The sequence below is a fragment of the Carcharodon carcharias genome, chromosome 10 (assembly GCF_017639515.1).
Source record: "Carcharodon carcharias isolate sCarCar2 chromosome 10, sCarCar2.pri, whole genome shotgun sequence".
NCBI classification, from domain to species: Eukaryota; Metazoa; Chordata; class Chondrichthyes; order Lamniformes; family Lamnidae; genus Carcharodon; species Carcharodon carcharias.
Genome location: NC_054476.1, coordinates 65547865 through 66000677, shown reverse-complemented (window position 1 = coordinate 66000677; position 452813 = coordinate 65547865). Strand labels below are relative to the sequence as shown.

General features: G+C 42.6%; 3 protein-coding genes, 1 long non-coding RNA gene and 2 other non-coding genes across 16 annotated transcripts; 5 read left to right on the top strand and 1 right to left on the bottom strand.

The window, feature by feature from the left end:
- Positions 1–89685: 89685 nt before the first annotated feature.
- Positions 89686–237829, top strand: osbpl5 (oxysterol binding protein-like 5). 4 transcript variants are annotated; one of them, XM_041198180.1, is made up of 22 exons: positions 89686–90165; positions 173733–173880; positions 177215–177288; positions 179809–179889; positions 187144–187245; positions 188270–188473; positions 190065–190149; positions 201169–201331; positions 206500–206671; positions 209253–209437; positions 215740–215821; positions 217706–217804; positions 219783–219879; positions 220731–220829; positions 222423–222520; positions 223240–223329; positions 224151–224287; positions 225452–225637; positions 228150–228285; positions 230662–230782; positions 233734–233830; positions 236935–237829. In XM_041198180.1, the coding sequence occupies exons 1-22, from the start codon at positions 90145–90147 to the stop codon at positions 237068–237070; spliced, it is 2613 nt and encodes an 870-aa protein (XP_041054114.1). In that variant the 5' UTR covers positions 89686–90144; the 3' UTR covers positions 237071–237829. The 4 variants fall into 4 exon arrangements, with proteins under 4 accessions (XP_041054114.1, XP_041054113.1, XP_041054115.1 ...); XM_041198179.1 differs by having other exon boundaries at positions 206443–206671; XM_041198181.1 differs by lacking the exon at positions 179809–179889 and having other exon boundaries at positions 206443–206671.
- On the bottom strand, positions 233617–241155 carry LOC121283513. Its single transcript, XR_005944278.1, has 3 exons — positions 241009–241155; positions 238004–238141; positions 233617–233745 (listed from the first exon to the last, which is right to left on the bottom strand). It is a non-coding gene; the product is annotated as an uncharacterized LOC121283513 (long non-coding RNA).
- A 284-nt stretch (positions 241156–241439) lies between these two features.
- cars1 (cysteinyl-tRNA synthetase 1) lies at positions 241440–330569 on the top strand. 3 transcript variants are annotated; one of them, XM_041197821.1, is made up of 23 exons: positions 241443–241505; positions 245268–245510; positions 248654–248745; positions 256223–256311; positions 257213–257309; positions 263939–264037; positions 264613–264762; positions 270604–270744; positions 271707–271795; positions 274302–274423; positions 275725–275837; positions 277611–277739; positions 278710–278839; positions 286521–286624; positions 292693–292790; positions 299847–300036; positions 301091–301159; positions 301952–302033; positions 304075–304155; positions 316456–316523; positions 320295–320354; positions 322457–322540; positions 330252–330569. In XM_041197821.1, exons 1-23 carry the CDS (start codon positions 241490–241492, stop codon positions 330384–330386), a joined length of 2481 nt encoding a protein of 826 aa, XP_041053755.1. In that variant the 5' UTR covers positions 241443–241489; the 3' UTR covers positions 330387–330569. The 3 variants fall into 3 exon arrangements, with proteins under 3 accessions (XP_041053757.1, XP_041053755.1, XP_041053756.1); XM_041197822.1 differs by having other exon boundaries at positions 241453–241505; positions 245268–245495; XM_041197823.1 differs by lacking the exon at positions 245268–245510 and having other exon boundaries at positions 241440–241505.
- A 25655-nt stretch (positions 330570–356224) lies between these two features.
- Positions 356225–451993, top strand: LOC121283226 (nucleosome assembly protein 1-like 4). Of its 6 annotated transcripts, XM_041197539.1 has the most exons (16): positions 356233–356321; positions 381298–381331; positions 383773–383840; positions 387770–387869; positions 400131–400272; positions 402768–402848; positions 403518–403649; positions 406328–406399; positions 413613–413752; positions 415434–415579; positions 423913–423938; positions 425147–425266; positions 434786–434821; positions 442225–442284; positions 445595–445633; positions 451004–451993. In XM_041197539.1, exons 2-15 carry the CDS (start codon positions 381315–381317, stop codon positions 445598–445600), a joined length of 1146 nt encoding a protein of 381 aa, XP_041053473.1. In that variant the 5' UTR covers positions 356233–356321; positions 381298–381314; the 3' UTR covers positions 445601–445633; positions 451004–451993. The 6 variants fall into 6 exon arrangements, with proteins under 6 accessions (XP_041053472.1, XP_041053473.1, XP_041053469.1 ...); XM_041197538.1 differs by lacking the exon at positions 445595–445633 and having other exon boundaries at positions 356225–356321; XM_041197535.1 differs by lacking the exon at positions 445595–445633 and having other exon boundaries at positions 356233–356327.
- On the top strand, positions 414223–414352 carry LOC121283702. The gene has a single exon (XR_005944348.1). It is a non-coding gene; the product is annotated as a small nucleolar RNA SNORA54 (small nucleolar RNA).
- LOC121283703 lies at positions 427031–427161 on the top strand. The gene has a single exon (XR_005944349.1). It is a non-coding gene; the product is annotated as a small nucleolar RNA SNORA54 (small nucleolar RNA).
- Positions 451994–452813: the final 820 nt, after the last annotated feature.

Below are 452813 nucleotides of genomic sequence, written 5' to 3'. Positions count from 1 at the left end.
CTCCATGTACAAATCTAATCCAAATCCAACTGAAAGGGGCTGAAATGAAGTAATTGCAAGCAATTTTTAAACTGCAATTGCCCAGATATAACATGATACTATACTAACACCCTCTCCTGTAGAATACCTTGACACTGAGTAATGTAGCTACTTGATTTTTTTTCATATACTACGCACTTTAGCTGGTGTGTGTGTCTGTATTTGTGTGTGTGCGTCCTACTGATTCCAGTCAGCCCCATCTTGATAATTTACAGGGCAAGTATTCATGAGTTTGTTTACGAAGCAGATTTGTATCTAAATTTGGTGATGCACCTCTGTATCATCCATGCGTGTGTGTTTTCTCCATCACACTATCCCCTCACCACCACCCACCCCCCAACACCACCTCAGCCTATTGAACATTTTGGAGTGCAAAACCAAATGCAAAAGGGATAAATCTTTATTCACTGCATACCTTCTGAATCGATAAATGGAAATTGTATTTTTTTATAATTTATTTTTCGGTGTATAACTGTTGCATTGGGTCCTGATGTCAGCTTGCAGCATGTGTCACTGCAGTGCGGTTTTAGCAATATTAGTACTGTACCGTGCACAGTGTCCGAACTGGAAGTTAGAATATTGACCAGAGGGTCACAATGAAGAACTATTGATGAATGTCCTACACTGTAGCCACTTGTTTTCTCTCAGGTTTATCCCCTGAAGGTTCTAACTCTAGCAGATCTACAAGCATAAGCAGCACTTGGGTGCCTCATCTAAATAACCATTCTTCCTGTGTGAGTCTAGACCAAGTGTGTCAGCAAGATATTCACCTCTGGAGGGCTTGACAGTCAAGCCAGATTCTACTCTCATCTCATGCGAAGGTACACACTATCCAGAAGGAGTCACTGGATCAGGAAACCTGGGATTTATCTCGGTCCTGCCACCATAACACCAAACACCCCTCCCCGCTCTGTAGCCTAGCTGTAACGAGGCCTTAACTGCTTTCAGACTGAGATAAGGTCAATCATTGCAGACTGGGCCCTTCCAATTCCAAATGGCAGTGTGCTGCACTGATTGATGCACAGGTTCTTTCAATATTTTTCACATAGCATTACAACTCTGGAGCCTGGAGGCTCCAGCAAGGATTCATTACATCCACCCTGTCAACAATGTGAATCCTACCCTCAGTTGTCATTAATCTGCAATGTCCTCCTCTGAATCATTGGAGGGTAGGCTTGAAAGTCGCAGATTTCACGTTAAGGATGAAGGACAGAGGTACCTGTTCACTGCAATGAAGTAGATCACCTCATAGTTGATAGAAGCAGCATTGGGATGAGGCTGAAATTGAGATGATGCAGGCTAGAAGTTTCTGTTAGACAATGAAAAGCAAGGAAAAATGTTTGAGTTCTTTAATAATGTTCCTATTTGCACCACATACCAGCAAAGCACCAGCCCAAATCAGACTTTGTTTTTCTGAGTTAAGTGTAGAAAAATCGGTCCACTGTTAGTTGGTGTTTAATTAATTGCATTCCAGATGAAGAGGGTAGAAGTGAAAGGGGCTGTAGATATAGAGTACAATGTCAGAGATTCATAAGCAGCAGCACTGTGGAGACATGGTGGAAGTGAAAGACATGGTGAGGGAAGAAGAAGCCATATGCAACAGCACTTTCTATCATTGTACGAGATAGTTTAACTTTAAACTAGAAACTAGATGTATATATATATATATATAGGATAATAAGTAGCAAATGCACTGGATACATCTTCAGGAGAATCCATTTATCCCATTTGTTCACTTCTATTCATAGAAAGAGGCTGGTAATTTTGTGAAATATAGAATTATATTTTTCTGTGGTTTTTTATGATTCTTTACACTGTCAGTAATGGTAAGGAGCTATGCATTAATGTGATTATCTGATACTCCTAAACCATCCATCAGTGATGCTCCATTTTGAGCTTTGTATTACAATTTAATGATGTGAAAATCATATTTTCTAATGTACAAAGATAAAAATTGCAATTAAAATTATCTTTTTACTCTTCTGCCTCATCTTTGGAAATAAGAGCAGGGATTGAATTACCAGCAGGAAGTAGCAGAATGATTGAAAAGTTCTGGCCTGGAAATGTCAGAATCATGTACACACTTGGATTTGGGGCAACCTAAAGGGAACTTTACCCTGAATCTAACTCATGTTGAACCTGGCTTGAGAGTGATGGGACTGTATAGAGAGAACTTTATTCTCATCTAACCCAGGGATGTTTGATGAAACACTTATTTTGATGTTAAAAAGTGAATAAGTCTTGGTTGCTTTAGATTTACTGAATTACCCAAATATCATCATCCTTTGACACATTTCTCTCTATTCTCAATGATCTCATTGACTTGGTGTTGAATTCTGTGACCTCCTAAGACAGAATTTTAATTTGTTGGACAGCAGTGTAAAGCCAGTCCTGATCCTGTCTTCCTCTGATATCTACAGTAATGCACATTGCAGTCAGGGTCACTTGCTCAATTTTCCATTCCCTAGCCAAGGGATGCTGAGGTCAGATGTAAGCCCTTTAGTGCCATTCCAGCTAGGACCAGCTGCAGACATGCAGCTAACAATAGGGGGACCAATCGGTGGCATCTGACAAAATTCAGTGTAGATTGGGCCTTCCACTCCTTCTACACTGCTCTCTCCTTCAACGCCCACAGTCCTCAAGATGTAAATGCTGAGAATTGGGTCCCCCTCTCAGAACTGCTCCCAGTGCTATTAGCAGAGGGCTTTTACACATGATGGTCAGGATCTCTTCAACAGGAGAAGTACTGAAAGAAGGAGCAACCCCATTCAGTGCATTAGCATCCAGAACTGGGTTCGAATGCAACCAATTGGACAAGAAAATTGATAGCAACGAAGGCAAAAAAGCTGTGAGTAGTATTTTGAAGTGGGGAAAGCAGAATATAGTAATAATGGAGAAATGTGGGTAGAGAGTTCCAGGAGGAAGAGTAGTGGTTAACTGTGCAAAATAGAACATGAATATCACTTTAACAAAGTCAAAGGAGAGGGAGCTACAGGGTTAACTTGAGAGGGGAAAGGTAAAAGAGATTGCCAGTTAGAGCTGGGAGTGTTGGAGCAGTAGGAGGCATCTCTGACAGAATAGGATATTTGATGGGGTTCCAGTATCATTTATGATAGAGCTCAGAGAAGTTAGAATACCTTTTATGAACTGGAACAGTGGAGGTTGAAGTTACTTTGAGAAAGTGGTGTTCTAGTTGGTCTGCTGAAAAATTGAAATGTCATTGATTTCATTTTTTTACATGATAAATGTTTCAATTGTGAAGCGTAAGTTGCTCATCAGGAGAAGACAGGGTAGGGTCAGGAGCATGAAGGAGTGAAGTGGGAAGGGCCTGGCATCCTAGGTGTGGGAGTACTGGTCGTGAAAAAAGTCAGTCAAGGTAAGAAAATGAGGGACCTAAAGGGCTGTGGTTAGTACTGTCCAAATGCATGTCCAGGGTGTTGGCTAACAGCTCTTACAGGGCTTTGAGTCCACACAGCATTTCAATTATCCCCACTAGAGGGGTTACTTTTTAATTTAGAAATTCAAAGGTTTTCAGGGAGAATGTCTCAGATATCTCCCCTACCCATCAAAAAAATTATACCAGCAATTTTGTGTCTTCTATATTGGAATTTTAGGAACATAGGAACAGGAGGAGGCTGTTTAGTCTCTTAAGCCTGTTCTGCCATTCAATGAGATCATATCTGATCTGTGACCTAACTCCATAAACCTTTGACTCATCCTGCCCTACCTTTGGCTAACAAAAATCTGTCAACATCAGATTTAATATTAACAATTGACCTAGCATCAATTGCCATTTGCAGAAAAGAGTTCCCATCTTCTACTACCCTTTGTGTGTTGAAGTGTTTCCTTGGGGGGGGTTTTATGGAGGTCATAAAAGCAGTAAACTGGGTGTGCGGGGCGACTTAATTAGGCAGGATTTCCTTGTTAGTGGGGACGGGCAATAAAGGTAAGAAAATGAGGGACCTAAAGGATGGTGTCAGTACTGTCCAAATGTGCATCTGTCTCAGGGTATTGGGTAGCAGAGCCCATACAGGGCTTTCAGTTCACCCACAACCTTTCAATTATGCCCGCTGAGAGTGATCTCAGAAAATATCCTTTACAATGCATAGAAGGGAGGGCCAGGTGAGCCTGCAAGTTCAGCTATGTCCCACAGAGTGGTGAGTACAACATTGGACACTAACAATGAATACAACATTTTTTCTTCCACAATAAAGGAAATGTCCCTAACTCCCTTGTAACCATCAGTGCATGCCAAACATGAGGTGTGCCAGTACATTTAACTCCCTAACTAAGCTAATCTCAATAAATAATGATGAAGCACACATAAATAAAGTGAAACAATTGTAAAGTGAAATAGTTACAAGTGAAATTTGATCCTGAAAAACAACCATGCCACCTTTGTACTCTCAAGTCTTATGGTAATATAGTTGGAAATTAAGCTATGGCCATGATGCAGAGCCTCCCTGTTTGATCAGGAGGCTATTTTGTAACCCACCTGTACTTGCTGCATTGTCAGTTGATGGCAGGTTTCACCAATGAAAATCTGCCCCTGGTGCTGAGTCGCACGTGCTTTCGATTCAAGCCCCTGGCACTTGGAATTTAAATTACAATCGTGTGGGAAATGGGTAAAGCAGAGAGAATGTAAGTGGCACACAATTCCAGTTATGACATCAGGAATGGCATGCTTTGACAAAATAGTGGCCCTAATTTCACTACTGAAAAGTCTGGATCTAATTTTAAGTATTTGCCTAGTCCTCAAATCTCAAACCAGCGGAAATACTTTCTCTCTGCCCATTTTTTCCCTTAATATCTTGAAAGCTTTAATCATATCACCCCTTAACTTTCTAAATTCCAGGGAATGCAATCCCAGTTTGTGTAATCCCTGTAATTCAACTCAGAGTCCAGGTACCTTTCTGTAATTTTCAATGTACTCTCTCCAAGGCCAATATATCCTCATTAAGATGTGGTACCCAGAACTGATCTCTATACTCGAGGTGTTGTCTAACCAGAGTTTTGTGGAAGCTTGACTTCTACCCTGTTGCATTGTAGTCCTCACAGTGTAAAGGTCAGCATTCCATTAGCCTTTTTGATTAGTTTCTGTATTCATGACATTTCATGATATATGTACCTGGATCCTACAGTTTCTTGGGAACAACACTGTTTCATGTTTATCAGCATTTAGAAAGTGCTCTGTTTTATCTTTTTTGATTCAAAGTGGATGACTTCATATTTTATTACATTGAAATCCATTAGCTACAATTTTGTCCATTTACTTTCTCGATATTTCTTAGTAATTTTATAAGTTCATCTATATTGTTTACAATGCTGCCAATTTTTGTGTCATTAGCAGATTTGGATATGTGACTTTCTATTCCATCATCTAAGTCCTTAATAAATTTAATGAATATTTGAGGCCCCAACACTCATCCTTGTGGGTCACTGCTCATCACATCCTGCAAATTGGAGTACCTGCCCATTATCCAAACTCTGTCTTCTACCATTAAGCCAATTTGCTAACTAGGTCATTAATTGTCCTCAATTCCTTGAACTTTAACTTTATGTAGCAGTCTCTTCTAAAAGATTTTTATCAAATGTTTTCTGAAAGTCTGTATCAATAACATCCATAGACATTACCCTTACTTTAGTCACCTCTTCAAAAAAAATTCAGTCAGCTTCATCAGGCATGACCTGTCCTTTACAAATCCATGCTGGCTCTCGCTGATCAATTGAAAATTTTTGATGTGTTCAGTCACCTTATCCTTATGTTCAAAGGTGGCTGAGTTGTGCTTTTAGTGATAGAGTTGACCTGCAGACACTTCTTGGGTAGAAACATTTGGCAGAATCTTTGGGTCAGTGAGCAGGGGTGGGCCCCACTCACTGACACGTAAAATGACGCGGAGTGATGTCGGGCATGTTTCCCGATGTCACCGCGCATCATTCAGGTATTCAGTTCAGTGGGTGCGCACCAGAGTCAGCTGCGTGCCCGCCAAACTGTCAAAGGCCTATAAGGCCATATAAATTCCAATTGAAATAATTAACTGAGCTGCCCTGTCCAACCTTAAAGTTGGCAGGCAGGTGAAGAGCCTAGGCAGCCCTCGCATTTATCATGAAACCTCATCCACTGACGGAATGAGATTTCATGAAGGTCTTAAAACATTAATAAAAGTTTTTAATACAATTCCTAGACATGTCCCAGCTCATGTGACACTGTCACATGAGGGGACATGCCTTTAAATTTTTTTTTCCTTTTTAAAAATTTTTATAAACCAAAGTAATCTCCCTGAGGCAGCTCTGTGCCTCAGGGAGAAAGGGCTGCCTCAGGGAGATTTCTGCGCTCTTTCGCGTGCACACTGAGCGAGCCTTAATTGGCCTGCCCACGTAAAATGGTGACGCACAGCCGATCACAGGCAGCAATCGGGTGTGCACGCGCCCGCTCCCAACCAAACGCCCTACGGGGAAAAAATTCTCCCCATTAAGTTTATTTACAATATACTCAGCAGCAACTACATGTATGCTTTCAACTCCAACTCTATCTCTACACTGACTGCTGAAGTAGCCCACAATACTCTCCTATTGGTTACTACAGATCATGTGATCTTCCTTAACAAGTATTATTCTTAAAGGGACGTTAGACATGATATAAGACCATAATTACTACACCTTAATTGTAGATCCTGGTAATTTTCCAACAATGAATGTTAGACTAACTGGACTACAATTCCTGTGTCTTCCTCTGAAGAAAGGTGACAGTAGTGGAGTGACATGCACAGTTTTCCAATCTAAAATCCAATCAGTTCCAGAATTGAGAGGACATTGGAAGATTATAATTAGGATATCTGCAATGTTCTCATCTACTACCTTTAAGGTCTGGTCTTAAGGATTTGTTGCGCAATATTGTCATTACTTGCCTTGTTATTGGTACTTTGATTATGTTAATTTTGGTGAGTCCCTGTCCCTGCTTCATTTTGTTTTCTTGGAATGTCTGGCCAGCTGACCTCGTCCTCTACTGTTAATACTGATGCAAAGTAATCATTTTGCAGTTCCACCGTTTCTTTATTTTCACTGACAGCATCATCGTTATCAGTTTTCAAGGGGCCCACATTGCTCCTGACCACCCTACTTTTCCTAAAATATATATTTTTTAAATTCCTTAAAGATTTCCCCCGACCATGGTTGACAGGGCCCTTGACCATGTCCATTGTATTTCAGGCACATCTGCTATCGCCCCTTCCCAACCTTCTCAGAATCATAATAGTGCTTCTGATAAACCTTCTTTCTCCTCAACCAAGGATTTCCCTCCCCCACACCCATCACACCCCTGAACCCCACACAGTGATTGATTGACAGGGCTCACAACCATGTCTGTCCCATTTTCTGCACTTCTGCTTTCACCCATTCCTCTCCCTCACAGAACTATGATAGGGTTTCCTTGTCCTCACCTTCTATCTCACCAGCTTCCATATTCAACAAATCATCCTTCACCATATCTGCCACTTGCAGAGAGATGCCATCACCAAATACATCTTCCTCTCCCCGCCTAGCAGCGTTCCTAAGGAACCATTCCCTCCCACTCTAGTCCATTTCTCAGTCTCCCCCAACACCCCCTTCCTTTTCTACAACACCTTTCCATGCAAGTACAGGAGATGCAACACCTGCCCTTTCCTCCGTCCTCACCATCCAAGGCCCGAGACACTCTTTTCAAGTGAAACAACATTTTACTTGTTGTTCTTTCAATTTAATGTACTACCTTAATTGCTAACAATATGGTCTCTTCTACACTCGAGAGAGCAAATACAGACTGGATGGCCACTTTGCAGAACAGCTCCATTCAGTTAATAAAGCGTGACACAGACCTTTCTGTTATTTGCCATTTTAATTTTTCACTTTGCTCCCATTCTGACCATTTTGTCCTTGTAAGTTCCAGGAATGCCTTGTCTTTCAACTGAAAATTTCACAGCCTTTTGGATTTGTAGTAATTATGGCTTTATTTAGTCAGTAATGAATCTTTAAGAATAATACTTGTTAGGAAGATCACATGATCTGTAGTAACCAATAGCAGAGTAGCATGGGCTACCTCAGCAGTCAGTGTAAAGGTAGAGGTGGAGTTGAAAGCAAACATGTAGTTGCTGCTGAGTATATTGTAAATAAACTTAATGTTTCCACCCAAGATGTGTCTGCAGGTCAATTCTATCATTAACAGTACAACACGGCCACCCTACAACACGAGTCAACATTGAGTTTGACAATTTTAGGTCATAACTTATGCCCCCATTTTGTTTTGTGTTTTTACTGATTTGTTTTATTACTCTTGTTTCTCTCATCTCCTTTACTTTGCATTCAGAAAGCTGTTAGCCTGCCATTCCTCCGCTGGACACATCTTTTTGTTTCTTTACTTGTTCCATTACAGCCCCCTTTGTCCTTGCACCATAAAATCTTTTGCTATTTAATTTTCCTTCCCTAGACCCTAACACAGATCTTCCCTTTTTTTCTTCTTCCCACTCTCCCTTTTTCCCTCAATCAAAACCCACTATATTTCCAAATTTTCACAGTTCCGCTGAAAGGTCACAGACCTGAAATGTTAACTCTGTTTCTCTTTCCACAGACACTGCTAGATGTGCCAAGTAATTCCACCCAATGAAAAAACAGTAAAAACTGGGAAATAAGAGTACTGGTCCAAACTGTTTTTCCTGCATTTTCTGTTTATAAGTCATTTCTTTTTTCAAACCAAACTATGTCAATGGGACAAAGGGACACAGGTTTAAACTGTGACCATTTAAGAACATAAGAAATGGCAACAAGATTAGGTTATTCAACCCTTTGACTCTGCTCCACCATTCAATAAGATCATGGCTGTTCTGCTTGTGGCCTTAACTCCATTTTCTTCGTCTGAACCCTCATATTCTTTGACTCTCTTGTAGATCAAAAATCTGTCTAATTCAGCCTTGAATACATCCAATGGCCCAGCCTCCATTCCTCTCTGGGGTAGAGAATTCCAAAGATTAATAGCCTCTGAGAGAAGGAATACCTTCTCATTTCCAACATAAATGGGAGACACCTTATTCTGAAACTGTGCTCCCTAGCTTCATATTCCCCCATGAGGGGAAACATCCTCTCAGCATCTACTCTTCCAAGGCCACTCAGAGTCTTATTTGTTTCAATAAAATCACCTTCCATTATTCTATAAAACCAATGACTACAGGCCCATTCTGCTCAACCTTTCTTTGTAAGGCAACCCTTTCATCTTAGGAATCAAGCGAATGAATCTTCTCTGAACTGCCTCCAATGCCAGCATATCTCTCCTTAAATATGGAGACCAAAACCATGCACAGTTGGTATGGTCACACCAAAGCCCTGTGTCGTTGTAGCAAGACTTCCCTGCCTTTATATTCCATCCTCCTTGCAATAAAGTCCAACATTCCATTTGTGTTCCTAATTATTGCTGTGCCTGCATGTTAACTTGTTCTGATTCATGTTTGAGGATACTCGGACCCTTTCTGTGCTGCAGCTTTCTGCATTCTCTCTCCATTAAAATAACATTCTGCTTTTCCAATCTTCCCACCAAAGTGAAGAACCTCACATTTTCCCACATTAGTCCATCTGCCAATTTTGTACCCACTCACTTAACCTATCTATATCCCTTTGCAGTCTCTTAGTGCCCTCTTCACAACTTGCTTTCCTATCTATCTTTGTATTGTAGCCAAATGTGTTGATAATACAGAGTGTTCCTTCATCCAAGTCATTAATATAGGCTGTAAATAGTTGAGGCCTCAGAACTGATCCCTGTGGCACTTACAGGTTGCAAACCTAAAATGACCAATTTACTCCAACTTTCAACTAGTTAGTCATGGATGATGCTTCCTTCTCATCAAGCCTTTCTTTCTCAATGGAATATACCTTTGTTGAGAGCTATGAAATGTCTCCTTAAATTTCTGCAGCTGCTTATCTGCTGTCTTACCTTCTAACTTATTTCCCAGTCCACTGTAGCCAACTCCATTTGGGTCAACTAATGGAGGTGAAAACCCAAGACTTAATTAAGAAACAACTGTATTCTTTGAATGGTCTTAGTGCATAAGCTAAGATGGAGTGCACCATCCTTATTTGCATTTATCCTGAGATGTAGAATAACCAAAGGCACAACAATTGGAGGTAAGTATGATCTGGGCCTATAAATGACATGAAGAAATCTATCTTTGAAAAATTGAAAGAGACAGGATTTTTAATTTGAAAGACTTTTAGTAAAATGTTTAATCATCTCTTGACCAATTCTTTCAGTGACGGATGTAATGTTTGAATAACTGGAACTTGCATTACCCACATTCCTTGTTAGCAACTGTATTCAGTGGGAGGGGTTCATGTGACCACTAAGAATTGCCAGTGTTCTAAAGGCCACTTAGCAAGACATAATTTCTCTCCTTGTAAACGAGTCTCCGTAGTCTCTGAAGTCCATAACATTTCTTTTTAAAATATTTTTACGACACAGTGTTCAATACAATGAGTAACTGCTACACCTAAGCTGATGATTAGTTCACTGAGTCATTGAAACATAGATGTACCTCTAACTTAATTAATTTCACTTATCAAGATTCTCTCATGTCAGTGACCCCCAAAATACACCAAAATTCATCTGCAGTCACAATTATTAGTTTTGCATTATGAGGTATTAATCTTGCATCAGTTTAAGTCTTCCATACAAAAGCTGAGAATTTTTTTTTGGCCAGGAATTTCTTCAAGCTGTCTGTCCACCGCTTGAACACAGCTGAATATCTGGGGTGGATTCCCCACATCTCTCATTCCTGGAATCTTATAAAAGAAACAGAAAATGCTGGACACACTGCTATTATGGGAGGAGGTGAATAATTATCTTGAACTGTAGTCCTTTAAACCTCACTAAATTAATCACTCAGGTTTATACAGCATCTTAAATACAGTAAAACATCCCAAGACACTTCACAGGAGTGTTATCAAATAAAATCTGACGCCTAGCCATGTAAGAAATTATGAGGGAAAATGACAAAAGCTTGGTGAAAGAGGTAGATTTTAAGTGTCTTAAAGGAGGGGAGAGAGAGGTTTAAGGAGAGAATTCCAGAGCTTCAGGCCTTGACAGATATGGCCATGGCTGCCATTGGTGGAGCGATTAAAATCAAGGATGTTCAAGAGGCTAGAATTGGAGGAGCACAGCAAACTTAGAGAGTTAATTGTAAGGCTGGGGGATGATAAAAGATAGAGAAGGGCAAGTCTATCCAGGTATTTCAAAACAAGGATGAGAATTTTTTAAAAGAGATATTGCCACATCGGCAGCTAATGTCACTCAGCAAGCATAAGGTTAATAGGTGAACAGGACATGGTGTGAGTAAAGATATGAGCAGCAGATTTTTGGATGAGTTGAAATTTCCAGATAGTGCAGGGTGAGAGACCAGTCAGCAGAGAATTAGAATAGTTAAGTCTAAAGATAACGAAGACATGGATGAGGGTGTCAGCAGCAAATAAGCTGAGTAAGGAGCAGAGAGAGGCGATGTTACAGAAGTGGAAGTAGGCAGTCTTGGATGATGGCTAAGAGCTGGGATCGGAATCTCAGTGTCAATTCAGCCATCAAGGTTGCCAATGGTGTGCCTTAGCCTCAGCCAAGGAGACTGAATTGGTGGCAAGGGAACAGAGTTTGTGGCAAGGACCAAAGATGATGGTTTCAATCTTCCTGATAATTAATTGGAGGAAATTTCTGCTCATCCATACTGGATATTGGACAAGCAGCCTGACAGTTTAGAGATAGTGGAGGGGTCAAGCGAGGTCAAGGTTAGGTAATGCTGGATGTCATCAGGTATATGAGTGGCCACTTGATAAGGTCAGCAATGGGGTTAGCAATGAGGCAATCTGTTGACATCTGCAGTTTAAGCTCACACATGAATATTCTCCTGAGTGACACACCAAGGGCTGAGACCACTTTTGGAGTCAAATCTCTGAAAGTGTTTTCTCTGTGGGGTGTTGGCAGAACTGCATTATGGGGCAAAGCCACTTTTCTGTCTTCATCCTATCCCCAGAATAAGTGTTTCCCAACTGGTTGCACACACCACTGACATCTGACTTGAAAACAGGAGACAGTAAGAAAAGGTTATGGATAAGAATAAACAATACAGGGAGGATAGGAGAGTGTAATCCAATTTGCTGCATCACACACAACCCAGCCAAATGCAGTAAAAGCCAGCTGCAATGATTTAACTGAAGTTTGGGATGCTTGGAGCTGAATCGACAGTTTGAACTAACTGGCAGCTCTGCACAAGAGACTTGCCAAATAGAAGTTGCTGTTAACGGTAGTCTTCCTACACTTCTGCTGGCTGAAGCTGTAATATTACATGTAGTGAGAACTGGGATCACAGGGCTGCTCCGGTCTGGGAGACAAGAATGTGACAGAACAACACAGAACTCCAAACACTACCTATATGCCCTGCTGCACCGTAAGTACACAGGAAAGAAGAGCTGGGTAAATGTTGGCAACTCAATTAATGATATTTCCACTGAGTGTTAAAGTTGGAAGTTGTGCAATAAGGAGGAGAAGTGATCGAAAGCCAAGGTAAAATGTGGTCCAAGAACCTGCTTCCAGGTTTTAACTTATTCTGCTGTTTTCCAAACACAGTGCTCAATTGCTTCTAAATGTTGAATATAGAAAACAATGTAAAATTAGAAGGAAATAGTACATACCTGTTTGTTAATGATATGTCACAGTTAAGTAGTGGGTTTATCTGCTTGGTGAAATATAATGACTAGTAGGTAATATCTCGGGTGTTTAATACTCGTACATGTGAACAATACAATAACTGTGAGCATGTAATATTGATACAGGGCTACAGTTTGATGTGTTGGGAGTTATGTGTGCATGATGTGATTCATTGATGCATATAACACTAATACCAGTGCTTTATGTGTGGGCATGAATGATACCAATGATGTGTGTGTGTGTTTAACTGATACCAGTACATTACATGGTGTGTTAGGTCAATAAAGAATTGAATACATGTGGGGACACAGATCATGTTCAGGGAACATGCTGTTGTGTAAACCAGTAGGTGATTGTATAGGACACCTCTGCATTGTGGCCCTTTGTGGCAGTAGAAAAAGTCATGTTGAGCATTGTTTAATGAGTATGGTTACTGTGTTAATTAAATGGTTCTGCATGCAATGTGCTGTGTTACTACTGTTATATGCCAGATAGTGCTATATTGAGATGTACATTGTAAACGTTTTGCTCTATTAATATCCAATGTGTGTTGTACCATTCTATGGTTTATGAGAGGGTCGTAAGCATGTCAAGCTCTACTCAAAAGACTGCATCTTACAAACACACTGTTACAGACAAGGTGAGAGAGAACTACTGAAACCCTTAACAAAAACAGAATTACCTGGAAAAACTCAGCAGGTCCAGCAGCATCGGTGGAGAAGAAAAGAGTTGACGTTTCGAGTCCTCATGACCCTTCGACAGAACTTGAGTTCGAGTGTGACTCGAACTCAAGTTCTGTCGAAGGGTCATGAAGATTCGAAACATCAACTCTTTTCTTCTCCACCGATGCTGCCGGACCTGCTGAGTTTTTCCAGGTAATTCTGTTTTTGTTTTGGATTTCCAGCATCCGCAGTTTTTTTGTTTTTACTACTGAAACCCTTGTTCCCTTTCCAACTGCCCATAATCAGTAAGCTTTTGATAGGAAAATGTATGTTTGCTTTTTAACCACTGAGTGTGAGGACAATTTGAATAACCAGCAACAAACTTTTCAAGGGTTTAATTAAAGATGATTGTTTATTTAAACGCTCACCCTGAAATCTAATGCCTTACTGGCCCTGTCGCCCCCTGTGGAATTTTTGGAACTTCCTCAGTCTTCTGCAACTGTGCAGAAGTTTACTTCTTCCTCTCAGTTTCTCCATCTCTGTGGACTGCTCTGGTCCTTCTGGAAAAAAATACTGTGCTTCCTGCCAAGTCATTGCCCAGCAATAGGTTGAACACCTGCATGGGTAAATTCAGAATGACCCTGACTGTCACTACACCAGTGACCAACTTACTCTGTGATAAATTTTTACTACGGGAACCCTCAAGCATTTGCCAGCCTGCAGATTTTACCAGTACCGGTATATCTGTTCTGCTTTCAGGTGGCATCTCTGCAATCTTTACTAAAAGTAATGTTTGAAGACAACTGTTATCCCCGAAGATGATTATCTCTTTTCCTGGTGCCTAGGATACTTTTTGCAATAAGCTATTGTAGATGACTTGGTCCTCCCCTGTTATATTTGAACACAGGGCTTACCGCTTTCCTGGCTAAAGACACTGTTCTGACTGCAGCGCCCCTGTTGGTTTTTTGGAATGCCAACAATCTGGTCTTAAATCTGGTCTTTCCATACTGGAAACACACTGGACATGCCCCTGCTGGTTTATTACCTTGGTTCTTGCTTTTAAAAGTTGGAGACTGATCTATGTTTCCTTCCCTATTCTCGGTTTCTCTTGAGCCCGTTCTTGCTTTATCTACGTCCATCCTATCTCTCCCTTTCTGATAAGAATTATTAGACCCAAGTTTATTTTGAGTTAGAGGTCTGTGCATTAATTCATAGTCATCTGCTAAGATGGCTGCTTTCCTGGCTTTTGAAACTCTTTGTTCCTCTACATGGGTTTTTATGGACAGGGGTGTGAATTTTTGAATTCCTCAAGATGAATGGCACTTTTGAGATTTGCGCCTGTGGGATCTATCTTGAACATCCGTCTCCATTAGTTGAAAGCAAGTTGTTTAACCCTTTCAAATTCGACGAACATTTGCTCAGGTTGAGAATTTTAGAATTTTTGGCAGTATGCCTTTTGTAGTAGCTTGTACATGCTAAGGGTGGGAGTTTTGGTCATTTGGGTAATCTGAAGAAATTTACTTAGACAATAGAGAATAAACTTTTTGGGCTTTTCCCATTAATCGGCTTTGCAGTAGAATGTGCTAAGCCTTTGCTGGCCACTTCAACCTCATTGCAAGGTTTTCAAATGAGATTTTTTTTTAAAGTTTCAACATCCTCCTCATTAAACCTTGGTACCAATTGTGAATACATTCTGACACAATTGCTTTCTTACTGCCTGTAATCAGTATGTTTTGTATGAAAGAGGTCTGACTTTTCTTACCCTTGTAGTATGTATTCCAATTAAATAATGCAGCAGCAAGCTTTTGTGAGTTTAAAATAAAGAGGATTATTTACTTTCATAATCATATCCCAATTTAATACAACGTCAAACACTCGGCCTCACGTATGCGCACACAAAGATTGAATACAGATTAAGATAGTGCATAGTGCACTTAAACAGATTACAATTGATTCAGACTCTGATGTACAATTTCCAGTCTCCCAGGTGGCAGGCCTGTGGTTTCTTGATGCAATTTGATGATTTAAACTTGAAGAGAGGATCTTGTAAAGTGATGGATTCGGAGCAGGTTGCACGGTTTCTTGTAGTCGAATATCTAGGAGGATGGTTCTCAGCTGAACATTGAACCTGCTTAAGTACCTGATCTGCTTGATGACTTGCAGCTAGTTTCAGAGTCTGGTTCTCAGGCTAGCTGACGGCTGATGGTTCTGATGGATCTGCTGGGTCCTGCGGTTATAGAGGTGCAGTCCCTGAAAATAGTTTCAATCACATGACTGCTGCATTAACATTTCTGTGGCTCACACAGTCTAGTTTGGATTGGAGGTTGGGGGGCATCATGATAAAATGGGAAGTTGATAGAGGCCATTGAGTTTCGATCTTGCTTTTGTCCAGGCAGCCTGGAAACTCCACAGTCTTTAGGTTTTGGACCATCCTTAAACAATGAGATTTGTGAACTCCACAAATGCAGAAAAAATTCATGAAAATGGTTCCAGGGATGGGGACCTTCAGTTTTGAAGATAGATTGGAAAAATTAGGACTGTTTTCCTTGGAGAAAAGAAGGCTGAGAGGAGATTTGATAGAAGTATTCAAAGACATGAGGGGTTTGCACGAGCAGAAAGGGAGGAACTGTTCCTACTCATGAACAGATCAAGAACAAGAGAGCATAGATTTAAAGCAATTGTTAAAAGAAGCAAAAGCAACATGAGGAAAAACTTTTTTACGCAACAAGTGGTTAAGGTCTGGAATGCACGGCCTGAGAGTGTGGTGGAGACAGATTCAAGTGAAACATTCAAAAGGGAATTAGACTTATTTGAAAAGGAAGAATGTGTAAGGTTTTGGTGAGATAGAAGGAGAATGCTGAATTTGGAGAGCTGGTACAGACATGATGGGCTGAATGGCCTCCTTCTGCACTTCTGTAACAATTCTGTGATTCTGTTAAATAACTGTGAGGTACCCTCACCTATGTTCAAATTTAATTAGGTATTCACCAGAGCTTTGATACTGTTTGTAATCTGAATGCCCAAAAGTCACATGATTTGCAGCAGCCATCTTAACAGCTTGTTTGTGTCCAATTTTTAAAAGTATTGACTGAAACTTCATAATATGGCAAGCCTTTATTGGGCGAAGGCATTTAAGAGCTCAAAGCTCTGTCCTGAGAGTGGGTCATTTGCCTCACTGGTGGCACCTCCAAAGGGTACAACCTTTCTCTATTCAATTCAAGAACAAAAACAAAAATACCTGGAAAAACTCAGCAGGTCTGACAGCATCTGCAGAGAGGGATACAGTTGACATTTTGAGTCCATATGACCCTTCATCAGAACTAAGACATTTGGAATGAGATGAACTATAAGCTGGTTGAGGGGGGTGGGACAGGTAGAGCTCGATAGGGGACCAGTGATAGGTGGAGACCAAGAAGAGACTGCAAAAGATGTCATAGACAAAATACGGTGGTGATATTATCTAAAGGATGTGCTAATGGGGACATTAAGGGAAGCATGCTAGTAGCAGATGGCCTTAGTGCGGGTGGGGGGAAGGGATCAAAATGGGCTAAAAGGTGAAGATGAAACAATAGATCAAAATAAACTTAAAAATAGGAGGGACAAGAAAAAAATATAGTGTAAAAAAATGATAAATTATTGGAAAAAGGGGGATCGGAAAAGAGGTGCGGATGGAAGAGAGAGTTCATGATCTGAAACTGTTGAACTAAATATGAAGTCTGGAAGGCTGTAAAGTGCCTAGTCGGAAGATGAGGTGCTGTTCCTCCAGTTTGCGTTGAGCTTCACTGGAACATTGCAGCAGGCCAAGGACGGACATGTGGGCATGAGAGCAGGGTGGTGTGTTGAGATGGCAAGCGACAGGGAGGTCTGGGTCATGCTTGCGGACAGACCGAAGGTGTTCCGCAAAGCAATCACCCAGTCTGCGTTTGGTCCCTCCAATGTAGAGGAATCCGCACTGGGAGCAGTGAATGCAGTAGACTAAATTGAGGGAAGTGCAAATGAAATGCTGCTTCACTTGAAAGGAATGTTTGGGCCCTTGGACGGTGAGCAGAGGGGAAGTAAAGGGGCAGGTGTTGCACCTTCTGCGGTTGCATGGGAAGGTGCCATGGGAGGAGGTGAGGTATGGGGTGATGGAGGAGTGGACCAGGGTGTCCCAGAGGGAACGATCACTGCATTCAAAAACACCTATTCAATTCAGAAATGTCTCCTAATGGGTCAGATATGTCTAATTCACACCATTTCGTCTGGGATGTACCCTTTTGTCTCTTAGACAGTGAGTCAGTTTTTTTTGTTGTTTGAAAAATATATTTTATTCATAAAATATCTGGAAGAACATTCCAAAACATTTCAAAATCACCATCACAAAAGTACAATCAGATTCAGCTTTTACACATGGATCACAAGGTGCACCAATACAATCAATGACTATTACAATCATTTCGATATAGTCAATGCAGACTATCAGACAATGGTATTGGAGTTATCAATATACATCATGCTGCACTCTGAGGTGCTTCAATACAAGTATAATACAATTAGTATTCACTGCATACATTCATTTTGAACTGTACAGCCTGAGGGCCTCTCAACAGTTCCCAGTCCCTCGGTGCACTATGGCAGAAAGGTCTTAGACAGCAACCTTTCCCCATTGCGCCTTTGCGGCAGCTGCCCCAAGCTTTAGTGCGTCCCTCAGCATGTAGTCCTGGACCTTGGAATGTGCCAGTCTGCAATACTCAGTCGGGGACAACTCTTTGCGCCAGAAGACCAACAAGTTTCGGGCAGACCAAAGAGCGTCTTTCACCAAGTTGATGATCCTCCAGCTGCAGTTGATGTTTGTTTCGGTGTGTGTCCCTGGGAACAGCCCGTACAGCACAGAGTCCCATGTCACAGAACTGCTCGGGATGAACCTCGACAGAAACCACTGCATCTTTCTCCAGACCTTCCTTGCAAAGGCACAATCCACAAGGAGGTGAACAATGGTCTTGGCCCCACCACAGCCATCTCAAGGGCAACGTGCAGAGAGGGTGAGACTCCTGGTGTGTTGGAAGGATCTGGCAGGGAGGGCTTTTCTCACCACCAGCCATGCTACATCTTGGTGCTTGTTGGAAAGTTCTGGCGATGAGGCATTCTGCCAAATGACTTTATAAGTCTGCTCGGGGAACCATCCCACAGGATCCACCCTCTCCTTTTCCCACAGGACCTTTAGGACATTACATGCCGACCACTGCCTGATGGATTGTGGTCAAAGGTGTTTCTCTGCATAAATTTTTCCACGAGGGACAGGTGGTACGGCACGGTCCAAATATATGGAGCGTTCTGCGGCAGCATGGCCAGACCCATCCTTCGAAACACCGGGGACAGGTAGAACCTCAGCACGTAGTGACAGTTGGTGTTTGCATACCGAGGGTCTACGCACAGCTTGATGCAGCCGCACACAAAGGTGGTCATCAGTATGAGGGCGATGTTGGGCAAATTTTTTCCCCCTTATCTTGAGGCTTGTACATCACGTCCCTGCAGACACGATCCATTTTCGACCTCCAGATAAAGTGAAAGATGGCTCGGGTGATCGCCATCGCGCAGGAGTCTGGAATGGACCAGTACAGCAACAGCAAGAGTACCTCACACCTGATGACCAGGTTCTTACCCACAATGGAGAGGGAGCATCGCTCCCACATGCCCAGCTTTCTTTGCACCTAGACACTCACTCCTTCCAGTTTCTAACGCATGCCCCTGTCCCTCCGAACCATATCCCCAGCACCTTCAGGCCATCAGCCCTGACGGTGAAGGGGACAAAGGATCGGTCAGCCCAGTTCCCAAAGAACGTGGCCTCGCTCTGCCCACAATTTACCTTGGCTCCCAAGGCCAGTTCGATCTGGTCGCAGATGTGGATCAGTCTGCGCACCGACAGCGGATCCGAGCAGAAGATGGCGACATCGTCCATGTACAGGGAGGCTTTGATCTGAGTGACTCCACTGCCTGGGATCATCACTCCTCTTATGCCCGGATCCTTCCTGATGGACTCAGCAAAGGTTCTATGCAACACACAAACAGGACAGGGGAGAGAGGGCAGCCCTGCCTGACTCCAGATTTAATAGGAAAGCTATCTGATTCCCACCCATTGATTGAGACTGCGCTACTGATATTAGTGTAGAGCAGTTGGATCCAATTGCGAATTCCCTCCCCAAACCCCATTTTGGAGAGCACATCCACTATGTAGGTGTGCGATATTCTGTCAAAGGCCTTCTCCTGATCCAGGGTGATGAGGCAGGTGTCCACACCCCTGTCCTGTACATAGGCAATCATATCCCTGAGCAGCGCGAGGCTGTCAGAGATCTTCCTGCCTGGCACAGTGCAGGTCTGGTCAGGGTGGATCACCAATTCCAGAGTGGACTTGACCCGATTGGCGATGGTGTTGTACAGAATCTTATAGTCCACATTCAAAAGTGAAATGGGTCACCAATTTCTAATTTCCTCCCTTTCCCCTTGTGCTTGTAGATGAGGGTGATGATGCCTTTCCTCATGGATTCTGACATGCTGCCGGCCAGAAGCATACTCTCATACACTTCTAGCTGGTCTGGGCCCATCCAGTCCCACAGAGCCGAATACAACTCCGCCGGCAAGCCGTCACTTCTGGGAGTTTTACTCTTCTCGATGGACTCAAGGGCCTTAGTCAGTTCGTCAGAAGTTAGCGGTTTGTCCAGGCTCTCCCATGTACTGTCGTTTAAGACCTCCGTGATAGAGGACAAGATGGACTGGGAGGCCGTGCTGACTGTGGGCTTCACGTCATACAATCCGGCATAAAAGGATTTGCTGATCCTCAAAATGTCAGACTTCGATGAGTTTACTGAGCCGTCTTCTTCCTTCAGGCTGCTGATCACAGAGCTCTCTCTGTGTACCTTTTGGAAGAAGAAACGTGAGCATGTCTCATCCTGCTCCACGGAGCGGACTCTGGAACGGAAGATCATCTTGGAGGCCTCCAAGGCAAAGAGCAAGGCTTGCTGGCTCTTCACCTCTTGGAGTTCCTCCTTGACATCGGCCCCCATCGACTGCAGCTGGAGCAGATTCTGCATGTTTTTCTGGAGTCGGGACATTTCCCTCTGTTCCTTTCTAGCTTTCTGGGCGCCTTTGAGGATGAAAAACCTCTTGCTGTTTCTCTTCATCACTTCCCACCAGTGTGTCAGGGACTCAAAGAGGGGTTTCACGGTTCTCCAACCTTTGTAATCCCTCTTGAGCTCCTCAATGTTCTCTGGGGTCAGCAGTTGCACATTTAGCTTCCATGCCCCACTGCCCACCCTCTGGTCTTCCTTGAAGTGACAGTCAGCCAGTAGGAGGCAGTGGTCAGAGAAGAACACCGGCTTGACATCAGCAGATCAGACTACGAACGCACGGGACACAAACAGGAAGTCTATCCTGGAACGGACGGACCCGTCTGGCCGCGACCAGGTGTATCTACGCTGCGCTCCATCTGCAGGGTTGCTGAAGACGTCATGCAGCTTGGCATCCTTTACTGTTTCCATCAGGGATCTGGACATAGCGTCCAATCTGCTGTCGGCCCTGCCGGATCGTCCAGTCACATCAATGATGCAGTTGAAGTCACCGCCCAGAATGACTGGCCTGGAGGTCGCTAGCAGCCGTGGGAGCTGCTGAAAAACCTCCAGCCGCTCAGCCCCTTGTGACGGGGTGTACAAGTTAATTAACTGGAGTGGAGCATTCTTGTACATTACGTCTGCTATGAGGAGGCGCCCGCCCACCACCTCCTTAACCTGGGAAACGGTGAAGTTGCCTCCCCGCAGCAGAATACCCAGGCCAGAAGAACAAGAATCGTTTCCTCCCAACCAGATCAATGGCCTGTGGGACCACTATCGTGAGCATCGCCTGTAGGAGCTGAGGTGCGGTATCGCACACTCCTGCAGAAACAACAGGTCAGCTTTGACCTTGGCAAGGTAGTCCAAGGTCGCAACACATCGCGTAGTGGATTTAATGCTACGCACATTTATGGATACAATCTTTACACCCATTTTAAAGCTTTTAGTCTCTTACCAAACCTGTTGTCTCTGAGAGTTCCAGAACTTTGGTCTGCTCCTTCATACCCAGAGTGTTCACAAATTGCCTCACTTTGGATGGGCTGTGGAAACTGGCCTGAACCTCCCCATTGGCAATATTCTGCTCAGGTGGTATCTGGGGGTTCATGCAGAGAACAGGATTTGAAATGTCCTCTGCTGGAGAAGTCTCTCCGATGCTATCCCCCTCTGGGACGTTGCTGCTCCCGGCTTCCTGGAGCTGGGGTGCGCTGAGCACTATACTGCTCCCAGATTCCTGGGGCTGGGGAGCGCTGGCCTCTTTGAGTTGTGGGCAAAGTTGGGGTGTGCTGGTCTCCTCATTGTCTCCAATGTTCTGGAGCTCGGGTGTCTCATCCTCCAACTCCCTAGAGCTTTGCAGCTTCTTCTGTAGATGCTGCCCTTTCCCTTCTTCATCCGAAGAGCAGCTGCCCTTGTCATCCGTGTTGGATGGGAGATGCCTCTTGCCACTTGTCCGGGAAGTGGCTTGGTCCCTTCTTCCTTTTGGCTCTCTTCACCAGCTGCCACTCCCCCTGCTGCTTTTCCACTGCTGCCTCCTCCTCCTCCATTGATTCGCTCTCCTGAGGAGTGGGAGGTTCAGGGAGCAGTGCTGTTGATTGGCTGTCTGCTGCCTCAATCTTTTCCTCCACCTTGTCTCTCTCTGTGTCCTCCTTTGTCCCGTTGTTCTCACTGGGGGCCTTAGTGGTTGGAGTGTTGCAAGTGTCCTTGGTAGTAGTGACACGAAGCATTTCCTCTGCTTCCCCCTTTTTGGCCTTGGCTGCCTGTGCATAAGTGAGACAGCATTTGGGGCAGTTCCTGTAGAAGTGGCCTGCCTCACCACACAGGTTGCAGCACTTAGTCTGTTTGCAGTCCTTTGTCTGGCGCCCTTCCTGTTTGCAGTTCTTGCAGAGGGCGGTGCTGCAGTTGGCCGCCACATGACCAGACTTGCTGCATGAGCGACAAAGTTTGGGCTGCCCAGCGTAGACAAGGTAGCCATGGCTTCCCCCAATGCGAAGCTGGAAGGAGGGTGGAAGATGGCTCCCTTACCATCGGTCTTGAGCATGACCTTAACCTGGTGTTTGCATGTCTAAATCCTGAAGTCGTCTCTAACCTCGGTGCAGCTCCCAACCTTGTCGACGTACCTGGCGAAGAAGGTGAATACGTCGGTGACAGGGACGTAGGGGTTGTAGAGATGCACAGTCACCACACTATCCCGTTGCAATGGCAGAGCAAAGAGCGGCTCTACCATCAAGATCTTCATCTCCGGCTGGTCTCTCTTCTCCTCGAACACCTTCAGGAACTTGACGCAAGCTGCCACACGATTGAGAGTCACGTCAAAACATCCAGCGCTGGGAAAGTCTTGCAGGGAGTAGATCTCCTCCACTTCAAATCCACATGCTTTTAACAGGATCCGCTTGATGAAGAAGGCCCAATCCATGGGTGCCCCTCCTCCGCTGTCCTTCACCATCACCCAAACGGTGTTACGTACTCCATGGTGTGGGGCTCAACTGGTTATAGCCATCGCTTCACGACTACGCTTGATCTTAACCAAAAGGTTGAGAAGCAGTCAGTTTTTGAATACACAAGCCAGGTCAGCTGACCTTCAGCAACCATCTTTGCAGCAGCATATTGTTAGTTTTACAAAAAGTTCACTTCAGAGTCCACGTTGAATAAAATTCACATCTTAAAAGTTAGGAATATGATATGTCTTTGCGAGGCAAAAAAACACATTTCACTCTCAAGCGGATCTTCGTTTACCACATATGACAGTATTAATTTGTGCAATAGAGGAGCCCTGATTTGAATATTGACCTATTCTGAATTAGCAGATCTCAGCTGGAGTAGTATTTGGATCATTACAATTGGCCACAGTGCTATCCAGAGGAGGGATAATCAGCCAAGATTCCCATTATCCAAATATACAACTGAAAATGTAAATTAAGTGAACATTAAGTGACAAGGACAGGTTTGGGCTCAGTTTTGATGCCCCATTCCAATTCAGGTTTTTCCAACACTTTTACTTTTGCAACAAAATCATCAGTTTCCGGAAGTAAACACAGTCTCTTGGACGTGCTTCCAGTACATGTGCTGTGTGTGGTTTAAATATCCAGGTTTAACAATTCACTTCATTTCATGTCAATCACTGGAGAATATGTGGACTGTCACCAATCTCTCCTCCCCTCCCTAATTAAGGGAAAGCACCATGTCGACAAGCCAATGCAAACAGTTTAAAACTACAGGGTCGGATTTGTTTTTAGATTAAGTGTTATTGGTGTCATCTGCAGCTTAGTTGGTAGCACCATCATCTCTGAGTCAGAAGCGAGTGGGCCGAAGTCCCACTCCAAGGGTGGAATTTTCTGTCGCCACTGGAGTCAGGTGTGTTCGGCAGCGTGAGCAGACGATATAATGAGAAGGCCAAAACTCGTCTTCAGGACATAATGAAAGCAGTTTGCAATCATCTGCTCTGCCCATCAATGGTGGGCCTCATTTCCTGCCTCATATCAGGAACCTCATTGTATTGCATCTGCATATCATTATAGGCCCATGATAGATCATCCTCCCATGTCGGCAGGAAAGCACGCCGGTGCAGAACACATCTTGACAAGTGTGACATGCAGAATTTGGGACTTACCATCAGGGTCTTGCTCACATCACGGGCATCCAAGGAGCAGAAAATGCTGGAACCCGACAGCAACAGGACCCTGGAGGAACATGCATGGCAGACTGGGCGGATGCTCATGGACATCGCTCCATCATGAAGCAGCTCATGGAAGTTGGAAAGTCACCATTGAGGGTCTGCTCACAACAGATGATGGTCAAGCGGGTGGAGAGGAAGGTCCAGTTGTGTTTGAGAGAGGAAGAGGTACTGGGGGGTGGAAGAGAAAGGTCTGGGATAAACTGGTAGGGGAAGGTGTGGTCAGGGAGGGACGAAGGTGTCGGGGGGCTGAGGTTGGGAGAGGGAAGGAGTATGGGGGGAGGAGGGGATATTGGGAGAGAAGACGGCAACTGGGGAGTTAGGTGCAAGGAGGAGGAAGGCATAAGGGAATGAGTTCGGAGGGGGGAAGGAGAATAGAGAGGGGAAGGAGTCCAGGGGGAGAATGGAATCTGGAGAGGGAAAGGAGTCCTGGGGGAGGAAGGAGTTTGGAGAGGGGAAGGAGTAAGAGTGGAGGAAGCAGTAAGGTTGGAGGAAGGAGTTGGCAAGGGGGAAGGGGTAAGGCTGGAGGAAGAGATAAGGGCCTCAGGAAGGGGGAAAGAGTAAGGCTGGAGAAAGGAGTTTGGAGACGGGAAGGAGTAAAAGTGGAGGAAGGAGTCAGGAAGGGGGAAGGACTAAGCAGTGGCGTATAAAGTCCAGGGTGGGGAAGGGACTCCAAGAGGTGAAGGAGTCCGGAGTGGGGGAGGCCAGGTGAACGTGCCGGGGAGGGCTCTTTTGAGTATATGACTGTCTCCTGCAGAGCGAACTGAGGGTGTGCGTGGTAAAAGGGAATGGTGAGAATGACTGAGGGCAGAGTGAGGCATGGAGTGGCAGGGTTAGGGTGCAATGGTATCAATAGAAGGGACAGAAAGGCGGTTGTTGGGGACTCAGAGGCAGACATGGACCCTGGGGGTGGGAAGGGGAGGTTAATGTCGATGGGGGTAGGATTTTTGAAATGAAAAGGAATGTACATGTTCACCTGGACATCCCCGAAAGAAAAGGGTTGTGGCAGGTAGGTCACAGTGGGGAGGTGGACAGTGATCCCGGGGGGTTCAATAATGATGGGGGAAAGGAAATGTGTGAAGGGGGGAGGGGAAATATTACGGAGTGCAAGAAAAACTGAGGTACTACCATGCTTGCTAAATCGAAAGTGAAAGGAGAGTCCTGGTGGGCAAGATCAGGTGCTGCATGGGAGTGTGATCAGTGGGTGGGCAGAGATGCAGGTCAGCTCAGATGGACAAATGAAAAAAAACCCCAGCAGACAGCACTGAAAATACTCAGGACATTGAGATGAGTGTGATACAGGAAGGATCCGCCTGTGTGGGAGAGTGCTTACACGAGGCTCCGAAAGACCCTGCCACACATACACTTCTCCCTCCAGAATCACTCATGGTCCAGCTGCATGCAGCTGAACTGCTATTGGGGCCGGGGGCTGGTGGGAAATGCAGAGGCAGGACTCGTGAAGCCTATTGATGAATTTGAGAGACATCATTGCACATTATTTAGTGAAAGTCAATATATTTTCATGATTGTAAATTGACAAAATGTGTTCACCCGTGCAACCAACTGTGATCAGAATTTCTTCAATTTTGAATGCCTTAGGCTTCTAGTTGCTGCCCTGACATCCGCAGCAGGAATGGAGACAGCCTGTTGCCTCTGATGACTTCGGCATGGGTCCTCTGGGGAGCTGAGGCCTTGCTCCAGCTTGCTTTGGCTTTCCTCCTGCAGGCCAGCTGCTCCCTCTGCAGTGACAGAGAATGAGGTTGAGGGGGTTACAGGCAAAGGGGACTTGTAGGGAGCGGACAGCCTATGAGATTCCTGAGTGGATGACCCAGGAGTGTCCAGCTGCCGCTCCTCCTCCCTTCGGATGCCTGAGGGCCTCGGCCTGACTCCTTGAGGGGAAGGAGCACCTGCGAGGACATTGAAGTGCCCTCTAATATTGCCACTGCAGGAACTCACCCGTGGCTACCTCAATTGAGTGCAGGTCTGCACACATTTTCACATTCTGGTGGACCAGGGTCTCCATGGTGCCCTCCATCCTCTCCATGGAGGCCTCCACATGCGCACATGTGGGCAACACTTCAACAGAGAGCAGGCGGACACAGCCCTCTGACTCACATGTCACTCAGTTGAGGGCTTCCAACAGCTCTGCGTGATGTTCCCCCATCTTCAGGATGAGTTGGAAGGCCAAATCCAGAGGCTTATCATCTGACTCAGACATCACAGATGCCTCTTCCCCAGCAGTCCTCTGAGTGCCAGGGAGCTCGGCTGAACCTGCCTCCTCCTGCTGCAGACACGTGTCCGTGCGGTGACCACTAAATTCTGAACACCAGCCGGCTCTAGATCTAGGTCCCACCGAGGTGTGTGTCTTTGCGCTGGTGGAGAGTGTGGTTAAGCGCTGTGAAGAGTCTTCCAAGCTGTTTATTTCCAGCTCTTCAATGGAGGAGGTGTCCTCTTGGCTGGAGGTGAGGATGTGGATGAGCTGAGGGACTGGCTGGCTGAGGGTGTCGGTTACTTAGCAGAGTTCCCTGTGAACCAAAGTAGAGATAAGTAGTGCATGGCAGCAAAGTCAAAAAGCAGGAGAGAGCACTCACAGTTATGTTGAGAGAGGGATGATGTGGTGCAGGATCCTCATGTGGGTGTTCACCGCTGATGTCACCGTCACCGCAGGCACGGTCCACATCCTCACCAGTCAGTGCGATGGCATGCTCCTCAAAGTGAGTGAGGGGTCTAATGTGGGCCACTCCACTCCCGGTCTGGGACGTCTCCCTACTGTTGTGAGCCAGCTTCTCCTGCATGAAAACAGATGGAGAGTGAACAGGACGCATGGCACTACATGGAGTGTTTGTGTGGTGAGTGGAGCCACGGATGAGATGAGGACGTGAGCTTGAGAGGACATGAGCCTGAGGAAGATGTGAGGGTGTGTGTGAGAGTTAGTAGTCTTGTCCCTTGAGGTGTGAGATCCCTGTGGATGTGTGATGGGTTTGTGAGTCTGTGAGTTGAGAGTGACAAGAAGAGGGACTTACCTTGGCGGAACAGATGAGACCATTCATCCTGTTGTGGCACTGGGTGTCTGTTCCCTTTTGCAGGGCATTGGCGGTGATCACTGCTGCCACTGCCTCCCATGCTAGAATGCTGACCACGCTTGCTGATCTTCGCCCAGAATGGGGGTAGAGGACATCATGACGGGCCTCCATTGGTGTCCAAAAGGTGCTTGAGGGACACATCATTAAACAGGGGGGCTGCAGTCTTCTTGCCTTTCAGGGCCATGTCTTCTTTGCAGCAGTCACGGGCTGGAAGTACTGTGAGGTGTGCGCATGGCTGCACTTTAAATATGACGCCCTGGGTGATGAAGCAGTGATGTGATGGCGTGGCAGGTGAATGAGAGCCCGCCCATCATCAAAATGGCATATTTTACAGGAATGCCTAATTAATGATGAGGGATTGGGACGATATGGTGTGAAAATCTGCCATTGCAGCCAGCAGGTAAAACATCCTTTCCCTCACCCACTACCGCACTTAATGCAAATCTAGGACAATTCCATCCTAAGCCTTGTCATAAAAATGTAGTCTGATGCTCCAGTGCAGCACTGAGGGAATGCTACACTGTCAGCAGTCCCACCTTTCAGATAAGACATTAAATCAAGGCTCTGACTGCCCTCTCTGGTATATGGCAAGGACACTGTGGCAGTATTTCAAGGAAGAGCAAGGGAGTTATCACTGGTGTCCTGGCCAATAGTGCAGAGACTTAGCACCTGATCACGGCCAGCAATGGGTTTTAAGTTGTTTAAGTATTTCCTCCGCTTTTAGAATAATTGTAAAAGCTTAAAATTTGTGCAGCCCTGTCCCAGCCATAGTCAGTAATGTTATTTTTTCCCGGTGGACAGTGGGAATCAGGTGGGGTGTGGACAGCAATAGGGAGCTGGGAATTGTCATGTGTATCTGAATGCATGTTCAACCATGAGCGGCTAAGACACAGCATTAACAGGACCAAAATGGCAGGTTGGGTGCCACATCAGCGTTAGACAGTGAGTAATGTCAAGATCTATCTGTTCTGCCTGCTTCCCATGCATGATTGGCACACCATGCTAACACTCTTCCAAGAATGGTGCAGGCCATGCAGAAGTGGACCAGCCCCCTCCAGGCTCCAATATCACTGACACCAGCAGCACCGCAGAGCCCAATTTTGCAGACAGAGTATATAATGATTTATTTTCCAAAAGCTAATTTGACAGTTGTAAACAAACACCGCACCTCTCCAGATCTTGAAAGACGATGTACGTTGGCACTCTACCTCTGTTACTTTGTTACTTATATTAAGTCAGTGAGATGTGATTTTCTGAGTACATTGACCTGATGACATTGAAGCGTCAATAAATCATCTGCTTTATGCGTTACTATACAACCACTCCTGCAGACAGCAGAAACAGAACCTGAATTGTGCCCAAACACTGAATCCACAGCTGCAGACAATATTGAACCTTCCACCCACTCACCTAGAAAGTGAATCAGTTTAAGTTGGAGTTGTTTAATTATGTATCACACATTTGGTTAATCCATAATTATTCTGTTCTGGACATTAACAGACAGTTTGAAGAAGAAAGGGAAGAAGCAAGCCTGTTGACAAATGACCAATTGTAATCTGTTACTGGAACTCAGTCAGTAAGTGATTGCCTTCACCATAACAGAAGTGTTTAGTGTAATGCTACTTTCTGGATTCGCAAGTCTGCGTTCCAGTTCAGTGCTCTTGTTACTACAGCAACTCTAACTGGAAATGTCACTGTGGTCTCCAGGCCAAATACAGCCAAATAATCATTTCTTCCTCCAGTGACTCTCATTTTTCTATTTGAAGTACAATTAAAATTTTTACATAATCATCCCAGAGCTGGTCAGGGGGAGTCACTTTCTTCATATCCTCACCCACACAATGTCCCATTCACCCATCAGCCCTGTGCCCCCTCAGCTAGATTGGCTCCCACTACAGAAACACCACAATTTTAAAATTCTCATCCTGGTATTCAATTCACTCCATAGCCTCACTCACTCCTTCCCATCTCTGTAATGTCCTCCAGTCTAACAAACCCCTGACATCTCTGCGCTCCTGCAATTCTGGCCTGGTACAATCCCAATTTCCTTATCCTCAGTGTTGTCAGCAGTGTTGCCCTAAATTCTGGAATCCCTTCACAAGCTGTTCCATCTGCCTATCTCTCTCCTTTTGGACATTCCTTAAAAGCTACCTCTTTGTCCAAGTTTTTGATAATCTATCCTAATATTTGATTTGGTATCAAATGTCTAATAACACTCCTGTGAAGCACCTTGGAATGTTTTGCTAACTTAACGGTACTATATAGATGCAAGATGTTGATGTTAATTTGCATTTTGGACTAAGGACATCAGGCAGGGCATGATTAGAAGTTTATTTTAGTCAATTTTCAGTGCACTGCGAGAGCTTACCAGAGAACCATAGAAAAGTTATAGTGCAGAAAGAGGCCGTTCAGCCCATTGTGTCTGCGTTGGCCAAAAAGAGAAAAAAGAAACTAGCCACTCATTTTAATCCCACTTTCCAGCACTTGGTTAATAGCCTTGCCGGTTACAGCACTTCAGATGCAGATCCAAGTACCTTTTAAATGAGTTGAGTGTTCAGCCTCAAACACCAACTTTGGTAGTGAATTCCAGGCACCCACCACCCTCTGGCTGAAAAGGTTTACCCTCATGTCCCCTTTAATCCTTCTTTCAATCATCTTAAATCTATGCTCCCTAGTAATTGACCCCTCAGCTAGGGGAAATAAGTTTTTTCTGTCTACGTATCTAGGCCTCTCATAATTTTGGACACGTCAATTAGGTCACTCCTTAGCGTCCTCTGTTCTAAGGAAAACAACCCTAGCCTATCCAATCTCTCCTCATATCTGCAATTTTCAAGCCCTGACAGTATTCTTGTAAATCTCCTCTGTACTCTCTCCAGAGCAATTATGTCCTTCCTGTAATGCGGTGACCAGAACTGTACACAAAATTCCAGCTGTGGCCTATCCAGTGTTTTATACAGCTCCATCATTACATCCCTGCTTTTGTATTTAATACCTTGCCCAATAAAGGAAAGCATTCTATATGCTTTCTTGACTGCCTTGTCCCCCTGTCCTGCCACCTTCAAGGACCTGTGGACATGCACTCTGAGGTCTCTAACTTCCTCAACCCCTCTCAATAACTTCCCATTTATTGAGTATTCCCTTGCTTAGTTTGCTCTCCCCAAAATTACCTCACACATTCCCAGATTGGATTCCATTTGCCAATTCTCTGCCCACTCAATCAAACCATTGATATAATCCTGGAGTCAACAGCTATCCTCTTCACTATCAACTACATAGCCAATGTTTGTGTCATCTGCAAATTTCCCAATCATACTTCCCACATTTAAGTCTAAATCAGTAATATATACAACAAACAGCAAGGGTCCCAACACTGGGCCCTGTGGAACACCACTGGAAACTGTTTACCATCCGTAATTGACCATTACCCTTTGTTTCCTGTCATTGACCCAGTTTTGGATCTAACATGCCACCTTTCCATGTATCCAACGAGATCTCACCTTCCTAACCAGTCTGCCTTGGGGGCCCTTGTCAAATGCCTTGCTGAGTCCCATGTAGACAACACCTACTGCACTATCCTCATCAATCTTCCTTGTACTCCCTCAAAAAATTCTATTAAGTTAGTAGGACATGCTCTTCCCCGAACAAAACCAGGCTGACTATTGCTGATCAATCTGTGCCTTTCTAAATTATAGTTCATCCTATCAGAATTGTTTCCAATAATTTTCCCATCATGAAGGTCAGACTGACCAGCCTATAATTTTCTGGCCTATCCCTTGCACCCTTTTTAAACAATGGTGCAACATTCGCAGACCTCCAATCCTCCTGGACCGCACCTGTATCTAGTGAAGATTGGAAAATGATCCACAGAGCATCCACTATTTCCTCACTGGCTTTCTTCTACAGCCTGGGATACAAACCATTGGGCTCTGGTGATTTATCCACCTTCAAGGATGCCAGTCCCTCCAGTAATTCCTCTGCCACTATGTTTATTGTATCCAATATTTCAGACTCCTCCTCTTTAACTAGAATGTCTGCATCATCCCTCTCCTTTATTGAAGACAGAGACAAAGTACCTTGCCCACATCTTCTGCATCACCCCAAAAGTTACCATATATATCTCTGATAGGCCCTACCTTTTCCTTAGTTAATTTTTAAAATATTCATTCACAGGATGTGGGCGTCGCTGGCTGGGCCAGCATTTATTGCCCATCCCTAGTTGCCCTTGAGAAGGTGGTGGTGAGCTGCGTTCTTGAACCACTGCAGTCCATGTAGTGTAGATACATCCACAGTGCTGTTAGGAAGGGAGTTCCAGGATTTTGACCTAGTGACAGTGAAGGAACAGCAGTATAATGTCTAAGTTATGACAGTGAGTGACTTGGAGGGAGCTTCCAGGTGTTGGTGTTCCCATCTATCTGCTGCCCTTGTCCCTTTAGCTGGTAGTGGTTGTGGGTTTGGAAGGTGCTGTCGAAGGACCCTTGGTGAATTCCTGCAATGCATCTTGTAGATGGTGCACACTGCTGTTAGTGTACATCAGTGGTGGAGGGAGTGAATGTTTGTGGAAGGGGTGCCAATCAAGCGTGCTGTTTTGTCCTGGATGGTGTCAAGCTTCTTGAGTGTTGTGGGAGCTGAACTCATCCAGGCAAATAAGGAGTATTCAATCACACTCATGACCTGTGCCTTGTAGATGGTGGACAGGCTTTGGGGAGCCAGGAGATGAGTAACTTGTCGTACTTGGCTTGCTCTTATTTTATTTGGGTTTTCTTTTATTTTACCTGCTAATATTTTTTCGTATCCTCTTTTTGCATTCCTAATTTCCATTTTTACTTCACCCCTGTACTTTCTATACACCTCTAGGCTTTCTATAGCATTATAATTTTCATAAGCTTCCTTCTTCTGCTTTATCTTGGCTGTGTATGCTTCTGGATAACCAGGGGGCTCTAGATTTGGCAGTACCACCCTTTTTCTTTGTGGGTACATGTCTATTCTGTGCCTGTAGAATCTTGCTTTTGAATGCCTCCCATTGATTTTGACACAGTTTTTCCTTCTAATATCTATATCCAGTCCACTCTCACCAGCTCAACTCTCAGCTTTGTAAAATTTGTCTTCCCCCAATTTAGAACTTATACTCCTGTTCTATCATTATCCTTTTCCATAATGATGCTAAAAATAACTATTTTATGGTCCCCACTGCTACTTCATCCACTGCTACTTCATTTCCTTATTCTAGAATTGCACTCCCTCTCATTGGGCTTGTTACGTGCTGGCTAAAAAAGCTCTCTTGAATGCAGTTCAAGAATTTTGTGCCCTCCATGCCCTTCACACTGTTCACATCCCAATTGATAATAAGGTAGCCTCCCATGATTACTGCCCTGTTGTTTTTGCACTCAGGAATATGTCTACATATTTGATCTTCTAGCTCCCTTCCACCATTAGGGGGTCTATAATATATTCCTAGCAGTGTGGCTGCCCCTTTTTTATTTCTGAGCTCAACCCATATGCCCTCATTTGTTGCTTCATTTAATATATCATCCCTCCTTACAGCTGTAATTGATTCTTTAACCAATAATGCTTCACCCACACCTTTTTTATCCCCTTCCCTATCCTGCCAGAAAACTCTATATCCAGGGATGCTGAGTTGCCATTTTTGTCCCTCCTTAAGCCAAGTTCCTGTTATAGCGACAATATCATGCTGCCATGTGTCTATCTGTGTTCTCAACTCACTGGCTTTATTTACTATGCTCCTTGCACTTACATATACACCTTTTAACACTGCCAAATTCCTGTGCTGTACACATTTTAACCTATGATCCTGTCTTTCAGAGTCACTCACTAATTCTCCATCTCCTGTTTCCTGCTGTGAATTTTCCCTCAGGTTCCCAACCCCCTGCCAATGTAGTTTACACACCCGCGCCCCCCCTACCACACACACACACACACACACACACACACACACACACCCCCAACCCCCCTCCACCAACCGCACTGGAAAATCTCCCTTAGATGATACTTGTCCCAGTCTTGTTCAGGTGTAGACTGTCCAGATTGTACAGGTCCCACCTTCCCCAGAACTGGTCCCAATGCCTCAGAAATCTGATGCCCTCCCTCCTACACCAGCATTCCAGACATGTGTTTAATCATTCAATTCTCCTTTTTCTTTACTCGCTTGCACATGGGACTGTAAGTAATCCTGAGATTACTGCTTTAGAAGTCCTGCTTTTCAATTTCCTTCCTAGCTCCCTAAAGTCTGCTTTCAGGACCTTATCCCCTTTACTCCTTACACCATTGGTATCAACATAGACCACGACCTCTGGCTGTTCACCTTCCCCTGTCTGTCCTGCAGCCATTCTATGACATACTTGACCCTGGCACCAGGGAGGTAGCATGCCAACCTGGAGTCACATCTACGGCCACAGAAACACCTGCCTGTCTCTTAACTAATGAATCCCCTATTACTACTGCTCTTCCCCTCTTCTTTCTCCCCTACTGTACAGCAGAGTTGCCTGTGGTGCCACAAACTTGGCTTTGACTGCACTGCTCCAACCAACTTCCTCACCAGAATCCAAAACTGAAAACCAGTTGGTGAGCTTGACCCCAGGGGGCTCCTGCACTACCTGCCTAATTTTCTTGTACTTGCCTGGCAGTCACCCATTCCTATTCTGCCTCCAGGCTCCTAAGCTACAGTGTGACCACCTCTCTGAATGTGCTATCCACGTAGGTCTCAGCCTCATGGATTCGTCACAGTGACTCTAGCTGCCACTCAAGCTCTGAAACCAGGAGCTCAAGGTTCTGCAGTTGGGTGACACTTCCTGCACATGCGGTCATCTAGGACACTGGTAGCGTCCACAACTTCCCACATGTTACAAGACATGCATTCCACATGACCAAGCTGTCCTGCCATGGCTTCAATTTACTTCACTTGCGTTAACTTTATTTTACTTCGGTTTAGTTATGCAACTTTATTTTACCCAGCCTCGACTTAACTTTAGTTCCCTTTTGCTTGTCTTTCTTACTTAAATATAAGTAGCCCTTTCTTTTAAAAAGAATGTGCTTTTCTAATTCTCAGCTACTTGATGACACTTCCTAACAGCAGTTTCTCACCAACCAATGAACTTAGGTTTCTCTTGTGATGTTAGGTGCCAGGTGCTGCTGACTGCCTGGCTCTGGGTCTTCCTCCTCGCACTCTCTACTAGGTGCTGCTGACTGCCTCTCCAAGGATCCTCCTCTCGCACTTTCCTCACTTACCAAAAGCCAGTGGCTTGAGATGCAACCAAAATCAGACTTCAAACCTCACCAGCATATTTTCAGGTGAGCTCAGGATACCAATTGAGCACCTAGAGGCAGTTCACTGGTTTGAAAGGAGCAATTTAGCAGGTTACCTCACCAGCAGAGGGCCTCAGGTAAGCTGTAGAATAGGGAGGCTTCAGAAGAATGAGAAGGGGATGATCAGTAACCTGTGATAATGGTGTAGAGCCTAGAAAAGCGCCCCCACTCACTTGCTGCACATGAAGGAAGGTTAAAAGAAATTACTTTGCTTTTTGGTGGCAGCCTCCAACGCAAATTCCTTGCAATCCTAATGAACTTCTAAGAAAGTATCTGAAGTAGGTGTTCAGCCCCACATAAACATATACCACATTTTAGGTGTCTACCAGGGATGCTGGCGTATTTTCAGTGTCATTGGAGTGCCAGAGATAACACAGGAAAGTTGGTGCTCTTTTTCCCCCATTCTGTGTCTGAGAAATAGGGTTGAATTATCCCTCTCAGAATTTACATTGTCTGAACCCAAATCCAACGTCTCAATTGTAAGGTTGCAGTGCAGTCATACATACATGGGGAAAGAGGAGCTCTAGCAGTGCGCTTCATGCCTTGCATTGTGTTACTGTATTTGAAAACTGCATCATGGTATCATTCAAGTGCCCAGACAAGATTGTTTGGATGTCTGTCACTTACTCTTGGAATCCATCAGCATCACATGTAAAACATAGTTGCTATTCTTTCTTTGCTTTTCTCTCTGTCTGTCATGCATCAACACCCAATCAATGATTGTAACTGCTAGAATTCTACAAATGTCAGGGATCAAATAGATTTCTCCACTCAGTGCCCACGCATGCTGGTGTTAAACAAAAAGACGTTTCTTTCCAAATAGTTGCTGTAAGCTGACTGCACTGTGCTCACTCAGTTAAGAACAAATTATTCAGCAGGATCCAAAACATCAGAGTCCCCTCCCAACAACAAAAACTTGCGCATATATAACAACTTTAACATAGTAAAATATCTCAAAGTGGCTTCACAGGAGCGTTATCAGCCAAAATTTGATATTGAGTCAGACAGGGAGATATTAGGACAAAAAGCTGGTCAAAGATAGTCTTGTTGGAGGTTAGAGGTGGAGAAAAACGGGGAGGGAATTCCAGAGCTTAAGGCCTCAGCAGCTAAAGGCATGGCCACCAATGATGAAGTGATTAAAATTGGGGTTGGGCAAGTGGCCAGAATTGGAAGAGCGCCAACATCTCAGATAGTTGAAGTAGATTACAGAGATAGTGAGGGACAAGTTCATGGAAGGATTTAAAAACAAGGATGAGAATTGTAAAATTGAGGCTTTATCAGGCGAGATCAGACAGCACAGGAGTGATGTTGAATGAGACTTGAACAAGTTAGTTTTGGATAAGTTTACAAAGGCTGCAAGGTGGGAAAACCAGTCAGAAAAGGCACCAATCAAACCCAAATGACTGTTTTTTTAGGAACAATGAGGGTTGCATTCATTGTCACCCAAAACCTGGAGCAATTTCAGCAGTGCACAATGATCCCCAGAATGTCAGGCATAGCGCCCACTCTAGGAGTCTTGAGGATACTAGATGTATGATTCCCCTCCTAAGGTCCCTAAAATGGCAGGTATAGTACCGTCATTCAAACACTCAAGGATCCTTTTAGTAATAGCTATAGAACTGATTTGCTGCTGGTTGAGTAGCTGCAGGACATATTTTTTTGCAGTGTTTTCTGGTGTCAGATTTCAAAATTCAGCACCCTGCTCTCGTGGGTAGTCCTGAAATAATGGGAGGATCTTTAAATTTGAATTTTGAACCTGATTTCTTTGAATGACACTAACCTTTTTTAATTAGTGACTATTTCTCTTATATCCATTCATGGGATGTGGGCATCACCAGAAAGGCAAGCATTTATTGCCCATCCCTAATTGCCCTTGGGAAGTCCACATGTTATACATTAATTACAGTGCAGTTGGAGAAGGAGTTCCAGAGTTTTGATGCAGCAGCAATGATGCAACCATGATATATTTCCAAGTCAGGATGGTTTACAGCTTGGAGGGAGGCTTGGAGGTGGTGGTCTTTCCCATGCGCCAGCTGTTCTCGTCCTTCTCAGTAGTGGAGATTATGAATTGAAGAAACCTTGGCAGGTTGCTGCAGTGCACCTTGCAGATGGCACACTGCAGTAGAGGGAGTGAATGTTTAAGTTGGTTGATGAGAACAAATCCAAGTGGAGAGCTCTACTTTTAAATTTAAAAAAACAATTTGACAGATAATGAGCGAGTGAGTGAATGTGGGAAGGGGTAATGTGAGGGAGAGGGTTTGGCATCAGTAATCACCACGCATTTCCACTGGAACCACCATTTGAACATAGGAAATTGACAGGTTGGAAAAGACCAGCTGGTCCACCAAATCTGCTGCCAAGCATTACAACTGCAAGTCACTGACAAGAACCCAGATAAACTAAAAGAATGGGTTAAAGAACTATAGGTGGCTTTTAATAAGGGTAAATAATATCCTAATGGACACTGAAACAGAAAATATCAAATGGATGCCCTTGACATTTCGCAGCCTTGGCTGAGTCACAGAAATAAATAGCGAAGCATCTACTAGCACTGGTGCAGTAGGAAAGAAATTGTTGGATCATAGGTATTATAATTTGTGCTTCTTTTCCACTCCAATCCAAAAGGCCAGTTTCCATAGACAAACCCACAATCCTTGCGAATGTGGGCTGAATTTAATGGTGGTGGTGGCGACCCTGATGGTAGGCCAGAAAGCTGGGATATTTCCGGAGCTCCTGAAGAAATTCTATTCAGTTAACAGCCTGACATCGGGCCTTCCATTATTTTAAAGGATGAAGATCCCGCCTCAAAGAGCTGCCAGCCATTCGAAGGGCCAGTGGCTCATCAGTCCCAGCACTGCTAGCGGAAGTGGTGGCGACTATTAGGACTGCACCCTGTCCAAACCACCAATGATGAAGGAGGCCCCAGAATCCAAGTAAATGGGTCACATTCGCTGGCGCTAGCCAGGAAAATCCCAGTGGACGGGGGGAATTTGGAGTCATAGCTGTGGGCGGGAGGGGAGTATTTTTTAGACAGGCCTTGCCATCAGGGGGACCATCTGTGGGCCACAGGGTGCTCAATCAGGAGATCCTCCCTCCTTCCACCCCAAGTATGCAAGGAGGCTGCCAGATTTCACCTGGTGGCCACTCCCTATGGCAGAGGCCCTAGTCCACACATTGCTGATAGAAATCCAATGGTAGCGGGGATGACGCCCTTAATTAGGCTTCAATTGGCATCTGGGTGGAAAGGCTGCCTTCAACCTTGCTCAGCCCCGATTGAATGGCAGGGAGGCAGGGAGATGACGAGTCTGCTTTCCCTCCTGATTTTACTACCCCACTGCCTCCCAGCCCACTCCCAGCAGTCAGATTAAATGTCACCCCTGGTGCGCAATGTAATCTGGCTCTTTCAAGACAGACAAAACTAACTTCCAAAATTGGCTGCTATTCCTTAGTTCTGTGCATGGGTATCTGTGTATAAATTAATTTGGTAGTTCAACCTGTCACATAATGCAATGAGTTTATGGGAGGATTAAGGAGGCAAAGCAGCCCATTGCATTCCTTTGAATAGCTTTATTTACACATCTTTCAAGCAATAAATACAGGAGTATTTCTTAAAGATGAAGTAAGTATCTAATCACTCACAGTTACAGGCTCTCAGAATTATCTATTTTATCTGAGAACAATGTTTTGCCTCTGCATCTGTTGTTGCTCGGTAAAAGCCTTCATAGCTAGTGCATCAAAAATTGCAATTCTTATACCCAATGACCCTTTTAAATTCAGGAACCCAGCTGAAAGATATACATGCACCATTTGAACAATAAGTAGTAAAATTTCACAACACATACACAAAGGTTTGATGATGGTTCCCTGGAGTGTCTGATAATCATCTATTTCACTGCAATCGTAATCAGATGGTGTTGTGGATTTTTTCGAGCACTTGGGTGATTGTCATCCAGAACCATGCATCTGTTGGTAATCAAAAGTATTGACGTGAATCATTCTGACCAAAGAATAAAAGCCAGTTTCCATTGTGCAGTTAGGGCAACAGAGGATGCTATTTTTTCTCAAAATAACTTGTTTTTAAGCTAAGAAGTGTGGTACAGGGAGAGGGTCCAGAAACCTTGAACAAAAATATCTAATTTGGGTCACAATTTGGGTATTGTATCCCATTCTGGTTACCAAGATACATGCATGGGAGACATACAGGCCATGGAGCAGCAGAACCACAAGGCTGAGCTCTACAACCAAAGGATTGAATTATGAGGAAAAATGAAAAAAGTAGGTTCTTAGAATAAGACTATAAGACCATAAGACATAGGAGCAGAAATTAGGCCATTCGGCCCATCGAGTCTGCTCTGCCATTCAATCATGGCTGATAAGTTTCTCAACCCCATTCTCCCGCCTTCTCCCCGTAACCTTTGATCCCCTTACCAATTAAGAACCTATCTATCTCGGTCTTAAATACACTCAATGACCTGGCCTCCACAGCCTTCTGTGGCAATGAATTCCATAGATTCACCACTCTCTGGCTAAAGAAGTTTCTCCTCATCTCTGTTCCAAAAGGTCTTCCCTTTACTCTGAGGCTGTGCCCTCAGGTCCTAGTCTCTCCTACTAATGGAAACATCTTCCCCATATCCACACTATCCAGGCCTTTCAGTATTCTGTAAGTTTCAATCAGATTCCCCCTCATCCTTCAAAACTCCATCGAGTATAGATCCAGAGTCCTCAAGCGTTCCTCATATGTTAAGCCTTTCATTCCTGGAATCATTCTCGTGAACTTCGTCTGGTCCCTCTCTGGGGCCAGAACATCCTTCCTGAGATACGGGGCCCAAAATTGCTCACAATATTCTAAATGTGGTCTGACCAGAGCCTTATAAGGCCTCAGCAGCACATCCCTGCTTTTAAATTCTAGTCCTCTCGAAATAAATGCCAACACTGCATTTGCTTTCCTAACTACTGACTCAACCTGCAAGTTAACATTAAGAGAATCCTGGACAAGGACTCCCAAGTCCCTTTGCACTCCAGATTTCTGAATTCTCTCCCCATTTAGAAAATAGTATATATCTCTATTCTTTCTACCAAAATGCATGACCTCACACTTCCCCACGTTGTATTCCATCTGCCACTTCTTTGCCCATTCTCCTAACCTGTCCAAATCCTTCTGCAGCCTCCCTGCCTCCTCAATACTACCTGTCCCTCCACCTATCTTTGTACCATCTGCAAACTTAGCCAGGATGCCCTCAGTTCCTTCATCTAGATCATTAATGTATAAAGTGAAAAGTTGTGGTCCCAACACTGACCCCTGCAGAACTCCACTAGTCACCGGCAGCCATCCTGATCCCCACTCTCTGCCTCCTGCCAGACAGCCAATCTTCTATCCATGTTAGTACCTTGCCTCTAACACCATGGGCTCTTATCTTACTGAGCAGCCTCCTGTGCGGCACCTTGTCAAAGGCCTTCTGGAAGTCCAAGTAGATAACATTCATTGGATCTCCTTTGTCTAACCTACTCGTTACCTCCTCAAAGAATTCTAACAGATTTGTCAGGCATGACCTCCCCTTGATGAAACCACGCTGATTTTGCCCGATTTTACCATGCACTTCCAAGTATTCTGAAATCTCATCCTTAATAATGGACTCTAAAATCTTACCAACAACCGTGGTCAGGCTAAACGGCCTGTAACTTCCTGTCTTTTGCCTCACTCCCTTCTTAAACAGGGGGGTTACATTAGCGATTTTCCAGTCATCTGGGACCCTCCCTGAGTCCAGTGATTCCTGAAAGATTACCACTAACGTCTCCACTATCTCTTCAGTTATCTCCTTCAGAATTCTGGGGTGTAATCCATCTGATCCAAGTGATTGATCCACCTTCAGACCTTTCAGTTTTCCTAGCACCTTCTCCTTGGTAATGGCCACCATACTCACCTCTGCCCCCCGACTCACTTGAACTTTGGGGATGTTACTCGTGTCTTCCACCATGAAGACTGACGCAAAGTACCTATTCAGTTCTTCCGCCATTTCTTTGTTCCCCATTACTACTTCTCCAGCGTCATTTTCCAGCGGCCCAATGTCCACTTTTGCCTCTCTCTTACCCTTTATATATCTAAAAAAAACTCTTGCAATCTTCTTTTATATTACTGGCTAGTTCACCCTCATTTTTAATTTTCTTCCCCCTTCTTTCCTTTTTAGTTGTCCTCTGTTGGTCTTTGTAGCCTTCCCAATCCCCTGGTTTCCCACTGCTCTTCGCCGCATTGTATGCTTTCTCTTTAGCTTTTATGCTGTCCCTGACTTGTCAGCCATGGTTGCCTCATCCTCCTTTTAGTATGCTTCTTTTCCTAGGGATGAATTTTTGCTGTGTCTCCCAAATTACTCCCAGAAACTCGTGCCATAACTGTTCCACTGCCTTTCCTGCTAGACTCATCTCCCAGTCCATTCTGGCCAGCTCCTGCCTCATGCCTCTGTAGTTGCCTTTATTCAACTGTAATACCATTACATCTGATTCCAGCTTTTTCCTTTCAAATTGCAGGGTAAATTCTATCATATTACGGTCATTTCCTCCTAAGGGTTCCTTCACCTTAAGCTCCCTTATTAAATCTGCCTCATTACACATCACTAAATCTAGAATTGCCTGTTCCCTAGTGGGCTCCACCACAAGCTGCTCCAAAAAGCCATCTCGTAGACATTCCACAAATCCCTTTTCTTAGGATCCACTACCAACCTGATTTTCCCAGTCTACCGGCATATTGAAATCTCCCATGATCACTGTAAACTTGCCTTTCTTACAAGCCTTTTCTATCTCCTGGAGTGTCTTGTGCCCCATATCCTGACTACTGTTCGGAGGCCTGTACATAACTCCCATTATGGTTTTTTTACCTTTGCAGTTCCTCAACTCTACCCACACAGATTCTATATCATCTGACCCTACATTGTTCTTGCTATCGATTGACTTTCATTTCTTACTCACAAAGCAACCCCACCCCTTCTGCCAACCTGTCTATCTTTTTGATAGGATGTATATCCTTGGATATTTAGCTCCCAGTCCTGATCCCCTTGCAGCCATGTCTCCGTGATGCCCACCTGCCAATTTCAATCTGCGCCACAAGCTCATTTACCTTATTTCGTATACTGCGTGCATTCAGATATAACACCTTCAGTCCTGTATTTCCCGTCCCCTTTCTCATTGTCGTCCCCTTATCTGATGTGCTTGAAGTTATAATTCTTGCCCTTTCCAAACACTCTGTCTTATTTTGTGTTCTGGAGACGTTAATAGCCTCTTCTGGGCTCTCTTTTCTTTTCAGTTTTTTCATAATTTTCCATGAAGTTGAATCCCCACCCCCACACGATAACCTGCTGCTTTGTTTCCCATTTGTCATACTTCTTGGAGTTTTACCCTTCCCTTCCCCCCCACTTTCTAGTTTAAAGTCCTGTTGACCAGCCTATTTACCCTTTTCACTAGAACATTGGTCCCAGATCGGTTCAGGTGGAAACCGTCCCAACGGTACAGATCCCTCCTGTTCCAATACTGATGCCAGTGCCCCATGAAATGGAACCCCTCTTTCCCGCATCACTCCATTAGCCACATGTTTACTTCCCTTATTCTCGCGTCCCTATGCCAATTTGCACGTGGCTCGGGTAGTAATCCGGAGATTATAACCCTTGAGGACCTGTTCTTTAATTTAGTTCCTAGTTCCTGATAATCCCCAAACAGGTCCTCTTTCCTAGTCTTACCTATGTTATTTGTCCCGATGTGGACCACAACAACTGGATCAATAGTTACAGTACGGAGGGCGGCTATTTGGCCCATCATATGTGGGCTGGATCTCTGAAGGAACAATTCACCTATAGCCACTCCCCTGCCTTCTGCCCATAGTCTAACACAGTCTTCCTTTTCAGATAATAATCAATTCCCTTTTGAATGAGAATTGAACCTGCCCCCACCCCATTCTCAGGTAGTGCATTCCAGATACTAACCACTTCTGTGAAAAAGTTTTTCCTCATGTCACCATTTCTTCTTTTGCCAATTACCTTAAATGAGTGCCTTCTGGTTCTGAATCATTTTACCAATGGGAACAGTTTCTCCCTACCTCCTTTGTCCAGACCCTCATGATTTTGATTACCTCTATCATATCTCCTCTTAACCTTCTCTCCTCCAAGGAAACCAGTCCCAACTTCTCCAATCTACTTACATAACTGAAATTCCTCATCCCTGGAACCATTCTTGTGAGTCTTTTCTGCACCTTCTCTCTCTACTGCCTTCACATTTTTCCTGAACGTTGGGGCCTAGAACTGGACACAATACTGCAGCTGAGGCTGAACCAGTGTTTTATACAAGTTTAACATAACTTCCTTGTTCTTGTACTCTATGTCCCTGTTGATAAATTCTAGGATGCAGTAAGCTTTATTAACTGCTCTCTCAACCCGTCATGCCACCTTCAATGATTTATGCACATACACACCCTGTTTACATTTGCATTCTTTCTACCAAAATGAATCACTTCATACTTCTCTGCATTAAATTTCATGCACCACTTATTTGCCCATTCCACCAGCCTGTCTATGTTCTTGTAAAATTCTGCACTATCCTCCTCATTTTGCACAATACTTCCAAGTTTGGCATCATCCACAAATTTTGAAATTGTGCCCTGTACACCAAGGCCTAGGGAATTTATATATATCAGGAAGAGGAAAAGAATGGGGAACTCCATTATAAACCTTCCTACCATCCGAAAGACATCCTTTTACCACTACTCTCTGTTTCTTGTCATTCAAGCAATTTACTATCCATGCTGCTAATGTCCCTTTTATTCAATGAGCTCAAACTTTGCTCAGAAGTCCGTTGTGCAGCACTTTATCACATGCCTTTTGGAAGTCCATGTACACCACAAAAACACCACTACCCTCATCAACCCTCTCTGTTACCTCATCAAAAAGCTCAAGCAAACACAATTTGTCCTTAATTTATTCTTAATTTTTTAATTAACCCGCATTTGCCCAGTGACTATTAATTTTGTCCCGAATTATTTTTTCTAGAAATTTCCCCACCACCAAAGTTAAATTGACTGGCCTCTAGTTGCTGGTCTTATCTTTATACCTTATTTTCAATAAGGTGTAATTCTCTAGTGCCCTGACACCTCCCTGAGCCTAAGGAAAATTGGAAAAATATGGCCTGTGCCTCTGTAGTTTTCAGTTTCACTTCTCTCAGTATCCTTGAATGCATCACATCTGGTCCTGGAGCCTTATCAACTTTAAGTACAGACAGCCTTTCCAATGCCTCTTCATCAATTTTTTTAACCCTGCAAGCATTTGAATTACCTCCCCTTCCACCAAAGTATTAATTTAGTACCTCAGCCATGCCTCTGCCTCCATGCATAAAAATCCTGTTTGGCCTCCTTTTACCTCCCCCACGACCACCTCCCACCCCCATCCCACCTTATTATTTATATGCCAAAGAAGACTTTTGGATTTTTCTTTATGTTAGCTGCCAATCTCTTCTCATATTCTCTCTCTCTTTGCATCTCATATTTGCTTTTCAATTCTCACTCTGAACCACCTATATTTAGACTGGTTCTAGGTATTATTCTAGCATTATTTAGCCTGGAGAGGAGGCAATTGGAAAAGGTTTTTCTATAGGTATATAATTTATTAAATGTTAATGATAAATCCAGAATAACACTTAAATAAGCCCAGGATAAAGAGGCACAAGCTACAAGCAGTGGAAAACAGTTCAGGTCTGTCGTCAATAATAATCTCCTCACACAAAGAATGGTCTTTGGGTGGGATAGCACTGTAAGATATTAGAATCAATCCAGTTAAATGATATGGTGGGAAGCTGCAATTTTTTCGCATGTTGACCTGCCTCGCCTATGTTTGTCCTATGTTCTGGATATGATTATTGACAAGTCACTAAGAGTATGCCATCAATGTGCAGCTGTTCCCAACAATCTATTTCAATTATGTATACTGAGGGTTTTTGATTATAAAGTGGAACAGGTTATTTATGGTACAGAAGTCTAACTTCAGTCAAGTCAAATATACAAACAATTTTCCTAAAGGTCCCACTCCCCAGTAATTAGTTACCAATCTTCAACTCTTGTTGATTAATGCAGCCCTATGGTAACTTCCTCTTCTCTCCATCTTAATTCTGTGTCCATTAATTAGTGAATGGATTAGTGAATGGATTGTCCCAGCTTTAAAGAGCTTTGGGATAAAGGATTTATATTTACACAATACAATTGTGAGAGTGAGTGATGGGCAGTGTGCCAACAGTACCATACAAGTTGGCATGTTGTCAGATAGGATTGTGACACAGAAACAAGACCTTTCTGTTTTTGTGTTCACAGATGTAAATAACACATCAGACTAGCTAATTTCAGACAGGACAAGAATGTGCTGGTCCACCTTGTTCCAAATGAACTTTGTGTCTTTTGCTGTGGCTTCACAGTCAGAACTAACTAACATAAAACAATTTTACCATTTCCAACCCTCCCCCTCACTACAGATTGTAGGTGTACGATTTTCTTACTTACCATGTTGTAATGCAACTTAGTTATATCTAAAATTGAGCCATCAGTAAAGTCACCACTTAGTGTGGTGCAGAATCACACAGCCAGGAGAGTCCCTGGTTCATCCTTCATCTATGCAGAGCTATGGCCAATCTCAGGTAACTGTAGCTACAATCGACCTCAGCACCCGGCATATGAACCAGAAACTTCAGAAAGGGTTCTGTTTCTCGATCACGATTCACTAATTCTTACATGTTTATCCAGTGGCTCCTGTTGGAAAGTATATATATGTGTATAAAGCAGCTGAGGACAGACCTGGGCTTTACTCTGATGCCCTCACACTTGTCCAGGCTGTAGAATGAAAAATGGTCATCTTGAATGACTACCATAAAGCCAAACATTTAACACAGCCTAAGTTACTGCTTCTCCCTCCTTCTCTGCCAAAGGCGATAACTTGACATTGAATATATGTGTGTGCATTGGATAGTACCAATATGCAGGGACTGTTCACGGGTGATATACTGTTCTGTAATGTTTACTGGTTTGGAATGAAGACCAGAGAAGGTTATGTTAATTTGTTTTGATTGTCAAAATGAGATCAATTTTGTTTTTGTCATAATGGCCTGAGTATGCTTCACCTTTTTTATTTAATGGTGCAGCGTACACCAGTATGTAATGCTGGATGTGAGTGGCTCTAAACTTTATTGCATAGGCACTGAGTGGACTTTGGTTCAAATGAAAGGGTCATTTCAGACATCCAGGTTGGAGGTGGCAGCCCTGGCATGAGTTCGAAGCAGATCTTTGGCAGCCTAGCTGAAGGAGCGTTAGATCAAGGCATCCCTGATGTCTCTGCCTCCCTGAAGGATCCAGAGGTCTGCCTCCACACCTTCAGCATTCTCCTCACCATGGTCTTCTGACTCACTACTGGATTCATCCTCTGGCCTGTGGAGCTGCGTCAAGATCCTCTTCCTCCAGTGGGTCCCCCCTTGTGGAGAGCGCAGCATGCAACCACTATCAGTGACACTCACTCAGCGGGGTATTGTAGTGCTCCCCCTGAACGGTCCAAACATCGGAAGTGCATCTTCAGAAGACTTATGGTCTTCTCTATCACCGCCCTTGTGGAGGCATGACTCCTATTGTAACGCTGCTCTGCCTCTGTTCTTGGGTAGCGGAGAGGTGTCATGAGCCACCTTTTCAACAGGTAGCCCTTGTCACCTAGCAGTCATCCATCCAGTTGGACTGGAGCATTGAATAGCCTCAGCACGTGGGTGAGTCTGAGGATATAAGTGTCCTGGGAGCTGCCAGGGTACCATACACAGACTTGCAGAATCTGTGTCCTGAGGTCACACACTATCTTGACTTTCATAGAATCCCTTCCTGTTGATACAGGCACCCGCCTCACCCACTGGCGCTTTAATGGCCTCATGAGTGCAGTGATGCAGAGGAACCCAGCAATCACTGCAAAACCTCTGGCTCGCTCTGCTTGGCTGGCTTCATCCATATGGAAATGAATAAATGTCATTACCTACCCGAACAGAGCTTCTGTCACCAGCTTGACGCAACTGTGGACAGCTGATTGGGACACTCCACACTGACCCCTGGAAAAAGCCAGCGGCATAGAAGTTGAGGGCTACTGTGACCTTCAGAGTCACTGGCATGGGTTTTTACCCACACAGTTGGAGGTGATCTCCGGTCCAATCATCTGACAAATGGAGGTCATGGTCTCTCTGGAGAGGTGAATCCTCCTTCAGTATTGCACCTGGGAAATATTGAGGTAGCTGCATCGCAGCCTGTAAACCCTGGCAGCAGGATAGTGTCGTCTTCTGCAGCCTCTTCTGCCTTGGACTTCCTGCTGGCTCTGAGCCCCTTGTGCCTGCGCCTCTCCTCCCACAGGTCCCTCCACTGGAAGCTGCATTGAGACACTTGGCCTCCTCTTCCTTCTGCCCCTCTCTTCCTCCTCAGAGGAGGTGCAATCAGCGGAGACCACAATCCCCATTACCATGGTAACAGAAGGCTGTCTGATACCCGGAAGGGTCCACATTGTCAAAATCCTCTGCGGGCCATGGAGACACAAATGCGTCCTGGAATGAAGCCTAGAAATGCTAAGAATGAAGCTTAGAACAGAGATGAAGTTAAAATAAGCAACCAGCAGCAAACTATCTCCTCACTACTCATAATGGTAATGCTGCTGACCCTTTCTATCCCGCCCTTGGATGAGGTTTTGCAAAATGTGGGCTGCCCGCCTGTTATGCCCGTGCGATGAGTGTGAAATTGCATGGGCAACGTAAAATCTAGATCAATTAGGTTTTTAATGACCTTAAATGCCCTCTTAATTGATGGCAGGCGTGGTTCCGACACCCACGCCGCCCACCGACCTGAAGATTGTGCGCATGTGGGATGATGGCAGGACGTTCGCCTGACATCTTCTCATGCTATTTTATGCCCGATTGGGTCGGGCGCACGCCCGCCCACAAGGCATAAAATTCTGCCCGCTCAGTGTAATAATGAAATCTAAACTAACTGTCCACCTACCCATCTATGCTGCCTAGTTACAAAGTTTGCGGTTATCTTAAACATTTATTGTTCATTTATTTACAGCCTTTGGAATATTAAAAGCTTAGCTTAGGTGGCCCCACAGCTGCAGTTTCTGCAGTGTAAATGTCCGCAGCTACCTTAGTCTGTCCACAGGCTCCAGTGACTTAATTACTGGCATCAGTTTGATTAAACTCCTGTGTGGAGAGTCAGGATGCCCATACTGTGGTACGACAACTGGAAATTCTCACAGAACTTCATGTGGATGTTACGATACCCACAAGGACTGGTAACTTTTCAAGAGAAATTCTAATTTCCAGTTGACAGCTGAAAGATTGATACATCAAGATTTCACTCTTTAAAAATTTACTGGAATAAATGACTGAAAAAACACTATTGGCTAAACATTATTCCCTTTTTTGTAACAATTTATACTTTAAGCTACAGAGATTCCCTATTTAAGTTTTAGCATGATCAAAATCTTCCACTACAGTTATGTGTTACTGTCATGCCCACCTGTGAGTTTATGAAAAAGATGGACACTTCACTTTTAAAAAGCAGAATGGAAAATGGGCAATTTACCTTAATGCAAGATAGAGTCTATGGGGTTCAGGTGACCTCCCCAGACAGTCTGCAAATAAATATGAGACTGTCCAAGGCTGGAAGTAGCCTGCTTGTATGGTCGGTTCATTAAAATGTAAACAACCTTTTGGAGGCTCCTTTGTGAAGATATTATAACTGCAACAGCTGTCTCCTGTGGACTTAACAATTATTATTGTCTAAGTGCCCACCAAATCTGTACAATGGCCGTACAGATTTGGTGGCTGCAGACATAAATTCTACAAAATGGGTGTGAGTAAAACCACTCTGTCACAAGAAGGTACAACTGGCCGAGATTCAAACTCCCATTGTGTGCTAATGCTGATACCACTTGCAATACTATGGTCACATGACAGAAACTAGCCTAGATGATCTGTATTTGAAGGCAACGTTGCATCAGTGCCGCAGATGCAACACAGGATCTGGACCCAGAAAGATCCTAACCATGGACTGAAAATAAAGCCCTACAGCCAGGACAGATAGGACTGAAAATTCGTGCCCAAAGTCAATGGATGCTTGGCTGCGGATCCAAATTTTCCATCCTGCATGCAACGGGTCCTGCCATAGGCAGAACTGGAAACTCCCGGCCAATGACACTAAGTGGAACTGGAAAGTATTAGACTGACCAACCCTAAACTGAATAACCAGGAAGGAACAGTAGATCCATGACCAAATATCAAAATGGAATCACTGATAAGTTAGGTGATAAATTCTGGCATTTATAAAGCACTGCTCCATGCCATCAAAATCTTCTTTGAATCAAATCTTAGGATATTTAAAACTGCTTGAACTGACAGGTTGGATATCATTTCAATGCATCAGCAAAGACACAGGACCTCCAACAATGCAGTATTTCTTCAGTACTGTACTTGGATCATCAGCTCAAACTCCTGGTATGATGCTTAAATCCACAACTAGCTAAACCAGAAATAAAAATGCCAACAACCCAAACCAAAATCACCCTCCAAGGAAGCTGAGTAACTAAAAGAGACCGAGTATTATGTATCCCACATTGGCCTGTTCCAAGGTTTCTGGATTTTGATACAAAAGCTGAGCTGTGGGGGCAGGCACTGTCCTCAGCTGCCCATCTTTGAGTCAGGTCAATTTGCCATCAACTGGCCACTCAGCAAAACACTGCAGGATTGCAGTCTGAGTTCACTTGGCCCTCTATCTATTGGTATTTTGTTATTTGGCATTAAGGTTTATGTTACCCTTGGGCATCCAACATTATGAAAATACATGGTTTCTTTTGCCAGTTCCTGTTTCTTGTTGGAGCAATGCCAGCTAGACCAAGTTGCCTGGAGCTCAGCATTAACAGATGTACATATTTAAAGTTAGTGGTTGCAGATACCAGAACTAGAATTTTTTTCCTAATTACTTAAACTGGCGCAATGAACTTGTCTAGTGGCTCACTCAATAAATTCACTCATAATGTCACAGCACAATACACATGGCAGGGAACTATTCAGAACAAAAACAAAAACAAAAATACCTGGAAAAACTCAGCAGATCTGGCAGCATCGGTGGAGAGGAGCATAGTTGATGTTTCGAGTCCGCATGACTCTTCAACAGAACTAATTAAAAATAGAGAAGAGCAAAACTTCTTCAAGGTTTGATATCCACTCCATGCTACATTAGCTAGTCTCAATCAGTGCTTCTGAGCCCCTGGGCTAGGAAGAAGAAAAAGCAAGATTCCTTCAGCTGCTTATCTTCCAGTGAAATACATGCATACAAAGTTGGAATTTTTGTGGTGCAATCCACAGATGAATAGCCCACTTCTGACTCACTGTCTAAGGCCATACATAGATGTCCAACATCTGTGAAACCGCGGTTGAGCAAGAGCCAGAACCTTCAAGAGAGCAACACAGTGTGTACGTGTGTACCTGTGTGTGTGGGTGTTTTTGGGGCCAGAGAGGATAAAGAGAAATTTGGGCTTTTTAAATTGAGGTTTAATTACATAGGCCGGGATTTTCCAGCCCTGACACCAACAGGCATTGTCGCAGGTGGGACAGGAAAATTTGGTGAGCCGATGGCTGGGATTTTCCGTGCCACTGGCGTCAAGCATGTTTAGTGGCATGAGCAGACAATATGGCAAGAAGGCCAAAAATCGGTTTCACAATGTCATGAAACCAGTTTGCGATCGTCCACTCAACCCATCGATGGCAGGCCACATTTCCCGCCATCGGACTTCGGAACCTCATTGTAATACATCAGCATATCGTTATAAGGCCAGCCCACCTGACTCATCGCCATCGCCACTGGGTTGTCCTCTCACATCAGCAGGAAAACACACCAATGTGTTTCACAACAGCATATATAAGGCGTGCACTTGGCGGGCTGCACTTTGCTCAGGACTTCAATGTTTGTTTGCCTACTTTGCTTCAGGCAGCACTCACATCAGCACCAGGCTTCACAGACAACACCACATCACTTTTAGGGGGCCTCACCGGTAGGTCTCTACCTGCCAGATCAGCCATGTATGGGTGGCTTTTCTATGGCTGCAGGGCAAGGTCTTGCTTAGGGAAGGGGGAGAGGTGGCCGCAGGCAAGGGAAGAGACTGCAGGACGAGAGCTGTACGGGGGAAGGACGGTATCCCAGGGTGTTTGGGGGGGCACAAGTAGGTCTGTGCAAATGGCCTTAAGGTGGTGAGGGCTGAGGATGCAGGCTCCAGGGGAGATGAGGCCAGATGTACAAGTAAGGGTGTGTGTGTGAGAAGGGGTAGTGATGCCCCTTGAGCCGGCAGTGAGTGAGATGCCAGTGAATGTGTGATGGACTTGAGTGTGTGAGTTCAGAGCGATGAGATGGTTGCCATACCCTGGCTGCACGAATGAGATCATTCATCCTCTATCTGCATTGGATGGCCAACCTCTTCTATGTAACATTGGCTCTGATCACCACTGCCATCGCCTACCAAGCCATAGTGATAATGTAGCTGTCACTCATGTGGCCAAAGCGGGTGTAAAGAGCATCACAGTGGGCCTCCACAGCATCCAAAACACGCTTGAGAGCTGCCGTCTTCTTGCCTTTTGGGCCCATGTCTTCTTTGCTGCAGTCCTGGGCTGGAAGCACTGAGCGTGGCTGTAATTTAAATGTGGTCCTTTCAAGTGAAGCAATGCTGCTCCCAATGCGCCCTCCTTTACATTGGAGAGACCAAACACAGGCTGAGAGACCACTTTGTGGAACACCTTCGGTCTGTCCACATGCGCGATTCGGTCCTTCCTGTCACTTGCCATTTCAACACACCACCCTGCTCTCATGCCCATATGTCCGTCCTTGGCCTGCTGCAATGTCCCAGTGAATCTCAACGCAAACTGGAGGAACAGTACCTCATCTTCCGATTAGGCATTTTACAGCCTTCCGTCCTTAACATAGAGTTCAACAACTTCAGATCATGAACTCTGTTCTCCATCCTCACCCCTTTTTGATCCCCCATTTTTTCAATATTTATTTTTTAATTTTTATATATATTTTTTCCCCACCTATTTCTATTATTATTTTTAAAATTTATTTCCATTCATTGTTTTATCCTCACCTTTTAGCCCATTTCAATTTATTTTCCCTACACCGTCCCCTCCCCCCACCCCACCCCCACTAGGGCCATCTGTCACTTGCTCATCCTGCTTTCTACTCTTAATGTCATTATTAGCACCTCCTTTAGCCAGTATCACCACCATCAACACCCCTTCAGCCTTTTGTTTATGACATCTTTTGCAGTCTCTCCTTTGCCTCCACCTATCACTGGCCTTCTATCCAACTTCACCTGTCCCAAACCCCTTAAACAGTATATATTTCACCACATTTTTACTTCTCTTTAGTTCTGAAGAAAAGTCAAACGGACTCGAAACATTAACTCTGTCTTTCTCTCCACAGATGCTGTTAGACCTGCTGAGTTTTTCCAGCAATTTTTATTTTTGTTTCAGATTTCCAGCATCCACAGTATTTTGCTTTTATCTTTAAATGTGGTGCCAGGCATGATGAAGCAGGGAGGTGACAGCGTGGCAGGCAAAACGGAGCCCGCCCACCATCGAGACAGCGTGTCTACTAAAAATGCATAATTAATACAGCGGGTTTGGGACAATACGGTATGAAAAGCTGCCATTACGGCCGGCAGGAAAAATGTCATATTTCCTACCCATACCACACTGAGTGCAAATCTGGGATGATTCTGCCCCATGACTTTTAACGGCTCTCCAAATTTTCTCGTCGCACCCACAGCGATGCCCGTCAGTTTTGAAGCCGGAAAATCCCACTCATTGTGTGTAAAAAAATGCCATTAATTCATTCCTGTTAAATAATTACCAGATGAGGGCTTAATGTTTGTCCCAACAATTTTGTTTTCTGCTTGTTTTATATTTCTAAGCCTCCTGTGGTCTAAACCTGCACCAATACACATGACGTGTGAAATACCTTAATTGTTATACTAAACCTTTATAAAACAATGGTTAACCCTCAGCTGGAGTTATTGAGTATTGTGTTTAATTCTGGATACCACAATTTAGGAAGGATGTCAAGGACTTGGAGAGGGCGCAGAGAAGTTTTACTACAATAGTATCAGGAACAGGGGACTTCAGGAATATGGAGAGACTGGAGAAGCTGGGATTGTTCTCCTTCAAACAGAAATGGTTAAGAGATTTTGCAGAGGCATTTTAAATTATAAATGGTGTTGTTAGAGTAAATAAAGAAGAACTATTTGCAGTGGCAGAAACATCATTAACCAAAGGAGACAGATTTAAAGTAATTGGCGAAAGAACCAGAAGCAACATAAAGCCACTTCTATCATTTGATTTGGATTGCTTTAACTGGGGGGTGGTAGAAGTTGATTTAATTGTATTATTCAAAAGAAAATTGGATAAAAACTTGGTTAAAAAAATATACAGGGCAATGGGGAAAAAGAACAGGAATGGGATTAATTGTATAACTCAAACTAAGAGGCACAAAATCAGTAACAAATTGGATTTATATAGCATCTTTAACTTAGTGAAATATCCCAAGTTGATTCACAGGGGCATTATTAAACAAAATTTGACACCAAGCTACATAAGGAGCTATTGGATGACTAAAAGCTTGGTCAAAGAGGTAGGTTTTATGGAGCCTCTCAAAGGATGAAAGAGAGATGGAGAGGTTTAGGAAATCCAGAACTAAACCCTGGGAAACAACATAGTATGTGTAAAAACAAAAAAACTGCGGATGCTGGAAATCCAAAACAAAAACAGAATTACCTGGAAAAACTCAGCAGGTCTGGCAGCATCAGCAGAGAAGAAAAGAGTTGACGTTTCGAGTCCTCATGACCCTTCGACAGAACTTGAGTTCGAGTCCAAGAAAGAGTTGAAATATAAGCTGGTTTAAGGTGTGTGGGGGAGGCGGAGAGAGAGAGAGAAGTGAGGGGGGGGGCGGTGGTGTGGTTGTAGGGACAAACAAGCAGTGATAGAAGCAGATCATCAAAAGATGTCAACAACAATAGAACAAAAGAACACATAGGTGTTAAAGTTGGTGATATTATCTAAATGAATGTGCTAATTAAGAATGGATGGTAGGGCACTCAAGGTATAGCTCTAGAGGGGGTGGGGAGAGCATAAAAGATTTTAAAATATTAAAAAATAATGGAAAAGAAAAATCTATACAATTTATTGGAAAAAAAAGAAGTGGGAAACAGAAAGGGGGTGGGGATTGGTCTCCTCTACATTGGAGAGACCAAACGTAAACTGGGCGACCACTTTGCAGAACACCTGCGGTCTGTCCGCAAGAATGACCCAAACCTCCCTGTCGCTTGCCATTTTAACACTCCTCCCTGCTCTCTTGCCCACATGTCTGTCCTTGGCTTGCTGTATTGTTCCAGTGAAGCCCAACGCAATCTGGAGGAACAACACCTCATCTTCCGACTAGGCACTTTACAGCCTTCCGGACTGAATATTGAATTCAACAAATTTAGGTCTTGAGCTCCCTCCCCCATCCCCAACCCCTTTCTGTTACCCGCTTCTTTTTTTTCCAATAAATTATATAGATTTTTCTTTTCCATTATTTTTAAATATTTTAAAATCTTTTATGCTCTCCCCACCCCCTCTAGAGCTATACCTTGAGTGCCCTACCATCCATTCTTAATTAGCACATTCGTTTAGATAATATCACCAATTTTAACACCTATGTGTTCTTTTGTTCTATTGTTGTTGACATCTTTTGATGATCTGCTTCTATCACTGCTTGTTTGTTCCTACAACCACACCACCCCCCCCACTTCTCTCTCTCTCTCCGCGCGCCCACCCCCCCCCCACTCACCTTAAACCAGCTTATATTTCAACTCTTTCTTGGACTCGAACTCAAGTTCTGTCGAAGGGTCATGAGGACTCGAAACGTCAACTCTTTTCTTCTCCGCCGATGCTGCCAGACCTGCTGAGTTTTTCCAGGTAATTCTGTTTTTGTATAGTATGTTTAATGTCGCTACATGAATTAATTTCTCCTCCAGAATTTTTCAATGAGATAACCTTTCATTCTTCTAAACTCCAGGGAATATAGGCAGAGCCTACGCAATCTCTCCTCATAAGACAATCCCTTCAATGCAGGAATCAGTCCAGTGAACCTTCATCGTATGCCCTCTAAGGCAAGTATATCCTTCCCTTGTTAAGGAGACCAAAACTTACACAGGTGTGGTCTACCTTTATACACTGGGCCATTAGAGGAGCTCTTATGTTACAAGTGCAAGGGTTTATAAGATGGTTATGTTTAAACTGTCTCCTTTAGTTCAAGGTAAAAGAGAGTAGTGGAGAGGGGCATGTGACCTCCTATTAGTTCTGCCTGTCGACAAGTTAATAAGGAATACCTTTTCCATAGGTCTTTATTTCTGAAGAAGAGTTGTACGGAATCAAAACGTTAATTCTGTTTCTCTCTCCACAGATGCAGCCAGACCTGCTGAGTTTTTCCAGCATTTTCTGTTTTTATTTATTATACCTTTTCTGTAGTTTAGTGCATTAGTTGCCTACTAAGTAATGTAAGTCAATATTAATTTTAGTTTGTTTGTTGCTGAAAAAAGAGACATGCTGCCGAAACATTTCATCTTGTACTCGTCAGGCTAGATACAAGAATGGCAAATTTCAAAAAGAGCAGAAATTTATACTGCATGAGAAAAGAATGCTGATTGGTTGACAAGTCGACTCTGGTTGTGGTGTTGCCATGGAGAATGTGCCAGGAAACTACTGTCCCCCATGCTCTTATTTAATTCAAAAAAGATGCAATGCCTAGATGTGTTCCTCTTGCCTGCAGAGGATAGGTCCCTGTGTATGAATATATGTGCCTTCTAGCAAGAATAAGTGAGCCATATTGCCGACCTGGTTGATAATCATACCATATAAATGAGTAATGTGGTATATGAATTTCAATGCTGGTACAATGCCAAGTACGTAGTCCATACATCCAAATAACTGGCAAATTGTATCAAACATTTGTTATGACCACAGCCAGTGTTAATTGCTGCGCAAACCAACTCCCAGAGGGAAACATGGCTTACAGGCCTTAGCCTTTTGTTTTGTATTCTGAAAACGAGAAGAAGACATACCGATCTCAGCAATAAGAGGTCCAGTAACACTTGTGGGATTTTTAAAAATTATAAGTAAAAGTTTTGTTAACAAAATAAAAGAAAATTTAAGCACAGACGATTACAGTTACACAATTAAGACTAGTCTTACAAAACATTCCTCAAAAACTCTCTACTTGGACACACACCTTCCAAGCAACACTGCCTTATAGGTGTCTAACTATGAAATCCGGAAATATTACACATGGCAAACTGCCGTAGCTTCAGTAAAGGTGTACCACATGACCTTTAGCCTCTTCCACTCTGTGTTGGGATCCACTTCAGAATAAAATTGCTTGCTGCAGCCCAAGAAGTTTCTGGCTTGACTGGATGGATGATTCAAACCATATCCTCTCTCAGCATTCTGACACTCCTGTATCCATAGGAATTTTTTGTTCTTTTTAATAACCCAGTCACCAAGCAACTACACTGCTAAAGTTTGGCACGAATTTCCGATAAAATCCACTAAGGCATAGAAATCTCAAAACTTCCCGTTTTGCTGTCGGCATTGGAAATTCCATGATAGCTCTACTTTTGTATCTTGTGGGGCCACTTGATCATGTCCAACAATGTGGCCTAAATATGTAACTTGCACTTTCACAAATTCACATTTTTCCAAGTTCACAACCAATTTGGCTTCCTGCAGTCAATCAAGTTGTTCCTTTAAGTGTTTTAAATGTTTGTCCCACATTTGACTGAATACTCTTAAGGCAGCACACTGATCACTCCCTTGGTCACTTTGTTTGTTAATCTCTGAAACGTTGCTGGTACATTTTCATACCAAAAGACATTACTTTGCATTGATATAAATCACTCAGTGTCACAAAAGCTGATATCTCTTTTGCCCTTTCCGGTAAGGGTACTTGCCAATATCCTCGCAGTAAGTCAATCGTTGTGATAAATGTTGACTGTCTCACTTTCTTGATACAATCCTCCAATCATGGAAAAGGATATGAATCAGCTTTTGTTACTGCATTCACTTTTCGGTAACCAATACATGTTCTTTGTGACCCATCCAGTTTTGGCACCAGTACAACTGGTGAACTTCAATTACTGTGACTTGGCTCTATGATGTCATTTTGAAGCATAAATTCAATTTCTTTCCACACTCGAGCTAATTTTACTGGATTTAATCTACATGGGTATTGTCTTATTGACTTTGAATTCCCCACATCAACACCATGTACAGCTAAATCTGTTTCCCCCAGTTTATTTCCAGAAATTGCTTTGTGTGACTGCAGTATCTCTTTTAAATCACTCCAACACTTTTCTGGAAGGTAACCCAATATTACTTCTGATTCTTAAATACTTCTTCATTGTCCAATTTAATCAGAGGAAGATCAATTTCAGAATCCTTAATTTCTACCCCCATTTCCTTACTTACAACAACAGTACCACCTCCAGTTTATTCTCTTTGTCAAAGTATTTTTTGAGCATATTTACATGGCACTGTCACTGACTCTCCCTTCTATCTTGGGTACTTACTATGAAACTTACCTTACTCAGTCTCTTTTCTATCTGGTATGGTCCACTAAACCTTGCCTTCAACAGTTTGTCTGACAATGGCAACAATACTTACACTTTTTCACAAAACTACAAGCCTTTGCCCTTGCACCTGCCTTTGCCATTATCACTTATTGAGATACCTTTAAATGTTTTCTAGTTAGTTCACACGCCTTACTTAATCTCGCTCTGAATTTCATCACATAATCCAGGAGAGTTGTTTCAGAACTTTGACTCACTAATTTCTCCTGAATCACTTTGAGTAGACCCTTCACATCCCAGAAGCAGCTATAAATCAGGAAATGGAAGGTGAGGTGGAACCCAGGAAAATTACAATCACTAGAGAAATGGTACTGAGTAAATTGTTGGAGCTATGGGCTGTCAAGTGCCCGGCTCCCGATGGACTTCAACCTAGGATCTTAAAAGAAGTGGCCAGTAAGAAAGTTGATGCACTGATTTTAGTCTTCCAAAACTCCCCAGATGTGAGGAAGGTCCCATTAGATTGGAAGATAGCAAACGTAACTCCATTATTCAAAAAGGGAGGGAGACAGAAAGCAGGAAACTACAGGCCAGTTAGCTTAACATCTGTTATAGGGAAAATGTTAGAAGCTATTATTAAAGAAGCTATAGCAGGGCACTTGAATAAGTTCAAGGTAATCAGGCAGAGTCAACATGGTTTTGTGAAAGGGAAATCATATTTAACCAACTTATTGGAGTTCTTTGAGGAAGTAACATGTGCTGTGCATAAAGGGGAACCGGTGGGTGTACTGTAGTTAGATTTCCAAAAGGCATTTGATAAAGTGCCACTCAAAAGTTATTGCGGAAAATTAAAGCTCAAGGTATAGGGGGTAACATATTGGCATGGATAGAAGATTGGCTGGCTAACAGGAAGCAGAGAGTAGGCATAAATGGGTCTTTTTCAGGTTGGCAAGATGTAATGAGTGGCGTACCACAGTGCTGGGACCTCAACTGTTTACAATTTATATAAATAACTTGGATGAAGGGATGGATGGGATGGTTGCCAAATTTGCAGATGACACAAAAATAGGTAGAAAAGTAAGTTTGAAGACGACATAAGGGGGTTACAAACAAATATAGATAAGTTAAATGAGTGGGCAAAGATCTGGCAAATGGAGTATAATTTGGGAAAATGTGAAATTGTCCATTTTGGCAGGAAGAATAAAAGAGAAGCACATTATCTAAATGTTGAGAGATTGCAGAGCTCTGAGATGTAGAGAAATTTGGGTGTCCTAGTGCATGAATCACAAAAGGCTAGTATGCAGATACAGCAAGTAATAAGGAAAGCTAATACAATGCTATCATTTATTGCAAGGGGAATTGAATACAAAGTAGGAAGATTATGCTTCAGTGTTACAGGGCACTAGTGAGATCACATCTGTATAACTGTGTAGAGTACTGGTCACCTTATTTAAGGAAGGATGTAGATGCATTTGAAGCAATTCAGAGAAGCTATACCAGACTAATACCTGGAATGGGCAGGTTGTCTTATGAGGAAAGCTTGGACATGCTAGGCTTATATTCTCTGGAGTTTAGAAGAATAAGAGGCAATTTGATTGAAACATATAAGATCCTGAGGGGTCTTGACAAAGTGGACATGGAGAGAATGTTTCCTCCCGTGGTAGAATCTAGAACTAGGGGTGACTGTTTATAAATTACAGGTTGCCCATTTAAAACAGAGATGAGGCAAAAAAAAATTCTCTCAGAGGGTCTCTGTTCCTGAAAAGGCGGTGGAAGCAGAGCCTTTAAATATTTTTAAGGCAGAGGTGGATAGACGGGGTGGTAAATTATCAGGGGGTAGACAGAATGCAGATTTGAGGTTACTATCAGATCAGCCATGATCTTATTGAATGGCAGAGCAGGTTCAAGGAGCCGAATGGCCTACTCCTGCTCAATCCAGTCATTTGCCTATATGGTTAAACAGGTCTCGTTTTTCTATTTAACTTAACATAACAAAAATGGTCCACACATGCATTATACATATGCGTAAAGTTGTTTAACTTCTGTATATATTTGCAAATAAGAATAAGCAACCTGCTAACCTAGGTATGAGCTGAGAAATAATACTGGCAGTACTGATCATTGCATGATTTATGAAGGAGCTTTTATGAAAAAAACATTTACCAAACTGCTGTACTCAAATGGCAACAGTTGCTCCAGAACAGAGAAAGAAACACTATAGCATTTTTTTTTTACATTGATACCAAGAGAACGAAAGTTTTCTTAATTTAGGATAAACTGTTTTTCTCTACCTTGGCCTGTTTTGTGCGTGAACCCAGTTGCTTGGGAACATAATTATTAAACAACATTTTAACCTCAGTAACACTGAGTGATCTATTAAATTATTCAGTAAAGATTGTGTTTTCAAAGGATGTTGTATCTATTTATATCCGGTAGCAAACACTCACATTCCGCTGCTTAATTGTTATCTGAAACAGGTCTTGTGTTATTCACGTGCATATTAATAACGATACGTTTGTTTTCATGAATACACCTACTGATTTTTGGATGTTTACGGGGATTATCACTAAAAATCAATTATGTTTTAAAGCTTTATATGATAGGTTAAATAAATTAAAAACTCTACTTTGAGCCGATGATCATTATATATGCATATATTTTAATTGTACAATTGTACAACAGCTTACTGAAATAGACATTGTCCTAACTCGTATCACAGGTTGCCATTTCTGTTCTGATTAAGCCGCTGAACAACATTATGGCAGTGCAGACTTATCAGTTTATTTTGTTTTGTGTTGTCACAACCAGTGAGACTCTGTTTTCGTTAGACACAGTCATGGGTTAGCTCAGATAAGCATGAAAAGATAATTATATACAGTACTTCAAATTTGATTGCAATACGACTGCACCTGTAAGAAATTTGAGTTACTTTCACCCCGGTTAAGAATTACACTAGCAACCAATTTAAGATTATCAGGTGGGCTCACAATGTGCCTCAGTGAAGTATAACGTGTAAATGTGGCGTGTGGTTTTTGGTTGTGTTAAGAAGTTGGAGGGGGGATACATTTTCTGCAGTTTAGTTTATTAGTTGCCTACTAAGTAATGTTTAGTTGAAGTTGATTTTAGTTAATTTATTCCATTAAAAGCCTTAAAACATGAAATCTTGTCATGCGAATCTTTACGTGGGTCATTGGAACTTCATATCAATTTTTGAAAGTCATCAGTCTCTTTGGGGATCATAATACTTGTACCAAACTGACTCTCATCTAATTGCACACACTTAATAGCAAACTTCCAGGCCCAATGAACTTGCCACTGATCTCAATTATTACCAAGAAGGGCATGGATCCTAGAATGTGATTCACCCATTAACTTAGCTATTAAACCTTGATTGTATTATGATGGTGAAGATCCAGCTTTTAGATTATGAAAATTTGGGACTATCAAAATTAATGTGTATTAGATTTAATACAATCCAATTTTTCCAGGTGTTGAGAACCAAGTCTTTCACTTAAACCTGAAAGGTGAACAAAATGTTGTTTCTTTTGGCTAGGTCTGGTGGATGAGTGAGTAAGTAAAAAATTTTTATGTATGCATGTTTACTTTCTTTTTCTTTGTTCGTGCTATTTAAAAACAGGAGTTCTCATTTTCCCAGTTTCTACCGAGAGGAATGGGGAGGAGGTGAGGCTGATCCCACAATGCCCAAATCAGGTTACTTACGGGACCTCCCTGTCTATCTAAGCCGACACATAAAATGATGCGGGGTGACATAGGGCGTACATCCCGACATCACCCTGCATCATTTCGATTGTCAGTTTGGCGGGTGCGCATCCAAGTTGGATGTGCATCCGCCGACCTGTCAACGACCTATTGAGGCCATTAAAAAACCAATTGAACTCATTAATGGACTTGCCCGTCCAACCTTAAGGTTGGTGGGCAGGCCGGGAGCCCAGGCAGGCTTGTGAAAAAACATGAAACCTCATCCACGGGCAGGATGAGGTTTCATGAGTGATTTAAAAAATGCAGAATATTTTATAATAAAAGTTATGGACATGTCCCAACTCATGTGACAGTATCTGACTGACTGTTAGGGTTTGTTCAAACAGGAGGTAATGGAGAAGGAACCTAGCCTGGAAAGATCAATAATGTAACCTGGGGCAGCATTTTCCCCCTGTTGGGGGGGGCGAGAGTGTGGGAGCAGGCTCGAGTGGCGGACAGTGTCACATGAGGGGCCATGGCAGGGAAATTGTTTTCTAACCTTTATTCGAAGCTTTAAATCAGAGCCGATCTCCCTGAAGCAGCACTTTACCTCAGGGAGATCTGTGCGCTCTTTTGTGCGTATGTGCGAAAGAGCGCATTCCCAGCTAATGGAATCCCCTGCCCCACTGCCTGCACAGAAAAAAAAAGGTAATGGCCCATTAGCCATGTTCCTCTGGGATTCGGTTTGTGCAGCAATTAACACCAGCTGTGGTCAAAACAAATTTGGGGGCTCTTTGCAAGACTATTAAAATTCCTTAATTGGGTTGGAGTTTGTGAATCCAAGGGATACAAGAATATGAGAAGAACACCTATAAGGTCTTATCTGACCCACCCATGTAAAATGGCGGCGCACCCATCAGAAGCCCGCCCGCTCGTGCCCACTCCTGCATTTCCCCCCCCCACGGGTGGGGCAAATGTTGCCCTAGGTTATATTATTGATCTTTCCAGGCTAGATTCCTTCTACATTACCTCCAGTTTGAACAAACCTTAATAGTCAGACCCCTTTCTACATTTTACATGTACTCTAAATGTTGCTCCCATATTATTGTCTACTCACAAAGCTTTCAACATGATGTAAAAAGAATATCCCTGATATGTCTCAGTTTGATATAACACTGTAGACTTGAGGGAAACTTGCATGTTTATAGGTTTGAAAGTCAATGTTTCTAAACCTTTCAGTTCTGATGTAAAGTCATCCACCTAAAACATTGGGTGGGAGTGAGGGGGTAGGATTGGGAGCTCAGTAGGTGGGGTGGTGGTGTTAAGAAGGCCAAAACTCCAAGTGCGTCAGGAATCTGACTCCTAACTCATTGACTTCCGTGTTTTACTGAGACAGGACAAAGGGCGGGAGAGTAACACATTTACAAGAGGTGGGTTAGCATTCTAAATATGTTAACTGTAGTCACCTGGGTGTTCCAGGACTCAGGAAACCCAACAACAGCAGCGAGGCAAGAACAGCTTCAGGGAGAATGTAACTGCTTTCACAGCACTTCTTGTAGGCCATGAGGAGCAAGAGTAATTCTTTCCAAACCCCACAGGCAGCCCCACAATCAGACCCCCCACCACCCAAGAGAAGTACCACCACCCCAATCAGACTCTCCGGGATTGGGTTCCAACACCACAGCCAGGGTCGTGGTTGGGGAATTGGATTTCACCTACTCGCCCTTTGGGATATGTGGATCGTTCTCCCACCCTAGAGTGGCCCCTTTCATGATGGACATCTCCCCCCACCACTGCTCCCCACCCACACCTCCATTCAAGGTCTGGATACACTGTTGAACTTCCCAAAATTGGAGCTCCTCACATCTACTGGTTAGCGATTGTACACACCTGGGCCTGCAGCCTCTTCTGAGAGCTTCCCACCTGGCTTGATCAAGCTGATCTCTGAGTGGGAAACTTATCAATGGCAGGGGATTTGGAGTTAAAACTCCACATCGATGTGGATACCTGGAATTCTGGATTTTTCACATGCCACTGGATACACTCCACCCCTACTCCCAACATGTTAGACATTGAAAGACCCCCTATTAAGTCTGTTTTGATCTCTATATGTGCTGCCTGACCTTCTGAGTGTCGCTCCTGGTAATATTTTACACAGAGGCAATTTAGAATTTCTGACTCCCACCAAAGTCATTTCCGTTCCCTGCAAAGCGATATTTAAGGTTTGCAATTTACATAATAAGTAGTGGAACTAGTTTATAGTAAAAGCTTCATACCTGATCCTGGTTATTCATATGCCTAAATCTTTTGCCCGAGTGTTGACTAAATGGATCTCTGAGTTCAGCAAATTTGGATTACATATAGCAGTGTGATTTTGTGTAATTAAGCATGTGTTGTTGAGAAATTGAGCAGTTGGGCTCACTATTGTGACTCTGTCATGACTCTATATCTGCTGCATTGTACATTAGTCAAAAAGTGTGATAACAGTGGCAAAATTGCATCAAAAATCATCCCATAACTTGCATGTGATGTCAAAGCAACAAGTAACAATACACAGCTGTTGTGTTCTTCCTTCTTCGTCAGTCATAAAAATCCCTCTTTGAACTGGATCTGACTTTGAAGTTATCCCAAACATTTCCTCATGACAATATTTGGATTTGAAATGCAATCAGTTCTACATGTCCTATCTGGTTTGCCATAATCAGGTAACTATGCCATGATGCAGTCTCTCTGGAGGTTGCCATCTGGAGAACAGTTCAATAAAGACCTATCAAAGAGAAGATACTGAGAAGCACTGCAGTCTTTAAACTCTAAACATGGTGTCAGAAAGTGGAGCTAAAATAGAGATTTAAAATCCTACAAATGCTGCAGAGAAGACGCTGAGAACCCAAGTACAATCAACTGTTCAAAACTGTTAAAACCTGCTGAAAACGGACAAGCAAGAGCAAACAAACCAAAGACTGCAAGTAAAATACTGAGTGAGTAACATGGCTGCCGTAAATTTCCCCCTCCTAGCTCCTGTTGAATTGAAAGGCAATATTTGGAGGAACTGGCAAATTTTCCACTTGCAATGGCAAAACTACGAGCTTTCAACAGAGTTAACTAATAAACCAGAACCAATAAGAGTAGCCACACTTCTAACACTACTGGGGAGGGACTGCTAAAAAGTGGTTACCACACCCAATCTAACCGATGAGCAAGGAAAACAGACAGCAGAGATTTTGAAAGCCTTGAACCCTGAGTGAATGTTACTTACGAATGCTGTGTATTCAACACTACAGCTCAATGTGAAACAGAACTCATAGATCAGTATGTGACTACAGTAACACTGCTTGCAGGATCCTGTGAATCCAGGTAGCTAAAAGATGATGTGATTAAAGACAGATTAGTCTTGGGCATACGATACCCCTCGGTGAGAGAAAGTCTCCTGAAAGCTGAGAAACTGATGCTCAAGAAAGCAATGGACATGTGTAGAAATGCGGAAGTTGTAAAACATCAGTTCAAGCACATGTATGGCAGAGCAGGCCAGGAGATACATTATGCTGAGAGACATTCTAGGTCAAAAGAACAGAGCAATCGTGGACAAAGTGCAGGATGTAAATACTGTGGTTAACATCATACAAAGTAAGGAAGGATTGCCCAGCATGGGGAAAGCAGTGTTTTAACTGCAAGAAGCAAAGTCATTTTGCATACAAGTGTTTGGTTAGAAAGAAGCAAAACAAACCTATACAGATGGCCACTGGAGAGATATCAGCAAAAGAGTCTGATCAAGAACTATACATGATACAACAGGTTGGTTCCATCAAGTCTATTGGTGATAAATGGTATGTGACTGTTACTCTCCTTCTGCGGTCATTATTATGTCAAGCAAACAAGAAGTGTCAGATAGACACTGGCGCTTCATGCAACATGATGACCTTCACAGATCTGTGCGAAGTAGCTCAACATGGCAATCCAAAAATGAAGCCCTTGTAAGTGAGGTTAGGCTATATGTTGGCACGATACTCATACTGAGAGAACAAATTAGTTTGAGAGCCCGATGCAATGGCAAGAAGGAAGATCTAGAGTTCCAGAAAAAAATGGGATGCAACAACCACTCATCTAAGCAGAAGCAAGTTTAAAACTTGTACTGGTAACCCTGAATATGTCAACAGAGAAAGGGCAACAAAAGACCCCTGAAAGAGGGCGATGGAAAACCCCAGAAAGAGGGAAACAGAAGACCCAGAGAGAGGGAGATAATACTCAAGTGAACTGCAGGATGGTTGCCAACCATGCCAGTGCACTGAAATGCATGAGCCAAAGATAAATCAAATAATTGTACAGGAAAATGTTCACATCAGAGCTGAACTGGAAGATTTGAAATGCATGATTGAAGCTGAGTATAAACCATTGAAGATGCCCAATAAACTGAAGTCTTCAATGAACCAAGCTGAGTGAGATCTGAACCAACAAATTTCAGAGATGACAGAAAGGTACCTGGAGGAAATAACGATCCTCAATTCTACAGCTGGCAAAACAAAGCGGGAGTTGAAAAAACTCAACCAGATGTACAGCCAGGCAAAACAGCAGGCAGAAAAGGCACACAAAGAAGTTGCTACCCTGAAAGACTCCTTAAAGAATCAATATGTAGCCTTGAAATAACATGAGGAGCTACCAAAATGATCTGGATGCCACGAACCTAGCAGAGGCGGACTAGTAGAAAAAACAATTCTTAATGCAGGAGAATAGTGGAATATATAGTGGGTAACTTGGGTAACTCACAGTTACATATGATTGTGCATGCAGATTTGTCTTTTATTCACTAGGAGCAGAATTTTGACCTCATCATGTGGGCTTGGTGGGGTAAGCAGGAGCTGGTGGGAAGCTGCCCGCTGCCCACAATCGGACCGCATCCACTATTTCATACTGGTGGGCCAATTAAGGCCCACCCAGCACGAAACATGTGCTGCAGCGCTCAACATTATCTGTGTGTGGTAGGGGGGGGGGGGGGGAGTGGTGGTTGGAGGTGGGCGAGCACATAAGTTTGCGTATGCGCGTGGGCGCGTGCAGGAAAAGCTCCCTGAGTCACAGATCACATGAGTGCACGATGACGTCCAGATGCTCGCCCGACATCATCGTGCGTCATTTTACGCTTGTTCAGGTCAGGCACGTACCTGCCCAGCAAGCGGAAAATTCTGCCCTAGGAAAAGAGGAATCTTTGTATCTTTATTCTGTATGAAAAGGGGAACGTTTGGGTTCGAAATGCAATGAATTCTACATGTCCTACTTGGCTTGCTGTAATCATGTGGCTGTGCCATGAGGCAGTCTCTCCGGAGGCTGCCATCTTGAACAGTTCAATAAAGACTTATAATGAGAAAGCACTGAGGGAGTACTGCTGTCTTTAAACATGTAGCAGATCATTTCATTTTTGGACTGAATTATTTTTAGCTGCCTGTTGTTGACTCAGACATTGGATAGAAAATGTTGTTGATATGCTGTCTCACCCTTCGTGGTGAATGTGTAGCTGCCATGTTCAGTAATTCTGCTTATGGGAACACAATGTCGGTTTTGTTCTATTTTTAGCATTATGTGATTTATGAAGTGGCTCTCCCAGTGAGTAAAGAAAGTGGGGTAACCAACCCCATACAGATCAGAAGGTGCCAAGTTTCATTGCTGAACTTGTGAAATACAGGGCTCTGGTCAGGTTGCTACAATTGATCTTGGCATTTCCAGATTAAGGGTAGGAAGGTCAGTTAGAATTTCCACTCCTGGTGGCTTCCCAGTGTCTCCTGCTGGAAAATGCAGACAGACAGAATTAAGTCATGTGGTGAAAAGATAGGTAATTGGGACTGAAGTCAATTAAAAACATGATATTTACAAAAGATGTTTATAAGTACATTGTATAGACTAGAGAATTTCATTTTCCAGCTAACCTGAGATCACCTTCTTTACGATTTAGGCAAGCTGGGGTATGAGTACACTGAGCACAACTTACTGTGTGATGAAGGGTTTGGGTACTCACTCACTGGTGTTCTCCATCATAGGAAAATGTCAAGAAGAGTCCAGCATGTTACACATTGGGAGAGGACCAAATTAAAGTGTTTAATCAAATAAGCAGAAAATTAAAGACCCCTGATGAGACCTCCTATTGATTGATGCCTAATTATTCTTTTATCTGGGGGTTCTACGTGGCATAGGGAGAGAAATAGGGCAGACAATATTTCTCTAAGCATAAAGGAGTGCTCCCTCAATAAAAGAAAGAAATTCGGCAAGCTGTATAATCAAGAACTTATAATGCATTGATCCAGAAATGACCAGGGCCAGAATTTTACGCTGTCTCCCCTACGGGTTCTGAGGCGGGGGCGGAGGAGTGTGAAATTGCATGGATGGGATTCCCTCCAGGTTCCTGGCCGCCCTGACCTTGGAGCTATCTGACACAGGGGCGGCCTCAGACGGGAAGCCCACCCTTGCTCCAATTAAGACCCTTAATTGGCAACTTAAGGGCCATTTCCTGCCCAGCCTCAATTTTTAGGCTGGCAGGCAGATGACAACGCTGGGGGCGGTGGGGATCGGGGGGTTGGGGGGGGGTGGTAATGGCCAGGAATTAAAATTGTTGGATCTCGGGCAGGAAGGCAGGTGCAGGACACCTTCATCAGAAGCCCCCTTCTGACTGGGGATGCCCTCCCCTTGAGCCCCGGTGACCTCCAGACTAAGTACAGTAGTGGATGGGTAAAACATCGTTTTACCCACCAGCTGCAATGGCGGCTTTGCATGCCATATTGTCCCAAATCCGCAGGATTAATTATGCATTCCTGGGAAACACACTTTCATTCGCCCGCTACACCATAGTCTCGCCACTTCATCACGCCGAGTGCCACATTTAAAGTGCAGTCGCACACACAGCTCTCAGTGCTTCCAGCTCAGGAATGCCACACGGAAGACAGGATGGCCCCGAAAGGCAAGAAGACTGCAGCCCCCCACTTCAGTGAGGTGTCCCTCAAGTATCTTTTGAATGCAGTGGAGGTCCACTGTGCTGTCCTCTACCCTTGCTCTGGCCACAGGATGGGCAGCAACATCGCTAACCTGACTTGGGAGGCAGTGACAGCAGTGGTCAGTGCCAAGCCCTCCAAAAGGGAACAGCCACACGGTGCCATTACAGGATAAATGGTCTTATCCGTTCCGCTAAGGTAATTCATTCTTCTCATCACTCAATTCACACACTCACAAACCCACCACACATCCATCGGGTTCATACCCTCTCGAGCTCGCACTCTCATCCTGTCCATGGCTGCGTTCACCACACAAACATTCTGTGCAGTGCCATATATCCAGCTACCACTTTCCATCTGTTTTCGTGCTGGAGAAGCCTGCTCACATCAACAGGAAGAGGTGCCAGACCAGGGGTGGAGTGGCCCAAATTAGGCCCCTCACTCACTTTGAGGAGTGTGCTATCACACTAACTGGTGAGGACATGGAACATGCCTGTGATGACGGTGAGGTCAGCGGCGAACACCCACGTGAGAATCCTACCCCACATCATCCTTCTCTCAACGCAAATATGAGTGCTCTCTCTCCTGCTTTTGACTTTGCTGCCATGCACTGCTTATTTCCACTTTGGTTCACAGGGAGCTCTGCTAAGTGACTGATACACTCAGCCAGCCAATCGCTCAGCTCCATCCAGTCCTCACCTCCAGCCAAGAGAACTCCTCCTCCACCAAAGAGCTGGAAATAAGCAGCCTGGAAGACCCATCACAGTGCTTACCCACACCCTCCACCAGCACAGAGACACACACCTTGGTGGGACCTAGACCTACAGCAGGCTCAGTTTCGCAATCTGGTGGTCATCACACAGACCCGTATCCACAGCAGGAAGAGGCATGTTCATGCGAGCCCCCCGGCACTCTAAGGGCTGCTGGGGAAAAGGCATCTGTGAGGTCTGAATCAGTTGATAAGTCTCTGGATTTGGCCTTCCAACTCATCCTGGAAAGTTAGCAGAAGGAGGGGGAGCATCACACAGACCTGTTGGAAGCCCTCAACAGAGTGGCACGCAAGTCAGAGGAGTGCATCCATCTCCTCTCTGATGAAGTGGTGCCCACATGTGCGCTTATGGATGTTTCAATGGAGAGGGTGGGGGACACCATGGAGACCCTGGTCCAGCAGAACACAGAGGTGTGTGCAGACCTGCACTCCATCGCGGGACCCATGGGTGAGTTCCTTCAGTGATAACACGAGAGAGAAACGGGGCACCTCGACATCCCTCCAGGTGCTCAAGGAGTCAGGCCAGGGCCCTCGGGCGCCTGAAGGGAGGAGGAGCAACAGCTGGACACCTCTGGGTCATCCACTCAGGAATCACAAAAACTGCCCTCTCCCTCCAAGTTCCTTTTGCCTGTGAGCCCCTCAACCTCGTCCTCTGTCACTGTAGGGGGAGAAGCTGACCAACGTGTGATTCTGGAGGGAGAAGTTTATTTGTGGCAGGGCCTTTCAGAGCCTCGTGCAAGCACTGTCCCACACTCACAGATCCTTCACATATCATGCTACCTCAATGTCCTGAGCATTTTGAATGCTGCCTGCTGGGGTTTGCTTTCAGTTGTCCATCTGAGTTGACCTGCATCACTGACCATCCAATGATCACACTTCCATGCAGCACCGGATCTCGCCCATCATGACCTTCATTTCACTTTCGATTTAGACAGCATAGTCTGGATTCGGTTTTTTGTGCGCATCTCCATCCTTTCCTCTCCCCCAGTCACCTATTTCCAATCCTCCATCACAGTTGACCAACCCCCGGCAGCACCTTCCACCTCCCCCCACCCATTACCTGCCAGCCATAACCCTCTGCCTTTGGGGTTGTCCAGGTGAACGTGTATGTTCCCTTCATTCCTGAAAATCCCACCCCCATCCACATTCACCTCTCCGACCTCCTCCTTCCTACCCCAAAGTCTGTGTCTGCCTCTGAGTCCCCACCAACCAACCTCGCTGTCGCTTCTACCGCTACCACTGAACCCTTACCCTTCCACCCTACTGCCTCACTCTGCCCTCGGTCATTATCACCATTCCCTCATTCCACACCTATGCTCAGTTTGCTTCCCAAGGAGGCAGTCATGGACTCATCAGAGCCCTCCCTTGCATGTTCACTTGGATATCCTGCCCCTCCGGATCCCTACCACCTTGGAACCCCTCCCCCGCACCACCACCACCACCCCCCACCCCCCCAGACTCCTCCCTCCCCTTGGTCCATCCCCATCCTGGATTCCACCTCTGCTTAGCCCTGCCCCATCCTGACTCCTTCAGACACCCTTACTTCTTCCTCCAGCCTTATTCCCTCCCCTCTCCGCACTCCTTCCTCCCCCTGGACTCCTTCCCTTGCATCTTCCACTCCCCTTACACCTACCTCCCCAGTTGCCGTCTTCTCTCCTGTTATCCCTTCCTCCCCCACTGTACTCCCTCCCCGCTCCAAGCTCCCCCTGATACCTTAATTCGCCCCTCCCAATGACACCTGACCCTGACACCTTCATTCAGCCCCCCCCCAACCTCTCCCCATCCTGACACCTTTTCCTCTCCCAGTTGATTTTAGACCTTCCTCTCCCAACCCCCCCACCCCAGTACATCTTCCTCTTCCCAAACATAGCTGGACCTTCCTCTCCACCCCCTGGGCCATCATCGTTGAGAACAGACCCTCAACGGTGACTTTCCAACTTCTGTGGGCTGCTTTGGAGCACAGCCATGTTCATGCGAATCCACCCAGCATGCCATGGACATATTTCCAGTGTGCCACTGGTGTCAGGCTCCAGTATCTTCTGCTCTTCGGATATCTGTGATGTGAGCAAGGCCTTGGCAGTAAGTCCCAACTTCCGCACTTCACATTTGTCAAGACGTGTTCTGCACCGGTGTACAGTCACGCCAACGTGGACGGGTGATCCAATGAAGGCCAGTGGCGGGAGGGGGTGGGGGGGTGGGGTTGCAGTGGTGGGCTGCCCTTATAATGATATGCAGATGTATTACAATGAGGTTCCCAACATCCAATGGCGGGGAGTACGGCCTGCCATCGATAGGCTGAGCGGACGACCACAAACTGGTTTTACAACATCGTGAAACCGTTTTTTGGCCTTCTCGCCATATTGTCCACTCACGCCATCGAGCACACCCAACGCCAGTGGGCAAGGACAATTCCACCCCGTGCCTCCTAGTTCCAGTCTCCTGCTGCACAGGAGAAAATATCTTTCTGGTATTAATCCTATCAAGCCCCCTCAGGATCTTATATGTTTCAATAAGATCACCGCTCATTCTTCTAAACTCCAACGGGTAAAGGCTCATAAGATAAGCCCTTCTTTCCAGGGATTACACTATTGAGCCTTCTGTGAACTACTTCTAATGCAATTATATCCTTTTTCAAATAAGACCAAAACTGTACACGGTAGTCCAGATGTGGTCTCACCAAGGTCCTGTACGGCTGCAGTAAAGCTTCCCTACTTTAATAGTCCATTCTTCTTGCAATAAAAGCCAAAATTCCGCTTATCTTTCTAATCACTTACTGCACCTGCATATTAACATTTTGTGATTTATGTACCAGGGCACCCAGATCTCTCTGTGCCAAGAAACATGGACTGCAGCAGTTCAAGAAGGCAGCTCACCACCACCTTCTCAAGGGCAATTAGGGATTGGCAATAAATGCTGGCCTAGCCAATGACACCCACATCCCATGAAAGAATAAAAAAAACTTCTGCAATCTTTCTCCATTTAAGCAGTATGCTGCTTTTCTATTTCAGTTGCTAACAATCTGAGACATTATTAAATCCTTTATTATTTCCAATAAATTTGCTCACCTCACAATATCATGATTACTTTATTTGCAGCTCATAAGAACAAAGTTGACACAACCAAATACCCTGGATTGCAAACTGCACCTTTGGAGAGCAAGGAGCAACGTTATAGGCCCTTCCTTCAGGAGACAAATGAATTTGATAGAATTCATGGGAAGGCATATAATGAAAAGGATGTGCTTTGAATCTGGATTTAAATTTCTAAATACGTTTCAGTCTGGACTAAAATACAAATACTCCAATGTTGCGGTGCATCTTAAAGTCCCTATAATACTATTCAACAAAGAGTAGGATGTCCTAGTCTCAGTACTGTTCATACTGAGAGATGGAGTTCAGCTCTACTCATATTGGCAGATGAAGTTTCAATACTAGCCACAGTTGGAGATTGTGTACTGGATTTTTGCAGAGTCAAGAGATTCCACAGACCCTTAGAAATGGCAGCTGGGACTAAATTCCGGGATTCCCCACCCCATTACCAATGTTTCCAATTTTCACCAGAACATTCTGAGGGTGTAGACTGGTTTGGTTCACGAGCCTGGACCCAGTCTTCACTTCCAACCTGGCTGGCTCCATTGCAGGAGGTATGTCCTAGTCCTCCACAATTTTCATGGAGTTTGGCCAGCTTTTCAGGGAGTCATGGTTCAAGGCATCTCAGAGGTCATGAAACAAAGCCTGCATGAGGGAACTCCATGCCAAGTTTTGCGCCCCCCCCCCCCCCACCCACCTACCAAGGTGCCACATGCCCCCATACCAAGGTATAACCCCATCCATTATGGGTCCTCATGCCCCATGTCAAGGGACTCCCCCCACCCAGCCTTCATGCTGCTTCAGAGGAGTCATGACCATTGTCTGGATTCAGGAACTTTGAATGCCCCCCACCCAACTTCATTCCCTTTCATGTCCCTACCCACTCCGTGACTGCTTGTGCCCCCCACCCACCCCCAATAGCCCCTCATACCATCCATGATAACTCATACCTCACCTCACCCCATGGTCCCTCATACCCTCCATGTCAACTCATGACACTTCCATGCACATTCACCCAGTATACACTCTGTCTAGAACCAAAGAATCCTATAGTAACAATGGAATGTGTGGAGCTGCTTAAAAAACACCCATTCTTAAGTTTTTTTTAAACAAAACTGCTTTTGCTACAATCTTATAAAAATGTAAATTAACCAGACCTTAAAAATATCAATAACAGAAACTATAAGCACTTGACACCTCTTCATCTTGTGCAAATAAACATTGAGCCATTGACATAATATATCACGGAAAACTAGCTTATTATAACATCATAAAACTGTAAATCAAGCAAAGTTTTTAATTCTATGCACCTGTGTCAATAAAGTTAACTCTCTTATGGGAGTCCAGGCTCTCAACCAAGCATCATTATGCATGCTTAACTGAAAGCCCAGATTCCATAAAAGGATGATGTGAGTGAGTTTGATTGCACAAATGCAGAGAAATGTTGACTTTATTTGATTGACACCTCTATGGGGTTAATAAATTATTTTTCTGTTTTTTTTTTCAAAAAATCATGGATGATTAATTTTTAAACGTTTGTTACCATAAGGCTCATTGATTTGATCCATGGGGCGGGATTTTACAGCCTCCCGGTGACGGGTTTCCCCCGGGGGATGCAGAAAGCCATTCATACAACCATTGACTTCAGTGGGACCAGAAGATCCCACTGGTGGGAGGGGCTGGAAAATTTCAGCCATAGTGTACACTGGAAGGACTGTGGCACACCTTGGTTTGGTCCCAGGAGAAGTGAAGGAACCTTTAAGTTCCCTTAAAGTATAAGTGGTCTCTCGGGTGGAAATAAAAGTAGAATGCGGAGTGCCCTGTTGAGATTTTCAGGCTTTAAGAATAAAGTGTTTCTGAAATATATAACTTTGTTAGTAGTACTTTATTTAACTCTTATACAATAAAAGTTTTTATTTAGAATGTGGATACTTGGGGCATAATTCTTTTGGTTAATAACCAGAAGTTTGAATTTATTTTCAAAAATTACTGGTCTCCCTTGAGATCATAACAATCCCTCCCTCTTCCCTGGCCATTGTTTCTGGCTAAAACAAGATTGTATGCAACTTCAGCATCCTGTTCCACCTCAGACTTAATTTCTAACCTATTTATCACAAAGGCTGCTTATTACCACCTCTGAAACACCGCTGCCAACAACACCAAAGCTCTTGTTCACACTTTACTCAATTCTCTCCTGGCTGACCTCACACCACCCACCCTCCATAATCTTCAGCTTATCCAAATTGCTGCAGTTTCTACCAGACCCACCTTCAGCCCATATGCCTATCAGCCCAGTCCCCACTAACCTTCATTGGCTCCTGGGACTCCAGTGTCTGAAATTTAAAATGCTTACACCTATCTTTGAATCCTCTCAAGGCCTTGGCATTTCTCCATTGCTTTAATGTCCTCCATCTCTGCAAACTCTCTATTCCAACGGCCTCTTGTGCAATCCACCTCCCTTGGCTCCACCATTGACAACTGTCATATCAGCTGCCAATGACCCACCCACTGGAATTTCTTCCTTAAACCCATCCACCGATCCATCTCCAACTCTTCCTTCAAGACCCTCCTGACAAAGTATCTAATCGTGCCTTCTTTGACAGCATCTTTTTTTTAATTGCTATTCTATGAAGTGCTTTAGGATGTTTTCTAAATTAATAGTGCTCTATGAACAGATGTTTTTATTTAGAAAGCAACAGAGGAATGAAACTACAGCAAGTCATATACAGAAAATGCCGTAGTATTTCAATGCATTTTCTAACGTTTGAATAATTGAATTGACTTGTAAATTGTGAAAATTCTGAAGAGTGCAAAACAAGAAAACATCAGTTTATTTTAACATTTTGACAAAAAAAATTGAAAGTGCATTCATTGGATCTGAGTTTTAATTTTGTTTGCAGAGTGACACCTCTTAAATCCATAAAATAACCGATTTGACAAGAAAAAGAGAAAAAGGGAAAACTAGAAAGAAAAATCCGGAGGTACAGGGGAAACAAGACAGAGCTGACACTACCGTTCAATGTCATGCAGCTTTTGAGGCATAAGAACATGAGAACATAGAAAACAGGAGCAGGAATAGCTTCTTGCCTCTTTGAGCCTACTCCATCATTAAATAAGATCAATGCTGATCTACTTCAACCTTTCCACACTGTTCCCCACATTCCTTGATTCCTTTACTATCCAAAAATTTTTCAGCCTCTGTCTTGAATACATGGATTAATTGAGTGCAGAATTCCAAAGATTCACAATCTTTTGAGTGAAGCAATTTCTCTTTATTTCAGTCCAAAATGGCCAACCCCTTATACTGAGAATGTGACCCCATGTTCCAGACTCCCTAGCCAGGGGAAACAGCCATCAGTATCTATGCTGTCAAGCCCTGTGCAGCTCCAGGATTTGTCCTCTCCAAGATGCCCGAAGCTGACACCAGTCAAAAAACACAGGACAGAATTTCATGGGTCCTGCAAGAGCAGGAAATGTGATGAGCAGGGTGACTTAATTAGGTGGAAGCCGAAATTTCACTTTCCCGATGGCGGATTCAAATTTAGAGATTAACTCAGCAGCGTGTTTGTGGCAGGTCAGGCCTCATACCGTCCTATGGCAGGTTCCTACTTGACATACATTTACCTGCCCTGAATGCTTATTATATTAAAACATTTTGTAATTATGTCCTACTTTTAAGATAAAGTCAGCAGCACATGAGAATCTCGTGGCATCCAGTTCATTTAAAGTTGGCATGCAACAGTTGGCTTTGTGTAGTCTTGTCTGGAGTTTGTGGTTTTCCTTGTGAGGGGACCAGGAGAATGGCAGCTTGCATGGAGATTTGGGCCCGGCAAAGGTGAGTCAGGGCTGAGAGCCAGGGCTGGGGGGTGAGGTTAGTGTAATGGGGTCTTAGGCATTGAAGAGTGGAAGAGGGATCCAAGGGAGGACAGAAGGTGTGATCGGACATCAAGAAGTGAAGTGGGAAGGGCCAGGACAGATGTGGTAGGGCAGTTGCCAGAGTCAGTCAGTCAAGGCAAGAAAATGAGGGGCCTAAATGGTGGGATCTGTACTGTCCACATGTGGGTCCATCTCTGGGTGTTGGCTACCAGAGAGAACGTTCACAGTCATGGGGGGGGGGGGGGGGGGGGGGGGGGGCGGGTGGGGGGTGGGGTAGGTCAATTCAGGAGGAGCGAAGGTCCAGTAAAAGGTTGGGATAGTTAAAGTTTTTGTAGGCTGTGTCAGGGGATCTAATAAAAACTCGAAGGATGATTTGAAGAGTGTTTAGGATCAGGGGGAGAAATGGACATATGTGCACCTTGGATGAGAACAGGAGTGGGCTCAGCTGTGATGGCTTCAGGATAGAATAAGCAAAGAACATCCACTGTCCGGTCTCAGACAGAAGAATAACCATTTAGGTGAGATGGCAAAGGGTTAGCCAAAAAAACAAAGTTTGTTTATACATTAGGCACTCAGCTAAATCTGGCCTTACCATTGAAATGGAATGGATGATCCCATCCTTGTGCTAAATGTCTTCTCAGGTAAACTGGGATCAATTCTCACAGGATGTCCATGTAATAGTACTGCAGCATGTATCCTACATGTCATGAAAGCCCAGTGCTGAGTGTGACCAGAGTTCACAGATACACTAACAGCAGGGAAGCCCGGTGGCATAGGGAAACTGGAAGCTTCAGCACCTTCCTTCACAGATACATGGTATTAGCTGGTGCTATGGTTTGTCCACAGGGAGATTCTTTCTCTTGCTGATGGGAGGAAGAAGCCTGCCTCAGAGAACAAGAAGGTGTGTCTGGAGATTGCAGAAGAGGTGTGCAGCAGGAGTGTGGTGCCACATTGCTGGATACAGTGTCAGAAAAGGTTTAATGGCTAATCAAATCAGTAAGAGTGAGTGTAATGGCACATTCAAGTACATTCTGATGGTGTATCATCACAACATTCCTCACTCTGCCTTTTCAAGCCTCCTCTAGCACATCACACCTCAAACCAACTTACCATGCAAGTGCATACATCCTTCTCTATCTAGGCACCCCATTACATCCCCATCTGACCATTCACCACTGATACCCTCACCTTAATGCTATGTCATGCCTACCTCTCATAGTGACCTTCAACAAATGTTCCCCATCCACCCACCCAACACATTCTATTACCCTCACTCATAGATCACTTCTTTCCTTCTTTACGGGAGAAGAGAGAACAGAACACCAGGGAGAGACAAGGAATTGGTGCTGACCATGTAGCCATCTCCATATTGACAGCTGCAGAAGAGAAGATGCTGGAGATGAGCTGAATCTTTGGATGCTTGGCCATCAGAGGCAGAGGTGAGGGCCTCCCAGCTACCTGGTGACTGAATTAAATGTTGCACAGCCACGTGTTCATTTGATGTCAGCAGCCAGTGAAACATGATGATGTGTTTAATGGTGACTTAATACCTTCTTACCTGGGCCATTCTAATTGAAGTTTGTCATCTCCCATATGCCCATGAAGCATCCAACTAGAGGTGGTGCAGGCGGAAGATGTAAACTTCTTTAGAGCAGGTTACTCACTTTGAAGATGCACCTTCACAGGATTCATGCAGGCAGTGCGATAACTCAGATACACATACCTCAGTGGGACTTCCAAGATAGACAGTTGGGTTTTTACATGCTGTCTCACACAAGTGAGCAAGAGCAGGTAGTGGAGTCAGGAACAGCACAGGAGAGTTCCTGTCACAGGGCACAGGATTTTCAAGCTGGATACAGATGCTGAACGACAGGAGTCATCAATGAAGAGGATAATTCTGGAGCACAAACAAAAAAAAAGAGCTGCTGGCAGGATTTCTAGCTGCATTGTGCACACTTGGAAATAATTTAAAGGAGTCTCTGAACCATGAGCATCATAATGTTGCAAACCTTTACAATGATGTCTATGTCCATGGAATAAGTGCCAACCTGCATGGAGGATCAGATACAGCCCTCACCAATAGGATTCCCACTCTGAATGCCACCTTAAATAGGATTGAGGAAAACCTAATCTTGGTCCATCAGGACCCTAATGAAGTGCAGTTCTTTCTAGCTCAATTCTGGTAGATAAGCGCATGCCAGCCATGAGGGGGAAGATGAGGAGACATGGAGATGGGACTCGACTCAAAGTGCTTCCACATCTCACCTGTTGCCTGCTGGTGGCTCAATAAGAACAAGAGAGAATTTCAAAGTGGAGGAGTTTCTGGAGGTTGTGAGGCTACGTGAGCAGACGGTCGGTGGCCTTGAGCAGAATTTAATGCCCTCCCCCGTGATGAGTTTGATGCCAAGAGGCAGGTGGCGACCAGTGTTCAAAATACGCAGGGGTGGCAGACAAATTTGCCCTCAAAAACCCCTGGAAAACTCAATCACGGGGACAACCAGTGAGAGAGAAGAAGTTACCCAGACAGAATCTGTGAGGAGCTGATCCTCCAATCACAGGCTGTTTCTCTCCCCTGCTTGCTGCTCATAGGCTCAACTGCATCTCACTAGTGAACCTATCAGCAGCAAGCATGGGAGAGAACCAGCCTGTGATTGGAGGAACAATAGGAAGGTAAAGAGCAGTGCATAATACAGACAAGCACAAAAGACAGCAGCTCAGACCCTGACAACAGGGAACCGAGCCAGGGAGATAGTAACTGGAAACTCAGCGACCCTAACCCTGTGGCACCCACACTGAACCCAGAGCTGCTGCTCCTCGACAGACTGAAGGGAATGGCAGCCAGATCTCCTCACACAAGCCATTGATTCCTGACCTCCCAGTACCTGTATCGAGTTGGCCGGCTACAGAGCCAGCTACAACTTCCCAGTCCCAGAACCCAAGCACCAGCATTGAGTGACCCTCATCAATGGCGCATACCGGCCATTTGGTGGTAGCGAACAAGCCCCAGTGCGTGAGCAGAAGTGAGGCAGTAAGATACTCCGAGCAGTTGAGAGAGAGAGAAAGACACACACACATTCTGAAAAGGTGAGAGAGAGGTTCCAAGGCGGTGTGAGAGACGGGCAGACAGACTCCAAAGAGGGTGAGTAAGAGAGAGAGAAAAAGACATGCAGGTGAGAGAGTGAGTGATAGAGAGAGACAGACTCACTCCAAGGGGGTGAATGAGAGAAAAGAAGAGACAGACTCCAAGGAAATATGACCGAGGGACACCCACACACACAGACTCAAAGAGGCTCCAAGGGGATGAGACAGAGAGAGAGATACATATAGTGTGGTATCGTCCCAGATTTGCACCAAGTGTGGTAGTGGGCATGAGAAAAGACGTTTTAGCAGCCAGCCACAATGGCGGGCTTTCGGGCCATTTCGTCCCCATTCACACATCATAAATTATGCAATCATGGGGAATACGCCAGATCACTGGTGGCAGGCTGCAATTGGCCCACCATGCCATTACCTTGCCGTTTCCTCATGCCAGGCGCCATATTTGAAATGCAGCCGTTCACACTCTTCTCAATGCTTGCAGCCCAGGACTGCTCCACTGAAGACATGGCCCCAAAAGCCAAGAATATTGCAGCCCCCTGATTCAGTGACATATCCCTTCTGGGTGCTATGGAGGCCTGTCTGAAGTCTGCTACCTCAGCTCTGGCTGCAGGAGGCCCATCAGTCTCATCACTCTGGCTTGGGAAGTGGTGGCAGAGGTGGTCAGTGCCAACGCTGCACACAAGAGGTCGGCCATCCAGTGCGGAAAACGAATGAATAATCTCATCTGTGCCGCCAGTGTAAGTCAACCATCTCATCAATCTCAACTCTCCCACTCATAAGACCATCACATAATCACTGGCTTCTCATTCACTGCCAGCCCAAGGCACATCACCGCTCATTCTCTCACACACACCTTCACATCTCCATCTGGCCTCACCTCCTCTGGAGACCCACCTCCTTATTCCAACCATGGTTTCAGTCAGCACGCACGCACGCCTGGCATCCTTCTCATTTGGCCTGGCATGCACCTTGCTCAAACTCTCTCCATCTGTCTTTATACAGGACAAGACCACCAGGAAAGGTCCCAGACCGGAGGTGGAGTGCCGGACATCAACGTCCTCAATCCATCAAGAGTCGTGCATTGGAGCTGGCAAGAGACGACATCGACTGTTCTTCTGGCGATGGTGAGGTCGGTGGCAAATACCCATATGAGGATCCTGCACCACACCATCCCTCTCTCACTGCTACTCTGAGACCATTGTTCTGTGGCTGCCAAGCACTAATAATCTGCACTTTCCTGAGCACATCTAATATGTTGCTCTCAGGCCTCCATGACCCCGACCCCACCACTGAGAGCACTTCGGATGAGGACCCTGAGGGCAGCACCTTTGAAGACCCGTCACGACGCTCACCCATACCCTCCAGGCGCCTCAGTGGGACCTAGATGTAAAGTACACCACACATCTGTTCCACAGCAAGCGGAGGCAGGGACATCCTTCATCACCAGCACTCGGAGTCTGAGTCAGATGATGAGCCTCTGGACTCAATCCACAATTAGTTGATGGAGCTGTAAAGGCAATCACAAGGACGTCAGGAAGGGATGTCTGGCGTGCTCCTCAAATTGCAAGGAACGATGGAGGAGTCTGCCCGCCTTCAGTCCGAGGTGAGAGCGCTGGCATGCTGACATAATGAGGTCAACACTGGCAGGATGACGGCTGCCATGGAGAACCTGGATCCAGGACATCGATCCTGCACTGCTGCATGGGCTGAACTCCATCGCTGATGCCCTGCTTGGGTTGCGGGGCTGCACCTGTCCTCAAAGAGTCAGCCAGGAGCTCCCCCATAGGGAGGAGGACCAGCAGCCATCCTCCCAGGTGACTCTGGGAATGTCCAGCCGATCAAAACCCCTTCATCTTGTCTTGTGACCCCAGCAGCTCCAGCTCCACAGGCCGAGGAGGTTGCAGCTGGCCCACAGCAGAACATCCAAAGCAGGCCAGGTGCCTCCAAAGAATACCCGCCAGGGCATAGCAGTCAGCAGGCAACCTCCACCTTTACTGTGGATATTGGGGGAGCACCAAGACGTAGCAGTAGGGTTAGGAAGATTAAAAAGACGTGGTTGCACTGCCTGGGCATGGGCGTTAATCATTGGTACATAATGTTCACTACTGTAAATAAACTCCCAAGAGTGTCTCCTTGCCTATGGCTCCTTGTTCTGATGAGCAGTGTTCATGTCACTCAGATGTAAAACCTTAGTTCCTGCACAAGATAAAGACAGGTGTCTCAGTCTAGGGCCTCTTCCCTGAGCAGTGTGTAACCTTCAGACCGAAGTGATGGTCCAGCTTCACACTCCCTGGACACATGACACATCACCGGTGCTTGTCATTGCTGCCAGAATGTCATGGGCAGGTATCGCAGAGATCCATCACTCTCTCTCTATGCTCTCAGCACCTTTGAGGTGGGGCTGTTCCCCATCTCTTCAATATCTGTGACCAGTGACAGTGCACTCCTGAAGGGGACAGTTGCTGAAGGCTGACAAAGGATCAGGTGCATTTAAAGTTTCATGGCTGTGTTTCCATGGTATGACCCTGATCACAGCGCACAAGTGAGCTGCCCTCAGCCAGACAGGAGTCAGACATTCACAGAGTCTGTGTGAAGATGAATGGAGTGCCCTCACTGCATGTCGTCATCATCATCCTGGTATCTAGCAACTATTAGGGCCTCCGCTGTGTCTCCATGAAATGAGCCTGAACACTGCTGCCATCAGCCACACAGGAGTCAAATGTTCACAAATGCAAGGTGTGGATGTCAAGACTGTGCTCACTGCATCTCATCATCATCTTCCATGGGGGCTTTCTGAGCACGCCTGCCTTGTCTGGCTAGTGCAATGGCCTCATCACTGGCATCCTCACCTTTGAGGACCGCATCACCATCATCCCCTTCAATATCTTTCTCATTGGTGGAGGGGTGCAGCTCTTCCATCTCACAGAATCACAAAGTGCTGAAGAGGCCCTTCGGCCCATCGAGTCTGCACCGACACATGAGAAACACCTGACCTACCGACCTAATCCCATTTACCAGCACTTGGCCCATAGCCTTGAATGTTATGACGTGCCAAGTGCTCATCCAGGTACTTTTTAAAGGATGTGAGACAACCCACCTCCACCACCCTCCCAGGCAGTGCATTCCAGACCATCACCACCCTCTGAGTAAATAAAGTTTTTCCTCACATCCTCCTAAACCTCCTGCCCCTCACCTTGAACTTAAGTCCCCTCATGACTGACCCTTCAACTAAGGGGATCAGCTGCTCCCTATTCACCCTGTCCATGCCCCTCATAATCTTGTACACCCCGATCAGGTCACCCCTCAGTCTTCTCTGCTCCAACAAAAACAACCCAAGTGTATCCAACCTCTCTTCATAATTTAAATGTTTCATCCCAGGCAACATCCTGGTGAATCTCCTCTGCACCCCCTCCAGTGCAATCACATCCTTCCTATAATGTGGTGACCAGAACTGCACACTGTACTCCAGCTGTGGCCTCACCAAGGTTCTATACAACTCCAACATGACCTCCCTTCTTTTGTAATCCATGCCTCGACTGATAAAGGCAAGTGTCCCATATGCCTTTTTCACCACCCTTCTAACGTGCCTCTCTGCCTTCAGAGATCTATGGACACACACGCCAAGGTCCCTTTGTTCCTCAGAAACTTCCTAGTGTCATGCCGTTCATTGAATACTTGTCAAATTACTCCTTCCAAAGTGTATCACCTCACACTTTTCAGGGTTAAATTCCATCTGACACTTATCTGCCCATTTGACCATCTTGTCTATATCTTCCTGAATCTCACTATTAACCAGCCGGCCAATCTTTGTGTCATCAATCTTTGTCTCCTCCTCAGCCAGGCCCTCCCCCTGTTGCAGCACCAGGTTGTGTAGCACACTGCAAGCTACAATGATGCACGACACCCTCTGGGCATTGTATTGCAGTGCTCTACTGGACCTGTCGAGGCACCAGAACCTCATTTTCAAAATGCCTATTGTTTGCTCCACCAAAGTCCGTGTCACAGCATGAGCCTTTGCTGCAGTCTGAGGCTGCCACTCGGGCATCATCAGCCACATCCTCTGCGGGTAGCCCCTGTCCCCAAGGAGCCAATTCTACAGCTTTTGTGGATCCCAGAAATGTCAGGGGTCTGAGACCTACTAAGGACCTAGGAGTCATGGATGCACATTTATTCGCAGTCTGTGTCCAAGGGGTGAAAAGTTCTGGAGCATTTGGTGGCACTTTATGCTTTTGAGTTGCTTGAGTGGACAAGAAAGCTTCAGAGGCCAGATTCCAAGCGCCTCTTCTTTGATGTCCTACAGGCAATGCTCATGAGCGCAAGGCAAGGTTGTGTGTGCTCACCTCTGAGTTCCCCTCAAAGTTCAGGTTTCCAGCTTCACGCCTTTTACAGGCAGCTGTGAAGCACGCCATTCTGAAGTCACTCTGACGTGGGCAGCAAATTTGACGCATGGAGATGATTCCAGCAGGGCAGGGCTTATAATGAGATGCTAAAATATTGAAAATAGGTTCCTGACGCGGGGTGGCGGGAAACGCGGCCCGCCATTGATGGGTGGAACAGGTAATCACAAACTGGTTTCACAATGTCATGAAATCGATTTCTGCCCCTTACGCTGAATTGAACCCCCACCACCCCCCATGATGCCTGATACCAAGGGGACTGGACGATTCTGCCCATAGACTCCAAGGGGAGGAGAGAAAGAGAGAGGGAGGGAGGCACACAGACTCCAAGTGGGTGTGAGAGAGAGAGACTCCATGAGGTGAGAGAGAGAAAGACAGAGAGAGAGACATCGACTCAGAGGGAGTGAGAGAGACTCTGAGAGGGTAACAGAGACTGAGAGGGTCAGAAAGTGGGGTTACTGAGTGAGTGGGAGGGGGAGGCCAGTTTAACAGTGGGTTTAGCTTGTGTCCTCACTCTGCTCCTGACAAATAAATCTTTTATGTTTTTGCCTCTTTTAAAAGCTGATGTTATGTTATATTGGCTCAGTGAATTGACATCCACTTTTACTCTTTTCAAATGATTATCGACTACTATACTTATTTGTTGGTTTTTTGTGCAGTGTGTTGTAATTAATGGTGGAACGATGGTCTTCGTGTTAACCTATTTTGCAATAGTGAGATGACTAGCTCTCTCAAAAAATTTAACCTAGTATGTCTGAGGAATCTTTTTTGTCTATCCTATCTGTCTTAATGCAATAAAAAAGATAGTAACTATCTGGTTGAAATCTTCTAGCTTTGTACATAAGCAATGAGAATGCATTAGCTGTGACCTCACCAATCCGTGGAAGAAATAAAAAAGGAGCCTCTGAACATCAAAAAGAAGTCCCTGAAATTTAAAAAGTAGCCCTCGAGAAAATCTCAAGAAGTGCTCTGGAAGAAAAGTTATTTTGATCCCTGGCGAGCATCCCACTGCTTTCCAGCCCGTGGATGGCTTCCCGGCCCCATTGCTAATTGAGCTCCTTAAGTGGACAATTAATGCCAATTAAGGGTTTCATTCCACTGCCGCTGGTATTAGCCCAGTGTGGACAGGGAGAAGGGGGCTCGTCATGCAGGGTGCACAAGAAACAAATCTTTCTGACATTGTGGGTTCATGGGTCGGGAAGTGGGGAGGCCACTGAAAATCATCCTCCACCCTTTCTGCCAAACCCCCCACACCACCCTGCAACCCCACTGCCCACCTGCCCCATGCATTGCCATTCAATAGAGCTGCCGGACTCTTGATTGGCCAGCAGCTCTCAGCTGGAGAGTCAGTGCATTGCCTGACTTGAGTCTCCAGGATACTTGATCCAGAGGAAGGCTTGCCGTTGTCCAGTTAAATGGCACATAATGTGATGGGCCTTCCCTAAAAGAGGCAAAGCATTGATTCTCCAGCTGGCAGGTGAGACCCCAGTTGCCTCTATTAAATATCACCCCCTTTACCTGATAAAACAAGTAACAACCTATTCTTCATTGAAGTCAGAGACAAAAACAAGTCTGCTCTATAATAAATGAAAATTGAGTCCACTGCAAAATGATTAAGGAACAGTTCTGTCTGAAAGCAAAGACATGAGAAACCAGATGATGACAGGCACATGACAAAAAAAATCAAAATGGAGGACAGAGTTCATGGTCTGAAATTGTTAAGCTCAATGTTGAGTCCAGAAGGCTGTAAAGTCCATCATCTGAAGATAAGGTGCTGTTCCTTGAGCTTGCATTGGGCTTTATTGGAACACTGCAGCAAGCCGAGGACAGAGATGTGAGTGTGAGTGTGAGAGCAAGGTGGTGAATTAAAATGGCAAGCAACTGGAAGCTCGGGTTCATGCTCGTGGACTGAGCAGTGGTATTCTGCAAAGTGGTCACTCAAACTTCATTTGGCCTCCCCAAAGGGGAAGAGTGTCCTGCAGTCAGCATCATGGTGAAGCAGTCTGGGAAGAGTGTTCTGCAGTCGCATCGCTGTGAAGCAGTCTGGGAAGAGCGTCCTGCAGTCCGTTCTTGCTGAAAATAACAAGAGTGACATCACAAGACAGCGCGAGAGAGCGGTGGAGAGATCAGAACCAGCACGAGTGTGGGGAATCTTCAAAAAGTGACGTCAGCACAAAGCTAAGAGCTGATTGGTGAGTAGTGGGTAAGTGTTTTTCCCCAGTTTTTTTCTCCAGTTTTAAATAGATTAAGCTAAGGAAAGGTAAGAGTTCTAGGTTTTATTTAAAGTACATAAATCATTTAACTTTTTTTACTGTATTCAACTTAAAGTAAGGGTTTTTTTTCAACGAGAGGCGTGGCATGGCAGGGCAGCTCAGTCCCATGTTATGTTCCACCTGCAACATGTGGGAAGTCCTAGATGCTCCTTGCGCTCTGACCAACCACGTGTGCAGGAAGTACCACCAGCTGCAGCTGCTTGAGCTCCGTGTTTCAGAGCTTGAGCGGCAGCTGGAGGTACTGAGGTGCATCCACAAGGCTGAGAGTTTCGTGGAAAGCACATTTTTAGACATGGTCACCCCACAGCTTACAAAAGTGCAGGCAGAGAGGGAATGGGTGACCATCAGTCAGAAGAAAGGCGTCAGGAAGGTAGTCAGGAAGTCCCCAGGGTGTATCTCGCTCGAGAACCTTTTCTCTGTGTTGGAAAACGGAGAGAATGACGGTTCCTCTGGGGAGTGCAGCCACGCTCATGGCACTGTGAGTGGCTCAGTTGCACAGTGTAGGGGAGGAAAAAGAGCAATAGCAGTAGGAAACTCGATAGTAAGGGGAACAGTCAGGTGTTTCTGCAGCTGTAGACATGACACCAGGATGGTATGTTGCCTCCCTGGTGCCAGGGTCAAGGATGTCACTGAATGGCTGCAGGGCATTCTAAAGGGGGAGGGCAAACAGACAGAGATCGTGATACATACTGGTACCAATGACATAAGTAGAAAGAGGGATGTGGTCCTGCAAGCAGAATTTAGGGAGCTGGAAACAGATTAAAAAACAGGACCTCAAAGGTAGTAATCTCTGGATTACTTCTGGTGCCATTCACTAGTGAGTAAAGAAATAGCAGGATAGTCCAGATATATGCATGGCTGGAGAGATGGTGCAGGAGGGAGCGCTTTAGATTTCTGGGAAATAGGGACTGTTTCTGGGGGTGGTGGGACCTGTACAAGGAGGACAGGTTGCACCTGAACTGGAATGGGACCAACATCCTTGCGGGGAGGTTTGCTAGTGCTGTTGGGGAGGGTTTAAACTAACTTGGCAAGGAGATGGGATCCTGAGAGGAGGTTCAGCATGGGGAGATGCAGAGCCAAAATTAGGAGAGCAAGTGAGCCTGGAAGGCATAGAAATTATAGGCCAGTTAAGACACAAGGGAGTTTGGCAAGGTTGGATGGTATTTATTTTAATGCAATGAGTCTGACAAATAAGGCAGATGAGTTGAGGACACAAATTAACACATGGAAGTATGATGTCATTGCTGTCACAGAGACAAGGTTGAGAGAGGGGCAGGATTGGCAGCTCAATACTTGAGGATATAGGATCTTCAGGCAAGACAGGGAAGGAGGTAAAAGAGGAGGGGGTATTGCAATATTGATCAAGGAATCAATTACAGCAGTAAGGAGGGATGACATCTTAGAAAGCTCCTCAAATGAAGCCATATGGGTAGAACTTAAAAACAAAAAAGGAGCAATCACATTGCTGGGAGTGTACCATGGGCCCCCAAACAGTCAGAGAGAAATAGAAGAGCAGATATCTAGGCAAATTTCAGAGAAGTGTAAAAATAATAGGGTAGTAATAGTAATAATAGTAATGGTAACAATAATTTCAACTTCCCCAACATTAACTAGGTTAGTCATAGTGTGACTGATTTAGAGGGAGCGGAATTCTAAAAATGCATCCAGAAGAGCTTTTTAAGCCAGTACGTAGAAGGTCCTACAAGAGATGGGGGGGCGGTCCTGGACTTAATTTTAGGGAATGAAGCCGGGCAAGTGGGGGAGCATTTTGCAGATAATGATCGTAACTCCATTAGATTCAAGTTTGTTATGGAGAAGGTCAAGGATGGGCCTGAAATCAGAGTTCTAAATTGGAGGAAGGCCGATTTTTATAAGATCAGATATGATTTAGCTAGAGTGGACTGGGAGTAGCTACTTTTAGGTAAATCTGCGTCAGAGCAGTGGGACTCATTCAAGAAGGTAATAGGGAGAGTACAGGGCCAACATATTCCAATAAAGATAAAGGGTGGGACCAACGAATCTAGGGAACCCTGGATGTCGAGGGATATACAGGATTGGATAAAAAGAAAAAGGGAGGCTTATGGCAGATACTGAGGGCTCAAAACAGCGGAAGCCCTAGAGGAGTATAGAATGTGTAGGGGGGGAACTTAAAAAGGAAATTAGGAGAGCAAAAAGGGGGCATGAAAAAACATTGGCAGGTAAAATAAAGGAAAATCCAAAGTTATTTTACAAGTATATTAAGAGTAAGAGGATAACTAGGGAAAGAGTAGGGCCCATTAAGGACCATAGTGGTAATTTGTGTGTGGAGCCAGAAGATGTAGGTATGGTTCTAAATAAATACTTTGTGTCGGTGTTCACAAGTGAGAGGGATGACGTGGGTATGGAAATCAGGCAGAAGGACCATGATATAATTAAAGAAATTAGCATAGAAAGGGAGGAGGTTCTAAGTGGTCTGGCAGGCTTAAAAGTAGATAAATTTCCAGGCCCGGATGAAATGTATCCCAGGCTGTTGAGTGAGGCAAGGGAGGAGATAGTAGGGGTGCTGGCAATAATTTTCAATACCTCTCTGGCCACAGGAGAGGTGCCAGAGGACTGGAGGACAGTCAATGTGGTATCGTTTTTTCAAGAAGGGAGGAAGGGATAAACCAGGAAACTACAGGCCAGACAGTCTAATCTCAGTGGTGGGAAAACTATTGGAAGCAATTCTGAGGGACAGAATAAATCTACACTTGGAGAGGCAGGGGTTAATCAAGGACAGTCAGCATGGTTTTGTTAAGGGGAGGTCATGTCTGACCAATTTGATTGAATTTTTCAAAGAGGTGACCAGGTGTGTAGATGAGGGTAATGCATTTGATGTAGTCTACTTGGACTTCAGCAAGGCTTTTGATAAGGTTCTGCATGGGAGACTGATAATGAAGGTAAGAGCCCATGGGATCCAAGGCAATTTGGATCCAGAATTTGCTGAGTGGCAGAAAACAGAGGTTGATGGTCGAGCGGTGTTTTTGTGATTAGATGCCCGTGTCCATGGAGGTTCCACAGGGTTCGGTGTTGGGCCCCTTGCTGTTTGTGGTATATATAAACGACTTAGACTTGAATGTAGGAAGGTTTATCAGTAAGTTCGTGGATGACATGAAAATTGGTGGATTGGTAAATAGTGAGGAGGATAGTCTTAGATTACAAGGAGATATAGATGGGCTGGTCAGGTGGGCTGATCAGTGGCAAATGGAATTTAATCCAGATAAGTGTGATGTGATGCACTTGGGCAGGACAAACAAGGCATGGGAATACACAATGACTGGTTCGACACTGGGAAGTACCGAGGATCGGACGGACCTTGGTGTGCATGTCCACCGGTCCCTTAAGGTAGCGGGACAGGTAGTTAAGATGGTTAAGAAGGCATATGGGACACTTGCTTTTATTAGCTGAAGCATAGAATATAAGAGCAGGGAGGTTATGCTGGAACTGTATAAAACGCTGGTTAGGCCACAGCTAGAGTATTGCATGCAGTTCTGAAATCCGCATTATAGGAAGGATGTGATTGCACTACAGAGAGCCTGGGCTGGAGAGTTTTAGTTATGAGGAGAGATTGGGTAGACTGGGGTTATTTTCCCTGGAGCAGAGGAGATTGTGGGGAGACATGATTGAGGTGTGTAAATTATTAGGTGCATAGATAGGGTAGACAGGAAGGAATTTTTCCCCTTGGTGGAGAGGTCAATAACCAGGGGGCATAGGATTAAGGTAAGGGGCAGGAAGTTTAGAGGGGATATGAGGAAGAATTTTTTCACCCAGACGGTGGTGGGAAACTGGAACTCACTGCTTGAAAGGGTGGTATTGGCAGAAACCCTCATAACATTGAAGAAGTATTTGGATATGCACTTGCAATGCCATGGCATACAAGGATATGGGCCTAGTGCTGGAAAATGGGATTAGAATAGTTAGATACTTGTTTGACCGGCACAGAATCAATGGCCTTGTGTGCTGTAGACCTCTATGACTATGATTCCAAGTAGAGGAAACCCAGCTCCTGGATGAGATATGGTACATCTACTGGTATTGTGTGTAGCAATTTACGTATGTACTTATTTATACAGCACAAACAGATACATATTTTGTGAGTTATAATATACTTATATAAATATAGGTGAAGATGTATGCCTTTAAATATTAACATAAGTAGACACGGATTCTTCATTCCTAATCCCTGAATCTAAAATCCTGGCCAGATTTTGCCATGTACCTTGATTCCTCCCAGTTTTGGCCGTCCGGTGGTATTTCCTGCCACAGGCTTCCAGACAGCTGTACAGCTTTGAGATGCTAATGTTTGTAGCCAGCTTGTGTTCTGACTCCCTTCCAATGAAGCTGTCTTCGTAGTCTGTCTTTCAGTTGTTTTTATCGCCTTTTAATCGTGCCCGAGAGAGAGAGAGAGAGAAAAGGAGGTGACATTGCTGTGCCAGCAACAGAAATTGAAGCCAGAGGAAAGGTGGCTTTCCCCCTTCCAGCCTCCTGTCTCTCTGGAAGCGGAGAGGAGAGACATTCTCCCAGTGAACGTCCCCAGCAGCAGCTAAAACGAGGTTCCGTCCATCAACTGTCCTTTGAACCGACAACATGGTTTTAGATCCGTGCATGAAATGTGTCTTTAGGAACTTTTCAGTGTCGGAGAGTCAGTTTAAGAGAACTGGGATTTAAATCGGAGCTGTGCGACTAGCCGGGGCTTCTCTTACGCATTGATCTGTGAGATGCCATCCATGTTGCAAGAGGTAAGCTCTATCTGGTCACCTAGTAAAATTAAAAAAAGCCTACATCGTTCTAGAAAGACTGATCTATGAATCGGCGGGCGTTGATTAATAGCTCTCAGCATCTTTCACAAAAGTTTTTTTTGCCTGAGCGATCCATGGTGACATTCTTTGCCCGGGTTTAATTAAATGTTCTGGAAGCTGATGTTAGGGTCAGAGCAGTAAGATTTTTTTTTTTGATGACCTACCCTCATACACATGCTGCTCATTTAGGTGTAGTCCGTGCAGTGAAGGTGAGCTGAAGAAATGATTAGAACAATGCGTTCTAATGCGTGAACGAACACCATACTGCTCCAGAATAAACGGAGGGATTCTACAGATCGCGTTACAGACAGAGAGAGCAATCACAAACACAGTGATTCGTTCACAACCAGCCTGTTTGTAGCCCTCCATTTATCTTGTGCCGAGCCAGTGTCTATGCCCACTTACTGTAAGCCTCCTAATACTCATGAGCAGTCACGGAGGGTATATCCTCTCTGTCACAATCCCATTCGCACGCCAGGAGTAATGTTTTGGCAGGAATTGACTTTTGCGGAGTGGATCTAGTTTTTGCAAAGAAGCAGCATTGTTGGCATTTGTCCATCACATCATGGCTTCAGAGCAGATCTCTTCAGTTTCCTGTGTGGGCTGCTTCAGTTCAGGATGTTGATGCAGTGTCAGGTATGGCATGGCTTGGCATCCCATGATTGCCCCATGGAGTTCACAATCTCAAACTGGAGATCAGGGGCATCAAAAGTTCCTTCATTGAGAATGGGTGATGCTATTGCATAAATCAAGTTGGACTGTTCTTTTGCAACTATATTAACAAGTCATGGATGGCATTGCAAAACAACCACAATCACAAGCCAACAGATTTGTAATGAGGGTATTTGGGTTTTGTTCTAATTATTGCTTCTCTTAAAGATACGGATGAAATACACTTTGATCGGAAGTGCATAATTGGCAATAGTGAATAGGTAGTGCAAAATGGCCAGTAGTGCAAAATTGGGAAAAGTGTTTCATTAATGCTAAATGGGCAGTAGTGAATCAGCAGTGCAGTTTACATTCAGACAGATATTCATATATTAGGTAACAAAATGCTAAGTTGTTTTGGCCCATTGTGCCTGGCTCCCCAAGATGAATTTCACTCTCACTGAGGCACAATAAAATGCAAGTCATAGAAATGGTAGAAAATTTACAGCACAGAAAGAGGCCATTCAGGCCATTGTGTCCATGCTGGTCATTGAGGAGCTATCCAGTTTAATCCTGCCGTTCTGCATGATGACTACCACAGAAGTGCTCTCCCACTGATACTCCTTCCACCTGCCCAGCCTCATTCCCGAAAGTTAAATCTAGATTTCGCCCAAACTCTGGGTTTGCCACTGGCTAAAAAGTTCTCCTGAATGCATTTTAGGAATTCTGTGCCCTCTGTTCCTTTAACACTGACTGTATCCCAGTTAATGTTGGGGTAATTGAAATTCCCCAGTCTTACTACCTTATTGTTTTTGCATTTGTCACAAATCTGTCTACAAATTTGCTGTTCTATCTGCCTCGGACTGTTTGGGGGTCTTGAGTCAACTCCCAGCAGTATAATTGCCCCTTCTATGTCCCTTAGTTCAATCCGCATAGCCTCACTTGATGATCCCTTTTATGTATCATCCCTCTACACAGCTATAATTGTTTATTTGATCAATATTGCCACCTATCTTGTTTATGCCCTCTCTATCTTGCCAGAAAACCTTGTAAGCAGGAACATTAAGCTGTGCATGAGTACCAGCAGCCACCGAGTACTAAAATGATATGTTTCATACACACGTCCAGACTAGCTTGTTGCTTGACTGCAGGGATCAAAAATCACAACTGTCCTCTTGCAACACCCGTACTTCTCCTCATCATGTACTTCCCAACACAAATTAAGGTACTTAAGCCAATGCTATGTCTAAAATCCGCCCAGGTTTTGGGGCTGGCATTGTTCTTGTGTTATGGTTCAGTTCCCCACTGGCAGGTTATTTGCCTGCTGAGCTATTGTGGGTGCAGAAATATTCAGTTAAAGAGTGAATGGATTAGAAAACAACAGAATTTGATTTATTTCAAAACGTAACCATTGGAGTTGGTGGCTACAACACAATAAGCAGTATGGGGTAGTGTACTTTTTTTAACTGGACTACTAAGCCAAAGAAAAAAACACTCAAGTTCTGTCGAAGGGTCATGAGGACTCGAAACGTCAACTCTTTTCTTCTCCGCCGATGCTGCCAGACCTGCTGAGTTTTTCCAGATAATTCTGTTTTTGTTTTGTTACTAATCCAAAGGCCTGGACAAATAACTTAGGAAATGGGCATTCTGATCCCACCACTGTGAATTTGAATTTGGTTAAATATCGGAAGAAAAGCCATGATCAGGTTGTTCATTAATGTCCTTGTGAGGGAGGAAACCTACCATTCTTTGCCCAGTCTAGCCTGAATGAGACTTCAGTGGCATACCAACATGATTGAGTCTTCATTAATTCTGAAGTAGCCTAGCAAGATATTGAATTGTATCAAAACCACTACCTGGTGTTCAGGAACAAGACCTACCACCACTTCACTGGTAACTAGAGATAAGCAATAAATACCAGACTTTTCACCGATGCCCACATTCCAAGAATAATTTTTAAAGAACAGCAAACAAGATGGCAGTTCTTTTACTTCCTCACTAAAGGCAACAATGGACTCCATTAACAAGCATTGTGGAAACTCCTCAATCAAGTGAAGAAAGACTAAGTTTGACATCCCCACCCCCATCCCACAGAGCTATATTTCTAATTTAACCCATTACTACATCTGCTTCCCCAACTCGTCCCCATCCGCACACCAAATATAAAGTAACTGTATTTACGCACATACCTGAATGTAAAGTTCTATGATTACTGTCCCTACCCCCTCCCCCCTCTCAAATGTATGCTTACATGTAGAAACATCAGCGTTGATTTTGATTTTAACTGTGAGCATGTCAGTGTGGGTTGTAGGATGAGGGGAACCTCCACAAACTCGGTTTTAACACCAGAGTTCCATTTGGCTAGTTTGTTCTCTCTCCCTCCTGAAACTGATAGGAGCAATGTTCTAATGGGAGTGGGAACTGGGGCAGTGGTTGCTCAGGACCATGACCAGATAAGTTAAGCAGTGGCTGGGGGCTACAGGCTGATCCCAACCAGAAGAGGTTGAGGAGAAAACCCAGGGTAGAGGAGGCAAGTTTGACAAGATGGAACACTCAAGGATCCTTTCAAAGCTGTAAACAACAGCTACTTAGTTGGGCTTCTCATGACCCAGTGCCGCTTTAGGCAGTTACTGGACTGTACACTGTTCACGATTTTCCATGTCAAACTTGGAGCTCTGAATTATATCCTGAGACCCCTACATTTCAATATGTGTTAAAGCTTCCACCGTCCATGTTCCTCAAAACATGGGAGTTAACATTAACATGATGCAAATCTGCCCCTACTGCCAATTTAACATCCTGCTCATTCTGGATGTGCAAGGATACAACAGTGACTACATTGGCTATCCTCTCACCAATGTAATAGTCATTCAAACCACCTTTCCTCTCATATTGGAAGGGTAATCCCTGCTCCAATAAGTGTTCCCTAGAGGTTGCTGTTTATTATCCCAATGTCTTCAATCACACAGGAAGACACAACTTTACTAGATTAAAGTCATACTCCTGACAAGATTGCATGTTTAGATTGTGACCTGAGGGAAATCTGATTTCAGTTTAGCCTCTTATTTACAGGGCTGGGAGGGACTTCCCATTACTGTTTATCTCCATTGGACTGTTAGGGAACACACCCTGCAATATGGTTACAACGTCATACCTGGATCACTCAGCAATCAGAAACAGATTGCCTGAGGCCATTTCTCACACCAGCCGCCCATCATTTTGTCCTCCTTTCTTGAAGATACAAAGTCTTTATGGAGTCCCGTTGCATGGTTGTTGATAGTCCTCAAATAATTTTCCAAATAGTCATACTTTGTGTATGAGCCCAGGTGGTACAAAAATGCCAATTTAGAAAACAAGCTACATACGACTGACCAATGTTTCAGAAAGTTCGAGATAATTTTTTAAAAATTGGCAACTCAAGTACAGGCTCGATTATGAGCCTATGACTTGTGAAAACAAGTGGTTACCGGGAATTTATAATTTAAGTTTTAAGTTTATCCAATATTCCCTTTTTAATTTAGGAGTTAAAGGAACATAAAGTGAACAAAAGCCTAAGGAGAAATACAAATGTCGAAAGCACAAAATTTAGTCAGTCTCTCCAATCCTGCCTCTCAACCAGCCCTTAAAATGTTCAGATTTTCACTCTATTTACTGCAGTTCCAGCTCTTGGAATCTGTAGTGAGCATTGCCATTGCTTTTGTTTTTAGAAAAAGAATAATTCTGGATTTCCTGTGGCAGTGTAATTGACAGTCATTGTTATATCCATTTGTGAAAGGGAATTTATGCCAGAATTTCCTGTGAATTTTACTGGAATATGCCGGGGCATAAACAATCAGGGCCTGAGGAAAGCGCAGAACACGGACCATATATTCCTTCTTTATTTGAAAATTAACAGGAAATTCCAGACTGATTTTTGGAACTGAAAAAATAATTAATTTCCAAATGATTAACCTCTACTTGCCATTTAGGATTGGATTATTTTCATTTATATTTTAAAACTTATTCCTAGCGGTGACCTTGAATAATCAATCAGTGAGTAATAGTTTAAGTTTTTTTTTAAATGACTAATAGAAAATAAGGGATTTGAACCATACCTGAATGGTCATGGCTCACTACAGTAAGGATTGTTAGTATTGTACGCATTCCTTTCAAATGTGCCCCACCCCACAAGCATATCTGCCAATTTGTACATTTTGAGGGGATTATAACTCAGCTAAAGCTGGCAAGCTCTCTTCCTCTCCCTTGGTTAAAGCTGGCAAACTATCTCCCTCCTCCTTTGGTTAAAGCTGGCTCTCCTTTCTTGCTTTTCCTCAAAGCTTCACTCCTGTCTTTCCCCCCTCTTCCCCATCTCCTCAAAATCACTACTGGCTTCTTCATTCTCCCTCCCCAAAGCACTGATCCCAGCATCTCCTTTTGCTCCCCTTCCACACCATCAATCTGGGTTTTTTTCCCTTTCCTTCTGCCTTTGCTTCAGATCCCACTCTTACTTTCCTTCCTAGCTTCTTCTCTGTACCTCATGGACAATTGTAGTTAACACAATATTTGGCAGGAACTAAAACTGGGATTGTCTTTAGCTGTATGGCTCAGTTCTAACTCAAGTGCTACTTTTTGCACAGGAAGGAGCATTCATCTTTTTAATAGAGTTGCTTTGCTTGAAAGAGCAGCTGTTTGCTCCCCATCCATGACAGATTGAGTACAATGATGGTGTGCATAGTTCCAGTGACAGTATTCCTTAGTATAAATGCAGCACCTTTAAAATTATATTTGACAAGCCAACCCAGATTGTCTGAAATTGGTCATCAAATTGCTTCAACTGTCTAAGCCCATTTTGGGTACAAGATTGCGTCACTGCCCCTGTAGTAATTTCCCAGGTAACCCTGTAAAATGTGCTGACCAGTAAACATATTATGTATTTCTGCATCAATACATGAGGTTGGAGTGGCTATCTGTCAATGATGGTGAGAGGCTGGAGTGTCTGTCAATGACTGTGAGAGGCTGGAGTGTCTGTCAATGACAGTGCCCAAATCACCACCACCTTCTTAAGGGCAGTTGGGAATGGGCAAAAAAAGCTGGCTTAGTCAGTGACAGCCACGTCCCATGAAGGAATTTAAAAAAACAGAGAGAGGCTGAATAATTTGTGTGTCAATGACAGTGAGAGGTTGGAGTGTCTGTGTGTCAATGACAGTGAGAGGTCGGACTGTCTGTGTGTTACTGACAGTGAGAGGTTGGACTGTCTGTGTGTCACTGACAGTGAGAGGTTGGAGTGTCTGTGTGTCAATGACAGTGAGAGTTTGGAGTGTCTGTGTGTCAATGACAGTGAGAGTTTGGAGTGTCTGTGTGTCAATGACAGTGAGAGGTTGGAGTGTCTATGTGTCAATGACAGTGAGATGTTGGAGTGTCTGTGTGTCAATGACAGTGAGAGGTTGGACTGTCTGTGTGTCAATGACAGTGAGAGGTTGGACTGTCTGTGTGTCAATGACAGTGAGAGGTTGGAGTGTCTATGTGTCAATGACAGTGAGAGGTTGGAGTGTCTGTATTTCAATGATGGTGAGAGGCTGGAGTGTCTTGTCAATGACAGTGAGAGGTTGGAGTGTGTGTGTGTCAATGACAGTGAGAGGTTGGAGTGTCTATGTGTCAATGACAGTGAGAGGTTGGAGTGTCTATGTGTCAATGACAGTGAGAGGTTGGAGTGTCTGTATTTCAATGATGGTGAGAGGCTGGAGTGTCTGTCAATGACAGTGCCAAAATCATCACCATCTTCTTAAGGACAATTGGGGATGGGCAAAAAAAGCTGGCTTAGCCAGTGACACCCACATCCCGTAAAGGAATTTAAAAAATAACAGTGAGAGGCTGGAGTGTTTGTGTAGCAATGATAGTGGGAGGTTGGAGTGTCTGTGTGTCAATGATAGGGAGAGGTCGGAGTGTTTGTGTGTTGTAAATTTAAGACACTGTACATGCTGTTGGTGTTACTCTTACTAACCTTTGTGTCTCATCAAGAAATTGTTCTGAGAATATCCTGTGCAAGGCTCAGTTCCAGAGAAGAAACACTGAAAATCTGTGGGTTGGTCCTGCATAGAGACCCATCGGTTTTCACTTCAGTTAAAAGTGACATCCAGTTTGTGACCTTTCCACTGTTACCCATCACCTGGAATCTTCTAGCTTTTTTGTCCTGTAGATGAAAAGAGTATAAGGTAGTTAAACCAGGAATGATCCTGTTTGATCAGAAATATTCTTGAATCATGTTACAACAATCCCCCTTGCTGCCTTCAGTGAGCCATTGGTTGGGTTTGCCCTTGCATCTTTTTCATGATTTGCGTTCATTACAAGTGTCCCAGGCCCTTGTTATTAGAATCAAATGTACCCCAAAATAAATCAATCACATCGTTCAGTTTGTCACTCCAGTGCTTGTTTAAAATTCATTCATGGGATGTGGGCTTCGCTGGCTGGGCCAGCATTTATTGCCCATCCCTAACTGCTTTTGAGAAGGTGTTGGTGAGCTGCCTTCTTGAACCGCTGCTGTCCATGTGGTGTAGATATACCCACAGTGCTGTTGGGAAGGGAGTTCCAGGATTTTGACCCAGTGACAGTGAAGAAATGGTGATATATTTCCTAGTCAGGATGGTGAGTGTTTTGGAGGGAAACTTGCAGGTGGTGGTGTTCCCATCTATCTGCTGCCCTTGTCCTTCTAGATGATAGTGGTCATGGATTTGGAAGGTGTTGTCAATGGAGATGAATTCCTTCAGTGCATCTTGTGGATGGTACACACTGCTGCTACTGTGCTGGGGCAGTGCTCTATCATCGGAGATGCTGGCTTGTGGTTCAGGTGGATGCTAAAGATCTCTTGGCACTATTCAAAGGCGAGCAGGAAGTTTTCCTGGCCACTTTCCTCTCCCAAATATTACCACCAAACACAAAATAATTGCTCATTTCACAGAATCAGTTTATAGAACATAAAAGACAATTAGGCCCATCAGGTTGGTCCTTGTTCTTTGGTTGAGCAATCTAAAAATGCTCCTACTGTCCCCATAGCTTTTACTTCTCCTCGCGCTTAATTTTGATCATGCTTCGGCCTGGTTTAGAACAGGGAAACTTTCCACGTGTGAGGTGACCATGATCCCCACTGCACTATGGTTTTGTAGAAAAAGAATGGGGGTCCTGCTTATGGGGTATTTTCTCTTGCTTAACATCTATCCGATTTTACTTTACTAGAAGCAATGGTTTCTGTTTTAATCACTCCATGCTCCAACAGCCCTTTGTGAAAAGATCTCATCCAAACTCTCTACTTTATCTTGCTGATAATTTTAGTTGATGGACCCAACTCCCGAACCAGTGGAAATGGTCTTTGCCTATTAAATCTGTGAAAACCCTTCATAATTTTTTTAAGAAGCTCTATTAAAGCTCCTCTTGATCTTCTCTATACTTCATACCAATTAATTAAATATGAAGTGATGGAAGTTGTTTCAAAGAAACTTAATGAAGTACTTTGCTTGTCTCGCTCTCATACCATTGAGCTGCGTCCACACTTTTTAACACATTGGCTTATCTCATTACTAGTTTTCTTATACATTTTCTTGTATATTTTATACCAAATAGAATAACCAAAGGGTTTGTGATGACCCTCTTGGTCCCTTTAGTGCCAGTACAGCTAAGGATATGAATTGCTAGCTGCTCAAGAACAATCACAACTTGTTCCCCTCCCATTACCTTGTCACCACTAACCAATCAAACAGAGAATTCCACAAGGAATCACACAAACACATGCGTCAAAGCTCACCAATCAAAATAGTGGGAAAGTAGGCCACAGGAGCCCTGAAATTTCTCAGAGACTTTTCCTTATAACTTGCGGCACCCCCAATGAAAGCAGCAAACGCGCCATTTACATAATTTTCCTGGGGGTTCTCCTGATCCCGAGACAAGGTCACAGGAGAATCACATGGAATTATTTCAGGCTTGGGACTCGATAAACCAGCCAACACATGAGGCAGGCTGTGGAGAATTGAATCAGTTTAAATGTCAAGGACAGGCCTCTCATGTAGAGGCTTCTACACAAGGTTTCAATCCATTGTTTATTTTATTTGTGGTATTTTGGAGTTTTTGCCCTCAGAAACATTTTCTCAGGTTGAAATAATGGGTGAGAGCAGCACAATATAATCGTGCATTTCTTGATGTCATCATGGCAAGCAGCAGAAAATGAATCCCACATGGTAGAGTGGGTAAAGTCATGCTTAGTGCAGCACTAAGGCCATTCAGACAACAAAATCCCAGGTTCAGTTCTCAGTTTGTGCTAAATTAGCTGAGCTAGATGTTGGGTAAGGAATATTGGCTTCAGACAAAACCAATACATATTCACCAATTGATACACCAAAAAAGCAACAGACATAGACCCTCTTTCCCTGACCACCCAACTAATACACCAACAAAGACCAGACGCAGAGATCCCCATCCCTCCCAAGCTAATTCACTAACAACAAACAAACACAGAGCACTTGCCTCCCACCATACCGCCCCCTTCTCCCCACCACAACCTCCAGCTACAGAATAGTAAAGCAAGGGACAGATGGACTCCCTCCAAAGTTCTGGTTAGGCCATAACTAAATGTATTGCACTCAGTCCTGTTGACCACACTTTAGAAAGGATGTGAGGAACCTCAACAGGGCATAGAGGAGATTTACCAGAATGGTTCCAGGGATGAGAGATTTTAGCTACATGGTTAGGTTGGAGATGCTGGGGTTTTTCTTCTTGGAACAAACGAGATGAAAAGAGATTTAATAGAGGTGTACAAAATTGTGACAGATTTAGATAAGGTAGACAAAGGATATCTGAAACCATCAACTTATAGTACAAAGGCTAGGAGAAGCAGATTTAAGGTTTTGGATAAGAGATACAGGGGGATATACAGAAGAACTTTATAACACAGTGAGTGGTAATCACATGGAATTTGCTGCCTATGAGGGTGATGACAGTGGAGACAATTAATTATTTCAAAAGGAAATGGGATAGGCACTTTAGGGAAATAAATTTGCAGGGCCACAGAGATAAAGTGGGAAATGAGACTAACTAGATTGCCCTACAGAGAGCCAATGTGGACTCAATGGGCTGATGGCTTTCTTCTGTGCCAGAATGATTTTTTAACATCGTAACAACAAGCGCAATCTTCCTTTCACTCGCCACCTACATTTATCCTACACGCAACCTCTGAAAAGCATAAAACACAGTATCACCAAGTTTTAAAGTGGGTATCTTGTCACTTCCATATAGAACTGTGAAGCAGTATATAAAATTACAAGGAAGCCCTATTACAACGTAGCCAGGGAAAGGGTTGTAACCCTTTAGAATTCATCATTTTTCACAAATCATACCAGTGAGTGTCTCCTCAGTTAGACCCTCTTGCAAACAGTGTGTCCATGTTGGCTTCTAGAAAGGAGAAGTTTCTGCCTATCCGTAACAGTTTAAAAGTGGCTACGTATAAACACATTATGTGTACATATGTGATACTTTGCCTCTAGAAATCTGTCTTGGTTCATAGATTTCTAGTTGTAAGTTTGAACATGCCAATATTCTAGGTGAATTCATATAATTGTTACAATCAAATTTTAAGACCAAGCACCCAGTAACTATAAAGCACCCCCTATATTATTAGGGGTTGGGAGTAGAAGTATATAGTCCTTGTTTCTGACTTCTCCCACAGTTTTACTATATGTATCTGCAAAGGATTACACAGCAGATTGTGACGCTGTATACTTACAAGCAGTTGCCTTCTCTGGGTTTAAATCTGTCATACACACCATCACAGGCAGTTTCACCACAAAAAGTTGCAGCTCTGGAATGACATTTAAAAATCTGTATCATGAGATCTCTACAGACAAGTGGTACATTCAGAAACCAGGAGTGGGCCAAGATCGCAGATGCCTGGCAATGCAAGGTTAGCATCTGTCATTCTCTCCAGCTGTCTCTCAGCATATCTGTCCATTTTTTTATTTGTCATGCCTCTGTCTTAATTATGCCCCCATATGCCACTTTCTACCTGTTTCTGTATGTCTTTTTGTTCTTCCACGTGTTTCTCTCTGGCTCTACACGTGTGCCTGTACTTTGACATATTTCCGAGTGCCTTTTTCTGTGTATGTTTCTTTCTATATGAGTATCTCTCCTCTTGCCATCCCCATACCTACCTACTGCACATTCTCTTTGCTGCTGGTGAGGGAGTCTTGATTGCCTGTGCTGATAGGAGTACCAGTTTGTCAGAATGGTGAAGCTTGTTACCTGTCTGTGCTGCTGTCTGAGAAATAGTATGTAGTGCAGAACACAGGGAGATCTAAATTGGGAATAAAGTAATAGAAAGAAAACTATGAATAAAGAAATGAATCAAAGAGAAAACTCATTCGTGAATTCAACAAAGGGTGACACTGGTGTCCTCAGTAATAATTCTTCGAACCAAACCAGAGAAAAATATTGGCTCTGTCATGAGCAGGAAATGCAATTGGCCCTTCAAGCCTGCTCCACCATTCAACAAGATTATGGCTGATCAGCCCCAACTCTATCTTCTTGCACTATCCCCATATCCCTTAAAACGCAAAAATCTATCAACCTCTGTCATGAATATACTCAATAATTAAGCATTCATGCTATCTGGGGTAGAAAATTACAAACATTCACAACCCTAAGAATGAAGAAATTTCTCACCTCAGTCCAAAATGGCTGACCCCTTATTCTAAGACTGAACTTGTGCTCTAGTTTCCCCAGCCAGGGGAAACATTTTCTCAGCATCTACCCTGCCAAGCCCCTACAGAATTTTATATGTTTCATTTAGATCATCTCTCATTCTTCTAAACTCAAGGGAATATAGGCCTAGCCTAGTCAAACTTTCTTGGTAGGACAATCCCCTCATCCCAGGAATGAATCTAGTGAACTTTCACTGCACTCCTTCTGGTGCAAGAATTTATTTCCTTGGGTAAGGAGAGTAAAAGTGCAGATAGTACTCCAGGTGTGCCTCACCCTCACCTATAATCTGTAAAAGTGCACTGAGACTTCTTTAACTTTATACACTAAACCCTTTGTAACAAAAGCTAACATTAATTTTTCTTCCTGATTGCTGTACCTGCCTGTTAACATTCTGTGATTCATGTACCATGACACCTAAGTCCTTTTAAATGCAAACATATCCCAGTCTTGCACCACTCAAAAAATATTCAATTTTTTTTATTCTTCCTACCAAAGTGAATAACTTCACATTTTGCCACATTGTATTCCATCTACCATGTTCTTGCCCACTCAGCTACCTGTCCTTCCCTTTGCAGCCTCTATGCTTCCTCCTCACCACTTACTTTCCCACCTAACTTTGTATTGTCAGCAAACTTGTATACAATAAATTCAGTCCTCTCCTTTAAGTCATTAATATAGATTGTAAACAGCTGAGGCCCAAGTACAGATCATTGCAGTACCCCATACTTAGTCTGCTAATCTGAAAATATTCTGTTTATTCTACTCTCTGTTATCTATCCATTAACCAATCCTCACTCCATGCTGATATATTACCCCCAATCCCACAACTCCTAATTTTGTGCAATAACCTTTTATGCAGCACCTTATGAAATGCTTTTTGAAAATCCGAATACACGATATTCACTGGCTCGCCCTTATCCATCCTACTTAGTTACATCCTCAAAAAACTCTAACAAATTTGCCAAACACTATTTCTCTTTCATTAACTTGTTGGCTTTGCTTAATCATATTATGATTTCCTAAGTGCCCTGTTAGCATGCCCCTAATAATAGATTCCAGTATTTTGCCCGTTACTGATGTTTGGCATATTTACCTTCAGGTTCCATATTTTCTCTCCTTTTTTAAATAGCAGGATTGTCTTTGCTACTTTCAATGCTCACTGAAGATCCAAGACAAAGGTACACCAAGTCCTCATCACGTAGTTGCTCGAGGTTGATGATGTCACACTAGTTCCATACTGAGGAACACCTGCAGCAGCAAATGGGCAGACTCTTTCATGCCTGTAAAGAGTTTGGTTTGACCATGAACATCAGGAAGACAAATATCATGATCCAGGATGTTGCCATACTGCCATCTATCAGCATTGACAATGTGACACTGGGGGTTGTTGATAGCTTCACATATCTAGATTCCACAATCACCAACAATCTGTCACTTGATGCTGTCATCAACACATGCATTGTAAAAGTTTTAGCTGTTATATCCAAGCTAAGTAAGGGAGTGTAGAACAACAGCAACCTGACTGAGAACACTGAACTGCAAGTCTACCAAGCCTGTGTCCTCAGCACCCTCCTCTACAGTGGTGAGACCAGGACAATGTTTACTAGGCAGGAGAAAAGGCAGAACAGTTTCCACCTTTGCTGTCTCAGACATATCCTCGGCATCTCTTGGCAGGACAAGGTCACCAACTCAGAGGCCTCGGAGTTTGCTGATTCCATCAGCATACACTCATTATTAGAGACATCTGTGTTGGCTCAGCCACATTCATCGGATTGGATGGCAGCCGTATACCCACTGGGTCACAACCTCCTGGCTGTCCACTGGATGTCCATACCTCTGTGACAAGGACATCTGCAATTGAGATATGCAGGTGACGGATGTTGACACTGACAACTGGGAGACAGTCACTGATGGCAGTGACCTCTGCAGGCTGACTGTTTGGATGGACATTGGAAGAGGCGAGCAGAAACTAAAAGCCCAGCTGGCTGAGAAGAGGTCCCAGAAAAATCAGAGGCCAGGGAATCGTGCACCTTCTCAGCCCTCTGTCTTCCTCTGCAGCAAATGTGGCAGAGACTGCCATGCCAGAGTGGGGCTCCCGAGCCTCACTAGGTGATGCTCAACATGGAGTTGGCCATCATGGTACAAACCATTGTCTTACGAGACAGACAGCTGCCTATGAACTAAGTTCAGCACCTCGTGCCTTCCAGGAGATTGTTTTTTCAGTCTTGTCAGACATTGAGGGGATGCTCAACCTACTTGATGATGTTGACACTGACAACTGGGAGACAGTCGCTGATGGCAGTGACCTCTGCAGGCTGACTGTTTGGATGGACATTGGAAGAGGCGAGCAGAAACTAAAAGCTCAGCTGGCTGAGAAGAGGTCCCAGAAAAATCAGAGGCCAGGGAATCGTGCACCAGGGAACCCCCCCACCCCACCCCCCCCAACGCCCCCCACCCCACCCCCCCCCCCCCCCCCCACCTCCACCTCTCTGTCTCTCTATCTCTCCGCCCCCCACACACACACCTTAAACCAGCTTATATTTCAACTCTTTCTTGGACTTGAACTCAAGTTCTGTCGAAGGGTCATGAGGACTCGAAACGTCAACTCTTTTCTTCTCCGCCGATGCTGCCAGACCTGCTGAGTTTTTCCAGGTAATTCTGTTTTTGTACTTGATGATGTTGTTGTCCATGGAGTGGACAAAGAAGGACACAGTAAGCAATTGTCAGAGCCATTCAGTTAACATGTACGACACAATTTGACATTCAATAAGGACAAATGCATGTTCGCGGCATTTATGATTGGCTTTCTTGGGTACAGAGTGACAGCAGCTGGAGTAAAGCCTAGACATGACGTCAATGCTACTTATATGCTTCTTGCCCTGTCTAACATGAAGAGTTGGTATCATTTCTCTCTACTGTCAACTTTTATCACAAATTCCTTCCTAAGTATGCAGAGATCGTGAAGCCTCTTTGAAAGCGCAAAGATGCACAATGGGAATGGAGAGTTGCACAGCAAACATTGTTTGACACATTACAGATGAAGATAACGCATCTGCCAGTCCTCGCGCAATTCAACCCACGTAAAGAAACATATGTCACAACGGATGTATCAAAAAACGTAATTGAAGCTGTACTCTCACAGTATATAGAAGGAAGTTAATGACCCATCATTTGTGTCATGCCCATTGTCGGAAACAATGCAAATACACAACTGGAGCATGGGAAGCACCAGCCCTCATCTACGCTTGTGAACATTGGCACATGCATCTCCATGGTAGAAAGTTCACTGTCTGCACCAATCACCAAGCCCCGGCTACATTGTTAGCCATGTTAGGATCTGGTTATTGATCACTATGCATCTCTAGATGCCTGATCGTCTTCATGAGGCTGAGTATCTTGCGGTTTAACACAAATGAGTAGCTGTCATGCTTAGCCATGCTACTGTTGCAGACAGTGTTAACAATAGCAGAGTGACTTGTGACATTGAAGACTATGTGATTGCAGTGATTTCACATGCCACCGCAAATCTTGTTACACAAGAGGAGTTGAAGACAGAAAGTAAGCCAGTAACTAAAAACTGAGTGGCCTCATGAGATAGAGGAAGAACTGTTCTCATACCACAAAGTGCACATTGAGCTCGCATTGTTTGATAACTGTATCGCACACGGAACTTGAGCGGTTATCCCAAAAGCGCTACAGCAACATGTATTGCATCCTGCCAATGAGGAACATCTGGGCATCATTGAGATGAAACAGTGATCCTGTGAAGCAGTCTGGTGGCCAGCAATAGATCGTCATTTTGTAGAGTACATTGGATACAGTTCAGCTTGTACACTCAGTGAAAAATAGTTAAACCATGTTTGACACCTCTACAACCGATTCCATTGCCAACAAAACATGCCAGCAACTCTAAGTAGATATTTTTGAAGAAGTGTAAGCAACCCAAAGCAATCAGCATTTTTTGCTTGTTGTTCATAATCTAGAAAGCAGAAAGTTGGAAATCACTACAACAAATTCCATAACTATCACTTTGGTCATTGACATTCTAGACAAGTTGTTTACAAAATGGGGTTTGCCAGGGACTATCACTATGGACGATGGACTGCAGTTTGTTTCCAGTTAGTTCACTGAATTCTGAGCAAGCTATGGAATTCGCCATTCCATCAGAAATCACAATACAACCCATAATGAAATGGTTATAAAACAATTCAACAGGGTGATCAACTGAGAGCTAGTATGTCAGAGTGGAAAACATTGGAACAATCCATTCATATTCTTCTTCACATAATCGATCCACCCCACATTCTCTGACCAGAAAGACACCAGCCGAACTTATGACTGGTCATAACTTTTGCACTCTGCTGACCATTCTTAAGCCTTCATTGCCATCAAATGAGAATGTCAGAGGAAAAGTAGAAGAAACCACAAAGCAACAAGGTGAAGCAAAGTGTACTTCAACAAGCAAACGTGCAAGGAAATCACAATTTGAAGTTGGAGATTGGGTTTGCATCAAACAGCCAAATTGCAACAACAAGCTCACTTTATTTCTTTCAGGACCAAACCAGATCCAGCAGTTGGTCAATACTAGTGCTTATCTGTTGAGTGACAGCGCAAAGTGGAGTGTTTGATAGCAAGCAGACCAGGATATTTCAAGGATAGTGATTATGAAGATACATTTCCTTTTCCAATGAATGACTCTGATGTTGATCATTCACCTTATTGAGGTGATCACACAGAACCACAACCTCAAATTCATAGATCTCAGCGCTGTCATCAACAACCTTCATATCTCGAAGACTGTTTCTGTACTTGGAAAATGTACATGCTGAATTCTCAGAAAATACTCGCCATGCATATGTTTGTTGTTTGGGATGGTTTAATTTAAAATAAGTTCCTTTAGACACGTTTGTTGTTCTCTTCCATGTTTTGCTGGCATAGATTGTGGTTGGTACTAATATGGACACGTAGAGTCGCAACTTCATGGCCATGTTGATAATATTGAATGCCCACATAGTGTGGAGCCTCTGTAAGACCAACTACTTTGCTGATTCTTGTGTGGATGTCAATTTCTACATCATCCTCCCTGGAGATGTTGCTTCCTAAGTAGTGGAATGGTCAATGTTCTTGTTGTTCTGATGCTGATGCGAGATCCCATCGTACGTGCTCCAAGACATGAACACTGGCCTTGAGAGCAGTAGCACCAAGGTTGGTTTATGTATCATTTGTGAGAAGACCAAGGCAATGATGACTGGATGGCAATAATGGTCCCCCATCATCATCAGATGAAGAGATGAAGAATCAAGAGCTGTGGTGATGCACACAATTTTGAGGTTATGTGAAAAAATGAATTACATCAGTGAGTCTTGAGATCAACACAGTGAGAACAAAAGGAAGGGGAAGAGTTTATTTGGAATTTTGGTGAAGGAGATGAAGGTTCTGTGGAGCAATGATCATAGTAGTACTAATAAAGTGATGAGAAAGGCTGTGATGGGGATGAGAAGAATTGGAGGCCAGAGGATAGAGAGAGAGTGCCTACCACCTGATCAAATTTCCTTTCCTTTCCCAAGTAAAGACCTTGATGTTTATTATAAACACCAGACCAGCTGAGCTTTGCAGTATACTTTTGCACCCCTACCCCTGGTTAAAAGTGCCCAAGCAGCATTGTCTGCTCTCTCAGAGCAGCCAATATGCAACTGCTGCAGCCCACACTCTCTTTGTGATGCATAACATGGCTGCAATGCGGAGTTGCTCAATGAAGCCTGTTCTAAGAATTGTGCAAATCTGTTGATATGATATCAGTGCTTCAAGAGATGTGTGGAGGATTGAGCTGTTCAGAAAGGACATTGAGTTAATACTTTCACAGCAAGCTGTTTCAGTCAACATTGCAGGTTGATGTAAATCTGATGTGGGAGATAAATACCAACAGAGACTGCTTGGGTTGAACAACCAGTTTCTGCATTGTCATTTCTGAGTACATCCATGTTAAAAAAGACCTCGCTGCAGCCAAATTTGTTCTCAATGGGAAAGCAGTGACTGAGGAGCTGGTGTTTTAATCTGTCTCATATGATATATCTCAGCATGCTGCATTGACATAAGGTGTGGTGAGTGTTTTGCTGGTGTGACTTCTGTCCACAAGTGAATGGTGCAGTATTCTCATTGCGAATAATGGAATGCCAGAATCAAAGGCCAGAGACTCCAAGCTCCATCGATTTGATGCTCAGGCTGTACAAGGTCTAAGAAGCTACTGTAGATGTTAGTGTCCATGTACTACGGGAATACCAACAAAGCTCTTGTTCCTGAGTACTATCTGTGAGCCTTTCTTCAAAGTGGGTGTGAACTTTGCAAGGGCAGAGACTAATTTAGTTGTGCGTCCTCACAGCTGACTGCTGAAATTTTACCTGAGCCCTTTTTATAGGCAGCTGAAGTGCCTACCTTACTCGGGCAGCAGGCTCATTAATAGATGTAAATCCAGATCCTCTCGTGTCCTGACGGCATTTTGAATGCTGATTGAGTTGGGCAGCTGCCCTGCTCAGTGAAACTTGCTGGGGAAGAAGAGCAAGCCCTGGAAGAACAGAATTGCTCCTCCAGACTCCACAAGGAAAGTCTGGGTTTCTGCTCCAGCTCCCCACCCATAAAATTCTGTCAAAACATTCTCCCCAGCCCCTTGACCCACCTGGCAGCAGACAGCTTTCGAGCCACCTAATCTTCCACTACAGGCAGCCGGTCAGCCATCCATCTTCTGAGACAATGGTTTGCACCTTATGGCCAGCTCTGTGTTAAACATTGTAACTGATGTCTCCTGTGTTGTGTTAATACTCTACAATGAAACCTGAGTGTCCTCCAGGGCACGAGTCTGGGCAAAGTATATGCAGACCCTCAGCTGCCCAAACATCAGGATCCCCCTCCTGACCTCCCTGGTTGGGTCTAGAGGAATGCAAAGCACTAGGTGTGACACTAGCTTAGTTGCAGGAGTTGCTGGAAAGATTTAACCATCAGTTCACCTTTGGGCTCCACTCCAGATTTTTTGTCAGGATTTAGTCGCTTAGTCTTTAAGCTCCTCCAGAGGTAATCACAAGAGAGTGAAGCTACTTGATATTATAAAATGGAAGCTCACGCACTGCATTTGGCACTGTGTATCCTGCTTATACATGTTTTAGGCAGGCATCTAGCCTGCAGGATGTAAATGAAGCCCAAACTTTAAAATAGTCCAGGAAGTCAAACTGATGATGTTGGGGTTGTGGGAGAAGGAAGGGGGTGCTGTCCGGGGGCTTTGATGGATTCCTCCTGTGTCCTGACTAGTCAAAGCCCAGCCCAAGTTAAAATCCTCCCCCATGCCCTATACTCTGTCTCAGTTTACAGGTGAAGAACTTTCATTTGGTGAGGGAGCAGAAGGCTAATGTTGCCCATAGAGCCATACTACAGTAAATGACAGTGCCTTCAGGACAGGAGAAAACTGGTTTAAAAAATATTAATTGTTAAAGAAGTGATTTGCACCAGTACACTTTAACAAGGTCTGTTTGGTTGAAGACATTTTAAATTGGATTTGGTTTAAATGGGTCTGAAGTCCCCAGTATAAACATAAGAAAGCTAATTCCTTCAGGAAAACAGTTCATTTCAAAAGTGCCAAAAGACATCCCAACAATTTAATCCATTAATGACCATTTGGAATATTATTATTTTTTATTCTTTCACGGGATGTGAGCGTCACTGGCTGGACCAGTATTTATTGCCCATCCCTAATTGCCCTTGAGAAGGTGGTGGTGAGTTTCATTTTTGAAACACTGCATGCCAATGGTCACAGGAAGCTCTTCAAGGACATTATGAAGGCTTCACTTCGAAGTTTTGATATTGACTTCACATCCTGGGAGAAGCTTGCCCAGAATCGCTGCACCTGACGCAACCAATTTAAAAATGGTGCCGCCTCCTTCGAAAGCAAGCTCATATTACAGAGCACAAGAGAAAAAGCAAACATTGAGCTCATCCAACCCACAATCATCTGCAGTATCTTGTCCCACTAGCAGCAGAACCTTCCAGTGCAGATCAGCCTCAGCGGTTACCTATGTACGCACTAGAACCCTACCAAACACCTCAGTTGCTGAATAAGGACATCTTCACTTCAAAGGACAAACAAGAGAGGAAGAGGCTGGTGTGGAACATAAACACGACCACAGAGCAGTTTCTGTAATTCTGTTCAAATACTGTATAATATGATGCTGTGTGTCTTATCAAACATGTTTAAAATTTGAGAAGGTGGTGGTGAGTTTCCTTTTTGAAACACTGCATGCCAAGTGCGATAGGTACAATTAGGAAGGGAGTTCCAGGATGTTGACCCAGCGACAGTGAAGGAATGACAATATAGTTCCAAGTCAGGATGGTGAGTGGCTTGGAGGGGAACTCATAGGTGGTGGTGTTCCCATGCATCTGCTGCCCTTCTCCTTCTGGGTGGTAGGGGTCATGGGTTTGGAAGGTGCTGTCGAAGGAGCCTTGGTGAGTTGCTGCAGTGCGACTTGTAGCTAGCACACACGAATGTTTAAAGTGGTGGATGGGGTGCCAATCAAGCAGGCAGCTTTGTCCTGGATGGTGTCAAGCTTCTTGAGTGTCGTCGGAGCTGGACTCATCCAGGCAAGTGAAAAGTATTCCATCACACTCCTGACTTGACTTGAGCGTTGTAGATGGTGGATAGGCTCTGAGGACTCAGGAGGTGAATTACTTACCACAGGATCCTAGCCTCTGACCTGCTCTTGTAGCCACATGCCTAGTCCAGTTCAGTTTCTGGTCAGTGGGTAACCCCCAAGATTTTGATAGTGGGGGATTCAGTGATGGTAAGATCTTTGAATGTCAAGGTGGTACGATTGGACTCCCTTTTGTTGGTCATAGTAATTGCCTGGCACTTGTGTGGTGTGACTATTACCACTTTTCACTCCAGGCCTGAATGTTGTCCAGGTCTTGCTGCACATAGACTGCTTCAGTATTGAGGAGTCACAAATGGTGATGAACTTTGTGCAATCATCAGTGAACTTTCCTACTTTTGACCTCATGTTGGAGGGAAGGTCATTGATGAAGCAGCTGAAGATGTCTGAGCCTAGGACACTAGGAACACCTACAATGATATCCTGTGAGTGAGATGATTAACCTCCAACAACCACAACCGTTTTCCTTTGTGCTAGGTATGAATGCAACCAGCAAAGAGTTTTCCCCTAATTCCCATTGACTCCAGTTTTACTAGGGCTCCTTGATACCACACAGTCAAATGCTGCCTTGATGTCAAGGGTAGTCACTCTTACCTCACCTCTGGAGTTCAGCTGTTTTGTCAATGTTAAGATCAAGGTTGTAATGAGGTCATGAACTGAGTGGCCCTGGCAGAACCCAAACAGAGCATCAGTGAGAAGGTTATTGCTCAGTAAGTGCCACTTGATATCACTGTCAATGATACCTTCCATCGTTTTGCTGATGATTGTGAGCAGACTGATGGGGAAGTAATTGGCCGGGTTGGATTTGTCCTGCTTTTTGTGAACAGGACATACATGGGCAATTTTCCACGATACCAGTCTTGTAGCTGTAGAACAGTTTGTCTAGGGGGCGCAGCTAGTGCTGGAGCACAAGTCTTCTGTACAATTGCCGGAATGTTGTCAGGAACATTTTGGCATGCTAATTATCCAGCAGGGTAAAGACCACTCACTCTGTAACTGTGTGGCATTCCTGTTTATTCAGAAGGGTAAGGATTACTCACCTTGTAACTCTGTGGAGATCCAGTTTATTCAGCAGAGTAAGGATTATTTACTGTGTAACTCTGGAATTCCTGTTTATTCAGCTGGGTAAGATTCAGTGGTTTTAATGAGAATCCTGCCAGGTTGTAGGGATGTCGCTACAACCACACCAACCCCCTCCACTTCTCTCCCCCCACCCAAACACCCCCCCCCCACACACACACCTTAAACCAGCTTATATTTCACCCCTTTCTTAGATTCACTCAAGTTCTGTCGAAGGGTCATGAGGACTCGAAACATCAACTCTTTTCTTCTCCGCCGATGCTGCCAGACCTGCTGAGTTTTTCCAGGTAATCCCATTTTATTTTAAATGGAAATATTTTGCCTGGTAAGTTAAATACCTGCAGGGAACAGAGATAGTTCTTTTGACAGCTGAGCTCACTGCAGGAGGAGAGCCTTCCCCACTGGGATATCATTACTGGCAGCTCTAGCCCAAGTTGCTAAAGCAGAAATACAGCAACACATCTGAGCGAGATTTAATTGGAGACAGGGGAGATGTGGAGGTTCAGAAACAGGAAGCTCTTTGAGTGCGCTGCTGCAGAGCTGCTGGTCAACATCACAACAGAATCCCGAGGAACCGCTTGTAATTGTGTAAGATGCTTCAGTAACAAAGGGCTTTTGCTCAGCAATTCTTGCTGCTCTTCACATCGTACTACCAGGCTATTTGACCATGGAGAGATTCACAACTCGGTCAAATCCTGCTGGTGATGCATGGGGAGCAGGGAAAGAGAAAAAAATTCTCCTCTATCCTTCTATCCATCTGGAATTTGTAAATTAAAACAGTATTGAAAAATCATTAGATTGTTGGTGAGATCCCAAGTATTTGCAAAGCTGCAATGCAAAGGGAGGTAGCTGGTATAGTTCAAGTTCTTCCCAACACTTGCTCTCTTGTTCTTAACTAGACATTAGCTTTCATAAGCAAATTAAGGTTCTTTATCCACAAAAAGTGCCACATCCTAGTTCACACTGTGTATGGGACAGTTACTGTACATCACACATGGGGCATACATTGCAGTTTCTCAACTGTGAGAACATCTCTCTAGACCAGAATATAACTATTAAAGCTACCCAGTCAAACTTTTTTTCAGTTTAAATAAAACAAAAACCAAGAGGCATAGAAAATGCTGAAATAAAACAATAAAATTAGAATTCATTAACCAGGGGTTAACACACCGTCTTGCTATGATGATACAACTGAGTCTGACAAGCAACAAGACATTTGTGTGAAATGGTCAGAATGACTTTGCTATACACTCAAGATGAGATGATGCCCATGTATGGAACAAGATCCAATTTACCCACTGTGTTCAGATGCTTCGAACACTAACAGTCAGAGCTGAGGGATTTGGTTGAAGCAATTTCTTTTCAAGTAAATATATAATTGCCATGCAATTCCTATACTTCCTTTAAATGTGGTCCCAAGAGAAAATAGAACAATCCACATGACTGTCTCCAGTCCACACATATCAACACTTCAAGGAAGCTATTTTAGTTGTCAAGGCAATTATTAACTAATGGTTTCTAAGCACACCTTTTATCACTTGATGAGAGAGGATAGCTTCTACCTTAACCTGTTTTTTAAAAAAATCTGTTACATTAAACTCAATATTTGGGGCACGTTTCCATTAAAAACTCATAATTACCTGTTATTCCTGTAGGTGGTTGGGTGATGGGTCTATTTGATGCATTGACACACAACAGCTGCTGTTTTATAGTTAAGAGTGTATTAGCTCAAAATTGCTTAATCTAGTCACAGGCTTCCCAAAAATTGTGCGAAGTGTTTTCTGAAAATTTTCAGCTAACATCTTCTTCACAGCAGCTGTAATTTCTAATGTCCAGAGTAAGGGTTTAGACCTTTTACTGTAATTAATTATCAGAAAAGCACAATTAAATTCACTCATTGAATTACCATTATAACTTTTAGTACATTCATCAAAGTTTTTTACTTGGCCTCTCCCCAAAAATCTAGGGCACGATTTTACAACCTGCGGGCGCATGCCCAACTCGATCAGTTGTAAAATCACACGTGATGACGTTGGGTGACGTCATCACGCACTCTCGCAATCTTTCAGTCGGCGGACACGCATAAGAGGCAGCAACACACCCGCCAACAATTAAGAGAGCTATTAAGCCCATTAAAGTTTCAATTAACTGCCATTTTTCACTGTCCACTCAGCCATTCGGTTGGCGGGCAGGCGAATAGGCCAGACGGCCTCTGCATTTTTTACGAAACCTCATCCATGGGTGGAATGAGGTTTCCAATGGCAAATAAAAAAGTGGAAAAAAATTTTAACTTCATTTCAAATATGTCCCTCTTCATGTGAATGAGTCACATGTGGGGACATGTTTATGTCAAATTTTAAATCTTTATTTTTGTTTCTCCAATTCTTCAGCTCCCTGAGGCAACTCTGTGCTCACACGTGCATGTACAGACTTCCGCGCTCGCCCTCCTCCCACCCCCACTCTAGCAGCGCGCGTTTCATGCTGGGTGGGCCTTAATTGGTCTGCCAGCATGAAATGGCAGTTGGGGCCCAATCGTGGGCAGCGGTCCATTTCATGACGTCTCTTGAGCCTGCCTACTGCATCCACTTGACAACGGGAAAATCCTGCCCCTAGGCTTAGTCTTGATAGTTTTGCCCCAAGCAATGATTCTGAGTTTCATGTGCACTGGGAAGTCTGTCTAATTTCCTCGGGTTCATCATTGCGAATCAGTCAGCTGTACTGAGGGGATATTTTTCTTTACCACCTCATATTTTCTGCTTGGTAGCTGTTCAAGTAATTTTGAAAAGCAAGAGGCCGAGTTTCAAAAGCTTTACTAAGGTAAAATATATGTTGAGTGTTTTCAAAAACAGGGAGGCTAGTGTATGTTCAAAGCAATTGTTCTAATTATGCAGCTATTGTAGCTTTTGTCATTTAAATTTACAGTTTTTAGAAATATATTAAAGTGGAAAATAGACAAATTGGTGGGAAAGAGCAACTGTGATTAGAGGGAAAAAAATAGCTAGCACTTCATTTCTGCAAGCTACTTCAATTTAAAAAATCAGCAATTGAATTTTGAAACTTACTCATTTCTCCACCTCTGTGTTGTTAGCAGGAAAATGTCCCTTACACCTGTGAAACAGGGAGGAAAAAGCACAAATGGACAGAAAGCCAAAGTGTTTTACTTTCCGTTCCTAATTGGACTCATTTTTTAAAAAGGATATTGAAATTTGAAAGTGAAAAGAAGCCTATTTGAGGGAAACAGATAGGAAGAGGAGAGAGAAAGGAAAGTGGCTGAAGCTGAGAGCTGCCTGGTGTCTCAGCACCCATGTTTGTTGGAGCAAGAAGGAATGGGGGCAAATGGATGGAGGGCTAAGGGTGAGGGTGCGTGGGAGTGAAACATAATGAGGATCCAACAGTTGAATGAGTCATCCAAAGAGGTAGGGATAGTGGTGAGCGAATAGGTATGATAAGGGTGTTCAGCACTGGGCAAGTGAAAAATAGGGTCATCTATAGAAGTGAGAAGTGGGGGAAATGAGAGTGCTTAAGAAAGGAGATTGGAAGGGAGTCTCTGAGAGTCATACTTCACCCACAATCCCCACTGCCAGCTTGGAGCTACTAGAGGTTTTAGCATGCTAAATGACCCAAAAAGAGAAAAAGGGAGAAACACAACAAGATGACTTATGGGGAGAGAAACCAAAGAGATGAAAGATAAAAAGAGGAGAGACAGAGAGAATCAGCAACACAAAGACATCAGAGATGGATGAAAATGAGAGACCGTATTCTTCAACTTAGTGTGCAATGTCACAGAAGATCATCTAGCACAAAATAGAGACAGTAAATTTTCTCTGTTGCTACAGGAGCTCTATCTGATTTGTGGCCTGCCTAACTTGGGAGCGCTTAGTACAGTGCAGCATGAGCTTTACTCTGTATGCAACTACAATTCAACTTTGACCCTCTTGAATGAATAGAGTAAGAGATATTTAATCCTACATCTAATCTGTATTCTACCTGACTTGAGAGTAATGGTAGAACATAAGGACATTACTTTATATCTTGAGCCGGATTTTCTTGGGGGAGGTGGGAAGGTTGAATTGGGAAACTTCCCAACCCCGTCGACCCATATCCCTTACAAAGGACCCCACCATATTTTGAGTCAGTGAGGCAGGGGTGGGATGGAGTCAAGCCCACCACTTGCAAAGGCAGGTTCAAAGCAATGGAAAGGAGTAGATGGCCCTCAAGTGGTCAATCTGTTGTAAATGCAAACACTAACCACATCAAAGACAGAGATAACACTTAATAATCTGTTAAAACTGTCAATCAAAATGTGAAAACAGCCCTCTGCTGAGATAAGTAGTTCTGGATCTTGTGAAACTCAGCTAAGCATTCATCATGGTCTCAGCTATAATAACAAACTATGGGATATGTAAACAATGGAGTCTTTTGAAACTGAAAAAAACAGATGGCTTTTTTTTTCCAAAAGCTATACCAGATGTCCTGTCTGTCACAGCAGTCCAGGAGCAGGTGTGAGCAGCTTTTTCTCAGTGAAAGCTACTAAAGGTGTTTCTTTCATCTTAAAAAGGAATCTGGGCATTTAAATCACTTCAGATTATTACGCCAGAGACCCCAAGCTGTGTTTTTATCGGTTTTTAATTCCTAAGAGCACTTTTCCCATTGGGAAAAGTACTCTACTGCATCTAAATACCTACGAAATGCTGGTGAATATAATGGTCAACCTAACTATGCAGGACAGAGTCCTATAATCAAGCACTGCAGTCAAACACATCTAACTTACAATATGGTATCTAACGATTGAATCTGATGGAAGATTTTTTTTGTATTCAAAGCCTGTCAGTGAAAGAATTCCAGGAGCAGGTGACAGTTTTTTTGGTTCCCCAATGGTTTATGCCTCCTCTGGGAGTGTGTGTGTCCTGGTGAGTGCGTGTGCATGTATGTGTCCTGGTGAGTGCATGTGTGTGTCCGTGTCCCCGTGTGTGTGTATGTATGTCCCAGTGAGTGCGTATGTGCCTGTGTGTGTGTCCTGGTGAGTGCGTGCGTGCCTATGTGTGTGTGTGTGTCCTGATGAGTATGTACGCATGCGTCCTGGTGAGTGCGTGAGCATATGTGCGTCCCAGTGAGTGCGTGCATGCGTGTGTGTGTGGGTGTGTGTGTGTGTGTGTGTGTGTGTGTGTGTGCGTCCCGGTGAGTTGTGTGTGTGCGCATGTGTGTCCCGGTGAGTGTGTCTGTGTGTCCCTGTGTCCCAACACCATTAAAATTAGGGGGGAGGGCGGTGGGGTTAAACACCTACTATGCAGCCAGCAAGGGCAGAAGTGTTCCATGCATACGAGCTACCCACATCCTTATGCAGTGCAGGCAAAAATTGCCAGAAACCGGAATGGGGCAGGAATCCCGAATCAGGTCCCGCTTGCCATTTTTAAAGGACTCCCTCGTTGTCCCCAGTTGACAAAAATCTAGGCCCGAGTCTCTGCTTTTTCTGTCCTAAGATTGTTTCATACAGCATTATCATTATGAGCTTTCATATACATAGTATCTTTACCATGTTGAGCTTCACAAGAGTGTATAAAAAAAAATTAACACTGGGCCACGTAAAGATACACTAGGCCAGTCGCCAAAAGCTTAGACAAAGAGATTGGTTTTAAGGAGCAACATGGAGAGGGAGACAGAGAGATTTATGGAGGGAATTCCAGAGTTTAGAGCCTATGCATCTGAAGATACGGCCGCCAATGGTAGGCTGAAAATTGGGATGAATCCAGCGGCAATTTGAAAGTTATTATACCTCTAACTGTTTACTATCTTGAATGAAAATTATTTGATGATTCATGTCAAATCCTGCGTCTAACCCAGACTAACTGACAAACTGTGTGACTGGGCAGTGTAAAGGGAGGTTACTTTTTCATCTGATCAGTACTGCCCTGGGAGGGCTTGATGATATGGAGGGGACTTCCTCGTGGACCTGCTCCATCCTCTGCTTGACTTGAGAGTGCTTGATGATATAAGGCACTCTGCATGGAGTGAACATCAAGGGCTTGATGCTGATACTTGGTGCCTGCATTAAGAACCCTGACTTTGGTGAGCACAATCAATTTACAAGATAAAGTTTCTTCTGCTTATGTGATTGTCAAAACACCAACACAGGAGAATATTGATGAATTTGTCCTGCCATTCCCTGGCTCATTAGTTTGATTCCAATGTAAATTTCTCAGGACCAGTTTTGAATTGCAAATGTAACTCAACAGCAGTTCTTGAAAGTTTACTGTAACCTGACTGGGCAATATTTAACAATTAAAGAGTGTGAGCACAAGCTGCATCACAGCTCTTGGATCAATCAGAAGTAGAGCACTCTTTATTCTGGGTAGGGTTCCCAGCTCAGCTCAGCTCAACTCAATTCAGTTTAGCTTGCAGCCTGCTTGGTTCAAATCCACCATAAAGAGTCCACGCTGGATTTTGTATTATTTACTTGTGCACCAAGTTTATTCTGAATGTGGAAAAAAAATGGAAGCTGGGATGATGAGGGCAGGCATGTAGGGGCAACATTTGGAAATGTGAAGGTCCGGGGGTCAAATGATAAGTCATGAACCAATTACATCCAATATGTGGGAATAATAGAAAAAAACTGTCAAGACTTTAGTATTTAGGGCTGGATAATATTCCTGGAAAAAGGTGTTCAGGAAACATAGGGAAGGAAGCAAGGAGGAGGGTGGCAGTATTGATTAAGGATAATATTGTAATACTTGGAGTGAGGATGTCCTAGAGGGGTCTAGGAGAATTGATTTGATTAAAGCTAAGAAACAGTAAAGATACCATTACACTACTGGGTGTATTCCCCAGACCACTGCCTTGTGGAAAAAATATTAGGGACCAAATTTGCAGAGAAGAGCAAAAAACTATAGAGTAGTAATATTGGCAGACTTCAATGATTCAAATATAAACAGGGAGAGCAATAATGGAAGGGGCAGGGAGAGAAGAGTTTTTGAAGTAAATTAATGATCATTTTCTTGATCAGTATGTTTCTGGCCCAATGAGAAAGGAGGAATTGTGGATCTGATTCTGGAGAATGAGATGGGTCAAATGTCAGTGGGGGAACACTTAGGGAACAGTGGTTGAGATATCATAACATTTAGGCTAGCTATGGAAAAAGTGAAATCTAGAGTGAAAATACTTAATTAGTGCAGGCCAATTTCAGAAGGATGAGAATAGATCTGATCTAGATAAATTGGAATCAAACATTGGCAGACAAGACTATAACGGAACAATGGGCTGCCTTTAAAGAGGAGATGGTTCAAGTACAATCATGTTACGTTCCCATGAGGGGAAAAGTTGGGACAAATCAAAATGCCAAAGATCCCTGGATGCAGGAGTTGGCGAGTAAGATCTGCAAGATAGCAAGCCTGCATATGTCAGATGTCAGGTTGATAATACAAGTCAGAAATCAGGCTGAATGTAGAAAATTCAGAAGGGAAGTAAAAAAAGACATATGAGAGGTAAAGAGAGACATGAGAAGAGACTGACAGCTAGAATAAAAGGGAATCCAAAATTCTTCTGTAGGCATATAAATAGTAAAAGAGTATCAGGAAGGGAGATTGGCTTGAATGGAGACCAAAAAGGGTTTCTGCGCATGGAGAGAGAGGGCGTGGCTGAACTATTAAATGTATTGCATTTGTCCTGGGGGTATATGTGCACAAATCATTGAAGGTGGCAGGACTAGTTGAGAAAGGAGTTAATAAGGCATTTGGGATCCTGGGTGTTATAAATAGAGGCATAGAGTACAAAAATAAGGAAGTTATGATGAACCTTTATATAACATAGGTTAGCCCTCAACTAGAATATTCAGTATAATTCTGAGCACCACACTTTAAGAAGGATGTGAAGGCATTAGAGAGGGTGCAGTAAATATTCACAACAATGGTTCCAAGAATGACGGATTTCAGTTATGTAGATAGATTGGAGAAGTTGAGTCTGTCATTCATGGAGAAGAGAAGATTAAGAGGAGATTTGATAGAGGTGTTCAAAATCATGAGGGTTTTGGACAGAGTAGATAGGAGAAACTGTTCCTCTTGGTGGAAGGACCAAGAACCAAGGACACCAATTTAAAGTGAATGGCAGAGAACCCACAGTAACATGGGGAAAAGCATTTTTGCACAGTGAGCCATTGGGATCTGGAATGCACTGCCGACAGTGTGGTGGAGCCAGATTCAATCTTGGCTTTCAAAAGGGAATTGGATAAGCATCTAATCAGAAAAACATTGCAGGGCTAAGGGGAAAGTGTAAGAGAGTGGGACTAGCTGAATTGCTCTTGCAGATGGTCAGCATGGACATGATGGGCCAAATGGCCTGCTTCTGTGCTACAACTATTCTGTGCTTCAATTAGTGGAAATCTGAAATAAAAGCAGAAAATGCTAGAAGTGCACAGCAACGTTTGACATAGAAAAGACAGGCTGATGTTTCCTGTGAGATCCTTCCTCAGATGCCATGCACTTGACACGTTAACCTATCTTTTCTGAGTGGACCAGATGTCATGCAGGCACCATACTATGTAATAAATGACTGAAATAATTGGAGATATAAGATTTTTGACTCCAGTAGTCTCTCAGGACAGGAATTAGTTGTTTAATTAAGGGGATTTAATTGATTTAATATTTGACTAACAGTGAGGGAGGCAGATGTGATGAACATTGAGAAGAAATCATTGTATCATGCTGCTGCATCACTACATCCTGTGCTGAGTTCAATGGCTTTGATGGTGGCAGCAACTGGGTACAGCAAATGGCCGCCAAGTTTCATTGCTAGGGAAGAATATCAGCCAGACTTTCTGCTTCTGATGATCCTGTTGTCAAATAGCACTTGTCAAGACTCATGTATAATGGATGGCCACTTTGCTGATATTCTCTGAGGTGACTGGCATTGTAGAACTGTTTCCCAGGATAAGTCAGCACCTTCAAGAGCCAAACATCAACTTGTATTCATACAGTGTCTTTAATGTAATAAAAAGTCTCAATGCACTTCACAGGAGTGTTATAAAGCAAAATTTGACACCAAGCCACCTACGGTGATATCAGGACAGATGACCAAATGCTTGGTCAGGAACATCTTAAAGGAGGACAAGAGAGGTAGACAGGTGCAGAGGTTTAGGGTGACAGTTTATTGCCTAGGCAGCTGAAGGCATGGCCTCCAATGGTGTGCCAATTAAAATCAGTGATACTCAGGATGGTAGAATTAGATGGGTACAGAGATCTCGAAGGGTTATGGGCTGGAGGAGATTAAAGATAGGGAGGGCTGACACCTTGGAGGGATTTGACAACCAGGATGAGAATTTTAAAGTTGAAGTGTTGCTCAACTGGGAACCAGTGTAGGTCAGCGAGCACAGGCGTGATGGGTGATCAGGACCTAGTGCGAGTAAGGACTTGGGCAGCAGAGTTTTGGATGACCTCAAGTTTTCGGAGGGTAGAATGTGGGAGGCTGACTAGGAGTATGTTTTAATAGTCAAATCTAGAGGTAACAAAGGGATGTTTGAGGATTTCAGCAGCATATGAGCTGAGGATTCTGGTGATGTTATGGAGGTAGAAAGAGATAGTGATCAATTAGTGAAGGCATGGATGTGTGGTCAGAAGCTCATCTCAGGGTCAAATGTGACCCCAAGTTACAAATAGTCTGGTGTTGACAGTTGCCAGGAGAGGGGAATAAAGTCAGTAGCTAGAGAACACAGTTTGGAGCAGCAACCAAAGTCAGTAGCTTCAGGTTTCCCGCATTTAAGTAGAGGAAATTTATGCTCATCTAATACTTGATATTGGGCAGGTAGTTTGACAATTTAACAACAGTGGAGGAGTTGAGAGAGGTGGTGAGATGGGGCTGGATGTTGTCAGCGTATATGAGGAAACTAATACTGTGTTTTAGGATGATGTTGCCGAGCAGCAGCATGTAGATGATAAATAGGAGGGGGCTAAAGATAGATCCTTGGAGGACACTAGAGGTCACTGAATGGGAGTGGGCAGAGAAGCCATTGCAAGTGATTCTCTGGTTATGATTAGATAGATAAAAATGGAACCAGGTAAGTGCATTCCCACCTAGCTGGATGACTGGAAAAGCATTGGAGGAAGATGGTGTGGTCAATAGTGTTGAGCACTTCACGCGGGTCAAGAAAGACAAGGAGGGACAGTTTATATTTGTCACAATCACATAGGATGTTACTTGTGAATTTGATAAGAACTGTTAAGAACGGTGTCAGGTGCAGAAACCTGTTTAAGGAACTCAGACATGGAGTTCAGGAAAAGATGGGCACAGATTTGGGAGGCAACAACACCTTGAAGAGCTTTGGAGATGAAAGAGATATTGGAGATGGAGTAGTAGTTTTCAAGGATGTTGAGGTCAGGGGTTGGCTTACTGAGGTGATTGCTGGAACAGCAGTTTTGACGGAGTGAGGGACAGCACCTGAAAGAGAACCATTAATAAGATCAGCTAACAAAGCAGCTTAGTGGAAATAGAGTCAATGGAGCAGGATGTGGGTCTTGAACAAGATGAGCTCAGCATGAGGGGAGATGGAAGAGAAACTAGAGAAAGATCTGATTCAAAGCTAGGAGAGGAGGAGCTCTGAAGGAAGTTTGGCCTGGTGGACTCGGAAGATGCAGAGGCAGCTGACCAGATCGTCTCAATCCTGGTTTCAAAGAAGTCCATGAATATTAGGTTAAATGTTGAAATCATAGAGGGGGGTCATTGGTGGAGTTTAATAAAAGGAGAAGTACAAGTGTAGTATAGGGAGAGAATAGCCTGGTTGACAACCTAAAAGGAGGAACTTGGTTACTAGGCAGAGAAGCAGTGACTGAATTAGGGCTTGCAGGGTTCAAGAGGGGATGAGCTGGTTTAGGAATCATTGGAAGGAAGCTCAATTCAAAAGCAGGGGGAGAAGGAGTGACTGGCTTGGGATTATTGTGGGGGGAGGGGGAGTTACTGGTTTGGAGTCTAGAGAGGGAATGGCTGCATCTGAGTTTTTGGAAGGGAGGAACAGTAGGGTTACAGATGATATAGAGGGAAAAAGGGAGGGAGAAATTAGTCTCAGGTAGTGACCCACAACAGGTAGTATCAAATCGGCTGCCTGTTATACACTATGGCTAATGGTCAGTTCCGTTGCAGTCCATGTGGATATTGCCCATTATGATCCAGAGTCTGAGATGAATTTCTGCCCCCTGGATTTGGGACTATTGGGAGAGTGAACAGCTGGGTTTCATTTGTCTGGGAGAGAGATGGGGGAGTGCAATTGGTCCATTTGTTTAATATTGCATGATTAGACTATTTTGTAGAGGAGTAAGGGTACATCTGGCTTTTATTTCAACAGATAAATAAATGGCCAGACCTTCAGAGCCATCATGCTTAAAATGTTTGTTCTGCTCCATTCGAACCTAAAACACACCATGTCCTCAAATATTTCTTCAATATATGTCAGTGCATGGCTGTTGCCCCATTATCATCCTGCAGCTCCCCACGAGCCTATTGTCATCTTTGGATGACTATAATGTTGCAGAGGTGTGTGTATGTTTGTCTTCACTGCAATTTGTCAGTTTGTCCCGAATAAGCCTGTACTTCTCAACCACTCTCTTGCATGGTGATGCAGCTTCGATAAGAGAAAAAACATTTGCCCTGGTGACAGTTATTTTTCTCTGAAAGTAAGCTTTGTGCTTCTCTTATGCTGTTCACGTTTAATCATGCACAGCACTAACGTGGGCACAAAGGCTTAGGTCTTGGAGGTGGAAAGTGGTTGTAACAGCAGCACACCAGCTCCACAGTTATCTTTTGAGTCCTTTGCCTAGTCTGACATCATGTGGACCTGGGAAAGCCACACATTCAAATAAGCTTCTGGATGTTTGAAATGATGTGAATGAAGGCTTATGGTCTGACATACAGCACTTGGAGGAGTTGTGAGGGGGTAAGTTCTCCAGTCTGTCAGGTCATTGAGTGAGAATTTGGACCTATTCTGCTGGTTTAAAATCCTTTTGATTGGTGGACAGCTCAAGTTAACACTGAAAAGGAGCCTTAGTAATCTGACAGGCATGGCTGCCTCAAGACCCCATTTCACAGCAAATGTTACTTGGAAGAAAATTTATTGATAACTCCATGAGATACAGTTCACTCAGCCAAACCAAAGGAAACTTGTTGATTCTGTTCACAAATCTCAGAAAAATATTTGACTGTCACTTGTTTGCTGGTCAGATTCTGTTTGTGGCAGATGCTCGTTTCCTGGTGTGAGACACAATGTTGAGTCCCATCGGTCCTCTGCTCCCAAATGGACTTTTCTTGTGTGTGAGTGTTGACAGTCTATTCCACCAAGTGGCATCACATCGGAGCCCCCAATTCTTTCTTTACCTGATGCTCATAAGCACGCATTTTCCATCAGGGATCTGAAGCCAGTTGTAATTTCCCAACTCCTGAATTGGCTAAAGGCCAGGCAGAGATTAAACTTAGGACTGTCTGGTCTGTATGACTCGGGATGCTTGGCGTGGGGAGTGAGTCATCAGAGAACCAAACAGGACACAGGCTATTGCTGGCAGTAAATTCAGGCACTCTCTCTCTTGACATCAGTAAATCAATTAGATATGCAGTTAACAAAGTGGATTATTTTCATCAGATTCTGGCACTATCTCAAAGTTCACCTATTCCCAGCTCAATAACATCACCTGTCTCAGTCTATATGCTTCTGAAACCCTTACCCATGTTTCTGTCACCTCTAGACTCAACTATTCCTATGCTCACCCAGCCAGCCTCTCATCTTTTACACCCTGTAACTTCACTTAATCCAAAATTGTGCTATCCCATCCAATGCCACACCAAATCTTGCTTACCCATCACCCCTGACCTTGCTGGGTTGTGATCCTGGCCCTTCAACATCTCCAATTGTAAAATTCTCAGCATTTTGCTTGGATCTCTTCATGGCCACAGCTCTCTGCTTCTATATAACCTCTTCCAGTCCTATAACTGCCCTCTTATCTCCCATCCCCCGAATTCCCTACTGAACTATCCATTTCTTATGATTCAAGCCCCAGGTGCACCCCAACATTAAGCCATAAATTCATTCCTCTAGATCCCAAACTCTGGAATTCACTGCCTAAACCATCCAGCTTCCTCCCCTCCTTTAAGATCCCACTTAAAACCCACCACTTTGATTAAGCATTTGTTCACCATTCCTAATATCCTATTCTTTGGCTTTGTCTTTTAATATTTTTGTCCATTATAACTTCGTAAAGTCTCCTTTTTTATTCATTCAAGGGATGTGGGCTTCACTGGCTAGGCCAGCATTTATCACCCATCCCTAATTGCCCTTGAGAAGGTGGTGGTGAGGTGCCCTCTTGAGTCGCTGCAATCTATGTGGTGTAGGTATACCCACAGTGCTGTTAGAGAGGAAGTTCCAGGATTTTGACCCAGCGACAATGAAGGAACGGTGATATATTTCCAAGTCAGGATGGTGAGTGGCTTGGAGGGGAACTTCTAGGTGGTGGTGTTCCCATGTATCTATTGCCCTTGTCCTTCTAGATTGTAGTGGTCTTGAGTTTGGAAGGTGCTGCCTAAGGAGCCTTGGTGAGTTTCTGCAGTGCATCTTGTAGACAGTACATACTGCTGCTACTGTGCATTGATGGTGGAAGGAGTGAATGTTTGTGGATGTGGTGCAAATCTTGTGGACTGCTTTGTCTTGATGGTGTCAAGCTTCTTGAGTGTTGTTGGAGCTGCACTCATTCAGACAAGTGGAGAGTATTCCATCACACCTCTGACTTGTGCCTTGTAGATGGTGGACAGGCAATGGGAAGTCAGGGGGTGAGTTACTCATTGCAGGATTCCTAGCCTCTGACCTGCTCTTGTAGCCACAATATTTACATGGCTAGTCCAATTCAACTTCTGGACAATGGTAACCCCCAGGATGTTGATTCAGCGACGGCAATGCCATTGAATGTTAACAAGCAATAGTTAGATTCTCTCTTGTTGGAAATGGTCATTGTCTGACACTTGTGTGGCGCGAATGTTACTTGCCACTTGTCAGCCCAAACCTGGATGTTGTTCAGGTCTTGCTGCATTTGGATATGGACTGCTTCAGTACCTAAGGAGCCACAAATGGTGCCGAACATCAGGGACATCTCCACTTCTGACCTAAATTAAATGTCACTATGGTTGGATCAGCCTGTGTCCAGTAGGAACAATTTGTTAGCATCCATTGCATTTATTTGACCTGTTAGCAACACACAGTAACTCATTTGTTAAAACCTCTAAGCCTTCTGCTTCTGAGAGACTGGGCCTCTTTCTGAACATCCACACAGAGCTGGGCTGCAGTCTGATTGGTTACAGTCATCCTTTTAAGGTTTTTATTATTTGTCTTGAAACAGCCACACCCAATGCACTGATTCAGAGCATAGGCTTTGTCGTGACACACCTCACCTGCAAAATTCTGATCTTGTTAGTCTCAGTGTAATTTCAAACTTTAGGTCGGGTTTATTTATCCAGTCAGTTACATTGGTTTATATCTTTGCTATGTCACTATCCTGCATTTATGCTGTGCTGTACCTGTGTTCTCAGGCTGCAGGCCAGTTGAGAAAACAGAAGCCCATTCTGCTGGCATACAAAGTAGGCTTTTAGGAAAGCAGAAGCAAGTGGCAGTGTAACTATAAAGAAGACTGTCTTTGTTCTTTCAATTATTCCAGTGAACCACCTTAAAACCTGGATTTTGCAGGCCAGTTGACAGCAGGGTTTGAGGCAAAGTTGGCTTCATGTATCAATGTCACAAAGCCCTGATTGTATTTTGTGAAAAGAAAGAACTTGCATTCATATAGCACCTTTCACAACCTGAGGACATCCCTAAGTACTTTACAACCAATGAAGTGTAGTCATTGTTCTATAGGGCAACCAATTTGCACGCAGCAAGGCCCAGAAAAACCAATGTGATAACGAACCAGATAATCTGTTTTAGGTGTTGATTGAGGGATAAATATTGGCCAGAACACAAGGAAAACTCTCCACGGGATCTTTTGCATCTACCTGAGAGGGCAGTTGGAACCATGTTTCATCAGAGAAATGATACCCCCAAAGCTGCAGTCCTCCCTTAGACTTGCAGTGGAGTGTAAGCCTAGGTTTTGTGCTCAGCTCTCTGGAATGGAACTTGAATCTACAACCTTCTGACTCACAAGCGAAAGTTACCACCGAACTGTGGCTGACATTGTAATAATGCAAGTGCTTGCCATGTTAAGCCAATTCAGGGTGTTTTACAGACAATCTGTGGGGGATAGTTGCTGAGGCAGCAAATGCAACAACAATGAAAATCATTGGTCTAGGCAGTTTACAGGGGTCAGATCATTTATCTTTGAGACAATTTTTGATGGCAGGACTAACAAACATTGGCATCAGCACCACTTCCATAGGGTTAAATGACAGTTTTAAGATAGATCATACACTGTCCTCTCATCCATATTGGGGCCCCACAACCCATGTAATTACACAGGGTCCCAAGCTAATTAGGGCCCCAAGCTAATGCAGGCCACATAGCTGTCAGCATTGATTATTTCAGGCTAGCTGAGCTGTTGGCATAATGTACTTCATTTCTGTAAAGGTCATTGCCAGAAACACTAACTCTGATTCTTTCTCCACAGATGCTGCTCGACTTACTGAGTATATCCAGCCAGTTCTGTTTTTATTTTGGGTTTCCAGCACCTGCAGTATTTTAGATGTCAGAGGCTGACTTAAGGTCCCATAAACTGGGAAATTGCATGGCCTGGGGCCCCAGTTGAATTCAATTCCCAAACTGCGCCTTCACACAGGGCCCCCACAAAGCAAACATTGCCCCTGTGTTCATCGTTGGATTTCTAGATTTAAGTTCAGCCCAAACCAATGGAATGAGTATCTTCTGTCTACTGAGTGTAACTGTGGTAGTTTATGGAGGCCTTGCCTTGCCCCCCGCTTGTGGAGTGGTGCCGCTCAAGCTATACATAACCAATTGTGTCTCTTTCTGTTGGAGACAGATGCTATGGTCTTTTGGGGTCTACAGCTACTGACTGTAAAGGTCCAACTTGAAATGCAATTTGACCATCTCAGTCAAGTTCCTGGAAGGCATTGTCCACAGCACAAGCTAAGCAATCACTTGACACTGAATTTGTATTGCATAGATAATCTTAAACAGATATCTTATAGAGATAAGCCATAAGATATGTTGCTGTGTGAGATATGAATAATTACACTCCAATCATGAATCAGTGTGTGCTGTGCCATGTATGAACATGTTCTGTGGTGCTGATCCCTGTATTGAATAGTAGGTTTTGGTTTTGATGATTTGAGCTGGGATGGTAGTCAGTGCAATATAGTTGGCTTGCAACAGGAAAATCATCCATACATGCTGAAAGGGAACATGTGGATGTTAGACTGGCTTGGACTTTGTTGTGATTCATACACAGTCGAATATCCTGCTAATGATGACTTGAGTAAAGTACCTAAAGGCTGTTAGTGGCTGTAGAACTGAAACACAACAGGAGTCAGGAGTTCCGGGAAAACTAGATCAAAAAATAACAATCCCAAGTTTTTTCATCTCTTTCCTTCGTGAAACTGAAACAGATATGCAGCACATTTTTCATAAAGCTGAAATTTCTTTAAAAAGCACGAAGGGCTCTACACTTAAAAGGGTTAATTAAGGGTTTGACCATTAGCAGTTCATTAACATCTACCACCAAGGTATTAAAGATGCAAATAAATTTCCCTGAGGAGCTGTGTCCAGGCATGAAATTACCCAGAGAGACCAGCTGAAAGCTGACTGTGTGGCCTTTATTAAATTATTTTTAGCTGCTTCTCATCATGTAAAATAAAGTTCACTTCAAGATTTGCTCTTTAAATTACTGAAAGAAGGAAATGATAACTACAGTGGAAGGAGTTTCTGGAGGGATGTTTCTGATTGGACAAGGCTGATGTGTGTTCGGGTTAGACGAGGCTGGTGTGTGTTCAGGCCAGACAGGGCTGGTGTTGTGCGTTCGGGTCAGAAGAGGTTTGTGTTATGCATTTGGGTCAGATGAGGCTGGTGTTGTCAGTTCGGGTCAGACAAGGTTTGTGTAATGTGTTCAGGTCAGACAAGGCTGGTGTATATTCAGCTCAGACGAGGCTGTTGTGTGTTCGAGTCAAACAAGGTTTGTGTTGTTTGTTCAGGTCAGACGAGGCTCTTGTGCATTTAGGTCAGGCGAGGATGTTGTACATTCAGATCAGACGGGGCTGTTGTGCGTTCTGGTCAGACAAGGCTGGTGTTGTGCATTTGGGTCAGGTGAGGCTGTTGTGCATTCGGATCAGACGGGGCTATTGTGCGTTCTGGTCAGGCGAGACTGGTGTTGTACATTCGTGTCAGGCGAGGCTGGTGTTGCGCATTCGGGTCAGGCGAGGCTGGTGTTGCGCGTTCGGGTCAGGCGAGGCTGGTGTTGCGCGTTCGGGTCAGGCGAGGCTGGTATTGCGCGTTCCGGTCAGGCGAGGCTGGTGTTGCGCATTTGGGTCAGGCGAGGCTGGTGTTGCGCATTCGGGTCAGGCGAGCTGGTGTTACGCGTTCAGTTCAGGCGAGTCTGGTGCTGCGTGTTCGGGTCAGATGAGGCTGGCGTGTGTTGGATTCAGATGAGGCTGGTGTTGTGTGTTTAGGGCTGGGAGTAATTTGTGATTTTCAGTAGCAGCTGAAAGGGCAGGGAACATAATGCATAGTGACACAATCAGGTTGGCTGCCGAATAAACAGGCAGTCAAATCATTATTGCAGGACTGAGAGCTGCTGTGCACCTGATGAAAGTCCATTAGAAAACACAGTATAATCTGGAAAACTAGCCATGAATTATGAGAAAATAAGAAATTGGGGCAGGAGAAGGTCATATGACCCTTTGAGTCTGCTCTACCATTCAGTAAGATCCCGGCTGATCTGACTGTGGCCTTAACTCCAGTTTATTCTCTGACACCCCCCACTGTCGTCCCCCCCACCCCTCCTCATAGCTCTGGATTCCTTCATAGATCAAAAATCTGTCTAACTCAGCCTTCAATATATTGAATGACCCAGCTTTCACTGCTCTCTGGGAAAGAAGAATTCCAAAGATTAAAAACCCTCTGAGAGAAGAAATTTGACCTGCTCTGGATCTTAAATGGGATGCCCCTCATTATTAAACTGTATCCCCTAGTTTTATATTCCCCCAGGAAGGGAAACATCCTCTCAGCATTTATCCTGTAGAGCCCCCTCAGAATCATATATGTTTCAATAAGATCACAGAATGGTTACAGCACAGAAGGAGGCCATTCGACCCGTCATGTCTGCACAAGCTCTTGGAAGGCCGTCCCCGGCCTTCTCCCTGTAGCTCTGCACATTCTTCCTTTTCAGATACTAATTAAATTTCCTCTTGAATGCCACGATTGAACTTACCTCCACCACACTCTCAGGCAGTGCATTCCAGATCTTAACTACTCACTGCATGAAAAGATTTTCCTCATGTTGCCATTGCTTTTTTTTTAGCCAATTATCTTAAATCTGTGCCTTCTTGTTCTAGATCCTTCCTACTTTCCCTTTCTCATGTGTCCGGACCCCTCGTGATTTTGAATACTTCCAGCAAATCTCTTCTCAACCTTCCCTTCTCCAAGGAAAACAGTTCCAACCTCTCCAATCCATCTACATAGTTGAAGTTCCTCATCCCTGGAAACACTTTTGTGAATCTTTTTTGCACCTTCTCCCTAAAGTCTTCACATCTTTCCTTAAGTGTGGCACCCAGAAATGGATACAATACTCCACTTGAGGCCGAACCAGTGTTCTGTACAAGTTTAATGTACCTTCCTTGCTTTTGTACTCTATGCCCTATTAATAAAGCCTCAGATGTTGTTTGCTTTATTAACCACGCTCTCAACCTGTCCTTCCATTTTCAATGACATATGCACATGTACACCCAGGTCTCTCTGCTCCTACATCCCTTTTAGAGTTGTATCCCTTATTTTATATTGTCTCTCCACATTCTTCTTCCAAAATGAATCACTTCACATTTTTCTGCATTCAATTTCATCTGCCACTCGTCTGCTCATTCCACAAATCTGTCTGTCTTTTTGAAGTTCTACAGTATCATCCTCACAGTTCACAATGTTTCCAAGTTTTATATCATCTGCAAATTTTGAAATTGTGTCCTGAACACCAAGACCTAGGCCATTAATGTACGCCAGGAAGAGCAAAGATCCGAACACTGACCGCTGGGGAATTCCACTATAAACATCCATTAACCACTACTCTCTGTTTCCTGTCACTCAGCCAATTCCATATCCATGTTGCTATTCCCTTTTATTCCATGAGCATAACTTGTCCCCGTGTCTATTGTGTGGCACTTTATCAAGTGCCTTTTGTTATTCCATGTATACCACATCAACTTCATTGCCCTCATCAATCCTCTCTGTTACCTCTTCAAAAAAACTCAAGCAAGTTAAAGAAATATGATTAGCCCTCAACAAGTCCGTGCTGGGTTTCCTTAGTTAACCCACATTCACCCAAGTGACTCAATTTTAATCCAGAATTATCGTTTCTGGAAGCTTGCCCACCACTGAGATTAAACTGACTGACCTTTTATTCGATGGGCTTATCTTTACACCTTTTTCTAAACAAGGGTGCAACATTTACAATTCTCTGGCACCACCCCTAAGCCTAAGGACCACTGGAAAATTATGGTCAGCACTTCCAATCTCATTTCCCATAGTATCCTTGAATGCATCTCATCCAGTCTTGGTGCCTTATCAACTTTAAATACAGACAGCCTATCCAATTCTTCCTCCTCATCAATTTTAAGTGTCTGAGTTACCTCCCCTTTCACCGTGACCTGCACAACATCCTTGGAAACTATTCATTTAATACCTCAGCTATGCTGCCTGCCTTCATGCGTAAATCTACTTTTTGTTCCCTAATTACCTCCAATCACCCTTTTACTACTCTTTTACTATTTATATGCCTATAGAAGACTTTTGGATTCCCTTTTATGTCACCTGTCACTCTAATTCTTCAAAACTCCCAATCTGCTCAACTTTTCCTCATAAAGCAACCCTTCATCACATTAATCCACCTCTTGAGCCTTCTCTGAACTGCCTCCAATGCAAATATATCCCTCCTTAAGTAAGGAGATTAAAACTGTACACAGCACTCTAGATGCAGTCTCACCATGCCCCGTAGGAAGTATTCCCTACCTTTTATACTCCATAAAAGCTGATCTTCAGTATCAACTGCACCTTCATGCTCAATCTCCATATCTCTTGGTTCCCTTAGTGCCCAAAAGTCTACCAATCTCAGTCTTGAATATACTCAATGGCTGAGTCTCTGGGGTAGAGAACTCCAAAGAATCACAATCTTCTGAGTGCAGAAATTTTTCCTCATTTCTGTCCTAAATGTAACTGACCCTACCTCCTGAACCTATGACCTCTAGTTCCGAACTCCCCAACTAGGGGAAATGGCTACTTGATACTTATCCAGTCAAGCCCTCTAAGAATTTTATACGTTTCAATAAAATTACCTCTTCTTTTTCTAAACTTCAGACATTATAGGCCCATTCTACTCACTCTCTCCTCATAGGGCAGCCCATTTATCCCAGGAATCAACCTAGTGAACTCCACTGTATCCCCTCTTAAGGCAGACCCGACCAAGTCACTCACCTTCCTGACTTGGAACTATAATGCAGTTCCTTCACGGTCAAAATCCTGGAACTCCCTTCCTAACATTGCTGTGAGTGTACCTACACCACATGGACTGCAGCGGTCTAAGAAGGTGGCTCACCACCCCCTTCTCAAGGGCAACTAGGGATGGGCAATAAATGCTGGCACAGCCAGCAAAGCCAGCTGGTGTCAGTCGTGTTCAGTGGCGTGAGCGAACAATATGGTGAGAAGGCCAAAAATCGGTTTTACAACATCAATAAGCCAGTTTGTGATCAGCCGCTCAGCCGGTGGGTAGTGTTCCCTGCCATCGGACGTCGGGAACCTCATTGTAATACATCAGCGTATCATTGTAAAGCCAGCTCACCGGATTCATTCTGCGCCCCCTTGCTGGATCTTCCACCCACGATGGCTGGAAAACACACCGGTGCAGAACACACCTTGACAACTGAGATGTGCAGAAGTCGGGACTTACCGCCAGGGCCTTGCTCACATTGCAGACATCCAAGGAGCAGAAGATGCTGAAGCCCAACAGCAATGGGATCCTGAAGGAATGTCCATGGCATGCTGGGTGGATCCTCATGGAAGTGGCTCTGCTGCAAAGCAGCTCAGGGAAGTTGGAAAGTCACCGTTGATACTCACAATGGATGATGCTTGAGGGGGTGGGAGAGGAAGGTCTTGGATCGACTGGGCGAGGAAGAGGCATTGGAGGAATGAGGTTGGGAGGGGAGAATAAAGGTGTTGGGGGTTAGAGATTGGGAGGAGGGTAGGTATTATGAGAGGAGGAGGGGATAATGGGAGAAGATGGCAAATTGGGAGGTAGGTTTAAGGGGGCTGGAAGGTGTAAGGGATGGAGTTCGGAGGAGGAAAAGAATGTGGAGGGGAGAGAGAGTCTGGGGGGATGGAATTCTGGGGGGAGGGGGAGGAGGAGGGAGTCGGGGGATGGAGTGAGTGCAGAGAAGGGAGGGAGTCTTGGGGAGGGAGGAGAGCGGAGGGGGAGGGAGGAGAGGGGAAGGAGTAGGGATGGAAGAAGGAGTTGGGAAGGGGAAAGGAGGAAAGCTGGAAGAAGAAGTGAGGATGGAGGAAGAGGTAAGGCTGGAGGAAGGAGTTGGGGGGGGAAGGACTTAGGGTGGCAGAAGGGAGTCAGGAAGGAGGAGGGAGTAAGCCAGCCTGGTGGTGAGTCTGGAGGGGGTGGGAGGACTCTCACAGAGGAGAGGGGAAGGGGAGGGGAAAGGGGGTCTCCAGAATGATATCAATGGTTTGGTGGAGTGGGCAGAAAACTGGCAAATGGAATTCAATCCGTATAAGTGTGAGGTAATGCATTTAGGGAGGGAAACAAAGCAAGGGAATACTCAATAAATGGGAGGATATTGAGAGGGGCTGAGGAAGTGAGAGACCTTGTAGTGCATGTCCACAGGTCCCTGAAGGTGGCAGGACAGGCGGATAAGAGGTAAAGAAAACATATGGAATACTTTCCTTTATTGGATGAGGTATTGCATACTGAAACAGGGATGTATTGTTGGAACTGTATAAAACCCTGGTTAGGCCACAGCTGAAACTTTGTGTACAGCTCTGGTCGCCATGTTCCAGGAAGGACATAATTGCTCTGGATAGAGTACAGAGAAGAGTTGCAAGAATGTTGCCAGGGCTTGAAAATTGCAGCTATGAGGAAAAATTGGATAGGCTAGGGTTGTTTTCCTTAGAACAGAGGAGGCTGAGGGGTGATCTAATTGAGGTGTACAGAATGATGAGGGGCCTAGATAGGGTAGACAGTAAAGATTTGTTTCCCTTAGCTGAGGAGTCATTTACCAGGGAGCAGAGATTTAAGGTGATTGGCAGAAGGATTAGAGGGGACATGACGAAAAAGCTTTTCACACAGAGGGTGGTGGCATCTGGAATTTGCTGCTGAAATTGGTGGCTGAGGTTGAAGCACTCAACTCATTTAAAAGGTACTTAGATCTGCATCCGAAGTGCTGTAACCAGCAAGGCTACAGACCAGGTGCTGGAAAGTGGGATTAAAATGAGCGGCTAGTTTCTTTTTCATCTTTTTCTGGCTGGCATAGACATGATGGGCTGAATGGCCTCTTTCTGCACTGTAACTTTTCTATGGTTCTGTGGGTTCCAGGGGGAAGGGATTCCAAGGGGAGAAAGATTCTGGAGGAGGGGATGTCCAGGACTTGCAAGGGAGGGCTCTGCTGGATCTATGCTGGATGTCCAGGACGTGCAATGGAGGGGTCTGCTGGATCCATGACTGCCTCCTCGGGAGGGGGAAAAGCAGGGGAACTGGGAAAATGCGAATCCAGACCATGCTGTCCATGTTGAACCTGTAACAACAGTCGTGGTGAGTGAGATTAGATGCTGCATGGGAGTGTGATCATTGGGTGACCTTAGATGCAGGTCAGCTCAGATGGACAACTGAAAGTGAACCCCAACAGGCAGCATTCAAAATGCTAAGGACATTGAGGTGATCATGATACATGAAGGATCCGTATGCATGAGTGAGTGCTTGCATAAGGCTCCGAAAGGCCCTGCCACACACACACACACACACACTTCTCCCTCCAGAATCACTCATTGGCGAGCTGCTCCCTCTGCGGTGATGGAGGGAAAAGTTAGGGAGTTCACAGGCAAAGGGGACTTGGAGAGAGAGGACAGCCTCCGAGACTCCTGAGTGGGTGACCCAGGGCTGCCCATCCTCCTCCCTTCAGGTACTCGGGGGCTCCAGCCTGACTCCTTGAGGGGAAGGAACACCGGGACGGATGTTGAGATGCCCCATTTCCCTCTCGCGTTGCCAATGCAGGAACCCATGGCTCCCACAATGGAGTGCAGGTCTGCACACATCTTCTCCTCCTGCTGGACCAGGGTCTCCATGATGTTCACCATCCTTCCCATGGAGACCTTCATACACACACATGTGGGCACCACTTCATCAGAGAGCAGGTGAATGCATTCTTCTGACTTGAGTGCCACTCTGTTGAGGGCTTCCAACAGATCTGCATGATGTTCCCATGCCTTCTGCTGACTCTCCAGGATGTGTTGGAAGGCCAAATCTAGAGGCTCATCAACTGACTCAGACCTCACAGATGCCTGATTCCCAGCAGTCTTCCGAGTGCCGGGGAGCTTGCATGAACCTGCCTCCTAATGCTGCAGACACGTGTCCGTGTGGTGACCACCAGATTGTGAAGCCCAGCCTGCTCTAGATGTAGGATCCACTGAGGTGTGTGTCTCTGCGCTGGTGGAGGGTGTGGGTAAGCGCTGTGATGGGTCTTCCAGGCTGCTTATTTCCAGCTCTTCAGTGGAGGAGGTGTTCTCTTGGCTGAGGTGAGGACGTGGATGGAGCTGAGGGACTGGCTGGCTGAGGGTGTTGGTCGCTTGGCAGAGCTCCCTGAGAACCAAAGTAGAGATAATTAGTGCATGTCAGCAGAGTCAAAAGCAGGAGAGAGAGCACTCAGATTTCCATTGAGAGAGGGGTGATGTGGTGCCAGATCCTTATGAGGATGTTTGCCATCGACCACTTTGTCACCAAGGCATGGTCCATGCCCTCACCAGTCAGTGCGATGACACGGTCCTCAAAGTGAGTGAGGGGCCGTTCCCCCCCAGTCTGGGACATCATCCAGCTGATGTGAGCAGGCTTCTCCTGCATGTTAACAGATGTAGAGAGTGTGAGCAGGGCAAATGCATGGAATGTTTGTGTGGTGAGCAGAGCCATGGACAGGATGAGGACGCAAGCTCCAGAGGATATGAGCCTGATGGAGATGTGAGGATGTGTGTGAGAGTTAGTGGTGTTATCCATTGAGGTGTGAGATCCTTCTGGATGTGTGATAGATTTGTGAGTTTGTGAGTTGAGAGTGATGAGAAGAGTGAATTACCTTGGTGGAATGGATGAGACCATTCATCCTGTAGTGGCACAGGGTGGCTGTCCTCTTTTGCAGGGCATTGGCGCTGACCACCACAGCCACCATCTCCCAAGTCTGATTAGTGATGTTGCTGCCCATCCTGCAGCCAGAGCGGGGGTAGAGGACATCACGCCGAGCCTCCACTGTGTCCAAAAGACACTCGAGGGACGCATCATTGAACCTGGGGGCTGCAGTCTTTTTGCCTTTCAGGGCCATGTCATCTTTGCAGCAGTCGTGGGCTGGAAGCACTGAGAGGTGTGTGCATGGCTGGACTTTAAATATGGCACTTGGTGCGATGAAGCGGTGAGGTGATGATGTGGCGGGCAAATGAGAGCCCACCTGCATTGGAAACGGCGTGTTCCCGGGAATACATAATTAATGCGGTGGATTTGGGATGATACGGCATGAAAAGCTGCCATTGTGGGCAACGGGTAAAACGTTTTACCCACCCACTACCACACTTAGTGCAAATCTGGGATGATTCCACCCCAGAACCGTACACAGTATTCCAGGTGTAGTCTCACCAAAGCGCTTTATCATTGTAACAATTACAGAAGTGGAAGAAACGAATGTTTGCTTTTATAAAAATAGATTTTCGTATATTAAATCAAAAATAGTCTTTCCAGATTGCATAAAAAGATGGACTAGTCCGAAACACAACAAACTGTAGCTGAAGATGAACCGCCAATGATTCAGCTGGAGTTGTTAGCTGGTCTCCTGGCACTGAGGTATTGGCTGATATCCCTACATGCAGAAAATTCCTCCAGAACAACTCAGAGAGAATGACCCATACTATGGTGGTTTGTTGTATGCTGCATAACCTTGCTCTACAGCAGAACATGAAACTACCATTAGACGATAACCTTCAACCAGATGACACAGATGACTTCATGAATGGTGAAGAAGTGGGAAGGTATAACACCAGTCAGCAGCTTGAGCTCTTTGTCAGCAGCTCATTGAACAATGCAGTAGCTGAACAACGCAGTGACTGAAAAATCCTTTCCCATCACCTGAACCCCTTCCAACGCAACAGCTGCCCCAGGTATTCCAAGCTTGATAAACCAAGTCTGCCTCAAGACCTTTGGGATTCATGCCACCTAACAATGCAGTCACTAGGTATGACAGGAACACTTTGGTCACATGGATTTCAAAATTGTTTTGAATTTTAGTGACTTAGACAAATGTGCATATGCTGGAGAGTTGGAAGGGAAAATAGGCCTTGGTATGGCTTTAAGCCTTGTCATCTTCAAGGCTGTGTTCAATTCCTCTATCTTTGATGCCAATCATGGCATCCTACATTCGACTGGAAGCTTGCCATATTGTCTGCTCTTCAAATCTCTTTTCTGTTTTGTACAAGCTAATTCTGCAAGTTGACTGGGAGTGGGTTAGTGTGTGGCCCATGAAAGGACTGTGAAGGTGTGCAGGGCAGCTGAAAGGGAGAAGCACTAAGTGTGGGCAAGAACTGGGTCATTCAATCAAAGAAAGTACATTTAATGTGTTGTATCCTGGAGCTTGACAGAAATGTGAGAATTAATCCAAGTCTAATTTACAAACAATATCTGTTCCAGTTTTAAAGGCATTGGCAGGTATTGAGTGTGTGCAGACAGAGGTGTAATGACATGCCCCTTTATGATTAGAGGAGATGCTTAGCAGGCTGGGAGAAAGGGATTGGTAATGCTGACAGATAATTGTGGGGGTGCAGGGCTGTTTCAGAGTAAGAGTTGTGAAGAGGGAGTAGGTTTTGAACCTGCTGCCTAGAGATAAATTGATGTTTCTAATCTGCCAGCAGTTATAGAAGCAGCCCAATTTTAATTTATATTTAAATAGTAACTATAATGGGTGAGTAATCTGCTCCACTCATTTACTGATGAGCAGTGAAGCTGAAAATTTTCCTTAGCAGCTCTGATAAGGTCATTTTTTTTTTGTCATTGCAGCCAGGATCTGGGAATGGTGGTATTGGTCCTGACCTGTTCACCCATTTCTTTCCATGTCTACTGCATAAGAAAAGAATGAGAATGCAAGAAAAAAATGAGACAGAAGCTTCTCTGATGACTGTGCATTAGGTTCTCTCTCTAATGTTCCTGGTCACCGCTTACTCTTACAATCCACAATTTGCACATTGAGTTAACTGATCACTGGGTGGCAGGTAAGGGTGCTGCTGCACTTGGTTTCACTGCTCCTGGACAAATGATATGATCAATCAATCAGGCCTTCCATCCTGATCGCTATCTATAACTGCATATGATTGGAAGATTGGGCTTAGCTGCTATGTTCCAAGCAGTAGGAATAGCCTGTCAGCATTCACTGTCTGGATTCACATATGAAAACTGCCCACTTGGCAGAGGCCCTTCATCTGAACCCAACACTACTCCAGGTCCAGGATTTAGTTTTACGTGATACTGACCAATGTCTTATACTGACCCTTGCCTTATACAGCCCATGCTAATGGTGGGAAACAGTCTATACCAGATAATTTTCCATCACCATAGAAATCAATTTTAAAGCTACTACTTACAATGTAATAATTGCAGTTCAGGAAACCTTTTACACCTTGTTGTTGCACCATCACTGTAATTAATTAATCCTTTATGTTTAATGTTTTAAAAGCTTTGCTGGTTTCAGGCAAATTGAAGCGTTTCTTAAATGTCTTTTGGCTTATGCTGCAAGCTATTCACATGGTATGCAGGAGCTGTGTGCCTCAATACTGCAGTGTAGTCAGACTACCACCACAGTAGATCCTTGCTTAACATTGTAGTTGCTTTCCTGAAAAGTGCAACTTTAAATGAAACAATGTTAAGCGAATCGGATTTTCTCATTACAACCAATGTAAAAGCTGTAGTTAGGTTCTGTAGGACCTTCCTTGTCAGGAAAGAACATTAAACATTATACTCTGTAAGCTGAAATACTTTATGCAGGGTATTGCTAAATTTGTAAATGAAATAACTTTTAAAAACATTTAAGATGTTAAATACATATGCTAACTCTTTCTACTTGTCTCTGGCTCGCTGCTTCTGCCACTTGCTGCCTCTCCAGCTTCCTGATTCCTTGGCTCGTTGCCTCTCCTGCTCCCTGACCCTCTGACTTGCTACCTTTCCTAGTCCCGACACTTCCGGTTTCCACCATTTGTGCTCACCAAACCTCCTGCTTGCCACACAATCCTGTTCCCTGACCCTCCCCAACAACAATCCACCCGCACACCACCTCCCTCTCCCAAGCCCTCGCCGTGAATAAGGGCTCAAGAGATGGATGGCAAGAAGTAGGAAGAGCAGCTTCGAGTTGTAGGGTTGCAGAGGTAAGCGTAAGCTGGAGAGGTGGTGAGAGGGAGAGCCACAAGAGGGAAGATTGGCAACAACTGGGAGGGTTGGCAAAAGGGAAAATCAGCAACAACTGGAAAGATCAGGGAGTTGGAGTGGCTACTCCAAAATGCACCAATCGGGTCACGCAACCCTACATCAGACCCAGCATGAAACAATGCTAAAACAGAAGTGCTGATGCTAAGCATGAATACTGGTCTTATTAACTGACTGACATTAAAGCGGAGCTACTTAAAATGGGGATGTACATATCGTATTTGTATTGGAAGCATATGAAATAGTGACTGAGCAATGGATATTACATGCATTTACTCATTGTAGGGCTCGCATTTTATTGCCCTGACACTCAACAACAGCCAAGAAGTTACATTGATATAGTACCTTTAGCATAGTAAAATGTCCTAGGCCACTTCACAGGAATGTAATCAAGTCAAATTTGACACCAAGCCACTTAAGGGGATATGAGGACAGGTCAAAGAGGTTAGTTGTGAGGAGCATCCTACTGGAGGAGTGAGAGGTAGAGATGCAGAGATGTATACGGAGGGAATTCCAGAGTTTATTTCTTAGACATAGGAAGGCCAGGCTGCCATTGGTGAAGTGAGGAAAATCAAGGATGTGAAAGAGGCCATAATTGGAAGTATGCAGCGGTCTTATTGGTTTGAAGGGCTGGAGGAGGTTACGGAGATGAGCATGTTCATGACACCTACATGGATACGGTAAGGCTAGAAAATGCTGTCACTTTGCAGTTTTGGGCTGGGAAGTAGTGCTCAACTGATATTGGATTACACAAGGAAGTGAAAAATTTAATATAATGTAGGAAAGTATGAAATTATTCACTTTGGTGGGAAGAAATGAAAAGCAGAATAATTTTTAAAAGGTGAGATTACTAAATGCTAGTATTCAGAGAATTTGGGTATCCTTTAACATGAATCACAGAAAGCTAACATGCAAATACAACAAGCAATTAGAAGGCCAATGTATGTTAGCCTTTATTGCTAAGGGCTTGGAGTATAAGGCTAAGGAAGTTGTGCTGCAATTGTATAATGCTTTCCTGAGACCACACCTGCATGTATATATTACTGATCTTCTTATTAAGGAATGTTGCCTAGTTGGTTGGGCTGCCCAATCTAGTTCCATTCTTATCTATCTAAATGTAAGCCAGAGGATCTTGTGCCTGTCCACCATGTACAAGGCACAAGTTAGGAGTGTGATGAAATACTCTCCACCTGCCTAAATGAGTGCAGCTCCAACAACACTCAAGAAGCTTAACACCACCCAGGACAAAGCAGCCCGCTTGATTGGCACCCCATCCACAAACATTCACTCCCTCCACCACTGACGAACAATGGCAGCAATGTGTACCATCTACAAGATGCACTGCAGAATCTCACCATGGCTCCTTAGACAGCACCTTCCAAACCCATGACCACTACCATCTAGAAGGACAAGGGCAACAGATACATGGGAGTACCACCACCTGGAAGTTCCCGTCCAACCACTCACCATACTGACTTGGAAATATATTGCTGTTCCTTCACTGTCTCTGGGTCAAAATCCTGGAGCTCCCTCCCCAACAGCACTGTGGGTGTACCTACACAGGGACTGCAGCGGTTCAAGAAGGCAGCTCACCACCCCTTTTTAAGGGCAATTAGGGATGGGTAATAAATGCTGGCCTAGCCAGCAACACCCACATCCTGTAAATGAATAAAAAAGACTTGCAATGGCTTCTCCTCTTGCTCCCATACCATTACCTCTGGTGTCCCCCAAGAATCTATCCTTGGCCCTCTCCTATTTCTCATCTACATGCTGCCCCTCCATGATATCATCCAAAAGCACAGCATTAATTTTCACATGTATGCTGACAACATCCAGCTCTACCTCATCATCACCTCTCTTCATTCCTCCACTCATGCTAAGTTATCAGACTGCTTATCTGACATCCAGTAGTGGATGAGCAGAAACATCCTCCAATTAAATCTTGAGAAGACCTTTGTTTTTCATTCTTGCCCCGAACTCCGTTCCCTACCTACCAACTCCATCCTTTTCCCTGGCAACAGTCTGAGTTTAAGCCAATCTGTTTGCAACCTTGATGTCACATTTGATGCGGAGATGAGCTTCTGACCTCATATTCATATTATCATTAAGACTGTCTATTTCCAGCTCCACAACATCGTCTAACTTTGCCCCAGTCTCAGCTCTTTCCTGCTGAAACCCTCATTCATGGCTTTGTTACCTCTAGACTTGACTATTCCAATGCACTCCTGGCTGTTCTCCCACAATCTATCTTCCTTAAACTTAAAGTAAACCAAAACTCTGCTACCCTTGTCTTAATTCACAGGAAAAGTCCCCTTCCCCTATCACCACTGTGCTTACTGAATTACATTGGCTCCGGGTGAAGCAAATCAATCATCTCGATTTTAAAATTCTCATCCTTGTTTTTGAATCCCTCCATGGCTTTGCTCCTCCCTATCTCTGTAACCTCCTCCCAGCCCCACAACCCTTCAAGAAATCTGCACTCCTCTAATTTTGGCCTCTTGCACTTCCTCAATTTTAATCACATTGGTGGCCCTGCTTTCAGTTATCTAGACCATAAGCTCTAGAATTCTCTCCTTACACTTCTCTGCCTCTATCTCACTTTCCTCCTTTAATACGCTTCTTAAAATCTACCTCTTTGACCAAGCTTTTGGTTACCTGATCTAATACCTCCTTTTGTGACTTGGTGTCATACATACTTTTGTAATGCTCTGTTGAAGGCCCTTGAGATATTTCATTATGTTAAAAGTGCTTTATGAATACAAGTTGCTGGTTATATTGATGGAAGGATATACGTTTGTTGGAGGGAGTGCAACAAAGGTTCACTGGATTGATTCCTGGGATGAGATACTATCCTGAGGGAGAGATTGAATGGAAACATCCTTTAATTTTTTGAGTTTAGACAGATGAGAGGTGATCTCATTGAAACGTATAAAATTCTTAGAGGACTTGACAAGGTAATGCTGAGAGACCTTTCCTCCCTGGCTGGAGAATCTAAAACTAGAGGTCATAGTCCCAAGATAAAGACTGAGCCTTTTAGGACTGAGATAAGGAAAGATTTCTTCACGTAGAGAGTTGTGAATTGTTGGAATTCTGTACACCAGAGAGCAGTGGAAGCTCAGTCAATGATTATATTCGGAGCTGAGGTGATTTATTAGGCACTAAGGAAATCTATGGCGGTAAGAATAGTATAAAACAGTAAAGTTGATGTAAAGTTCAGCCATAATCTTATTGAATGGCCGAGCAGGGTCAACATGTCATATGCTTACGTATTTAGTCTGCATTTCTCGGTTTTACTGTTCACCACTTATAGCAGTGCATCTCATTAACATAAATGTATCTGCCATGAACAATTGAGACTGTAGTTAGATTTTCTGAAGAATTAAAAAAATTATTTAGCATTGCGCCACTTAATCCCCTGCTGTATTAAAAGGGAATTAACTACGGCTTCAGAGAGTCAACCACAGGATAATAACAACAGCTTAACCTGCTTTGATTGTAGAAAAGCTCACAATAAAGCACCACATATCTCTCTGGCTGGTCTGTTACTTTTACTCAAGATTATTCAGATAATTCCCAAATCCCAGTTGATAGAATCAGTTTGGTGCAACCCATACAGATGTAGAATTGCTCTCCCTTTTCATTTATTAATACAGTAAGCCTCTGACAATTTCACAGTAGAGGGGAAGTCTTACTGCTAATGTTGGGAGGTTTCTGAGCACTTATTCAGACAGTGCCAACATTCATATCATGTCTGCTTTATAGGGCAATTCATTTAACCTGTTTTTGCCTACACAATCCTGCAGCATTTCTTTCCATGGCAACTTTTCTTGCCTCTCTACCATTACCACTGGGACCATAGCTCCCTTTCATGTTCTTCTTTGACTACAAACACACTACAAACACACAGTCCTGCATATTTTTCCTTCCTCCTAATCTTCTTACTGTATTGACATTAAGAAACATCAATGTTTTCCATCTATAATTCTTTTCAAGAACATCAAAACTGTGGAGTTCCTTATGCCTTTGGAGTTCCTTTTTCTGCATATTCTGCACACTTTGAAAACACAAGCTTGGCATCATCTGATTACAATTTACTTCTTTGATGTCTGCTTCTCTCCTGCCATTGTCAACTCTGAATGATGTCCTGCACTGTGTGATCCTTAGGCCCTCATTTAAGTTTCTCAATAATAATTTTAAGAACCTTGTTGGTACCTCCTCCTATATGATATTTGGCTGTCTCAGCTTCTGCTGATTATTATTGTGTTGAATTTTGTTCCCAATCGGATACATACATACGGTATCGCCAATAACTCTTATTTCTACCAATCCCTTAAGCACTTTGAGACATTGAATGTCAAATTAGTCTTCAGCGGTAATGCAAAATGAGTAATATCAAAACCCTAACCCATTTTACATCCTGTCCAATTTTATTTCCCATTAACTTATTGAGCAAATTGCTATTGATGGCAGGATGGTAGGAGCCAGGGGCTAGCAGTAATCCAATGACAGAATAACAAAGAGTGCCTGTGGGTATGTAAATTGAGAAGATCAACTCAAGTCAGGTTGGGTAAGCTGATGGAGGCATTTGAATGTGAGGACAATGAAATCAATTTGCACATGAAACCAATGTTGCTTGGCAAGGCTAGGATAGGAACGTAGAAACTGGAGAAAGCCATTTAGCCCCTCAACTCTGTTCCACCATTTCATGAGATTTTATTTATTCATTCACAGGATGTGAATATCGCTGGCAAGGCCAGCATTTATTGCCTCTTTCCTAATTGATGTCGAGAGATGGTAGTAGTGAGAAGCCTTTACATTGTAATGTGTGTGAGTTTAATGAGTGTGGTAAGCAAAAGCAGGTACAACTAAAAGATGCTCCTATACCACCTAAGTGTAAGAGCGTAAGCATTAAGTGTCATGTGCATTTGTTGTAACACATGAGAAGGCATCCATATTTTGCATTTCTCTCTCGGCCCAAGATTGGCCACAACTCTGTTTCTACGGTAATTCCTTTTAGTATGTAAAAATTACTTTTGCACCAAGTATGTGATTTAGCACATGGATGTCAGGGTTAAAAAGTGATACTAAATGTATTGCTGCTAGTAGTTCCAGCTGCTGTGACTACACCCAAGCACTATCCTTGCATCATGATCTGAAATGTAATCGCATTTGGCTGTGGCATGTCCTAAAATGCTGATCTCCCAGTCTTAGCTTATTCCTGAGGGATGGCCAAGGGTGATTGCAAGGGATAAGCATCACCTATCTGCATTTGCCCAGCTTTAGGAGCAGTCCAGAGTGCTATAAATCAGGGCTTAACTATAGAAAGAATATGGCTCAGGCATGCAAAGAAATCAAAAGGGCAGTGGGGTAACAAAGCCAGAGATTTCCTTTCATTATTTCTTTAATTTTTGAATTTGCATTGCATTGCGGTCCCCACCCTCCCCAACATTCTGCAGATTGTGTGGCCACTTCATGCAGTACTGAGCTATGCAAGCCTGGAGGTGCTCTGTCTGGTGCAGTCCCTGATCTGTGGTGAATGTTAACTCATCTCAGTCTGGGAGGGAAAAATTGCTCTCAGCTCCTGTAACTGAAGGAAGCCAAAAATTCAGATTCAGAGTATTATTCTGGTGATTCCTGCTAGAAAGACCATGTGTATGTATGTGGGATGAGGACAGGATCTTCATGGCATCTGCAGTTTAGTAGCTCCCTGACATTCACTATCTCAGTGCACTCATGAAGCATAGCAAGCTTGGTAAGGAGGTCCTTATGGGGTTTCAGTTGTTATGATTTGAATCTGTTACCTATACTAATGTGAAAAAATAAACCCAGTCCTATAACTTACTCTTATTAAGATTTACAAGAATGTTGCCAGGGCTTGAAAATTGCAGCAATGAGGAGAGATTGGATAGGCTAGGGTTGTTTTCCTTAGCCCAGAGGAGGCTAAGGAGTGACCTAATTGAGGTGTACAAAATTATGTGGGGCCTAGATAGGGTAGACAGGAAAGACTTATTTCCCCTAGTTGAGGGGTCAATTACCAGGCGCAGAGATTTAAGGTGATTGATAGAAAGACTAGAGGGAACATGAGGGAAAACTTTTTCACCCAGAGGGTGGTGGTGTCTGGAATTCACTGCCAAAGTTGGTGGTTGAGGTTGAAACACTCAACTCATTTAACAGGTGCCTGGATCTGCATCTGAAGTGTTGTAATGTGCAAGGCTAGGAACCAGGTGCTGGAAAGTGGGATTAAAATGAGCAGCTAGTTTCTTTTTTCTCTTTTTGGCTGGCGCTGACATGATGGGCTGAATGATCTCTTTCTGATTCATAACTTTCCTATGGTTCTATGGTTTATTAGTCATAAATGTCCTCACGTTTCTCTAGTGCTATTTTCCTAACCGCAAGTACTAACCAGCAGTCAGCACCTTCAAGAAAGAAGGGAGTAATTTTGTTCCAAGAATACAATTTGCGAAGGAATATTAGGTGGAATCTTATCGCCTTCATTTTTAAACATGAACTGGGGCCATATCTGGGTTCCAACCCCAATGGTTTCTAAGGTCCACCCTTCATGATCTTCCTGGAGTTGGCCAATTAACAGACTGCCTTCGTATTCAACATCCAATTAAGGATGACCTGCGGGCTGTGCATGCTGGAGGGCTAATGGGAGCACCTGAGGCTCTTGGCCGTCTGGCAAACCCACTGGGAGAGGTGGGTACTCTTGCTTTACGTGAGGGCGCAAGATAGGGGCTCCCTCTGAGGTCTTTTAAATGTTTAAAAATAAACTGCCGCATCATTATTGTGGCAAGGCAACCCCTTCCACCATCTTGCCTCTGGGCCTCAGGCACCATGGCTTCTGGAGGATGAGGGACTAAAAGAGGCCTTGCTGGCCCCCAGAATCCCACTGGGAGCCTGCCTACTAGGCTTCAGCCTCAGCAAGGGGCCTTTCTGTCATCAGTAAGATCCCAGCAGCTTAATTGCAGATAGTTAGCTACCTGCCACAGGCATGTAGGTGATGCTAGTCTCAAGCCCCCTCTGGCAAGATCACTTGGAGGGAAGACGTGTGTTGGGCAGATGACCCAACATGCACAATTTAAAATTTTCCCACTCTCTGAAATCACCTTCACGTTGCTAAGATTCCTTCCATTGTGTATTCTTATATATTCATCAAATTCTACACAGAATCTTCACAAGTTTTGTGAGTGTTCAAAATTCTAATATGACTTTGTATTTGGCATTTCTGAAGTTCAGATTGTGAGAGTGCCACATCAGTTTGCCAACATCTGCATTTATATTGCTAAAATTACCCAACGGCAGAATCCCATAAAGCTGAATGTGAAAGTGCCTAATGAGGACAGAATAGCTTTAATTTTTCATTGAACGAAACATGATAGAAGGAGGACATGATTCAAGTCATAGCATTGGAGAAGCCCCAAGGAAATTCACCGCAGGTGATTATTTAACTTCCCACTTGAAGATGTTATTTCTAGTTCCTTCGTTCTCGCAATGGCATCAGACTTGTGATGGAATTCGAAATAAAATGGAAGCGGTCATTAACCATAAGCCAAGAAGGCTGTGAAGCATTGCTGCATTTGAGTATCAAGGGGAGAAATTCTTTACCTATTTTGAATATGTTTGTCATAGACTGGAGAATAGACACCTGCTGGGTAGATAAAAACACATTTAATGTGTAAATGTCATAGGAGAAAAATCACAACAAAGGTCTCTTGGAGCTATGCCTTTCAGAATTGACATGTAGTTGTTAAGCCCCTGTAGAGCCAGGTTTAACTGTTATCTCTCCAACGTAAATATCGTCCCTGTCAGAGAGGTTATCGAACAATTCTGTCTTGCAGATGTGCAAAGTCCCATCATAGACAACTCTGCATATGACCCAGCACCAATGCTGGCAGAGACACCAAAGCCCACGGTGGAAAGGGAGTCCCAGTGATGAGCAGCTGTCTCAGGCTGTATTTAATTTGGGTTAGGTTTTTTTTCGGTTTCTGCTCTGATTCAGGCTCACCTCTTGCCTTGCCCAGGCGGCCTATCTATAGCTTCCTGGGATATATTTGTTTGTGTCTTCAGAGTAACTGCATGTGTTACTCTCTTCTTACTGGACCTGCCCCATAGTATAAATAGGACAGATTCAACAGTGAGGGAAATGATTATATAATAGATCCAATTCCATAATCAGCTTCCTGATTAAGGTTGCCAACCCTCCCAGAATGCCCAGGAGACTATCAGATTCACCTTCAATTTCCCAGTGGCTTTTAAAGGAGTCCAAGAGATTTTAAACCAATAGGATTCCATTAATTGACTCCTGGTGACCATAGAATCCATTTAACAGTGGTGATGGATGATTGTGTTTGCAGGCACAGCATGATGACGTAGGACGTTTATGTCGCAGCTGGGCACATGAACGTTGCTGCTTGCTATCCTGCCTATTTTTTTTCCTGCTGGTGGCCAGCGCTGAACCTGAGAGCGAGCGATCCTCGAGTTGACCCGACCTTGAGTTGGTGCTGAAAGAGAGTAGTTAGAGAATGAAGAAGACAGCTCAGCCAGGAGGTTAATGAATAAGCAGTTAAGAGCAACTGTCGAAACTTCCAACTGCCCCTGCCTGCCTGGAAAATTCATACCTACCAGTCTAGTCCAACTTGGAAAGCATTAATGGCTTCCCATATCCCAGCTAAAAAGAAAGTCCCAAGAGGCCGAGAATTGAGGTAAGAGCTTCCGGCTTTCTGCTTTGCTGCTGGGATAGAAAAATTGCATTGATTAAAAGGTCTAAAAGCTCAGCTTAGAAAGCTTTCCACCAAGAGACTTGACTCAGAGTCTCAGAGACACTCAAGCCGAGTAATTTGGTAAAAGGAGCAGTGCTGCTTAGATTATAGCTAGAAGAAAACTATCTAATAGGTTTAATAGCTAATAACACAGCTGTAAAAAAAAAACCCTAAAATGATGAATGATCCTGGTGAGGGGCATTCTGGCACAGCTGGCACCAGTGGTGGTGGGATGTGCATGGATTTAGAAATGACAGGTCAAAGTCAATCAATGATGTCGTCATGTTCGGAGGAAAAAAATCTCCCGGAATAGCTTCACTCTGAGCTAGCAAGACTATGCAGTTTCAACATGGGTGTAGAACTATCTCAAAACCTCTCAGAGGAAGAACAACAGCATCTCATGTAATGAGGCTGGAATGTGGCTATCTCTCAGTGCACACATATCAAGGGTTTACCACTAATGATTGACAGAATGCTTGAAAAATAAATAAAGCAGATTTCCAAAACTAGGAGCAGAATTTTGCCCTCGTCGGGCGGGCGTACCCAGGAATGGTCGCGAAGCTGCCCACTATCAGGCCCCAGTGTGGATTACACCCTGGCTGGCCAATTAATGGCCAGCCAGCATGAAATGCATGCTGTGGCACTCAGTGCTGCTGGGATCGGGGCAGGAGAAGCGCGAGCACGGAAGTGTGTGCATGTGCAGGGGTGCGCTCAGTGAGAGCTCCCTGAGGCGCAAAGCTGCCTTAGGTATCTGAAGATTTTTAACAGTAAAAACAAAAATATTAAAAATAATGAAAACATGTCCCCTCATGTGACTCTGTCACATGAGCAGCTAAATATGAGTTAAATATGAGTGTTAAAAGTTTTTAAAAATGTTTAAATCACTGGTCGAAACCTTATCCTGCCTGTGGATGAGGCTTCGCCAAAAACGCAAAGGCCGCTTGGCCTTTTCGCCCACCCTCCAACTGAATGATTGGACAGGCAGGGAAAAATTCGAGTCATTTGGGTTCTTAAGGGCCTTAATAGGCCGCTTAATTAATGGCGGACACGGTTCCAACTCCCATGTGTGCCCATTAACTGAAATAGTGTGTGATGACTTTGGGACGCTTGCCCAACATCATCGTGCATCATTTTATGCTAGTTCGGGTTGGGCAAGCACCAGCCCAATGAGAGTAAAATTCTGCCCAAGTTGTAGCACCACCAAAATTGGTAGTTTTCATCCATGAAACTAATGGCAGCGCTGCTTCAATTAAATATGTAAATATTGTCTCTAGAGACAAAGGTGTCCATAGAATGTGGTTACCAGCTTTTGAACGACTATTTTAGATTTATGGGGTGCAGTAACATACTGGTTATGTTGCTGGACTCATAAACCAGAGGCCTGGACTAATGATCTGGAGGTAAGAGTTCAAATCCCACCATGGCAGCTGGAAACTTTAAGTTCAGTTAATTAAATAAATCTGCATTGAAAAAGCTACTATCAGTAATGGTGACCATGTAACTACCAAATTGTCATACAAACCTATCTAGTTCACTAACTGGGGAAGGAAACTTGCCATTCTTACTTTGTCTGGCCTATATATTATTCTAGATCCACAGCCATGTAGTTGAGTCCCAACTGCTCTCTGAAATGGCCTAGCAAGCTACTCAATTGCATTTTAAAGGCAATTAGGAATGGGCAATAATGCTGACCTTGTCAACGATACCCACATCTTGTGAATGAATAAAAAAATCTTCTCCCTCCATCTCCATGGACAGGCATTTGCTGTTACTTGCACAGACATTCCTCAGTCATCAGGTGAGATACAAGTTCTTGAAAATAATCACTGTGAGCCCTCTGCAATGCTCAACGGCTTAGTGCTCTACATGGTTTGGTAATGATGTTTAGGCCACTACTTCATTGAAACACATAAAGGCATATTCACTGTCCATGTGGAACTTGATTGGTTCTCCCCATCCCCAAACAGATATTGGGGATTTTGCAATGCCTGTTACTATTAGCCCACTTAGACCAGTAACTCAACACCGATGGGATTGGACCTGGGATCTTCTGGTCACTGTGTGGGGCAGTGCCATACCCTCTGAGCCATGGAGTTGCTGGAAATGGTAAGAATGTTTATTATTTGGAAGGGAAGTATTGCACACAAGTTCACAATGTACACTGTGAAGAATGGAAACAGGATAAGGATAAAGAAAAACAATATAAAAACAAAAAAATGCGGATGCTGGAAATCCAAAACAAAAACAGAAATACCTGGAAAAACTCAGCAGGTCTGGCAGCATTGGCGGAGAAGAGCAAAGTTGACAAAGGTGGTGCTGTTGTTGTCTGGCGCACTGACCTCTACCTCACTGAAGCTGAGCGTCAACTCACAGACACTTCCTCCTACCTCTCCCTGGACCATGACCCCACCACTGAACATCAAGCCATTGTTTCCAGGACTGTCACTGACCTCATCTCCTCTGGAAATCTTCCTTCCACAGCTTCCAACCTCATAGTCTCCCAACCTCGGACTGCCCGCTTCTATCTCCTACCCAAAATCCACAAACAGGACTGTCCTGGCAGACCGATTGTGTCAGCCTGCTCCTTTCCCACGGAACTCATTTCTCGCTATCTTGACTCCCTTCTCTCTCCCCTTGTCCAGTCCCTTCCCACCTACATCCGTGATTCCTCTGACACCTTACCTCACATCAACAACTTCCAGTTCCCTGGCCCCAACCACCTCCTCTTCACCATGGACTTCTAATCCCTCTACACCTCCATCCCCCACCGGGATGGTCTGAGGGCTCTCAGCTTCTTCCTCGGACAGAAGCCCGAACAATCCCCATTCACCACTACTCTCCTCCGTCTGGCTAAACTTGTTCTCACACTGAACAATTTCTCCTTTAACTCCTCTCACTTCCTCCAAATAAAAGATGTGGCTATGGGTACCCGCATGGGCCCCAGCTATGCCTGTCTCTTTATGGGGTATGTGGAACATTCCTTGTTCCAGCCCTACTCCGGCCCCCTCCCACAACTCTTTCTCTGGTACATCGATGATTACTTCGGTGCTGCTTCATGCTCTCGTCGGGACTTGGAAAAATTTATTAATTTTGCTTCCAATCTCCACCCCTCCATCATTTTCACGTGGTCCATCTCTGACACTTCCCTTCCCTTTCTTGACCTCTCTGTCTCAATTTCTGGTGATAGACTGTCCACCAATATCCATTACAAGCCTACCGACTCCCACAGCTACCTCGACTACAGCTCCTGTAAGGACTCCATCCCATTCTCTCAGTTCCTTTGCCTCTGTCGCATCTGTTCTGATGATGCTAACTTCAAAAAAGGTTCCTCTGACACGTCCTCCTCCTTCCTTAACCGAGGTTTTCCACCCACGGTAGTTGACAGGGCCCTCAACCGTATCCAGCCCATCTCCCACGCATCCGCCCTCACGCCTTCTCCTCCCTCCCATGATAGGGTCCCCCTTGTCCTCACTTATCACCCCATCAGCCTCCGCATTCAAAGGATCATCCTCCGCTATTTCTGCCAACTCCAGCATGATGCTGCCAACTCCAGCATGATGCCACCTCCAAACACACCTTCCCTTCACCCCCCTGGTGGCATTCCGTAGGGATCATTCCCTCCGGGACACCCTAGTCCACTCCTCCATCACCCCCTCCTACGACACCTCCCCAAGCAAACGCAGAATATGCAACACCGCCCCTTCACTTCCTCTGTCCTCACCGTCCAAGGGCCCAAACACTCCTTTCAAGTGAAGCAGCATTTCACTTGCATTTCCCCCAACTTAGTCTGCTGCATTCATTGCTCCCAATGCGGTTTCCTCTACATGGGAGAGACAAATGCAGACTGGGTGACCGCTTTGCAGAACACCTTCGATCTGTCCGCAAGCATTACCCAGACCTCTCTGTCACTTGCCATTTTAACACTCCACCCTGCTGTCTTGCCTACATGTCTGTCCTTGGCTTGCAGCATTGTTCCAGTGAAGCTCAATGCAAACTGGAGGAACTGCGCCTCATCTTCCGACTAAGCACTTTACAGCCTTCCAGACTGAATATTGAGTTCAACAATTTTAGATCTTGAACTCCCTCCTCCATCCCCACCCCCTTTCCGTTTCTTCTCCCTCCTTTTTGTTTTTTCCTATAATTTATATAGATTTTTCTTTTCCCACCTATTTCCATTATTTTTAAATGTATTCCACCCATCATTTATTTCACCCCACCCCCATAAGAGCTACCTTGCTTGTCCTGCTCTCCGCTCTTAATTAGCATATTCTTTTTAGATAATATCACCACCTTCAACACCTCTTTGTTCTTTTTTCTGTGACATCTTTTGGTTATCTCCTCCTATCACTACTTGCTTGTCCCAACCCCCCCAAACCAGCTTACATTTCACCCCTTTCCTATTTTTACGTAGTTCTGTTGAAGGGTCATGAGGACTCGAAACATCAACTTTACTCTTCTCCGCCGATGCTGCCAGACCTGTTGAGTTTTTCCAGGTATTTCTGTCTTTGATAAGGATAAAGAAGTTTATTCACTGGCTGCAAACTGTCTTGACCAATCCAATCCAAACATTCTGCCAATCGCCCAATGTGTTGCCACATGGGCAACAGTAACATTCTATAGGAATTTTTTCTTCTCTTCACTCAACGCAGCTCCCTTTTCCTTGTCTTGGTTTATTTCAAATCATTTTTTTCTTTAATCTTTATTCCTTGTTGCCTTGGCAGTGCGTCCCTATCTCTGTGTTTACATCTATCTCACCCCTCTATCTGTGACTCTATCATTGTGACTGTTTCTGTATCCCCCTTTATTTTTGTGTCCCTATCTCTGTTTCCCCTTCTGTTTCTGAGTCTCCCTTTGTCTTCGTCTCCCTCTATTTTGTATCTTTCCCTTTGTCTCTTTCTGCTGTTGCTTTCTGCATCTGTCGATTTGCCCCATCATCAGCCTTAATTAAATCTAGCAAGTTATATAGGCAGTGTGAGATCCAAATGTTGAGAGTTGAAAGTCCTGAAATCTCACAGAAGATAAATGAATGTAGGCCATGTATCTCTGTTCGACTCTGTCTCCCTCCCTCTGCATATGCCTGTCTGTCCTCTCCTATTGTTTGTAAGTCTTTCTCTCTCCACGCCATCTGCCTCTGTACTTCTCTCTGTAATGTCTCATTATAATTCCTCAGGATGTCCCAGGTGCTTCATAGCAAAAGTAGTTGCTGCTGTAATGTAAGGAGACACAGCAGCCAATTTGCACAGATCAACGTCCCCCAAACAGCAGTGAGATAACTGACCAGATAACCTTTTTTGTGGCATTCTTTGAAGGATACATCAGAGAGAACTCTCCTCTTTGAATAGCACCATAGGATATTTTACATTTGCTCACAGGCAGATGGGGCTACGATTTAGCACCTTACCCAAAAGATGGCACATTTGACAATGACAGTGACAGTAACATAATAAACCATCCCAAGGTGCTTCACCGAAGCATAATGAAGCAAAGTTAAACACTGAGCCACGTAAGGTGATTTTCGGACAGATGGCCAAAAGCTTGGTCACAGAGGCCGATTTTAAGGAGTGGCTTTAGGTAAGGAGGAGAGGTTTAGGTAGGAAATTTCAGAACTTGGGGCCAAGGCAGCTGAAGGCCCGGCCATCAATGGTGGAGTGATTAAAATTGGGGATGCTGAAGAGGCCAGAATTTGATGAACACTGATACCTCAAAGAGTTGTTGGAGCTGGAGGAGATTACAGAGATAGGGAGGGGGCGAGGCCTTGGACGAATTTGATAACAAGGATGAGAATTTTAAAATCAAGGAGTTGCTTGACTGGAACCAATGTAGGTCAATGAGTACAGGGTGATGGGTGAATAGGGCTTGGTGCGAGTAAGGACACAGGCAGCAGAGTTTTCAATTACCTTAAGTTTATGGAGGGTAGCATGTAGGTGGTCACCCAGGAGTGCATTGGAATGGTCAAGTTTAGAGATAACAAGGGCATAAATTGAATTCAAAGTATGGCAATACTGATAATGTAATATTTAATATACTATATATTATATATATATATATATATATATATATATATATATAAAATAATTCAGGAATCCTAATGCTATTGTAAGGCCTAATGGGACCTACACTTCCAGAGGGCAAGCATGTTATTCTGGCCCAAATGTGAGCTCACAGTGACTATTTTAAGCAGCTGTTGCCTTTTAATTTGGAGAGCAATTTTCCACAAACAACAAAATAGATGACTGGGTAATCTGATTTTCCAGTCATTTATCATTTTATCAAATAGATTTTCGTGCTATTGGTTGAGAGAAGTTGCCCGTGTTCCCTCAATTAGTGCCAAAGGAACTTTTGCATCCACCTGAACAAAGTGATGGAGCTGACCAATGCTTTATTTTAACTTTCAAAGAAAAGATTTTACCTCCCGAATTCCCATTCCAGGCATGTTCTGATTTAATTATTCTGGTTGCCATTAGCTCACAGGAGATATGAGTCAGATGAGCTATATTTCAACATTACCCTCTCAGCTTACATTAAATGTCTGCCTTTCCATGCATTGTTCATTTCAAGCCAACTGTTTGAATAGTGACATTATTCCACAAAGAATGTTAGTGGAGCATTTCACTGTACAAGGTGCCCCTGGGGCTTGTTTTGTAATATAAACAACACAGTGAACATGCCTGCAGCAGCAGGGAGCACCTTGTGTAAAATGGTTTATATTTGTGCCTCAGGTGCCAAAGCAGGACCAGCGCCCATTAACTCTCGCTTTCTGTTTTGGCAATAGGTGACCTAGTTCTTATCTTGCTAGCTGAGGTCAGCCAAGCAATTTTCACTTTGCTGGGTTTGATCACCCTTTACCTGGTACTGGATGAGGTCCATGCGGACAGCAGAAAGCTGTTAATGTACCATTTTTGGGCATGCAAGAGCTTTCCTATGATTACGACTAGTCTCTCAATCTTGCAGCAATGAATTCAAAATTCAGCAGGTGAATTCAAAATATGCCAAACCAGGCTGTAACTACTTGCATTAGAAGCATTTTGAATGTTTAATGCTAACATTAAGCTGCAGCAAATCAGTCAGCCATCCAAGAAGCATATAAAGAACCAAAAGGTGCAATCTCTTCTTGATCCTCCAAAGAGGAATATTTCCTACCCCACCACTGGCAGATAGAGGCCTCTGTAGTTTACCGAATAGGTTGGTTGTATCACACTCAACATGACAGGTTGGTGAGAGGCATCCAGTATTCTCAGGAACGGAGGTTCGGTATTTGTTTAACTGCAGTGTGCTAATTCATACTGAATCCTACCAGAGCTCCAGCAGGCTTTGGATATGATACCAAAGGATTGTTAATGAATAGATTAGCCAATCTCCACCAAACCCTGCACTTGCAAGTAGCTAGGTGAAGTGCTGGGGCTGGGTTGGGCTGGGCTAATCTGATAGAGTTATTGTATTAATACTGTGGTTCACTGGAAAAGCTGCAATGGAGTGTTTCCAGGCTTGGAGGCAAAACATGGTTTGAGCTGAGCAAAACCATAAAGCCTACCTATTTGTACCCTTGTACATTACCCAACCCTATTCTGGATGAGTGGTATATTTGTGCATTCAATCATATGCAGCTTGGAGGTCTTCATGCCAGAATCTCCCTAACTGGTTCTCATTTGTAAGCAGTATTGGGATTTTAACCCTTAAATGTCATCTGTAGGCACCACCATTGGCCTAGAAAAAAAGCTGCCTTTGCAGTAATTTACAATTCACCTTGTTAATGAAATGAGATTGGAAAAGCAGTTGTGTGAAGATTTGATTCTCCTCTAACTTGTGAGGGAGGCCGACCCAACTTTATGGAACCAATGGGACAATGAAAGATTTGATATACTCTCTGTGAACAAGTTCAGTACTGCTTTCAGAACTGCTCCAGTAATCATGATCCAAATAATTTTATTTGAATTCATTTGGCATTTTTCATAATTTCTTGAATTCCCTCTTTTATTTTTCCCCACAGCATCCCAGCCAAGAAAGTAGAAACAGGATGTACACCTTGTTGTGCTCTGTCAGTGATACTCCACAACCACAAGCTGGAACCTGCATTAGAGCAGCTTGAAATAGGTACATCCAGCTATTTCTGCTGCTTTCAGCTACCATGTTGACACATTCTAGAATTCTCTTCCTAAAACCACCTCCTTGTACCTTTCTACCATCTTCAAAAGCCTCAAAATCCTACTTCTTTGATTCCACTTTTGATTAGCTCCCCTAATTATTTTTGCAATTCCTGCTCATCCCAAATTTCTTTCCCTCCCCTATCTTGTGAAGGATCTGAGGGCATTTCCCCATGTTTGAGGCCTACCTGAGTGCGAATTGCTGTTGCTATTGTCTATTCACAGGAGATTGATGCCTGGACTCTATTTGGCATCCCCTTCCTTGACTATGCAGATGTGATCAGTAACTTGTTGAATGAGTCTTGGGTTTTAATACACACATCCAACTGCTTTATGGTGCAATGCTGACTACCATTTTTCACTTTTTCTTTATTTTAAAGCACTAGCATGCTAGCTTTTTGAACACTGACTGATACCTTTGGCCGGATTTTATAGGGCGTCTCCGTCGCCACGCTTGCAGCTAAAATGTCAGTTGGGGGGGGGTGCCTGCACACAGCTGCCCCGCAGCAACTTGATGCTGTGGGCAGCGTTAATTGCTTTACATCGAGAATTCCGCCCCTATCTTGAGTGGAAGTCCCACCGTAGAGAGCTGCTGGCCAGCGGTTCTATAATCCCACCAGTGCCAGTGGGAGCACTGGCAACTGCTGGGGCTAAAGACAATCCCACCATACCAAGGAGCCCTGGTAAGTCAGGGGTCTCTGGGAGGGGAAGGGAGAGTGGAGAAGTCAAGGCAGAAGGCTAAAGGAAGGGGAATATCTTCAGGGGAAGGTGCCTCTGATGGACCCAAAAGAAGGTCCGGCCTCCCCTTGCCTGACACCAGTCCGTGCAGTTGAAGCTGCCGGACTTCCTGCATGGCCCCCCCACTCCCCAAGCACCCTGACAAAATTTCATACAGGTCAGGGGCAGCGAGGCCAACCACTAGATTTCTGTTGCCCCCTGCAATTAAATCTACTGGCAATGGAGCATAAAATCCAGCCCCTTGTGTGACTAAGTCTGTGTTGTCCAATAGAACATATTGATTATCACAAGTGTGGCTATGGGATTTTATTAGAAAATGGCTCCTATACATTTATACAATACAAGAAAATGAACTTCATGTGTATATTAACTCAACAAAGATCTACTACCATTCAGTAACCTAGGAAGTAAAACACTCACAAGGACCACAAACAAAAAGATAAAAGCAAAATACTGCAGATGCTGGAAATCTGAAACAAAAGCAAAAATAGCTGGAAAAACTCAGCAGGTTTAACAGCATCTGCGGAGAGGAACACAATTAACATTTCGAGTTCTGATGAAGAGTCATTCGGACTCGAAACATTAACTGTGTTCCTCTCCGCAGATGCTGTCAGACCTGATGAGTTTTCCAGCTATTTTTGTTTTTGTTACCACAAACAAAACACTTGTGTACAATATTTTTGTCTTCCCATTTTAGAACGAACATACAAAAAGGTTAAAGTATGCATGCATATGTCATGCAAATGTGAACATTGGTATCACATGCCCAACAATGGTATCTATTACTCATTTTTAATTTACTAATTAGGAATGCAATTAATCAGATCAGAATTCTCAATTAACCACATATTGTACAGACTTTTCCCACTATTATACAGCTGCTTCTATTGGCCTCTGTATTTATTCTACAACTTGTAAGGTCTTTGTACCTATCACTTGCAAACACTTAATGAAAGAAACTGCAAGGATGGGAAATTCAAACTGCAGCTTCTCATGCTGGTTCAGTTCCATAGATCAATCACTGTTCTTTTGACTTTTTTTGCATAACATTTTTGTGGTATACTTTGTTAAAGAAAAATTAACAGTGAGCAGTCAAATCATTAAATTGGCAAGTGTAGGACTATACGAATAGGAAGCATAGAAATCAGAATAGACTATTCAACCCCTCCAGCCTGTTTGGCCAATCACTTGGATCATAGCTGACCTGCATCTTAACTCCATCTATCCCACCATGGTTCTGTAACCTTTAGTAGCCTTGCCTAACAAAAATACGTTAATCGTAGTTTTGTAATATTCATTTGACTTAGCTTCAACAACTTTAGTGAGGAACAAGGTTCAGATTTCCACTATCCTTTGTGCGAAGTAATGTGTCAGATCTTGGTGTTTGCAAGACTGTACCCAACTGAGAAATTCAGTAACACTCATGTACAAAACATTTCAAAGATTACTCTCCATGAGTCAATCTGCCATTCCAAAGTCTCCTATATTACCACAAAATTTCCATCATTAGATAAATCCCAGATGGCCTCGATAGATAAGCCATGACCAAGGCTCAGAAGTGGTCAAGGTATTAAGGATTAAATCATAAAAACAAAAAAACTGCGGATGCTGGAAATCCAAAACAAAAACAGAATTACCTGGAAAAACTCAGCAGGTCTGGCAGCATCGGCGGAGAAGAAAAGAGTTGACGTTTCGAGTCCTCATGACCCTTCGACAGAACTAGATTAAATCATGTTTGGTGTGCAGACACACTACCACTAATGGATGTTGGCAGTAGAGAGACTCACTGACATTTATCCAGGCTGCTGTTATGCACTGAATAGCGGCCAATTCTATAGAGTACCTTTGACAGAGGCCCTCAAGCTCTCATTTGGAGAGATGTATATTAGTTGTGGAGGTAAAGGCTTTCAAATAATAATAGAGATAATCCTTCAGTTATTATTTCTGGTGAGGTTGAATATTGCAGAGGATCCCTGGACACTTCTGTGTTCCTGCACTCACATTATTCAGTGAAATTTCATTCCCATTCACTTTGGCATTATGTGCTGACCCAAAATATTGTGCTTAAGCAAAATTACTATTTATCAGGCCTTCAAATACTCATATTAACTATGTACTTTTATTTGGCAAGCATCCTATCTGGGAGATTCTTCTCTCACACCCCTAAACCAGATGTATAAAAAAGCTTGTGATTGACAGGTGATGTTTCTCACCTCAGGGGAGTCATTTTGCAAATTTCAGATATTTCAAGGTTCAGGTTGAACCTTGTCCAATGCAAGTGCAGATCAGATCACCAGCAGATTTCCAGCAAGTGCTGGTGGCAGGCAATGTTTTTAGCTGACAGCATACATTCTGAAATTGAATTTCGAGGGCCAGATTTTCATTCTCAAGACAGGCAGCTCGTGTCAAGAAATTTCCTGACTTGGCACACCCGCCTCGGGGAAATGTACCCCAAATGGCACGATTTTCACACAGGGAAGGTGGTGAGGGGTGGATGTAGGATGGAGTTGGCTTCACCACTCTCGGACGCAGATCAGAGTTGCCAAAGGGGCTGCCAGGTGCCGAGGCAGGCTGTTTAAAAGGCCCACCTCAGTTCTCTGGTATTTTGTCCTAATTGTTTTGTTAAATATTAGGCTGTCTATCCCTCATCCCTCACACCCCCTCACTCTCCCACCCACTCTCCATGCCCCATCCACCCCCGGCCCCTCATACCCTCCATGCCAACAATGCCTACCCATATCTTCCTACCCACCATCCTTTGCTCTTACACTCTCCATGCCAACTCCCTCAGTATTCACCATGATCAGCCATCAGGAGCCATGTTGAAATGAAATAAAGTTCTATATATTTATTGCAGCTTTCACTGTGTAAAAAAAAACCTCCCATTCATGAATGCTTATTTAAAACTTTAAAAGCCCCTCAAGTACTTAATCAAAACAAACAACTTATATTCATAACCTCACTTTAAAAAAGCTAATCCTTTAAGAACCTCTTTGAGCTATCAATCAAACGGTGAGCTCACACCTCCACCCCCCCCCCCCCCCCCCCCCCCCCCCCCCCGCCCCCCAAAACCCTGGGTTGGGATAGTTGTTATGGAAAGCAGCCAACCATTAATAATGATAACATTTGGGGTGATGTCAACAAACAGCTATTGTAATTAATGGAACAGATTTTTTTCAACTCTCACTAACATAGGCAGGCTGTTTTTTTAATTTTTAAAGGGCTGGGGATATTAAAAAAATCTTGACAGCTTGACAATTCTACATACTTTAACTACCCTTCGCAAGAATTTACAACTCCTCCATAAATTTGAAACACCCACATTGTAGGTTAAGGCCCTTGTGACAGTGAAAGTGGGGTCTGTTTGAACTTAGCATTGGGCAGGATTTTACTGTCGGCGAGCAGGGGCAGGGCCTGCTCACCGACGCATAAAATGACGCAAGATGATCTCAGGCAGAATTCCCGGCCTCACCCCGCTCAATTTAAATTTTCAGGAAGGAAGGGGCGCAGCAAAATCAGCTGTGTGCCCGCCGACCTGTCAATGGCCAATTGAGGCCATTGACAGGATCAATTAAGCAATTAATTTGTGTGCCAAGCCCTGATCCCTTTCCCCGGAAAAAATGGGATCTGTCGGAAATGGGGGCAGGACTTCCAGATCTGGGTCCCATCCTTCGTTTTTAAAGGTTCACAGAGTCTCCATTACTCTGCAAAAATCTGGCCCCTAGTTTCCAATCTGCCTCCCTCCATCACAACCATTATTTGTAACCATATCAGTACTATTTTGTATTGGCTACATTGAAATCTCCTTCCTTTGCCCTTATCAACTCAAAATACATCATCTTACTCACTTTTTTTTCCTCCTGTATTTTCATCATGGTGAGATCAAGCACGACACACTATATTTAACTAATTCTTTCTCACGATCTCAGAACCAAGTAATTCCTTATCTCCCTCAGTCTTTTCTCTATAATTCTACAGGCTTTTAATGTCCAAGCTTGGCTGCATTTGCTTATGATCCCTTGTTTTATTCCAACTTATTCTCTGCTCTCCCTGCAGCCTGGGTGGCATTCTGCAAAATGGGCCTTGGCCCTTCCCTGTGATTTTCAAAAGAAAATGTAGCAGCAGAATACCTCATGTTGACCTTGTGTTTGCTTGGTGGGTAGCGCACATTACCATTTAACTATTTGCTTTTATAAAGTAACCCATGCAATACAAAGGTCAGCACAATAATTTATTAAGTAAAGAACAGCTTTGTTATTCTCCTGTACTACCCACAGCAGAAGCTTTATTTGTTTTATTTTAACTTGAATAGTTCCTAGCCCAAGATTCCCTGGTGCCTGCGAATAACCTTGTCATTGCCTTGCCCTTGCTCTGTCAGGTAAGGTGGTATTGGTGCATTCCTGCTATTTCAAATGGGTGCTTCCTACTGTTGAGCTTATGTTACAGAATTGGCAGAGTGAAACTGCATTGCAACGTTGTTGTAGAAATGTTTCACATACTTGTGCGCAATCCATTTGTTGCAATTTTAACATTAAATTCTTTATTTCCACTTTCTATTTCCAGACACAATGGTCCTTCTGGTCTGCCTGATAGCTTAGTGCCAATTGGTGTCATATTATCAGCTGTTTTGTATTATGGGCTTACAGCTACTTTTACATTAAGCTTCATGTGGTGCATGAGTAGTCTTCCAACAGGACACTCTCTTTTGTAACCATGGAAACTCCAAAGTAAACTTGCCAAATTTGCTCCAGTCAGTTATGGGAAAACCGAAGCCAATTTAGCACCCCGCCAGCTGGACTAAGCAATTCAATGTTGGCTATAAGACTGAATCTGGGACCTCACCACTCAGTAAGTTTCAGTACCAGGCAGTGCAATTACCCACTCAACTTCAGACAAGATTACAGAAGGGTTGCAACAGGGTTCCCAGTGACAGGGATTGGCTGCCAACAAATGTCTGATAATTCATACTGATAATTCTCGTGTAATTGGGGACTGTCCACAGCGTGCCTTTGCATGGCCAAGAATCTAGACGGGTAGTTGGAGTATAGATATACAACAGCCGTGATCTAATTGAATCATGAACAAGCTCAGGGAAGGCTACTTTTCCTATGTTCCAGGATAAAAGCCTTACTTTCTGCTGGAGAGATGAACATTGAAAATAATCATACCTGTCCCCAATTGCCAGCACCAATTTATTACCAAGCAAATTATCAACTGTCCTCCATTAATGTCTCCTTCCTATCATTATTTGTTTATTAAGTTGCATTGTATGGCTGCTTGATGGGATGAACAGTGTTCCACTGGCACCACCCAGTAATCACTGTTGAGGGAGTGATTGTGGTTATTGTGTTTAGTGCAGATGTTAACAGCACGGGTTCCATCTGTGTTTGTGGGGTAGTGGAGATTGTCAAACTGGGGATTTAGGCAGAAAAGCCACAGGCCAATACCAGGATAAAAATCATAAGCAAGAAGGCATGGTAAATCAGAAAATAGTGGTTAGAAAACACCAAGTCTGCATTCTAAAAGCATATTCATTGTATCAATGTGTAAGTAAGGGAAAGAAGGCGTCCCACAGTCCTGAGGTTAAAATTAATTAGGCAAAGTGGTGATGAATCAAAATGTTAGCGGGGGAGGAAAGGAAAATTTCCAAGGGCAAATATAAGAATGAGACTAGGCAGAGAGAATGAAAAAACACAGAATTTCTCAGCCAGTTAAGGCCTAGAGAATCTTCTTGTGATGGCAACTGTGGCTAAAGGATGTAGGGTATAGCATTGAGAGGTGTGGATTATAATAACCAACTTTTATTGTGTGGGATGTGAGATATATCAGAGCGAGTGTTAAAACCAGAAGACAGTGTGATGAAATGTTTTTATTGTCACACAGCCTCATTCCTTGTTCCTTCTCACACATATTCTCTCATTGATTAGGCTTGGACAGGGAGTGTTGTGCACTGATTAGGAAGGTGGTCTCAGGATAATAGGCTTCTGTAAGTGAGTAGCCTGTCACTGAGACTGGTGGGTTCATTCAGTTAAGTCCATTGCTGTGATGTGTGAGGCTTGCCATACTGATGATGCTCAGTGTGAGCCTGGCTTGCAGCCTGTCAGAGCCAGCAGTGAACAAAATTACTGAATGGAGCTGGATTCCCACTGCAGATGCAGCATGTCTGAAGGGCTTTGAATCTTCAACTGCAGACATGTACTGAAAGAGGGATACTGTAGCCCTCCTGCATCACCCAATCAGGATGATAGGATGTAATCAAGTTGCCATGTGACCCATTTGGTACAATGACAAAAACAGTGGGTGAGGTGAAGAACCAGCACTTGCCCAATGCCTTGATTGTATTCCTGCCTCTGGAAAAAAGACTGGAGGAGACAGTATACATATCATTGGAGATCTAGAGTAACAGTTCATGGTCGCATGGTCATTGTCTCATTTTGCTCTCTTGCACAAAAAGCAAAAAAGTCACAATTAAAGATCTTTTCGATATCATAGGTGCACATTGAACAACATATGTAAACCAGAGTCGATACCTCCCATTGCTTTAAAATCATGTTTGTTTCTTTTGATTGTGTGCAGCTGTTGAGATGCTGCCTGTCCCAGAGTCCAACCTGTCATGCACCCAAGGTAAAACGATCAGGCCAGTCACATTGTGATAAAAACAAAAAAACTGCGGATGCTGGAAATCCAAAACAAAAACAGAATTACCTGGAAAAACTCAGCAGGTCTGGCAGCATCGACGGAGAAGAAAAGAGTTGACGTTTCGAGTCCTCATGACCCTTCGACAGAACTTGAGGGTCATGAGGACTCGAAACGTCAACTCTTTTCTTCTCCGCCGATGCTGCTAGACGTGCTGAGTTTTTCCAGGTAATTCTGTTTTTGTTTCAGTCACATTGTGAGCTTGCTTCTTTGGAAACAGGTGAACAAAATAAATTAGACCGACCTCTGAGTGCATGCCTGGTGCTATTGCTGTCATACTGCATGGCTACAAACATGTAAGGTTACTTTAAAAAAATAAGTAATTAAAAAAAAATTTTACTAACATTCATCTCGAGGGAGTCAAGACAAGAGTTTTTTCATGCCCTAAGTAAAGCAAAATACTGCGGGTGCTGGAAATCTGAAACAAAACCAAAGTGCTAGGCAAACTCAGCAGACCTGGCTGCATCAGTGGAGAAAGAAACAGATTTAACCTATAGAGTCCAATATGACTGTTCTTCGGAATTGAAGAGAGGTAACAATGTGATGGGTTTTATGTTGTTAAAAAGGGGGGAGACTCAGGTAGAGCAAAAGGGAAGGTCAGGATAAGTTAGAGGGCAAAAGAGATTAAAAGACAAAGATGTCATGGAACAAAAGGCAAAAGGAGAGGTAATGGTTGTAGTAAAGAAACAAAGCATTGGTCCAGAGTAAGTATTAATAACAGAGTAATTGTCAGTTATATGTGAAAGCAAAACATGAAAACAAGATGCAGACTGGCACTTGGCAAAAAAATATAAAATAGATCAGAATGGAGGACTGATTTCATGGTCTGAAGTTTGTTAAACTCAGTGTTGAGTCCAGAAGGCTGTAAAGTGTCTAATTGGAAGATGAGGTGCGTTCCTCATGCTTGCATTGGGCTTCACTGGAGCATCGCAACAAGCCGAATGCAGAAATGTGAGCAAGGTGATGCGTGAGGCTTGCCTCCTTTGTTCAAAAGGGAAGGAGACAGAAAGCAGTAAACTACAGGTTAGTTCGTTTAACATCTGTCATAGAGAAAATGTTACAAGCTATTGTTAAAGATGTTATAGCAAGGCACTTAGAAAAATTCAAAGTAATCCAGCAGAGTCAACATGGTTTTGTGAGGGGGATATCATGTTTAACCAACTTACTAGAGTTTTTTTGAAGAAGTAACATGTAATGTGGATAAAGGGGAACTGGTGGATGTACTGCACTTAGATTTCCAGAATGCATTTCATAAGGTGCCATATCAAAGGTTATTGTGGAAATTAAAAGCTCACCACCACCTTCTCAAGGACAACTAGGGATGGGCAATGAATGCTGACCCAGCCAGCGAAGCCCACATCCTGTGAATGAATTTTTAAAAATCATGGTGTAGGGGGTAACATATTAGCATGGATAGAAGATTGGTTAGCTAACAGGAAACAGAGTAGGCATAAATGGGTCATTTTCTGGTTGGCAAGATGTAACAAATGGTGTGCCACAGGGATCAGCACTGGGGCCTCAACTTTTTACAATTTATATAAATGACTTGGATGAAGGGAGCAAAGGTATGGTTGCTAAGTTTGCAGATGACACAAAGATAGGTAGGAAAGTAAGTTCTGAAGAGGGCATAAGGCTACAAAGGGTTATAAATAGGTTAAGTGAGTGGGAAAAGATCTGGCAAATGGAGTTTAATGTGTTAAAATGTGAAAGTGTCCATTTTGGCAGGAAGAATAAAAAAGCATATTATCTAAATGGTGAGAGATTGCAGAGCTCTGAGATGTAGAGGGATCTGGGTGTCCTCGTGCATAAATCACAAAAGGTTAGTGTGCAGGTACAGCAACCATTTGGAAAGCTAATAGAATGTTACTTTTTATCGTGGGGGAATTGAGTATAAAAGTAGAGAGGTTATGCTTCAGTTTTACAGGGCATTGGTGAGACCACATCTGGAGTATTGTGTACAGTATTGATCTTATTTAAGGAAGGATGTAAACGCATTGGAAGCACTTCAAAGAAGGTTTACTGGACTAATATATGGAATGGGATGGTTGTCTTAAGAGGAAAGGTTGGAGAAGCTAGGCTTGTTTCCACAGGAGTTTAGAAGAGTAACAGACGACTTGATTGAAACAAGACCTGAAAGGTCTTGACAGGGTGGATATGGAAAGGACTTTTCTTCTTCTGGGAGAATCTAGAACTATGGGTTCACTGTGTGAAAATAAGGGGTCACCCGTTTAGGACAGAGATGAGGAGAATTTTTTTCTCTGGGGGTTGTGAGTCTTTGGAATTCTGTTCCTCAAAAGGCAGTGGAAGCAGAGTCTTTGAATATTTTTAAGGCAGAGATGGATAGATTTCTGATAAACAAGGGGTTTACGGAGGATAGGCGGGAATGTGGAATTGACATTAAAATTAGATCAGCCATGATCTTATTGAATGGTGGAGCAGGCTCCGGGGGCCGAGTGGCCTACTCCTGCTCCTTGTTTGTGTATTCGTAAGCGACCAGAAGTTCAGGTCATGCTTGCAGACTGAGTGGAGGCGTTCCACAAAGTGGTCACCAAGTCTCCATTTGGTTTCCCCAATGTAGAGGAGACTGCATTGTGAGCAACAAATACAGTATACTAAGTTGAAACTACTATTCCACTCAGTTTAGGCACATGTTGGGGTCTCCAATATCAACATATGGGACAAAATGTAGATTATCATCAGTTGAAAATATGTTAGGGCAGAGTCTTCTGTTCAGAGTGCAGCACACATTGGGCCCCGCACACAGATGCGTAAAATTATGCGGGCAGGCGTTCCGACATCACTGCGCTTCATTCGGATCTTCCATTCAGCGGGCACACACCAGAGTCGGCTGAAGTTCGGCCCAGTGTATTTGTGGCTATTTGGATGAGGTAGAGGGGGACAGTTATACCTGTGGAAATGTACTCAGCAGGAATCCATATTCTCAGGGCTGGGTTGCTGGGGGAACTATTGTTTTAAACAGTATGTAGCAACATATTGGTCACAAATGTATTGTCCTGTTTCTTGCAGATTTAGATTAAAAAAAAATCTGACCATTTAAAAGACTAATTTCCATTTCCAGTCTGCATTGTTTTCATGTATAATTGGTTTCCTATTCAAATTAGTGCTAAAATTTGCAAGAGTTGCTGTCTGTGAAGTAAATTGTTTTTGAGCCGGAGTAAGATTATTTTATTTGTTGGCAGTCTGACCAGCCTATTTTTCAGCTGTGGCTTAGTTAGTAGCAGTCTTACCTCTGAGTCACACGGTTGTGACTTAAAGTTCCACTAAGGGCTTGGGCACAAAAATCAACATGGACAGTCCAGTGCAGTGTTGAAGGAGTGCTGCACTGATGGGGATGAGATGTTAAACCAAGACCCTGTCTGTTCTCAGGTGGACATAAAAGATCCCGTGCCACTATTTCAAAGGAGAACAAAGTCATTATCACCAGTGTCCTGGCCAAATATTTATCCCTCAATCAATATCACAGACACAGATTATCTTATTATCACATTGCTGTTTGTCAGATTTGCTGTGTGCAAACTGGCTGCTGTGTTTCCTAATTATAACAATACTTCATTGCCTGTAAGGACATCTTTGGGACATCCTGTGGTCATGAAAGGCACTGAATAAATGCAAGTCTTTTCTATTTTTCTTGAGATTAAACTACTGATAGTAAAATACACCCCCTCTAGTGACAGAAAATGGTATTTCAATTTACTCCACAAATCTTTATTCAAACTGTCATTTCCAAAAAATACTGATATTTAGTATAACTCGATCTCTGTGAATTGATTTATCTCCCCTTTTCCTATTTGCTGTCAGTCACTGCCAGTACAGTAAGCTCAAGTTTAATGCTCTGGTGGAACTTTCTCTGGACACTCCCCCATGCCTCTCTCACCAGCTCAAGGCCTTCTCCCCACATAGAATGACTCACAATCCTGGATCCACCACACAGCAAAAGTCACCAACTCATTGCAGTTTTGGTTAGCTGTTGGAAAATGTCTAAATTTAAACCAGGCACCAAAAGTCTGTTTCTTAAAAAAAATACAGACCCTCTCAGTTTCACTTGCTCTTGCATCTCATGATGTGGAAGCATTGAACAGTTATTAAGGTTCTCAATGATGTTTTAGCATCAGTAAAGCAAACATTAGAACTCAACTCATAATGCCACCCCTGTCCTTGCTTGGTGAAACCTGGCAGCTCTGACTTACAGCTATGGTCAAAGATATGATTGTTGTTCCTGTCAGTGTAAATGGGTTTAAGGGTTCTATCCACAGGCTGGAGCTTATTTGAAAAGTAGAGGCTGTAACTGGGTTAAGCTAAGCAGCAGCTGGCTGTGACTTTCCACATATCACTGCAATTTAATAGGTATTCATCCCAGGCTGGTAAAGTAGGAAAAGCTGAATAATAACCTCACAAAATTTGACACAACCTTGGAAAAGCCTATGTCTCAAAGAGGTCCTTGAATTTGTTACTTACTGACTCACAAGGTAGTCTTGGATAGAAATTGCTGAGGATCTCCTGATCTCCTGCTGTAACCTCAAAGAATCTTGCAACCCAAAGAAGATCATTCAGCCCATCATGGCTATGCTGTCTCTGAAGGAGCTGCCCATTCCCCTGCTCTTTTCCTATAGCCCTACGTATTTTTTTCCTTTTAACAATTACCCTTTGAAAGTTACCATTGAATCTGCTTCCACCACCATCCCAGATCATAAAATCCCACTGCATAAAAAATGCTCTGCATCCTCCCTCTGGTTCTTTTGCCCATTTCTTAAATCTGTGCCCTCTGATTATCAACCCTCCTGTCACTAGAAACAGTTTTCTCTTATCTGCTCGATCAAAATATTTCAGAACTTTGAAAATGTATATCAAATTTCTCCTTAACCTCCTTTGCTCTAGTCTTTCCATACCTCGATGGAAGCTTTGGAGAAATTGTGGTTTTCTGGGTTTTCCCCTCAAGTTATGGCAGAAAATTGGGAGACTGCACCAATGCTCACCCCCCACCCTGGAATTTCTATCACACAGTCTCCATGTGACCAGAGAAATCCAAGACTTAAAGTTCTCTTGTATCTTGATGACTAAAATCAATCACAGCATTCAAAATGTTATTCAACCAGGGAACTGTACAGCGTCAGCTTGACTTCTTCAGCACCATTTGACTATATAGTTCTGTCTTGTTCATTTGCTATTCTCCCCTGGGGAAAGCCTGCAATTTAATCTTCCCCTACGCCCTTCTTACTCTTTATACACAAGGACGTCCAGGTAGCCTTCTCCAAGGGCTCAGTTCTGGACTGTAGCTTTAAATTCTGTGATCTTGTCATGCAAGCATAGAAGTAGTCTTCAGATTTCAATTCACGGAGCACGTGCATAGTAAGAGAACTGCATCATGCAGATAGTGAGGTTACAATGATTTTCTCTGAAGCCTTTTAACAATGTCAATGTGGCAAGGCTTTCATTTGTAAATTACAGCTTAAATTTGTGCCACACAGGGGTATAATTATGCAAGGTCAACAATGAATGAGTTGTTAGTTTATGTAAAGACTTGGCACGGGCTAGAAACAAATGGCCAACATGTTGACTGCCAGGGCTTTGTGGAATGTATATTTGGGTCCATAAGACCATAAGACATAGGAGCAGAAATTAGGCCATTCGGCCCATTGAGTCTGCTCTGCTATTCAATCATGGCTGATAAGTTTCTCAACCCCATTCTCCCGCCTTCTCCCTGTAACCTTTGATCCCCTTACCAATCAAGAACCTATCTATTTTGGTCTTAAATACACTCAATGACCTGGCCTCCACAGCCTTCTGTGGCAATGAATTCCATAGATTTACCACTCTCTGGCTAAAGAAGTTTCTCCTCATCTCTGTTCTAAAAGGTCTTTCCTTTACTCTGAGGCTGTGCCCTCAGGTCCTAGTCTCTCCTACTAATGGAAACATCTTCCCCACGTCCACACTATCCAGGCCTTTCAGAATTCTGTAAGTTTCAATCAGATCCCCCCTCATCCTTCTAAACTCCATCGAGTATAGACCCAGAGTCCTCAAACGTTCCTCATATGTTAAGCCTTTCATTCCTGGGATCATTCTCGTGAACCTCCTCTGGACCCTCTCCAGGGTCAGCACATCCTTCCTCAGATACGGGGCCCAAAATTGCTCACAATATTCTAAGTGTGGTCTGACCAGAGCCTTATAAAGCCTCAGCAGCACATCCTGCTTTTATATTCTAGTCCTCTCAAAATAAATGCCAACATTGCATTTGCCTTCCTAACTACCGCATCAACCTGCAAGTTAACCTTAAGAGAATCCTGGACTAGGACTCCCAAGTCCCTTTGCACTCCAGATTTCTGAATTCTCTCCCCATTTAGAAAATAGTCTATATCTCTATTCTTCCCACCAAAGTGCATGACCTCACACTTCCCCACGTTGTATTTCATCTGCCACTTCTTTGCCCATTCTCCTAACCTGTCCAAGTCCTTCTGCAGCCTCCCCGCCTCCTCAATACTACCCTGTCCCTCCACCTATCTTTGTACCATCTGCAAATTTAGCCAGGATGCCCTCAGTTCCTTCATCTAGATCATTAATGTATAAAGTGAAAAGTTGTGGTCCCAACACTGACCCCTGCGGAACTCCACTAGTCACCGGCCACCATCCTGAGAAGGACCCCCTTATCCCCACTCTCTGCCTCCTGCCAGACAGCCAATCTTCTATCCATGCTAGTACCTTGCCTCTAACACATGGGCTCTTATCTTACTGAGCAGCCTCCTGTGCGGCACCTTGTCAAAGGCCTTCTGGAAGTCCAAGTAGATAACATCCATTGGCTCTCCTTTGTCTAACCTACTCATTACCTCCTCAAAGAATTCTAACAGATTTGTCAGGCATGACCTCCCCTTGATGAAACTTTGCTGACTTTGCCCGATTTTACCATGCACTTCCAAGTATTCTGAAATCTCAACCTTAATAATGGATTCTAAAATCTTACCAACGACCGAGGTCAGGCTAATCGGCCTGTAATTTCCCGTCTTTTGCCTCACTCCCTTCTTAAACAGGGACCCTCCCTGACTCGAGTGATTCCTGAAAGTTCATCACTAACGCCTCCACTATCTCTTCAGCTATTTCCTTCAGAACTCTGGGGTGTAATCCATCTGATCCAGGTGATTTATCCACCTTCAGACCTTTTAGTTTTCCTAGCACCTTCTCATTGGTAATGGCCACCATACTCACCTCTGCTCCCTGACTCTCTTGAACTTTGGGGATGTCACTCGTGTTTTCCACTGTGAAGACTGACGCAAAATACCTATTCAGTTCCTCCGCCATTTCTTTGTTCCCCACTACTACTTCTCCAGTGTCATTTTCCAGTGGCCCAATGTCCACTTTTGCCTCTCTCTTATCCTTTATATATCTAAAAAAAACTCTTGCAATCTTTTATATTACTGACTAGTTTACCCTCATATTTAATCTTCTCCCTCCTTATTTCTTTTTTAGTTGTCCTCTGTTGGTCTTTGTAGGCTTCCCAATCCCCTGGTTTCCCACTGCTCTTCGCTGCATCGTATGCTTTCTCTTTAGCTTTTATGCTGTCCCTGACTTCCCTTGTCAGCCATGGTTGCCTCGTCCTCCCTTTAGTATGCTTCTTCTTCCTAGGGATGAATTTTTGCTGTGTCTCCCAAATTACTCCCAGAAACTCCTGCCATTGCTGTTCCACTGTCTTTCCTGCTAGGCTCATCTCCCAGTCAATTCTGGCCAGCTCCTCCCTCATGCCTCTGTAGTTGCCTTTATTCAACTGTAATACCGTTACATCTGATTCCAGCTTTTTCCTCTCAAATTGCAAGGTAAATTCTATCATATTACGGTCACTTCCTCCTAAGGGTTCCTTCACCTTAAGCTCCCTTATTAAATCTGCCTCATTACACATCACTAAAACTAGAATTGCCTGTTCCCTAGTGGGCTCCACCACAAGCTGCTCCAAAAAGCCATCTCATAGACATTCCACAAATTCCTTTCCTTGGGATCCACTACCAACCTGATTTTCCCAGTCTACCTGCATATTGAAATCCCCCATGATCACTGTAACCTTGCCTTTCTTACACGCCTTTTCTACCTCCTGGTGTATCTTGTGCCCCTCATCCTGACTACTGATTGGAGGCCTGTACATAACTCCCATTATAGTTTTTTTACCTTTGCGTAATCTATTATTGTACAACAGTTGCCTTAAGAATGTGACATCACCTTCATAATTATTTTCCTGCTCATGCAGACAGTGTACAGAGCCAGGATTCTAGCAGCCATGTTTACCAAGGAGCAGATAATTGGTGAGGTATCACTTCATGGCTCTATTGATGACTTTTCCATCACTTTACTGATGAATGGTGAGGAAGTTGATGGGTGGTGATTGGTTGGAATTGATTTATTCTATTTTTCATGGGTAGGTCATACCTGAGAAACCTACCACATTTTTAGATAAATGCCAATGTCATGGGTGTGCAGGACCAGCTTGGGAGGGAAGTAGTTAGCTTTGAAGCATAGTTCTTTTAGCACCACATCCGGATGTTATGAGGACCCAATGCCTTTACTATGCCAGCATACTTGATGCTTCTTAATGTCACCTGGGATCAAGGGAATTGGTTGCACACTGATATCTGATGCTGTAGATATCAGGAGAAGAAAAAGCAGGGTCATCCATTTGGCACTTCTGGTTGAAGACATTTGCAAATATTTCATATTGATTCTTGCAATCATGTGCTGGGCTCTACAGTATTTGAGGTGGGGATTTACACGGCGCACCCTTCTGATAGTTATCATCATTCTGCAGTGGATATGAATAGGTCAGAGAGCTTTGATATGATTTGTTTGTTGCGGGACCACTTAGCTATGTCTGTAACCTGCTGCCTTTAGCTTAGCATGCAGATAATCTGAATGAATATTTACCCACAACACAAAACAAGTTACATCCTGTAGATGAACCTCTTAAAGTGAATTTTAGAAGCAGGAGTGGTAGACACCAGCAAAAAGTGACAACATTTAGGGGCATTGTGTCTCTACTGAGAACTAAATTTACAATTGCTCTCAGGTTGCAAACAAAACACTGACGCTTTAGGGCTAAATTTGGGCTAAAGTACATTGTTGAGGGAGAGAGAGATGCAGACTTCATTGAACCATGTTATCAATGAAATGGGAGTGCTTAATGGGGTAGTATAGAAAGGGCTTTCTAACCAACATTGTAGCTGACCTGAGAATGCTTGGTGCTGACACTGGACACTGAAATAATTCATAGTTCCTTAGCATTTGCATCTGGAACAGGTTGAAAGTGAATCATTTTATACATTTTAAGAGAATAAATTTCACTCATGTGAATCTTTAGAAGGTTAATAGAGGTGGGTTAAGATGTCTGTGACCTTTGAGAACATTTTTGATCCTTTAAGTGTCCCAAAAGGATTGGCACATTATTGGGGCAGGTTTAAGAGTATCTAATGGAGGGACAGACCATGGTCGTCTGGGATATGCCTGCCTTAGGGAGTTGACCTGGAAAGAGTTTTTCCTGAAATTGGGCAGTTTTCTTTAGCCTCCTCTGGAATTTATTATTTCTATTGATGATGGAAGGTGGATCTACTGTCCAGTTGATAAGATGGGCATGTACAGGCTGGATGGACTTTTCTCACCATCCTCTTTGTATGACATTTTCACATGTATCCAACCATGGTACACTGTGGTCTTCTTTTCTCAGCACAAGATGTGAAGTTATCTGCTAATATTCTCACACTTTGCTCAGTTAATTTTTAGCCATCTTTTGTATGGGCTATAGAGAATGTATGAGAGTCTAGCAATTCTGCAGCTAATAATGGAGCAGGACTATGCTAACGAAGATAAACTGAGATGGATATCCTGCTTCTGATCACTCATCACCAGGAACCCCTACTGGAAAATCTGGCAAGAGCGTTGGTTTTTGGAACGGCATTGTCCAAGCTCACATGGAGAATAGGCACATCGGTAGGAATGCAGCTTTCAGCTGTGAAATTGTGCCTTAACAAAAATTAGCTCATTCAGGAAGGAGAGAAGTTTATTTGGGGGAGAATTCTTGGAATTAATTTGGAATGTTCTAGAAAGACTGTTTTAGTTCCTTGTAAATCTCTCTCCAGTTGAGACTCACCAGTGCTTTGCTGTATTCTACAGAAAACTCATGCCACGAAAGAGGATCATGTCTTGCGGCGCAGATTTTCACTCTGTACTGGATTGGCAACGCCGCAGAAAATTGATCCTCGCAAGTTAATCCGAAACTCTTCTTTTGGAGGATACAATGAGATATGCCCTTTGACCCCAGGTTTGTTAAATTTGGTTCACTTTTGGTTCATCTTTGATACACAACCCTGATATTGTGCCAAGAAAACAGTATAAAAAACTAATTGTGTAAATGCAAATACGTAATGAGCTCCGGTATAAGATACAAATAACAAATTCTGTCCCACCAATGATGTAACTTCTATTCTTGCATTAAGATGGTACCATCAAAATATCTTAATGGCTCGGTTGGTGTTCAACCATATGTAGCATCACAGCTGAACTCGATCCTGTATTCACCAGGTGTGCACACATGCACTGTCCAATAGGAGTTGCTGGATCATGACCAGCATTGAAATTCCCGAGTAAATTCCCCACCCGTCTGATCAAGGCAATGTGGTACGGAGCAATGCAGACCATGTTCTCTGGTTTGATTCCCATGCAGTACTGAGTTAGCAGATCTGGAGTAGCAGTGGGGCCACTGCAATTAATCTCAGTGTCGCGAGGCTAGGGAAGGGGAAGTTCAGCCAAGGTTCTCATTCCTGATCACCATTTAGAAAGTGAGAGTGTGCCCAGCTGGTGAGTATAGAATTGCATTTATACAATGTCCCAGTAGTCATGGTCTAAGCTTACTTCTTAGAGTACCATAGGACTGCTACCATTTGGAGGATTGTAAACCAGAAATTTGGTGCATTTAGAGGATCGTGGATGTAGGACAAAAGCTAGTATATTTGTGGTCAGGGTGATGTTAAAGCCATGCATACCATTAAGTGATGTTATCAGGGTTGATTTGTTTCCAGACATCATTTGACATGCATTTCATATGGGCCCTGGAAGCAATGAATTATGCACACAGCAGCACATTCCCTGTTTATCCTACTCAGCTACTTTGGTTCTATTTATCGAAATGCCACTCACAAGTCAACCTACTGTGAACCACTTCACTGCAGGAAAGGAAACTGGAGTAACATTTGTTACTTTGAAACAGCCCCAGTACAGATTCCCAAAAAATGCTGTTGATACTGAAATAAACTCCCTGAAAATAGGCTGGATAAATATCTAGTTAGGTATAGGATTGGAGATATCAAGGTAATCAAATTAACTTCAGGTGCAACATTTCCTCTGTGCATACTATAGTGCAGTAGTTATTTAACTGAACTAGTATACCAGATCCTGGACTAATAATCCAGAGGTTGTGGGCTGAATTTTGCCACTAGCCTGCAAGCCTGTTGTCAGGATGAATTCCTGGTCAAGAACCCAGAAGAGCGAGTGGTGGATCAGGGAGGCAGCCAATTAAGAAATTTCCTCTGAGAACACTGCCCAATTAGGGATGGTGGGCGGGCACCAAACATAGGAGGGCCAATTAGAGCGACAGAAGGAAAGGGCAGCTGGCAGCCCACAAAGAATGGTGTATGCTGCATGGGTGAATGGAGAGGGAAAGGGTGAAACGAGGTGAAGACGCTACTAGTGCTGGAACCGGCAGACAAATCCTAAATGCACGGGGCTATCAGTGGATCCATCTGCAGGGAAAACACTTCCGCCTGAAAACATTTGCCTGGGAATGTGTTGAATGAACTCCATATGCTCACATTCATTTCATGGCGCTCCGACCTCCCACTGTGCTCTCACCTCCTCTGAGGAGATGTCGTGGGAGCCCTGTGTGCCTCCAGCACACAGCTATTGCTCTAGGAAGATGCCAGTTAATTGGTACTACAATGGTCTTAATTGGCTTTACACTGCTGTTGATTGGGTGGCTGGCTGGCTGGGCACACAGTCTGTCACTGACAAAACTTGAAGGAGATGGCCCAATGTAATTTTTAAAAATTTACTTCCCCTCTACACTCCCACTGCTCCTATCCCCGCAACCTCCAAGGGCCTGTGAAAATTTCTCAATGTAAATTCAAATCCCACCTTGGCAGTTTAAGAATTCTGTTAAATAAAACATTTGCAGCATCAAATTGTCGCATAGCCCATGCGGTTCATTAGGAAAGAAAGCCTGACATTTTTACCCGGTTTAGCCTAAACGTGACTCTAGTCTCACATGCAGACTGTTGTATCAATCTACTTGCAGCGGTTCAAGAAGAAAACCTGCTGTCATTAAGCAATTAGGGATGAGTAATAAATACTGGACCTCCTCATCTCAAGAATTATTTTTTAATAAGGGCATGGACGCTGGATTTGAATAATACAGATGTGAAGGCAATGACTGTTCTGGAATTTGCCTGATTACCTCTGGAGTTGAAGAGCATTTATGCAGGACATTCCCTTAGGACATTAAGGAGGTTGTCTGTAAAAAGGAAAAAAGACTAATAATGTGCATGTAGTTTTCTTATTCCGTGCTTTCTTATGTGTCTGTAATGCATATACACCACTAAATGTCTCACCTACCACAGACATTTTGGTCTCCATAGTAACTCCTGATCCATATGCCATGTTTTGTAAGTCCAGGGTCTGACTAGCCACAGGGTACTGGGACACCATCACTCATGTTATGTAACCAGTTGTGTTCTTCATCATACATTTGTGTCACTCTGCAGGGTGCTTTTAGTTGCATGGATCTTAGATTTCATTGCTGATTTAATATCTCACCTTATAAAATCAGCATGGGATGTTCACAGGCTCAGTGTCCTGGCTGTATACTTCTCTTATGGCAGGACAGAACATCTATGCATTGTCAGGTTTGAAATAAAGATCTGGCTGTGGCTGAGTAAGGACAAAGCTGTTTAGTTAACTAGGTGATGTTGTTTCAAAGGTGACTGGGTGCATGGAAGTTAAGGGAGCTAATCATCAACTAATTGCAAGTTCCCTTTGAATATTTCTCAACCGATTTGAAAATCTTTAAGGATGAAATTCATCTAATGAAAAATAAGTCCATTTTATTAAATGAATGACACATTAACAAAATCATTCTCAGAGAAATCACTCATTACACTGTTTTGGCTGGTCAATAATCATGGAGAGAAGCAAGCAATCATTCTTTTAATTTTTGATTAAACAGGTATTTAATGCTGTGTATTTGTTTGTTACGAACTAAGTGTTTACTTCACACAGCACAGTACATTCTTGTATAGTCTTAATTTCTCTAAGTAATCTGTCTTGTGCGTTGTTTTTGAATCCTGCATCCAAGCAACATTTGGTAAGGCATTTATAAGACCCCCTGCACCCCCTCAGTTTGGAATAGGCTGCTAAGGACTCTCATAACAAATTTGTGTAGGACAGTGCCCTACTGATCCTCTCGGATTCAGTCTACTTTCACCATGACTTTACTAAACCTGTTGCATCCAGTCATTCTAGGCAGGGCTTTATTGGGCATTGTGTTACCGGTTAGGCAGTTCCACTATCACGGCTCCTTGTCTCTCTTTTCTCATTTGCTACAGGCACTGAAATGGAAAAGAATGGATTTTCAGCTCTCACTGATGAAGTCACTTCGACACCCATCAGCAGCAGTAAGGTAGGGATCTGCCATTTCTGGCTACGCCTACACCTGGAGTGGGAACAACCCACAGCACCCAACAAGCATTGAGAGCATAAAATAATAATTTCTGGATTGGGTCCAAACTAATTTCACAAACACTTCTTATTTGAGCAACCACCACCCCACCCACCCCCACCAAACCCCCAGATATTGACCAGATCAGTTGTGCAAAAAAAATTCATAGACTTGAAATTTCTGTGTCAGACTCTGTTCATTTCCATGTTTTGGAAGGTCCCTTGTGGCATCCTACAGATTCAGTGTAGCCACTGCCAGCCAGCTCCACAGTGTAAAGATTAAACCATTTCCCTCCCTACAGCCCACTTCAGCCGTCCTCCCTGCCATGCTTTCTTCCTTTCTGGCATGGAGGAAGCAATGGTAACAATAAGTGAGACCTGGAGGCCAGGAATATCACAGGAGACTGCTCTGAGGAGTAACAACCCTGACTAGAGGACAGTAAAGATAATGCTGAGAGCCTGAATTTCTATTTTATAGACTACTGCTAGGATGTTATCAGAAACAGATCCAGTCATTCTCATGAAGAAAATCCATCACTATTTCACTTCCATAATTAATCTTTGTTTTTGATCTTATTTGTTTTAAACCCATCACAGACACAGCATGGAGCTGATGATCAGAACTTCATTAAAGCCTAGAATAAACCATTTGTGCTGTTTCAGTGAAGATAAAAATAAGTAAAATTGTGAAAAGTAATAAATGCTGCAGTGAATAGTGGCACTTTTTGGTTACAGTGTACAGAGCACATAAGTCCCAGGCTTGATCCCTGGTTCATGATGCCTGTTTAATCTCAGGTTGTGTGGCTTATTTCCTTTGGTTGCCACCATCACAAGAGCCAGGCTGTAGCTAAATCAATTCACTCTGCATGACATCAAAATATGGTTGAGTACACTGGATACAGCAAAGATTACTGGCCTGACAATATACTCGCTATATTGCTGAAAATTTGTGCTGCAGAACTAGCCATGTCTCTAGCCAATTTGTACCTCTCCAGTTACAACACTGTGACCCAGACAACCAAGTGCAAAAAAATGCCTAACTATGCCCAGTCCGCAAAAAGCAGGACAAATCTTATCATACAGTTAGTTCCTCATCAACCTATTCTCAATCATCAGCAAGTGATAGAAGGGCTCATTGACAGTGCTATTAAGCGCCATTTAGTTTGTTCAGTTTGAGTTCCGCCAAGACATCACAGCTCCAGAGCTCATTGCAGCCTTGGCTCAACCATGGGCAAAGAGCTGATAGCCATAGGTGAGATGAGAGTGCCTCTGACATCAAGACAGCATTTGACCGATTGTGGCATCAAGGAGCTCTAGTAAAATTGAAGTCAATGACAATCAGTGGGAAAGCTCCCTACTAGCCGAAGTCATACCAGCACAAAGGAAGTTGTGATTGTTGGAGGCCAATCATCTCAGCCCAGGACATCATTGCAGCAGTTCATCAGGCCTAGACCCAACCATCTTCAGCTACTCCGTCCATGGCCATCATCCATTGTAAGGTCAGAAGTGGGGTTGTTCACTATGATTACACAATGTTCAGTTCCATTCACAACTCCTCAAATAATGAAGCATGGGCAAAATTCAGCTTGGGCTTAGATGTAGCAACTAACATTCACACCACACAAATACCAGGCAAGGTCCAACTCAACAATGGATGGTCTAGCCACCTTCGTTTGACATTCAATGGCATTGCTAATATTGAATACCTCATTGTCATTGATCAGAAACTTAACTGGACCAGCCACAATAGTTACGTGACTGCAAGAGCAGATCAGTGGCTGGGAATTCTGCAGCTTGTAACTCATCTCCTGAATCCCCAAATTTTGTCCACCATCTACAGAGCACAAGTCAGGAGTGTGAAGGAATACTTTCCACTTGCCTGGATGAGTGCAGCTCAAATAACATTCCAGAAGATCGACACCATCCAGGACAAAGAAACCCACTTGATCAGCACCTCATACACCTCCTCAGATATTGACTCCCTCCAACACCAGCACACTATAGCAACAGTGTGTACCATCTATAAGATGAACTGCAGCAACTCACCATGGTATTTTTAGTGGCACCTTCCAATGTCACTGCTATCCAGAAGGACAAGGGCAGAAGGCGTATGGGAACACTGCCACCTGCAAGCTCCCCTCCAAGCCACATGCCATCCTGACTTGGAAATATATTCCCATTTCTTCATTGTCACTGGGTCAATATCCTGGAACACTCTCTCTAACAGCACTAAGCAAGCATATGCTCCACATGACTGCAGCAGTTTATGAAGATGGCTCACCACCACCCTCTTGAGGGTAGTTAGGAATAGGCAATAAATTCTGACCTTGCCAGTAATGGCCATGTGTCATGAATGAATAAGAAAAAGGGTTGTCATATCCACCAGCTAGAGCAAAAAACTGGCCTTATTGAGCTTAGCTGTAATGTCCAGTTTCCCAGTGTGGTGAAGCAGTGTTAACCTAGTCTCCCACATTTCTTTCAGTCTGATTCCAAGCTATACAACGGCTACAACAAAGATTGTGTATCCCACATCTCTAAACTCACCAAGAAAGAAACCTTGAAGGTACGTGTCTCCAGATGACAATGCGGCAACAGAAGGCGGCCCTGTGTAACTTCCTTCACTGTTTCCTAACTTTTGAGATGGAATCATTGATTTCTTGTTTGTATCAAAATATTCAGTTGATCTGACATCAGCTCCACAAAGAAGTTATGTATTAGGTTCAGCAGCAGATTAGTCTCTCAAAGTTGTGATGGGTTTCAGATCACCATGCCCTTTACTGAAACATGTAATGAAATCTGCACATTCCTTACTTTACCATTCTCTGATAGTACAAAGAGAAGGGCAGAGGAGAAAGGCCCTTCAGCCCATTCAGCTCTCCTTTCCTTCCATTAAAACCTACAAACCCCTTCACAACGTCTTCTGATTCACCCTGAAAGTGGTGATTTAAGCAGCAACCTTGTCAACTTTTAAGAGGAAGCTAAATAGGTGTTTAAAAGGAAAAAGGAATATGAAAATAGGATAGACACATGGTATTAGGACTACCGTTCATGTAATGGCATGTTTCTGGGTTGTAATTGCTATGTTATCTGTGTAACTCTGATACTTCCCACATTCTGCAACAAAATGCACTCCAAAATTTATTACACCTCTGTTGTAACTATTTCTCATGTGTCCTCTTAATTTGTACATTCTAATATGCCCTACAGTGTACTACCCTGATATCTCAAACCTCTCACTGTAATATTGTTTGCGATATCTTGTGCTTCTCACCCAGGATCATACCATTTTCCTTCAAAACCTCTCCACTGTCATCCAGTTACACTCAGCTGGTTCCATTCCTGTCTATTGTAGCCAGAAAATAATCTGCAATGCTTTCCCTTCCCACTCCTACATAGTCACCTCTGACATCCTCCCAGGAATCTATCTTTGGCCCCCTTTTTTTTCTCATCTATATGCTTCCCCTCAGCAAATCATCAGAGAAAACAATGTCAGTTTCCACATGTATGCTGACAACATCTGGCTCAACCTCACCATCATCTCTTTTGACCCTTCTGCCCTCTAAATTGTCAGACTGCTTATCCGACATCTTGTGCTGGGTAGGTCGAAATTTCCTCTGATTAAATATTGGGAAAATCAAAGCCATTGTCTTTAGTCCTCACCACAAACTCCACTTCCTAGTCATCAACCCCATCTCTTCATCTGGCAATTGTCTGAGTTGAACCAGCTGTTCGTCACCTTGGTGTCATATTTGATCTTGAGCTGAGCTTCCAACCTCCTATCGGTGTCAACACTAAAACTGCTGACATTCATCTCTGTGACATTGCCCAACTTCATCCCAAACTCAGCTTAGTTGCTGCTAAAACCCTCATCTGTGCTTTTGTTACTTCTACACTTGACTATTCTACACACATCTGGCTGGTCTCCTATGTTCAGCCCACTATAAACTTGAGGCCATCCAAAATCTGCTGCCTTTGTTCCAACTCGCATCAAATACCATTCCCATTCATGCGTCACATGCATTTGCGGACCTATGCTGGCTCCCAGTTATGCAACACCTCACTTCTAAAATTCTCATCCTTGTTTTCAAATCTCTCTTTGGCCTCTCCCCTCCCTATCACTGTAATCTTCTCCTGCCCTACAGTCCTCTGAGATATCTGCGCTCATCTAATTCTGGCCTCTTGAATGCCCCGATTTTAATTGTTCCACCATTGGTGGCCCTATCTTCAGTTACCTGGACTCTAAGCCCTAGAATAACCTCCCTAAAATTTTCCTCCTCTCTACTTCACTTTCCTCTGCTACGGAGAGCAGGGGGTGGGGTTAAGCTAAACAGCCCTGATTTCTCCTGTCACCACCCGTCCGTAAACAGAAAGGTGTTTTTGATTTTTGATTTCCCTTTTTATAAGTGGTGGCGTATTTTCCCCAGCCTCTCGGTTTTGGAGTGATCCAATCCTCTATTAATAACTCCACAGCAAAGTCGAGATAGAATAAATCAGAGGGTTAGTTTATTTTACACACACTCAAAATGCAGGGAGGGGGTGTCGCCATGTAACGCTACGTACATTCAAATAATAAAAGAGGGATAAGGGAAAGAAAGAGGCACAGGGCAAATGACTACAGACAAAATAAGAATTATTGTTTCACATGAGTCTAGAATCCAGAATCAAAAGCCGAGTGATGTATTTCTTCAGAGAGGTTTAGCAGGTTGAAGCTGAAGTGGGGTAATCCACTCTTCTAGTAGCACTGAAAATTCCACAATGGGAGAGACACGTGGAGATGAATTAGTCTTGTAGTAGGCTCTGATACAGAAGTTCAGATGTTCCAGTAGAAACAGTGTTGATGACGGCCAGGCAATTTAAACCTGGACAGAGCTCTGGTTCTGCTGCTGTTCTGTTGATGGAAGATGACAACTACATTTGTTCAGTTCCACAGGGCAATATTATAGGTTCTAGCAGCTTGGGGAGTTGGAGATGGGGGAGGGGGGGGGATATCATGTGACATAACTCCCACTTCTTCCCTTTGGCTTGGACAAAGGATGTATATTCCTGGCATGCATTTTTGAGATGGTTAATGTTTCATCTATTAATAAATTTAACTGGTTTCAAGCTTTGTCCTCGCAAAAGTATCGTCTACGTTGGCCAGAGCTCTGCCTTAGAAATGTAAAGCAGCTTTGTGCATTTCCTTGGAATTTGATTCCTGCAGTCACGGGGGGCATTAACACATCTTTAGAGAGAACAAGGTCCCTGCTGCTTTCTCAAGACTAGAAATTCCTTTTGTGTGAGTCATAGCTAGTCAGACACCAGTCGGTGTAAAACCTTTATCCATTTAAAAAATAATAATAATCTTATAAAGTAGCCAAGACGATATATATTTCCCTAATGTCGTCTCTGCATGACATGCCTCCGCTGTTGGAGAAGAAAAATGAATTCTATTTCATTTTTTTCTTTTGTTTTATGTGGTCTTATGGAAGCAAGAATAGGAAGTGCAGAAATGTACAAGCATTCTCTCATTTGGCACATCAGACACACAGCTAGCAGGGGCAATGGGAGATCCCTGCTGCATTTTCGATTTGTGGCTTAAACCCAGGACAAGGTGTCCACATGGACATTGTCCAGTCCTGGGATTCAGGCTGGTTTAGGTGGCTTGGGAGGATTCAAAATTCATCAGCATGGATAACTTTATTCAGGGCTAGAGTTCTGATTTCCCCATGTCGGGCTTCAGGCATCCCAACCTTCTGATTAATTATCCTTACAAGGCCTTGGAGAATTTTCTTCAGGGTTGTTAGCACTCAGGGGGTGAGTAATGGTCAAGCTGCAGGGGAGTGCTGGACATCTCACTCTGTAGGTGCCAGGCACTGGGATCACAGGGCTGAGCTGCTCTTGTCCAGCTTAGCGCCTGCCTGTCTACTTTGGTAACCTGTTGGCTCAGCTGTTTGGACCCAGGGACTGGCATTAGGCTGAGGATCAAAAGAGTAGGGTGTTTTAAAGGGACTTTGGCCTCTGTAGGGGATTCTGGTTCAGGGTCCAGCTCAGGAGAGTTCCTGCTTCTGGTGCTCAGTGCTTTGGGTTAGCAAGCAACATGGTGGCAGTTGGCCCCTGGACTTGGGCCAGCTTTTCTGGGCCTGGCTAACATGAAGGTGGCATTCTGCCAGGGGCCTCCCCCGCATCCATTCTGGATATGGCAACAGTGCTGTAGCCTGGTGGGCGTTTATGGACCTTTCGGGTAGTTAACTCTGTCTGGTCAATTCTGCATTATGGTGGGTGAGCATGGGGTCCAATCTGGTCGGGGTCCCTCTGCTGTTCAGTTGCATGATAGGTTCAGTGTATTTTGGGACACTACTGCCCTCTGGGGAATGATCAGCTCTTGCTGTACCTCCTGGTAGCTTTTCAACCATGTGAGGCATTAACTTCTGGGCAAATCTGGGAACTTCTCTGCTCCATATTTAAATTTGCCATAAAGCCACCGGGGTGGGGGGTGGGGGGGGGGGGGGTTGGTGGTGGTGGTGGTGGTGGTGGTGGTGGTGGTGGGAGGGGGGGGCCTTGACGGCGGGGTAGGTTTAGGTTTCCCTCTTACATTAAGGATTGAGTGGCCCCTGTGTCCCAGAGCAGTACCACAGACTTGCTCACATTTTGGGACAGGTAGGGGGACACCGTTCCTGAAAGGACAAAACTCTGGAAGTTTGTCCAGCTCAGACGCGCATAGTGCCAGGCCTTCTGATGCGTACATTTCTGTAGTGAGAAGCTCTGCATGCTCTGCTGCACTACCCTTTGGGGCGTCCTTCAGGGGACTGCTCATGTGAAGCCCTACTAGGCCAACTGGCTTGCCTCACAATCTCCAGCATTCGGGTCTGGAATGGCCTATTTTGTTGCAATGAATTCTCCGGGAATTCTCCTCTCAGGCTGCAGGGGGACTTCTCGCATCCTCTTTTTTATTTTCTTTTGTGAGTGAGGGGCTTTTCCTATCTAGAGACACTTCAGGAGGCAGCAGGAGTAGACCTCTTGAGCTCTTCTGATAGCTGCCCTTGAATTTAAAATATCCAGATATCTGGATGCCAAGGCCATTTTAGCTCTCCTGCTATTTTCTCAAAGGTGGTAAAATAAATGGCTCCATATCACTCTCTTCAAATTTGGAAGGAATATTAGGTACTTGAGGGCCTTAGGGAGTGGTTCCGGGTTAGGGAGATAAGGGTGCTACTGGGTAGAGAGAGATTTTCCCTTGCTGCTTCTAATTGTCTGGCCTCCCTCTCCCTTTGAGCTGCTAGCTCCGTTTCCAATTTTCGGAGCTGGAATTCTCTTTTCCTTTCCTGTTCTTTTGCTCTCTCTCTCTCTCTCTCTCTGTTGAGCTGCCCTTTCACTCTCTTTTTCCCTCTCCTGAAATTTTAGCTGCAATTTAAGCTTTTCCAGCTCATAATTGGCTATGAGAGGGGAGTCAGAGTCATTATTGAGCTCTATGTCTAACTGCTCTACGGGTAACATGAGATCCAAACAACTGGATCAGTTCTCTTCTTTTGATTTTACTGGTCAATTTTAATTGTACCTTCTTAGCTACAGCTTTCAATTGTTCTATGCTAAGGACTGCCAAAATTTCACTGTTTAAATTTCCTTGCTGAACAAACATTTGGGCATCAAACGTTGCCATTTTCTGAGTGTTAGGGAAAAGGAATTTGCTGTGGTAAGTTAAAGTCGCCCGGTTTTCCTCTTTCAGCTTCGAATTGACTCTTTTATAACTGATTTGGCTCAAGTCTTAACTTGGACTCTGGTCAAATTCAAATTGGGTTATCTCATATTTGAGCTCCCAATTTCTATCACGGACAGGTTTGGGGGGGCGGGGGTGGTTAAGTTAAATAGCCCTGATTTCTACTGTCACCACCTGTCCATAAGCAGAAAGGTGTTTTTGATTTTTGATTTCCCTCATAAATGGTGGCGTATTTTCCCCAACCCCTCTGTTTTGGAGCGATCCAATCCTCTATTAATATCTGCACAGCAAACTCGAGATAAGTAGAATCAGAGGGTTAGTTTATTTTACACACTCAAAATACCAAAAGTGGGTGATGCTATGTAACCCCAGTACATTCACACAATAAAAGAGGGATAAGGCAAAGAAAGAGGTACAGGGCAAAGACTACAGACAGTATAAAAATTATTGTTTCACCAGAGTCCAGAATCAAAAGTCCAATGGTGTATTCCTTCAGAGAGAGGTAATCCACTTTTTCAGAAGCACTGACTTCCACAATGGGAGAAACACGTAGAGATGAATTAGTCTTGTAGTAGGAACTGGTACAGAAGTTCAGACATTCCAGTAAAAACAGTGTTGATAAGGGGCCAGGCAGTTTAAACCTGGACAGAACTCTGGTTCCGCAGCTGTTCTGGAAGATGGCAGGCTATATTTGTTCAGCACCACAAGGCAATGTTACAGGTTCTAGCAGCTTGGGTGGTGGGCAGGGGGGTGCCAAGTGACATAACCCCCACTTCTTCCCTTTGGTTTGGACAAAGCATATATATTCCTGTTTTGGATTCTTGAAATGGTTAATGCTTCATCTGTTAAGATGTTCAACAGGTTTCAGGGTCACTTTCTCCTCACAGACGTATCATCTCCGTTGGCTAGAGCTCTGCCCTAGAAATGTAACGGGTCTTTGTGCATTTCCTTGGAATTTAATTTCTGCAGTCACAGGAAATTAACACCTCTATAGAAATAACAATGTCCTTGCTGTTTTCTGAAGGGTAGAAATTTATTTTGTGTGAGTCATAGCTAGTTAGGCTTAAAGCTGTCTATTTTTAATAATAAATAATTTAAAATAAAGTCTTTTTTTTTAAATAATAATTTTATAAAGTAGCCAGGATTATATATATATATATATATATACATATTTTCCTTCATGTCTTCTGGGTTTGACACCTCCTTTAAGAAACTCCTTAAAACCTACTTTCTTGACCAAGTACTTAAGATTTCCTGATGTTCCCCTAATATCTCCTTATGTGACTCAGTGTCATATTTTGTTTTATTAATGCCCTATGAAGTACCTTTGGATGTTTGATTACATTAAGGACATACAAGTTGTTGTTGTTATTTGTAACTTTTTCTAATATTCTCCACATCTTTATCCCAGGGGCTCAACCAGAAATTCACATAAGGAGACTTGGTGAGGGTGGGTTTCCATGGTTGTACTAATTGTAAAGTTTCATTCATGAAAAAAGGACTCACTCCTGGTTCTTTTCTTTTCCACTCAGCTCTCATTGCTGATTGAGCCCAAGTAACCATTTAACCAGTGCAAATACCAACTTGACTCACTTGGCAGCCCGTCACCTCTGAGTCAGAAAGATATAGGTTCAAGCACAAATTGACCAATAATCTAGGCTTACAATTCAGTACAATATTGAAATAATGCTTTATTTTTAGATGTGTTATTTTTCAAATGAGATGTTAAACCAATGTCTGCACTATTCAAAGATCAGAGTGCTGCCAACAATTTTCTCTTAGCCAAATGTATTTTAATCAGTCATGCATGTCACTTGTTGATTGTGGAACCTTGCTGTGTACAAATTGTCTGCTGTATCTGCAGATGTTAGATGTGAAGTGGCTTGGAATGTCCTGAGGATGTTAAACGTGCTATGTAAATGCACGGCCTTTCTTTAAAAATGAGGTTGTCTTTTCACTAATAGAAGATTCTAAATGAATGACTTAATATGTTTCTTCAGTCTCCTTTAAAATATTCATTAGTGGAATGTTCTCCAGTGACTCTCACTGTTGAGCGTATTCCAAAATGTTCTTTGAGATTAACAGTTGAATCCACCCAGTTGGTGAATTATATATTTTAAATAGGTTCAAAAGAAAAATTACAGACAAGAGAAGAAGAGGGCCAGCAAGGAGATGCTTAGTGCTTTGAAGGATCCTACCGTGGTTGCAATGGAGGATTGGCTGAAGGTAGGTTGGTATTCAAATCCATCACAAAAATTTCAACTGACAGCCAACCCAATTCAGCTAGTTAAATCCTTAGTCACCCAAGCCATTAATATTTAAACCTAGCTTAACAGTTAACTCAGTCACTCAGTCCCCTCCCAAAAGGCAGTCACGACTTAATTCTAGGTGCTGAGATCACTTCAGCCAACTTAACTAACATTCATCAATGTCATTGGGGTTCAAACCCAACACAACTTCAACTGATAGTAGTTGTTGTGATTTACCTCACTCAACAGCCCACTCTTACCAACTAAGTGTCTTCTTCCTTCTTCTTGTCGTGTCACTACATCTTCCCTCGCCGCTATTCCATGCAGGTTTGGAAATGTGGGTGGGAGGAAGTTCGGTGTAGCACTGAAGAAGGATTCACAGGCTACACAAATCCTGCCAGGGGTCATGACATGAATGCTTCTTCTGTGGCCACCTCTCTTCTGCCACCTTCATGCCTATGCCCATTGCGGTAGTACATGTGCAGTAAGGTTTTATTACAATTTTGGTTTGAATTTTCATTGCAATTCATCTTGCTGATATCCCTGGAGGGCCTGAAGCAAGTAAAGATAAAGTTGGTGCATAGTATAGCAACTCAATTCATTTATGAAGGGGTGATGTAAAGAAGGAACCAATGGTCATTGTTCCTGCCTGATGGTCAGTGAAGGACCCTGGTATAAATTGGCCACAGGTATAAGCCCAAAAAAAGGATTCACTGTGATTAAATCTATTCACTTCCATAATATTTCAGGGCCTGAAAGAGGAAAATTGGCTTTCATTTTACCTAAGCCAAGTGCCAGGTGAAGACACAGTCAAATTTGTTTTTACTGTACTTACTCATACATCAGTGCCCCTTTGTCTTGCACACAACGACTAATCACTCCACTTCTTCAGTTAGGTCCAATAAGTTGTTTTGTTCAATGAATGTTGCTCAAAATGTTATATTCTGAGTTTCTTTGTACTGCACTGATTGAAGAGCAATTACCCACAATCTCGATTGCAGATCCGAGGTACCCTGAAAAGCTGGACCAAATTCTGGTGTGTGCTCAAACCTGGCGTTTTGCTAATTTACAAAACACCCAACAATGGCCAGTGGGTGGGGACCATCCTTCTCAACACCTGTGAGCTCATCGAAAGACCCTCCAAAAAGGATGGCTTCTGTTTCAAATTATTCCATCCTCTGGATCAATCCATCTGGGCAGTGAAGGTAATGTGTGTCCAGTGTATTGCAGGTTCAAGGTCTCTCCGGAAATAGAAGGAACAGAGGAGTGGACATCCTCGTGCCAAAGAATTAGTTAAAACCCTACTATTCCTATAGAGGGGTTCCACCATACATTTAGAAAGCTGGCTCCAATGCTTTCTCTAACTGTTCTAAGAGAGAATAAAACAAATATTAGCATAATTCATGCAAACATTCACTTTGGAAATATTGCAATCCTAAAAAAAGAAATGTGGGTAATGACATTCATGAGTCCTATCAGTGAATTGTGAAAGGGTCAAGTCGTCACATCACCAATCTTTATAAGTAGTAGGTTATAAAGGGAAAATTGACTGCCATTAGGTGGCCAAATGGAATAAATAATGGAGTGAATGGTGGAGATAGAGGAAAATACAGAAATATTTGAAAAGGAAAATTTTAAATGGTATGGGGAAAGAATAAGAAAATAGGATTAAATAAATACTTCTTTCTGAGAGAGTATGGACTAGTGGGGTGAATAGCCAACTTCTGATCTGTAAATTTCTTACAATTTTAGTTACCTTCAGTTTTATGCTGTTGAAAAGCCTCTGAAGTTAAAGCATGGCTAAATTACGTGATCTATACTGTATGTGAACTGAAACTCTATAAATATTCTAACCTGAAGCTCAGCTCTCACAACCTGGACATGGGTAGCATCCTGCTTTTTGATACACTGCAATATAAGTGGCATGACGCATCCATTTTTACTGTTCATTTGAGGATTAGTTTCATGCCATGGACACAATAATGTTATCTTGCTAGTGTTGCAACAGTTTTGCAATAATCTTCTCTATGAGTGCTGTGGAATCCATGTTTACATTGTGAAGCAGATTTAACCTCACCAGTGCCAACAGCAGAATAACTATGTGATAGTTTTCTGAAAGATCATAACTTGAGGCTTCTAGCATCAGATTTTCCCTGTGCCCTGGGGAAGATCTGCACATGCCAGATTGAAGAAACTGCATCAATGACCTGGAAGTTTAGGCTTGATACCCATGGTTGAGAAAAAAAATGGTGGTAGTTGTTTACATTGTTGTCCAGCCCTTCTGCCTCCTCAGATTGCTGTGGCAAAAACAATGCAATAGCTGGGACTTGGGTCCACCTGAAACAGTACTGCCAATTCCTTCACTGTACTGTTACCAAAGCCAAGGCTTTGACAGTGCTCTAAAATAAGCCCACAATGAAAGGTTTTAGATTCGTGTGCCAGAATGGAAGTACAACTAATCTCTGTAATATGAACGTCATCCCATTTTGGCCCTCAAAGAGAACTGTCCAGAAGTCAAACTAACATCTTTCCCAGTTTGAGTGCCAATTGAGTGCTTGTTTTTTTTTGTAATAAGCACCGACGATTCAACAGACAAATTAGATCTCTAGAGAAAACATGTTCTTAGCACTATATAGATTGTCAGAGGAGACTTTGGTCCATACCTACTTGTCCCAAAGGAAAGTTCATTACCAATTAAACCAGTTGATATTTGTGGCCAATTTACTACACTATGTCAACCAAATTTTCTCCAAAGCCACTCATCTTTATATTAACTTTAGGCCTTGTATTTTTCAGGGTCCAAAAGGTGAGAACGTGGGATCAATAACACAGCCTCTGCCCAGTAGTTACCTGATCTTCCGAGCTGCTTCTGAGTCGGATGGTGAGCTTATGTCTCGCATGTTTCTGCCTGTGAGATGGTGAGAATGAACTTAGAAGGTACCCAGTAGAGTAGGGTGGAAATGAGAATTAGAGTTTGTATCTGGAGGAAGGCGAGTTTCATACCCAGAAACTCTAGCATCACAGTAACCCTCCTCTAAGGGTTACTCCACAGTTATGCATTCGAACTCTGAGAAAACTGGGATGCATTAAGTGAGAGGTATATTCTTAACTACAAGGTGTCATGATGTTAATCATTTGTGGAAAGGAAGGTATTTCTAGAGAAATCTTTACAAAGTGAGATTTACTCTCCTCCATAACACTAAGCCATGAATGGGTAGGGGGAAGAACTGCACTGGTCATTTTGTTTTATTCCTTCATGGGATGTGGATGTCACTGGCAAAGGCCAGCATTTATTGCCCATCCCTAATTTCTCTTTAACTTCCACAGTCCATATGGTGAAGGTGTTCCCACAGCGCTGTTAGAAAGTGAGATCTAGAATTTTGATCTTGCAAAAATGAAGGAACAGTGATATTTTTCCAATTCAGAATGGTGTGTTATTTAGAGAGGAACTTGCAGATGGTGGTATTCCAATATGCCTGCTATCTTTGTCATCCTAGGTAGCAGAAGTTGCAGGTTTGGGAGGTATTGTCAAAGAAGCCTCGGCAAGTTACTGCAGCACCTCTTGTAGATGGTATACACTGCAAACACGGTGTGCCAGTGGTGGAGGGAGTGAATATTTAAGGTGGTGGATGGGGTGTTAATCAAATGGGAAGCTTTGTTTTGTACTCACTATAGTGACACTATAAGTACAGTCAAAAAAAGTTATGCTTAATTATAGTGGAAAATAGTGACCAGAGAAATTTTGTCTTTTTCACGCCTCCCCCTCCTCCCTCTCTCAGCAATGTTCCAGTTTCATGTAACAATGCACAAACTCCATTTTAAATATAATTCATTTCCCTGATAACCTAATAGGGAAATGCAACAACCCATGTTGAACTGAGTCGTAAGGTACAAATTACTGTGACTAATATTTCTATTCATACACAACAGAGTAGTTAACCTTCTTTTACTTAAATTGGTGATGTTTCTGTTAATTAAGTGGAGAGACAAATTTGATACACATGTGAACGTGTGCTTTAAGCACCATATGATGAATGCAGGTCCCCTGAGCTTTGTAGGGCAATTCAGTCAACTTCTCATTCCCGATTGCTATCTAGATACCAGAGCTAAAAGCTGCACGCTTGTAGATGTTTAGTGAGAACAGGATTGGTCTCTGCTATGATATGGTCAAATAGCTGCCAAAATGCACTATCCAGCTCACACTAGTGAGTATCAGAGGATTGCCAGTGCCTGTGAAACTATGAGGCAGAATCAGCAAGGGAGAAGGGGAAGAAAAGGAAACAAAAAAAATCAGGAAAATACAAAATGTTGTTGTGTTTGATAAGACATTGGCAAAAGTGGCAATATAAGGGGTGAGAGATAACATAAAAGTTAAGGTATATGAGTTGAATGCTAGGGGAACCACCTCAAATTCGTGCTAACCGGAGCACCGTGATAGCCAAGGAGGCCTCGTTTCCCATATGGATGCATATCTATGTGACCCAAAAGGCCTACAAATGCAATCTGTCAAAAACAACAGATTCAAATGCCAAATGAAAACACAGTAAAATACTAAATGTGTGAAAAAGTCTTTATTCAATTTGTTCACACCTTACAAGGACCAGACCTTGCAAAAGGCTGGGGTTTTGCATTGAAAAAGGCAAGGAATTAGCTCTGGAAAATCTCCACAATCTTTTTCTGCTTAGTGTGCTGTTTTCGGACATGCACGACACAGTCCGCCATGTCGACACTGAAGTCAAACGTGTTTTCAATGTTTTCAGGCTGCAGTGTGAAATCCCGGAACACCTCTACAGCCTTCACGGCATCAGTCCGGGTGACCCCCCCCCACTTTCCTGCAGGATTGGAACAGAAGTGGAAACATTTTCTGCTTGAGCTGCCTTGAAGCACATTAGCAGAATCTCTCTAGTGTCAGCCTATATGCAGCCATTCATATCCTCTTCCTTGCTGGAGAAAATGCCTATTTATTGAACTGTTCCAAAAGGTTTGCCTTGTGTTTCATAATGGTGGACAAACTTGATGGCAGAATCCCCCAATTCTTTGCGATGTTCACTTTCCAAGTCACACGAACAATTTTTCACTTGCTGTGCTAACTTCACCTTCTTTCCAATCAACAATACTTTTAACTTTCTCGCAGGTTTAGCCATACAGGTTTTGCACCTCCTTTCACAGAGAGATCTCAATGTCAAATGATGGTTTGCCCAGCGCTCCATGATTTTGCACTTTTAACTCCACTCTGGTCGACATTGTCATATGACAAGTTTAGACAAGTTCGGCTAATCCAGAGTGACCCCCAGTGCCGAATTTTGGCTTATCACAGACATTGTTCTATAGGGTTTGCTATCCTGCCGGCGGGAATGGTTGACAATCTTGGCATAATTAGAAGTTTGTATCATCTGAGTTTAACTCATCGCAGTTTTGTTGTAAAAATGCAAAGAATAGAATGGGGACTGGGAGAGCTATAAAGAACAGCAAAGAAAGACAAAAAGATAATAAGCTACAAAAAAGTAATCTGAGAAGAAACTTGAGTGATATCAAAATTAACAAAGATTTTACAATTATGTTGATAGGAATGGGCCCTTTTAAAATCAGATGTGGGTAATATTGCAATTGAAAAAAATGAAAAAACTTATTGAATAATTACTTTGTATCAATCTTTACAGTAGAGGAAGGGGATAACATACCTAAAATTCCAGACAAAATAATAATTGGCTGTAAATTCTGAGCTCCCCAGTGTTAGATTGGAGGGTACCCAAAGATGCACTGGGGAATTCCTTCGGAAGCTTACAGGTAAGGTTTGCATGGCAATTGCCCAGAAATGCAAACATCCCCGAGGCAATTACCCTGCACTGGGAACCATCCAAAAATGCAATTTAAATTGCAAACTTTGGATGGTTCTGACTGGGTTATATTAATATTACCCAGAAAAAGTTAGAAGAATGAAAGCCTCTTCTCACTTCTGGGTAGCTATTGTACAAAACCACGGGACCCACACCCCTGACCACTCCCGGCCACTTGGCCCCTCAAGCATGCTCCACATTCAATAAGGTCATGACTGATCTGAATGTAACCTCAACTCCACATTCCTGCCTATGCCCGATAACGTTTCACCCCCTTTTTAATCAAGAATCGATCTAGCTCTGCCTTAAAAATATTCAAAGATGCTGCTTCCACTGCCTTTTTGAAGAAGAGGGTTCCACAGATTCTCAACCCTCAGAAGAAAATTCTCCTCATCTCTGTCTTAAATGAGTGAACCCCTTATTTTTAAACAGTGACCCCTTGTCCTAGATTCTCCAACAAGAGGAAACATCTTCTCCACATCTACCCTGTCAAGACCCCTCAGGGCCTGCAAGGTTTCAATTAAGTCATCTTTTACTCTTCTAAATTCCAGTAGATATAAGCCTAACCTGTCCAGCCTTTCATCACAAAACAACCCACCCATTCCTGGTATTAGTCTAGTAAACCTTCTCGGAACTGCTTCTAACACATTTACATCTTTCTTTAAATAAGGAGACCAGTAATGTACACAATACTCCAGATGTGCTCTCACCAATGCCCTGTACAACTGAAGCATGACCTCTCTACTTTTGTAATCAATTCCCCTCAATAAATTATAACATTCTGTTAGCTTTCCTAATTACGTACTGTACCTGCATATCAACCTTTTGTGATTCATGCACTAGGACACCCAGATAACTCTGAATTTCTGCAATCTCTTACCACTTAGATAATAAGCTTCTTTTTTATTCTTCCTGCCAAAATGAACGATTCCACATTTGCCCACATTATACTCCATTTGCCAGATCTTTGCCCACTCCCTTAACCTATGTCACTTTGTAGCCTCCTTACGTCCTCGTCACAATTAACTTTCCTACCTATCTTTGTGTTGTCATAAAATTTAGCCATCATTCCTTCAGTCCTTTCATCCAAGTCACTTACATAAGTTGTAAAAAGTTGAGGCCCCAGCACTGATCCCTGTGGCACACCACTAATCATATCCTACCAATCAGAAAAAGACCCATTTATGCCAACTCTCTGCTTCCTGTTAGCTAGCCAATCTTCTATCCATGTCAATCTATTACCCTCTACAATATGAGCTTTTATTTTCTGCAATAACCTTTGATGTGGCAATTTATCAAATGGCTTCTGGAAATACAGTACATCCACTGGTTCCCCTTTATCCACAGCACATGTGACTCCTTCAAAGAGCTCCAATAAATTGGTTAAACATGATTTCCCTTTTACGAAAAGGTTGACTCTGCCTGATTGCCATGAGTTTTTCTAAGTAGCCTGCTATAACATATTTAATAACACCCCCCGATTCCTGACACCCCTGGTGTCTGACCCACCCTCCATCGAGGACTGACCCCCTCCACCACCCCCTTGAGGTCTAAATCCTGACTCCACCCACCTCCCTCAAGGTCGAAGGCCCAACCCCCCCCTCCACCCCCCGAAGCCGCCCCTGACCTCCCCCCAAACCCCGACCTCTTCCCAACCCCCCGACCTCCCCCCCAACCCCGACCTTCCTCCCCACCCCTCCCGACCTTCCTCCACCCCCTGACCTCTCCAATCCTCCCTTACTTTCCTACTGGCCTGTCAAGGACCTTTAAACTTCAATGGACCTTTAACTTACCCGGTTTATGGCAGCTGGTACCATAAAAAAGGAGGCATGGCCTCCTTCCCTTCGCCTGAGCTGCCCTTTGACACTAGGCCCCGGGGAGGCGCTGCACTACTCTGATCTTAGCCGGCCTGAGTTTTGACGGTTGGGCGAGACAGGGTGAGAAAAATTTAAGGTAAAAAATTAAGGTAAAAAACTAGGAGCGGAGTAGCAATCCAATGCTGATTGCCAGTCCAAGGAAGTTTAGGTCCATTGAATCAAGGACTCAAACTCATTGGTGTTAAAGTAAGCAAGAAAAAAATGTCAGAAAAAATGGCATGAAAGACTGATAAATCCTCAGGGTCTAATGGCTTTGACCCCAAGGTTTTAAACAAAGTAAGTGAGAAAATTCTAAATGCTTTAGCGATAATCTTCCAAAGCTTTCTTTTTCAGGAATTGTTCCTCTTAGATTAAAAAGTTGCATTGTTAAAGAAAGACGAGAGAGGGGGAAATAATTACTATTGTCTCACATCTGTTCTGGGGAAGTTATTAAAATCTATAGTTAAGGACAGCGTGACTGAGCCCTAAGAGAAATTTGAGCTGAGTGGACAGAACCAGGATGGATTTGTAGAGCTAGCTTAATGAACCAAATTGAATTTTTTGAAGAAGTAATTAAAGTAGTGGACAAGGAAACCAGAAGCAAGAGCTGATCAAGATCAGCAAGAATAAATATGCAGCAGCGGAAAAGGAAGCTCGAGACCAGGAGCAAGAGTTGATTGAGACCAGTGGGGATAGATACAGTGCAGCAGAAAAGGAGACTCGAGACCAGGAGTGAGAGTTGATTGAGACCAGTGGGGATAGATAGAGCAGAAGTGGAAAGGAGGCTTGAGACCAGCAATGAGAGCTGAGCAAGGCCGGCTGGAATAAATAGGGGTTGAGCTGGGACACTGGACTGGATTTGAAGGAAAAAAAATCAAAGTGTGATGTCACTGGGAAGTGGGTAAGTGATTGGTTGGAGAGTATTTCTTTTTATTCTCTCTCTCTCTCTCTCTCTCTCTGTCTAAACTAGGGCATGGGTTTAAAGTGGGAGCCGAGAAATTTTAAAAGTTTAATGGGGAAGTGAATTAATAATATATAATTATTAGTACAGAACAGGTCTAGGGGCATTAATTAATGATGTACCAATCTTTAGTGCCATTTTCTTGCTTACTTTAACATTAATGAGTTTAAGCCCTTGATTCATTATTATTTTGCCTGGAATGTCAGGTATATTACCCCCTTCCTCTACCATAAAGACCAATATAAAGTAAATATTCAACAAGTTTGTCATTTCCTTTTTTAAACACAACACTAACTAGATTCTAAAAGAGGAAATAGAGCCTTTTTTGGATGGGCAGTTGAGACTTGTTGCTTGCAATTCCTGCACCATGTGGGGACTTCAGGATATTTCATGTGTCTTGGCACATGCATAGGAAGTGTCTCAAGCTGCATGAACTCAGGATCTCTGAGCTTGAGGGGCAGCTGGAGTCACCGTGGAGCATCATAGAGGCTGCGATTTTCCTGGATCGTATATTCCAGGACGTAGCCACCCAACAGGCAGAGGGAGTTCAAGATAGTAAATTGGTGGCCACCCGGAAAAGTAGGAAGAGGCAGAAAGTGCAGGAATATTTTTGTATGTGCCGTTTTCAAGCTAGTACTCAGCACTGATAGGAGTGACAACACCTTGAAGGTGAACAATTCAGACCATAGAACCAATGGGCAAGGGACTGCATAAAGGGAACAGCAGAATAGAAACTTGTGGTCTATACAGGAGATTCCATAGTTTGCTGAAAGACAGGCATATCTGTAACTATCACTAAGTCCCCCATGGTGTGTTGCTTCCCTGATGCCAGGGTAAAGGACATCATGGTGAGGGTGCAAAATATTCTGCAGGGGAAAGGGAGTGAGCGAGAAGATGTGCTACAATTACATAGATACCAATTACATAGATAGGGCAGTTTTTGAGCTCCTATAGTGGGACTTTCAGGAGCTAGAGAGTAGGTTAAAAAGTAGGATCTCGAAGGCAGTAATCTCTGGATTACTCCCAGTGTCATGCGTAAGTGAAAGTAGAACTCGAAGGATAAGGAGGACCAATGTGTGGCTTGAGGCATGGTGCAGGAGGGAGCTCTTCAGATTCTTAGAGTATTGGGTTCAGTTATGGGGCAGGAGACATCTATTCAAAGGGACAGGTTGCACTTCAACAGGACTGGGACCAATGTCCTCACAGGAAGGTTCACTAATGTGGCTGGGGAGGGTTTAAATTGGCAGGGGGGTGGGCAGCAACCTAAAGAAATGGAAAAGAGGAATAAGATGCATAACAGCGATAGGATAGTAATTAGATAAGTGGAGACTAAGAAGGACTATGAGGAATACAAAGACAGATTTGGAATGCATGTATGCAAATGCACAAAGTGTGGTGAATAATGTTCGTGAGCTTCAAGCACACATAATCATGTGAGAGTATGATTTGGGAGCAATAATGGAAGCATGGCTTAAAATGATGAGGACTGGATGCTTAATATAGAAGGATACAAAGTATTCAGAAAAGACAGGGAAGCCAAAAAGGGATATAGGGTTGCAATGCTGATCAGGGAAGACACCAGTGTGTTGGAAAGAGAGGATGTGCTTGAGAAGACAAGGACGGAATCCATGTGGTTAGAGAAACAAAAAAGGTATGTTCATGCTACTGGAGGTATTTCATAGGCCTTCAAATAGTGAGAGAGATGGAGGAGCAAATTGCAGGGAAATCACAAAGATGTGCAAGAACAATAGAGTGTGATCCCGGGGACTTTAATTACCCAAATATCGATTAGGATAATGTTCAAATAAAGGGCAAGGAAGGGCAGGAATTTCTGAAACATATTCAGGAGAACTTCATTGACAGTATGTTCTTCATCCAACCAGGAAAACAGACATTGTTATATCTGATGCTGGGGATTGAGGTTTTTGTGGACCAAATGTCTGCAGTGGTACATTTGGGTGGGAGTGATTATCATTTTATAAGATTTAGATTAGCAATGGAGAAAAGCAAGGAGTAATGCAAAGTTGAGCTTCTAAATTGGAAGAGAGCTAACTTCATTGGAATGAGAGTGGATCTCTCAGGGTATAATGGAACCAAAGATTGACATGAAAAACAGTAATGAAACAATGGGCGGCCTTTAAGAAGGAGATGCTTCATGTACAGGCAGGGTACATTCCAACTAGCAGGAGGTAGGGAATTGATGAAATGAAAAAGATGTATGATGCATGCCAGGTGAGTTCTTCAAGCAAGAACAAGACCAAATACAATAAGTCGATAGGGGAAGTGAAGAGGAAAATAAGACTGGCAAAGAGAATTGAGAATAGGATGGCAGTTAACATAAAAGGGAGCCCAAAAATATTCTACTGTGTGTAAATGGTAAGTGGATAGGAAGAGGCAGAATGGGGCCTAATAGGGGCAAAGAGGGTAGCAGGACAAGGCTAGAATACTTGAAGTACTTTATATCAGTATTTACTAAGTAAGAGAATGCTGATAAAATACTGATAAAAGTGGAAATGGTAGAAGTAATGGATGGGGTAAAAATTGGATTTCTTTTTTAAAATTTATTCATTCATGGGATGTGGGCGTCACTGGCCAGGCCAGTAAAGGCTAGCTATGCTTGGAGCGAATAAGAATGGTTTGCATCCCAGGTTGCTAAGGGAGGTGGGGTTGGAGATAGTGGAAGTGTTCCATAATCTTCCAAGCTTCGTTATGTATGGGGAAGGTGCCAGAGGATTGAAAAGTAGCAAATGTGACGCTGCTGCTCCAGAAAGGATGTAAGGACATTCCTAGTAACTACAGATCAGGATGTAAGGACATTCCTAGTAACTACAGATCAATCAGTTTAACTTCAGTGCTGGGTAAGGTTTTTGAAACAATAATCAGGAAAAAAATTAACAGGCACCTGGGGAGTATTACTGTGGTCCATTCTCCATGGCACTTCCTCTACCAATCAGAGTCCACTCGCCAACCAATCAACATTCTTTTCTCATACAGTATAAAGTTGTTGCTTCTCCTGACATTGGTATTCTTAAGATTGTCCTGATCAGTACAAGACAAAAAGCTTTGACAAAATGTCTTTTTTTCAGCAATACTCAAGTTCTGTACTATGAAAAGACATCTGGAAAGGGTTGAGTTATTAAGGAGCACCAGCACAGATTTGTAAAAGGCAGAACATGTTTGACAAATTTAATTGAATTTTTTGATGAAGTGAGAGTTATTAAGGAGAATAGGGTGGAAGTTGTCTATATGGATTTTAAGATGCACCACATAAAAGGCTGCTTAACAAAATGGAGGCTCACAGAATAGGACGGTCAGTGTCAGCATGGATAAAATATTGGCTTAAGGATAGAAAACAGCAAGTCCAGGTGAATGGTTGTTTTCTGACTGGAGGATGTTAGACATTGATGTTCCCAAGTGTCAGTGCTAGGATCACTGCTTTGTTTAAATATATTTTGATATTAGAATGCAGGCAAAAATTTCAAAATTTGCCAATGATACCAAACTTGGAGGAATGGCAGCTATCTAAGACTAAACCAATTTGTTCGCAAACTCGGTGTTATATTTGACCCCAAGATGAGCTTCTGATCACATACTCGCACCGTCACTACACCTTTTTCCACCTCTGTAACATTGGCTGACTTTCAATAGCACCTGCTGCTGAAAACCTCATTCATGCCTTTTTTTACCTCTATCCTGCAGTCCTGGCTGGTCGCCCACATTCTATCCTCCATAAATTTGAGGTCATCCAAATGTCTGAGGCCCATGTTCTAACTCAGACCAAGTCCTGTTTACCTATCCACTCCGTTACCTGACCTACATTGGCTCATGATCAAGCGACATCTTGATTTTGAAATTCTCGTTTTCAAATCCCTCCATAATCTTGCTCACCCGAGCTCTGTAACCTCCTCCGGCCCCACAAACCTCAACTAATTCTGGCTTCTTGCACATCTCCAGTTTTTATCACTCCACCATTGGTGGCTGTGCCTTCAAATGCCTTGGCCTTAAGCTCCAGAATTCCCTCCCTGCACCTCTCTGCCTCACTTTCCTCCTTTATGACACTCCTTAAAACTTACATCTTTGACCAAGCTTTCGGTCATCTAACCAACACCTGCTTATGTGGCTCAGTGTCAGACTTTGTTTTATGACAGTCCTGTGAAAAGCTTTGAGACATTTCTGTGTATATATTGTGTAAAAATCAATCTAATGTAAAAGTTGGCCCCATGATTTTTGGTCTAAAAAAACAAATTTTTCATGTAACCTGTGTAAAAGTCAACCCTAGATTTTGAGGGATCCAATCATGTTGGAATTATTAATTCCCTACAGATAATTACTATGGTTCACTAATTGAAAGGCACGTGTAGGAATCTTTAGCTTTTCCCTCCGATCTCCCAGTCAATCAACAACATTAATGTTCACTAAATGATCTATCATGATGCCTTCGAGAAGAATAATAACAAATATGTAGTTCAATTTAAACTGGAGAAAAATGTAAAATGGGTTAACAAGCATCGGCAAAATGGTTATTTTATCACCTGTGGAGTCATCTGTCTTTATGCTCTTGGAGAAGTAAAGAAGCGTGGTATTCCAGAATTCTAGGTCAGTGCAGGGTGAGGCACAAGATTCAGGAAAAAGCACAATTTAGTACTCGATCAGTAAATGAAAATTTCACAACGTCTGCCACCTGAACTTGACGATAAACACAAATTCCACTGATTTGTCATCTGTCAAGAGAAGAATGCTTATCGATTGGCCTGCAGTGGAAATATGGATGAAACACTGATGAACTTCAGCTTGCCAGCAAACAAGACTGTTACCAAGATTGGTGAAAAAACCTTCCTTGTAAAGACAACTGGCCACAAGAAGACACGGTTCACAGTGGTTCCTTCTTGTCTGGCAGATGGCGCAAAATTAAAGCTGATGTTGATAGTCAAGCAATGTCGACCCCTCAAAAATATTACCCATGTAAAAGTCAACCCATGACTTATGGCCTGAAAAAATTGGTCTCAAAAATTTGACTTTTACACAAGTGTATACAATAAAATTTTGTTGTTGATCACCGCAGGGGTGCTTACACACTTTCCTGGTTGTATTCTTGATGTGCACTTCCAGTTTTATGTCACATCTATTTCCCTCAGTGTCGCTCTGATAGTCAAAAATGCCTGGTTAATTTCCAGATTCATAACCTTGCATGTATATGATGCATATTTCTTGGTTTATTCCTGACTTTTTCTTTTGTCTCTCCTTAGGTCGATGTTGGATGGATGCTCTGGAATTAGCTCTGCGGTGTTCAAGTCTTCTCAAACGCAGCACAGTTAAGGATGGTGATCTGAACTGCTCGATGGATGCGACTCACCCAGGAATGTGCAGTCTGCAACGAGGCTTCAGTCCCACTCACCAGGAGATTTTCCAGTAGGTCCCCAGTCACAGACTCATTTATTGACTTATTTCAGTGGGCCCTAGAGTGTGAATGTTTTACATGTATATGTAGGCAGCGGGCTTGTACTGACCTTAAAATTCATTCATTGGTCACAGTCTGCGATATGGCAAGACCTATACAGGTTATCTTTAAGAATGGATAATGGAAAAATTACCATAGCAATTGGTTGGGTATTAGAAGGTACAGGTGATGTGCAGCATGTGTGTTTTGCACTGGACATTGCAGCATAACTGGTGGGTACTGTAGACCATGGGATAGAATTGGTGGCAAGGTCTCATGCATGAGATAAAAACAAAAAACTGCGGATGCTGGAAATCCAAAACAAAAACAGAATTACCTAGAAAAACTCAGCACGTCTGGCAGCATCGGCGCTGCCAGACCTGCTGAGTTTTTCCAGGTAATTCTGTTTTTGTTTTTTATTACCATGCATGACCCAGTTCCCTCACATAAATGAATACCTGCTACAGGAGGTGGGAGCTGTGTGTAAATAGGCAAATACAGAAGTAGAATGTGACAGTTGCTGAATGGATCTGTGAATGGAAGAAATTGGTGGGAGTATGGGAGGGGCAGATGGAGGTTGGGAGGGGCATAGAGGTGCTGGTAAAATATCAAGTTGCTAATGTCACTGTTCACATTAGAGGGCTGCAGCATGTCCAGGAAGAAAATGAACACTCTCGCTACTAATTCCAGGAGAATAGGACTCATGGGCTTCATTATTTCCAAGACCGAGACCATTCTCAATAGCTACAATTTACCCCACCTCTACTGCCACGCCCCTGATTACCTCATCCCTTTACCTCATTCACTCAAGCCCTGATCCTGAGTCATTCTGCAATTTTCCTCCCTTCTGGGATTTTCCATGATACACGCCTACCAAATTTCTGACTACCTAACTATCTTTCCTGGGCCCTGTTTCTGCTAAATTCATAACAAGCTTCTTCTGCATTTTAAAACTATCATCATTGCACTCCCCGGAAAATCCACCTTTGATCCATCTTGTCCTCCACCACTACTGCGCTACCTCCAATCTCCTTATATGTTTTGCTTCCCATCTCCTTTCCACCTTTCCACTCCATGTTCGGATCCCTTCAGTCTGGTTTCTGCCCTCCTCCCAGGAATGAGAGAGCCCCAGTGAAATTCACAAACAATATCCTGTGTGACTATAATTATGGAATCCCCTCTTTGACCTTTCTGTGGTGTTTAGCATGGTCAAGGACATCTTCCTGTTGTACTACTTCTCCAGCTACATAGGATTGCCCTTGCAAGGCTCTATTCCTACCTCTCCTGCACAGCCAATGTATCTCCAGATGTCTGCTTCTCCTTCTGTCCCCACATCTCTAAAGTTTCCCAAGGTTCAATCCTTGGTCCTGTCTTCTTTCTCATTTACATGCTATCCCTAGTGACATCAACCACAATCATAAAGTCAGCTTCTATATGTATGCTAACAACATAAATTCTACAACTGAGGAGCATGTCAGTGCAATTAGTTTCAGATTAATTTAACAAATGTTAAATACAGACATGATGTGATAAATTTATGTGGTTCTATAATTGGACTGTCCTTGACTCCCCAGCTATCACTGCACTGGCAAACTTGTTGTCTGACATTAAGTTAGAACTTTTGCAGTTGAACACTAGGAAGACAAGAAATCATTGCTTTAGTCCTCCACCAACACACTTTTGCTTTTCCTGGTCACTAACAGGCTGAACCAGGCTGTGTGCAATGTCAACGCCTTATCAATACAGAGCTGAGTTTCAAATCCCATGTCTATCCACAAGCACATATAACATCACCAAACTCTGCACCCCATCATTAGCACTATATTTTATCATCATTTTTGTCATCTCTAGACTATCTGTAATCTTCCTGCCAGCCTTTCATCTTTCACCCTCCAAGATTCACATTCTTCTCTCATCTAAAACAGTGCCAGCTACATCATGTTGCCTACACAAAGTCATGCTCACCCATCAACTTGTCCTCACCAATCAACTCTAGCTCCCAATTCTCAATGGATCAAATTTATATTCTTTGCCTTCATCTACAAGGTACTCCAAGGCCTTGTTCTACCCTGCCTCTGCAACCTACTTGAGTTTTAAGTTCTTTGCCCCATCCCTTCCCCTACCAAACAGTTGTTGGCTGTTATGTATTTCACTACCTCCATTCTACCTTTGGTGGCAGATCCTTACAAACATACAAATTAGGAGCAGAAGTAGGCCATTTGGCCCCTCTAGCCTGATCTGCCATTGATAAGATCATGGCTGATTCCATTGTGACTTCAACTCCTCTTTCCTGTCTACCTCCTTGCACCCTTGGATTCCCTTGTCAATCAAGAATCTGTCTAACTCAGTTTTAAAAATATTCAGTGACCCTATCTCCGCTGCTCTCTGGGGAAGAGAATTCAACAGATCGACGACCCTCGGAAAAAAATTCTCTTCATCTTCGCCTTAAATGGGAGACACTTTATTTTTAAACTGTGTCACCTAGTTCTGGTCTCCCCCACAAGGAGAAACATCCTCTCAGCATCCACCCTGTCAATTCCCTTCATGCTCTTATATGTTTCAATAAGATCACCTTTCATTCTTCTATGGATCCAAGGGATACAGGCCCAGCCTGTCCAACCTTTCCTCATAAGATAACCCCTTCATCCCAGGAATCAGTCAAGTGAACCTTCTCGGAACCTTCTAATGTTATCATACGAGACCAAGGGCAGAATTTTACACTGATCGGCAGGCACACACCCAACCTGATCCGGTGTGAAATCATGTGAGATGACATCGGGCGAGTGTCCCAACATCATCATGCACTCGCGTAATATTTCAGTTAGCACGCATGTGCAAAAGTCAGAAGCTCGCCCACCGACAATTAAGAGGCCAATTAAGGTCATTAACGGCACAATAGTTTTTAATTTTACATTGCCCGTCCAACCTTATGGTTGGCGGATGGGCAAATTGGCAGGTCGCCTTTACATTTTTCTTGAAACCTCATCCAAGGGCAGATGAGGTTTCCGTGATAAAATAAAAATAAAAATCGGTAGACAGCATTTTCATCATGTATATTTTCAGGTGCCTGATTGGGATGCTTGGGCATTTTTTTTTTTTGCTTTTCAAAACTTTATTTTAGCTTTTTCAGGTCTTCAGCTCCCTGAGGCAGCTCTCTGCCTTCAGGGAGCTTTCAGTCAGCACTGGCCCGTGCCCACATTGACATCAGTGCCTGCCCTCCTCCCGCCCCCACCCAAACAGCGCTGAGCTTCTCAACACGCACTTCATGCTGGCTGGTCATTAATTGGCCAGTCGGGGGCCAGTCGCAGTTGGTGGTCCATTTCCTGGCTGATCCTGGGCCCATCAATCGCACCCACCTAAAAATTCTGCCCCAAAATTGTACACAGTACTCCAGGTGTGGTCTCACCTACGCCTATACAACTGTCACAAAACTTTCCTACTTTTATGTGCCATTCCCTTGCAATAATTGACAACATTTCATTTGCCTTCTTAATCACTTGCTCTACTTCATTCTAACTTCTTGTGATTCATGTACCGGAACACCCAGATCTCTCTGCTCCACAGAGTTTTGCAATCTTTCTTAATTTAAATCATATTTAATATATAATAATAATAATATACTGCCTTTCTGTTCTTTCTGCCAAAGTGGACGAGTTCTCATTTTCCCAAACTATACTCTACCTGCCAATTTTTTTGCCAATTAACCTAACCCATCTAAATCCCTTTATACTCTTTGGACTGCATTTTATGTGTCACTGGAGGGCGTATTTTTGGAGAGGGAGCACGAAAAATAGGATAGCTGGCCCACCTCCTTCCCACCTGCCCCCAAGTTCACCCCCGAAATTGGCACCCCGCCCACCATAATCATGGGTCAATTAGGCTTGCTACCAAGCCAGTTGACCCTGATGAACACTGCCCTCACCAATGAACATTTGGCATGGGCAGCTGATTTTTTAAAATAAATTCTTTAAAGGGTGGGAAGGAAGTGGGGGTTTCTATCTTTGGGGCTGCTCTTTGTGGACTTGAGATGACCCTCCATAAGATAGAACCTCCATTTCTTCCTACCTGCCAGCAGCCTTAAACCGAGCCCCCACCCCCCCCAGGATTTCCCTTTCACAAAACCATGTTGACTCTGCCTAGTTGCCTTAAAATTTTCTAAATGTCCTACTATAGCCTCCTTAATAATAGATTACAATGTTTTCCCTATGGTAGGTGTTAGGCTAACTGGCCTGTAATTTCCTGCATTCTGTCTCCCTCCTTTCTTGGATAGAGGAGTCACATTCCCTATTTTCCAATCTGACGGGACCTTTCAAGAATCAAGGGAATTTTGGAAAAATATAACCAATATATCTACCATCTCTGCGACCACCTTTTAGGACCCTAGGATGAAATCCATCAAGTCCTGGTGACTTTTCAACCTGTGGTTCTAACAGCTATCACCCTTTCCCTAGTGAATGTAATTTGTTTTACATTCCTTGGTCCCTTTACTTCTTGATTTACAAGTATTTCTGGGTTGTTATTTGTGTTTTCTATAATGAAGACAGACACAAAATATCTGTTCAACACTTCCGCCATTTCCTTATATCCCAATATGAATTCCCAAGCTCTAAAGGACCCACTCTCACTTTAGTTACTCTTACCGTATTAAATACTTGTAGAAACTCTATCTGTTTTTATAGTTCTACCAACCTTTATCTTATACTCTAATTTCTCCCTCCTTATTACTTTTTTTTTGACATTTTTTGCTCCTTTTTACATCCCGTCCAATCTTCTAACCTACCCTAATCTTTGCAAAATTGTAAACTTTTCCAATCATTTTAATTCTTTAACTTCCTTAGTTAGCCATGGATGGTACATCCTTCTGCTAGAGTCTTTCTTTCTCACTGAAATGTATATTTGCTGACAATTATGAAATATCAACTGCCTTTGCTGCAGCCTCTAAAACTTCCATTCTGAACCCTTCATTTTCTACTTCTCTCTTTGTGTTAAAATGCTTTCTTAAAACTCACTTGTGTAACTTAACAATTCTTTTGGTTCTGGTTGTTATCCTTGGACTTCTCTCTTATTTTCTCTTCTCTTTAAGTGATGCTGAGTTTGCAAACCACGTTCAGTACAAAGACGCTGATATGTACTCCGACAGATCAGACCGAGAGAATGATCCTCACCACGAGGAGCTGGAAAATGACACGAATGAAAAGAGCAGCAGGAGTGAGGAAAGTGACACAGACCTATCCGAAATCCATGGGGAGATGTGCAGAAAGGACTTGTCAGAGGCGACTTACGTGGCAGAAAATTCAGAGGAGTTTGGAGAAGTAAGAGCTGTAGAGCAGAGGCTCTGCATCTTTTGGTAATGGGATTATTTTCCTAGTGGCTGTGTCTCCTTGAGCAAATTTCTGAGCGTGCGATTCCCATAGTGGCAATCATTGAAGATCAGACTCACATTTGGGTGAGTTTACACTGCAAGACACTGCATCAAAGAGGATGGAGGCAAGTTTAGGAAATGTGTGAACTGAAAGGTGCATTGCATTAGGAAAGCTGCTTGAAAATTGAGTGTAGATGTACTCTTTGAAGTTAAATGTAACCATTTTGCTTAACTGATTTTTAAAAATCCCCTCCTGTCTAGAAGCTAATTCTTACAGAGTAGAGCCTTATGGATGCTGAGTGCCCTCTGCTACCTTGCCCAAGCTGCTATCCTTCATTTTGAATCTAGATATTTATTGTCAGCAGGTTAGCTACCCACAAGGGCTGAGCTTGATCCTGTGCTCATGTACATGTTCTTGCAGGAGTCCATAGAACCATAGATAAGTTACGGCATAGAAGAGGCTATTTAGCTCATCGTGTCTGCGCCGGCCATAAAAAGAGAAAAAAGAAGCTTGCCACTTATTTTCAATTCCACTTGCCAGCACCTGGTCCATAGTCTTACAGGTTACAGCATTTCAGGTGCATATCCAAGTACCTTTTAAATGAGTTGAGCGTTTCGGCCTCAAACACCAGTTAAGGCAGTGAATCTCAGACGCCAACCACCCTCTGGGCAAAAAGTTTTTCCTCATGTTCCGGCTAATCCTTCTACCAATCACCTTAAATCTGTGCCCCGTGGTAATTGACCTCTCAGCTAGGGGATACAGGTCTTTCCTGTCTATGCTATCTAGGTCCCTCAATTTTGTACACTTGAATTAGGTCACTCCTCAGTCCCCACTGTTCTAAGGAAAACAACCCTAGCCTATCCAATCTTTCTTCATAGCTGCAATTTTCAAGCCCTGGCAACATTCTTGTAAATCTTCTCTGTACTCTCTCCAGAGCAATTATGTCCTTCCTGTAATATGGTGACCGGAACTGTACACAAAATTCCAGCTGTGGCCTAACTAGACTTTTATATGGTTCCAACATTACATCCCTGCATTTGTATTCAATACCTTGTCCAATAAAGGAAAGCATTCCATATGCTTTTTTACCACCTGTCCAGCCACCTTCAGGGACCTGTGCACATACACTCTAAGGTCTCTCACTTCCTCAAACCCTCTCAATATCCTCCCATTTATTGAGTATTCCCTTGCTTTGTTTGTCCTCCCCAAATGCATTCCCTCACACTTCTCTGGATTGAATTCCATTTGCCACTTGGCTGCCGATTCAACCAAGCTATTGATATCATTCAGGAGACAATAGCTATCCTCTATCAACCATACGGCCAATTTTTGTGTCATCTGCAAATCTCCCATTATGCCAACCACACTTAAGTCCAGATCATTAATATATAAGACAAACAGTAAAGGCCCCAATGCTGACCCCTGTGGAACACCACTAGAAACCACTTTCCACTCGCAAAAAATATCCTTCGACCAGTACCCTTTGTTTCTTGTCACTGAGCCAATTTTGAATCCAACTCACCACCTTTCCCTATATCCCATGGGATCTCACTTTTCTGACCTTGTCAAATGCCTCACTGAAATCCATGTAGACAACATCCAATGCACTACCCTCATCAATCCTCCTTGTTATTTCCTCAAAAAATTCTGTTAAGTTAGTAAGACACAATCTTGCCCTAACAAAACCATGCTGACTATCCCTGATCAATCCATGCCTTTCTAAGTGGCAGTTTATCCTGTCGCTCAGAATTGATTCCAGTTGCCCACCACCAACGTCAGACTGACCGTCATTAGATGATGGTTAGATGTAAGAATTATGACTCATATTTCCTGTTCCACATAAACCCGGGAGAATTAAATCCATGTGCAATGGTCTTTCTGAATCTAAGACAATGGGGAAGTTTCTCTCACATAAACAGAAAATGCTGGAAAAACTCAGCAGATCTGATAGCATCTGTGGAGAGAGAAACAGAATTGATGTTTCGAGTCCGTACCATCCTTTATCCTGGAGCCTCGCTCATTTCTGGACAAGTTGTCTGACTACTACTACCATTCTGAACTACTGTCTCAGTAAGTGACCTTCTGCACAGCAGAAGCTCTCTCCAACCTTTACCAGAACCAACATTCCCAGGCGTGGTGGATTATCAGGTTTTTCAGGAGATGTTGCAGTAAGCGTTCATTTGCAGTCTATGGATGTGAGCAGCCTCACATATGACAAAGTGGAATCATACTACCATGGTTTAAGAAATTCTTGAAAAAATGCATCCAAGCACCAGATTTGAACCATGTAATACATAGCATTTAACAAAGCATAGGGGACCCTGCTATTTGTAAATAGATTACAAAAGCAAGGAAATTGTATTAAACTTATCGGTATTCTTAAAACACAGTGTGGCCCCAGCTGGAGTATTGTGTCCAATATTCGACCAGTGAATACTGCTTTAATATTAGGGAAGTTTCTCTCGTTGTTTCTGAAGGAAGACCCATATGTTACTGACAGTAACATGATCTCTTTCTTTTTGGTCTATAGATTGGTGAAACCACTCAGACTGAAACAGTGTCTGAAGAAAACAAGAGTCTGATGTGGACTGTGCTGAAGCAGCTCCGACCTGGAATGGACCTATCACGAGTTGTATTACCAACCTTTATCCTGGAGCCTCGCTCGTTTCTGGACAAACTGTCGGACTACTACTATCACTCTGACCTACTGTCTCAGTAAGTCACCTTTTTCTGCACTGCAGAAGCTCTCTCGAACCCTTTACCAGAACCAACATTCCCAGATGTGGTGAATTACCAGGCCTTTCAGGAAATGTTGCAATTAGCATTTATTTGTAATCTATGGATGTGAGCAGCCTCACATATGGCAAAGTGGAATCATACTATCGTGGCTTAAGAAATCATTGAAAGAACGTGTCCAAGCACCAGATTTTGAACCATGTAATACATAGTATTTACTAAAACATAGGGGAGCCTAGTATTTGTAAATAGATTACAAAAGCCAGGAAATTGTACTAAACTTATCGGTATTCTTAAAATACAGTGCAGCCCCAGCTGGAGTATTGTGCCCAATATTGGACCAGTGAATATTGCTTAAAGAAAGTTTCAAATTATTCCACCATTGTAAATACTTGGGCTGAATTTTCTGTTTGGCAGGGGGTGCAGAGTGGGAGCGGGTGTGGGCGGCCATCATTTTAAATCGGCCTGCCCAGCGTAATGCCTGACTCCCGAGGATAGCGGGAGTGGGCAGGCGGCAGCAGGAGTGCATTGTCCGCCGGGTCCAATGGCAACCCAGCGGCCTGTTTATCAGAAGTGCTGGCAGCCTTTGCAGGGCTGCTCACAATGTCAAGTGGAAGGGCTCACCAGAGGGCTTCTGGTGAGCAGGCCAGTCCAGAGGGTAGGCAAGCAGAGCAGGTGAGGCCGGAGGGTAGGGCAGGGGGCCATTGTGCCCCTTGTTTCTCGGATGACTGCCTTGCTGCCCTCCTCAAGGATGTGGCAGCATGGCGGGAGGCGCTGGTTCCCCAGGATGGGAGGAGGAGGCCTTCCCCATATGGCGAAATGTGCCTGGGAGGAGGTGGTGAGCTCCCGCGATGTGGTGCGGTGCACCTGGATCCAGTGTCACAAGCACTTGTTGTACTCTGGCAGGGTGAGTATCACGTCGGTATTGGTCATGTAACCCAGCAGGTCGGCTTACCCCCCTGCTGCCCGCAAGCCTGAGTGTAATGACTGTATTGAATCATTGATGGCATTTATCCTTTGCTGGATGGGCAAGCAGATACTGCCCATGCTGAGGTCAACCTGAGAGGGTGATGAAGAGATGTGTATTGCCCCCGCAGCACGTGTTACACTGAGTCCCACTTAACTGGTTTGGGGGCAACCTGGAGGAGCTGCACCTAGAAGCTGTGTTTGCACTCCAGGACATGTCCAAGTCAGGGTGCTAACATGCTGGGAGGGGAGCTTCAAGGTGGCGTGGCAACGAATCATCTGCTGCCCTCTGCGCTCCACATGCTTGCGCCTCCTTGCTATGGAAGGATATACCGGGTGGTGGGAGGTTGTGGAGCAGGCCTAGCATCTTTGTGTGAGTGTTCGGCAGCAGTGAGGTGAGGAGGCTCTGGAGCCCTGATATGTCCCACTTTGGTTGGGGTGGGTTGTGCACGAAGAGAGTCCATGTGCAATTTTCATTAATCAATGCTCATCCCACATTTTCAGGAGACGAATGCTCATAACGCGGCAGAGCGTGCGAGGACTGGCAGCAGCCAGGTGCAGGTCGCCATTCTTAGCCACTTCGAGCAGGAGGCCTTTGATCTTGAGAGGCGCCATGTGCCAAGGTCCACTGGTGTCAGTGAGGCTGGGATGCCACGGCCAGGTATTTATGCCCAACAGTGAGGCCAGCATTGTTCTCCCAACAACCATAGCAGTGCTGAATGTTAATTGATTTAATTTTGCAACATGGCTTGACCATGGGTTATGGAAGGATGAGCGCATAATGATCTGAGGGACAGGGATACACTTTGACATTGTCTCCATGTTAACTGGTCCACTGTCCTTGTTCTTCCTTTCAGCATTAGCGGAGCAGGGCCGGGAGGAGGAGCAGCAGAGGTCCCCACTCTCACCTGAGGGACCTGAAGTCTCACCAGCGTCACACCATCTCTGCGAGGCAGGCATCAGCGCAGATACAAGCACCTCGGAGGGAATTCAAACATCAGCTAGTGTCCCAGGGCACAGTGGTGAGGGCACTTCACAGTTACTGGAGGAGCTGGCAGAGACAGAGAGTGCCCATGGTGCCAGCAGTCAGAGGACTGCGGGGGACCAGGCACATGCTCAATCGGTGCCTGATGATGTGCCTCTAGAATCGTCCGCGACACAGCAGGTGCAGGAAATGCAGCCGGGTGTGCGGGAGCATCTGGGGGAGATACATGAGGCTGTGCTAGGCTTGGTCTCCGTGGTGGAGGAGTCTACGCGGACAATCACTGAAGCAATGAGCCACCTGTCCGAGCACCATGCGTCCTCCATGGAGAGAGTTGCGACTCTCGTGGTGAGCCTCCTCTAGGAGACCCATCAGGACTTCCTGGGGATGCGCTCTGACCAGCAAGCACTCACATCGGCATTGACCTCAGCTGGTCAGTGCCAGTGTGGGAGATGGTTTGGGCATCAACTTTCCCAGCTCGGTGCCCATCCATCCACAATGAGCAGGGAGGTCCGAAGTGACCTCATGTCAGCACAGCAGCTGCCTGGCATTTCTGCGGGCACCTCTCAGGGCGATCCAGATGAGGGTGGCAGCTCCTCCGCCCCTCTCCCAGTGACCATAGCATCTTGTGAGGCTGTGATAACTAGGGAGATGCCAACTGTGGAGCTGGCAGCTCCCTCCTAGGCGGGGCCAGCACTGGTGTCATGGGCCAGAAGACGACTGCCAAGGTCATCGAGGCCAACAGGACAGCAGAGTGAGCAGGCTGTCTCAGATGCCACTCCGAGCGATGGGGCAGCACCAAGACGTAGCACCCGGAAACGTAAACATAAGATACCTTAGGCACATCACGGGTTTATCACTGGTGTTTTTGTGTTGGCCCGAGACGAGGTCCTTATGATTTGTTTTCCTTGGTAACGCTATTGTCTGTTTTTTTGAAATAATTTGGTTTGCTTGACAGAATAAATTCAGATATGTCACCATGGCTGAGGGTGCCTCTTTTCTTCAACATATGTATGGTTTCCAAAACTGTAATGAGTGCTTGGTTGGACATTCAGCTTTATTAACAAGGCTCTTAGTGACTGTTCCTAACCTGGCAGATTTTGCACTTAGTTGTCAAGTATCGAGCCAACAGCCCAGGCTTGTCCTGGTGATCCATCTGTGGTGTGCTACCTGAAGGTTCGTTGGATTAAAGCCTTCCAGGTGTCCCTGCCTCCCTGCAGTATGTCCTGGTCAGCTTCTACCCCCTCAGCATTTCCCTGTGCATGCCCATCCTCGGATTCTCTGCTGGACTCATCATGTACAGCCGCAGCCACTGCGTCGACATCTTCATCACCCACTGCGTCTCCCCTATCCAATGTAAGATTGTGGAGAGTGCAGCATGCAACCACTATCACCGAGGCACAATCTGGGGGGTACTGGAGTGCGCCCCTTGAGCAGTCCAGGCATCGGAGGCACATCTTAAGATGGTTCTCTCCACCACAGCCCTTGTGGAGGTGTGGCTCCTATTATACCACTGCTCAGCTTCTGTTCTTGAATGACGGAGATGTGTCATTAGCCACCTTCTGAGGGGATAGCCCTTGTCACCCAACAGCCATCCATCAAGCCAGGTTGGAGCACTGAAGAGCCCCGGCACCTGGGAGTGTCTGAGGATGTAGGTGTCTTGGGAGCTGCCTGGGTACCTTGTACAGGCTTGTGAAATCAGCATCCTGTGATCACACACTATCTGCACTTTCATGGAGTGGAAGCCCTTCCTGTTGACAAAGACACCGGGCTCACCTGCTAGTGCCTTGATGGCTACATGTGTGCAGTCTATTGCACCCTGGATGCGAGGGAAGCTAGCAATCGCCACAAAGCCTCTGGCTCACTGTGTCTGACTTGCCTGGTCCCAACAGTAGTGGATGAAGGTCAATGCATGCCTGAACAGAGCATCTGTAACCTGCTCGACACAAGTGTGCATAGCTGATTGGGAGACACCACAAAGATCACCCACCGACCCCCTGGAAGGAGCCAGAGGTATAGAAATTGAGGGCAGCTGTGATCTGCAGAGCCACTGGCATGGGGTATCAACCCACACAGTTAGCAGAGGTCTCAGGCCCTTTCATCTGACAGATATAGTTGACTATCTCCTTTGAGAGACAGTTCCTCTTTCGGCACTGCACCTCAGACATATTGAGGTAGCTGCTTTGCTGCCTGTATACCCTGGCAGCAGGATAATGGCGTCTTCTGGGGCCTCTTCTGCCTTGGACTACCTCTTGGCCCTTCGCCCCTTGTGCCTGCGCCCGTCCTCCCAAAGGTGGCTCCCCTGGAGGCTGTATGTACACTCCTGGCCTCCTCTCTCTGCTAGCCCTCCCTTCCTCCTCAGGTGGAGAATTCAGTTCCCATTCCCAGGCTAAGGGAAGGCTTCCTGAAACCTGCAGGCCCAGAAAAGATTACTCACTGCATAGTGCTGACCTGAACGTTAAGAGTCCAGGAAAAGCAGCTGGTATGCGTTTTGAAGAACTGCAGGTCATACAAGCAAGTTTCAAAAACTTTCAGAAATAAATGCTTGACCGTGCACACTTGCGACCCCAGTGAGCCCTCTTATCCCACCCATAGATGAGGTTAATACAAATGTGTCCTACCCGCCTGCCCATTGCGCCCATGCGCAAAGCTGAAGGTCGCACGGGTGCTGAAAAATCAGTGTCGATTGGCACCTCAAGGGCCTTAACTGGCCCGTTAATTAATGGCGGGCGTGTGTCGGACATATCACGCGCCCGCCCAGTGAAATATCGCGATGGTGTGGATGTTCACCCAATGTCACTGCGCATCTTTTTACGTATGGACGTGTGGAGCCTGCCCCCACACGCCAAAGGGAAAATTCAGCCCCTAAGATCCTTAAGGAATTGGTGTGTAGGTTGTTAGACTTGGGTTGCAATTCAGCCCATGGGTGGATTGAGAGTTGCTTGTTTGTGTGCTATTCGGGATATAAAATGTTATTGGAGCTAAATTGATAGTCTCACTGAAAGGAACCAAAACAATAAAGAAAAGAAAAAATGTCTTTCTGGTACAGTAGAAAATGCTTCATTAAGACTATGCAGAGGGAACTTTGCACAATATTTAAATGTGCCATATGTGGCTTGGGAGTATTTGATGTATAGTGTGGAGGAAGCACCTAATCCATCCTTGCCACTTGACCTATGGGTGTTTGATGTGGCAGAGCTTAACTGCATAGAATTTACAACATATAGTAACAACAAAAATATGAAAAAGGATAGAAAGCTTACAAATCAGTCATGTGATCATTTCAGCTGGGGCTGGATGGTTTGTTTTATATGTAGGCTTAGTACAACACCCTGGCTTTTGTACTCTGTCTCTATTCACAAGTACCAGGTTCCCATATGCTTTAACTGCTATGTATGCTACTGCTGTGACAGCCTGCAATCATTCCACAACCACATTATGAAAATCTGATTTTTATTAATTGAACTTATAATGTGTCACTGAGAAATTACAAGCCTTGTGCAGTAGCATAAGGGAATGCTTGTCTCATGCAGTATGATGCAAGCAAATGGAAGATAGTGAAGTAATTGTAAGAGTTCTGTCCTTTTTTATTTTTCAGGGAAAAGTCAACCATTCACTATCTTTACCAGCTCCATTTGGAGTTTATCTCCCACTAATTTTTCAACATTACCCTTTCAACCTGAACATTTGCCTCGTTTTCCAAACAGAGTATCCCAACGAGTTGTGGGTTATTGCCAGAATTAACTGCTGTTTCATCTGTTATAGTCCAGTGTATACTTCTACAAATCAGGCTTTCCCCAGCATCCACAAGCAACTGAAAAAAAACTTGTAAAACTAAACAATCTGTAATTTGAGTAGAAGCATCAGCCCTCATCCTATGGTAAAGATGAAATTCCTCGTAATGCTAATGCTAACCTTGAAACAGAATTAAAATGCCATGAAACCTGCACTAACTATGCTATACGTAACCTGGAAAAGTTTAATACTGACACTGGTTATTAAAAATGGAAACTTTCCTTCTCCTGTACTGGCATTCCTTTTGATATTCACCAAAAGTTCGTCTAGCAACAAATTCCTTGGACACCCTAACTTCAGTGTGCCAGATATTGAGAAAATATAGGTTGAAGTGCAGCCAACCTTAACGTGGCCACAGCCTTTGAAAACCCTGGTTGTCCAAGGTTCGCAGTGGATGGCTTAAAATGCTGAAGTTTATTTGAATGTTTCAGCTTACAGAAGGTGCTTGAGTTTTATAAACCATGAATGAATGTATAGTCCCCTCTCTGCAATTACCTGCAGTTAAAACTTCTGAGGTCTGATCTCTATATTTCCCCAGAGCTGCCCTTGAAGAGAATGCATATGGTCGTATGAAACAGGTTCTGCGATGGTACCTGTCTGGGTTTTACAAGAAACCAAAGGTAAGGCAGTATCAAGACCAGTAGGGCAGTTATCAGGAGAAAGAAGCTAAGGGGAAATGTGATGGGTTCCTGTGGGTAGGAGATTGGAGTGACGGCACTCTACTCAGAGATACTTGCCCCTGGAAATATGTTTTGCAGCCTCCCATTATGACAACTGATTGGGACTTCTGTCAGTCTTCTAGAATTTGCTCAGTTTATGTAATTCTGGATTAACTTTGCAAAACCTGAAGATGCGAGTGACAGGCAAGCAGGGCTGAGCAAATGACAAGACATGGGTGGCTGAGTTTTTGGCATTGGAGTTGTGGAAGATGGGAAGGGAGGACATTGGGGAAATTGAAGCTGGTGGCGATAAGAGCATGGTGGGGCTGAGGTGGAAGGCTACCAATGTTTTAGAAGTAGAAGCAAATTATCTGGTTGACGGATAGGATGAAAGATTTGAAACCCAGCCAGGTTTTCCATGGTCTAGTTGAACCTGAGTAAATGGTTGGGGAGTAGAGTCAGTGCCAAGGGTCCAGATTTTTTGGAAGGGGCTGAACATGATGGCTTTGATCTTCTTGATGTTCAGTTGGAGGATATTTTAACTCATGCATAACTTGGTGCATACAGGCAATCTGACAATATAGATGTAGTTGCAAGGTATAGTGGTGGAGTGGTAGAGTTGGGTGTCATCATAATACATTTTAGAAGATGATCCTATGCATGCGGGTGATGTCACTGAAGGCAACAGGTATATAAGGAGGAGGATGGGGGACAAGAATAGATTTTTTGTATTTCTGGAGGTGACATTGTGGAGTGAAGGCAGTCTAAAGGTAATAGAGATAAAACAATGAAGCATTGATATGGTCAACCAAATTAAATACGGTGAAGAGACAGGACGGAATAATGCATTCTGATTACAGTCACAAACAACGTAATTTGACATTGCCAGGGTAGTATTGGTTCTATGAGCAAGAGGAAACTGGATTGGAGAGTCAGAGCAAAATGTGGGTAAAGAAGAGCATTGAGCTGTATAATGAAGAGATGTTTGTGAGCTCAGAGAGGAAAGGGAGTTGCAGTATTTGGAGAGGACAGATGGATCAAGTCTAGACTTTTGGAGGAAGGAGTAATGATGGCGATTTCAAAAGGGGATGGTGTCTGAGTTTACAGAACCATTTATGATTTTGACATGCTTAGGATGAGGAGGGTCTGTTGAGTGGTCAGATGTTCAATGGGGATGGAGGGGATTAAAGGAGCAAGAAGTGTTCATGTTCGAAGATATAAGCTTGGAGAAGACACAAGTAGAGAGGGAGGAGAAACTACAGGTGGCAGATTTAAAATGCAAGGCTGATTCCCAAGGTCAAGAACAGCGGGTGAGAGGAAGGAGACATAATTACAGGAATGCTCAACATGATTGAGGCAGTTCAAGCAATGAATGTCAAAGTCAGTTATGTACCAGATATGCTCAAGATTGTTACATTACACCCTGCACCCTGTTACTGCACACAGGCATACTATTCATTGCTGCAGTGCTAGTCAGTTGAATATATTGAACATTTTAACCAATCTTCCATTGAGAAAGGCTATTTGCATTATAACTGTATACAGATCATATCTTAAAAGGAAACAAATTTAGGAAATTAGGATCGGTAGCTGGTAGCTATTTTACTCAGTTTCCAGTGCCTTTCGGCCATGCTCCTGGCCATGAACGGGAACTAGTTATGTTCTGGTTTCCATACCATGGCCTTCAGATTCAAATTCTGGGGCCAAAATTCCACCCTCCAAAGCTGAGCCTGAATTTGAAATTAACTGAAGCCAGATTGACAGCCATTTTGAGGATGTCTCACACAGGCAGGGATGATGGATGGTCTCATTTTCCTTTTTTGTCAAGTCCTTTGTTTCCTGCAGGGTCTGAAAAAACCATATAATCCTATTCTGGGAGAAACTTTTCGCTGCTACTGGTACCATCCTAAAACTGACAGCCGCACCTTCTATATTGCAGAGCAGGTAACCCTCTCTTTAAATTGATGTATGCTATAACACTCTACATGGAAGGCCGTGTAATGTAAAATATCAATGGTGTCTGTCCAGACTGGTTTTGGGTCCTACATATATATTCTGACTTACATCACGCAAATAATAATCAACTTTGGAAGAGAAATGGTTGACTGTTTTGAATTATTATAATTCCTTCTTTGGGTGAGATATCATACAAGTGTTAGAGTGGAAACAAAAGGTCACTGATTTGAATCGCCTGACCTGCCAGTATTTCCAAATTTTTTGATTTTTATTTTAGATTTCCTGTAAAAGTTGGGTGGGTCTGTCTGAAAGGGATGCCAGACATGTGTTAGGAGCTGATCTGTTTCAATGGGGATGTTGGATAGGTATTGGATATAAAGAAATGTAGATTCCAGGGAGTAAAAATGTAAAAATAGTGTTAGATGAGCAATTGTGGTGGTGAGGAGAAGAGGTTGGAGGAAGATAGGGATATCAAAGGGATGTTTAGTGGGAAACAGAACTGCCTTTATCAGTGTTAGGAACTAGAGATAGTAAGTCATATGTGTATTTGTGTGCATTAGGAGTATGCTGCAGCTTTAAGTTGAATTTATGTTTTTTTTATTTGTGGCTTAAAAGGGTGAAACCTGAGTCTGTTTCATTTAAAGTTATCTCCGTGAGGTGGGGTCAGCAGATCTGGAGCTGTTTGTGTACCTGCATTTAATGAGGTTTTACCAACCTTGAAGTGGTTTAGGGAAGCTAAAACAAAGTAGGAAAAACTGCGCTGTTGCCTAGCAACAGAGGGCCCACAGAGACAGAAAAGCAGTTTGATTTCAGTTGGTAGAGGAATTCTACAGAAACTGCCAGAACAGGCAGGAAGGTAGCTGCAGGAAGCAGGTTCCGAAGAAAAGAAGAAAGTCCCAAAAACCAGGGAACTGGGCAGAAGATAGTTCCAGATAGGCAGTGAAGTCAAGGGAAAAGAACAGTAATCTGAACTGGTCCTGTTCAGTGTAATTGAGAGTAAGCAGAGGAAAAGGCTCCAAATTAGAGAGAGAAAGCTGCGGGGAGCAGAATCAAGGCAAGTCGGCTTGTGAGAAGCCAGAAGATTCGAGGAGACAGTCAAAGGTTGGTGACTCCTTACTACAGGCCTGTGAAGCAGTGGTGTGCTGTTGGCATGGCTGAGTATCTGAGAGAGTGCGTGGAAGGTGAAGCCTGAATGCATATAGAGATCCAGGGAAGGAGAACATCGGAAGGAGAGTTCAAACCCTTAGAGGTGGATCCATGTAAAAGACGTCCAAGTGAAAGCGTAGCTTCGGAGAAAATTCCAAGGTGAGTTCCTTGAGAGTGGAAATTGGAAATCCTCATGTGAAAGACGAAGCTCAGTGGGAAAGGTTGACTCGCAGTGTAACAAGCACCTTGGGGGGAGTAAATGAGAGATCCATAGAAGTTGCTTTGTGGCATCTGCCACCTGGTTTCAGAGTGTGATGTGTACAACCACAGGTCACCTATTGGTTTACATGGACTGCATGCTTATTGTGAACATTAGAGTATAAGGTAGGTTTTGTAATTTAAGTTATCTTTACAAATCTGTATATATCTATAAAGGTATAGTTGTGGGTGAAGGAGCAGAGAAATATAGTGCATCTTTTCTTGTTTAATAAATGTTTATTCTTTTTATTAAAAGTTCATCAACAGGCTCTGTGACTTTGTTCAGTAGCCACTCTCCACCTCTCTAAACAAAAAAAATTAAAGTTATGATCTATCAAGCCAGGTTCCGTCCTGGGATTTGACTTGTCAAGTAGTAACATCAGCTGGGATCATAGCAATCAATATCAGAGAAAGATGTGAGATCAGGATGTTTTACAAATTTCCTTTTAGGGGAAAGGGGTGTTGGGTCACAGGCATCCATATAGGACTCCCTTCCGTTAAGGAATATTTTCCAAATGGTCATTAAGTTCCCAAACTGACTGCCCTTTCTGCTCCATCACAGGTATCCCATCATCCTCCAGTGTCTGCCTTTTATGTCAGTAACAGGAAGGACAATTTCTGTATCAGCGGCTCTATCCTGGCCCGCTCCAAGTTCTATGGTAAGGTATTTCACAGCAATCGGGATCTTCTAATAAGTATCTTGTGGGGGCGGTGGAGTCAGGGAAGAAGTTGTGTGATAATCGTAGTAATGGGGAGGCTTTCCCTGCAGTGGAAATGGTTGATAGTATCAAATGGGCATCTTGAATGTGAATAACAAGATAGTCCCAATTACTGTTTATTTTACTAGAACTTTACAAACACTGATCTTTCACCCATGTTTGTATCCAAGCTATGTGCAAAGGGAGTGCAGATCAGAGATAGGAACACTATTACTGTAACTCCAATCCTCCAGCATATAGTTCCAATGAGAATGGTTCCCAATTGCTAGCATAGGATTATGGAACTACTCATTATGTGAAATGTGTTTGAGCAGTCCCAAACAAGTATGGACCATGAGCATTAATTTGCCCTATTTGAGTATCAATTAGCATTCTTGCAGCAACAGGAATAAACAGTTACAGAGATGCCCTTGTGATCTTGGAGCTGAAATGCATTGAGTCACTTGGTTATACTTCAGCAACTGTAAAGCACATTGGGATGTCCTGAGGTCATGAAAGGCTGTATGAATGCAAGTTTTTATTTCAGTGTAAAGGAAGCTTTAATCTGCCTCCAACCTGAAATGGATGGTGTTCCATTCCCCACTACTAAATACCCATTCTGATTAGCACAAAAATGTTTTTAAAATAATTCTCGAAGCTCAGACAAATAATGGCAAAGAGGATCCCAGATTTTGTGAACTTAATGATTGACATACTGGTGTCACACGTCCTGCTAGAATGCTCACTCTCTTTAGACCATAGAGGTTTAAGCTGGTCCATTCTCCAAAGACCTTTTTCTTTCTCTCCTGTAGGAAATTCAATGTCTGCCATATTGGATGGGAAAGCACGACTATGGTTCCTGAACAGACAGGAGGATTACATTATCACCATGCCATATGCACATTGTAAAGGTAGAGCTCCATCTGCTGTGGGCATGGTGCCTCTATGATTCATGGCTGCACACCACAGTACAGAATGGAATATAACTCTTAAAATAGGATCAGGGAGGCCTTTCAGCTCAGTTGAGCTCATCATTTCGGAATACCAACCGTACCATCTTCCCATTACAGCCTCTAGTGTTCCTAGAATGTTCTGGGCAGTAGTCTGGGTTCAATTAATCTTGCTGGCAATTTCTTGCAGCTGACAATCACCTGTGTAAAGAAATACCTCCTGATGCCATAGCTATTGGACTCTTTTCAAACGCCTATCCAACATGAAGAGACGGATACGCCACAACTTTCTTTAGCCTCATTTGTTTCCCCCACACTCCACTCCACCATTAGTGAATACTCATTTGGCCACCTTGCCCCACCTTATGGAGCTGCTTTCCTTAGTTTCGCTACCTCCATCCTTGTGTTCAAATACCTCCACAAGACCTTTGTCTTGAACTGTGCATTTATGGCCCCTGACACTTCAATTTATTTTGCTGAATAAAGAGATGTCAAAGCTTTTCATTAGGACACTTCACAAGAATACCAATATGAACAATAATTTATTCTGTTTGAGAAAGAGAGTACTGATTGGTTGGCAGGTGGTCTCTGATTGGTAGAGGTGTTGCCATGAAGAATGCACCAATGATTGTGACTGACAGTTAACTGCCAAGCATCATTTGAAAGTTAAACCAGGCAACTTGATCCTGATTGGTCAAGGCATTGCCCTGAGGAATGAGTCAGCGAATGGCCGTCACTTATTTTGGTTAGCTGAAACAGGAGCAATGTGTGTAGCAACATGTTCTTTCTGCCTGCAAAGAACAGAGCCCTGTGTATTAATATATGTAACTTCATACACACAAATGCGCCACACTGCGAGCCCAACTGACAATCTTAAGTTGGTCATCAGCGTAATTCTTAGCACACTGAGGATTATTTATCAAATGTTGTCCAATCATGGAATCACATCTAATGTTGGACACTGCATTTGAAGTTTTGCATGCACGGGCTGGTTGGGTATGGTCTATGCCTTGCCCTTGCAAACAGCAGCTGGGATATGCTGTTTGATACGATCCACCAGTCTTTGGGACATGCTGTAAGAAAAGAGCACTGTAGAAATGTAAATTGTTGTTGATGTCCAACTTGATTTTTTTTTCACAATCCTGATGCTGTGCCCCTTGTTTTGCTCTCATTGTGCCGTTCATTCATTAAACCATGCCCATCATTCCTTCCCCAGCCCCAAACAGCCTTTGTAAAGGCTAAATATTATCTGACTACATTTGAGTTTGGAACAAGGCCCCAACATTTTTATGCACTTGTATGCAGATTGTGGCATAATTCTTTATTTTTAGTATTGGCCCTTAATGTACCACATGATCTGAAGCCCTCTTTACTGCACTCCCTGTGCAAAGTTCAGACTGATCAGGGACTATATAGTGAGGTAAGCTTTTCTTTCCACTAAAATCAATCCACGTAGTTAAATATTCTTCCAACATTCACCATCAGGAAAAAAAGAAGTTACAATTGTATTGCCACCACCCGAGTATCAATATTTATTCACCGTTTATGTCCCAGGGCTTTTGTATGGAACACTGACCCTGGAGATGGGAGGGAAGATAACTATTGAGTGTGAGAAAACCCATTACAAGGCAGAGCTCGAGTTCAAGCTAAAGGTAAGAGGGAGACCTGGTGGCTGCTTTATCACATTAATATATCATGTACAATTGCACTAAAGGACACTTAAAAACTGAAATGTTTCAAGATTTAAAATGTCTTTTATCTTGTAGATTGTCTTTTTTTTAATTCATTCATGGGATGTGGGCATCGCTGGCTAGCCAGCACTTATTGCCCATTCCTAATTGCCCTCATTTAGAGGGTATTTTTAAGAGTCAACCACATTGCTGTGGGTCTGTGAGACCAGGTAAGGACTGTAGATTTCCTTCCCTAAAGGGCATTAGTGAACCAGATGGGTTTTTACAACAATTGGAACAATAAAAATCCAGATTTTTATTAAATTCTAATTTCACCATCTGCCATGGTGGGATTTGAACCCAGGTCCCAGAGCATTACCCTGGGTCTCTGGAATACTAGTCCAGTGTCAATACCACTATGCCACTCCCCTTATTCCCTCTGCTTGTTGTAGAGCCCATTGATCCATTGGAATGAGCATACAACTGGCAATCTGCTCCATCAAATTAATGCCCAGGTGAGGTTCACACAAATCTATCCTTTATGTCCAAGGGCACTTGTAAACAGACTTTGACAGTTGCCCAAATACTTAGCAAACATTTCTTGTAACTGCAGTAAATCACACCTGCCGCACCAAGAGTCTCCAGTTTATTCTGATTTACTAATGCAGTTCCAATTATAATTACATCCTGTTTACTGTCAGCCTTTTCTGGGAGGCAGCGATACTGTGAACCAGATCACAGGAAAGATAATGCTGGGAGAAGAGGTACAGGCCACACTCGAGGGACACTGGGTAAGTGCTTGCAGCCATTTTGGGCTTTTCTGTTTTCGCAATTTCTCTCCATATGTCCAGTGAATCTTTCAAAACACATTCATATATTAATCCCACCCCTTTGATTAATAACTGGAAATTAAATTCAATTTTATTTTTACACATATCATCAAAGACAAATTAATACAGGATATGACCTGAACCAGGCCCCAAACCCATGCTTTACCAGCACCCACAAAGGCAAGTGGGTGACTCTGTTTTTACTGCTGGTTATTTCTTACTCACTGCACCTTACCAAATGAATTGAGGAGATCCTAATCTTGTTGGTGCTGCTGATGATAATCTCAATGTTGTCCAAGTTGGCCTAGTCCCAATGTATCTGTTAGCTGAAGGTTATTGATCAGGAGGGCAGTGGATTGAAAGGATGGATGAAACAAAAGAGTTTCTGTTGGTTATTTTTTGGTGGACTCTGAAACTACCCACTGATGCCTACGGGACCACGGACCTCGGTTGAGAACCCTTGCCGTACCAGACCTGGGTATCTCCGATGAGATAGTACAGATAGAGAGACCATTACTCTGCATATAATTATTGCTACACTTGATCTGGGAGCAGTGTTGAGTGAGTTTTATTCTGTGTCGAAATCATTTTGCACATGAATAAATAATGCTTGTGTGGTCATTAATTTCATTTATATGAGTAGCATAAAATTCACAAAAACTGTTCTTTAACTAACAGTTAAAACATCAGAAAGTAGAATGAACAGATGGTGGCACCAGAAAATCTTTGGCGAATAGAAGCATTTCCCTGTCATTTTGCCTTTTTTACCCTTTGTGCAACAGGACCGGGATGTGTGTATCCATGAGAAAAAAACTGGGTTCTCTGTTATGTTTTGGAGTGTCACCAATGAGATTCGGAAACAACGTTTAATACGTCATGTTGTATGGTTGGAGGAGCAGGACAACTTTGAGTCTGAAAGGTATGTCAGACAGGAGACAATAATATCACAGCTTTAGATACAGGAAAGGAAATGGCTGTTTTGAGGTGAAAATATCATGCAAATTATTACAAGAGAGTCATAAATTGGCTAGAGGAACTCCCTCATTCCTTTCCCTTTGCAAAGCAGGCTCAGGTAGCAAGTCTAAAGCTACAATCTCAACCCAATTTAACTGATGCTTCAATCAGTTTTGCTCAGTCTCACCTTTGAGTCAGAACATTGTGAGTTTAAGATCTATTCAGGATTTGAGCACATGCTCTACACTAGTGCTTCAGTGCCCTCTCTAAAGGTGACATGTTAAATTGTGAACACCCTTCTACCTGTTGGGATGGACAGTTCTAGTCTTCCAAGCAACATTTCTCCCTCAACTAACACAACTAAAAATAAATTAATTGGTCGATCATCTCATTACTATATGTGCTGTGTCTGGTCCATTGCCATATTTTACTATATAGTCATTGCACTTCAAATTAATTATATGTATGTGAAATATTTTGAGATGATTCTGAGAAATATGATAAGGAGCATCTCTTTATTTGACTCAAACAATTGTATTTAGAGTTAACTAGGCTGAGCAGGCATCCAGTAGGATGTTCAGTACCTTGTGACCTGACCTGCATGTCTCGGAACTCAGTCAGATCTCCATTAAAAAAAGACTGAAAATTATTAATCTGTAAATGAACAACATGAAATGATTCATTCAGGATTACAAAATACAACAGGCTGTGTTGAGAAATGGGTTGTAATCTATATCATCAATATTGTAAATATGTAGTCGTTATAGCAGCTGAGCCCTGGCTGTTTTATTCTACCCAACAGCTGGGACCCAGCAGCCTCCTATGGCAATATATTAAATACATCAGGCAGGACTTGGTATGATTCATTACTTCTAGGCTCTACGCAGCTCCCACAATTCAGGACCCAGTGTTTTGCTGTTTTAATAGCTTCTGTGTAGCTGTCAGGTCTTTACATATCCTTGTGTTAATGGATGCTATACAATGACAGGATGTGATGTTACCCTGCACTCGTGGGTTTTTAACAGCACCCCCTTATATATGGGAACTAGCATGCCTCTTTTTTCTAGTGAGTTCTATACAGCAGTGGTATTACAGGGGGAGTTTGTAATCCTTTCCATTATTCTTCTAGGCTGTGGCAGCAAGTGACCAGAGCAATAAAGAACCGTGATCAGGAACAGGCGACACTGGAGAAATTTATTCTGGAGGAAGCACAGCGCAAGGCTGCCAAAGAACGTAATGAGAAACATGAGGACTGGGTGGCAAGACTATTCCAGCAGGATGTGGTGACAAAGAATTGGCAGTACAAATTCGCAGAGTACGTGATCCTCATCACACATATTTGTACACTGCAAAGGAAGATAAAATTAATAACTCTCCTCCCCACATGCCCTGCCAGACTGATAAAACTACCATCCAATGAATAAGGCGTCCTACATGCAAAAAAATTACGCAGGTTCAATCTCCTGAGCTCGCCGCACTCAGGGCTGCTGTACAGCCATTCCATTGGCACTTGGGGTGGGAGTAAAAATTAAGCTGGTAACTCCAGTGATCCTTGCTGCAAAGTGGCTGTAGATAGGTGTCAGGAGAGAGCAGGACTAAGCTCAACTCTGATGCCCCCCCCCAACCCCACCACCCCACTGCTAAATAGCCTGCTGACGCTGGTTGGGTATTTTCTCTTCTGTGCTAACCAGCCTGCGATTTTCCTATTCTCTTTAATGCAGCATGCCAGCCTCATATTCTTGCATCACAAATGAAGAAAAGCCATTTGGATGAGATACTACTTGGTCTTTTGGCATCTGTGGATGATCCTACCCCAGCAAAAATCACCACTTTCAGATGAGCAAAAAATAAATAAATTGGTACAAGAATAAATCTGAGTAATAAATGTCCTGGGTAGTTTTCAAACTGACAGCATGTTGTGTTCAGGGTTCCAGTTTGTTACTAGCCCAAAACAGATGGCATTGTTTATGCGCTTGGATTTCTTTGTACTTTTATATTTTCTTACATTTCAAGGAACTGTCCCAGCTCAAGTGTGTTTCTACAAATCCATCTTCAGCTCAGAATGTGACATGAAAGATCACAGAGTGGCCCACATAGTCTGTATGAAAAATTTACTGAAAGATAAATTGAGCATTTTTTCCTTTTTTCCAAAATTTTCTAGGGAGCACAGACTATCATAAATGTGACTAGTGGTTTATCTAAAGCTCCTCCCAGGGAGTAGATAAATCTTAGTGACAAGGTTTCCCATAGGCTGATGTGGAACTGGGAAAGTCTTGGTGTTGGTGAACCTGAGTTCACAACCATTTTGAGCAAAGATCTCATCAGTCTAATTGTGTTCAGACTCTTTGGTGAATAGAATTTGCATAGCAAGCTATTACAGTTAAAATCCTTGAGTCATATTTGTTACGACCCAGCTGATGGTAAAGCTGAGTTATTTAAAAATTCCAGAGGGAAACTTTAAACAACTGTCATAACCTCTATTTTAAGCGGTATGTTTGAGATGCAACTCTAAATTCAAGAATCAGACCACCTATTTAAGAGGTTTTATATTAAACTAAATGAAACAGTTTATTAAGTTACAACACATTCAACACATACACATGGCTACAAATTACTCCTATCATAACTTTTATCAAATTCCTAAACTAATGTCCAATAAGGCAACAGCAACCCATAGACTTAACCAAAAACCAGGCAAAGCATTTTCACCGATGAATTCAAAATGAGGTCCCTTTCACTTTGGTTCCTGTGGAGACAGTTGGAGGCTTACAGCTGCTTTGATCTTACATTACCTCTCCACTGCACACACAAAACTGCCATTGGTTATATCCAGCACATCTCATTGAATGTAAATTCTCATTGTATCACTAGCCTCTTTGAGTGCCACATCTTTTAACAATAAAACCCCTTTCATAGTACCAATTTTATTAGTAATATAAATATATTGCTTGGTTTCACCCCACTCCTTGAATGCTCTATTCAAAAAATGCAAATGCACTCTACCTCTCTTACATCTCAAAACTAGTACACATCAAAGCACCCAGACTGGCTGGCTTCAATCCAACTAAGTCACACCCCCACAGACTAAACCTCTACTTAAAAAAAAATATTTTCCTATAAAATTATATACATTAATAGTTTTATAACAATGTTGTAGACTGTATCGGACTTCAGCCTTAAGTTTTGGTCTATCTCGATATTTGTTCTGTATTTAGTGTTCACCAATGGCACTCTACAAACCATACTTGTTGGAAATGTCAACTTTTACTTCAAGTAAGCAGAGGGCCTTTGGCTTAGTTGTAACATTCCTGCCTCGAACTAGAAGGAGCAGGATTTGAACCCACCCCAGAGAGTCCCAGCAAGCGGATTCTGGGTTGACATCCAGAAGGATACTGCATCTAATGCTTGTGGGTGGCCCTCCCTCACAAATGGATTGTGAGAGGATGTAAAATCCTCCCACCTTATAGCTTTATTGGCTGGTATAAAGATGATTGTGGTCATGGCAACAGCGTTTATGCCGTGGCCTGTCAGACTGTTCACCCTGTGAATTCTTCCAGTACTTCATTTTCCTTCCTTGGAGAATAGTGTGAAGTTATGAAAATCAAATACTATTCCAATTAATTTTCCCTGATTTTTATCTTGACTGAGGGAGTCAATATCTGATATTAGATCTTGGCCGTCACATTTCATAAGTGCTAATCTCCATTTCAGCCCAATATAGGTCCTTCCCTGTGGATGTACATTATTCCTTATGGAAATCTTTCGCAAAACCCCTGAGACATTTATGCCCAATATATGATGCTTCTCTGCCTTTTTTCTCCTTCTAGTACCAGTCCCTGGGATTCAACAAATGACATCATCCAATTTGAGAAGGACGGAATCATTCAGACAAATGTCCAACACAAGTTTCCAACAACAAAGCCAATGGATATCGTCAGCAACAGCAATCAAATAAGACAGCAGGTCATGATCAAATTCAATTACTGAATATAGAATTGTACAACACAGGAAGGAAGCCATTCATCCCATGCGGGGAGATGGTGGCAGAGTGGTATTGTCACTGGACTAGTATTCCAGAAACCCAGGGTAATGCTCTGGGGACCTGGGTTCTAATCCCACCACAACAGATGGTGAAATTTGAATTCAATAAAAATCTGAAATTAAAAGTCTGATGATGACCATGAAACCATTATCAATTGTTGTAAAAATCCATCGCTAATGTCCTTTAGGGAATTAAATCTGCTATCCTTACCTGGCCTACATGTATCTTCACAGCAATGTGGTTGAGTCTTAAAATGCCTCTGAACAAGGGCAATAAATGCTGTTCTAGAATGAATAAAATAAAAATCTGAAAAAACTATCCAGTTAATATCATTTCCCTTTTCAACATTGCTATATTCTGCTTCCATCACTGTTTCTGTCTTAGTAATGTCTTAACAAATCACTGTGAAAAGACAAGCCTACATTTCCCTTTATTCTTTTGGTAATTATCTTAAATTTATACTCTCTGGTTACCCACTCCTTGACCAGTTGAAATAGCTTTACCTGATTTCCCACACAATTTTGAACACTTCTCTTAGATCTTCTCTAGTGAATTTTTAAAAAAAAATTTTACTATTCATTCACGGGATGTGGGCTTTGCTAATTGGGCCAGCATTTATTTCCCATCCCTAGTTGCCCTTGAGAAGGTGGTGGTGAGTTGCTTTCTTGAACCACTGCAGTCCCACAGTGCTATTAGGAAGGGAGTTCCAGGATTCTGACCCAGCGACAGCGAAGGAACCGGTATGTTTCCAACATGGTGAGTGACTTGGAGGGGAACTTCCAGGTTGTAATGTTCCCATCTATCTGCTGCCCTTATCCTTCTAGATGGTAGTGATAGTGGGTTTGGAAGGTGCTATCTAATAGCTCCAGTTTCTCTAGCCTTTCCTAAATGAAAGGTTCTCATCCTTGTTTTCATTTTAGTACATCACTTCTACAGCCTTTCCATGGTTTTGATATCCTTCCAAAACAGGACAGAACGTTGTGCCTGCTGTGTAACCTATGATTTGTACACACATTACCATTTGCATTGCCATTTTGCTTTTGTTTTATTCATGAAACTTTTACAACTTTAACAACTTGTCCTTTCATTTGTGTACCTGAACTCCTAAGTATCTCTGCTCTTCCACTTTTGTTAGTTTTAATAATCCTTGGGCTAAGAGCGGACGAGTACTGATTTTTTAGGAACAGGGAAGGTCATTGGGCCCACAAGAGCTGAACAAATGAATGTAAAAATCAACCTCACTTTCTCATATCCCCTCTTAAGTGTTTTGTTTCTGGGCCTGTTGGGTGTAGGCTAGTACTCAATATCTGTGTCCAAACTAATGCCCTGGGCTGAGTATAGACCCCATAGCTAGCACTTCAAATTCACATTACCTCTTCAGTACATTCAGTCGCCATTTTCCCTTGGTGCTCCTACAACATAATTTCCCTCCTGTGCACCTACTCCCAGCACTTTCATGCCCAGAAATCCCATTTAGACAATTTATAGTGTCCCCAATAGCCTCGTTCATTACTCAGAGATCCCACAATGCTACAGTTCTCCTAGTCTCTGCTTGATTACTCCAACCTCCCCAGTACTCCTTGAGAAAGAATGGAACACCAAGATTAGAGAGTGACACAAAAATAATTACTGCATGTTAGACTAATATTACATGAATAATTGTAGTTGAAATCCTGAGAAATTATATTACTGAAACAAATTAATGTAGTACTTGGCAAAGTAAACTAAAAAAAACTTTCCTTGTGCTGTTTGTTGTCTGTTTTTTGTAATTCAATCTTCCTTCATATTGCTGTCTTTTAACTTCTGCATTATTTTTCCTTATCTGAGAGTTTGTATTTAAACCAGAATTTTTATCTATGTTTTAAATCTTAGTCTTTCTCCTGTACCTTCACTTCCCTCTACTCAGTTGGAAAACACATCTTTGGATTTTAGTTCCTGGTCAGCTGAAAAATCAGTTCTCAGTGGCCGTCTTTCAGCCAATCAGAAAACTGAATCTTAAAGTTGATTTGGTCCCATCAAAACACAATATTTGACTTACTTTTGCTGACTTGATTACCTGTTATCCTGTGGAACATATCATACAATGTGTACACTGTGTTTATCTTTAAATTATTTCAATGTCTCATCTTGCTAATAATTTGACATTTTATTCTTAATGCTTGCACTATCTATGGATGCAATTACAACACTTATATTTAGAGTATTGTATTGGAGTAGCTATGAGTTAGGACACCCTTTCTTTCCTGCACATTGAATTGTAGTTATTTGCATTGCTGACAAGTGCTTTCTGTTATTAGGTCTCAGTTCAGGGATGTATTGGATGCAAAACCAGTGATCACCCGGCACCAAATAGATCACAGAACACAGAGAGCAGTTGTTCGACACCAGAACCAGTGCAAGACGACTCATCCGATGAGGGTAGGTGCTCGGTTTCCCCAAAAACTCAAAATGAGCTCTTCATATCGTAGCATTGTCTTCTAATAGCACAGGACCTGTATAACGTAATTAGCCTGGAATTTCCACTAACTGAGCCAAGTACAGATCATTTACACCAGGTTTAGGCCCTCTTGGTGGTGAGCACTTGTCATCATCCCAAGTCTATGATGATCTACCTGCAAGAGAAACCTTCCCAAAACATTTAAGGAAATATATAAAAATAGACTGAGGGTGTCAGTGGGTAAACATATCATCCATTGTGCAACTGAGCCATGCATACCAGAAAAATCCCAGATTTATTCTGTGATAAGTTAGTTGACGTCAGCATGGCAGGAATTGAGAAGATACAGTTGAGCTTCATTTAGGGAAAGGAAATGTCAGCCAGGATTCCTAGTCCTGATCGCTACCCAGTGAAACCACACCCAACCTTCCTCCCAACCCATGGAAAACGCATATCTGCACTCTGGGTGAGGGCAAGATCAGGCTGAGTTGTGATGGCCCCCATTACTAAACAGCCTGTTTTCACTAGATTAAAATTTCCTCAGGGGTTCTCCACATCTCCCATCATAGTTTCAGCAGGAAGATCAGTGGAAATCCTGGACAAATGGTCTAAATGACTCTTTACACCGTTTCTCTAGGGTTTCTGTCAATCGGCTGTCATTGCTAAAGTGGGAGATCAGGTGCACTGCTGTAGAAATTCTATCTCAATTTGGCTAGGCTCGCATACAAAGACTGGGCGGTCAGGTAAGGTCTTTGGGACTCCCAATGTCCACCAAAACTTACGCAGAAAGGGCCAGCACCTTCAGATAAAGCTGGGGAGGAGGTTGGGGGGGAGAGAAATTTTAAAATGAAACAAGTTTGATATCCATGCAGTTGTAATTTTAGATTATCACAATTACTTCTAGCCTTCAGCTTGATCTCTAGGAGACAAATAGCAATGAATTTGGCAAAAAAAAATACTGTATGGCCTGATCCCTGGCCTAATTCCTAATACATTTTGGCTGTGATCAGCCTGTGTCAACCCATGACCTTTTTCCCTCCTTTTTCAGTTGGGTAGGGAATAGTATCAGATTCGGTTTCTCAACCCTGAATGCATTTCCCAGTGTCAGGATATTCATTCACAGTGTTACAGTGAATTTCTTAATCACTCTGCTACCAGACAGTTGAATACATCAGTGCAGTATGGAAGACTCATTTGGGTTGGAGCCATAGCGCAAGTGGCATCCTTTCCAAAAAAACAAAACTAGACGGAGTTGATACAAGTTGCATAACCTGGCAGTGGTCCTGAATTATGCATTATATTTATACAGTTAAAAAGATCTGGTCTAGACTTGTTACATATCAAAATTAGAAAATTCATGGCAGACTCCTGTTAGTGCCAATCCCAATCTCATAACAGCATTAGTTATAGTTGGAGCTGGCCCTTGTTGCATTTTAGCAAAATCTAATGGCTCCTCACTGAAGAAGAAATATTTTAATACAGGTTTCCACATACCTGCTTGTGTGAGACACGAATTAGCTCTACACGGGCGAGTCTTTGTACAAGACCCACCCCGACTCCCATCATATCAATACAAGTGGAGACTAGAATTAAACATCTGGCATTCAGCCAAGAACAAATCCCTCCCTATCCTTTAATAAAATAAACAAATTATGAGATGTTTCCATGTAATATAGAGGGGAACTGTTAGAGGTTCACCCTCCTGCTAGTTAATTCACACCGCTAAAAAAGAACCAATTGTTATCTGGTTCAGCATGGAATTGATGGTCGATAGATAGATACTTAAGGAGAAGCTATATTGACAGTGTAAGGCTGCCAGCAGCACCATATTTAGTAGCAAAACTGAAATGTTTGTCCCTCTAGCATTATCACTAGATGCATGACGATGATTGTGGTAGATAACATAAGATGCTGCCACCAACCAATTGTCGGACGCTCAGTCCAATTGTACCAGCTGAACACTCAACCTATTCTCCTGTACCTCAGGTAAAAGCATTGACCAGTGTTACAATGGTATAAAGTCCATGGACAGAAACTTACCTGTGTTGGGCAGGCCGGGCCGGAGCAGGTGGGCGCGGAGCTGATCGCCACTCGCAATCGGCTGTGCACCACCATTTCATGTGGGTGGGCCAATTAAGGCCGTGCCTCAGGGAGATTAATTTGGTAATGGAAATCTTCAATAAAGGATCTGAAAAATTATTCGAACATGTCCCCTCATGTGACAGTGTCATGAGCTGGGACATATTTGTACAGTTAGCAAAATGTATTTAATTATTTTATTAAACCTCCAGGAAACCTCATCCCGCCTGTGGATGAGGTTTCCTGAAAAACGCAAAGGCCACTTGGGTTCTTCACCTGCCCGCCAACTTTAAGGTTGGACGGGCAGCATTGGTAACAACTTTAATTGGCTTTTCAATGGCCTTAATAGGCACGATAATTTTGGGATGCAAGCCCAACGTCATCGCATGTCATTTTGCACATCAGCGTGTCGGGCCTGCCCCCACACACCAACCGCAATATTCAGGCCCATAGGTCCCTGGTTGAGTTCCCATTCTGTGCTGGATTTTCAGAGTTCACAATCCTGACTGCAATTCTGTGACTCCTGCTAGAGATTGTGTATATGGGAACACCAGGTGTAGATAGTATCAAGCATGGTTGTGATTCCCTCTGCAGTTCAACAGACCACTGACTTTTATTGTCTATGCTGAGGCATGAAGAATGGGCAGTTGGGCATTAAACTGGAGGGCTGCTGGCATCTGTGAAACTGTAACCCAGTAAGAAAGTGCCTTAAGGAGAGCAGAAGAGAAAATTGGAGAAAGGGAGGAACCAGTGATTTAATGAGCTTTGAATGGGTGGTAAAATAAAACAATGAGGCTTAACATCAACCAAGTGTTTTATCGATGGCTTGGAGCTGATGTGTCATTTCTTTCAGGGTTGCTGTGTCCTAGGTGCAAAAAGGGAACAAATGAGCTAACAGATATTCACACGGCCATCCAATCCATACAGAGGACGCAGCAGGAAATTCACAGGTAAAAATGCAGGCAGTTAGTGGCATCCTTTAACACTGTATTCTTATACAATGAATAAAAAGGAACATCTTACCCCTGTCTGGTACTGTATGGCTCAGTATTAGCTGAAAGTTTGATTACAGTTTCCAAATGTTATTGTACTGAGAAACCTTTCTGTCAACTGCCTACACCACATGGACTGCAGCAGTTCAAGAAGGCAGCTCACCAGCACCTATTCAAGGGCAATAAATGCTCGCCTAGCCAATGACACTCACATCCCATGAACTGAACAGGTGTGAGCAGCTCTATTTGGCAATGTTTCTACTCCATAGATCTGAGAATGTAGTCGTGGTTCACAAATCTTTCAGAACACTTGCAGACTAATGTAAATGGAATGCACAGGCAGCTTCAGCCTGTCCCTCTGACACAGCCTTAGCTTGAGCTGTGGAGGAATAAAAATCTCAAAGCAATGAAGTGAGAAGTCCCATCCTTTAAACATGGACACTTTCACCAAAATCCTTCAGCAAATACTGAGTCAGCAAATTATATTACAACCCCATATATGTCTATACCATTCTTTAAACAATCCTGAAATATAATAATAAACTAAACCTCAAGATCTAGTTCCTCAAAGATCTGACGTCTCAGTACTCAGATATACAATAAAGCCTTTAGGTACCAGCAGATATTTGAGAACCTGTTCATTTCTAAGTGAAAATCCACTTTTCACAGGAAAGGGTAAAAGATGACACTCAAAATATAAACTTGTTGTAATTGTCAAGCCGTTGTAACAAAAGTCTAATCGGGTAAGTTTTGAAAACCTTTTCAACTAGTTGCCAGACAACAAGAAAATAATAAGGTAGAAGACATTCAAAGCATCACTGCAGTTTCCTACTTCATTTCTCCTGGATTGCTATCAGCAGTATCTTCCATGTACGAGTACAGCAAAATATTCTGCTTTTCTATTCTTACAAACAAAGTAAATAACCCCACACTTCCCACATTATATTCCATTTGCCATCTTGTTGCCCCCTCACTTAACTTGTATCTCTTTGCAGCCTCATTGTGCCCTCTGCACTGCTAATATTCCCATCCAACTTCATATCGTTACCAAACTTGGATACATTACTCTGTCTCTTCATCTAAATCATTAATATAGATTGTAAATAGCTAAGGTCCTGGTACTGCTTCCTTGAATGCTTACTTGAAAATGCCCCTATTATCCTTCCTCTTTGCTTTCTGTCCATTAACCAATCCTGTATCCATGCCCAATATATTACTCCCAACTCCATGAGCCAATTCACCTTTCATCTGGCACCTTATGGCATGCCTTTTGGAAATCCAAGTGTACTATATTTACTGGTTCCCTTTTATCTACTATAGTCGTTACATCATCAAAAAATTCTTAATGGGCTGTATTTTACTGTTGGCGAGCAGGGGCGGGACTCCCGATGTCACCGCACCCCATTTAAATTTTCAGGAAGGCGGGGGCGCAGCAAAATTAGCTATGCACCCGCTGACCTGTCAATGGCCAATTGAGGCCATTGACAGAACAATCAAAGTAATTAGTGGACCTGCCCATCCAACCTTAAGGTTGGTGGGCATGCCAGCAGCCCCGGCGGGAAGTAGAAAAAGCATGAAACCTCATCTACGGACAGGATGAGGTTTCATGTAGGGTTTTAAAAATTTTAATAAAGTTTTTTTGGAAATTATGAACATGTCCCAACTCATGTGACATTGTCACATGATGGGACATGTAAGGGAAATTTTTTTTTTCTATTTTTAATATTTTTGAAAGTAGTGGCGATCTCCCTGAGACAGTACTTAGCCTCAAGGAAACGAGTGCACTCTTTCATGGCCTGTCCACATAAAATGGCGCCGCGCCACCAATCGGGGGCACGGATCAGAAGCGCGTCCGCCCATCAACTTCAGGGGGGAAATTCAGCCTAATAAATTTGTCAAACACTATCTCCCTTTTGTAAAACCATGTTGACCCTGTCTGATCATGCTATGATTTTCTAAGTATATTGTTAAAGCTCCCTTAATAAAAGAGATTCCAGCATTTTCCTGATGACTGATGTCAGGTTTCTCTGTTTTCCCTCTCCCTCCTTCCTTGAATAGCAATATTACATTTGTTAATTATTCACTGGGATTGTTCCAGAATCGAGGGAATTTTAAAAAGTCATATCCAGCACATCCATCATCTCTGCAGATACCTCTTTTAGAATCCTAGAAGTCCTAGAGATTTGTAAGAATTTAGTCCCTTAAGTTTCTCTAATACTATTTCTCTGCTGATATTAATTGCCTTAAGTTCCTCACTGGTGTTAGCCCCTGGTTTACCCTCTATTTCTGGTATGTAATTTGTATTTTCTCCTGTGAAGACAGACACAAAATATTTGTTGAATGTCTCTGCGATTTCCTCATTAACCCTGATGATTTATCCTGTCTGTGCCTCTTAAGGGATCAACATTTATTTTAGCTACGCTCCTTTTTACGTACTTGTAAAAGTTCTTACAATATGTTCTTGTATTCATGGCTAGTTTACTCTCATTCCATTTTTTCAAATTTTTTGGTGGCTCTTTGCTGAAATCTAAAGCACCCCCAATCTTCAGGTTTACTATTAATCTTTGCACCATTATAAGCTTCTTCTTTTAAATTTAATACTGTCTTGAACTTCCTCAGTAAGGCACAGGTCGATCTTTTTTGCTGTATTTTTGTTTATTCATGGAATTTATTTTTGTTAGAAATTGTGTCTTTAAATATTTCTCCATTGTTTATTTATAGCCATATCTTTGAATTCATTTACCCAGTCAACCTTAGTCAACTCTTCCCTCATACCTAAATAATTGACTTTGTTTAAGTTTATGAATTTTGTTTGGGACTGGAGTATGTTGCTTTCATGGAATTCAATTGTATTATGGTCACTTCTTTGCCGTAGATCTTTTGTAATGAGACAATTAATTAACCCTGCCTCAGTAAAACCAGTTCTGGTGACAGCTGGAAATTCAGGCCAGGTCTGAACCTACTTGTAATTCTAATTGAACAGTTGGGCTACCAAACAATCAACTTGTTTGATCTAAATAAACGGACTTTGTAATAAAAACTTGAATTATGCTTATTTTCAGGAACCTCGCTGTGCTGAAGCAGCAAGCCTGTCACAAACAGCACATATCACGGACCAGGCTCCTGAACCCCCACTACTGGCTGGTCATCTGTGTACTCCTATTATTCCAACTAATTATCAATTATTTTTATGACTGAGCAGATGGCTCCCTCAGCAACCACTTTGAAAAGTGTTGAAGACTGTTAACAGGATCCTACTGGGAATGACTACAGAATTTCCTGGCATAAAATGAGTTACCAAGTCAACCATTCAACAAACATCTGGGGAGAGAGATCCTTGGGGAAAAATTGTGAACATTGTAACTTTTTGTTCTATTTTCTTCTGGGTGTGAGCATACCTGTGGTCATTATTCCTACACACCCCGCCTCCAAGGAAAACCCATCCTAACCTAGGCCTTAATGCTGAAGCCAAATATGACTTTTCAAATGTGCAATTTTTTTCTTCCTCCTTTCTTCTGGTCTTTCTAATCCAACAGCAGTTTAGGAACCTTCCTTCCAACAGTATTTAAAAACTGACTAGATGGTAATATTTGTGGTGTTCAATTTGTATACTGTTCTGAATATGAATTTAGACACCCGTCCGTGAAAGTGACAGACTTCCTTAATCTGCTGTACCCCTATAGCATATACACAAAACAGCAATGTAGAAGATCTTTTGCACACGCTTGTGAATCGTGCTCTAACCTAGCACTAAGTAAGAAGTTCTCAAGCAGAAAGGCTGCAGAGGATTATTAAAATTTCAAAAGGAAATGCCTCTAGGATGGCAAGAACCTATAGGCACTAGCTGCTACTTTCCTCCTTGCAGGCTCAATAAAATTTCACATCTGTGTAACATTCTATGAATGAAATGCACATTACTGTAAACAAGTGCAGATGAATAAAAAAACATTTTTTAAACCATGAATGCACGTGTTTAAACATTCCAACAACACGATGGGTCATTTTCAGATCAGCAGTGTTTCCATTTCACTAATTGCACCAATTCAAGGGATATAATGGCATGAATAAAGGTCATTTCTCCAACCCTATATACATGATGCATATATTTGGTGAACTGGGGCAGGCACATACCTGGATCAGATGGAAGCTTTGCATCTAGCTTTGTTCAAATTGATTTTTTTTTGGCACTCATCATTATTTGCACCAATATGTTTCTTGTCTCTTATATTTGAAGAAGAGGACCAACAGAATCAGACCAGGTAAGTTGTCCTGCACAGGGAATACATTATACCACTTATTGGTACCAACATCTGCAGACAATGACATGAACTTATATTTATATAGCACCTTGAACACAGTTAAACATCTCACAATTAGGGTGACCAGATGCCCCTGTTTTGCAAAGACAGTCCCAGAGTTTCATTAAATGTCCTGGTGTCTCGACAATTTCCTCAAAATTGTTCAAATGTCCCAGTTTTCAGCTTTACGATTTATTTTGCAGGAGCAGAACAAATTTGATTGAATTTGGATTCGTGCATGTGTCCTAGATCTGCAGTTGGCACAGTTTGTGTGCCACTTTGCCCTGAAGTCGGCACAGCTTGTGTACCACTTTGCCCCGAAGTCAGCACAGCTAGTGTGCCACTTTGTCCCACAGTTGGCACAGCTTGTGTGCCGCTTTGCCCTGCAGTGTGACATTGCATTTCCAGATAATGTATGGAAAGCACTTTCAGGTAAAGACAGGAAGGTGGGAGGTGCTTGTCCAAATTGTTCATCTGCAAAGTGTGGGTTCCTCAAGATTTGGCGGGAATCAACTTTGATAAAAATAAAAGGTATTGATTTATGGCCACTTCACATTTCCAGTGGTATAGTGATTAAAAAATTGGGAAGGTGCTGCACCTGAGGAGCTGAAAAGGGAAATCTGCGTTGTGAGAGAACCAGGAAATCCCAGTTTTTACTTTTGGAAATCTGGTCACCCTACCCATGATGCTTCACTGGAGTGTTATTAAACAAAAGTTGACACTGAGCTGCATAACAAGATATTAGAAGAGGTGACCAAATGATCAAAGAGAGGATTTAATAAGCATGTTAAATGAGCAGAGAAGTTTAGAGAATTCCAGAGCTTGGGCTTGCAGTGATTAATGAAAAATTGGGAATGTGCTAAAAGTCAGAATAGAATGATCACAGAGATCTCAGAAGGTTGTCAGGCTGGAGCTTACAGAATAAGAAGGGATGAATTCAGTATTTGAAAATGAGGATGAGAAATTTGAAATTAAGGCATTGCTGAACCTGGAGCCGATATAAAGTAGCACAAGGGTGATAGATGAATAGCAATTGGTGCAAGTTAGGATGCAAGCAGCAGAGTTTTGGATGAACTCAAATTTAGAGTGAATGAAAGGTGGGAGGCTGGCCAAGGGAAAACTGGTATAGTTGAGTCTGGAGGTAACAAAGGCATGAGTGTGAATTTCAGCATACAGATTGTTCAGCCTTGGCAATGAGGGAGAGGGACACAGTTAGAGGCTAGGGAATGGATTTTGAAAGGGGGCTGAGAACAATGGCTTCAGTTTTCCCAATATTGAACACATAAGATTTCTGCTCTTTCAGTACTGGATACCAAAAAACATGCCTAATCAGAGGCAGGGGAGGGGTCGAGAGGTAGAACTGACATGTAGAGCCTAAAGCCCTGTAATTTTTTTTCCCTTCAAGTATTTTTCCAAATCCTTTTTAAATGTTAATGAATCTGCTTCTGCCACCTTTTCAGGCAGTGCATTCCAGATCACAACAACTCAATGTGCAAAAAATGTCTTCTTATGTTACCTCTTGTTCTTTTGCCAATCTTAAGTCTGTCTCCACTGGTTACTGATCTTTCTGCCACTGGAAAGTTTTCCCTTATTAATCAAAATCATGCATGATTTTGAACACCTCTATTAAATCCCTGTTACAAGGAGAACAACCCCAATTTAGACAGTCTCTCCATATATAAGAAACCCCATAACTCTTATACCATTCCAGTAAATCTCTTCTGCACTCTCCCCAAAGTCTTGATATCCTTCCTAAAGTGTGGGGCCCAGAACTGATCACAATACTCCAGTTGACACCTGACTGGTGTTTTATAATGAGTTAGCATAACTTCTTTGTTTTTGCACTCTATTCCTTTATTACTGAAGACAAGGATCCCACACTTTTTTTTAAACAGTCTTCAAGTTGTCCTGCCACCTTCAAAGATTTGTGCATGTGCACCCCCGGATGGAAATCTTAGATAGTTTAATACCTGATCTAACTCGGTGGTTAGCCAGAATAACTCGACTGAGCACCGCAACTGACTACCCCAATCACCTCCCTAACCACTCGGCTACCCCCAGACCGCCCAAATGGCCCCCGATCTGACAAGATTACCCCAACCAGAACTGACAACCCCCTACTATCCCCCCGATCCGACCACCGCACCAACTAAACCCCACTAACCACCCGACTACTACTCCATTACCAGACCCACCAAACCACTGCCCCAAACTACCCAACTACCCACCAAGCACCTCACCCACCTACCCATTTACTCACTCATCCATTCACTTACCCTCATTCACTAACTCAGTCATTAAAAGACCCCAGACTTTCAAAAATGTATTTGAATACAACAACTACTGTTCTAAAAAAGGAGTGTGTCCTCTCCTTCCTCGGACTCTCCTGCTGGATTTACCCTGAAGTGCCTGCGCTGCCCTTTTCTGCTTCAGCTGGGATTGGAAGAAACGGCAAAAATGGGTAGTATCATTGGGTCAGAGAAAACTTTGCGGGGCTGACCTGAAGATTAGGCTTTTGTCTCATATTGTTCATATTTTTCCAACCAAAATGTATTACTTCACATTTTCCTACACTAAACTTAATCTGCCTTGTATCTTCCTATTTCGCCAGTCCCCCTCTGTCCTGAAGTCTTAGTGTCTTCCTCATTGTTACTACATTTCCGAGTTTGCTTTGAAACTGCCTTGTATACCCAACTCCAGGGTAAATAACATATCTATCTCATATATAAAATTTTCCACAGTTTGATGAGAAATTACTTCCTGAGGTTAGCTGGCGTCTATGAGCCGTCACCAGTCACTCGCTTACCTGCTGACAAGACAACCGAGCTTCGCACTCACCTGTCTCCATAGTTACCCACCTAGGACCCGCAACTCTTTAGATAAAAACAAAAAAACTGCGGATGCTGGAAATCCAAAACAAAAGCAGTAGTACCTGGAAAAACTCAGCAGGTCTGGCAACATCGGCGGAGAGGAAAAGAGTTGACATTTCGAATCCTCATGACCCTTCAACAGTTGAAACGTCAACTCTTTTCTTCTCCGCCGATGCTGCCAGACCTGCTGAGTTTTTCCAGGTAATTCTGTTTTTGTTTTGGATTTCCAGCATCCGCAGTTTTTTTGTTTTTATCTCTTAGGAGCCGCAACTCTTTGTTGGGTGCCGCTGACGTAATCCCTGCGGCGGCCAATGGGCGAATGCTTCCGCTGTTTGTTGAGTTTCCATGGCTACGCCAGGCTCAATGGTGGGGGGGCGGGAGTGGATGCAGCATCATTTCCGGCCGTGTTCTGCCTCTTGCATCAGCATCGTCGGCACCAGGAGCGCAGAATGGAGGCAGGCGAGGGTGAGTGAGTGGCTCTTAGCGATATCATGTCGTTGGCGTACAGCAGTGACCTCTGTAGTTATTTACATCTTATGCATAGCCTGTGAGCCGAACTGTTACCTGGCTCACCAGGATTGCTGCCCTAGGCTAGCACCGTACACTTTCACATCTTGCAGCCTCAAACTCTCCACAGTGAAAGAGAAACTGGGCTGGTAATGCACCAAATATTGTTCAGACACTTGTGAAAAGTTCTGACTCCATTGACTGGTTCAAATTGATTCCACAATTTCAGATACAGGCACATAGAGATAAAATCAATAAACTGCTGATGCTGGTAATTTGAAATAAAACAGAAAATGCTGGGAATCTCAGCAGGCCTGACAGCATCTGTGGAGAGAGAAACAGTTAACGTTTCGAGTCTGCATGACCCTTTTTCGGAGCTCTGAAAAAGTTTCTCACTCCACAGATGCTGTCAGACCTGTTGAATTTTTTCAGCATTTTCTGTTTTTGTTACAGAAGCATAGAGGTTATCCCAGATTTTATGATGAGTGGTATCTTGCAAATCCTGACCATAAAATGCCCATTTGTGTATAAGCTTTTTATTTAACTTAACACTGCCTCCTCCCATATTTGTTGACCAAGGTTGCTTGTTGAATCGTTGGAGTTTTTACCTTTTTATGGTGAGTACTGGTTTTGTATGGTGCACTAACCTGTTAATAACTTTTACTGTTTATGTCGTTTACCCATTAACAGATCAACCCAGTTTATTTCTCATCCCTTCTGGGTTTGTGTAACTTGAATTTTGGGTTTTGAGACTTTTGTTTTTCCATCTCGAAATTCATGACAAAACTATCATTATGGTAATAATTTGCAACATATTTCCATAGTTATTTCCTTGTTAACTAATTCCGGTTCACTATTCATCATAAAATCTAGGATAACCACTCTGCTGCTACATCTGAAACTGTATTTGGTATGAGTGACATTTAATTGAGGGGCTGGGATTAAATCCATAGACTTGAACCAGTCAATGGAGCTAGAACTTTTAACAAGAGTCACAAGTATATTTTATATATCACCAGCCCAGTTTCTCTTTAACAGTAAAGAGCCTGAGGCTGCAAGATGTAAAGGTGCACAGTGCTGGCCATTAGACTAAATAATGACCAGCTCCTGACACCAATCCTGACGAGTCAGGCAAATTGTGGCAAAGTGTGAAGTTGTCTACTTTGATTGGCAAAATTTTAAATAATCGAAATATTTTATCAATGGCGAGAGACTTAGAAATGCATTCAGAGGGACCTGTTCAAGAATCACAGAAAGTTCACAAGGACAGCAAGAAACTAGGAAGGCAAATAGTATGTTAACTTCTGTCAGAGTAAAGAAGTCTTTATGCTCTTGTATAGGGCACTGGTGACCACAGGCAGTGTATTGTGTGAAGTTTAGGTCTCCTTCTTAAGAGGTGCAGCACAATGGAAGTTCACTAGACTTTTTCCAGGGAAAAAAGGGGGTTGTCCTATGAGGATAGATGGAGCAGACTATGCCTAAGTTCCTGGCATTTTAGAAAAATAAGAGGTGATCTAATTGAGACATAAAATTCTTAGATGGCTTGACAGGATAGATACTGAGGAAACTTTTCCTCTGGCTGGGGACTCCAGAACACAGAGTCACATTTGCAGTACAAGTTTAGTGTCAGTTCCTGTTTGAAATAAAAACCAAAAATGGTGAAAATACTTAGCAGGTCAGGCAGTATCTATGGAAAGAGAAAGAGAGATAACAGGTCATTTACCTTTCCTTTAATTTCTGTTTCACACCGTCACTCAACACTTGGTTGGTGAATTTGTGTCGGTGTTCTACTGCAATGTCAGAATAAGGAGTCAGCCATTTAGGGCTGAGATTTTTCGACTGAAATATTTGTGGACCTTTGGAATTCTCCATCCTATACAGCTGTGGACGCTCAATCATTGAATGTATTTAGGCCAATTGATATTTATGTATGAAGGAATATCGGGATAGCATGAGAAGGTCGAGTTGAGGTAGAAAATCAGCCATGAGCTTATTGAATAATAAGCCATGTTCAAAGGGTCAGATGGCCTACTCTAGCTCCTAGTCTTATGTTCTTCTATTAGTTGGAATAAGGTTAAAGATTGAGAGCTTCAGAATCCTGTCACGTCACCTGGAGTGTTTACATGTCCCTTTCCCAGTGTTGTAACACTGCAGCCAACCATATGGGAGATTAATCTAGAATGCCAAAAAGATAGATTTAAGTACTACTCACTGAGCCTTCTACAGTTGACCATTTTGTTGTGAAGTTTTAGTGTAATGTGAATCATTCCTGACTTTTAAGCACATTTCCTTCTGAAATCACTGGCTGAAAATTGTTTGTCACATTCCAATAAAAATAAAAATCGTTCCATTGCTGCTAGATCTTGCTAAAAACATCCATTTTATGAAAGATGTGAGGCAAACCAGAGCAATCTGTGAGAACAGTGACATTCTGCTATGTTTATGCATGCCTGCTATAGGTGGAGAAACTAATATACGTTGATGTGATGTGCTGATGTGGTTAGGGCAGGACTATTGTTAGTTCAGGGCCTCTAGGATCCTGCAACCCCTCAAAGCCAATTCCTGGGGCATGCAAATGTAGGTAGTTCCATTCAGGGTTCCAGGGCTTCTCTGCCTCTATAGTATTTAATATAATAAATGTTTTTAAAATACTGACTTAAGCTGGTGTTTTTTGTTTGAAAGATTTGAATGTCTTGAACTGTTTAAAAGCAACTGACTCACACCAACAGTATGCAGCATAAATCTAGAGGCAGAGCTTGGCACCAGTTTGCTCTAGAATCAAGCTACACTTCAACCTCAGATTTACAGTACATAGGGGTGAACTTTGCAGGGATTCTTGGCTTCGCCTGCTGTTGCTTTGGTGGTAGAGCCATGGAAGCACTCGAAAAACATTTTTATTTTGTTTTTCTAAGGTAAATTAATTAATGAGCTGTGGCTCATTACACAAATATCCTGATGGACAAGCAGGAGAACACCTACACAAATTCACCAACCAAATGTTGAATGATGGTGTGAAACAGACACTAAAACAAAGGTCAATGACTTGTTTTCTCTCTTTCTCTTTCCATAGGTACTGCTTGACTTGTTTATATTTCAAAACAGGAACTGATATGAAACTTATACTGTGAATGTACCTAAAGGATCCAAAATTTTGGGGGGTAGATAATCTGTGTGAGGATTAACAAGCTATTTAGATGGGGCATTTACAATTGGTGTATCTGACACTATTCATATTAAGAACACCAGGAATTGTTTCCAATATAGGTGCCATGAGGAAAACTGGGGAGGGAAAGCAACAGTAGGAAAACGGAGAAACATAAACAAGACAAAATTGAAATCGTGGTTCACAAAGAGCCCTGTATATATTACAAGTTTGTTAGTGCGAGCCAAGTTTGTTGTATATTACAAACCTGCTGAAGCCATTTTCTTTTATACTGGAACACCTGAAAAATAGCCATTTTTTTCTCTCAAAAATAACAGTGACATCTCTTTGTGAACCTGAAACTAATGCAACCGCAACCTTTGTTTCTAATTGCTGGGTGCTCCTGATGTGATGTCAGGTTAGATATACGGCCAACAAAGCTCTGATCTGTTAGAGCAATTTGGTGCTGACCCAGGGACAGAGGTTGATAACTGGAGGACTGGATATATATATATTTTTTTAAACAGACAGAACCTTTGGTTCTGAAGTTACGTGCGTCCCCACATTGTGTTTTGCAGCTTACCACAGTGAGCTCCTCGGTATATCCACTGATGAGAGTGGAATGAAGGCTCTGAACGATCATCTCGCTGCACGAAGTTACATCGCTGGCTTCACATTTTCACAAGCTGATGTGGAAATATTCCGGTCACTTCCAAAACCGCCTCTTGATCAGTACTTCCACGTGATGCGGTGGTACAGGCACATTGCAGCAATTTGGGATTGCACTCAAGATGATGCCAAGACATGTAAGCTCCACACATGTGAGTAGTGAGCATCTGGGAGACTGTTCACATGGAGCATCTGTGCAACCACAGATAGTATGTGCATGCTGAATTGTTGCCATTTTTTAAGCATTGCAGTTTAACATGTTATTTAATCATTCTCTGGATATCGGCACTGCTGGCAAGGTCAGTGTTTATTGCCCTTCCCTAATTGCCCGTGATAAAGTGGCATTGTGCTGCTTTCTTGAAACGTGCAGTCTTTGTTGTGAGAGTACTCCTATATTTTTGTTGGGGAGAGAGTGCCAGGATTTTCAACCCAGCAATGAAGAAACAGCTGTGATCTGTGTCAAAGTCAGAATGGTATGTGACTTGGAGGGGAGCTTGGAGGTGGTGATGTGCCTGCTACACTTATCCTTGATGGTAGCAGGTCTGGGAGGTACTGTCAAAGAAACATTTGTGAGCTGCTGCAGTATATCTTGTAGATGGTATATACTATAGTCAGGGTGCACTAGTAGCAGAGGAATGAATGTTTCAAGCAGTGAATGGGGCACCGATCAAGCAGACTGCTTTGCCCTGAATGGTGTTAAACTTGAGCATTAGAACTGCACCAGTGTAAGGAAATGGGCATTTCTTGTGGAAATTGGGAGGTGAGTCACTCACGACAGAATATCCAGCTATCCAGCCTCTGACCTGCTCTCCCAGCTACGGTATTTATGTGGCTGGTCCATTTAAATTTCTGGTTGATGATGACTCCCTTCCAGGATGTTGATGTTAGTCAATTTGATGATGGTGGTGCTATTGAATGTTAAGGGAAGGTTCGATTGTCTTGTTGGGGATGGTCATTGCTTGGCACTTGCGTACTGCATATGCTACTTGCCACTTATCAGCCCAAGCTTGGATTTTGTCCAATTTGCTGCATTCAGCACAAACTGCTTCATTATTTGAGGAATTGCAACTGGAACTCGATCATCAACAAACACCCCCATTTATAATTTAAGATGGAGGGAAAGCCTTTGATGAAGCAACTGAGGATGGTTAGGCCTAAGACACTGCTCTGAGGAACTGCAGTGATATCCTGTTGTTGACATGACAGACCTCTAACAACCACTACTATCTTCATTTGCATTGATATGACTTCGGCCTTTGAAGAATTTTCCTCCTCCTCTCCATTGACATCACTTTTACTCGAGCTTCTTGATGCTACGCTTGGTAAATCCTACCTTGGTGTCAAGACTAGTCAATCTCAACTCACCCCTGAAATTCAGCTGTCTAATCCAATCTTTTGCTAAAGATGTAATGAGGTCCTGAACCTAAAGTGAACATCAGTGGGCAGACTGTTGCTTAGTAAGTGATGCTTGTGTAACACTGTCAATGGCACCTTCCATCACTTTGCTAAGAGTAAGCTGATGGGCAGTAATTGGCTGCTTTGAATTTCTCCTGTTTTTATGGACAGGGTAAATCTGGGAGATTTTTACATTTGTTGGCTTGATGCCAGTGTTGTAGCTGTACTGGAACAACTTTGTTTGAAGCATTGCTAGTTCAGGAACACAAGTCTTCAGTGCTACAACTGAGCCAGTAGGCTTTGCTTTTTCCAGCACACTCAGCCATTTCTTGATGTCACATAGATTGAATCGAATTGGCAAAACACTGGCATCTTAGGGACCTCAGGAGGGGGCCAAAACAGATCATCCACTTGGCACTTCTGGCTGATGATGATTGCAAATGCTTTCGCCTTTCATTTTGCAATGCATACTGGGCTCCATCTTTGAGAATGTTTGTGAAGCCACCTCCTCCTCCTGTTAAATGTTTAATTGGCCAAAACCAATCATGGCTGGTTGTGGCAGGACTGCAGAGAGTTGATCTCATCTGTTGTGGGATTGCTGAACGTTAGTTTCGCTGTTTAGTATGCATGTAGTCCCGTGTTGTAGCTTCATGCTGACTGAAAGCTTCTATAAGCATGTAAAAAGAAAAAGATTATTGAAGACAAATGTAGGTCCCTTACAGTCTGAAACTGGAGAATTTATAATACAAGGAAATGGCAGTGCAATTAAAGAACTACTTTAGTCTGTCTTCACAGAGGAAGACACAAATAACTTCAACTTCCCAAAAATACAAGGGTTTAGTGAGGAGCAGGAATTGAAGGAAATTACTATTAGTAAAACAATAGTGCTGGAGAAATTAATGGGACTGAAAGCCAATAAATCCCCAGGGCCCGATAATCTACATTTCAGGGTAGTAAAGGAAGTGGGCATGGAAATATTGGATGCGTTGACTGTCATCTTCCAAAGTTCTATTGATTCTGGCAAAGTCCCGGCAGATTGGAGGGTGGTAAATATAACCCCACTATTTAAAAAAGGAGCGAGGGAGAAAACAGCAAATTAAAGACTGGTTAGCCTAACATTAATAGTAGGGAAAACGCTAGAGTATTATAAAGGATGTGATAACAGGACACTTAGAAAATATCAACAGGATTAGACAAAGTCAATATGAAAGGGAAATCATGTTTGACAAACCTGCTGGAGTTTTTTAAGGATGTAAATAGCAGAATAGATAAGGGAGAACCAATGGATGTGTATTTGGATTTTCAGAAAGTTTTGATGAAGTCCTACATAAGAGTTTAGTGTGCTGAATTAAAGCACCTGGGATTGGGGGTAATATATTGGCATGGATTAAGAATTGGTTAGTAGACAGAAAACAGAGAGAAGGAATAAAAGGATCGTTTTCCGAGTGGTGGGCAGGGACTAGTAGGGTGACAGGGATCAGTGCTTGGGCCCCAGCTATTCACAATATATATCAATGATTTGGATGAAGAAGCTAAATGTAATATTTCCAAGTTTGTTGATGACACAAAACTTGGTGGGAATATATCTGACAACTAAACAACTTCTGTTGATCACCATACCTTGGTTCACATGGAAATGTTGATGGGGATGATTCAGGACTACTTTTCTACCATATAAATTCTTTGAGAAGAGCAGCTTATTAGTATCTGTGTGAGTGTTCTATTGCTGCAGGTTTCTGTTCTTCTCAATGAGCATCTTTGTGGTGCACTGTCAGACGAGTCTCTGGCAAACAATTATTTGAAAATTAGACTCTGATCCATTGCAATGCAGCTAATAAAAATAATTGGAAAACAAATCCTTATATAGCAAATATGATTATTACTGTTCCTTTTTTTTCAGCTAAAGTGAAGAGAACCCAACCATCATGGTCCCCACCATCAGAAATGAAACAACCTGAGCTACGGCTGTACAACAGTTTGACTCGTAGTAAGGTCAGTATTCATAATGGTAGGGCTGTATTACATTCTTGAGACAGAAGAAAATTGCTCCTGATGATCGAGAAGTGCTGTATGGTAAAGTCTTGCCATTTGCAGGAGTTATATTCCCACAAAATCTCGCAAAGGATGAAATTGCAAATGACAGACGTACTTCATAATGGGAGTCAAGTAGATAGGTTCCAGCCATCTTGAGATTTGATATGTATAAAGCATCAAAGGCAATAAAAACTATGTGTTTATTAAATTTAAAGAGAAAATTAGTGGATAAATTGTTCTTGTTCATTGCTTTGTTGAACAATGTAAAATTTGTCACACTTACTGTACTTGAGAGTAGAGGTGGAGGGAGTGGGTGAAGTGGCTGATGTCAGTGTTGATGTGGATAAAAAATGTTATTCTTGACTGTTTCGCCTTTTGCCTTTCAATTTTGTAAAGTTCTCAGTAAGGGACAATGGCAGGGTCAATCACTGCAAAAGACAATGCTTCTTTCCATGTGTGTATCATCATCTGTCGCCTGTTTTTTTTTAAATCTTCAGCTGATCTTATGAGGTGTGCCATCATTTTGGGTGTAAAATGAGCCTTCTTAGGCTCTTGTTCCTGCTCCTGTTTAAATTCAGCTGATTTCATCAGTTCCACCAACTCTTCTGCAGAGAGTTCCTCTTGATGAGACAGAAGCAACTCCTCTACTTCATCTGTGGCCAGGTTTTCAAAACCCTCTCCACTACAAACACAGAATTACCTGGAAAATCTCAGCAGGTCTGGCAGCATCGGCGGAGAAGAAAAGAGTTGACACTTCAAGTCATCATGACTTCAACAGAACTGAGTAATATTAGGAGAGGGATGAAATATAAGCTGGTTTAAGGTTTGGGGGTGGTGGGGGGGTGGTGTGGTTGTAGGGACAAGCAAGCAGTGATAGGAGCAGATAATCAAAAGATGTCACAGACAAAAGAACAAAGAGGTGTTGAAGGTGGTGATATTATCTATACGAATATGCTAATTAAAAATGGATGGCAGGACACACAAGGTACAGCTCTAGTGGGGGAACGGTGGAAAGACTAACAGGGCATAAAAGGTATAGACTTTAAAATAATGGAAATAGGTGGGAAAAGAAAAATCTATATAAATTATTGGAAAAAACAAAAGGAAGGGGGAAGAAATTGAAAGGGGGTGGGGATGGAGGAGGGAGTTCAAGATCTAAAGTTGTTGAATTCAATATTCAGTCCGGAAGGCTGTAAAGTGCCAGTCGGACGATGAGGTGCTGTTCCTCCAGTTTGCGTTGGGCTTCACTGGAACAATGCAGCAAGCCAAGGACAGACATGTGGGCAAGAGAGCAGGGTGAAGTGTTAAAATGGCAAGCGACAGGGAGGTTTGGGTCATTCTTGCGGACAGACCGCAGGTGTTCTGCAAAGCGGTCACCCAGTTTACATTTGGTCTCTCCAATGTAGAGGAGACCGCATTGGGAGTGACAAATGCAGCAGACTAAGTTGGGGGAAATGCAAGTGAAATGCTGCTTCACTTGAAAGGAGTGTTTGGGCCCTTGGACGGTGAGGAGAGAGGAAGTGAAGGGGCAGGTGTTGCACCTTTTGCGTGGGCATGGGGAGGTGCCATAGGTGGGGGTTGAGGAGTTGGGGGTGATGGAGGAGTGGACCAGGGTGTCCCGGAGGGAACGATCCCTATGGAATGCCGCCAGCGGAGTGAAGGGAAGATGTGTTTGGTGGTGGCATCATGCTGGAGTTGGCAGAAATGGCGGAGGATGATCCTTTGAATGCGGAGGCTGATAAGTGAGGACAAGGGGGACCCTACCATGTTTCTGGGAGGGAGGAGAAGGCGTGAGGGCGGATGCGCGGGAGATGGGCCGGACACGGTTGAGGGCCCTGTCAACGACCATGGGTGGAAAACCTCAGTTAAGGAAGAAGGAGGACATGTCAGAGGAACTGTTTTTGAAGGTAGTTTCATCAGAACAGATGCGACGGAGACGAAAGAACTGAGAAAATGGGGTAGAGTCCTTTCAGGAAGCGGGGTGTGAGGAGCTGTAGTCGAGGTAGCTGTGGGAGTCGGTGGGTTTGTAATGGATATTGGTGGACAGTCTATTTCCAGAAATTGAGACAGAGAGGTCAAGGAAGGGAAGGGAAGTGTCAGAGATGGACCGCGTGAAAATGATGGAAGAGTGGAGATTGGAAGCAAAATTAATAAATTTTTCCAAGTCCCGACGAGAGCATGAAGCAGCACCGAAGTAATCATCGATGTGCCAGAGAAAGAGTTGTGGGAGGGGGCCAGAGTAGTACTGGAACAAGGTATGTTCCACATACCCCATGAAGAGACAGGCATAACTGGGGCCCATGTGGGTATGCATAGCCACACCTTTTTTTGGGGGAAGTGAGAGGAGTTAGAGGAGAAATTGTTCAGTGTGAGAACACGTTCAGCCAGACGGAGGAGAGTAGTGGTGGACGGGGATTGTTCGGGCCTCTGTTCGAGGAAGAAGCTAAGGGCCCTTAGAACATCCTGGTGGGGGTTGGAGGTGTAGAGTGATTGGACGTCCATGGTGAAGAGGAAGCGGTTGGGGCCAGGGAACTGGAAATTGTTGATGTGAAGTAAGGTGTCAGAGGAATCATGGATGTAGGTGGGAAAGCACTGGACAAGGGGACAGAGAAGGGAGTCAAGATAACGAGAAATGAGTTCCGTGGGGCAGGGACAGGCTGACACGATCGGTCTGCCAGGGCGGTTCTGTTTGTGGATTTTGGGTAAGAGGTAGAAGCGGGCTGTCCGTGGGTGGGCGACTATCAGGTTGGAAGCTGTGGGAGGAAGATCCCCAGAGGAGATGAGGTCAGTGACAGTCCTGGAAACAATGGCTTGATGTTCAGTGGTAGGGTCATGGTCCAGGAAGAGGTAGGAGGAAGTGTCTGCGAGTTGGCACTCAGCCTCCGCGAGGTAGAGGTCAGTGCCCCGCTTCCTGTAAGACTCCATCCCATTCTCTCAGTTCCTTCGCCTCCGTTGCATCTGTTCTGATGATGCTACCTTCAAAAACAGTTCCTCTGACATGTCCTCCTTCTTCCTTAACCGAGGCTTTCCACCCACGGTCGTTGACAGGGTCCTCAACCGTGTCCAGCCCATCTCCCGCGCATCCGCCCTCACGCCTTCTCCTCCCTCCCAGAAACATGATAGGGTCCCCCTTGTCCTCACTTATCACCCCACCAGCCTCCGCGTTCTAAGGATCATCCTCCACCATTTCCGCCAACTCCAGCATGATGCCACCACGAAGCACATCTTCTCTTCACCCCCCCTGGCGGCATTCCATAGGGATCATACCATCCGGGACACCCTGGTCCACTCCTCCATCACCCCCTATTCCTCAACACCACCTATGGTACCTCCCCATGCCCACGCAAAAGATGCAACACCTGCCCCTTCCCTTCCTCTCTCCTCACCGTCCAAGGGCCCAAACACTCCTTTCAAGCGAAGCAGCATTTCACTTGTATTTCCCCTAACTTAGTCTACTGCATTCGTTGCTCCCAATGCGGTCTCCTCTACATTGGAGAGACCAAACGTAAACTGGGCAAACGCTTTCCAGAACACCTGCTGTCTGTCCGCAAGAAAGACCCAAACCTCCCTGTCGCTTGCCATTTTAAACACTCCACCCTGCCCTCTTGCCCACATGTCTGTCCTTGGCTTGCTGCATTGTTCCAGTGAAGCCCAATGCAAACTGGAGGAACAGCACCTCATATTCCAACTAGGCACTTTACAGCCTTCCGGACTGAATATTGAATTCAACAACTTTAGATCTTGAACTCCCTCCTCCACCCCCACCCGCTTTCTGTTTCTTCCCCCTTCCTTTTGTTTTTTCCAATAATTTATATAGGTTTTTCTTTTCCCATCTATTTCCATTATTTTTAAATCTATACCTTTTATGCCCTGTTAGTCTTTCTACCCCACCCCCACTAGAGCTGTACCTTGTGTGTCCTGCCATCCATTCTTAATTAGCACAGTCACTTAGATAATATCACCACCTTCAACACCTCTTTGTTCTTTTGTTTGTGACATCTTTTGATTATCTGCTCCTATCACTGCTTGCTTGTCCCTACAACCACACCCCCCCACCCCCACCTTAAACCAGCTTATATTTCACCCTTCTCTTAATATTACTCAGTTCTGTTGAAGGGTAATGAGGACTCGAAACGTCAACTCTTCTCCGCTGATGCTGCCAGACCTGCTGAGTTTTTCCAGGTAATTCTGTTTTTGTTTTGGATTTCCAGCATCCACCGTTTTTTGTTTTTATTTTTTTATTTTTTTCCCTCTCCACTAACTTGTTTTGCCAACTCAACAATCTTGATCACTTGGGAACCCTGTGAAATCATTCACAGCCTCAGGCCAAACTTTTTTCTGGCAGGCATTTGTGTTTGATTCTCTAACCTTGTTCCATGAATCCTTAATTATCCCTAATGCTGTGATGATGTTGAATTCCTTTCAGCAATCACAGACTGTGGTCGAAGGGTTTTCTTCCATAAGGTTGCGAAAGTGGCTGGAGCTTCTGCGGGTGGAGTAAGCCTTGAAGGATCCAATCACCCCCTGGTCCATTGGCTGGATAAGTGAGATTATATTTGGGGGTAAAACAAAATGTCAGCATCTGGATTGCTCCCCGCAAGAGTGTGTGAATGTCTTGGTGCATTATTGGGGATAAGTAGGACTTTGAAAGACAAGTTCTTTTCCCTCAAATAAGTCCTGACCTCGAGCTGAAAGCAATTCTCAAACCAGTCTTCAAATACTACTGCTGTAGCCCAGGCAATGCTGTTAGCCTTCCAAAAGACTGATAGATGTAATTTGTTTTTCCCTTTTAAGGGCTCAAGGGTTTTCTGACCCATAAACCAGCATTGGTTTACATTTAAAACCAGCCACATTGGCACATGGTAAGAGTGTTCACCTGCCCTTTACAGCTTTAAAACCAGGAGCTATCCTTTCTACTTTAGATATATAAGTCCTATTAGACATTTTCTTGCAGATAAGTCCAGTTTCATCTGCATTAAAGACCTGCCCCGCCTGGTAGCCTCTCTTCTCAATACATTCCTGCAGTGCCTTGGGAAACTCTCCTGCAGCTGCATGGTCAGCTGATGCAGCCTCTCCTACCAACTTCAAATTATGCAGACCAAAACTCTTCAAAGATCAAACCATCCTGGATGAATATCCTCTGGAAGGCAAAGCAGAGGCCCCATCTGCGACAGCTCCAGTAGCATCAGCACTACCTTCTTTACTACTTTTTATGTGCTGGTACAATTAAATTGCCTTATTTCTAATGATTGAACCATTAACTGGGGTCCTCCTTTGTTGCTGGTATTCAATGCAGACATTTAGTAACTTCTCCATTTCTTCCAAGTGTGGATCTCTCCTGGTTAACCTGCCAATGACTACCAGAAACATTAACACTGGCTTTATTTTATCTTCAGATTATTAGCACTATTCCGTGGCCAGCATGATAGCACTTGCTCTGTTTTTCAGTCTAATATTGTCTGGGCACGTGTCGCCACTTTTCTAGGACGTTTACTGCTTGGCTCTGACTCACTCATTTTTAAATACTGTACTGTAGACGCTTAAAGGTACAGGCTTAAAGATTGCCCACATGCTGCACTGTGCTCAGGAATTAAAACACAGCAACAAGGAACATCCACATGCAAGCAGTGACAGATGACACATGCTCAGTGCACATGTTCTGCTGCAGGAAATGCACCACGGACACCTTCCTTTATTTTCATTTAGGCCGTTTTTCCTTTTTTGGTACAATATTTTCTGAAATTGGCTTCTACAGCACTTTTTATGTTTAAAACTGTGGATAAGGGAACATTTGGGTCTGCAATGGATGATCTGGTGTACAAAGACTTTTGTGCGGGTAAATGAATTCGCAGACAAGGAAGTCACAAATGGCGGGACTTTGCTATATAACAGCCTGACATAAAAAAGAACCATAAAATAGTTACAAAACAAAATGGCCTTCTGCTGGCTGTCTGCAAAAGCAGCTCAACTAGTCCCACTTTTCTGCACTTTCTCCATAGACCTGCAAATTATCCCCCCTTATAATTATCCACTTCCCTTTTGAAAGTCAATCTGCCTCCATCTCACACTCAATGCATTCCTGATCTTAAACACTCGCTGCATAAAGAAGTTTTTCTTCATGTCGTCATTGGTTCTTTTGCCAGTCACTTTAAATCAGTGTCCTCTGGTTCTCGACCTTCTGCCAATGGGACCAATTTCTCCCTTTCTAGTCTTTTAAAAACTCCTCGTGATTTTGAACGCCCATATCCTGGTGAGACTGAGTTCCATTCCCCCCAAACCCAGTCCAAGTTTCCTATTTAACATCTACTGAATTAATACAATCAACTCAAACTTGGGGTCCCTGGTCCATAAGGCTCAGAACTATGTAGTACATTTATTACATGAGCTTTGGGGGAGCCAGTATAAAGATTTTTTTTTAGAATTATTATTCTGATCTATTGATGGGAGCTGCCAAATTTCTAAATCCTTTAATGCACTTGCATTGGTGTAAGAAGTTCTATTTAGCGCATGGACTTAATTTTAAATGGATAAGCTTAGAAGAAATTCTTTTCTTGTAGCTTTTGTAAAGATTATGAAATACATTTTTAATATTTTTATTTGTCTTGAGATGTGGATGGTATTTACAGGGCATTTATTTAATGCCCACCCTAGATGCCCTGTCGGTACCAAGCCAAGTAAATAGGTTAGACCAGGTATGGATGGGACTTTCCCTTCACTGAAACAAATTATTGGAGTCGGATTTTTATATTAATACTACAAAATAAACAATCAGTTTTTATTGCAATTTCCTAATACTACTCTACAAATTACCAGATTTATTTACTTTCACTATTCACTTTAGTGGGCAACTCACGATCTCTGGTTTGTTAGTACCTATCATTTATCACCAGGCTACTGTGGCCACCTTCTAAAGCATAAAATAAATGCAAGATGATTGTAACTCTTTGTGTATCGTATCAGTGGTTTTAAAACAGCCCATAGAAATTGGTAATTTAGGCAGTTTTGGAGTAGCTGGCAGACTGATGCTAACTGTAACACACCAGCCTCTAGAAACTGTGTAGTCACAACCGTGGTGGTAAGAGCTCACTTTGAGGAGTGCACTTGGCTAAACCCACTTTTGCCTATAAAGCATTTTAAAAGGAAGCTCCCTTCTACTTGGTTCTTGTTCCTTTCTCCCAAACATATGTTTGTTTCTATTCAGTTCTTGGCCCCTCTCTCTGTCCGGTGAGACATTTTTCGCATTGTTCGTGTGTTTCATTTCAAGTATTCTGGTTGGATAATAGGAAAGTTTGTCATCTACATGAATCACCTTATACCCAAATCTATATGGAAATGTGATTTTATTCTGTGTATAATGTACTACTTCAAAGAGACCAGCTAGGGTTAGTAAAAGCTCTTATGTTTCTAAACCTCCTTATATATTTGTCTCTGTCAGGAGATCTTTCGCCCTCAGAATGGGAAGCGTGTGTTGTGGTACTGCTGTGGGCCCACTGTTTATGATGCTTCACACATGGGACATGCCAGGTAATCTGCCATATGACTCATTATTTTACTGCTTCCTCCACTAATTCTTCAGTGTAGCTATTTTTTTTTTAAATTCTTCCATAAACTCTTCTGTTACTGTAGTATGAGTTGAAGTAATAGATGACAGGATTCCTGTTCCTGATTACTCTCCCATGACTTTTCCTGGAAAGTGATTAATGTGGACAGTTATGAGTACAGCATCAAGCTTGGTTGTGATGCCTGCTGTGGACAAGAAACCTTTTTTTAAAAAATCTTCCTTCTCCATAAGTGCAGACCTGAACAGTGCACATTTTGAACAGTTAGTAGTCGTAAATAGGAAAATGAACAGAGAGACACTGATGTTGTCTCGTAACTCATAAGCCCTCAATGTGTTGTTTCCTCTTGTGATTTTTGGCATCACCACCATTGCTATCCTGGCAGTATCCAGGACAACATTAACCAACTTGACGACCTAAGAGGGCATACTTTCCAGATAGTATTAACAGCCTGGTATGACCCACCACAGTAATCTGTCAGTGCCATTCATCTTAAGGTTTCTTTGGTAAATGCATGGCTTATTGGGCATTGAATCATAAGGAATAATGAAGCCCCAAGTTCAGTCACTGCACAATTGCTGAATTAGCTGGCCTGAGATTATGACGGAGGTATTTTACAAGTGGTTTTCATCAGGCAAGAGGGTTGGAGGAATCAGCCAGGGTTCCTGATCACTTTCCAACAGGAACCATCGGAGAGCTATGTATGTGGATATTTGCTTAAGGACAGGATCAATTTTGGTTGTGATGCCTTCAATGTCACCAGGCAATTGTTACAACCTCGCAGGCCATGCTATGTCTGACACTAGCACCAGTAATTTGTAGTCTCAGATCTAAAAATTTAAGCTATTGCCTGTTTTCTTTTACAGGTCCTACATCTCCTTTGACATCCTGCGACGGATTCTAATGAACTACTTCAAATATGATGTATTCTATTGTATGAACATCACAGATGTGGATGACAAGGTAAGGATTAGTTGTCACCTCTGGTAATATCTGCTGTTTAACAATAACTTAGCTCCTTATTGGATTTCACCATAGAAGTTTAAAAATTATGAAACACATTTTTAATATTTTTAAAAATTTTATTTAACATTTTTCATAATTTTTTCATCAATAAAGTGGCTTCTATCATTGGGTTCCGATTCAGTTTGCCAAACCCAGCTTCTCTCTCCACAACGATGCTACGATACAGGATTGCCTCAGTACTGTCATAGTTTTGCTATAGCTCAGGACTAGTGTCTAGTGTGGCTCACTCAGTCCACTATACTAAATGACAGATACTTGCCTTCAACTAGTACTTATACTACCTTGCTGTGTATTCTCAGCTTTAAATAGTGATACATGGTAAGAATAAAGTGAATAAATAAAAGGATATATGAAATCAAGTTCATTGTTTTCACAAAATAAGATACAGATACATGGGATTTGATCCCGAAAGCACCTAGAAATATCACTCAATACATTTTAATTAAAATAAGATATATTTGCTCACTACAAATCAGTGGCTCTGATGTAAGCACCTAAATGGCATAATTGTCCCCACCATTATTATGAAATAGTATTTCCTCCAACTATTTGTGAACAACACCACGGGATCCATTGTTACATTTGCTTTGTGTGTATGCAATTTCAGATTGCTTAATTCAAATTAGCATTGCAACAAAATCGTACTTCAAGCTATTTGATTGAAATGACAAATAAGTATTCTTTCAAACTTAACTCTGGTGGCTGGGATGGGAGGACAGAAGATTTTAATAATAATTCTGAGGATTTATTAGGTCTGTTAGTGGGGAATAAACCAGGACATGGTATGGGAAGTAAATGTAGTGGAGCACCTAGGAAATAGTGACCATAATATGAAATGCTTTAAGATGATGGTAGAGAAAGACATATGCATTACGAAAACCAGCTCAATAGATTGGAGAAAAGTTGATTTTGTGAGGCTGAGATACGAATTTGGAAAAGTAAAATGATCAACAATATTGGCAAACAACAATTAGAACAGTGCTTCCCAAACTTTTTCCCACTGTGACCCCATTTTGAGGTTTGAAAATTGCTGTGACCCCAGAGTGTTAGCCAGGCGGGGGGATAGAGCTGTGACAGTGAGGGAGGGAGACCTTGACAGTGGCAGGGTGCTGTTTGAACTTTATCACTGGCTTTTTGGAACAGGTATCAGGCCTCAAAGATCAGTCAGTTAGGCCACGCCCACCATTAAAAGAAATGCAAGGATTTAAAGGGCCCTCGTAGCTCTGTCGGAGCTCCATGGCAGCCATTGGTGCCTTGGACCTCGAGATCCCGCTGAGGGTCACAACCGTAGTTTGGGAAACCTTGATGTAGAACAATAATGGAAAACATTTAAAACAGTGTACAACAGAGTGCAGGAAAATATATTTTGCTAAAAGGAAAGAACAAAACTAAACGCTATTGAGACTCTATGGATGAATAAAGATAAAATGGAACAATTGAGGTTTAGAAAAGAGGCATACATTATGTTCATAGACAGCAGAGGAGTGCATGATATGAAAATGCAAATAGATTAGGAGGAGAAGTTAAAAAGCACCTAGGAAGGCTAGGAGGAACTATAAAACTAAATTATCAGGGAACATAGAACAAAATAGTAAAATATTATACAGGCTCATCCAATTTAAAAAAAGGGGGAGGCTTTGATGGGAACAGGACCATTAAGGGATAGACAAGAAAATACCACAATTAACAATAGAAAGGTGGCAGAAATATTAAATAATTATTTTGCCAGGGTATTTATCAGGAAGATGAGACAAGTAAAAATGAATGATGAGATAAGTGCATTTAAAATTTAAAAAAGACTATGTATTGAATAAATTACAACTCAAAGATGATAAAGCCCCCTGGCCCAGTGGGAAAAGCTGTAGTACCAGAGGACTGGCAGGTAGCTAATGTAATTCCTGTATTAAAGAAGGGAGACAGAACATGTCCAGCAAAATATAGACCCGTTAGCTTAACATCAAATGTACAAAAAAAATGGAATCCCTAGTAAATGAGAGAATAGGAGAACATCTAGAAACAAAAATATAATAATGAATGGTTGGCATGAATTTCAAAAGGGAAAACCTTGCATGACTAACTGTTACGACCCCAGCTGATGTTAATACTGGACAACTCAGACCCAGAGTGAAACCTGGCTTGATAGGTCTTAACTTCTTTTTAGAAGCTGTGGAGAAAAGCTACTGAACAAATTCACAGGAGTCTGCAGATGAACTTTTAACACAAAGAATAAAATATTTATTAAACAAGAAATATGAACTCTATTACACCAGACAAAAAGATCTCAATACAAACACAAGAAAATGATTCAATTTCCCAATATTCCTTTGCCCAGCAAAATCCTACAGACACACAAACCAGTGAAGAGTCACTACTATAATAAAAACAAAAAAACTGCGGATGCTGGAAATCCAAAACAAAAACAGAATTACCTGGAAAAACTCAGCAGGTCTGGCAGCATCGGCGGAGAAGAAAAGAGTTGACATTTCGAGTCCTCATGACCCTTCGACAGAACTTGAGTTCGAGTCCAAGAAAGAGTTGAAATATAAGCTGGTTTAAGGTGTGTGGGGGGGGCGGAGAGAGAGAGAGAGAAGTGGAGGGGGGTGTGGTTGTAGGGACAAACAAGCAGTGATAGAAGCAGATCATCAAAAGATGTCAACAACAATAGAACAAAAGAACACATAGGTGTTAAAGTTGGTGATGTTATCTAAACGAATGTGCTAATTAAGAATGGATGGTAGGGCACTCAAGGTATAGCTCTAGTGGGGGTGGAGGGAGCATAAAAGATTTTAAAATATTTAAAAATAATGGAAATAGATGGGAAAAGAAAAATCTATATAATTTATTGAAAGAAAAAGGAAGGGGGAAGCAGAAAGGGGGTGGGAATGGAGAGCTTGACACAAAGGTTCCTTGCACAGGTGCAAACGGTTTTCTTCCGTTCTCGCACAACTTGTATCTTTCCCCAAGGCACCTAAAAATAACTGCACTTTAAATTCACTGTTTCAGTAGCAACTGCTAAACTGATCATGTTACTGAGTCCTATAACTGTTATTCAGTTAACTACTGTCCCACTAGCCTTGTACTTTCTCTTCTCAGAGAGCTGAAAAGTCCCTGTCTTCATTGTCTGACTGACACACACTGAACGCTCCCTTGTCTTTCTCTATGTCACTTGACCACTGTCGCTAGGCAACAACAGTTTTTTTCTACTTTATGCTTTTTTCCCCAAAGTCATTAAACTCCTAACCCCTGTTTAACACATCTCTAATGTCAGGGGTTGTAAAACCTTATTAAGAATGTGTGTTATATAAATAAACCCAAACGATTGACCTTTCAGCTACAGGTCCATCCAGACTTCTAGGCACCAAGGTCCAAAAAAAACCTAAATGAAACTGGAGCCATCTTGCCTTTCTTGACATAAAAATACATATATATTAACATTCAACTTAAAAATTATACATTGTTCACCACACTAATCTTATTGAATTTTTTTAGGAGATAACAGAGAGAGTAGATAATGGTAATGCAGTAGATATAATTTATCTGGATTTTCAAAAGGTCTTTGACAAGGTACCCATAATAGACTAATAGGCCAGAGAATGTGGAGTCAGGGGACAAATGACAGAATGGATTGCTAGGGGAGCTTCAATACAGAAAGCAGACAGTGGGAATAAAGGCTAGATAATCAGAGTGGCAGAAGGTGGGAAGTGGTGTTCCACAAGGATCAGTGGTGAGACTACTGTTGTTCACAATTTACATTAATGATTTGGACTTTGAAATTAAAAACACAATTTCTGAATTTGCAGATGACACCAAATTGGTGGGGATAATCAAACCTGAGGAAGACTGCAACAAATCATCGAAGGATATTAATAACCTTGCATAATAGACAAATAAATGGCGAATAAAGATCAACACAGATAAATTGCAGGCACTGCATTTTGATGGGAAGAAATAGGGAGGTCACGTTATTTGGAAGGTTGTAGAAATAAAGGGAATGCAGATGTACAAATGCATTATTCACTGAAAGTTGCACCACTGGTTAACAAGGCCATAAAGAAAGCAAACCAAGCACTAGGCTTTATTTCTAGAGGGGTAGAACTGAAAAGTAAAGAAGTTATGCAGAACCTGTATCCAACCTTGGTTAGATCGTTGTTAAGTACTACATGCATTTCTGGTCACCATTCAATTTTTTTTTTAAAAAGAGGTACTGGAGAGGATGCAAAGAAGGTTTACAAAGATGATACCAGAAATGCATGAGTATACATATTAGGAAGGTATTGACAGGCTGGATCTTTGTCCCTTTGAAAAAGAAGGCTAGGGGTGGCCTAATAGAGGTCTTTAAAATTATGAAATGTTTTGATAGAGTGGATACAGAGAGAATGGTTCCCCTTGTGAGGAAGAGCATAACTTTGGGCCATCAATATGAAATAGAAAGAAATCCAATCATGAATTCAGAAGAAACGTCTTTACCCAAAGATTGGTGAGATTGTGGAACTCTCTACCAGAGGGAGCAGTTGAAGCGATTAGTACAAATGTATTTAAGGGAAAACTAGACAAACATTCAAGGGAGAAGGAAATAGAGGGTGACGATGATAGACTTAGACAATGAAAGGGGGAGGAGACTCAAGTGATGCATAACCACCAGCATGGATTGGTTTGGCCGAATGGCATGTTTCTGTGCCTTAATATCCTATCAACCAATGGGCGTGATCCAATAGCTCTGGATCAACTACAGTGGTTGACTCTATTTAAGCTACGGGCAATGTTCAAAGCATATCACTACTTGGGGCAGGAGTGAAATTTTATAAAACTTCATCAATGCTACCTGGAGGAGGGTTCTGTAGGTAGGAGAAAGATTGTGTGAAACTTTGCTTTGGGATTCTGTGCAGAATTTACAGGTTGTTGCAAGGGCCTGCAGCAGCTCTTGTTTTCCTACTGTAAACATGAAGATCGAGGGGTGGATTTTACACTACCCTCCTAGCGGGTTTGAAGGCAGAGGAGGCATGAATAGAGCGGGAGATCTGCCCGTTGCCTACCTGCCTGTCCCTGTTCCCCACCACAGCAGGTAGTGTCAGGTGGCCTGCCCATAATTGGAAAGAGTGAGGTCCTTTAGTGAGCAATTAATGCTCACTTAAGGGCCTCAACTCACCACCAGTGGATTTAACCTGCGGCATGAGAGACCCATGCCAAGTCCCAACCTAGCAGGTTTTCCTGCATTAGCTGGTGACTAGCAGGATTCTCTCAAACCCTGGTCCCCATACCTCTCTCTGATCCTCGTCAATCCCCAAACACCTACGATGTTCTGATCCATTGCAGCTCGCCTCATTGTCTGGGTGCAGTACCAGCAATGCCACCTCTCTCCCAGTGGGGCTACCAGTAAATCAAGAGCTGCTGGCCTCTGATTGGCCAGCATCTTTCTGTGGTGGGACTCCCTGTCCCAAGGGTGGAACTCTTGCCTCCAGCCTATCAATGGCCAATTTTCTGTTAGATGACTGCGGGGCAGTCCTCCCCCTGGAAAGGCTGCCCATTAACTTTTTAACTTGCGGGGTAGGTGCCGGGGGAAGTGGGTGGCGGTGGGGAGTTGGATAACACAGCGCCCTGTAAAATCCAGCCCCTCGAGTATGCATAGCTATTGTTGTGCTATTTCAGCTGTAAACCCATGGGTAGCCTTCAGCCCTCTACAGTTACTTTGGAGACCTACTCCTGCAAGTCCCCCTCCAAGCCATTCACCATTCTGACTTGGAACTGTATTGCCATTCTTTCACAGTCACTTGGTCAAAAGCCTTGAACCCCCTTCCTAAGGATTCTGTGGGTGTACCTACACCACGTGAACTGCAATAGTTCAAGAAAGCATCTCACCACCACCTTCTGAGGGGCAATCAGGGATGGGCAAAAAATGATAGTCTTGCCAGAGACGCTCATATTCATGAACGAATAAGAAGCTGCCTGACTTCTCAAGATATGCACCTTTCTGTCTTCTGATTTGAATCCCTGATACCCGTCTTTGCATCTGAGAACATTTCTGTCACTGCGAGGACTCAATACCTCTAGTCTGTGGTTATTTCCTTTGTTAATATCAATGTCTTTCATCGGTCTACAGATTGCTTTCCTACATAGCATGCATTGATATGTAGGACATTTTACAATCATAGTTACATATTCATTCATGGGCTTTAGTACATATTTTTCTATCCCCTCCTCTCAAGTATGTATGCAGAAGTTGGTTATAGTTAATCTCCCCTCACCTTCCTTGCTGCGTGTCTCTCCACGTGCATGTCAATGTACAAGAATTTTCTGATTTCTTTCTGTAAATTACCTCAGAGATTGATGTTGCTCAAGAATAACAGAGTTGCAACTATGCTGTGAGTGTGGTCCCAGAATACACACTTGTTAGTTGCTTACTGCTATAGTAAATGTGAGTCTATGTTATACAAGATCTGTGTCTGACTCTCCTGTCAATGGTGTGATGATACATTCACTTTTGCACTCTCATGCTGGGCTCTCCGCTTTGTGTTCAGTTTCCCTCCATTATTGCTTCTTCTAACATAGTTGCTGTTATTTTTGCACAGATTATCAAGCGAGCCCGACAGAATCACCTGTTTGAGCAGTACAAAGAGAAAAATCTGGACCCTATGGAACTTCTACAGGACATCAAGACAGCTCTGAAGGTAAAGAGGTGTGATATTGAAGTTGCCTCCCATCACACAAACTCTCTGTACTGAAAAATGACTCTGCAGTTTTACTGGGTACTTCACAGTGTAACTTTAAAATATTTACAATACTCAAAAGCAATTTTGTAGCCCAGATTCTTTCCTTGAAGCTATTTACTTGTCAATTCCTCTCTTGGAGTCCCAGAGGGAGCGCACTGCTTCCAAACCAAAAGAATATTAAGCAACCCAGTATTAACCCTCTACCCTCTCTCTCTGGTGTAGGCTACTAGGAAAGACAAGACAGTATGAAGAGATTCTTTGTCCAATTTCTGTCTGTCCCTCACTTGGGGATCCTTGCGCTCTCTTTATCGCCTTGTGCCAACCTGTTGAGATTGTAAACTTCACAGTATTGTTGATTCAGTAATATTCTGTGCCACTGGATTGGGGGGGCGGGGGTGGGGTGGATTAGTGACGGAATCCAAAAATCTGACTTTTACTGATGGCTGTACTCTCTCTAATGTTGATGACGGTTCATTGAACTCATACTCTGCTCTCAATTGTTTCTTATCCTTGCTTTGTTTCCCTTATTCCAGTCTTTCTCTGTGAAACTTGCTGAAACGACTGACCCAGACAAGAAGCAGATGCTGCTGAGGATTAATCGAACAGTTGAGTTATCCCTCGAATCCTTAGAGGAGGCAATGCAACAGGCACTTTCTAGTGAAGAAATTACCAAACGAGCTGAGGTATGGATCAACTAAGGAGGCAGTTGTTTCACATTGTCTTCACCTCAGAGACACACATTGGTTAGAATTGTGAATTGTTATAGTTAAACCAGTAGACTGTTTTAAAGAATTTTGAGCTTCAACCCCGCTTAAGGCTTTGTGTTATTTATAAACTTGATTCAGATATGTTTTATATTTAGACACCTCTGTTAAGCTCAAGGTCCATAATGTACTAATATTTTGAAAAGAATAGGAGGGGAGAGAGAGAGAGATCAAAAATAGCTGCTAGGTACTTCCAAACTTGGATTTTAAAAGGTATTGATAGAACAAAGGAAAGATAGAGGAAGGCACAAAATTTCCGAATTTTGAGGTGGGGGAAAGAATAAGCTTGTACAATGATTCTTGATGACAATGTAATGGGGGTGTAAAGAAGAGAAGGGTGGTGTATTTGAATAGGCTTACAGGCACCAAGGGTTAAATTATAAGGAGAGATTACACAAACTAGCGTGTTAACTTCTGAAATTTGATTAAATTATCTCTTAATACTCTAAAGTATTCAAGATATTAAGAGAAACATGGTTGATTGGGAGAAACTATTTCACTAGTTGTGTAGTCTCGGTCTAGGGGCATAGTCAAAAAATTAGAGCCAGATCTTCCAGGAGTGCAATTAGGAAACGCTTCTTCACATAAAGGGTGCAATGACAATTAATGTTAGATCAGTTGTTAATTTTAAAACTCAGATTGAGAGATTTTTGATAATCAAGGATTGATTTTGGGGGAAAGGCAAGGGTACTATATATGAAGTTAGGTCACAGATCAGCCTTGATTTCATAGAATGGTAAAACAGGCTCAAGAGACCAAATGATGATCTATTCCTATGTTCCTGTACAAGGGCAGGGCATTACTGGATCTAATTATGAGTAATGAAACTGGTAGATGAGTTAAATGTGAACGAGCATCTTATAAATAGTGATTACAGTACAATAGGGTTATAAAGTCTAACTGGAAAGGGAAAAAATATAAAAACAAGAAAACCATTTTGGTTTATTACATATTTTACGGATGCATGCATAAGCCAGGTGACTTTGAAAGAGAAATTGGCAAACTGGACTATAGAGCAACAGCTGACCCCTTTTTAGTAAAAGAGATTGCAAAATATAGATTAAGTATATTCTATAAAAGATAAGAGAGCTACAGTAGTGATAGTTTCAGGCTAAATAAAGAAGTGAGAAACCAATTAAAATTAACAATAGGGTCTGTAAAGACTCTAAGAATAATAATAGGGACAGTAAACTAAAGGGAAATAAGAGATAACGAGGTTAGATAGCATGTGTATAAGTATCAAAAGGAATTATACAAAAAAAGCATCATACAAACCAATCAGTAAAAAGACCATTGTTAAAGTTGCTACTCTGGTTAAATGTCCCGTCATAAAAACAGCATCTCTGACAGTGCAGCAGCCCCTCAGTGCTGCACAGAAATGTTAGCCTCTGGGCTTGTGCCTATGTCCTTCTGACTCCAAAACAGAAGTCCTACCACTGAGCCAAGACTGACATCTTGGCTAGAACTGAGAAAATCAAAATTAAGGGGAAGGATCTCTGAGTGATTGGAAGTGGGCAGTGGTACTCCACAGGTTTCAATTCTGGAACCATTTCTGTTTGCTGTGTGTATCCCTCATTTGGATAGGGAGAGCAATTTCACATGATACCAAAATAGCAGATGCAGTTAATTGTTTAGAAGACCAAAGGAAACTAAAACGGGATATTATCGGGATAGCAGCAGGCACTAAAACTATGAACCATTTCAACTCCTTTAACTGGACTGGCAGCCACAGAGCAAGGTGAGGATGGAGCCAAGAGGATCACCGTGGCCCTCAATTTCTATGTCTCAGGATCCTTCCAGGCTGGAGCTAACGACATTGCTAACATCTTGCAGTACGTCACCGCTTCAGGAAGATAACAGAGGTCCTGAAGAGAAGAAGAATGGACTTCAAAACCTTTTCCCTAACCAAAGAAAGCCAAAGGAGCAGGCACGTGGCTTTAACAGGGGAATGGGATTCTCAATGGTACAGGGAGCTGTGGATTCCCTGCGTATGGCTCTGCAGGCACTGCATATTAGCAGGGAGATGTGCTAAAATAGCAATGTATATCAGTCCCTTAATATGCAATTGGCTTGCAGCCCTCTGCAGAGCATCATATCACTGAATGCCCACTATCCTGATAACAGCAAAGATGTTTTTATCCAGCACCAGTCAACCATTCACGCCACATTTAAGCCATCATAATGAACTAGAGGCTGCTTACTGATAAATGATATCCTCTATACCTATGCCTCATGCCACCCCTCGGCCTCCCAAATGCACACGGTTCAACAGTCTGAATTGTTTGGGGTTGGGAGTGCCTATGATACTCATGGCAGCATGTCTCCAAATTCATGCTGGTTTACTGTATGCTACACAACTTTGCTCTTATGAGGACACAGCTCTTGTCACCAGGCCTTCAGCAAGCCCCTCGGAGGAGAAGGGGAAAGAGGGAGGAGGCATCTGGGACAGCATCACTCTGTACAAGCTGTCCATGAATAGCGCAGCAAACACTAGTTCCCTAAAACCATCCCACATCAGTGCTGCTGCAAAGTTCCCCATCTTTCCACCCCTTCACTACAGCATTGTGTTTGTGAAGTTACATCATTGTAAAGTATGTGACAGTGAGTTAGGGCATCCAAATGTTGGTCATGAATCCTGATTGCTAAAGATTGCTGATGAATGAGTTAAGGACTCTCGTGAATGAACAGGTTGCTGATGTGGGTAGGACATGACATTTGAAGATGCGTTCACTGACCTTGATCACTTGTGAAGCCATTGAATGTTTTCCATCACATTCTTGGGGCTAGACTCCTTGAACTGACCTCTGGGGTTAACTGCTGCCATTCCATTTGCATCATGCGCCTTGAGGGCCCCCTGGTCCCCTGCAGAAATATAGAAATATAATCACTCTTCCTTCTGCTTCTTCGACTGAGGCCTCCAGCATAGCATCAGAGGACCTGCACATCTTCTCTCTAGCCTATGTCTGCATTAGAACTCTTATTCTTTCTCTCAAACACTTAGTTCAAATAGTTCCTCCAGCTGCTGCAGCCAGACTGCACCTCTCCTTTTAAGAGGTGCAGGCTAGCTTTAATTACTGAAACTTGTGCTGGCTGCGGACATGCTAACTACCATCTCCTCCCCGCCAATACCCCAATGTCTGAACACTAGCATTATCGAATTTTTAAACCCAATAAGTCAGCATGGAGCACTGAGATATTAATAAGACTCCATCAGTAATCAGTTCAGTCCCAGTAACCCTCCATCTATGACAGATGATGGACATGCAACAAACAAATCCATTTTGGGGTACCTTCATATGGCACATCTTTGCTGATGGGTGAAGAGGCCAACCCTTGAGAGGCAGGTTCTGCAACAAGTGCCGCACACAAAGCTACCAAGTGTCATTGTGGGTTGTTGCTTTTGCCATTAGTGTCTGTTGCCAAGCTGTTATAGCCACTAATTATCATGGTGATGCACGTCAGTCCACAGGCGGTGTCGTCAATTTCCTTTGTCTTCACCTTTGACTCAGGAGTGTTAATCGATGCCTAGGGCCTTCATGTCACACTTGCAAGCATTCTGGAAGCCAAGCTCCAGCTACCTTGCCATAAAGAAAGTCCTTGGATAGTAAGCTCCACATAATAGGAAGAGGATGGATATTGAAGCTTTAAGGAGAGTGCAGCACAAATTCACTATGATGCAGTCTGGGATGAGGAAATGAAAATTTGGAGCTGTATTTTTGAAAGCATCTCCAGATTTGCAGGTCTGATGGACGTGTTTACAGGTGAAAAAGGATGATAGGTTAAAGCAGAATTTTTCTGGTAGCGTGGATCAAGGGACCTTTAGAGGTTTACAACAGATCAAATAGATTTCTTTACATAGAGTTGTGAAGCTGTGCAGTTCACTTCAGGGGTAGTGACACAGGAAGTAACAGTGTCAGCGTTCTAAATTAGATTGGATAGGTCAATGATGGGTATAAAGAGAACTACGCAAATTAATGTGATTATGACTATTGACTTGCATGGAAGGTGAACACTGACACTGGTTAGGCCAGTAATCTGTTTCAGTATGGTAACTTTGTATCTATCTGCATTGAGAGATTAGGGATGGGAAGTTCATGTAAGAAGACAATACATAAGGAGATGATAAAATGTTGCCAGCTGGAAAGGAGGCATCATGAGCCTATGCTGGTATATGTAAGCAGTACATTTTAAAAGGATAAATGACTGGAAAGGAATTTAAAGGGCAGGTATATTGATCTGAATCATTGTGCAGTAGTACAATTATAATGGATTACTGCAAGTGTCTCAGAAAATTAAAGTGAAAAGTCAGCCAGGGTTCTCATTGCTGATCATTATGAATGACAGTTTCTGCACTTGTGTGGATGTTGAGTGGGAAAGAGATTGGCTTTGACTGGATGTGTTCTGCAGCAGAATATAGTCCCGCAACTCATAGCTGAGACTCATTATGAAGGTTTGCTGGTGTCTCTAGAACTATAACCTAGCACATTGTTGCCTTCAGAAAAGGCTAGGAGAAGCCTGTAGTTTAGATGACATCTGGGAGCAGACATTTTGTGTGGACTTCTTTCCTGTGATGTATAGCTCTGTAAGTAGCATGAATGAGGATGTTATGACCATGGACAGCACTTCACATTCTGGTGTCACACCAGAGGATCAACTGCATAGTGTTTGCCTTTGGGGTGTCCCTGATTAATAACATTAAGTGGAAAAAGATTAATAAGATATAACTGGGTCTGTTGGTGCAGTTATCTCCCTCTGTAACACTTACCACCATGGGGTAAATTGGTAGTACATGCTTTTCTTCTCAGTATTTGACATTTGGTTATTACACTAATAACTTTATTCAACTTCTATCATTGAATAGAACAGGAACCTTAAAATAGTAAAAGATCATTTAGCCTCACAAAGCTTTTTGATAAATCAACTTTCATTGTATTCCTCAAACCCTTCTCTCTCCAGAATTCATTGTGTTGCCTCTTGACTTCAATTATACCTTCAGCTTCAGTGATTTTCCTTGGTAACTTATTTCACACTCTGTCCCCCTCCCGAAAGCTTCCACCTGATGTTTCTTACTCTTTCAATTTTAATTTGTGTCCCCAGATATTTGACCTTTCTCTGCCATGAACCATTTCCCCAAATCAGTGTTATAAATTCCTCTCATAAACTTAAAAGTTTCAATTAAGTGTTCTTAAAAGTTTCTTTTCTTTTAAAAAAAAACAAACTTAATTTTATTAATTTTTCTGCATTACTTAAATTGCTGATACTTGATATCTTCTTTGTTACCTGTATCAGTAATGGTGTGTTACAGTTAACTCAGGGAGTCCGTGTGGCTGTAGCAACATACACTTTTTCATGTACATTGTAGTCTGGAGCTGTGGATTGTGATGGTTAGAGGCTCCAACTTTCTTTCCATCACATGACTGACCAGGAATCTCTCCCACTCTTACTGCCTGCCATTGGCATGTGTTGGAAGAATTTGCGGGACGATACTCAACCTGTTTGGCCGAGCTATGAATGCACCTTCCATGGCCATCAATTTCTATGGTTGGACTCGAACCCGGAGCTTCTGGCTCAGAGCCAGGAGCGCCACCCACTTTGCTACAAGACTGCCTGTTTGTATCTGTACCCTCCACATAATTAGATGACCAGAATTAAACACAGTATTCATAACATGAATCTGACTGTTTGTCTCATACCGTAACAATGCAACATCTATTGATTTGTACACTATGTCTCTATTAATGCAAAAATATTCTTTTGCAGGTGCTGCTGGATGAAGCAAAGGATATGTTGTCTGATTGGCTGGATGTTCAATTTGGCAGTCAGGTGACTGACAATTCCATCTTTTCTACCCTTCCCAAGTACTGGGAGGGGGAATATCACAAAGACATGGATGCACTCAATGTAAGTCATTATAGTTGTAGTAGTAACGGTTGATTGCTAAAGTTTATTTAAGACATCGGATAATTTTGTTTTCAATCAAAAGGAGGTCTAAAATCATTCAATACTGTATTGCAAAGGGCAGGTGTGATACAACTCAGTGCCATGATGTAACAGCCAGATGTCAAGCCACTAGAGTCATAAAAGAAATCTAAAATACAATCTGTTAGTTTTTTCATTTTTTGCACTAAAAAAATTGAATTGAGCACTGTAAAAACAGCAAAATGTGAAATTAAATTCTGATAATTTGAATTAAGCAGCATGGAATTAAGGGTAGGTTATATTTTGGAAAAGAAATGTTAAAATGATTTGTTTTCATTTTAACTGCTGTAAATTCACTGATTTTAATATACCATGGAACAGATAAACTTGATATTAGGACATCAATGCTCCATATAAGTTTTCCTCCTTTAATCCTGGTCTCTTGTGCACCCCAAGTTTTAGTTACTCCACCATTGGTGGCTGTGCCTTCAGTTGTCTAGGCCCCAGGCTCTGGAATACCTTCCCTGTACCTCTTCCCCCTCTCTACCTCACTTTCCTCCTTTAAGACATTACTTAAAACCTCCCTCTTTGACCAAGCTTTTGATCATCTGACCTAATATCATCTTACATAGCTCAGTCTCATACTTTGTTTTATAATGAACTGCCTTGGAACATTTCATTAGGTTAAAGGTGCTCTGTAAATTCAAGTTGTTATTGATGTGGAAAGACTCTGTCAGGTAGCTTTTTATCATGCTATTCCTGTCGGGGCCACCTATGCCCCACTCTTCAAGTGTAGGAGCTGTACAGTGTCTGTTCAGTACACTCTGCTCCTCATGTCCAAGGTGAGATATTCTTTCCTTTTCCCTCTATTCTGCAGCTCATGTTATGGATGCCCATTCTTCATGCACTGTGCAGTATTTTCTAAATCTCTTGTTTCTCTGTAGGTTTTGCCTGCAGATGTTTTAACTCGAGTGAGTGAATATGTTCCTGAGATTGTGCAGTTTGTTAAGCAGGTGGTTGATAACGGTTATGGGTAAGTGCTTGCCACTGACAGTTTGTCCGATACAGTGCTTTCTATAAATTTAATATATAAAATATGGTAATTACAGTGAGTGAAGGTATAATCTGGGGACAGCTTTTACTCAGGCCACAGTTGCATCTTTCTGTAAAACACAATGAATTAAATTTGAACCATTACTTGGACAAACTAAATTAATTATGAAGGCATATTGGGTATATAGTGAACAAATATAATATAAAGTGGTTGAAATTAAGCTTAAAATGTATTTATGATTATATAGTGTCTTTACTGTAGCAAACATCCCAAGGTGCTTCCCAACTTGGGGTCAGGTCCAGGTTGTGGAAAAGGAATGAGGTTGGGGAAATTTTTATACATATTAATGGCCGAGACTAAAGTGTACTGAGGATAATTTCAAAGTATGCTGATGATACAAAACTTGGAAATGTGATAAACAATGAGGAGGATAGTAACAGACATCAAGAAGACATAAGTGAAATACGTGGACTCATGGCAGATTAAATTTAACGCAGAAAGGGGTAAACTGATGCATTGTGGTAGGAAGAATGAGAAGAGGCAAGATAAACTAAATTCTAAAGGAAGTGCAAGAACAGAGATGTATGGGTATGTATGTACACAGATCTTTGAAGGTGGCAGGTTTAGAAGGCTTCTTGGATCCTTGGCATTATTGATAAAGGAATAGAGTACAAAGGAAAAGAGAAGTTATGCTAACCCTTTTAAACAAAAAATTGGCTATGCCTCAGTGAGAGTATTATATCTAATCCTGGGCACCGCATTTTAGGAAGGATGTCAAAGCTATGGAGAGGGTTCAGCAAAGATTCACCAGAATTTACTACCGAGGGTGAGGGATTTCAGTTCAATGGAGAGTGGACAATTTGGGAGTTCTTCTTAGAAGGTTATGAGAAGGTTTTGATAGAGTAATTAAGGCGAAACTGTTTCTAGTGGCAGAAGGGTCAAAAGCCAGAGGACACAGATTTAATGTAATTGACAAAAGAACCAGGGGAAACATGAGGAAATCTCTTTTTTAACATGAGTTATTCTGATCTGGAATACATTGCCTGAAAGGATGTTGAGTGCAAATTCAGTAGTAACATCTGAAGTGAATTGTATAAATACTTAAAGGAAGAACATAACATAAGAAATAGGAGCAGGAAACAACCAAATGGCCCATTGAGCCTGCTCCATCATATGAATGTGACTGACCTTGAGTTTCAAATCCACTTTCCCCCCTTGATTCTCTGAGACACCAAAAATCTCAGCTTCAAATATATTCAGTGATAGCACGGATCCACAGCCCTTTGGGGTCGAGAATTCCAAAGAATAACAACCTTTCGACTGAAGAAGTTTCTCCTCATCTCAGTCCTAAATGCTCAGCCCTTTATCCTGAAACTTTGTCCCCTTGTTGTAGATTCTCCAGTCAGGGAAAACAACATCTCCAGTAACTACTCTGTCAAGTCCTTTCACAAACTTGAATGTTTCGACAAGGTCACACCTCATTCTTCTAAACTCCAGAAAATATAGGCACAGTTTATTCAGCCTCTCATCCCAGGGACCAATCTAGAGAACCTCCAGTGTACTTTTTCCATTGCAAGTATATCGTTCTTTAAATATGGAGACTCAAGAGACTGGAAGTGGGTTCATAGAGCATGAACTTGCTGTCTTTCCTTAAAATGACAGAATTCATCAAGTTTAGGAGCAGCTGCATGGAGGCGCACCTCCGATCGGCACCCCCGATTGGGGGTGTGTCACCATTTTACGTGGGTAGGCCAATTACGGCCCGCCCAGCGTGACATCCTCCAGGAAGCACTATGCACTCCCTGTGCAAGCAGGGGGGAATTCCCTGAGTTGAGAGGGCGCTCTTTCACGCATGCGCACAAAAGAGTGCACTCATCTCCCTGAGGCTAAATGCTGCCTCGGAGACCGGCTCTACAATAAAAAATCTTAAAAAAGGAAGAAAAACATTTTCCTGACATGTCCCCTCATGTGACACTGTCACATGAGTTGAGACATATCCATCACTTTCAAATGCATTTCTATTGCATTTTTTAAAATCTACATGAAACCTCATCCTGCTTGTGGATGAGGTTTCATGCTTTTTCTAATGCCTGCCCAGGCTCCCGACCTGCCCGCCAACCTTAAGATTGGACGGGCAGGTCCACTAATTACTTTAATGACTTTGTCAATGGCCTCAATTGGCCCTTGGCAGGTCGGCGGGCGCACAGCTGATTCTGCTGAGCCTCTGCCTACCTGAAAATTTAAATGGGGTGGGGTGACGTCAGGAGTTCCGCCCGACTTCATCCAACATAATTTTACGTGCCGGCAAGCCGGCCCTGCCCCCCTGCTCACCGGCCAGGAAATCCTGGCCCTGGTGATGAGAAACATGCTTTGAGAACTACACTGAGGAAATATTATTTAAATAGTCATAGGACATCAACACCCAGGTACTATGTAACATAGCCTTGTTCATGTTTAATAATGTGCATTGTTTGTGTTCCTCCAGGTACGTCTCCAATGGTTCTGTATACTTTGACACGGTGAAGTTTGACAGCAGTGAAAAGCATTCATATGCCAAACTGGTGCCTGAGGCTGTCGGAGACCAGAAAGCACTGCATGAAGGAGAAGGTGAGAATTCTAGCAACAGATACATGTGTGAAGGTCAATTCATGCATGCATGTACACACACGCTTCCTTTTTTGAAGAAAAAATTGATAGTGTGCAAAGTTTAAACTCTTGGGCTTACATGATATATTCCAGGTATTTGAACATACCTACGTTGAGGGTTTCATATAACTTTTATAGCCAGAACAGCAGAGTGCAAGTCTTCTGAGGTTATGTTAAAACTGCAGAAAGAAAGAACTTTGTTATCTCTGAACTGCTTTATGTCCTCAACATTCCCAAGTATTTTATAGCCATTAAATTATTTTTTGAGGTGAGGTCACTGTTCAACTAGCACTGTTCAGCCAGCACTGTTCAATTCATTAGCACTTTTAGTTTTGCTAATAATCTCATGTGCATTTTTGAGTCTATCAAATGGAGTTTTGGAGGGAGGTGTTCTGTAGCAGCCAGGTCTGGGACAGTGTCAGGAGGGAACAAGTGTGAAGAAACGGATTTGGATTGGAGAGGAGGAATAAGCATAAGTTTCCTGAAATAGCTGGCCAGTTGTGGTTACAGGAAAGCTGATTGCAATTTTTTAAGGTCATTTAGTATTTGGGGATAGTGTTGTTCTAATCAGTAGAAGAAGACAATCAGGCAGTTGTTGCTGGACTTTGATGTTTCCAAGGAGGTAATAGTAGGAGAATAGACATTACTGTAACTAGGTCTTGTTTGACAAAAAATTTTGGAAGTTCTAACAAGTTCCGAAGGTTTGGAAAAGCTGAATTTATTGAGGTGGGAGTAAAGTGATTTGAGGATTCTGTATGTTTTCTTGGATCCTCCTTCTGCTTTCGAACCTTGACCTAGAGAGGCAGCATCTTGGTTATTCAGTGATTCTTTGAGTAAATGTTGAATTTATTGTGCCACTGATTCTTTCAGGCCCATCAAGCATTAGTGTGGACTGAGTTAACTGATCTCAGCTGGGGTGTCTGATGCAGTATCTGTGTTTATGGACTAAGAAGGAGAAAGATCTACCAGAACTCCTGTTCTAGGTTATCATCTCGTGACTTCTTCAAGAAAATTGTTTATGTGCAATGTTGGAAGAGAGGAGTTGCCTGTGATGTCTCACAGTTGAATAGAGGCACACTCGTTATATTGGTTCACATACAAATTAATTCAGCAAGGGGTAAAAGGCCAACCAGCACTCTTGGAACTACATTCCACAAAAGTCTCCAACTTGCAGTGAGTGGGAGCCTATAACTTGGAAGAAATCAAACCATTTCAACTCACTTTCTGATGGATTTAACAGGAAAATGTTCTTGACTTCTTAGGTGATCTTAGTATTTCAGCAGATCGACTAAGTGAGAAGCACTCTCCCAATGACTTTGCACTGTGGAAAGCCTCCAAGCCTGGAGAACCATCTTGGGATTCACCCTGGGGAAAGGTGAGGAGAAAGTATCGGTCCTGCATACTTCACAGCTCAATTGCAAGGTGGAGATGGAGATCGAGATGTCGAATCCAACTACACTTTTCAATGAAGTTCAGTTAACAAAGGAATTAGGGCTCTAAGGATCATTTAAAATAATCAACCCTGCAACAAACCAGTCCACCAGCTGCAGGCCCAGAGAGACAACTGAGACCTGTAATATACCACCATAACATTGCAGCACCTTCCATTCCACATCTCACCATCAGTTGTTCCAATGCAATTATCCAGTATAACACACAGAATTATAGAATAATACAGCATGGAAAGAGGTCATATGGCACATGCACCTGCTATCCAAAGAACTATCCAGTTAGCCCCACTACCCTGCTCTTTCCCCATAGCCCTGTAATTTTTTCCTTTAAAATATTTACCCATTTTCCTTCCACAAATTGCTGTTGAATTTACTTACCACTCTTTCAAGATTCCATTCCAGATCACTATAATTTGCTGTATTTTTTTTTTTTAAATCCTTATGTCAACAGTTCTTTTGCCTATCACCTTAACTTTGTGCCCTCTGGTTACCAACCCTTGTGTCACCGGAAACAGTTTCTCCTTATTTACTCTATCAAACCTGTTCATGGTTTTGAACATTTGCATTGAATCTACTTTTAAATTTCCCTGCTCAAAGGAAAAAAACTTCAGCTTCTTCAATCTCTCCACATAATTGAAGTTCCTAATCCATGGTAGTAAATTCTAGTAAATCTCTTCTACATTATCTCCAAAGCTTTGACATCCTTCGTAAAATGTGATGTCCTGAAATGAATGCAATACTTCAGCTGACCAGTGTTTCATAGGTTTAGCATAACATCCTTGCTTCTGTTGTTCTTTCTCTATTAATAAAGCCATTGATCCCATATGGTTTTTCTTTAGCCTTCTCAACTTGACCTGTCACCTTTAAAAGTTTGTTTATGTACAGCCCCAGGTTCTCTGTTCCTGCACCCCCTTTTAAAGTTGTATCATTTAATTTATATAACATCTTAATCTTCCTAATAAATTGTATCAGTTTACATTCTCTGCATTAAATTTCATTTGCCATATGTCTTACCTGTTTTACCAGCTATGTTCATTTGGAAGTCTGTTACTATCCTTCTCACTGTTTACTACATTTCTGAATCTTTTATCATCTGCAAACTTTGAAATTATGCCCAAGTTCAGATCATTAAAAATGTCAGAAAGAGCAGTGGTCCAATAGCCACCCCAAGGGAAACACCACTGTATACTTCCCTCCTGTGTTGAAACAACCATTCACCGTCATACTCTGCTTTCTGTCACATATGCAATCTTGTATCAACACTTCCACTGTCCTTTAATCCCACGGACTTTTAACTTTGCTTACAAGTTTATTATGTGATGCCTGTCAATCTCCTATTGAAAGTCCATAAGCGCAACATTAACCCCCTATCCTCATCAACCCTTTTCCATTACATTATTGAAGAACTGAATCACATTAGTTAAATATGATTTGCCTTTCACATCTGTGCTGACTTTTATTTATTAACCCATAATCCAAGTGCCGGTTAATTTTGACACGAATTATTGTCTCTAAAAGTTTTCCCTTCACTGACATTTGTTGTCTAGCTTGCAATTTATCTGTCTTCCTTCGGTAATATTTCTCTCAGTCAGCATCTTTTCATGTGCTTGATAAGTTGTGATTGCTAATAACAGTTTGTAATGGTTCGAGTTGAGTCTTGTCCAATCTCATTCTACTGTTTTTGTTTATCCTGGCAGGGTCGTCCTGGTTGGCACATTGAATGCTCGGCAATGGCTGCTAGCATTCTAGGAGAATCCATGGACATCCATGGCGGAGGATTTGACCTGCGGTTCCCTCATCATGACAATGAATTGGCACAGTCTGAGGTACAATCACAAGTTTTGTTCCATTGTTGCCTTCCTTTTTTTTTAAAATAGTTCATGAATATTCCCTATGGAATCAAGCGAGCCTCTGTGTGGAGCCATAGTTTCAGCCATAATTTTATAGTACTGTGATTAGATAGAACTTTATTGAGACTGAGCCATAGCAGCATCAAATAATGTAAAGTACGCTGGTATTTGGATCCTTTCTTATTTCAGCTTTGCAAGTGAATTTACAGCTTATGAATAACCTAAGCTTTATGGGGCTTTTTTTTTTTTGCATCTGTAAATGATTTTTTCCTTCAATCAATACAGCTGGTAGCTGGTTGGACCAAGGTAACCTATAGCATGGTGTTTTCAGCTTATCACTGAAGTCTGTATTGTGCGGTGGGGAATCCAGGTGATTTTTCGGTATAAAAAGCTCTCCTATCTTTTAATGCCCCACTTAAAATTAATTTGGAGTAGTTTCAAAACATTTCCAAAGCCATGAACCCACAGAACTGCCCTTAATTTGCTACTAAACTCACAATTCAGAGAAAGCTGCAGGATGGTTTGTGTAGAAAAGTTGTGCAATTCAAGGTTCATCCTTGAGCTTGGGGTTAAGGTATTGTGGCAAAATAGAAGATGGACATGGCTTCAACTGAGAATGCTTGATACATCTGTATAGAAGGAGCTTTGTTCTGAATCTAATCCTCCGCTTTACCTGAAAGCTTGATGCTGATTCTTGATGCCCAATAAGGAAAGTGTTCCATTATCTGGCACTGATAACCTTGATGAACATAAATTTCACATTTTGAAAATAAAGTGCAAGAGGGAAAAGACACTAGTTTTCAATGCAGCCCCTTCCTCTGATGATACAACTTGAATTGAGTGTCACAGCTGTGCATGATGGTTGTGGATGAGATCACAGTACTTGGTTGTAATTGTTATGTTACAAGTCTTTTATATTAGAAACTCCATCTCCATCTCCCCACAGGCTTATTTTGAAAATGATCACTGGGTTCGATACTTCCTCCACACAGGGCACCTGACCATAGCAGGCTGCAAGATGTCAAAATCTTTAAAAAATTTTATAACTATCAAGGATGCACTGAGCGCAAATACCGGTAAGTACGTCCATTGGCGCAGTCATTATAACTAGCTTGATGTCTCCAGTAACAAATAGAATTGCCCAACTTTCTCATAAGTACAGTTCCCCTAGCTGCTGTCAGGCAGCTGTTTAGGACTATGTGCAATTGAGAATATTATATGGTGCTTTGGTGCAAAATATGCTGCTAAATATTCCATGCAGCACAATCAAGCACCTGAAAGCATACCTCAAAGAAAACCAGCCCCCAGATATCTCTCTTTATTTTATTTCCCCACCTAGATTTCATCCCATTGATAAAAACAAAAAAACTGCGGATGCTGGAAATCCAAAGAAAAACAAAAACAGAATTACCTGGAAAAACTCAGCAGGTCTGGCAGCATCGGCGGAGAAGAAAAGAGTTGACGTTTCGAGTCCTCATGACCCTTCGACAGAACTTGAGTTCGAGTCCAAGAAAGAGTTGAAATATAAGCTGGTTTAAGGTGTGTGTGTGGGGGGCGGAGAGAGAGAGAGAGAGAAGTGGAGGGGGGTGTGGTTGTAGGGACAGACAAGCAGTGATAGAAGCAGATCATCAAAAGATGTCAACAACAATAGAACAAAAGAACACATAGGTGTTAAAGTTAAAGTTGGTGATATTATCTAAACGAATGTGCTAATTAAGAATGGATGGTAGGGCACTCAAGGTATAGCTCTAGTGGGGGTGGGGAGAGCATAAAAGATTTAAGAAAATTTTTAAAATTAATGGAAATAGGTGGGAAAAGGAAAATCTATATAATTTATTGCAAAAAAAAAAGGAAAGGGGAAACAGAAAGGGGGTGGGGATGGGGGAGGGAGCTCACGACCTAAAGTTGTTGAATTCATTATTCAGTCCGGAAGGCTGTAAAGTGCCTAGTCGGAAGATGAGGTGTTGTTCCTCCAGTTTGCGTTGGGCTTCACTGGAACAATGCAGCAAGCCAAGGACAGACATGTGGGCAAGAGAGCAGGGTGGAGTGTTAAAATGGCAAGCGACAGGGAGGTTTGGGTCATTCTTGCGGACAGACCGCAGGTGTTCTGCAAAGCGGTCGCCCAGTTTACGTTTGGTCTCTCCAATGTAGAGGAGACCACATTGGGAGCAACGAATGCAGTAGACTAAGTTGGGGGAAATGCAAGTAAAATGCTGCTTCACTTGAAAGGAGTGTTTGGGTCCTTGGACGGTGAGGAGAGAGGAAGTGAAGGGGCAGGTGTTGCATCTTTTGCGTGGGGCCATAGGAGGGGGTTGAGGAGTGTGCCCACGCAAAAGATGCAACACCTGCCCCTTCACTTCCTCTCTCCTCACTGTCCAAGGACCCAAACACTCCTTTCAAGTGAAGCAGCATTTCACTTGCATTTCCCCCAACTTAGTCTACTGCATTCGTTGCTCCCAATGTGGTCTCCTCTACATTGGAGAGACCAAATGTAAACTGGGCGACCGCTTTGCAGAACACCTGCGGTCTGTCCGCAAGAATGACCCAAACCTCCCTGTCGCTTGCCATTTTAACACTCCACCCTGCTCTCTTGCCCACATGTCTGTCCTTGGCTTGCTGCATTGTTCCAGTGAAGCCCAACGCAAGCTGGAGGAACAACACCTCATCTTCCGACTAGGCACTTTACAGCCTTCCGGACTGAATATTGAATTCAACAACTTTAGGTCATGAGCTCCCTCCCCCATCCCCACCCCCTTTCTGTTTCCCCTTTCCTTTTTTTTGCAATAAATTATATAGATTTTCCTTTTCCCACCTATTTCCATTATTTTTAAAAATTTTCTTAAATCTTTTATGCTCTCCCCACCCCCACTAGAGCTATACCTTGAGTGCCCTACCATCCATTCTTAATTAGCACATTCGTTTAGATAATATCACCAACTTTAACTTTAACACCTATGTGTTCTTTTGTTCTATTGTTGTTGACATCTTTTGATGATCTGCTTCTATCACTGCGTGTTTGTCCCTACAACCACACCCCCACTCCACTTCTCTCTCTCTCTCTCTCTCCACCCCCCACACACACACCTTAAACCAGCTTATATTTCAACTCTTTCTTGGACTCGAACTCAAGTTCTGTCGAAGGGTCATGAGGACTCGAAACGTCAACTCTTTTCTTCTCCGCCGATGCTGCCAGACCTGCTGAGTTTTTCCAGGTAATTCTGTTTTTGTTTTTGTTTTAGATTTCATCCCACCCTGGATTGCGGTTTGAGCAAAAATATGAATGCTGCCTGAGAGAATGACCCATCCGCCAGTTGTAAATGTGGATGGGCCGTGTAAAATCGCTATTAATTGCATAGTTAATGGGCTTAATTGTCTGCTTAATTGTCAGCAGGCGCGCTTCCAACTGCCATGTGCGCCCACTGAGTGAAATATTGCATGACTGTACAATGACACCGGGACATCACCTGACATCATCTTGCACTATTTCACATCTGTTCAGGTCAGGCGCGCCCTCCAGCGGGACGTAAAATTCTGGCCTATAAGTCAGGAATGTGATAGAATACTGCTCACTTGCCTGGATGAGTGCAGCTCCACAAACATTCAAGAAGCTCAATACCATTCAGGACAAAGCAACCTACTTGATCAGCACCCCAGCCACCATTTAAATATTCTCCTCCTCCACCACCAATGCACCATGGCAGCAGTATGTACCATCTACATGATGCATGGCAGCAACTCACCAAGGCTTCTTCAACAGCACCTTCCAAACCCGCAATCTCAACTGCTTGCAGGTGTATCGGAACACCACTACATGCAAGTTCCCCTGCAAATCAAACAATACCCTGACTTGGAATTATATCGCCATTCCTTCACTGTTACTGAGTAAAATCCTGGAGCTCCCTTCCTAATGGCACTGCAGTGGTTCTAGAAGGCAGCTCACCACCACCTCAAGGTCAATTGTTCCCATTGCCAGCGACACTCATATCCCATGAACAAATAAAAAATAAATGTTGTTACCTTCTTCCCAATGCCATCAAATTGCAGATGGACATTTGATGTCAAAACTCAAATTTATAATGGCTGCATGAGCTAAGTACTAGAGGGTGGCAAAGATCATGAAGCTATACCTAATAAAAGTCACCATCTTTGATAGAGTCGAATATTGCTGACAAAACAAAAGCATTATGCAAATGGAAACAAAAACAGAATTACCTGGAAAAACTCAGCAGGTCTGGCAGCATCGGCGGAGAAGAAAAGAGTTGACGTTTCGAGTCCTCATGACTCTTCGACAGAACTTGAGTTCGAGTCCAAGAAAGAGTTGAAATATAAGCTGGTTTAAGGTGTGTGTGTGGGGGGCGGAGAGATAGAGAGACAGAGAGGTGGAGGGGGGGGTTGTGGTTGTAGGGACAAACAAGCAGTGATAGAAGCAGATCATCAAAAGATGTCAACGACAATAGTACAGTAGAACACATAGGTGTTAAAGTTAAAGTTGGTGATATTATCTAAACGAATGTGCTAATTAAGAATGGACGGTAGGGCACTCAAGGTATAGCTCTAGTGGGGTTTTTTTTTATTATATAATGGAAATAGGTGGGAAAAGGAAAGTCTTTATAATTTATTGGAAAAACAAAAGGGAAGGGGGAAACAGAAAGGGGGTGGGGATGGGGGAGGGAGCTCACGACCTAAAGTTGTTGAATTCAATATTCAGTCCGGAAGGCTGTAAAGTCCCTAGTCGGAAGATGAGGTGTTGTTCCTCCAATTTGCGTTGGGCTTCACTGGAACAATGCAGCAAGCCAAGGACAGACATGTGGGCAAGAGAGCAGGGTGGAGTGTTAAAATGGCAAGCGACAGGGAGGTTTGGGTCATTCTTGCGGACAGACCGCAGGTGTTCTGCAAAGCGGTCGCCCAGTTTACGTTTGGTCTCTCCAATGTAGAGGAGACCACATTGGGAGCAACGAATGCAGTAGACTAAGTTGGGGGAAATGCAAGTGAAATGCTGCTTCACTTGAAAGGAGTGTTTGGGTCCTTGGACGGTGAGGAGAGAGGAAGTGAAGGGGCAGGTGTTGCATCTTTTGCGTGGGCATGGGGTGGTGCCATTGGAGGGGGTTGAGGAGTAGGGGGTGATGGAGGAGTGGACCAGGGTGTCCCGGAGGGAGCGATCCCTACGGAATGCCGATAAGGGGGGTGAGGGGAAGATGTGTTTGGTGGTGGCATCATGCTGGAGTGGCGGATATGGCAGAGGATGATCCTTTGAATGCGGAGGCTGGTGGGGTGATAAGTGAGGACAAGGGGGACCCTATCATGTTTCTGGGAGGGAGGAGAAGGCGTGAGGGCGGATGCGCGGGAGATGGGCCGGACACGGTTGAGGGCCCTGTCAACGACCATGGGTGGAAAACCTCGGTTAAGGAAGAAGGAGGTCATGTCAGAGGAACTGTTTTTGAATGTAGCATCATCGGAACAGATGCGACGGAGGCGAAGGAACTGAGAGAATGGGATGGAGTCCTTACAGGAAGCGGGGTGTGAGGAGCTGTAGTCGAGGTAGCTGTGGGAGTCGGTGGGTTTGTAATGGATATTGGTGGACAGTCTATCACCAGAGATTGAGACAGAGAGGTCAAGGAAGGGAAGGGAAGTGTCAGAGATGGACCACGTGAAAATGATGGAGGGGTGGAGATTGGAAGCAAAATTAATAAATTTTTCCAAGTCCCGACGAGAGCATGAAGTGGCACCAACGTAATCATCGATGTACCGGAGAAAGAGTTGTGGAAGGGGGCCGGAGTAGGACTGGAACAAGGAATGTTCCGCATACCCCATAAAGAGACAGGCATAGCTGGGGCCCATGCGGGTACCCATAGCCACACCTTTTATTTGGAGGAAGTGAGAGGAGTTAAAGGAGAAATTGTTAAGCGTGAGAACAAGTTCAGCCAGACGGAGGAGAGTAGTGGTGGATGGGGATTGTTCGGGCCTCTGTTCGAGGAAGAAGCTAAGGGCCCTCAGACCATCCTGGTGGGGGATGGAGATGTAGAGGGATTGGACGTCCATGGTGAAGAGGAAGCGGTTGGGGCCAGGGAACTGGAAATTGTTGATGTGACGTAAGGTGTCAGAGGAATCACGGATGTAGGTGGGAAGGGACTGGACAAGGGGAGAGAGAAGGAAGTCAAGATAACTAGAAATGAGTTCTGTGGGGCAGGAGCAAGCTGAGACGATCGGTCTACCGGGGCAGTTCTGTTTGTGGATTTTGGGTAGGAAATAGAAGCGGGCCGTCCGAGGTTGGGCGACTATCAGGTTGGAAGCTGTGGGAGGGAGATCCCCAGAGGAGATGAGGTCAGTGACAGTCCTGGAAACAATGGCTTGATGTTCAGTGGTGGAGTCATGGTCCAGGGAGAGGTAGGAGGAAGTGTCTGCGAGTTGATGCTCAGCCTCCGCGAGGTAGAGGTCAGTGCGCCAGACAACAACAGCACCACCCTTGTCAGCGGGTTTGATGACAATGTCAGGGTTGGACCTGAGAGAATGGAGTGCAGTAAGTTCAGAGAGAGACAGGTTAGAATGGGTGAGAGGAGCAGAGAAATTGAGACGACTGATGACGCGGCGACAGTTCTCAATGAAAAGATCGAGAGAAGGTAAGAATCCAGAGGGAGGGTTCCAGGTGGAGGGAGAATATTGGAGATGGGTAAAAGGATCCGTTGAACTGGGAGAGGACTCCTGCCCAAAGAAGTGAGCCTGGAGACGAAGACGGCGGAAGAAGAGTTCAGTATCATGCCGAGCCCGAAATTCATTGAGGTGAGGGCGTAAGGGTATGAAACTAAGTCTTTTGCTGAGCACTGAACGTTCAGCATCGGAGAGGGGAAGGTCAGGAGGTATAGTGAATACACGGCTGGGGTTGGGATTGGAAGAAAGGGTGGGGACGGAGGGACAGGCAGGGGTGGAGGGTCCTAGATGGATGTTGGTGTCGATGAGTTGTTGGAGCTTGTGTTCCTTAGCACTTGAGAGAAAGAGAAAAAGTTTCTTGTTGAGGCGTCGGATGAGCCGAAGGATAAAATGAAACTGGGGGCACGCGCAGCTTTGAAAAAGGGTACGGCGGTGCTGCTGGAGGGAGAGGTCGAGTGTGTTCATATGGCGGCGCATGGCACTGAGTGTGGATTTCAGAATGTGACGGGAACAGCAGTCCGAGAAACGTTTTATGTCCCGGAGATACCTGTAATCCTGGGTGGGTTCGAAACATGAGGGGTGGAATTTCAGTTGAAATCCACGTGGGGTAAGTCGGAGACGGAGATAGTCACTGAGAAAGGAGATATGGCTGTGAAAGCGGGTTTTAGTAAACACCCTGTCAAACACTAGGAGGGAAATGGAAAGCAAGGAAGGTGAGCAAGACAACAGAGAGATACGGAAATCTTGTCGCAGAGAGGAACAGAACTTCAAGGAGGTAGGCATTTCTTGAAGAGCAGTGGCAGTCAATTAAACACAGAGATAAAAACAAAAAAACTGCGGATGCTGGAAATCCAAAACAAAAACAGAATTACCTGGAAAAACTCAGCAGGTCTGGCAGCATCGGCGGAGAAGAAAAGAGTTGACGTTTCGAGTCCTCATGACCCTTCGACAGAACTTGAGTTCGAGTCCAAGATAGAGTTGAAATATAAGCTGGTTTAAGGTGTGTGTGTGGGGGGGCGGAGAGATAGAGAGACAGAGAGGTGGAGGGGGGGGGGGTGTGGTTGTAGGGACAAACAAGCAGTGATAGAAGCAGATCATCAAAAAATGTCAACGACAATAGAACACATAGGTGTTAAAGTTAAAGTTGGTGATATTATCTAAACGAATGTGCTAATTAAGAATGGACGGTAGGGCACTCAAGGTATAGCTCTAGTGGGGTTTTTTTTTATTATATAATGGAAATAGGTGGGAAAAGGAAAATCTTTATAATTTATTGGAAAAAAAAAGGGAAGGGGGAAACAGAAAGGGGGTGGGGATGGGGGAGGGAGCTCACGACCTAAAGTTGTTGAATTCATTATTCAGTCCGGAAGGCTGTAAAGTGCCTAGTCGGAAGATGAGGTGTTGTTCCTCCAATTTGCGTTGGGCTTCACTGGAACAATGCAGCAAGCCAAGGACAGACATGTGGGCAAGAGAGCAGGGTGGAGTGTTAAAATGGCAAGCGACAGGGAGGTTTGGGTCATTCTTGCGGACAGACCGCAGGTGTTCTGCAAAGCGGTCGCCCAGTTTACGTTTGGTCTCTCCAATGTAGAGGAGACCACATTGGGAGCAACGAATGCAGTAGACTAAGTTGGGGGAAATACAAGTGAAATGCTGCTTCACTTGAAAGGAGTGTTTGGGTCCTTGGACGGTGAGGAGAGAGGAAGTGAAGGGGCAGGTGTTGCATCTTTTGCGTGGGCATGGGGTGGTGCCATAGGAGGGGTTTGAGGAGTAGGGGGTGATGGAGGAGTGGACCAGGGTGTCCCGGAGGAAGCGATCCCTACGGAATACCGATAAGGGGGGTGAAGGGAAGATGTGTTTGGTGGAATGCAAATGGAATATGGTTATAGCAGGTTTTTTCAAATGCAGTGTTACCAACACTTAATTTATTAGTGGGTCGTGTGTCACGTGAAAAAGTTAATTATGTAGTGGGATGCCATTGAGTTCCCCACAAAAAAACATTTAAAAGAAACTCTTGATTAAATTATAAGTATTTTTTCTGCCACGTTGATGGTTTACAATTCTCAATTTTCTGTTCTCTGCCGTCACAGTGTAACTGGTGTCATGTGATTTCAGGTCGGCAGCTGCGTCTGGCGTTTCTCATGCACTCCTGGAAGGATACACTGGATTATTCGAGCAATACCATGGAATCGGCCGTTCAATATGAGAAATTCTTGAATGTAAGCTGGTCTCGTGATCCCTCACCTCTTGGTAAAATATTTACATGTTTGTTAGTTCTCATCTGATGGCTATCAGTGTTGGGGAATTGCATGCTTTCCCATATAAAGTGTTAAGGAAAAGCGCCAAATGCTCCTAGATCAGGTGTGACACAGGCTGGGTGTAAAGCCCCTGTTTCTATTGATCTTTCTCTCCAGTCAAATACAAAGTGTTTTGGAGCTGGAGTGCACCCAAAATTCATTAAAGGAGGATAAATAAGTTCAACGTGACTAAGATAAAGATATGTGGAGGTAAATAATATGCAACACCTGGGAGGGTTAGGGTGAAGTATGGTTTGTGCGAGGCATAAGGCAAAACATAAATTGACCAGCAAGCTATGGAGGTTCCCACTCGCCGTCTATCGCTTCTTCCATGAACATGCTGACCAATTTGTGCATCAATAACATGCACTCAGCATTATTTTTCCAGCAAGTTTCAGTCTGCTGCGCTCATAGGATGAATGTAACCTAGGTTTGGATATTCTGGTCTTACCTTTCCAGTATTCGGTCATTAAAATGTTGAAGAGTTTAGAACAATGTAATTTCCATGAGCGCTTGCAGGAAACCATCATTTTTATATTTAATAATAACCAAGGTAAAAGAAGTAGAGAATCTGAATTCTTGCACTTATGGCTGTTATGTTATGGCTGCAGTACTGATGAGTTCCTGCAGATGGCACTGCTGACATCAATGATATTTAATAGTTCCTGCCGGACCTCATAAAATCCATTTTCTTCGAGGCCTGTGTCTGTTTAGTTGTTTGTCTATTAATCTATTTTGCTAGATTGGGAAAGATTTTTCTGGCAGTCTGTCACTACTGCATGACCTGATGTGTCTGGTGGATGAAGCCAGCACTGTAGGATAAGCATTACTAAGGTGCAATGGTAAAAATTTGCTTTTATAATGACTGAATGAAAACCTGAAATCCACTGTATATTTTGGCATTTCCTGCCATCTAATGGTGAAATCTGAATGCTGTTCATATTATATTAAGTTATAGTAGGGACACTCACTAATTGGAAGTGGCTGTGTTTCTTTTGGTTTCGTGTTAAATGTCTAATTTATACTTTTTTTACTTTAGTTGCCTGTATTCTTTTTAGTTCTCTAATTATTTTCTTGCTTCTTTCTGGGTTGACTTCAAAATAAAATTTTGCGGATACTTTTCTAGGTGGAACCTACTTTTAGGTTGGCAAATAGCTTTGCATTTTCCTCCTTGATGACCTTAGGCACATTCTGTAATTGATTCTGACTTTATAACCAATGTTAGTATTGCAAACAGGAGAGAGGGTCCATTCAAACAGAACTAATTTTTCCTCTCACTACCCACCCGTAAACAGAAAGGTGTTCTGATTTTGTTTCCGTTTTTTAAGCAATGAGGTGTTTCCCTCAGTTTTGTTTGATCCAATTCCTACTAATAACCCCATAAAAAACTCGAGGAAGGATGAACTCAAAAGGTTAGTTTATTGCGCACATTCGAAAACCGTGAAAAGGAAGGTCCGCTGCGTCCCTCTCTGCACACATACCATAAAGAGAGGGATAGAGAAAAGGAGGTTTTACAGTACAGAGACCGCAAAGAAAATAAATATTGGCTCATATGAGGTCCAGAGTCAAAGTCCCATGAGGAATTCCTTCACGGAGGTCGGCAAAGCCAGTGGTGTAAGATTCACTTTTCCAGTGGTGCGGTCTTCACAAGATGGAATAAGCACACAGAGATGAATCAGTTTGTAAGTGATGGTACTGAACTTTCAGCAGAGGCAGGATAGATGGAGCCAGTTGTCCAGCCTGGCCAGACTCCCTTCTGCCTGACCTGCTAGTCAGATGTTAAAGCAGCAGACTGGGCTTTCAGCCCAGGAAGGCAATATTAACCTGTTCAACATGCTAGAGTCTTAAGTCATGTGACCTTATGCCGCTACAATTTTCAACAAAGGATGTTTATCCTGTGTCTGGAAATTGCCTTTGTGTTTCAGGCTGATAACGTCTCGGTCATTATGAGTCAGAAGACATGCTATTTGGTGAGGGTCTGATGTTTGGGAAATCATTGTCTCCATAGACACTCTGACTCTGCTGGCAGGCCTGGTTTATCAAATAAAAATGGCCTTTGTGTAGCTCCCTTTGAAGTTGGGCTGTGCAGTCCCCAGGTGGTCTCTAAGGAGCTCCTCAGAAATAACCATGTATGACATTTCCAAAACTACAAAGTGGCTCCTTTGGTTCTGGTGACCCACAGACAATAATTCAGAGGTTCAGCCATCTTAATGGTCTTTGTTCAGCCAAAAGTTCCAGTTTCAAATTAAGAAGTAGCAATGAGGATATATTTTTATACGGTGTTAGGTTCTGTTTCAAATTAAAACAAAGCTTCAAATGCTTTAAATATCATGGCTACCTTAAACCTGCCTAATATTTCCTTCCATGGTTGGGCATAGGACTTTGGCTGATAACTTCCTTGTGAAGTTGCATTAGATACTTTACTACATTAAAGGCACATGCAAGTTTTCATTGAGATAAAAACAAAAAACTGCGGATGCTGAAAATCCAAAACAAAAACAGAATTACCTGGAAAAACTCAGCAAGTCTGGCAGCATCGGCGGAGAAGAAAAGAGTTGACGTTTTGAGTCCTCATGACCCTTCAACAGAACTGAGTAATATTAGGAGAGGGGTGAAATATAAGCTGGTTTAAGGTGGGGGGGGAGGCAGGGGGAGGGAGAGAAGTGGGGGGGTTGGTGGTTGCAGGGACAAGCAAGCAGTGATAGGAGCAGATAATCAAAAGATGTCACAGACAAAAGAACAAAGAGGTGTTGAAGGTGGTGATATTATCTAAACGAATGTGCTAATTAAGAATGGATGGCAGGACACACAAGGTACAACTCTAGTGGGGGTGGGGTGGAAAGACTAACAGGGCATAAAAGGTATAGATTTAAAAATAATGGAAATAGGTGGGGAAAAAAATCTATATAAATTATTGGAAAAAACAAAAGGAAGGGGGAAGAAACGGAAAGGGGGTGGGGATGGAGGAGGGAGTTCAAGATCTAAAGTGCTGTTCCTCCAGCTTGCGGTAAGCTTCACTGGTGAGTGAAGCCCAACGCAAACTGGAGGAACAGCACCTCATCTTCCGACTAGGCACTTTATAACCTTCCGGACTGAATATTGAATTCAACAACTTTAGATCTTTAGCACATTCGTTTAGATAATATCACCACCGTCAACACCTCTTTGTTCTTTTGTCTGTGACATCTTTAGATTATCTGCTCTTATCACTGCTTGCTTGTCCCTATAACCACACGCCCCCCACTTCTCTCCCCCCATCCCACCACCACCACCACCACCACACCCCCCCCCCCCCCCCCCCCCCCCCCCCCCCCCCCCACCACCACCTTAAACCAGCTTATATTTCACCCCTCTCCTAATATTACTCAGTTCCGTTGAGGCGTCATGAGGACTCAAAACGTCAACTCTTTTCTTCTCCGCCGATGCTGCCAGACCTGCTGAGTTTTTCCAGGTAATTCTGTTTTTGTTTTGCAAGTTTTCATTGCTATGTTCCAAAAATGCCCCTTCCCCCCTCACCTCTTTCCCCGTTGGTATCTCTGCTATGCTTTTATTGCAGCAGCTTTCTACATCACATAGCCTTAGCAATTCTCCTCTCCCTGATCCAGTCCCTTTCACTGACAGGCATATCCATCCCCTCTGACTTTCTTGCTGCTGTCTGCTGATCATCTGAGTGCCCAGATTCAAAAATCTGAAAAAATAGTACCCTTTTTTTATTTGAATTCCGTAACATCGATAAATACAAAATAATGAGAGCTGTGAAGTGAAATAAACTTTGTGAAAAGAAACTAAATTTGCCTAGGTTACAGGACAGCATAGGAGTTTTTAAATTCTGAAGGATTCTGATGGACCAAATATTTACTCAGGTTGGGTAATCAATGACGAGAAATGATCAATTTAATATCTTATAGTGAGGAAAGATTTATTTACATAAGATGGCTGGAGCATTGTTTTGCCACAGTGGGTGTTTGAGGCAGTGACCATTACATCTTGTCAAATATTTATTCAATTTTTGTCCGTAGAGGAAGATGCAAGTCTCTAGGGAGAGAGGCAGAAATAAAAACATATTGCTGGAAAAATTCAGGCTTGGCACTATCTGTGGAGAGAGAAATAGAGTTAATTTTTCAGGTCCATACAACCCTTCTTCAGAGCTAAAGAAAAGTAGAAATGTGATGGCTTTTATACTGTTTAAGAGGGGGTGAAGCAAGATAAAAGGTCAGGCAGGGATAGATGGGAACTAATGGGAGGTTGGCAAAGATGTCATGGGCACAAGACAAAGGGAGTGTTGAAGGTAGTGCTTTCGTCAGGGAGAGAGGCAGGTTAGTTTTGAATTGCTCTAACACAGAGCTAGCACAATCATGATGCATTGAATTGCCTCCTGTAGTGCTATAAACATTTGTAAGAGAGGGTAACAAATTAGTTATATAAAATGCCCAGGGACACAGATATTGTAGAAAATAATGAGAAAATTAGATAGATATTTGAGGGAGTAACTAATAAACCAGCCAAATGGACAGCAAAGTCTTTTTTCCTCCTGTACTTTCCAGTGTTCTTTTATGCCATTCTTAGCATATTGTTCAGAGACATCTCAAAAGTGCTTCACATGCCATGAATTGCTTTGAAGTAGAGTGATTGTTGTAAATTAAACAAACATTAGAGGGATTTATGTGAAAAGAACAATTGAGCACTTTGAAGGATGCAGACTGTTCCTGTTCCAGTAGCAATGAGTGCAGTAATAGTGCAGTAAGTGCTTAGGATCATGGAATGTTACCGCACTAAAACAGGCCATTTGAGACATCAACTCAGTGCTGGTGTTTTTTTTCCCCTGAGCAACCTAAATTAATTTCATTCTTCTGCTCAATCCCTGTACCCTGTGATATTCTTTTACAAGCGATCGTCTAATTCCCTTTTAAAATAATTTGTTGACTCTGCTTAAAGAATTACTTCAACTCGTGGTTGATTCTTTTTATAAATATCTTAAATTAGTGCCCTGTTAGCATCTCAATGATCAGTGAAAACAATGTATCACTAATTACATCAACATAAACCTTTATCGTGAAGGCCTTTCTGATCATCTCTTAATCTTCTCAGTGAAAAAATCCTGAATCTATCCATTCTCAGCATGGGAGACATCTTTTACCCTGGTTCTTTGCTTTCTGCCTTTTAACTTACCTTCGTGATGACATCTTATGTAATTTCATGTGCTATTGCATTTGTGTTAAGTCTCTTAGGTGGTTCCTTATCGAATGTTTTTCATAACCCCTTTTCAACTGCATCGACTTTGTTATTTCTTCAAAGAATTCTGTCAAATTGGCTAACTGCAACCTATTGTTTAGAAATCTATGCAGGTTGACCATGAATAACTCACGTTTTTACATGTGTTTAGTAATGGCACTCCGTGTTATGAACTTTAGTACTTTACCAGCAACTAAAATAAGGCTAACTGGATATATCCATAATTTCTGGATATCCTCCTCTCCTTTTTTGGAGCATTGTCTCATGTTTGCCACTCTCGTGCCCTTTCCAGAAAAAATGATCAGGATCTTTGCAGTCCCAGTGATGTGTTTACTTCTTTAAAAGAAGTACCATCACACTTTGATTAATATCCTCCATTAATTTGTTCTATATCAGCTCTGGTGGTTCCACGATCCTAATTTCCATCTCTGCATGAAAACTGAGGCAACGTACTTGTTTTGTATCCCTTCCATTCTGTCCACTAGAAACTTAACCCCTTCATCTATAGTCTCCTGAGCCCAACAGTGACTTTCTCTCTCTACCAATATATCTATAGAAAGTCATTTTTGTTTGTTTTCATTTACACTTCTTCACAGTCTTTTTATTCCTTTTTGTATCATGCTTTTCCTTGTTCCTTGTGCTTCTCCTGGTTTTCATTTTGACTCTCTGTTGGTAAGCACTGGTGAAAATACTGCAATATGGTCGGTTGAAATCCAATGCACACAGCCTTTCTGAGAGTAGCAGTGTTTGTTTTCCAGGAATTCTTCCTGAACGTGAAGGATATTTTGCGGACCCCAACAGATATCACAGGACAGTTTGAGAGGTGGCAGGAGCAGGAGATGACACTTAATAACCGGTCAGTATCAACTCATACATTGGGGATACGCATGGATTTGGACAGTGAAACAGTTCACAGAAGGGCTTTTTTGTAATCATACATTGCTGGGAGGGTAAATATAACTAAACAGCTACAACTCTATTGATTGCTAAATCAATAAAGCACTGCATGCTGTGCATTAAATTGTATAACCAGGTTTGATTCCATTTAGTACTGTTGGCTGTTCTCAGCCAGGGTGGTAATAATTGGACTCAGTGACCCTGCGCTAAATGCATAATTAAGTATTAAGTAAGTATTCTCCACGTCAATTGACCAAACCTTTTGTTTTGCCTTCACTTTAAAGGTCAAATCTATCAATGGCACATCTGTTAGTTGGTGGAGGGCATGCAATAATAGCCAGCAAAACCAAGCAATACCCAAACCTATTTTTTGTTTATCAGTCCCATCATATGGTGGCATGCATGTTTGGTCAATTTGTTTCCTGACAGCAGTGACCCAGGTACCATACCGACCCATGCTAGAGTCTCACATTTTGGCCTTGGAAGTAATACTTCCATTCGTTGAACTGTGTTAATACATTGATGATATGAGTGAGGTGCTCATCCCCCTAACTAAGATTGATGATATTGTTTATAAATGCCAGGGGAAAATCTTCAGATACGTCAAGGCAGGATCCACCATCTATTGGAATAGGTTGGATGCGTTTTTCAATTTGACAGGCGTGACCATAAACTTGAACAACCTGATTGAGTGGTAAATTTAGTACACAACTGGACTCTGGCATTTAGCCATATCTACCAACAACCTTCTAGCAGATCGAGTTTTCAGATCCTGAAAGCCCCCTAGCTTCTCAAGGACATGCTCCATTCAAGGTTTAGGATTCGTATTTGTTCTGTAAGCTAATTTTGTTTCTGATAGGCCACAATTAGCTGGAAGACCTTGTCTTTCTGGAGGACCAGTACTGTCAGTGGTCACCACAGGCTCCAGGACATCAAATATTATTATCAAATCTAACTCTTACATTTCCTTGCTTATGGACTCCCTTAAAGTGTGTGCCACAGATTTGATTTGTTGGTACCGTGGAGTTGAAGTGTCTGTGTTGGATGCATAACCCTGTGGTTTGCTTGGAAACAATGACTTAAAACATAGTATTACCCACTGCTCTCAGGCACCCCTCCCCCCACACACCTCCACCCTCCAATCTGATATTGTAAGGGATAACTGAGCTGCTAGAGCCCACCAAATAGCTCTGAATTCTGTCAGTAAGCCAAGAAGTCTTTAATGTTTCCATCCTCCAGGTAGATATAATGCATAGATGGCATTTTCTGTAGTGAGAAATGGTTTTAGGCATAAAAGCAAAAAAACTGCGGGTGCTGGAAATCGAAAACAAAAACAGAAACAGAAATACCTGGAAAAACTCAGCAGGTCTGGTAGCATCGGCGGAGGAGAGCACAGTTGATGTTTCGAGTCCTCATGACCCTTCAACAGAACTAAGTAAAAATAGGAAAGGGGTGATATATAAGCTGGTTTAAGTTGGGGGGGGGATTGTTTGGACAAGCAGCCAGTAATAAGTGGAGATAACCAAAAGAAGTCACAGACAAAAGGACAAAGAGGTGTTGAAGGTGGTGATATTATCTAAAGGAATGTGCTAATTAATAGTGGAAAGCAGGACAGATAAGGTACAGATGGCTCTAGTGGGGGTGGGGGAATACTAAAAATGCTAAAAGGTAGAGATAAACAATGGGTGGAAATACATTTAAAAATAATGGAAATAGGTGGGAAAAGAAAAATCTATATAAATTATTGGAAAAAACAAAAAGGAGGAGGAAGAAACGGAAAGGGGGTGGAGATGGAGGAGAGAGTTCAAGATCTAAAGTTGTTAAACTCAATATTCATTTCTGACTAGGCATTTTACAGCCTTCTGGACTGAATATTGAGTTCAACAATTTTAGATCTTGAACTCTCTCCTCCATCCCCACCCCCTTTCCGTTTCTTCCCCCTCCTTTTTGTTTTTTCCAATAATTTATGTAGATTTTTCTTTTCCCACCTATTTCCATTATTTTTAAATGTATTTCCACCCATTGTTTATCTCTACCTTTTAGCACTTTTAGTATTCCCCCACCCCCACTAGAGCCATCTGTACCTTATCTGTCCTGCTTTCCACTATTAATTAGCACATTCCTTTAGATAATATCACCACCTTCAACACCTCTTTGTCCTTTTGTCTGTGACTTCTTTTGGTTATCTCCACTTATTACTGGCTGCTTGTCCAAACAATCCCCCCCCCAACTTAAACCAGCTTATATATCACCCCTTTCCTATTTTTACTTAGTTCTGTTGAAGGGTCATGAGGACTCGAAACGTCAACTGTGCTCTCCTCCGCCGATGCTGCCAGACCTGCTGAGTTTTTCCAGGTATTTCTGTTTCTGTTTTTGTTATGGTTTTAGGCATATTCATGTGGTAAGCAGTTCAAGAAATGTCTGAACTTGTGTTTCGTTTATCAGTCCCATTATACAATGCCATGCATGTTGATCTGGTCAGTTCGTTTTCTCAGTTCATAGGAAAAAACAGCCAAATGCGATCCGTGGAAAACTTCTTTGTAGAATCTGGAATCAAAAAAATCCTTTACAAAAATGCTTGTGTGGTCCCATAGTTAACTGACAGAATATAGTCTCTTCTGAATTTGTGTAGCCTATGTCTTTGGAGTTATGTTCCACTTCAATCCTCCTAGTCAGACAAAACTGAACCAAGTAATGTTTGGCAATTCCCTGGCAGTTGTAATAACATCAACAACTTGACTTTCTATCTTGCCTTTAATGCAGAAAAGCATTTTAAGAATCTTGATAACTGTAATTGGAAATAAATAGATGCCAAGCTAAAGACATTAGGCCTAAATATTTTTTTAAATTCCTTTACGGGATGTGGGCGTCATTGGCTTGGCCAGCATTTCTTGTCCGTCCCTAATTGCCCTTGAGAAGGTGGTGGTGAGCTGCCTTCTTGAACCACTGCAGTCTATGTGGTGTAGGTACACCCGCAGTGTTGTTAGGGAGGGAGTTCCAGGATTTTGACCCAGCGACAGTGAAGGAACGGCAATATATTTCCAAGTCAGGATGGTGAGTGGCTTGGAGGGGAACTTCGAGGTGGTGGTGTTCCCATGTATCTGCTGCCCTAGTCCTCCTAGATGGTAGTGGTCTTGGGTTTGGAAGGTGCTGCCTAAGGAGCCTTGCTGAATTTCTGTAATGCATCTTGTAAATGGTGCACACTGCTGCCACTCTTCATCGGAAGTGGAGGGAGTGAATGTTTGTGCCAATCAAGCAGGCTGCTTTGTCCTGGATGGTGTCAAGCTTCTTGAGTGTTGTTGGAGTTACACTCATCCAGGCAAGTGAGGAGTATTCCATCATACGCCTGACTTGAGCCTGGTTGATAGAGGACAGGCTTAGAGGAGTCAGGAGGTGAGTTAGTCGCTGCAGGATTCCTAGCCTCTGACCTGCTCTTGTAGCCACAGTATTTATATGGCTAGTCCAGTTCAGTTTCTAGTTGATGGTAACCCCCCAGGATGTTGATAGTGGGGGACTCAGTGATAATAATGCCATTGAACATCAAGGGGCGATGGTTAGATTCTCTCATTGGAGATGGTCATTGCCTGGCACTTGTGTGGCACAAATGTTACTTGCCACTTGTCAGCCCAGGCCTAGATATTGTCCAGGCCTTGCTGCATTTGGACAAGGACTGACTCAGTATCTGAGGAGTCACGAATGGTGCTGAATATTGTGCAGTCATCAGCGAACATCCCCACTTCTGACCTTATGATGGAAGGAAGATCATTGATGAAGCAGCTGAAGATGCTTGGGCCGAGGACACTACCCTGAGGAACTCCTACGGTGATGTCTTGGTCAAATGGTTTGGTTTTAGGGAGGGTCTTAAAGGAGGAGAGGGAGATTTACAAAACAAAAACAAAAATACCTGGAAAAACTCAGCAGGTCTGACAGCATCTGCAGAGAGGAACACAGTTAACATTTCGAGTCCATATGACTCTTCAACAGAACTAAGGAAAAATAGAAAAGAGGTGAAATATAAGCTGGTTTGAGGTGGGGGTGGGACAGGTAGAACTGGATAGAGAGCCAGTGATAGGTGGGGCTAACCAAAAGATGTCACAGACTAAAGGACAAAGAGGTGTTGAAGGTGGTGATATTTTCTAAGGAATGTGATAATAGGTGACATTAAGGGTAGAAAGCAGGACGAGCAAGGTACAGATAGCCCTAGTGGGGGTCGGGTGGGGAGGGAAGGGATCGAAATAGGCTAAAAGGTAGAGATAAAACAATGGATGGAAATACATTTAAAAATAATGGAAATAAGTGGGAAAAGAAAAATCTATATAAATTATTGGAAAAAAGGGGGTGGGGATGGAGGAGAGAGTTCATGATCTAAAATTGTTGAACTCAATATTCAGTCCAAAAGGCTGTAAAGTGCCTAGTCAGAAGATGAGGTGCTGCTCCTCCAGTTTGCATTGAGCTTCACTGGAACAAGCAGCAGGCCTAGGACGGACATGTGGGCATGAGAACAGGGTGGAGTGTTGAAATAGCAAGCGACAGGGAGGACTGGGTCATGCTTGCAGACAGACCAAAGGTGTTCTGCAAAGTGGTCACCCAGTCTGCGTTTGGTCTCTCCAATATAGAGGAAACCGCATTGGGAGCAGCAAATGCAATAGACTAAATTGAGGGAAGTGCAAGTGAAATGCTGCCTCACTTGAAAGGAGTGTTTGGGCCCTTGGACAGTGAGGAGAGGGGAAGTAAAGGGGCAGGTGTTGCACCTTCTGTGGTTGCATGGGAAGGTGCCGTGGGAGGGGGTAGAGGTGTAGGGGATGATGGAGGAGTGAACCAGGGTGTCCCAGAGGGTACAGTCCCTGCGTAATGCCGCCGGGGGGGATGAAGAGAAGATGTGTTTGGTGGTGGCATCATGCTGGAGTTGGCGGAAATAGCGGAGGATGATCCTTTGAATGTGGAGACTGGTGGAGTGATAAGTGAGTACAAGGGGGACCCTATCATGGTTCTGGGATGGAGAGGAAGGTGTGAGGGCGGATGCGCGGGAGATGGGCGGAAGGGGATTTGGCAGGAAATTCCAATATAAAGGTGCAACTGTCAATGATGGATCCTGGAACCAATGTAAATAAGGAAGATCGGGCGACAGGTGAGCAAGACATGATTTATGATAACATTTGAGCAACAGAGTTTGAAATGAACTGAAGTTCATAGAGGGTGGAGAATTGGAAGCTGTCTTGGAGAGCACTGGAATAGTCTCGTCTGAAGGTGATATAGGCATGGTTGAGGGCTTCAGCAGCAGATGCGCTAAGGCAAGGGTAATGGTGGGTGATATGGAGGTGGATGGAGCTGTTCTTTGATGAAAAAGGTATGAGTCGGAAACACAGCACTGATAGGATGCTGAGGCTGCAAACACTCTGGTTCAGCCTGAGACAATGGCCAGGATGGTGGGGTAGGGAAGAGGTGGGAATATAGTTTCTGGCTTTGGCTGAAGACACCAGCTTTGGTCTTCCCAATAATAAGCTAGAGGAAATTGCAGCTCAACCAAAACTAGATGTTATAACCAGGCTGACTTTCGAGAGGAGGGGGCTGAGAGAAGTGGTATGATGGCCACAGTTTCCCTAATAGCAAAAACAAAAACAGAATTACCTGGAAAAACTCAACAGGTCTGGCAGCATCGGCGGAGAAGAAAAGAGTTGACGTTTCGAGTCCTCATGACCCTTCGACAGAACTTGAGTTCGAGTCCAGGAAAGAGCTGAAATATAAGCTGGTTTAAGGTGTGTGTGTGGGGGGCGGAGAGATAGAGAGACAGAGAGGTGGAGGGGGGGGTGTGGTTGTAGGGACAAACAAGCAGTGATAGAAGCAGATCATCAAAAGATGTCAACGACAATAGTACAATAGAACACATAGGTGTTAAAGTTAAAGTTGGTGATATTATCTAAACGAATGTGCTAATTAAGAATGGATGACTGTATTGAATTCAACAACTTTAGGTCATGAGCTCCCTCCCCCATCCCCACCCCCTTTCTGTTTCCCCCTTCCTTTTTTTTTCCAATAAATTATAAAGATTTTCCTTTTCCCACCTATTTCCATTATATAAAAAAAACCCCACTAGAGCTATACCTTGAGTGCCCTACCATCCATTCTTAATTAGCACATTCGTTTAGATAATATCACCAACTTTAACTTTAACACCTATGTGTTCTATTGTACTATTGTCGTTGACATCTTTTGATGATCTGCTTCTATCACTGCTTGTTTGTCCCTACAACCACAGCACCCCCCCCTCCACCTCTCTGTCTCTCTATCTCTCCTCCCCCCACACACACACCTTAAACCAGCTTATATTTCAGCTCTTTCCTGGACTCGAACTCAAGTTCTGTCGAAGGGTCATGAGGACTCGAAACGTCAACTCTTTTCTTCTCCGCCGATGCTGCCAGACCTGCTGAGTTTTTCCAGGTAATTCTGTTTTTGTTTTCCCTAATAGCAGTCCATCCTGATCAGATTCTTAAGTAAATTACACAACCATGAGTTAACAATTTGTAAGTGATGAAAATCATTTGAATAGTAATCAACGAGTTTTCTAATGCTACAACAGCTTTGTAATTAAAATATTACTATATTATGCAAGCTTTGTGTATTACTCTGGACCCTTGTCTTTCTAGTCAGTATGTTAGCTTGTAAATGAATATGTAACCCTAGAGTGTGGCATATTTTGAATATATTATTTGAACCAAACAAATGAGAGGAAAAGTCCATCACCATTGCCTCCCAGTTTTAGTTAGGTTAACTAATTGTCCCATTGTTTTATTCACCAGTACACATCTGAACTGAATTTCCACTATGCAGTATTCTTGGATGCCTGAATTATGTCTCTCACCAATAGACTCTATTTCCTAAGCCTTTTTCTCATGATTTGAATTCTTGGTCACTTCAGTCATACTTGAAAAAATCTGCTTTTTAAAATTATTTCAAATGGAAAGTGCAAACTTGGTGTCACTGTTGTTTTACAAAAATATTTTACTTTTAATTATAGCTTTTATGAGAAGAAGACAGCAGTGCACAGGGCATTGTGTGATAACATCGATACCCGAACAGTAATGGAGGAGCTGCGGTCCCTTGTGAGTCAGTGTAACACATACATTGCAGCAAAGAAAAGCAACAAGCAGTTACCAAATCGCATGCTGTTGAAGACCATTGCAGTGTACCTCACTGAGATGCTGAAGGTGAGATGGGAGGCACACTGGTCACACCCACAATTATCTGATCCTCAAGTAAAGTACGGTGAATTATGTAAATCTGAATTAAAAACAGAATATGCTGGAAATATTCAGCAGGCCTGACACAATCTGTGGAAAGAGAAACAGATAACATTTCGCATCTGGCAACTGAAATGTCAGTTATTTTTCTTTCTACAGATGCTCCCGGATCTGAATATTTCCAGCATTTTCTGTTCTTTATCATCTGATCCTTCCTTTCTATTACTTTGGTAGTCATGACTAAGGCTTTTTTATTTTCAATTCCTGGTGAATCTTATCAATAAATTACCAAAATGTTTGATCTTTAATTTTTTTTAACTTACCTTCATCTGAAAATAGACAGACTGCACCATTAGACTTCTTGAACTCATACCAACCATAATAGTCTCATAATTATAGTCTCAAAGGTTTATTTCTATCTGTTGTGCATGTCCATTTTCTTCTGTTTTTCCAATTCTTCCCTTCTGCTGCCAAAGGCACTCAAGTGCTCCTAAATTATGTGACCACAGGGGCTGGTTATGACCTTTGTTCATGTGTGTGCCTAGACAGGATTAGACATAGTTATAATTCTCTCTCCTAGGAGAGTGGACCATGGGTGATATCACAGTCAAATACGACCCTAACATCCACATATGTGTACTTTCCAAAAGAGACTGTGGATAGATCAGGAGTTGGAACCCTGGCAGCATTTTCCCCATTCTAGCCCAAGGGCACTGATGCCAATTTGAACAGCCTAACAGCTGACCCTGCTAAATATCACCAGTTCGGAACATTTGTCCTTGTGGGCCAGTATGACATGGGGCATTGTATGTACTACATACGTTACATTGTATGTAAGACCCACCTATGGATCTTCCTTGGAATGAAGTGCCTAAATTGATTTAGACCTGTTGGAAGAATTGCACTTTTAATGTATGATTGGTAAATGCTATCAATTATCAGGCTTGGTTGATAGACCTGGGAGTGGGAAGGAAAGCCTGACGCTTGATTGCCTCATTGTTCCCTTCTATCTATCAATCAGATTTTTGGAGCAATAGAGGGTGAAGAACCAATTGGATTCCCTGTGGGAGGAGGCAGCCATAATTTAAATGTAAGTATTTGGTCAATCTCCTTTATAACAGGATCCAAATAAAGTCTTGGTTACCATCTCCTTTCAACACTAAAGAATACTATGTAAGGCAAGAAAAATGACACAATTGGAGGCCGCTTACATTTTGATACAAAATAAAAAGGAAGAAAGAATAATCTTGCATTTATATGGAGCACCTTTCATGACCTCGGAAACACCAAAGCACTTTGCAGCCAGTTAAATTCTTTCAAAGTGTAGTCGCTGTCAGGGAATGTAGCAGGAAATTTGTGCACAATAAGATCCCATGAACAGAATGAGATAAATGTCTAGGCATTCTATTTTTGATAGTGTCGATAAACATTGTCCAGGAGAATTCTCCTGTTCTTCTTCAAATAGTGTCATGTATTGTTTTAAGTCCATCTAAGAAGGAAGGTATTTGATGCCTCATTCAAAAGACAGCACCTGCCAACATGCAGCAACATCAGTCTTGATTTATGTGCTTAAATCCTGGAAGAGGCTTGAATCCTTAACCTTCTGACTCAGACGCTGCCACCCAGCTAAGTCTGAAACCTCAAGTATTGCTCTACAACCAATCACTGTGTAATGGTGTGAAGAGCTGTCACTGTGTCGCAGACCCTGAAATAGCTGTCTGCTTGATGGGATGTAACTATAACAGATCCAAAAAGTGCTTTAATTGTTTAACAGGGCGAGGGGGTAGATTGTTATTGTGTAATGAAGCCAGGAGGGAGTTGTCACTGACAGACTCGCTGGTCGGATTCTGTACCTCAAACTCTTTTTGTCTTCTACATGCAGGTGGAAGCCACTGTGATGCCATACCTGAAGGTGCTGTCAGATTTCCGTGAGAATGTGCGACAAATTGCCCGTGAGAAGAAAGGTACAGAATAGTGAATTAGCATGTTTTATTAACATATGTACTTGGCTTATGGGTGTTCTCCCAATGCCTCATGTGTCTGAATCACTCAAAGCTTTGGGTAGTTGGATATTGCAGTGTTTCAGCAAGGTGCGGTGTGACCAGAGCACTGCAGTCTTAATATAACTTCTTTGACTTGTGCTTTTACTTGTTTTGGCCAAGTGAATTGGCACTTATTTTGTTTTGTTGATATAGTGCTCTGCAGAGTTGAGTGGAAAGTCTACTAAGGTATTATTTGATCCCTGAGGCATCACACACAACACTTTCTCCTACCCAACATGGTTAACTCCTCTAACTAGTGGTGTCTGTTGGTTTCCACCTTTATCCAAACTCAGGTTTACCCTGAATCTCCATCACTTTAAGCTTAAATAGCCTTTTGCATATAACTTTGTCAAATACTTCTAGGAAGTCAAGGTAGATGGTCAAGCAGTTAGTGTACTTCCCACACAACGGGTATCCTGTTATCAAAAACAAGCTCCAGGTTACACCTGATGCCCAATATTATTGAAGCTGCTGTCAAGTGTCGTACATGATACAGTAGCAGGCGAGCATTAATGAGCTAGCTGTTTAAAAGCAAACTAAAATGTTATAGGTCATAGTGACAAGTGATATGGAGACTGCCTATAGCTCTAAACATGCTAAGGTACTGACTTCCTCTAGGCTATTTGGAAGAAGCCCTTGCAAAATAATCCTGTAGGAAAGAGAAACTGCAAATTCAAGAAGGAACAAGACCTGTAATTTGGAAATCAGCTTCTCCTACTGGCAGTGGCATGTATCTCCTGTAGGAGGAACTGTAAAAACAGTTCAATGGTGGTAACAAAGGAAAGGAGTGACAGAACCAGTAAAACCCTCCCTGAGCAACTTCTTCACCATCTCTCACTTTGTCTCTTTTTTTCCCCTTTATAGATGCTGACCAGCTGTATTTGGAACATTTTGTGTTTTAATATTGGATGGTTGTGTGCATGGGTCAGGAGTGGGTCATTAGGAATTTGAGGTAGCTAAGTTGTAGTCAAGTCTTGTACCACTTGTTTACACTCTGTTCAGTATTAAACAGGATTAAACAAGTAGTCGGGCAAGTGTTTCACTGGTTTTGCAATAGAAGTGCTCTCCTTTCCCCCTCAAAATTACAAGATTTAAAAAGAATTATAAAAACAAATCTGCTGCAGGGAAATGAATGAGAGGGTGGAGGGGAAACGTGACTGAACAAAATACTTCAAAAGCAATTTATTTTCATGCTAAAGAAAGTCTTAGTGACTTAGGAGTGCAGTTCAACGGTGGAATCAGAGGTTGAATAACAGCCCTTATTGAATAATGTGAATCACCAATCCACATCCAAACAAGATTATGATGTCATTGAGTTCTGTTTCTGTGTGGTGTAACTTTGAAAAACTGGCACAAAGCATGTTCATGACGTAGACGGAGAAACTTGAGACCTCGAAAGGAAATGATTGTAAAGAAGATTTCACATTCATTTACTGTCCTTTGATACCTGTGACCTGGGTATTGAATCCGAACCAATTTGACTAGATGAGAATTTTGTCTCATGCTGTTTAGTCCTATGTTAGTGGAGTTTCAGCCCTAGTCCAGTTGGGTACAAATTCATCATGCAGGATTTAGCACTGCCATGATCATGGGCCAGCAGAGGTCGCTACTAGATATTGATCTGTCATACTGATGCAGCAGGGGACACTCTTCTGAGACTAAGTTTTAAGACATCTTGTTGGAGCAGTGTAAGGAGAGCTTCTCTCCTCATTCAACCCATACTATACCTTGTCTGCAAGTGTTTCATGGTATAGCATGGAGGAAGCTTTATTCTGCTTATTACTAATACAAGGATAAAAAAAAAATCCCAACACTACCTCTCAGCTTGATAAACATGCAGCAAGGAGAAGGAAGTGGTTTGGAGTGTGTCATGTTCTGTTTTGTGGATTAGGATCAAAAGTACTGTATGGTTCTGACATGGTCTGAAATGGTTGTGCATTGACTAACTCCTTCTGTGTTACAGTGAGTGAGGTTCTACAGCTGTGTGATGGCCTTCGAGACAACATCCTTCCAGAACTTGGAGTCCGCTTTGAGGACCATGAAGGTACTGAGCCTAGTCAACCTGCAAGTTATCATCCATAGATTTTGCCAACTTCTACTTCACCGAATGTGTTGTGAGATTTTCATACACAAACAAAATAATTGTGTCCTATTACATTGAACTCAATAATCATCAGACCATTTTTCCCACTATTCTTCCACAATACTGTTGCTGTGGTCCATGTGGTTTTAATGATATAGATGGGACTAGGGAGAGGGGTCTGTTTACGGATTATGAACAGCTAGGCGCTAAATTAGAAAACAGAACTTCAAAGATAATAATCACTGGATTGTCACTTGGACCATGAGCAAATTGGTGTAGGGTAAATAAGATCAGAGAGTTGAATGAATGGCTTAAAGACTGGTGTTAGAGAAATTGGATTTGATTCACTGGGCACTGGCAGCAGTACTGGGGAAAACAAGAGCTGTACTGTTGGGACAGTCTTCACCTGGGACCAGTGCATTGGCGAGTTTTATAACCAGGGCAGTAGAGAGGGCTTTAAACTAGATAGCGGGGGGGTGGCCTCATATGAGGAGCGATGTGGTAAATTAAAGAGAAACAATAAGGTAATACAGCAGAGTAGCGATTAATAATAACCAGAATGTGGTAGGAAAGGACAGAGCATACAGATGTAAGAGTGCACCAGCAGATAAGGCCAGAGATTGCGAAAATGGCAAAAGCACAGAGTTAAAGACACTGTATCTGAACGTGCAGAGCATTCGTAACAAAATGGATGAATTATTGGCACAGACAGAAATAAACATCTATGACTTGATAGTCATGACAGAGACATGGTTGCAAGGTGACCAAGGCTGGGACCTGAATATTGAAGGGTATTTGGCATTTCAAAAAGACAGCAAACTCAGAAAAGGTGGTGGGGTAGCTTGTTAATTAAGGAAGCTATTAGTACAGTACTGAGAGATGACCTTAGCTCGAAATAGTAAGATGTAGAATCAGTTTGAGTAAAAATAAGAAATAGGAAAGGTAAGAGGTCACTTGTGGGAGTAGTTTATAAGCTGCTAGTAGTGGTTATACTGTAGGACAGAATATACAGAAAGAAGTAAATGGGGCCTGTAAGAAAGGTGCCACAACAATTATGTGATACTTATAGTCTGCATGTAGATTGGGTGAATCAGATTGCTAAAGGTAGCCTGGAAAATGAGTTCACAGAGTGTATTCAGGACAATTTCTTAGAGCTGTATGTTCTAGCACCAACCAGGGAGCAGGCTATTCTAGATCTGGGAATATGCAATGAGATAGGATTAATCAATAATCTCATTGTAAAGGAGCCTCTAGGCAACAGTGATCATAACGTAATAGAATTTCACGTTCACTTTGAAGGTGAGAATTGTGGGTCAAAGACTAGTGTTTTAAACCTAAATATGGGTAATTATAAGGGTATGGAGGGAGAGTTGGCTCAAGTGAACTGGGAAACTAGTTAAAGGTAGGATAATCGAGATGTAGTGACAGACTTTTAATGAGATGCTTAACTCTTGGCAAAGATTTAAACCAGTGAGAAAAAAAGACTCTTTGAAAAGGATGCGTCATTTGTGATTAAGTCAGGAAGTTAAGGATAGTGTCAATTTGCATAAAACACTGTACAAATCTGTTAAGATTAATGATAGGTCAGAAGATTGAAAGATTTTAAGAACCAGCAAAGAATGACTAAAAAATAATAATGAGGGAGAAGTTAGAGTATGAGAGAAAGCTAGCTAGAAATGTAAAAAAAAATAATAAGAGTTTCTACCGTATTCAAATAAGAAAAGAGTAACTAAATCAAGCGTTGGTCCTCTAGAGAGAGAGCTTAGGGAATTAATAATAGAAGGCAAGGAAATGGCAGAAACATTGAACAGGTATAATGTGTTTGTCTTCACTGTAGAAGTCTTGGAAAACTTCCCAAAGATAATTCAAAGTCAAAAGGTGTTAAAATAATCACCATCAATAGGGAAAAGGTACTGGGACAACTATTAGACCTAAAGGCTGACAAATTCCGAGGACCAGATGGCCTGCACTCTAAGGCCTGAAAAGAAATGGCTGCAGACATAGTGGAAGCATTGGTTATAATCTTCTAAAATGCCTTAGATTCTGGAATGGTCCCAGTGGAATGGAAAATAGCAAAAGTAACACCTTTATTCAAGAAAGCAGGGAGGCAGAAAGCAGAAAACTACTGATCAGTTAGCCTAACAGCTGTCATAGAGAAATTGCTAGAATCCATTATTAAGGAGGTTATAGCAGGAAACTTAGAAAATCATAATGGGATCAGGCAGAGTCAACATGGTTTTCTGAAAAGGAAGTCATATTTAACTAATTTATTACAGTCCTTTGAGCAAGCAAAGTGGCTGAAGGGGAAGATGTAAATTTCCAAAAACCTTTGATAAGGTGCTACACCAAAGATTGCTTCACAAAATAAGAACTCGTGGTTTAGCGGGGTAACTTAGCATGGATAAAGGATTGGTTTGCTAACAGGAAGCAGAGAGATAAATGGGTCTTTTTCAGTTTGGCAAGCTGTAACTAGTGAAGTGCCACAGAGATCTGTGCAGTGGTCTCAACTATTTTACAATCTATATCAAATGACTAGGATGAAGGGACCAAATAAATGGTGGCTGAATTTGCTGATGACACCAAGATAGGTAGGAAAGTAAGTTGTCAAGAGGAGGTGTCCAGAGATATAGGCCAGGATATTGAGGTCGGCGGGGGCGTGGGTGGGTGGGGGGGGGGGGGGGGGGGGGGGGGGGGGGTTGGGGGGGGGGGGGGGGGGGGGGGTGGGGGGGGGGGCGCTTGCCGATGCGCAAACTGACATGGGATGATGTCAGGTGGAACTCCTGACGTCACCCCGCGTCATTTCAATTTTCAGGTCAGCAGGGGCACAGCTGAATCAGCTGTGTGCCTGCCAACCTGTCAATGGCCAATTGAGGCCATTTAAAAAGTAATCGAGCTAATTAATGGACCTGCCCTTCCAACCTTAAGGTTGGCGGGCAGCCAGGAACCCTGGTGGGCTTCAACAATAGCATGAAACCTCATCCACGGGCGGGATGAGGTTTCGTGTAGGTTTTTAAAAATTTAATAAAAGTTTGAATGAAAGTGATGGACATGTCCCAACTCATGTGACAGTGTCAAATGAGGGGACATGTCAGGGAAATTTTAATTTTGTGCATTGACAATTTTTGAATTTGGCACCAATCTCCCTGAGGCAGCACTTAGCCTCAGGGAAATGAGTGCTCTCTTTCGTGCGCATGCACAAAAGAGCGCACTCCCAGTTGAGGGGAACCCCCCCCCCCCCCCCCCCCCCCCCCGGCCACACAGGGAGCGCACAGCGTTTCCTGGCGGACGTGCGATGAGCGGGCCTTAATTGGCCTACCCACGTAAAATGGCGGCGTGCCCCCAATTGGGGGTGCCGATCGAAGGGGCGCCTGCATGCACCTGCTCCTGCACTCTCTCCCCCCCTCCCCACCCCCCGACGGGGGAAAATTCTTCCCATAGATAGGTTAAGTGAGTGGGCAAAAAATTTGGCAGGTAGAGTATGATGTGAGAAAATGTGAACTTGTCCACTTCAGTGGGAAGAATAAAAAATCAGCATAGTATTTAAATGGAGAGAGATTGCAGAACTTGGTGTTACAGAAGAATTTGGGTGTCCTGGTACTTGAACCACAAAAAGTTAGTTTGCAGGTACAGCAGATGATTAGGAAGGCAAATGGAATGTTGGCATTTATTTCAAGGGGAATAGAATAGAAAAATAGGGAAGTTTTACTGTAGCAATACAAGGCCTTGGTGAGACCACTTCTGGAAAATTGAGTATAGTTTTGGTCTCATTTGAAAAGAATATAATTGCCTTAGAAGCAGTTCAGAGAAGGTTCACTCGACTCACTCCTGGGATGAAGGGCTTATCCTATGAAGAAAAATTGAACAGGTTGGGCCTATACCCATTGGCGTTTAGAAGAATGAGAGGTGATCTTATTGAAACACAAAAGATCCTGAGGGGACTTGATGGGGTGGATACTGGGAGGATGTTTCCTTGTGTGGGAGAGATAAGAGCTAGGGGACACAGTTTAAAAAGAAGAGGTCTGCCCTTTCAGACTGAGATGAAGAGAGATATTTTCTCTGAGGGTCATTAGTCTGTGGAATTCTCTTCTCCAGAAAGGAGGGGAGGCTGATTTATTGAATTTATTGAGTTAGACAGATTTTTGATAGACAAGGGAGTCAAGGGTTATGGAGGGAAGACTGGAAAATGGAGTTGAGACCACAACCAGATCAGCCATTAACTTATCGAATGATGGAGCAGGCTCGAAAGGCCAAATGGCCTACTCCTGCTCCTTTGTCCCATGTTTCTGTGAAACTGAGAAAATCCTTCCCTCTTTGTCTTGCATTCCTTTGATGTCCTACAAGTTTTTGAAATATAACTTGGCATCACGTGCTCATGAGGTGTTGTCTTTTATCATCCTCTTTTCAACCTTCAGCCAGGTTGCTGAAACACAGGGCAAAATTTAAAGGGGCCTTGAAAAGCAGGAAATGAGGTGGGTTGGAGGACATAATTAAGCAGGAGTTGAAATTTTTGTTTCCTGACATCAGGTTGAGTTCTTGAAATAAAGTCAGTGGTGTGTCAGCAGGTATCATGCCACCTGGTCGTAGGACCCTATTTACCATGCATTTGCGTAACGTAAGTACTCATTGAATGGGAACTTTACCAAATTAAGTCCTACTTTAAAGATTAAGTCAACAGCGCACGGGAAATTTGTGTTTTCTTTTTCCCAACGGCTTAAAGGTGTTGTGCATCAGGTGAGGTTGTTCAATCTTTGGATCTGTCTAACTGAGCTCCTCCTCCTAAGATCCCCACCATCACAGGTGCCAGTCTTCAGTAAATTTGATTCACTTGAAGTGATATCAACAGATGGCTGAAAGCACTGGATAGTGCAGAGGCTATAGGCCCTGACAACATTCTGGCATTGGTACTGAAGACTTGTGCTCCAGAACTAGCCATGCTCCAACCAAGCTACTTCAGTACAGCTAAAACACTGGCATCTACCCAGCAATGTGGAAAACCACCTAAACATGTCCTGTCCACAAAAAGCAGTACAAATCCATCCCAGCCAATTATCGCCTTATCAGACAACACTCCATCATCAGCAAAGTGATAGAAGGGATTGTCGACAGCACTATCAAGTAGTACTTACTCAGCAATAAATTCACTGATGCTCAGTTTGGGTTTCGCCAGGGCTTCTCAACTCCTGGCCTCATTACAACCTTCGTCCAAACACAGATGAAAGAGCTGAACTCCAGAGGTAAGGTGAGAGTGACTGCAGCTGACATCAAGATTGTGTGTGACATCAAGGAGCCCTAGCAATACTGGAGTCAATGGGAATCGGAGGGAAAACTCTCCACTGGTTGGAGTCATACCTAGCATAAAAGATGGTTGTGCTTGTTGGAGGTTAATTATCTCAGTCCCAGGACATCACTGCATGAGTTCCTCCGGGTAGTGTCCTAGGCTTTGAAGAAAAACCAACCGGAGAACAGAGCGAGAGTTCCAGGAAAAATAGGGGCTTTGAAAAGAAAACCAGCATGAGGACAGAGCGGGCGTTCCAGGGAGAGTCAGGGATTTTTAAAAATCAGAGGCATGAGGACAAAGCAAGAGTCTCCAGAGAGAATCGGGACTTTGATAAAAACAACCAGACTCAAGGACGGAACAAGAGTTAATTAACATTTTATTGTGCTTGCTTTAATTCCAATTTCGGTGCAGTAAATAAAAATTCGAGGCATGGAAGTGCTCCTCATACCAGTCGAGTGCACATCCTATACCATGTGGGGACTCCAAGACACTACCCATGTCCTGGACAACTACATATGTAGACAGTGTCACCAAATGGAAAAACCCAAGCACTGTATCTTGGAACTCAAGGAGCAGCTGGTGTCATTGAAGTGCATTCGCAAGAATGAAAGCTACATAGAAAGTATGTTTCAAAAGGTGGTCACCCTGCAGCTTAAGAAAGAGCAGGCAGATAGGGACTGAGTGGCCATAAGACAGACAGGCAAGGCAGGTAGTGCAGCAGACCCCTGTGGACATCTCATTTTCTAACAGGTACTGAGTTCTGAGTACCAGTGAGGGAGAGAACAGTGAGAGTCATGTCCAGAGCACCTTGGGTGGCTCAGTTGTGCAGGGAGGAAGTAGAACAGAAAGGAGAACAATAGTCGTAGGGCTTTCTGTTGTTAGGCGAACAGACAGCCGCTTCTGTGGTCACAGACATGATTCCAAGATGGTATGTTGATTTCCTGGTGCAAGAGTCATGGATATTGCTGAGTGGCTTCAGAGCATTCTGGAGGGTGAGGGTGCACAGCCAGAGATTGTGGTTCACATTGGTACCAACGATATAGGTAGGGAAAGAGATGAGATCCTGCAGGATGAGTTCAGGGAGTTAGGAAAGAGATTAGCAAACAGAGCCTCAAACGTAGTAATCTCCGGATTACTTCCAAGGCCACGTGCTAGTGGGTATGGAAATAGGAGAATACACAAGATGAATGTGTGACTGGAGAAATGGTGCAGGGGGGAGGGCTTCAGATTTCTGGGGCATTGGGACTGCTTCTGGGGAAGCTAGGATCTGTACAAGCCAGAATAGGACCAGGAGATCTGCCAGTGTTGTTGGGGAGGGTTTAAACTAGATTGGCAGGGGGGGTGGGAAGCTGAGGGCAGATTCAAACAGGACAAATTCAGAGCAGGGAACAGGAGACAGAAAGTTAGCGAGTTACACTGAAAGACAGAAGAAGCAAAGGTTAAAAGGTTTACAGCACAGGAATTTGACAATGTTAAAAGGTATTTATTTAAATGCAAGGAATATAGCAAATAAAACTGATGAGCTAAGGGCACAGATAGACACATGGCAGCATGATATTAATGCTTTAATGGATCTTGGCTTAAAGAGGGGCAAAAATGGCAGCTCAACATGCCTGGATATAGGATTTTCAGACAGGATAGAGGGGGCTAAAAAACCTAGGGTGTAGCATTATTGGTTAAAGAATCAATTACAGCTGTGAGGAGGGATGATATACTAAATGAATCATCAAATGAGGCTATATGGATTGAGTTATAAATAAAAAGGGGGCAGCCACGCCACTAGGAGTGTACTATAGACCCCTAAATTGTGAGAGGGAGATAAAAGAGCAAATATGTAGGCAAATTTCTGAGTGCAAAAACAATAGGGCAATAATATTTGGGGACTTCAACTTCCCTAATATCAACTGGGATACAAACAGCGTAATAGGCACAAAAAAACACAAAATTCTTGAACTGCATTCAAGAGAACTTTTTTAGCCAGCATGTAACAAGCCCAGTGAGAGGAAGTGCAATTCTACATTTAGTCTTAAGAAATGAAGCTGGGCAAGTGGATGAAGTAGCCGTGGGGACCCATTTTGGAGAAAGTGACCATAATACAGTTAGATTTAGCATAATTATGGAAAAGGATAACAGGAGTAAAAGTTCTAAATTGGGGAAAGACACATTTTACAAAGCTGAGAGGCAATCTCGTGAAAGTGGACTGGTTACAGCTACTTGAAAGGAAATCATGACAGACCAGTGGAAGACATTCAAAAGCAAGATTCTGCAGGCGCAGTGTATGCATGTCCCCACGAAGAAAAAGGGTGGTACTGCCAAATCTAGAGCCCCTTAGTTATCTAGAAGCATATAGGTGAGATATAGTAGAAAAAGAAAGCTTATGATAGTCACAAAAAATTTAATACTGTAGAAAGCTTAGAGGTGCATAGAAAGTGCAGGGGTGAAGTAAAAAATGTAATTAGGAAAGCAAGGAGAGGATATGAAAAAAATCAAAAGTAAAATCAAAGAAAACCCAAAGATGTTTTACGAGTACATTAAGAGCAACAGAATAAGGAAAGGGTAGGGCCTATCAGAGATGTACATGGTAACTTGTGCACTGATGCTGAAGATGTGGGCAGGGTTCTCAATGAGCACTTCGTCTTCACTAAGGCGAGGAATGATATTCTAGTTAAAGAGAAATATTAGATACAATAAGCATAGTGAGAGAGGATGTACTGGATGGACTGACATCCTTGAAGGTCAATAAATAACCAGAGCTAGATGGATTGTATCCCAGGTTGTTAAAGGAAACCAGGGAAGAAATAGCGGCTCTGAGGATCATTTTCCAATCCTCACTAAATACAGGCGAGGTCCCAGAAGATTGGAGGTCTGCGTACATTGTGCCATTATTTAAAAAGGGTGTGAGGGATCGGTCAAATAATTATAGGCTGGTCAGTCTGACATCAGTGGTGGGCAAATTATTAGAATCAAGCCTGAGGGACAGGATTAACTGTCACTTAGAAAGGAATGGGTTAATCAGGGATAGTCAGCATGGTTTTGTTAGGAAAAGATCGTGTCTCACTCACTAACTAACTCACTGACTAAGGAAGTAACAAGGACAATTGATGAGGGTAGTGCGGTGGATGTTGTCTACGTGGATTTTAGTAAGACATTTGACAAAGTCCCTCAAGTCAGACTGGTCAGAAAAGTAAAGACCCATGGGGTACAAAATTCCCCCCTCCATGGAGGAAGTCATGAACTCACATGCCAGAGCCGTGACTGAACTTATGACTTGGATAGACTCCTCCACCATTCGCGCAATGTTCTGCATAGCCTCTAACACCTTTGCCAGATTATTCCCTGCCTGTCTGCATCTCCAGCAGGCTTATTGTGTCCACGACCAGAGGCCCATCATCAGCCTGGGGTTTAGCATGGGCCTGATCCCCAACAGTCCGCCCACTGTCAGGGAGCTTGTCTGACATTGCTTCCCTCAGGTGCTGGTACTTGTCCATGAAGTACTGATCAGAATTTTCCCCAAATTCTATATGTGATTCCTCCACTACCTTGTGACTATAACCGAGCTGGTGGAGGATGATGGTGCATCCTCTGGGTTGTAGGTCTTCATCCTCAGAGGTGGAGTCGTCACTTTCTTCCTTGGGATTGGGCCTTCACACACTTTGGTGATGACCTGCAGTGGAGAACAAAAAGAAAGACTGAACTTCCCCTTATAGCCTATCAGGAAATCACAGTTTCACCCTTGTCTCTAGTGTGCCTATGTCTCAATACCAGGTTAGAGGAAGTCTCACTTTGCTGGCTAGCTAATCCAGCCTCACCATCTACAATGGAATGGCCTCCCTGTTCCCCCACAATCTCCATGGCTTCCTTCTCACATGGCTTTAGAAACTTGTCAGGAACACCTCCTTCTATCTTGGCCCTCTCCTTGGCGTTGAAGGTCTTCTTATCCTGCATGATGAAGTGGAGACCTGGTGGTATGTCAAGAGACACCTTACTCTCTTATCCCCATGCCACATACTGGCCCCATATTCTTGTTATGATCCCAGGTGATGTTACTACTGGACAAGTCGGATCCCAGAGTGGAACCCGGGTTGACAGACCCTAATTTTTAATTTTTTTAAAAACATGGTGGGCAGCTACTGAACAGTGTCACAGGAGTCTGCTGATGAACTTTTAACAAAAGAATAAAACATTTATTAAACAAGAAAAGATGAACTATATACACCACTTCTTCACTCCAACTATGCCTTTACAGATATATATGCAAATTTATAAAGACAACACAAGTTACAAAATCTATCTTATACTCTAATGTTCGCAGTAAGTATCCGGTCTATGTAAACTAATAGGCCAACTGCAGTCAGACACGACATTTCAGAACCAAGTTTATACCGATTTCTCAGGCGCTTATCACACTGTGAGCCAAGCATCTCACTAAAGCTGTCTTTCTCACAAGGTCTTCCAACCTCCACTCTCAAAAGAAACCCCAAGATTGCAAAAAGAACAATCTGCGCATGTGCAGCCTTTTCAGGGCTGTCGCATGCGCAGAGACTGCTAGGCCCCAGTGGGAATTGTAGTTCTCAGCCCCTGAGGCCCAAATCTCCATTTTTAAAAGATAAGTTCTTTTTCCTTTTCCTTATGGTTCGTCACATTCTAGTGCAGTAAATGCCTTATCATGCACAATCGTCACATACTGTTACCTCTATTGCCATGCGGTAATGACGATGGCCACACATTTTCCAGCCTGGCCTCTCTCCCCATTTTTAAATTTCATTACTTAATACCCTCATGAGAGATTCTTTAATGCAATGTCACATTGTCACTTAGCCTGGCAGATCGCAGGTGGTCTTTGACCCTTTTCCCAGACTGGCCCCATGTTTAGGGCTGGACCCCACAGCTGCTCACCACCTCTGCGATCTCCGTCCATTCCAGCTTGGTTAAATGGGAGGGTCCTCTTTTGCCAGACCACCTTCCGCTGTTGCCGGATGGCCTGGAGAAGAACGTACAGGGAGGCATCGCAGAACTGTGGAGCCGCTGCTCATCTGTATCCGGACATGTTGCTAATGGGAGTCCAAGAAGATGCTTGCTGTAGAGGAGTGGGGGGGGGGGGGGTGGAGTGAGGGGGATCAAGGAAGATGCTTGCTGTAGAGGAGTTGGGGAAATGAAGAGAGGAGAAGGCGGAGTGAGAGGTGTTAATTCACAAAAGCTACCAAGGGGAATGGAGGTTGTGGTTCAGAAAAAAATTGTCCATTTGGTCCTGCAGGTGGAAGATCTTGCTGCCACCTTCCTACCAGTTCTCCCTGCTTGCAGAGACTGGACTTTTATATCCCATTGTAAAATTTAATTGAGTAAGGTGATGGCGGGGATGGACGTTTCCTGCTTGCCGCCACTGCGTGATTGTATATGGCTCACGTGCCTGTTGCACGCGCTTGAGATTTACGTCATAATGTGTTTCGGCTCCTGACGTGTGAGCAGAAGTGGAACCAACTCCGTTCCTGCTGTCAAGAGTCACACTCGTCTGATTAAAATCTGCCCATTGTCAGCACCCTTTCTGCTCCTTTTTGGAAAGGGCCCCCTGGCTTTCTTACCTGCTCCATTGCATTTTCTTGATTTTGCTTTTGCCTCAATTCCAGCCTTCAGAAGAACACTTCCTGCTGCACTAAACTGGACAATATTCCTGAGGACTTTTGTTTTAAAATGTTTCCCCACCACCCAACCCAACCTCCCCCCCACCCGCCTTCCTCTTCCAGGGGCACTGAGGCTCATTGTAATGCTCATAACCACTATCCTAGCTGAAATCAGTTAATTAATCATTAACAGGGATTGAACCTGGACCCCCTCATTTTTGTTACTGTGTAATTACACACTGAGTTATTGAAGTAACTCCATAATGTCTTTTAAGAATTGTTTCTATAGTTTAACCAAGGTAATGCAGTGAATAGCTGATTGACATAGACAAAATGTTTAATCCCTGTGTGCTGCATTGGAGCTCTGAAGTTGGCTGCAGGGCTTTTGGTTAGAAAGAGAAAAAAGATCTATTCAAAAGCTTTATCTGCTTTATTAACCAGTGATCTGTGATAGAAAAGTTGAAAAGTAAAGGCATGGTGAAGACAATTGATAAGCTATGACCTGATTCATGTGGAAAATTCTTTTGATAATTTTATCCCTGTTGATGTGCTGTCCTATGGAAGAGCTAATGTTTAATATTTGACTATCTGCCACAGCACTGAACCACATTGAGTAACAGATTCCAGGATAGCAGTTAGAGTGTTCTAATTTGCTTTAGTGAAAAACAAAGATTTACATTTATACAGTTCTTTTCATGACCTTGGGTTGCCTCAAAGCCCTTTACAACCAGTGAAGCTCTTTTGAACTGTAGTCACTGATGCACTATAGGAAACATGGCAGCCAATTTGCACAAAGCCAGCTCTCCCCCATACCAATGTAATAATGACCAGATAATCTAATTTTAGTGATGTTGATTGAGGGATAAATATTGACCACAACACCATGGATAACTCCCCAGCTCCGCCTCTTAAATTGTGCCATGTGATCTTTTACGCCCACCTGAAAGAGCAAACAGGTCTTGGTTTAATAAATCATCTGAAAGACAGCACTTCCAACAGCACAAAACTCAGTCAGTACTGCCCTGGAGTGTCAGACTAGATTATTTTTGTGCTCAAGTCTCTGGAGTGGGACTTGAATCACAAACTTCTGGATGAGTGAAAAAAATAGCATAAGTTTATGCTTCTGATTCTGACCCCTACAAAAACTATTATTGCTGTTTATCGAGGACAGGATCAAGATCATCTGTATAGGATGCCAACACTCTTGTGCTCAGTCATGAAGAATAGCCACTTAAGTATTGGAAACCTGCCTATCTCATGGTACTCCAACCAGTTAGCACCTTCAGAAAAGTAGGAAGGAGTAGTCTACTTATGTGACTGAATGGTTCGACTGAGATTTACTGATGGTTTGGTATGCTTTTGCAGGGCTACCTACTGTGGTGAAGCTTGTGGACAGAGAGACATTGTTAAGGGAACGAGAAGAGAAGAAAAAGGTAAAATGCTGATTTTCACCATGTTGGCAAGGTAAAAGTATCCAATGGAACACAAAGCAATGAACAAATTTCCTGACTAACAGCACTGTTTGACGCTCTTAGCAAACCGTTCCACATAAAGTTTCTATCACCTTACAGAGAAATGCATGTAACAACAGAAGGATTAATCCTCAACAGGACCATATCCCAGTCCCCTTTTCAATATTATAAAAGCAAAATAATGTGTTACTGGAAATCTGAAATGAAACAAAAAATGTTAAAATTACTCAGCAGGTCCAGAAGCAACTTAATGTTTCAGGTAAATGACCTTTCATCAGAACTCCTTTCAACATTATGCTGGATAGGACAAGCAAACTCTGGATGCTTGTTAATTGCTTGGAGCACCTGATTTTCTTGGAAACTGGCTAAAACTGCCTCTTTTGTAGCACAGAACAGTCAGTGCACTATAAAAAGCATTAGACATAGGCCTGGATCTTCCAAAGGGCAGCAATCATTGTCGGATTGCCGCTCTGTTTAAATGATCCCCCGTCTCAATGCTGTTCCGCATTTCTGACCAGGTTTCCCAAGCCCAGCTTTCCCAGAAATGCAGACTGCAACATCTCTCTAAGAGTTCCATCGCAGCGTTGTAGAGCTGAGGGAAGGACAGGTCACACACCCTGTCTACGGCACTAGTTGCAGGGGGTTGGGAACCTGAGCATGGAGACACGAGAGGGAAACAAAGTTAGGACTGAAAAACAGAAAAGTAGAAAGCAGAAGTGGAAGGCAAAGAAAACAAGGGCTAGCAGCAAATAGGCCCATATTACCAACTAAAATGTGTAAAAATGTCAAAAAGACAAGTCTAAAGGCACTGTATCTAAATGCATGGAGCATTCGCAACAAGGTAGATGAATTAACAGCACAAATAGATGTAAATGGGTACAATATGATTGCGATTACAGAGACATGGCTGCAGGGTGACCAGGGCTGGGAACTGAATATCCAGGAGCACTCGATAATTCAGAAAGGCAGGCAGAAGGGAAAAGGAGGTGGGGTGGCATTGTTAGTTAAGGATGAAATCAGTGTACTAGTGAGAGAGGACATTGGCTTAGAAAATATGGATGTAGAATCAGTCTGTGTGGAGCTAAGCAGCAACGAGGGATAGAAAACGTTAGTGGGAGTTGTCTATAGGCATCCAAACAATAGTGGTAAGGTGGGGGACGGCATTAAACAGGAAATTAAAGATGCATGCAACAAGGGTGCTACAGTAATCATGAGTGACGTTAATCTACATATAGACTGGGCAAACCAAATTAACCAAAATACTGTAGTGGATGAATTCCTGGAGTGTGTACGAGGAACCAACTAGGGAACAGGCTATCCTAGAGTTGGTAGTGTGCAATTAGAAAGACTTAGTTAATAATCTTGTTCCTTTAGGGAACAGTAACCATAACATGATAAAATTATTCATTAGAATGGAAAGTGAAGTCGTCCGATCCAAAACTACAGTCCTAAATTATAAGCAAGGAAACTACAGAGATATAAGGGATGAGTTGGTTAAGATAGATTGGGGAGCCTCTTTAAATTGGATAGGCGATGGCTAATATTTAAGAAACAAATGCATGCATTGCAACAGTTATACATTCCTTTCTGGTGTAAAAACACAACAGGAAAAGCAGCCCAACCATGGCTAACAAAAGAAATTAAGGATAGTATTAGATCCAAAGTGGAGTCATAGAAAGTTGCTAGAAAAAGTAGCAAGCCCTCAGAGAACAATTGGGAACAGTTTAGAATTCAGCAAAGGAGGACCAAGAGATTGATTAACAAGGGCAAAATAGTGTGAATAAAATTGCAAAAAACGTAAAAGCAAACTGTAAAAGCTTCTATAAGTATGTAAAAAGGAAAAGATTAGTGAAGACAAATGTCAGTCCCTTACAGGCTGAAACAGGAGAATTTATAATAGAGAACAAGGAAATGGCAAAGCCGTTAAACAACTACTTTAGTTCTCTCTTTACAGAGGAAGACACAAATACCTTCCCAGAAATGCTAGGAAACCAAAGTATATACTTACCATAGAGGGGGTGCAGAGGTTCACCAGACTGCTTCCTGGCATGGCGGGATTGTTGTATGAGGGGTGATTGGATTGACTAGGTCTGTATTCACTGGAGTTCAGAAGAATGAGAGGATCTCATTCAAATGTATAAAATTCTAAAAGGGCAGGCTAGACTGGATACCGGGGTGATGTTTCCTCTGGCTGCGGCAGGGGGATCTAGAACAAGAGGTCACAGTCTCAGGATACGGGGTAGGACATTTAGGATGAGGAAAAACCTATTCACTCAGAGGTGGTGAACCTGTGGAATTCTCTACCACAGAGGGCCATGGAGGCCAAGTCATTGAATATCTTTAAGAAGGAAATATATTTCTAAGCTCTAAGGGCATCAAGGGGTATGGGGAGAGAATGGGAGTATGGCATGGAGATAGAGGATCAGCCATGATCATATTGAATGGCGGAGCAGGCTCGAAGGGCCAAATAATCTATTCCTCTTATTTTCTATGTTTCTGTCTTTCATTGTTACCGTATGATGTTTAAAGGTCCAGTGTGAATGTTAGTGAATGGATGAATGAATAACCGGGTAGGCTAGCAGACTGGGTAGGTTGGGTGAGGTAAGTGAATAGAGTGGGTGGGGTGGCAAGTGAGTTGGGGACTAGTCAGGTCAGGGGAGTAGTCGGGGGGTCGCATGGTCAGGAAGGATAGTCAAGGGGGTAATGGGGATAGCCAGGAGTTAGGGATAAAGGGGGTGGTCATGGGGTGAGTGAGGGGGTCAGTGTGAGTTATTGGGTGGTCAGTTCTGTAGTTACCCAGGAGTTAGACCAGGTCTCTTCTGTCTAACGTTTCCTGGGTAACCATCCAGGTAAGTAATCGGAACTGTCAAAGTCTCCGACTGTAACTTGGGGTTATAGTTACGAACAATCCCAGGGAATTTCCCATTGGTAGCTAAAACTTCCCAGGCAGTTCCAGTAGGTCAGCATGTCAGGACTTCCTCAGGGTCCCGACGCATATCTTGGGTCATATGTCCTATATTCACAATCTGGAGACCAGAAAGTTTGGGCCATAGTGGCAGATCAGAATGGTGGGTATTGACGCTCACAAGCTGATAGGTTGTCTTATTTTTAAGTTTCATAAAAGCTGAGAACTTCCCAGGCCCCACCAATATAACTGGTGAATAAAGTTTTCCACATTGGTATATTCAGTGACCATAGAGGGAGAGGGCTTCAGGTTTTCTGGGTCTGCAAGTGTCTAGATATTTTGTTGTTTTGTTTCTGATAAATGGAAATCATCTGTAGTGAATAGCTAAGTGCAGCCAAGGTTATATAATTTACCTCAGCATCTTAAATTAAGGAGAGGTTAATACAGCCAGGATTCTTGCTCCTTAGCACTTTTTAATCAACTCCGCCTACCCCCACCTTCAGCACTGCCCAATGTAAAATCTATATCTGCGAGGAGCAGACTCTCAGTAATGTTTTGCTTAGTGTAACACAGTGCATAAACTCACATATGGAGAGTGGCCATTAGGACAGGGTACCAGAAGACTTTGACATCTGTAGAACTGTACCCAGTGAGATCCAATGTCTTCTGAGGAGAAAATCAGATGGAAAATATGTCATAAAGTACTGGTATAACATGGAGACAATTTGCAATCTGAGAAACATTGGTATTATTATTACCTGCTTGTTAAATAGAAAACATTACAGTAAAAAACTTCAATCATGATAAATGCACTGTTTGTTCTACAGATTGAAGAAGAGAAAAAGAGGAAGAAGGAAGAAGCAGCCCAGAGAAAACGAGAACAGGAGGTGGGAACTTGACACATGCTGTCACAGCTGCTGTACCAGCCTATGCACTTGGTTTTACACAACTTGTCTGGTCTGTTGCATCTGTCCTAGTGGGCATCAGTTAAATTAAAAGGAAGAGAGAAGTAAGAGCAAGAATTTGGTTGATCATTTACATAGCTCAATGCAGATACGTTCACTTTAGTCTTGCAATGAAGAGTCAGCCACCTGAGACACTTACATTAAAATAGCACTGGAATGCCAGTGAGCAGCTGACCATAAATGTACCAGGTTTGATTTCCATTTTGTACTGAGTTAACCAATCTCAACTGGGTGGGCGTTAGAACAATACAACTGGCACTTCTAAAATAAGACAGGGAAAATCAACCAGAAAGACCTCATTTCAATTCAAAGATCCTTCCTAAGAAAAATGTGTGTAGGTGCATGTTGGGTGGCAACCAGATTGTGGGAGGTTGGGATTATTACACACTTGTGCTTACCAAAATATTGTAATACCAAAATATTCAACTGAAACTCCTGCTAAAGGTTAATAGCACGTTTACCATTCTGACTGCATTTACACTGATCACTGACCTCCTCCCCTCCCCTCAGGTACCTGATGCTTGCAGTAATTGATTTTTTGTGTAAACTTCAACCTTTTTAGAAGGTTACAGAATCGTGGGAAAAGCTTATCTGGGATTTAGCAATACCTGCCCATAGAAGACCTCTTGCTTGAATGGTTTAAGTTGTTGTCGTGAATCATTTAGCTTTCTATTCCATAGAATATCACAGGATGTAACATGTGCTCCCCTGACAATCCTTTGACCTTTATATAAAAGTCACTCTGAATACAAATCAATAAACAGGCAAGCTATTTGATTGAAAATAAGGTGGCTGGCAGCTCCCCTATCCCTTTTCCTGTCAAACTATTGTAGCTGGTAGCTTGGAGTTGAACAAATAATGTTGTGTTCACTTTAGTCCAGATGCCAGTTTATCACTGTAACATTTGCAGATCATGGGTAATTTTGAAAGTCACTTATGCACTTTTGTTTTGTCCTCCTGTTTTGAGCAGATGTCATATCTATAATATATTTAAAAGTTTGTTTGTATGTACTTTCCTGTCCACAACGCCTCATTACTTGTTGCGCTGTTTTTTGTCACATTTTCATGTCGACATTTCCATTATGGATTCCTTTGTCCATTTATAATGGAAACTCCCTGTGATGAAAATTGCCATGTTGTAATTACACCGTCCTCTCAATAGCACCTCTGTTTCATGTCTTCCCAACTCTTCAGCCTTTATCACAGAAAAAACTTTAATGCTCCAACCAATTCTACTTCTCTATCCTGAGTTTCCTTAAGTTTTCAAATGTGATTGGTAGGGCTCTAGACTTTTTCTTGATAGATGAGCTTAGACAAGTCTTTTTTTATGTTCTTGTATTTTATTGATTGCAGAAGGTGCCCTTAACTGCAACTGTATGTGTTTTAGTACAAAATAAACTCTTTAGGTGAAGGAAAATCTGACCATTAGTTACAGCTGATTTTTCTTAAGTGGTCAAGTATTAGTGTCTAAAAGACTGGGGTCAGAGACAAGGCAAAGCCTAGCCAGACAACAGAAAACTTATGCAAATTGAGGTGGATATGGAGTATCATGAGACTTCAACAATTTAGGGCCTCTGCAAGATTGTCACTTGACTTCACCTGTGCAACATGCAGTATGTGGGGAAGGACAGGCTAGTTGGCAGTCCTGGAAGCAAGAGGAGGCATATTCAGGTACGGGGCAGTATGGCTTCCCTGCCTCCTTTTCTGCCATTATCCCACCTCCCAAGACAGAAGATCCAGGAATACCTGGGAGGAGACTGGCAGATGTGCAAAGAGAATCACTCAGGTGCGGAGATCACACAGGATGATTTTGTGGGGTGGGGGGTATGAATGATGAATGTATGTGTGGTGGAGCAGTGCAGTTGTATAGAAGGACAACAGGACCTGGAATCCTGAATCATGATTCTGCCAGAGCAAACAATTATATCTCCATTTGCTTCTGCCATTGGGGATTATATTACATAAATGCAGGAGGAGTTAAAGGAAGGCTGACTGACTAATTCACACTATTTGTCTACCTGCAGGCAGCAAAACTGGCCAAGATGAAAATCCCTCCCAGCGAGCTGTTCAGGTTAGAGAAGGACAAGTATTCCAAGTTTGATGAGAATGTAAGTATTGAAAGATGTGGAGCTGAGTATACCTTCTGCCTTGGTTGGGCAGTGAATAAAAGAGTTATATCAACCAGAAAGACCTATGTTCGATCTCTGCATTGAGTTAGTTGATCTCAATCAGAAGAGTTGTTAGGGTACCTAAAGTTAGTTTCAGCATCCCTGAGCAAGAACATGAATATCAGCTAAGGATGCTGCTCCTCATCATTTTATAGTGACTTCTGCTATTAAGTGTATATGTGGGGGTACAATTGAAAACATGATCAAGCTTAACTATGAGACCAGTCATAAATAAATATCCTTAACATCAAGGCTCATAGATAAATGTCACTGAATTTATCCACTGGTGCAAAAACCCAGCTGAACCTGACCCATTCTCAGTTGATGCTCAGACAGGTGTTCTCTCAGCATGAATCCTTGGATAGCATGTGAGAGGAGAAACTCTGTCTGGATTTAGTTTTCTGTATAAGCTAATCCAGTGGAACTAATTTACTGGTCTGTAGGGGCCACTTTCTTAAGTAACTGAACTATTGAGGGAGCATTCATTTTCTTGGGCCACTTTCACCTTCTCATGCTTCAGATCCAAGTCCAAGCACCAGAGCTGAAAAACTTTAATCAACAATTCTTGCATTTAGAGATGATCTATTCCATAAATCAAATCTAATGTCCTTGAATATGCTATGAAAACTTGAGTCAAAACTATCATAACATACTATCCTTCAGACACAGTGGGTGGAATTTTCCCAGACAAAGGGAGGTGGGTTTAGGTGCGTGTAGGAAATCAAATCCCTAAAAATTGATGTTGGATTGGGTTCCACCCTCTTCTAAGTTTCTGATTCTCAAGAAACCAATTAAGATATTGAGGAAGCCAATTAAATACAATTATAACCCTTAATTCTGGATTTCACAGCCAGGTCACTTATTCCCATGCTGTCAGCAACTTGCCAGGGTCACCAAGGCAAGTGCACAACGGGAAGAGCTTCTTCAGTGAAACTTATAAAAAATTTTTCATGGATGTGGGCATCACTGGCAAGGCCAACATTTGTTGACCACTCCTAATTGCCCTTGAACTGAATGGCTTGCTTGTCCATTTTAAAGGACAGTTACGAATCAATCACATTGCTGTGGGTCTGGAGTCACGTATAGGCAGACCAGGTAAAAAAACAGCAGATATCCTCCCCTAAAGAACATTAGTGAACCAGATAGGTTTTTATAATAATCGATGATTATTTAGGCTAGATTTATTAATTGAATTTAAATTCCACCAGCTGCCATGTTGGGATTTGAACCCATGTTCCCTGAGTATTAGCCTGGGCCTCTGGATTACTAGTCCAGTGACATTACTACTACACCACCATCTTTTGCAAACTGACAAGCCGGAAAGCATTTAATCAGTGAAACTGAAGAGCTCCAGCCATTGCCAGGTGAGAAGTTGAGAGGTGCTTGCCAACTTTTTGGAAGGCAGTTCACCTGTCTATCACTTCCCTGCTACCAGGCTTAACCAAGGCATGAAAGAATTTATCCAGCTCCGCCTTGCATCTTCAATGTGGGACAAGAGAAGCATTAGCATCAACAGCTGCCTTCTCCTCCGATGGGCAGAAGGAATGGATGCCAAGATCCAGCTGAAAGGAGGCAAGGCCCTCAGAACAGGGTCTACACTACAGGCAGAGGATCAGCTCTCTCGATATGCCTGTGCACCACGCCTTAGGAGGATCAAGTTCTCATGACAGGTCACTGCTGACATCAGCAGCCTCCTGGACAAGACCAAAAATGAGACTGAAAAAGGAGGCTTCTGGTTATTGTAAGCTTCGTAATACAGTAGAGAACTAAGTTGTATATAGAAAGTACAGAGGACATCTAAAAAAAGGAATCAGAGGGTCAGAGAGAGAGAGAGAGAGACATGATTAGCAGGTAACAAAAGGCAACCCAGAAGTCTTTTATAAACACACAAAAGAATTGTCAAAAGGAGGATGGGGTGATTAAGGACCGTAAAGAAGATAATCTTGTGGAGACCGAGGACATGGCTGAGATATTAAATGAGTACTTTGGCAGCATCCTTTTCCTGGTAAAGACAGATGCAATGTAGCAGTAAAGGAGGAGGCAGTAGTGATATTGGATATGATAAAAATAGATAAACAGATGGTACTTAAAAGGCTGGCAGTCCTTAAAGTAGAAAAGTCATCCAGTCTGGTTGAGATGGATCCGAGGTTACTGAGAGAAGTAAAGGTAAAAATCGTGGAGACTCTGGCCATAATTTTCTGATCCTCCTGGGTTATGGGAGTGGTGTCAGAGGACTGGAGAATTGCAAATATATTATGCCTATTTAATGAAAGAAGTGATGGATAAACCCAGAAATCATAGGCTAGTCAGCCTAATCTCAGTGATGAGGAAATTTTAGGGTATAATAATTCAGGACAAAACTAATTGACATTGGAAATGTGTGGACTTATAAATTAAAATAATCACAGGTTTGTTAAAGATAAATAGATGGAGTTCCAGAAAGTGTTGATGAGGATAGTGCGGTTGATGCGTATATGAACTTTCAAAACAAATTTAAAAAGCGCCACATATTAGACTTGAGCAAGATTGAAGCTATGGAATTAAAGGGTAACATGGATACAAAATTGGCCAAGGGACAGAAAACAGGGTACTTGTTCACAGTTGCTCTTCGGACTGGAGGGAGGTGTGCAGTGGTGTTCCCCTGGGAACAGTGTTAAGATCTAGACTTTGGTATAAAGACATAATTTCAAAACTCAAATGTAATAAACATAAACAGGAGGATAGTAACTGACTTCATGAGGACGTAAATTGGGTAGATAAATGGCAGATAAAATTTAACTCCAAGAAGTGTAATGTAATACAATTTGGTAGAATGAGGAGAGGCAATATGAACTAAATAATATTATGTTAAAGGGGCAGCAGGAACAAGACACCTAGGATTGCAACTACAGAAATCTTTGAAGGTCATAGCGGTCTACAGCACAGAAAAAGGCCCTTTAGCCCATCAAGTCTGCACTGGTCAAACAAGTACCTAACTATTCTAATCCCATTTTCTAGCACTCGGCCCATAGCCTTGTATGCCATAGCATCAGAAGTGCACGTTCAAATACTTCTTAAACATTATGAGGGTTTATGCCTTTACCACCCTTTCAGGCAGTGAGTTCCAGATTCCCACCACCCTTTAGGTGAAAAATTTCTTCCTCACATCCCATCTAAACCTCCTGCCCCTTACCTTAAATCTATGCCCCCTGGTTATTGATCCCTCCACCAAGGGGAAAAATTCCTTCCTGTCTACTCTACCTATGCCCTTCATAATTTTATACACCTCAATCATTTCCCCTCTCAATCTCCTCTGCTCCAAGGAAAATAACCCCAATCTATCTAATCTCTCCTCACAACTAAAACTCTCCAGCCCAGGTAACATCCGGGTAAATCTCCTCTGCACTTTCTCTAGTGCAATCACGTCCTTTCTATAATGCGGATTTCAGAACTGCACACAATACTCTAGCTGTGGCCTAACCAGCATTTTATACAGTTCCAGCATAACCTCCCTGCTTTTATATTCTATGCATCGGCTAATATAGGCAAGTATCCCATATGCCTTCTTAACCACCTTATCTACCTTTCCTGCTATCTTAAGGGACCAATGGAAATGCACACCAAGGTCCCTCTGATCCTTGGTACTTCCCAGGGTCTTATCATTCATCGTGTATTCCCATGCCTTGTTTGTCCTGTTGAAGTGCATCACCCCACACTTATCCGGATTAAATTCCATTTGCCACTGATCAGTCCATCTGACCAGTTTGTTTATATCCTCCTGTAATCTAAGGCTATCCTCCTCACTATTTACCACCCCACCAATTTTTGTGTCATCCACAAACTTATTGATCAACCCTCCTACATTCAAGTCTAAATCGTTTATATATACCACAAACAGCAAGGGACCAAACACCGATCCCTGTGGAACCCCTCTAGACACAGGCATCCAGTCACAAAAACACCACTCAACCATCAACCTCTGCTTTCTGCCACTCAGCCAATTCTGGATCCAATTTGCCAAATTGCCTTGGATGCCATGGGCTCTTACCTTCATTATCAGTCTCCCATGGGGGACCTTATCAAAAGCCTTGCTGAAGTCCAACTAGATTACGTCAAATGCACTGCCCTCATTCCTACACCTGGTCACCTCTTTGAAAAATTCAATCAAATTGGTCAGACATGACCTCCCTTAACAAAACCATGCTGACTGTCCTTGATTAATCCCTGCCTCTCCAAGTGTAGATATATTCTGTCCCTCAGAATTGCTTCCAATAGTTTACCCACCACTGAGGTTAGACTGACTGGCCTGTTGTTTCCTGGTTTATCCCTTCCTCCCTTCTTGAATAACGGTACCACTTTGGCTGTCCTCAAGTCCTCTGGCACTTCTTTTGTGCCCAGAGAGGTATTGAAAATTATTGCCAGTGCCCCTGCTATCTCTACCCATGCCTCACTCAACAGCCTGGGTTACATTTCATCCGGACCTGGAGATTTATCTACTTTTAGACCTGCCAGACCATTTAGAACCTCCACCCTTTCTATGCTAATTTCTTTAATTATATCACAGTCCTTCAGCCTGATTTCCATACCCACTTCGTCCCTCTCATTTGTGAATACCGACACAAAGTATACATTTAGTCCTCTACCTACGTCTTTCAGCTCTACACACAAATTACCACTATGGTCCTCAATGCCCTGATTCTTTCCCTAGTTATCCTCTTACTCTTAATGTACTCATAAAATAAATTTGGATTTTCCTTTATTTTACATGCCAATGTTTTTTCACGCCCCCTTTTTTCTCTCCTAATTTCCTTTATAAGTTTCCCCTTTATACATTCTATACTCCTCTAGGGCTTCCGCTGCTTTGAGCCCTCGGTACCTGCCATAAGCCTCCCTTTTTCTCTTTATCCAATCCTATATATCTCTCATGTGGACTAACCGCCTATTTCTATACTCACTAGCACATGGCAAGGAAGTAATCCAGAGATTACTACCTTTGAGGTCCGGTTTTTTAATCTGCTCCCTAGCTCCCTAAATTCTGCTTGCAGGACCTCATCCCTCTTTCTACCTATGTCATTGGCACCAATATGTACCATGATCTCTGTCTGTTTGCCCTCCCCCTTTAGAATGCCCTGCAGCCATTCAATGACAGCCTTGACTCTGGCACCAGGGAGGCAACATACAATCCTGGAGTCATGTGTATGGCCGCAGAAACGCCTGTCTGTACCACTTACTATCGAGTCTCCTACCACTACTGCTCTTCTTCTATTTTTCCTTCCCCGCCCCGTGCAGCTGAACCACTCACAGTGCCGTGAGCGTGGTTGCACTCCCCAGAGGAACCGTCACTCTCACCGTTTTCCAACACAGAAAAACGGTTCTCAAGCGAGATGCACCCTGGGGATTTCCTGACTACCTGCTTGACACCTTTCTTCTGACTGATGGTCACCCATTCCCTCTCTGTCTGCACTTCCGTAAGCTGTGGGATGACCACATCTAAAAACGTGCTTTCCACTAAACTCAGCCTCGCGAATGTGCCTCAGTGCCTCCAGCTGCCACTCAAGCTCCGAAACTCCGGAGCTCAAGTAGCTGCAGCCGGTGGCACCCCCTGCACATGTGGTCGGTCATAGCGCAAAAAGCGTCTAGGACTTCCCACATGTTGCAGGCACATAACATGGGACTGAGCTGCCCTGCTATGCCTCTAGTTGGAAAAAAAACACTTTAAGTTAAATACAGTGGAAAAATAAAGTTAAATTATTTATGTACTTTAAATAAAAGCTAGAACTCTCACCTCTCCTTAGCTTAATCTATTTTAAACCGGAGAAGAACACTTACGTACTACTCACCAATCAGCTGCCACCTTTGTGCTGACATCACTTTTTGAAGCTTCCCCGCACTTGCGATGCTTCTGATCTCTCCGCCGCTCTCTCTCGCACTGTCTTGTGATGTCACTCTTGTTATTTTTAACAAGAACTTGACTGCAGGACACTCTTTCCAGACTGCTTCACTATGATGCTAACTGCAGGACATTCTTCCCAGACTGCTTCACCACGATGCTGACTGCAGGACACTCTTCCCAGACTGCTTCACCTCAATGCTGACTGCAGGACACTCTTCCCAGACTGCTTCACCGTGATGCTGACTGCAGGACATTCTTCCCAGACTGCTTCACCGCGATGCTGACTGCAGGACACTCTTCCCAGACTACTTCATCACGATGCTGACTGCAGGACACTCTTCCCAGACTGCTTCACTGCGATGCTGACTGCAGGACACTTCCCAGACTGCTTCACCGCAATGCTGACTGCAGGACACTCCTCCCAGACTGCTTCATCACGATGCTGACTGCAGGACACTCTTCCCAGACTGCTTCACCGCGATGCTGACTGCAGGACACTCTTCCCAGACTGCTTCACCGCAATGCTGACTGCAGGACACTCCTCCCAGACTGCTTCACCACAATGCTGACTGCAGGACACTCTTCCTAGACTGCTTCACCGCAATGCTGACTGCAGGACACTCCTCCCAGACTGCTTCACCACAATGCTGACTGCAGGACACTCTTCCTAGACTGCTTCACAGTGACGCTGACTGCAGGACACTCTTCCCAGACTGGAACTGGTGACAGGACAAGTTGAAGGTTTTTTTATTAAAGCCAATAATCCTTTTTTTAACAGAGGAGTAAAATATAAATGCAAGGAATTTACACTAAACCTTCATAAATTACTGGTTAGGCCTCAAACAGAGCATTATATTCATCCTGGGCTTCACACTTTAAGAAGGTTGCCATGGTATGGAGACGGTGAAAAGGAGATTTACTACAGTAGTACCAGGGATGAAAGATTTCAGTTTTATGGAGAAATTGGAGAAGCAGGGGTTGTTCTCCTTGGAACAGAGAAAGTTAAGAGGAGATTTGATAGAGGTGCTCTAAATCATGAATTCTTTTAAAGAGTAAATAAAGAGAAATTGCTTTCAGCGCCAGTAGCATCATTAACCTTTATCTAAGGTAATTGGCAAAAGAGCCAGAGATGACACAAGTAAACGCTTACATTTACACAGTGAGTTGTGTTTTGGCATGCACTGATTTAAAGGGCGGTGGAAGCAGATTTACTTAACAAAAATTGGGTAAATACTTGAAAGAAAGAAAAAATTACAGGCCTTTGCGGAAAATGCTGGATAGTGCTACCAAAAGGTCTTCTGTGTTGTATCATACTGTGATTCTATCATACCAGTCACCCTCCAGTACTTTGCACAGGTCATTATTCATGTGTGAGCCTTGGCTGGATAATATCAGTACGATATTCATCCGTAGACAGCATCACAGCAGAGCTCAATCCTGACTTAACTGTATCTTCTTTAATTAAGGGGCCCTGAGGCTAATTATAGTTCGACTGAGATCAGATGATGCAGACAAGGGAATGGACCTGGGACCTACATGGTCTATTTGACTCAACTAATTACCAAATGCACCAGATAGTTGCTGTGGTGTTAGGAAGAAACATCACAGAACCTTTCAGAGGTTAAATGGGCTGCTTAGATTCAGTAACCAGTAATTTGTTTTCTGTGGATAGAACAAGCTTGATGGACAAAATGGACCTTTTTCATTGTGTTTTTTCCTTATGCTGTTAATCAGAGTGAATCCTGAATCCTAAAGTTAATGTTGTTTATTTTCTTCAAGGGGTTTCCAACTCATGATACCGAGGGCAAGGAACTTAGCAAGGGACAGACCAAGAAACTTAGAAAACTTTATGAAATGCAGGAGGAGCGGTATAATGAGTATGTGCGGACGCTACAGAATAGCAGCACCAACTAAATGCATTACACTGACTTCCAGTGTATCTAACAACGGAAAGCAGCAACACAAGAAATGACAGGGATCGAACAAAGACAATGAAATGTCTGTTTAGATTCTGTGAACGAATAAAGAGAGACTTTTTTTTTACTTTTGACCATGAGAAATCAACTAATGGAAGCAAATAAAGTTGAAGAGTCCAAACAGCTGACTTTGCTCTTGCTCAATGAAGAATTTAAATTGCTGTTATAAGAGAGTCGTGATGACATAGCATGTTAGGCACTTGCCTTTCATGTTTGGGACCTACGTGCAAATATGTGTTAGATTGAAGGTATGGAAATCAATTCTGTCCAGTCATGATGAATTTTAAGCAATCTAAGTTCAGTTCAATTAGTCCCTAGCAACAGGTCCCTTTTGACAGCAGTTGCCAATATCACATACGCCACATGATGGTTTCTGTGGAGAAGTGGTGAACTGTCAACCTGGTGGTCTTAAAGATTGGGACTGAATAAGGGAGATAGGAGTGACTAATTTGTACAACGTGACTGAAATGCAAAGCATTTAGTTCTGTGCACTAATATCCTTCAATGAGCGCAAAATGCAAAAAACACAATTTTTGGCTTCTTGGTTTTTTGCCAGTTCCGAGCCATGATATTTGAGTGGAGCACTTGGAGGGGGAATATGCAAATGGATTGATATTTTCCATCTTCCCTTTTAATATGCATAATGATAAATCAATTTCTGTCCAACAATTATGTATTTTGCTATCATTTTAGCGAATGCTCCTTTGATTAATAAATTAAACTTTGGGAGTTTATGAGTTCTTTGCATGAAAATGTGCTACAGTTGAATATCCTTTATCTGTACATCCGAAAACCAAACATTTTTTTGAACGGATCCTAGCGTGAGCCAACACTAACCTCACCAACCTTTAGCATTGGGAGTCTGTGACCCGAGCCAACAGGAACCTCGCCAACCGGACCCAACCCTTAGCGCAGGAAGTCTAGTTGTTTGCACCATTTACTCATACACTCTCGCCTTACTTGGTGATTTTTGTGGTTATTTAGTGCTTTGATTTCATCATGAACATTTCAAAAAGACCATCAGATACCCTTATGAGTAACAGTGAGAAAAGGAAACATAATTCATTATCAATTACTTGGTTTTGGTGGCATGCCGATCAGTCCCACCAAGAAATGTTTGTTTAAATCAGCTTCTGCGAATGGCACATGGGGTGAAGTTCCTCGGAATGAATTTGCAGTTTGTATGTTAATTAAGCAATATAATATATTACAGGTGTAATATGTGTTAACTGGCAAGATGTAGGATGTATGAGAGTTGGAAAATGGAGAAATAACCTATTAAGTTAACCAAGGCTTAGCCCATTGTAATGTTAGTGGGCCAACGCCTACCGTGTATACGGTAGCTATATCACATCCAAAAACCGAGAGTATTTGCATACTGAAATGCAGTCAGCCCCAAAGGTTTCGGATAAAGGATACTCAACCTCTGTTTGCATCACTTTGAAATAAGTGTTTTACTTGTCCATAGAGTAATTGAATGGTTACAGCAAGAAGCACGCAATTCAACCTGCTAAGGCTGTGCAGGCTCTCCGTAAGAGCAATTTAGCTATACACTCCCATCCTTTCCCCATAGCCCTTCAGCTGCTTATCCAACTCCCTTTGGAAAGCCACAATTTGAATCTACCCCTGCCACCCCCTTCAAGCTGTGTATTACAGATTTTGACCAATCGTAACAAAAAGTTTTTCCCCATCTTGCCTTTAATTCTTTAGTCAATCACTTTAAATCTGATTCTTCTGGTTCTCAATCCTTCCACCAATGCGAAAAGTTTCTCCCTATCCATTCTGTCCAGGTCCTCATGATTTTGAACAATTCTATCAAATCTCCCCTCAACCTTTCCATTCAGAAGAGCAACCCATTCTCATAAATATTTTCTGAATCCTTCCTAAAGCCTTGACCTTGTTCCTAAAATTCGGCACCCAGAATTGGACACAATTCTCAAATGAGGCCGAACCAGTATTTTTTAAATTGTTATTAATTTATGGATGTGGGCATCGTTAGCTGGGCCAGCATTTATTGTCCATCCCTAGTTGTCCTTGAGAAGGTGGTGGTGAGCTGCCTTCTTGCACCGCTGCAGTCCATATGGTGTAGGTACACCCACAATGCTGTTGGTAAGGGAGTTCCAGGATTTTAACCCAGCGACAGTGAAGGAACGGCAATATATTTCCAAGTCAGGATGGTGAGTGACTTGGAGGGGAACTTCCAGGTGGTGGTGTTTCCATCTATCTTCCATCCTTCTAGATGGTAATGGTCGTTGGTTTGGAAGATGCTGTCGAAGGATCCTTGGTGAATTCCTGCAGTGCATCTTGTAGATGGTACACACTGTTGCTACTGTGCGATGTTAGTGGAGGGAATGAATGTTTGCGGATGTGGTGCGTCAAGCAAGATGCTTTGTCCTGGACAGTGTCAAGCTTCTTGAGTGTTGTGAGTGCTGCACTCATCCAGGCAAGTGGGGAGTATTCCATCACACGCCTGATTTGTGCCTTGTAGATGGTGGACAGGCTTTGGTGAGTTACTCGTTACAGGATTCCTAGCCTCTGACCTGCTCTTGCACCCACAGTATTTATATGGCTAGTCCAGTTCAGTTTCTAGTCAATGGTAACCCCCAGGGTTCATTGATGGTTATGCCATTGAACATCAAGGGGCAATGATTGGATTCACTCTTGTTGGAGATGGTCATTGCCTGACACTTGTGTTTTGTGAATGTTACTTGCCATTTGTCAGCCAAAGCCTGGATATTGTCTAGGTCTTGCTGCATTTGGACATGGACAGCTTCAGTATCTGAGCAGTCGCAAATGGCACTGCACATTATGCAATCATCAGCGAACATCCCCATTTCTGACCTTATGATGGAAGGAAGGTCTTTGATGAAGTAGGTGAAGGTGGTTGGGACTAGGACACTACCCTGAGGAATTCCTGCAGTGATGTCCTGGAGCTGAGATGACTGACCTCCCTGATTCCCATTGACTTCAGTTTTGGTAGGGCTCCTTGATGCCACACTCGGTCAAATACTGCCTTGATGTCAAGAACAGTCACTCTTACCTCACCTCGGGACTTCAGCTTTTTTGTCCATGTTTGAACCAAGGCGGTTCTGAGGTCAGGAGCTGAATGATCCTGGCGGAACCCAAACTGGGCGTCAGTAAACAAGTTATTGCTAAGCAACTGCTGCTTAATAGCACTGTTGATGACCCCTTCCATCACTTTACTGATGATGGAGAGTGGACTGATGGGTCGGTAATTGGCCAGGTTGGATTTGTCCTGCTTTTTTTGTTCAGGACATACCTGGGCAATTTTCCACATAGCTGGGTTGGTGCCAGTGTTGTAGCTGTACTGGAACAGCTTGGCTAGAGGCGTGGCAAGTTCTGGAGCACAAGTCTTCAGTACTTTTGCCGGAATATTGCCAGGGCCCATAGCCTTTGCAGTATCCAGTGCTTTCAGCCGTTTCTTGATATCACGTGGAATCGAATTGGCTGAAGACTGGTATCTGTGATGCTGGGGACCTCCGGAAGAGGCTGAGATGAATCATCCACTCGGCACTTCTGGCTGAAGATTGCAGCAAATGCTCCAGCCTTTTCTTTTGCACTGATGTGCTGGCTTCGTCCATCATTAAGGATGGGGATAATTGTGAAGTGGCCTCATCCAGTGAGTTGTTTAATTGTCCACCACCATTCACGACTGGATGTGGCAGGACTGCAGAGCTTAGATCTGATCCATTGGTTGTGGGATTGCTTAGCCCTGTCTATCATTTTCTGCTTATTCTGTTTGGCACATAAGTAGTCCTGTGTTATAACTTCACCAGGTTGACACTCATTTTTAGGTATGCCTGGTGCTGCTCCTTGCATGCCCTCCTGCACTCTTCATTGAACCAAGGTTGATCCCCTGGCTTGATGGTAATAGTAGAATGGGGGATATGCAGGGCCACAACATTACATATTGTGTTCAAATACAATTATGCTGCTGCTGATGGCCCAAAGCACCTCATGGATACCCAGTCTTGATCTAGCTAGATCTGTTTAAAATCTATCACATTTAGCATGGTGGTAGTGCTACACAACACGATGGAGGGTATACTCAATCTCCACAACTACTGTGTGGTGGTCACTCCTACCAATACTGTCATGGACAGATGCTTCTGTGGCAGGCAGGTTGGTGAAGATGAGGTCATGTTTTTCCCTCTTGTTGGTTCCCTCACCACCTGCCGCAGAACCAGTGTGGCAGCTATGTCATTTAGGATGTGGACAGCTCGGTCAGTAGTGGTGCTACAGAGCCACTCTTGGTAATGGACATTGAAGTCCCCTACCCAGAGTACATTCTGCACCCTTCCCAAGTGGTGTTCAACATAGAGGAGCACTAATTCATCAGATGAGAGAGGGCAGTACATGGTAATCAGCAGGAGGTTTCCTTGCCCATATTTGACCTGATGCCATGAGACTTTGTGGGGTCTGGAATCAATGTTGAGGACTCACAGGGTAACTCCCTCCCGACTGTATACCACTATGCTGCCAGCTCTGCTGGGCCTATCCTGCCGGCGGGGCATGATATAACCAGGGATGGTGATGGTGGTGTCTAGGACGTTATCTGTAAGATATGATTCCGTGAGGATGACTGTGTTAGGCTGTTGCTTGACTAGTCTCTGAGAAAGCTCTCCCAATTTTAGCACTAGCTGTTTGGCACCCAGATGTTAGGAGGACTTTGCAGGGTCAACAGGGCTGTTTGCTGTTGTTGTTTCCGGTGCCTAGGTTGATGCTGATGGTCTGTTGGGTTTCATTCCTTTTCTGTGACTTTGTAGCGGTTTGTTACAACTGAGTGCCTTGTTAGGCCATTTCAGAGGGCATGTAAGAGTCAACCACATTGCTGAGAGTATGTAGGTCATATGTAGGCCAGACAGTTAAGGACGATGGATTTCCTTCCCTGAAGGGCAATAGTGAACCAGATGGATTTTTACAACAATCGACAATGGCGTCGTGGTCATCATTAGACTTTAATTTCAGATTTTTATTGAATTCAAATCCTACCATCTGCCAAGGTAGGATTCAAACCCAGGTCCCCAGAGCATTACCCTGGGTCTCCAGAATACTAGGCCAGTGAAATACCACTACGCCATCATAATTTCCTTGCTTTTGTACTCTATGCCTCAATATGAAGACCAGGATCCTGGATGCACAGGATTTAGGAGCAGGACTAGGCCATTTGGCCTTTCAAGCCTGCTCTTCCATTCAATAAGCACATGGCTGATTTGGTTATGTCTCAACTCAACTTCCCTGTGTGCTCCCTACTACCCTTGAGTCCCTTGACTGTCGAAAATCTTTCTAACTCTGCCTTGAATAAATTCAATAACCCAGCCTCCACTGCTTTCTGGGGAAGAGAATTCCATGAACTAGCGACCTTCTGAGAGAAAAAAATTCTTTTCAGTTCTGGCTTAAAAAGGAGACTCTTATTCTAAAATTGTGTCCTTTAGTTCTAGTCTCTCCTGCAAGAGGAAACAACCTTCTGGTTTATCTATCCTTTAAAGACCCCTCAGAATCTTTTATGTTTCAATAAGATCACACCTCATTCTTCTAGACTCCAATTTCCTTTTTTCATAAAATAAACCGTTATCCCCGGAATGATTCGAGTGAACCTTCTCTGAACTGCTTCTAACTCAGTTATATCCTTTTTCAAATAAGGAGAACAAAATTGTACACAGTACTCCAGATGTGGTCTCGCATACACTGTGTATAGCTGCAGTAAAACTTCCCTACTTTTCTATTGGACCATAAGACGTAGGAGCAGTAGTAGTCCATTCGGACCATTGAGTCTGCACCACCATTCAATGAGATCATGGTTGATCTGATAATACTCAACTCAACTTTCCTGTCTTTTCCCCATAACACTTGATTCCCTTACTGATTAAAAATCTGTCTACCTCAGACTTGAATATACTTAACGACCCAGCCTCTACAGCCCTCTGCGGTAAAGAATTCCACAGATTAACAACCCTCTCAGAGAAGAAATTTTTCCTCATCTCTACCTTAAACAGGTGACCCCTCACTCTGAGATTATGCCCTCTGGTCTGAGACTCACTCGAAAGGGGAAACAACCTCTCAGCATCTACCCTGTCAAGCCTCCTAAGAATCTTATATGTTTTACTAAGGTCACCTCTCATTCTTCTAAACTCCAATGAGTACAGGCCCAACCTACTCAACCTCTCCTCATAAGAAAATCCCTCCATACTTGGGATCAACCTAATGAACCTCCTATGGACTGCCTCCAATGCCAGTATATCTTTCCTTAGATAAGGGGACCAAAACTGTTCACAGTATTCTAGGTGTGGTCTAACTAGTGCCTTGTATAGCTTTAGCAAGACTTACCTATTTTTATACTCCATTCGCTTTGAAATAAAGGCCAACATTCCATTTGCCTTACCTATTACCTGCTGAACTTGTATGCTAGTTTTTTGGGATTCACGCACGATGACCCCCAAATCCCTCTGTGCTGCAGCTTCCTTCAGTCCTCCATTTAAGTAATATTCATCTCCTTTATTCTTTCTGCCAAATTGCATAACCTCACATTTTCCCACATTATATTCTACCTGCCATGTTTTTGCCTACTCACTTAACCTGTCTATATCCCTCTAGACTCTTTGTGTTATCCTCACTACTGCCTGTTTTTGTGACATCTGCAAACTTGGCGATGGTACATTCATTTCCCTCATCCAAGTCATTAATATATATTGTAAATAATTGTGGCCCCAGCACTGATCCCTGTTACTAGTTACAGATTGCCATCCTGAAAATGCACCATCCCTTCATATTCCAACTCCCTGTCTTCTGTTAGTAAACCATTCCTCTATCCATGCTAATATACTATCCCCAACACCATCAGCTCTTATTAAGTAGCCTTATATGTGGTACCTCATCGAACGCATTTTGGAAAGCCAAATGTATTACATCTACTGGTTCCCCTTTATCTATCCAGCTTGTTACCTCCTCAAAGAATTCTACTAAATTTGTCAAGTATGATTTCCCCTTCTTGAAGCCTTCCCTTCCCCTTACAATTAACACCAACATTCCATTTGTTTTCCCAATCATTTTATGTACCTGCATACTAACTTTTTGTGGTTCACATATTAGGTCACCCAGATCCCTCTGTACCACCAAGTTCTGCAATCTCTCTCCATTTATATAGTATACTGCTTTTCTATTCCTCCTGCCAAAGTGAACAAGTTCACATTTTGTCACATTATACTCCATTTGTCAAATTTTTGCCCACTCACTTAACCTGTCTCTCTCCCTTTGCAGACCTTTTATCTCCTCTTGGCAACTTACTTTCCTACTTATCTTGGTATCATTGGCAAATTTAGCTACCATACATTAATTTCCTTCATACAAGTCATTGATTCAGATTGTAAATAGTTGAGGTCCCAGCACTGATTCCTCTAGATGGTTTTTTGACCACTTTCTCAACTTGTCACTTCAATGATTTGTGTACATATACTGCAGGCCCCTCTGTTCCTGCACACCCTTTAGAATTGTACCCTTTAATTTATATTGCCTCTCCTCATTCTTCCTACTAAAATGTATCAGCTTGTAGTTCTTTATATTGAACTTCAGCTGCCACTTTTCTGTTGGATCCACGAACCTGTCCATGTCCTCTTGAAGTCTATCACTTTCCTCACAGTTCACAATCTATCTGAGTTATGTGACATCTGAAAATTTTGAAATTGCACATATAAAGTCAGTAATATATGTCAAGAGAAGCAGTGGCCCTAGTACCTATTTCTGGAAAACAACTGTATACCTTTCTCCAGTCCGACAAGCAACTGTTCACTATTTTGTCTTTTGTCACTCAGTCAACTTCATATTCATGCTTCCACTGTTTTATTCCAAGGGCTTCAACTTTGCTGGCAAATCTGTTATGTTGCACTTTACCAAATGCATTTTAGAAGTCCATCTACACCGCATCAACTGCATTACCCTCAACAGCCTTCTCTGTTGCCTTATCAACAAACTCAAACTAGTTAATCACAGTTTGCCTTCATCAAATCTTCCTTAATACACACTTATCCGGGTGACTTAATATTGTCTCAAATTATCATTTGTAAAAGCTTTTCCACCACCAAGGTTAAACTGACTGGCCTGTAGTTGCTTGGTTTATCCTATTACCCTTTTATGAATAAGGTTATAATATTTGCAATTCTCCAGTCCTCTGGCACCACCCCTATACCTAAGGAGGATTGGACAATTACGGCCAGTACCGCCACAATTTCCACCCATAAATTGCCTTTGGCTTCTTCAGATGCATCCGATCTGGTTGTGATAAATTAATTTTTAGTAGAGCCAGCTTTTCTAATTCCTCTTCTTTATCAATTTTTAGCTAATCTAGTATCTCAACTGCGTCTTCAATATGACTTTGTCAGCATCTTCTTCTTGGTAAAGACATGAAGCTCATTTCGTACTTCATCCATACCCCCTGCCTCCAAACATAGATCTCATTTTTGGTCCCTAATCAGCTCCACCATTCCTCTTACTACCTGTTTACTATTTGTGTGCCTTCAAACTCTTGGTTAATAGCTAGTTGTTTCTCATATTCTCTCTTGGACTTCTTATTTCCTTTTTCACTTACTCCCTGAATTTCCTATATTCGGCCAGGTTCTCTCCTGTATTATCAGCTAGGCATCGATCATGCGCACCCTTTTTCTGCTCCATCTTACTGTCTATTTCTGGTTTTGGTTGCTCTAACTTCTCCCACTCATGGAAATGTACCTCAACTGTACCTGAACCATCTCTTCTTTAAAGGCAGCCCATTGTTCCATCAAAGTTTTGCCTACCAATTTTTGAAATTTATCTGGGACAGATACATTCTCAACTCACAGAAATTGGTGGTCCTCTAAGTATTTTTACATTACATTGCTCCTTGTCCTTTTCCATAGTTAATCTAAACCTTATGATACTATGATTACTTTTCATAAAGCAGAGAGCAGGCTAGTAGAGGACCTTTGTCTTCTGGATGTTTAGCCTAAGGCCCATTCTTTCATATGCCTCCATGAATGCATCGACAATAGTTTGGAATTCAGCCTCTGAGTGTGTGCATACACAAGCGTCATCAGCGTACTGCAGCTCAATGACAGATTGAGGTGATCTTGGTTGTGGAATGGAGGCGTTGTAGGTTGAGTAGTTTCCCACTCATCCTGTAGCGTTGCTCCACTCCAGCGGGGAGCTTCATGGAGATGGGGTGGAGTGTTACGGCAAGGGAAACGGAAAAGAGTATTGTTGCGATGACACAGCCTTGCTTGACCCCAGTTTGCACACATATTGGGTCTGTGGCAGATCCATTGGTAAGGATCATGGCTTGCATGTCATCGTGCAGCAGACAGAGGATGGTGACAAATTTCTGTGGGCAGTCAAATTTGAGGAGGATGCTCCATAGGCCCCCCTGGTTGATAGAGTTGAAGGCCTTTGTGAGGTCAAAGAAGGCCATGAATAGAAGTTGCTGCTGCTCTCTGCTTTTTTCTTGGACTTGTCTAGCTGTGGAGATCATGTCCACTGTGCCTCTTGATGAATGGAACCTGCATTCTGACACCCCTTAGGAGTTCTTCAGCCACTGGGAGAAGGCGATTGAGAAGGACTCTTGCAATGACCTTCCCTGTAGACAGCAGAGATACCCCTCAATAGTTACCACAGTTGGTCTTGCCTTCTTTTTTGAAGATAGTAACAATTCTGGCATCTTGGAGATCTCCTGGTATGTCCTCTTCCTTCCAGATAACGAAGATGAGGTCATGCATTCATGTCAAGAGTATTTTTCCACCTTTTTTTAGTATTTTGATAGGAATTTCATCTGTCTCGGCAGCCTTGTTGGTTCTTAGCTGTTGAATGGCCTTTTCAACCTCATACTGATTATGCTGAGGCGATGGCGGGTGGCATGCTGTGGAGTGTGGTTGGGGACTGAGTCTCAGTTGATGAGATCCTCGAAGTGTTCCTTCCAATGAGCGCTGAATGCCTCTCTGTCCTTGATGAGTGCCACTTCGTTCCTAGATCTCAGTGGGGTAGGTCCTTGGGTGCTTGGGCCATAAATGATTTTGAATGCACTGAAGAATCCACACATGGCTTGGCTGTTGGCAAGCTGCTGTATTTCCTGCAGTCTTTCCACCCACCACCTGTTCTTTAGGTCACCGGTGTTTTGTTGGACCTTGGCCTTCATTTGTCTATAGGCCTGCTTGGTGGTGCTTCCAGTTCAGGGATACCTTGCACTTGCGATTTAGTAGTTCCAGGATCTTCTGGCCATTCTCCTAAAACCAGTTTTCATTTCCTGGTGGAGAAATCAACAGTGTCTTTGCAGGTGTTGATTATCATAGATTTAAGGGCAAACCAGGCACTGTGGACATTCTGTAATTTCTGTTTATTGAATGTCACCAGGTTGCTTGTGAGAGACACTGTCTGAGTAGATCTTTCATCGCAGAGTCCATGAGTCCATTGACATTGATTTTCCTGCCATTTTTGGGCCAGGTTAATGATAGTAGCCCAGATTAGGCATTGGTCAGATCAGCAGACGTTAGCTCCTGTCATGGCACGAGTGGTACAAGCATCCTTGCAGTCCCTCACTCAGCCAATGACGTAGTCAAGCAGATGCCAATGTTTGGAGCAATGGTATTGGCATGAGGTCTTGTATTTGTCTCTCTGACCAAAAAGGGTGTTCATTATGATCAGCCCATGTTCTAGGCATTTCATCAGAAGAACTCCATTGGTGTTAGCTTTCCCTATGCCTTTCTTGCCAATCATGCCTTTCTACAGGCTATTTTTTATTCATTCACGGGATGTGGGTTTTGCTGGCTGGGCCAGCATTTATTGCTCATCCCTAGTTGCCCTTGAGAGGGTGGTGGTGAGCTGCCTTCTTGAACTGCTGCAGTCCATGTGGTGTAGGTACATCCACAGTGCTGTTAGGAAGGGAGTTCCAGGATTTTGACCCAACAACATTGAAGGAACGGCAATATATTTCCAAGTCACAATGGTGAGTGACTTGGAGGGGAAATTCCAGGTGGTGGTGTTCCCATTTATCTGCTACCCTTGTCCTTCTAGGTGGTAGTGGTCGTTGGTTTGGAAGGTGCTGTTGAAGGAGCCTTGATGAATTCCTGCAGTGCATCTTGTAGATGGTACACACTGCTGCTACTGTACTTCGGTGGTGGAGGGAGTGAATGTTTGTGGATGTGGTGCCAGTTAAGCGGGCTGCTTTGTCCTGGACGGTGTCCAGCTTCTTCATTGTTGTAGGAGCGGTACTCACCCAGGCAAGTGAGGAGTATTCCATCACATTCCTGACTTGTGCCTTGCAGATGGAGGGCAGGTTTTGAGGAGTCAGGAGGTGAGTTACTCTTTGCACAATTCCTAGTCTCTGACCTGCTCTTGTAGCCACAGTATTTATATGGCTAGTCCAGTTCAGTTTCTAGTCAATGGTAACCCCCAGGGTGTTGATAGTGGGGGATTCAGTGATGGTAATCCCATTGAACAACAGGTGACGATGGTTGGATTCTCTCTTCTTGGAGATGTTCATTGCCTGACACTTGTGTGGCACGAATGTTACTTGCCACTTGTCAGCCCAAGCCTGGATATCGTCCAGGTCTTGCTGCATTTGGACATAAACTGCTTCAGTATCTGATGAGTCACAAATGGTGCTGAACATTGTGCAATCATCAGCGAACATCCCCACTTCTGACCTTATGATTGAAGGAAGGTCATTGATGAAGCAGTTGAAGATGCTTGGGCCCAGGGCACTACCCTGAGGAACTCTTGCAGTGATGTCCCGGAGCTGAGATGACTGACCTCCACCAACTACAACCATCTTTCTTTGTGCCAGGTATGACTCCAACCCCCCAGATCCCCGTTGACCCAAGTTTTGCTTGGGCTCCTTGATGCCACAATCGGTCAAATGCTGCCTTGATGTCAAGGACAGTCACTCTCACTGTGCGAGAATAAAATACATCTACAGGATAACAAAGGGTTAAGTGATTAAACCATAGTGGAATGCTACAATGAAGTGTCCTTGCACCAGTAGTAGACAAACCTGCGCTGTCAGCTATTGTGGAGGAATGAAAACAAGCACATGAGACAGGGCCTAGTCATGCTATCTGATGTCTGTCCAGATGACTAATCGCCAGATGGGCTACTCAAGGTTTTTGCGTAAACACTCAAGGTTCTGTGTAATTATAAGCTAAGATAGAACAATTGTATGCATGACAAAGATAAAATTTCAATGTTATTAATAACTTAAGGTCAAGCAACTTTGTAATTTGCATGACTTCTGTTATGCATGCTTTTGCTATAACTATGTGTGTACTCTGATGCTTCCTCAGAGTGCCGGCTAGCTCTGTTGTATGCTGCTGGGCTCTCCGTGATATCATGATTCAATAAAGGCTTCCGAGACAAACCTCCTGGGGCTGAATGTTCACTCCGTTTTCCGCGACACACATCACTTCAGGAGTTCAGCTCTTTTATCCATGTTTGAATCAAGGCTATAATGAGGTCAGGAGCTGAATGGCCCTGGCAGAACCCAAACTGGGCGTCAGTGAGCAGGTTATTGCTAAGCAAGTGCCGCTTGATAGCACTGTTTATGACCCCTTCCAATACTTTACTGATGATTGAGAGTAGACTGATGGGGTAGTAATTGGCCGGGTTAGATTTGTCCTTTTTGTTCAGGACATACCTGGGCAATTTTCCATATAGCTGGGTAGATGTCAGTGTTGTAGCTGTACTGGAACAGCTTGGCTAGGGGCGCGGCAAGCTCTGGAGCAAAAGTCTTCAGTACTATTGCCAGAATCTTGTCAGGGCCCATAACCTTTGCAGTATTCAGTGCCTTCAGCCGTTTTTTGATATCATGTGGAGTGAATCAAATTGGCTGAAGAATGGCATCTGTGATGTTGGGGACCGCCAGAGGAGGCTGAAATGGATCATCCACTCGGCACTTCTGGCTGAAGATCGTTGCGAATGCTTCAGTCTTATCTTTTGCACTGATGTGCTGGTCTCCTCCATCATTGAGGATGGAGATATTTGTGGAGCCTCCTCCTCCAGTGAGTTTTTAATTGTCCACCACCATTCACGACTGGATGTGGCAGGATTGCAGGGTTTAGATCTGATCCATTGGTTGTGGAATCACTTAGCCCTGTCTTGCTGCTTATGCTGTTTGGCACGCAAGTAGTCCTGCGTTGTAGCTTCACCAGGTTGACACCTCATTTTTAGGTATGCCTGGTGCTGCTCCTTGCATGCCCTCCTGCAATCTTTTTCAGAGTCAGCTGTGCACCCACTGATAATTGAAAGGCCCACTAAGGCCATTAACAAAGTAATTAATTTCAAGTTTACGCTGCCCATCCAACGTTATGGTTGGCGGGCAGGTGAAAAGACCAAGCGGCCTTTACATTTTTTTCATCCACAAATGGGATGAGGTTTCCTAATGTTTCAACATTAGCAGCTCCGCACCTCAGGGAGATTGAAGCGCTCTTTCACGCGCATGCGCGAAAGAACGCTGGACCCGACTCTCCCTCCTCCCCTCGCCCACACAGGTATTACGCTGGGCAGGCCTTAATTGGCCCACCCGTGGTGGTGCGGAGCCGATTGTGGGTGGCGGTTGGCTCTGCGACCACCCGATCCAATCAAGCCCGCCCAACATGGGTAAAATTCGGGCTAGTAGCAAGTCTGAGGGTTAGGAATGTTTTAGAAACCAACAAAGGGCCACCAAAAGGTTGATAAATCAGAGAATTTAGAATATGAGAGTAAACTGGCCATATATATAAAAACAGATTGTAAGAGCTTTTATAAGTATATAAAAAGTAAGAGGGAGGCTAAAAGAAACATTGGTCCCTTAGAAGCAGAGACAGGAGAAGTTATCATTGCTTCTGCCATTTCCTCATTCCCACTGAACAAATATTTTGTGTCCGTCTTCACAGTAGAAGACACAAGTATCATGCCAGAAATAGACAGTAACCTAGGACCTAAAAAGAGTGAGGAAGTTAATATTGGCAGAGATTAAGTATTGGAGAAACTTGAGGGACTAAAATTTGACAAATCCCTAGGACCTGAAGACCTTACATCCTAGAGTTCTAAAAGAGAGCTGCAGAGAAAATGGATGCGCTAGCTGTGATTTTCCAAAATTCCTTGGATTGATTAGATTGGAAGTTGGCAACTGTAACACTGCTTTTCAAGAAAGGAGGAAGAGAGAAAACAGTGATCTACAGGCAAGTTAGCCTAACATTAGTTGCTGGGAAAATGCTGGAATCAATTATTAAGGAAGTCTTAACAATGCACTTAGAAATTCTAATATGGAGGCTGGTGGGGTGATAAGTGAGGACAAGGGGGACCCTATCATAGTTCTGGGAGAAAGAGGAAGGCATGAGGGCAAATGCCAGCCTCAAGGATCATCCTCCGCCATTTCCGCCAACTCCAGCATGATGCCACCACCAAACACATCTTCCCTTCACACCCCCTGGCGGCATTCCGCAGGGATCATTCCATCTGGGACACCCTGGTCCACTCCTCCATCACCCCCTACTCCTCAACCCCTACCTATGGCACCTCCCCGTGCCCATACAAAAGATGCAACACCTGCCCCTTCACTTCCTTTCTCCTTACCGTCCAAGGGCCCAAACACTCCTTTCAGGTGAAGCAGCATTTCACTTGCACTTCTCTCAATTTAGTCTATTGCATTCGCTGCTCCCAATGCAGTTTCCTCTGCATTGGAGAGACCAAATGCAGACTGAGTGACCGCTTTGCGGAACACCTTCGGACTGTCCGCAAGCGTGACCCAGACCTCCCTGTCGCTTGCCATTTCAACACTCCATCCTGCTCTCATGCCCACATGTCCGTCCTTGGCCTGCTGCATTGTTCCAGTGAAGCTCAATGCAAACTGGAGGAACAGCACCTCATCTTCCAACTAGGCACTTTACAGCCTTCCGAACTGAATATTGAGTTCAACAATTTTAGATCATGAACTCTCTCCTCCATCCCCACTCCCTTTCCAATCCCCCTTTTTTCCAATAATTTATATAGATTTTTCTTTTCCCACCTATTTCCATTATATTTAAATGTATTTCCATCCATTGTTTTATCTCTGCTTTCTAGCCTATTTCGATCCCTTCCCCCCACCCCACCCCCACAAGGGCTATCTGTACCTTTATTATCGCATTCCTTAGATAATATCACCAGCTTCAACACCTCTTTGTCCTTTTGTCTATGACATCTTTTGGTTAACTCCACCTATCACTGGCCCTCTATCCAGCTCGACCTGTCCCACCACCCCCCCCCCCCCCCTTAAACCAGCTTATATTTCACCTCTTTTCAATTTTTCCTTAGTTCTGTTGAAGAGTCATACGGGCTCAAAACGTTAACTGTGTTCCTCTCCGCAGATGCTGTCAGATCTGCTGAGTTTTTCCAGGTATTTTTGTTTTTGTTTTGGATTTCCAGCATCCGCAGTTTTTTGCTTTTATCTTACTGCCACAAACCAGTTTGGTAACTCAGTATATTTATTTACTGATAGTTACCTACAAAAGCAGTCAGCATCAAGAAGTTGTTGAAGTTAATCCAAATAACAGCAGTTTTGACCAGGTCAACAATAAATCCATCAGCTATGTCCCTTTGATTGTTTATCCTTTGTTTTTAGAAAGTTCCTGAAATAAAGCCAAATACTTATCAAAATATGTATAGCTACCTGTTCCCTACAGGTTATAGTCTTTCTCAGAATTATGGAGGCATTCTATCTACACTGTTTTAACTTGACTCAACAGCTGGGGCAAAACAGCTAACTGATTCGACAAAAGGGTTTCATTCTTAACTCTGTAGGCCTTTTTGAAACACTAAATTAGCCTGCAAAGACACAGACACTTTAACGAAACAATGAACAGCAAACTATAAGACTAAAGCTTATTGATGGCAACCTCTGATATTTGACAACTATTGCCAAGGATGGGGCTATCCTGATCAGGTTGATTAACAGATAGTTTATGTCAAACTGTTCATACTAACAGGGGGCAGAAAGTTTTCTCATTTCCTGAAGAAGACGGCGGGGGGGTGGGGGGGGGGGGGGGGGGGGATGGGTGATGGTGGGAGCGGGGTGGAGCGGTAAAGGGAAAGTATTGCCATTTCAGTTTTCCTGCTGTAATTACTCATATTTCCTCAAATGTAATTCAAAAAATAAGTGAAAAGGAGTTAAAAGTAACTCCATTGTGCATTCTCGTGCCATGAACCATCGAAGTCCTGGTTTGCATTTTCTACCTTGGCAGGCTGAGTTAAATTTTAGCAGTTACAAATCTTTCCAGCTATAACTTAGCAGAAAGAAATATTGGAATATTTTTACAATAATTTGAAACATGATCTCTCTTGACCTCCAAGTTGACTCAACCTTCTCTTTGTCATTTTCTAATTTATTTTTAATCTTCCACCCCTTGGGTTGCCAGTTGTTGTTGGGGTGTGGGCCTACAAGGGCCAGATATTTTCCACTACCTCATCCAATTGGCAACTCTTTGTGTGTAAACGAGATGTTGTGCGCAGAGGTGGAGGAGAAATGGGATGAATCTATCTAATTCTATCCGAACCCAATATCCACATACATTTACCTTTCAGATCAATGGGGAAAGATCGCTGTCTAAGACCTTTCTGCCATAGTGCACTGAGGGGTTGAATAATTCCAATACCATTGTCTGTAATGACCATATTGAAATGATTGTAATATTCATTGATTGTATTGATGTACCTCGTGATCCATGTGTAAAAGTTAAATCTGATTGTACTTTTTGTGATGGCGATTTTGAAATGTTTTGTAATTTTCTCGCAGATATTTTATGAATAAAGTATATTTTTCTAAAAAAGAAAAATGAAACGAGTCAATGGTAAACAAGTTCCCTGCTAGTGGCAGATGCACAGTTAATTTGTTTGCCGATTATCACTGGTTACCTGACTTAGGTTGCTTAATATAAATACAGGAAGCTTTTGCTAAGGCATGAAGTAAATAGCATGAAGAGCAGTTCTACTGAGAACAGAGTACTTAACTTGGGGAACATGGTACATGTGGGAATTTGGTACAGTGATACTGTTGTAATATTTTACAAAACAAGCAGTCTGAGAGAAGGAGTGGGAGACATTGAAATCTGAAGGCTAAAGGCATTAATCAGTTGAGCAGGTGGTTGGTGATTTTTAAGATTTGTTCCTCTAAACTAGGGCAGTGCTTTGAGCTAGGATCTGGAAAACATAAGTACTGTATTAAATTCATAGTTTAACTACTTAAAAATTTTTATTCAACAATTATTTGCAGTTGTAGTAACAAGTTAAATTAATAAAATAAGGCCAGTCTAATATATGGGAGAGTAGGTTGTATGGATTGCACAATGTGGGAGTTAATGGACTGGCCTGAGAAAACCTCTCAAATCTCACTAGTTCAGAGTCATTGAGCTGGTTAGGAACTGGAGAGATTCCAACACATAAGGGAGGGGGAGGAATTTCTGAATGGTTTTATCCAGAGTATCACCACACCTAAGAGGAAATCACAGGTTTGTGAAAGGGAGGTTGTGACAGTTAAGGAGTTGTGTGGTGGGGATTTAGGAGAGGTTGAGGAGTATGCTGGTCTTGTTATCAGGTACACTGTAATCATTTTCTGTGAGGACAAGAAAAACTGCAGTGAGGGAAGCTCCAATGCAGACCTAAGGCATTGTCTCAGAAGGGCTGTCCAAGGGGGGGAAGAGCAAAATAGAAATGATTACTGCACAAGATAAGAGCTGATGGTGTTAGGGATGATGCATTAGCACGGTTAGAAGATTGGTTAACAGGAAACTGAGTCAGGATAAATGGGTTATTTTCAGGTAGGCAAGCTGTAATTAATAGGATGCCACAGGGATCAGTACTGGGGCCTCAACTATTTTCAATCCATCTGAATGACTTGGTGAAAGAACCAACCATATTGTAGTCAAATTTTGCTGATTAGCAAGTTGTGAGGAGGATACAAAGAGACTGCAAAGGAATATAGATTGAATGAAAGGACAAAAAATTGGCAGATGGAGTATACCATGGGAAAATGAGGTTGTCCATTTTGGCAGGAAAAATTGAAAACCTGAACATTATTTAAATTGAGAGAGATTGCAGAATGCAGTAACAGAGGCATTTGGGTGTCCTTATACATGAATCTCAAAAAATGAGCATGCAGTTACAAGTAAGTAGAAAGGCAAATTTAATGCTAGCCTTTATTGCAAGGGGGATGGAGTATAAAAGTAGGAAATTCTTGCTATAACTGTACAGGCCATTGGTGAGGCTACACCTGGAGTAACGTGAACTGTTCTGGTCTTCTTCCTTAAGGACAGAAGCAGTTCAGGGGAGGTTCACCAGGCTGATTCCTGAAATGAAGGGGTTGTCTAATAAGGAAATGTTGGGCCTATGCTCATTAGAGTTTAGGAGAATCAGAGGTGATCTTATTGAAACACAGAAGATTCTGAGGGGGCTTGATAGGGTAGATGCTGAGAGGATGTTTCCTCTTGTGGAGGAATCTAGAACTAGGGGGCAGAGTTTCAAAATAAAGGGCCTTCTATTTAAGACCGAACTGAGGAAGAATTTATTTTCTCAGAGGTTGTTAGTCTTTGGAATTATCTTCCACAGAAAGCAGTGGAGGCTGGATCATTGAATATATTTAAGGCTGAGTTAAACAGATTTTTGGTTGAATGGGAATTGAAGGTTATGAGTGAAAGTGGATTCACCTTTAACTCTTGATCTGACAGGGCTAATACCAATAAGGCAACAGGATACTTGGATAGCAATTCCATAAAGTTTATTAGAAAGTAAAATTATACTCAAACTTCAGCATAGTGGCTTTATAGCTCTTTCAGTTGCACTTTCCAATTGAAGTTTGATTGCACTTGACATAACAGTCTCGTCTCTCTTGACTTTCACGCCACATGAAGAAGCTTTTGGCTCCTTGACACGTGGTTTCACCTCTGGGTCTTGTATTCTTTCTGCACAAAGAGGCTTTAAAGAACTCTGTTTTGAACTCCTTTCTGACCATCACAACGCCCAATGGTCAGAGCCAAACTGGCCTGGTAATTGGCTCTGACTCTTACTCACCTAATTTGATTGGTTTTTAAATTACAATTTTGAACTGATAAGATACCTGTATAGGCAGTGAACTGAGTCCTATTCATGCTGTACAAGAAACTATTCACATCCACTGATACAGTGTTCATCTCATACAAGACTCTATTAATTTCTACTGATACAACCTGATTAGGTTAGCTGTATTGAGGTCTTTCATTCTCAGTTTTGCTAGGGCTACTGGAGTTCATAATGCCTTCTGTTTAACACAGTCAGCCATGTGTTTTCATTATGGTACATTACAACTATTGTTCGAACTTCTACATAAAATTAATTAATACTGTAACTTAATCAATACATGTGTAACTCAATCAACAAACATAACTCAATCAAAGTTTCAGGATTGATTGTGACTGATTTCTCATAATACAGTGGTAAAAAATAAACTGGCTGTTTGGTCAATGTGTTAAGTGTCAGATAATGAAACTAAATCTAAACACCCAAATCTACCTACATGGGGGCAGGCAGGAAAATGGAGCTAAGGCCGCAATCAGATCAGCTAGTTCTCATTGAGTGGTGGAGCAGACTTTAGGGGCCAAATGGCCTACACCTGCTCCTATTTCTTATGATCTTATGGTAGTATTAGAGGACTTTATAATTAAGTGGATAGACAGCATCCTCTGCAGCCAAAAACAAGAATCCTGAAAAGTGTGTGCCTACCAAGTTCCAGGGTAATGGATAGCTCATAGCAGCTGGAAAAGAAATTGGAAAGGGAGAGGGTAAATCCAGTTGTCATGGTCTGTGTTCGGACGAATGACTGTGATCTGAAAGAGTATCAAAAGTTGGGTTCTAAATTAAAAAGCAGGTCCTTGAATGGAATAGTCTCCGGATAATTGCCTGAGCCATACACAAATTGGCGTAGGAGCAGACATTAGGAGAAATAACACATGGCAAAGGGATGGAGTGGGAAAGAGGGGTTCATTTCCTTGGATCACTGGCATCAGTTCTGGGATAGGAAGGAGCTGTACCAATAGGATGGGCTCCATCTGAACAAGGATGGAACTTGTGTCCAAGCAGAAATGTGAAATAGGGAGGTGGCATAGGTTTTAAGCTAGAAGAATATGGGGAGGGATCCATAAGGACAGATGGTGGCATAGTTGTAATGTCACTGGGCTAGTAATCCAGATACCCAGGCAATTCTCTGGGGTCATGGGTTCCAATCTCACCATGGCACCTGGTGGAATTTAAATTCAATTAATAAAATCTGGAATTGAAAGCTGGTCTCAGTAATGGTGACCATGAAACTATCGTCATTTGTTGTAAAAACCCATCTCGTTCACAAATAACCTTTAGGGAAGGAAATGTGCTGTCCTTACCTGATCTGGCCTACATTTGACTCCAGATCCACAGCAATGTGATTGATTCTTAACTTCACTCTTAAATGGCCTAGCAAGCCACTCAGTTAAAAGGCAATTAGGAATGGCCAACAGATTCCGGACTTGGCAGTGATGCCCACATCCCATCAAAGAATAAAAAAAAATAAACCTAAGCAGCCTAAATGTAAACAAAACTGGGAAGGACAGCAAAGGAAAGAAATAAGTAAGGGAGGATATTGGTGACAAGGGGATAAAATAGTTATAGAACAGCATTCTTTGTGGTCAAACATAAAGTGAGAGGAAATCCTATTAAAAATTGATTAAAATGTCTGTACAGCCTGGACAGTGTAATGAAACAGGAGAGCTGGAGGCAATCTTGCATTAGGAGGAACCATACATAGTAGGGAATGCTGAGACATGGCTCCAGAAAAAAAAACAAGACTAGGAATTAAACTTTGCAGGATATAACTTATTTAGAAAAGATAGAGAAGGAAAAGGAGATGGAGTAACTGTACTTACTATGGATTGCATAATGGCTGTAGAGAAAAAAGGGACACAGTTATCAACAGAACATTTGGATAAAGATAAAAGATAATATAGGATCAAACACACTAATTGGTGTTGTCTACACCAGTGAAAGAGAAATGGAGAAAGAAGTATGCAGATAAATTAGGGAATTGAGCAAAATATTTAGAATAATAATAATGTGGGATTTAAAACACCCCAATATTAATTGGATAGTAAAGATAGGTAAAGGAGATAACGCAATAGAGTTTCTACAATTATATATGGCTTTAAATAAATATGTAAAAAGTCCCACAGTTACTGGATCTAGAAATCGGGAATGAACCACAGCAGATAAGTGAAGTAAAAAATATACAGGAACACCTAGCCAATAGTGACCATAATATAATATGTTTAAGATAATAAAGGGATATAAGTATGACAAAAACCTGGTTGATAGATTGAAGAAAAGCTGATTGTGAAAGGCTGAGAATGGAACTTGGGGAAAATAAAATGGGCAACAAAATTGGCAAACAACAATGGTAAACACTTAAAGGTGTTCAACGGGAAAAATATATTCCACTCACAAGAAATAACAAACTAAACACTAGTGAGAATCTATGGATGAATAAAAACATATGGGAACAATTGAAGGTTAGAAAAGAGAAATACATTAAGTACATAGATAGCAGAGGAGTGAATGACAAAGGTTCAACAGACTTGTTCCTGGGATGGCAGACTGTCCTGTGAAGAGAGATTGAAGAAACTGGGCCTGACTGTATTCTCTAGAGTTTCAAAAATAAGAGGTGACTCATTGAAACCTACAAAATGCTTAAAGGATAGATGCAGGTAAGTTTTTTCCCCTGGTTGGAGAGTCCGGAACCAGGGGACACAATTTCAAAATAAGGGGGAAGCCACTTAGGACTAAGAGGAGAAATGTTTTTACTCAGAAAGTTGTGAATCTTTGGAATTCTCTACCCCAGAGAGCTGTGGAAGTTCAGTTATTGAGCATGTTTAAAGTAGAGATTGACAGATTTCTAAATACCAATGAAGTAAACGGATATGGGATAGTGTGAGGAAAAAGGCATTGACTTGGATGATCAGCCATGATCATACTGAATGGCAGAGCAAGCTCGATGGGCTGAAAAGCCTACTCCTGCTCCTATGTTTCTAGAATACAAAGAGATTAGAAAATAATTTTTTTAAAAGTTAGGAAGGCATAGAGGAACTATGAAACTAAATTATCAAGGAACATAAAACAAAATAGTAAAATATTTTACAGGTAAATCAGATAAAAAAAGAGGTTAGCAAGAGAATAAGACCATTAAGGCATAGACAGGATAATACCACAAATAATGAATGGAAAAATGGTCGAAACATCAAATAATTATTTTCACTTTGGTGTTTACCAGGGAGATAGATCAAGTAGACATGACATTAATTAATGAGATGAGGAATGATATAAGTGCATTTAAATTTTTAAAAAGAAATGCATTGAATAAACAAATCAAACTCAAAGAGGATAAAAACTCCGGTCTGCGCAGATTGCATTCACACATATTGAAAGAAGCTAGGGAAGAGATAGCAGAGTCATTACTACACATAATTAGTAATTTGTTAGAAAAAGGTGTAGAGCCAGAGGACTGGAAGATAGATAACATAATTCCTATATTTAAGAAAGGAGACAGAACATGCCCAGGGATTTACAGAGCAGTTAGTTTGACATCGGTGGTAAGAAAAATAATTGAATCCGTACTAAAGGAGAGAATAAAAGAACATCTAGAAAAGAAAAATATAATAATGAATAGTCATTATTCATTTCAAAAGGGAAAATCTTGCTTGACCAACTTTATTGCTTTTTTTGAGGAGGTAACAGAGGGAGTAGTAAGTGGTAATGCAGGAGATGTAACTTATAATACAACGGGTGTAATTGGATTCTATTTTATTGGTAATCTCACAGGTAGAAAGATCAAATTACTCCTGAGCAAAGTGGAATGATTGAACAACATAGGTCTTCACTGCCAGTGACAAGTGTTGGAGCTCTCAGCTGTCTCTGTGTGACACAACTTTTCAGAGGCCAGAGGACAAAGACTGAATGGTTCACGATTGCATCTGTGTTTTCTTGATCAGCAAGTCTGAAGAATGAGCTGCTTCTCAATACAATATATTTTCAATATGTACTATGCAACACAAATTTTTTCATGATATTTCGATACCTCAAAAATTCATAAAAATCACCAAGATAGAGTGGCATAATAGGTAAGTAGACAGAAGGACAAAATTGGAGTCAATGGAAAAAAACTCTTGAGACATGTGCAGTGTAGGTTACTGATTCACTATGAGCCATTACACATTCTGTCCTGGCAATCTCACCCAACAAATCCCATTCACAGTAAACCTTTACTAGCAACAAAATAAAGAAAACTCTAGCCAAGATTCCACCCTCTATTCTCAAAATAATGACGGATGACAAAGGCCATCTAGCCCAGTTCATCTCATCCATCCAGAATGATATACAAACATATGTATTATGAGCAGTAGGCCATTTGACCCCTTGAAAGGGGAATATTTCTACATCCATCGGCGGCACTTCCATCAAGGTCAACCCCCCCCCCCGCCCTTTACCTCACCTCCTTCACCATCCCATCGCCTTTTACCCCACACCACATCGCCCTTACTCCAATACCCCTCTTACCCCACCCCCATTACTTCACCCCCCCCCATGCAGCACCCCCAAATTCCATCCTCCTTTACCCACCCTACCCCTCTTTACCCCACCACACCCATACACCACCCCAACCCCCCCTTACCCTACCCCACAACCCCACCTTACCCCAGCCCCCATACACCACCCTCAAACCTCCTTTAGCAAACACCCCCTCACCCCACCCCTCTTATCCCACCCCCACACCCCAACCCCTTTCCCTATCCAACCCTCTACCCCCGCTTTAAGCCACTCCACTCCCCTTACCCCAACCACCCCCCTCTTACCCAAACCCCTTACCCCAACCACCCCCACTTACACCACCCAACCCCTCACCCCTTATCCCGCCCCATTCATCTTACCCCACCCGCACCCCCTTACCACAACCCACACCCCTTAGCCCACCCACTCCCCTCCTTACCCCACACCCTCCACCCCTCCTTACCCCCACTCCTCCTTATCCACCAACCCCCACCTCTCCTTAACCCACACTCCCACTCTGCTTACTCCACCCTCATAAACCATCCTGCCCCACCCCATAAACCATCCCCCTTGCCCCTCCCCACACTCCCCCTACCCCAACCCCCTTACCCTAGGTCTGCCACCTCCCTTAGCCCACCCAACCATCCACCCCTCCTTACCCCACCCCTTACCTCACCTCACCCCTAACCCCCTTACCCCACCCCATCCCCCTTACATCACCCCCTGTCCCCCTTACCCCACCCCCTTACCTTACTCCACCCCATCTTACCCCACCCCATTACCTCACCAGCCCCCTTACCTCACCCCCACAACCCTCTTACTCCCACCACCCCTTAACCCCACCATACCCTCAATAACCCTCCTGCCCCCTCACCCCCCTCCTGCCCCCACCTCCCCTTATGCCAACCACCCTCCTGCCCCACCACCCCCACTTACCCCAACCACCCTCCTGCCCCACCACCCCCACTTACCCCAACCACCCTCCTGCCCCACCACCCCCACTTACCCCAACCACCCTCCTGCCCCCCACCACCTTTGCCCCAACCACCCTCCTGCCCCCCCACCTCCCCTTACCCCAACCACCCTCCTGCCCCCACCCCCACTTACCCCAACCATCCTCCTGCTCCCCACCCCCACTTACCCCAACCATCCTCCTTCTCCCCCCCACTTCCCCTTACTCCAGCCACCCTCCTGCTCTCCTGCCCCACCACCCCCTTACCCTAACCACCCTCCTGCCCTGCACCCCCCATCCCCACTTACCCTTCCACCCACCCTTACCCCAACCAACCCCTGCCCCCACACCCTTACCCTAACCACCCTCCTGCACCCCCACACCGCCTTTGCCCCAACCCCCTCCTGCCTCCCAACCCCTTACCCAACCACCCCCATTGACTCCCCTCCCCAGTCCGGCTCCAGACCCCCTCCTCGAGACTCCCTGGGCCTCCTCCCGAGACCACAACGTTGGACTTAATTGGGCTCCTCAGTGTGGTGGGACTACCTGTAGTCCCAGCAGTGGCCGCTGTCCCTAACTGGCGCTGCGGAGACTACCGGTTATCCGATTGATCAACAACTCTCAAAGGCAGGACTTCATCCGAGAGAGGGGCGGAAGTCTAGCTTTAAAGCGATTAACGTCGCTTCCAGTGATAAATTTGCTGCGGGGCAGCCGTCGGGATTCCCACTGCCTTTTTTAGAGGGAGGTAACACCGCGGCCCACCTCCTTAAAAATCCAGTCCTATCACTCAGGGTTAGCGACTCCACTGTATTCTTCGAGGTTTCTTCACACGGTCTCCTAACCTCAACTAGTCAAATGGCAGCTTTTTAACTCTCAAATATTTTTGTAACTGGTAAAAAAAATAACTATAATGCCCAATGAATGATGGGAATTGCGCCCAAGAGATAAATAATCAATTCCTGGAGAGTCCAGGACAAAGCTGCACATTAATAAAACTAAGGAAGAGAATAACATGCATTTATATAGAATGGGACGTTTCACACCTTCGAGCCAAACCACTGACTAGAGCTGAACTATTATGTGGATCGCAGCACTCTCTTCAAGAGCTCTATTTTTAGCCGGTAAATTAAAATGCCTTTCCCTTTAAGAGCTCACAAGCCCTGTACCCAACCGAGGCTCGGTTTCTAATTGGCGGCTTCCGTGCACTCTGACGTCAACGCGGGAATCACGCTGGGCGGCGGCCAATGGGAAGCGGCCTCTTTGGTGTCCGCCATTAGCGCGCGGAGGTGACTGCGAGGTGGCTGTGCCAGAGCAACCGTTGCGGTGGTGCAGGTACAGGTACAGGTGAAGGAAAAGGAGAAGGAGATAGGGTCAGGCGCGGGGAGAGGGACGGGAGAGTCAACGAGGTGCCGGGGAGCGGGGTGGGGTTGAGGATGAAGGGTGGACGTGTTACGGAGACGGACAGGGTGACATGTGGAGGGGCCCTGGGGCTTCGGGCCTCCCCTCGCACACCAGCTCCGAGTTGCGTGTTGCGCTGGATTTGTGGTTTTTAGTTCAGTGGCCGCACTGCAATGCTTACTGTGCAGGTTTCTTCAAGTAAAATTAAGCCACTGTTAAATGGAAACCTGCCCAGGATCTGGGGGTCTCGCTCATTTTGAAGGCTCTTACCACAATAAAAAAAAGTTCACTAGTGGGCTACTGCTTCAATTCCTTCAGTAGTTCGCTGTTTGGTAATTTGATTAGTTATATGTCTTTAAAAATGGAAAATTAACTTCTTTATGACTTATCTAATTTTGTTCAGATTCAAGTGTGAATTTGGTCAGCTGCTGTGATGCATCAAGGGTTGGTGGGCAGCACGAATGTCCAGCATCGGTTTTGTGATGTAGTTATTTTGACTGAGTTACTTTGGCCATTTCTGAAATATGTAATATTCATCTGAAATGCAGTAGGTCCTCGTTTTTTGTTTAAGAATTAGGTGATATTTAGGTCCCTTTGATAGTCCAATCTGTCACCTTTTTTATCATCCCATATTTTAAATAGGAAAATGAATATGACATATCAAAGCCTAGCTATTAATATTAGTTTGGTTCGGGGTACTGGTGTGTCACCTCGTGGTTTCAGATTCCAAGGTGTACCACGTGTACTACATGAACACAATACAAGGCTCAGTTCATTGAGGGGATCTTACAATGTAGGAAGTGGCAGGAATTAAAATGAGGCTGAGTTAGATTGTTCAGGTTGATGAAATAGGTTCTATTGCACCATTTGAAGCTGAATAGGAAATTTTAGCTAATCATCTTTCCTCAACCCTTTATCACCAAAATACACCAACTTCATTTCTAAAGTTTCACTGACCAGGGTGTTGTGTGTTTGTTGGCTGCTGCATTTGCATACATTAGAGACTGCACTTCAAAAGTAATGAATTGATTAAGTGCTTTTAGATGTTCTTGGGATATATAATTGCTATATAAATGCAAACTATTTATCAATTTCTCCAGACTTGCCAAAGCATCTCACAACCAATGAATTAATTTTGAAATTTATTCAACACCTTGATGGCTGAAGATGATCAGTTAATGTACCTTGGTGACTTTTGAGGTGAAAATGAATACTGAGACATAATGTAATGGTGTGAAAAATGGCACCTTGGACAAACCTCTCTCCCTTCCCCAAGTACTGTGCTAAAGATGTTGAACTATATTATGTGCATAAGTCCTGGAGTGGGTCTTGAAACTGCTATCTTCTGTCTCAAGTGTGTCTACCTGTTTCTGTTTGAGTAATTATCTCTACAGATTTGCATTGGTGTGGTTTTAAAGTTGATATTTTTTTAAAATCCCGTTACAAAACAAAATACTGATAAATGCATTTAAAGTAAAACCTGCATTTACTTTCAACACAAAAACAGAATTATCTGGAAAAACTCAGCAGGTCTGGCAGCATCGGCGGAGAAGAAAAGAGTTGACGTTTCAACTCTTCTTCTCCACCAATGCTGCCAGACCTGCTGAGTTTTTCCAGGTAATTCTGTTTTTGTTTTGGATTTCCAGCATCCGCAGTTTTTTTGTTTTTATCTCTGCATTTACTTTCACCTATTTTCTCTCTTCCCAAAATATTGACTCTACTTTGACAAGTGAGTTTCAATTCTAAGTGGGCTTTGGTATAACTCTGGTAGATGGGTCAAGCTCAGGGCCCATAACCATGTCATACTCTTCTGTTGTGTACACATTCAACAGGGGCACATAGAAAGCAATTATGAGCGGGGAAAACTGACCCTACACCAGAATTGTTGCTATTCTGGTGATATGGTGCTTTTGGGCCTCTCTCTCTGAAAATGAACACCGCAAACAGAAAAAAGTGCAAAAAAATAAACTGTGTACTAACAACTTACTCCCCTCTTAACCTGCCCCCTTAAAGTGTAAGTTCGTGGGCTTGCATAAAATTTATGATATAGAAACAAGCCATTCAGCTCAACCAGTCCGTGCTGATGTTTGTTTCACTTGAGCCTCCTCCATCTATTCTCATCTAAACTTATTATTGTAACTACTTATTCCCTTCTCATGTGCTTGTCTAGTTTCCTTAAATACATCTGTACTATTCACTTCAATCACACCCTGTGGTAATTCCATTTTCTTACCACTCTTGGGTGAAGAAGTTTCTTCTGAATTCCCAGTGGATTTCTTGGTGACTTGACTTTGCGTCTAGTTATACTCTTCCCTACGAGAGGCAACGTTCTCTCTGTATCCATTCTTAGCAAAACAAGACCTCGCAGGCAACCTGTCGGCCTTTCTTTCAAGAGAGGAGAGACCCACCCTGCCAACCCTTTCCTGAAATGTATACCAATGCATTTCTGTTATCACCTATGCCAACCTTCTGTGCAACCTCTCTAGTGCCACTTTTCCTTAAATAGTGGGCCTTGAAGATTGGTAATCTGATCAGCCATCCCTGCTGCTTTTTGCCCCCTCTCTGCCCAATAAGCCAAACCTCCCCGCAGTGTGCTCTCTGACCACCAAACATTAATGGAGCTTTATAGTCTTTCTCATCTCCCTCATGCTGTCTTGAAACATGTCTATGCCACTTTCTGGTCTTTGACTCCCTTCTCAGCAAGCTGCTAACCATCCATCTCTCTTCCCTGAGCTGCCTCCACAAGCTAACTGATATTATCCCTCTCGTCCCATTCCCTCCTCACAACTGTTGTCGCCAACCTCTCAACCTCACCTTCAACCCTCCAAACTTGCAAATAACTGTCCCATATCCAATTTTTAAAAATATCTTTCTTTCTAAATATCTGCCCATTTTCTTCTCAACTCCCTGTTTAAAGTTCTCTGATTAGGATTCTGTTTCAAGTGAAACTTGGCATTTCATAGACACATTGCACGTCAAAGCTATAAAAATAATTATTAGGTTTTGGAGCTGATGACAACAGAATAATGCAATCTGTTTAAATCTCGCTTTTTAAAAATTTCAGCAGGATCTTAAGCACACATTCAGTAACTTTGAGTTTGAACATGTGGCCTATCAGTTGGAGAGGTCAGGAATATACAGCAGTTTCCTGTATTATTTCTCAGGCATGCATCACTGGTTAAAAGGTTTAATTGTTCTGTTGGAGGTCAGCTATCCTAGATACACAAGATCAGGTTCTGGTTCATCAGAAGCATGTGCTGCCTATGAAAGCTGACTTTTGCACTGATGACAAGAAGTGTTGGGCATGGAAAGGGAGAACCGGAATCATAATACGCAATGTGACTTTCTCTGTGTAATCATTACAATTGACATTACTTTCCTGAGTGAGTTTTGAGGGTTGTGTTTCCAGCTCTGAGAAATTAGGTCTGCCATGATCTTGCCAAGGAATTATTTGGTCACAGTGTGCCGAATGAGAATTTTTTTCCTTCCCTCTTCTAAAAGCATGCAGTCATGTTGAGCTTCATTGCCAGGCTTCAGTAGACCCCAGTCCCTCATCTAAGTGGCAATTCTTAACATGTGAACCTGTTGGAGACTAAATTGGTGAGTGTCCTTGCAAGTCTCAACACTCACTTGAGGTTTACAACAAAGTTTTTAAATAGCATCTTGAACAACAGACAGCCCCAAGGCAGTTTTAGAAATGAATACTAACCAAGCTATGGAAGCTTAGATTACGAAGGAAGACCAAAAAACTTTGTAAAATGCTGGATTTCTAATGGTGGGCAGAGAGGTTTAGGGAGTTCTAAAAGATAGAGCCACAGGAGAGGATTCAAAGCTGGAAGAGCTTGTGAAGACAAGATGGCGTAATGCTGTGAGGATTTAAGAAACATAGAAGAGCATGAGTATAAAAACAAAAAACTGCGGATGCTGGAAATCCAAAACAAAAACAGAATTACCTGGAAAAACTCAGCAGGTCTGGCAGCATCGGCAGAGAAGAAGAGAGTTGATGTTTCGAGTCCTCATGACCCTTCAACAGAACTGAGTGAATATTAGGAGAGGGGTGAAATATAAGGTGGGGGGCAGGGGTGGGGGGTGTGTGGTTGTAGGGACAAGCAAGCAGTGATAGGAGCAGATAATCAAAAGATGTCACAGACAAAGGAACAAAGAGGTGTTGAAGGTGGTGATATTATCTAAACGAATGTGCTAATTTCGGTTAGATAATATCACCACCGTCAACACCTCTGTTCCTTTGTGACATCTTTTGATTATCTGCTCCTATCACTGCTTGCTTGTCCCTACAACCACCTCCCCCCAAAAAAAACCTTAAACCAGCTTATATTTCACCCTTTCACCCCTCTCCTAATATTCACGCAGTTCTCTTGAAGGGTCGTGAGGACTTGAAACGTCAAGTCTTTTCTTCTCCGCCAATGCTGCCAGACCTGCTGAGTTTTTCCAGGTAATTCTGTTTTGGTTTGTTGAAGAGCATGAGTAGGTCATTAGGCTCTTTGAGCCTGCTCCGCCATTCAATATGATAATTCTCTATCTCATCACCATACTTTCACACTCTCCCCATACCCCTTGATGCCTGTAGAGCCCAGAAATCTATTTCCTCCTTAAATATTTTCAGTGACTTGGCCTCTATAGCCTTCTGTGATAGAGAATTCCATAGGTTCACCACCCTCTGAGTGAATAAGTTCCTCCTCATCTCAGTTCTAAATGGTCTACCCTGTATCCTGAGATTGTGACCCCTTGTTCTAGACCCCCAGCCAAAGGAAATATCATCCCTGCATCCAGCCTTCATCAATGTCAATTTTGTAGGTTTCAATAAGATCCCCTCTTATTCTTATAAACTCCAATGAATACAGGCCTAGTCTGCCCAATCTCTCCTCATACGACAATCTTGCCATCCTAGGAATCAGCTTAGTGAACCTTCGCTGCACTCCCTCTTTGGCAAGTATATCCTTTCTTAGATAAGGAGAAAGCTGCATTCAATACTCCAGGTGTGGTCTCACCAAGGCCCTGTATAACTGCAGTAAGACATCCTTGCTCCTTGCCCTCTCGCAGTGAAGGCCAACACACCATTTGCCATCTTGACTGCTTGCTGCATTTGCATGCTTGCTTTCAGTGACTAGTGTATGAGGACACCCAGGTCCCTTTGTACGTCAACATTTCCCAATTTATCACCATTTAAATAATACTCTACCAAAGTGGATAACTCCACACTTTTCCACGTTATACTGCATCGGCCATGTATTAGCCCACTCGTTCAACCTGTCTAAATCGCCTTGAAGCCTCTTAACACCCTCCTCCTCCGCTCACATTCCCACCCAGTTTCGTGTCGTCAGCAAATTTGGAAATATTACATTTGGTTCACTTATCCAAATCATTGATACATATTGTGAATAGGTGGGGCCCAAGCACTGATTCCTGCGGTACCCCACTAGTCACTGCCTGCCACTCTGAAAAGGACCCATTTCTTCCTACTCCCTGTTTGCTCTCTGCTAACCAATTTTCAATCCATGCCAATATATTACCCCCAATCCCATGTTCCTTAATTTTGCACACTAATGTCTTATGTGAGACTTCATCAAAAGCTTTCTGAAAATCCAAATATGCTGCATCCACTGGTTCTCTTTTATCTATTCTGTTAGTTATGTCCTCAAACTCCAGTAGGTTTGCCAAACATGATTTCCCTGTCATAAATCCATGTTGACTGTCTAATCCCATTGATATTTTCTGACTGCCCTGTTAAACATCCTTTATAATAGCTCTAGCATTTTCCCTACCACTCATGTTAGGCTAACTAGTCTGTGATTCAGTTTTCTCCCTCCCTTTTTTCAATTGTGGGGTTACATTTTCCACCCTGCAATCTGCCAGGACTGTTCCAGAATCTTCAGAATTTTGGAAGATGTCAACCAACACATCCACTATTTCCATGGCCACCTCCTTTAGTACTCTGGGATGTAGATTATCAGGCCCTGAGGATTTATCGGTTTTCAGTCCCATTAATTTCTCCACTATTGTTTTAGCAATACTAATTTCCTTCAATTCCTTCTCACTAGACCCTTAGGTTCCCTAGTATTTCTGGGAAGTTATTTGTGTTGTCTTCCTTGAAGACAGGACTAAAGTAGTTGAATTGTTCTGCCATTTGCTTGTTCGCTATTATAAATTCTCCTGTTTCGGACTGTAAGGGACCAGCATTTGTCTTCACTAATCTTTTTCTTTTTACATATTTATAGAAGCTTTTACAGTCTGCTTTTCTGTTCCTTGCAAGCTTGCTCTCATACTCTATTTTCCCCTCTTAATCAATCTCTTGGTCCTCCTTTGCTGAATTCCAAACTGCTCCCAATTCTCAGGCTTGCTACTTTTTCTAGCAACTTTATATGACTCCTCTTTGATTCTAATACACTCCTTAATTTCTTTTGTTAGCCAGGGTTGTGCCGCTTTTCCTGCTGTGTTTTTGCACCAGCAAGGAATATATAACTGTTGCAATGCATGCACTCGTTCCTTAAATATTAGCTATTGCCTATCCGCCATCATGACTTTTAATGAAGTTCCCCAATCTATCTTAGCCAACTCACGCCTCATTCCTTCATAGTTTCCTTTAAGATTTAGGACCTAGTTTCAGATTGAACTACTTCACTTTCCATCATAATGAAGAATTCTATCATGTTATGATCACTGTTCTTTAAAGGACCCTGCACAGCAAGAGCATTAATTAACCACTTTCCATTGTACAATACCAAATCTAGGATAGCCTGTACCCTAGTCGGTTTCTCGACATACTGGTCTAAAAAAATCATCTTGTGCACACTTCAGGAATTCATCTGCCACAGTATTATTGCTCATTTGCCTAGTCTATATGTAGATTAAAGTCACCCAAGATCCCTGTAGCACTCTTGTTACATGCATCTCTTAATTTCATGTTTCATGCCGTCCTCTACCTTATTACTACTGTTATATAGAGAACTCCCTCTAATGTTTTCCACCCCTTGTTGCTTCTTAGCTCCACCCAGACTGTCTCTCTATCTAGATTTTCTGAGCTAATAATCTCACTATTGCACTGATTTCATCCTTAACTAACAGCACCATGCCACCTCCTTTTCCATTTTGTCTGTCCGTCCTAAATATCGAGTACCCTTGGATATTCAGTTCCCAATCTTGGTCACCCTGCAGCCATGTCTCCATAATTGCAACCATATCATACCCATTTACATCTATCTGTGCTGTTATTTCTTCTACCTTATTGTGAATGCTCCATGTATTCAGATACAGTACCTTTAGGCTTTTATTTTTAACATTTTTACACAATCTTTAGATCATGGCCCTATTTGCTGCTAGCCATTGTTTCCCCTGCATTCCACTTTTACTTTCTACTTTTCTGTCTTTCATTCCTGTCTGTTTCTCTTTCTTGTGCTCCCTGCTCAGGTTCCCACCCCCCTGTCAATCTAGTTTAAACCCTTCTCCACAGTACTAGCAAATACCCCTGCGAAGATATTGGTCCTACTGGGCTGCAACCTGGTTCCATCTTCCCCGGAATCGGCCCCAATGCCTCAGGAATCTAACTTCCTCCCTCTTACACCATCTTTCCAGCCACGCATTCATCTGGTCTATTCTCTTATTCCTGATCTCGCTATCCTGAGATTATTACCTTTGAGGTCCTGCTTTTTAATTTATTTCCTAGCTCCCTATATTCTGCTTTCAGGACCTCATCCCTCTTTTTACCTATGTTGTTGTTATTGATATAGACCACAGCCTCTGGCTGTTCACCCTCCCCATTCAGAATGTCCTGCAGCTGCTCAGTGACATCCTTCACCCTGGCACCAGGGAGAAACATGCCTTCCTGGTGTTGCGGCTGCAGAAACGCCTATCTGTTTCTCTTGTGATAGAATTCCCTATCACTATTGCTCTCCACTCTTCCCACCCTTTGTGCAGCTGAGCCACTTGTGGTGCCACAGACTTGGCTCTTGCTGCATTCCCCTGAGAAATCATCTCCCCTAGAAGTATCCAAAATGGAAAATCTGTTGGAGAGGGAGATGGACACAGGGGACTCCTGCACAACCTGCCTTGTGCTTTTACTCTGTCTGGTGGTCAACCATTCCCTTTTTCCCATTTTAAATTAAATATATTGGAGGAAAGAGAGCCAATGTAGATCATTGCAGGACAAAATGCCAGAACTTTAGACAAGTTTATTTTGGAGTTTAAGGAGCAACAGAAGGAATGGTAACCAAGAAAGATATAGGATAAATTGTCTCTAGGGGTCGCAGATGCAGGGAGAAGGAGTCAAATGAAGATAGATTTGCAGAGGTGGAAATAAGTGGTTAAGATGGCGGGGGAATGAGGTTGAAGCATAGCTGTGGATGGGATGGGCAGGCTAAGATTTTTGCATGGTCTAATTCCATCTGTTTGAGCAAAGCTAACGGATGCAATGCTAAGAAAGCAAATTTAATGGTCCTAAGTGGATGGCTTTTTTTTAAACTTGATCAATTAAAGCAGACAAGCTGTCTTGACAGCAGGGGTGAATGCGGCACAAGAGAAGTGTTGTGGAGCTGGTTGTCATCAGTATGTGTTGGGAAACTGTCCATGAAACTGCAGATTATACCATGGATCCCAAGGATAGATCCGTGAAAGATTCTGGAGTTGATGGGGGAGGAGAAGTCATACCGGGCATTGGTTACATTTAGGTAGGAACATAAATAGGAGCAGGCCCCTCAAGCTTGCTTCGCCAAGCAATAATATCATGGCTGAACTTCTATATCAAAAATTTCTTGCACTATCCTCGCATCCCTTGTTTCCCTTGATGGCCAGAAATCTACTGATCTCAGTCTTGATTGTCTTCCTTTTTTAGGCAGCCTCATAGGATTGAAACTACTTCTACAGGGTTCTGAGATGGCTGCTAAGTCCAATTCATGATCTGTAGATTCTGCAACCTGAAGGGTTGGGCGTATGGATTGTTTGGAGGTTTGTGCACTCCCTCCGACATCTCAGCTTCACCTCTGCACATCCCAGTGAAGTCTCCTGATGTGTTCAGTGCCTTCCCAAAAGAGTCTTTTCCATTTTGGTCAGTCACAAGCCAGAGTCGGCGGGTATGTTTGACCTCTTCAGGAATTCTTTGAGGACATCCCTAAAGCATTTTTGCTGTCCTGGGAGTCTCCTGCTGAGTTCCAAGTAGAGTAGTTGCTTCGGAAATAAAAACAAAGCACTTGAAAAACTCAGCAGGTCTGGCAGCATCTTTGTAGAAAGGAAAAGAGTGAACATTTAGAGTCCAACTTGTCTCTTTGTTACCTCCATTACTCCTTCGGTGAGATCATCTCTCCTTCTTTCTAGCTCCAGAGAGTATCATCCCAGTTTACTCAGCCGCTCATCTTATCCAAGAAACTAATCTATTGACCCTTTGCTGTACTGCCTTCAAGGCAAGCGTGTATCTCTTTAGATATGGAGACCAAAACTGCACATACTACAGTCCCACAAAAGCCCTATACAATTGTAGCAGGACTTCTGATTCTTGTACTGCAATCCCCCTGTGGTCCTACTGTTTTCTGTCCATCAACCAATCCCCAACCAAATCTAATTTTACCCCCAATGCCATGAACTATTCCTGTGTATTAATCTCCTGTGGCATCTTATCGAATGCCTTCTGCAATCCAAATATACCCTACATCCACTGTATCTCCTTTACTGTGCTAGTTACCCTTTCAAAAGAAACTGCAGTAGATTTATCAAACATGACTTCCCTTTCAAAACACTGCTGATCCTGCCTAATTGAATTGTGATGTTCAAATTGTCACATGAATAATAGTCTAGCATTTTTCCACCAGCTGATGTCAGGCTAACTGGCCTATAGTTCCCTGTTTTCTCTTTCCTTCCTTGGTATAGTGGGGTTACACTTGCAAACTTCCAATCCATGGGAGCAGTTATAGAATTTAAGGAATTCTGGAAGATCAATACCAAAGGGAGGTAGATAGTGGGACCAGTTAAGAACAGTCACAAGGTTCTGGGCAATGGAGAATAGAGGATGAAATGGAAAATTGCATCCAACATTACTTATGGTTAAGGAAGGCCAGAATTGTCAAAACATCACAGTCACAGAGCATGTTATTTATAACATTGTGCAGAGCAGTCTTGATACCACAAGAACATTGGAACTGCACCAAATGGATTTTAGGTGTCTTGAAACAGATGGACCACCAAGCCCAGTGATAACACATTTAATAAACAGAAGAAAGGGAGATTAGAGTTGCAGAGGACGAATGGGATGACTAAAACCAAAGTCAAAAATGCTATCCTCATTGATTGTGACCATTGTGCAGTATTCCTCCTTATTGACCTCCCTACAACCTTCGATACGATCAACCACATCTTCTTCCAATACCAATCCTTTTATGGTCATTTTCCCAACATGGAAGCTGGACAGACTGAAAATGTATCCTTGCTTGGTTCCACTCTTTTGCATCCCATATAGCCAGAGCATTTCAGAAATGGCTTCTCTTTGCAGTGCCATTGGTTTCAGAATCCTCCTAGGCTCTATTCCCAGCTGCCAGCTGCTTCCTGGTGAGACCGCCTGCAAACGTGGGGTAAGCTGCAATATGTACGCTGATGATACTCAGTTCTATCTGTCCACCATGTCTGTTGATCCTTCACTGGCACTTTGGATATCACACAAGAGAACTAGAACAGTTTTTGCATAAGTCATAATTGTTTCCATTTAAACATTGGAAAGACCTGAGCCATTATAGTCAGCTTCCACCACAAACTCTATACACTTGATAGTGATTCCCTTACCACCTCCACTGACTGTCTCAGGCTGGGAAAGTCTGTTTGCAACTGTCAGTGTCTTATTTCCTTCAAAGCTGTATTTCCAATCCCATATTTCCTTCATTAAATATTGCCAATTTCCATCTCTGCAACACTGTGTACCTCTGGTCCAACTTCAGCCCATCTGCTCTTGTCAGCATCCTCCATATCTTTGGTACCCCCAGAAGACTTTTTCAGTGCTTTCCTGATCAGCCTCTCACCTACCCTCCATAAGCTTCAGCTTATGCAAAATCCTGTTGTCCACATCCTGTTCTGCTCAAACCTGGGACAGTTAGGGCCTCCAGTTTAAAATTTGCATCTTCATGCCTAAATCCCTCCATGGACTTCCCTTACCTATCTATAATTTCCCCCATTTTCTATAACTACCTCCAGCCCTCGGAACCCTACATTCCTTTGACGGCTGCCTTCTCCATCACCTTGTTTATAAAGTAAATATTAAACTAGTTTTTACAAATGGTGTAATTTTAATGTTTTTTTTTCAGTGAACAGCTTAGAAGATCCCTGCGGTTAAGATTATTAATGGTTGACCATATCTGTTGTTGTGCCAGACGAGTGTTGTAGTTTTTATTCAACTTCTTTGAAACACCAATTTTTAAACTTCCTTTCTTTTCTCCCCTATCAATTTGGTAGGAATGTTCAATAAAAGATTTAAAGTGACATAGATATTTCAAGTTTAATGTTGATTATACAAGTCTGGAAGTATGTGATTTGCAACCTTCACTATTCCGTCAGAGCTGTTGGTTATGACGGGTCTAGGCCAGAAATGCTTCCTATGCTAGATGCTGCTCAGGAGACAGCTGGTTTTCAATATGCAACACTAGAGTTACATTACCCCTTGTATACGTAAAGTAAAATTTCACTTTCTTTAATGCTTCCTATGGGTCAGCAGTAGAAAGTGGCCTGTAACTCCCATCAGTGTTGTGACCAGAATGGACTTCTGGATGTTACCATTTTAATTAGTTATTACTTATTTGTTCTGCACTGCTCTGAGCTAGAAAAGTCCTTATTTTTTCTTATTTGTCCAAGGGGTGATGATCCCATCGCACTCCTCCCTTATGCTTAATACCCTCTGTTTATTTCCTACTTATTTTAAAATCTTCATGTATGTGTGGAACTCTATTTACATGCAACTTGTTTGCTTGATTATAACCTGTGAATATCCAGTACTACTACTTTTATTCCTCTCTCTAGTTCTTTTGCTGACTGTTAATGTGAGTAAAAGAAATGGAGCAGAAAGGAAACTCAAAGATCTATGAAACTTTAAAGGCATGAAACACCAAGAGATAGCAGCAATATGTGGAACTATGCTATTGAATTCATGGTGTCAGTGTATACCACTGGAAGTGATTCAAGAGAATGTTCAACAATTGCACCAACATATAAAACAGTATTAAATTTTGAGGCAAAAGAAATAGAACAAAAATTGAGTAGGAACCAGGAGATTTTTTTTGTCTTATCTCAGTTTACAGAGGACATCTGGTAGCCATTGTAAAATGAGCAGAAAAGCATTTTCAAACAAAAGTAAGATAATCGTATAGATAAAATGTCCACAGTCTGGTTACTCCACAGTGGTAGACAAACCAGAAGATTATATGACCTTATAATATATGAACAAACTATGAGCTTCACTTAGTCTGCAGAGGAGGAACTTTTAAGTGGTAAATTATCAGATGTACTTTAATAGTACCAAAAAACAGAAATGGTCAGTTGTAATCACTTATGTACAGTAACATTTAAATATATTTCTGATTCTACACAATAGTGGCTGCAGTTGTTGAAAAAATGAATAAACTTAAATTCCTGGAGGCTTTGAACTTATTGCACATTAAATATTAGTATTGATTTTATTTTTAAAAATGCAAATTACATTTGTTTACACTATCTGTTGGTGCAATATGTATCTGCCCATCCAACCTGGGAGAGGGAAGTTATGTTAAATGTTAGAGCTTTTCTCTGTCCCTGATCATAATTTCGGTTTGAGACATAAGTGTTGTGTCGAGACATATTCCTTTGAAGGTGAATTAAATATTGTAGAAGAACAAATAGATCTTGGAGTACTGATACATAAACCACTAAATCAACAAGGTGTAGCACAAGATTGATAAAATCATACAGAGTGCAAACAAAGCATTGGGGTTCACTTATAGAATCATAGAATGGTTACAGCACAGGAGGAGGCCATTTGGCCCTTCATACCTGTGCTGGGTCTGCGAGAGCAACTCACCTCCATCTATCCCTTGGTTCCTGAAAGACCAAAAATCTGCCTGTTGGCCTCAAATATGGTCAACAGTGGAGCATCCAGAACCCTCTGGAGTAGAGAATTCCAAACATTCATAACCCTTTGGATGAAATATTGCTGTCCTGAATGATTGGCCCCTTAGCATGAAACGAGCCCCCTCGTTTCAAGATTCCTCAGGTAGGAGAAACAACCTCTGTGTCTATCCTATCAAGCCCTTTCAGAATCTTTTATGTTTTAATGAGATCATCTCTCGTTCTTCTAAACCTTGGAGGATATAGGGCCAGTTTATTCAGCCTTTCATCATAGGACAGCCCTGTCATCCAAGGGATCACCTAGTGAACCTTGGCTGTATTGCCTCCAATGCAAATACCCTTCCTTAAATATGCTGTCCAAAATTGCACACAGTACTCCAGGCATGGTCTCACCAAAGCCCTTACAATTACAGAAAGACTTCTTTATTCCCTTGTAATAAAGGCCAATGTGCCATTTGCTTTCCTAATTGTTTGCTGTACCCACATGCTGACTTTTTGGTTTACAAGTATTTCCAAGTTTCTCTGGGCATTTATAAGTTACACAACATTTTTAAAAAAATTATGGCACTTTGTTATCTACTCACTGCACCTGTCCATAACTTTTTTGCAGCCCCTGTGTCCTCCTCACAGCTTGCATTCCCACCTAGCTTTGTCTCATCAAACTTAGATACATTACTATGTCTCTCTCTCTCTCTCTCTCTCTCTCAATATAGATTGTAAATAGCTGAGGTCCCAGCACTGATCCTTATGGCATTTCACCATGCGTAGCTCGTCCTCAGTTGGCCCCACTCCTCCTTATACCACGCTTTTATTATATTTAAAGAAATGGAATACAAAAGCAGACAGATAATGCTTAATTTATTTGGAATGTTGGTTAGACTAATATTAAAATGCCATTGATGGTGCAGTCTGATCATATAACTAAAAAGATACCTAAGCACTGCAATGGAGGTAGTACAGCCAAGGTTCTCTAAGTTAATTCCTGGAATGAGAGGCTGTCCTATGATGAGAGGATGAATAAAGCGGCCCTATATCCTCAAAGGTTTAGAAGAATGAGGGATGATCTCATTACAGGGAATATTTACAAATGCCCCTGAATTGAGAGGATATAACTATCCATATAGATTTAGCATGCTGGTTTTCTTTTCCTTGGAATGAAGAGAATCAGGACGAGACAAAAGCAAAATATAGCAGGTGCTGGAAATCTGAAATTGAAACAAAAATTGCTGGGAACTGGTGGTTAGGATTGGAACTGGAATGTACTGCTTGACAGTGTGGTGAAGGAAGGGTCAGTTGAGGCTTTCAAAGGGGTATTGAATCATTATCTAAAAAGGAAAAACTGCTGAGCTTTGAGGAAAAAGCATGGGAGTGGCACTAGGTGAATTGCTCCTTCAGAGGGTCAGCACGGATACGACAAATTGAAGCCCGCCTTCTGTGTTGTAATCATGCTGCTGTTCTATGAAATACCTATTGGACAAGGTGACAAGACTTATGATAGAGATCTTTAACATTATGGATGGGTTTGATAGGTTGGATTTCCAAATTGTTTGCCATTTGATTGGGACCTGAACACAGGACATAAATATATATGGCTTCTTACTCAGTGGTAAGATTGTCCAATTGGCACATGGAGTGATTGAAGTGGACCGCATTGATATGTTAATGGAGAGGCTTGAGAGAATTGAGTAAGGTATAGAGTGAAAAAACAAAAACAGAATTAACTGGAAAAACTCAGCAGGTCTGGCAGCATCGGCGGAGAAGAAAAGTGTTGACGTTTCGAGTCCCCATGACCCTTCAACAGAACTGAGTGAACATTAGGAGAGGGGTGAAATATAAGCTGGTTTAAGGTGGGGGGCATGGGGGGGAGAGAAGTGGGGGCGGGGGTGGTGTGGTTGTAGGGACAAGCAAGCAGTGATAGGAGTAGATAATCAAAATGTCACAGACAAAAGAACAAAGGTGTTGAAGGTTTAGATAATATCACCACCATCAACACCTCTTTGTTCCTTTGTCTGTGACATCTTTTGATTATCTGCTCCTATCACTGCTTGCTTGTCCCTACAACCACACACACACACACACTCCCCAACCTTAAACCAGCTTATATTTCACCCCTCTCCTAATATTCACTCAGTTCTGTTGAAGGGTCATGAGGACTCAAAACGTCAACTCTTTTTTTTCTCCGCCGATGCTGCCAGATCTGCTGAGTTTTTCCAGGTAATTCTGTTCTTATTTTGGATTTCCAGCATCCGCAGTTTTTTGTTTTTATCAAGGTATAGAGTGATATGGGAGCAGGGTGGAAAGAAGTGGAAGGAAGCTCTTGAATATAAACACTTGTATAAGCCAGTTGATCTGAATTACCTGTTCTGTGCCTGTAACTGTGTAAGAGAATGGAGTTTGACTTGCAGGTGTGTGAAAATCAACTCCAGTGCCAAACCTTGGTCTATAGTAATGCAGATTGGAGAACCTGGCACAGAAATCAGTCTTTGGGCATAAGGGAAGTGAATAGGGTGGGCACAGAAATCGTTCCATTGTGGATTGAACCATAGGACTGAAGGACATTGTCTAAAAATTAAAGTCAGACCTTTCAGGAATAAAATTAGGAAATGCTTCTACATGTAAAGAGTGATAGAAGTTTGGAATTCTCCTGTAAGTGACAATTGATGCTATATCAATTGTAAATTCTAAAACCAATTGTTTTTATTATCTGAAGGCATTAAAAGATATGGGACAAAGGCTGGCATATGGAGTTTTGTTATAGATCAGCCATGATCTTATTAAAAGGCAGAACAGATCTTCTGTCCCTGTGTTTAAAGGGTGTTTTCTATTGTTGCATTTCTGGTGTCAGCTAATGTGAGCATTATAACATTTCATTTCTATAGTACTTCTAACATAGAAGAAATGCCCCAAGGCACTTTAGAGGCATCAGGAGGAACTAATGGACAAAATTGATGAACCATAATGCAAGAAATCAGAAGAAATTAACTTTTGAGACATGCTTATGTAAAATCTGGATGAGAGTGTAAGCTTGATTGCTGTCATTTTGTCTGAATTTGATTGTTGTGGCAGCTTCTTTTGTTCATTGGCATTTGGGTCTGGACTACATAGAGACTTTTGCAGGACTGAATGAAGATGCCTACATGAGACTTAAGAAGTGAGATTTTCACAAATGTTATTGCATCAGAGGCTACAAAGTCATAGGTCTTGCAGCTTAACATTGTAAGAAATGTGTTCCAAAAATATACTTATTCAACAATCCTACCATTCTTGGTTTTAGTTTAAGCATAGCATTTACCACCTTGTGGGGTTAAAAAAAAAGTGATGGCCACTTTGGGAATAGTTGACAAGTAGTAGTTTGATGACATAGCACTCATAAGAGTGCAAAGTTTGTTTCATAGAAAAGTAAAATACTGCAGAATACTGCAAAATAGCAGCAAATGTTGAAAATACTCAACCAGGTCAGGTAGCATCTGTGAAGAGAGTAAAACGGATTTGGGTTGATGGCCTTTTTTTGTTTCATAGCCTGCTTTTAGAAACTGCCTTCCAACACCAGCTCTATAATCAATAGTACAGAGAACCCCCAAAGATCTTGAGTTATTGGAAAAATTACGTCTAAAAACTTGGGCATACATTTACTTTCAAAATGGAGGCATGGGAAATGTTGCATTTAGGATAGAATGATAGGTGGTAGAACTGAAAAGAGCAACAATATAATTATTGGCAAGCGAAGTGAGCGAAAGTAGGGTTTAAAAAAAAAATAAAGTAGACTGTTAATCTTGTGGTTAAATGTTCAAACTAATATTTCACAAACAAAATATTGAAGGTGTTTTCTTAAATAGAAATTCTTACAGAATGAAGAGCATGTAGTATTTGGTGCTCTTTCCTGTTCCTGATGTCAGTGTTTCACAACCAGTGGATTACTTTTGAAGTGTAATTAGTGTTTAACAAATGTGATAATTATTTAAACAATGCAAGGCCCCACAAACAGCAAATTAATAAATTACCAATTAATCTGTACTTGCTGGCATAGGTCTTCCAAATGCTATCCTTGTCAATGAAACATACCCTGTGGATGAATTTTTAAAAAAATACCGTAATGCTCTGTCAATTATGACCAGTCAGTGTTAATTGCTGCACAAACCAAATCCCAGAGAGAAATTTGGCTTACAGGCCACAACCTTTTTTTGCATTCAAATGACGAGAAGATGACATACCAATCTCTGCAGTAAGAGGTCCAGTACACTTTGGGGCTTTTAAAAAGTAAAAATTTTATTAACAAAATATAACTTCTCATAAAATTAGTTACATAATTAAGGTTAGTCTTATAAAACATTCCCCAAAACACTACTTGGTCAAACCCACAAGTAAATGCTTTCCAGGCAGCACTCCCTTATAGAAATTTAAATATGGAATCCAGTAATATCTTACAAGGCAGACTGCTGTAGCTTCAGTAAAGGTATATTACCACATGATCTTTGCCCTCTTCCACTTTGTTATGGAATTCACTGCAGAATCAAACTGCATGCTGCAGCCCAAGACTCAACAGTTCAAACAGCTCCAGCCATCTCCAACTATCCAGCTCAATAGCTATCTCTAGCTCTTTCTACCTCAACAGCTATCCACAGTAACTCTAATATACCCTTTTCCCCTTTCATCCCAGTCCCATTGTTCTCTCATCCCTTTGAAATTCAAACCCTTCCAAATATAAGATCTTTCATGTTTCCATCTTGTCTTTGCTTTTGGGTCAATAAAAATATAATATCCCCACTGCTACTTACCTATGGACTTTTGCAAGATGCAAACATTTTCCTTGATGCCTCTGACTCGCCTTTGAAATTCCACAACCTCCAAAATTTATCTAAAAATGCAAATATTTAATCTATATATACCTCAAACTTAACACTTTTCATGTTTGCAGACAGCTTGACTCCTAGCTTAATTAAATCACAGAGATACCCAGCCTTCTTTACAGAGCAAGACAATATTCCCCAAAGTATTAAAAACAATAACATCCATTCTCAGTGTTTACATACTAAATTTCCCAGTTAGTGCAGGCCAAGATTCTACTGTGCCATGTGTTTTGAAACAACAGTGTTAACTGTTAGCTATGTAACAAAATAAACAAATCAAGTTGCTTATAATTGCCATTGACACATCGGCTTGCCTCTAGATGATACTTGCCTCTAGATGATAAATCAATTTAACTAATTGAGAAACAACTAATGGAGTACTGCAGATCACTGTTTATGAGGCAAATGGACCTGATCATGAAATGCATTGTAGTTTTATCATTCCTAGAAAACCTTTCACTTTTGTTAAATTTATGTTTTAAACTCCTCCAGTGGCAGAATGACTATTTAGGGCAAGGCATATGAACATAAAAATTAGGAGCAGGAGTGGGTCACTTAGCTCCTTGACCCTGCTCCGTCATTCAATAAAATCATGGCTGATCTGAATGTAACCTCAACCCCACGCTCCTGCCTACCCCCAATAACCTTTCACCCCCTTGTTAATCAAGAATCTATCTAGCTCTGCCTCGAAAAAATATTTAAAGACTCTGCTTCCTCCGCCTTTTGAGGAAGAGAGTTCCAAAGGCACTTGAGTGAAAAAATTTCTCCTCATCTCCTAAATGAAATGACCCCTTATTTTTAAACAGTGACCCCTAGTTCCAGATTCTCCCATAAGAGGAAACATCCTCTCCACATCCACCCTGTTAAGACCCCTCAAGATTTTATATGTTTCAATCAAGTCGCCTCTTACTCTAATAAAAACAAAAAAACTGCGGATGCTGGAAATCCAAAACAAAAACAGAATTACCTGGAAAAACTCAGCAGGTCTGGCAGCATCGGCGGAGAAGAAAAGAGTTGACGTTTCGGGTCCTCATGACCCTTCGACAGAACTTGCGTTCGAGTCCAAGAAAGAGTTGAAATATAAGCTGGTTTAAGGTGTGTGTGTTGGGGGGGCGGAGAGATAGAGAGACAGAGAGGTGGAGGGGGGGGCGGTGTGGTTGTAGGGACAAACAAGCAGTGATAGAAGCAGATCATCAAAAGATGTCAACGACAATAGTACAATAGAACACATAGGTGTTAAAGTTGGTGATATTATCTAAACGAATGTGCTAATTAAGAATGGATGGTAGGGCACTCAAGGTATAGCTCTAGTGGGGTTTTTTTTATATAATGGAAATAGGTGGGAAAAGGAAAATCTTTATAATTTATTGGAAAAAAAAAAGGGGGAAGGGGGAAACAGAAAGGGGGTGGGGATGGGGGAGGGAGCTTACGACCTAAAGTTGTTGAATTCAATATTCAGTCCGGAAGGCTGTAAAGTCCCTAGTCGGAAGATGAGGTGTTGTTCCTCCAGTTTGCGTTGGGCTTCACTGGAACAATGCAGCAAGCCAAGGACAGACATGTGGGCAAGAGAGCAGGGTGGAGTGTTAAAATGGCAAGCGACAGGGAGGTTTGGGTCACCTCACCGTCCAAGGACCCAAACACTCCTTTCAAGTGAAGCAGCATTTCACTTGCATTTCCCCCAACTTAGTCTACTGCATTCGTTGCTCCCAATGTGGTCTCCTCTACATTGGAGAGACCAAACGTAAACTGGGCGACCGCTTTGCAGAACACCTGCGGTCTGTCCGCAAGAATGACCCAAACCTCCCTGTCGCTTGCCATTTCAACACTCCACCCTGCTCTCTTGCCCACATGTCTGTCCTTGGCTTGCTGCATTGTTCCAGTGAAGCCCAACGCAAACTGGAGGAACAACACCTCATCTTCCGACTAGGGACTTTACAGCCTTCCGGACTGAATATTGAATTCAACAACTTTAGGTCGTAAGCTCCCTCCCCCATCCCCACCCCCTTTCTGTTTCCCCCTTCCCCCTTTTTTTTCCAATAAATTATAAAGATTTTCCTTTTCCCACCTATTTCCATTATATAAAAAAAAAACCCCACTAGAGCTATATCTTGAGTGCCCTACCATCCATTCTTAATTAGCACATTCGTTTAGATAATATCACCAACTTTAACTTTAACACCTATGTGTTCCATTGTACTATTGTCGTTGACATCTTTTGATGATCTGCTTCTATCACTGCTTGTTTGTCCCTACAACCACACCCCCCCCCCACCCTCCACCTCTCTGTCTCTCTATCTCTCCGCCCCCCACACACACACCTTAAACCAGCTTATATTTCAACTCTTTCTTGGACTCGAACGCAAGTTCTGTCGAAGGGTCATGAGGACTCGAAACGTCAACTCTTTTCTTCTCCGCCGATGCTGCCAGACCTGAGTTTTTCCAGGTAATTCTGTTTTTGTTTCGCCTCTTACTCTTCTATATTCCAGTGGATTCAGGCCTAACCTGTCCAGCCTTTCCGCATAAGACAATCTGCCCATTCCTGGTATTAGCCTAGTAAACCTTCTCTGAACTGCTAATGCATCTACATCTTTCTTTAAATAAGGAGACCAGTACTATACACAGTGCTCCAGATGTGGCATCACCAATGCCCTGTACAACTGGAGCATAACCTCTCTACTTTTGCAATCAATTCCCCACACAAATTATAACATTCTATTCGCTTTCCTAATTACTTGTTGTACCTGCATACTGTGATTTTTGTGATTCATGCACAAGGGCACCTAGATCCCTTTGAATTTCACCTCTGCAATCTCTCACCATTTGGGTAATCTTTTTTATTCTTCCTGCCAAAATGACTGATTTCACTTTTGCCCCCTTTACTCCATTTGCCAGACCTTTGTCCACTCACTTAGCCTGTCTGATGTCACTTTGTAGCCTCCTTATGTCCTCTTCACAACTTATTTTCCTACCTTTGTGTCATCAGTAAATTTAGCACCCATTCCCTTGGTCCCTTCATCCAAATCATTTATATAAATTGTAAAAGGTTGAGGCCCCAGCAGTGATCCCTGTGGCACAACACTTGTCACACCCTGACAACCAGAAAAAGACCCATTTATTCCAACTCTCTGCTTCCTTTATCAAATGCCTTCTGAAAATCTAAGTACAGTACATTCACCTGTTCCCCTTTATCCACAGCGCATGGGATGCCTTCAAAGAACTCCAATAAATTGGCTAAACATAATTTCCCGTTTACAAAACCATGTTGATTCTGCTCGATTGAATTTTTTGAAGTGCCCTGCTATAACATCTTTAATAATAGCTTCTAACATTTTCTCTATAAAAGATGTTAGGCTAACTGGCCTGTAGTTTCCTGCTTTGTCTCCCTCCCTTTTGAATAAAGGAGCTACATTTGCTATTTTCCAATCTAATGGAACCTTCTCTGAATCTAGGGATTTTTGGAAAATTGAAACAAGTGCATCAACTATCCCACTAGCCACTTCTTTCAAGATCTTTGGATGAAATTCATCTGGACCTGGGGATTTGTCAGCCTGCAGCCTCAACAATTTGCTCATAGCACTTCCCTGGTGATTGTAATTTTCCCGAGTTCCTCCCTCCCTCCCATTTCCTGATTTGCAGCTATTTCTGGGATGTTACTTGTGCTTTCTAAAGTGAAGACCAAAGCAAAATACCTGTTTAATTTATCCACCATCTTCCTGCTTTCCACCATCAAATCCCCAGGCGTCCACTTTATAGGACCAACACTCATTTTGTTAACTCTTATTTAAATATCTATAGAAACTCTTACACTCCGTTTTTATATTACTAGCTAGCTTTCTCTTGTACTCTAATTTTTCTCTCCTTTTTAATCTTTTTGTCATTCTTTGCTCTATATATACTTTCCAATCACCTGACCTGCCACCCATCTTTGCGTAATTATCCTTTTTCTTGGCCTGATACTGTTGTTAACTTTTTTAGTTAACCACGGATGGTGGGCCCTGCCCTTGGAATTATTCTTTCTCATTGGAATGTATATATTCTGTGTATTTTGAAACACCCCTTTAAATGTCTGCCACAGAACTTCTATTGACATATCCATCAACCTCATCTGCCAGTTCACTTTAACTAGCTCTGTTTTCGTGCCCTTACTTAAGTTTAAAATACTAACCTTGGACGCACTCATTTCTCTCTCCAAAATGAATGTAAAGTTCAATCATATAATGATAGCTGCTACCTAGAGGTGCCTTCACTAGGAGATTATCAATTAACCCTACCTCATTGCTCAGTACCAGGTCTGGTTGGCTCCAGAACATGCTGTTCTAAGCAACTATCCCAAAAACATTCTATGAACTCCTCACCTATGCTACCTTTGCCCACCTGATTTTTCCAGTCTATATGTAGATTAAAATCCCCCATGATTATTACGTACCTTTCTGGCAAGCTCCCAAATAAGATTTGTATTCTCTGTCCCTTCCTGTCACAGTCTGTTTATCATTTCCCATATTAATACCTGTCTCTCTTGCCTTGTCTCTACTCTTTGGTTTACCACATCTTCCCAGATTTGATCCCTTGCCCCCACTATTCAATTTAAAACCCTCTCTACTTCCTTAGTTAGGCGACTCATGAGGACACCAGCCCTAGCACGGTTCAGGTATAGACCATCCCAATGATACAGATCCCACTTTCCCCAGTGCCCCACAAACCAGAGCCCACTTCTCCCACACCAGTCTTTGAGCCATACATTATTTCTCTAATCTTATTTGTCTTATGTCAATTTGCACGGGGCTCAGTAATAATCCAGAAGTTATTACCTTTGAGGTTCTGCTTATTAATTTGGTGCATAGCTCATCATACTGACTATGCAGAGCCTCCTTCCTCATCCTGCCTATGTTGTTGGTACCTATATGGACCATGACCACTGGATCCTCCTCCTCCCATTGCAAGTTCCTCTCTAGCCCTGATCAGATGTCCCGAACCCTGGCACAAGGCAGGCAACAAAGCTGTCTGGACTCTCACTCTTTGCTACAGAAAACATTGTCAATCCCCCTTATGATATTGTCCTCTACTACCGCTACATTCTTTTTTGCTTCCCCCATGGATGGCTTCCTGTACCACGGTGCCATGGTCAGTTTGCGCATCCACCCTGCAGTCCCAACTCTCATCCAAACAAGCTGAGAAATCCTCAAACCTGTTGGACAATTGCAGAGGCTCATACTCCTGCCCACTGGGTCCCCTTACCTGCCTCACTCGCAGTCACACCCTCCTGTCCCTTACCACTGACCAAATCAGAAGACCCTATCCTAAGTAGTGTGACCATCTCCTGGTAAAAAGCATACACATAACTTTCCCCCACCCTGATGAGTCGCAGAGTCTCCAGCTCAGTGACTCTGAGCCGAAGTTCCTCAAGCCGCAAGCATTTACTGAGATGTGTTTGCCCTGGATCACAATGTTATCCAGGAGCTCACACATGCTGCAGTATTGACACATCACCTGTCCTGCCATCCTTGATGTATTTTAAATAATTACCTCATTATATTTATGTTGCTTTCTTATATATTTTATTAACTTTACCACCAAATTGTGTACTATTTTAAACCTTAGGGATGGAATAGAACATACCCACTTACCAGAAACTCACCAAACAGCTTTTCTCTGCAGTAGAGTAAGGACCAATTTCTATGGGGCGAGAAAGATAGAAAGAGGAAACAAACAGCTCCTTCACCAAACTCCCCTCACCCCAAACTCCCAAGTCTTCACTCAGTCAGTCACCTGCACTTGTTTGCCAAGGCTCCACTAAAGAACACTGAACTGGGACTACAGTAACAAGTTTCAACCAGTTTCTGATGAAGAGTCATACGGACTCAAAACGTTAACTGTATTCCTCTCTGCAGATGCTGTCAAACCTACTGAGTTTTTCCAGCTATTTTTGTTTTTGTTTCAGATTTCCAGCATCCGCAGTATTTTGCTTTTATCTAATTAACTACTCAACTTGTATAGCTAAGAGTGAGTTTACCTGTCTAAACTGCAAGAAAGAACTTAGCTTGCTGACACAGTACTTTCCAGTTACTGCTAATAACAGACTAGATTAGATTTTAAGAGCAAAATTTAAGAACAAAATTAACACTTAAAACACCCCTCTCACCAGACTCCAAGCCTTCACTTCCAGTTAGTCAGCTGCACTCCGTTTGTTAGCCCTATGGAATCATAGACCTTCAAGAAAGTGGGGTGCAAATTAGAAGAAAGTGGATCACTGTGCATTGTGCACAGCTATTTTGTGTAGTCTCTTGAGAGTACTGTTGGTGTTCTTTCAGTTTGTACCACACTTTCACAGTTTATTCCAGATGAATGAAAGCTCAAAAGCTACTTCCCCGTTCTCCCGATGCATTTTATGATTGTTTGCAGAAGTCAGTGTGATATTTTCACTCAGCTGCTCTATTACATTTATGTTAACAATGAGAATGCGATTCTATTTATTCCTAAATTCCAGTTTCAATTGCACTTAACATCTAAGATATGCCTATTGAGGCGGGCAAAAATGTTACTTTCGAAGAAATATTCCATCTTATTGCAGAGTATAATAATTATAATCCTCTTAAGTATTATTGAAATCTTATAATCCATTGCCATCTTTAGTAACTATGCAGGTTGCTGTTCTGATCTTTATAACATTTAACTTATTGTTGCTGTACTCCAGTTTTATTGTTTAAGGCCAATAATTCTAGCCAACATCTCACTGAGACATCACTTTCAAAGATTGGCAACATGCTGACGTGCAGATCTATATCTATAATTTAATCACGGGCAAATGCTTAAATTTTCTCGCTGCCATGGGTTCAATTTTCTGTCTGTTCATAGTTAATTTTCCTCCCTTAAGAACCTTAAGCAGCTGCTTGTTAGATCGCACTATGATAGAAGATGGTACCCTTCGTAGCTATGTACCTGTAAACATAACACACTGACCTTTTTCTCTGTATGTTTCCTAGGTGGATCAACGTGAAAGATGGCTGATAAGAACAGGTAAGGCAAATTGATGCCATTATCTTGGCCACTTGTATTTATATAAAGTGCTATTTGATTTGGGAAAGATGAACACGGCAGCAGTCAATATCCCACAAGATTTAACAATTTCTAATTGGATAGCTTTGCATTATCAAGTGTAGTTTAGGTTGTGAAATTCAGTAAATTAATACAGATTACAGTACTAAAGAGATTTGGAGGATAATCCGTTATCTGTTCTTTCCCCACATGGGGAACTCTTGTTTTCAATCATGTTTCAATCATGAGCACTTGGCAGGTGGAAACTTGGTACTTAACCCAAGGGAGCAGGAAAGGAAAAACTCATCCATTTCTGAGGATCTTCTCACTTGTTGCAAGAAAGCTAAGATCCTGCCTCTCAATTCTGCTTTGCTGCCATTTTCTGAATGAAGAAACTAGAACACTGAATCATAGCTCAGCTGACATCTGACAACTGGGTTCTCTAAATAGGTGCACAAAGCAGCAAGTCTGAGGGCAGCATAGGAACTGGGAGGCCCCATGCAAATTACAGTGTTATTGCTGTTGCACTCTAATATTATTAAAGGCAGTGACATAGTTACTTGGGTTTTTATGAGTGACAGACACATCTGATGTCTTGATTCTACCCTACCAAGTGCTTCACTAGAGATAGTGGTAGAATTTATTATTTATGATCTCATCTCTGACTGGTCTAATTGTATGTTGTTCGTCTGACTAGATTGAAGATATTCATAAAAGTATAATGAAGAAATCAGTGCTTGCATTTCCATTTGTAATTTAGGAATTAAGTTTTGATTTCAAGAGACTGGAATGGAACAATTGGAATCCCAATGATTTGCCCTGGGTTGTGTTTTGTGTTTATGTGGAGTCTATGATTTAAGCCTGTGATCATAGTAGAGCATCACTTGTTTAATTTTTGATTCCTGTGTGTACAGTAGAAATCTTGTTGAAAATGTCCAACTTAAGAATGCAGTATTCATTAGATATATAACTAGATGTAAAATACTGCCTTCTCATTTATTATGAGACAAATATGGCTTCCAGTTTAGTGCCAGGAAGGAGATTTGTGTCTATCCATGCCTGCACTTACAAATGGCCATTCAGTCATGATAGAATTGCAGTCACAGGTTTATAGGGATTGAGTCACAGCAGAAGTACAGCAAAAGTGGAAGTTTGTAGGACATGGAAATGGGACTAGGGAGCAGCTGGGATGGAGTGACAAGGGGTGAAAGTCCAGCATGCAGGAGACAGGGGAGGCAACAAGAAGGCATCAGTTCATGAGAGTTGGCATTGAGGGCAAGGGCTAGCTTTTGGTATGAGTATGTAGGGGATAGTGTCAGCTAGCTAGGAGACTCTGTCAGTTAATACATAAGTTTAGGAAAGATGGGATAATGTTAAAAGAAAGGAAGTGTTATAATTGCAGGATTTTTTTTATTCTTTGGGGTTGAGCGTCACTAGCAAGGCCAGCATTTGTTGCCAGCTCTTGAACTTGAAATGACTTGCTAAGCCATTACTGTGGATCTAGAATCACATGCAGGTCAGACCAGGTAAAGATGGCAGATGTCCTTCCCAAAAGGACATTAGTGAACCAGATGGGTTTTTACAACAATCTATAATAGTTTCATGATCACCATTACTGAGACTAACCTTCAATTCCAGATTTTATTAATTGAATTTAAATTCCACCATGGTGGGATTCAAACCCATGCCCCCAGACCAATTAGCCTGGGCCTTTGGATTGCTAGTCCAATTATGTTACCATTATGCCACCATCTTCCCTTGTACTATGAAGGTTTCTTAGCATAGATGTTCCCTGAGAACCATGCCTGTGAATTTAGTGGCACACCTCTGTGTGGAGTTAACTAGCTATCATGCTGGTCTTAAGTAATTTACGGCTGGGGGCTGTGATAATGGTGATGTAACTAATATGCAAGTTCCTCCAAAACCAAAGCATTTGTTTTGAGTCACTTGTAGTGAAACACTGGATAGATCAGATGTTGTACCTAATTGGAGTCTAGCCTTCATTGACTGGCCTGTTTGTCGGGTACCTCTTAGAAATTCCTCCTAGATTGTGCCCTCATTATCATAACATTGCTTAAACATGCAAGTATTAAGGAAATCAATTTAATGACGGTAGGGAGGGGATAGAAACTTTTTTTAAATGCTGAATTTAAACAGTCTTGAAATTGGGAATTAGGTACAATTTTTTTACCCCAGATAGGTTTCCAGTACTTAAACCAAGCTGCTACATGACTCTGATTTTGAAGAGCAGTTTAAACATGGGTTTTATGTTGGAATGTATTTCATAGACCATTGCTCTCTGCACAAACTGCTTGCTCATGATAAAAGAAGGCTCGGTTAAATCCACTTCCTCTTGTATTTGATAGCTCTCCTGCACTAACTGCTGATCCATAGCCCATCTGACATTCTGTTTTGTATTTCAGTAAAGGGGATGATGCTTCTGTAGAGCCTTTGGGAACGGACAAACTGCCAGCTGAGAGCAAAGGAAAAGGTACAGTTCTGGTCAATTAGATGGTATAGTTAAATATTAACTGATTTTTAAAATGGTTTAGTAATGGAATTAATGATTGTAAAAATTAAATGCCATGAATTTCCTTTTATTTCTTAACCCAGCTCTCTTGTGTATATCAGGTTTGCACTATTCATAAACTTCTGTCAGTCCTTTGGATTGGCATTCCATTCTGGTGTCATATTAAATCGCAACTGCAGGGTCTGCCTACCACCATTGAGACAAACAAACTAACCTGGAATATTGAATAATTTTGGTTTTGAAAAATAAATACATTTTATGGACACAAATTGCTTCAGTCTAAATTTTTTTATGAATGTCTTGTGTTCTTCCACTGCACATGAAGTTCATGCAGCAGTAAAAGAGCAAACTTTCAATTAATCTTTAAGCTATGCGTTGTCTGTCTTAAAGAAGTATGCATACTAGTGTGTTAAATTATTGCAGACCTAATCTTCTAATTTTTTAACTATTTATGATGGGGAAAGGCTATGTAACCACATTAATTATAGTATTGGCTTGGCTTTTTCTTTTGTGCTACATGGTGTGAAATTTAAGGCTTCCCTTTATTAAACATTTGTCTGAAATGCCTAAAAACAAGCTGCCATTAGACCACCCTTGATGGTCTCTATTTTTAATTGTCTGACCTTATAGTTTAAGTGAGACTGCTACATTTCTACCATATGTGGCAATGTTTTGGCAAGTTTTGTGCTGAGCTCATACCTATTGACTATTGGAATGAGATTGTCCAAACTTATTTCCTCTGAATCCATCTGCTAATGGTTCTCTTAGCTCACTGGAACAGATTTTAGTCACAGATTACAGAATGAATGTTTTGTATTTTAACAACATAAATCATCTATTCTGTTTTTATGTGGGATGTTGCTTCCATGCACATGTGTATCTATCTCTACTGGACTTGAGAGATCACGGTGCACACTTGGTCCTTTTCTTGTTTTGTCTCATTTTACTATACACTTTGGAAGGCATTGACCCCCAGGCACCTTCCATGTTTAGTGGTGTCTCTGCTATATGTTGCTTAGATGATCATTCTTTGTGTGGCCTTGGGCAATGAGTGTCATTAGGCTGTTTAACTGTGGTGAACTTCATAACTGAGTTCAATCATGGTCACACGCATTCTGCAGAAGGTGTCACCAGGGAATGTTGATGAGCATGAGCATATTCTGCACCCTCCCCTTAGCGCCCTCACCCCCTCCCCCACACTTTTCTGGACCAAAATGTACTGGTCACTCCATGCTGCCAGGTTGAGGGTAGATAGCTGGGAATAAACTAGGAATTCATATTTTCTGCTTTGAATCCCATGGTCTTGTTACTAGCTGGTTAACATCTCAAGATTATTAAGGCTATCGAGGGAGAATTACCTTTTTAAAAAATAGGAGTTAGTAGATATTGAATTTTTCATACTTTTGCACTGTAAAAGGTATTTTGGATGCATAGTATTTGTTATTTCACTGTTAGGGATTGCCTTCAAAAGTGGAAAATAAAACGCGAGAAAACAAGGAGGGCCACCACCTATGCCCTATGATCTCATGATCAGTAGAAATAGATGCCCAAGTCTCATGGAAACACCATTCCACATAAAAACAGAATAGATGATTTATGCTGTTGAAATACTAGCTATTCATTCTGTAATCTGTCATAAAATCTGTTCCATTGGGGGTAAAAGAACCATCAGCAGTTGGATTCAGGGGAGTATACTCTGTCTTCAGGTTGGACGGCAGCAAGGAATGCAGATCCTTCTAGCAGGAATTGAGGTTGCTTGAGTTGCTAGAACATAATTATAAAGCAACCTGCTCTAAATGGGCAAATAAATATTAAGGGTCTTCCCATAACTGTTAACTTTCCTTGATTTATAAAATGCCTCTTAGAATTTCCAACATTTTCTGTCTTAAGCTTTCCTGCATTTGTGGGTCTTTTAATCACAAGCACTAAAAATATTTTTAAAATCATGCTAGTATAAAGAATGAAACTTCTAGTGTTTTTAAAAAAAAGTCTTTAAAAGAGTGCTTCTGTCACTGACAAAGCTGTTTCTGTCTACTGTCACCTCCCTATCACCCCAGCCTCACTACTGTCACCACCTGCCTATAAATAAAATGTTTTCCCCAAATAGTTGACTAATCTATTCTTAAGTTCACATTTTCCTCTCCCCTGTTGCACCTGTTTCAACACTATTGAACTGCATGCCTTGCACTCCACTCCCCCCAAACTCCTCCAAGTCTTGAGACAGAATTTCCACTGACTAGTTTGCTGTTTTCCATTCCAAATATAAGGCATTTTTTTAACTTCCTGAAACCCAAACATGATGCACAGCTATTGTAATCAGTCATGGACATACTTGTCTCGACTATTATCATACCTTGCTTCTCACAGCCAAAACTCTAAGGTAGGATCATTAGATAAGGCATGGGTAACTTAAGGCTTTTCTCCGGATGAGGAGATAATGGTTGGCTCAGGGCAAAGAGGATTGGTGTTATTTCTTTTTAATGAATTCAAATTTCACCATCTGCCGTGGTGGGATTCGAACTGGTCCCCCTGGGTCTCTGGAGTACTAGTTATGAGGGACTAGCTGAAGTTATTTTGACTAATAGCAAACACCAGTCAACTATTAGGGTCATTAACTTGACCAGCTTGAACCCAGGTAGCTTCAGCTGCAGCTAATGCCCCAAAGTTGCATCTTACTAGGCAGATATATTCAATTTAACAAAAGGTTATTTCAAATTACTTAATTTAAATGCTCTGATAATTCACATTTTTGAACACTGAATTCTGGATTTATTATTTGCTTTGTTTAGATCATTTTTTTCTTCAGTGAAAAACAACTTTAGGGGTAGAAAGTAAATTCTACAAAATTGCCAACACTGTCACTACATTGAATTACCTCCACTTAACATCTCAAAGTCATTCCCCATGGAATATACAAGATCTTGCTTGAGCCCCATCTAGAATACTTCTTTTGGTTTTAGCCCCAGCATGGGTGATATAAAGACCCTAGAAAAGTTTCACAGGGCCACTGGTACCATTTTAAAAGCCCTCAGTTTTCACAATGGGCTGAGTGCATGAGTATTTTTTACTCTAGAAAAGCATATACTTTGGGGAGATTTGATAACTTGAAATTATTTAAAGGACTATACCACGTCCATGTGGAACAGCATAATTAAATTAATTAGGTTAGAAAGAACTCTGGGCTATGAGCATATGTTGCACATGAGCATAGAAGAGGTTAGAAATGAGATTTTTATTTTCAGAGTTTTTAGATCTTAGCAAGTTTCTAGCTTGTACATTTTTGAACAGATTTGCAGGCATTCAGAAGAGAGCTGGGTAGGGTCTGAGGCTTACCACAGGGTATAAAAGATAGGTGCAGCATTGGGTGATGCACATCATTTCATGACCTACTGGAACTTAATTTGATCATCTTTTGGAGGTTGAGAAGGCATGCAATAGATTTTCTTCCTCCCTAAATTGACCAGGCATTTTTTTAATGTTGTTTCTTGGAGGAGTTTATGTTAATGGCGACTAGATACATTGGGCCTTATGTGATCAGTTGCAACTTGTGTCTGAGACAGTATTTGCAGATGAGTTGATTCCTGTCTGTCATTTTTAAATGTGCCTAAGAGGAGTACCCAGATTAACTGGATTTAGGCCTATTGAAAAGGTTTGACAACGAGCAAAAATATTAATGGAGAGGTTTTTTTCATTGATTAAAATGCATTTAAAGCTGGATAATATATGGTAAGCGAAAGGTAAATTGTGATGTTGAGCTTCTGCAGATTTACTACCCTGTTGTATCAAGTAGGAAGGTACTGAAATGGGAGCCAATTGTGATTTTTTTTGTTTCAGATGTTGACTCTGCTACAGATGCTTTTATTCTGACCCCATGAATCCTTGTGTTACAGCAAAATTGACAGCCCAGGTTATGCAGAATCCACAAGTCTTAGCAGCTTTACAGGAAAGACTTGACAGTGTCACGCACACTCCTTCCAGCTACGTTGAAACGTGAGTACAACAGTGCACACATAAGATTGTCTAAAAATTAAATTCAAAGTTTGTCACCTTTAGAAGCATGTTCTTTGGCTGCAGCTTATCCAGAGTGCTTTGTTTCCTTCTGAGTTTCAGTTAATCTCTTCCGGCATTGCTTCTGGGTAGCCCGAGACCTGGAGTATGTTCTTTTTCCAATGATCCCATTGTGGCATAAGAGCAGATTTTGGGGGGGGGGGGGGGGGGGGGGGGCGGTTCTGAACCAAGATGTCATGTGACTAACACAGCATAGAATATTGCGCCATGAAAGGTACATGCCTCTCACATTTATAGTATTTTACATACTATATAAAATTTAGGATGCAAATCACTTAACTCCTCCCTCCCTATGCTTTCCTTTTTTTCTTTTTTTGTTCCTTCATAGGATGTGGGCGTTGCTGGCAAGGCTGGCATTTATTGCACACCCCTAATTGCCCTTGAGAAGGCGGTGGTGAGCCACCTTCTTGACAGCTGCAGTCCATCCAGCATTGCTGGTAAGGGAGTTCTTAGGTGGTAGAGGTCACAGGTTTGGAAGGTGCTGTCAAAAAAGCCTTGGTGAGTTGCTACAGTGCATTGTTTAAATTGTACACACTGCTGCCACTATGCATCAGTGGTGGAAGGAGTGAATGTTTAAGTTGGTGGATGGGTGCTGATCAAGTGGGCTGCTGTGCACAGGATGGTGTTGAGCTTCTTAAATGTTGTTGGAGTTACACTCATCCAGGCAAGTGGGTAGTATCCCATTGCATCCTTGACTTGTGCCTTGTACATAGTGGAATGCTTTGGGGAGCTGAGAGTCGAGTTTCTCACCTCCAGAATTCCCAGCCTCTGACCTGCACTTGTAGCCACAAATTTATATGGCTAGTCCAGTTCAGTTTCTGGTCAATTGTAACCCCCAGGATGTTGATAGTGGGGAATTTAGTGATGCTAATGCCATCAAATGTCAATCATCTCATGTTGATAATGTTCATTGTCTGGTACTTGTGTGGCACGGGTTATCAGCTCCAGTCTGAGTGTTGTCCAGTTCTTGCTGCATTTGGGCATGATTGCTTCAGTATCTGAAGAGTTGAGAATGATATTGAACTTTGTGAAATCATTGGCGCTCAGCCCTACTTCCGACCTTATGATGAAAGGGAGATCATCGATGAAGCGGTTGAAGATGGTTGGGCCTAGGACACTAGCCTGAGGAACTCCTGCAGTGATTTTCTGAGACTAAGATGATTGAACTTCAACAACCACAACCATCTTCCTTTGTGCCGTAGCTTAATATCTTATTGAAAGATGGCTCAAGTTACTACTCTATTGAACTAATTCCTGATTAGTTCAAGGAATGTAACATGTTTAGTGTATGATTTTGCTGTCTGATTTCATGTGACAATGCAAAACTGAAGGAGTTACCTAAGCAGAAAGATTAAGTTCCAAAATATAATAGAAATGTGCATAAGCTTCAATATCTCCAAAGCAGGATGAAGATACTTCTAAATATTTTGGGATACATTTTCAAACTCTACAAAAATTCCAGCATCCGCAGTTTTTTGTTTTTATCTCTACAAAAATCCATTCTGCCTGAGAACCAAAACATGACCTTGTGTGCAAACTATTCTGGGTCCATGGCTGTAAGGTGAATGATGAACCATGCTGTTGAAATACACAATAGGAGCAATTAAGGTTGGGCAATAAACGCTGGCCAGCAGCACTCGCAGATCAAGAATGAATCTAAAAAAACACAATAGAAACAGTCCTGATTACCACCGTGTTAATGACCTAACTGGAAGCTGACACGAACAGATGGTATCTGATACCACGCAAACAGAAGAAAAGCTGAATTTTACTAGTTTGCGACACATCAGTTTAAGTTCCTGTTTCAAAATAATGTCTCTAATCCCTTGTTTATTTCTAGTATGTAGTCAGACGCGGTTAAATGTTTTGAGTCTGCTTTTTTTTTATGTAACTCTTTCGAGTACAAACCCATTTCCATCTGTTTCAGATGAAGTTACATTGTTTCATAGTTTGCCATTGTGAGATTTGAACTCTTGATCTTGGGGTTACAAACCCAGTACCATAACCACTTGGCTATTTAGGCCAAGCTCTTGAGTCTGCTTATGGTGCACTCTTCCAGTTTCAACTAATTAGCTGCACTCAACTTGTTAACTGCCTGACGAAACGGAAATAAACTAAATAATTTTGCCAACTGCAGTTCTCTTTCTCTCTTAGCCCGTAATGAAACAAACTAGCAAAAATAAATCATTCACAGTCAATAACCATCAGTCACAAATAGATTGAAAGACACAATGGCGATCTGCCCTGCCAATTAACACTCAAGCAAAAATTAGCCAAACTAGACTTTTATTTACAGAGCTTCCAATAGGATTGTTGTGAAGATATGGACAGATGTATAAGCAGCCTGGTTTCTAATACCTCAGTAGACTTGGCAATTACCCTTGCAGACATGTATGTTTGGCAGTAATCAATTATACTGTCCTGACGGTATATTGAATTTCCCATTCTCCATGCAACAGTGCAAGCACAGTAAGAATTACTTTGAGCATGCAGTTGTAATAGGCATTTTAGAATGACTATAGTTCTGATTGCCTAAATTCCAGGAAAGGAAGATTAAAAGATAATGAAAAGAAATAGATAGATCTATGGCCTGTCAGTCATACACCCTAATTCCCATGATCCTGCTAAAAACTGCAAGGAGTTTTTAAATGTTTGAAGAAATCATATGTATGGTGGGTGTTTTTTGGAAATTTATTGGCATAATGAGCCCCAGTCACCTCCAATTAAATGTTAGGAAGACAGAAACTATTGTCCTCTACCACAAATTTCCTTACTCTAGCTATTGTTTCAGGGTGAAAGTGTGTCTGCAATCTTGAGGCCTTATTGCATTTGCAATAAGGTAGATGATCTAAAGGCACAAATAAAGGTAAATGGATATGATATAATTGCCATTACGGAGACATTGCTGTATGGTGACCAAGCCTGGGAACTGAATGTTCAAGGATATTCAACGTTTAGGAAGGACAGACAAGAAAGGAAAGGAGGTGATGTTGCGCTGATAATAAGGGTTGGAATCAGTGCATTAGTAAGGGAAGATTTCAGATCAGAAAAACAATGTGTGGAATCTGTTTGGGTGGAGCTAAGAAGCAGCAAAGGGCAGCAGACATTGTTTGGAGTTGTTTATTGGCCACCAAACAGTAGTGGTAATGTGGGCATGGTATTAATCAGGAGATGAGAGAAGCATGTATCATGGATGACTTCAATCTGCATATAGATTGGGTAAACCAACTGAGCACTAATGCTGTGGAAGCCAAGTTTCTGGAGTGTGTTAGGGATGGTTTTCTAGAGCAGTATGTTGAAGAGCTGACTAGAAGACAGGCTATTTTAGACCTAGTATTATGTAATGAAAAGGGACTAATTAATCTTGTAAAGAACCTTTAGGGATGAGTGACCACAGAATGATAGAATTTTACATTGTGTTTGAAAGTGAGGTAGTTCACTCAGAAACAAGGGTTTTAAAGTTGAATAAAGGAAATTGAGGGCATGAGAGACACATTGGTTGAGGTGGATTGGGAAAATACATTAAAAGATATGACTGTATATAGGCAATGGATAGCCTTCAAAGAGCAATTACATAGCTTACAACACCTATACATTCCTTCAAGGTATAAAAACCCAAAAAAGTTATTCAATCATGGCTGACAAAGGAAGTTAAGGATTGTATAAGATTAAAAGAAAAGGCTTATAAAGTTGCCAGAAGTAGTAGTAAACCTGAGGATTGGGAGGTTTTAGAATATAGCAACGAAAGATCAAGAAAGTGGTAAAGAAAGGGAGAATAGAATATGAGTGCAATCTAGCAAAAAACATAAAATCGGATTGTAAAAACTTCTATAGGTATGTAAAAAGGGAAGCCATTTGGCTGAGACAAATGTGGGTCCATTGCAGGTAGTCGGGAGAATTCATAATGGGGAATAGCGAAATGGCAGAGAAGCTAAATGATTACGTGTCTGTTTTCACTGAGGAAGATATAGGAAACCGCCCAGATTTAGAGATCCAAAGGACTAGGGAGAAAGAGGAGTGAAGGAAATTAGTAAAAGTAAGACTGTTGTATTGGAGAAATAATGGGACTGAAAGTTGATATGTCCCCGGGACCTGATATTCTGCATTCCAGAGTGTTCAAAGAGGTTGCTATAAAATAGTGGATGCATTGATGATCATTTTCCAAAATTCTATAGATTCTGGAATGATTGGAAGATAGCAAATGTCACCCCACTATTTAAGAAGGGAAGAAGAGAGAAAGTGGAACTACAGACTTTGTTAGCCTTATATCAGTAGCAGGGAAAGTGGTAGAATCTTATTACAAAGGATATGATAAATGGATACTTGAATAATCACTATCTGGGCATAAGTCAGCATGGCTTTGTGAATGGGAAATCATGCTTGACGAACTTGTTGGAGTTTTTTGAGAATGTTGCTAACCAAATTGATAAAGGAGAGTCAATGGACATAGTATACTTGGATTTTCAGAAGGCTTTTGATCAAATTCCCCACAGGAGGTTGATTAACACATTAAAAGCGCATGGGGTAGGAGGCAATATTCTGGCAATATAATGGATTAAGGGTTAGCTAACAAGTGGAAAGCAGAGTGGGAATAAACAGGTCATTCACACGTTGGCAGGCTGTGACAAATGGGGCACCACAAGAATCAGTACTTGGGCCCCAGCTATTCACAATATATGTCAATGATTTGGATGTGGGGAGCAAATGTAATATTTCCAAGTTTGCAGATGATACAAAGCGAGGTGGGAATGTGTATTGAGGAAGTTGTAAAGCAGCTACAGGAGAATTTGGACAGACTTGATGAGTGGGCAAGAACATGGCAGATGGAATATAATGTGGAAAAATGTGGGGTTATCCATTTTGTTAGAAGGAACAAATATGCAGAGTATTTCCTAAATTGTAAGAGATTAGAAAGTGTAAATGTACAAAGGGAGCTGGGTGTCCTTGTCCATAAGTCATTGAAAACTAACACACAGGTGCAGCAGGCAATTAGGAAGGCTAATGAATGTTAGTCGCAAGAGGATTTGAGTACAGGAGTAGTGAAGTCTAGCTTCAATTGTATAGAAGCTTGGTTAGACTGCACCTGGAATACTGTGTGCAGTTTTGGTCCCCTTACCTCAGAAAGGATATCATTGCCATAGAGGGAGTGCAACGAAGGTTCACCAGACTTGTTCCGGGGATGGTGGGACTGTCTTATGCAGAGATTGGGGAAGCTGGGCCTGTATACTCGAGTTTCAAAGAATGAGGGGTGATCTCATCGCAACCTACAAAATACTTAAGGCAATAGACAGGGTAGATGTAAATAAGTTGTTTCCCCTGGTTGGGGAGCCTGGAACCAGGGGGACACAATTTCAAAATAAGGGGGAAGCCACTTGGGACCAAGAGGAGGAGAAATTTCTTTACTTAAAGGGTTGTGAATCTTTGGAATTCTCTACGTCAGAGGGCTGTGGAAACTCAATCATCGTGTGTTTAAGATAGAGATTGAGATATTATTGTTAATCAGAAATCTAAAGGGTTACGGGGTTAGTGTGGGTAAAAGGCATTGAACTGTTTGATCAGCCATGACTGTATTGAATGGCTGAGCAGGCTCGACAGGCTGAATGGCCTTCTCCTGTTTGTATGTTCCTATCCAAACCCAAACATCACTCACCTCAGCCCATATTCTGCTATAAAACTCATGTATGGATTGGTCACCTGCAGGCTCAACTGTTCTAATGTGCTCCTGCCCACTTCGCATTCTTCACCCTCCATAAACTTCAGCTCACCCAAAACTTTTCTGCCACACCAAGTCTAACTTGTCCCTTGACATTTTTGGCAATAACACCCTTATACTTAATTAAAAATTTCCCTTTGATTTTAAATCCCTCTAGGATCTTACCCCACCCTATCTCTATAACCTCCTACAACTCTGACCCTCCGACCCTCATTCTGCCTTTTAAAACATTTTTTTACCCTTTCATGAAAATTGGGTGCTGCCAGATAAGCCAGCGTTTATTGCCCATCCCTAATAGCCCTTGAGATAGTGGTGGTGAGCTGCTGTCTTTAACTGCAGCTGTTCATTTTTTTTATTTGTTCATGGGATGTGGGCATCACTGGCTAGGTCAACATTTATTGCCCATCTCTAATTGCCCTTGAGAATGGAATTCATGCCCCATTTCAGGGGCATTGCTGTGGGTCTGGAGTCACATGTAGGCCAGACCAGGTAGGGACTGCAGATTTCTTTCCCGAAAGGGCATTAGTGAGCCAGATGGGTTTTTATAGCAATCGACAATGGTTTCATGGTCATCATTAGGTTTTTATTCCAGATTTTTATTCAATTCAAATTCCACCATCTGCCGTGACGGGATTCGAACCCAGGCCCCCAGAGCATTACCCTGGGTCTCTGGATTACGTGTCCAGCGACAATACCACTACACCTCCCGCCCAGATGTGGTGTAGATATGCCCATATTGCTGTTAGGGAGAAAGTTCCAGGATTAGACCCAGCAACAGTGAAGGAACGACAAAATGGAGGGGAGCTTGCCGTTATGGTGTTCCTATGCTTCTGCTGCCCTTGCCCTTCTAGTTGGTAGAGGTTGTAGGTTTGGAAGGTGCTGTCGAAGGTACCTTGGTGAGTTGCTGCAGTGCAGGTTGTAGTAGCAGTAAACCTACTACTGCCGTTGTGTGTCAGTGGTGGAGGGAGTGGATGCTGAATGTAATGGATGGAGCGCCAATCAAGTGGGCTGTTTTGTGCTGGATGGTGTCAAGCTTCTTGAGTGTTGTTGGAGCTGCAATCATCAAGGCAAGTGGAAAATGTTCCATCACACTCCTGATTTGTACCTTGTAGATGGCGGACAGGTTTTGGGGAGTCGGGCAGTGAGTTATGCTACACAGATTATCCAGTCTCTGACCTGTCCATATAGCCACGGTATTTATGTGGCTAGTCCAGTTCAACTTCTGGTCACTGGTAACCCAGATGTTGATAGTGGGGATGGTAATGCTATTGATCATCAATGAGGGATGGTTAGATTCTCTCTTGTTGGAGATGGTCACAGCCTGGCACTTGTGTAGTACGAATGTTATTTGTCCTTTATCAGCCCAAGCCTGAATATTGTCCTGGTCTTGCTGCATATGAGCATGGACTGGTTCAATGTCTGAGGAGTCGCGAATGGCGCTGAACATTGTCCAGCCATCAGTGAAAATTCCCACTTCTGACCATATGATGGAGGGAAGTTCATTGATGAAGCAGCTGAAGGTGGTTGGGCCTAGGACACTACCCTGAGGAACTCCTGCAGTGATGTCCTGGGGCTTAGATGATTGACTTGCAACAACCATCTTCCTTTGTGCATGTTATGACTCCAAACAGTGGAGCGTTTTCCCCCGATTCCCATTGACTCCAGTTTTGCTGGGGCTCCTTGATGCTACTCTTGGTTAAATGTTGCCTTGATATCAGGGGCAGTCACTCTCTCCTCATCTCTGGATTTTAGCTTTTTTGACCATTTTTGGACCAAGGCTGTAATGAGCTGAGTGACCCTGATGGAACACAAACTGAGCATCAATGAGCAGGTTGTTACTGTTTAAGTGCTGCTTGATAGCACCGTCAATTACACTTTTTGTTGCTTTGCTGCTGATTGAGAGTAGACCGATGGGCAGTAATTAGTTGAGTAGGATTTGTCCTGCGTTTTGTTATCTGGACAGACCTGGGGAGTTTTCCAGATTGCTGGGTAAATGCCAGTGTTGTAGCTGTACTGGAACAACTTGGCTAAGGATGCAGCTAGTTCTGGAGCATAAGCCTTCAGTATTATTGCCAGAATATTGTCAGGGGCAACAACCTTTGCAGTATCCATTGCCTTCAGCCGCTTCTTGATATCTTGTGAAGTGAATCGAATTGGCTGAAGACTGGCATCTGTGATACTGGGGACCTCCGGAGGAGGCAGAGATGGGTCATCCATTTGGTACTTCCGGCTGAAGATTGTTGTGAATGCTTCAGCCTTGACTTTTGCACTCCATCATTGAGGATGGGGATATTTGTGGAGCCTCTTCTTCCAGTGAGTTGTTTAACTGTCCAACACCATTCATGACTGAATGTGGCAGGACTACAGAACTTAGAGCTGATCTGTTGATTGTGGGATTGCTTAGCTCTGTTGATCACTTGCTGCTTATGTTGTGTTGTAGCTTCACCAGGTTGACACCTCCTAGGGCAGCTCCCTCCAGACTATACCACTGTGCTGCCACCTCTGCTGGGTCTGTCCCACGGTGGGCCAGGTGGTGGTGGTGTCTGGGACATGATCTGTAAGGTTTAATTCCATGAGTGTGGCTGTTGCTTGACTAGTCTGAGACACAGCAGGGCCAACAGGGTTGGGTGTTCTGTTGAAGGGTCATGAGGACTCGAAACGTCAACTATAATCTTCTCCGCTGATGCTGCCAGACCTGCTGAGTTTTTCCAGGTATTTTTTATTTTTTTGTTTTGGGTTTGCCATTGTCGGTTCCGGTGCCTAGGTAACATGTGGTCCGTCTGGTTTCATTCCTTTTTTGTGACTTTGTAGTGGTTTGAGACAACTGAGTGGCTTGCTAGTCCATTTCAGAGGGTTTTTAAGCCCTGCAGATCTGGAGTCACATGTAGGCCCATACCAGGTGAGGATGGCAGATTTTCTTCTCTAAAGGACATTAGTGAACCAGATGGGTTTTTATGACATTGACAATCGTTTCATGGTCATCATTAGACTTTTAATTCCAGATACATACTGAATCCAAGTTCCATCATCTGCTGTGGGATCTGTACCTGGGTCCCCAGGGTATTATCTTGTGCCTCTGGATTACCAGCTCAGTGACAATACCACTATGCTACCACCTCCTACAGGTTTCATCACGTGCCTTGTCTCCATGCTGCAGCCATTAGGCACCCAACACATCCATCCTTTTGAAGCATTGCTTTCTTATGCCAGTTGTGAAAGCAAAAAGACTCATCATCTAATCACATGATACTTGACTGCCAGCTAAACAGCCTCCCCAACCCCCATGCCACTTTCAATATTTTTTATGCCTGGTAAAGAAATTTGTTCTTTGTGTAAATGTTCCTGATTTTTTTCTCCAGGATTGTACACTGCAGTGTCTTGGACATTGATCATCAATTCCTGGAGACTCCAGGCCAATCCTGGAGGGTTGGCAACCCTAACTATATCAGCTGAACAGTGGAAACTATGGGTTCCCAATTACATTTATCTGAGAAAATAGCAAGATTGCAGTTTTGCTACCAGCAATCAGCTGGATCAATTTCATCTGCTCTGGTAACTGTCACCTTTGGCTGACCTCTTCTGTTCTGCTATCCAATATACAAAAGAATAAAAATGTTTCAACTCTGACCAGACTAAACTGATTAGATTTTAGCCCATGGTTTTTGTTGCATTGATGTGGCACTGGAATGGAACCTGATGCAAAAGAAATCACAAGCAGCAGGTTACGAACAGTGCAAAGACATTGAAACTTTAATTACATTGAAACTTTAATTACATTAAATCCTCAGTCTAACTGGCCTACAAAAGATTATATGAAGGAGCAAGAAAGGCAAAGTGTTTGCAACCATGCCCATGCCAAAATTCCACTATCATGAATAAATTAGACATTTTGAAGTATATGTACGACAGATCTGCAGCAAAAGCAAAGGTTTTACTTCTAATCAATGTTTCTATAAGGACATGCCTTTCCTTCATTAACATTGGTAGACCACACCAACCTTCTCTAATAATGTCCAATTGGTTGGGAACGCCCCCGCCTGGTTCCACTGATTCGTACAATTAGCCAAAGCATCTCTAGTAGTGGCCTCTCTTGATGTTCCTGCATTGGTGCCTCCGGTGTCCCCAGCAATCTATTCATGCACCCCCTTCTTTATCTGTATTCTGCCCATTGGTAAAATCATCTACAGAATCAGGGCCTGTTCCTATATACATGCGATGGCATCCAGAATTATCCCTCAACTCTTAAACAGCCTCGGTGGCATCAGACGGTCCAATACCTTCTTGATTAAGCCACAATTTCCTACAGCTAAACACTGGGAAAAATCAATTCCTTCTTTTTAATTCCTGCCACAAACTCGGTACCATTACTCCAATCTCCTCTCTACTGCCTCAAGCTGAATCAGACTGTTCACAACTTGTGCCCCATATGACTGAATGAAACTGCTAATCCCAGACCTTGACCAACATAATGACTTGCTTACTTGCAGCTGTCATATGGCTGGCCTCCACTATTTCAGCCCCATCTAAGGAATAAACAATCATAAATGTAGAATATTTGTGACAATTACAATCCATGTTCCGAGTTGGCATCAACCAGAATCACAGAAGGCCGCCATTTGGCCCATTGTGTCTGCACCAGATCTCCAAATGAGCTTAACGTAGTGCCATTCTCCTGCTTTTTCTCTGTACCCTTGCATGTTGTTTCTATTCAAAAAGCTATCTAATGCCCTCTTGAATGCCTCGATTGAACCCACCTCCACTGCACTTCCAGGCAGCGCATTCCACACTTGAACCACTCACTCACTCAGAGAAAGTTTTTTTTTGCATCATTTTTGCTTCTTTTGCAAATCATTTTAAATCTGTGCCCTCTCGTTCTCAATCCTTTTACAAGCAGGAACAGTTTCTCTCTATCTACTCTACCCTTATGGTTTTGAATACCTCTATCAAATCTCCTCTTAGCCTTCTCTCCAAGGAGAACAGTCCCAACCTCTCCAAACTCACCAGAACTCAAGTTTCTCATCCCTGGAACCATTCTTGTGAACCTCTTCTGCACTCTCTCCAATGCGTTCACATCCTTCCTATAGCATGACGCCCAGAAATGTACACAATATTCCAGCTAAGGTCTAACTAGTGTCATATATAAACTCAGCGTAAATTTCCTGCTCTTATACTCAATACTCCTTTTAATAAAGCCCAGGCTACTGTATGCTTTATTAACTGCTCTCTCCACCTGTCCTGACACCTTCAATAATCTGTGTACATATTGACATAAATCAGTACTCATCTAACAAAAACAGAAAATGCTGGAAAAACTCAGAAGGTCTAACAGCATTTGTGGAGAGAAAGAAAAAGTACGATTTTGATGTTGATAGTGGAGGATTCAGCGATAGTAATGCCATTGAATGTCATGGGGAGATGGTTAAATTCTCTCTTGTTAGATGTGGCCATTGCCTGGCACTTGTGTGGTGTGGGTTATGTGCTACTTACCAGCCAAGCCTGAATGTTGTCCCTAACAGCACTGTGGGTGTACCTACACCACAGAGACTGCAGCGGTTCAAGAAAGCAGCTCACCAGCACCTTCTCAAGGGCAATTAGGGATGGGAAATAATGTTGGCCCAGCCAGTGATGCCCACATCATGTAAATGAATAAAGAATCACAGGCAGCCCTAGTGCTAGCAGGCTCTGTCTCGCTGCAGTAATCTAGTAGACATATGGCAGTGTGTGTTTGTAGCTCAGCCTAGGTGAAGTGGAGCACATGTACCTACTCCTGGAAAAAATGTCAAAATGATTGATCATCTCCAGTTGAAAAAAATACTTGAACTGTAAGTGCATCGAACTCTGAAAATTCTAAAATTGGCAGTATTTTCTTTTTTTTTCTTCTGTTTCCTTTCCTAAAGCTGCTGATTGCTTGCTGGGGTACGGTCCATGCCTTTTGGCACTTGTTGAATGTTAGCAGGACATTGCTTGTGGAGAGGCAGCATCCATACCTGCTTATTTCAAGAATAGTGGTTGGATGATTGAGTAGGAGACTTGGCTAGTTTTACCCTCTAACTCTTGACATGCTGAAATTAATTACACCACCCTTACTAAGGTTGCCAACTCTCCCACATTGGCTGGGTATCTCCTAGAACTCAGGATTAATGATCTGCTGATGGATGTAAGTGGATTCAGAATTGTGTTTTTAAAAAAAGAGTATTTGTGAAGCAAACCTAGAAGATGTACTATTGTTTTAATTCTTAAATTGAACATTGTCATGCATGAGAGCAAGTGATTTTAATTTAAGGCACTAAGAGTTGAGGCGTGAAGGAGCTGAGTTAACAATTTTGAGGTACCACTGCACTAATATTTCAGGAAATAGTTAATCAGCCCCATCACACTGACAGAGGAAGTTGCATTCTCTTATTATTAAAAGACAGAACATTGTAAACTATATTTCAGTTATCTTATATTAATTGTTTTTTTTTGCGCAGTTTACCTAAAGCTGTAAAGAGAAGAATAAATGCCTTGAAACATCTTCAGGTCAAGTGTGCCCATATAGAAGCCAAATTTTATGAGGAAGTTCATGAGTTGGAACGGAAATATGCCGCCCTTTACCAGCCATATTTTGAAAAGGTATGAGTGCTGAAAAGATGAGCTATTTCTGTCTTGCTTGTGAAATAGTCCCTTACCTTTCAAGTAATCCCTTAACTGTCTTAGATCAATACGCTGGCATTTGGTAATTATATTAAGACTTGTTCGTAACTACATCACTTGGAAATACCACAGATTTCTTTAAATGTATTTTTATTGTGACTATCACGTGTTTGTCAATTCTCAATTGCTGCTGTATGCAGGTTTTGCAATTTTAAAAAGATTCTTTTATGAGGGATGTTAGTGCTTAAAAATTTCTCTTTATAACAAGCATTAAGATCAAAGTATGGCTTTGCAATGTGTATTGCAAGTAAGTTTTCAGCTTGGAGCATTGAGACCGTTCCTCTGATAAGAGCACGAACAAACATTCTTGGTAGCTTGGGTTGGCCCTATCTATCCCTCGGATGCTTCGGTCAACCTTTTAGTGATGCCAGTTGCTGTTCTGGTGGTTATCATTCCATGTTTAGTCAGCCTCCTCTTGTTCGAGCTTAATTAACCTTGCACACACTTTGGCCTGGAACTTCCAAGCAGCGGCAATGATGAGCGGATTGTGGTTGCGCTCAAAGAATCCGCCGACTCCCCACTACTGTGCATTTCTTCTATGATCTTCTGACCCCAGCTGCCTCAACTGCACAGCATCCCTTGATGAACTCTGTCAGAGTGGATTAGAGTCAGGGGAAGACAGGGTGCACCCCTTCTAACAGCAAGAGCAGCTGTATGGGAAGTTTGAATGCTAGGGAGCAGGTGGGCTGGCTGGTGGGTTATCGGAGCGGTCAGTTGTGTAGCTACCCAACTTTTTTAATCTGACTAAAATTTCCTGGAAAGCTATCCAGGTAAGTCCAATGGATCTATCTAAAGTCTCTGACTCTAATTCAGATTCGGAAGCTTGCCCACCCACCTATCCACTCGCAAAAAGCAAGGTCCCAGGCAGCAGAGGAATTGACCATCGGAAGTTTAAATTTCCTAGGCAATTCCCAAGTATGTTGGCGTATCAGGACTTCCACAGGGTCCTGGCGCGCATCTTCAATTGCCCATCCAGTTTTCCGACGATCCGGATCTAGAAAATTTGGCCCATTATATTGCACTCTCCAAAGAATACGTCACGGCACTGCTAGCTGTCTCCTTATGAATGGCAACTCCAAGCCCCACCCTCTCATACAGCACATAGAGGCTAATCTTGCCTCAGTGACATTGTGTCCTTTTCACCGCATCTCACCCTGGACTGTCCCTCATTTTGCTAGCATTTTCTCCTTTGAGCTCTAAACCTTATCAACTCTTCATGTCTCTCCTGTAAAATCTTCATTCTTTACCACCCATCCAAGCCCCACAACATTTTTCCTCACTCAGCCTGTGCGTTGAATTACTTCATATCCTTTATGATTTTATCCTCTATTTCAACTCACCTTGCTCTCTGCCCTCAGGATTCACTGCCTTCCTGTCCCCCCTCCATATAAACTCTTCTACCCATATTCACAACCAACCCTCACCATGGAACAATGGCTCAATGAAAACCACAGGAGGGCATGCCAGGAGCAGCACCAGGCATACTAAAAATAAGACGTCAACCTCCTTGAGCTTCAAAACAGGATTACTTGCCTGCCAAACATCTGAAACAGAATGCAGTAGACAGTTCAGCGATTTCCACAACCAGCAGATTAGATCAAAACTCTTCAGTCCTGCTGCATCCAGTCATGAATGGTGGTAGACATTAAACAACTAACCGGAGGAGGATGCTGCACAAATATCTCCATCCTCAATGATAGGGGAGCCCAGTACATCAGTATAAAAGACAAGGCTAAAGCATTTGCAACCATCTTCAGCCAGAAGTGCCAAGTAGATGATCCATCTTGGCCTCCTCCTGAAGTCCCCAGCATCACAGGTGCAAGTCTTCAGCCAATTTAATTTACTCCACATGCTAATCAACAAAAGAAGGCGTGGATACTGCAAAGGCTATGTGCCCTGACAACATTTCAGCAGTAGTAATGAAGACCTGTGCTCCAGAACTCTAGCTGTACCCTATCCAAGGAGCCCTAGCAAAGATGAAGTCAAGGGAATTGTGGGGGGTGGGAACTCTCCATTGGTTTGAGTCATACCTAGCACAAAGGGGAATGGTTGTGGCTGTTGGAGGTTGATCATCTCAGTCCCAGGACATCACTGCAATAGCCCCTCAGGGTAGTGTCCTAGGCCCAATCATCTTCATCAATGACCATCCCTTCATTATAAAGTCATAAATGGGAACAGTCTGTGTCCATATGCAACAAGATGTGGACAACATTTAGGCTTGGCTGGTAAGTAGCACATAACCCACACCACACAAGTGCCAGGCAATGGCCACATCCAACAAGAGACAATTTAACCATCTCCCCATGACATTCAATGGCATTACTATCGCTGAATCCCCCACTATCAACACCAAAATCATACTTTTTCAGACTCGCCAATTGTTTGTGATCTGCCTGTTATTTGTCTTTTTACAGAGACGAGACATAACAACAGGAAATATAGAACCTACAGATTCAGAATGCGAATGGCACAGTGAGGAAGAGGAGGAGCTAGCAGTAAGTCTCACTTAGTTGTGGAGAAATTTTGTATCCATTGCTGTATCACACTATTATTCCTGGGTCTGTCCAACACCAGTGACATTTCTGCAGGCCTGCTCTCTTCCCTTTCAAAATATAGATATGGTGCTTCTGATATGTAGAATAAGGTTATCTTTATACTACGCCACTATTATATTTCAGCCCAATATGGAAAACATGTCTCTTAGTGCACAAAATGACATTTCCTATTTCTCATCAGACATTCTATGGCCTTGACTGATTTTTGCAATTTATTATCAGTTAGGACTATGTTAAGTGTAGTTCTGTCTTATAGGCACGTGCTTACTGGAAGTTGGTATGGATTGTGCAAATTACTTTCTTTAAAGATATCTTACAGCAATAAGGAAGTTTGTTCCTGGACTTGTATCCAGGTCCCAGAAGTGAAGTCTAATACATTGCATTATCTATCCCTCAGCAGTGAGGCTAAGAAAAGCTATATGAAAAGAATGAATGCAGTTGAAACCTTGACCAAAAAGTTGGGGAAGCAAGCGCATTCTGAAAATGCACTTTTCAATGGTTAATGCAAGAGTTTGTAGCCCAGTTTACTTTTCGTCATGCTGATTATAATGATTAAATTATCCTGTTTTGGAATGTACTGATTAAGATTAAATGTGTTTGTATAAATAGGAAGAAATGAAAAAGAAAGCAGCAATAGAGGAAAAAAAGGAAGAATCTGAGCGGGAGGAGAATCCCAAAGGAATTCCTGAATTCTGGATTACAATATTCAGAAATGTAGATATGCTGAGTGAACTTGTGGAGGTGAGCAAAGGACTCATCAGCACTTGCTGCAAAATAGTTTTCTAGTTATATGAAATGTTGCTGTATTTTTCTGTTTTTCAAAGTTTATGCTTTTTAGGCAGCAAAACCATTTAGCTGTGGATTTAATTTTCAACTCTTGACTTTTAATGCAAGTAGGCAGTGAAGTACTTCAAGGAAATAGAGACAGTTTCACAAAAATGTGCTCTCAAGTTTCCGAAAGTATATCAAATATAGGTCCCAACATATTGAACAAATCTAATATTTGATCATGTAGTAACCAGCGTTGCCATACCATACTATAGTACTGCTGTTTTCTATTCTCACTTCATGACAGTGCCATACCATTGTTTTGGAACTGAAGTAACAATGACTTCCTTTCCCACCCAGTGATTAGCAGATTTTGAAATGCTTCTCTAATGCCTCCTTGCATATATTTTGTGTACAATTTCTGTGCCGTATGCCATCCTTCAGCTAAGTGGATAGCCAAGGACCCTGTGCTTTAATTTGCTAGTGTTGCTCTGTAACCAGTTCCTAAAAAATCAGCCCTTGAATAATGATGTCTATGCTTTTCTTTCATCGCTTTCATTAAGTATCTCCCTTTGGCCTCAGCCAATATCAGGGAACTGCGCATAAGGATCAACATGTATAAATGATGAGCCTGTTTATCTGTTTTAACTTCCTATATATTCCATTGAGCCGGAGTTAAATGTTCATATGCTAAACATTAACATCAATTCCCTTATTCGCTGGCAATAGATTCTAAAAGCAAGACAACCTATTGAACTCTATACCTGAATGTCCCAGGTGCCAAATTGTTTTGTTTGGCACACTTGTGAGACAGTACATGGGGGAATCTTAGTTTACAATTGGATCATTTTGACATTTATAATAATTTCATGTGTAGCACATGCCATGACATGTTGCATAATATTTCTGTAACACGTTTTTTAGTCAGTCAATCTTAGACAAATTTATCATGCCCTAAGCATCTTTACTCTAACAAGCATTATAGTCATTCCTCCCTTTGCGATTGACTCCAAGCCCTAACTTTTAAAGCTGCAACAGACCAAAGCATAATTAAACATTATAAATTATGAAATACATATAAATGTGGAAAAGTTTAAATTTTTAAACAGTTATATTCTTATCCCCTATTCTGCTGTCTATCTGGCAAGTGCACACAGTTTTAAAATTTGTTTTCAGTTCCTCATGTTAAGAACATACTGATTCCACCATGTACCCGACTTAGTGGTCTGCCATTCTGCCGAAGCCAGAGCTCTGATCTGCAATCTGAACTGTTGTCTACTTAAGCATTCATTTCAAGAATCCATAATAATTGCACTTTCTACAGTTAAATGGCTATAGTATACTTTATATTTTATGTGGAGTAATAATCTTTTCTTCTAAAACGGCACATGCTCTTGATTTGCTAAGGTCAACAGAATGGAAGATGACACTTGTAGTCTTGTATTTAGAGCACAGACAGAGTCCACCTAGTCCATCAAGCCCCTGCCAGTGTTAATGCTCCACATGACCCCATTTCATCGAATCGCAACATATCCTTACATTCTTTTCTCTCTCATATGTTTATCTAGCTCACCGTTAGTTGCATCTATGCTATTCACCTCATTTATTCTTTGTGGTAGTGGGTTTCACACTCTTAACCATTCTTTGGGTAAAGATGTTTCTCCTGAATTCCCCATTGGATTTGTTAGTGACCATCTTATATTTATGGTCTTTGTTTCCACTTGCGGATGAAATCAGAACTATCATCTTTGTGTCGACCCTATCAAACTATTTCCATAATCATAAATACCTCTACCATGTCACTATTTGGTTCTCTCTTTTCTAGAAAAGAAGCATTAGCTTATTCAATCTTTTCTGATGGGAATAATCTCCCAGTTTAGTATTATTCTAGTAAACTCTTTTTAACAGCTTCTCCAGTGCCCCCCATTTTTATAATTTTGAAGTTGGAACAGTCAAGTGTGGTATAACTAGGATTTATGTATGTTTAATATGTCTTCTGTTTAGTTCTGTCTCTAAAAATGAACCACAATGCTTTGCTTTTTTTTTTGTGACCTTATTAACCTGACTTTTTTTGTCTTGTTTAGCTATACCCTCTATCCAGCCCATTTAGACACCAAAGGCGAGATTTTAACTCACTTAACTCGTTCAGTTAGAGAGTTAACATCGGGCCTCAAGTTTCCAAGGAGTATATAGCCTCCTTATTCTCTCTGTCAAAATGTGCCGCCACTCACTTAGCTTTATTGAAGTTCATTTGCCAATTGTGCATGTTTATTCGTATATTACTGCATTTTGTTGCAGTCCTATTCCATATTAATTACACTATCAATTTGGTGTCATCGAAAAATATTTTAAATTGTTCTTGAAATTCTTGAGTCCAAATCATTTATGCGAATTGTGAGCCACAATGGTCCCAGAACTGATCTTTGTGGAATACCAGTTTCACTTTTTGCCAATCTGGGTTAATTTAGTAAAACCGGTATATTTCTTTCTGAGGCGATGTGATGAAACAACATAGGATGTATACGCACCGTAGAATCAGAAGGAAATACCACACAGCAAAGAGTTTACATGCAGGATATCTTTATTTGGTTAGGATCGGGTATTTAACTTGCCTGGTTTTAACATTTTATGTTAAATGTCTTATTCCGCAGGAACATGATGAACCTATCTTGAAGCACTTGCAGGATGTCCGAGTGAAATTCTCAGAGCCTAATGAGCCTATGGTGAGTATTTGTGTAAAGGCTGGCTGGAAGTGGAAAGTGAAGGGATTTGGGATATTAAAACTAATATTTAAGTAGGAGAAAGTGACTAATGCTAGTAATCTGAAATAACTAGGAAATGCTGAAAATGCAAAACACTTCAATCAGCATCTGTGACTAGGGTATTAACAGGTCCAGGTTAGGTGCGTGGAAGCTTGGAGTTTGGATGGGAAACCCAGAGACTTTCCTGCATGCTGTGAAATTTTAACTACAGCCTATGCCTTTTGTACTTGGCAGGATCACCGTCCAGGTTTCTTGAGGACTGGGAAGCATGACTATTGTTAAATGTGCAGAGCAGGTTAAATCAGGACTGCCAGCCTCATTAAAATATATATATTGTCAGTCTGCTCCTGGGAATGGGTTGGCTAACCATCCCTTGTTTTTCCTTAAATTCAGAAGCGATGTTGAGATTCAGATTTTTAATTTTAATACCTCACTCAACCCACCTTATTTGGGGTGTGAAAATTCACCCCTTTAAGTCAAGAAGGCTGGCTATGATCTCTGATGTGTGTAACCCCCTCAAAGGAATGGTTGATTTAATAGATAATCAGGCATTTAGTAATATTGAACATTTGAAAGAATCTTTGAAGACTATAATCTCAGAGTAAATGGGTGAAATGATCTGGAATCTGCTTAATAGATTTCTAGATCTAAAAGATCATCTGTGACTAATACAGAGAGAAATACAGGACAAAGAATGTGAAAACGATGAGGGTGAAAAGACATGGAAGGAAGAGGTTAATGTAAAACATGAGAAAATTGGGGAAACCGAAGGAGGATGGGGAACTCAAATGAGCGACATCTAGCAGGATCTGAAATTATAAAAAAGTGCTTTAAATCACTAGTCTGAGTTTGAGAAACTTCTGTTGAGGCTATTTGTGTGATGCTGTATCAAATTAGATTTCACTCGGGTTGGGGGGGAGTGGAAATGACTGTGCACCAGGTCTGTCCACCTTTCTGGATATTACTTGAATCAGCAGGTGTAAGAATTGCATTTAAGATTATAAAGAAATAGGAGTAAGAGTTGACTATCAGGCCCTTGAGCCTGCTCAGTCATTCAATAAGAATATATTCAATGACCCAGCCTCCACTTCTCTCTGGGGAAGAGAATTCCAAAGATTAACAGCCCTCAGAAGAAATTTATCCTCAACTCAATCTTGAATGAGAGCTTAACTCTGTTTTTCTCTCTCCGTAAATGCTGCTAGACCTGCTGAGTTTTTCTAGCCTTTTCTGTTTTTTATTTTGGATGCGAAATCCCTTATTTTGAAACTGTGCCCCCTAGTTCTAGATTCCTTCTCAGCGTCCACCCTGTCGAGCCCCTTCAGCATTTTATGTATCAATAAGATCACATACTCATTGAGAAGAATGAGAGATGTCCAACCTGCTCAATGTTTCCTCATAAAACAACATCTTCATTCCAAGACTCAACCTAGTGAACTCATTTAACCTGAACTCACTCAACCTATCTGTATGCCTTTGTTTGCCATTATTGATTCCCCAGTCTCATCCTTTAAGGTATATTGAATACTATTTTGAGTGCTGTAAAAAAAAAAAAATTAGGGGCTTTGCAGGCCCTGCAGACAGTGCACAGAAGAGCAATAAGGCTGACCTCTTGCTGAAAGTGCTATAAAGAGAGATTTGATGGGTTGGTAGTATTCAGTCTCGAGCAGAAACCTCTTTTAAGGATTGACAGATATGCCAGGTGCATAATGTAGAAAGGAACAGCAGATAGTATTTTCTGATCAGTCAATGGGCAGGATAGGAGGGTTTGAAAAAGTATATTTAGAATGAATGTCCTTTTCACAGAGGATATTCAGTGGCTGGGATGAGTTCCCAGGAGGGGTGATTTGAGACTTGGCCACAATTTTCATTTAAGTAGTAAGGTTTAATTTTCCAAAGGATAGAAAATTTGGAATGAATATTAGGGGCTGTAACTTCCAACTAGCATCGGAAAGTGCTGGCCTCAAAAATTAGAAGAAATAAATGCACAGTTACCATTTCCGTTCGCCGGAGCTATTTGGGAGCTGCGTCGAAAGAATCCTCACAGGCCCCAGCGAAGTCCTGATCCAGCATATTCAATGGGGCCATGCCCCCTTTTTTTTTTTGTACTTGCTGTTGTAAAGCAGGTAAATTTAATGGGCCAGGGAAATTGACAGGCCTGGGGAAGGTAAATGTCTAAGGTAAGCAGATAGGATTTGGGGGGTTGGGAGTCCGAGGTCAGGGATTGGGGGAGCGTGGGGGGAGATCCGATGTTGTGCATTGGGGACTGAGTTCAGTAGAGTGGGGGAAGTGAGGTTGTCGGAGGTCCTCCGGTTTGGGGGGGGGTGGGGGCGGTGGTGATTGGGGGGAGTCCAGTGGAGTCGGTCTGGGTCTTTACAGTAGTTACCCAGAAGTTATAAGAGGTTTTGATTCTTACTTTTTCATGGTAACTATTGGTATAACCCCGGAAGAACCATTGAAGTTTGCGATTTAAATCGCTTTTTCAGATGGTTCCCAGTGCAGCACAATTGTCCAGAGGAAGTTAGCACTTCTGGGCAATTGCCGTGCAAACCCTTGCCTGGAAACCTGCCAGAGGGATTCCCCAGCGCATCTCCGAAGTACCCCCCAAATCTGACGCTGGGGAGCGTGGAAGTTACGGGCCTAGAAGTTCGGATCCTTTCTTTGTAGTGAACTAAGTCTGTTCTGGATTATCTGGAATCCAGGAACAAAAATGTTTTCTCTGCAAGCTGCCAATTTTCCCTTGGCTCTTGAGTCTTTTGGGCTTTTTTTGTATCCTCCTCTGTAACAGACACAAGGTATTCGTTTAGTTTCTCTGCCATTTTCTTATTCCCCTTTATGAATTCACCTATGTTTGTAATGACCCCCAAGTTTGTCTTTGCTAATCTTTTCCTTTTTACATACCTATAAAAGTTTTTACGGTCCATTTGTTTCTCGCCAGTTTACTTTCATATTTTATTTTCTCTTTATCAATTTCTTGGTTGTTCTTTGCTGAATTCTAAAATGCTCCCAATCCTCAGACTTACTACTTTGTTGGCAACTTTATAGGTCTCCTTTTTCGATCTAATACAATCCTTAACTTCTCTTGATAGCCTTGGTTGGATCGCTTTTCCTGCTGAATTTTTGTAACTCCAATATAAATCTTTTGTAAACCATGTTCTAATTGTTTAAATGCTAGCTATTGCCCTGTCCACTGTCATATCTTCTAACGCAGTTTACGAACCTACCACAGCCAACTTGCCCCTCATACCTTCGTAGTTTCCTTTGCTTAGATCAAAGACTCACGTTTCAGATTGAACAACATCACTTTCAAACCCATTTCCCCCACACTAATCTTTGAATCATGCTCTCTAATCTTACTTACTCTACACCAATTTGCTCGCAGCTCCAGGTAATAACCCAGAGATTATTACCTTTTGCCTTTTAAGTTCTGCTTTTAATTTAGCCCCTAGCTGCTCGTACACTCTTTGCAGGACCTCCCTCTTTCTTCTACCTATGTTGTTGGCATCTATGTGAACTAGTGACAACTGAATCCTGCCCATCCCACTGCAAGTTGCTGTCCAGCCCAGAACAGATGTCCCAAACCTCCAAGCCTGGCACTGGGCAGGCAACACAGCCTTCTGGGCTCCTGCTTTCAGCTGCAGAGAACTGTGTCTATCCCCCTGACTATACTCTTCCCGACTACCAAACATTCCTATTAATTGCCCCCCCACCACCACACTTGAATTGCTTCCTGCACCACAGTGCCTTGGCCAGTTTGCTCATCCACCCTGCAGTCCCTGCTTTGACCCATACATCAAACCTGTTCGTCAGTTGCAAAGGTTGAGGTTCCTCCACTTCTACGTCCTAGATTCTCCCCACCTACCCTGTTCAGTCACCCTCCTGTCCATCACCACGGACTAAATCAGACGACCCTATCTTCAGGGGCGTGACTGCCTCCTGGAACAAAATGTCCAGCTAACTTCTTCCCTCCCTAATGCGTTGTAATGTCTGCAGTTCAATGACTGAGCCAAAGTCCCTCCAGCAAGACACTTAATGCAGATGTGTTTGCCTTGGATCATGCTGTCCATAAGCGCTCTTATTCTGCAGCCGCCACACGTCACCTGCCCTGCCATCTTTATGACGTTTAAATAATTACTTTACTGATTAATTTAAATCCTTTCTACTCCTGCCTGTGCTTATATTCTTCTTATTTCAATAAATGTTCCACTTACCCTGATTGAAATTCCCTAGTTAAGGCAAATAGGTTTGCTGGTGAGTATATTCTAATAAGCTTTACTACTATTAGTAAATCTACTACTACTTTCAACTACGAAAGTGACCCTAGTTTTGAAAGATAAATGAGAAAAATATTGACCAACCAATCAACTACCTGTTTTCCTGTGACGTCACACTTGATTTTTCTCAGAACAAGGTCAATTCAATCTGGAGCCACAGACTGGGCTGGACTGGACTGGACTGACTGCCTGTCTCTGGGTTCTCCTTTTGCCCGTTCCTCTAGGTGCTGCTGACTTCCTGTCTCGGGGTTCTCCTCTTGCCCGCTCTTCTGTCCATATACTTTGCTGTCTGCCCCCATCCCCCCTCTATGCTTGTCACACACCCTCCCCTCTTTTATTTCTCTTCCCCCATCTTTGAAGCAAGTGTTTTTATATCTGAGCTCTGGGTGGCGCTATAGTTCATTTTGTGAAAGATTCACAAAGTAAGTTTGTTACTTAGTTACCACAAGGATAACTTGCTGTGTGAAGATGCTTTTCTGACCCTCCGCTTTGGAAGGTGTTAGTAAACCTTATTTAATTCTTCTCACCAGTCTACTAGGAGTTCCATATCAAATTTTTTAAGGCTACTTTTATCATTTAGCCTTTATTTTTTAATATATTAATTATTATCCAGGTTTTCAAATATATGTTCAGGCTTGGAATTTTGAGTGAGAGATCAAAAAACAGAATTTTGCAGTGGTAATGCTGAATTTTGCCATGGAATTTACTACCAGTCTGCCAAGTTTGTGGTATGATCTCTCTGCAAGAATATAATGGATTTAAGCCCCTTTTTGGGATTTGAGGTCAATCTGGGCTCATAGTTCAATTCAGTAATAAGAGTATTTGATGGTTGGAGGTGCTGCCCTTTGGTTGAAGCATTAAACTGAGGTCTGTTCTGTTGGTTCATCTGGGCATTAAAAGTTCTATGGCACTATTCAAAGGAGGGAAGAGAGTTCTGGTATTGGTCAATGTATCTTACCTAAGTTCACTTAAAAATAAGATTAACTGTTCAGTGAGCTTGCTGATTGTAGAATGTTGCTGGTACAGTCTGGCTTCTGTTTTTGACTAAGTCGCTGCACTTCAAATTGTCTAGTCGTGTGAAGCACATTGAGACTTGTATATAAATGTATATATGTGCACATTGACACGATTGAAAGATTGTTATATATCTGCCATAACTTAATCTGTTGCAACCTACTGCTAGTCATCACTGAGTACTTTGCAAATAATTAGTTATACTACACTTGTGGAACATCTCTAATTGGCCATTTATTTTTTTCTGCATACAAACCTGTTTTTCATCTCATCTCCTGAAGGTAATGATACTTGATGGTATAACAGGGATTGATATTAAAATTCTCGGCCTTGTTTTCAAATCCTTCTATGTCTTTGCCCTCCCTATCTTTCTCGTGCCCACAACCCATTGCAATTTCGGCTTCTTGGGTGTCCCCAATATTAACCACCCCACCATTGATAGTCATGCCTTCAGCTGCCTAGGCCCTGGGCTCTGAAATTCCATTTCTATACCTCTCTGCTGCCCTGCCTCACTTTCCTGCTTTAAAACCTACCTCTTAAGTGGCTCGATGCCACATTTTGATTTGTAATGCTCCTATGAAGTGCCTTGGGCATTTTATTACGTTAAAGGTGCTCTATAATTATAAGCTGCTGTTGTGTACAATTTTGCCAGCACTGATGGTTATCACTACATATGTCCACTTAGTAGGAGCCACTGATTAGTAATTTCCCTTCAGTACTGCATTGGGCCAAATGAGTATGAATGCAAACACATGAACAGGAAAGAAATAATTTCAATGGCATAATGCCTTCTCATATGATTGGAACAAATTAAAGTTGTTCTCAGTGAATTACTTTTGGACTGTGATGCAAATAAACAGTCGTGGGATTATCAGCACTTTTGAAAGAGGTGCATGGCAAGGGAAGTGTGTGCGTACAAATGTCACCTCCTGGACCTATAACTGCAAAAGAAAAACTTTCCCAAAAGATATCACTGGCATCTTGATCTTCCGTTGAACTGTCAGGTCTTTTCAAATTCAAAAGAACATTTCAAATCCACATGACTTCTTCAAAATGAAGTTTTGAATAATCATAAGGACACAATGTTATTTTAACGGGGAGACGGTGACATAGTTGTATTGTCACTGGAATAGTATTCGAGAGACCCAGGGTAATGCTCTGGGGACCCAGGTTCGAATCCCACTACGGCAGATGGTGAAATTTGAATTCAGTAAAAGTCTGTTGATGACCATGAAACCATTGACAATTGTTGTAAAAACTCATCTCGTTCACTAATGCCCTTTAAGAAAGGAAATCTGCCATCCTTACCTGGTCTGGCCTATATGTGACTCCAGACCCACAGCAATGTGGTTGACTCTTAAAATGACCTCTGAACATGGGCAATAAGTACTAGCCTAGCCAGTGATGCCCACATCCCATGAACTATTTTTAAAAAAAACCTGAGTTTTTCCAGCATTTTCTGTTTTAATACAAGTGTGGTGTCACCCATGATGCCTCATAGGTATTGGTGCAGTTAGTAGCATCCGATATTTTTGAGTAGCTGATGTGGGAGAAAGATTACATATGTTAAGAAAAAATGTCAGTGACACCAGTTTTACTTCGAAATTAGGAAGACATTTTCTTTGCCTACAATTATCTGAGGCTGAGAATGAACAGTCTCAATTTTAATTATCAGCCAAATATAAGAAATTTCTGTTTAATGGAATAACTTTCTTGGCAAAGGGAGACAAGCATCATTCCACCAAATGGCAACATGTCCTTTCCTTCAATGTGAAAACAACTTGCATGTATTCAAGCTTTGAGCCTTTGGGGAGTGGAGGATAGAAAGAATGGTAGGAAAATTTGCTATTTAAGAATATTCTCATTTCGGTAACTGTTTTCTCCAACAGAGTTTTACATTAGAGTTTCACTTTGAACCCAATGATTACTTCACAAATTCTGTGTTAACCAAAACCTACAAGATGAAGTCTGAACCAGATGAGACCGATCCTTTCTCCTTTGAGGGCCCAGAGATAGTTGACTTTGTAGGGTAAGTGAAAAATCATTCATTGACCTGACATGTAATTGCTTGTCGCTGAATTTTGGTGTTAGCTGACAAGTTACTGTCAGGCTTTGACGTGAAGTAGAAAGTCCATGCAGTGGAACAGCAGTATCAGCTCCCTGTGCAAACTGCTGATTTGTGCCTCAAGTTCTCCATAGCTCTGAGACCAAAATAGCAAGACCCAAACAACCCCAAATTTGTTCTTAATTTTATTCCATTCATAGTCCGAAGGCATCTGTCTTGGAAGCTAACTACCCATTAATTGACATTTTTCCTCCTCCAGTTTCTGAATCAAAGTATTCAGATAAACACTTGAAAAAATATATTAAAATGGAAGCAATGTAGAAATAAGAGTAGCTCTGATATGGATCCAGCAATGCCATGAGTGTGATGTGCTAAGTGACATCTTTCTGTCCTAAAATTTCTTTGAACCAAATGTGAAATGAAGTTTGTATGTTTTGCACTGTTCGTAACCTGTTACTTGTCGTTTGTCTTGCATCGGGTTCCATTCCAGTGCTAAATTAATCCCAACAAATTATGGGGCAGGTGCTCATTCTGCTTCTGACCTCTTCAGAGTTGGGAACATATTTCTACTGCTAAGTTGAAACTCTACTCTCCAGTTCCTACTTGTCTGAATATTTATCGTACCTGAGAGCCCAGGAGGCTCATTTTTTCCCTCAGTGTTTCAATTCTTTAGCAGCAGATATATTTGAACCATGACCTCGCTCTCTTCTGTATGGATATTGTGATGTTAAGAGCAGAAAAAGCATGTCCCAATCCGGGCATCGGTTTGGGAAGGTAAAGCACATTGTCAAGTAAGTTAATGACTTGGTCCAGATTAGAATTAATCTGACAGTTAATGTAGAACAAAAGCTGTAGCATACCTAAGGGAACTTTCAAGTGCTGAGCCTTTCGAATATCTAATCAGATATGCTATTTGCCAAAGCATGCAGGAGATGATCTTATATACCAGAATTGATGCTGAGATTATTCATTTCTAGCTATGGCTATGCAACATTATGCAACTACTGAGGTCAGTAGACCTCAATACTAACTGTAAATGACACTTGGAACCCAAGACTGAGTGCATGTGTAATATGGCACAATATAAAGATAAACTTGCCTCGACTCAAGCACCCTTTGTCAAGCAGTATGATAGTGGTCATGTAGACATAAAGATCAAATCAGACTTCCTAAAAAAAAATTTGATTGAGTGAGCATGCTTTTCATCAGTTGTACTGATCAGCTTGTACTGCTTTTATATGTTAAAGAGCAAGTAATGGTTAAATTCAAATTTGTGTCCGACCCTGTGCTGTTTAGATGCTAAGTGGCACTGCTGTCAGACAGTTTGAACAACTGAACAATACCAAAGAAGGCATAAGTTTTTTTAAGTATACTTGTAGCAAAATTTAACATTGTTTCATTGGTCTTTATTTGTTCAAGCAATGGAATATATACATCAGTCTTGGTTGGAGAAAGAACTTTGGAAAAGGAGTGAATTTGACTTTAAGAGGGATGGAACATTGAATGCACACATTATAGAAATATTAATTCAATTGAAGAAGCTTGCTAATTAGAAAATTAAACAGAATTCAACTGTTATAAATATGTTTTACAAGTAAATAATTTTGTTGAATCTTAGAATGAGACTAATTGCCCTTTTCAACAGGTGCACCATTGACTGGAAGAAAGGAAAGAATATAACTGTAAAAACTATTAAAAAGAAGCAGAAGCACAAGGGTCGAGGGACAGTTCGAACCATCACCAAACAAGTACCTAATGATTCCTTCTTCAACTTCTTTAATCCAGTAAAAGGTGAGAGATTTGAAAACGCCCAAGAGGCACGTCAATACTAAAACTTGATCAAAATTGCTCCATGAAACCTGGTACTTTTTGATGTTAGATAAACCAGAAATAGTCCCTATACCTGCAGATCCACCTTTTTTTAAAAAAAATGATTATTTCCAATGTGTTTCTCCTGTTCGTGGCAAACTTAAAATTTTTGTAAGCCTCTCAAACAGAAATTTGTATATCTGTGCTTTATAATTTGAAGGTTAGCGTAGCCTAAGTCTGTTATTTGGAGAATGTGAAATGCTCACTACATTCTCCTAACACCTCAGTAAGTTGAAAAATTCTCACACCACTCAATCACATTAAAATTTGTCAGAGTATTTGCAGTATAATTATGTGCAAGTGCAGAAGGACCATGATAGCAATACAGTGCAGCAGTTGTATTGCCTGTAGACTGGATTTAAAACAAAAGGCTTTGAGATCTTTGGAGTTTTTCACAGCAAGTTCTTGGAAACATTGTTTCTGAAGGAAAATTTTGCAAGATAAATCCTGAGTTTTTACAGAGAATCAAAAACTGAAGAGTATCAGAGGGTTTGCTGATTATATAGGGTCTTTCCTTTCAGCAAAACTGTTGAGGTTGGCATTACCTGCCAGCTTTAAACGCATGAAATAACCTTCAAAGCAGCACTGGGGCCTTCTCTTGTCCCTGTGGCAGGAATTCTGAACCACACTTCACTAAGTGCCTGGCTTAACACTTATGCATAAACTGTCAACTTTGCCCAGCAATTAATTCAGGATAGCTGGAGTACTACTAAGACACATGCTAAAACTTTTAAACCTATCCAGCAGCAATCAATACACTTTTATCAGCTCAGAAGAGCCATGGGGATTTGAAATGTTAACTCTGTTCCTCTCGCCACAGATGCTGCCAGACCTGCTGAGTTTTTCCAGCATTTTCTCTTTCTACTTCTAACAGCTGTTTGTTTCCCTGTAGGCTTTCAGTTTATAACCTGTGAAGAGAGTGGATCTTTTTTTAATCATTAAGAAGAAAGATATAAATTGCTATGTCTGTATTCAGAGATGAAAATTAAACAGGAGAGCTCATCAGATGTTTGATTAAAGATCAAAACCAAAAAGAATTGTGGGAATTTCTTAGGGAAAATACTAAATTTAAAATAGCCAATCCTTTAATATTAATGTAAAATACATTTAAAGATGCACATTTCAGAGTTTAATTAGTGGTTAGTGCATGTATTTTCCTTCAAATTCTTAACGTCACAGTTCAGTATAAGGAAAAGGATAAAAGATTGTGGTAGACAATGGCTGCTTTTAAGCTGCTATGAACTAGTATTCCTGTGCAGATTATAAACACTACTAAAAAAACATGTCTGCATGAATGAGCATTTTCTGTTTTTGTGCATCCCTGTACATTTGCTGTCCCTTTCTATTGAGACCCAGCCTACTCTTTTGTGCCTAAGGAAAGCCTAAACTAATGCATATATGTCAGTTAGATCCTGAAGTCTGGCTCCAGATTCCTTGGGAGATGAGAAAAGGAGCAAGTGTGTATAGTGTGTGTGTGGAGGACACAAATTAATAAACATGTGGAAAGAGTCAGTTTACACAAATCAAGGTAAGAGCTATATTGTTGCAAGTGAGGAGAACTACAGGTATAATGAGAGAAAGCAGTTGGAGTTACAGAAAGAAGACAAAGTGAGACCTAAAAAAGTAAGAGGACACAGAATTCAGAGCAATTAGTGAACAGGTGACTGGGGAGAGAAATTTTATGATCCAATATGCAAGGCCAACTAGTGTGTCTATGTATTAAGTTTTGTTTCATGTAAATGTTGTGACTGTTGAGTGATCAGTTCAAACAAAATAGACAATCATAATTGCTTGCATTTATATGGCGATTTTAATGCATAAAGCATTGGCGACAACTGTTAGACACCAAGCAATAAAGGACGAAAGATTAGGGGAGATGACTAAAGGTGTAGTCAGAGCAGTGGGTTTAAAGCAGCTTTTAACAGAGGACAAAGATGTAATGGAAGGTTGAGGGACTGCATTCTAGAATGCAGCTAAAGTTCACAACTCCAGTTAACTGTAGATGGGAGGAGATAAAAGTAGGCCATGCCTGGAGTTATGGAAGGCAAACACATGCATAAGGCTGGAGAGATTGCAGAGGATAATTATGTTGAGACTAATAAAGAACTTGTAGATCTGGGCAAAAATTTTGAATTTGGTTGGATTGATGAGGGCAGGAGTGGTGTTGAAATACATTACAGAACGCACATGAAGTCTTAAACAAGTTGAAGTTTGAGGGATGGGACTTGAGAGGCCAGTGACGAGAGTGTTTTTGATGGACAAGATTTGGTGATGGGAGGTTGGTTTAGGATCAAAATAAATTGTTGGGCTTATCTTCAGTTAGAAGCCAGGCAGAATGTAATCAGGACTAGAATGCAGAATTTTTGGTGAGAATCTAACACAACAGCTTCAGTTTTGCCGATGTTTAGTTAGAGGTTTCTTGCTCATCTGTGGACTGCTGTCTTACTCAGTTAGAAAGGACAACAGTAGTCGTGGAATTAACGACGACTGAGAGATAAGCCTGGGCATTGTCAGCATATGTGTGAAAGCTGATCTCTGGCATACGAGTGATGGCTCTAAGAGGAAGCAAGCCATGGAAACAAAAGGCTAAGAGGTGAAAACACAGTATCTCAGGACCTTGCTGTGTCAGGAGAAAAAGCCACTATAACAGATCTGCTAGCTGCCTTGGAATAAACAGAAGCAGAGCCAAACAAGACAATGCCATACATGTGGACAGCATAGGAGAGGACATGCAAGGAGGATGGAGTGGGCGGCTGTGTTAAATACATAGAGAGGAGGATAAGTAGGAACAGCACACCAAGTCACGATCACGTAAGTTGTCATTGGTGACCTTGTGAAGTGTAGGCTTGGTTTTCTGGACTGAAAGGGAATTGTGCAGTGAATGCTGTGCTGGGCACAGAGTGAGTTGACAGTGTCATGTTGGAAATGCTTGGGGACGAGAGGTAATTGATGGTAATTGTAGAGTACAGAGGGATGATGGATTGGCTTTGAAACATTGGGTATGGATGGCTTTCTTGAAGGGCGAAGAGTGGATACTAAACAAAGGCAGCCATTGAACAGACGCAAATTAGGAGCAGGATTAGGCCATTCGGCCCTTCAAGCCACTCCACTATTTGATAAGATCATGATTGATCTGATTGTAGCCTCAGCTCTACTTTCCTGTCTACCTCCTACAACATTGTCTATCAATAGTCTATCTAACTCAACCTTAAAAATATTCAATGACCTTGCCTCCACTGCTGTTTGGGGAGGAGAATTCCTCAGATTAACAACGCTCAGAATTTCTCCTCTTTTTCCATCTTAAGTAGGAGATCCCTTATTTTTAAACAGTGTCCCCTAGTTCTAATCTCTTCCACATGGGGATACATCTACCTGTCACGTTCCCTCAGGCTCTTGTATGTTTCAATGAGATCACTCTCATTCTTCTAAACTCCGATGGATACAGGTCCAAACCTGCCCAACCTTTCCTCATAACTCCTTGATCCCAGGATTCAGTCGAATTAACCTTCTCTGAGCTGCTTCTAATGCACTTATATCCTTTCTTAAATAAGGAGATCAAAATTGTACACAGTACTCCAGATGTGGTCTGCCCAACACCTTGTACAGCTGTAGCAAAACACCCCTGCTTTTATATTCCATTCCTCTTACAATAAATGCCAACATTCCATCTGTCTTCCTAAACATACTAATTGTGATTCATGTACCAGGCCACCTAGATCCCACTCTCTCTCTATTTAAATAGTATGCTGTTTTTCTGGTGTTCCTGCCAAAATGGACAAATTCACATTTTCCTGCATTATTCTCTGTCTCCATATTTTTGCCCACTCACTTCACTTATCTATATCTCTTTGCAGACTCCTTATGCTGTCTTTAGAATTTGCTCTCCTACCTATCTTTGTGTCATCAAATTTAGTAACTGAATTATATTTGGTCCCTTCATGCAAGTCATTGATATCAATTGTAAATAGTTGAAACCCTAGCACTAATCCCTGTGATAGTCCACTTGTTGCAGCTTGCCAACTCAAATATGACTCATTTCTCACTACTCTGTGCTTGCTGATAGCTAACCAATCCCATGCTACTGTGTTAACTACCTCCCCCCCCCACAACACACACACACCATGAGCTCTTATTTTGTGTAGTAACCTTTGATGTGGCACCATATCAAATGTCTTTTGGAAACCCAGGTACACCACAGGGATGTGTTCTAATTGAAATTAAGGACAGAATATGCTGAAGGTGCACAGCAAGTCAGACAATATCATAAAGGAAAGGACAGTTTATACTATTTTGGATATGTACGCCCTCTATCCATTCAGATAAAGGACGGCACAGGAAAAATCAGTTCACAGAATCTGAATTTTTACACACAAAAGGAGGCTATTCAGCCCACCGGCTCTCTATAGGAGCAGTTTACCCAGTGCCATTCCACCTCACATAACCCTGCACATTCTTCCTTTTCAGATAAAAATCCATTTCTCTCTTGAAAGCCTCAATTAAACCTGCCTCCACTACACACTCAGGCAGTGCGCCAGTAGCTACACAAATAACAAATTTAAGATAATCAGTTGAACTTGTAAGGTGGGTCGTTTGCGCTTGTTCGAAGCGACATACATTCATATGCAGGGACCCATTCTCTGCAAACAAAAGCAATATGTTCAAGCTTTGCGCCTTATTTGAATTGCCCAGAGGCATAGGGAGTCTATGGTTCCTTTCTCCATGGTAATGCCTCAACCAATCAGAGTCACATTGCTTCAATCAATAGCACCCTTTTCTCCTGTAGTATAAATTATTGAGATCATTTGAAATTTGGCATTCTTGCATTTGTCTTGGTGTTTGCAAGATGAAAAGCTTCTATTCAGGGAAACCTAATTTCAAAGTGCTTGATACTGATTCATGCTGCCCAAAAAGAGAAACTGCGTTTTACTTCCTATCATTAACAGTAGCTTCTTTGAAGTGATTTACTGCCTGAAAGAATTTATTGAAATGAGTCTCCTTCAAAATCGGTATTTACCTATGGTGGGAACAGTGAAATGCCTCATATAGCACCTTACATTAGTTAGTGCTATTGATTTTTATTAGAGTTTCAAATGTTTGGCCCCTGAACATAGGTGCTTTGCAATGAGTCATCAATTAAAGAACTATACGCCTAGTGCCATTGAGTCTCCCACCCAACAGCTAAAGGTTCAGGTATAGTTACATGTTGCAACTGTTCAAAGGTAAACTTTCATAACTATAATAGTCATGAACAATCAGATTGGAATTTTTCTGGGAAGGGTAGAGCGAATATTACACAGCGAGTTACCATGGAGATGAAGAATGATGTAGTTTAATTTAAAATGGTGTACAGTAACTGACTATATCCAAATTATTTGCCCAACCCAGACAGAACAGAATCCACAAAAAAATCTTTGAAGCTTATGGGTGTTTAAGTTCTTTTTGTGAATCATGGTGCAATTTGTGTTTTTCGGAGAGTAATTGATGACAACACCCATTGTAATTGCACAACTCCAGTGACTATTCTTGGACCAAAGAATTAAAGCTGCCAACTGTACTGTCTAGGCATCAAGGTGGTTTGTGCACAGAAGTCTTTATGCTACGGAGTTCACCGTTCACTTACTGATTTCAAAAATTGCTTTTGGGTGAAAACTGCCAGTAGTCATTTGCAGATCATTAAAATGTGCAACTCACCTTGCAACCTGCTTGTCCCAATGCTCCCTTTATTCTGTCACAAGATAAGAAAAGCAGGCTATTCTGAATTAATTTGATATTTTCTATACCAAACCTTATGACCTGTTTAAAAAAAATCCACTTAAAGACAGGCTCCTTTTAATAGCCATGTAATTTAACTGATCCATAATTCAATTCTTTTTGATCACCAGAGAATTGCTATCTTAATTTGAATTAGCAGTTTTGAAGTATTGGGACAAGTTGGCAACCAAATAAAGGCTCCCGAAGTCATACAGACTCGAAATATTAACACTGTTTCTCTCTCCACAGATTCTGCCAGACCTGCTGAGTTTTTCCAGCATTTTCTGTTTTTATTTCAGATTTCCAGCATCTGCAGTATTTTATTTTTACCTCATAGCAGATCAGGGAGCTGATCCCATCGGTATGGGTTGAATTTGAACCCACCAATGAGATAAAGGCCAATATCTAATGCATTGCACCACCTAGATGCCAGTTTAAATGGAATTTATATTTTGTCCACTAGTAGAAAACTTTTTCCTGTAAGAAAAACTGTTATAAAAGTATAACCTCAAGGGACATTATCTAAATCTAATGAACTACATTTGAAAAAAGACTTTGTATTGAAATTCCCCTTGAACCGATAGTGAATTGGTTAAATTGAATTGTGAAAGCTATTAACTTGCGGCTTTTTACCCACGCTAACCTGCAGAAAGGCTTTAGCATAGGTGAAAAAATGAATATTCAGCTATTGCTTGGCTTTCTGTAGGAAAATGAAGTAGATTTTAAATACTTTTAACCACTCCCTAACCTAACCTGTCTTTCACTTTTCATTGAGTTGTTGGTTGTTATATATCCTGTCATTCAACTTTGCAATTCTTTTATTGTTGGTGTGGTGGATTTTAGTGCACAAAATATTGGTGTTCTAAGCACTCAAGTGGTGAAATGGAATTTGGCGTAATACTATCTCAAGATGAGAATAATACTGATAATAAGAAAGGGTGAGGAAGAGAGAGATAGTAAACAAGTATTATTAATATTTGGTTTTGTGCCTGGATTATGCACTGCCTACATTTGTCCAACTTGCACATGATAGATAAAAAACCTGCCTTTATCACCTCATCATCAACAGCACCACCAATATCTACACCAGTAATAAGTATATTACCCAAACATTTGCTTGTAAGTTGGAAACAAATCTGAGGCCAGTATTGTAAAGCCCCATGACAAGAAATATCCTAACCATCAGTTACAATAATTCATACATACGTGTGCAACTGTGTAAACATCTGGACCCTCATATACTGTAAGTTAAAAGAAAAAATATTCCTCAGATCTTTGCACGTTAGCTTAGAGTATAGTGGAAATGGACACTTTCTGAAGAAGAAATCAACTTGTCTGTGAATGATAATTCTGGGTATACCAGGATTTGTTCAAACCAAATAAGTATACAGACATGATCTCAGTACTTCTTCTCTGCCTTTTCAAACAAATAATGCATTGACTAAAGTAATTTGGGGATACAAAGGGAAACAATTGTTTCGTGACCTAACCAGCTCCGAGTACATTCCCACAAAACAGAAATATCTTGGCTCCATTAAAGACCACCTTGCATGAATCCCTCTGGAGGCACTTCACCAAATGAGATTATCCATTTCAGTAATCTTGCCACTTTACACATGTAACGAACCCTCCTTAATAACATATTTCCTCTTGTCTTGTCAGCTTTCACACTCACTGGAATGTTAGAGCTTTCTTAAGAATGGATAAGACATTCTCCTAGCAACAAGGGGAATGATAGAGGTGTAAGTGGAATTTGATCAGCCAAGCCTTTCCATTGAAATGGTATAAAGGAATGCAATCAGCCCATAAAGTGCTTGTGAGAAATACTTGAACAGGGGTGTGTATAACTTAACATGCCTGTAATTACTACAGTGATAAAGCTGTCAGCCAACAGGAAGCAGCAGTGCTTCACAACTGAACCTAGCTAAGTTATAACCACATTAATCACACAACTTAACAGAATGGCGAGTAGTCTGTTTTAACGCCAGAGTTACAAATCTGATTCCAATTAAAGGATGTGTTAAAGCATATTTGATGAATCGGTTTCCCTTTTCCTTCCATTGAAGGAGCTCTTGCTCCCATTCTTAAAGGCTACATTAGAGGAGCTGTTCATTTAGAAACTGGTCTAAAACCAACAATTGGTACACTAATTTAGATTTAAACCATAGCTTAGTTACTGAGCAGTCTTAATAGAGTACCATATTTCAAAGAATTTAATTGAGTTTAATATGGATTTCAAAGTGCATGCAGAAAGGTTGCATCTCAATTTGGATCCTGATTCCAGCCATAAACTGATTGAATTTTTTTGTTACCTGATTAGGTCCTAAGGTCTTTAAGAATAATTACAACCTTGAAATAGGTTTTATCAGAACAGTATTAACCACTGTCTATTTTTTTTTATTAAAATCCTCAGTTTGGTGTTGTCCAGCACATCTGTTCCTTACCATAAGAGGACCACCAATGCAGGAAAGGAACTGACGTTTTTTCTTTTTTTCATCTTTCAGTTTCTGGACATGGTGAGGCAGAAATGGTGAGTACTTTTATGGTGCAACTGAGAAGGGGATTTGGTCCTCAGCAGCAGACTGTAGATGTTTCTCAATTGGAATTAAATATTTGTTTAGGAGTATTGCTGTTTTTCCTTTTATGGTCTTCTCGGCATCGTGCACCTCCTACATTCTGCCCTCAGGCCAATGCTACAGGGAGGTGCTTGAGGGGGATTGGTGGAGATTTGATAAGTCTTCCTACGGGTGCCTAGCCTCTGCCCAAAACCTGGCAATACTGCTGAAGAGTAATGTTGAGGATTGAGTTATGTTTCTGAATATTTATTAATAGTCCAATTGTGCGGGGTTACTCTTAAATAACTCATTCCATTGTGGGTGTCGCACATCAGAGAGCTATATTATTTCATTTCATCGCTTGAATATTTCTTTATGTGAATATATAACTTGCTTACAGTGTCAGTTTAAAATGGCTGCTCAAACGGATTGAGATTTTTTTTATTGCTGTATGAATGGAAAAGTGGGTAAATTGTTGCCAAGATCCTTACCTGATAAAGAATGGCATCAATTGCTTGTACATTTGTCCATGACCTTTGGATTTATCCTGTCAAGGCTCTTCAGTTTGCTTATGTCCTAAAGGGGTGTGGAGCACCTGGCTGGTATCTGTCAAACAAACCTGGAACCTGTTTGTGATTGATTGTAATTTGTGTGGGATGCCTTCTTGAATTTCCTTTGTTTCTGTGCGCTTTTGAGCAGAGACAGAGGTACAACTGTGGCTGGTAGTCATTTTTTTTAGTGTAATTCTACTTGGGTACCTAATAAATTGGGATCAATAGTGTGTTTATTAAACCTCAATTTCAACTACAATTCCAGTGTCTGTCACAAACAGCATAGTTACCTTCAAGATGTACTAGAGCCCAAAGACAGTTGTCATTTTGAAATGCAGGTGGCAAATTAAGCATTAATATAAAGCCCATTTCCTCTTCAACGTTAATAAATGTAATTAGTAATTTTAGCAAGATGAGAGGTCATTGCTCTTTCTGCAAACTGAAAACTTGTCTGGGATTTCAATGTTGTGGTAAATGAGCAAAAGCTTGCCTGTGGGGGTGGATTTTTTTTAACCTCGAAGTGGAAAAATTTTATCTGGAGCTTAAATCGTAAGTAATATTGTATCATACTGGTGATTAGTTATATTTCACAGATTAAAATCGTTGCAACATAATTTTACCTTGTTTCCTAGGACGAAGATTCAGAGTTTAATTTAGCTACAGATTTTGAAATTGGGCACTTTTTCCGTGAACGGATAGTTCCTCGAGCAGTTCTGTATTTCACTGGAGAAGCCATAGATGACGATGAGGATGTGAGTACATTGCTAACTTGTGACCAGTTATTTTTGGTAAGTTGTCAAAAGAAAAGCAATGTGACAGTCAAAGATGAGTTGAGAACCTTTAAAGATTCCATTAGGGATGAAATTATGGATGAACAGAAAGTAAAATGCTCTGAGTACTTGAAGTATTCACTGGTCAAAACTTGGAAAATCATACGGAGTTGGAGATCTCTATATAAATGAGGTCTTCTATACAATTGAAAAGATTCAAAACAAATGAATCCCCTGGGATAGGCAGTGTCTATATCAGAATATTGAAGACAAATGAAGTCTGATCAGTGTTAATAATTAGTATGAAGAAATTTATGAATGCTATGGAGATGACACCAGATTTAAAACAAGCTAAAGTACACATATTTGAGAAGTAGAACAAATATGATGGTTGTAATTGCAGACATATCCATGAACTTCATTGTATGTTAAAATTAGGGAATGATTGTCAGGGACTAAATTTAATATCTGTATAAGATTGTAATAATTCTGAATCAAGATAGCTTTTAATGAAAAGATCCTATCTGATTATGACTTTTTCGAGGATGCCTAAAATGGGAATGAAGCCTTCCCTTTTGTTCTCAAAAAATACTTTGATAAAATTGCTCATGGAGGATAGTTACTAGAAAAGAAATAGCAGGAAACTGAGTGTAGCTAAGGAATTGGTTGAAGGAAGAAAGTACTAAATAATTATTAGGGACTGATGTCAGGATTGTGGTTTTTGGGGGTGGTGGTGGTGGTGGGGTAGCAGAATGCTGAGTGGTGTTCCCCACAGTTCAATGCTGGAGCCATCATCTATCTTGATACATTAGCTTTAGTTTGTTAATACCACGCATGGATGGGGTTGGTGAAGAGAGGGGACATAGGGGCTGTTGAGATGAGCACGGTAGTGATGGCAGACTAAACTTTCGCCTATAACTTCTGAGCTCCGTACAGTATATCTATAACTTATGAGCTCCATACAGTATATCTTGCGGGGTGGTGGGGGGACGACTCCAAAGTTGCGCTGGGGAACGCACCCCAGACATTTCCAGATAAGGACTATACAGCAATTGCTCGGGAAGTTCAAATTTCCTTTGAGCAATTGCCTGCACTGGGAACTTTCTGAAAATGCGATTTAAATCGCAAGTTCGGATGGTTCCAACTGTCATACAGCAATAGTTGTCCAGAAAACGTTAGAGTTAAAACCACTTCTAGCTTCTGGGTAACTAAAGCACTACCCCACCCCAACTCCTTCATGGGACGCCCCCAAACCCCACCATCATGAGACAGCCAGAAAGAGAGAGCAATGCACGTGCATCCCTTCTACCCGTGCCCCCCCAACCACCACCACCACCACAAACTCATCCCCCATTACAGTCTACACTCCCTGACTGCTCTCTTCCACCCCAACCCACCCACCATTTGGCCCACCCTGACCACACCCAAGCCAGGACCGATCCAACCACCCAAATCCTACCCACTTAGCTTATGCACTCACCTTTTCCCTGGCTTGTCAAAAACTTATCTAATTTATAGCAGTTTAGTGCTGTTTTAAAAAAAAGTGTGTGGTTTATTTACCTTCAACTGAGCTGCCCTTGACTGTAGACCCTGGGAACCCACAGGGCTGGAGTGATCCTGCCCAGCCTGAATTGGAAAGCGTGGTGTGATAAGAACAGCTTCATTTTAAGGTTTAAAAAAAAAACTAGGAGGCATGGTAATCCGACTCAATTGCCATTCCACCAAAAGTTACGGACCACTGTGTCCCTGCACTGTTCGTAACCTGTTGTTAATGATTTCTGTTACAATTGGGTTCCATTCCAGTGCCACATCAATTCAATAAAAGCCATTGGCTGAAAGCTGATCCATAGCTTGGCCTGGTTGGAGTTGAAACAGTTCTTGCCTTTATATTGAGCAGTAAACAACAGCTAGATGTCTCATGAAATTGACCCTGTGATTGTCGGAGAAGAAGTCAGATATCATTGCACTCATTTAATAACTTGCCAAAATCCTTGGGTAATCGTTGAAACAAAGCTCCGTGCTTTCAGACTCTATTAATATTAGCTAGGTGACCATTGCTCAAGTTAAATCACTTTGTAGCAAGAGCTTAAAGCAAATCTGGGATCAGTTTAGGCAGAACATAAGAAATCAGAGGAGTAGGCCATTCAGGCCCTTGAGCCTGCTCTACCATTCAACTAGATAATAGCTGATCATCTATCTCAATGTCATTTTCCTGCACTTATCCCTACATTACTTGATGCCTTTAATATCCAGAAATCTATCTCTGTCTTGAGCATACTCAATGACAGCCTCCACAGTTATCTGGGTTAGAGAATCCCAAAGATTCATCACTCTCTGAGTGAAGAAATCCTCCTCCTCCTCAGTCCTAAATGGCCTATCTCTTATTCTGAGACTGTGGTTCTAGACTCCCCAGCCAGGGGAAACATCCTACAGCAACCCTTTCATGCCTTGTAAGAATTTTGTATGTCTCAATGAGGTCACACTCATTCTTCTAAACTCTAGAGAATACAGGCCCAAACTCCTCATAGGACAATCCCGTCATCCCAGGAATCAGTCTGATGAACTTTCATTTCACTCCCTCTATGGCAAGTATGCCCTTCCTTGGGTAAGGAGACCAAAACTTTTCGCAGCACATCAGATGTGGTCTCACCAAAGCTCTATACAATTGCAGCAAGACATTTTTACTCCTGTACTGAAATCCTTTTGCAATATACCATTTGCATTTCCAATTGCTTGCTACACCTGCATTTTAGCTTTAAGTGATTCGTGAACAAGGGCACCCAAGTCCCTTTGGACATCATCACTTCCCAATTCCTCACCATTTAAGGAATATTCTGCAATCCGGTTTTCCTACCAGTGCAGACAACTTCCCATTTTTCTGCGTTATATTCCACCTGTAAAGTTCTTGCCTTATTCACTTAGCTTGTCTAAATCCCCTTGAAGTCTCTTTGCATCTTCCTCGCAACTCATGTTCCCTCTAAGTTTTGTGTCATCTGCAAGCTTAGAAATATTACATTTGGTCCCGACATCCAGTCATTATTATAGATTGCAAATAGCTGCGGCTCAAGCACTGATCCTTGTGGCACATCACTAGTCACAGCCTGCCAACCTGAGGATGACCTGTTTATTCCTACTCTGTTTTCTGTCTGTTGACCAATTCTCAATCATGTCAGATCGGGGGCAATATACTGACGTTCCCTAATTCTGTGTACTAACATCTTGTGCGGGACCTTATCGAAAGCCTTCTGAAAATCCAAATACCAATCCACTGATTTTACTTTATGCTACAAGTAACATCCTCAGAAAAACTCTGATATGTCAATCATGATTTCGCTTCCATATATCCATGTTGAATCTGCCCAATCATATTATTTTCTAAGCCTCCAGATATCACGTCCTTTATTATAGATTCTAGAATTTTCCCTGCTATTGATGTCAGACTATCAAGTCTGTGGTACTCTGGTTCCCCTCTCCCTCCTTTCTTAAATAATAAGGTTTTATTTGCTACCTTCCAGTCTACAGGAACCGTTCCTAAAATTCTATAGTTTCTGAAACATAGGACATTGGAAAATAAGATTTAGGAGCAGGAGTAGGCCATTTGGCCTTTCGAACATGCTCCGCTATCCAATATGATCATGGCTAATCGATTGTGATATCAGCTTCACCTTCCTGTCAGCCAACACCCTTGCTGTAACATTTGTCGTCTATCAAAAATGTACCTCACTCAGCCTTGAATAAATTTAAAGACTCGGGCTCCACTACTTTCTGGCGAAGAGAATTCTGTTGACCAATGACCCTCCAAGAGAAAAAATGTTTCCTTATCTCTGTCTTAAGAGGTAGGCCTCTTATTCTCAAACTATATCCCCTTGTTTTAGAGGAAACATGTTCCAGGCATACACCCTATTAAGTCCCCTCTAGATCTTGTATATTTCAATAAGATCACCTCTCATTCTTCTTAACTCCAATGGGTATGGGCCCAAGCTGTTCAACCTTTTTTCTTAGAATAAGCCCTTTCCCCCCCCCCCAGGAATGAGTCGAGTAAACCTTCTCTGAAGTGCTTCTGAAGCAGTCATATCTTTTTTTTCAAATAAGGAGCACAAAACTATACATAGTATTCCAGATATGGTCTCACCAAGACCCTGTATAACTGCATAAAGCTTCCTCTATTTTTTTTATTCGTCTCGATGTGGGTGTCGCTGGCCAGGCCAGCATTTATTGCCCATCCCTAATTGCCATTGCTAGGCCATTTCAGAGGGCATTTAAGAGTTAACCACATTGCTGTGAGTCTGGAGTCACAGATGTTGGCCAGACTAGGTAAGGATGGCAGATTTCCTTCCCTAAAGGACATTAGTGAACCAGATGGGTTTTTATGATGAATGACAATGGTACCTGTGCCTCCTCTTGACAACATACTTTCCTACCTAAAATAAAAGCAAAATACCGGAAAAACTGAGTAGGTCTGACAGCATCTGTGGAGAGAGTAAAACAAAGTTAATGTTTTGAGTCTGCATGGCCCTTCTTCAGCGCTCTGAAGAAGACCATGTACCCTCAACTTGTGTAGTAACCTCTGTTGTGGTACTTTATCTAAAGCTATTGGAAATCTAAGTATACCACATGTAATAGTTCCCCTTTATCCATCTTGAGTATTATTTTGTCAAAAAACTCATACATCGGTTAAACACGATTTCCCTTCTTCAGAGCTCTGAAGAAGGGTCATACGGACTTGAAACGTTAACTTTGTTTTTCTCTCTCCACAGATGGTGTCAGACCTCTTTTTAAAAAAATTTTCTACCTATCTTGATGTCATCAGCAAATTTAGCTACCCCACACACATACACACACACACACACACACACACACACACACACACACCCTCTTCCCCCCCCCCCCCGCCCAACTTCATCCAAGTCATTGATATAGATTATAAGAATTTGAGCACTGATATCTCTGGCACTCCACAAGTGACAGCTTGCCAATTCAAAAAAGATGCATTTGACCCTAATCACTGCTTCCTACTAGTTAACAAATCTTTTATCCATCCTAATAGGTTACTTCCTAAACCATGTACCCTCAACTTGTGTAGTAACCTTTGTTGTGGTACTTTATCTAAAGCCTATTGGAAATCTAAGTATACCCCATCTACCGGTTCCCCTTTATCCACCTTGAGTATTATTGTGTCAAAAAACTCTTAATACAACAGTTAAACACAATTTCCCTTTCATAAAGCCATGTTGGGTCTGTCTGATCACATTGTGATTTTCTAATATCCTTCTTAATAATGGGTTTTAGCACTTTCCCTATGACAGATGTTAGGTAACTGGCCTATAGTTCCCTACTTTCTACCTTCGCCCCTTCTTGAATAATGGTGTTAAATTGGCTGTTTTCTAGTCCAGAATCCAAGGAATTTTGGAAGTTTATAACCAATGCATTCACTATCTGTGGCACCACTTCTTTTAAGACTCTAGGATGTAGGACATCCAATCCTAGGGACGTGTCAGCTTTTAGGCCTAATAGTTTTCCCAGCACCCTTTCCCTAGTGATAGTGATCACTTTAAGTTCATCCCTCCCTATCACTTCTTGATTATCGAGCATTTTTGGGGAGCTTTCTAAGTCTTCTACCATGAAGATAGACACAAAATACTTGTTCAATGCTTCTGTCATTTCTTTGTTTTCCATTGCCAATTCCCCAGGCACACTCTAGAGGACCCACACTAGTTTTAGTTACCCTTTTCCTGTTTAAAACTTGCAGAAACTCTTATTATCTATTTTTATATTACTAGCTAGTTTCTTATACTCTTCTTTCTGCATCTTTATCTTTTTAGCCTTTGCGGGTTCTTAAAATCTGTCCATTCCTCTGACCTACCATAAATCTTTGCAGATTTGTATAGTGTTTCTTTCAGTTTAATACTATCCTTAACGTCCTTTTGGAAGTTATGACCAGTGCATCTACTGTCTCTACAGCCCCTACCTTCAGCACTCTGGGATGCAGATCATCAGATCCATGGGATTTACTAATCTTCAGTCCTGTTAACTTCTCCAGTACTCAATACTAATTATTTGCTCATACTAATTCCTTTCAGTTCTTCATTCTCACTAGTCCCTCGGCTCTCTGGTATTTTTGGGATGCTTTTTGTATCCTCCACTGTGAAGACAGACACAAAGTATTTGCTTAGTTTCCCAGCAATTTCCTTATTCCCCATTATAAATTCTCCTGTCTCTGCCTGTACTAGACCCACATTTGGCTAACTGTTCCCTTTTACACACCTATAGCAACTTTTACAGTCCATTTTTATGTTTCTTGCTAGTTTACTTTCATATTCTATCTTCCCTTTCTTTATCAGTTTCGTGGTGTTCCTTTGCTGAATTCTGAAATGCTCCCAATCCTCAGGCTTACTACTCTTTTTGGCAACTTTATAGGCCTCGTCTTCCGATCTACTACAATCCTTAACTTCTCTTGTTAGCTATGGTTGGATCACTTTTCCTTCTGGGTTTTCGTGCCTCAAAAGAATGTAACTTTGTTGTAAATCATTTAATAATTCTTTAAATGCCAGTCTACCATCATACCTTTTAATGTAGTTTTCCAGTCTACGACGGGCAACTTCCCCCTCTTACCTTTGTAAAACAATAAAGAAGCCCTAGAGGCTTAGAAAACCAGAAGAGCAGGGTGACCAAAATCAAGAAATCAGGCATTTAGCCTAACATCTGTCATTGGGAAGATGCTAGAATCCACCATTAAGGAAGATGCAGGACATTAAGAAAATCATTATACAACTGAGCAGAGCTAATATGCTTTTATGAAAGAGAAATAGCATTTGACAAATTTATTAGTTTTTATTAGAGGATATAATGAGCAGGATGTTTAAGGGGGAAACCAATAGACGTAGTGTATTTGGATTCTCAAAAAAACATTCATTAAGGTGCCACATAAAAGGTTATGGTGCTGGATGTAATGTGTTATCATGGGTAGAGAATTGGCTAACTAGCAGAGAAAAAGAGACTGGTTAAATGGGTTATTTTCAGCTTGGCAAACTAACTAGTGAAGTGCTGCAGGGATCAGTGCTGGGGCCTCAATTGTTTACAATCTATATTAATAACTTCAATGTATTGGAGCTAAGTTTGCTGACAATATGAAGATAACATAGGAAAAACAAGTTGTGAGGAGGACAGCATCTGCAAACGGATACAGATAGGTTAAGTGAGTGCGCAAATGGAGTAGTCAGTTCACAGCACAGGAGGCCATTTGGCCCATCGAGCCCTTGTTCGCTCTCCGTGGAACAGTCCAGTCAGTCCCACTCCCCAGCTCGATTCCCGGGCCCTGCAAGTTTATTTCCTTCAAGTGCCCATCCAATTTCCTTTTCAAATCATTGACTACTTCCGGTCCGGTCACCTTTGTGGGCAGTGCATTCCAGATCATTCACACTCGCTGCATAAAAAGATTCCTCCTCACATTCCCCCTATAACTCTTGCCAAAACTTAAAACCTGTGCCCCCTGGCCCTTTTACAATCAGCTAATGGGAACAGTTCTTCCTTTTCTACCTTATCCAAACCTGTCAAAAGCTAGTACACTACTATCAAATCTCCCTCAATTTCCTTTGCTCCAAGGAGAACAAACCCAGTGATTCAAATCTATCCTTGTAACTAAAATCCCCCATTCCTGGAACCATTCTTCTGTACCGTCTCAAGGACAAATATCCAAATTAGGAGCAGTCCATTCAACCCCTCAAGCTTGCTTCACTATTCAATAAGATCATGGCTGATCTGATCGTGGCCTCAGTTCCACATTCCCACCTACCCCCAATTACCTTTGACTACCTCGTTAGAATCTTTCTACTTCTGCCTTAAAAATATTCATTGATCCTGCCTCCACTGCTTTCTTAGGAAGAATTCCAAAGGCTTTCAACCCTCAGAAAAATTTCTACTCAGTCTTAAATGGGTGCCCACTAGTTCTAGTCTCTCCCACAAGGGGAAACATCCTTTTAGCATCCACCCTGTCAAGTCCTCTGAGGATCTTTTCCGCTTCAATAAGATCACCTCTTGTTCTTCTAAACTCCAATGGATATAGGCTCAACCTGTCCAGCCTTTTTCTGATAACACCTCCCCCTAGCCCAGCCCAGATATCAGTCGAATTTGCCTCATGTGAACTACTTGTGCATTTATATCCTTTCTTAAATAAGGAGAGAAAAACTCTACACACTACTTTAGATGTGATCTCACCAATGCCCTTTCCAACTATAGCAAAACATCCCTACTTTTATATTCCATTCCCCTTGCAATAACAAGTTTTTGTCAACATTCCATTTGCTTTCCTAATCATTTGCTGCATCTGCATACTAACTTTTTGTGATCTATGTACCAGGAAAACCAGATTCCTGTATGTTGTGGGAAAGTGTGAAGCTATCGATTAGTAAGAAGGATAGAAAAGCAAAATATTATTGAAATAGAGGGAGACTACAGATTGCTTGGTACAGAGGGATCCGGGTGTTCTCATACATGAATCACATGCAGGTACAGCAATTAAATAGGAAGGCAAATGGTTGTTGGACTTTATTGCAAAGAGGATGGAGTATGAAAGTAGAGAAGTCTTGCTCCAAGTGTACTGTTTGGTGATGAGACCACATCTAGAGTAATGTGTAGAGTTGGTCTCCATATTTAAGGAGGGTTATATTAGCATTGGAGGCAATTCAGAGAAAATTCACTAGCTTTATTCCTGGAATGAAGAGGTCCTCTTATGAGGAAAGGTTGAACAAGTTCGGCCCATACTTGCTGGAGTTTAGAAGAATGAAAGGTGATCTTATTGCACCATTTTAAGGTTCTGATGGACTTTACAGGGTAGATGCTGAGAGGATGTTGCCCCTTGTCAGGATCCAGAGCTAGGGGCCATTAAAAAAAGGTAATCCATTTAAGACTGAGGTGGGAAGGAATTTCTCCTGAGGGTTGTGAATCTTAGGAAGTCTTTACCTTAGACAGCTGTGGAGGCAGAATACTTTAATATTGAATGAGGATAACATGCTTCCCTATCTTCTTGGCCAAAGAATTTGTTAGAGTGTAGGAAAAACTTGTTTTTGATGGGGCAGGAGTATGTCAGAGAATACAAGTCTACTTAAAAAAGAAAAGCAATTAGGCATGATGTAATGACTACAGCATGCTATTGACTTTTCTATCACAGTTATACCACTTCATGCTGTTCTCTTATTTCCCAGCATTTGTTCCTGTGCTTGCCCAAACATACAATTCAAATGCAGGCTTAAAATATCAAATTGTTTGGAAGTAAGTTGCATTTAAATCACCATTATTGCACAGAAAGCAAATTATTTGTGCTGAAATTCCTAATAAGCAGCTTTAGTGCTTGGGAAAATGCAGAGCACATCCCTCTGGTTCTAATTTTGATTTTAGAGGTTGCAAGTGAAGTTCCAAAATTATATATCAGAACGTGCATAACTTTGTTTTCAATTAGACTTACATTAGAATCATGAGAAATTGGCTGAATTTTTTCTTTTCCAGTATGAGGTGGAGGAAGGAGAAGAAGCTGAAGAGGAGGTAAGTGTACAGTAACAACTTTATTTCTTTGGCATGTTGTAGTTGCCATCCACCCTTCAAAGTTACCTTTTCTCTTCAGGAAAATGTTGCATTATTTATTTTGCCATTTGACAGACAACTGATGAAATTATCCAATGTTTTCTTTCCGAATTTCAGGTTGACTAACCATAACAATGCTTTTATTCAAGGTTCTTCATTATTCTGATTTTAAAAAGCAGTTTTCAGCACCAAGCTGATTAACCTTGTCGTCTAGAATAAATATAAAGCTTCTGTGGATATAAATGCTTCTGTCCTCCCCAGAATAAAGTTGATGATATAAATAGGCTTGGCAGTTTGTTCTACCACTTCGTAAACAACTTGTTGGTGTCAGACAAAGAACAAGTTTGCAGTTGATATAATTGTTGCCTGATGTATTGTTTCTTGGCCCCAGTGAAGTTAAGATCTTGGTTAGAGGACTCTTGGAAAATCACAATGATTGGTTAACCCCGTTTTGTAGAATGGAAATGGAGTTTGACAAACCCTATTGCAGCTTTTTGAAGTTGTAACTAACAGGGTAGATAAAGGGAAACCAGTGGATGTAGCATATTTGGGTTTTCAGAAGACATTTGATAATGCAAAATTGGGACTCGGGATTTGGGTAATAGAATAGCATGGATTGAGGATTGGTTAGCAAACAGCAGAAAAAGGTCATTTTTGAGGGTGGCAGAGGGTGACTCGTGGTGTGCAGCAAGGATCAGTGCTTGGGCCTCAGCTACTTACAATTTCTAAAAATGATTTAGATGAGGAATTTGATTGTATATATTCAGGATGATGTAGATGATACTAAGGTGGGAAAGTAAGCTGAGGATGAAAAGTGGCTGTAGGGAGACATAGAGCGCTTAAGTGATTGGGAAAGAAGGTGGCAGATGGAGTATAATGTGGACAATGTGCAATTGATCACTTTGGTAAGAAGAATAGAAAAACAAAATTTGTTTTAACAGGTTGTTCAGATGGATTTGAGATTTTCTTATATACAAATTGCAGAAATTTAACATGCAGATACAATAAGCAATTAGGAAAGCTAATTGTAGTTGGCCTTTTAATGCAGTGTGGTTGGAATATAAAAGTAAGATAGTATTGATGCAGTGATATTGGGCTTTGGTAAGAGCGCACCTGGAGTACTGTTTACAGTTTTGGTCTCTTTACCTAAGGAGGGAGATACTTGCCTTAGTTTACCAGATTTATTCCTAGAGTGAGGATAGAGTGGAATGAGTCTTATATTTTCTGGAGTATAGAAGAATGAGGGGTGATGCCTTTGAAGTATATAAAATTCTTGAGTGTTTGGCAGCATAGCTGCTGAGAGCGAGTTTTCCCTGTTTGGGCGAATACAGAACTTGGGTGGAGGAGGGTCATAGTCTCAGGCACTTCACACTCAGATGAGAAATTTCTTTATGCAGAGGATGGAAAATATTTGAAATTCTCTGCTCTAGAGAGCTGTGGATGTTCAGTTGATGAGTTTGTTCAAGACTGGGATCAATAGGTTTTCAAGTACTAAAGAAATCAAGTTATACGGGGATAGGGCGGGAAGGTTAAATTGTTGTCGGAAGTTCAGCAATTATCTTATTAAATGGCAATGCAGGCTTGTGGGACTGCATGACCCTTTCCTGTTCCTATTTCTTATGTTCTTTAAGATGTTACGGTATTCTGGATAGCCTGACTGAAACAGTACCTTTCCTGCAGGCTGTGCAGTCTTTTCTTTGATTTGGAGCAGGTAAAGTAACAGCTGGGCATGTGGTTGTGCAATAGGGAATGGACCAATAATGCTGGATTTGCATTTATTCTCACGTGCATCTGTGTTGTAAGGATTAGAGCAACAGAACTGGGCATGTGGCTGCACTTAGAAATAGAATGATGGTGCTAGTGCGTAGCTGTAGGGAATGGAAGGATAGCTGTGTGTGCTGGAGTGCTATGGGAGTCTAAGAATATTATAGCTATTTGCATTTTGTACAAAGATTTTGAGTTGGCATTTCAGAATCATGCAGCATGGAAATAGTACCTTTTTTATTCATTCATGGAATAGGGCTTCACTGGCTGGGCCATCATTTATTGCCAATCCCGAGTTGCCCTTGAGAAGGTGGTAGTGAGCTGCCTCCTTAAACCACTGCAGTCCATGTAGTGTAGGTACACCCACAGTGTGGTTAGGAAGGGAGTTTCAGGATTTTGACCCAGTGAAGGAGCGGCGATATATTTCCAAGTCAGGATGGTGAGTGACTTGGAGGGGAACTTCCAGGTGGTGGTGTTCCCACCTATCTGCTGCCCTTGTCCTTCTGGAGTAGCGTTTGTGGGTTTGGAAGGTACTGTCTAAGGAACCTCGGTGAATTCCTGCAACGCATCTTGTAGATGTTACACGCTGCTGCTGCTGTGTGTTGGTGGAGGGAGTGAATGTTTGTGGATGTGGTGCCAATCAGACAGGCTGCTTTGTCCTGGGTGGCATCAAGCTTCTTGGGTGTTGTGGAAGCTATCCCCATCCAGGCAAGTGAGGAGCATTCCATCACTCTTCTAATTTGTGCCTTGTAGATGGTGGACAGGCTTTGGGGAGTCAGGAGGTGAGTTAGTTGTCGCAGGAGTCTTAGCCTCTGACTTGCTCCTGTAGCCACAGTATTTATATGGCTGGCCCAGTTCAGTTTCTGGTCAGTGGTAGCCCCCAAGATGTTGATATTGAGGGATTCAATAATGTTAATGCCATTGAATGTCAAAGGATGATGGTTAGATTCTCTTGTTGGAGATGGTCATTGCCCGGTACTGGTGTGGCGTGAATGTTACTTCCCACGTGTCAGCCCAAACCTGGATATTGCCCAGGTCTTGCTGCATTTGGACATGTACTGCTTCAGTATCTGATGAGTCATAAATGGTGCTGAACATTGCGCAATCACCAACAAACATCCCCACTTCTGACCCTATGATGGAAGGTCATTGATGAAATAGCTGAAGCTGGTTGGGCCGAGGACACTACCCTGAGGAACTCCTGCAGTGATGTCCTGGAGCTGAGATGACTGACCTCAAACAACCACAACCATTTTCTTTTTGTGCTAGGTATGACTCCAACCTGTGGAGAGTTTTCCCCCGACTCCCATTGACTCCAGTTTTGCTAGGCCTCCTTGATGCCACACTCTGTCAAATGCGGCCTTGATGTCAAGGGCAGTCACTCTCACCTCACCTCTGGAGTTCAGTTCTTTGTCCATGTTTGAAACAAGGCTGTAACAAAATCAGGATCTGAGTGGCTCTGGTGGAACCCAAACTGGGTATCAGTGAGCAGGTTACTGCTAAGCAAATGCCATTTGATAACACTGTTGATGTCCCCTACCATTACTTTACTGATGATCGAGAGCAGACTGATGGGGCGGTAATTGGCTGTGTTGGATTTCTCCTGCATTTTGTGTACAGGACATAACTCTGTCATTTTCCACCAGGTAGATGCTAGTGTTGTTGCTGTACTGGAACAGCTTGGCTAGGGTGATGGCAAGTTCTGGAGCACAAGCCTTAGTACTATTGCCGGAATATTGTCAGGGCCCATTGTCGGATGGCCTTTGCACTATCCAACGCTTTCCGCCGCTTCCTGATATCACGTGGAGTGAATCGAATTGACTAAAGACTGGTGTCTATGGTGCTGGGGACCTCTGGAGGAGGCCGAGATGGACCATCCACTCAGCACTTTTGGCTGAAGATTGTAGCAAATGCCTTATTTGTTGCATGGATTTGCTGGGCTCCCCCATCATTGAGGAGGGGGTTATTTGTGAGCCGCCTCCTCCAGTGAGTTGTTTAATTGTCCTCCACCATTCATGGCTGGATGTGGCAGGACTGCAGAGCTTAGATCTAATCCGGTGGTTGTGAGATCACTTAGTTCTATCACTTGCTGCTTATGCTGTTTTGGCATGCAAGTAGTCCTGTGTTATAGCTTAACCTCATTCTTAGGAATGCCTGGTTCTGCTCCTGGCATGCCCTCCTGCACTTTTCATTGAACTGGGTTGATCCCCTGGTTTGATGGCAATGGTAGAGTGGGGGATATGCTGGGCCAGATTGTATTAGAGTACAATTCTGCTGCTGCTGATGGCCCACAATGCCTCATGGTTGCCCAGTCTTGAGTTGCTAGATCTATTTGAAATCTATCCCATTTGGCGCCACACAACATGACGGAGGGTACCTTCCATCCTTGATGTCCACAACAGCTGTGCGGTGGCTACTTCCATCAATACTGTCATGCATCGATGCATCTGTGACAAGCAAGTATGTTTTTCCATCTTGTTGGTTCCCTCACCACCACCCAGTCTAACAGCTATGTCCTTTAGTATTCGGTCAGCTCAGTCAGTAGTGGTGCTACTGAGCTACTCTTGGTGATGGTTGTTGAAGTCCCCCACCCAGAGTACATTCTGTGCCCTTGCCACCGTTGATGCTTCAACATGGAGGAGCACTGATTCATCAGCTGAGGGGGTAAGGGTGGGGGTACATGGTAATCAACAGGAGGTTTCCTTGCCCATGTTTGGCCTGATGCCATGGGACATCAGGGGGTCTGGAGTCAATGTTGAGAACTCCCAGGGCAATTCCCTCCTGACTGTATATCACTGTGCTGCCACCTCTGCTGGGTCTGGTGATGGTGTCTGGGACATTATCTGTAAGATAGGATTCAGTGAGGATGACTATGCCAGGCTGTGAGACAGCTCTCCTAATTTTGGCACTAGCCCCAGATGTTAGTGAGGAGGACTTTGCAGGGTTGCCATTGTCATTTCCGGTGCCTAGGCCTATGCCGGATGGTCCATTTGCTTTTATTCCCTTTTTTGAGGCTTTATAGAGGTTTGATACAACTGAGTGGCTTGCTGGGCCATTTGAGGGTAGAGAGCGGACCACATTGCTACATGTAGGCCAGACCAGGTAAGGATGTTCGTGAACCAGATGGGTTTTTACAACAATCGACAATGGATTCAAGGTCATCATTAGACTTTTGATCCCTGATTTTTATTGAATTCAAGTTCCACTTTCTGCCATGGTGGGATTCGAACCCCAGAGCATTATCTGGGTCTCTGGATTACTAGTCCAGCGACAATACCACTGCACCATTGCCTCCCACTCGGGACCGTATTTTATATTTGCTCTCAAAATGGGTAGGACACTTCTTCACAAATTGGTATATAAAAGAAAATGAGTTTAAAATTAACTAAACAGATTGGGTTATTTGAAAGCCTGATGATTGGAGTGCTCCAGCCAAACAAGCATGTTTGCTCCTTCGGTTAGCCTTAAAGGGCAAATCTGTGCTTGATCTGCTGGCTTTAAAGTTTTTCGTATCTCAGCTGTTTACCGTTTGGTGATATTGAAGAAAGATCCAGTTTTACCAATGTGTGGGCATTTTGAATTACCGAGTTGTGATGAAGAAGAGCCTGTAGTCGTTAACTTGTTTGTGAACAAGCTCAAAATGCATTTTACTTGGAAGTAAGATCCTAACCAAATATTTGTTTGTTTCCTTATCTATATTTTTTTTGCATGACAAACTTAGTAGCTTCCCTGCTTAGTTAATTTTAAACTCATTTTCATTTATATACCAATTTGTGAAGAAGGGTCCTACCCATTTTGTGTGCATATATAAAATACGCTCCCCAGTGGCTCAGCTGATTATGTTGAAAAAAAGCTGACAGACTCGCAATGTTCCAGGTTCATTCATAAATCTATGGTGAGTTAATTTCAGCAGCAGGGGCACTACAGTTGGCCCAAGTGCCTGTAGGCTAGAGAAGGGAATATATTGGGATTGGCAGCAGTGTGGAGTTGAGGCTGTAATCAGATGATCTTATTGAATGGCGGAGCATGTTCGAGGGGCCAAGTAGCCGACTCCTGCTCCTAATTCATATGTATAAGTCATGGTTTCTGTTCCTCCTTGTTGCTTTGTTTCCTGCCTGGATGATCACATTTGAGGACTGAGGAGTGAGCTCAATTATAATGCTCATTGAGGCGACAATGAAATGACAAAGAAAATGAACCCTGGCATAAGTCCACAGGTGTTTGGGGTCGGGGGGAGAAGAGAGTTGTGGCACTGGTGGGCAGCAAAGGAAGAGAACTTTTTAAAAATATGTAATGTCGAACGAAACAGGTTTATAAATAAAAATCAACATTTTGTACAGACTTCCTTAAACCACTTTTCAGTGTAAAGCTTATTCCATGTCAAATTCTATGATAACTTATGAGGGAGTCAAGACCAAGTTTGGCCTTTAAAGTAAATCAGAGAGTGAAATAACTTGGTCAGGACATGAAGATATAATTCCGTCCTCAATTTGAAGTCCTACGTTCTAGCTTCATTTTTGAAAAAACTTTTGTTACTTAATTTAAAAAATACGGCAACTGCAGAAGCTAAGATGAGTTTATCGGAGCAGAGAGGCTTCTGATCAGCACAAGCTAAGAAGCTCGGTGATTGAGAACTGAAACATTACTAGAGGGAGGTAATTATGCTCTGGCAAGTTTATATAGGATGTATTCATGATAAATATGGGTGTAGGAATTGGATCATGGGAGAGGTTGGCTGGGATGAATGGGTATGCCCAAGATTTTTAACATAGGTTGTGGAGGCAGTTTTTCTTAAAAAGAACAGCACAGGTGTAGACTGTCTAGCTGCCCATTGATTTCCCCAATTTAATATTTTTGTGTACAAAAGTCTGTTTATTCCCCATAATGGCCTTGCTCAGTTGTATGCTTCGTGTTACCAGGGACCCTAATGGAATTTTTCACCCTGCTGCTTGGAGAAATGTTAATTTTCCTTTCCACCGGTTGGGGGATCTTGGGGGAATTAAGCCCATATCTTCCCGTCCATGGCAGCATCATGCACTGGTACTAAAGTGCCCCTCAATTGCAATTTCATAATTTTCAAACACCATGCCAGACCAGAAATGAGAACCATTGGTAATGTGCGAGCTACAGAGAAACTTGGCAAACAGTGCACAGTGGTGCCTCATAGAATCTGATTGGTATACAGTGTTCTGTATCCTGTTGTTCAGGAGACTTTCTTCGCATCATATTTGCATTTGTTGAATTGGAAACTATTGTTAGTTGTATCATTTCCATGTCTTAGAGAAGCCAGTGCTGTTTGGTGTTTGGAAAATCTTGCTGCAAATGGTGCATTTTCCTCATGCATTAATTTGGAAAAAGTAACATGAATCTGAATTTTGTAGAGAGCTGCATTATTGACAAATATTCTGTGATCTAGGTGAGAACTCTGATGTAGCTCCTTCAGTCAATCTCAACGATAGTGTCACAGAACAGGGAAATAATCATTGGTTATGGTGGGTCTTAAGTGTTATGATGGAAACTTATGGCCCACTTCAACCTGATTGAATAAGTGGCATCAAATGCCATTTCCACTTTAATAATCTGAAACTTTTTCTCAACAGGATGATGATGATGTTGAGGAGGAGGGAGATGAAGATGATGATGCTGAGATTGATCCTAAAGTGAGTTTCTATTAGATAGTTGAATTTAATTAGCAATCAATTTAGCCTAAATCTTAAACAGCAAGCAACTGTAGGTGCTGGAAATTTGAACCCGAAACAGAAAATGCTGGAAACACTCAGCAAGTCAGTCAGCTGAAAGATGCTGACTTGCCTATTGCCTGTTTCTAGCATTTAATGTTTTGGTTTTAATCTACTTTTCTCCTGTTCTGCTGCATATACCCCTGAATTTCAAACTGTTATTTAAATTTCTGGTACATTGGAGTCATGAATTTGTTTCGCATGAAGCAGCAAGTTAAATTGCTCTTTTTATTTGTTGTTAGTATGTCTACTTTGTAAAACGTATTTAAAATTTTGTTTTCAGAGCTGCCATTTAGCACATTGATAGGGTTCACTTTCTTATTCTCATGTTACATTGTTGCTTTAGATAGCTGGATCCAATCTAAAGCTTTGTCATTTTCATTCTAGTCCTTTTTACAACTTGTGTATGGTTCCAGGTTCATTAGTGAAATGTAATAACTTCCTCAAGATTTGGCAAGCAGACAATGCCAGAAGGAACCTATCTGAAAAGCAACATACAGGTTTAGTTAATTGCTTCCTGATTTTAGATACTACCAGCTTGCATAAAATGCAATTGAAGCTGCATCTTTTTCTGAATCTGTATGTAATAAATGGATTTGATCTAAGTCTAACTATAGAAGTACAGCATGTTGATCTTATTTACCTGGGAAGCTTTATGTATAACTAAAGTCAAAACCAGTTACTGGCCATCACTCCAAGGTAGAAAGACGCCAGTCATCAACTAAGAGTTGAGCAATAATTTTTAGGCATTGTTTTGTTTCTTCTTGGGTTTGTGGGTGAGACTGGAAAGGCAGTCTTAATTGTCCATTCCCTAATTTCTCTGAGGACATTAAGAGTCAACCATAGTGTTTGGCTGGAGTCACATTTAAGCCAGTTTAGGTAGGAGGCATTCATCAATAATGAGGCTTTTAGATTTTAAAAGAACAGCAGTTTCTCAGGGTTTTTTTCTGGGCTATCTCCAGATTTATTGCATTCAGTTTCACAACTTGCAATGGTGGGATTTGATTTCAAGATCTCTGGGTTCTTGGTCAAGTCCCATAACCGCTAGGCTGCCGTATCTTAGTATAGAGTATATCGTTCAGTTTGTGTAAACTGATATGTGCTGAGCAAAAGTGCACTTTTGGAAGTAGAATTAAAGGCATTGATGTAGAATTTTAAACTTTTAGTGGTTTAAGGAGGAAAACATTACCTTTTAGAAATTGGGGGAGCATAAAGTTACCTCATTATTTTGAGATTCCAAAGTTAGTAACCAGCTTTCAGATTTGTTTTGGAATCTAATTTAAATTATGCTGCTCTTGTCTCACTTCTAGGTATTTTTTCTCTTTATCTTGATTCCACTAACATAAACTATTAATTCATCTAATCTTTAATGTTCCTTGTTGTAGCTGCTAACCATTTTTACTCATTACATTGAAATGTAACAAAGCATGCTCCAGATGAGTTGACTAGATGAAAATTTCCCTGTTGCTTGCAGTTGCTAATGTAAAGAAGCAATTAAAATGATGTTTGTACCATGAGCAATTCATAACTGAATTTTGATGCTTTCTGAAGTGGTTCAGGTTTTAAACCCTCAGAGGTACAATTCCTTTGCAGTTGCTTCAATCTTCCCTAAGCCACATATCCAAATGGAGATTTTTTTTGTGGTCTTTTACATGGGACTCATTTGATTTCCTCTAAATTTAAAGGCAATTTAAGCAAGGTAAATTTTTATTATAGTATTGCATCAGATTTTGGTGGGAGCAGATTCAATCCATTGTATTCACTAACCTTAAAAGCTGGCAGGTGCTTTCTTGCCACAAGGAATGAACAGGGCAGGGTCTCTTTATAGTGCTTGTCACTTTTTAGGAGCAGATCATGTTAGAAGCAAGGAATATCATCAATAATAGGATCGTAACCATATAGTTTCTCTATTGCATTTTCTTCATATCTTGTCTGTAATTCTGATTTGTAGCTTAACAAATTTCTCAATATACACAAGTTAGCTGATGCTGCAGATACCTTGAACTAGAGCTGTAACTAATTTTGAATAAAGTGAAGAAGCAGTGGAATAAGAAATCCCAGGGTGACGTTCCTGCAGTTATCTGCAATTATAATTTTTAAAGATTTTAAGCTCCTCCTTGATGTCAGTATTAAACAGTTTTTTCTTCCAAGTCTTTGTATAATAGTGCCTTTTACATTTAGCCTCATTTCCATCTACCTGTCACAATCAGTAAATGGTTTTATAACCTTTAGTCTTATAACACAAGATCTACATTTAAACTACAGTTCAGTTACATAACCAGAGTTCTATTTTGAAGCCATGGCCATGTTAACATCTGATGGAAATGAATGACCTGCCAATATGGTCTCTCAGCTGTCTAAAATACACTATATGATTGTCAATGCAATTATAGAGTTGTCCCTTCCTGAAACATGCTGCACCCGGTATTGTTATGCGGCCATTTCTCCTAAAACTAACTTTGCTGATGGCATCTGGAGTTGGAGTTCTTCCCTAAAACACTGTACTGATAGCAGTTGTTCTTTGAGCACATTGTTTATACAGAAATAGGATCTATAGTCTGCTGTTAATTAAAAGTAACAATTTGAATTACCCTTAATTTGTTTGAGCACTTAATTTGCATTTTAGTGCTATTTAAATGAGATTCATTTTTTAACAAAGAAGTGATGTTGCAGCATCTCAGTACACTGAAGCACTCACCATGCAATTTAGAAAGTAGCATGTGCAAAACAGCAATGTAAACTTAAATTATATCTGGCATGGTGCAAGTATAGCTCCTCGTAAAATGGTGGTTCTCCGGAAATCACCTTGCTATTTTATTATCTGTTATGGCATTGGAAACTGTCTTTCATCTTGGTATATTTACTGGCTAAAGAAATTACAAATATTTTCTTAGAGATTAGGTTAAAAGAGGTCATTATGGGTGCTGCCATTACAATTCACTAATTGTAAGTTAATATGGACGTGTTACAATATAGTATTGCACATTACAATTAATAGGTTTTTTATATACCAAGAAAAAATAATTTGCATAGCCCTAGTAATCAACTGTTAGTATCTAATCTGACCAGGCCTCAGTTATCACTGTTACTGTTCCCATACTTCTAAATTTCTGTGATATTCATGGTCAGTACCTGACAGACTTGGATACATTTTAGAGTTTGCCTAGCCCTGATTATTCAATTTCAGTGACATTAATATTGCCTATTTTGTTCTGAATTTTCCCCTGCTTAGGTATAATTCATATCTCAGTAAAACAAATTTCGTTTCTAGGTAAGGGAATTTTCTGCCTTATTTCTATGGTCACCCTTTGCTTAACATTGCTTTTAATCTTTAGTTACTATTGAACTCACTTTTAAAAGCTGAACCAATTTGATTTTATTTTAAATTTTACTTATAATTCAATTCTTTAATTTAGACTTATTTACCTCTTACTCTATTGTATATTTGTAGCTTCATATTCCAGTCTATTCAATACAGTTCTACATAATGCTTTGTAAAACTTTCATACTAAAGGCTTAATCCTATCTAATCAGTTTAAAAAAAATATTTTTTAAGTTAAATCTAATCAATATAATGCAAGCCATTTAATATATAAAGAATTAATGTTGATGTGAAAGGCATTCCAATTTGTTTTCATTTTCTTGATGAAAGGCCTTTCTGAAATAAAATTTTTTTAAAAATCAAATTGGTTGAGTAGACCTGAGGTGAAAACAGTCACGGAAGGAGATGTCTTTTCTCAACTCAGTGGCATTGGTTTTAATCTTTACTGAATTTCTTTGCCTTTCTTTTTAATGCCATTGAAAGGTTCTGGTTTAGTAGTATACTGAAACAGCTTGGCAAGAGTTTTTATCCTGGTGCACTGGTTTTCAGCACTATAGATTATGTTGGAGCCAGTAGGCTTTGCAGTACCTGGCATGCACTGCCATTTATTTGATGTCACGATGTTAGAACCAAATTGGCTGGACACTGGTGTCTTTAGAGACTCCAGAAAGATAGAGTGCCCATTTGACACTTTTGGCTCAGGACACATAAATATTTTAGCCTTATCTCTTACAGTCATGCCCAAGTAACTGTCAAGTTGTGAATGAGGATAATCATGTAGATTTAGCTTGCCAAAGCTAAAAATGTGGTCGTGTTACTAGGTTGAGGAGTTGGTCTCCTGGATTGATGCTGATGGTCCATCGTGCCTTAACTGTCCAGTTTTTGGGCTGCTACATCTGCCCCATTTAGTACATGATGATGGCAAAGATTGTGGCACTCAGATATGGAAATCTGATAGATTGATGAGGAGGATGTTGAGTAGGATATTTCTTTGCGTTGACTCTTTGTCACCTGACTGGCTCAGTGTGTCAGCAAGGTTCAGGGCCTGACCATTGGTACTACCAAATAACCTTTATGGACATTGAAATCCTCTACCTAGAGATTGTTGTGCTTTTGATGCCCTCGTCCATATTTATTGTGTCAGAATAATGATTCAGCAGTTCAGGATGCTGTCAATAGTAACGACAGGAGTTTCCTTGACCTTTGACCTTAGACTTCATCGGGTCTGAAGTCCAAAGACCACTGTCAACTGAGAATATGCCACTCTGACCCCATTTCTGGTTGACCATATGTTCCTGATGGGACAGGGCATAGATAGAGATGGCAGAGGATGTTTGGGATGTTGTTTGGTAAATATGAGTTGGTTGTGGGATGGCTCACCCAATTTGACCACTAGCCCCAGACACTAGCAAGGAGGACTTTGTACTTTTTTTCACACTTGATGTTGCAATTATTATCATCTGATAATTCTCCTCTGATTCTGTTCTATAATGTTCTGATTGTGGCCTCAACCCTACTTTCCCGTCTACCCTCTGAACTGTACAAAACTTGTTCTGATCAACCATCACTCATTTCTCACAATGAAAACCAGCTTTGCTAGATATGACCATTTTCATGAACAAGTGACCAATTAGGTGTCTTTTCATGTCTAAATGCAAACTTTATGGAAATTGTCTAAATAGACCTCCCTTAAATGGGCCCTTAATCAATATAGGCAGTTGATCTACAATTCAAAAATCTTTAAACATGCGATTTGTAGTTTATCATCTGGGAAACATCATTATAAGTAGCATTAGTTCTGGCCAGCAGCTGATGAATTGTAGAATGAGAGAGTATGATTAACCCTCACGTCAGTAAACAGCCCATAGACATATTGGCTTCTCTTAAATCAAATTCTACCAACGGTGTCTCTATCAGCCATTCATCACCAAACCTAGCAGTACAACATCAAATATTATCTGACCTTGCTTCCCACTGCCAAAAGCATCCAGTACAGAAGGGCGATCTTGAATTGGAAAGGTAATCCCATGTACTTATTTCCACTACCAACCAACCTCTTGAAACCCTTCCTCTACCCAATCCATCCTTACCTCCCAACAGCAAATGTGAGTTTGTGGACATTTTGCCATTAAGCTCGAAACAATTTGTTCACTGGCTTTTTCATCATTCCTCTTACCCACCAAGCAAAACCTCCTTCCAGGCTTCACCTGCCCTAGTTCTTAATCAGCATCTTTCACACAAACCTCATGCCATCATCACATTCATCTTGTTCATTACATCCACCTCCTGCACCCTTGATCCCATTCCGACCTAAACCGTTTACCACCCAACTTCCCTTCTTGCCCTCATGCTCACTGACATTGTGCTTCCTCTCCTCGGGTACTGCTGCTTTTCTTTCAAAGTTGCCACTACACTCAAAAAAATTACCATCTCATTTCCAACCTTCCTTTCTTATGAACGTATTGTTTCCGGAATCTGTTCCATCTTTCCCGCAAGTCCTATGTTCAAATGTTTCCATATGCTTTTTATCTCTGCAACAAGACCAAAAATCAAATGTCACAAATGACATCTCTATGATTATGACTGTTATCTTTTCTTCATTGAAACCTTTGCACCCTTATAATGTGAACAGACCATTCTCCAATATCAATCCTTCAGCTCAAGGTGTCTACCCTTGTTTGGTTCCACTCTACCCATCCAATCATAACCAGAACATCTCCACTGGTTTCCCTTCCCACTCTACACTCTTGTTTCTGGAGTTCCCCATGAATCTGTTCCTGGCCCCCTCTTCTTCCTCATCCACATGCAACATCATTTGCAGACATGGGATCAGCTAGAAAACACATGTTGAAAACACGCATTTCTATCACTCCCATCGCTTCTTTTAATCACTGCATTGTCAGACTATTTATGAGCGCACGAAACAACATCCTGAATAAGCTCACTAACACAAAATAGGGAGCAAGCTCGAAAACATTGCAAACCAGTGCACTTGCTCTTTGCTATTCCACTGCCGAATACGCCTGCCCTGCTTGGGAAAGATCTACTCGTGCTAAGAAGATGGATGCCGTTCTGAATGCAAGCTGCCGACTTATCACAGGTTGTTTAAAACCAACAAACACCAACAGCCTATATATCCTGGCGTGTATCGCTCCCCCTGATCTAAGAAGAACGGTTGCCAGCAAGAAAGGGCGACTCTGTCAAACATCAGATGAAAGGCACCCTCTACATGGTCATACACCTACACCCAGTCGCCTAAAGTCAAGGAAGAGCTTCATGAACAGTGTTGTTCCATTACAATCAACCCCATCTGAAGCCCGCATCGCCTTGTGGAAAGACCGGCTCGCCAGTCTCAAACAACCCCCAGCGATGGAAATTCTACTGGATGAAAGCCTTCCCCCAGGAGCTAATTGCAACTGGGCAACCTGGAAGTGCCTTAACTTAGGACTGGTGTAGGTCGTTCAAAGGTGTCAAAAGCAAATGGGGATATACAACCAGCCCGACAACTTGTGAATGTGGAACTGAGCCAGACTATGCAACATCTCCTGCAATGCCTATCGCTAGAGGAACCCTGCAGTGTTGCAGATCTTGCTGAATTCAACAACAAGGTGCAAAAATGTGTCCAGTTCTGGCTGGGCCATGTATAGACTGTCTGTGGACACAATAAGAAGATGACTATTTATTTAACATTGAATATTGAATGAGCCACAATTTATTTTTCTCCCCAGTTGCATTTACCACTGTTCCGTTCCCACCTCAGGCTGAACCATTCAAATCCTCTGCACCTTATCCAGTTCCAGATCATCATCATCAGAAGTTAGTCTAATTCCAATTTAATAACATCTAATTCCATCTTCAGCCCTATCTTGGCTCATTTGCTGCTGCAATCCTGAACCATATCTTTGTCACCTGCAGACTTGGCTATTCCAATACAATTCTGGCTGGCCTATCTTCCACCTACCATAAATGTAAGTCATCCAAAACTCTGCTATCCTATCATATCCCATAAAAATCCCACTTGTCTGTCACTCGCGTCGTTGCTGACCCACACCAACTCCAATCCCTCAATATTCAATTTAAAAATTCATGTCCTCAGATTAAATTCCTCCATAGCCTTGTCCCTCACCCACCTTCCCTAACTTCTAATCTCTCCATTCCTTGGACCCTGACTGTTGTCCAGTCTCTTTCTCCCCCCCACCACCACCATTAGTGGGTGTTGTCTTGAAGCCCCTTGAACTGTAGAATTCCCTGTCTAAGGTGCCCTCTGCTTTCCCGCCTCCCCCTTTTTTCCTCCTGTAAGACCAATCTGAAAACCCACAATTTTGGTCACCCTTTCCCAAATCTCCTTTGACTTAGCATCCAATATCCACCTATTGTAAGATGTCTTATGGTGTTTTACTACAAAGGAACAATATAAATAAAATTTGTTGTACATAAAGTGCCCCTTTTATGTTCAGTGAAACTTTGTTGTTTATATTTCTGCAACAAAGAGGACAGTACTTTTGGTTGCTGCGATTTGGTTTCCCAAGTAGGTCCTTCCTCCTTAATTTGGTGCAGTTCCTACTGTATGTGAGGTAATGATTATTTACCTCAGAGTTTTCATTCTTTAATTAATGGCAGTGCTCAAAGGTGTACTTTCTAAACACCACTTCAGATTCTGGTGGGCTCATCATTCTCTTCAAGTTGAGTTTGAAAAAACTAATCTTGGAATAATGTAGGTTGAAAAGAACTGAGCTATTGAGCAGACCCTGGATCTTAATATAGAATTTGAGCTTGAGCAGGGGAGTTTTTAAGATGAGGTCAAACACTGTGAATGAGTCAATATTAGACACATTCCTCCAGTGCGTGAGGGCGCCATCAATCTAAGACTTGCGAAGACCCTACAGAATGGCATGTTTTTCCAAAGCTAATATTTCTGTAAGGAAATGAAAAATAAACTTGAGCCAAGTTACATTTCTCCTCCAAAAAACTAAATTGTAGGAAATATTCCATTCATTAGTAAGTAAATTTTTGAACTTCAAATATAAGTTCAGCTTTTTGCAGTGCTGGACTGTTTTACAACAGGGTGGATTGTTAAAAGCTCCAAGGATTGTACCTCTTTTCTCTCCCTCTCCTCTCCATTTGGCCTACTAACATGCATCAGTACTATAACCCAAATGACTGGTATGCCCCTGATGCTTCTACTAATTTTTCCTCAATTCCTCCTTCGGTGGGATTCTTACTATCCAGTCACTATGGGTAAGGTGCGTGCTGGAGCTGCAGATAATCTCCATGCAGAGAAGAAGCTTTCACTGATCAGGTATTTTCTCTCTCTTGCAGAAAGAATCCAACCAGCCGGCTGAATGCAAGCAGCAATAGGAGCGTGGTAACAAGGAAACACCACTGCCTAGAGACTGATGCCATGTGATGAAGTGTATCTAAAATACTCTTGTGCAGTTGAGGTGATCCCTCCCTACTGCAGCACAATCTTATTAAGCTAAACACTATGTTTTAAAATGCATGGGTTGCTCTTTAACTTCAGATTTCTTTTTCCTACTTTTGGCTTACTTTTACAGTGGAAAAATTACAAAATTCTCTACTTCAAAAATACAGAAGGGTTTGAGACTGTAAGGTAAAGCAAGCACGCACTCTGCAGCCTAAACAAACACTGGTATTTTGAAATGTAGTGAGTGTTACACGCTTGTGACTTGCAAATAGGGGCAGCATTGCTCAGTGAGTCAGTGGTGATTTTCATGGACTTCTGAGGTGCATCTTTCCTGTGCTGCCCAATGTTTGTGAGCAGCCATTTAGTTAATAGTTAAGCATTTCCTTTGCTATTAATATTTATATTTAAATGCTTTTCAGAAGCTTAATTTTCTACCCTATCTGACTGCGCTGTGGTCACCATTACTGTTTTAATCAAAAATAGTAATGGTTAACAAAAATATATATATACAGGGAGGCTGCTCTGAAATCTTACTGTCACAGACTTATTTATTACCGTTATACAGAACTTACCAACCAGCACGTGAAAAAAATCCTATTACCTGGGCACATTAGCTCCAGTTGCAGTCACTTCATCTCCAGAAAAGATGCGCATTAAGATGTTGTGGGAGTCATTACCAGTTTTCCTGTGGAAGTAAAATCTTTAACACAGATCTTTTTTTATTTTTATTAATTTGAGTGTCCAGCACAAAGCACTGTGTCCAGGCATAGAGTGCTCCAGCCTTACCTTGTTCTACACAGTTGTAATGTACCTTAATATGCTGTTTTCAATTTGTACAGAATAGCCAGAGTATTCTAATAAAGTTGTGCAACATTATAAAAGTATTTTTTGTTTTGATCAGTAATCTTTTGTCATCATGTTCATTGTTAAAAAGTAACTGTTCAGGTTAGCATTTGGATTGCATATTGGACAATCTTTTTGTAGATTGTAAAAATGAGGCACTTCATTATTAAAATGTTAATATAAAAATGGAAAATTTCCTTGAGACTCTGAGCTTGCTCAGATGGTGAGGTAGCTACCTACTTGACCACACCCTGACAAAACAGTCTGTTGCAGAGGTTTCTGTCAGAGAATTGATCACTGTGGCTGCCACAAGGTACTTGTAAGATACTGTCTTGTCTCCACAGCGAGAATATCTTCCATTTTATGGTGGCCATGTTGAGTAAAACAGATTCAGGACTGGGCTTCCATGCATTTCTGAGGCCATCAACAGTATCTAATTGTGTAACACTACAATCTCAAGCTTAATAACCAGCACATGGCTTACTCATTGATCATCATCAAGTCAGGAAACGAAACTAGTTTGATGTGGAATGTAGAAAGCTGTGCCAGGAACAACACCAGGCATACTTTAGGATGAGGGACAAACCTAGTGGAGCAACTATGCAGAAATGCTTTATGCCAAAGCTAAAAACAGCCAGTTGTAGAGCTAATCCATCTCACAACCAAGGGATCAGAGCCAAATTTTGTACACCTACATATAGTGTTGGGCAGCCAGGCAACTAAACTAGAGGAGGAGGCTTCATAAACTTTCCAGTCAACCATGTTGGAGCTGTGTCCATGCCCAAATGTGAAGCTGGTATCTACATGCTAATTGGACAGATTATCCAGCTATATTTTTATCTGTAAAACATGATGCCATTT

Bases quoted from the DNA above. Each gene is read 5' to 3' on its own strand.
- osbpl5 (XM_041198179.1), top strand. From the start codon at position 90,145: ATGCCATCCATGTTGCAAGAG. The intron at 209,438-215,739 runs GTAAGTCACCTT...ATATTTCCCCAG, and splicing joins CACTCTGACCTACTGTCTCA to AGCTGCCCTTGAAGAGAATG. The intron at 233,831-236,934 runs GTAAAAATGCAG...GCTTATTTTCAG, and splicing joins ACGCAGCAGGAAATTCACAG to GAACCTCGCTGTGCTGAAGC.
- cars1 (XM_041197821.1), top strand. The intron at 304,156-316,455 runs GTACTGAGCCTA...ATGCTTTTGCAG, and splicing joins CCGCTTTGAGGACCATGAAG to GGCTACCTACTGTGGTGAAG. The intron at 316,524-320,294 runs GTAAAATGCTGA...TTTGTTCTACAG, and splicing joins AACGAGAAGAGAAGAAAAAG to ATTGAAGAAGAGAAAAAGAG.
- LOC121283226 (XM_041197538.1), top strand. The intron at 383,841-387,769 runs GTACAGTTCTGG...CTTGTGTTACAG, and splicing joins AGCTGAGAGCAAAGGAAAAG to CAAAATTGACAGCCCAGGTT. The intron at 403,650-406,327 runs GTGAGCAAAGGA...CTTATTCCGCAG, and splicing joins TGCTGAGTGAACTTGTGGAG to GAACATGATGAACCTATCTT.